At 39.2% G+C, this 564,028-nt stretch overlaps 9 protein-coding genes, 3 long non-coding RNA genes and 1 other non-coding gene across 21 annotated transcripts; 7 read left to right on the top strand and 6 right to left on the bottom strand.

Moving 5' to 3' along the window:
* The first annotated feature begins 3,826 nt into the window (after positions 1-3,826).
* On the top strand, positions 3,827-9,007 carry LOC102691438 (transmembrane protein 229B-like). Its single transcript, XM_015362658.2, has 2 exons — positions 3,827-3,888; positions 7,433-9,007. The coding sequence occupies exons 1-2, from the start codon at positions 3,843-3,845 to the stop codon at positions 7,945-7,947; spliced, it is 561 nt and encodes a 186-aa protein (XP_015218144.2). The 5' UTR covers positions 3,827-3,842; the 3' UTR covers positions 7,948-9,007.
* An 884-nt stretch (positions 9,008-9,891) lies between these two features.
* On the bottom strand, positions 9,892-16,700 carry haao (3-hydroxyanthranilate 3,4-dioxygenase). 2 transcript variants are annotated; one of them, XM_069179958.1, is made up of 11 exons: positions 16,193-16,700; positions 15,456-15,534; positions 14,144-14,227; positions 13,793-13,899; positions 13,372-13,461; positions 12,879-12,922; positions 12,525-12,670; positions 11,767-11,835; positions 11,596-11,678; positions 10,485-10,591; positions 9,892-10,452 (listed from the first exon to the last, which is right to left on the bottom strand). In XM_069179958.1, the coding sequence occupies exons 1-10, from the start codon at positions 16,279-16,281 to the stop codon at positions 10,513-10,515; spliced, it is 870 nt and encodes a 289-aa protein (XP_069036059.1). In that variant the 5' UTR covers positions 16,282-16,700; the 3' UTR covers positions 9,892-10,452; positions 10,485-10,512. The 2 variants fall into 2 exon arrangements, with proteins under 2 accessions (XP_069036059.1, XP_006638856.2); XM_006638793.3 differs by having other exon boundaries at positions 9,892-10,591.
* Positions 16,701-18,904: 2,204 nt separating this feature from the next.
* On the top strand, positions 18,905-18,998 carry trnai-uau (transfer RNA isoleucine (anticodon UAU)). The gene is made up of 2 exons: positions 18,905-18,942; positions 18,963-18,998. It is a non-coding gene; the product is annotated as a tRNA-Ile (tRNA).
* Positions 18,999-25,728: 6,730 nt separating this feature from the next.
* LOC107079343 (uncharacterized) lies at positions 25,729-78,508 on the bottom strand. Of its 6 annotated transcripts, XR_011182319.1 has the most exons (6): positions 37,257-37,888; positions 35,659-35,767; positions 30,446-30,565; positions 29,989-30,153; positions 29,582-29,641; positions 25,729-26,157 (listed from the first exon to the last, which is right to left on the bottom strand). It is a non-coding gene; the product is annotated as an uncharacterized lncRNA (long non-coding RNA). The 6 variants fall into 6 exon arrangements; XR_011182317.1 differs by having other exon boundaries at positions 29,582-30,153; XR_011182315.1 differs by lacking the exon at positions 25,729-26,157 and having other exon boundaries at positions 26,646-29,641.
* Positions 78,509-197,362: 118,854 nt separating this feature from the next.
* Positions 197,363-215,353, top strand: LOC107079387 (uncharacterized). The gene is made up of 2 exons (XR_001480355.2): positions 197,363-197,676; positions 212,777-215,353. It is a non-coding gene; the product is annotated as an uncharacterized lncRNA (long non-coding RNA).
* A 55,191-nt stretch (positions 215,354-270,544) lies between these two features.
* On the bottom strand, positions 270,545-274,049 carry zfp36l2 (zinc finger protein 36, C3H type-like 2). The gene is made up of 2 exons (XM_006638644.3): positions 273,741-274,049; positions 270,545-273,473 (listed from the first exon to the last, which is right to left on the bottom strand). The coding sequence occupies exons 1-2, from the start codon at positions 273,789-273,791 to the stop codon at positions 272,262-272,264; spliced, it is 1,263 nt and encodes a 420-aa protein (XP_006638707.1). The 5' UTR covers positions 273,792-274,049; the 3' UTR covers positions 270,545-272,261.
* A 4,840-nt stretch (positions 274,050-278,889) lies between these two features.
* On the bottom strand, positions 278,890-393,008 carry thada (THADA armadillo repeat containing). 3 transcript variants are annotated; one of them, XM_015363138.2, is made up of 39 exons: positions 392,928-392,994; positions 392,513-392,579; positions 392,098-392,190; positions 391,445-391,542; positions 390,975-391,105; positions 390,481-390,629; positions 389,354-389,386; positions 389,044-389,092; positions 388,294-388,484; positions 388,002-388,096; positions 387,378-387,601; positions 386,138-386,850; positions 385,664-385,818; positions 385,104-385,259; positions 383,990-384,103; positions 383,093-383,216; positions 382,330-382,484; positions 381,065-381,296; positions 379,094-379,229; positions 378,800-378,936; positions 378,529-378,675; positions 376,361-376,518; positions 368,188-368,297; positions 364,955-365,087; positions 360,913-361,035; positions 356,357-356,479; positions 352,963-353,054; positions 339,664-339,753; positions 336,959-337,090; positions 326,759-326,927; positions 311,864-311,979; positions 306,597-306,679; positions 299,800-300,170; positions 297,890-298,014; positions 294,501-294,573; positions 293,179-293,335; positions 292,653-292,784; positions 280,889-281,058; positions 278,890-280,123 (listed from the first exon to the last, which is right to left on the bottom strand). In XM_015363138.2, the coding sequence occupies exons 3-39, from the start codon at positions 392,168-392,170 to the stop codon at positions 279,806-279,808; spliced, it is 5,787 nt and encodes a 1,928-aa protein (XP_015218624.2). In that variant the 5' UTR covers positions 392,171-392,190; positions 392,513-392,579; positions 392,928-392,994; the 3' UTR covers positions 278,890-279,805. The 3 variants fall into 3 exon arrangements, with proteins under 3 accessions (XP_015218624.2, XP_015218626.2, XP_015218625.2); XM_015363140.2 differs by lacking the exon at positions 392,513-392,579 and having other exon boundaries at positions 386,150-386,850; positions 392,928-393,008; XM_015363139.2 differs by lacking the exon at positions 392,513-392,579 and having other exon boundaries at positions 392,930-393,003.
* Positions 393,009-393,252: 244 nt separating this feature from the next.
* plekhh2 (pleckstrin homology domain containing, family H (with MyTH4 domain) member 2) lies at positions 393,253-427,738 on the top strand. The gene is made up of 30 exons (XM_015363311.2): positions 393,253-393,407; positions 398,798-398,936; positions 410,314-410,376; positions 410,857-411,006; positions 411,167-411,250; positions 411,410-411,491; positions 411,740-411,928; positions 412,685-413,610; positions 413,943-414,018; positions 414,309-414,403; positions 414,858-415,002; positions 415,374-415,510; positions 415,742-415,852; positions 417,228-417,314; positions 417,524-417,682; positions 418,076-418,156; positions 418,481-418,660; positions 419,210-419,318; positions 419,492-419,604; positions 419,975-420,154; positions 420,388-420,485; positions 420,603-420,780; positions 421,331-421,486; positions 422,515-422,612; positions 423,447-423,588; positions 423,948-424,093; positions 424,466-424,595; positions 424,843-424,929; positions 425,316-425,465; positions 425,809-427,738. Exons 2-30 carry the CDS (start codon positions 398,814-398,816, stop codon positions 425,992-425,994), a joined length of 4,461 nt encoding a protein of 1,486 aa, XP_015218797.2. The 5' UTR covers positions 393,253-393,407; positions 398,798-398,813; the 3' UTR covers positions 425,995-427,738.
* Positions 427,739-428,841: 1,103 nt separating this feature from the next.
* On the top strand, positions 428,842-437,668 carry dync2li1 (dynein, cytoplasmic 2, light intermediate chain 1). Its single transcript, XM_006638791.3, has 13 exons — positions 428,842-428,996; positions 429,728-429,860; positions 430,674-430,708; positions 430,800-430,869; positions 431,078-431,166; positions 431,601-431,790; positions 431,968-432,036; positions 432,132-432,209; positions 432,662-432,741; positions 432,915-432,985; positions 433,670-433,767; positions 434,947-435,039; positions 436,934-437,668. Exons 1-13 carry the CDS (start codon positions 428,983-428,985, stop codon positions 437,003-437,005), a joined length of 1,092 nt encoding a protein of 363 aa, XP_006638854.2. The 5' UTR covers positions 428,842-428,982; the 3' UTR covers positions 437,006-437,668.
* Positions 437,669-437,695: 27 nt separating this feature from the next.
* Positions 437,696-448,986, bottom strand: abcg5 (ATP-binding cassette, sub-family G (WHITE), member 5). Its single transcript, XM_006638790.3, has 13 exons — positions 448,781-448,986; positions 448,213-448,334; positions 447,558-447,694; positions 446,028-446,126; positions 445,671-445,803; positions 443,040-443,179; positions 442,748-442,877; positions 442,251-442,464; positions 441,506-441,711; positions 440,274-440,412; positions 439,175-439,360; positions 438,270-438,382; positions 437,696-438,016 (listed from the first exon to the last, which is right to left on the bottom strand). The coding sequence occupies exons 1-13, from the start codon at positions 448,837-448,839 to the stop codon at positions 437,820-437,822; spliced, it is 1,875 nt and encodes a 624-aa protein (XP_006638853.2). The 5' UTR covers positions 448,840-448,986; the 3' UTR covers positions 437,696-437,819.
* A 150-nt stretch (positions 448,987-449,136) lies between these two features.
* On the top strand, positions 449,137-460,442 carry abcg8 (ATP-binding cassette, sub-family G (WHITE), member 8). The gene is made up of 13 exons (XM_006638789.3): positions 449,137-449,294; positions 449,996-450,100; positions 450,534-450,681; positions 451,589-451,827; positions 452,776-452,908; positions 453,214-453,483; positions 453,915-454,071; positions 454,598-454,690; positions 455,206-455,405; positions 455,640-455,716; positions 457,162-457,429; positions 458,143-458,270; positions 458,498-460,442. Exons 1-13 carry the CDS (start codon positions 449,235-449,237, stop codon positions 458,633-458,635), a joined length of 2,016 nt encoding a protein of 671 aa, XP_006638852.1. The 5' UTR covers positions 449,137-449,234; the 3' UTR covers positions 458,636-460,442.
* A 2,098-nt stretch (positions 460,443-462,540) lies between these two features.
* On the bottom strand, positions 462,541-530,102 carry lrpprc (leucine-rich pentatricopeptide repeat containing). Its single transcript, XM_069179857.1, has 38 exons — positions 529,896-530,102; positions 528,032-528,240; positions 527,593-527,715; positions 527,056-527,177; positions 526,018-526,076; positions 525,840-525,926; positions 525,489-525,615; positions 524,829-524,973; positions 523,645-523,799; positions 522,768-522,873; positions 521,610-521,717; positions 516,399-516,517; positions 516,190-516,283; positions 514,441-514,510; positions 511,460-511,487; positions 508,957-509,014; positions 507,625-507,731; positions 507,022-507,099; positions 506,533-506,586; positions 505,874-505,987; positions 503,597-503,727; positions 502,571-502,656; positions 497,710-497,917; positions 492,521-492,645; positions 491,085-491,191; positions 482,802-482,870; positions 482,198-482,288; positions 481,640-481,782; positions 480,214-480,367; positions 478,200-478,326; positions 475,841-475,929; positions 474,441-474,645; positions 471,992-472,137; positions 471,450-471,565; positions 468,138-468,212; positions 467,721-467,805; positions 466,275-466,417; positions 462,541-462,779 (listed from the first exon to the last, which is right to left on the bottom strand). Exons 1-38 carry the CDS (start codon positions 530,069-530,071, stop codon positions 462,708-462,710), a joined length of 4,311 nt encoding a protein of 1,436 aa, XP_069035958.1. The 5' UTR covers positions 530,072-530,102; the 3' UTR covers positions 462,541-462,707.
* A 259-nt stretch (positions 530,103-530,361) lies between these two features.
* On the top strand, positions 530,362-535,592 carry LOC107079355 (uncharacterized). The gene is made up of 4 exons (XR_001480312.2): positions 530,362-530,413; positions 531,371-531,449; positions 533,106-533,230; positions 534,015-535,592. It is a non-coding gene; the product is annotated as an uncharacterized lncRNA (long non-coding RNA).
* Positions 535,593-564,028: the final 28,436 nt, after the last annotated feature.

Raw genomic sequence — 564,028 nt, 5'->3', positions numbered from 1 at the left:
ACCATTGTTTTCTTATTTTTACTACTACCTATCATTCATTTTTATTCATCTTCAGAATAATGAAAGGAAATTCTATAGGAAACAGTTGTATTAGTTTTATTTTATTATTGTATAGAGCTCTCAAAAGAAAAAAAACATTTTGCCATTTTCAAAATGGGGATTCTAGATCAGACAAGAATTTCAGTATGTTGTGCTCATTAAGATCTTGGAAGTTTATTAATTGGAGAATCTTTTCTCAAAATGGTTGTGCGGTATGGGTCAGATGCCCAGTTGTGCTAGTTCTTCTGACACTAAAGAAATGCCTAAATAAACTTTTTTTCTGTTTTTAACCTTTTTCCCGTATTTTTGGATATCAAGAAGTTTTAATTCCTCTTTAGATAAAAAAAAACACAACAGCATTGTTATAAAACTATTCCCTTTTGATACCTTCGAAGAAAAAGATAAAAATATAATCTCAAAAATATATAATTGAGCAAATGGAGGCCTTCTCTTATTTGGAACTTTTCTTATGCACTTATGTACTGTAAGGGCTCCAGTATTTCCAGGGTTACCCTATAGGAACTCCAGGGAGCAAAGTCAGAATGGAATCCATTGCTTCATGAACTGATGGGCAGCATGCAGTATGTCACCGTCAATGGCTGCACTAACGCAAGTAAAGTAGGTCATTTAAGTTATATGTATAATATCAATATGTGACAACTCAATTTTTTACATTTTATTTCTAAGAAAGATAATGTTTCTCTATTAGGATGTGGTGAAGATAAACCAAGCCAAGAACTCATTCTTACACTTTAATGCTTGTTTTTCTTTAAACAAATGAGGATGTCCAGAACAGATAACCAATAACTGGGCACCATTCTGAAGTGCAAATAAATAGTTATGTGAACTTTAGACCTCTTCAAACATTAATGACATAAAACTAGTAATATGTGTGAACAGCCCTGAACCTTAAGGGTGTGCTTTGTGGCTATAGAGTTCACTTCTATCAGATTAAACTACTGTATGAATTTCTAAACATAGCATTCTAAACTGCAGTCATTTATTTTCTTCCATTTGTTGTGTTTGCTTTGCTTTAAAAATCTTTGGTGTTGTCCAGGTTGGTATCTTTTTCCCTTCTGAAGTCAAACAGATTATTTTCCGTGACCTAGCATTTCGCTTTATTCAAAACAGAAACAAAATAGACAAAAACACTATAGCATTTGCAACAAGCAATCCAGTCACACTGGCATTAATGTAGATAAAGAACAAAGATGGACACTTACTCTCAGCTCATCACGGTCATCACACCCTCCATTTAGTTTGACACAACCTTATAACTGATTGGATTGTTTATGTATATTTCAGATGCACTGTTATTATTGTACACTAAAATATCTATCTATCTACTGTATGGTGTGGCAATACTACCAAACATAACAGAAATACTCTACAAAGGGTTGTGACAATAGCACAGAGAATTGCAGTAAAGGATCAGATTTTCCATTCATTGATGAGATTCACACCATCTGTCGTCAAGGTAAAGCCCCTTACATTCTTCGGGATCTGAGCCATTCTGGCCACAAGCTATTCTCCCCACTGCACTCTGGCAAGCGATACCACACCAATTAAGCACGGCAGTGGCAGTGCGCATCATAAACCGCCTGCTCCACAATGCCTAAGAATCGAATACACTTCTGCACTCTACACCTGTTAATTGACTACCAAGTACTTATTGGCCTGTGTGCTTATTGTTCTGTAGCGCCACTTGTATGCTGTTGCGCTTTGTTGTATGGTCCCTTTTTTATTATTATTGACTGTTTTGAAATGCGCACATTGTGTGAAAGTTTTGTCTATTGTACTGTACACTTTCCAAGAGAAAAGTGTTTCCAAGAGAACAGTGCAAATAAGAATCCCAATGTGCATGCACATATGGAAAATTAACTCCTCCCTCTCTCTAATTTCCATTCAACTAGACAAAACTGGATTGTGCATCCATCACAAACCAGTGCTTGAAGTTTTAAACTATAAAGGTTGATTTGTAAAAATCGTCAGCTTGTTTTCGCGAATGTATGTGTAAAATCAGAAAATAGTAGGTAACATCAAAAATTTGTTTTATATAAAAATTGGACAGACTGATTGATTCATTATTTTTCATTCTAAAAGGCATATGTTTTGAGCATGAGTTTTAGTTTTCCTTGTTGTAAGGAAAAGTAAACTTTGTGTTGATTAGATTGACAATCTAACGTTTTTTAACCGCAGAATAAAGAAGGACATTTTTTACTCTTGTTTTATGACAGCTATTCTAAGACTACAGCAAAATATACTGCATAGTCTAGATAGCAACAGTGTTTTGACCAGTTCCTGCACAACAAAGTTCTAATGACCTCAAAGACTCAAATGTGTTGTACCATTCAGGAGAAGCAGGCAGACTACACTAATTACACTGCATGAAAAGTTCAAAACTGAAAACAAAAGAGCATTTTTTCAACAGAAATGGAAAACTGAAATTACATTATATTTGATCTTTTAATTTGCTGAAAATACAAATTTATCCATAATAATGAATACAATATTTTTATCCTTTCAAGTGTTCCACAATGCCTTATAATAAACAGAAATAAAATGCCAAAACACAAGAATTAAAAATGTTTCTAAATTAAATGTGCAGTGCTCAGAACTATCTTCTTAGACAGACGACTGGAACCGTTTTATTCATTTATTTGGATTATGATTTTATCCAATGCATTTTACATTTTGTACCCATTTACAGAGCTGAGCATTTTAATGAAGCTATCTGAGTGAAACACCATGCCGAAAGGTACAGATGGGACCCAACCAGGATTTGCATCCACAACCTTAAAGTTACAAGCCCTAACCGCTGCTCTGCACTGCTGCCCATGATAAAAACAGAATGATGCAAATGGCTAATATACTCTGCATCCAGGGCAGACTCCTTAGATTATTTCTGCTTTGTAGAACGGGGAGTTGGTGACCTTGTATATTCACTGTTTTCACAAGTGAAGCCATTCTCAGTAATAACATCAGGGTGTCTCTTTCTCTTCACACTCTATAGCCTGACCCCATTTCCTGACTGAAAACAAAATAAGAATATGTTGTGTCTGATGCTTAAATTACAAGGTTATTGCATCTACTTTGGAACTGCCTCATTTATGTCTACTATAAGATATTTCAGTACTTGTGGACAACTGTAGTACCAATGATTATTCTTTACCTGACCCCAATCCTTCATATATTACCTACATATATTACTTTTAGTAGCAAGTTAATTCTTAGATCCATTCCTCTGTGATGCTGAAATTCTGATAAGGTTTACACTTGATGTTTGTTAAGCTTTAGTTCTTCACTTAAAAAAGCAGAATATTTTCACAAAAAGATAAAATGAGGAAGAAGACATTTTAAGTTTCACACTTAAATGTGTGAGGAACAATTGCTGTCCATGCTTTATCGTGGTAAATAATGATCTACCTAACCCAAAATAAGAAATAGGAATGAGCCAATGGCAAATATTTTCATTGATTACAACATTCCTTTTTATTGTGAAATGAAACCAGGATCTCATGTGCAGTGTTCACATCTCCTCAATAATTGTAAAAGAATTTGCACCTCAGGTTAAACTTTGCTTAAACAAACAGAGATACAGTACACTCTAATTACACCTGGCCTGATAAGGAATACCATCCTATCCTTTTCTACTCAGGTGGTTATGAATGGAGATGTCTCTGTCACTCACTGACTCAATTCTAGATTAATATTTAGCTTAGAGAAACATTAATCCCTGATACCTATACAAAGGACCAAAGTAAGATCCAAAAATACAGAACTCTTCTTCACACGCCGAAGGCATGGGCTTCAAAGAAAAACATGGTGTAATGGGTCCTGGAAAACTCGGTAAATACTTACATTTCTTTAAATGTGCTCTAGATTGTGTATTTTTAATCAGCTTTACCCATTGATTATAAACCTGTAACATTAATGGTTCATTTTGTACAAATGTTTACAGTACCTGATCTCTTCAAAGAATTGCACTGCCAGAATGCACCTAGACTGAAATGTAAATAAGGGAACTGAATCCCTTCAAATGAAAGTACTTTGGCAGATTTTGAATTAGGTTTGAAAAGTCAGTAATGAAATAAAATTTCTTATCTGAAATGTAGATGTGTTAAAACATTTCCATTTTCATGTAAGATGGCTTCCGTAAGTCTGAGCTAGGGCATGGACCAGAAATAAATTCCGTCAGAAAGGTGAAGCAAGCGAACTTCACCTTCAGTAAGTTTAATTAATAACCCGACGAATGAAACATTTAGAAGAGTTACATATCATATCAAAAATAAAACCTGGAAAGTTTTGTCAAGGTAGAATCTTAATACTAAAAAGTAAATGCAACCTGAGAATGCACCATCTTATCGATATCTGATTCTGATAATTGGCTAAAATAAGTAATTCTGATTATCTTTATCGGGACCTTTTCTTTGAACCTTTTCTGATCATTTGTAGCCTTACATGCAGGTCAAACGTTTATCAAGGACAGGTAGTAACAGACATGTAATAATATTTCTAATGAGGAACAGCACTTTAAAGGCATAATGTAAACTTGTTTTTTATAAGAAATAAATTAGGTCTAGCTGTGAAGAATTGAAGATGGATGGTGGAAAATATCATTCATTAAAGTTAAAAAATATTCCATGATTAAGAATCAAATGGCATTCTGAGTGATTAGAGAGCAGTTTCTAACTCCTGAAGACTTCACGTAGTGGAATCAGTAGGATGACTCACTCAAAAGTGGGACAAATGTTTTTTTATAAGAAAAAAAATCATAACATAACTAAACTTAACAGCACTGTTTAATTAGGTGCTCAGAGCCCAATGTAGTGTTTTTTAAAAAAAATTCAAGCCTCCCTTTAGAGTTATTCAAATATTTTTAAATATTTTTAAAGAGAAGTAGGTGATATGTTTAGAATATAACCATACAATTTATTCAGATTAAATTGTTCTACAGGGACATTATTTCAGCAAAAATATAATACAGAATTCTCATCCAAGTGATATTTTTCTTGCAGAATAAATGTGGTTTACCTCAAAACTTAAAAACTTGTGTGGCTTAAACACATGGTCTGATGGTGTGGCCTTGAGCCCAGAAGGCCACCTGTTAATCGCAAAAACCTGCAGAATGAGTCACAGCTGGTCCAAGTCAATCTTAAGCATTTGGAGGGTGTGTGATTCCGCTGGAAGGAAAAGAGCTGTTGGGATTGGTTCAGTGTGGAATTAGTCATGCCTCTGGGCTACTGAAGAGGCTTACAAAAGCAGCTGGGAAGAAAGGGTTTTAGTCTCTTTTTTTTTGGGCTCCAGTTTGGAGGCAGTGTGTTTCTTTAAACTAGAGAACTGGCTAGGAGGCCTGTTGGTTTCAGTGCTGTTTATGCTTTATTGAGGGTTGTTGCAGTCTAGTTCTCTAGCATAACTATGCTTTTAAAATCTAGGGAGATGAGTGGTCTCAGAGTAAAATTGAGAGGGACAGTTAGAGTAAGGAAAGGACAAACCTGGCTATTGCTGTCAGGGGTGCAAGTATGTCACAGAGAGGTGTCCCTGACCAAACAGGGCGAGCTGAGAAAATGATGAGGTTAGGAGTGTGGTGAATACTCAAGCCTAGAAATTGGTTGGTGCAATTTGAACTGGGGGTTAGTCAGAATGTAATTTGATGCTCCATTTCCTGGTGCAAAGAGGGTGTGCGCTGAGGCATAAGGTGTCTATGCTCAGGTGGACAAGGGAAGAGCAGTTAAGGGAAGAAATCTGTTTGGTCTCTCCTGAGAGGTTCAGCATGTCAGAATAGTGGAGGGGGTCTGAAACAATACACATGAATGCAGACACCACCTTAAATATGAAAAAGTGTTATGGTGGAGGAGTAATGGCCAGTATTTTCCCTCCTTGGTATCAAAAACTAACATGAGCCTTACAGAAAAAGCTAGTATTTCCACATCAAGCAGTATTCATGGTTAATGAGGGGACCTATACATCCTTGTATCGGTGTCAACTTAAACTGTTAGGATGCAGCAAATGGCTTTGTAGCTTAAACAAATAGTTGTGCTGTAGTAGGTAGTTGATATAAAAAAAAAATCAAGCATTAGAAATACTTAGGAAGCCTAGACCTTTTGTTGTGAAGAACCCCGGTGTCTTCAAGTTGCTATTCTAATTGAACTCTTAATCAGTTAGGCCAATTGATGTGCAGCTGATTACTTGATATTTTTCCACTTCCAGGAACTTGGGAGTGGTTAGTACTTAATGTCAGTCCTGAAACAATTCTATGTAATTAGGCATAATTCCATCATGAAATAGAGGATAAGTTTTCTTTCCACTATGGCAGTGATGTGCTAAATTATTAAAAACATAAAAGCTATATTAATCTTAGACTCTTGTTCTTAAAGACTATTTGAACTAAAAGTACTTGTGTTCCCAATCTACCAATTACAGGGAATTACCCTCATTTTGATGTTTTCAATGTCTAAATATGCACATGTCTCAACAAACAAGGCGAGCATGATGCATCACCTATTATTATTTTTATTATTACATGCTTTTTTTTTAGCAATGTTACATTGTACTATTTGTATCACAAATATGTAAAGAGACAATGTCTTTAATGTTGATATAAGGTGTTTAATAATTTCTAGGCCATTACTCAACTGCAGAGCTGTTCTAATTAGTTCTACTGCCCCACTGCCACGCTAAGGGTTCAATTGCAGTCTGGAGTGCCTTCTTGGTGGTGTCTGCATGTTCTTCCCATAGCTGTGTGCTGTCTATAAGTGCTCCAGTATCCTCCTACTGTCCAAAACCATACTGTGTGTGTTAATTTGTGCCTCATTCAGGCAAAGTTAGTAGAGATTTACCAAATAGGATTTGTGACTCTATTAGCTATCAACGGTGCTTCCATTTCTATAAACACAGTCACAAATGTATTTTTTTACCTTTAGTTTTTTCAGACATTTACTAAAACATATCTTACCATTCAATGTCTCTGATTTTTTAGCATTCAGCTTTTGAATAAAATATTAACTTTAAACAATGAGTCAGCATCCATTCCATAATTTTACAGAACAGGAACTCATAAGATGGGTCTGTGAACATTCACAATGCATCAGTATGATTTCTTAAAGAAAAAAAAATATCAAAAGCTTCATTAATGCTTCCACATGTCAGTACATTTCTTGCAAAAAAAAAAGTATTTAATTCTTTTGTGTTACTTCATAGTCAAGATGCAGAGCAATTTCGGAAATACAAAAATGTTGAGATGTTGTTTTTAAATACTTCATTGCTTAGTTTTTTATATACAGTAGGGGGGATACTAAAGAACTCAAGGTACAATGTTTCCTTGCATAGTCCCCATCTTTTCCATTTTTATACTCCTGTATATTTAACATCAACTAATGTGTTGCTTTTCCAGTAAGGTCACCCAATGTAGAAGAGGACTGTAGCAAGATGGAAAGGCTTGCTGATTTCCAGCCCCTGGGAATGTTTTTCCGCTGGTACCTGTATGGCCTGCATGGCTATTTCTGTGAGGTGACATTCACAGCAGCCTCAGACTTCAAGCTGAATCGCACCTGGAAGCTCATGGGTCACAGCAGCATCTGGGCATTCTTTATTTATGCCACATCTATCCTGCTGATCGAGAGGATGTACCTGCGATTACGACTGCACTACACCAAGTTTAAGAGGGCCGTCATCTACACCCTGTGGATATACCTGTGGGAGTTCAGCACAGGGTTCATCCTGCGCTATTTCAGTGCCTGTCCCTGGGACTACTCTTCCTTCAATTATAATTTCATGGGGTTGGTGACGATGGAATATGCCATCTACTGGTTCCTGGGGTCCATCATTGCTGAGCAGGTAGTCATAAAGACCACTATGAAGCTGAGGCTTGACAACAAGCTGAATAACATTCTCAGCAGAAATTTATAGGCATCCTTGTTATGGTCGGCTGCTTTTCTGCAGTCAAAAGTGAAATAAATTAAATATTGGATTGCATAAATCTTAGGCTCTCTTGAGTAAAAATCAGAAAGTACCCTGACAAAGGAAATCCATCTTCATGTAGTACTGGGAAAGTAAATTGAGTTCTCAAAACATAACTTGGAACGAACTGTCACCTTCAGCTTTTCAAATGAGTTTCCAAGCCTTTCACTAGCCTGAAAAAAGCCTTAAACTTTTATTTTATTTTATTTTAAATTTAAAATGTTATTACCTTTAGCTTTATTTTAATAAACAACCAGATAATTAATCAACCATTTAAACTTTGCCTTATACCATAGTTAAAACAAGAATATAGTTGTAGCTCTTAAGGGTGCTTGTGTGAGTTCAGAAGAACAAGGAAATAGCTTTGCAAATTAAAGGAAACAGCTCTGCTATTAGGAAAGGAAGTGTCAGTCCACAGCCTTGACATCCTGTATGGTATATACCACACAGGAAGAGCAGAGCCCTTCAGATGCGCAAGACAAGTACTGTATGCACTAAATCCTTCTCCTCTCGTAAGAACATGAAGTATATAAAGAAGACAGAGACCTTTAGGCCCATCTAAAGTGCCCTCTAAAGTTCACAGGATGGCCACAACACTTTTATGAGTACCTAAGTACCTAACAACATCTGACCAACAAGAGAAACCTGTCAATTTTATTGTTCCATTACTTTTGTAACTTCAAAATAATTTACTTGTCTCAAAGGGAAAGAACTGATTTACTTAGGCGTTGTACTTACCAGTCACACTTTTTCACAAGAAGTGATTATTATTAGAGTTTACAGTGAGAAGCCCAGATAAATATCCAGGTAATTCTACAAGAAAGATAGTTCATCATTCCAATACTTTTGGAGGGCACTGTCGATATTTTGGTTCCTAGTATATAATCGATCTGAAAATATGGGTCAGATATTTTTTGAAAGATGCCAGGGTATCAGCTTCAATGTGGCTGGTTAGCTTGTTGCTACAACCACAATTGTATAGTTTTGCTTTTTTTAGTCATAAAAGCACCTTCCCCTTAAGTTTCCATTTGTGTTTTCTAGCTCTTATTTCCATACTGATTTAAAATATTTAATTTAATTGATTTTAAAAAGCCTGTAGCTTTAACTTTGTCAATACCATTGAGGATGTCGAAAAAATGAATTATGTGTGGTCTTTTTTATCCATTGTAAAATTTTAACATCTCTTGATTTAGATGCTTCTCTGTACTGTATATCTTAGCTCTATATCCCGTGATTCTGTGGGCTTTTTTTGTTCCTTTCTCACTTTGTCTATAAGACTTAAATAATATGAACATGAATATCTTAATTTCTTTCAATTTGCTTCTTCAAGGTCTTCAAGTGTTTCTTGTTTCATATATGTAGTTTTTTTTTGCTGCTTCTTGTATTCTCAAAGCATGAGCAGGGTCATGCTAAATATACTTTGTGCCCAAGAATCTCCAGTTGGTAAAATCATGCAAACTGTCACAATACAATGAACAGTTCACTCACAGCTTGGATTTAATCATGCCTGAATGCTAATTCAGTCCTCTGAAACTTTAATTGGGAGTTATTGTCCACACTATTATTACTGAGCCTTTTCATACTTAGGGATATAGGAGCTTTTAAAAGCATAAATGTAACCAATGTAGCTTCAATAGCAGCGGTGTAGCTCACAGAAATGTTTACTGTAACAACTCTACTTCTCTGTAACATTCTGAGTAAAGGCTAAAAAAAATAATAGTGATCAATAAAATTTGGATATCCACCCCTACAATGTACTGCACTGGATGAAGCCATCAGTTCTTCACTGTTTTACAAGACAAATATGTATTTTTTATCACATACTGTACTTGCAGATTCCATGTCATTGAAAACAGGTTCCTTCAGAAAACCAGCCCTTAAGAAAAATTTGACTTTGATCTTTATAACTTACTTTAATGTAGCATTGTGGAATTATTTTCAAATTAAATAAACACATTTCTTTATAATTCATGCTGACACTATCACCTTCATAAAATTCACATTTTACAATTGAGCAGTAATTTTACATTGTTCACATAAAAGGCTATAATCACATAGAGGCGCAACAGCGCTCAGACAACACACAATATAGGGGAACTGGGGGAGAGATACATCCCTCTCTTACATCAGTGCAAGCCTGAAGGTGCCCAGGAGGGCTCAGGAAGAGTCAGCTGTGTACCACTGCCTCAGGAATCCTGGTCAGACTTTGCTGGTAACATGATCCAGACTCCATTGTGTGTTGGACATTTTTTAAATAAGAAACAAACAAAGCCTCTTGGTTAAAGAAGTTTGTGGTACTCCACATAATTTGAAACGGCAATTATGGAAATATAAACCAATTCATTTTTTGGGGATGAAATCCAAAGTGTTTAGCATCTAGAAAAAAAATTAGCAGCAATGATACTAGATTAATGAAGTCAATACTGTCTGGTGAACTGGATTAGTGAACTCAATACTGTCTGGTGAACTGGATTAGTGAACTCAATCCTGGTGTTTTTGTAAGTAGTTAAAGATTTATGAAAAAGATTTCTTTCTTTCTGGATCTTGCACGACGTACAGAGCTATGCATCCTTCATTTCTTTTCCACCGATACCTATGAATACAAAAACAGTGATTATTATAATGAGAGTTGGAAAAAAGATGGTGAATGGTGCTTGAGCCGTAAACCTAAATATTTTCAGGTGTAATTTTAAAATCACATAAATTAGATTGACAGACCTGGAGAAACAGCTTAGATTCCCCCAACATATTGTAACCAGCACCTTGAGACCAGACATCGTGCTGGTGTCAGAGATCACCAAACAAGTTATCTCACTAGAGCTCACTGTCCCTTGGGAACTGTTTGGAGGAAGCCTTTGAAAGGAAACTCATCAAATACGAGCAACAGTCACAGCAGGGGCTGCAAAGCATGGTTCATGCTTGCTGAGGTCAGATGCGAAGGTTTTACAGCTCGATCACCGTTTACAGCACTCAGTGCACTGGGCATTGTTGGGGAGAGGAGGAGACAAGCCAAAGCAACCAAAGCGCTGTAATGAGACCCAAGACGACTCTGGCTTAAAAGAGGAGATTAATGGGGATTAGTTTAGTGCCACCTAGACACAAGCCGAGGTCTGATCAGCCTCAGCTGGGTTACCTGGTGGAAGAAAACACCAACCACCCGACTAACCCAGGAGCATCACTGATGATGTGTCTAGGAGCATCTGTAGATCTACTGATCCTGAATCATTTGGGTTAGTCTTAATTTAATCGAAATCTGGAACAGACATCTGTATAAAATTTTATACCTACTCCAATACTGAATTCAGTATGAGAAACCTGCAGACTGACTGAAGTCCATTCTACACTGGTGGTGCACTGAAACAAATATACTGCTGATCTACTGTAGTTACCCAGGCTTTAACAGGGCCCAAATTTAAAGTCACAGTGGTGATTACTACTCTTAGTAGCCAGAGAAAATATCCTTATATCCTCATTCTTCAATAGTGAGATTCTGGGAGAATACTGTATGGAATTTATTTAGCCATTTTCCCAATCACTCTTTAAGGACATTTGGCCTTGGTCTGTCACCCCCATTCCCTTCCTCTCTCATTCACTCACTCAGACTGTCCTGGAATAAGCAGGCTGTCTTCTGGTGACAGGGAGAAAGCTTGATCATTCAGCGTCACTTGCGATGTTCCTTCCTGCAGAACAAACAACACGAAGACCAGTGTATTTGGCACGCTTCCATTACTGGGTGGAGTTCCTCTTTGCTTCTAAAGACCCACTTACCAGTTGCCAAATCCATATGTCAGCGTAGAGTTTGCATCCCTCACTTTCCCCTGCCCCATATAACACCGTCTGTTAGAAATAATAAAGAGAAATTAACAGGAATACTAAGTGCTTTCATGTAGTGTCTTAGGGGATCCAAGCACATAGCCATTATACAACTAATACACACAACAACAAACACTACCACAGGGTCCACACTGGGACTCAGACCATTATCCTTCTCCCGTCTGCTTTATTACAGTATATCCTACATTCACTGTGTTTATACAGCATTAAAAAATAAATACTACCTTCACATCCCTTTACTCTTTTTACTCAGGCGTGACTCAAAAAGAGTTTTCAGCATCTAAGTATAATTCAAATATTATATATTTATTAGCATAAAGATAAGGTATATTAGGGCCTACTTTATCTATGCATTCAAGTCCGAATTCAAAACCAAATGTCTCTGATGGACACATAAATTACAACACAGCAAAATTAATGAGGAAACACATTTTAGACTGGTTTTCCTGTGAAAGCAAAACTACCTTCCTAGGTTATTCTCACAAAATGGATTACATTTTTAGCTAATGCATCTTTCTGCTGGATCTTCATAATCCTCAGAAGGTTGGTTTTTCTTGGTTTCAAGTTGGCCATCTGTGTACTTTCTTACTGACTGGTCTCAGCAGTGCCAAAAGTCAGCAACTACAATTGGATGGCACCACTGTGTGGTATCATGGTTTGGTCCATTGCTGTACAGAGTGCAGAGAGAGTACCTCTGTTTCGAACTGTGCACCAAACATGTCGAGATTACGGCCCTTGGCCAGATCCTGCCTGTGCTTGTTAATCCAATCCTTGAAGGAAAAGGGAGTCATCACGTGGGTGGTGTTGAAATGAAATGGAGGCTGTTTCAGCATTTCCTCTGTGAAGCACAACACAAATCAAACATCCACAGTCAACAATCCATCACACAAAATGACTTGTGATGGTGTGTGGACTAGAACAAAACAGATGTATTAATTAGCACTATGCTATAAATGATGTATTCCTGTATGTATTGAGCTACATTAGTTTTTCCTGGGGCATGAAACCTGTATAATACAAATAAATGCAGGAATTAGTAAAAGCACCTGGTTTAGGTTTGCCGGTTCTGTGCTGCTCAGAGTTTAAAAACCTTTAAGACAAAACAATAAGATTATTACTCATGACATGTGAGCATGGTTATGCAGATTATGTGCATTCAATAAAGAAAAGAACTGTAGATCTTATCTGTAGAAATGCAGATCTAATCTCATTTTTCAGACACTGAAAAAAGATCTGGTGATCCATCCCAAATTTAAAATACACCCTGTAATGCTTCACATTGTTTAATCCCCAACTGTGACCACATACAAACACATCAAAATCAGATCAGTGGTAAATGCAGTAAAAATAAGGGAATGGTTCCAGATTCGAATAATTACAATAAATAAATTGCAGTCCTACAGTCGGTAAGAGACAGTCATTATTATTGTTGGATGATTCTTAGTCCTGTGTATCAGTGAGAGTAGCTCAGGCTGCAGCACAGTTAACACATGCTGTGCTCAATTAATACAGTTTATATCCAGAAGAAACATCTCTTACTCTTGGATGATTGGCACCAACTGGGTTCCCAGGTTTTCACAGTAGAACCACCTCTCAAAGAGCACATCTGTGGTGTTCTCAATGTAATACCTATTAAATCACAAAGCGATGTAGTCACCCGTACATTCTCTAGTACTCAAAAAGCTTTGTGTCTGTACTCTTCAAGCCTTAGCGCAATCTTTCCCAAAAAGAAAACTCAGGAAAATCTCAGGTGTGATTATAATCCTGTGGTTGTGGTAAGAAGCTTGACACAGTTCGGTCGTACACAACACAGCCACAGTTAGGATTGACTGCTGTTGGAAGTGATAATTTTTTGAGCACACCTTTACTGCCCTCTGGTGGAAAGAATTCCATTGGACCGATTATCACAGCTGCTGGAGCTGAGTCTGCCTGCAGAATGCTGGCTGAGGGGTCAGTGTACCTCAGACCATCGGTCTCTGACGGGAGCCTCCTCCTCTCCACCACCAGTCCCACAGTGTTGGCCTGCCTCTGTGGGGAGTGAGGGATCCGTGCGGGCAGCAGGAACATCTGCACACAACAGGCAACAATGACTGGACCTGCATTATCTTCACGTCTGCAGCAAAAAATGGAACTCCCTTTCGGGTGAAAGGCTTATTCACATCCTGCCACTATAACTGCAATGAACAAACATGAGATTCAATGTAGAACTTCACAATGACAGATGGAGGGACTGTGATTTGGAATCCGGAGGATTAATTACCCTAATAAATACTGCATGCTCAGCTCCTGAGGACATCTGATTGAGACTCACCTCCCCTTCTCGAATGTGCACGTCCTTGTGTTTCCCATTTTCAATCACCTTCAGACACATGTCCCCTTGGAGCTGGTAAAATAGCTGCAGCACAGAAATCTGAGTTGAGATGTTTGCTTAGACCACACAATGAAGTCACTTTCACCTTTTCCATGATAAGCAGAAGGATACTTCATTGTATTCAGTAATTACCTGGAGTGTGGGGTAATGCGAAGAGAAAGGTGTTTTTCAATGACGCTTGGTCTACTACACTTGCATAAACCTCCCTTTGTCAATAACAAAATGTTTGGATGCTATAGACATTTCCAATTTTGTTGCTCAGAGGAAAAGGGACACCACAGCTGGTTTGAATTTGAGCATGAAGTGGCAGTGCTGAGTTGAACTGCACAATTAGACAGCCGCATGGATTAATGGTTAGAGCTCTGTCCTCTCGACTGGAGGGTTGCAGGTCCAAATCCAGAGTGGAAAACTGTTACTGTATTATAGAGTAAGGTACTTGTCTCCAATTGCTCCAGTGAACGTGCTGCTCCAGGTTGTAAATGTGAATTTGTTCTCAATTTACTTGGTAATGTAAAGGAATAATAAAAAAAAAGAAACACTAGGAATTTAGGAAGTAGGACCCTATAAGCAATTGACATTTTATTGGCATACTGTGGGTTATAAACAGGCCAGTTCACTGTCCTGAAGATGAAATAAATTAAGTGCTTACCAATCATTCACCAAAAACGCCTCGGAAAAGAGGAACATGACAATGTACAAAACTTCTGAAAATTTTTGTGTGTCCTCAGAATACTTGAAAATGTGTCAGAACAGTGTATCAGCTACTGCATTTACAATTGCCACCACCGAGACAAATGACCCACATAGATATCGCAGGATTGCTTAAGGTCAATTTATGGCATCCACACGATAGTGACCTTTAGCTGATAATATGGGTATGAAGTCTCCTAGCTCACTTAATACTTTATCACAAAGATATACATCAAAAATTAATACTAGGGCTCCAGTTCACATACAGTCATACTCACAGGTATGGGTAAGTAATCCCTTTTTTACATCAAACAATTTGTATTTCTATTACTTACGTTAAAGAAACTGAGACTGAGAGATCACAATTTCTTGAAAAAAACCATTTTGATTTTGTAAAATGAAATGTGTTTATTAATGTTAAAAGTCACAACAGAAGCTGCACAATTATTACAGTCAAAGTTGTTTATGAGTGGCTCTCTAGGGAAAGAATTGACATTATTGATGAAGTCTGTCCATCCATCAGGCAACACATTTCACACTAACTGAGAATCAGGTTTCTCACCTCTTCTCCTTCTTCAATGTGATAGTCCTTCCTTGTGTTTGGGCCTCCTACAAACATGATGTTCAACTGGGAAATGTGCCTGCATGTAGAAAGAAGTGTATACATATATTACACATACAGTACAGTTACTTTGATTTCATGTCATGAATGATTTTCATGGATAAGGTGTGAATTCGAAAGAAACACAAACTATGATGTACAAAAAACTGAAACCCAGCATCAAATAGTATACTGTACATAGTGTAGATCGGGTTCACAGCACCTATTTTCTAAAAATAATTTAAAACTTAAATAGAAAACATAAATTTAAAGATTTAATCTCCAAAAAGAATATCATGCCAACTGTAACATTACTTGACAGATACCCTAAAGTTAAAGATAAGCGAATCAGAATCAGCGATAGGCGTTTCCTGTAGTTTAATCACTTGTTAATTTGGTGTTGACTGCACATAATACAGGCGCACTGACTGGGTGTCACGTTGGTATGAATATACAAGCCACTAAGATTTGCGTAAAACCATAACAACTGCAGTTGCAGTGTGTCAACGCAAAATTCTCAACTTAAGGGCAAAAAGAAAATCGTTGCCAGCATATGAGAAAAAAAAAATCACTTGTGTATCTCCTGTTGTTACATTATCTGCCCACACGAAATCATGGAGTTTTTGTTCCTTTGGCAGTTTTACCCTCTGGGGATACAAGCTGGGCACCTTCTCAAAGTACAGAAAGTTCTTACTCACATCAGTTTGTTGCACACAGGTGGAACGAAAGCTTCTTTGTTTTGTTCAATCCATTTTTGAACATTGACAAGCAGCGTTTCTGTGTCCATGAGTATATGCTTAATTCTATATTTCTAAGTACAGTGAACTTGAATTACAGCAGTGCACAAAATTCCCCTAAGAACTAAAACTGTATCTTTGGTCTTCTCAAAAGTTTTGATAAATTCAAAAAGACGGAATGAACATCTACACTACAGCTGGGTAGAAAGTACCATCGATTTACCAATACAGAACAGGAATTTCAAGTCAGAACGAGGGAGGAGTTTGTTTTTTCACCGTTTCGGAGGAAAGGTTAAATTCCATTTTTTTTTCCTCAGTAAGTTTTGAAACGGAATTATGGGCAGCAACGTAGAGCAAAGAAGCAAACAGTTCATTTCTGCAATAATTTAGACCCCTTCGTTTTTCGCTTTGGCTTAATTATTTAATTCAATAAATAACCGTTACCCTTGCGATTAAGAAGGACGTAAAAACATCCAACTGTTGCAAAGCCCAGTTCATATTGTTAAATATCCACGTAAATCAACATGCATTTATGACGTATGACGTACAATACACCGCCCACCACCACCCACTCTTTCTGTCTTACTTTCTTTATAACCCTAGGTTTCTAAGAATAATGCAGTGCAATCTGAAATTTTACCGTGCTCAATAATATACTTGTATATGGAAGTTTTAAAACTGTATTTTGAAGCATTTGTACTGTAGTTAAGACAGTTAAAGTCAGTGAATACTGTGTGGTTAAAACGTTTTCTAACCCTCTTAGTCATACGACCTTGTCCATTGTGCAATCTTGATGCACACTTCTATAATCAACAACTAGAGAGTAAAGGCCAGTTTGTGTGACTCACCCCAGTTCCCCTTTCTTTTAGTTACTTCGTTAGGACTAAACGGAATAGGGAAGACAGTGTGTAGCCAGAAAGACGAGAGGAAAATTCCCAGGGGGTTCCTCAATAAAGTATTTTTCATTAAAAAAACACGAATGTCTTACATTTCACCAAGTATGCGGCCTGCGAATGTGCTTAACATAATACTGAATAGTAAAGTCTAGGCTTTGACTTACTCGCAAGCTCGCTTTACTTAAATTGTCAGTGCGCCTGCATACTGAATAAATACAGCATGTAACAATTAGTAATTGGAAGCCAAGGTTGTGAAATTTGAAAACACAGTGACCTTGAAGGTATTATTGACGAGGTCTGGGCCGATAAGATGGTGAAAGTAGGACAGACTGTCACAGCTTGCCTTTGAGAGCTCTGGAACCTTAAAATGAGGCCGGCATACTGTATACTCCTTCCTTTTAAGCTTCACTAGTGTTATTTTTCTTTTAGCAATAATCTTAAATAAGTTACTAAACATATATTTTTTCCAAGTTAAACGGTAGACATCAAATGAAACCAAAATAATTGATTATGGCAGAACCCCCTACTGGTGGTCAGATTGATTCAATTATTTGTTGGCTCTGTAAACTACAGTACGTGTGCTGAAACAGAGGCGAAGGTTTTCTGTCCTGAAGAGGGTTCGTGACATCTCACAAACAAGGAATGGACTAAAAACGTAGCACACATAAACAGACACATAACACACAGTAGACATACTGTATTGGCATCTATGAAACAACATGTAATTGAATGTAAATGAAGATACAAGAATACACCAACGTTACACAAATCCCTTCTATCATACTTAGAACAGATTACATTTATTACATTTAAATAAGACTGCATTCAAGTAGCTTAAAGACTCAAACACATTCTGGAAATGTGACACAGAAAAATTCCTCTACGTAATATCCATGCAATTATAATTTTAATAAGGACGGAAAATAACATGTATTTGCTCTGCACCCGATCAAACCAATGATCTTTACTACTACAGTACTGTAATTTTAAAACACGACGATAGCTGTCGTTTTTAAAGGATACGCGTGTCTGCGGCGTCTGCTGGCGAGGCGCTGTAACTGCAGTTTTGAAGCTTCTAACCTTAAATAAGAGATCAGTAATTTAGGGGTTTTCTTGTGTTTGTAAATGTACGGAACAGGGAAATATATATTTTAATCTATTTTAACGGAAATCATGTAGAGTTAACGTGACAGCATTTCAGCTCTCGAGGGAAAACGGTGCTTGGAGCTCAGTTTGAGGCGGCCCAGAGCTTTGCAGCCTTTTTTCATCTTTAAGAAAATTCGTATTGGACATTTTAAATATGTATAGTGCGCTGGTGCAGTTATCTGTGGTACATGATTGCTATCTGTACTATGTATTCTCGCAATACCGTACTTTAGGTTATAACAGCTCATGGGATGAGGATTATGAAATGATATTTTTCATGTGCAAAGGTTAGATAGCGACGAAAGCAATACGAATTGCAATTTTATGCACTTTTCAAATATTTAATAGACATAATTTTGGTCGCGGAAATGACATTTTAAAAGTTATTTTATGAGTGTTAAAATATACAGTCATAACGAAGTTGAATGTTTTAAGTGGTTGTTTACGGCCGTAAAGGGGCTTGTTTATAAAACAGTTGCCTGGTGGGCTTTTAGAGCTCTACCGTATTTCACAGAGATCCAAAATATGAAACAGTGATGCAAAAACAAAAGGTCCAAAACACATTTAAACACATAGCGATCTGTCGCTGGAGTACAGGCTATGTTGCCTTGTGCTGCACGATACTATTGGAGCTCCAGTGGCGCAATCGGTTAGCGCGCGGTACTTATATAGCAGTACAAAGCAGAGCAATGCCGAGGTTGTGAGTTCGAGCCTCACCTGGAGCAGGTCTTTTTTTTTATACACTCTTAAAAGAGCTTAGTAGTTAGAATCTCTAAGATTTGTCTGCGTGTATTTTTAAAAAGTGGTGAATTGTATGCAATCGTGTTTTTCTGTTTCGCCGATAAACCGAGTATTAATCACTGATACTATTTTAAAATCCCCTAAACAATCCAAACATTCCAGAGGGATAATGCTGAGCAATAAACGACAATTTAAAAAAGGCAAATGAGGGAATGATACTAAACAGGATAAATTCATGCCTTTATTTCATAATGTAAATAGCAACATAACAGTAAGACATTGTAAAAAAATCGTATTTACTACACGACAATGTTTAAGAACTACATTTTGTACAAGTAGTTCAAGTAGGTAGCTATGTCAGCATACCCGAAGAAAGATCCACATCCGAAACGTTGTTTCTTTTCTTCTCTTTACTGCATGAAATAAACATTTATTCGTTCCTTATTTTGTAGGACCCCATCATTTTCCCACTTATTGTGAAGTCCGCTATGCAACAATGAAATTCAACTCAACTCAAAATACTTACTTGAAATACAAAATCTAGCTTCCTCTACCACGAATGAAATTTGTTACATTATACAGACAACACTTTGGGGCTGAACCCTCTAGTTACAACTGCTCTCAATACTCCAGTCCATTAAGGGTATTGTGAGGGCCGTTTGATTGCTTTCTGATTTCTCAACAATACCACAGTTAATACAATTTCGTAATGGAACCATATCTAGTTAATTGTATTCCCATTTAATAATTTCTTAAACTTAAATTCAAAACACCAATATGCGAAAAGTCCGGGTGTAAACTCTCTTGTGTTCAGTGCACGTCTTGAAAATGTCGGTCCGTTCTTGATGTTTCTTTGTATCCAGCAGGGGGAGCTGTCAGCACACTCCAAGAGAAAATATGGCACAATAAAAATATTACACAAAAGCCTAGTAGGGAATTGTAAAGCTCTTTGAAATTGTACTTGGTTTAGAAAGTACACAATCTTCCAGTTGACCACATTGCACGATTATGCAAGAACAACCTCTCTTCTGCGCGATTAGTTGATTTAATTAGTTGTTGGCAGTGCCAAGCGCCTATATTTTACATTCAGGAGTTTGATGTCTGATTCTTTATTTTTGTGGAGCCTATACTGTAGTGTACAAAATAAAAGACAGAAAAATTAAAGACTCTTGCACTGAATACAAGGTTCAATTAAAATTATCATTAAGTGTTTTTTTTTTACATTTAAACCTTATGTACATAACAAAATCTAAATGAGAGGGTTTTATGTTCAGAACTTCCTCAGTTCTTTTGAGGGAACCAGAGACTTGGACAATGTCTCCGAGTTATTCTTCTTGTTAACGTTTTGTATCGCTTGGCCATTAGAGCCAGCTTTGTTTTCATTTGGGTTTCTTGTTGTGGATGCAAATAGATGCATGTGCACATCATATCTGGATAATGTTTAGGAATAAAAGAGGTGTAATCCTTCTTTTAACCTTGAAGGGTGCAGTTATTTGATGGTAGGAGCAGTTAGGAGCGTAAGGGAAGCTATTTATATCCCTCCCTGGGCTGGCAAGGACAGGGACAGGACTATTTCTGAAGCAAGGCCAGCCTGTCTGTGCTCTCAGAGTGCAGCCTCAAGGATTGTGGGTCCTTGACTGACTTGGTTGGACATGGTGGTGTGCCACAGACAAAGAGGGAAAACATTTTTCCCAGCTTATTTAGACTGGGAGGCAAAGATAAAGACTCCATGTTTTATTTTCAAACATGTACTTTATATAGACATTTTAGAAGTCAGTATCTTACTGTAAACTCCAGGTCTCTTGCCATTACTTTGAGGACCACAATAACTACATTACTTTCTTCCCCCTGTAGTGCAGTGTTGATGAATTACTGGTGAATTCAGTAATTCAGTTCCATATTCCTTACTAAATACCTTCTGTAGGGGTCTTTACACAAATGAACAATCTCATTCTTCAGTGCTGCTGCTTTGTACCTTATCCTGCTCATGTCCTAACACATTGTATAAGGGGAAGGTTTGCAATTCTAATAAATGTTGGTCTGATATTCAAATGAAAGAATTTGAAGCCAATGGTAAATAATTATGTGCAATAGAAGGTGTTTTTGCCTGACCTGCTATAACTTGTGGCATTCTAATGAATGATCAACTGACTGGCAATTGTGTGTGCCAGCTGGGAAATATGAATCCCTTAAATCTACACCCTCTGGTTGGTACACAGGTGATACTGCTGTTAGAGCTTGAATGTGCAGTCACTTTTGTTATTGATTATGGAGTCATTAGGCCCAGGCTGAGATTTCTGTGTCTGTCCTTTAGGACTTTTGTTGTGAAGACCTGCAGGGAAAAGTCCCTTAGCCTTGTGTGCTAGCAAGTGGCCATTAAGTTATAGTCAAACAACTTTAGAGCTCATTTCATCAGTTCCACACAGGTGTTTTACTAATATTTTTTTCTTCGTACTCAAAAAAGAAGCAGCCTCCTATAAGTGCCAATAACAGTCCCAGCATTTCAGGACTGTTTATAAAATGCCATCCTTCCAGAAATACAGTATGTTCAAGACATGACTGAAGCATGAGCTGTGATAGAAAGGATCACTGCAGATGACGTCTTTCATGGCACAAAACACAACACTGAAAGGGACTTCATCTACGGATTACTGTAAAATCAAGCTGTTTTCTATATGAACTGTTTGCCATTTGTCCTTAAATAAACTAAGATGAAGCTGTTGAACAGACTTTTTGCAGCCCAACTGCCTCCATACTGGCCATGAGGATGGCCTTGTTTGTGGTTGCCATGGCAATTCTACGAAGGAGAAAGCTAAGGGGCCTTGGCCTTTTTTGTGAGCCAGTGGCACAGACAGCACAGTTCCATCTTGCCTTCAGTTCCTAGATATGGGATCTAAAAATACTTTTTTATTAGTTCAAATCATGCAGTCGGCAGAGGAATCCTACTCCATTGGACCCCAACTGCTCCAGGGGTGCTGTACAATGGCTGACCCTGCGCTCTGACCCCCAGCTTCTCTCCCTGTCTGTGTGTCTCATGGAGAACAAGCTGGGGTATGGGAAAAAGACAAATTCCTAAAGCAAGAAATTTTATAGGGCTAATAAAGTGATGTGATGTTATTCTGTATTTAGACCCTAAATCCACATTAAATATACATAACGTCCATGCTTAATGCATTTGAAGAAGTTAATTCTTTCACTGACCCACCATAAAAAGTTTACAAAAAGTTTTCCTCAGTCAGACAGAATCAGCCATTTGTTTTAAGCTTCGATTTCAAATATAGATTACTGTAAAATCTATAAAAGCTCACTTACAACCCAAATGCAAGAGGTTCTATCATACAGTAGTACCCAACAGTTTTGAGAGATTCCCGGGTACTGGATTCCAAAAACCTTCCAAAATCTTGGCAATCCCCAACCTTGTTTAAAGATGTTCTGAATCTCTGCTTTAGTTTCAGTGTCCATTATATTCTGCTTCAAAAAAGGGGCTGTTTTCCGAAATTCGTCAAGGAAAAACATGGACAGACCATGCTTGCTTGACCGTGTTTGTTGGCAGGCTGGTTTCATGCTACATGTAATTTTCCAGCCGCATTACTGAAGAGAGGCCAGCCCAGGCTTGGGCCAGTCAGTCTCTCAGATGGCAAGCCAGTGAATTGGTGCCTTCTTGCAAGAAATGTCAGCCTAAGGCAGGCCGCAGATAAAGGGCCTCTTATCTGGCTGAACTCTGCACATCCAAGGACTCTGTGTAACTCTGTCCTGTCCCTAGTTTCCTGTGCTGTGCTGTCCTTCCGGTGCCTCTCTCTCTCTGGGGCTATATATTTCCGGGTCACTCATTCACCTTCGCTCAGCACTGACGTTCGGGTGTCCTGAGACCCGCCTGGCACCCAGGTCGCCCCATGTCCCCTGCCTGAGGGCATTGGTTTCTATCAACTCCTGAACCGCTGAGCCCCGGCTAATCCCCTGTTCCACTGCTGCGCACATGGGTCTTTTTCCGCTCTCCTGCCTCTCCACGGTTTTGACCCTTCCGACATCCGTGACATCTGCCCACAGCACAGGCCTCATGCGATTCCAGTGTGGGGAGTGGAAAGTCAGCAAAGGCTGAGGGGAATTCATGGTTTCGCTGTCAAGGTACGATGTTTGAAACAAAATAAACATCCACTGATATATCTCCTTTTGTTTCCTTCATCGATACATATACAGTTCTTAAGTTTACAACAGAAATACTCTTTGGGCCTCAAAGTTAGAAGTGACATATTAATATGAAAGTAAATTGTAATTGTGACATTTTTTAAGGAGCCAGTTTATGAAATTTGACAACTCTATGTAGCTGACTGCAAAATCTTAAAAGATTTGAGAGCAGAATATACTGTACTAGTGTCTGGGCAAAGGAAACGTTTATGAGCTAACAAAGCCTGCCATGATATGCTTTACTGGTCTTTAAATCTTAATTAGATTATGTAAACGGGATCAAAATGGAAGTCTTCCTGGATTTAATGAAGAAGCTCATGTTTTATATCTGACCGATGTGCAGAATTTATAGGACGGGCCTTCTATAATATGACCACTTGGTGGCACTGTTGCCTACCTTTTCTGTAGGCAGGCTAGCCCTTTCCGTTGCAAGCAAAGGAACACAAATCTCACTCAAACGGAACAGAATTTGATCTTCAGTTTAAAATTTCAATATATTTGCATATGTATACACGTATCCAAATGTAAATAGGCTTTATTTTTAATGGTATTAACTGAATGACAAGCAGTTTATAGCTGTTTTTATTTTCACCTGTAAAATTACATTAGACTTCAAAGACATTCATTGGTTATTTGCATATAATGAAATAACTGAAAAATGCAAACTACTTTTGATAATTCTTTTACGCAAAAAGTTTTTTTCTTGTTTCTTTATATTTTTCACCAAGGCATTAACTAGTACGTGTACCAATACACAATATATTTCTATTGATATAATAATTCAGTATTTATTCCACATGTGATGAACACTAAATAATAATTTGAACCTGCTGCTTATCAATCAGTGTGGCTCCCGTGCGTAAACAGAGAACAAAAAAGTCTTGAGGCCTAGAGGACCCCTTAGACCTGTGGTAAATGGTTGCCTGGCAACAATCTTCTCTGACCTCTGAGTTTGCACAGCTGTAACTTTTCAATTCAGAAAAATTTAATTACTGGCAAAGTTTGCAGATAAGAAAGTGGAATGTGTGTTTAATGGAATTGGGAGCTTTTAAAGCAAAATTATTGGCAAAAATGCAGCCTTTAAGCCTGCCATTATTGCAGCTGAGTGTGTTTTTGAAAGGCCTAGACATTGAAAACAGCTCTATTTGCTGATCCTTGCTATTGTTCCATGCCTTTCTTCTTGCCCTAGTTTGACTTTGCCCGCTGGAATCGTGCCTGCCTTTTAATCTTCTCTCCTCCCAGGGGCAGACTAAGCGAACAATTTAGAAACTTGCAACACCACAGTAATTAAATGTTATTAACACTGATTAAAAATGCTGTAACACGCACTTAGATAACTTATAATTACTGCCACCTATGAGCTATTTTTCTTTACTATTTTATTGATGCAAAGTAAGACAGCAATTACTATAATTTATTGAATAGTACAATACCTGGCACTATTTCAAATCCAATAAATTGCTTGCCATTTTTATCAGCCTATCAGGACATGATGCATAGTTTCCTACTTAAAGTGAAATTAGACTCATTCAACCAAATGTCTCTGTAATATTCATGGAATGATCACGAATGTTCTCAAGTAAGAAATAAAAGAAATAAAAGTATGACGATTTACATTTTTAACAAGTAAAGAGAAGCCTTCAGAGCATTGTTTTGAAAAGCAGACATCCAGGGATAAGCATGACTTTTTAAAATGAATGATTTCTCAATGAGGATTGGTATTCTTCACTGGAGTCTGAAAACATTTCATTTTGAATGTGTTGTGAAACAAACCAAACAAACTTTGGACCAGGAACATTTAAGTTCAGTATAACCATACGTTCTTGATAACCATAAAATTATTATTATTATTATTATTATTATTATTATTATTATTATTATTGTAGTGATGATGATTATGATAATAGGTCTTAATACCTTAGGTATAAGAAAGGCAAAGTTAAAAAATATTTATATGTTTTACAGTAATACAAATTCTAAATAAAAAAAGTGTTATTCCCTTTGTATATTTGGTTTGTTTTTTTGTTGGCTTTTGAGACACTAAGTCTTGCATAGACAACGGTCAGTTCTGTTTCAGGGTCATGATTGCTAAATTTCTGAGAAAAGCATTAATTGGTTTGCAGTGTTTGCTTTATAGCAAAGTGAAATGTCCTGACTGCAGAGAGACAGCTGTGAGGGGTGGACAGCCTGATTGTAGTCTCTTCCAGGCATAAAGGCCTTCAGGAGCTGATGGCCTTTCCTGCTGATTACATTGTCATAATTCATGAATTATTGCCTGTCCAAAGCTTCTAATTCATTTTAAAAGTATTATCTATTGGACCTTTATATGGTGTCACGGGCTGTATTGTGAGTTTAAAGCCAAAAGATAGAATGAAGTGTGTATTGACTCAAAAGCAAATGTACTGTATAAGTAACATTGTGCGTTTTTGGATACCTTTTGCTTAAACCACCCATAACTCAAATTATATTATCAGTTTTTTAAATTACGTCATAAAAAGGATCATAAAAAACTCTGAAGGGGTGATTTTTTTATATCACAGAATCCATTAACACATTGTCTTGACAGCTCCCATAATTTCAGGTGTAAAAACTAAAGCACTGATTTTAAAGCTGTAAGGTCTGTCATGCTGACAGAGTCAGCAGTGTTGTCACTGACTCACTGTCCTGAAGTGCTTCTGGTTCATCTGATTACATTGTCAGTCCCCTTGTGACTTGTGCAATCCTTGTGGGTTTAGATCACCTGCATGCTCTTCATCGAATCATGACTGCCTCAGGCTCTGCAGTCCCTGTAGCTCTGTGCAGCTTTAACATGTTCTGACTTTTCAAGGATATTTCCATTTCACAGTGTCCGACCATATTTTAACTGGCAGGGAAAATAAAATCAAACTGATACATATACAGTATTAAATGACACGGCAGAAATATCAGATTGAGCAAGGCACTGCATCAGTGTGTGAGCTGAAAAACAAAATCAAGCAGTGATTTATTCCACATTGAAAAGTAAGAAAAAAAAACAGTTTTTAAGCTGTGGAGTCTCTCCAGGTGTTTGGAGGAGAGAGAGAGGAAATGTAAGGCAAAGTGTGGGGTGAGGAATGGAGGAAAGGTGAAAGTAAATTTCAGATTATTTACATCAACTGCAGTTTTTGTCTCTGATTTATTTGCCATCTTTAGTAAGGATGATTTTTTTATATCCAATACAAAAAATACATCCAATACAGCTCTAATATAAATGAATCCTTTATCTTTTGTATTGAGTAATGAAATATTGCACATAAGCAATGGTGTTGAAACTTAGTGTGTACTCTGACTATGCCAATTCAATGCAATAAAGCCTTGAATTAAATTTAAAATATTTAGAACATTTATCTTATGTTGTTATGTTGTCATGAAGGGAACAGAATTGGGAACAAGTATACAACTGATCAAAAATCAGTTTTAATATTGTACATAATGTGTAAATGATGACAACAAGAAAATATTATTAGTTAACAGAATATCAGATGAGTATTACAATGGAATATTACAATAGCTATATTCTCAAAGCAATCTATCACAGATGCCTCTTGCTTGGTTTCATATGATTAACTACTCTTTAAATGATTAATGCAAGAATATGGATAATAGTTATTTAAATCAGAAAAAAAATAACACACAGAGATATAAAGTAAAACAAACTGAACAGTTTGGTCAGGGGACAGAAAATTAGGGAGAAAAAAGGTCTCACACATATAAACTCTTAGACTAGGTTCCTGTCATTTACCATCAAAGCATTTATGTCATTTTTATGCTTTTCATGACTGCCACAATAGCGATCATGAATCTGCCTTGAGCTTTGCTTCACAGTAATTAAAGTGACTTTCATCACAAAATATATCAGTTTCAGAAAGCCACTAGTTGCAGCACTAAATAGACAAACATGTAAGCAAAACAGTTTTAGTTACTAACCACAAACCAAAGATATCTAAAATTGCAGATGTGTTAAACATGAATAGATTATTTCTGGAAAATAAAAATGCTTAACCATTTATTTGTCAGAGTATAGCGAGGCTGAAAATCTTCTGGATGTTTTACTGGGTGTACAGTATTCCCATAATTCAATTCAGTGTTATTTGAATAATCAAAACAGGGAGAACTACCACATGTGGAACATGTTTTTCATGTTCTCTGATTATTTACGTAGAAGAACTGGATCTTAATGAGAGGCAAGTACAGTATTTGCAGATTGAAACCCCATCGTCAAAGCCCCTGTAGAACAAGAGCTTTCAATGTGGTGTCCATGTCCCCTGTGGGCCCAGCATTCCGTAAAACCAACATTCTACCAGTAGATCTGCTCTGATAGCACTTCCCTTCACATTTGTTATAGCATCTCTCTTCCACCTCATTTTCACCTGCCAGCTGCCCCTTCGTTCTCTCTGTCTGAATGGTGATCGACCCTTCTCATCAGATGGCCAGGAGGCTACCCATTGACCAAGCAGGTTCAGCCAAACTTTTCTCACCAAGTATTCCAACCATTCACAACCATTCAGCCCTTGGATGTTGTCCCTAGTGAACTCTTATTTGGCTGACACCTTTATCCAAAGCAACCTACGTTTGTGCCTATTGATATAGCTAGGTATTTTACAGGAGCTAACAGAGTGATGCACCTTGCTCAAGGGTACAATAGGACTGCCTTACGTAAGATTTTAACCGACAATCATCCGGTTACAAGTCCAAATCCCTAAACTATTGTGACACAACTAAGTTATGTAGCATTATATATAATACTTACAGATCTCATTTTTATTGTATATTTAAAACGAATGGGAATTCAATAATGGTCTTCAGATCAGAAAAAAAAGATCCTCTCACGGTGAAAAGTACCTTCGTGAGGTACTTTTAGGTACTTTTATCCACTAAACTGTACTGTTTCTCTTCTGTACAGACATTTTTAAGGAGGGCCATCTTGTAACACTGACAAAAGGAGGAGAGACTCATGGTGAAATGAAAGAACTCTTGAATGACATCACAGGCATGTCCTTGTGTTCTCTGAAGTGGTAAACCCCAGATCACAACCTGCAAATACTCTATGTCCAAATGCTTTCACATTACTGCTTAATTAGTGAGAACTCTGCTGTTTTCTTCCGAGGGTTGTATTATTAAATGAAAGAGGCAATTAAGAAAGGGGTTTCTTCTCATAGGTGCTAGTCTATGAACTCTAAAACCATACAAGCATCCTATTACAATGGAATGGATTACACGAAAGCTTTCTAATTTAGAACAATTCTCTGGAGCTTTCTTTTAAAATTGAAACCTTTCCATCACTCTAAATTATACCTTCTTTACAACAATGGCAATGAGTGCCACCTTCTTTGCAGTACTATATGTTTTTTTCACTGTCCTCACCATGACGATCTTGAAACTCAGCAATAATATACAATAATAAACTAATAATAAATATAAGTTCCAGTGATCATTGCAAGACAAGTCAAATCCAGAACTCTTCTGAAGATCGTTATTTTTTCCTTTTTTGTAAATCCTGGCTTTTCTGCTATACATTATGATTCATTCCCCCATTTTCCTCCTTTTTATTTGGTTTTTGGGAAAAGTGTTTAACAATCCACACTGAGTGTATGGACAAATGATTTGTGCTATATTCTGTTTATTGATTAATTACAAGAATTACCAAGAAAGATTGTAATCCTGGAGCCCAGTCCCCTGATTAGACAGATAAAGTACTATAAAACAAACATAATGGGTTGTAATTCCTGACTCACTTCCAGTCTCCTTCCAACTCCAGTCCAGCATCAATGTAAATTAAATGAATAAAATTCATTTAATTGAGTGTTACCAGTGAAGAACGCAGCTGATGTTACAACATCACTTGACAAGGATTTGAACTTAATTTGAATTCACTCGCTACTACTCTTGAAGCCAAATTGAATTAGCACTGAATTTCACTGAAAAAAAAAGTTCCCATATTGAACTAAGTAATTCCACCTATAATCTGCAAGATGCATTGTAAACAATTTTCCCCCCTATTTTTAACAGTTTTCAAAACGGTTGTTTGTCTTATATATTACTTTTCATTTGCATAAAAAATCTTGAGGGCATAGCTAAAACCCTGAAAATACATTATGAAAAATTCCAGCATCTAGACATTATGTATAATAATATTAAAAACAATACTAATTGTATGTTATTATAACATCCAGGTGATACACGAGCTCTGAACAGCTTTATTCTTTAATGTTTGATTCCTCTTTCCAAAAATTCACTTCACTTCCCTTTACAGCAAGAGAATCCAAATAATAACGACAAATTCTAGTGCTGTGTAGGTATTCTGGGATTCGAGGCAAATCAGACTGTATGGTTCTTTAATCTTCCAATTCTCACAATGTTGTACCTGTGCTTAGTTTTCTCCCATGAGAACACTTCACGTCAGAGAATTGTCCCACTGTCAGAGCTGCAAAGAAACAAGTAAAGAAGGTCCAAAATGAAAAGTAAAAAGGAAACCTATTCTGACTGTGGAAGTGGCTTTAATTGATTGGAGCATATACAAGAACTAAACAAAGTAAAGTGAATTTTCTTCTGCTTTAGTGTTTTTGTATGTAATCAAACACATAAACAGAGTTAGGGAGATATTATCCTGTGATTAATGTATCCTTCTACTTGCTCTCGAAACATCATAACTCTGAAAGGCTTTCCTTGTTAGATAGAAATCTGTCTCAGATCATGGGTCAATTATTAGAAAACTGAAATATTGTTTTCTTCTATAGTTCTGTCATATACTGTATAAGCCATTTGTGTTACCCTGCGTGACCCTGTTCTAACAGCACAATTGCCAGCAGACAGGGGCGTCTCCGGAGCTCAGGAGAGGAGCACTGTGCCATGATGTCCACAAGACAGCTCTGCACGAAGCCAGGTGAACCTGTGCAACCACTGGCCTGGCTCTGATTGCTGTTCCCACGGCATCTTCTGCAATTAATAAAATAAACACATCTCTTCCTCAAGCGAATGAACAACAATAGCTACACAGCAAACCGTCATGTAACTCCTTGACAGGCACTGGCATGTTGCTGTGTTGCAATTATTTCCAACAAGTTTAAAGCTTGCGTTCTGGGTACAGCAGACAAGATGTCATTGTCTGAATTGGCCTGAGACATTTCTACTAAAATAACAACATATCCTTTCCTGAATCATGTTGGAGATGAGGGGAGCTTGTCTAGCAGTGTATGGAAAGTTTTAATTAGTTCCAAAGACAGAATACCTGTGACATCAATGTAGGGCCGTTTATGATCCATACCAGTAAGAGTTAGCTTGTAGTTCGGGTGGGTAGCTGTGTCAGCATGTGTAGGTTACAAAGGAACAAGTAAAGGTTTATTCCATGCTGAAAAGAGAAGAAAGGAAACACAACGTTTCGGCTGTGGAGCCTTCTTTGGGTGTAAGAGTTAGCTTGTGCTCCTTGTACATCTCAGCAGTCTGCACCTTGCTCCTATGAATTGCTGGTGTACACCTTTTTTCTATCCCACTGGCAGTGTCACAGCAGTCTAAGAAATGACTTCCTGTTGTGCTGACCATTGTTGTAGGGATTTATCTTGGTGCCCTAAAAAGGAAACTGTGAAAAGCAGCATCGTTTGAACCAAACGGAATACTGCTACCAGCTGGTGTTCAACAAGGCAAAGATTCATGGACACTTTTGGATTATTTTACAAAAATTAAGAAAAAAATTACTGCAGATCATTTAGAACCAAACATTTTTCCTGGTTCTCAGTGACGATGCCATCATTGCAATGTGGAATAGAATGTTTTTTTATTGACAGGATTACAGAAAGAATTGCCCTGTAATCCAGGCATGTATATTTTTTAATAGTTCTTACCAAGACAAATTTCAATTTTAAAGCTAAAAATAAAAATGAGAGTAAAAATAATATTGTAATATGGGATCCTATCTTGCATAAGAAAAAATTGATGGGCCTTTACACGAGTACCTTGTTACATATTATAAGCAAAATGCAAAGGTTATCTTTTAATAGGGTGCTTTCAATTAAATTTAATGCATAGATAAAGGGACTTATCTGCAACTTTCCTGTGATTGCTCTCATCCAATGTTTTAAAACAACACCCTTTTAGATCGCATGACTTAAATATGTGTCACAGGTTAATTCATGTTGTCAGAGGATATTTATTTGAACAATGACACCTGTCTAGCCTGCAGGGCATAGACACCCCTTGGCTACAGCTAGAATGAAAACAGAAATAATTATTTTGTTTAAAAAATTAGTGCAAAGGCATATACCCCTCAAGGCAAGCTCTAACTGCAGTAAATGGATTTACTTCCTGAAAAAGGTAGTGATATACAGTAATTGTACTTGTCATGGTGACTAAACAAAATGAAGGTCAGAGGTACTGTCTGGAATTGTGGAAAATCACAGTAAGACTTCAAATGTTAGCATAGTGGTGAATGCTTTCTCTGTGCAGACTGCATTTCTACAAATGAAGAAAGGACTAAAGGGAAAACAAGAAGAAAAAAACAAATGAGAGTATAAAACAATAAATTTACAACAACAATTCCTTACCCTATAACAACCTGGAAAAAAAAGTGTTGATAAAATTGCAGCTGTGTGCATATGTTGTGGTAACCATCTGTACCAAGTAAAACCATCACTAAAAAATATTTTGACACAAAAGGCAATCTGTGGACATGGCTTATGTTGTTGCCAGAAAAATACAGTAGAATTAATACTGTGACAATGCAGGTGTGAGGATTATCACATCTACCTTCTAGCCTTGTAGACCACAAGTCTCGTGATCTTCCTGCCCTTGATCTGCATTCTTTTTTTGAGGAAGAACGATATTCCTGTAAATAAACCAAGATTATACATGGAACCTGGGCCCCTCATGCAGCTCTCCCACCATTTTTTCACTGTAATATTGCTTTTTAGCTGACCCCTTGACTTTGTCTGTACAGTATATCTGTCTCCTGATAAAAAAAAAGTGCTGGTAGGAGCACTTTGGATGAAACCTCAGTGTATATAATGCCGTGATGATTGAGTTTTTGAAATTGTTGAATTGGGGTTTGAAGTGAAGATGAAAAACAACAAGAAGGCAGTGAGGAAATTGGGATTAAAGAAAGAGAAAAAAATTAAACCTTTGTCTCTGGAGTGTTCTCCACCCTGAACCACAGTGACTCAGACACACTCTTTCCACTTTTTTTTCCCTCCTCTTGTTCTTGGCTGAGTGTTCATCTGAATCGTAGTGCACTGTCAGCTGAAAGAGGACGGCCAGCAATTTTGGGGTTGGCGGCATGGAAGGTGCCTCCAAGCATTGGGAAAATCCTTGCAGGTCATCCTGAGGCCATTGCAGCCTCTCCCTAAAGAAGTCACCCATGCTCCAATAGCCAAGAGCTTTGGACACTTACTAATCCCCTAAACCACAGGCCTACAGTCATTCCACAAGCCTGATCTTACTAAACCGCATATAGCATTTGTGATTCTGATCCCATGCAATCTTCACCAAAATTGTGCACTTCAAAATCAGTTTACTGATGGTAATTTTGTAAAGAAGATTAACTGCTTTCTCCTCTTCTAATTTCTTTCACAGTCTAATCACAAATTGGGAATGTCTTTTTTTCAGTATAGTTTTCGGTGTATTAATCACAGACAGTGGGAGTCAGGTAGTGAAATTCCATCTGGACTTACAACAGATAAAGAACTGAATAACTGATTAGTGTCTGATAACCCACTTAGTATATTATAAAGGAGCCAAAAATGTAGTAAAAAGACAAATAGTTCAGAACAGTTAGAAAGAAAAAACACACAGCAGGGCCAACGCCTAGGAGATTCGAACATTTTGTTTTAAAGGAACATGCCAGGGAAATTCTCGGGGGTCCGAGGTTTAACTACACGCTGCACACATCCCTTTGATTCTGTTAACCCCATTAAAGAGTTTTCTGTGCCACGGATTCCCATCTGTGTTTTTTTTTCTCTTTCTTTCCTGTAACTATTCTTTCTTTTTCCCCAAGATGCTCATTCAGCTTTACTTTTACGTGATCTTTTCATGGAGCAGATTTCTTTGTGTAGTGGTTGCCCTTAAAGACTCTCTGTAAAGCAAGCCTAGTCCTGAAATGTCCAGACTAATTAAAACACCCCAGCCTTTATAACACCGACGCTTCCTCTTGCTGAAAGAAAGGGGCTCGAATTTAACACAAATCAGGATTATCACACGCTGAAGAGGAAACAAATATAGTTTTTATGCTTTTAATGTGGAGTTGTATCATTATAATAATGTAAAAAGACAAGCATGGGGTAGGAAATCCAGTTTTGTACTATTATTTTCACAAAATGATTCATACATACATTGGCCTAGGGAGAATGCTGTAATTAAATTAATAAAATATTTTTTTGGAATTGAAATAACTGTGTCTTTAAAGCTTTTGAGGAATTAAAGTCTGCAAAGTTTTATTACCTATGGATAAAGCCATAAACAGCCTTTGAATCCTTCTGCTATGAGTCATGTTCAGAAAAAAAATCCCTTTATTTCTATCAAGTGATCTTAATGAAGTGCAGATATTGGGGATGATTTATCAGCTCCACCACAGTGGCTTGGTGGAGCTTCAGAGGGGACTGGAGGCAGTCTAGCCTCTTTCTCTTCAACAATTCGTCACATCCCTTTTCATCTTTCCATAACGGACTCCCACCACATCCCACTGAATAACTCACACCATTCAAATAGATTGCACTAACGATCACACAACGCTGGAAATGCATTCTTTGATTTAAGTGCAAGTTACTGTATTTGTTTGGCTGAAAAAAAAGGATTTTGTGGAAGTTCCCATTAATTTCCCCAAATCTAAGGCCTTCTTTATCCCTCTGCCAGCATCAAAATGAATTCAGTATTTCCAGTTGTCCACAAATAATTTGCTACAATTTATGATTGAGGCTTTATTAATATCAGGAAGGCACAAAGATCCAGAGCACAGGCCATATTTGCACATGCTTCAAGTTAAAATGTTGATTAAGAGAGATGAATTATGACAACTGCAATGGAAGAACCTGGAAACAGGAGACGCATGCCAACATTTTGACACAAAGACAAAATACCATTTTAATATTTGCTTGATAGCTGGTTTTAACATGATAATATTCCTTAGGATTGCTATTTTAGCATATTCATCTTATTTTATTTGTATTAGATTACAAAAGCGATTGGGTTGAACAGGACCTTTTCACAAGGCAATTTGGATGGGAACAGAGAAGTCTTTTTTCGACTTGTGTCAGCATGCACAAAGGATTATTATGAGGACAGAAACTTGTATGAAGTGACTTCCCCATATCAGGCAAAAAGTCAAGAGCAGAAAACAAAAACCTGAAACAATAAAGGAATAAACAGTCACTTGAAAAATGGAAAGAAAGCTGTGCAGTGTTTTTATTGGCATAAGGTGTGTCAAATTGCCAGACATTATGCTCTTGTGTCTCACTGTGTTAAGGCATTAAGAGACACATTTCAATTAGCTGTTACGCTTGCACCATAATTAAAGAGGAACCTTAAAGCAGTTCAAGATTCGTACTCAGGTACAGGCGCTTTAGAGTAAATGGGAATTCACTAACTTGAACAACAAACGCAAGAGTTCGTCTGTAAATTGATGATAATCCAGGTACTGTAGTGTGTCTTTCAATTCCTGTCTGTAATTGTGCAGCTTGGCCACCATTTACAGCAGCACATGAGACAAAAGAAGAAAGAAGAGGTTTACGATCTGACAAAAAGGGCAAATTTGCACGCCACAAACCAAACAAAATAAGCTATATTCTATTGCATAATGTTCATAACTAATAAATAACCAAATCTAAAAGTAATAGTAGTAGGATTTCTAAATATAACCATATGTGACACAACCAACCAGAGTAAAATATACATTTTCACTATGCATACTATTGTTCTGTCAAATGCTGAAATAATACATTTTCAGGTACTTTAGAACAGATCCTTATTATACCTATGGTATGACAAAAATGTTTTTACCATGATCTTTAGATCACTTAGACTTATACAAGAATGACTGTAGCTGTGTAAATGTTGTATTTTCTCACTTAATATACTGATTCATTAGTGCACCACACTGTAGATGCTTTCTCCCTATAGTAAAAGTTTAACATTTCAAGCTGTTTAATATGAACTCTCATATCTTTCCTCAACATGTGTTTACGGTTGCTTAGTATCCTGGGGAAGACATCATTATTTCCTCAAAGATACCATCAAGAGAAACAAAACTGCCTCACAGTCAGAGGATTTGTCTCACAGAAAGCTGAAAGAGAACCCTGAAGAAAGAGACAGGCAGATCTTTCTTCGCTCTGCTATCGCTCTCCATGAACATCAAGGCTGGTATGCTAATGTCCCCAGACCTGCTGACATGGCCGGTCTTTCAAAGAGATCCAGAGCAGAATTTTGGCAAGAAGCAGAGGACATGTTACTGGGGAAACAAACCTCCTTTCAGTGTGGCGTCTGAGAATAACAGAGAAGCTCGAATTCCTTGGAGAAGGGTTCCGACTCTCAGGGAAACTGTGTTACAGGTGTGGGTACCACCCGCCTACATCTGCAGAAATAGTGGGTCGAAACTCATTAGTTGCCAGCTTATCCTCCACAAGCCTCATCCTAATATGTAACCTTAATAAAATGTGTGTTTGGGGGGGGGTTGTTAATGCAAAATCAGCCTTAAAAATTATTTCAGTATGGTCCTTGATTTTCATCTGGAGACATCCAAATTAAACCCATGTGCTGGTCCTTAAAAAATGTTTTTGTATTTTATTATGACTGTTAACATGCAGGATAGAAAAGCAACAGCCTCTCATTTCATATGATTAACTCACTCCCTCCTTTATGAACCGAGGTCTTTTATCCAGTTTGCCCTAATTATGCAGTTTAACATGAGGAAATGAAGTAATATGCAATGGATTTGCTCAGTTTGTTGATATTGCCTTCTGTCATGTACCCCCTCTTGTAGGTTTTCCCTGTAAAGCAGTTGATGATTGTAGGTTGAAATGGTATCACAAGCAGAACTACTGTTTACGTTATCATCCAGGCTGCAAAAGGAGCTGAATAAACCATTTCCACTGCCTTTGGAACTGCTATTTCATTATACACTGATGACTTTGTGCCTACAATGTTTAATAACAGGCTGTAGGTGTTCTGTGGTTGAAATATAGTATCACCACACAAGCTAAAGTATCAATTATGCCTTAAATAAGGCACTAAATCTTATTTTTAATAATCTCCACTGTTTTTCCTCTTGCGGCATCATGTACATGTCTTTTCTGTGCAGTTTTCTCACAAAAGCACAGGATATAGTTTCATGTAAGTGAAGACAAATGCATTCCATTTACACGTCATAGCCACTTCAGTCTTTATTTGTCTTTCTTTAGTTACAGGAGCAGAAATCTGATGTTTAATGAGACAAAGAAGGAAATCTATAGAGCTGATTGATTTGATGCCATTTAACTCATAATATGAAAAATACAACTGGAGGGAATATAACTGAACTTACACAGAGCAGGTTAGAAGCTACATTTCAAAATGTAGTCCATTTCTATGTTTCTTGGAGAAAAGTGTTCAGTATATCAGGCCTAGGGCTCTTTAATAATTTCACAGTTTGCACAGTTTTGCACACATTTTGTTAAAGCAGCTATAATATCCTGTGCAAAGCAGCAATGTGTCATTGAACAACCTTGACTTATTTGCAAGAATGCATCACAGAAAAGGGCACTGGGTAAATGACTACTCAACAGGTTTTTGCGGGAATATTTCTACTGTATAACCTACTGTATCGCCATGCTCCCAGAAAAAAATAAATGTACAGTATAGGACATAGGATATCAGATTATGCTCCACAGCCCTAAACCTGCAACTATGCTGCTGTGCTTGGAGGAGGGCCGGCATGCTGATAGCAATCAGCAATCAGAAGCACTGGACCCAAAAACATACACGCATTCTGCTTCCCATTCTCCATAGTCTCCAAACAACAAATGAGATATTCCCACTTCTTATATACAGTACATCTACTGATGATCACCTTAGTCAGTACTTACATGGATTATTACTGTTGGCCAGTAATTGATGTCATCAGGTGGAACCAAGCTTTCGTCAGGCTTTTTCACCTTTATCTATATCTTTATCCATAACACCCTCCTGCTGGCAGGTCAGCAGTGATAGCCAGTCACTGCCCATCTCCTCCCAGCCTCCAGCTTTACTTCTTCCTCCTGTTCCAGAGCCAGCATGAGGCTGTCTCCACTGCCTCTCCCAGGCTTTGGACTGCTGTCTTTCTCTCCCTCCCCTCCCAGTGAGCGCCACAGCTTTTAGCTCTCTTCGCACTGATTTTGTGCAGATCCCTCTACACCCAACCTCCACTGGGAACAACTACATCTGCCACCCCTTTTCCTCTGCAGTCTAGTACCAAATCTTCACTTTTCCTCTTAAAGGCCTTTTCGCATCCTTCCTCCCATGGCACTGTCACCCCAGTGAGGATGATCTTTTTTGCCTCTGAGGACCATGTCTGGTCTTTGAACAACCTCAGGAAACTGCAGCTTTCCCCCAAGGTCCACCCTCATGTTGCTGATGGGAGGGTATCCTTGACTGCCCTCAGCAGGAAAGAGATACAGAAGGCCTCCAAACTCCACCTCCACTTTTGTCCAGGTGAATATTCTTTCAGGAAGATTCCACTTTGTCCATGATCCCTGTGATCCCAACTCCACTGATCTGGACCTTTGGCCCTCCTCCCCCAGATTACTCACTTTTTCCTCTACCATTACTCTCCTTTGAAAGTCTCTCTCCCTTCTGTTCATTGGCTTCCACTCCAATGATACCATTCGTTACTTCCGTTCCAAGACGTTCCTTTGCCAAGTTATGTGTTATTGCTCTAAGAGTATCAACTTTCTGTTCTACTGTCCCTTCTAGAGCTGTGTCAAGTACTCTGCTGTGTCTTCATCTAGTTATTGCCATTCTTTGCTATTGCTCTCTTTGGGCCAGTTGACTGTGATTATTGATTGTGACTGGATCTCAATCAGTTAACCTCCATTCATGGTCCAGGGTGTTACCAGTGCTGGGATCTCCAGTACTGTGCGGTGCTTCCTGACCAGAGTCTTCCATACTCTCACTGATTACTGCTGCAACCATGCTCCTCCTTTCCCACAGATGGTTTTTGCATGGGGTATTTTCAATCCTCTGATGAGCAACGGAGCAACAGAAGACTTTCAGGTTACAATAGGACATCAGAGATTCTTTACAAATATATAGCCAGTAATAACACACAATAGCCCTTTTAAGAGTGACCACAGTTCAATAACTTATAAAGAAATGAGCTATTATCTAAAAATAAACCTAAATATGTGATGCTGCAAGAATGTATTTTTGTGTGTTTTCTGTATTTCTGTATTGAAATGTACAATTGATTTTAATAGGCAGATGTGGGTACGCTACAAGAACTACTTCCTTTGTGTACAGTGTGTATTATAACAAGGAACATAGTCTAGTGAGACTGCCTGGTAAAGCAAGTCCAGAAGGCTTCTTTTTTCCATGGCGATAACAACCTCCCCCCTTTCCTTTTCCTCAAAATCCCAGTGAGTTGGTCTGTTTTTCTCCACTGTGGAAACATTCTGTCTTCTTGGTGCTGGGAGGAGGATTGTCAATGTGCTGGAATTTTTCTGATGCTCTCTCCCCATTTGTACTTTATCTTATTCAGGTCTTTAATTATAACAAGCATTCTTATACTTGCTGCTGCCTCTCAAGGAAGGGAATAAATGTAGCTTTTCTTTCCACCAGATTTCCAGAGGACTAAATCATCTCGAACTGTTCCATGTTCCATAAATGGCACTTCAGCATTTGGAATGAACACTTACCTTGTTAGCATATGATCAAAAAGTGCTTAAGCAGAAGATTACACTGTAGAAACAATCTGAACAATCTAAGCAGCAGAAATTTACCAACAATGACCTTTCATATTGGACTGTTTTCCTTTGATGCTTGTTTTAGTATAGAAAAGGAGAATGAAAGAACACGCAGAGTCTTAATCCACTCAATGTGAAAGAAATACATCTATAAACAACACAATTGTGTATTTCTTGATAACGTGCCTCATACTTGTATTTTCATGACAATGTGCCTCATACCAACCAGGCCTGAAACAGGTTATCTATTTTTTCACAGAAATCACACATTTGTAGTGCTAAACAGTATAATCCTAACTTAATTGCATATTGTGTGTAAACCTAATATGATGATAATAACAAAGGTACAAAGACTGAATTGGCAACATCTGCAACAGGTTTTGACTTTCTCTTGACTTTCTCACACTGAAATGTTTATGCAGCACAAAAAATCATGGAATTTGGTCCTGAACTACAGAGCTCATGTTTCTCATTTGAAGAGGACCACATACATACAGTATGGTGATGTAAGGCTCATACTAATATTTCAGATTGTTCCACACAGTAGGCAGCAGTCTTGACTTTGAACAAATACGTCCAGAAATGAAAACAGGAATAATGAGCAGCTACTGTGAGGTAAATTAACCAGCAATGATTGTAAGATTAATGTACAAACTATAAACTTCAAAGACATTCTTTTGCTTGGAAATGGGATAGGGGTTCTTTCACTGAGGAAGTTATTCTGACACTTGAATTAGACATTTCTAACAATCAGAGAGGCAGCCTATTATGATGTTTTTCGCAGCTGTATTAGCTATACAAAAGCCACAAAATCACAGCAAACAAAATATGTCACGTTTTTCAATTCAGTGATTCCTATGCCACTCACACAATCTACAGTTTTAATCTATTCAGGATGTTTTCCCACCTACTCAGTAGACACTGATAAGTGGAAGATTACACAAATCAGACAAGAGAACCTGCTTGTTAAAATTATGTCAAGTTTCAGAATCAGGAGCGAAACACAAACAACTGGATACAAGTGGAAACCAATGGACATGCATTTAAATCTGAAAACAGGAAGCACTCCTACATACAAAGGGTTGTGAGAGTCTGGTGAAAGCTACCCAGCCATGTTGTCCAAGCTGATGCCCTGCCTTCTTTCAAGAAATGGCTGAATGAGATGCTTTGGACAGTTATTGACATCTAGATGGGTCAAATGACATACTCTCATTTGTAACATTTTATGCCTGATATTACAAAGTGGCCAGCACATTGGTCCAGTCATTAGCATTGCTGCCTCACAGCACTCGGGCCCTGGGTTTAATTTCGGACCTGGGGTGGTACCTGGGAGCTTGGATGTTCTCTCCATGTTCATGTGGGTTTCTTCTGGGTGTCCTGGTTCCCTCCCACAGTCCAAAAATATTCTGTGAAAGGTTAATTGGCTTCTGGGAAAATTGGCCCTAGCTCTGAATGTATGCTTGGCTGTGTTGGTGCATCTGCCCTGGTATGGAATTGGCATCCCATGCAGGGTGTATATTGCCTTGTGCCCTTTGCTTGCTGGGATAGGATCTGGCTCCCCAGCAGCCCTGAATGGGAGGTAACGGTTGGAAAAAGAATGGATAGATATTAAAATGAAGCGCCCTCATTGCGTGGTTATTACCCACGTTACAATAAAGTTGGCATAAAAGACATAATTATATTGTTAAAATATTTGTAACAGCAATTGAGCAGAAAAGACCAGGACTCTTTCTGTAAGGTGTTCCCTTCACCGACTGCTGATAGAAATGAACATTGCTCAGTGGTGCACAAGACATGGGTAGGAGTGCACCTCCCCTCTTTCTTTGCTTGTGTTTTTATCACTCGCGGCCGGGATTAAAGGGGCTTTGTCAGGGCGGCTTTTACTACTTTCCCCTCACTGCCTGTAACAGCCATCGCATTCCTGCCTTTGCACAACAGTGACCAAGTCTCTCATCCTCCCTCTCAATAGCTGAAAGGCAGGTCTAGCATCGAGATCCATAAAACTAACACGTGTCTCTATCTATTGTAATTTAGCACAGTAGGGGCAAGTGTTGATCTGGCTTAATCTTGTTGAGACTGGTTCACTCCTGGTTAACCTCAATACTGAGGATGCCTTCAACTCAGTGAGGGGCTGTGGTGTTCGGGCAGCAGATCTCAAAGACTTGAAATCAACCAGAAATTCTCAAGAGATGGTTTTAGTGTGGGAGGAAATTTTCGGGAGCCTTCAAGTTACGAATCAAACCCCAAAAAATTACCAATAGTCTCTATGACACATTCAAGAAAAGGTGAATTACCAATCTTAAAGACTGCAGCAGAAAAAGTGCACTGATTTAATTCAGCCCTTTCTGAGCTGAAACATGTCCTAACCATGGCTCTGTCATTTCTTTTGAGCTGATGGACTCACTGAAGCCGTGAATGATGGGGGACCCTTTCATTACAGTACATTCATTTTAGCCAGGGAGAAACGAGGCGTGGCGAAAAGACTTTCCCAATGTTTCAGGAAGGATTAGGCCTTGAGTATTGAGCCAAGTAATACAGCAGACAGGCTTGTTTACACAAAGCACCTGCATGCCTTCACGCTGTGCCTGTCAGAAAGGCTTGAACTGTGCTGGCCACCTAGCAGAGCCCTCTGCCTTGTTCCACACAGCCCAGCTCCCTCAGTGTGCTAAACTGCACACTGAGAGACACTGGAGGAAGGATTATAGAGAGACAAAGCATTATATAATCCTCAGACATTCTTCTGTAAAACTCACATCATTTGGTCATTTCCTCTTCACTACAGTACCTACCAACGTTTGGAAAGACAAAATGAAAATAAATTACTTTGATTTCTATGTGCTGCACTGATATTAATTTCTGGAAACAGCCAAGAAACCAACTTCAAAAACAATTTGGGACAAGATATTGTATAGAAAAGGTTAATAAGTTCATCGAGTCACTCCTTTCAAGCACTGTGAATAAATGTTGCATTTTATGATTGCTTTGATCTTCTGGAACAAAATAAGAAAGCATCTGAAAATATAGAGTAATGAATCTTTGAGGATTTTTACACATCTCGCACATATAATTACATGGAAATGTTCTCTTGATACTCCACCACAATGAATGAATAGAGTGTTTGGTTGCTTAGCTCCTTACCCAAGAACCTAATGTTTTTTTTTCAGAGGTAAATAACTCTTAAATATGTGCTTAAATATCAACACTCTTTAAATACAAGCTGGTGTATTTGTCAACTGAAGTAGCATGATTTCCAGCTCATTTTCTAAATAACTGTGATTTGTTAAGTAGCTTCATGGTCAGACCATGTGCGTACAGTACATTTGCATGTTCTTAGATTTCCAAAGGGAAAACAAATAGATTTTATCACAGTTAATGGTCAGAGAAATGTTCTTTGAAATTTCTTCAGGTTCTGAAATCTCAGAAACTCACTGCTCATGGGGTTTCATTAAAATGCAATTAGCACAACTATAAGAACAGAAATCGCCCAAATGGATCTGATTACAAGGGAGAATGTAGAGCCTGTTAAGCTGCAATAATCGGTCACACTGTTATTATCAGATATAACAGTATGAGAAGGGCCCCATTCACACTAAGTGAATTTGTATGTCTGCATTCTGGATTTTCTTTTCGTTGGTCTTTCTATTTGATGTCTTGCGCATTAAGTTTTAATTCCTATTGTGTTTTTATACTACAAGCCAGCACTCATCGTGCTTGAATACGTTTATTGTATGCTTCATGAACTCTCACAAGAATTGGACAAACAGAAAAAAAAACCCTGTGAACCAGGAAACAAAGCATGTTGTTTTGTTTCAAAAGAGCAGCACCAGGCTCTCCTGGCTATAGCTGTATCTTCCCTCTGTGTGTTGAATCCCTTGACAGAATGTGCAACACCTGAATATTTTAGGTTTGCTAATGTGTCAGGCATAAAGAAAGTCCATCAGCAGGTTTTATTTCCTAATTAATACTTTTTACATTGTTTTGCAATCTTGAATAATGTACAGTGGTATTCTTGATGTATATAGATCAAGACCTCTAAACATATCTCAAAATGTAGGAATAACTCAATATTGGTTAATGTTTGTCAAATGCATTCTGATGCATTTCATGCAAACTCGAGAACTAGTCAATTCTCTTTTTATACTTGAAATCAAGCATTCCATTGCTACATAAGGCTCTTTTTGTGTGATCTATGTGACATCTTTGCATTTTCTTAACAAAGCACTCACTGCAAGTTGAAAAATTAAAGTATTTTTGTATACATCACATTATACTCTTGGCCACCTGCTGTGTAATTTGATTGATGTTGTTGTTACCTGTGTCTTTTGTACTTCTGTGAGATATTATGATACTAAGGGATATTAGGATACTAAGATGCTATTTCTCTTGTATGTTGATTAACGTTCCATGTGGTTTTAAGAAAGCAAGGTGTATTACTCCACATTAGCAGGTATACTGTATTCAAGTTAATTAACAAAAAAATAGTTTACTATTACTGACTAATATAGTATTATTTCCTTTAGAATGTTTCTGAAAATGTTAGTTGGGTGTAGTTGGGTTTTACTACATTAAATAACCTTCTTTGATGGTCTACTAAAATGTTTGTCTTGTTTAAATTCTAAAATGTTCAAGATGTCTACAATGCACAAGTTTGAAAAGATTATTACATGTTCAAAGTCTAGTGCAATCCATCCATCTGTGCTCTGATTTAAAAGTCTTTACTATAATGAAGCTGATTTTTGCAACAGTATTTGCAACAGGTAGTGCGAGGAGATAAAGACTGGTTAATTGAGGCTCCACCTGTATACAGCAGGTTGGGTCTGCAGTACTGTGTGGTACAGTATGGAGTCTGTTAGTTCCATCAAGTGTGTGAACAAAAAAGGGACCTGCCTGAGGCCCTGTCTGTGTGGCCAGCATGATACACCTCATTCAGTCAGCCTTTTAATCCACACAAGAAACCCTGCACAGTTACAGGAATGTGTTTGCTGTAGAAAGAAAATAAAACCTTTAAATATACACAGATTTTACTTCCTATTGTTTTTGTTTTTCTTAGCATTTGTGCTGACTAAGAGCATTTTCTTTTGTGGATGTAGAAATTTTACATTGGCTAAGTACATAAAGTAGGAGTTAATTTCTAAGAAGAAATGTGCATATTATCGCACTTACTAATAGTTTAGTGTAAACGTGAGACTTGGTGACAAATAAAGGAAATCTGTGCTATTGTTAATCAGTACCTTCTGAAAACTTCTCAAATTCAATTTTTTGATTTCCTGTATGATTTTCTGTAAGATGTTTACATGAAGTGTATTAATAATGCATCAATATATTGGAACTATTTACATAAAAAAGAAACTGCTACGAATAGCTGAGTTCCTCTCAGAAATATCCCCTGTATAGCACCCTTACTGCTGTATTGTCAATCTAGCTATTGAGTAACTGTGTTGTTTTCATGCAAATATATTTATAGTTATAGTTCTTACAAAAAAACATTATAGCAAATGTCTTGTTCACCATAGAATTATTTAATTAAATAACATACCACTACATTAATATACAGTACATTCTTGGTAAGAGAGACAATTATTTACATTATTTGTGTAAGAGGTGAGGCTGGGGAGCTGGAAACCAGGGAATAGGCAGCAGAAGACTTAGAAGTTCAAAGTCAAATACACGTCTGCCAGTGTAATCAGGAAATTGCAAACAATTGTAAAAGTATGCTTTTAAAAGTAAACAGCTGTGCATGCTGTGCCAACAACAGTCAATCGCGTTCCTTGCCTGAACTTGAGCAAAATGGAAAATTCCATTCCTGTTGGCTGATTATGCCTTATCGGCCTTTCCCATCTGCCTTTGGCCTCAGCTCCAGCCAGCCTCCATCCCACAGGCTCTGAGGAGCAAAGACTGCCTTGACTCCCAGTGCCTGTATCCCCGGAGAGTTCACTGTGAAGCACCTGCTCATTATTCAAAAGGTCTTTGCTTTCTGTCATCCAACTTAAAGCTTGTCCCTACTTGCTGTCTGATAAAACCTGACTCGTGGAAAAAAAAATTGCAGCCCTTTCAAAAAATATATTCTTAGCCCTGATTACTTCCTTACAAGAACTGCTAGAACAATCCCTAGCTTCCCATACTGAAGCGAGATAAGATTGGCTGCCCTTGGCTTGGGTGAACTGGGAGGAGTGATACGGTCTGCTTTTGTTCTTTTTACTGTTCGTTACCGGCAAATGTCATTCCAAGTCGCAGAGAAAAGCCAGTTTACAGTTTTGATTTACTATAAAAGGAAACAACATTCATTAGACTTTTATGTTTGCTTGCCATGTGTTGTTTGTCAAATATTATAAAAATACAGAAAGAGGAAAAGGCGTTTACCAAACGTTCTACCTCAGTTAAGGAAAGATAACTTCACAATGCTTCAGGAAGTCAGGTAGAACTGCAGTAAGATAAGGTTCGGTGATTGGAAGGAATTATTAAATTACTTAGTTCAATCACTGATGAAAGGATTCCCAATTGCCTCCCTGGAATTTTGGTAATAATAAAGGTTTGGTTAAAATAAATTATTGGATGAGACAAAGTGCCCCAATACACACAGGTACATTGATAACCGTTTGAATGACTCTTTCATGTCTTAAAATTAACACATTTCTTTGTTACTTTTCATCATTCTGAAAGAATATTAAGAACAGGGCCTTGGTTTGGTGAGGTGTTTGATCAGTGAGATGTAGTAGGACTCCAGGTCTCTGAAGCTCAACATTGACCTCATGGCTAACCTCTGCTGTCCTGCTTTGAGGTGGGAGAACAGAAAAGATGGAAGAGGAGAAGAATTGGCCTTCAGAAGAGTATGGGGAAAGCAAGAGAACCCACTGGGAGAGACAAGCGATCGGAGACAAGAGGTCACAAAGTGATGCAAACAGTAGAAGACAAAAATAAGAATGTGAACAGATACTGTACAGTGGCCATTGAAGTTTCTAAAGGAGTGGATTTCAATGGGGGTATAAGACTCAGAAAATACTAGGAAATCTGAGCTTTTAATGGCAGCCAAATATTTACACATCAACGGTTACCTTTCTCTCCAAGCCTTGCTATTTATGGGATTTGTGTGATCGCTCTGAGATAAATTGGTTTTGTACATGAATTACAATATTATGTGTAGATGCCCAAATATCATCAGTTTTTCAACACAGAATTGGATTTCTTACTCCACCTAGAACAGGCCCGACCATGGTATTGATGATTTCCTTTGAGTCTCATCTATGTTTTTATTATTATCTGTTTCTGTTTTTGAGAAAAACTCACATCAGTGTAATATTCATAGCATAACAAAGCTATGAGACAGCACAAAGAATCTGAAGTATTGGTTTTTGCTTAATGAAATACACGAAACACTGGTTTAGGATGATAAACATTTGTCTCATCAAATATGGCACAGCACCTGAGCCATTTGCAATGAAAATCAATTCTTGTTTTTCTTCATTTTTGCTGTTTACTTACCAGACAAATCTTTGTCCAAATTGTAAAACTAATTGCATTAGTCATTGTTTTGGAGGATTAAGTAATGTGCTTTAGTGCTTTATCGGAACACTGAAAGTGTACTTTGATATTGTACCCTGGAGTGCTGGTTTAATGTCTCTTGTGTACTCATGATTCAATTGGGGAATGAGTCAATGTAAGAGTCAATGAACTAGGAATCACGAAACTACTTTGGGGTCTATTTAATTTGGCTAGGCTGTGGAGATCACGTTCACATCTCATCTGCTGACACTTTAATTTTGGAGTTTCTGTTTTTTATTACATAAACTTAATTTTCTTTTGATGTACAATTATTAACCCATGTCAGTTTTGGGCCAGATTACCTAAATCTGGATACGTTATTTATTTAACAAAATTAAGGTTTTCTGAGAGCTGTAGTTTATGACGGAACTTCAGGAGACCTGTCTTGATTTGTAAGCCCTTTTTAAAGTTAAAGCTTTGTTCTGCTGATACACAGGTAAAGTGTGGTACAGTGTTGTAAAGAGGCAAAAAACAGGATAAAGGCTAGTACACATTTCTCTTGCTCTCTTCCATCTTCAAAGGGAAGACCATTCTAAATCTGTGCCACTCAAGGATCAAAATGTCTAATTTACTAAACCTATTCTAGTGCTTGCATAGTAAAAAACAAATGTTACTTACACCTTCTTAATTTTAGTGAGAAAACTTTCAGATTTACTACATCATCATACTAGATGCTGTAATTTGTGGGATTTGTAATAGACAACATATTTTCCTAATTTCTTAAAAATTATGCTCCATATCAGCTGCAAAGTTGAGAAGAACAATAAAACTCTTTCAATTTAGATAGTTGGGTAGGTGCAGCTTAAAAGGTTAAATAGGTCATTTATTTCTTGTTAGCCATTTGTATGAGTTTATTATTCTGTTCATACATATGTAGTTAATACAGGACGGTGAAGAAAGAAGTAGTATTTTGAAGATCTTATCAAAAAAGGTTGATTCAGACATAATGAGATATACTGTTTCATTTTTCTTTTAAATCTAAAATATTTTGTAACTGAATTTTGAATTGTGTAATCCGAAATAGAGAAAGAATAGTATTTATTTACACCTTGTAGATATTTTCTGTTGCAGCCATCTAAGGACTATACAAGAAAACTACAATGTACAATTTAATGTAAATCTCTAAAATAATGCACAAACTTTCAAACCGTTAAATAAAAGAAAATATTGAATTTTGTCCAATAAATATCTTATCTCCTTCTATAGATCATATTTCACTAATTAGCTTTGTCATTACGTCTTAATTAAGATTTTAAACTTTAAATCATTTTCACCACTCGTTGCCACTGTCCATTACTCCTGGCAGCGGGCTCATCTCACTTTACTGTACCCCTGTACGGACAGACTCCACCAGACACATGACCTGACTCACAGCAGCTTACTAAGAAGCATACCGCAGAAAATCATTCACAATTCCATCCTGAAAAAAAGGTCTGGACTAATTAAAGCTGCTGTAGTCTAATTTTCCTTTGATTACCCATCATTTAGTATAATTTATTTTGGGTGTGCACTCTTCCAAAAGGATATTACTTGGGAGTTTTAAGTGAAAGTTCAAGCAGAGGTCAGACCGTGTGCTTGTCTCATCCCCATCGCTTATTCTCAGGCTCTCCTTTCATCCCCTCCATCTCTCACTATTTCTGCGGCAGCCAGTGCCACTGCCTGCCCCAAGTCAATCATCTTACCGGCTTTCCATTCCAGTCAGTCATCCTAGTCTGACCTTTGCTCCTATTTCCCCGACGCACTCTTCACCACTCCATCCATGAATCCTGCTCTACCCAAGGCCCAAGGGCATACAGTATATGTGTTACATCAAAAAATTAATTCAGTTCTTATGAACCTCACCCTTCCTCTACTGTCTACGTTTGTCTCAGTCCACAGGTGGTAACTCGCCACTGGTTCTTATGACACTTCTATGACGTGCTCAATAAAATTGGCTTCAGTACCAAAAACTTCTAAAGTTGCTCCTTTCGGATTAGCCCAACATCTTCCTCTGTTCTTCTTGGAACTCTAAAAACTACTTTTATAATCCTGGATTGCTGGTCTTCTGAAGCGTACCATGTTTATATCTGAAATCCCAATTCACCTAAAACATGTGAAGCATAAACTTAACAATTAGGGGATTCTGCAGTGGTGTTACGGACATCTTTCTCTTTCTTTTAGGGTTCTGTCAGCCTTGTCCTGATGGCCATTACCTCAACGGTGCATTCTAAACAAGAAATCCATATTTCACCTCCACTTAATTAGGGTTTTACCAAACTACTTAAATATAATCGATATATAAGCGACTATTGAGGTGTTTCAGGATTTAGAGACAATGGTCAAACACCTAGCTGGTGTCAACATTTGCATTTCCTCAGAGCTTCAAAACAAGAAAGGAAGTGAGGTGTTTTGTGAGTGGTGGTGGTGGTGGGGGTCTGAGACACATTGATCAAATGATTATCTGGTTTACCAGATTTAGATTAAGTTCTGAGTTAATGATTTAGAGTGATCAACAGCAAAAAAAGAAGAGGGTGAAAAAGACAGGTAGGCAGAAAATGGGACAGAGAGAGAAGGAATGACATGGGACATACAGAAGAGAGAAGAAAGCATGTGCCAGGCAAGAGGCACTTGTTTGGATCAACCATGAAGACCAGATTCTAGTAAGAGAGTGTTGTTTTCAGGAAACTCTTATTTCCTATTTAAAGAATCCTTAGGTTAAAAACGGTTTCACCTACTAAGTGGATGTATTTTAGAATAGTGAAAGAGGTTTCCCATTCACTTTGTATCATCCAGATTTATATAAAGAGAGATTTAACTGTAGGTTTTATTCTGTTTAGTTTAGAAGACACATTAATCCCTCTTGTTGGCCGTGCAGGTGTTACATAGTATTTGAATACTTAGTAGCAATCCAGGATCTTGGAGTTGGTCAGGACATAGGCTTCCAAGATGCTTTTTATTTATAGATACAGTAATTGTATGTTGTATTTTGTGTTGTATGTTTTTAGTTTGTGTTATTGTTATTTTTAATAAATATTTGTTTAACCCTGATTTATTCTTATTCTTTTCACCAAAGCTGTGTCGGAGAACAAAGAATTTACAGTCTTTGCCTCTAATTATACCAACCACTCGGGTATACATTTACAAATTTGGGGTTAAGATTATTTATTTTACTTATTGAATAGCCCGCCCAGTCTATTTCAAGTGTTCTATCCCCTTCCTGTAACAATATGATTCATAACATTGTGGTTACTGTAGTTTTCATTTAGAATACAAAAAAGAGCAGATGTTTCTGCTCTGCCCCTCTGGACCCTTGTCAGTCCAGTACATGACAATGGAGAAAGTGCAATTTAAAATAGCAAATAAATTCTAACCAGTATTTCTTTGAGGTAAGGGGAAAACTGGAGTCTTGCAAATGCAAATATGGAGGGGCATGCAAACTGCATGACCACAAGACACACAATCCATGGACCTGGAGCTGTGAGGCAGCAGCCAATACAAAGCAATTGCTACTGTGTATAGTTGCAAGGATGTATGTTTTGTATTGTTAATATACAATAAGAGCCCAAGCTTTATATCTGGTTCCTTACAGCAGTGCAAAACAAGCGGAGATATTTTGTTTTTCTGAGGAGCCAAAAATCCACGCAGAATAAAAGAATATATCAGAAGAGAAAAATATCTTAGTGATTTGAAGTCAGGAACTGACAGGGTGGTGACAGCCGTTATCCTGGAGCTATGATGAAATTCACTGTGTGCAGTTGCTCTCTCCACGTACCTCTGTGTCTTATGGCGATTACATCTTCTTTCACACACATCACTCTTCCCCGTAACAGGTTGCTACAAGTACTGGCTCAGTTCAGGACTCATGTTTGAACAACTGCATGCACTTTTGAGAGGCAATGTTTATGGTTCTTGGATGGAAATATAACTTATCAGCTCCTGAGGTGCTGATAGTGCTGGAGGGATCAGATCAATCAGGGGGAGCTGTAATGTGGGGCCCCAAGTTATTACGCAGCACTGTGTGAAAAAAAGAAAAAAAGTCAGAGCGCTAGTAACATGAGGGAAACTGAAAGGCAACACTGTGTTTTCCTCTTCCAGGCCCGGCTCAGTAACATGCAAGATAGTAAAATTTGATTTATTTTTCTTTGATTGTAAGCTCAAGAAGTCTTTTAAAGGTTAATGGAACACTGACTATTTCAAACCCTGTTTTTTGTTTTGTAGCTAGAAGCACTAAATCGGTGAAAAAGGTCTTTTTACATGTCTTGTTTACAAAGATATCTTGATTTTTCTTTTTTAATAAGGGATGAATCTGTGATAGAGAATTGACATTTTGAGCATATAAACCAGGCATGCATGTTTGTAAATTTTACCATCAGAGTTTACTTGCAGATGGTAAAACTGAATAAACCTGTCAAAATGAGAAAACTAAAAAGGTTCTGGCTGGGCTTAGTGGGTCTGTGGTTAGCTGCTGCACTCATTTTATGACCAGTTTATTTCCAATTTAATGAGTTAGTTTTATGTATGGATAACCACTTTATCTTTGTGTGGTTGAAAATGACCTGATCTTCTTAACCTTCTTGGGGTTGAATAAAAATGAGGAAATCATCTTTTTTAAGGTATTGAAAGACCAGTTAATTTGAGTTATACAGAGCAAATAAGATTATTCACAAGCTTTTCCTTATTCTAAAGCAACAATCCTGAGTTTTGTATACTATTTTTTTTCTTAAATAAAGGAAGCTGTAAATATTTCAGCCTAAATAAACAAATTGTGAAGGGTGCTCACAGAATAGGACTTTAGCCAATAACAGTTACTGTGTACTGTGTAACAGTTTAAAAGAATCCAATAGCATGAGTCTCTTCTGCTTGGTAGGAGATTCAGGCCCTACATATGCAAAGATGTTTTTTTTATTATTAATACAGAAAAACTATCAAATATAACTTACATCATTATTTGCTATTATATGAACTGATAAAATAGATTGACAAAAATATTTGCTCTTAGATGAGACTAAACACTAAGGCATATATTTGTTCCATTTATTTATGTTTTTATATACATCACATAAGTCATAAATGCTGTTTTTCACATATTGTAGATTTTAACATCATTTCAATGAATATTAGTAGAGGAACTGAGAAATAAATAAGGGGTAATACAAACATAGTGCATACATATGTCCATAACGAGCATATGGAAAAGTAAAAGGATTGTAAAATCATTAATCTGGAGAAAAAATGTTGCCATTGACTGCACAGTTTTTCTTAATTACATTGTGAAAATCCCTCCTGTTCCACAGTGATGGATGGTGGTTCAGACTCCACTCTCCATTTGCAACATAGCTTAAAGGCTCCCTTGTTGATCCAGTCCTTCCTAATTTACTGCCGAAGTCAAATAGTGAAGGTCAAGGCTTGAATTACATGCTGTCTCTGTAGTGTTTAAATACACACCAAAAGCACTGGAAATCTTTAAAGCAGTCAATCATTTTGCAGAAAGGATCATAATGTGCATTTTATAGAACACATTTATAAAAGCGATCAGGTTATCAGTATTTTTTTTCTTTTAACTCAGATTTGGACTGAGCTCAGATATGCTCTCCACTTGGATTAATTGGATAAACAAAATGAGGATCTGGCTTCTAATGTGCCTAGACTCTATATAGAAAAAATAAAAAAATACACTAATAAGACATACAACCATGTTCCCATAATGTATACAAAATCACAGCTGGATATGTGGCTAATATCGTTTCTAATACAAAGCAATGAGCTAACGCGCTCATGTACTTGCAAATAAAGTATTGTTTTAGTAAGTTCAGCTGGAATGCAGGATGGGGCACAGCAGACAGCTTTACGGCCTGTTTAGAAGTTCTGAAAAAATTGGCTCAGTTAAATCAATCTGGCTTCTCACTGTTGTTTTAATAATAACAAGACATCTATACCAATTCCTAAAGTTCAAATGTACCACAACTGGACATGATTCAAAAGCTTAAAGGGGAACTGAAACATTTTAAAGTAGGTCTGGGATTTAAATTTGGTATATAAACAGGCATTTTAAAATTAGTTTTGAATTTTAACTTGTGTATATAACTGCATACACTTTTAATAGCTAGAAGAAATAGTCTTGTAAGTATTTTTTAAATTCCCTTTTTAAGTGAGTTTGAGTCACAGATGGTAACCCCACCTATTTGGTGATGGCACTGATTAGGTTTGTCAAGTGTGTCCTTCAGCTGTTTGTATGTTAAATCATATGGAGTATAGTATTGATTTCAGCAAGAATAAAATAACTATAGTCCGAGTCCATTTTGAATTGTCCCAGGCAATACTAATGTTTTCTAAGGAAAAACAATGTATATTATTTTTGGCTGATAATGGCTGTTGAAACCATGGCTGGTTGAGGTGAAACATTCAAACCCAACTGAATGTGGATGCTCATTTCTACTAGTGAAGATAATGTCAAAGAGATAAGTTTTGATGACAATATGGGCCACATGATATGACATAAACTGGAATTATAACCGGGAATAAGGAAACAAGGTTGAAATGGCTACAGACAAGGTTTTACGAAAGGTGTAATGAAATGTGTATTGAAAAACAGCAGAAATTATAGTGGATGAACAGAGACATTCTATAATAATATACTAATAGAAACAAAGAAGATGGTCATTGGTCAGTGTCTTTGAACATGAGAGTGGAACAAATATAGACGCACATAAATATACTGTACTCTGCTCTGAAAACCAGACGTTCTTGGCCTTTAGAAGCACAAAATGTGTTATAATAGTATGATAAGTAGTTCAAGAAGGTAGCTGCCTCAACATGCGTAGGCTGCAAAGGAGCAAGTAAAGGTTTATTCCATGCTGAAGAGAAGAAAGGAAACACAACGTTTCGGTTGTGGAGCCAGTTGTGTGCGGAGAGTCACAGGAGGAAGGTGGTCATGACACTGGCTCACCTGCGATGAGGAGGAACACTGGTACAGTTGGGTACTCCTGTTATGGTTTGCTATCCTAATAAACAAATCTGTAAACCTGCATATTTACTATTATATATCAATATATTACTCAACACAGTTCTGAATTGTGTTAGCGAATATGGACTGTTATTTCCCTGACTAGGCAATGGCACAATTCTAAATGTCAAGGCATCCAGCAGAGACTGAGACCTGTACATCCACAACAGAAATAAATCTCACTTTTATTAATGCCATGTTTACATTCAAAATGACTTACATAATAGTCAAACTTATAGACATATTATTGAAAAGCAGCATGTTGACACATACATACTGTATACAGTAGTTGTATAGCAATAATATTGTTACAGTGAGCTCCTCTGTATTTTTCAGTTCCCCTTTAAATAAAGGCACAAATTCCGAAACACCTGTGGGCTAGATTTGTTGGCTGAAGAGCAGATGGGTGATTATGGTGAGTGCAGGCTGAGCCCTGGATAAGATCTTCACTCAACAGCAAGCCAAGCCTTGATTTAATGCAACGCCATGGCAGAGAATGTTTCGCCTCTCACTGTGGCTCAGCCCTTTAAAAATATTTCATTTGCCAGTAGATCTCTGTGATTGCTCCAAACTAATATGAAGGAAAAGCAACTAAATCATTACATTTCGATTTCTTTGCTTGTGTTGTAGAAACCAATTTCCTTATGAATAAAAGAATGCATTTGTAAGGTGTGCTTGAGTTCAATATTTGAAAGAAGGCCCTTGCTGAATTTTTCAGTGGTTGTGCGATATGTTGAAAAAACCTGTTCACTGCATGCTGGCAAACAAATCAAACTGCAAATAGATCAACTAACGTGATTTATGCAGTTGACACTCTTTTTTGTGTTGCATGAAGTCCTTGTTAGATCAACTTGGTTTGAAGACATCAACAGAACTAAAGTTCCTTGAGGTACTCATGAAAAACCTTAAGTTCAAGGGTCTTTTGTATTTTAGTGGCTTCAGATTAGACCTGCCTATGACAAGTTCTGTCATGATAGCTATCCTCTATATTAATTGTACACAGTGTTCTTTGAAAGAAAGTTATTATTTATATACAGACAGCCCAAAAATGTTAATCAGGGTAACTAGTCACTGATAATTGTATTGATGGTAAGGTAAATAATTTGGCTATTTACAGTATAATGATTCCATAAATCGGTAAAACACTAAAAAATGTGTGTTCAACCTTTTGTTCCATGTACTGCATTTATTGCATAAAATTAAGGCTAAACAGAACAATGTAAAATGCAGTATGTAAGATTCCTAGTATGTCAGGAGGTGAGTCCAAGAACTTTACAACCACCCTGTAAATGTGATGTAAAACCAAGTGTAAAAGCAATTATAAAAATAGTTTTGTGTAAAAGGGTTTGTGTCACTAAAAATTATACAATAAATGGCAAGATTTGCAGCCTTGGTACCATGACGTAACAAAGGTTAAAGACTGATTTTGCATTGATGACAAAAAATATTATGAAGCTCAAGAATTATTTCATAACCGTTTTACAACCAACTTCTGACTTAATTTCTAAACCATGCAAAATTCGCCCAAAGGAATTTGATAGATGTCATGAGTTACTCATGTAGAGAAATTAATTCCAGATCCCTTATCTTCTGAAAGTGTTTTCATGATCTGGGAAAGGTTTTCATTGAGCTGTCTTTCCAGCAGGCTGTACAATATCCTATAACGTCTGAATGTTCCGAAAGGAAAAGTTCATTTTTAACATAATTAAAAAAGACCAATCCTAGCTTCCCATCCACATGAATGTCAGTTCAAGCCAGATCAGTGGGTGTGGAGGGCTCCTGTTGTGATAGACTGACAAGAGCAAGGGCCATGGTGTCTCTGATGACATCAGGGAACAAGCAGTTCTAATAACAAAGCGTGTCTCCGTGGAAACGGACAATTCAGGCCTTCAGCTGCAAGGCAGCAGCTAAAGTAATGTCTGCAAAACCTCCTGAAGCTCTGTCATCCACACTGACTGGTAATCTGGGGGCTTGTTTGCACATCTGTTAATGAGGCTTTTAAAACAATGGCAATGTTGAACGCAAGCTCCCGTGAAAACGAAAGGCATAAAGGAACTAATTTCTCTCCAAATACTGATGAGATACATTTTTATGTTTTCTTTTTATGGAGCAGCAGTAGGAACTTCTCTTCCTATTCAAATGTTAGTCCTTACAAAACTGGTTTTCTTTTAAAACAGTCACGTCAAAGTCAAGTGTAGTTTTCAGCAGAGGTACCATGAAGTTTTCTTAACACTGCATAGCAGATAACCATCCCCCATTCTGATCAAAGTAGCACCACAGAATTATTTTAATGTCTTCTGATATGTAACAAGAGGAGACCTCTTGTGCTTAAAATTGGGATTTGGGGATTGGAAGATTTTCTGTTGCTTCTTAATCACCATCATATTTAGCCAATCAGGTTGAAAAGTCCTGCTTGCTCAAGGGATACAAAATAAACCTAAAATCATTCTCTTATTATGACCTTTATATCTAAAATGCATCATGGTACTATTTGAGTGCCTAATCTAGTCTGTATTTTTTTCATGTATACCGGCGGCTCTAAATGTATTCTTAACCTTGATGCAAGATTACCTGAAGAAGGTTTTAGCATAAAATTAATTAAACTTTGCATTTAGCTGCAGGGTGTGCATTCTAATATGTTATTAAAGTCAAAGGGGATTACGAAACTACTGATTACTAGAGTGTGAGCAAAATTGAAAATTCTGTACAGAAATTAGAAAAAATTGCAATCTTTTTGGAAAGATTTGTTTTGCGAAACTTTGCCGATCTCTTAATTTTCTATGTTTTCACTTATTCATGCACAAATACTGAATATGCATACCATCAGCCCTTCTCACTCCATTGCCAGATAAAGGCCTCCCCCAGACTCCTCCACAAATCCCTATCTTTGGCTTATCACAACTATGCAACTCCCATGAACATTTTAATGTCATCCTCCCATCTCCTAAGTTGTTCTTCTTGTCTCTTTGGATTTAGATCAGAATTTCCTTGGTACAGCTTTGATCTCTCTCTCTTCCTATCTTTCCTCCTGTTGCTATTTCTTCATTCGTCTGATATTGTCACAGACTCTTTTGGCTCACTTAACCATTCCTTTCTTTTTTAGGCATTCTTTATATTTCCAGTATACACCTTTTTTTCCTCCAGCCGCATTGCTTGTCATTATAGATATATGGAAAACACTAGATGCTTCTGCATTTCATGAAAACTACAAGTTGAGAACTTGATCATAATGTCTTCAATTAAAGAAAAATATCCCACATCTCATGTATTTTGTGTGTATTTCCTTTAGTTGCTGTCCTTTCCCTTGGTTCTAAGAAACGTTATAAGGAATTTAAAAATGCAGGAAAAAAACAACTCCTGGAACTCACATAACTTCCTGTCCTTGTATATGTGCATCAGTTTTTCCTCTCAGGCTTCCAAAATTTTGTAGCCCTTGAGCTCTCTGACTGCTTGTAGCAACCCCTTTGATTTCACCACATATGTAGCTTAGACTACCTCATCCTTACAGCCAGATAAATATGCTTCTGCCAAGAATGCTGTTGTCCCTCTGAATAACCACACAAACACATTATGTTGTGTGGTGCTAACAGTATCTTCAGCAAAAAAGCCTGTGCATGTCAAAGTTCATGTTCAGATTAGAGTCCCTTGGGAAATGCTTATGGTGTGTCCAATAATTTATGACCTTAAATTAAAGCATTCTGTTTTTTTTTTCATAAAGTGTATAGTTATGTCATTATGTCTTTTGCTGTGGATAAGGATGCTGCAAATTCAATTACTGGCTAATCGGGCTGGTACATATGGGTCCCATCTGTTTAATGACTTACAGATAAGGAGGATGACAAACGAGCAGCAATGCATGATTGGAACTTTGGCAACCATTTCGATTCAATTAGAGTTACAACCCTGAGAGATAAGTATGTTATGACTTGTGGCCTTAACAGTGGTTTTTCAGATTTTTCACCCATTCCACAATCCAAAGCCATCTATTCGGTTTGCCTCTAGTGCTTTTTAGCTGTTCATTTATAAACTGAATTTGCCTGATATAGTATTTGCTTGTTAGTGTTTTTGCTATATTTTATGAAACAATATTTTAGTTATATAATTCAATAACTAACTAATTGACCTTCCTAGGTGACATAGTTCACAAGTAACATTTCACCCTTTTCTTTCAAGGAAAGGCAATTGAGTCAAACTTCCAATGTTAAAAATCCTGTATAAAGGACATTTCCCTCGTCTTAACTTTTGCCTAGATTTCCCAGAACTCCATAAGGGGATGGGGATTTTACTTCAGTTTATCCATTTAACTTTAATTAAGTAAAATTGTAGTGTAAAAAAAATGAACACAGTTACTGTTACAGACTGGAAAATTGAACTTGGATTGGTAACATTAAGGCTTCCCAAAGTAAACAGTCAAACCGCCCCTGTCTAAATATTAATTAGGAAATGAGATAAAGTGAAAAATAGCCTTTTGAAAAGTTACCAAAAAGTTAATGCTTTTATTTCTGTTCCTTTTAATTTCATATTTACCACCTTGCACAAGTTGCTTGCCAGGATAGGCTCAGGCTGTCCTGCAAACCTGTTTTAGATGATGCAGTTAGACAACGGATAGATGGATATTTTTGAAGCAGCTATAGTATCTTAAAGCATTACTCTGTAGTTCTGAAACTACAGTTCTGTAGCAACACAAAGGACATTTAAGAACCCTCTGAGAAGCAGGAACTAGAAATCAGAAATAAAATGCTTTGACAATTACCCAAAGTATTCGAACAGTAGACAGACCAGGGGGTTCTGTGTGCCCCATTGCGGGAGGTCCTGTCAGGAGTGTTAATTGAACAGAGTCCTCGGGCTCTCCGGTTGGGTTGCTCTGACTAATAGAGTCAGTGTAGGGGTGAACGCACTGCAGTCTGTGACTTGTCTCTGTCAACAGCCTTGTTCAGAAGAGGGATGGGGTTTGGGAACAGGAGAGGTAGCTAATGTGAGAAATGCATCAAAAAATATCTTGGGATATTTAATCTCAAGATCTGAAGAGAGATTAAAAAATTAAGTTCACTGCACCACTCATAAAACTAGGGGCAGTATATGTTAAATCCAGGTTTATATGGTAAAGCAATATCAAAGGAGCCTTTCTAACAGGATGCATATGGACTTCTGATTTTCCAATTTAACTCTCTGGCTTCTAGTAAGACTTTACAGTGGATTCTCTGGCAATATGGAAGCAAGAGAAATATGATACACTGTACATTTGCACAGCACATAGAATCATGCAACAATAAATGTGCTTCTCATTCACAGTTTAATGTGCGACACATTACTATAGAACCTTTCATAAGCTTCTGGATTTTTCCAAAGGCATGATCAGGCTTGACAAAGAAAACGGTACCATGTGCGACACTGCAATCTTAAAATTATTCTTAAACAGCATGAAGAGCCACAGACTACAAAATGGTTTTGTAACTAAAATCTCTTTGACAGCCTTTACAAATTCCCATCTCTGGGAGGTGTTAACATTTAATATATTTTTGAACAAGCCATAAGAATCGTAATTTTCTTGTGTGGGTTTAAGGTGTGGAAATTTGCTCGGGAACCACAGTTATAATGTTTTTTTATAGGCCTTTCTGTGTTTTTAAAGTGTCATGGGCCCATTCCAAATAAGGTGGGTCCTTGTGTGAAGAGCCCCAGGCACTGAGTTACACCTAATCCTCAGCCCTGATTTCTATAAGATGGTTTGGAGCCTGGCCAAAGAACAAGATCTGACTATTTCCATTCCTTTACAGTGGGTATTATGCAGCACAGCAAAACAGAAAGAAAGAGAGATGTTTTTCTTTCTTAACATGAGTGCTCTTCCTTGTGATGCAGGTTGGCTAATTGCACCCCTGGAGGCTTCTTGTATTCTTCGCTTTTTCTGTTTTCTGTAATTACAGGTTACAAATAACACCCAGAAAAAAGAGCAATTGGTTTGAATTAAAGTGTAAAAGAATGAATTGGTTCTTTTTGTTGATGTCTTTCTAAGTTCTTTTGTAAAGATGTATTCAATTTTTACTTTATTTTCACAGGTATTAGAAGTTAAATTCATGGAAACTTTAAAGTATTTTTTTTTCACAAACAGAGCATTATCTGACAAAGGCCAGAGGTCTTTTCCTGTTAGCAGGACGATTATAATCTTGGATATTCCAAATGCAGAAAGACTGTATATGTTCTTGTCTTAGTAAATGTTTTCAGAAATGGAAAAATTAGAAATGTATTCAATAGTTAACATTATTTCAAATTATTGTTTCTTTTCCAGGCTTCCTTTTAAAGAAAACAACTAAAAATAGATTTACATTTACAGCGAAGTAACTAAAACAGCATTAATAACAGATATTAAAATGTAAAATCTCTAGAAAAATAACTAACTAGTAATTAAACACTAACTCAAGTACTCACTCTCTTACCTTTTGAATTGAGGGTATTATTCATATCTAACAAATAAACAGTCTGCACAATTTTCCATATTATGGATATAAAAAGCTAATTAAAAACTTTAATTTGACCATGTTTCAAAGAAAAGCATGAGCATATGCATTCTGAAATGGTGTTTAGATCAAGGTATATGTTTTAAAAAACAATTATTACAGAATGAGGCCTAAAGAACTTTGAATAGGAATAGGAAGGAATGGGAAGCAATTTCACGTTAAATCTCTTCATCCAGATTTCTTACAGTAACTAGAATCAGGAATTCTCTAAATCAGGGCTTCTACAGTACATTACACATAGTTAGAAAGGCAGTTGATTTTTTCTTATTCTTAAAATGTTTAACCTATGTTATTACCAGACCTGGCTGAACTTCAGTCAATGACTGAACTGGTTTAGGATTAAGGGGAATGGAATGGAGAATGTTGGATGATGATGTTAAATTAATGTTCCATGCATTCATTATTCTGTTAACACCTTATTCAAACAATTTACAAATTGTGTGTGTCTCTCTTGTATGAACAGGCTCTGTCATTATCATAGTAAAGAATGTTGGCTTTATTGCGTTTATAGATTCCAGCTCATTACTTCAAAACAAATGCATCTGCACATAATGTTAATGTAAATAAGGCAACTGTTGGTATATAAGTACAATCCATGTTAGAATACACTAGAATAAGACATCAATTTGTTTTATGTGCTCAGAAACAAACATGAGTTGTTGTTAGAAAATTCAAGGTTGTCAGATTCTTTAGAAAGTACCTTAATTGTTCAGTTATACAATACTAGAATTTTGTTTCTGCTTCAGTTTACAAAGGAGTCTTACCACTCCAAAAACTACGCATGTACTGTACTGATGGTTTAAGGATCAGCAAAGGAATGTTTGAAGTTTTTAGTTCTAATTAAAACAGGGCTTGTTACGATCTGCAATGCAGAAAAAGGAAAGAATAGAATTTCCCAAGCCAGCAGGCTAACTTGAAGGTTTTGTTTAACTTGAGAGCCATGTACTTTTCTTGAAAACATGTCTTTTTTATTCCCTAAGGCAAGAAGCATGATCACACGGCAATAATAAGCACCTACTCATCAGCACGTAGCAGTTCTCAGATGTCCTGTGTTAAGATTGAAAGACAGATGTGACCTGCAGCTTAGCTGTGGGCAAAATTACAATCAGATGAAGGAACCAAAAAAAAAATTCCTTTCTACTTGACTGCAGCCTACATGCATATCTAACAAAATAAAAAGGCCTTGATTACCAAAAGGTACAAGAAGGTGAGACAACATAGTTTTGGAAATGGGTAAGAATTAGAAGAAGAATGAAAAAATACAATACAGAGATTTTTCATAACAATCAGTGTGCTCAAAAGAATTGAGGAGTTCTCAACCATGACAATGATGACTGATAATTCAAGTCAGCTATTTATAAAGAGCAATGTGGAATCTAACATTTCTCTGTGGTTCAGTTAGTGCTCTGCTTGGGAAGAGAAAACAAGAGGAATGTTTTTGTAGCTGATCAGCTGGTGTATTGTTGACAGATGCTCATGGTTTGTCTGTGAGCAGCATTTCAGGCTGGCCTTTGTGGGCTTAACCTCTGGGCTGCGATCAATTTTCCATATTGTCTGAAAGGTTTTTGTTGGTTTTACGGCACCTCATCAGAATCTAATATTGCAAGAATACACTCTCACTTACAAATGAAAGACATTACATCTACCAGTGATTCTCTGTCATGGCATAAAATAGTCCAGTATGCAAAACAATCCAATTTGAACTAATGCAGATCTGCATTCATGAGAATAACGGCGTGGTTCTCTGGATTGGTTATTCCCCAAAGGGTGCCCAGACCTTGCCTGCATTCAATTCGTTTGAGTGTTTTGAAAAGACAAAGGAGAACTGAAATAGTGTGCCTCACAAAACCAAGAAAATTGCAAAGAAAATAGTTCAGCCCTTTTATTGCCATTATCTCTCCTGACAGAATTCAAAACTTCAAAAGAAAAAGGCTGCACGGCCTCAAAAAATATTTAGGAGTCAAAATGTCAATGATACTATAACTGCATCTTGAAGAGTACCTATTATACTGCAGATCATGTAGTGATGTAAATGTTCAGTGAACTGCCTTACCCAGGGTTAGCACAGCAGTGTCCCTTGTGGAACTTGGACCCACAATCCTCCTGACTAGAGTCCTTACAAGCTCCTTAAAGTGCTCTAGCAGGGCTATGCTGTGAAATGTCTTGGGCACCAGATCTAGAATTGTCTTCTCTGACATACGGTATTATGTATTATATTATACCAAAGAAGGCACGAAAATAAAAAAGAGACAACATTTTATGAGCCCGATTTCCTCAAAAGCATGTATTAAATGCATTAGAAAAGCTCAAAGTGTTCACTTTCTTCAAATGTTATATTTCTAAGATCTTTTTAACTGGCACATTAATGAGGCATTAACAGTGTTAGTAATCTAATAGAAAGTAACTCGTACTATTATTTACTGTTGATAACAACTGACATTTTTACATATTTAGCAAGAAACATCCAATTGTTCATACATTAATGTTTTGTGAATGCATGCAACAGTGTTAACAGTTTGCTTGCTATATATTTATGAAGTGTGATTTGCATCACCTCAGCTAAAATGTGGCCCAAGATGTAATATCAATGTGAAATGGCAGTGACTGTTTTCCAAGTATTTTTATTAAAGTAAACCTGAAATCTAAGGCCCCTAAGAAGGGACCTTTACTCCTGAACAGGTTTATTGGTTGATGACATAAATATTAAAATTATTATATAACTCCATTTCAGCTACCATCCACTTGTAAATCCTACGTGAAATAACGCTGAGCAAGTAAAGTAAGAGTGTTCCAGCTTGAATGATCAAATTAAATATCCTGGTATTACTGTGCTTTCCCATTCTCATTCAACCACAAGGAATAAAGAGAAGTGTAATGTGTCTAGCACGCACACTGCTAGGGTGTCACTTTACTGCTGTTAGAGCTGGTTTCTAGGATTAGAAAAAAACACAGACATGCTTGTTTCAATAGCAAGTTTTACACTGGGATTAACTTTGAATGCTAACACAGACCAGCTGTTGCAATCTTCTTTTCCAAACCACTGGTTTCCTTTTTAGATTTTGCCCCTGACACAATGTTTGACCCCATTAACAGAGAAAACAGAAAACAAAAGTCAAACCTTTTCCTTCTGAGGCATAATCTTTAGTATCAGTGCATAGGTGCTCACTGAGCGTGCCTGAGCTAAGATAACACGCAGGGACTTGGAGCACTGATAATCTTTCAAGGCATTTCTCCAGCTCCCACCCGAAATCTGCTTAGCCCCAGATGATGAACAGTTTGTGGTCCAAAAGCTAAAAGGCACGTAAAATTGCTTTTAAATTAATTTACTAGTCTATTTGAGACTGTTTCTCACCCAACTAAAGAAACACAATTCCACATTTCTCAAATAAAACTTTAAAAGACACACAACATATTTCACATTTTAACTGTCAAGGGAATTAAAAAACAATAATGAATCAAACAATTTATTTATCCACTCATTCATGAGCACAAAGATGCTTTCCTAGTGAGGCTCAGGGTACTGTACAGTATATCCCAAAAAACATAGAGCAGAAATCAGGACACCCTGGGCATGACCCTAGTCCATTTGAGGACACAAACACCAGCACACAACAAAGACAATTTGGACTCCAATTAATCTATTCAGGTTGCCTTTGGATTATTATTTAACTGTTGTTGTTATTCTGTAAAGAAATTTAAATTAAAACCCAGAAAAACTGCATAGTTTGAAAGATAGTGTAAAGTTGAAAGAATATCATCTAGGTTGCTTGATGATGATTACTTTCTTGACTTCTAAAAAATAAAAACTCTTATAGGTCTTTGGCTTGTTTGTCTATTTCTGACATGTAAATTAACCTAACAGGAATACTCTGCACCCTTCAGTTGCCAACAGAGCAGGAGATCATAAGATGCTATTCTTTATCTGCAAGGAATAGCTAACAAAACCACAACTCAAAACTCCTGTCCAGTTAAAGACCAGAACATTTGTCTGACATGGAAACTTGTGTGTTTGTGAAATAGAAGCATTGCAGGACTGCTATGCTGGCTGCTTTTAAAACAACACAGGGATAGTTAAAATGACAACTACAGTACATTGTCTGAAACAAGGTTAGAAAGGCTGGGACCAGAATCCTTTTCTCAACCTACCTACATTTAGTTAACTATAATGTAAAATACTGTAAATGTAATGCTCTCTCAAAACAACAATGCAGAAACACAACTCCTACTACTAAATCATTAATAATTCCATTCAGGTATAAAAGCTCTTTCTAGCAGAAAAGTTTACAGCAAAGTCGAATGTCTTGCTAATTCAGTTTCAGCCATAGGAAAGGCAGAGCTGAATGTGATATGATTTTGTTTTCTTTAGAATTACATGCAATCACATACAGTAAAATGTTTTATTTCATAAACTGTATGGAATTTCATTCATTAGCAGTACTGCTTGCTGTGATAGCTGAGCCTTCACATGGTGAATTAGTCCACATGAGATTGGGTGTTAGGCATTCTGTGCAGCTCATCTTCAGGAGAGGTGAAGTGGGTGGAGGAAATCAATGAAGTAATGGATTACCGAGTGGCTCAGCCTGTGAAGACCCTTAGAGTACAGGTTGAGGCCTATAGCCCAGATATTTCTAGTTTCAAGTCTGGGCAATGTTGTTAGCCAGTTTGGAGATTCACCAAGCAGCGGTCTAATATTGTTGAGTTTCTATCAGCAACCATATCCTGGAATTTCCATTCAGCAGTAATTTCTGTGAACTTGCAGTATTGTCAGTAAGAGCACTTTCACTGATGCTAAGTTCCTTTTAGGTACTGTGCAATTAATGGAGTTAAAATGACAGCTACTGTAACTGTGAAAAAGTTCATGTTTTGGGGGAGAGCATGCACTGTTTTCAGCACTCACTGCCTCAAAACTACTGCTATGAGGATTGCACTGGTAAAACAGAGTTCATGACCAATTGCTATTTCCAAGTGATGGTGAAAAGAAGACTTTTAAGGATTTAATTTTTTTGTAAAAAAAGTGAAAATGATATTTTAGATAAATATATGCTTTAAAGGGTTATAGCCTGATTGCAGTCTTTGGTTTCCTCCATTGGTTACCTTCCTCTGATATAAAATAGGTCCCTTTTTAATAAATGCCAGATTTCTGCTAGACACTTAGAAGATTTACCTCTGTGACGGCAGAACTTTGCAACGAAAGCAGAGACAGCACTCTGCGCTGTAGAGGTGGAGCAAGATCAGCTTCATTTTTTTGGCTGTTGAAATGATATGAAAACACTGGCTGTTAAAGAAGCCTAAAGCCAAGCCATAAAAATGATTTATTGACTGGAGGTGACTGTGTTTTTGAAGCAGGCAAGCAAGTAGACTAAGTTTCTAAGAGAGTTTTTTACTTTCATTTTTTTCTAGTAATATTTTCCTTTCAGGAGAGCAGGGCCTCGTTACGAAAAAAACAGCTGCACTTACTTTGGCCAATTTAGGCTTGTAAAAATATATGTATTTTAATTTCCCCTTCAATTAGCGACAGAGCATGTTTTAAAAATCTTTAAATGTTTATCACGCCATGGGCAAATATTGATCTAGCACCAGTCATATAATGATGTGAAAATAATGGAGAAATTAAGTCTACACTTTTGTCCCATTTTGACCTGTTGATAAATGTTTTTCTTCCCTTTTGCCTTGTAGGAGTTTAACATAAAAATACACTATCAACTAGTATGAAAATAAATTGTAGGGCTTTTTTATTATCATAGCTGTAGTTCTTTGCAAAAAGCTTATGTGCAGGATTGTGTTTTAACATTTAATACATGATTTGTCTAATATTTTTATATATTTTTAACAACAATTTTAGGGACAATGAACATTTCTGTGCTTGAGTCTTTGGTTCAGTTGTTGGTGGTGAGAGAGACTGTGTGTATTCCGAGTTTGCATCCCCCCCCCATATACAGTATGTGTGGGTGTTTCCAGCTGTTCTGGTTTCCTCCCACATCCAAAACACATACAGTAGTGGCTGGATGAACTAATGTCTTGAGACTGTCCCCATGTGTGTGCTCCCCCTAGTGAATGGATAAATGAGTGGGATGTTAAAATGTAGCAATACGAGACCTTTGTATGCAGATATTTTCCTTTGATGCAATGGAAAATCATTGAAAAGTATTATGGCGGCATGGCTGCCTCACAGTTCTTGGCTCCTAGGTTTAATTCTAGACTGGGGGACCTTCTATCAGGAGTCTGCATGTTCTTGTAGTATTCAAGTGGGTTTTCAAAGGTTTCCTCACACTTTTCACTTACAGTATATACTTGCTACAATAGGTGAATAGGTGTTTCTAAATTGTGTGTATGAACCTTGTGATGGACTGTTGTTATTGTTTCCAATGGTAAAAAAATACAACTTTTTAGAAGGCATTAGTAAGAATTACTATGAAATATTATGGCAAGCTACCTTATAGAATATACTGCCTTTTTAAAACATGGCATATAAAGCTTAAATAGTCTCTGCATTTTATAACTTTCTTTTTTAATCATAAAACATGCATAAAACAATTATTAGTATTACCAATTATACTTTATTGGTAAAGCTTCAGATTAGGAATGGCACAGTTTCTTTATAACCAATGAAAGATAAATTGAACTTAAATGCAGTGTCAGTGGTAGGAACTGACCTCTACTTATGTTTGTTATGTTTGTTAATTGACAAAAGTCAGGTGATTCTCATGTATAATTCTCTTAATACATCCAAAAATTATGAAAGCATAATTCAATTTTAATAGCACTACACATTTATGAAGTGTTAATTGAAACCCCTGAAATGAGGTAATCTTTGACAATAGGTTTGTTATAGGTTTTTGTAACACCACTGTTTTATCAGATGTGGTCTGACATTCTAAATCGTCTTGTCGTTCTGAACAGAAAGAAAATCTGGCAGTAAGAAAAAAGTATTTCACAACGTCAGAACAGAACACTGTCATACTGTCATTAGTGTAGCTTTGTGATATAACTGAACACATCTGTTTCGCAGTTCTAAAAGTCTGAACTAGGACAGAACATTCTAGAAATCTGTTTGATTGGTGTGCTGGTCTTATTTCAACATAAATGGAATAACTGTGCTTCTTGGCACCTCCCATCCACTATAAAACCAATGCAGTAACCCTACCTGTGGATGGTACTGTACTTGAGTTTCTAGAAAAATATTTGAACCAGCCTTGATATTTGACGCACATGTGCAATATATTGTCAAAACGTCATTCCTCAGATATATTGCCAGACTAAGTCGTATGTTGCTAACTGTTGCTGAAAAGCTGTAAACAACTTTTGTCTTCTCTAAAATTGCCCTACTTGCTGGGATACCTAAATCCACGTTGAACAAACTATTGCACAGTATGTTCAGATTACAGAATCCTGACCAGGTATAGTGCTAGTGATCTCATTATTCAGCCATATCACCCTGCAACTCACAACTGGCAACCCACTGAAGCTAAGCAGGTGTGAGCCTGGTCAGTACCTGGATGGGAGACCTCCTGGGAAAAACTAAGGTTGCTGCTGGAAGAGGTGTTAGTGGGGCCAGCAGGGGGCGCTCACCCTGCAGTCCCTGTGGGTCCTAATGCCCCACTATAGTGATGGGGAGACTATACTGTAAACAGGCGCCATCCTTCGGATGAGACGTAAATCCGAGGTCCTGACTCTCTGTGGTTATTAAAAATCCCAGGGCGTTTCTCGAAAAGAGTAGGGGTGTAACCCCGGCGTCCTGGCCAAATTTCCCATTGGACCTTACTAATCATGGCCTCCTAATAATCCCCATCTATGAATTGGCTTCATTACTCTGCTCTCTTCCCTACTGATAGCTGATGTGTGGTGAGTGTACTGGTGCACTAGGGCTGCTGTCGCATCATCCAGGTGAAGCTGCACATTGGTGGTGGTGGAGGGGATCCCCATTACCTGTAAAGCGCTTTGAGTGGAGTGTCCAGAATAGTGCTATATAAGTGTAAGCAATAATTAGTATTATTATTATTACTCCTATCCTGGGGTCTTTGTACTGGCTTCCTGTCAGTGTTTGTGTTGATTTTAAAATCCTCATGCTCTCCTATAAGGCTCCTATAATGGTTTGGTACTTCAGTACCAAGATCGTAACTATGTCTGAGTTACTATCATCCTACTACCCAACTTGCAATCTTTACTTATCTAATTCTGGTCTCCTGTCTGTGAACATGCCCTTCTACACTCTGTGGGTGACAGGTCCTTCTCCTGTTATGCCTCAAAGCTCTGGAACTCTATCCCTGATGATATCAGAGAGTCACATTCCCTGAGCTCTATCAAATGTACACTCAAAACCTCCTTTTTTAGAATGGCTTTTATTTAACTGGTTGTGTGTGCTCCTTTGCTTTTCTGCTGTATACCATACCCTCACCTACTATCTCTTCTCAATGTGTATTTTTTTGTTCTATAAAGCACTTTGAGAAGCCACTTTTAAAGGTGCTATATAAAAAATAAAAAATATATAAAAAATAAAGTTTATTATTAAACTGTAACAGTTAACTTATGCCAGGGTTTCATGTACTACTTGGAACAAGGCCTGAGTGGCCAATAAACAACTATGCAACTAAATTACACTTACTCATCGGATGAAAAGCAATGTAATCTTTTTTGCCTATGGGCTGAATTATAGGAAGATAAAAAAAAGCCAATAGAAAATTTGATTGGGTGTGAGGCCACAAAACATGTAGAAAGAAAACAATACAAACGTTCTATGAACACCTGGTGTGTGTATAATTAAGTTGTGGGTGCATTATGTAATCTTTTAATAGCAAAAGAAAATGTCACGACTAAATGTTAATGTACTGACTAGCTGAACAGTTCTGTACATATGCTGTCATCACTCAGTTTCTTGCCTTTACTACATGTAGACTTTGTCTTATTTCCTGTAAGTTGCAGGATGTTTTATGTTATTTTTGTGAAAAGATTATTTTATATTTAATAATTTTTATTACTTATAGGTCTGAAAACCCAGAACATAGTGGTTAAAGTTTGAATTTTATTCTAAAATCAAGATCTTACCTCATCATTTTTTTTCTTCTGAAACGAAAATGCAGCTCCAACAGAAAAAAAAAAGTTTGGTTTCATTTAATTGAGTATATTACTTTAGACAGGAAGAAGTTTTTTCAATATTTTTACAGAAATAAATGAATGCTGTCCACATACTGTATGACTTTTAAGATCACTATCATTACTGTGAAAAGAAAGACACAGAAAATTAAAAAAATAAAATGCTAACTGTTAGTTATGCCCTTTTCATTTCTGAAAGAAAAAAGAACATTCTATTCTTTGTCAATTATTTAAAAGATCAGTTTTTTATCACTAGCTTTTTTTACTTAAATATTAAATATATATTAAAAAACACTTTAATTACTATTTTCCCTTCTTTTGTAAACTAATTGAGTGAAATTCAACAATTGTTTTTTTCAAAAAATATGTTTCTTTTTAAATAGAGAAAAGATGTAACTAATCTTTTGTACACAGGGAAGGCAAACACACTGGGGTTTACAGGATTCAGGACTGTCTACTCCCCACAGCGGTCTTCTCCAGACACATAGATCCCATTAATCTGCCTCTGAATGGATCTTTGTCAAACGACACCAGTTATTAAAGCTGTGTACTGTACAAACTATAGCTGATGTTTTAGACAGTCCATTTAGTTACGTTTTAAGCCAGCATTTAGCTTCTCAATGAGTTCCATTCAAGATTATGAAGGTTATATAGGAAAATTACAGCAGAGACAGACAAACCTGCATTACTGTACTGTAAGTTTGAATATGAAGGAGAGAAGGAAGACACTAGAACAAGGAAAACAGAAACCTTAAATAAAAATTAGATCTGTTTCCTTGTTGAGTTTGGTTTAGATTACTATAAATAGTAATATTATTAAAAGTATTACTATGACAATTTTTAAGATTACAAATTTCATTATACTTTGACACAGGTGAATTACAAATATTTAAAATGTATGCGTAAAAGATTGTTGAAATACAGTAAGTGAGGAATACTTTAAACTATTATAGATAATCTGAACATAATTCCTTAAATGTAAAGTAACTGACATTTGTACTCATTTACTGTACACTAGTGACCACTATCCCACCTCAAATTTGAACCTGCAACCTTCCAGTCACAAGTTCAGAGCACAAACCATTAGTATTTGAATTCTTGAAGGGTTGTGCTGTGTTTTTCTTCCAAATGAGCTTTCAATAACTTAATAGGGCTACAGTACCTTTCTATATTTCTATGAATAATATCTAAGCTGCTAAAGAAAGTCCATCCATTTATTTACCGCACCATAATCCCGGCAAGTAACAGGCAACAAGCAGGATACACCTTTGACAGGACACCAGTGCTTCATGGGACACGCACACACACTCAAGTCTAGGGTCAGTTCTACCAGAAGTCAAATAAGTTGACCAATATATCTTTGAACCATGGGAGGAAACTGGTGCAACTGGAGAAAACCTACATGGTAAAAACATTCAAACTCCACACAGATAGTGCCCCAGGTCCAGAATTGAATCCAGTGCTGTGAGACAGCAATGCTAACCACTGTGCAACTATGACTTACATTAAGAAGGTCTTATTAAGTGAATAATTAATTGAAATTAAGGTTTGGTTGAGTAAATGACAATCCAGTGCGAATGAAATAAACAGCGAGTATCCAGGAACAAAACTGAATAATGCGCTTATGGATGTTTGGTAAATACTTCAAAGGACAAGACAGTCAACTGGCCTGACAACTGGGGCTTGAGAACACAGAAGTCACAAAGAGGAGAAGGAAGTAATCACAGCTGAGCCTAACACGTGCAAAATCAAGAATCCCAGCACGTCAATGAAAAGAAGAAGGCTTATGTTTTTTTACGAATATACAGTCTTCTTAAAGTCTGTGGCGAGAGAAGGAAGGATGCAGTGCACCATCAATCATTATGTAGTCGGAGTTTAGTGGAAAATGGACTTGGTCAGTGTTTTACTGACTCTGAAGTCGATGTGAATCAGGCATTTTGGCATCTCCAGATATGCACAAGCTTCCCAAGCTCCCAGCTTTTAACAGTACTCTTTCCTGTATTTTAGGATTTGGCACCAGAAGTTAGGTACAATTTTGGGTCACTAATATTTTGGTAAAGCTCTGCAAAATGAGAAACAGCTGCCGGTCTATAAGGTTACCGTTGGGATGAGATTTACACAATTAAGGAGTGTTCACATTTTTTGCAAGTATTCAGAGCTTTGCTATGGATTGTTCAGAACATTCTGTGGCTAAAATTCAAACCTTCTTTTTACTTTTTGGACATTTTTAATGGCAGACTGAATAGCAATTGAATTATATTAGTTTTTGGTGCGTTCCAATCCATCTTTTCCAAAAAAGAAAGATTATCCTGTGAACATTTAAAGAGAAAATTTAACTGTTTCAATAATCTTCCTTAAAAAGATACAGGAATTTTGTTAAACGTTTCCAAAAGGCCCAACAAAAATACCCTGCCATAAGGAATGCATTTAAAATGTATTGAGTAGATGTTAGTTTTAATAACACCAGAGTTCAGAGGGTAGGTGAAGCAGTATTTATGTATCAGACACATGTTTAAATAACTTAAAGACATCTGGGGAATAAATACAAAACAAATATTTCTCAAAGGTCTCTTCTTTTTACTGGGATCATCTTAAAAGTAAAAGGGGTATTATTTAGAAATTAGCATTTATGACATCCAATCAGATTCTGCAGGAAAAAAAATCATACATACAGGATAAATCCCAGCGAATTATTGAGGAATGCGGTTCTTCTCCTGGATAAGAAGAGTCTATAGCTTCTGATTCTGATTTACAGTTAACTGGGATTATTACAGTAGATTAGTCTCAAACATGACCAAACAGTGCCAGGTATGGAAAGAACTGGACTTCTTTCTTACAACATGTTGTAGGTACTGTAAGCGCATCTAACCACAGGTGCGTATCCTCGTGACATCTGAAACATGTATCCACAGTGCTAGCCAAACCAGTGGTGAAACAGTCAAGTCCATTACCACATCCCTAGTAGCCTGGGATGCTGCGGTGGAGTTTTCGGGAAGAGATCAAAACCCACCTTCAAGCAGAACTTGCCCACTTCCACCTGATGTATAAATATCACACCTTTACTTATTTGTTTGTCTGCAATTCATGTTCACATTCCTCCCTTCACCACATCTTCACCCTTTCTAGCATCTCCCTGGGTCACCCCTTATTAAAGGGGAGGAGGGGGGGTCCCCAACAACACAGGTTGTTATTCTCCTCAGCCTGGTTACCTCAATGAAGTTTGCTATTCGAATCACGTCTCTTCTCTGTCTTAATTAGGCTTTTACCAAACTATTCATAGACCAGTCATTCATCCGTCCATTTTCTAAGCACTTCATGCAATTCAGGGCCGTGGAGACGGTCGTGCCTATCCAGGCAAGCAAGAGGTACAGTATAAGGCACTATACACCATGGGTGTGACACCAGTCTATTGCAGGGCAGACAGACACAAACAGGCACACACTCACACCAAGGCAAATTTTCCCAGAAGGCAATTAACATATCAGTATACTGAAATCTTAATACTGTAAGTGTTTCAACTGTATGCAATGTCTATAATAGTACACCATGGTTTGCGCATGGTTTTAAAATGTAACAAAAGTATGTTAACCATAGCAAAAGAAAGGTAAAAATCAGAACAAAAGTGAAAATTTGCTATGATAGATTCATGAAGGTAAATTTTCATAGGGTTATTACAATTCTTTTTACCATAAAACAAAGCAGCTGTGGGAGAAACATCATCTACCATCCCCTGATTTCCAAGAAAAACAGTTGCTTGCACTTCACCTCAAGGGCGAGTCATAGGAACTCTCCAGAAAATTAGCATAGTAGTAATTTAGATCACTGTGCTGTACAAACCCACCCTGCTAGATCCCAATGGGTTTGGGCTGTTTTCCAACACTCTCAATAGGATCCCGAGAGGCGCCATTTCCATTACTATAAATAGTCTCAACCTCACATACTGTAAGTACAAAGTTAAAGACGAGAGTCAATAAGGACTGAAAACACATAATAGCTCAGAAATAACTCGAGAATGATTTTTAGCCAACAGTAACCCAATTGCTCCGAAAACTCCCCCAGTCACATAACGTCCCTGGCTGGTTTGTTTTGTTTTCTTTTTTTATTCAATAGCTCTTTTTAGGATTCCTTTCCACAGACCTGCGATTCCTGTAATTTCAGTGTAAAATCACTGCTCATTATGTTTATTGAATTCTTGATGATGGGTAATAACTAGAAAAAGAAAAGAGATTGGAAGTTCAGGGAAGGCGTTTGGCAAGGAAAAGCGATGTTACATGCCAGTGTTGTCAGGGCCAGGACTGTTTTAGAATGGCATGGGAAATGAGCAACAATTATTGTCTCTAGATTAATATGAGGTGACATGGATGATGTCACAAATCAAATCGCCAGTAAATGTTCTGACTGATCATAACATGAATTTGAAGCAATTATTGATGAAGAAATTCTAGTTGGATATATGCACACGCTGGACAAAATCTCTTTGGTTTGTATATCCAATTCTATAAATCCTTCTATAAATTCACTGTGGTATGCAATGGTGAATAAGGCATATTGTGGAGTGAAATCATGGTAAATGCATGGTAAAGCCAAGAAATGTCTGCAGAAGGAAAGAGTAAACTATGGTATTCATCTGGGCTGATGAAACTCCCTCACCATAAGGTGTTACAACTGTTGTAGTCTTATAATCCGTACAGCTCAAAGATCAGCTTGTTTGTACTTTTGAAACACTGCCATGCATCATTAATAGTTACGAATGTTTCTTCTGATTTGCTGATTTAATTTACAATACACACATTCGTATTGTTCAACTGAATGACTGTTCACTGTGAAAATCATTGTATTTCTGTGTAACTTAGCAATGTATTCTTCTTGCATGGTTTTCTGTCTGCGAAAATCCCTAATCCCTCGAAGTAGGGCAGTGCCCGTGAGACAACAGGCTGTAAAGAACTGGCGCAACACCACTGAAATGTACAGTGTGCCAGTGGACGCTCATTTTCAAGGGAAATAAAAACTAACACTCCCAATTAGAAAAGCAGCTTTCATAAAATAGTTTCTCACACATTTGGTGTCGCTATCAAACGTAATGGTGGACTAGAGGATTTATCTTATTTTTCTTCTGCAGCTGCTCACAAAAATAAATGATGGCTGAAAAGTTTAACTTCTTTGTGATCCCTACTGTAATCCCAGCCTAATGATTAAATATGTGTACAGTATGCACTCTGGGAGGGGAAGGGATCACATTCAGGAAAAAGCGATGCCAATATGCCTTCTGAAGACAACAGCCATCGTTTGTTCAGTGCCCAGAGTCACTCTTGTCTTTCCAAATTCCCGCTACAGAAGATACTATGGTGACCTATCTAACTCAAATAAAGCAGCCTACAGTATTTGTGTTGGGTGGGGGCCAGGCAGCCCTCTCTATCGGTATGTGTGGAGATGTTGTTTCCATTAAGAAGTAAACATCTGGAGACCACATTGAACTGCGGACAGCAGGTCTGCCAATAACCACTACTCAACAGCACTATGCCCAAAATCGTCATTTTTGTTTCATTCTGACCATGGAGAATGTAAAAATATGTTGTGTAAATACTGAATCACTTGTTATTTAAAAAATAAAACATGGTTTATTAAAAATGGTTGCCGTAGTAGGAAGATTCCTCAATGTGCAAAGTGCGAGCAAATCTGGATGTGAAAAATAAGCCAGGCATAAGAAATTATATTTAATTTTAGGGATTTGAAAAAAATCATATAAGACTTTCATAAATTCTATTAGTCAGAGGTCTGACATTTGAGATATGAGAGCTGAGGCTCCTGACAACTTCAGACAGAGCCAAGAGCCTAGGAAGGCCCTCACCCGGTCTAATACCAGTCTACTACTTGTCCACTAGTAGCACCAAGACTGTGGGTGGTTGGTAGGTGATCAGAAACCACACACTTTTCAGGATAATACTTAAGCGTTTCACCCCCTCTTCATGTAAGACACCTGTTCTTTTTATTTACCTTTTAATATTGGCCCAGCCTTTGGCTGGTCAAAAACATGAGTAGACTCGGGTTAAGGTGTGGAAGAAAACCTTACCGCATTTGCTGATTTATTACATGCAGTATATAGTAAACACATCCCATAGAATGAGCTCTGCATTCCAATCGAAGATTTGGCAGTTGTGTCTTCCTGCAAACACCACACCTGTTTAATGTAAGCCTCAATTAAAATTGCATGGGCAATTTGACAGATTGACCTTTAATCATTTTACGTACAAGCTTGAGGAGACAATGTAATAAATGAAATTGTAAGCCTACTTTGGACATCAGTACAGGACCAAATACCGAACAACAGTGGTAAACTGTTTTGTCAGATTTTTTTTGCATACTCTGGCAGGCCAGCTATAATGAAGATAGCAGTTTCTGCTGGTGAGCCACAAGGTTGCTCTTAAGGCCTGTATTGTTTGTAAATAGGATCACATGAGGTGTACCAATTGTTTGATTAGAGTTGAGAACCACATTTCTACATGGGGTTAATTTAAACAAGTTTGGTGTATAAAAGGGTCTCACAGAGATAATTGTTGTAGGAATAGTTTAGACTAAATGTATTTTGCATGTGTTGTTGTTTACATTGAAGTGAACTGAAGATTTGTCAGAAAAGAGAAAAACATATCTGTTGTGTCTCTGTCAATTGTGATTTCCATGAGCCACCTCAAGGCCTGTTCACTGTGACGCCTGGCACACACACATATGTCGATGCATGAAAAGCATGAAAATCAACTCTTTATATTAAAACAATGGAAAGAAAAGTGTTTTTTGAAAAAATCTACAGAAACCCTCAACAAAGATATGGAAGATGTGGAAAGGATACAAATATTCATGGTTTCTTGTATTGAATCAATACACTGTTCCGTTTCTTTTTGCAAGCTACACTGTACTGTACATGCAGCTTTAAGAATCTGCTCTTAAATTTCAAATTTTCATGAGTAATTAATCTCCTCTTCAGTAAAAAGGAAACAATGCCATTCGGAATGTTTTAAACCACTTCCTGGTGTGCAGACAACATACATTTTTTAGTTGTTACTGTACAGCTGTTAAAATGTGCAAAGCCTTTACATTTCAGTCTTTCTCTTCCCTTGGCTGAAAGCAGAGCTGTTCTCCATGTTTATTAGCTATGGCTAAAATGCTCGGGCGTTACTCCAGGCCTGTCCCTCAGTGGTCATGAAGCAAGGCAGCAGCTGGAATGTTTTTAGTGGGATAAAGAGAGCAGAATGTCCTTTTTAATTTCATGAAACACATCCAACATTTTTACAAACAGACGCCCTACTCTCTGTTGGTGACTGCCTATTGACCCTTTGTAGTTGACAAACTTACTATAGTTATTATGTGTACAGTATATACAGCAATGCGTATATACAGCACGTGCAGCAGCTGGAATGCTGGAATACAAACAAATCAGAGCAAAACTGATGATTTTAAAAATAGTAAATTTTTCCAAAAACGCAGACACTTTCCCTTTTATGTGTTGTATTCTAAGAGAAATTGAGGACCTTGTTAAGAACGGTCTCCTTTTTAGGAAATAGTTTAATATTTTGACATATGTTTAAAATTTTAAGGAACATTTTTATAGTACTTTAGCTCATTTGCTTATGAATATTGAGCTGGTTAGACCTGCATTTAAAATACAGCAGTATATCATCAGTTAGAAGTGAATCTAGGTGGGGTAGTAATTGATTGTATAATTAATTTGCAATTTCATTTTTATGATGACAAAACGTGAGATAATATTGGGTAACTGGTGTACTCCAGTATTTCAAGGAAGATTATGGGATACTTCAGAAATGTTGGAAAAACAATATTTTGTAGCAGTCTCATTGTTGTGACTATCTGAAGGTGTGTTATGGCTGGAAGGCTTTATGTGAAATCACTTCCAAAGTTGCCTTTGGCAACCAATTAAACCCATACCAGTTTTGCAGCTCCTATTATTGAGCAATTTCACAGGTCTATTTTAAGGTAGCTACTGTACAACCAGGTTGAAAAGACTAAGTGAACCTAGGATTAGAACTACTAATCCAACTACTCTGACTCCCCTAAGAATACATTGAAGGTGAGCTTTTTGGCCAGTTTTCCTAAAGTTTTCACAGATTTTTCTTGTGGGGGAAAGGTTGACAAAATCAAAAACCAACTTTTGATAACTGAGCTGAATGTGTGTAACAGATCTCATAGTGTATGATGAAATGGCTATGGTGATGATACTACCCATACATTGTCCAACTCTCTTGCATAAGGAGGCTGACCTTCTTTGAAATTGTTTGCAATGCATGACTCATGGCATGAGAGCTCCGGGTTGCCTTAGAGACAGATGGTCGCATCCACAGACCTGGTTTTAATTTACCTCACCACTCAGAGACCTTTCTGAGGCCTTTTGAATGAGCTGGTGCCAAAATACAGCTCCATTATCAGGATTGATGAGAGGATCCCACAGGCAGATGTGACACAATCTTCACGATTGACCTGTGCTGAGTTTTAATAGTGATCTGAGAACTTGCACTGTGCTGATGAGTTTGCTCTTTCTTCTGAAAAGAAGATTTTGAGGGAGATATATATATATTTGCAATACATTATCAACTTAATCAGGTTCTTTTCAGAAGTTTAATTCTCATAAAGTAACATGAGTATATTCTCATTTATCATTTTTTTTGCCTTCAAAATGGAAGAAAACTGCTACTCACTCGAGATAAATTGCCCTTTAATTCAGTCATAGTCATTTTGGGGCATTTTTACATTGGTTTCACAAACAACAGATATTTTTTCTCATTGCAAGGAATATAATCTTTCATTCACAGAGCAGGAAACCAGTAAATACCAGTTCAAAAACCAGCTGTCATGCAGTTCTTGAAAGTTACTGGCATCTAAAGTCTGGCTATGTCACATGGGCCCTCTCTGATGTGGTCAAATGGGTAATTAAGTTGGCCAGTCCTTGTGCTATTACATTCAGTCTTCCCACAGGGTGCTTTGTGCAAATAAACCTCGGTTAGATAGACGTTTAAAAAGGGCTTATGCAACCAAACCCGATCCTTTAAAAAATAAAAAAAGTGATGTAAACTTACCTCACAAGTGAGACTTCTTATATAAGTGTAAAGTTGCTTCATAGAAGTTTCTCTTGGATGGATACAGATTCCCAAGGTCTCTGTTTATTTTTACAGTTCTTGAAATAACTCTATGTTACAAAAAAGAGGGAGAGAGAGAGGGAAAAAAAGCAGTGTGGCTGTCCTCCAGCTGCTGAGCCAGCGATCCAAGCACAGAGCCCCTCCATTAGCACAGCACTCTCCCCTCCTGACACAAGAGCTCTCCCAGAGAGCCATGGCCCTGCACACATGACTGAGGTGAGGGGAGGTCACACTGAGTGCAAACCTCATGGAGTTACACATTTCTGTACAGCTATTTTTAAGCTATTAATTTAACTTATTTTCAAAAATCCGTTGGCTGAAACGAACGCTTTATTTGGTATTTTGCATCTTTCCTGTGGGAGCAAGTGAACACTTGATAGGTTGCAAATAAGAAGACAATATTTGACTTATCGTTCTAGTTACTAGTAGTGTGTTACTAGCAGCTAATAATACTAATGTTAATAGCACACTTAATGTTATAGTGTGGTGTTAGAAATCACTTCACAATGCATGAAAAACACATCAGACAAAATACAGTTAAAGCCAAGAAGATAAATTTGGTATGGAAGATTAAACAATCACAGAAACTCTCTCTGAAACAGTAGATTTTCAGAGTAAACTTGAAAGCATCCTTATACAGTATGCCTTAATTTTGATTTCCTTTCGGAGAGTTTCCAATCCCTGTCTCAGAAAGTCCTAATCCAGTTATTGGTCACACTAAATTACCTGTATTTTGAGATCACTTGGAAATTATTGATTGAGTATTCAAGGCTGAACAGTATTCTTATTTTTGTTCCAAGTGATGTCAAAATTACTAAATTTATAATATCATATGTTTACTCAATTATTAGAAACTGATGATTCAGTGGTTTCCTATGTCTGCTGGATTGTAGCTGTCCAAGAGCACACATGGAGAACTTTGTTCTACATTAATATTTTAGTTCTCAATAGAGATTTTAGAGAGAAAGATTAATAAATGAGTCTCTTAGTTTAACTAGGTGAAGAGTTGCCCTAGTCCACCCAGCTTTATGAGTTGAGACCAGATTGCTGGAGGTAGGCTATGTGATGGACTGATGTTCCCTGGAGGCAGTCATGTGCTGTACATTAATGTCCGTTTCCCATGGAAATAAGACTGGGACCAGGATAGGCTCAGTCCCAGTTAGTACCTATGGCTTGAATATGAACTACCTACATAGAGTCCACTGACCCTTCTTAAAATAAAAGAATATGTTGGAGATAAAATTATAGTCTAGTCCCTGTTCATGAAAATTTAACAAATGTAGAATGGAGGGAAATATTATGAATACTTCAGCATAAATAATGTGGACCGCGTCTTGAATACTTGTTGACTTTGTGTACATTAAGTATGAATTTCAGTTCTAAATCATGTCACAGTGCTGGTTCAAAATTGATAAAGAACATCATAGGTAGAGTTGAGGTTATTCATATGAAAGTGAAACTCTTGCTGGCTTGCAGTAACCTGAGAGAGAGCTGCAATTGGTGCTAACAGTAAGGCACTGTAGTGCTCTCCGTGTCTCAGTAGGTGAATGACACTTTGATGGGTGAACTTTCTCATTCCCTCATGTCTAACCTTCCTCATTTTCCCCATTACATTGCCATACAGGAGTTCTAACCATGTCTAGACATAAAGAACCAATTGTTGATTCCAAATTAGCTGGGTGTAAAATGACAAATGTTCAAAAATAGGAAATCATATGTTATTTCATGTCTGATTAAAATGAAATTAAAGACAAGAATATATAGCAATATCCATTATACTTGTTTCATGACATTTTGATTACCGGCAGTTTTGAACAGCTCATAACATAAAAATTCCAAGAGTTTCAATAAATCTGTAATGCAAAGTACAGTAAATATGATCTTTTTCATATATTTTTCTTTTTGTTTAATGAAACTGTACAAGTCCAATTTAAATTAGATGAACAGCAAAATACATTTATATTTTACCTTATATAGATCTGAAAATATTTATTTAAAGTAAGGACCTATACTGTATATCCCTATCCCCGCAGGAAATAAAAAATGAGTCAGATGTAGTCTGTACCAAGCCTCAGCCGAGATTAATCTCATGGTCTTAATGCAAAACCTCATGAATAGGTCTGGTGTCCTGGGGTCAGACCATGATTAGGCTAAATGATTAACAGTAGGCCAATATTCAGAAAAACTTGTCAATTCTTTTGACAGATAGGCAGATAGGTGGGAATATTTTAGCTGTGAAAAACTTCCAGAAATATGTTTTTGTTTGATATTTCATTTTCAAGCTAACACTGGGTTTTTATTGCTTCTCATTAGTATTACCAAACAGTACTGAAGCCTCTTGTTTCCTGTCAATAACATATGCTTTTTAGGTAGTTCTTTTAATCTCTAATGCAAATATTGATATTGGCAAACTAAGAAAAGTTTGAAAAAGCCGATGGACATTTTATAAAACCTCATGTTGAATGTTCCAAAATTTCCCTTGTTCACTCTAGATAAAGGGCAACTGATAAAGGAGACATGTTTTTAGATTTACCTGATTAATAACAGTTCTAATCTTTAAATCTCATGTCAAACATATCAAAAATAATTATTCTGTATTTGTTTTGTGATTTAGAAGACTGGCTGAGAACCACGACTAACTGTTGATTTTGACAAAGCCCTTTCTTCACCAACCGAAGACCCGAAGAGCATGGAATTGAATCTTCGGCAGGCTGCTGACTGAATAGAACCCAGATGCTTATTTATATTTAATGCCTGTGCCTCAGAATAATTCCCAGCAATATATCCGGCGGTGGGGCCGTCTGCTTTCCCTTCAACATTATCTAAAAATAATCTTGCATTTAAGCTGTTTTGCAAATTTCTGAGATTGCACGTGTGTACCATGTCTGTCACTGTTCTGCCTACCGGATAAGGAAACGTTGTACAGCCACGTATATATCTGCCCTATGCCCTGAGTGAAGGCTCTGAACTGCGCAAAGTTGGTTCTATCTGGTCCCACATGTGTTTCCTGTTTTTCCACTACAGCTCTGGGCCGCTCAGGGAGACGGGAATCACAGTCCAGGATTTTCCTGAATGGAAGGACTGCTTTGTTCATTACTGCCCTGGGAATGGTTTAAATTTAGGCATCTGTAACAGAGGCCCCAGTGTATGTTGGATTGGGGCTGATACCATCATGGCTCATTAAATTCAGCCTCAATTTTCTTTTTTTCTTCTAAAATTTATATTCCTGTCTGAAAAGCAGAAGAAAAAAAATCAAAGTCATACTTCTAAGAGCAATATTGCAGATATAGACTGAATTATGAAAAGCAGCAGGATTCATAACCAGTTAAACAAGCTACAATTTGTACCTTGTAAAAAAAAAACTTTAATATACTGCTCATGTATTCTGATTGGCAACAAGCAAGACATGTTAAAAATACAACTTGGTGAACTTTTAAACTCTGAAAGGGCAGACACTGAGGTTCTATAATATTTGATTTTACTTCTTTTGTTTCCAATTTATCACCCACATGGAAAACAAAAAACGCTTTATCAGAGCCAAGGTTTTTGTCTGCTTACTTTATCGTTTTAACTATTGGTTTGTCATCATTGTGTCTCTACCGATTAGATAAGTGTATTAAATGTAGCCTCACATTCAGCAGGAAGTGAGAAATATATTTGAGGAGAGAACAGGGAGAGCTTATAAGTCGGAGTTCTATAAAGAGACGATGAGGTAAACAATTTTGGATTTTTGAAACAATAAAGCATTTTTTTCTGCAAACAAATAGTGACCCCCTATCTTCTAAGCTATTTTTACGTTTCAGTCACTCAGCCATTACAGTTTGATATTTGTGTTCAATTCTGGAATTCTGATGTGCTGTCTGAGTGGTGTTTGTCTGTCCCCCTCCTGTGTTCACTTATTGCTCTGGTTATTTCCACAGACCAAAGAAATACTGGTAGAAAGTTAATTGTCTTCTGGGAAAAGTGGCCCTGGTGTGAGTGTGTGCGTGTCTTTGTCTATGTTTGTGTGTGTGTGCTATGATGGACTGGCATGCCATCCAGGGTGTCGTGTTGTAGGTACTGTATGTTTCTTGCTTGCCAATACAGGCTTCAGCTCCCCTGCAAACCTGAATTGATTAAAGCAGTTAGAAAATGGTAGGATGGCTGGACTGCATTCCACTGAAATTATTAGGCCTTTAGAAATGCAGAATGAAGAATTTAATCTTAAATAGGATTTTAAGGGTGGTGCTTCAATGGGATAAGTATGTATAAACGCACTTTTAATAGGGAGCTACAAGTTACTAGCAGTAAATGAAATAAGTCATCTCTTTTACAGTCTAAGAAAACAGAGCCCTACAGTGAAAATGCAAAATCATGTTTAAGAGTAAATTACATTTCATCTAAAATGTACTAATTTTATGATTTGATTAATTGAACTCAGCTCCTCAAATTGCCCTAGCACAGCATTTATTTACTTTCACCCTGCAGCCGGAGAATGACATCAGAGTGCACCTCTCAATAAATGTCATGCATTTTACCAAAATGAATTTCAGCTGCAGGAGGTAATTTATTCCATAAGTGAAGCTTTCGCTGAAATCCCTCGGGAGGAGGGTATGTTGAAAATTAAAGAGAAAATGGGCCAAGTGCTACATATGTTCTTCTTCTAAAAAAAACAAGCAACCTATGAATTCTGTAGTACCATGACATAGACATGGAGATAATTAGTGATTTTATTGCAATCTTACATTTTTGGCTGCAGAAAAAACATGTATTGCTTATACTTAAGACATAATTTACCTCACTGTTGGATAAAGATATCCATGCATTTTTAAAATAATATACAGTGTATGTAACTATTTCTTTTGTATTTTGATTGCAGATGGTATGTGATATTATATCGGCTAATATGATTTGCTTTTGTAGCACTTTCACTCATGACAGGCATCTCTTGCCCTTTAATTGGCTGTCAGCCACTGTACGACTCCTTTCTTTGTCCCTGGCTTCTTGCATTGTTAAGGAAACAGCAATACAATCTGTTTCAAATGCATCGCTGCTTTCATTTAAAAACTTGGCAGGCTTAGTTTGCCATTGTCCAGCCAGATTCAGCTTGTTGTACTTTAGCTTCAGTACTCTATAAGAACATCCTGTAAGTCTTCAGCTGATGCCCGCACTCTCCAATTATCTTAACCCCATGTCTGAGCATGACAGGAGACATGCCAGCTCCAATGTCCTGGGGCTGCTTGGCATTTGCTTTAGGGAACAAAAAGACAGATTCATTTTACATAGAATCTTAATTTCAATTATTTTATCTGGCCTTGGTAAGAGCATGAGAGCATAAGAAATGTTAAGAGAAAACAAATGTTTTTTCCTTCAGAAAGAAAAACACATGAAGACATATTCACTCAGCCATTTCAGAATCCTTCAGAGTATCTGTGTTGCTTATGTTCAGCAAGGCTTCTAGGTCCCTCATTTGATTACATTAAATTGCAGGTTTATAGTACTCAAAGGGAATTTCTGTCTTTTCTGCCTCTGCTGTTACAAGTCCCTTCTTTCCATGTAAAATTCACACCCTCTTTTATTATCATGACATTAGAGCCGTCGAACTAAAGGTCATTAAAGGAACACAAGCATACCTGGAAGTGGAAATCTGTACCTAATCTGATCCATATATTTTACAGTATATCTTGTATCTGTGCAATTAAACTATAAACTGTTGCAGGATTGTTACAGGTTGGAACAAACAAGTTACCCAGTCATGTTGTTGAAGCCAATAGCCTGGCTTCTTTTAAGAAACGGCTGGACAAGATCGTTGGATCAATTAGCTACTAATCACCAAACAAGATAGAATTGGTCTGACATTACAGTGAATATGAACATCTCATTATAGCTGTACATGTGAGTAATCACACAACTATGGGTTCATTCATTTACAGATGAATGAGAAATCATCTGTTTTTTTCTACATGCCATTCTACATTCATTATCACCATGGCCAAACACACTGGCAGGCAGTAAGTGTTTTCCAAAGGATAAAATTATATAAATGTCAGCAGATATTGAGTCCTTTATAAACACACTCCCACAATCAGAATTCCCCAGCCAACTATGGAATTTCCAGCAGAAGGCTTGGGGGTGCAACACAACCATAACTCAGAGAAGTGTGTTATTATCTGCAGCACAGGCAAAATAAATCTGTCTGTAAGAGATGCTCTCCATTGCGGAGGAACTCCCATGCTTTTGAGGGCAACATCACAAAGTTATTTCTGTAAAACATTTCTATGAATGCTTGGTTAGCCCTCATTGGTGACAACATTTTATTATTGAACTCTAAGTGAATCTCAAGACTGTGAATTTCCAATCTACCTCCACACTCATTATGATGGGTTCAGAGAACCAGGGCTCTACCTTTTAACAAATGCAGGATTTCACTTCTTGGCTCCCAGATGTTGGGGTGAGGATTGTTTTTGTAAAGCATACCCTGACTGCTCTCCCTACCGTGAGGATATGAGACCTGCAGTGCTAGGGCATTTGCGTGAGATCCAATTGCCCATAAAACCTTACTGAAATATATATGGGTTTGCACAGACTGAACAGTTTCTCATACTATTTAGAAAGGCTCAGGTTTTCAAAATAACACAAATATTGCAATACATGCATGCATACCTGATGTCAGCCACATAAAACTTAGTACATAGTTTTCCCACCATAAAAGGACCCAGTCTTCTGTTACAGGTTCTGTGCCACTGAGTCTTGTAATACATAAATACAAAGTACCCGTATTGAATTTCAAGTCACTGAGATTGAAGAAACAAGAAATCTCTGTGATCTGCTATAGCATCAATTTCATATTGTACTCATGGAGATGTATATAATCCAAAGCTTTTATTTATTAAAACATCACATCACTTTTAGTAACCACTTATCCAATTCAGGATCACGTTGGCCTGGGCAACATTGGGTTCCAGGTGGGATATCCTCTGGATGGGACATTTTACAGAAGCCAATTAACCGACCAGCATGTCTGGACCATGGTAGGAAACCAGAGCATCCGAAGGAAACCCACATGAACAATACTGCTATGGAATAACGCTAACTGCTGCACCACCATGCTGCCTTTCATTAAAAAAAAAATTTAAAACACAATGATGAAAATATGCTTTATTTTTGAAAACTCTTGCAAACTACTACCAGAAATCAACCATTTTGAATTTCCACTGCATAACCCCCAATTAACAACATGCCATTACCATTGCCATAAAATGTAATTTGTCCAACTGGTTTTCATCTTGCTCATCTAGGATTGTTCACACAGCTCAGCAGGCCAGGATATGCTGCAGGTCATCACATAACATAGATTTTTCTGTCTGGTTTGTGGAAAAGCTAGATACTGTGGGATAAAAATGGATATCTGATGGTGGGAAAAAAGGAAAACAAAACTTAAAGGTTTACAAAGCATACACTAGTTCACAAAGTTAGTTAAATTATAACCGATCACAGCTGATTTTATATACTGTAGAAATAAACTGTCAAGTTTTATTTAGCAATAATTTACATTGCTTATGGAAGTAAAATGCCTCTGATGTAATCTGGCACAAAATGCTTTTATTAAAGCAGGTAGCACAGTTCTACTAGTCTGTGTGCTATTGGATTATATTTCTAAACCTCTCCTGGCACGTCAGGGAAAAAGCCAGTGCTATATGATCAGATGGCGGCGTGCTGTGTATCCGCCATACTACAATCGCAGATCAGTGCACATCTTAGTGAGTATAGCACTGATATCCTCTCAGTTCATTTTCAAAAACAATTCCACATTGATATTGACGATCATCCACTTCTCTTACACAATTGTGTGTATTAGAAATGTATTGTTAAGCTAAATAAAATATGAATGTGAACATTTGTTTATTAGATGCAGAATATACTGTGCCTGACTGCAAGATCTACTGTATGTCATGTGCAGTGTATGAATTTGGTTTGGTAACGTTTCCTCTGTCAGAGGGTCTAGGCAGCCAGAATTTCCGGATAATTCACAGTCTGAGAATTTCCTGCCTCAGAGTACAGCATGGCAAATCAAAACAGAATCATGCCACCTCACACTTTGCAGTTGATAGGATTGATTGCTGCCTATCACGCAGGTACAATGATTGGATCGAAGCACTGCTCAAGGGTCTTTAAACTCTGCCAAAGACACAATTTTACCCCCAGCCAAATACAGTACTTAGATTAAGTCTTCTGAAAAACAAATTAGAAAAAACATCTGTAAAATGGCTTGGGAACAAAATAAATACACTTTTTATAGTTTAATACCTTTTGATGTAGGCCTTTACTAGGAGGCTGTTTGTTGAAAACCAGAGATTTATTCATAGTACTTTGACCTTTGCCTCTTATTGTTCTGCTAATTGGTTGTTGAGGATTGGTTTAAATTTTAAAGCAGGTTTATTGTGCATGATCAAAGCATTACCTAAATTAATCTGCTAGGGTGCATGTCAGATTAATAAATTCTTGAGTGCTATTAACCAACCTAAGAAAAAGACCTAAGTCTGCTGGAAAGGACCAGCCCAACACCGACTAGGCTAGACTGATAGAGCAGTATGCTACCTCTTTAACCAGGAGAGATTTTTAACTTTTTACTATATATTCTTTTCAGCCATTGCTGTTAATAGAAAGCTTAAAGCTGTCAATGCAACCAACAGTACATAATAACTCATGATTAACAAATGGTCTTATAGGAAAGGAGGTGATATCTCACTTCACAGGCTGCCAGTTGACAAAGGCCCATTAAGATTGAGCTTAAACAGACCACCTGTATCTTTATCCTTTCTGTTACATCCATTAAAAACTTTTTTTGCTTGTTCTTTTGTGAGTTGCAGTGGTCTTTAACTGTGTTTTCTAATGTTCCATGTACTTCGGGTGTAATTGATCTTACACTGTACACAATAAAAATGTATAAATGTTCCCGCATTCTGTTGTGTGCATTGCACCTTGTCTCAGTCACAGTTTATACTATATACAGTCATATGGATAGAAATTAAAGACATTTCTTCAGTATGGGGCTCTCTACAATGTTATCTGTATCACAATACACACTTTTCACTTTAAATTGTAATACAGTAAACTAAAACGTTGTCAATATTATTTTGTTTAAAAGGAGAATTTTATTTAAAATATATACAAATGTACACAAAAGATGCATTTATGGTCACTTGACCAGTAAAATATGTTTTACATACTTAAAATTCTTTTTATTCCAATAATCTTATCGAGTCTTCCTCATGCCCACCATTAAATGCCTTAAGAAGAGAAGTAAAAATTGTATATTTTAAAATTGTATTATTTTGATCATTGTAAAAAACTTGTTTTCTTTATAATTTGAAGGATATACAGTACTGTATGTTACAGTATATTGGATTTAATGGCTTCTATTAACCCTCTGCTGTGTTCCTGACAGTAGACTTGTTGAACTATCAAATGCAGAATACTTTTTCTTCGGGTAGGTAAGCGCAAGTTGTTGTCAAAACAAGGGCGAAACTGCAGAGGTAAATGAGTTTCAAAAGCTAAGTAAATTACTTTTAAAGAACAAAGTGTCTTTAGGCAGGTTGCTTAAACTTTCATTACATTTTTAATTAAGAAAAAGGGTAGTTAGCAGTGGGCTGATTTTTTTTCCCTTATGTATAAAATCTATTATCCATCACACCATATAGCTTCATCGTATTAATAACTCTTTAAAGGGAAATGAAACAAAAGACTGAAAGAAATATCCAGAATTACAAACTAAGCTCTTTTGGCACAGAATTTAACAGTTCTGAAAAGGCAATACCTGTTTATTAATTTAGTGGCAGAAACACTGAAACCCATGTGTTTCAGACATCACCAGTTACAGTCCATGCTGTGTTATAAGCTGTGATTCCCCTAAGAGCAGTATGTAAGTGGCCAGGAGCTGCTGGGGTTGGGTGGGTTTGCCTTGGCTGTAGTTTCTTTGGCTTGTCACGCAGCAGAGACCTCTGTGGCTTTTCGGAGAGTCTATTAGCTTGCAATGTTATCAGATACAGCTGCATAAGTCCTCCGTCCATGCCTGCTCTGCTAGGGGCTTGCAGTGTGAGGAAAGACAGATGGCTCAGTAGTGCGCTGCAGGGGAAGTCATGCACATTGCTCTCACCCCCTCCTGTACCGGTAATAGGGTCATAGCAATGAACTGATTTTAAACAAAACATATTTATATGCAAGAGGTATTATCTCTGTTACTTGAATACAATGCCAATATTTTAGATGTGTATACAGGAATGGATAAATGAGACATCACTCATCAGCTGATATGCATGCAAAGTTCTTCCTGGCTACATTTGGATTTTTTTCTTCAGCATGTGGTAGTATTCATTCAAACTAGACAGGAGCTTCCCATAAGGATATAACTCGGTCCGGTTATGTACTGTATGCCCAATGTCCAAAGTTAACTTTTTTATCAGCTTGCCTTAACTAGAAATGTAGTTCTCATGTTTATAAAGAAATCAATTATGTTTTGTTTGCCTTGTGACATTGCAATTCAAATATTTAGGGTATTTATTAACACATTGGTGGTGGGCGTTATTTCCTGGAACATTGTGAAGCCCTTTTTTGTCCAGATTAAAATACTTAAATGGCTAAACCAAGTTTCTATTTGCAAATTGTATAAGTAAATGGCAATTAGGTACATAAAGCTGAATTTAAAGCGATTGTATTTCTTATTATTTACATAATACACAATGGTGAAATCCCAAAGAGATGTGATGCAGTGAAATGTGAAAACATTTTATGGTCTGCGATTAGCCAGCCACAGCCTAGACTAGACAAATCTGATGCATTTAAGTAAGAATGCTTTTACATTGCTGTGCAAACAAAATGGCTTTATGAGGAGCTTAGTGACAACACAAGTTACCCAAACACATTTGCCTCATCAGCTGATAACTAAATCGTGAGGCTGTAGCCTTGAAGAAAGAAAGTCTGTGAGGTTCCTTAGAATGGAATCCCAAGGACATGCAGGAAAAAGAACATTAGTACAAAAAGGTTTACCCAGCAAATTAAAACATTTCATGATGAAATTTTACTCACAAATTACCAGCAATAAAAAACAATGTTTTCTTTAAATTACCACAAATATTTACAGGGAATTATCTTGCTTGTCGATGCTTTGACAATTGATGAAGAGGTTCAAAGGAAAGCATAAAAAGACTTAAAAAATGCTTGAAATGTAATCATGTTTTTAAATATAAGCATCAAATATTAAAAGCTAAATTATTTTAATCTACAACACTGCAAAACAGCTCAACGCCCTTCAGAAGCTGTCTCCTTACAGAAGCAATACAGAAGTTACAGAAGTTACAGAAAGCAACCATCCATATCCATAGAAAACCTTTATTGGTTTTCTGCTTAGAATTGCTCCATGGTTATGTTTGTAACTTTATGCTAAGACCCCATATATAATACTTTGGCATCAAAATGTAAATATATTTGACCAATGTTCATGTTAAACAAACTTGAAAAACCATTTGGTTTCCATGACAGTGGCAATCATATACTGTAGTAGCAGAACAGAAATTCATGTTGAGGAAGCAGTAGGCCAGAAGTCATGAGGTGTTAGAAAATGTAAGAAGAGAAATCTTTCATTTGTTACTGGTTTCACAGTACCATCTGTGGCCTGAAGAGACACAATTGTCAGTACACAGAAACTAGGAAGATTTATGATAAAATCAGGTTTTGGCAGATCTATAAAGACCTTAATGAGATATTTGACAAAAAATTACATTGATTCAGATTTTGAGTACTAATCATTGCCAAGAAGTCTTGTACTTTGCATTTTCTGCTTTATCAACAATACTTTTTTTCCCTTCATACTTTCAAAGCAATTGCTCCCGGTAAGTGATAGACTGGAAATTCCCTTGTCAAAGTTATTGCTGTGTACTTTATGGTACTTACTCATTTTTAAACTGTATAACACTACTGCCACTGTTCTTTACAAATTCAATTTTCAATAATCAGATAAAAGGACAAAATTTAAAGATTTTACAAATTAGTTTTTCTAGAAAAAAAAACAACTTAATAATAATAGCTAGACAAAAGTACAAATGGTTGAAATCTTTAGTTATAATTAGTCCGCATGTGGATCAACAGCATAACAGATCATTTGAGAAATCAATTATAGTATTCTCCCTGAGAAAGATGTGTGCTTTTGGCAAAATTGAAATAAAAACAAATAGAAAAGTACTCATTAAAGAGAGCTATGCCCTTCACAATTATCACAGGAGACATTATGTCTTGATTTATATCAAGGGGTTAATTTTCCATTTGATGCACTAGAACTAAACAGTTTCCTGTTGGTCTGCAGATTGAATTGAAGAGGCCAGCAGACACCTGAATGTCTATTTTCTTTATAAAGACATCTGGAGACGCTGGAGTGTTCTCTTTGGGGAAATGACAGCAGATGAAAAACATTAAGGCTGAACTCTGATTTTTGTATAAATGTAAGTAAAAGGAAAATACAGGCAATTTGTCACATGCTATTAAAGTTAAGACCCTCAGACTTTTCAATCAGCATATCCAATTCTCAGGCCCCTGCAGGCGAGAGATGTCTTCCCTGTGTTGGAGTGAAGTCACCACTGATATTTGAGGATCCAGGTTTTGTTTTAAGTTTTATCACTCACAGGGCTCTCTTTCTCACTGACTCAGCCTTATTTTGTTGTTAAGTACAAAAGTTAGACTTGAAGTCCATTCACTTTCAAGCATGCAAATGTTGTTTTGTTTCCTATGACTTATGGCAGCAAAAAATATTTGGTGGTTTACCATTTGTATTAAACTGTACAATTGGTTACCATGGTTCTATCCCCATGTAAAGAAAAATCCTAATTAGACTGTTTCAAAGCATCATTAGACAGTACATAAAAGTCCAAGATAAGCTATTTTGAATCCTTACTATGGCACACATCTACATTTTAATTTAAATTCTTCTTGTTTTCAGACATACTCGGACTGAAATGGAAAAAAAAAACAGACTTTAATTGAAATAGTGGCAGCCTATGATTACTGTCATTCTGTATTACCGAAACACTGAAGTGCAGCTGCTTAACCTAGATTGAAGAATTTCCATGGACCTGAGTCCTTTTTCTTGCCAAGTTTATTTTGCAGCAAAGGAAATGAAAGCGTTGGCATGAGAAGGATCTGTGAGAAAATAAAGCAGAAGAGAAGCCTAACAGAGGCTCGATTGTGACTTCTTGCTCTTGTTGGTGCGCTATGGAGTGTTTTCAGATATGAGACAACGTTACACCTAACAGGGGAAAAGGGGCTTGCCAGCTTTTACTTCGCTCCATTTACAGTTAAAAATAATTTCAAATGAGTAACATATGCTGGGTATTTTTTTCTTCACTTTCGGGCTAATCTAAATTTCCTTTATACGTTTTCCCTGCTTTTGATTTTAGCTGTTCAAGCGCAGCGGACAACTAATGGACCTCAAAATTTCCATTTGAAAAAAACACAGGGCAGCAACATGTGCCTCTCACTACTGGACTGCGCTGTTAGCTGTATTTTGCTTGGCAGATCTTGAAGTACCTAACCTAAATGAAAAAAACAACAACAACAATGTGGCAAGGGTTAGCCAACTGTATACATTTGAACACTTCAAGATATTTCAGATGGTTGTAATTTTCATATGAAATTAATGAGGAGCTGTATCTTTGACTGCAAATTAGGAGCCTGTGTGGTTGAACTTATGCATTCAATTGATGTTTTATGCTGTTTGTTGAAAAGCAGCGCACAAGTTCTGTTTCCATTTTCTCTTTATATTTACTGACAAAAACTTACATCTCATGTGACTGAGAAGGCAATGGAGATTTTAAATCTCTACAGGAATATTGGTTCATTAAAGGAAAACTGGACAGTCTCTTTATTTGCCCAGATTATAGGATACACCTAATTATATTTCAACTTTGATACACAATGCATAGGAGCAACAAGGAGAATTAAACTACCTAGTCCACATTTAATAACACTTTTAGACAGTACTTATGTAAAAGGTGACATGTTACAGCAGGGAACAGAGAGGTGTAATGGTTTTCATGTAAGATATGATCTGCATTTTTTACCTGGTTCTATATTCCTCTTTACAAAATGACCAAGATTCAGGTGGAGAATATGGCACCTGTAAGATGCACTTTCCTAATAAGATCAATAAAACTGCTAAAGACATATTGCAGCCTGTCATTAAAAGCCTTAAATATCAGCTTTTCTTTGTAATTGTAGAATACATTCACTGTTTTAATTTGTGATAGAAATAATTTGAGGTTAGGAGAATTATGGTATAATACATTTAAAGTTTGTGACAACACAAGTGGTTATTTCTTCCAGAAGGAGCATTTGAGGATGTATACTGTAGTACACTTTGTAATCTCATGGTATGTTGGTTCTTAGTTACACTAAAAATGTGCTGATTACGGCAGATATCTCTATCTACTTTAATTGAAAATATCTTCAGTGTCTATGCGTATGAAACATATTTATATGCATCTTCTTGTATATATCTTCCTGTTGACATTCTCTAATATATTATTTTGATATATAATTATGTTTATATTCTTAAAGTCTCTATTATTTATATTCTCTTTTCAAATTCAAGTGGTAAAATTAAATATGGACGGGCAATTAAACCAAATGTGAAGGAAGGTTTTCCAGCTATTGAGAGAATATGAGAATGCATCTTGGAATGTATTTGAGAGTGTTTCCATTTGAAAAACAAACCAGAATACGTCATCTTGACTTCTCTAGAATATTGGAGTATTTGGACTCTTATGACAAAGGAAAGATATTCACACAGTAAGAGGTCATGGATGTCTGTTCTCTAGATTTCAGTCAGCTCTCTACAAATTCTTGTCTGGTGCACAAGTTTAAGTGTACTGTGCTGGAATATGGTACATTTCAGCCTAGCCTACCCCTTAAATCACTCAAGGAATAACAGACCTTTTTGCTTTAGTTAGCAAATAATTTCCACTTGAATACCAGCTATATTTGTAGCTAGCAATAATACATCTTTTCTCCCTTTCAGGAACTTAAAAACATTTTAGCAAAGTAAAACTATTCTCTAGCCAGTCCTTAAAGCCACTTGCCTGCAGGTGGTGATAATTCACAATGGTATCACCTTTCAATCATGAATGGTTTTCACAAGAACATGAAAAAGTGTTATAGTAAAATATACTTATATTATATATATATAATACAGGTATATATATGTAAGTAAATGTTTATCTCTTTAGGGTAAATGCCACATGAAACTAAAATAAAAAAGAAACATCTACCAGTAAGTTATTTTCTGTATAAGATTTTACAGAATATTGGCTCACTTTATAATAATGTTTGCAGGGTTTTTACCACATATCTCTTTGGGTTGCCAACTGCAGTACAGTTTCATTCTTATTGTCATAGTGTACACCACGTGTTTACCCAAAATATAGTTACATCTGTATTATTACAATAATTCTGTGCTGGTGCCACACATATTATTTTGTGTAAAAAACAATATTTTTTAAACTATTTATTTAATAAGACTTCTGTGAGGTGCTGCTGTGTAGTTTACCTGTGTACATTTTCTGCTTTCCCTTTCTGTTAGGATAAAGTATCTTAACTACGTACCTGTTTTCCACGATAGGTGGTCTCTTTTTCCCCACTGCTGCTCATGAACTCCAGAGCCTGCAGACACAGTGCTCTGCTTCCATGGGCATCATCATGTACATCATTGAGCCTGGCTGTCTGAAGCTAAAGCAAGAGGGGAGGAAGCTCTTTTGTTTTAAACAGGGATAGACAAAGACTAAACTTCTTCTTGGGTGCTTGGCAACAGGCCTGTTGAGAGACCTACTGTACATGAAGCATGAAGATCTGAGATTTGTTGTATGTAGCATGTCCAGCTTTACCAAGAATTTTGTGTTTTTTACTCTTCTAAAATAGGTCATACTGATACTGATTCTTTCTTGTTGACTTCTTTTTTACTTTAGTCTGAATTTTCACTCTGGTGTATTTTGTTTTTATAATATATGCTCAATGTTTTTTTATTATTTTCTGTCACACGATATCTCTTTAAACTTAACTCCTCCAGTTAAAAGCACTAATAATCTTCTAATATTATAAAATAAGGTGGCAAACTCTTTTTGGCTGAAATTTCTTCTGCCTCATGGGTCCCAGAAGCACAATTTACTGGTGACAAATGACTCATCTCTGAGCCTGTTTTACTTGCATTTCAATCCTGCAGTTTACCCGCTGATCAGTATGTACAGTACATGTTTGCTCATTTATTTTTACTGGCTGTTGAGTGAGACACCTGACAGCAATCTTTTCAACAGACTGTAGATGTATTTACACAAAGACGAGTTTATAATAATCACAACTATAAATATAATATAATAATTGTTAGTAACGATACAAAGCAGCCTGTACCTAATGGGCAACGAAGATGTTTGGCTAAATTAGGATATAGGAAAGATGGAATTACTGCTAATTTCCTTTTAAAGTGAGGTGTCATTTTGAAATAAATGCTGAAAAAGCAGAACACTATATGTGTGTGTAATCAACTCATTTTTTTGTAAGTGCATGAACAATAATCCCCTCGCAAGTAAGGGGATTGTCGAAATTATGCAAGTCAGTAACTTTGATGGAAATAAATGCAGACTGTGCAATTCCATCCTCAGATATTTGAGGTTGTATGTTTTATGGTGGGCTGGAGGGAGGGAGGTTATTGGCAGAGTGGTTAGCTCTTTGTGGTTACTGGAATTCAAAACATGCCCATAGAAAACTCTTACATAGCGGAAGAGTGTACTTGATTATGTGAATCTCTGGGTTGAGTGGTGCTGGGGTTTGGCAGGTTTGCTAGTCTCAGCTTCAGTTTTTAGTGAACTTACTTTACCACAGTGGGAAATCACGACTAGGGTTGGAAACTTATGTTCGCATAAGGTCGATGCCTTTGATTGATGGTTCATTTGTTCATTTTTCCCCCTTTTTACCAATTATTTCTGTATCTGTTTCCTGCAGTCCTTTCTTGTTAACTAGTGTTGTGCTGTGTCATCCCATATTACAAGTGTCATGGTGCATCTTTCCGTATGTAGAGCTCATACTTTCTGCTGGAGGAAGATGGCAGCTTGATGGTTCAAAGATATTGCTTGTTTCACCTTTTCTTCCACAACAGATTGAATGGATCAGATTTAGAAACAGTATGGGTTGAAAGGAAGTTGCAACAATGTTATAATTGTTTTTAATGATAATAAAATTCCTACCAAAAAAGCATATTTTTTTCTTTGTAAATTCCATGGTTAACACTTTATATTAAAGTTCAATTATAAATGTTTTATTAATGTCTGGTGCTTTTTAAGTATAAGGTTAGTGAAGAAGCTATTAAGCATTAATATACATAATATATTAATTATAATTTAATTTTAACATTATTATTATAGTATTATCCGATGAGTTTTCAATACCAGAATGTACAAAAGAAGCATCAAAGTTCAACACATTACAGTTTTTAAATGATTTAAAATTCACAATACTTTATCATTCTACACTACTTTGTTAATAGTGCTTATTCTTACATCTGATATACAAATGGACTCAAGCACTATATGAGAAGCAATCTTGTCTTCGATTTCTTATTTCAAATCAAAACTAGAAGGATATTGTAGTTCAGGTGGGGAGCTGCGTCAGCATGCGTAGGCTGCAAAGGAACAAGTAATAGGTTTATTCCATGCTGAGAAAAAGAAGAAGGAAAACAATGTTTTGGCTGTGGAGCCTTCCTCAGCACACCTGAAGAAGGCTCCACGGAAAGAAACGTTGTGTTTTCTTTCTTCTTTTTTTCAGTATGGAATAAACCTATTATTAGGAGGATATTGATATCTGATGAATATCTCTATTGCAGGGATACTAGAAGGGTAGAGATTTTGGAATGTGATGTCTTTTGGTTCTTAAATTAGAGGGACAAGTGAGGTTTTATGGTAAATGCATATCAGGTAACTGCTTATTAGGCATAAATATATGTGGCCGGCAAAAATAGAAATTAAAATAGTCTATTTCACATAAGGACTAGAACACAACCATTACCGTGGTGTTGTATCCAACTTCGCAACTAATGAATATTCACTGTAGTGAAATATGAACCATATTATTTGTGCAAACAAGATACTTACACTGGAAAAAAAATTAAAAGCTTTTCACAGGCAAGTGGGCCATGAATGCAGGTTTCCCATGTTTTTCTAACAAAATTCCCAAACATTATAAATACACAAAACTAAAAATAACAGTTTGCTACCAGACAGAAAACTCTCTGTGGGACTCCACACCAAACGTCTACCTTAAGACCCCTAAAATACAATCCTGTGCAGCAGGACTTTGACCTGATTAGCTGTAGCCCGCCAACACATCCTTCTTGCAAGTTTTGTATAATAATATAAAGTCAGGCCAGGATCTAGTGATGCCAGGAGAGAGAATGGGGAGGGGAGGCGCTCAACTCAGCAACAACAACATTTAATTCACAGTCAGACCAGACAGTCCAGTCTCTTTTTGCTGCTGTGATTGATGCAGACTAGAACATAGCCACCTCTGGAGTGTATGCTGTGCCCAGCAACTAGGTTAATCTATGTTGGGTATATATTCAATGTATACAGTGTGTGAATATATTCAACTCAGTGGTTAAGAGGTCTTTTTGGAGGTCTTTCACTATGGACTCTCTTTGTTTGCCCCTGAGGTAAAAAGATCATGCATTGGGCTTATAGACATGATTTAATTAAAATGCTGTATATACTCTGGAAGTGCACCAGAATCATAGAACATAGCAGCTAAGTGGTAGACATCGTCTGCACATAATGATATGTCATTGACAGAGAGCTATATAGAAAGTTGAGCGTTATTAACAATGATAGGAAGAGAATAGTACATTAATAAACAGCCTTTGCTAGAAGTTACAAAGTTAATCAAAAACCACTAAAGTGAAAGTGGACATCTGTGATAAGTGCCTCTAGGAACTGTAATGGTTCTTGAGTTAAGCATTGTTCTCTACTATTTTCCTTTTATTTATTGTTCTATGGGGTCTCATTAAGAGGCCATTAATGGATAAACTGTCTCCATCAGAATTGACCAGGCTCATAACATGAGCTTACATACCTCATGTGTCAACATACTCCTAGTGGTAGCCAACAGGAAAACATCAAACCTGTCTGGCCGATTGCCAGAATTTGAACTAAGGTATAAATTAAAAACACAATTAAGGTCAGATCTACTTTCAGGGTCACTGATCATGCTTTTTTTCCTTTGCACGGTCTCCTCTCAAGATACCTGTAAATGACTTGCATCACAACACATGGCATTAATAAAGTCTCCTGCTCATGCTGTGACTAACTCTGTCACAGACTCTGCAACTGCCTCTTAGAAAATGAGGGGAGAGGAATCATGACATCAAGAGGGTATAGATTTAAAGTTATATGGCGTCTGGCAGTGGCAATGCGTCTATAGTTAAATATTTACATACTTACATTTCCTAGGTTTGTACAGTATATACTGTACACAGTGTGAGTTAACAGATTGGGTACTGTAATGACTTTTAAGTACTCATATTAAGGGTTTTTTGAAATTAGCAAAATTGAGGTCTGTGACTACAATATAAGGATTTTAACGCATGACACCATGACCACTATGGCGTTCTCAAAAATCTAATTTTCTGTCCCACTGTACTCACTGAATCAGAACTTGAACAGAACTGAAACTTGACACATTTCCTCAACTTTTTACACCCTCATCAAATCATGACCTTTTTTGGTGAAATGTCAAATGCTAATCTCTCTTTTTCAACGACTGTTTGACCATTTTACTCCAGACTTGGTGGACATTGTTGAAATATGAATACAGCTACAAATGATGAGAGAATAACCTAAACTGGGCCTACACAAAATCTCTTGTTCTATGGCCTAGTCAGTATCATTCTAGTGACAGTAATTACAACCTGGTGAAATGGGGTTTAATTGCAAACCAAGATGGTCACCTAATTGCCCTTTCTTCCTGTCATAGATACATGTCCCTTACCTCGAACTGATTTTGTGCAAAGAAACTCATTTATTTCCATATTTCATAGATATAATGGTGAAAATGCAGTTACCGTTGGAGCCAGCTTTTCAGAATTATTGCGGGTACTGCGTTTAAAATGTATTCACCCTGACAAAACATTTCTTTTCAAATGGTAAATCATTTCTTATCATTAATGAGGCTTCTTGCTGTTGTTAATGAGAGCATGTTCTTTCACTCTACACTCCTGCTAATAACATTATTTACAGCGTCTTTAACGTTCAGTGAAACAGACTCTCCATGAATGTGGAACACCAAAATTAATGTTGTTTCTCTTGGCAGAATTTATTACAATACATACACACATTTAGCGTGCTCACTATTGTGCTAGAAGCTTTGTGGTGATAGTCAGATGGTTCATGTTTTTGTTACCAAAATTTCTTACCAAGATACTGGGGTTGGTTGGGTTTTTTGTAAGTCTGTCGAGGGTGCCAACTGTATGTGACCATTGCACATACAGTTGGCACTGTGACATCTATGGTGTTTTGGTCGTTGGTTGTATGTTTGCTGTTTTTGTCGAGTAACTGTGTCTCCTGTGTAAGTGTTCGCATAACTTTTTCTTGGGATGAACTCCTTAACATACCTGTGCATGTTTTTTGTGTGAAGTGTGTATATAAAGTATTATTGATTGTTTCCACCTATGTTTTTGCACCAAAACACCACATCATATCCCCTGTACTTGGCAAATAAAGTAATTCTGATTCTGATTCTAAATGACAAATGTATCCGTTTCTGAAATATATGTGTCTTCAGTTAAGGTTTCTTTTGGCAGCTGCCATCATTGCATGGACACTTTTTAAAATGAAAAGTCAGTCCCTTATGGTTACGATTTCAATGACAAATCAACTGACTTAACTATCAGTCAGAAAAACTGACTACAGTGATGGAAAACAATAGTTACTAGCACTACGTATAAGTGAAATCCTAAACACTGTGTAAGTGAAATCCTATGGTAATATCCCAGACATGAACAAAGTTCACCCCTGCTTTAACAGTAATGTGATAAAAAAATATAGTAAGAAATAATCTGAGCATTTACAGCACACCACATAACTGGCACCTATTGGTTGCAAACAATTAAAATACATGCACAAACACTATTTTAATTAATCGTACATTTGTGACACTCCAAAAGCATTTTCATTATTATTGTAAAAATCATGTAATGAATCACAGAAAAGTGGCCCTAATAGTAGATCAAATACTAAATGGTTTGTCTCAGTAGTGAAGCTTTTCACCCGTACTTTTTTATAAATATTCTCGCTAATTTATTATCCAGGAAAATTTTCCTGAAATTGAATTTAATGTCAAACTGGTGCACATGTCATTAAATGACAACTGAAGTACAGTGACAGATGCCAGTGGAGCATATAGGTTCGTGATAATGGGCCCAGACTTAACTGGCCCATTACAATGGTTTCTCTGAGACAGCAACTGTGGAACTGGTTTTTGTTTAACGGTGGGATTACTGTTGTCAAGAACGAGATTAAGACGCTTACATGAAATAATTAAGTGTGGATGCAACGTTTCATGCAGAGAGACTTTCAGTGTTCTGGTGGGAATTCCCTTTGCTGGTCTGGGAGACAGGGAGAGCCGCCAAAGACATTTTTTTACATAGCTGAGAAGATAATGCGTCTCAATAAATAGTGACTTTTCATTGCTTCAGAGTCTGGCAAGTACATCAACACACAGCCACACAGAAAAATAAACAGTGACAACGTCCCTCATAATTGAAGACATGCCATAATTTATGCTCATTGGGACCTAAAAAACATTTTGTTTCAATAGAAAGAGTTAATAAAATAAGGCTAAACAATACAACATGTATTATTTAACAGCTATTTTAGCTTCCAAGAGCATTTGTTTGGCTTTAACTACACCACTGTTAGATGTCTCCTCTAACACACCTTTTTAAAACACTAAATACCAATAGATCTGGATTTTGTAGTACAAACAACAGCCTAGCTAAATTGCCAAATGACAAGTTTGGGTTCTTCTCACCCAAACTAAGTTGTATTAATAACAGTCAATATTGTTATAATAACAGAGATCTCTAATGGAGGCTTTGAGTAAATTGTTGATGCTTGTAACATACATATACTGTACTGAAACTCACCCCACTCACTTGTATAATTTATGTCTCCTTGTGCAGAAGTTTAGGATAAGAGCTAGGACTTAGATTGATGTATACGATTTTGTGACTCTTTTCCATCTGGTGCCATTTATTAATACTTACTCTAAGTATTATTTAAACCAGTGGCTGGAGTGAATGCTCAGATATACTGTAGTATACAGTTTTTAATGACAAGAGCAGACGTATTGAACTGAGAAAGGCTTCCTAAATGACATTCAAGCCTTAAGGCTGTGCTGTTTGTAAGAATTTGTCTTCATTCCTGTTACTTTGACTGTGCATATGTGTTCTTTTTGTACCATGAGCTCACACATTTGAGACTTTGAAGCTATTTATTCCATAAAATAAATACACTGTTATGCCAGATGTTCATTCACTTGAAAGCATCTCTTTTCTGTATGCATATGTATGAGAATGTACCTGTTGACCTTCAGTAGCATTGCTGCAGACAACAATGTAATTTCAAATGCATGAACCTTTAGGGATTTTGACAGTTTTTTTTCCACTGTGTAATCAGCAACACATCTAGCTATCCGAACAGTTTTCAATCTCCTTTCTCTGTTTCCAGAGTGTAAGGATTCAGGTGAGTGTTTATGTAGCCTTATTCATGGTCCTTTTCTGCAAGGTACATAGTCTTGCAGATCCAAATAAACCCAGGCTTGTTTTTCAAGACTGCTTTCACCTCCCAAGTCAATATTTACTTTGGCCTTTGCCCCATTTGTTTACCAGCCTTTTACAAAATTCCAAAATGTCATTATGCAGCCTTTCAGGGACTTAATGCTTCTAAATAACCGAAAAAGAAAAAATAATTGACTGTTTATTTACTTTCCAGAGAGGCTGCTGGTATAGAGCTCTAGGTTTTGATATTTCCTGTCAAATACCTCTCCCCCATCAACAGAAAACTAACTAAAAAAATAAACAAACAATTAACCCCCTCTCAAAAAAAAACTTTTGACCAATGTTCCTGTAAGGTACAGCCAGTTTAAAAATAGCACTGTGTTAATACAACTTGCTCTTCTTGTGAAAAGTGCAGGGTTCACGCTGATGGGTCAGAATGGGAGCCAGGTTGCTGTATAAACAGAGAAAGGTAAAATTTGTTTTTGTAAAATTATAAGAGAACCACATCTATCATGATTTAATCTGGAGTTCAACCCAGGGTGGATAGAGAAAAAACTCAAACTGCATTTGTGAATTTGTCATTTTGAGTGCTTTAAAAATGCTGCAGCTCACTGATGCTTTCCAGGCTGAAGTACTTAATGTTCTAATCAAATACTGATTTCACTTGAATCAATCATTTCTGTTTTTATCTCAAGGATGTTTGTTCTTAAGCAAAGGACTGCAGCTCTTGCTCAGAGTATTAAATAGGAATACACTGCTGTATTTCCTTGGAATCCTTGCAAAGACATGTTACATGATAAACATTTTTTTCTCTGATTCCTCCTGTAGTAGTACTGTAGGTTCAATTGAGTTTGAAACAAAAGTTCGGGAGGGATGTCAACAAACCAAGTTCAGACTAGGCTGTCAGTAATTAACAATCACTCCGGATGTCATTTCCTCTCCTAAAATGCTATAAAAACCATACATGATCCCCTTCGTTCCCTTGCATATGTCTTTTGCATCCCACCTCCACCCCATCTTCTCCTCTGCAGCTGCCCCATGGTCACTCCTCACTCTGCAGGGGGGTCCCAGCCTCCTCGTCCTCTGGCCAGGAGGTCAGCCCTCAGCCAGGCAGGTTAAAACAAATTTTACTAAACACTCCATAATCCTTTTAGGACATTTGCTTCTTATGTGTTGTTATTCCCAGTAAATACAATAAATGCCATTTACTGGCCTGATTTTAACTCCTTTGTAGTTCTTAGGGGCAAAGCTCTGTGACCAGAGAGGAAATATAAAAAAATGAGTACAGCAGATCCTGCTGAAAGTTTAAATGCTAAAGAGCAGCCAACTAAGCCAGTAAGAGAACTGCCTCTAACTTACTTTCCCACATTTGAAATGTATTTGGCGCACTGCATGGCTATGAGTTACTGGCCACCATGGTTTAAGTAAAGAAAAGCTAAGCCAGTGTAATAATTTGTAATAATTATCTAGGATCTAATTCACTGGAAAATGTTCTGGTGGAATACAGATTATAAAAGATTAGACTTGCACCACGTATTATAGCTTTGAAATAGAGCAGAATATGATTATTTTCAAGGCAACTTTTTTTTTAAGATGCACATGACTCAGTCCTTTTGAGTCTTATATAATTTGCTCTACAATAACCTCGGACACTCCTTTTTATCATAGGAGTCATTATTCTAGCCTTTGTTTGTTCAAAGTGTACAAGTGACTCAGTACTTTATTTCCTGATGACTCTTGCTTAGCACTCAATGGCATACATAGTCTGTATTGTCTTTTAAAGTAGCAAGGCACTGTATGCAATGGTTATAAAACACTTAGGCTCTTATATTTCCTGTGCGCAAAACTGTAAGCAAAACCGCCCACTGATAATAAACTAATAACATGGGCAAACTGCCCACATCAGAAAATCCAAAGGGAAAACTGGGCCTTTGTACCTAATTAAAAGGTTGTTTATGACAACTCTGATGAAAGTATTTTCCTTTTACAATTTTAATAAACAAGTATAACGTTCATTTATTACTCTCAGCTAAAAAACATCTAGAATTATATTCACATACTTATCTTTGCAAAAGTCTTAGACATATTGAAAGCAATCAAAAGTTAAAATATACCATATTAATATATCAACAATATATCTTAGTTTGGATGAGAAGAAACCAAGTTTCCTCTTTAAAAGTCATAACTCAAGGCAAACTTGAGTTGACAAACGTGAGCAGCCAAAATTAACTTGTAGTTGTACAAATACTTTACTTCTGAAAATCAAGTCTGATTCACTAATTGTCAGATGTTCCTCATCATTACATTATTTGTTCTGATTTACACATCCAAAAAGCTCAGATGTTACTTTTTGTACTGAAAAATAAATGTCTGTCAGGATTGACTCGTAGCTTAAAATAAAAAGACTAAAGTGACAGCTGAAGAAAGTCTAAAAACAGTGTTTCTGGAAGAAAGATAAAGCACTAAGTGAAAAGATCAGAAAACAAAATTTCTAAAGCTTTCGCAGAGCTGTGTAATTATGTATTAGTCAGAGAGCTGGATTTAACTATGATGCTATTGTTGTTTATACAGTATTACGAAAACTCTATATACAATATTAATATATCACATGCCACATAATGCGAGGGCCCTGGGTTCAATTACTGGCTCAGTTACTGGTAGGTTAACTGGGTTCTGGGAAAATTGGCCCTGATGTGAATGTGTCTGTGTCTGCGAGCCCTGCGATGGGCTGGAGTCCCTTGATGGGATAGGCTACGGCTCACTCTTTCCATATTTGATAAAGAGGTTAGAAAATGGATGGATGGATTTCAAGCTTTAGTATAATTTGTTGACTGCAAAATTTTCAATTCCAAACCCAAGCATGAAACGGGACCTAGACTGAGTGTTTGAAATAATCACATCTAACAACGTGGGTCAAATGGAAACACAACCTATCTTGTTTTCACAGAAATTTCCTTAGTGTAAATAAAGCCCTTGTCAGAAAAGTCATTCCTTCTCTGATTATCTCTTGCCTTTACTGGATAAACAGAGGAAGCAGATAGTTTATGGGCTTTCCAGTCATGCTCTTGGGAGGGAAATATAGGAACTTCTCATACTGATAAAGTCGCACTCAGTGTGTGCTGGGGTCCTTTTCCCACCGTCCAGCTTCAGAATCATAATTTTTTGGAGTATTAATAAACTCTCAATATACTGGCAGTTAATCCCCGGTGATGATTTATTCCATTTTAATAACAAAACCCTATATTTATAAATATATATCACATGATAAGTTTAAATATATTTAGTTCATATATGCATAAATATATTAATGTTTCATTAACGCATACAAAAGTGTTAATGGGTTTGATGTTGGAAACACATTTTTTAGATGTGATCTCTAACACCTTAACTAAAGCATTAGGCCTTATATGGAATGTATGTCAGTGCAGATAAGTAATATATAATATATAATATATAATATATAATATATAATATATAATATATAATATATAATATATAATATATAATATATAATATATAATATATAATATATAATAATATATAAGTAACTGAGCACATTACATGAAACATGAAGCCAATGCATTTCCATTGATGGCGTTTACAACAGACGTTCAAGAGAGAGTTAAGGTCCTAATCTTGCAAACTTCCCCTCCCTTACACTTAAATAAATCTCGCACCCAGGACTTCCTTTCATATATTTTTTCACATTCCACATTTTCACATTGTGTGCCACGGACAGAGACAGACAGCTCTCTCACACTTGGTGCTGCCTTCCCATTTCTTAGTTGCTCCTGTTCCTCTCCGTGGCTGCTCATGTGGTTCCAGTTTCGTTCTCTTATAATGCTCACTGCCCATCCTATCATCCTATCACTTGCCGAGTTTAGTGTCCCACCCACCCTTCGCTTCCGCCAGACTAGGACTGGAGTATCTTTATTGAACAGGCAGGTCTTTTACCTCAACTTTCTCATACAAAACACCTAGCTCGCTGCACATGCTTCTCATCTCAAGGCCTCCAACACCTGAGGGTATACAAGCATAATAAATATTTTCACCCATTTCATTTCCGACTACTGGACTGTCACGATTATAGTCCCTCCTCCTTAGGGCGCTCCGGCCCTTTCACTTTGGACTTCGGACACCTGTTCCCTGTTTCAGCCCATTCCCAATCCACCTTAAAAGCCAGGTGCTGATGTCAATCCAGGCTCTGCATCTGATCTCAGTATCGTTCGAGTCCGGGACCTGGAAGCGCCTGGTCCCGTTAAGGTTTTATTCTCTGTTCCCGTTCCCCTCCTGCCGGTTCCGACCCGGTTCCTATTTTAATCTCCTGTTTCGGATGGATTGCCTGGCCGTGGACTCAAGCACGTTTTTGGATTCCCCGTTTGGACTTCTTCTTGGATTGTTTGCTCCGGACTCACTCCCCCTGGACACCTGCGCACTTTGGACACGCCCCCCCGTATTCATTCCCGATTCCTGCATGACTTTATCCTAGTGTTTCCTCACTCCACTCCAGATTGTGTCGTCCAAATAGGGTCTGAAAAGAACTGTTCCGTTACACGGACCAGCCCAAAGCCTGTCATTACTCATAAAATTCCCTTTCCGTATCTTCCTCCACTGTCCAATTCTGCCTGCTTTCATATAGTGGTGTCTTCAGCTCCTGATTTCCTGAACAAAGTCAGAAATTACAAGTCTTCCATATCTGTCATCCAAGGACTCATTTTGGTGGTTCCGTGTTTCGTGAATACCTGCAGCAATCTTTGTTGGCTTGCTCTCCCTGTCTGCAACTTCCCCCTGGGGACGCCCAAACCCGAATTCTCCTCCCTGCTCGTCTGTCACGGGTCCTATTCTCATACATCGCTACAGCGCTCACTCTCTGAATCTCCGCCTCCCCTGCGTCCAGTCTCTCCAGCTGTATAATTCTCCTCATACCTTCATCAGGGTCAAAGACAGTAGGAGCTGCATCCTCATCTTTGTAGGAGTAGGACAAGTCCAGAATTTCCACTCGGCTGGGTGCAGATACTGCAACTGCTGCTTCCTTCACATCTGCTGCTCTTGGCGATGCACTCATGCCCGCATCATTGACCCTTATTTCATGTTATTCCATGTTCCCCCAAAAGACTGCTGCACTTCTCCTCCCTGCTCCACGCAGCCATCCATCATGTTATCTAATTGATCAAAACAACAGGTAAAATAACATTTGCAAAAGATGTCACGATTGTAGTCCCTCCCCCTTAAGGGTGCTCCGGCTCTTCCTTGTTTGCCTCATTCCCCACACCTGTTCCTTGTTCTAGCCTCCTTCCAGCCCCCCTTAAAAGCAGGCGCTGAAGTTAATCCGGGCTCTGGATCTGATCTCCGTATCGTGCGAGTCCGGGACCTGGAAGCGCCTGGTCCCGTTAAGGTTTTATTCTCTGTTCCCGTTCTCCTCCCGCCGGTTCCGACCCGGTTCCAGTTTTTAATCCTTTGTTTTGGATGGATCTCCTGGCCATGGACTTTTGCTCTGTTTTGGATTCTCCTTTGGACTTCTTCTAGGATTGTTTACCTCAGCCACACCTCCCCCGAACACCAGCGCCCTGTTTTGATCCCCGTTTCCTGCATGGCTTTTTCCCCTGTGTTTCTCACTCTACCCTGGATTGTGTCGTCGGCATAGGGTCCGGAAAGAACTGTCCGTTAGAGATGCCATTCCCCTGTACTGTCAAAGTTATGCCTACCACTCGATTTAATCGCTTTTTCACTTGGTACCTCTTTGAGGTGGGTTAGGGAAAATTTGACTTCATAGCGTGTCCCACTTTCAGGTCCCACAGTAGTCCAGAGTTTGTGATACTCTCTCAGAGGCTTGTTTCAATGATTCTTTTAAATCTATAAACCCTCCTCAGTTCTTAGTCTATTGGGTTAACGTTTGGTAGCAAAGTGACTCTAACATTTCGGAAATGAATAAAAAATGTCGTAATGCAAATTATACATTGGCTTACTTACTGCTATAAATGCAAAGATCACATTTTCCAGCAGACTGAAACAGTGAAGCTTGGCTTCTATGGAAAAAAAATTCTCTGGGTGTGAGAGTTCTAACATTTCTTTTCTTTCTCCAGTAACCTGCTGTGGTCTGACATCACTGTGTTGATATAACCAAAGATACTTTCCTCAAATCTTCACTGGTTAACCAATTACAGCTAAAAAATACACAAGTACTTAAATCCATCATCATTAGTAAATGGTTAATTATGTGGGGGATAAATATTTAACAGAATGTTACTTTGTGAGTGAAACAAAAATAATCAATTGGTGAATATGGACACAGGCACCTTTGTCCATGAGTATGAATTGCTTCCCTCAAATATTTATTATAATAAATTGTGTAAGTTTAGATGAATTCATTGCCTATACTCAATATCACACTTGGCTTCCAGAACAGTTCAATCTCTATTTCACAGACATTCTATTTCCAACAGCAAGCAAACGTTTGTTTGTGGAATATTACTTTTCTATGAAACAAATATCTAACAGGGCCAGAGTTAGCTGGAGCTGAAGGCATAGTCTAAACTGAACATTAAAAATGAAGTGTTTTATACCAGTTAAAAACTTTTTAGTGGTTTACATATGCATTTAAAATTCACAGAAAAATGTTTTCAGAGTAGATTTGCAGCACTTTGATTTCCTTGTCTACTTAGCGGCTTGACTGCCTTATTTTTATGCTGGTAACCTAAAAAAGAAGAAATCTAAGAGATTTCAAAGGAGTGACAATTGTAGGTTTACCACCTACTTAAACCTTTTTAATTATAATACCTTTTTAATTTTATTTTTAGTCTACAAAAAATAAAAGTCTGAAAGACCAGTTTTGTATCTATAATGTAGTGTATGGGGGATAGGTAGTGTCTTATGTGTGGTAAAGGGTGAGCATTTAAAAATGAATTTGAAAATGTTTTGTATTTTTTCTTTTTATATATGATTGTAACTGTGTAATTCAATGTCTAACTGAATAACTATTGTTGAATGCATTTTTTTCGGCTATTTAAACAGCCTTTAATAACGAAATTAATTATTAAAGGCTATTTTAAAACCTAAAAACCTAAATATTACATATAATACAGTGGCGTGCAGTGACCATTAACTAGCCACACGCTATGCGGATTACCACATTCAAAATCTGAACATTTTCTTTAACCGACAGATACCGCTGAAAATATGTGACACCTGGCAATAACTTAATTGCTTAAGTAGATTTATCTGTTTTTGCTTTACTTTCAGTCTGTTCTCACTATTCTCAGATGGTGTTCACAGTACTGCTCTAGTGCCTGGCAAATAGCTTTGTTTGTATTAATTTACATAGTCTTTGCCTGACATATGATCACATTTTACGCTCTAAAACCAGGTGAACAACAGTATATTGCGTAAACCAACATACGAGCAAATCAAATGCCAACTAATATAAGAAACAGGTGACAACGTTTATCACGGATGGGGAAAATGCAGCTGATTTAAATGAAAGTTATAAACTAAAGTTCGCAAGGGAGTACAAGTCATCTCTCCCATCTGTTCTAAACCTTAATCATTAATGGCTTTAGCTATATATATCGCAGGCAAACAGCCCATTTTTTCTCTCTCTTATTTTATGCATCTCATTTCTACCTACGTTATTACTCCTTAGTTAAGGATTTTGTCCGATCGGGGGCCCAAGTCCGCACGAATGGATACCGATCAATTTCTATGATTAGCCTGCTACTAAAATGGAAAGGAATGCCGTCAATCTTATTTTGCAATCAATACCTTACTGTCAAATCTTTTTAAGCTTTACCTGCCGGTTTTAAGAAGACCTGAAAAGTTCAAGTTTTGCAATCCCCTGAATGCATAATCTTGTCATTGGTCAACGTATGCCACTGATAACACATCCAGATACAAATGTGTCTGTGCGCGTATTAAAACGGCTTAGTGAAAGACGCTGTCTTGTTTTTTTTTTTACATGGTACGGTTTTTCCGGTCAGCTCTTTATCCTTGCACGGCAAAATTTACTCTGAGCCTTCATTTTCTCTTCACCCAAAAATATTTTCCAAAGCAAGATGACCCATAGGGACTGCTTTATGGTCAGTGGTTAGGAACACGTTCTGGTTGGCTCAGTCTGACACAAACAACAGTTGAAATAGTTTGCAGATGTTGATCCGCTAATAAATTCTTTATAAACGTAGAGGCTATTTGGAAAGCTTAAAGAGAAACTGTAAACCTAGACCTTTGGGCGTTTTGCATTTGCAGAGACTTGGAATGTTGCTGTTTGGAATTTCATTAACCCCTTGACTGCTCCAGACAAGACGCACATAGATAAGAAAGATGCCATACTGGTACCCCCCATTACCTGTAAACAAAACTACAGTAAATATCCCAGGATTATTGCTTTCCTAATGAACACTCAATCATTCTCGGAATGTGCTCTGAGTTCTGCTCTCATGCTCTGAGCACACAGACAATCTCTTCAAGTCCAATTTTCCATCCATTTTCTCACTGCTTTATCCAATACAGGATCATGGGTGAGCCCGAGCTTATTAAAGTAAATACACAAACATATCTTTGTATTTATTTCTGTATTTATCTAGGATACTAGTATAATTATATGAAAACTACTTCTCACATAAAATAATTATTTCAGCCTGTTTGGGTTACAGTTTTGTAAGGTATAATTCAGTTTTTAGATTGTACTTGTTATCCACATGTACAAATACTGTATATCACTGTTCAAGTACATAGCAATGCTGGTCAGGTAGCTGATGATCAATATTTGCAGTAGTTCTGAGGCTGCAAAACACAGGAGTGTTTATTTTAGGTTAATTGTGAACCAGACGAATGATAAGGAACCACAGGATCCGAATGGACTGGGATACAGCCCTCTGCTTTGTCACTTCTGATAGGATATGAAATCCACAGGTTATGCCAGTCAATATTGCACATACTGTAGGCGGCTTATTGTTACTCTGTTCTCACCACACTGCCTTTCAAAGCTCTTCATGAATAACATACTGTAGATCCACACCCTGGGATCTCTGACCAATATTTACAGCAGCTATAGAATCATATTGATAGCACTGACAGGTCAGGTTCTGAGTCCTTAAAACTCTGGTATTATGTAGGGGCCCAACTCATCTAGAGAATTGGCGCAATCAAGCAGATTGTGTTTTTGTATTTGTTGTTATTTGTTGTTTCTGGGTGTATTAACAGAAAACAATATTTAACAAACATTTCCAAAGTAGTCAATATCATCCACTCAGGGCATAGAAATGCTTACTCATCATCAAAATGGAGATGCAATCAGATATTTATTGTAATGAGCCAATAAGTACAAACATGATTTCGTATGCAAAGCACATTATTGAAAGTAGTCTCTGATCACTAGAACATTGAGAGGAATTCAAAGGGATGAACAATACATGTTGTACAATGCAGACCAATGGAACTTAAAGCACTTAACAGCAGCCAAAGATCAGTGGTGGTTTGTAAAATTGAACATTTGAGTGCAGATGCTGCAAATAACAGATTTCAACATTTTCTGCAAGGCTCTGACTAAAGTCGCTTGAACAGTGGAGAAAAAAAGAAAGCTGAGCAAACATTGGTCATGTGGTCATTGTATTTCTCTGCTACCATGTACAATATTCCCTTTGAAATGAATCATAGATAAAGGGAATTTGTTTAAGGTTTGAAGACTTTACTGCCTGTTTGCCCACATTAGTAAATATTTGCAGCATGCAGCATTAAAAGTAAACAGCAGCAATTCACTAGGCTTTGATTTTCGAGTCTTGCAGTTTCTAAGAATGGTAAATAATGAATTCCTCCAGCCATACTTTATTAGTCAATGGCAGAAATGTCCCTGTTTTTTAGTGTCATAAATGAAAATAATTCATTCCTCACATTCCTTACAAGTTTTTTATGGGGAGTGGAAAGTCAGTGGTGCTTTGAATCAAACTAGGGTCTTTAGCTTTGCAAGGGAACAAATTACAGCTTCACAGAATGGTCAGAGTCTCATACTTGAAACAGTATTCAGCTGTTAATTGTTTTGAAAAGATAAAGAAAGTTTTTAAAATTCTGAGACAGTTCCACAGAGCAGAATCAGAATGATATCAGGGGAAGGTCACTCTCATCTACAATTTCTTTAATTATTGCAAAAAACTTTAAACCTTTAACCTTTAAAATAAAAACTGTACTGTATTGCTCACTCATAACTCACCATTAACACAGTGATATACAGTAGGTTACAGATTCAAACATGCATTACACATGAAACATGGCACTACAGCCTTAGGGATAATTAATCATTATGCTCAGCCCAGCTGTGTTCCAGCTCATAAGTTATGAAAATTGCAATTTCAAAAAACAATGTCTGCTATGTGATTCATGCTGCCAGTTTTAACAGCTTCTGATTTCCTTATAACTTCATGCTCAAATGAGGGTACACCTGGTCAACATCTATCAAATGAATCTTACAAATGAATTCTTTCTAATGCTTTTACAAGGAGAAGAAAATGGGAGGGGGGGAAGACTATAAGGTATAACAAGTAAATTTAAGTAAAGCTAAAACATAATTTGAACTATGTAACTATTAATTTTATGCACATGCCTGTTTTCCCCCTCAAAGGGGATCTCAAAATCTAGAGCTACATAAAATTTATAAGAGTGAAAAGATCTTTAGGATGTCATCATTGCCTCTAGAGTTTACAAGGTGAACAATGGTAATCGATTTGCTGTAAATTATGATCTTTGATCTTCAGCAAATTCTTTTCAAATTGTTGGTAGAGCCCAAGGCAAGGATTCACAACAATCTGACTTACTGCATTACCCTTAATAAATTATTACTCATGATTGAACTCTGAAAAACGCAGCAGTAAAGCTTCACTTTTGTATGTATACTTGGTTTCAAATAATATTAAAGCAGTATTAAAACACCATGACTCTCAAATAGGTTAACTAGTAAAGGGAAATGATCAGAGTGCTTGTTCAGCCCTATAGCCCATATATCATCAGTTTGAACTGGTCTCTAATTTGAACAGGATTCCTCAATTGGCCATGTAACACCAGAATTGTTCAGGCATGAGTCTCCCAAGGTATCCAATGTAATACACCAAACAATGACAGTAACTTGACATTGGTCTTGTCCAGTCAATGCTAACTCTACTTGAGAAGACACTGTAGGATTCACAGTGTACAACTGGTGTGTGTCTCTAGCAGTGTATGTTTCAGCAGGAAGAGTGCACAAATATCCTTACCACTAGTACAAGAGTTTACGTTTTAAAGAACATGGTTCAAAATCTCAGTAATTAGAGAGTGAGATGCATTGCTTTTAACATGACTTATGTTATTGGTATATCTTACAAAGTGCCCAGCTTTTTTTTTAAGTTGGTATAAACACCAGTTTCATGTTAAAGTTGTTGTAGTGACATGAAAGGTTCATTGTGATTTTAAATGAATTTGGTTTCATCTTTCCATTTTCTGTGAAGGTACAGCAATTCCTGGTGCTACCAAGGTTAAAAGAAGCACCCACACGTTAAAGAGTCAGCTAGTATTGAAGGTAATTAAAGGTACTAGAGCTTTACAAAATATATTCAACAGCTGCTTATCAATATAGAATACAGGAAGTTATTCAGTCAGTTGCATTTTAAAAATAAAAATACAAACATAACTACAGTTGAGTATTATTTTTTCCCTTGTGGGACCTCAGTAAAATGTATTTTTTATTCATTTTGTTACTTGCAGGGTATGCTAATCTTATTTTCCAGACACTAAATCCATACCTCCCTCCCCCAAGCACCCTCTCAGACAAAACATTCTGGTGTTCTCAGCTATCTAGGTTAATCAGATATAAAGTGTATTGCCCTGTCTGCTTTATCAGGTATGAGAAAGTGTAACTAAACTGGTTTCTTATGTTTCTCTGATCTTACTCTCACACTCTTCACCACACCTGGTCCAAGGTCCTGCATTCTGGGTGTAAAAGCAGTTCAAACAGCCAGAACAGAGTGACTGATGAAACTGAATGACACCTAACTGAATGACAGCCACTGAATTCGAAGGTGCTTACAGAGGGTCACCTATGAACTCTCAGAGTAATAAATTTAGAATCATGATACCCATGGCCTGTGTATTGTAATTTGCGATGAACAAAGCATGACATGTTCACAATTACAGCAATAAAAAAGTAAAATTCAAGAGTGAAGGTTTTAAATAAGTTCTTCAATAACCTTCTGAAAATTAACTGTGCCCGCACTGTTTTTTCTGGAGAGAATGTTCACTTTGTTGAATTGGGTTTTCCAGTGCACTGAGAATGGTTAATATTCTAGCGCGATTTAAAATAGTAGACGACTATTTCAAAAACAAAAAATAATTTCATCAAAGACAAAAACAAAGATTAAAACCAAGTCAACAGTAAAATAAGCTTAAATAAAGAAAGTGAAGTACTGAAAATAATATTGTCACTTCAAATGAAATTTTCTAAGGGCTTACTGTAGAGTTAAAAATAAGGAGCTTATAGTATTTGCAAAGCTTAATAAATGTAAAAGGTTGTGTGTGAACCTGTATCAGTAATCTCTAACCAATTTCTCTTTCTTATAGTTCTACTTCATTCAATGTTATTAGTGCAGAAAAACATGGTTGGACAATGAGGATGCTTGTGGTTTTATATTTAGGACTCTATAAAATGTTTAAGCTTAAAGTCAATACAAATACAAAATAACATGTTATGCATATTATTTTATTGAACCAATCTGCAATACTTCTACAAAAATTCTCTGCATAGAGAAAAAAACTTCACGCCCCCCAAAAATATTTAAAAAATCTAATTTCAGATCTATACTGTAGCAAAAAAGTGTAAATTTCCTTTGTAAAATCCAGTATATTAGCTGTATATTAGATGCAGTCCGTGGTCCCTTAATCGCTAACAACTGTAAAGCAACTGCAGCTAAACTCTTTTTCACAGTTTGCAGTGCTAATGAAAAGAAGATGTGAGTGATCTCGCTAAATCAATTATTGCTGGTGTACAACACTCTGGTGCACCACTATGCCCTTCAGCTCATCTGACTAAGACTTCAGTTTAGAAAAGCCTCAAGAATTTTGGGGCAGTGGTTGGTGGTTAAAAAACACCAATCAGAAGTGCAATTTGGGTCATAAGAAGACCAGCGAATGATCGCGTGTCTGTGGACATCTCTGAACATCTAGTGAAATGATACAATGATGTGTCAGAATTGAAGACCAACTCACTACTGAGCTATTATACTGTATGAGCATGTACAGTACAGGCCTTTAACCAAAAGTCAGCTACAGTATGTATTGATAACCCGTGATTACTGTTATAACGCTGTTATCCATCCATTTATTTTCTACCTGATTTTTCCAGTTCAGGGTCACAGGGGAACTGAAGCCTATCCCGACAAGCAACAGCCTCAAGGAAGGATACACACTGGCCCACTGCAGATAATTCACTGATAATGCTGATATATATATATGTGTGTGTGTGTGCATACAGTGTTTTGCAAAAGTATTCACCCCCTGCCACTTTTAGATGAATTATTAGTTAGGTTTTTTATTAGTATCTCAGATTACCTGTTTTGTATTCACAACTGCCATGATCAAACTGAACACCGTTGTTGTGTCATGTTCCCACCCGCCTCTATTGTACCAAAAACCAGGATGCAATGTTTAGAAAAGTGCTGTTTGATGCTTAGAAGCAGGACTTGATGCTCAGACGGAGGGCTTTGTTGGTCGATGCAATCTACTTTTGGGGACAAAGGGAATCGATGGGAACAACAAGACAGGACAGCATCATGGCATCTGGATGGCAAGAGAATTGCTGGAAAGCTCATTTCACTCTTCCAAAAGTACCAGAGTGGCAGAACCTGTGTAAATCACAGAGAGTGTGGTGGTTCTCGATAGCACAGTTGCTTTGGACAGATCAGACAATAGATTAGACAAGCAACAGAGTTTGGCTTCTCCCTGACAACAGTTTCCTTCTTTCCGTTCGCCTGCTGGTATCCTATCCCCCTCTCCACCGGTCATGTCTTACGTGATCCAAGACTTGATGTGGGTCAAGGTTCCTGAAGTGGCTGGAATACAGGACAGAGAGACTAATTTTTACTTGATTGATTTATTCTGGATAACAGTCCCACTGTTTGGTTCCTCTCTTCCACTTTGGAATTTTCCCAATTTTATCTTTGCATCACTGTTGTACAGTATGTCTCACCCTTCTTGGGTTTTCAGTGAGTATAGAGATAGACTTTGTAAAATAGTTGGATACATGTGTGATTATTTTATAAAACGTGATAAAAAATCATTTTTACTCACTTGACCTTGTATATCTCCTTTCAAAGTGTTAATCCAGACGTCCCTGGGTTGTTGCTGAATCATATTTTATTTTTAGACACTTGTCGCTTCACAATGCACCTGGCTGCCCGTATATAATGTTTGCTACAATATTTGCCTGTTTGAGAATTTGTGAGATTACAAACATTCTTTAATAAAATATGTCTTTCACCATATTATATTTGAAAGCAGTGTAAATTGCATCATTTATTTTGTGCTCCAAACAAATGCTCTGCAGATGTTTTTATTCTATTTGCAATGTCTGGTTAACTGTAAGAATTCCGGTAGTTGTGTCGTTGATACAAAATGAGTTACTGTACATCTAATCTGACATCATGCATACACAAGCTGTTCACAGGCTGTCTTCAAAAACCTGAAATAGTCAATCACATAAATACATGAGAAAAAAAATATTCTTAAGACAAACAAATGTTTCAAAAGAATGGTTGCTCAATGACCTGGCAGGATTCCAGCACTATGTATGTATAAACTTGTGGAGTTCTCATCTGTCACAGTTAGCAACACTGTGCGTCACATGGCATGTCAGAGCAGAGGATTCACGGCCTGTGTTTAGGGCACCTTTTGTTCAAAGGCCAGGACCCTCATCACTCTCAGCTGCACAGACCTGCCAGGTATTTCTCTAAAATGCACTCATCATAAACTTGGAACGTAGTCCTATAAGATTTTTTTCCCACCCAAATTCTGTAATGATAAATGAAGGGTATAGCTGTCGGCAATGGAATATTCTTATTTTTCTGTACACTTACATTCAATGATGAATAAAGTCATTTTCTGGATTGTATGTAAAACTCTTTGGGATTCTTTGAGATGAGATGTGCTATGCCATAATAATAAGAATTTACTGTATATATTCATTAGATGGGAATCAGAGAAGTTCACAGTTGTCCTTTATGATACAGTACGTCTTCTAGAAAACTGTTTTCCACACTGCAAATTAACATGATTACAGCAAAGGCTATGTGCAGATGGAGGACCTACTTTCTGTGTGACAAACACATTTTGAAATAGTGGGTTTCACTGCATCACTGAATAAGGGTTTAACCTGAAAATCTGTGTAGAATATAATTGAAGTAGAGAATTAATAGACCCATAACCATGCAAGCAAAATCTTACTGACAAATCTATTCTGTAAAATCAATTGTTACCTAATTCAATGCACACTGCCCAACACACTGCAAAATAAAGAAACCCAGGTTCTCTCTTGTAAGTCATATTCCTGCTGTTTTTTGAGCAGGTCCCATTTCTGCATTTGAAAATTGTAATTTCTTTGAACACTCTTAAACCGAACCTGAGTTTGTATGTCTCTGTCATATACCTTACTTACAAAATCTGTTTAGGAAAAGAAAGGCTTATTGGTAATTTCCTGAAATTAAAACAATAACATTTGCCCTGGCTCATTTCCCCTGTCTGTACTTGTCCAGAGGCTTAGTCATAGTGTACTGGGAAATGGAGCCATTGTTAAGTAAAACCACAAGTTTGTTTACACCAATTGTCTGTACAGGTACACCAAACCACATGTCCTGTGAAGGATATACAAAGTGAACTGAACAGGTAAATCAAGAAAAGATAATGAGCCCCTCAATGAATTTTTAGTACTTGATCTCTTTGTGTTGCTTAAAAACTATGTTTTATAAAAATTGTTACAGAATTTTTTTTTTCTTTAATAAGGTTGATGTGAACTTCCTCATAAAACTACAATCTGTCTCTCTTATTGTGTGTGCATGCAACATTTTTTCTAATGGATAGCATAGCAATGGCATTGCTAAATACAGTTTTCGTATATAAAAAGTTCAGCCTTAAAATGATATTAATTTATACACTGTAAGACTTAATTTCTATTGTATAGTTATTCTCATATTTTTGTCAGTGTCAATAAAGAAGCCATTTGCTCGGAATGTACCATAATAGGTATTTTTTTGCACTGTGCAAGATTTAGATGCTATGAGGAAATTAGTCCCATACAGTATTTGTTTGGAACCAACATTCCAGAGATAAAACTCTGACTTTGTTTATAACATTTTCGGACTAAGACTCTGGCTGCTTATCAGATCTGTGGATCAAAATTCTCTGTTAAGTATTTTGATAGGTTAAGTCTGGGTATTTTCGTGGCATTTAAAAAAAATGTTAATATTACACAGTGGGGCCATCCCAGTAAGCACATGAAATGAAGCTTAAACTGCTGGCTGAAAGAAATGCATCATTCTGATCATGAGCACATGGTTGTGGACCTTAAATGCATAAAAGCTCCTTGGTTCTTTGATTCATGATTATTAAAATGGATTTAACAATGAGAAAATGGTAAGGAAATGGTTGCACTAAAGTTTCGCAAGAAAGTGGATTAAAGATTCCACTGTCGGAAAAGTCTTGCTTTGTACAATACACAATGCTCTCTGGATATAAAAAATAAATCTTAATTAAAAACTAAGGAATTAAGAAATTCAAAAAAACAATCAGTGTCTTTTTAGATAACTTTTTCCCAAACCCAATAAAATATATACAAAAAAAGATAAGTCCATATTCGAGCCACATAACCCTAACAGGCCAGAGCTCACCACTGGATGGGGAAATTGAATTAATGCTGACCCCCTATTTTTACAGCTGGGTGGATTAGAGCAACATACTGTACCAGTTGTAAGTCCAAAGGCTTCCTCACTGCACTGTGCTGCCCCAATAAAATATAAAATCTCCACACATCCCCATCCAAAGTTGTAATGACCCCTAACAGTCAAACAGTTACAATGATTCATTATGATTAAGATGAGATTCCATATAGCAATGATATACAGGCCAGGATCCAGTGATGTCAGGAGAGGGAATGGGAGGCTCCCAAGGCACAGACATTCTAGCCAGCCAGATCCTTTTCTGCTGCAGTGAGGAGCTCAGATTTGTCATCGGCCAGCAAGTGTACCCAGTGAAAACAGGGAATATCTCTTAAAGAATAATGGACAAACAGGAAGAGACCTGTTTGAAACCTTTGAACATTCTCAAAAAGCGTAAAAATGTTCCCCAGCACCAACCCAGACAGAGAATGCAGAAAACAAGAAGCTAGCTATAATATACCATCTTCTCGGGATCTAATACAATACAAAATTTAAGTGGCACAGGCAACATTTAGGATTTTTACTTAAATTATGGAGTTTTGTTGTCACAAGATTTGTCCCACAAAGTATATAAACTGGGAGAATGGCCATGTTATGTCTTCTGTGATTTCATAAGTCTTTTTACTAATTGCCAAGAATTAGAAACCAGAAATGTACAATATAAGAAAAATATAAATTTAAGCAAGTAACATATACTTGCTGGTGGTTACTTTCATGCCTGGGACCTAAAGCTCTGGAATGAATTGTATGCTTGAATTGAGATTATCCCAAGACAAGAATGAATCATCCTGAAGTGTCCTGAGATTCACTTTATAAACAGAGTTGTCTATGATCCGTCTGGAAATGTTTGTCTATGTCTCAGAGTTCCATCACAACTGGACTGTTCACAACTGCCATATTAATAAGGCCATGGCGTCTGAAATGGAAAAAATCACACAGAGAAATCCAAAACTATATTTCTTTGTTGTTTTCATAAAGACAATAAAATACTAAAACAGCAGCCAATGCATTTAGGGTTTCATCAGTATTTTAACATTTATTTGTGTTTCTGGTTCATTAGCACAGCCACAAGGTTGGTGAAGTTCAAGTTTCAAGGTCTTATACTAAATATGCAATAAAATACAAAGCTGATGTTCACACAAATTTTCTGCTTGTTTCAGCAGACAGTTAGAACATATCATACAGTTACATTTCTTATTTTTAAGCTGTAAAAAGGCAGATGTCTAGGTTAATAAAATCACTTTTAAAGAGAACTGGCTAGAATCAGAAAATGCAATGCCTTATATTTCAGATTAATGACAGGTTTTAAGAGAAAAAAAAAGATGTTCTGCAGCCTTTCAACCAAACAGTCAAAGACCTCATCAAAATTTCATAAAAAGAGCCATAACCCAGCTCTCTGGGAGGCGGGCCAGACCAAAGCAAACAGAATTGTGTGAAATACTGATCTTCCACAAGAAAAATGATTAATAACAACATACATTTCATTTAGACACCAGCAAATATCAAGCAGCATCATTTGCAAAATGTCAATTGATTTATTAGTTTTGTTGATATAATGGGATTTTGCACATTTTTTGTTTTACATACAGTACACAGTAGATGTGACATACTGTAACTGGGATAAGGCATCAGATTTAAGTCTTCCTATTGCAGATATACCAAAGTTAACTCTAAACATAGCAGTTTTGTTCACATAGTTGGTGTATAAATAAGTTATATTAAATAAAACAAATAACAATTTGAAACCATTCCTTAAAAATCTATAACTTGGGTTCAACACATGCACTGTGATTATCGTCAATATTATAGGACCTCTAACAAGTTAGCTGTCACAGAAACAGACAGATATGAAAGTATTGTTTTTCCCCATCACTTGAAATATGTCCTAATGAGAGCTGACTATAGTTAACTTTAATAAAAACAAGTTTTCTTTTTAAGGACAGCCTTTCAATACCACATCTGGAAGAGCGATTAACATTGTTCCAAAAATCTGTCAGGCTGTCTTTACAATTAAAAAGAGGGTATAGATGCTACAGTAAGTGCATGCAATGCAGCACAAGAGGAATATCTATTGATAGCACGAAGAAATCACTCTTTTTCGTGCAGACAAAATATTTTCATCCACATGAAAGTGCCCTTGTAAATGTCAGCATTTCAGTCAATAAAGTCATACAGTATGTGGAGAAAGTTAAAAAAACAGCCACCTAAAAATGCAGAATAATATTATGAAATACAAACTGAAGAGAAAGAGTGATCCAAGTTCTGCCATGTTTATTGTTCTATCTAGGTAGATGCCATTAATCATGAAATGTTCATTAGCTTGGAGGTGTGGGTTGGGTCTTCTCCTGCACGAACACGCACTGTGTCTGCAGGGCAGATGCTGTAGTTCCTTTGCTCCATGTGGTGCAAAGACCTGCTGCAGTGCTCTGGAAAGCACATTCTGTCTTGCAGTTTCAAGCCAGTTCATTCAAGAATAGTAACCACAAAATTCCAGTCCTCTTCCTACTTTCTGAATTGAAGCTATAGCTAAGATGCCATATTAAAAGAAAGCAAAGGGTTGTAATTATAAAGGACGAACGGCAAATATTTATATATTCTTGCTGTCAAAGGAATATTTTGTCTTCTTAATAAAACCATGGCATGTCTCTTATCACAGGCTTATCACGTTCATTTCAGAACAAGGAATAGGGCTTGATGTGTATAACTATGGTTATATATGCATTCCTGAGCTAAGCATATATTTGGCATGGGTGCAGGTGGTATATTTCCTCTCCTCTCTTCACTAAGTGGAGGCATGAGTGCAGTGCCAGGCAGGATGAGGGCTTTCCCTGCCTTTCTCAGCACATTGGAGAGGTCAGTGTCCCAGATGTTGTTGCTGGATTGAGGAATCCTGCAATTGTTTCTTGATCCACTGACAGTCCACTGCTACTTCCATTTCACATTTACAAGGAAGCAGACAACGTTTTTCATAGTACCCACTCTCATCCACTAATAGGTTTATTATATTCTTTAATACACCAAGGGATCCTTCACAGAGATATTGCATTATGACTCATTACATGCCATTACTTTTATGGCACATTTGGTATAAAAATACATAGAATGGTATTTCCGGTTTTATACCACAAGCATAAATTAGTGTAAGGGCACACTCAATATTAGAAGGATCTGATTTGCCACGTGTTCTGAAAGAAGACGAAAATAGGCAGGAGGACTGTATATCTACTACATATGGATTCTTGTTTTATATTTTATATTGATCATGCTCACAGGAAATGTTTATAGGAAACGCTATTAATTCTGTTTGTTGTGCTCTTCTATTACATATTTTCAGCAAACTCAGGTAAAATGAGGAGATATATTGACCATTCTGGTCTGTGATTAAGTGGTAGTGTAGAGTGACAGTGCTGACATAGAACAGAATTTGTGCTGTCAGTCCCCTATGTTTGCTCTGCTGTAGAGAGCAGCTGAGATTCAGGGAGAGCCATAACCACATGAGTAATTTGTGGGCAGCTGGTTGCGTTTAGCCATTGTTTGTCTTGTATGTGATATTTGAAGGCTACTTTCAAGCAAAATGAAATATATACTTCCAAACGGACAGATTGTATGGTACAGAATGTTCTTGGCTGTGATCCAGAAATTGAGTGAAAGTATATCAGGCCTTTTCCAAGATTAACGGCTGGTTTTGACAGAGGAATGAAGGAAACATTTAACGCTCAGCTTCCCAACTTTCACAATGTTGGTCACTCTTCCCACACACGTGCCTAAATACATGAATCTATAGCATTGTATCATTAATTTTGACTTACACAAATATTAGACAAAAATCTGTACACATCTGCATTTGTATATGTGATAATTTAAAGATGACCCACGTGTGATGGAAAAGTGGTTATGTGTAGTTATGTTAATGGTTTTGATGTGTGGATTTGGGTGTGTACCCAGACCAAATATGTATAATAACTATAAAAAATAGAAAATGCTTGTGAGACCATTATACTTTTCAGTCTTTTTTGTCTTGTTAAAGTGGGATTAATTTTTACAACTGAGATACCAAACAAATCCATAGATGCATTTTTGCCAGCAGCCACATCACCCTGTAATTCACATCTGGCAGCCCACTGAAGCTCAGCAGGTGTGAGCCTGGTCAGTACCTGGATGGGAGACCTCCTGGGAAAAACTAAGGTTGCTGCTTGAAGAGGTGCTAGTGGGGACCAGCAAGGGGTGCTCACCTTGTGGTCTGTGTGGGTCCTAAATCCCTAGTATTGTGAGGGGGACACTATACCGTAAAACGGCCCTGTCCTTTGGATGAGATGTAAAACTGAGGTCCTGACTCTCTGTGGTCATTAAAAATCCCAGGTTGTTTCTCGAAAAGAGTAGGGGTGTAACCCCGGTGTCCTGGCCGAATTTCTCGTTGGCCTTTACCAATCATGACCTCCTAATAATCCCCATCTATAAATTGCCTGTTCTCCTTCCCATTAATAACTGATGTGTGGTGAGGGTAATGTGCAGCACCATTCAGGTGGGGCTCCACATTGGTGGTGGTGGAGGGGAGTCCCCATTACCTGTAAAGCACTTTGAGTGGAGTGTCCATAAAAGTGCTATATAAGTGTAAGCAATTATTATTATTATTGATCTTAGTAGATTACACCACTGAATACTCAACAGAAGAATTAAAATAATGACCTTAAATGCATAATGTTGAGGATGTATGGAAAACAATGTCTGAAAAAAGTATCAAGCATACAGTATATGAATATGTCAGAGAAGAAAAGGAGCAATGAGTCCCCTTGTCTGCCATTCTTTGTCTTTTTATCTTGTGAATGTAATCATAGGAGGGTGAACAGACCACACTGGCCCATCAATCACTAGTTGTGGCTGTGTGGCAGAGGGACGCACTGTGATGAAGCTGTTTTGGCCACACTGCTCTTCTCTGCACCAGGTCTTCTTCAGTGACGCACCTCTGCGTCCACCCTCTGTTCAGTATAACTGCAGTGGTGCAGAAGTCGAGTTGGCACATAGTGATAGCAGGCAGGAGCAGTGCAGTACAAGAACAGATGAGACATGTCAGGAAAGGTGATTCACAGCACAGCTTTCAGGCACTTTCTCATGAAAGTGCTTCTTTTTCCCCCTCCCTTTTCCTTAGTGTGCTTTCAGTGTGAGGTTTCATAAAATCCCAACCTCATCTCTCATTTACATGCCAAACATATCCTTAAGCGCAACGTCCTGGAGTGAGACTTCTGCTGTGGGTGGGAGTGGAGAGATGGAGGAATGTTTCTGGGCTGATACCAAGTTTATAGAAGTGGCCTATAGTTCTTTACTACTGTATAATCTGCTCACTGTGCATTGCACAACCACTGGTGACCAAAGGCATCTCTTTTAAAGGAAGTAAATGTTTGAAAACATGTAAGATAACAGGAAACTAACCGGTTTATGTTCCAGAATAGTATAAAGAATAATGTGTGCAGAAAGTTTGTATGACAAATCTTCAACACATAGAAAAACTATATTTTTGTTTTTCCTTTGAAACACTCAGAGGTTTGTTGCACATTACCAAGCTCTGAAGTACAATTAATATGTTTATTTGATTTAATTTTGTGTGCTCGTGTTTTTAGGGTGCCTGTTGTGTTTCTTTACTTGATTGAACTTTGACAATGAGATTATGGAATACTGGTTGTTTCCTTGCTGTGTGAGACAACCCGGACCTGGCCCTGTTCTGCACACCCCAGCACTACATAGAGAGTGATGAATGGCTGTGCTAATGTTGCAGTGGGGAATAAAGCTAATCAGCATGAGACAAAGAGAACTTCCTTCACACCAACATCCTGTCCATCTGACATCCATCGCAGGTCTCCCTCAAAACAGGCTGGGAATCATTAAGGCAATTTGTTGCCCATTGGGTACAGGGTGAAATATGTGCAAAACTATCAGCTGTCGCAGAGATAGATGAACTCTTAAGCCTATCGCATGGTGATGTCTGTTTGCATTAAACATATGCCACAGGTCACATGGGCTTTTCGATGGGCTGGGGAGACATATTGTACCAAGATGTTTCCTCTGTTGCCCATTTATCCCTTGGGGCTCTAAATGAGTCTTTCCCTCACACTAAGTGCTTATGAAAATATGATTCTTTTGTAAAATTGTATTTTTTCCTTCGTTTTATGCTTTTAAGTGAAATGTGTAACTAACTAAACTCTTTTTCATTAAAGGTTCCTTTTGTGCCAAAATTCTAAACAGAATGTTAACTGTTTTTGATGTTTTTGATTCAAAGTTTACCTCACATACCAAGTTCTGTTTTTTTGTGAAAAAATTTTATCATAAGAATCATTAAACACTGCAACTTCATGTTCTCTCTGTAGCATAGCTCATGTTCTCTTTTCTGTTGGAACTTTGCAATGCAGTATGGTTAACATCCAGAGTTATTTGTGTTGTGTTCATCTGCTATAAAATGTGGATTTCATCTCCGTATATCATTTCTTCTTCTGTGAAAATCTTTACTTCTCTTTGGTGTGGGAATTGCAATGTCTTCCTATGAATCAAACTTTAAGACAGTCAGGTATTTGGATACATAGAAAAAACTTCTGTAAGGACTGTATGTAAGAACACTACTGTGACACTAGTGTTGTCCTGGGGGAGGGGGGTTGATGTGGCTCTGGTGGAGTTTTGTGGTAAACCCTTGGAAAATCTGAATTATATTGACAGCACTATTGTCAAAATGGATTGAAGACTCAGTTAAAATGACTTAAAACCTTTGATCTCTGCCATATCCATAACTATCTGAGGTAAAAGACAATAACAAGCTGTAAATGCTTCTGTTGTACTCTTATTTTCTCCTGCCAAATGCAATTGTTTTGGAAAAAAAGTTCAGATAGGCAAAGGTTCAGATAGGCTGCTGGCCAAATTTGACCTGGCATATTTCCATGGCAAACTAAATAAAGAGATTGATAATCATCACTCTGTGTATTTCTATGGTAAAAACAATCATGAATTAAAAAATACACCTTCAGAGTAACGTAAACTTTAGATTTTGCATTAAGTGAAGGATAGCCTAGTGTGTTTAACTGCTTTTCTACCAGTTTATCACCATTTGTAGGTCAGTTACAGTATCTATCCTACAGACCTGTCATTACCTGTTGAAAACGACACGCCTGTTGTACCAGAGCCACTAGAGGGAGCCCCCACACTGCAAATAGTAGGAGATCACACATCACACTTTGTACAGGTCAGTTGTACAAAGAAATATTAGAAAAACTTCTTGCACAAAGAATACATCGAATTGTAAAACATCGGATCCTGAAGAAACAGCAAAGCATAGTATGTTTTTCAATGCTGAATACTGAAATTTGACTGGTAGTGGAAAAGACAGAAATTATCTAACTGTAAAATTATTTTGATGTATTAAACTTCATCTCTAGCTGAAAAATCATGCAATGCATGATTTGAACCACAATAAATATTATTTATTTTTTAATTTTATTATTTTTTATTATTATTTTAATACAGGCTCTGGGTTTTTCTTTCGATGCTTCAAGATATTTGAATTGGCATTAAAATGAATCTTCCATTTATTTGTGATAGGAAACATATGTAATAGCTGCAGATAAACATTCTGCTGTCTCTGATGGAATTAAATATTGTACACAAAGCCCTCTAACACCATAGAGGGCTGACTTGTATCATTCTGGATACCAATGGTCTTATATCATTTTGAATACTAATTATGTATCCACACCATAATAGTTATTTGCCTCTAGCCCTGGTGTAGTATATAACATGGGAACTGCACAGCATATTATAAGTTACTTTACAAAATGCCCTATAAGGTGGATATAACCAAATGCATAATTTTAATCCCTCAAAATCATTATTTCACTTATCTATAAAAGACATACACATACAGAAGATAGAACCCCACCACATTCAGTTCAGGTAAACAATAAAAACATACCACCTGGTTTGAGACTGCTCAGCATTTTGTCTTTGGTACTGCCATACTTTTGAATGTGCCTTTCTAGTTAAGTGACACTAAGTTCATTTTTGCAGCAAGGTCAGCCTTCAGTGATTCACATTCCAGAAAGTGGAACAATTCCAACAAAACCAGCAGTCTGAATTACTCTGTATTATGTGTAACACTCTTATTAATAGGCCTATTCATGGACTGGTATGTATTTTTATTCCTTACTATATTGCTGGCATTCCATTTTGTAGTCCTGTGGGTGGCACAGCTGGAGACTGCGTTTCAGAGGCTAAACAAATTAATAAACGTTGTTCCTTTTCCCACTAAACTGAAAGTAAATGCACAGTAACTGGTGTCACCTCCATGTATGAGTTCAGAAGGAAAAATGATTGCACTGCCCTTTTTCTATTCACAACAGACTTATTGTGTCTTTGCAATATTGACAAAATGGCCAGGATATAGATCTGTTCATGTAATGTGAGTACATACAGACTTTGCAAAGAGCCATCATTGCCATTTTTCATCATCCATCATCAGCCATTCCCTATAACAAAATTGAGGAGGTCCTACAGTGAAAATATGGGCCCTCTTGCTTAATGAATCCCAGACATTCTTAGAGAGTTCTTAAGGCATCTAATAAATCATCAACAAAAACTTGACTTGGCAGCATATTCACATGCCCACCACAGTCTTCCTTTTTGAAAAAAAATGTTCCCATTTGTCAGTTTTCCAATACATTGTGTGCTATGGTTTGGGTTTCTGTGCGTTTGAACGAGAATGTATTGTTTTCTACACATAATCTATGTCTTCCACTCTTCCACTAGCAGTAAGACACATGTTTTGGAGCCCATCCTAGAAGCACAGGGTACAAGTGGAACTACATCCTGGATGGGACACCAGTCCAGCTAGGCGCGCGCGCGCGCACACACACACACACACACGGACTTTTCAGAGGCAGCAATTAACTTAGCATGTTTTCGGAAGATGGGAGGAAACCAAGGTCCCCACAAGGAACCAATGCAAACAAGGGGAGAGCATTTAAACTTTCCATCCAAGGTGTCCCAGTCCAGAATCGAACCCAGGACCTTACAAAGCTGAGAGAAAACACTGCCACCCACTATGTCACCCTTTGTCAGTTTGTTTTTAGAATTAAACAAATATTTTCGACTTCTTTATGATTATAAAGCCTGCTTCTGGTTGGTCTCTGCACAATGTAACAGTAATAAAAATATTATTATTTGACATTTTATATAAGCATCTCAGTATTCAGCATATAGTGTGCAGCACATAGACTTTCATTGTCCAACTACTTTAGAACACTATGAAAACTGTGAAGGATCTCCTGAAACTGCTTCCTATTCCAAAGGAAAAACAAACAAACAAGTCCTGCTTAAGAACCACCTAGCTAGTCTGAAGGAAATGATGTGACCATCCCATTTGACTCTGTTTCTAAGGCATCTTTCAGCTGATTTTGGCATTTGTTCTCCCATGAGCACATGTCCAACTGAAATTTAAAAGCAAACAAACTTATTTGAGCATTTCCTTTCGCGTTTAAAAGTTTGAAAGGGATTTGCTTCAGACGGTCTTGAAGTGGCTAGGTTCAGAAATGTGAAGTAGAAGGACTTGGAAAGAATTAATGTTTCCAATTGAAAACTTAAGGTGAAGTTTTATAAATGGCACATTGAAACTAGACTGTACATCTGGAGATTCAATTTTGGAATGTAGCATAGAAAGGTGATTTTTATGCTGTTAAAAAAGTGGGAATGTCAGGTAATTTTATGTTCTTCATTTCCCATGATCAGGTCTCATATTCAGTGAAAGATCTCTGCTTTGTGTGTTTATGTGTGCGTATTACTTAAATTGGCATTCTGCAATTGAATGACAATGGTGAAACAAAAAAAGGGTTTTGCCGAAATTTATGTTTTCACTAGAAGAAAAGAAAAAAGGAAGGTTGAGTGCTCTCGAATATTGAAGCAACTCATTTAGGTGAGTTAGGAATTAGGATTGTGATTTGGAACGTCCGGCTTACACTGCTAAATTGCTTAAACAACATGAAAAATGTCTTCTTTGCACCTTAATTATTGGACCTGAAAGTAGTCTATCTGGTTTAAATTAAAAATTGTTAAACCATAGACACACCACTGTGAAGTATTTGTGAGCCAATATTATCTAATTCCACATTATATCTTGCTATCCAGCCAAACAAAATATAAGAACCTGCCAGCCCTCACAGACCTTCAGCTATCCTGATTGTATACTGAAAGAATTACAAACTACATGGGAAGCATGCTGTTGTGCTCCCTGCAGAGAAGAGGGGCTGTGGGAGATAATTGTAAAGAACTCATCTGTTTGGTGCTAGATGGCACAAGAGGTTAACTCACCAGAATTTCAGACAGTTCACCTCTGCCAATTGTGTTCAAACATACCATCCATCTCAAGTGAATTGAGTTTCAGAGCCTCTATTACAGTTATGGATGTAAGTATGCACCAATGGATGCCCAAAAGCACTATTTCTTACACTGTGGAAGTCTGGATCCAGAGTGGAAGTATTAAAGCATGTTTAATGTGAAACTAGCAGACTGCATCTTCTAATAAAATATAGAAATGTTTTTGGAGTTGCCTGAATGTGTTTTCATGGGTCTTGAATCTACTATGCTATGTTTCAAGTGGACATTATTGTACAAAATTAGTACCTGACAACAAGCCACTGGGTTGAGAAAATGAAAGGAATAAGCAGGAGAGGAGTGTTTTGACACCAAAGCCCCAAGCACTCTGATCAGCAGGGCTAATGCATTTACTTTCAGCCAAAATTGTATTTGTGCAGCCTATTACCAAGAAACCTGATCTGCGTGTCCAGAGTGTAGCTTGGGGAACAGGAATTCCAGAGCAGACAAAGAAGACCCGGGTTAGTAGGGTTTGCTGGGATAAAAACAGGCACTGAGACACTCAGTTTAGGCTCCGGGCAACAGCTGGTCATGGTCAACACTTTTGTCTCAACACATCGTCATTTGTCCAGTGGAAATGTGGCAAATGGTATAATGAACCTAGGGCAATTAATAAACACAACTGTTTTGTAATTATCAGTTGGATATTAACATTTGCAAATTGCAATAAGGACACTTGTGATTTGCACAATACAATTGCCTTGCAATTCCTTTGTAGGTTGTCTTGTTTCCCCTAGAGTACATGGGGTGGGGGTACAGCCTTGTACAGGTCTGGGGTGCTGGGATTGTCCCAGCACAGGAGGCAAGGAGAAGCCACCAACTGCACTTTGCTGTGTTTGTTGTTCAGATAGCAAGCCATCAACAAAGACCTTGGGTGTAGGAAATGCATGCCAGAGAATCAAAGCATGATAAGAGGTGTCATCAGAGCACTAAAAGTGACCTCAGAAAGGAAAAAAGTTGTTGATTTTAAGAACTGCCATGAAATGAGTTAAAAAGTAGCCCAGGAAAAGAGAGTGCCAGTGATAGCATGAGATAAAAGGTCTTGTGCTTGGTCTTGGTCTATAGAACTAACACAATAAATACCATAACTGAGCGGTTTCCTTGTTGTCATATCTCTTGTGGCTCAAGCGCCTCTATATATTTTGAAATCTCTTTGAGACTGATGTGTATATATATGCCTGTCTTTCTCCAGATGTACACGTGTTAAATACCCATACTGATTTGCCGACAGTCCTATTAACAGCCCACTTTGAGGTACCTCTTCAAAAGGTTTTCTTTGGTATGCTATAGTCACAATTTAAATATAAAATCACACAGAACAGAACAGGCAGAGTTTGAGTAGGTAGCTGTGTCAGCATGCGTAGGCTGCACCAGTGCAAGTGAAGGTTCATTCCATGCTGATAGGTAAAGAAAAGAAACACTGCATTTCAGCTATGAAGAGTGCAGCCTGGAAGGAACAAAAGCACCTGACAATAATAGCAGTCATGCAAAACTTAATATGCCCATAACACAACATTAGAAGCAAAATCTAATCTATAAATATTTAGTCAAGTCTACTAGAACATTTACATTAGTAAAGCAAAATGATGATTCTGTCTTGATGTGAACAGCAAATTAATTTCCATATTTCTCATACATAATATGAACTATACAGTACTGTACCTTCAAGTTTGCTTTAGGACTATTTTAGAAAATGCATATTTAACCTTACTTTAGGAGTTCAGATTTTTACAGCTGGGCTCATTAGCAATGTCCTTACACTGTGATCTTTTTTTTTTCATTTGTTTTTTTCTTCCTCTTTTTTTGTGCAGGGCTTTTGATCTTCCCTTTAAGTGTGAGGAAAAATAAAAACAAATAGCCCTACCACTTACTGTTTTGTGTTTGAAAAGAAGTTAAGTAAAGGAGCTTCCAAAAAACAGAAGCATGCATTGAAAAGGAAATATTTCTGGAGCAAACCTCAGGAGACCTCTGAGGGCAGTTTGGAGTGAGCACATAAAACATGTTTGGTTAGCGTTAATAATTTATTGAATCAGTTTATCTGCTCTGCCAACCTTTTTGGGCAACTTCACAGTCATTAAAATATTAACCAGGCCTCCACAAACAATGGCTTCTGTGTTCTGAACCTTATCAGTACTCTCCACTGCATATAGGTCTGAGGTCTGCCCTGTCTGTACCCTAAATTCAGTTGAACTGCTATAAATATTATGAAATACCCTGTTTTTCTCTAAGTTATTGCAAGACAACAATGGATTTTGTTTCCGCCTATAGCAATTTTGCCTTTTTATCAAGAAGTTACAAAGGGCTTATTTTCCAGTAACTTGAACAATGTGTATATCCTCCACTCTCTATGGCTGGTTTAAAAATGAGAAATTAAATTAATCTTCTAAAATTTGTAGTTGTACAAGGTGAGGAACTTTTGGGTTTAAAATCAATTCTTTCACACAATCAATAACCACACCTGAGGTCGGCATGTTATGTGAGGAATGTAATTTATCTTCGCTATGATTCCATAATGAAGCAAAAAACATTCTCTAAGCCAAATTTTTAAAAAAAAAACTCCTACCAGGTTATACATTTCTAACTTACTATCAATGAAGTTTCCAGTATATTTATATGTTCTATAATGTGCTGAAGATGTGCAGTATCCAATAAGCTTCATATGATTTACAGGTGTACATAACTGCATCTGTTTAATATGGAAAAGAAAATACTGGGTTACTAAATGGGAAAGGAAAGGATAACTGAGACCACAGTTGTTGTGTCCTGAACTGAACACCAATGCCACCACTGAAAGCAACAACCTTCACCTGTCGCTGGAAATCGCCCGTTTCACTGGTGTGTTTATCTGAGCTCCAAGTCTGCACTCACAAGGGAGCAGGAGATCAAAGTTCCCGCAGGACCATAAGAAATCTGCAGTACTTGTATCATCCAAACACCCAATACCAACCATGAAAGCAGTCGGCGATCGGCTGAAAACAGATGCGATTTTAGCATTAACCCCAGGTCTTCCTGAATATTAGTATTAAGTGAACTCTGTCACAGCTAGATCTCCTTTTCAAAGTACAGAGGCAAACAGTGTAATCTCAGAAGAACCGAGGCTCAGGTGAAGCAGGCATGCTCCCTCAAAGCACATTGAATAAGGATCACATCTGAGACGGTCACTGCTGGCTCTGTGGCAAAAGCTGCAGGCTGCAGACTATGGTCAGCTGCATGTATGCGAATACGAACCAAACATGCATATCTGAATAACAGGAAGAGTATTTCATACATTTTTTGCTGAAATTTTCATTATAAGGATGCAAATTCTATAAATACCCAGTATTTACTTGTAGCAACTTCAAAACAATTCCAAAATCTTTTTTTTCCTGAATTTTTCCTCCCTTTGTATACTGTTATCTGTAGCAAAGGCCAGGAGCTTTCTAAGCACGCATTAGATACTGTTTATTCTTTCATAATGAAAAATGTACAACAATAAATTGGAAAAATAACAGCCTGATCTGAGTAACAGTGAAATTCCTTTACAGGAAGATCCAGTCTCCTGTCAATCCAAACCACTTACAGTAATTACGACGTTAAACATTTTGAAATGACATAAATGTATGTATTTGTTTAAAATCGATTAAATCAATTTTACCAGTCCTTAGATATTAGAACTACATGTGCAAACACATGGCTACCTTTCCTGGATGGCAAAGCTATATAATCAAGCTATTTCTAACAGTTTGAAATGCATTACCAAAAACTCGTGACCAGAAATGGATTACTGTATCCTGTGATTACATCATATTTTGGTTTGCAGAACTGTTTCTGTGTCTTATTTTTCTCACATCCTTTCTGATTACAAATCCAGACTATATATTTGCCTTTCATTTACATATTGCTACTTGGGTTTCATTGCATGGCATTGGTAAGTCTTTGACCATGTGACTGGCAAAGGTTTCAAGTCCCTGCTGTATAAATGGGGAGCAGTATTGCTGGGATGGACAAGTGTTCCGTCCAGGGGGAGTAACGTGATCTCTAGTCAACACAGTGAAAACCAGGATGAGCTGTGGCTCTGAATGGACTTCATCTTTTACTTTTTACTGACATTCCTGAGAGCTGCTACTCTGGTGTAAGCTCCGGCATGATCACGATTCTTAATATTTCCTTGGATTGTCATTCATTTAGAACTAATTTATCATCTCTGTTGTAGGCTCTTTTGTCTTAGAGTTTGAAATCTAATAATATGATGATAATAAGCTTTATTTTATGTCGCGCCTTTAAAGGTGGCTTCTCAAAGTGCTTTAATCTTTCAAATCTGCCTTTTCCAGAAATTATGCTACTTCAAAAAAGGTAGAAGACTTCCAATAGTCCTAATTTGTGTTTGATTTAGATGTTTTTTACATATTCACATGCATATGCTTTAAAATCAATATGAATGTTTTGATGAACATGAGCAGTTGAGTGAGTTCTAGTAGTGCAAACATTAGATGGGTGTTACTTAATTACACAAGAGAAAATATGAACAAAACCACCAGGAGGAAACTTGAAACTTGCCTTGTCGATACTACTTACAGGGAAAATGCTGGGCTGAACCTGAAACAACTGCATTCCTACATTCCAAATTTTCAAGATAAATGGAAGAAACTACATGCCACTCTCCTTGTTTGAATTTAATGAAGTGTGTGCTGATCGAAATTGAATGTCACCTGTACAAAGCGATCACCTTGTGTCAGACTCAGACTGTGCTGTCATACACTGGGAATACTGTCTCATCATGTCAGTATCTCTCATACTGTCAACATGCATCCCCAACACATCCCTGACACATCCCCAATGTGACCACAGCACAATTGGTCCATTGTTGAAGCATCCTGTCATTTCCTTATGCACACAAAGATCAGGTGTCTCTGCTGATACCTTTTTCTGTGCTGCCATTCTGCTCTATTACCAATGTGGCTGAAGAGGTCATTTAATACCCCCTAATTAGCAGTTCCATAACAAAACAGCTTTTCTTATGTTTTAAGGTAATGTCACTTTATAAGCCATATACAATTTCTTGCATTAGGAATTTGTCTTTTCGTTAGGTTAATTGGCTTGTTTTCTTGAGTGTGTGCATGTTTCAGTCTCTGTGTACCCTGCAATGGACTGGTGTCCCGTCTATAGTGTATCCTGCTTTGTACCCATTGCTTTCTGGGATAAAGTGGTTAGGAACAACTAGATGGATAAATTGCTAGCTTTTAATGCCACTCTCTTCACAATATACAGTAGGGCAACAATGTTTCTTCAGAAAAGAGTTTGTCTTTATAATATAGCACTAATGTACTGAAAGAAACAGTGGTTACAAAACAGCAATATATTTGATCAACCATAGAGGTGTTGATCAGATCTGTACTCTCTCATAGAGATCCTTTTATTTTCTCTATTCGTTTGGACTAGTTTACAAGTCAAGAAGTGATGGTTCTCCAGTTTCTGGAGAAACTAGCTATAATTTGAATTATAAAACCTTGGGCCAATAATCACTTGTTAGAACAGGATAATGGGCAGACTGCATGAGAGGGCATGTAAATAGTTAACTAGAGTTCCTTCAATACAAACTTGGTGGAATAGAATTCTGATTCAGATAAACCCAATACTAATAACATTCTTTCCATGTTGTGCCATTGGTGCAGTACATCGTAAAATGCGTTTATAATTCTAAGAAATTTAAAAATGTTGTTACACAATAACTACCCAACTAAATCTGCAGTAAAACTAAAATCACTATTCGTTTTGGTTAACGTATTCTATTTTGTTAAACTATAATCACTTTTCTTTTTATGTTTACCACAAAACACTAGTTACAACACTATGAAGATTAATATATTCAATATGTAATTTATTTCTTAATCTCAGTTTTTGGAAAGCATGCAGGATAGGATGAACATGTAAATTGCAAAATCACAAAGTATTTTCGTGACACACAAAAAGTACACTAAAGAAAGTTTCGGTAAAAGTTATATAACTTGTTTTTCTAAAATTTTTAAGATTTTTTCAAAGTTATTCAACCCTTTCTTCCTCAGCAGGGACCTCCTCAAAATAATTTGCATATGTAAGTGCATATATGTCTTAACATTGTATTACAAAGGCACTTCTGAATTTCTGAAAACCTACTGGGGTGAGTTATTGTTCTATTATTATTAATAGTTTATGGAAAGAAACTGCAGTGTCTATGGCTAGTTCTATTGCTTGGGTTCAGAGATCTGTGTGAGGATCTGCATGCCACTTGTAACATGTCCAATGTTGTGTTTCTTCTGTCTACAACAAATGATCCGGTTAGCTTGCTCAATGGTTGCAACACTATTGTAAACAGACCTTGGAGCATTTTGTGATGAATTAATTGAACGAATACTACAGTATAGATTAGTTATTAACCATTGCTGACATTTCTTCAACCAGGCAAGTTAACGTTAAACTATTACATACGCTATCCCTTTATATTAGTCAGGTTGTTTCATCAGTGTTATGAATTGACCAACTGAGCTGCTTAATGTCTTTCATGACCAGAAACGTCTATATTTTTTCTAAGATATTTGAACTGAAAGTTATAATTTCAAGAGTCATGCAGATACTGTACTTAGGAGCATAGAAATGTGAAATTATTGAACACAGCAGCAAATGTATTTTTCTGCTTTGATTTTAGTTCATCTTCAAAGACCTTTCACTCAGGAAGTATGTCTGGAAAAGGCAAAGTAAGTCTGGTCAATGTTACCTTGAAATTATTTTGTTGTTATTTTAGCTTTTAAGTAGAGTTCACATGAACCCCACAGCTATATCAGATTCTGTGTCGTAGTGTTCCTGGTAGGGTCTCTCTTGGTGAACAAGTGTCTGGAAAAATCCTTTTTGAAAATGTATCCAGCCAAGACCCTCATAGTAGCTCAGCAAGGTTGAGTGCACAGTTGCTGGGATGCTCACTCAGACACAGCCTTAAACATTTACACCTTGTGGGCCCATCACCTGTGAGGCAATGAGTGAGTTTCAAGGGAGAGGATAGCCTGACCAGTGAGTGGGAGTTTAAAAGAGTCACAGACTAGACCTAGTCAGGCCCGGTAGATGTACAGGGCGCATGGGCTGCTGCTGTGTACCCTGCAGTCCCAGTATTTGTGAAGGCCGCACTCCACCAAGAGAGCGTCTTGTCTCCTCTGCTGTTCGAGATCTAAGTCAAAGTGTAGCAGAGCTTTCGATTGTATCTCTGCTGTTCTGCGGATGCTGTTGGCCTCTTTGCCCCATCTGAAAGTGACCTCCAGAGCACAAGGGAAAGGTTTGAAGCCGAGTGTGTTTGGGATGAGGGTCAACACCTCCAAATCTGAGATCATGAATCTCTCTTTCCAAAAGAGTGGTATGCTCTCTCAAAGTAAGGAGAAAAGGCTTGTACCCCAGGTACCAGGCCTTGGTAGGACTTACTTTCCATGACAGCATAGTAAGAATGCCACCTAGGAGTCTTCTGTTGGAGCTCTACTGACTATGCCACACTGGTCAGAGACCTCAAAATATACTATATCTCATTGCGATGCTTGAGGATCCTACAGTATGAGGTGGAATATACCGTGGAGAAAAAAGTATTGTCCAGTAATTATGTAAAAAATTAACAGGTTATTACCAATGACACTTATTTAAAATTAGTTAAGCAATGCGGTCACTATTTTAAAATGCTACCATTATTCTGGTTTACAGGCTACACAATCGACTACACACATTTATTGAATACATTTTGCGTTTCAGAATGGCTTGTTTCCTGACCGTTGATGTTTTTTTTAACAGAAACCTGAAGTTGGAGATATAATTTCCTTTAATCGGGGTCTCTACAGTCACTGGGGGATTTATTTTGGAAATGAATATGGAAAAGATTACATTGTTCATCTTTGTGGAGGTACAGTATACATATGTGTGTCTATTTGAGACCACTGGAAAGGTTTTCAACTAAACCTAAACAGCAACATGTTTTTTTTTATAACACATGTCATGATTATACACTATGCCACTAATACATAAATAATAAACTAATACATAATAAACTAATACATAAATTAAAATTGAAATAAAATTAAAGACACATGCACTCATTTCTGCTGGTTTCCTATAATATATTTTTTTTTTCCTAATGTTAAAAAGGACAGAGCAACAGTAAGCCAGCGTCCTTTCAATCTACAGTGAAAAAAGATGAGCTTAATGCTGTGGCTGGAAAAAGTTCATATGAAGTGTTCAATTACTTGGATAAAAGTCACACTCCAAAAAAAACTGGAAAGATAAAGGAAGACCTGGAAGCCAATCTTGGGAAGAAAATAGATTATGATCCCTTCAAATACAACTGCCAAAGCTTTGCTTCACAAATGCGCTATGATGTGGTGAAGACTCCTGAGGTACTTTTTTTATATTAGACTTACTACTTACAATAAGATGTATTTATCTTTTTTGTGTTAAAGACTGTTATGTAAGGTTTTGTAATATTTTTTTCTCTTTGTTCCTGCTTAAGGTGTAAGCACTGTAATATACTGGGTTAGATATTGTAAACAAAGTTCGTAGATGTCTTGGTAGAACTAGAAAGCATTTAAGAATGCTATCCAAATAACTCAAATTCATTTAAAAACATTTTCTCATGTTCTTTTTTGTAACAGAAAGCTAGGTTTCCTAAGACAAGAAGTGCCAAGCTGGTGAAACTTTGAGCATGTACTGTACATGATTTTAGACAAGACCATGAAAGGGTATTCTTGCAAAACAACCATAGAAGTTCTTTGTCAACACCAGTTGCTTGGTTAAGAGGGAATCATTTTGTTAATAAGCTAAACATTTGCAAGTATCGGGCCAATAAATAATTTAATACAGTATATACAGTATGTGTGTGATTGTGACCATCTCTCAAAACCTTTAGCTCCATTAAATTATTTTCATTTTTACCACTACTTTAAAAATTGTTGTTCTTTACGAAAACTATCTAAAATAAACAGATACAAACACAATATAAAAGGCAGCAACTAAAAAATTATACTGACTTAATCGTGCCCATTACAGTATAAGTGAATAAATCAATTAAGTGTATGTATAGCATATACAGTATACTTTAATTTATATAATTTTATGTTTTTTCTGCAGGGAGAAAAAGTAGAAAAAATATGTACAGAAAACCTACAATATATGATGAAAGAGATGGACCATTTTTCTCCTAAGTGAAATAACAACTGATTCCAATCCTGAATGTTTTACAAAAAAATTTAAAGTGAATTTGCTTCTCTTCTCCTTAAGGAGTGGGTTGCTCTTGTAGGGGGTAACAATGGCTGTTTTGTTCTCATTTCTTGATGCTTCTTTTTAATTGTTTATAAAAATAAGTAATACAAATATTAAGCAGTAGGTAAGAATGCCCGTAAAAGGATAAAAGCAGACCTGGGTAACAAGGACAGGCTTTCTCATGGCAAGGAAATGCTTTCTTCAATTATTTTGCAGATGTAAAATGAATAAAATGTCTTTCTTTCTCAAAGCACATGAAAGCTCATTTATTGTTGGCAATTCAAAGGGAATTAGTGAAACAATGTGGACATTTACATGAAAGAACCAGAATATTTTAATACCAGTGTGTTATAAAAATAAACATCGTTTTTACTTAATGTAGTTTAAAACTGAAGTTTGGGAGGAGGTAAAACGCTGATCTTGTCAATCAAAAGGTCAAAGTTTATTTCTATATTTTGTACCTTGCTAGTAAACATCTAGGACACCTGTAGCAAAATGCATATTTGTTTAAAAATAGGAGACACTTTATTGAGTACATAAAAATAGCCCTTACCATCTAATTTAAATATAACATATGGTAGCATGTTAAGTTTTCTTTAATTCAATTTTTAAAAATAATAATTATTAAAATTGTCAACCTTTTCTATAGGATTACCAATCAACCCTAGTTTTATTATAATGCCTTAAATAGGTTTCTAAAAAGTTTCATTCACACTTTGTCTGATATCAGTGTCTAGAAGTTAACCCAGGAGCAGTTGTTAAGCAAAATGCTCAGTTACCTGAATCGATACCAGAAGAACAAGTTTTAATTAATTGCTCAGGACAATGGCTGGCTGAAAGGCTGCTTTGTTTTCTGTGATTTCTCATTTATTTGTAGAATATCTTCACTAGCATTCCATCCATCCATTTTTGAGCATTTTCTCCCAGTTCAGGGGCAGAGGGGGAGCAAACAAGAGGCACGAGGCAGGGTTCACCCTGGACAGGGCACCAGTCCATCACAGGGCAGACACACAGACACAAACACACACAAGTAACATTGTGGGAGAAAACCAGAGCACCCAGAGGAAACTCACTTGAACACAGGGAGAACATACTAACTCCACACAGATAGCACTCCAGTTCAGGAATTGACCCAAGGGCTCCAGCACTGCTGGATTAATTTATTATTATTATTATTATTATTATTATTATTATTCTGCTAACCACTGCACCACCATGTTGCCTCTGAGGTATATTCTTTAGAAATGCATTGACTGACTGATACCAATTACAGGGCAGTGCTCTGTTGACAATGAAGATTTTCTCCAAGCAGCCTAACACTGTATAGAGAACTGAACACTCTGTAAAGGTTTTTATTTTCTCTTTTTGAGCTTTCATTCATAAATTCATTCATAACCCCCATACACAACCGCCCACATACTCACACATTGTATACGGCAGCTTGTAATTGTATTCCATGAGGTGTCTGTTGCAAAAAGAAAAGGAAAAATACATGATAAAAGTAAAGGATTTGCCAAAACTGCAAAATCCTGTACAATTAAACTTATCTAAAAAAAACTATTTAATCCTCAGTGCAAGAAAAATAACACCCACTACGAACACACATTTAGGAATTATTAATGAGATGTTGGGCAGAGGAATCTTTGATCTGATCTGCTTAACTGAGAGTCAAGCACTACACAGTAGAATGAATATGTTCAGACCCATGGGGAGTGAAGACTTAACCACAGGGTATCTGCAAAGGTGGAGAACGATGGACTCAAGGAAGAAAGTGGAACTCACTTCACTATTGATAGTTTTTCAGAAAGTGAAAGTGAAGTGAGGATTGGAGTTATTGTAGCAGAGGTGAAGAGAACTTAGTTGCTGTTTTACCTCCCAAACATTTATTTAAAACTCCATAAAATACTATTGGTTAAAAAATGATTGCTCATTTAGTGCAATTTTAATGCCTCTCTGTAGATACTGTAATACGTTTTTAAATATGTTCAGATAGCCTCTACACTAAGAAAAGCAGATTTTTTAAATTAAAATCTCCTTTTAGTTATGGTTAGTAATGTTAAACATTTGTGAATTCCTCCTCCCCACACATTCATACTGCACTCATCACAAGCCTGAGCGCTTTGTTATTAATTTTGAAAAGATGTTAATATTGAAAACTTATTTCAGTCTCTCAGACGTTCTCCATTTTTGTTTTTATGTTCCACAAACATTTAACCCTGAAAACCCACCACACGTGATACCCATGCGAGCAGGGAACAGCCTCTATATCATGTGTACTCTGACCGTGCAATACAACACATTAGTTATTGCACAAAACTAATATACAGTATACAGACAATGGTTAATTTGTTCATTTTTTATTTCCCTCATACTGTGATTTTTCCAAAATTCCGCTACACACCATTGTGCAGCGGCACATTGCTTTTGAAGTGCTGCTTTGCACAGAGTTTTCATTATTATAGTGATTTCTTAACCTTCCACAGCAAAATTAGTGAGTGTATATAGTTCAGGTTGGTAGCTGCATCAGCATGCATAGTCTGCAAAGGAACAAGTAATACAGTAGGTGTATTCCAGGCTGAAAAGGGAAGAGAGAAAGCACAACATGTCAGCAGTGTCACCTGAAGAAGGCTTCACTGCCGAAACGTTGTGAGTGTACAGTATATAGTCAATAACAAATAAATTGCATCTGCACAGTTCCACTCATTTTATTCATACAGCATTTTAAGGACATATTGTAATAAATGCAATAGCTGCCCCCAGTATTTTCCTCACTGGTTTCAGTTATTGCTTTGGGCTAGGTTTGGGAGCACATTGATGGCCCCGGTCATATGACCTGCGAGATTCACTATCTGTCCCTTTTCATTAAAAGTATCCATTTTGATCTGAAAGAGAAGACAGACTCCAGCAATTCATAAGGGAATGGTGACAAGCATTTTACCTCTTCAAGAATTGCTTCTAAAACGATCTTGTAAGCAACTGATTGAAAGGTTAAGAAAATGTGAATGTGGTTTTCTATTTGTCATGCACTGCTTACGTTGTTATGGGACAAAGAAGCAGAATCAATTGTAAATATTCATGCTGTATCTTCAATCAAGTGCCTTCCTCCCATCTTATGGATAAGAATATTCATGTTTACAACATAAACAAATTGTTACAAATTTGAGGAATCAGCACTCTAGTCAGTTAATTTTTTAAAATTTGTTTATTTTTCCATCCAACTTCTGTAACTATTTTATCCTTTGATTGTTGTGGTGAGCAGGAGATTGCTGTTTTACATCAATTGAAATCTAACGTTTAGTTGAAAATTGATCCACATGCAAATGCAGTTACACCCAAACTTTTTTCAAGTGGTCTTTTCCCATCAAACATGTTCATTTTCCATCATCACAGATGCCATCTTGCATAGTAAGCTCAGCTCATCAGCTCACCAATGTTTTTTTCTGCTTTTTCCCTGAAATCAGGACTCATGGCTCTGCCACTGACATTGTAGGCAGCTCTAAAACCTACAGTTTCTTAGTCCCTACTCTGCTTTGCATTCCCTCAATTTTGTTATCTTAAACCAGAGACATTAGCTGTGGCGATTGCTATCTCATAGTCATTGTCTTGTCTAGTGTGGGGTCATATATACTGCTCATTTAGTTCCTTGATGAATCTATTCATCAAATCATTATACATTTCCCCAGCAGCAGATACCATTTATATATACTGTATATATACGACTAAAGTTCTAACATTTGTAAATAACTCCAACCTTTGGTAGCCTCATACTAAACTTAGTTTAGCAGAAACATAATTTCTTTTTCACTCCAAAATGTTATGTTTTCCTCAATAAGTTACCATCCCCAGCTGGCAGGAGTCTTCAGTACATGGGCCCTTGCTTCAAAGGCCAGGCCAGTTGTTTTCGCCCAAAGCTTCACATGAGTAATGGAATGTGGGGTTTCCTCAATCACACCTGTCAAACTCTAGTGTGGGAATGTGAAAAAAAAATGTACCAGCCTAGTAATCACTAACTGAATGATAGCAAGATCTGTGCTGAATGTGTCAGATAAATAAATGATGAATTCAGGTCATTTCCACAGTTGTCTTTATTTCAATGTAGAATTTCATAGCCCTTATAATGGGCTTTACTCTTGTTTCAACTGGCCTCAGGCTAATCTGGAGAGAACTACTTTAGCTGTGTCGCTAAAGAGTCTGTAAAGTCACTTTACAATGTGCCAGACCTGTTTACTTATTGTGTTTTCTAATGAAGTTCGTGGATTCCTTCCTATTTTTCCAATGTGTAGAGTTATACGTGCTGAAAGTAGAAAAAATCTGTTGAGCATAATAACATTGCAACATTGAATATGGAAATGTGTTCTTTTTCAAAAACCTCTTTAATGTGTTCTTGTAGCTTTGTTCTCATTAAGAGAGGAATATAAGAGAACAGAGAAAAGAAAGGCACTGGGAATGCTTATGGAGTACTTTAACAAGTAGTCCTGCAGTGCTGATTTTGGAGGGATTGAGCATTCAATGTGAACAAGCACAATAACACCACAAAGCTTTCTGTGGGCAGTTCCAGCTAAGCCTAAAGACAACAAAAGGTTTTGAAAATTGCAGCAACATTGAATAGGACTGCTCTGAGTCTCTTAGGTATCAATAATTTATGTCCAACAAACATTAAAAGAACCTCTAAATATGCATGCTGTAGAATCAAGAATTATAATTACTGAAAAATGCTGCTATATAAAATCCTTTAAGCTAACATCTGACATACTTTCTGTGTTTTTTGCATATCATAAAAATAGAAAATTTTGATTTAGCTGAAGCACTAGTATGAAATTTGTGATTGTGTAAATGTAATAAAAAATAACGTATGTATGCCATTCCAAACTAGAAATTAGAGATATGATAGAGATTGTTTCTGTATTTTTGAGTCCTTGTTCAAGGCTCAAGTCTCTGTAGAAACACGGCAATCTTTAATCACTGTGTTTATCTATGCTTAATCATGGGTCTCCCGCTCAGTACGCCTGGTGACAGGGTTTGTGCAGAGAGCTAAGCAATCAAGAGCCTGTGTTCCTGTGGTCTGTAACCATGGCCCTTTGGCAGCAGCTGTCACCGTGGATAAACAATCTGTCGTACCTTGAACATGCTCACACAAGAGAGACAAACAAGGTAGTATTTCAACATCAGGAAGAACATGAAAATGAACATTAACAAGTTCTCTTTACCAAATTCCAGCCTTTCAATTACTATAATTACAGATTTTTTGCATAACTGCTGCAAAATACCAATGTTGTACACACAATGGAAGTCATCCTTCATATACTTTCTGAAGGCCTAAAAAAGGCAGCCTCTGTGATTGCTTCTGTCAACCTGGTGTGAGTATAGGGTTGGCCTTGCATAGGCTGGTTTGATGTGGCCACTCTTAACAGAGTCAAGAGGCTGGTGAAAGAGCCACAGTAGTGCCCAGGTCCGGAGGATTTGTGAAGGATTGCACTTACGTTGGAAGGAACAGTTCAGAAAAGGTCTTTTCTTCTCTGAAACATCAAAGGACCCCTACAGCTGCTAGAGATCTGTGATGAACCATGTCTGCATGTCATAGTTTAGATTTGTTGTTTGGTTACTGCAGTTAAAAGCCCCTCCCTTTGCAACCTTCCACCTTTAACTGGGCATCAAGCAAACAATTAACTGGTGCTGACTGACTAGTGTTCTGCCTTCCCTCACTCTGATCTCGTTGACAGTACAAAATATAAACTCTGGAGTTTCACTGGCCTTAAAAATATACTCAAAAGCAGTGTAAAATACTTACGTAATCCAAGGTGATTGACATTATACATTATGCGAAATTTATTTTGAGTGTAGATAGAAGGAACAATACGGTACAATGAATTAGTAAATGGACAGTTAGGCTAGCATAAGCTTGGAGAGCAATGTACTGTAAGTGCTGAACATGCACATAGAATTAGAAAATATCTCCTCAGTCAGCACTAAAACTGTCGTTATATTACACATGGTGTGGATGCAGACACCTAATGCTTCTGCGGCTAGTTTTTTTTAAATAAAAATATATTTTTTTGCTTTTGTTTTTAAATTACTGCTGTGGTTTATTGTAAATGGAAAGGTATTTTTTAAGAACATCAGAATTAAGAGCACCATAATGTTTTGAAGAGCTGAGACAGGTGATGTGGAAAAGACTGTGCCAGATTAGATGTCAGGTTCAAAGACTAGTTTCCTGGAATCCACAGTGAAAGGACTCTTTGATTGCAGTTGACTGCAGTGGGGTAGTTTGCTGGGGCAGCTCAGGGCACGAGGCTGTCATGAGGGTAGCGGGAGTGTTGGGAAAGCACTGATGGCCCACACCAGCTGGGGTTTCACAGTGTCACTTGTAGCTCATGGAGAAGATTCTCTGTTTACTTCCTGGGTTTGTCACACATCCAGCAAAGCGGCTGACTGCATTCCCTGTCTGAAGGAAAGGAAGTGAGCAAAGCTGGAAGATAGTGAGCTCAAGGCATAAGGATTACTCATAGTCAGCTGGCTGTGAAGCTGTGCTCGGAGGTGCTTGGGATGAATTGAAGTTATTGTGTTTAAAAGGCTTGTTAGAGATGTAATCAAGCTAGAAAGTCTGGTCCCAAAGATTATAGTATGTATTAATATAATGAACCATGAACCAACTCATATACAGTTGCATACATAAAGAAAAATCCAAATAGGTTTTAATGTTTAAATATTTATACTTTATATTTATACAAAAATATTTATATTTTTGGAAACCATCTATTGCTTAATTGTTATTAGGTTGCAAGGCCTGAGGATGCAAACACACCTACTCCATACTCCAAGAAGAGTTTTTTTTACCCCTTACCTTCACTGTTCTGTGCCATTACAACCTGGCAAATTCATGTCTCTTCTCTTTATGTTGTTAAGGATCTATGTCTCAGACACCAGATTCATATGGCCAATTCAAATGGTAGTCACGGACATTGTTACTTGATGATGGAAAAAACAACTGTGATAATTACAAGTTATTGGGAGTGAAATACCTCCCAAACCACTTTTCAAAGTGTACTTGTAAACATTTTTAATAGTTACAATTATGGAATAGTGAGCTTATGTGTTTAGAACACATATTGTTTAAAGTTAGTTCAGCAAACTGTGCTTCATTGGCCATTCGGTAATAATAATTTGGTAGTTCAGTAAAACTCTAATTAAGGCAGAGGGGAGTGATTCAGATAGTGAGCTCTATTGTGGTAACTCGCCTGGCCGAGGAAAACCGCTTTAATGAAGGGTAAACCAGGGAACTGTTGCAAGGGTGAAGATGGGGTGGAGAGAGCAAATCAAGCAGGCAAGTAAGCATGAAAAATAGTAGAGCAGCTAGGCTGAAGTGTGGGAGCTGAGAGTTTGACATTGTTTCAAGCTTTCACAGCCTCATATTGTTTCTGTGTTAATTTAAAATTCAACACATACAACACCACAGTGCTACAACCCTCCAAAAACGAATATGCCTTTTTAGAAAACGACCAGTTGAACACTTAAATGCCATTTCACACACTGTGGGGAACGCCGTTAATGATAATTTCCTGTGTTTATTTTGCTATCCTAAGTTGTTTAAAAATGAGAGGTGGGAGCAGTAGAAAGGACAATACTATTTGACCTAATTTTGGCTTTAAAATGATTCCAACAAATTCATGTCATTTTAGAGCTTTGATTTTTTGTCCCGAATCAGACCAAACGTATGGAATGGTTAGAATATCTTTAAAACATGGCCCTGGTGCAGAGCTTAATTGGAAACAGAACTTCGAAATCTCATCCGTCACAGTTTGCAGTGTTGCCAATATTTATGGTCTCCTGGGTCATTTAGGTCTAATCAAGAGAGGTTTAGAATAGACGTGCATTTTGGGGAGAGGACCATAGCAATTAAAAACAGATTCTTTGTGAAGGTTCTTGAGAATTGGTTTCAATCTTTGTAAGGATACTTGTGCAAAGAACATTTTCAGTGGAGATTCTTTTCACAAGTCTGCACTGGGAGATACTTAAATCAAGTAATAATAATAATAATAATAATGATAATGTTTCTTTATTAGCCCTATACAATTTCTTGCATTAGGAATGCGTCTTTTCGCATACCCCAGCTTTTCTCCATGGTGTGCAGAGTATATCCATAAAACAAGGATAATATATTGCCTCCAACAAGGAAATGTGTATTTTAGATTGTCATGGAATGGCACAGTGGAATATTGTGTGGGTAAAAGATCTAAAACAAAATTAATGATGGATGCCATCGTCCTTAAATAGCACAGACACCTCCAGAATCCAGTCCTACAGGTTCTTTTTCTTACTCAGAAGGCGGGGAATAAATGCAGGTCATGAAACCAGGCCCTTGTTTTAGCATGGATGACAGCAAGACATTGCCTTATTGAGGGTTTCAGACTGGTGTGTTCTAGCTATTGCCATCATAGCCAGTAGGTGACTGTGGAGAGACATGTGACTCTCCTTCATCTATCTCAAATGTGCCAAACATTGACGTTACGAGTGGCATTGAAGCATCACTGAACTGGTGCTTTTATCACTGCCAAGGCGGTACACGGAATTTGAATCGGACATTTGCCACATTTTGTTTGCCACATAAACTGGCTGGTTTCTGCATGCGCTCCTCTGAATAAAATGGGTCTACATGTTGCAGTCACGGTTTAAGGAGTTTGTAATATCTTGCTTGAATGCTGTGTCGTGTTTCCAGTTTTCATGCAAAAATGTGGTCGCTGCTCAAACGGTATTTGCGAATCACAATTACTATGAAACAATTCTAATTTCACCATGCTTGTCATTTTGTGGGAGAATTACATTAGTTTACTGTGTTTTCAAAATTAATTAATAATACCACAGCCACCACCACCCATATTATTTTTCTACACAGTACGTTTCTGCTATTGGTCCTTTTTTTGAAGATGAAATAATACTGTCTTTACTGTAACCTTGTTAAAAACTTTAGAGCTGTAGCTGGATGAAATGTCTGGATAAATGTGCCTCTGACTGCAGGTACGCTGTCTCTGAGGACACACAGCATGCTATATCTACACAAGGATTGAAAAGAAACTAATTTGTGGAACATAAATCACAAAGCACAGCGTGGTTAAAAATAGTTCTTTGGATACTGCTGGGTTCTACGTAGTTTAGTGAAATACAGTCTACACATAGATATTGAACATGCTTATCTGCCTTACAATTTACCATCTGATGACCAGGTGGGTTGCTGGGGCATCAAAGATAACTTATTTGTGATTTTACCTGACTCCTCTCAAGACTGTCTAGTCCTTGTACAGTATGTCCAAATCTTTCTTTGTCTATCTTAATGTCATTTTTCTTTGACTGTGTAGTGACATACACATGCTGCACATTGAATGCCATTTCAAAAGAAAAATGAATACATATATCTAACTAGGAGGCATCAAAAACATACCAAATGAAAGTTATTCCAGTGTCCCTTGTTGTGTTTTTATTTTTTTCAGTTCAGTTCAGTTTTACGCTACCAATTATTTTCATTTTCATTTTAGTACCAAGATATTCAAAATATTCTTTATACTGTATGCACTCATAGAATTGTAACAACATCCTTGTGTATCCTGTTGCTCTATTATTTATTACAAAAGCTAAATTACTTTTCTTTTTCATTGTGCCTGTTGACACAGCTGAAATCAATGGGCAGAGCTCTTCATGGCTGTTTTTTTCCCCGAGTGATGTATGATGCCCCCAGAAGGGCAGTTAGATGCCTTATAGCACTTCATGAGGGGAGATTTTGGAATGGCCTGATCCTGTGCTCCCTGGAGATAGCCCTTGTAACAGTGGTCTGGGTCTTGTAAAATGGAGCAGGCTTGAGCTTTAGAGCTGGCTTTATGCTGCTCTTATGGACTTCAAACTGAGAAAACAAACAGAAAAGTAAACTGAGAGGCCTTGGTGTCAGGACTGATGGATTACCTGGTTACTGAACGCCAGGAAAGCTTTAGAGAAAGTTACCCACAATCTGACAAAGCTGCTAATTTTGGCAGTTTCATTCTGTGATTTATGTTTTTGAAAAGGCCATTTTAAAAACAATTAAAATATTCAGCTCCGTTAATCATACTAAGGTCACCAGATGTAATATATTCTGTGTAGATGGTGCATCTCAATTGGAGAGCCTTGTGCATTAATCATATTATTAATATTATGAATATTGTTGTTCTTGTTGTTATTATTATTATTATTGTTGTTGTTGTTGTTGTTATTATTAAGTGAAACATCTCCTGAAAAATGTCTGGAGTGTGGCTGATTTCTGTGGTCTGTGACGCCTTACATGCTTTTCCTTTGTTTGGGGGCTTTTTTCTGAAAATAACTTGTAACTGAACGAGGTAGAGGGAAAAAAAAGATGCTAATTAGAAATGGGTCAGAAAATAAGGAAAGAGCCACCTTGGAGCCAGTAACCTTTCTCATTTATCACAATCACTGTCCCGTCCGGGGCAACTAAAACAAGAAACGTGAAATGACATGTGTTAATTGCCAGCGCTTTTAAAATAAGCAAGAGGCCTGCTGAAGGGCGAGACTCGAAATGCCTAAGTGGTCTGGTGATTCCTGCTTCCGTGCAAGAGATTCTGGAACTGGAGCTGAGCAATTAGAGCGTGGGTGAGAGGGGAGAGGGAGAAAGCACACGGAATGGGAACAAGAAGTCGGCCTGTGATTCTTGACAGTGCTTTCCGAAGCTTACATTACATTCTTGTCTTTAAACTGAGCAAATACACATCTTTTCCAAGCTTTTTAAATACCATTAATGCTCTATTCAGCTGTAAGTTTAATGCAATTCAGAAGACAGAAGTCTATGTTCCTGTGCTTCTGGGAGCACTGAGATCCTTTATCCCAGAGCTTTACCCACGTCAAAAGGTTTCTATACTTTTTTCATCCGTTTTCTCATCTCTTGCTTTAGAAAATGAACAGACTGAATAACTTTAGTGTATTGTTTAATATTAAGTTATACACTGATTCATATGTATTTTCTAGTTTTAGTGGAGTAGCTGTTATTGAAAGATTTTCTTGTCTCATGTTTATCTGAGCAATACCTAGTGCGCAGTTTGGGCTAATGGTTTTTCTGTTCTTCATTCTGTGTATTTTTTTGTCTTTTTTGATTCAAGACTTTCACTTACAGTATTATCCTTTTACTGCTCCTTAAAGTATTTGATGGAAATTGTTCAAAATAAGTTTCAATGCTCAACAAGGAGCTATACAGATTCCACTATTCTGTGAACAACAAGCCCCACCTAGCAATGTGCCACTTCAGAATATGTTTTCTTACTTACAAATCAACATTAGAATTACATTAAATTGAAATAAAAAAAAACTATTCAGATATTTTTAATCTTTTAAAACTGTGTTTGCTCTTTCTCATTCTGAGGCTGTGACTGAGATGTTTGTGCCTCGGCCCCTGCCTTCTGTTTTCAAGACATAGTCTGCTAAAGAAGCAAAGCAGCAGATGGATCACCTTCTATCAATCTGTCCAAAAGCCCGCCATGCACTAATTATCCCCCCAAAAATCCTGTTTCTGAGCCATGTATGTAAGATATTACATATCTCACTGTTAACCATAGATCAACCCCCAGATTCTACATTCTGTGAAATCAAGGGACCAGGAGTGCCACACGACTGCCTGGGAGCAAGACAATGCCCTACTTTTGGGGATGCCAGCACACTGAGGCATATCAGGCTTTGTGAGGAAGCTGTCACAGAAGCCAATGAGTCTCTTGCACTTCTCTCAGAGATCTGCAGTGCCTTCTCCACAATTCCGCGGGCTCAGTCCGTGCAGAACTGAATGGTCTACTAAAATTTAGATTTCAATCGTGCCCACCGCCGTCCCTACAAGCGCATCTGGGTCTGGGACTGTCAGTTCTCTCTTTCTCCTGCTTCATTGTCTTTCCCCAGCAGCTCATTTAAAAAGATACTCTCCAGCCTTGCCGTCTTTCTCTGAGGCAAACAGCTTGAAGTAAGTCTGTTCAGGACTACAAAATAAGCGTGACTCATATACATCCTTGATGACTTTTTGTGTTAATAGGCTACAACCTTGAGCATCTTCATTCACCCTAGTGGAATTAATAATGCCAAATTAGTAAAGAAATTTCCAAAAATATTTTTGTAATTGATTCTATTTTTAGGAATACTAATTCATCACATGCTGCACATTTGGTTCTATGGGTGATATTTAAATGTTTGTTTGTTGAGGGTAACACATTTCCAACATAAATTGCACCTCCTTCGGGGGGATTTAGGTATTTTTCTTGATATAAATGAGAAAGCCCACACTATGTGGTTAGATCTGAAGTTGGTATATCTGTATGAGTGAAATACAGGGTGTGTTAAATCAGGGGATAAAGAGATGATCAGGCGTATGACTGTAGGATCAAGACATATACCACGTTCGTGGGTTAGTGAGGTCAGGGAGATAGAGGTATCTCGTTCCTTAAGGTTCTCCTGTTTTGTTTGCCTTGGTTACCTCCTGCCAGTATTGCATTTAATCATTGACCTGAAGTTTATTCATAGTAAGGAGATCCTGGGAATATGACTGGGCTATGTCTGTTTGATACTGCTACTTTATATCGAAGTGTGTTAAAAGGTTGATCACAGAAACTTTGAAAATGTTCAGAATGACACAGAAGGCATATGATCATCATGTCATCCTATATCATAATTTTCTCAAGAAACCATTCTCACAAAGCTGTTAGAGATTCTAAATTTTCTGTGTCAGTAACTGTTTTTTTTTATCCCAGGATGATTTATATTATTATATAAATGTATATATTTGTATTATGTTTATATACAATATATTTATTCATTTTATCACACTGCTCCCAGATCAGATCAGCCTTTTATCCATCCATTCAAACATGTCATTCAACTTCACCTATATTTAATGGAGATTTTTTTTCAAAGTTCAGGTAAAGTTTGTTCTGATGTTTGATGCCATTGTTTTATGAGTAATCTTAGTTTATATAATTGAATGAATATACAAGTCCCACATGATTTTGTTTTAATAAGAAGAAAGAGTCTATTCAAAATAAATCCCAAGCTGATTAAATCCTTTCCAGAAAAAACATGGAAGTACATCACAAATGTAATCAAGTGTCGAATAACTCATTAAGGGATGATGTTTTCTTCATACAAATTTAAGACAAATTACATAATTCAATAGGAAATCATGTGTTAGGCTAATTGCATTTGAATTAATAAAGAGCACTGATATCATCAGCCAACTGATGACCTCTGTTTTGAAATGCACAGAGGAAAAATTGAAACCAAAGTCACCCTTCATTGTCTCCCCGTGAAGGGCTTTCAAGAAGCTGCTTTTTTCCTGACTGCCAAACGGAATAATGTGATTTTTGACTGCAGTCCAGGCCTACAGAAGGGGCAGGGATGCTGATTCACAGGGAACAATGCAGCATTCTCTCTGCTCAACAAGGAGAGGGCAGACAGGGCCAGCAGAGAGAATGTGCTGCAGCTGAAGCTGTGGCCAGAGCCAGTCAGGTTACCATGGTACTGATCTGCCCACACTGCCCCCTATCAAATTACACTGTGAGCAAATGGCACTCAAGTAACTTTAAATTTCTCACACAGTTTTGTTCTGTTCTCCAGTCATGGAAAGGGCAAACGGGAATTGTCCCAAACGTGACTATACGCACAAAAAGATTCTGTTATTTTCTGATGTCTTGTAGCACACAGATGATAGGACGCAATGTTTAGACATTTTAAATTTACCAATACATTTTGTTTCTGTGGAATCTCTACTTTCTTTCATGTCTTCTTAGCATGAGAGGTGCACGGTTCATTTCACAAGTATCCAGGGGAATGGCTAGAAAATTCCCCTCTGTTCAAAGGCACTGTCAAGTTGTCTTTCAGTCACACATTTCTAAAATGAGGCTACAGTTCAGTAGAGTTATGGCACGAGAGGATATTGTAATAGAACACAGGACTAAACCTCAGGTCCTCAATTCCAGCCCTCATCTGATACAGTCTTGCTTAGCCTTTGAGATAAGAGAGGTATTCTTTTCCGGTGCTGCGGGTCTCTCAGTCTCCAATCGTAGCCTCTGACAGAGCTGCTAATGCATCATCAGGTCCTGCAAGCAAGCTCACCTGACCTGGCGCCACAGCAGGCTGAATGAAAACCAGAGTGTCCCAAACATCCTGCAGCCTGGCCATATATCACGGCTGATAACCATCGGAATCCCAAACACACAGCTCTTCTGTGAGCCTCATCTCTGCCTCAGGTGACAATGGGGCTCTTTCAGTTCCCATCCATAACCACAATCGCTCAATCACACATCAGGATAAAGGCAGGAGAAACCCAAGTTCAATAAGAAAGCAATCTGTCTTGCTGTCTTCACGAATTCAGTGACCACTACTAATCTCTCCAGAAGGGAGAGGCTAAGAAATAAACAGCCGGTGAGGCATTCTCTGTCTTTCATGAAAGGAATCTAGCTTTAGGATGGGGATTCAGTTGTATAGAAAAGGATTGCTTTACTTGCAAGAATGGAATGCAAATACCTAACCCTGCCAAATTCAGAAGTAAGACGGACTGGGTGCTATGTGAAACCACATTCTGCCCACATTCATAGTGAAAGTCTGGTCTATTATCTTGGCCACCATGTACTGTTTTAGACAGAGACTCCAAAAAACACCATCTGGAAATCATTTTGATCAGCCAATCGCCATACCACTTTTGGTGGGCCATTAGACCCCAAGTTTAAAGGGTAAAATGAAACAATTAACTACTGAGGTCCTCGCGGATGTGAAATTAGCTTGATTAAAGTTTAATTAAGAATGAAGTTAAAATAATATATGTTCTATATTTGTGACCTTTGCCCTCTCTCCATCAGAATGGATATTATTTGAAATAAATGGAATTGGTTTCCATGCTCAAGGGGGGGTCTCTCATTCATTTAATAAAGATGTCTTGTTTGGGTATCGCAGGGACCCCCTTGTAAAGAGATCTACCATAGTGAGAGCTCTTGTAAAGAAATTTGATACTACAGTTTTAATGAAACTGCTTTGTTGGCACAACTCAGCTCTATGGCCCCTTGCTGATTTCAAAATGAAGGCTGTTTTTATCACAGAGTGACTGCTTTCAGAGTCAGTGGCAAATCCACCCTTTTCAACGACTTTTTTTTTCCAGAAATCAAAAGTTAATTACAAAGCCAGCCATCATTACCTTCTCAGTAATTGACTCTTGTAATAGATTTGCCAGGAAGTTAGACAAAAGGAGAGATTAAGAATTTCCTTTCTTGCCGGTTTAGAAGGGGCTGGAGACTTTTTGACCATTGGTTCAAATTAAGTCTGAAGAATTGATTCACAGATGAAAATACCCACTTTATTCAAAATCTGAAGAACAACTGAGGAAATGCGAGGTTTGTGTCTTTGGGGAGCTGACATTTGCAAGGCCAAGGTTTTATTGAGCACTCCTAGTGTTTGGTCACAGTACTGTTTTACTATTTAAAATGAAATAGTATCAGGTCTATGTGAACCTTCCATTTAAGTAACTGCTGCTGTTGGAAATGAACTTTCTCTGTGCAGAAAATTGCTGAAATAATGGTCATTAACTGAAAGTCTGACTGACAAGAGCAATCTCAGGGGTTTATATTGCATATTTTTGTTAAAGTGAGGGAATGACCCTGTAGGTCTTTGAGGAACTGTCTTTTTACAGAAAGGAGCAGCTGTTTTCACAAAAGGTCACATAGTGCCCCAAAGATTTGGAAAAGATCTGTGAAACGTTAAGCATAACATGCAGCTTGGGGTCTAAAGAGAGGGTTTTATTACCCGTGAAACTTTGGCGAATACAACACACAGAATGTAAAATGGCTTCAAACTGAAGAAGAAAGCAGGGGTGGGGCAGAGGTCAGGAGATACCTGAGGAGATGGCAGAGGTGCTTTTGAATGTGACGTTTATTGTGTGATTTCTGAGAATTAGCAGTGCGGGTGTTGACTCGTCAGAACCAGGGCTCTTACCTCCAAGGTTAAAAATAAAACAGCATTCTTCTGTTTGGGCAGAAAAAGCAAGAGATAACCTTGTCAAAGCCCAAAAGGTCAGAGGACATTTTCATAAGGAACACATGGAAAGCATAAAAGAGGTCTGGTTTCCATAAAGCATGAGTAAGAACACATTATTTATGGGCTTGTGGAAAACACTGACCCTCTTTTCTCCTTGCTTAATGTGAGTTGTATGTTGACAAAAAAAGGTTTAAAGCTTAAAAAGGACGGCCTTACACGCTAACACGCACGTCATGAATGTCAAAACTCAAGAACTTTTATTCACCAGACTAGACCTGTGAGCTTAGAACTTAATCCTCATGCCCAAAAATGTAATACTTGTTTAAACGTTTAATTAAAGAGATCCAGAAATCCTCGTTCTGTTCAATGGAGTGTTTAGGCTGAACATGCACAGAGACACTCCCTAACGTGTATATTAAAGTTCTGCACTGTCAAGAGTTTCTCTTACAGACAGCAGGACTGAGTAAACCCTAAAGTCATGGTATAGAGCAAAAATCTCTCAAGGTAGCAGAGGTGTCTTTATGTAGCTAGGAGGATGTTGACTATTAAAGATATAAGGTAAAACAAGATTCCTTCACTTGGTCGATTTTTGTAATTGATGTGAGATGATGTTATTAAAGAAGAATATAAATGCTCATAGAGGACACTGCTGGGACTGTCTCAATATTATTTTGTCAGCAGATTAGTATTTCATCAGTACAGATGTAAGTCTCTTTGGCATAATCATATGTTTTTGCAAAATTGTCACACAAAGATTCAAACATGCAGAGGAATGCTGAGATTTTGCCATTACTCATATGCACTCTAATATTTGGAGGTTAACAAATAAATATGAAATGAATTCAGTTTAATCAATGGACAAATGGCTTGCAGATGGGTAAGAGGAGAGAAGTAGTTTCTTGTATGTTTCTGAATGAAAGTAAACTTGCTAATGCCCAGTTGCAGTGGGCTAGAGCAGATAGCTCCCCGTCCAGTGACATGTCTCAATGAACACCCTGGGAACAATAATACAGTTCTTAATCAAGAATTTTAATAACATTCTTCCACTGCTCCTGCAGCTGGTTTCCTCTCCACTCTAATCTTGTTAATCTCAACGACTGGTGTTCCAGTGTCTATAAGAGGGTTCCCCTCACCACAGCTGCTGTAGAGACCCCCCAAACTGCTCAGACAACCATGAAACACGCCCACAGACCGTCCTTCCAGCCACAGTGCAAAACACGGACAGGCAAGACATCAAGTCACCATCAGGACATTTGACTAATAATGCACCCCAGTCTCTGTACATATACACATAACAAGAAACTAAACTAGTGTTACAATCTGTACAACAGACTTTATTTCATAAAGTAGCCATGGAGGAAGAGGTGTTTATAAGACAGGACCATAGTGGGATGTCTCGGTAAAAGCAGAATGAAGAGCAGCTAAGCAAAGTTAAGTCATGATAAAGACATGGATGAGCAACTTGAGGTACAATTCAAAATGTGGAAAACCATGGCCAAGCGTATAAAATTTAGTTTGAGCAAACTAAATGCACCAGAAAACAGAAAAGACCATACAAATTCACAGTGGCGAGATAAGGGGTAACCAAATTATGTACTCCTGTGCAAAAATCTCAGACACACAATCAGGAGTTACCTGTACAATACATGTATGTTACAAGCATTAACCATTTACGCAGAGCCTGCATTAGTGTTTTCTACTATTATAACAACACTGGCTGCTACTGATATAGCTTTGTTTGGCAAGATGAAACCAGGTTTGTCATCTAGTCATATTTAATTCACATTGATTTTGAAAAACCATACGAACCATACAATATAAAGAGGGATGGTATCTAACACCACATTTACCAGTCAAATCTAATGAACTCATTGACAGGTGCTCCAAGTCATTTGCATCATGTGTCCTCTCTACACGTTCATAAATCTGAAATGCTACTTTTTAAAGTGCAGAAAAAAGATCTTTCCGGGATTAAGTGTAAGTTTAAGATTTCTAAGATGTCAGTGAAAATTGCCATGGAATTGCATTTCATATACAGTATAGAGCAGGAAAGCCGATGAGTGAAATGAGAGAATAATACAAAGTATCTAGAACTTTTGCAACAGCTGTGTTGCTATAAATTTAATGTATGTTTTTCCCAGGTTCTGAAGCGTTGAAAGCTTTTATATCACCCATTTAAGAGATGTAGGCAGACTGGAAGATGGTTTGGCATGAGATTCTGAGATGCACGTCTCTTTATTTAGTAAGAGACTCTGAAATGAATGCTTGTCAGCTCCCTTTTTTGGTCCATTGAAAGCCAGAGGGCTTTCGGGGTTAATGAAGCCTGGCTCATTCCTTAGTACTTGCACACACAAGCACACACACTGTTCCCTTCACTACCATAGAAAATGCTGTGCGTCTCGATTTCTCAACATTTTGTTTGCTTCTTTTGCTTTTCACTTTGCCCCAACTCATCATTTTGATTCTTCATGTTGCTCTTGTTTTTTTTTTCTTTTACTTGTGTTGTCTGTTTACATCTACTGTATTACGTTCGCTAAGTGCTCACAGTGGGTCACTAAGGTCTTAAACCTGAACTCCACCTGTCACAGAGATAATGGGTGTTGAGGTATGGCAGACAGTTGTTCTGAAGAGCTGAGAAACCTGTTAGGTTACACTGTGAGTAGTTTTGAACCGCAAAAAACACCCTTTGCTGTTTTTTTTAAAGAAAATAAATACTTGTACATGCAACTGAAATGTTCTCAAAACATGAGGTACACAGAATAAATCATAAAAGTACTAGTTTGACCACCATTTTTAAATTAATAATCATCACCATTCTCTTTGTGAAATACATAAAAATCCTTTCTAACATATCTATCCACATCTGGAAATGTACACATCTTATCAGAGTCTTGAAAGAATATTTTTAATTCACCTCAACTCAATCTTTTTGTTTCTTTTAAAGAGTCTTGTTTAATAAAAAAAAATCATTTGTTTTATGTTTAATCTCTTTATGTTTAACAGGTTATCCAAGACAGCAGGACACATTTTCATTTCTCATCAGCAGCTGCAGATGTTAAGATCGTCTTTTAAAATACTGAAGTGAAATGAAGACAATAAGAGATTGTCAGATTATTCCTGTTTGTTAGTTCCTTGCACATTTTGTCACTTACAGTATGTAACTCGCTGGGGTTTCTATGTGAACATACAAACAGATCTTGAAAGTTCTGGATTTCAGTCCCTGATCTTCAACAGGAAGCATCAGTGAACAATTCACTGCAATCTGGGATCAGCATTAGGCGAATGCTGGAAGTTCCTGTATTCCATTCATAATGGCAGGAAAGAGGTTCCTTTAAAAGTCCTTTGATATACTGTGGTCATCCACGGGATATCAGTTTCCATTGATTTTCATTGTGCAAAAGATTGGTGAAGTAAGGGACTAGGACACAATAGGCTTCTCAATTGGTCATACTCTCTAGTTATCAGTTGTCAGGGCCTTTTTTTATATCTGTATAGGCATCCTTTTGCAATAGAGAGACTGATGTGGCTGTTTAGCACATTGCTGAGACAAAACAATGGTCTATGAGATAGTAAAGGAAGGTGACACAGAAACAAATGAATGGTAATTAGCCTCTCTGTGCACTTTATGGCAGCTCTGCTTCCCTTTCCTGTGCTCTTATCAGCTGGTGTCTGCTCTGTAAACAGGAAGGGTGTCCGTGCTGAAACATCACCACCTTCTTCACCTCTGTCCTCACCTCCACTTCCACAGCTCATCTCTGTCTCCGCAGCTGATGGCGACACATAAGAAAAAGAAAAGGATCATAGAACCATATCTGCTCTTCTTTGACCAGCTCATTTCTGCTGAGTCAGGTGCTTGGAGGAAACTGCACTGCCTAAGGCAAATATGTTAGGTTTTTCTCATTTTTTGTTCACTTCAAAACAACCATTTTGAAGCCTACCTTCAAAGTTTTGGGAGGCGGGTTGCAGTGCTACAATGGAGAACTATTGTGGACCAAAATGGCAGGTCGTAAGTACAAAAACTAGGCACAGGCACTTGAAGTATTTGTTTGTTCCATCTGGCCCCAAACTTTCCCCCATATTCATTGGAGTGAACCATTATTGTCATCCTTTGAGCTTTCTGTAGGGAACACAACATAGTATTAATGTATTAGACTGGCAGGGTGTGGAGGAATGATGGATTTTAAATCATAGGCAGGAACCTAGAACCTTATTATATACTCTTGATTTATTAAAAAATGAATACATTCCTCTTTAATTGGGAAAGCACCAATAAAACTTTTATCTCTATTTTTTGCTGTTCTTTTTACAGCCCTACAATATATGTAGTACTTCTAACAGCTTAACCTTACAAGACCAACTGCTATCTTAGGGTGCAAATTCCTTTTAATTAGGGGGTCAGTCAATGGAACTAGTAATGACTGAAGCAACTTGCAGAGTGAACCAAAACTATCCAATATTGTAACTGACAGTGTTTTATTTTAATTGTTGTTGTTTTTTACTAAGTGTACTTTCTTTCACTGTTTTGTCTTCTGTGTAACACTGGTATAAGTCTCGGGGCCAGTTTGACAGTTTACACAATATGGAATAAGTAAGAGGTTTATTCCATGCTGAAAAAAAAGAAGAATGAAAATGCAACGTTTCGGCTGTGGAGCCTTCTTCAGGTGTTTTGCAGAATTCATATATCAAGCTACACAAAAGTAATAAATGTCTCTCAGTCTCAAGAAAGGAGGACAACTGCATCTGCCTGTCACTGTTTGATCATCTTGAGGCCAAAAACTAGTGATATAAATAACCCTGAAATTATTCCCCTTATGATAATTATATACTTTAGCATTCTCCAACCACAAGCTAAGAGCACAGCAGTCAGTCACACCTGCCCTCCTCAGATTCTGCTCCCTGCCCAACAGGGTTGTGTAATGGTGTAACACGACATAGTGTTACATCTCTGGGGAGCACAAGTTATCCTTAGATCGACAGATATTTAAAAGGTACAAAGCATTAGTAAGGCTCCACTGGGAAAATTATATAAAATTTCAATTGCCACACTACAGCGAACATGGTGTTGATCTTGAATAATTAAAAAAAAACAGAAACCAGGCAGGTTTCAATGGTTTAATGGAGTATCCTTAATAGCCAGGTTTGGAGAAACTTAGTGACTTTAGTCTTGAACATTATCTAGAAGATAAGGGAATGCAGCACCTGAGTGAATACAAATATTTTGAATTGCAAGTATTCAAAATTCAGAAGGGTATTGACAAACTGAGGCCAATGAATGTCCATATGATCAGCAGAGAAACATACATCAGGGAACACAAGGAAATGAAGAGGAAGGGTATCTGCAGTAAGTCTGAGAACAGAATGTACTTTTTTGCACAAAGGTTTGAACTTAAACTGAAGGTTTTTCCTGGAACGAAAGCTGTACACTCTCGACAAAAAGCCAACTGCTAAGGATCAGAATATCACTGGTTTCCTGAAAGTAACCGGATAGTCAGAAGATTTGAAATAGCAACATCAATCCAGAAACCAAATGTTGATACAGGACACGCAATAGGTCATAAGACATTTTAATCAAAGACTTAGTATTGTTTGTTTAAGATACATACACTGTTCTCAGCCATTTATAACAGACAATGATGTTTTGATATTGGTTAAGAAGATTACCGATCAGGAGAAAGATATTGAAATTAACTGCCAATCTGCTTTGGAACTTGCCAGTCGTCTCTTATTTATCTCCTTTTAATGTAATACAAACAGGCACTTTTCCAGCATAAGATAAGCTCTGCTGTTATTGTTCTGATCTGCTTTTGCCTGGCTTCTTCTACCACAACATGCATTGGCATATTCAGGCTGCTCTGTTCCTCACGTCACACAGATCATGACAGGGAGGGAGCGCTGCGCCTAGCCTGGGCGTCCGCCTTCTCCCTGTCACTGTTCCCAAGGCTACCCTTCTCCCATCTCCAAACCATGCCCATCACTTAATCACCAGCCCCTGCTTGTCACTGGCTGCCATTGTGAGAGCGGGGGGCCCGAGCTGGCCCTTTAACCCCTGCCACAGCTGAGCGATCGGATTGCAGGAGGGAGCTGATGGCAGGCCCCTCGTGAGTGATGGCCTGCGAGATTCGGCCGCTCCTCTGTGTTGCTGGAGCCACAGACCCGCTCTTCAGCTGGAAACAAGGGGTGAGGGCCCTGCGTATTTGTACTGAAAAGCTGCTGCAGTGAATTCTGACAGTGATTTTTTCCCTTCTGCATTTACTTCTGTACCACAATTCATTGTGGTTTTCCCCGTTTTTTGGGGGGGGCTGAAGTTTGAATTCTTAACTGTGGTGGTGAATAGCTAAGAGGTTATAAATAATAGAATGCTTACTGTCACTCTGTATACCTCTGTCTGCAGGACCTCTTTGGACCTCTAACACTGCACATGTTATTGCAAATAGAGAGACAGAATGATATGAAGTTTGTTTATAAACTGAGATATACTCCTTCTTTAAAAAAATAAAATTGTGGAGGATTTATGACATGCTTCACAGAGTTTAGTTTAGTTTTTAATAACTTTAGCTGATTACAATGATTTGCTAACCACTTTATTCAGTACTGGGTTTCTTGGAGAGCCGGAATTTATCCAGGCAAGCATAGGGCACAAGGCTGAATACACCTGGGAAAAACCTTTCATAATAATAATCATAAACTTTATCAAGCTCAAACTCAACCTACCAGTGTGTCTTTGGGCTGTGGGAGGAAACCAGAGCACCCAGAAAACACTCACTTGAGCACAAGGAGAACATAGAGACTCCATGCAGAAAACACCCGTGAAACTGCAATGCTTACCACTGCACCACTGTCTCTCCTTTATTGCAACCATATTAGTTAAGTGTTAGTTGTACCCACTTAAACATAGTCTTTATGTATTGAGACTTTAGTTAAGCTAAGTGTATCTTGAGCAAACTGATTTCAAGTTTTCCTGTTATGATTTGTATTGTGGAACATTTACAGTACTGTCAAATACCGAACATGTAATTTACATGTTTAATTATCAACAGAGAGGTTCTATCTGTTTTATTTACTGACACCAAAAGCTCTCATAAAGGGACAGAAATTAAGAAATAAAGGTCAGTTTCCTTAAAATGATTTAAGACTAAATACTGTATCAATCATCTTTATTTAGATTTTGGAAAAAAAAAATGAAATTTTATTTTTTCTAAAATCTGAAAATGTCAAAGGTTTGAATACTAGGTGAACAGCCCCAAACCCATTATGAAGACGGAAAGAAATTAATTATTTGGTCTGCCCTGTACAAGAACAAGAATTCTATCAGAAGGCCTTATCTGTACTTTAGCTCCATCATTCCCTTTCCAGCCAGAGTCACTGTGAGAGCCCCCCACCTGGAGGGGGTGCAGGATCATTCCCCTCCAGTGATCGGGAAGCCCAGAGGCTGATTCTTGAGACTGGAGTGTCAATCTCTGCTGTACAGCTGAGGAGAGCAGGAATCAGAGGATATTTCGCTCTGCTGCTTAATCCTGAGTAATCACAGCTAGGCGATGTCCTGTTTTCAGTAATAATTCCTTACACTTATATAGCACTTTTCTGGACACTCCACTTCACAAAGCACTAAACATGGAGTCCCCTCCACCACTACCAATGTGCAGCCCCACCTGGATGATGTGACAGCAGCCAAAGTGCACCAGTACAATCATTACACATCAGCTCTCAGTGGGGAGGAGAGCAGAGTGATGAAGCCACATCAGAGATGGGGAATATTAAGAGGCCATTATTGGTAAAGGCCAGGGGAAAATTTAGCCAGGACACCAGCATAACACCTCTACTCTTTTCAAGAGTGTAGGTGTAACACTGGGATTTTTAATGACCACAGAGACTCGGGTTCTAATTTTCTCATCTGAAAGATGGCTGATCTTTTTGTATAAGTGACTATGCCATTTTAAGACTGTAGCCACAAAGTCTCCTATTAGTAGCCATGTTTGCCCAATTTTAATAATTAATTTAATACCATCTGAAATGGTATTGAATATACTAACATTGCTATGGAATTTTAGTGAAGAAACAGCTGTATGAGCAGGCTGGGATGTTATCAGCTGTATCTTTTTTTTGCTCCATGCAGGACACTTAGTATCATTAAAATCTCTTCAACTGTTTCAATCAGAATAAACTACAATGGCACTGGTCTATAGCACATCTATGAGTTCAAATTTACCAAAAGTTAAAATGCTGTTTGTGTTTATAATAAGTCAGCAGTATTACATTAATGAGTCAAACAGAAAACATAAGTCAAACTTGAAACCTTTTTGAGTGAGCAGAAAAGTGCTCTTTTAAGGCCTGAAATGTATGTCAATTTGCACTAGAAAAACTAAAGGAAAATATTCATTGTTGATCATTAGCTAAAACTAGACATCTTTGTCTGAAATACAATAGCATATTTTATAAGTTTCTTCTACTATTTGCTCTACAAATGAAATGCATAACATGTGGTTTCCTGATGGCAACAAGCAAATGTTTAGAAACCTTTTAAAAACAGAGCTTTACAAAACACGTGGCAGGCATGAAATCTCCATAAATGCACACTATCGCCACTGCAGTACTGCAGTTTTCCAACATATTCTAATCCTTGGTGTGCGATCTATCTAGAGAATGGCAAAAACGATTTTGAAGCAAACGCAATGGTTAGTTCTCCATGCCATCTGAAAGAATGCATGTCTAAATGGGAGAGTTCCCATCAGGGAGTCACGCCTCTGTTTCCCAGGACAAAGGCCAGGGGATTGCCTCTCGTCTAAGCGGGAGTTAAAATGCGCATATGTTACCATGGTCATTGCATATGAGAGGAGCAGTGGGGGTGCGTTGTTTGTTAAGGGGTGTGATGTCACTCGCTTCAGTGATCTGAGCTCCAGCCCATTAGCACACATGTGGCTTCTTTAACTCAAATTAGCTACACTTTCCACAGATTAGGGCACCCCTACTGGCACCTGGCTAAATCCTTATCCTTCAGGCTCATTAAAACCCAAACAGTACAGGGCGGAATGAAAACAATGACATGAGTGCAGCACATGTGATCAGATACAAGTAGGCTTCTGCTGCACCATGTTAATGCATATTTAAATGGCAAAGACAAGAAAAGGCTGCACTGAACAGGACAGTGGTACCAAAATCATTTAAACAGAGGGACTGGAAAAAGCTGATGGCACCTAAAAGTGGAAATATCATCTCTAACCATAAAATGGATTACTCATATAATGGATTGCATCCATGTATTACCAAAGTAATATGGCTTTAAGAACACTTGTGTTTTAAACTGTGCTCTTATGGGAAATGAGATATACGTAGTGTGTGTGTTGTTGTTGCTCTTATGAAGAGAGATGAGGAGAGCTGACTCATGATGAGATGTTAGTAAATATCCCCTTCAGATTTTGAATATGGCTGCCTCTGAGCATCATTTGATATGTTCCTGTGGCTGACCTCCCTATCGGTGGCTAAGGCATGTTCTGGATCTCTGAAGGTCAAAGATCAGTTACTATAGAAGCCTATCATGCTGGACTCTCAAAACACCCTGGCACTGCTGTGTTCCAGCTGGTCTGCGTTCTACTCCACAGATAGCCACCCTGGAGCTGCACACCAGCCAAAATATCACACAATTTTTTTTCAAGGCTGGCACAACAGCAGAGGAAACAACCTCCCACTTTTGCTAAAACATACAGTATGCATGCAAACAAAAGAAGTGCCAGCTTTTTTTGAATGTGGGGAAATTCATTGCATATTTTTCAAAGAGAGAAAATAAAAGATTGAGCTGTCTTGTTAGTACTTCTCAGTCAAGATCAGCTGCACCTCTGTTTGCAAAAATATTCATTTGGTTTTATTTGTCTTGAAGTTGACCAGCTCACCTTAGCGAAGATTTAAACTGAGCGTCCCAGGTGTGTAGAGGGAATGGGTTACAGAGTGCGTTCTGTCACTGCCTCCTAGATGAATGACAAGGGAACTATCAGTTTTCAGCTTTTCTAATCCGTCGCTCATGACCGGTGCTGATGAACTGCTCAAAGATGAGGTTGCTGGATAGCTCCATACATGCCAAACCACAATCACAAGTCAGCATGTCTCAGAACCCAGCGCAGAACATCTCCCCTCCTCCAAAATATTGGTTTCACCTTTGGATTGAGAAACAGACAGGCAATGTTACACCACAGGAAAATTATTGAGTAAAACCACAATGCAATTGAAAGGCCAGGGAAGAATATACAATCACAGACTACAAAAAATGGCTTGAAATGAAAGGAAACAACTGAAAGCATGGTAAAAACGTTTTACTGAGAATTAGAAATGTCTGCTCGAGCCACATCTATGCCACTGTATCATTGGGAATTGTGTTGTTTTCTAGCAATTTGAAGCTAAATTACTGCTGAAAACATAGAACACATTGTAGGAAAGGACTCTCTCAGCTATGCAATACTCTCAGCTATTAAGTAAATACCCTATATATTAACAGGTAAAAATGCAAGAAAAAGAAATGTCAAAGTGTTTAATTCCTGAGCCTCTTTATCATACAAATGTTCTTCCAGTTCGTCTTGGAAGATAACCTAATCTCTACAAGACCTGTGGCTTTGTCTTGAAAAAAACAGCACCAGGAGTAAGCCTGGGCCACAGGGTGTTTTTTAAAACGGTAAAAAATCACTCTTCCGTTCTGTAGCATTAAGAGCAGAAAAGTATATTCAGTTCCTGTGTAAAATTAGAACAAAAGGGTGAAGGATTTTGTTTTTCATAAGATTTCTGTTTTTCAGTGTTTTCTTCCTTTTGAATGAACATACAAAAATGATGGTTTTTAGATGATGTATGGTATGGTTTTGTGTATGTGTATGGTTTTGTGATGGGTTTTGAGTGAATGCATTTTTACTGCTCTAAAGAATGTGTTGTGCTGTGTCTGGTCAAAGGCTAAAGCTGTTTATGAACAGAATGTAAGCTCCCAAAAAAATACCTAAAACAAGGTGTATTAAGCAGACATGGTTATAAGTTCAAATCTTAAAGTTTGGTGGTTTAATTTTTTGTCTTTACCAGACCACAAAACAGAGTGGTGTTGGTACTCAAAAAAGCTTTTTGAATGTCTCCTCTCATCTCACAACAAGAACATAGAAAAGTTTGCTATTCCACACAGCTGATTTGCAAATATTCATAAGGAAAAAGCAAATATCCTGCAAGCCATTTTGTAACTCAATTACAAATTCAGTAGTTCCCAAACAAATGTCCGCAGTCTACACTGAAAATGAAAATGTTCTAATAAAGAAAAAGAAATCTGAATGACAGGAGTAGGAGAATTCTTGGGAAGCACACCCAGCTTTATTTTAGAACAAGTAGGAGTGGGTGAAAATTGAATAATTCCCTCCTACTGTGTTCATTCGGCTGAACACTTTTTGAAAGAGACAAACTAAACTCCCAATGATCCCAAATCAAGAAGAAAAGTTTAAGCTCCCCATAGGGACTCTTAAAACAGCATCTTGAAAGATTTATGTGACAGCTTCATTGTGTAGTTTTCTTATTAGGAAAAAGAAAAAAACAGGTGTAAACTTGAAAGTGGTGGTAAAACTTTTATGAATATTCCCAGTTATCCATACAGCCTGAAATAGTCTGTGTAGACTCCATTAGCCGAATGACAGACAGGCTGATGTATTATTTCACTCCGAGAGATTGCTACAACAGTACCGGGAAAAGAAACAGATGAAGGAATTCCCTTTGACTTTCTAAAGAGTGGTTGCAGTTTTAGATTGCATATAAATATTCAGACTAAAATATTTCTCAGCTGTTGAGGGAAAAATGTTTTGAAAATGTGGAAAGAGTCACATGAACTGTTAACATGAGCCATTGAAGTCTGAATCGGAAACAGCGGTGGCGTTCGTGCGGCTTAGCAAACAGGAAGACTTTTCAGACAGACATTCAGAAAGTACCAGTCTTGACTGTAACATGTGGAAACGTCTTGCGTCTACTGCAAGCGGACTGACAGAAGCATAAGGTCTTTCTTTCAGAAAACTTTACACATGACTTCAACTAAATATCTGTTTTAGTTGTATGTGTTCAAAATATTTTGAAAAGGACAATAATTATATTCTGCATTTCTATTTTTTTCTCTTTTTAGGTGTGTTATATATTTTGAATTTTACCTAAATTTGCTAGCAGATCAATTTTGTTTTGTAAATTCTTCTTCAGTTCTTACTTGGCCAAAAATAAACTGAAAAGATATCCCCAAAACAAACTTGTATGATCAAAAGAACATACAAGTAGAAGTTACAAAGCAAGTATGTTTGAAGCATCCAAAATTTACTCAAAACTCCTACTAGTGTTCATTACTATTACAACATTGACTGTTATTAATACAGTTTTGGGTTAAGCAAACTCATCATATATCTTTAACTCACATTAACATAATTTTCAAAATAGTGATCACAACCCAACATAAACTATATGTTATCTGTTAATGTAGATTCCTACTATTAGCTGTATACATAGTTGTAGTATCCAGCTGTTTTTACAGTATCTACACATTAATAAAGTTAAAAGGCTATTTTTTGTATAACAAAATAATAAAAAAGTACTAATTTAATAGGAATAATTTCTAGAATAAAGTGGCTAAAAAGTCAATAGAAGATTGCACAAAGTTTTCAATTTCCATATAATACAAAGAATTGTATTCAGGTACTGTATAAAGGTAAAACACTTAATGAAAACAGAACTACACAAAATATCTAAGAATGCACAGTACTGTATAAATAAAAACGCTCATCAGATGCTTTTAAAAAAAACTACAAATTTAGATCCTGTTTTGTACTCTTAAACAATAAACTACAATTTCAAAGTCACCTCGTCTTCAAAAGGTGGCACATGGAATGTGTTGGGAATCACCTGAAAAGTATGCAGCATATTTTGAACCAACATGAGCCAGAAACAGAGACAGCCTGAGAGAGAAACACAAACGTAGGCATGTGTTGCTGTCAATTCTTTTTTTTTAATCCTTTGCATTCTAATCCACTCCCTTTCCCACGTTCAGAGTGTTAATTGAAAAAACAAGGGAGGGAATGTGACCGTGGCTAACTGCACCAGCTCAGTTTGGAATCCCTAATTAAGGCTGAGAGCTGGGGTCCCTTGGGCTACATCGTGCCCAGCTATCTGCAGCCTCAGCTTATTCGAGCCCAAACACAGCCCTGGGCCTGGCTCCTGGCTGCTAGGATAGGAAACAGGCGGCACAAGTCAGCACATCTTGGTTTTTAAAAAGCTATTGCATACTCTTTTTTTGAATGTTTGGACTCTTCTGTTAAATGCAATTTAAATGGCTAACTAAAATTTCATTTCAAGGATACCTGTATGAAGTATTTTACCTGCAGGGTTCAATATTTACAAGTCTATAGATTTTCAAAACTTTTATGTGTGTTTAACATACACATGGTTAACAGAACATAAAGCAGAATAGTGTTCTAGGCGAAGCTTTTCACTTTCAAAACCTCTGTATTCATTTTAAAACTAAACCATGTACACAGTTTCGCTTGTTTCAGCATGATAATCAACAGCAATTTCTGTCAAAAGTCAACAGGCATTTCAGACCACAGGCGCAATTAGGAGTAATGGAACAGAAATGCTTTTACTGTGTCAGAAAATTGGAACTAATCAGCCAGCGTTACAGTGTGGAAAGCCATTTGCAGATTGCAAAACGTCATGCTTCATCCTTCCTACTTAGAGAGATAGTCACAGAAATCTGAGACAAAACTGACTGTCCTTTTCTTTTCCCTGCACTGTTCACCTAAAGTTTGTTTTCCAATGGCTGAGCAGAGATAATACTCTTATGTCACTGAAGCGGGCTATTATCATCTGTTTTTCATCATCTTGTAAGGTTCTCCCGCACTAGCATATAATTTTACAATAGGGAATGTGGCACAGTTGTGCAAGCCTGCATCTTTTAGCGGTGATGTACAACAGCTCAATCAGTTCTGAACAGCTGGTTAAACAGCTCAGAGCACTGCTCTCCTGATTACAGCATTCCACAAGTCAGGTTTCTAATTATGTTCGCTAATTATCTTAATTACCACCCATCCCATTGAGCACGCAAGTTTGTTTCCCCGAGAGGTCCAGCCCCTGGTGTTTGCCACACCAGAAGGGAATGCAATCTCAACAGCCTTAGGGTAGGGGAATCAAGAGTCTCCTCTGGTCTTTCGCTGCCGTTCGTCTCCTTAACATCTGTAAAACAGCTGGGACATTGACATCACATGTCTCTGTGCCTACGAGAACCCCTGGCCTGGGAGCCCTTGTGACTGCAAGGAACATCACTCCCCACCCCCCAAGATAATCTGCCTGCCTCTGTTATGAAACATCAGAAGGAGCTTAGAGGAAACAGGAAGATGCTATCATGGCCCAGGTGAGCACTATTCCTTTATCAGTGAGACATCGAAGGGTCTCTGCTTTCCATAGTTCATTAAAGCACAGCCCCCCACTCTTTCATTTTAGGAAGATAAAATCTTGACTATATTTTACATTGAGATCTTTTCATTTCCATTTGATTATCCCACCTTGCGTAATGCACTGCAGCTATTACACAAGGCCTGTTCTGGATGTGGTTGATTGGTGTTCACTCACTTTCGGCATATGAGTGGTGCTCCTCAGAGTTTAAGAGTGTTCTTAGTAAACTAGTATAGAGGTTAAGAAAGAAAAAAGATTAATATACAGATGAACCGAGCATTGTTTTTGAAATGGAAGTCAGAAAAACAATGTCAGAAAAAACAGTGTCTGTCCACTTTACTTTCATCCCAGAGAGCAAAAACCTAAGTCATTAAACACTGTATAGTGCAAAGAAAACAATGGACCATCATAGCAATTGGACACATATCCTATTGAAATCCCTGCACCCACAGCAACCTTGGGGGAAGGATTTAATATAGAATGTGTAGGCCCAGGTCATGGACAACAGCATATGCACAGAGCCAAGAGGAAATCACACATTTTTTTTTGTAATCAGGAAATAAAACAAAAAACGTTCTATTAAAGAAGAATGTTCTGAATGTTATTCAAAACACTGTTTGATGACATTTTTATTCAAATGTACTGCCAAACCCTGTATATACTGTTTATCTATTTATCAGCAACATCCCTATTAATAGGGAAGTTGAGACAGAATCATCAAGCAAGCTGGGGAGGAGGCCAACTGACAGTGATTCCACCTACCTTAAATAATCTGAGCTAGCTGGCAACGAAACCACTACTGGATTACACCTATGCTTTGTCATTCATTTGAGGATGGAATGCTTTAACAGAAAAAAAGTTCAAAAGAAAAACATTCGTTTTTTGTATTTGTACACAGAGATAAACATCACTTAAAGGTCTTGATGAATCTCTGTGCCTTTTATTTATTAAAGAGACACTGCAAGACAACACGAACTGTAATCACTGTGGACAAATCAGATCCAGCTGCCACAGCAATCAAGCAACTGAATCAGAGGACACCCGCGTGGTTTCCTGCTTTCTGTCAGGCCCATCCTACAATCAGAGGCCTCTGAAATCTTTCAGGAGTGTAGAACACATTAAAAATGTGAAGTTGTGTCACAGAAGAAAATGCAATCAAATAATACAACCTGGGGATAGAGAGACTGTTGTATTTTCAGTTATTACTTATTTTCTTGCAAAGCTGCGTGATTAGAAGAAATCTTGGTGAGTTGGCTCCCTCATAACCTTTATTTAATCTTAGCTAAACTACTCCCATGCTCATTTTATTCACCCAAATAACGAACTAAATGCCCCCATTGTTCAGGATTCCAGCAGACCGACGGTGGTTCTGATTTTTTCCAAGACCTTATCATTTGCAGTTTGCTGAATAACTGCTGACAGCCCACTCACTCATTCATATGGAAACGTGCGTAATGGCCTAAACATTAATTAACTAATTTTAGTCCTCTGCTCTCCTTGGGAGGCGAATACTTTCGGTTTCTTTTGAGGCAGGCTGGGCTTTCTCTCCCCCACCCCAGACCCAGAAACCACAACTGCACTGCTGGAACTGAAGCAATGCCCCTTTGGGTCCAACAATGGCCGGGGCCCCTGCCTGTACATTATTCCCTCCAGGATCCAGCTCACAAACATCATCAGCAAGTCTAATTGAGCTGGGCAAGCGGATGGGAATGAGTTCCCAGGGCCACATGCTAATCTGAGTCAGATGTGAGACCCAGGCAGAAAAAAATGGAAGTCTTTTACACTGGCCCACACCGGCACACAAACATTCCCTCATACACACACTCTGTCACCGAATAAAGGCTTACAACAGAGGCCCTGTCAGCATGGCAGCTCCCAGATTAGATGGCTCGTAAATTCAGATCATCTTCTATGCTTCTTCTTATTTGCATTTTTATTCAGCTTTGGGGAGTTTAAATTTATGTGATGGAGCCGAGTTCACTTGCGTACTTCATGCTTTGTTAAGCATTACCACCATGAAATGTAGATGTAGTATGTTTTGTGTTATGTTATGTTAAGTACACATCTATTTTTTTTAACTTTTCGACCACAACAGAAGTAGGCCAAAATAAAGTTCCTGTTCTGTTCATTGTTGTGTTCATGTGGTTTAGAAAATTGATAAATCAGAGCATCAGAATCACAAGTATTTCTAACCAATTGTAAAGTAAGGTCTTGTAAAATTTTCAAACAAAAAAAAACAAACATGTTTTGGTATAGTGCATTAGTAAAGGCATGATAAGTGTACCAGTATTACTTAATTTAACATTCTTACAACACATTTACATTTAAAAACATTTCAAATTTCATTAGTTTAATACCTTTTAATCTTCTTAGTTATCTTACATCCTCCATATATAAATACATTTACAATGAAGAAGTATTATGAACATCCTTGTTTCTGTGCCAGTTTCTGTAATAAAGAAGTTGTAATCATTTCTGTATGAAAACATTGTCATCTTGTCATTATACCCTTCATAAGAAAGCTCAGCTCAAAAGAAATAGGACTGAAGGAATGAATTGGTCATTGGTCAATTGACAAAGGTTCTTTATTAACTAAGAATACATTCACAGCCTTGGAATGTGTGGATTACAGGTCTTTAAATGAGATGGAACTTGGAGAAGCTTGTAGAATTGTACAGGATAATGATCTTGTATATCATATGAAAATAGTATTAAGTGGACAAACCATTAAAAGGACTAGCTTATTATACTTCATTAAAAACAGAGTCAAAAGAGAGTGAGCAAACCCAAATGTAATTAGCAACAATTTAAACAAACACTTTAAAGCTACAATACCCAGGTTAAAATTGCTCATAACATACATATAATGAGTTTCCACTATATTTGTAACCACTATATAAGTGTAACCAAGTTACTTTTTTTTCTAAAAAATGTTTGGCTAGTTCTGTTTTGCTCCTTTTTCTAAAACAGAATTGTTTGGATAAGCAACTAAAGTATCTATCTCAAGGCTGTCTGTGTATAGATACAACATGTATTACAAAGCATTTTTAAGTTGCTAGTGAGTTTGTAAACAGAGGTCACCTCACACTCAGCCAAGTTTAGAACAGCAAGCCCAGCTGTAAGATGTTGATGTATGATATTTCTGTACTCTGCTAAAAAAAACTTGCAGATAGAATGATTTGAGTTTAGCCCATGCAGCCACAGAGTGTTGAAAGGGGTTAAGAACAAAGGTGACATACACTAAATTGGCAAAACATTGTTTTAATAATTGCACAACAGTAGCCTTTTTACAGGAACATTAATCACACATATAAATATGGATCCATTAATTTCATAGCATGTACATATTCACAGGTAGTTCCACACCCACTGGAGGTAGTGGTAGTGTAGCAAAACTGCATTGCTTTTGGGCAGTAAACGAAATGGCATAACCTGTTTTTAAGGGATCAAACCCTCTGGCAATATATTCCATTGTACAATGCCATGTTTCCTGGATTGCTTCTTCCAAAATACGTACAGTTTTATTTTCAAAACTGTTAACACTGCTTGTTATGCAATGTTCAAGCAAAAAGACTCAATCTTAAATAAAGACACCAGCATTGCATCTGATAAGATTCTAAGTCTAAATTTTCTTTCTTTTCTTTAAATAATTGGTCATCTGAATTTCACATTTTGGTAATTGTTCACATCTTGTGTTTGTTACTTGGTTTTGCCTAGTCTACACTGTTGTATTGGCCCAAGACTTTACAATGCCTGCATAGTGTTTTACCAGGGTAGCTAAAAAGGCATTGACTGATAAATAGTCAGGAGCAGTCCTTTCATCATGAGACAATTTTCCAAGTGCAAACATCCAACAAACATATCCCACAAGTACCCTTTTGTGTTGGTGTTTGTTTCGGTCTGCCCTTGGTTGCAGGTGAACACCTTATCAAGCCACATTTCCACTCCACAGCACCCAGGAGCTGGGGTTGCCTTGGTAAAGCGCTGACTAACATACTGTACATTACACAGCTTGTGTGAGTCCTTGGTACAGACAGACTCAGTGCACGGCCAAATCAGGAAGCTGGTTTTCATTAGACAGAGTTGTCACCCGAACCAATAATATGCTGACTCTGGAGTTTCTCTGAGGAATGCAGGGGAAACGTGAGATCACCTCAATGAGGAGATTGTAGTCTGACATTTGAGCTGAGAAAAGAAAGGACAGTTACTCCATTAACCTCTATTAATTATCCATATGGTTTGCATTAACCCACTGATCTAAATATCAATGATACGCTTGTGGCTTGGCACATCCAAATAACAAATTACAAAAAAAGAGATGGATGGGGGTGAGGGGGCATAATTAGCATTAAAGGAAGAGGCATTGCATCAGATAAATCCCCTCTTTTTCCGCTCCTTGGATTGTTTCAGTTTCTGAATGAGTACAGTATGTATGGTACAGTGCACTCATCCACTCATCCTCATAGCTGTCAGGAGTTTGTGGTCTTGTGCTTCATTGGTTTGCTGAGTTGGATACTGTATTGACAGAGAGAGAATTTTAAGCACTTTGTGGTATTTGTATAGTCTCACATGCTGTGTAGCAGACAGAAACCAATCTTGTGAAGTGGTTCCCAGTGAGTTTGGACCCCACTATTTCCCTTCGAAATGAGCTCCAAAGCCTATCTGACCCTATTCTGCTCCTGGAACATTATGCTGAACTGTTAGTCAGAAACCACTTTCCCATGCTGAAAGATAATACAGGTCTCATTACATAGAATATGGTACAATAAATGTGGTAAACGTTTCCTTCAAAAAATGAAGACAGATTTTTTGGGGTTACGGGTGGGCTGCCCCACCCATAAAATGGGAATAGTTACAGGATACCACCTCTTGTCTGAACTACATTCCCCAGAAAGCTGTTGGGAATAATCTAACATCTTCAGTCACCTGGCCAATTGATACAGAACAGCACAGGCTTCTGGGGCTGGCCATTTTCTGCTGTATGGAAACTGAGGGCAGATCCTCCAATATTCAAAATGCACCATGGGGAGGGAGCAAAGGAAGTTTTTCTGACTGACAAAGCCACAGGTCGAACTTAAAACTTTTAAAAGTTTCAGAGAGATTGTTTTGTGATGTTGCTTTTTTCTCCCCACACTGTAAATGAAAGAGCATTAACCCTTTAGCTTACACCAGCTTTGTGTGTGGGTTTTACATATTTTAGACCTGCTTATCAACAATCTTGTTTAAGACAGTCCACTTCATTGTTGTGCTACAGTTATCTGGTATTATGTTTTTTGCCAAAAGAGGCTATAAAATGATCTCCACATCACTTTTGCTGCTGCAGCTGTCCAATATAAATCAAATAAGTCAAAATACACAGGTCCAGAATCTGGATCCCACTTCTTGGTTTTCTATAAACACATGATGCTGCATCATATAATTCCACACCCGCATTGAATGAAAACTACAGCTGCTACTTCACTTTCTGTCCAGTCCAGGATCTTCATCATCTTCATATGGACAATTGCCTCAGAGGGAAATAAGACCTTCCCTTCAGCTGTACAAGGGAAAACGAATGTGCTGCTTTTCTGTCTTTAATCATGGCCACTCACTCCAATGAACAAATTGGGGTAGAACATTCAGCTAAGCAAGATCAGGTGCTATGCAATTCTGCAAGTTTCAGAACTAAATAAAAATTGCACAGGAAGCCCGATGCAGTGGTACCACTGAATATTATTAAAACGTAACAGCTGAAAGGAACAAGTTCAGGTACACATGGAATACGTATACCTCCAACAGACTGACACTCTGTTTGTGCTCTGCTTCCCATTCTGCAGCCAGCTATCTGGACCTGCTTGTAATAAAGCTCAGCGTATCCGATAACACGGCTGTGATCCCTCTCTGAAGCAGTCCATTCAAAGGGCCAGGCCTGATAAGAAGGAAGGATGAATTGCAGTCACTGTTCTGTGAGCCCAGCCTGAAAGGCGTTATTGCCTCCCTATCACTGAGCTCCCTTTATTCGCTGTGTGTGAGAAAGTGGTGGGCGAGGGGCTGGGGCTCTGTCCTCCAGCATGCTTGCAGATTTTAATTAGCTGGATTAGAACAAAGAGAGGGACTGGATGGTGGCATGTCCTCGGGACAATGGCAATGAGGGGACAAAAGAGATTATTTACTCATCCTGGGACCGGGGACTATTCAAGCAATCAACCTCAGTACAGACAGTCTGGGTCAAAAACAGACATACGATTGTGCATCAAAAAAAAGATGAGCCTCCGAAGGACCTGACCTTGTCCTCTTTCTTTTGTTGCTATGTGTAGAGTACAGTAGAAGCCATCAACTAATTTATAAACAAGGGGGTATTGTTTACTAGTTTACCAGTAGGATAGATCATGCTATTTCTAGTATTTCTCCTTTAAGAAACGTTCCATTTCACTTTTTTGATAACAAAGTTTTTCTTTTAATTGTTAGTGAAACTTTTGCACTTAGGTGCGATGACCACAAGTTGGTCATTGCAGTATTTAAAACTGTAATTAGATATCGATCAGTGGAGGCCAGTCTTCTCAAACCAAAATTATAGAGAATGGTTCAAAAATAAAGACAGCCTGATAATTGGGCCTGGAGGCGAGGTTCGCGAAATGGTTATTGGAGTTACTTCTGCACAAATCCTTAAGGCAAGGCTTTGTTTACAGCACTGCCCTGCCTACTGAAGGAAGAACTGGGGTGCAGTTGGAAACTCCAGTCCACTTACAAGGATTGAATGGGCTGCAATCTCTGATCTTATTCCATGCCAGTACTCAATTGGAAAGAATATATTTTTGCACTACAATTAGGCTAAAAATATTATACTCTGCAAATAAATCTGTAATTCTAATACTGTATATCCTTCTGATTATTGTTCTATAGACTTCCACCACTTTGCTCATTCACACACACGAGCTAAAAGTCTCACCTGTCAGGGATAGTGCCAAACATTACAGGGAGCCCAAATGGCTTTCATTTATAGTTCATATATTTATAAGATGCTGTTTTTTTCTTCAATGCATGTATTCAATTGAAACATTTTACAGTAAAGTTCAGAAATGGTCATAATAAATACACAGTTTTACAGATACAATGCTGCTTGTGTTGATGCTGTGCCTTACTGTGTTGTTACTGACCCAGGGGTCTCAGCAGAGATTCCCCCCTTAAGAAAGGATGTCAAAGATCACTGGCCCCCCGAGAAGGGGGTCTCAGAAGAACTAGAGGAGGCATAAAGAAATGGAGGGAAAGGGGAAAGTTAATTTCCGAGTTTACATTGGTAAACTTAATTGAGGTGAACAAGCAGGAGCCCAGTTCCACCTATAGAACATTGCACCACGGCTTTAGTTTCATCCTGATTAAGCTGTATGTCTTCCAGAGCTTGTGGTCAGACGAGACAAAATAAACTTAGGTTTTAGGTTAACGATTAAAACCTATGTATGGAGGTTTACATAACAAAATTTAGTGTCACTGGGTTCGTTCATTATAGAGAAACTAATTCTGTTTGTCCTTTAGCTAATTTAATCCTGAATTCTTTTAAAAAAACAGGGCCATTTCATTGCAGAGTACAGCATACAACGTGTTAAGTTGTTTTTGTGCTACTACAGCACCAAGACTCTAATTTCCTTAAATAGTGTCTTAATACTTATTCTAAGTAAGGCTAATGTTACCTTAACCCACCTAAATTGTTGGATTTCCACTACTAACCCTATCTATTTGTTTTATTTTTATTATTGTGTAGACTAGCAATATAGTAAATGTATATATTTAAAAAACTCTATTTCCTAGACTTGCAAAGGGTTAAGGAACTAATATCAAGTCCAGTTTCACAGCATGAAATGGCTAAGATGTCAACACAAGTGCCATTCTCAGAAGCAGAATTCATAAAGCGTTGAGGATACCAGAGAGAGCATTATGCTGTATGGTTCCGTTATGGACAAAGTACTGCATTATGAATCGGATCTGAAGTGGCCTTCTGCCCTTGGCTCCGAATCTGCCCTTCCTCGGTTTTTGATGGCTTTGATTACTTTTTCTGGTGGGTGGAAGGGGAGGGAAGGGTGTAGAATAAGTGCTCTAAAGCTTTTTTCCACAGGCGTCATATACAGTATGACCCAGTAAAAAGAGAAAACAGCTACTTCTAGTTGTGCTGTAAGGAAGTTTGATTATAATGAAGTCCACTCAATGGAATTAATTACGTAATGGAATTGACTTTCCATAACTCATTATTCAGTGCTATAAAAAAACAGAAATGTACAGCAATCCCTATGAAGTCCTGATTTGTTTAGCACATATTCTGAATGCTTTAACTATTCAGTAATTAACTGAAACGGAACTGGTTCTACTGTTCTAATTGTTTTTTACTAAATTCATTCTGAAGAATTCAACAAGTCAGAAGCAGACCTTAATATAAATAAAAACAGGATTATTTGTCAACAGAGATAAAAGTCAAGGATCAAGTACCACTGCAGGGCAACGTCTAAGAGCAGATGTGGTTAAAAGTTGAAAAGGGGAAATGGCACGCTTTCTAAAGGCATCCGAAAGACTGATGAAAAAATAGCGTATTGTATTCCAACTGGACAAAATAGTCAATGTGCAATTTGATGAAGTTCACAAAGCTCTTCATTCAGCAGAGAGCCAAACAAGGTCTCTAGTTGCATGGCCTGTGCAAGATCTGTGATAAGTCACAGAGGGGAGGGTGGGAGTCCTAGCTTGGCCTAGGGGGTCACTGACATGGGGTGAGTAAGAAAAAACTCTGCTGTCTTGCCTTTGTGTATTACCCCAATGACTCTGGTGTTGCAGGGGGATTAAGTACACCAGGCAGGGTGAAATCTATCTGACCCATGAGTGAGAGGTTTAAGCTGTTACCCTTTGACATTTTATAAGCAACCCAAAAATAAATAAATAAACCAACAACAAAGAAATAGAAATCTTAAGAAGCCTGGTGTTAAGGTTTAATTTCTGAAGAAAAACTTAAAAACAGGCTTACCAAATATCCAAAAATGATTTTTAATTAATTATCCCATAAGAAAGTTGACTTTAGAATCCTTAGTCAGACTTTCTTTATAAAAGATTACACAATTTGTATCAGATTCACTACAAAGATCAAAAGGCAAGGAAAAAGAACTTGAAGTGTGTGGTTCTAAGTGAATTGGACATTTGTAATCTTCACTTTTATTGTAGCTGTTTAGTTTTGTTGTTATTAATTAAAATAAAATCATTGTGTATCTTTTCCATTTTAAAAGTTGAACTTCTTGAGTCCAATAGCCCAGCCATCACCAGGACCGTAGAGTTCCCCTTTTCTACACTGCATAGGTTACACCAGCTTCATCCAAACTGCTTCGATATCGCTTTCAAGTTTATAGTTGTGCTAAGTGGAATAACACTATAAAAATGGAGCTAGTTCATGGTCTGTCTTGCACATGCTGCCCAAACAAACTCTTCATGAAAGGAGACCAGGAGTTGTAAACATCAGATTTTACGAGACTTAATAAAAGCTTTCAGTGAGATTTTACACGTGACACAGGCCCTTATAGTTTTATAAGGGGCGGAGGGGTGGGGGAAGGGTCAGGGGTTACACAGAAGCACTTCAAGGCAGTGACTTTTCTCAGGCCCTATGGATCTGCAGGATGATGTGAGAATGAAGGTGGTGTGTGCTCTCTGTGTCCGTGCAGACTGGCACAACAGATACACAACAGAGGCCAAGGCACTCGATGGTGAAAGAGCTGTAAAGTGAATTGCAAAAGTTTCAGAAATGTGGGCACCAATCTGGTTAGAACACAAATATAAAATGTCTACATTAAATATCTAAACTAATCCTAAAATGCTCAAATGTGTTTCCATGGACAATTCAAGGGTGCATACAGAAATATGAATGGATTGAAGACAAGACTGTCAGCAGTTTGAGGGAGGTGTGTTCTGTCATTACCAATTGCGAACATGCTACCAGTGGCCTCATTGGTATTAAAACCCATTTTCATTGCACTGTGGTTAAGTATTCATGATAAAGTTGTTTTGAATAGGCCAACTAACTTCACATTTACACTGTGTAGCTCATTACTAATCCCTGTGTAATATTACTCGTGCCTACAAAAAAATGTCTTGCATTACAGAAAGAAAAAGTATTATTCAAAATGAGACGACATACAGTGAAATCAGTTTGTGAATAAACCCACTGGTAATTGTCTGAAAGGAGATATCCTGCAAGCATTCTGAAATTGTATGGGAGCGTTAAATGCTTCCATAAGTACAGCAGGATCTGTAGCCAATTTACAGCCATTGATGCTTTTCTATTTCCAGATATATTTACTTTATTGCACATTTGGCCTGTATTTGCAATGGCCTGTTTGTAAAGATTTGCTGACTTCACCGACTTTGCTGTTAATGTGACAGAATAAGCTCCAGGTGAAGGTTGTTCTTCTCCACCCCATATGTAATTGAGCTAAAAAGATAATCAACCAAGGTAAACTACCCGACTGGCATTTGTAGAGCACTTTAAATGGTGTCAGCTTGATACATTATCAAATTTCTCAGCCAGCTCTCACCAGCATGTGCCTCATTACCATACCTAAATGGGATTACAAGGCTCGCCAGCTCTGGAAATTCCTCCATTCACCTTCACCGGTTAGTTAAAATGTTTCCTAAAGCAAATGATAATAATGAGAGACTGCTTGCAGCTCTTTCAGGCTGTGCTCTGATGAACCTCAACTCAACATGAACTTCAAACATTTTTCCATGAAACACATGCCGGGGGTGAGTGGTGCCAAGACCTTGGATTGCAAAGCGCTTTCAGTCTTCACATGCCGCTCACCATGTTTGGATTGGGTTTCATTTCGATTTCGTAATATGGGGGGGGGGGGTTAGGAGGCAGGGTGGAGAGAGGAATGGTTCACTTTACTCCCGGACACACTGACACACACATCTCCAGACCCACATACGTGCACCTATGCTTCCGAAAGCCGTGGATCTTGTGTGAGAATAGCTGGCCAAGGACAGGAATGTGTTCGGGGACCTGTGTGCTAACAGTGGGAAGGAAATGTATTTTTATAAGCTGATATATCCTTGCTGCGCTGAAAGGAGGACTTATATCTTTTGTTTTCCTGGGAAAATATGAGTCAGTTCAGTGAAAAGAGACGACGTTATCATATCAACCAATGTCTTCCTCTTTTCTATTGCCAGATTTCCCTTTTTTTTCCCACGATGAACAGTCTTGTTAACCACAAGATATGTCTGAGGATCTAAACCCACAGGGTACACAAGGCCAAGTACTCAATTTCCTTAAACAAGATCCTAAGGATTTGTGTTATAATTATATTGCTGTTATAGACTACAGCGGCTTTGCTGCTGGATGTCCTGCACAGCTCGGTGACAAGAACGCATTCCATTTACAAAGACTTTCTGCTCACTTGTGCTAACGTGTTAAGTAACATGCTAATCCACATTCACAAAAATATGATCGACTTTATGTTAAAATCCAAATGTGTTTTGTTTGTCAGTTATTTGGGGATTCTCCAATTTGTTCTTACTCACCTTGCATTTGGTAGGGGCACAGTAAGAACTTTTGTTTTTTGGGTGATACAGTATATGTTCCTTCCCGAGTTCATTATTATTACACTGTTTCTGTAACAGCCTTTTTATTGTGTATTATTGTGTTTTTCTATTGCTATGCCCCATGAAAACATTTATATACATAATGCAGTACAGTACTGTTTTCATGACTCAGTATACCTCTCCAAGGTAATAACCTTAAAGACTTCTAAACACACACACAAACACCCTATACAATCAATTTTCTCAATTTCATCAATTATTATAAACACATTTAAATGAGTAGTATTATTGTTCTTGTATTTTTGTGCTCCTGTTCCTTTGGTGAACAAAACAACATGCTTAAATCAGGGTTTACTTTCAGAATTTTGTATTAGAAACCCAAAGTGCTTTGGGTATCCACAGTCCCTAAATCAGACCAGGTGCACAAGCTCACTTCTCTGGACCATCACTATAAATTACATGAGAACATGAGAAGAAGATTAGTTTCAGTACTATCACCGGGCATCCAGGAAGGAGATGGGCACAAGTAGGCACAAGGTTGTGTAAATATAGCTGTCCAGGCATTGGGAAACTGCTGGCCATAGATGTCATTCAGGGGACAACACATACTGCTAAGAACCAAACTGACTAAGCTTGTCTTTCTATATTTACAGGCGCATATATATATATTTACTGAGGTGGGGAGAGATAACAGACAAGTTGTTCTGACTGTCTAGACGGCAGCAATGGCAACAATATCATTTTTTTTCATTCCATCTAAGTTTAAAAATAAGTGTGCACAGTGCTTGATAAATGTATTCAGATATTTTATAAAAAATGTGGAATGCAAATGAAGGAAATAAAACACTCCAGATAGAGAACTGCAAAGTTATTCCCTTTTCTTTTCAGACTCTTTGATATATATGTTTTTTCATATTGTGTATCTGCAGTGTAAAAATGCTTTTGGATGCTTTATTCAATTTCTGTTTCATTTATTTCCCATCATGAAATGTGTTTTGTGATGTGAAAGGTAGCCTGATATCCTCGTGGTTAATAAATAACTATGAATTAACCTAATTAATAGATCAGCATACACAATTTAAACTGATGAAGACTGGAAATTCCCTTTGTGAAAACAAATACTATGGTTTGATTTTTGTTTTGCTATTTAAACCATTCAAATAACCAAATGTGCAATCTAATGAAACCATTAAGCATAAAAGGCAGAGTTTTGTAATAGGAGAAATTGATTTTGGTGCAAAGAATTCTTTTGAAGTAAATCTAGATAACAGAGGGCCAGCAGATGGGCATGTGCCTAGGTGATCTCTAATTACCCATTAAATTCCATTGTTTAGCATTGTTGCTTAGTGATGAGTGCATAATTAAAAGGACAAATTAAAGTATCAACAACTCAGATATCTCTTCAGTGCTTTATTAAGTTCTTTGAAGCAGTAGAAACACAGGTTCATCAAAGTGTATATGGAAAGCCTGCTTATGCTGATCAAATATTTTGAATAACTTGTCCTTTTTTAACTGTTCCACATTTTGTGCTCCGCTCAAAAGACATATAAAATATATATATAATATTTTTAATCATGTAATTTGATGCTCCATTTCAACTTTGTATAATCAATTTCTCAATTGTATTACTTCTTCAGCATTTTTGGGCCATAACCACTGCTATCCAGAACACTGGCTTTATGGGGAGCACAGTAGTTGTTACACCAGTCATTGTATTCAGGCAAACAGTTTGGTATGACCCTGAAACCTATCATTTGCATTAAGGGATTAAATTGCACTACTGAAAATGTTGTTTATTTAAGTTTTACAGTATTACAGGTACAGTATTTATGTTAAATCTGTGCACTTAACATTTGAGAAAAAACAGAAATGTAATCTGAATGTATATTTGCACTGAATGTAATATTTACTCAAAACATTAACCTCAATCTGACTTACAGTTTTGCTGAATTTTGCCTCAAGGGATTGGACACTCCCAGTTTTAGAAGAGAGCTACTGACTAGCGATATTATGCAGCACTATCGAAAGAAAGAAGAAAAACTACATCAGAGCCATATAAAAGCATCTCTTCATTACATTCACAAAACGAAGTTCATAAACTTTAAGGGAAGAAAAAGCCCCAGTTCCCGCCAATTACCAACTCCTTGGTATAAAATCATAACAAAGTGGTATCTGTGCTGCTATCTGCCAGTGCAACTTGGGCTAACAGCACTCCATCATACACTACTGCAGTACCAATGTAGCAACATCTGATTTAATTGGAGGGGGTTCTGGGATTTCTCGGCTCTACCACCAAGGTTTTATTCTTCGAACCAAGCCGGTTAAAGCCAAAATGCCAGTAAAGACTTTTGACACAGCTGGATTATTGGAGTTTGTATCTTTTGAATTATGTACAATACACACAAAAACAGTAAACGCCAGGAAAAAACTAATTCCTATGTCAAAGGTCAAAATCTAGCGGGCACCAGGGAGATTGCTGAAAAGGGAAATATGATGGGTAGAGGGATTGATGGGGGGGTGGATGGGTGAGGGGCATGGATGAAGTCATTGTTGGTGCTGTTCATGTTTTATTTTTGTCTGTTTAATACTCAGAGTTTGTGCTTCATGAAAAAGAAAACAAAAAAGCACGTAAAGTATTAGGAATGGTTGTTTCCAAATTATAAGGACGCTTAAGTTTATACTTTCTAATATAATTGAGGCAATCAGGGCTATATCCAGTTAGCACAAATACAATAGACCCTCTTAACACAGAACTGACCCTGAAACGTGAGGTTCAGTACTTTAGTCATTAGTGCACAGAGCAACAAGTGCCAAAGGTGAAAGGTTAGGTCAGCCGCTGGACAATGAACAAACAGCCACCTGGACAAATCAAGGTTCCTTTAGCTATGGCCTGTGGCAGCAGTCATTAAAAAATATGTGTAAACAAAAAGGCAAAACTTGATGAACAAGCTGTGGACACAATTTCCCCCTAATTCTGTGAATCTGAAGAAAAAAAAGGTTTACACTTATTTTACAGATGTTAATCCACATGAAATTTTGGTTCTTTAGTTATGACCTAGGAAAAAATAGTCTTTTTTGATACACAAATGGACTGCTTGAAATTGTGAGTGAATGGGTTAGTACAGTATACCGTCATGTGTTTGTGATTGTGAACATCAATCTGTTAATTCTTGTTAATGAGTTAACTGAATCCCAACCATCAGTTTTTATTTGTGATTGTGTACATTGATTTGTTAATTCTTGTTAATGAGTTAGTTGAATCCCAACCTTCAGTTTTTCAGAGAGGTTTTAGAGGTGTGTTGGTGTTGTCATATGTGATGTATCTCCCCAAATACCATATATTGTAGTATTAGAGTTTTAGCATTTGTAAATAGATTCAGCCTTGGCAAGCTTATTTTAACTCACACATGCTGATCATAAGAATTCACAACTGTCCAAAATCTAGATGGTCCTGCGTGTGTAATGACAAGACTCTTTAAGAGGCAGGTAACGTGTGATTGGTTTCACAAACACAGGCGAGACTTAAGAGTAGCACTGTTACCTCACAATTTCATTCACATTTACTGTATGTACTGTAGTGTATATGCATAGTAATCACTGTTATATTGCATAAGTGAATGTCCTAACTCCAAAATTCGTGGACCACAGAATAACCTTAAAAATCTGTATAATCTGTATGTGTGATTTAGGAATTTGTGTTTCAAGCGATCCTGTGAAGTCTCATTTCTGTATACACAGACATCCAGGAAACCACAAGCACGCTGCAATCAATGGAAGGAAATCAAAATGATTTTAGCCAATGTTATTTTCCTTTGTCAAATTAAAATGATAGCAAATCTGCACAATTATGAAAAAGAAAAGGCACATTTAAAGACAATATTGTTGTGGATTTTCAGACTTATCCAGAATGCATCATTAACCTAGATCCCAACCCCAACATATTGGCCATTGTAACTGTGCATATCTACACACAGCTGACATCTAAGAAGACTATGCTGCTTAATTGACTGGAGCTGTTATGCCTTTTCTTAAACGGCACAGCATCAAGTGAGAGATCCAATAACAATTCATCTATTGTTTTCCCACAGCTTATCTTGAAATTTAGACTGACTTCTATTTACATAATCATCCTTTTTCTCTTATCCTTATTGTCTCTTGTTGTCTTTTTAAAATATATTTTCAGTTATGTTACAAATACAGTACAGAAGTACACTGTTAAAAATAGAGATTTTCTAATATTGTGAATGGGAAGAGGTAGTAGTAAATTGTTGAGATTTGAAAAGATTTTACTTAAAAACCGCACAGAAACGTCAGAAACGTCAGAGACAGACCTGTGATGCAACTGAAGCACAGAATGAAAGAACAGTTTCATATTTTGCCAAGTGATTGTTTCCACATAAGTCATGCAAAGATAAAAATAAAAATGACAAAGTCTATAAAAACACTTCCAAAATATTTAAACAGCAAAGAGACAATTGAGTTTCCCAGAACTGCCTATAAAAGTTAGACAGCTGTTGCCCTTAACAATATGGTGACTCACTCAGAGAAGCAGAAATGAAGTGTATCGCTTTAATAAACAACCAAGAAAGGCTTAAACATAAACCATGCACAGTAAAACTAGATCAGAACAGGACTCACAAGACTGTTCAAAATACTAAAAAGCCTGCTTCATATTTTGTAAATTTAATTTAAAAATTCAAAAAGCATCTATGAATTATCAACTACCTCAAGGTTGGGTTGCATCCTTTGTATTGCTTATTCTTCCAAACACAAGCCACTTGCAGCTATTGAGCAATTCTAATTTTTACTGGAAACACTTTTTGTCCTCAGTATATGATTGTTGTGCCACAACCAATAAATAACAACTTAGAACCAAGATTTCTTGGAGCTTTGAGTCAGACAGTACAAACCCATGTCTTATCTTCAATGCAAACATAAGCAAAGCTGACAGTCTTGAAAATTATTAAAGTACTGAGCAGCTGACAGAGAAGGTCGATCACTCACTACTGACTTCTCTTAGGGCTAAGCCCTCAACTGGAGATGACATCTGACCTGACTGACATTCCTCAGAACTCCCAATTCAAATTTTAAAGGGTTTTTAAACATATTGGCATTACATTTTTAAAACATAAAAAGAGGAAGAACAAAACACAAGAGATACAGAAAAGCAGATACAATAATGTGACACTAACAAGTAAGAGAAAAAAGATTAGTTTGGAGAAAAGAGAAAGAAAATGACTGTAATGTCTGAGTTTATCCACTCGAAAAATCCAATTAACCTGCACTTCTTTCAATAAAATAATTTCTTGGTACATACAAATGGGATTTAGGGGTATCTCATTCTCCACACATTCTCATAAAAAAAACACCTGAAAGGTGTATTCAGACAAGTCACAGCTGAAACCGCATTAGTCACAAACACCCAAAAGAGTTCTTTTACAGGACACTTATCAAATGTTTTTTTAAAGAAAAGTGGTAGGGGAGCAATCTTCATCTGGAACTAGCAGAAACATGATACACGCATTATGTGCAAGTTTAAAGTGGTGTGAACATCTTTTATAGGAAGATAAATGTATTGTGTGCGACTGTATCCCAACTAGGACAACAGTATTTGTCAATTTGTTGATAGCAGTGGACGTGCCTCCTTATCTCTTGGGGAGAACTATATCAAGGAGATATGTGGACATGAGGTTCATTTATATAACCTGTCTTGATGGGAAGAGTGCCTGCTAGCCTTTCAGCCTGACTTCATTTACATAATCCCCCAGGAGTTCAATAACCAGGCCCATTCTAACCTCATAAAGACTTTGATCAACCCTAATTGCCATGGGGGAGTCTTAGACTTTCCTTTAGTGTCGTTAAACCACTTCTCCTGCCTTCCTGGGTTAATGGTGAATCCTAGCACGTGAGGGCCCTGCTTAGTTTTCCTGGTACTTTGGAGCTTCACAGATTAGATTAGATTAGATTAGATTAGATTCAGTTTTGGAAGTAGGCCCCCCTTTTGGATTGCCCCCTGAACCTGATCACTTCTTAATCTTGGGGTAGAGCCAAAGCAGTTTTAAATTCATCTGAAGAACAGAACATAAAAAGTCAAATAAAATGGTGCAGTGGAAGACTGTCTTACATTGCACAGAGATCTATTTAAAACATCCTTTTTTGAACAAAAGTCCTCCCCCCGTTCCTGTGAGAAGAGCTCTCCTGACATAATACTATGAAGATACTATTCTTCTCAGCAGATTCTTGTGACTGATTTAGTATTTTGTGACTGATTTACATATTGCTCATTTGTAGTCTCATACAGGTATAGAAGCATTGTCCTTACTATGAGGTACAGAACAACAGTACCATAGCATAAAAAAAGCTAAATAAAACTAAGAGAAAATATTAGAAACTCCAACAAATAGGTTATTAACCATAAGACCAGTTTGAGCTAGACATTTCAAAAGATTTTGCAATAATTTTATGCTTGCAGTTGTAAATGCAATAAAATTAATGGTGCTTGAGATTAAACTGCATGTTAAATCATTTCCATTCGCTTTCAATAAGGTATACATATTTGGGGGCAGGTTAGGTCACTGAAGTAAGTTTAACATTGCTTATGCCAATCACACATTACCTGTTATGGAGGGAGTCTGTTAATTTGAGGCTTTCCTTATATTTTGACTGGCGAGTGCACTCACGTATTCTCACGAGAAACAGATGACAAGCTGAAAACTTACAGGATGAAATGGGTGAAAGTCATGGTTTTACTGAAATCTCTGGCAATGAGGGCAATGTTCCAACCTCACGAATTTCCTTGCATCTCTTCTCCCTGTAAGGCTGCGGCTCATACAAGGCTGTCACATGGTTGCTGCAAACCCGCACTGTATTTCAGTTATTTAGGAATAACTGCTGAATGTGGTATTCACTCCCCCTAGCTTCCTGAGCAATTCATTTTCAATTCATTCCTATGTGCTCATATGTATTAAATTAGCCTTTGTTCTTTGTGTTGCTGCTACAATGTGGAAAGCATTTAATCATTCATTTCTGCACCTCCCTCACTTCTCTCTGGTGTTTGAGAAGCATGGTGTGAATTCAGCTTTTTTTCTCTCTTGCGTGATCATATGATTGCTAAAGCTGAATAGCTGAATACAGAAAAAAGTAAATTGCATCCATATGAAACCACCTGAATGCATTCAAGCTGAGTTGCAAAAGAATTATAAAAGAAGTAAAAATAGCATTCTGTGCCATTTTCATAATATTGCTTTAGTATTTTACTTAGGGCTTAATTTGTCATTGCACAGTTAAGTTATACCAACACATTTTAAGTCCTCCAAATCTTATATGATTTTCTTACAGACAATAAAGAGAAAAAAAGTCACGTTATTCCTCTTCTTCAATTTCATAACACAAAGTGTTAAGACATACTACTGTATATCTTCAAATAAATGGGATCTATTGAAAATTAAGACAAATGTAATATCAATATCAAATACTTTCAATCAAGGAGATGAAAGCTAAGAGCAATGCTGGCAAGAAATGTCTAAAACTTTATTCATAGTAAGTTCTGGTGTTCCCTAAGTAAAAAAAAACAAAAAATCTAAATGGTATATCATTTTTTCTTTCCTCATTCCCTGTGCAGTGCACCTAGTTAGTGAGCATGAGGAAGAGAAGTATGAGGAAGCTGAAGTGAATCATATGTATGCTGTCAGTTTGAGCTACAGTACTGGGAAAAATTGTTTCACAGAGACAGGACAAACACTGCCTGTCATTCCCTATTCTCTTGCATCCCTCAGTTTGAACCAAACAGATTGGATGAAACTGTCTGTTGTCATGGCACTTGCCTCTTTATTTGGGTGCCTGATTGGCATGCCTAATGAATACAGACAGCATAAATCTGTCCCTTGTTTTGGTGGCAGAACAGAGGTTGATCCTGGGCAGCACTGGGCCTCCTCCAGCAACCTCGCTGGGCAACTCTTTCTTCACGTCCCCCTCATCTCTCACCAGCCTGGGCTGCTTCTCCTTCAGCACCATTGTCTTGCCAGGGAATTAGCATTTTTTTCACTGCTTACTTTTTGTTTTTTTACTCCTGCAGTAGTGTGGAGTTCTCTTTTCTTTTGGTATGTGGTTTCCATGTGTCTTTTATTTGGCCCAAACTAAATGTGTATTAAAATGGTCGTTAATTAATATTTATATTCTATCCTGTCAACAAGTAGTGTACTAATAAATATATTAAGTGTATTAATGGGCATTTTCCCTGACATTGTACAAGCAAGCATGTGAAAAAAACAACAGATGAATCCCACTGTGAACTCTGTCATAACTGGAGAAAAGGGATTTTTCCAGGATGTTTGAAATATTTCAGAATGCTCCTTACATTGCTCAAAGAAACCACATGCCGTAACGGTTCCCCATGTTCCAGTTTTTACCTGCAATTAATCTGTGGTATAAAAATACTGGTCTTTGTTTCTCAGGATTTTTGTGACTTTTTTGTCTTCGCATTTGTTGTACCTGTAAAAATTCACATTACTCAAAAATGTTGCATTCTTTACACAAAGGATGGTGGGTGTCTACAAAAGATGTTCATCCAGAACTCTTGAACCCCCCTGGGAACCATCTAGGCTATGCAGCATCAGAACCTTAACAGCATCTGGAAAAGCAGATATCTCTGCTTAAGTAATGTCTGGCTGAGTTAAAAAATAGAAACCTCACAATCAAATCTATGTATTAAAGCCTTGCAAATATTTCTTACAAAATTGGCCACTTCCAGGACCATTGAAATTAAGAGACATACAGTATAGGATTTATGTAGTTCAGGTCACACCTGAAGAAGGCTCCACGGCCGAAACGTTGTGTTCTCTTTCTTCTTTTTTTCAGCATGGAATAAACCTATTACTTGTTCCTGTATAGGATTTATGATCATTCCAGTGCAAGGAAGGACAGTTTGTAAACCTTCATCTTAGAACTTCTGCACTATACTGACTGGGGGCTCATTCTTCAGGCCACCAGAAGATTAGATCCAAAATCTCCCCATGAATGAGGTTTACTTCTGTTCTTTCTAAATTACTCCACTCTCACAGCACATAAAATGGTTTGTCCAAGAACAGAAATTCCCCCCTGCTTCCTGTTTTGCCTAATCAAACTGAAGATCTGTGGCAGACAGTCAAATACAATATGGTATCTGAAACAGAAAGATTCATCTCAGAGCTGCTTGGAGTTCCTTGCAAATCAGATGATCTCATTCAATGAAAGAGAAAAAAGCACAAGTTATTCTGGTATTTTATTGTACATTATAATACTGATGGTTAATGACTGCCCTACTAAAGTGCATTATTTTGGGATCGTGGGTGTGTGTTTTGCATCTTGGTTCATACCCAGGGAAGCTACTGCTTCAATGTTTTCAGTCCAGTAAGAGTCAAAACCAACTTGCTACATTGTTGTTTCTTTCATACAGTATATGAGCAAACATATGTGAGAGCACTTAGGAGTTAACAGTTATATTATTAAATATGAAAACTTACAATAAAAATTAAATAGACATCATGCCTGTACATTGTTTTAGAAGTTGAGCCTTCTTTGAGTGTAAGGCAACAACTTGTTGAAATAATGAACCTCTATTTGTTCCTTTGCAGTACACATGCTAACACAGGACCCCACTCGAGTATTTTACTTCTGTCTTTTTCTATGTGATCATCTGTTGTCTGTTTGACCTTAACTGCAGAATATGCTGACTTCTTTCTCTCCCACTGTTACTAATGCGTTCTGTGTTAAATATGCCCTGTTTCAGAGAAGGAGTCGTCTTTCACCACTGTTTTTTTTAAACTCCTTAAATGACAGCTTATAATGTTATGTTCTGGAACGTGCAAGCTTGAATTAATCCATCAAACATCAGCTAAGTACTTAGAGGCTTCACTTCAGAAGACCCATCTTAATTCTACTTATATTCAAAGATTTCAAAATAAGCACCTTGACAATCAATATTTGGTCATTCTTGGGTGCTGAATAAAACAAAAGGTGTTCCTGTAAATATTGATAGGAAGATGAAGATTACTGTCAGTGGTTTTGGCAGCAATATTGAAGATTGTTTCTGGTTAATGATGGTAACAGTTCATAGCATTTAATTGTGCCTGTCATCAATTTATTCCATACTGTTTTTGTTTTATGACTTCTGTACTGCACATTTTATTTTGGGGGCTCTAATTTGGTTGGTTTGGTTACATTTCCACCAAGTACATATTGTCCTTGCCATCTGCCTCTAAATATTCCAAAACTTTCGGAAACACAAAATGTAAATGTATGTTGTACTTGGCTATTGATAAACAATGTAAAGTAAGATTTTACTTTTTTTCCTTGTAGATATAAATCGGGTTTCTAACAGACATTCAGGAGAAAAGTTAGATCCCAATCTTGCACTTCTGCACTCCTACGTACATACATTTCACATCCAGGTCTTTACTTATGTCTGATTTTTAGACAGCCACTCCATCAGTTGGCTGACTCACACCAAATACTCTTTTCATATTTCATCCCTCTATTGCATTCACTACAATCTAGCCGAATGACTGAAAACATGCATGTGATGACTCGACTGTTGTTTCTCTTGGTTTGCCAGAGCACATTACCCCAACATATGTTTTTGGAGAAAAAAAAATGGTTTTGTATTTATTTGACCTGGGGCCAGGAATCATTCCTGCTAAATGTTGGTGTTTTAATACTTTCATGCATTTAAAAACATACCACTTATAACTGCAAGAAACCCACAGAGTTATTGAACTGAAATGACATGTAAAGCTGTTATTCTGTTTAACATCTGTCATCAACAAGGTTTCTACAGTGAAAGCCACAGACTACTAGCATATGTATTTTGTTATTTGGTAGGCAGTCCATTATCACATTGTTTTCTTTCATTAGAGCCTGGCACAAGGTATTATAAAGAATATCACCATTACTCCTACATACAGTTCATGAGTCCCAACACCATAGTTCACTCTATATGATGGCATTCTCCTGTGTGTTTCTAATATTTATTGTTCAGTTCCCCACATTTTAAACTAATTTAGTTTAAATTTTAGTAGACTCTCTGATTATATATAAAAAAATATCTAAACAAATCCTTCAAACCCCTCCAAGGGGACAACTTCTCTTTGAACTCATAATCTTTTTTAGTAATTATAATTAGGCTTTAGTTATTTGGCTGTTAGACATTGACATACTATCACTGTAACCATGCAAGGCATGTCCCAGATTTCAAAGTTACAAAATAAGGTAGTGTAGTAATACCTACAAATATACTGAGAAGTTAAATACAGTGTATATAGATATACGGTAGATCAAACAGTGAATAGGAAAAAGAAAGCATGCAGTCACTACGTTATTATCTGCAAAGTCATGCAGTTTTAGAAATTGCATCTTGCTGTATGGTAAAAACACTATCCAAGGCCCCATAGAGTGCAATCACCTGTGGCAGAGCAATGCAAGCAGCCAGCCACTTACTGACATCTGCTGGACCTCAGTTAATAGATCAGTAAGGCCAAAGTCTTCTGGAAATTGTCATTCTTGTCACAAGTTATATTCTTTCCAAGGATTAAGAAGTGGCTGAACTTCTTAGATATCATGTACTGTAAAGCAGCTTGGAAAAGAAAGCATGAAATTCCTGGCATGTTTTACTCCTAAACATGTTTATACATGCATCTTTCCTTACATGTCTCATATCTGTTGACTGTAATACCAGTAATTGAGTGTCTTATTACTTAAGTTTAATGGTGTAAACTACTGAAGTTTTCTCAGTACTGATACATTTGTACGTAATACATGAGTTATAGGCAATAGCTGCTGGTACTGCTATTGCGAAAAATGGATGCAAAGAGTTTGTGTTTTGTTTTATCAAATCATGTTTTTTATATAATTATTTTATTTACAATTTGCCTGAAGACAGGGTAATTCATCCAACTGTTAACTAACAATAAGAAATTGTGATGGTTTTATGGTATTGGCATAGACTGGGAGAGTTGTTTAAATTGATTTATTCTAAACATTTTACTGCTTCAAACATCATGAAATAGTCAGCAGTATTTAACTTCAATACATTTGGTCTGTATATGTATCCAGAAGATAAAATTGTAATGGACAACAGGGAATCATTATATAATAAATGTTTTATATATGCCATTCCAAATTCTTAATTCATCACTTAATTCCTCTTTGATCCAGATTTTTATAAGGTTACTGGTAATGACACATAGGTCACGGCCCACAACTGGTAGTAAGGTCCTCCCTAGTTTATGCTCAAGGTCTTGAATGAAAAACCACATTTGATTTGATAGCTTTCTTGAATGGCTACATGAAATACTAGCATCTCCATTATAAAACTGAACATACATCTTCACATCATTGTCTTATTTTCCATTATCCCCAGTTAGGGTTCTCCACAATATCTAATACAAATAAACTCCCTGAAAACTACAGTAGATGCATTATTAGGGCTACAGAGCCAAAGGTTCACTTTAAAACCAAACAGTAACTTTCTTTACACATTTCTAAATATAAGCAATTGTTGTGCTTTTTATTTAAGGGTCTTGAAGGCATGCTTAGATCTAGCCATGATCACCTGCCATTAAATTATACCAATCACTGGACATTATGGAGGACATTTAACATCTTTCTAATTCTTTGGAATACTTATTCATTTTTACAGTTTCTCAGCCCTTTAACTCATCACCCTGGTCTACAAGAAATGTTTCTTTCTCTAGGTAAGAGCTTTGATTACGAAGGCCAGCTTACATTTCAGGATTTACCCTAAAGCAAAAAATGCTCCACCAAATTAATTAAGGAGGAACTTTAAGACACCAGGGTTAACACACTTAATCTTATGAACAGTCTCATGGGACTGTAAATGGCTGAATAACATCTCCAGATAAATAAGATAAGAACAGCCATATAAACTAGACTGAGTAAATAGCTTATCTCTTGCAATGCCAAACCCACTACCTTAGACAGGACTAAATAGGCCATAGAAAATAGAATTACATAATACTTATCACCTTGAAGTCAGACGTAAAATATTCGTTTTCAAATGTGCCTAAGAGTTAACAGCAGTGCATCAACTAAAGCAGGATTTATAACTTACATGCAAATTGTACTTGTCATAAGGTGCTTACTCTGTTGACACTTAGGCAAGAATTGCATTTTTATCTCAGCTTGTCTAGTTCCTTGGGCACAAAGTGTACTATACTATATGTCTGTCTCAGAAATGGGTCTATAGGGACCAAACAATTCTTCTTGCTAATTTCGAGCTCTGCTCTGTTGCTCAGGTCTGAGGATTAAGGTTTCTCTTTTTTAGAGCATGACTTAGCACATTTTCATAATCCTAATCAAATCCCAAAGATATTACCAGAAACATTGAATGAGAATTAACTGTTCTATAATTTGACTTCCTCTATAACTAGTGCTTTAAAAACACTATATATACAGTATATTATAATTACTCAACAGATAAAAAACTTTATTATTTGTTATTTATAATTAGTTATGGTAGGGGCTTGAGTGAATTAATTGATCATTGAAACAGAGTTAATATTTTATCTAAAAGAATGAGAAAAACTGTTTCTTGCCACACATTAGAATTTCAACTTCAGAATACAGCTGGTCTTTTCAGAGCAGGAATTTCATACTCTTTAAATGGTACACTTTCAAAATGTCTTTCCTTTTAGAGCTATCCATTTCCACTGAGTCCAGCTAATTTTCATTCCAAAGCACTGAGCTGTTGTTGTTTGAAGGCCGACGACCAGATGATAATTATCACAGGCACATAGTATAACAGCAAATCAAGAATCATTTTTACCTCTCATTTTCCTCGTTGAACCATTGAAAATAATAAAACACCCAACATTATATAAATACTTTTTTAAACAAAATTTAATAACTTATCCATGACGTCTGTTCAGGCAATAAATCCTTCTCTGGTAATAACTCTGCTGTGTGGGAATTTAACTACCTTTTAGAATTCATATGGTGTAATGCTGTACTACTCATATTCCACAGACTGCAGTCTGACAGCACTAAACTGTTTGGTGTGATAGCAGTGAAAATCTGTATTACAAAAGAACTGTTAATATTACTCAGCTTCACATCTGAGTAAAATAAAACTTAAAAATCAACTTCTTGCTGTTTATTTCCAGCAAGATGAATTTCAACATTTTTTATGTCATAGGTTTGTTTGCATTTTAGAAACCCCATCAAGTTGCCGGTTGAAAAAGAGAAATCTCTCGAAAAAGATTAGTGCAGTGAATGATATATTTTCTATCCATTCTTATTTACTCAGATATAAAGTAACCTTCTATCACAAAGCAGCAATTCACCAATTTGAAAGGAAGTGTGACAGATATTTGGGAAAGAGGGGGGTGTTTGTCACTGGCTGAAAGCTACATCTTCACCCTGCTTGTGTCAACATATGGTTTCTCACTACATTTCAACTAAATATTTCTTGTCCAGATTCTTACTGCACTCTTACTTTGTAAAACACCACATGGTTCAACTTCATTCCTGCTGTGCATATGCCTTTTTAACTACGCAGGAAGCAATGGAGAATTAAATCTCTTCAGTGTTTGGAAAAGTCAGTATGGCAGTACAAAGCATCTGAAAAACAAATCCCCCAAAATACAAACATTGAAGCCCCCTCACATTGCATGTCATCTTTAAAAGAAAAAGCTTTTTTTAATGAGGAAGGTATATGAAGCCCTGTTCTCTGATTTCCCCTCTGGACTGAGAGCTGTAAGAAAGAGGCCTCTGCTCCTGGCAACATGACCTGAAATCAACCCCCCCAATGCACACCCACCATTAATCAGTGATGAAGACCAGACTGCTGTCACTGCTGCTCTTTAAAAGATAGGCCTGGCTGATTAACACTGCTGGGTTTTGGCAGGCAGGCTAGGGAAAGAGAGAAAGAAAGTAGGGGGGAAAGAAGTTTCTAGCTGTGCATGTGTGTCTGCTCAATCTCCATTGCCGAACCAAGGGAAATATAGAGGCCTGCAGGAGCAGGGCAGTGCAGGAGTGCAGGGCGGGAGGGGGGGATTATGCAACAGGATTTTTGTGGGCTTTGCTGGAGAGAACAGCTTTCCTGTGATATTATGTTTTTTTTATTGTAACTTCTACAAAATGATGTTAGCAGTAACAGAAACCCGTAGCGTATTCTCTCCCAGCTCTCTCAGTCAACTCTAACATCGTTTCACTGAGAGGACTACTTGTCATCTTTAACCTTGTTCCATGACTACAATTATTTGTTTAGTCTCATCATGACAGTCATGAGCCTCTGGGAAACTCTGATACCAGATCAACCAGAGTATTGAACTATACAGAGGAGTTCTCAGGGTAAATGCACAAAATTATAGCTGTTTAGATTGGTTCCCTTTGGATAATTCACTTTATACAATACAGGAAAACCTTCAAAGCAATGAAAAAACACTCCTAAGTTATATTCACACACTGAAAAAACAAGAGTCTCCTCTTCTCCTAGTATCCTTCTCTCCCCTTTCTTTTTGCTCTCTCTGCTGTCTGTACACAGGGTTCTCTGTTCTCCCTGTCTTCCAGAGGTGCGCTGTACTTTTTGATCATCCTCCTCTGAATGCAGGAGATTTCAGAACAGCTTGGAAGAGTGCCACTCTGGATGCACAAAGCAGGGGGTAAATTGGCGCCTCAGTTTTATATCCCTTTAAAAAGAGCAAGACATGGAAACATGTAAGACAGTAGTCCTCAGCCCTGGTCCTGGAGGACCCCTGTGTCTTCTGGTTTTCATTCCAATGGAGCTTTGAATCAGTTAGACTAATTGATCTCTCTCTAGCTGATTGTTAAGACCTTTTTTTACTTCATAAGAACTTGGTTGGGTTTCTTAATTATTTTGTTAATTAAACGATTTCAGTGTTTCACACCTGGTCTTTTCCAGGTGTGTGGTAAGTATACAGAATGCCCTTTCTTGGTGGGAGGGTTTATTAGTGTCATTCCAACCTGTGTCTAGAGACCTTTAATTAGTCACATATGGAAAGTTGTTTAGACATAAACACAAGAACAACTTAATAAGCAAGCTGAAGAGTGAATGAATGGGACTCTTTTTTTGAAAAAACACTCACACATCAGAGTATATTTTAATCCATCCCTCCATTTTCTAAGCACTTTTTCCAATACATGGTGGCAGGGAAGCCAGAGCCTATCGCAGCAAAGCGAAGGGCACAAGGCAGGATACATTGTGCATGGGAAGCCAGTCCATCGCAGGGCCCACACAGCAACAGTCCCACAGTCACTTGAAACCCACGCAGACACAGGGAGAATATACCAACTCCACACACAGAGCGCTCCAGGTCCACCCCTTCGCCCAGGGCCTCAGCCTTGTGAGGCAGTCGTGCTCACACCTGCACTGCCATGCCACCTTTATTTTAATGCCAGAGGTTCAAGTAAAGGGGTCAGTTAACCTCAGATTCACCACTGTGTTGAAACAGAAGCAATATGACAAAGGTCCAGGGTTGAGAATCGGTGATATGAGATTTTTAAAAAGAAGAAGGAAGGCTCATAATGGAATTAGTAACAGTTCTACTGATGACATATTTCACAGTTTGTGTAAACCTAATTTAGTGAAGACCTTATGCAACATTCTGTACGTAAGAGGTAATTATAGAGCAATGACAATAAAGCAGGCGTACCCAACTCTAAGCCTGGAGGGTCAAAAGGTTTCTTATTGGTTTTTATTCTGCCTGACCTCTTAAGCACACAATTGAACTCATGGTGTGCTTAATTGGACAAGTTGAAGCCCTTTCCTTGCTCTCAAGTAGATGGAGATATAAAGAAACCTATTCAAGCTGCTGTACAGCAGGCCTTCAGACCTGAAGCTGAGTAAACATGTTATTCAGAAATATATATATAATTATACTAAAAATGTCAGACTTAAATGTCAGATGTATTCTTATTTACTGGTAATCATACCTCAGATCACTAACTGAACTTAAACTATAAGTAATAATGTTTCAATTTTATGAGTTAATCAAACTCAGATCAATCCCTTTCACTTACAGCAGTGTGATTCAACTTTAGTCTTTAAGGGCAGGTGTGTCTGCAAATTCTCATTACAACTCAGATCTTCATTAACTAAATGACCTTGCTGTTGGCTTAATTGGGCCAATTCACTAACATCTCCCAGCTCTTCAGGCATTTCCAATTTAAGGAGATCCTGAAAACCTGTAAATAGGTAGATTGGCTCTATAGTCCTGAATTGTAACAAACTATAGCCTGCTGGAGCCTATTATGCCCGCTGATACAATTGAGTGAAGTGATTTCTCTTTCTCTGACTTTTTATTGTTGAAGAGCTATTGAAAAATGCCAATTTAACTCTGTGGTTACAAAAAATAGGTGAGATGGCTGGGTTTATTTTGACAGTCTAAAAGGCAAAACTATTACTTCTTGTTTATTGCAAGGAGATTTGTATTTTTCACAAGATATCCTTTGCTATTTCCAAGATTTTTGCTTTTGTGCACTGGCTGTATTATATCTCCTTGTGTAATGTGCTGCTAATGAATTGTTTTGCTCTTTCAGACAGTGTACGCTTCATGGTTCGCCGCATTGATCCGAAGAAGAAAACTACATTTCCCATAATCCCGTTCACCTGAAAACCTTTGTAAACAAGACCACGATTTGTTTTTGCGGATGTGTAAAGTTTAAGGTGAAAATGTAAAATGTTAAAAATAAACAGTAACTTTTGTTTTATTAAAAGACAAAGTGTTGTCTGAAAAGACTTTAGATTTGTGGAAATAAATACAATAAGCATTGGGAGAGAAGAGTGATTTTTTTCCTGTAAGGTATAGTGACTCCTGTCTGAAATGGGGGATTTGGAAGAAGATGGATACCCTGACTGAAATAGAAAGGTAGATGTCGGAATCGCCACGTTTTACTTATAATAATAATCCATTTAATAAAGGTATTCGAAATACGTACATCTCTAAAGTTTTATATGAAACAGTTTGGTTGTCCGGCTTTCATTTTCTCATGCTTGAATAAGTTGTTGTTGTTGTTGTTGTTGGTTTTTTTTTTGGTTTACGTTATTAAACTTTTGGATTTTGTGTTATGTTTATCTAATCTCCGAATGCAATAATTTAAAAACGAGTTCACCGATGCAAAAAAAATAAAAAATAAAGGAATGACGAGTGCACCAAGACGCTTTAGTCCTACCACGGAGATAATGCGCCCTGACCGATGAGAATTGTGCAAAGACATAACATAACTGACGATTGGGTGAAGTCAAGGGTCTCAAACTCAAACCGAGAGGATTTTTTTTTGTTAATCCCACGCTCTCAGTGTCATAGTTGGTTTTTCTAATTAGCTGCGAAGCTTTACAGCTAAACCAGCTCTGATTTATAGGCTGTTGTACCTTTAAAGAAGCCAGTCTTGCGTAAGAAAACTTTGAGGAAAAATTCAAATATGTGCACTTTACAAATAAATGATAATGAGAATAGTTGTTTAATTGACTACTCAGGTTGGAACAAAAATTAAAAAGGTCAAGCCCAGAAGCAGAGCCTGACACACCCATGGTGATAAAATAGAAATGCTGTAACCCTTAATAAAATGATTTGTTTACGAAAGAGAAATAAAAAGACAGGAAAAAAACAAGAAAAGAGAAGAGACAGTCTAAACTGTCTCCTCAAATGTTTCCGTCAATCACGTCATGCTAGCTCATGTGAAAACAGTCTACATAGTACTTCTAAACTGTGGTTGTCATATAAGACAAAGGCCTCATCATAAACCTCTCTTCCAAATATCACACTATTATAGCAGATGGATGCCTGTTACCTGTAGTGGATGTTCTTGTTTCACAGCTGTAGCTCTGTGTATACAAGTATCTGAAAATATTTTTTTCCAAGCAACTTTACAGCATACCGTAATAAAAATGGCAAATTTGAATTTTATTCTGTTTGACATGCCAATTGTATACTGAGGTTTTTATTTTTGTCCATTTAAGATTTAAAATGTGTCTTGCAGTGACTCAGATCCTGATTTTCTGCAACACCAAACACCATGTAAGGAAAGAATCATTGCTAAAATTAGCTGCCTTAGCACACCTAGAAATAAAGCCAGGGGGGAAAAGCAGATGAAGTCTGGAGCAATCCAGTAGATAAAGCTGTAGTTCATGAAACCAGTGTCTGTTGTAAAAGACCATTGGTTTCCAGGTTGGTGCTGTTTTGCTATTCTAGGATTCTGTTTTGTACTAAGGCTGCTGCTGAACCAAACTAGAAAAATGGCAACACATGAAGAAGAAAGTGTGGCGTCATTAAAATTTTGATGTGATTAACAATGTTAATACATATAGGCTGCCTATAGTAATAACTATAAGACTTTATTTATGTATGCTGTAACTAAAAGAGAAAGCTTTGGTGGGGTTGCTGTTGTTCCATTAGTAAATGTATAGAACATTGACTGTACGTTTTTTAAACGTTTTCTGCCACCAGCCTACTGGACAGCATTCTTATTGCAGTAACCATCATAAGAATTGCACACAAATGTAGCCTTAGACGGGCTCCATAAGATAACCACGAAAAAGATTCTTGCTTTTGCCAGAATGGTCATCAGTTTCTATTGTACGTAATTATACACAAAGATGTTTCAATAAAAAAAGGTGTTGCTACTTATTGCACAGTATAATGTGGTTCCAACTATGGCAAAGGCCTTGGAGTCAAAAGAATATCAGGCTTCTGTTTCATCAAGTTTAAAGGCCATAAAGAACAATGTGCTAACAGCTTAGTTTTTAATGTGTATTGACCTGTATTTACCGTTACATAGTTCATCATCTGTTTTTGTATGGAGATTTAGTTGTGTTTTTGTTTCATATCACTTGCAAGTCCAAATTGTTTCCTAATGACTAAACCCACAGGTATCATTATTCAAGAATTCAGTTTAAGAGGGCTTTAGGTAGTGTATTAAAAGAACCCAAAAAACTTACACCCTTCATTCACACAGTTTTGTCAATGGATCTACAGATGCAATGGGGTGATAATGACTGGATGCAGAATGAGAGCTGAACTCCACTTCACAGTTGTATCAAGTCTTAATTATTTTTCACACACCTTTCATGAATTATACTGGTAAGACTTTGATATTTGATATTACACTGTAACACTAATGGGTTACAAAAAGGAACTCACTGTACATCTCCATTGAGATCTGTATGCCCTTAAAAGGAGTCAGGATTGTAAAGATTTGCAATAGTATCTAGTGCTTTTTTTAATACCCAATTTTTATATGTATTTATTTTGTAAAATACCCAAGCTCTTCAAGTGCTACAAATTGATACAAATGAGACAGTGACTTTTCATTTCATTCATGTTGACAGTTCCATATTTATGTTTTCTGTAGTTTCTGTTTTGCAAAACATGAAACAAAAAGGAAAATATTGGTTTTCTTTAGATGACTAATCATGACATCATTCAAAACCCTTAATAATGATGATAAAGGTTTAAAGGGATAAAGGGCTAAGGAATTTAAAGTGTACAGTATTTTATCTCATTATGCTTCAAAAGCAGCTGGAACACCGTTCAACATGTTCGAGGTCAACAGTCAATAGTATGATTTGTAAATAAAAATGTGAAGGTTTATTTCAGTTTCTCATTCCATAAGATTATGTTTTTATGAAAGTATTGAAAGTACTTACACAGTAAGAGAATATTTTGTGCACAGAAGTTTAAATATACATAGATGTAGCAAAATGCATATTGTTTCCTAGAAGGCAAGAGCTTTTATGAAGATCAGCAGTCTAAAGAGTTAATTGAATTCTTATTTTGTCCCATTACACTGAACTTCAAAAGGATTTGAGGGAACCTTCTTTTCAAGAAAGGAATGAAAGAACACATTCCTTTTCTTCATTAGTCCCAGCCAGCACCTTTTATTCAGCAGTGGTCTTAAAAAAAAAAAGACAAAGGAAGAAAAATCTGTAATCAGGTAGGATACTGTGTGACTGTATTCACTGTACTCCCTCGAGTGCCTTTGGATGAGGGCAGGTTAACACAGTACAGCCCAATTATGCTACAGTGTCTTAAAGCACAGCCACCTACTGCGAGTTCGTGTGAAAAAATGTTGAAGAATCCTTTTTTTTCCCTAAATGCCAGGCTGAACTGCTACTTGTAAATACATAAAGCTCTTTAATTACAATTTTTTTCAGCCCCCCTCCTTTGCTTTTTACTCATTAAAGAAGTCTGTCTGCTGAAGGGAAACGGGAGTTCTTTCAACCTTCAGGTCCTGTGTTTGTCCTTTAATCACAAGGAAGGGCCTAATTCAGGGCTTAAAAAACTGTGCTCCGCAATGCATAATTAATCTGCCTTGATAGAGGTCTGGACAAAAGGGCCTATTCAGGCTGTAGCCCCTTCCTCCTGAGATATTGTTATATCTAATAACTTCTGCCAGCTGGGCTGAAGGGAAATTTCAGCTCTGTGGGAGCAAATACAGCCACAGTCAGGGCCTCTGAGGGGGTTCAGAATCTGCTCTCACCAAATTGGATTAGAAAGTTAAAAAAATGTCATCCACATTCTGCAAAATTCATCTGATAATTGTTTATGACTGTTGAATAGGCTCATTATGATGTTTTTTGTGGAATTTATTTCACCCAAAATAACCACGGGAGTATACGAGAGCTGGTAGGTTCTGTACCAGCTAGTGCCAGGGAGACATCTGAAAAGAGGGATTTAAAGCAGTTCAGTTATGACAGAGCTGCTCGGCAAATTCTCGGCAAAGTTCAGTGGGTCTGCACTGTTGGCTGAAGCATCAGTGCGATTTAAGGATTTTCATGAGGGTTACATTAATATCGGTAGGGTAGGTCTTTAATAGCATTACCTTCTCTTTATCCCGGTATTTCCTGTATATATGTTCTGGGAAGGTCCTGGAGCATGTCTCTGTAATTGTGTTCTGGAATTAAATATATATATATGAGTGGCAGTTCAGTGGCTTTATATTTGTTGACATAATGGGGGGGGGAAGCAGACATTGTTATAATTTGAGTTTGTAGATTTCTGACTCCCTGTATACACATCCTATGGATTGTTAAGAAATGCATTGGTTTATCAAATATGTGCATTTGATGAAAGTCTACACAAACATTTTATCACAATAAAGTACTAAAATATAGATTTTGGATTTATTATTGTAGTCTGGAACATACTGCAGTGTGTTCAATATAAATAACATATCAGCGTGGCACTGATGACTTGACAAAAGTATTGGCCCTCAGTCTTTTCTTGTCATTTCCTACTGCAACATGCTTGAAAATGATTAATTACAATGTAAATGTGTGATAAAAATTGATTTAAAAAAGGATTGCATTACTGCAACATATGACCATGTCATAGACAGAGATAATGTGATTTTCATTTGCATTAAGGTCCTAAGAGAAAAGATTTGGAAGGCATCAATATGGGTTACTGGAGACCTAGCTGACTTCCTGAGAAGGGTAAAAAGCTCTGGGCTGGTTTCCAGTAGCTGAACTGGGAGGTATTTCCCCACCAGGACCAGCATCTGCCAGCTTTGGTTCCTTTCCACAACAGCCTTTTTAAGAAGAACTCTGCTTTATGTTACTATGGAGACGCCTCCAGAGTCTCTCACCAGAGGGAGCTGTAGCAACTTCCTTCTGCTCCAGAGCTCCAAAGATCAATGAAAAGGATCAATCAAAACATCTGTATGTGGCAGTAAGGTTGAAGTGAACAAAAAACACTAATCCCTGAAATGCTGTATTCACGTTAATGGCAGGAACTAAGGTAGTTAGGAGAATCTCAGTGAAAGGACCTGGAAAGACCAATTTTGTCTTTTGGTACTGTGTAGAGAAAATAGTATTTCAAAAGTGTTTTAAAACTGGGTTTTCAGCATGCACCTGGTTTTGCAGAAGCTAGTATCTCTAGAGACACCTACTCTTATTTTCCATGCCACTGTGGGGCTTTTGGTAATTGAAGTCTCTTTTGCCTTTCACCCGTTGAAGATACAACAGCTGTGCATAGTTGCATTGTTTACCAAAGTAAATTCCCTGAAATTTAACATAGATGTAAGATATTTCTCAGAACATGCATTCATATATAAATAATATAAAAAGGTAAAAGATGCAGAATATAGTTTGTACATTTTACTCTGTAACACTCCACAAATATGAAAGGTGACCCATACTTTTCTCTTTTATTTGAAAATTAATATGGAACTCAGGTTTGTGCGCTATTCAATCTCAGAGACAGGGGTTATAAGTGTCTCGCTCCCCAGCTTGCCTGTTTCACACTCTACATGCTTTGCAGTAAATTGCTTTCCAATGGACTGCTGGGGTCTGTGTGCTGGCTCCACGTTTGGCTTCTAGAGCTGGATTCCAGAGTGTTTAAAGACAGAACCATTCAAGCTAGAGAAAAGGAGCCTACAGATTCCAGTGGGTTCTACCATAGTGACTCAACTGACCAACTTCTATCTCCAGTTTGGTTAGATGGAACAAGTTCAATCCATGATTTTCTTTACACTATATACTGTATACACACACTACAGTATATATAGACTTGAAAAGTTTTATATTAAGAATTGCAAAAACAAAATAGGGATAAATTATAAGATTAGAATGAGATAAACATAGGAAGACTATTATTGAATAGCATCAGATATCTAGTAAAGAACTTTTACTTCTGTAGATACACAGTGTACATTATCTGCATATCCCTTACCAAATTGAATGCAGATGTGTGGCAACAAGTGAGACCAATTCTTGTTTTGAAAGATCTATAGACATCAAAACGTCTATCTCGCACAGCAAGGTCTCATGTGCAAGGCATTGTATAAATTCTCTTAAGAAAAAAAAAACTGTTCACTCTATAATGAAATTAATAGTATTTATATTTACATACAGTGTTCAAATAATATGAATGCTATGTGCTGTGTTTTAGAGCAGATTTGTGAAAAAAAAAGGTCTCGGAGGATTAATAAAGTAGATTTCCGAAATATTCCAAAAAGCACATAGTTCCAAGTACTTCTAAAGTTGGACACTGCTTAGCTGTTGAGTGAGCAGTTAGCTAGACTAGACGGTCTGTTTGCTTTTATTTATTTTGTTGCTTAGATTGCAAGACATCCACTGGTTGTGAATATAGGACTGTTTGCTTCAAGCCTCCTATGGAAAAAATATATAATTCTTCCCAGTTCAGGGTAAACTCTCCTTAACCATACAGCAGAGTTGTCTGTGGCCTTAAGTCCCTCTGCCTCATATGCCTATGTGGATTGCAGGCATAGAGGAGTCAATTTCCCCACTTCAAGAGCCCTGCAACATTTTGGAAATGTTTTCAGAACCAACTAGGTTTCAAAAGGCATGGTTATCACCTGTGCTCTGGCCAAAATGCAGAACTACAGTTTTCACACCAGAACGTTGCCGGCTCTCCTGGCTTCAAGCCAAGATCAACAAAAGATGTTGTTCTGTTTATTTTGATATAACATCTACTCTTATTCTTTATTTTGTATTAAAAATTCTTATTCCTGAAACAGATTAGTCTGAATGTTTCATCAAGTACGGGAATGTTTCAATGACTTGTAACAGAGAGAATTGTCCAAATAGAATTACAATTGAGCTGCTTGCTTTTGGTTCAGTACTAATGCTAATATGTACTAATACTTTTTTAAAGGATTACTAATTTGCATAAATATTTATCACTAACAGTGTTTTTTTAGAGCTGTCTATGTGGTTTGGTCAAAGTAGTTATGAGCTGGTGTCCTGTTACTGTGCCCTTGGCCTTGTGTTGTCTGCCCTCACAATGTATTCCAGGAATGACTAATGTGCTGTAGCTGAAGAGCTGCAGTCCCTAGTACTGCAGAAAGGACCAGGCTGTCAGCTTCTCATCTGCCAGGCTGTTTATAGCATCAGGAGCAGATGGACAGGTGATGAAACCTCAGATATACTGGCACACAGCTTAGCCTCTCAGACAAACTCGGGTCAAATACAAACATCAGAGGCTTGGAGGGTTTATTGAAATGGTGCATTAACCTGTTCCTCCCTCCACACTGCTCTCTCACTGGCATGAGTGGCAGTGGTTCATTCCTGTGACTGTTGGAAGACAGCATAGTCCAGCCAGGGACTGTTTACTGAGGGGAGAGGGTAAATGTTGGCTTGAACCCAAGAGTTTCTGAAGTTCAGTGGGAGGTCTGGGTTTATCCTTTCAGTCTTCTTTCTGGTAAGCCAGTAATAGCTCTCTGTCAGTATTATCTAGAGCCATAAACCTCAGTTTTCCTGTATACTGAACGTCTTCTGACTTCCTACCTCAAAAAACACGGATAAACTACAACATCTACTGCATCAGATTATTCATTATTTACAAATCACATTTTTCTCACCTCCTATGGGTGGTGAAACAGAACTTTAAACTAACATTCAAACAAGTCCCCATCTGAAATGTCCTTGGGAACACACTGCTTAACCTAAAAGAACCAGGATTATTAGCATCTGTTCTGCCCTCCAGCAGTATAGTCCAGATGCAGGTTGGGGTTCAAATTCAACATTACTGTTAGATTTATAGACTGCTGCCGAATTCTCTTACTAGGCTCTTTACCTTTCTCAGGCAGTTGAGTAAGAAGCTTAACAAAACAAGAACAATTGTGACTTAAAAGCAAGGGCAGTTCTTTTCCCTTTGGCTCTTGACTGCTTTCAGAAATTGAATGCAACAGAAAGAAATTACCTGGATTAACATGGAAATCTGCTGCATGGCACCCCTTAATCTAATTTATGCCGCCCTGACAGATTTCATTAGCTCTGACGAGCCAACTTGATTGAATCCAACCCCACAGTGAAGGTAAGACTCTTTGATGTCAACCGCAGCATTCAGACCTCAACAATCAAAAACAAATGAGCACTAGCAGGAGAGAAACTGGAGCACCAGATTTAAATTGTTTAAAAGAACTTTGGCAACAGATTTACAGGAAAATAGGGTCAAAACAATTTCCTTTTTAAAACTACCCACCCCCTCTCAAAACTAGTTATTTCCCTGTGCCCATGCTTTCTTACTCAGATGTTTTAGATGTACTTCTGTTGTGTCATCATGTGTATCTGTAACTCTTTCTACAAACACTTTTTGATGGTTCCATATTCATAATTTTCATCTCAACACTGAAACATTTCTCCAGTAGCACTCTTCCAATAGTTTGAAAAAGGTTGCACACAGGAGCTATCTGGCTAAAGATCTCATGTAGCCACGATTCCAGATTTCCAGATAATCAAGCTTCAACAGTTTGACTTGCAACCTTGTTTCAGACACCTACGGTACCTTACAGCTATTTTCGAACTGTTTAATCCAATTCAGGGTCACGGGGGAGCCTGGCACGCAAAGAGCACAAGGCAGATACACCCTGAGCAGGACGCCAGTCCAATCCAGGGCACACACAGACACAACCGTGCACACACTCACACCAGAGCCAGCTTTCCCAGAAACCAGATTACCTGTCCCTACATCTTTAGACTGTGGAAGGAAACCAGAGCATCTGGGAGAAACCCACATTATTTTCATTTGAAGCTCTGTATTCTTGCATTATTTCCATTACTTTATGCTCAGCATTTTGGATTGATTTATCCATTATGTCAATACCTTTCAGGATTTTGGACACTTGTGTCAGAAATCCCCTCATAATTCCCACTGTTCAAACTTGAAGAAATTCGTTTTTTGTAACCTTTGTTTCTGTGACATAGCTTATTGGTTCTGATTATTCTTTTTTAACTCTTTAAGGCATTGTGCACTTAGTGAAAAGTAAAAACAGTTTAACAAAAGTGTGATAAAGTGTCATGACAGCATGGTAAAATATAAAGTTTTATTAAAGATACAAACGATACAAAGCATGGTAAACTAAATGTATGGGATAGTAATAGTAAAAGCATAGGAAAACTGAGCACAAGAGACCATTTACATATGCTCTTGGATGAGAGTGTTGTAAGTCTACTTAAACTACTCTAGGTAAAGTATATAATCTGTGTAATCGTGTACCCTAAGCCAGGAAACTCTTAGCTACTGATATGCCTCATCTGAAGTAACTGACTGTAAATTTTAAAGTCAAGGTCTAAGCAAGGCTTGTGAATGCCTTGTATAGCACCAAAGAAGAAGGTTGTTATTGCTCCAAGTACAGCATGCCATGGCCTGTGTGTTGGCGTGTGTGTGTGTGTGGGAGGTGGGGGCAGGTCCAGGCCTGTCAGTAAATGGCGACAAGAATAGATTAGATGGCGCTCAGCTTCCAGACAAGTCTTGAGTTTCTGTAATGACTACAGCTGCAAAAGCTAACCCATGGGTCAGCCCATCTTAACCCTTTCTCATTTGGGATGCTGAATTCCTCTCGGTCTCGGAATGGATGACATTGCAGACTCCATCTCTTAAGCAACAAGCAGCCTCAAGCTCAGCTGGAGTGAGATCCTAAGAATACATTCATAAATGCACACCCTCACCCACTTCCATGTTTAAATTGCACAGCATATGGGTCTTCTTGTGCTTTGTTGAACCTTAGTACAAAATCTAAACTGAGCCAGTTCTGCAGCATGTACTTGAGGATAAGTAAAAGCTGCTGGAAACCAAATGATGACATCAATACTTTGTTGTGAACGTCTGCTGCTTGTATATGAGAATGTGAATCAGTCTGATGACACACCTGTAATTTAAAAGACATACACAGGAGTGTGGAAAATGTGAGGGTGCATTCTTTCCATACATTTCCTTGCACTGCCAAGGTTGTAGTAACATTACAAATGATAATCTGGAGACACACGGGAGTGAATGAGTGTCCATCACACCAGTAACTAATATACCGTGCCTACAGACTTGTTGATGTGTTGAGTTTAGTTTGATAGTTTCAGTCAGCAATTAACAAATTTCCGACATTAATCCTTTTTAAACATCATAGATAAGGGCAACAGCTTGTATAAATTAATAATTCTGATTTGTAGTAGTTGGAAGAGTAGGAAAGATTATAGACATTACTCCATGTCTTCTTACTGTATATAACCACAGCATTACCAACTTCCAGTCTGACTAGATCTCAGAAACTGAGCAAGACTACCCTTGGTCAGTACTAGATGGGAGCTCCCCAAAGAAAACCAAGTTGCTTCTGTAACTGGTGTTCGTAGACCAACAGATGGCATTCTTTCTCTGGGCCAGAATGTTCAAAATCAATGCTCCAGTGTTACCTTGGTGGTTGGGGGCACAGTTCTGTAGGAGGTGCCATATTTCAGATGAAACACCATCATTATAGATTCCATGACACTATTTATAAGAGCAGGCTGGTTAGCCTCAGTTTCCTCACTGAATTTTACTCTGGGCTTGCTCTATCAAGACCATTAAGGTCCCCCTTAATTCAAGTGGGTAAGCATGGGAGTGAAAATCACTATATACATGCAACTACTGCTATTGTAATAATATTGTGGTATTGGAAAGTTGGTCCTTTTGTCAGAGGTGATGCGGGGGATGTAAACTCACTTTGTTTGGGTCAGAATCTCCCCCACCAACCACAAACAGCTCCTCCTCCAGCCTGCCCCCTCCATACATATCTTGTGCTGCTGCACTTGGTTCAGGCAGTTTCACCAACTACTGGCTCCTGTCATGGAGGATTAAAAGAATGTTTGTTCACTGTGCTGATGCATGTCAAAGCATTCTTTTGGAAAAGCGCTGTGAGACAACAGGGGGCAGCTAACTGGTGGCCCCAAGAGGTCCAGCAAGACCTGTCTCTAATGGGATAATAAGACCATGGTCACCCCTTCAAGACAAGGTCAAGCTGAGGTTTTGTCATCCCGGTTTCAGCACAGTTATCACTCCCCCCCTATACAGGTGCACAGTCGCGCCACCTCAGATCAACCAATCAGATCTGTTCGAAGAATGGCTAGAGGTAAAGGATATGTTACTTTATTGAGAGAAGACATAATCCAATTCTGTGTGCTTTCCAGATCAGCTGGCCTAGTTATCTCTGTTAAAAACACAGCACAGAAGAAAGTACTGCTGTGTACAATGTGACAATATGTTCATCCCTTTGGTCATTCAAACATAAAATGTTTTACTGATCGATACAATACACTATGTGCCTCATGGACTGATTTGTATTTCTTTAAAAAATCTTCTCTAAGTTAAATAAACTTTTAAAAAATATTTTTAAATGTTTTTTGTTTGAAAGGAAAGACATCCTAAAAAAAACACTTGAACATGTGAGAAGTTCAAGGTTTTGAGAAGCATGCCTGTGTATTCCTGTGTTCTTAGTCCCTGCAGGTGAGAGAGTTGTAGTCTAGAGCAGAATAAACAAACTAATGGCAGAGAGTAAGTGGTTAAAAGTAATAGTATTCTGCACCTCAGCAGCCGAAAGTTGATGCTGCATTTTGGAAGGAAACCACTGTTCTGAGATAAACCAAAGGACTTTATCTGTTCATCCGTAAACAGCTTTCAGAAACCTCAATCTACGTAAATATTTGCTGGAGAGCAGGTGTAATCGGTGAATCTGCTGATCTGTTCTAGATTGTGGCTCTGATTAATGTACCTGCACTAGAAGAAAGAGCACGCTCTTACAGTAGCTCCTGTCTGGTAGTCATGAAAAGAAAAAAGCCAACAAAAACCAAAAACCTTCATACTATGAACAGAAGCCCATCTTGGTTTACTGATCTCTAAATATATGCACAGTTACTTATGTATGTAGGTGCTCTGGCCTCTGATCTGAAATGAACAACAGTGGTAGAATTTTATAAGCACAATCTATCCTGTATTTGACAGCTTCAGGCAATACTTCTGTGAAAAGAATATTATTTTTATGCCATTCTTAATATTAAGCACATTTTAAAAGTAAAATTACACTTAAATACTACATGTCACTACATAGAAAGCTGAAATGCTTAGTAGTAACACTAAGAGTGGTCAAGATTGTTGTTTTAAGTTTTCAATAAGTTTGAAGAATGTGCTTCTAAAATTGTGGCTGAAGTCTTACACCTCCATCTCTGAAACAGCTGCTTCTCTCTCCCTCTGTCTTCTTGCTTCGGTGACTTCCATGTTATTGTGCATGACCCCATACGTCTATTCCAGTTAAACCTAAGCAGTTGACAGAGTTGAATGATCTTTTTAATGACTCGTTTTTACTATCTCTTTAGAGATGAATCCGATTAGTAGTTCCTCAGATGAGTTAGTATTATCAGCTGCCTAGTTATGTTAGCAAAGTTTCTGTGTGTGATGGTTCATTACCAATGTAATCTTATTCAGAACATGTAATTGCAGTTCTTTCATCCTGGTGCTTTTTTCTTTTATAACTTGAGCATCATCCATCATTTATTCCTTACATGGTCTCAGTGAGTCAAAGCTTAGTCTACAAGCAATAGGGCATTGCTGGCCTAAATGCTGAATGGCACACAGATTCAATCAGGAGGCAATTTAGAGATACGTTACTCCGTACAGCATGTCTATGGATTTAAATACTCCCAAGAGACAGAGATAGATTCAAACCCAGGACACTGACACTATGGACAGCACTACCCTCTACACCACTTCACCACTCTATTTCACAGTTTGCATAAACAAGATTTTAGTACAGTAGATACTAACCAGGAAAGTTTAGTTGTTGTTTTTTCCCCTGTCCTAAGCAATGTATGTTATCTATTTTTTTGTTTTGTTTTTGATGCAAGAGATAAACAGTGCTCTTGAAGCCATACTGTACATCTAGTCTAGAAAATTATTTCCCACATGACCAACATAATATAGCTACAGCATTAGGCTGTAGATCTTTGATTGCTATTGTATTTGCTACCAGTAACCAACACTGCATTCACTAACATTTGTCAGAAAAATAAAGATGTCAAAATGAGATATATTTTCATCGGCCCAATAAAATCCAGACATCTTCTTTACCACAACATTTCCTTCTAAGAGGTCTTGTTTCAGCTGTGGCTCAATGGCAAAACGTTGCATGTCAACTTCTTTATCTTCTGGAGGATCTTATCAGCTGAGTGTCAGCTCTTTAAAACAATTAATTGGGTACATTCGCAGAAGTCATGTAAAAGATATGTTTAATGTGGGCAAAGGCAGAGGATCCTGGAAGATAAAATGTGGATCAGAAGGCAAATCAGACCTTGTAGACTGATAATAACATTGCTAAGATGAATTGCAAAGAATTAAGAACCCATTTGTCTCTACATTTGATTTTTGGAGTGCTATAGATATAATTAAGAGCATATACTGTATAAGTTTGTCTTGCTTTGATGTGCAGATTTCAGCAAAGGACTGCATTTTAGAGGATGACCTTGTAGTTAAAGGGACATTTAATTGTGTGATGACATTCTTATTTATTTCATTTATTTGTTGGTTTTTGCTGCTCAAGAAAAATAAGGGAAAATGCTAAAATATGATTTGTGTTTAAATTCCAAAGATTAAAGTGTACAAATTGAGTTAGCAAGCCCTTAGGCTCAAACGTGGTTTGCTGTGCTATCTGTTAATCTGTTTAAGAAGAGGGGTATGCACTATGCCCATCTAAGGTTGTCATCTGACATGTTAAATTTAAATGTGTTCTTGTCCTTGTTTTAATGTTTTATTTTTATTTTAATTCTATTTTATGTGCCATCTGGTTTAATGTACTTATTTTTAGAGAGCAATGTTAAAGAATTGTGGTTTGGAGTAAGTATGCCACAATTGAAACTCCACTTTTTGTGCCTACTTACTGTACAATGTCCTAACCATTGTAGTCACACATACAGCATCCATGGGCACTCTAAAAATAACACTTGACATAGCAAAAATATACGTTTTTAGGAATCTAGCAGTTTCCAGTAACAGCTTGAACACTCAAAGAATTGGTTTAATACCGAAAGTTAAGCGACTTGTGGGAACTGAGTATACAGATTGTATCAATTTTCTGAGAGATTGTGGTTATCTGATCATGTAATTTGCAGGTGCTTGGTACCCTAAGAGTTCTGAATTTTAATTTAAAGAGAAACAAGGCATGCCATTTATGTGGTATAAATGACCTTCCAACCAGCAGAGCTTTCTTAGCCAACACAACCTAAAGTGCAAAAAGCAGACCGTGATTCTTCTTCCCACTGCTCACTGTAAAAAAGTGTTCTAACCACCAAATGGCTGCCAGCCCACACACGTTTACCTGCAATGGGAAAGCACTGCCACCTCAATAATTGAGCTATCGGGGCATTTTACATTTTCCAAAAACATAACAAAACCAGAGCAAAACATTACAGTCCTTTCCTAAACTTTTGTGGATGGCAAGGGGATCAGACCTCTTGGAAATATTTCCAAGCACTTACTGCTTTTAAAGTGAATTCCCATGAATTATTTGAGTAATTAGGGTTATTGACTTTTATTTCATGAAGTAGTAATTAAAGCACTCAGGAGTTTTTTTTAAATGACAAAGTATACTATCTTCTACTTCCATGAAATCACTTCAAATGTTTTCTTAAGATAAGTGAGTCAATATTTCACTTTCATTAGGAAAGACTTAAAAATGGAATGATTTTATTTCATTTTGATGAAATGTCATTATAATTGCATACCAGTGTATGTTTTTTACAATGAACCCACTGGATTCATAAATATTAAGTGTTTTTCTCTCATAGTGATTGCAAATTTGCTTCTTCAGCATAACCCTGACAATTTTTAGGTATGTGGTTTGCTCTGCAGGAAACGGCTCCGTGCACACTGCCTGACAATGGAGTCCTGTCACTCCCAGTCCAGTGAATGCACCAGTAAAGTGTATTGTTCTAATTTACACAGATATTGAGTTTTATTGCTTGACCATTACAATTGCCAAAGGAAACTAAAGTGGCTCTTTATAAAATCTCAAATCTTTTTTTACGACCTCTGTGTGAAAGAGCAAGGTATGGGCACAGTTCACAAAAAAGAAAAAAACCTTCAATGGACAAATGTTTGAGGAACAGAAAGGCGGAAAGGAGGCCTTTGATTAAATAGGACTTATAGCTCAAGAGTTTCTTTGATGCGCCACACTGGGTACAAATCTGGTTGTCTTTTTTTTTCTTTCCAGTGAGGTGGACTCAGCAATTACCATTTCATAATAGCAACACTGGGCTCTACTGACAGGATCGGAAGTTTAGAATCCTTGGAGATCAAGCAAAACACAGCTGGAGATTTGGAAAGGATGAAGCGCCTTTGACTAGACAGTATCCTCACAGCTATTCATCTGAGCACCAATCATTTCTTTTCTTTTATCCATCACCGAGAAAGAACACTCTGAGTTTGGGAGTGATGAAGAGAAAAGTGCTAGCCATTTCGTTTTCACAGCTACAGTAATTAATAAATGTTTTTTAGGAAAGCTTCTGTGCTTTCAAGAGAACATACAAAGTAACAGACAAATCACACACACAAAGTAACACAGACAAATCACAGTTTTTTTTTTACAGCTGGCAGATTACACTTTGTTTCTGATTTATGTTTCAACCATTTCATTCTGCAAATAGCTAGCTTGAATCTTTGGCCACCGGTAGTGTGCATTACCATTGAAAATCTTGTAGACATGCACTGTAATGTCACCTTTTTTGATATCTTTCACCTATACAAACGCGATTAGTAAAGTACTGGGCTGTATAAGAGCACAGGATGTGATGATATAGTTGAGCAATAGCGTCATGACATGCACTAAACCCTTGTAACTTGCAAAAGGCTACCAGTTTATTAGGTTTCTTGGCTATTTTCAACTCCATAAAAAGAAGTGATGAGCAAATGCCCAGCTGCACTTAGCATTTCTTATCTAAGAAGATATTAGAGTACGTGTGATACCAGACTTAGCTCAACCCTCATGTGCGTAACTCCTAGAAAATCAAGTCAACATTCTTCTAAGATTAATATATTAATTAAGTGAAAGGAGTGACACAGAATAAATATTGTATATAAGATATGTTGCCTCTGACATCTTCTGATGTCTACTAAAATTGCATTAATTGAAAATGATGTTTGCAAATGTCCCTCTTTGGTTCAACTATTTTGATCTAAAATTGTATCTGTTTAAATCACCACAGTGAAATTCACTTGTTTGGGGGTGTAAAATGTGTTGCACTTTCACTCACAATGCACATATGGATGCCCTTTCAATACAGTGATGTACCCTCTACAATGAGAAGCACTTCTCCCCCGCCTCTGTCTCAATTCCTATTGTTTTATTTTCACTTTTTGTTTTATTTATGGCAGCCCAAATGCAGTCTTCTGCCCACTCAACTGCGGCAGACACAAACAGGAAATTAACACCCCTGCGGGGCCTTTTTCAATGAGTGGCCTTAGCAGGCAGGAGGTGCAGGCAGACAGTGCCTGTAAAAAAGTAACAGTCCGAGCTCTATAAAACTCTGAATAGGAATCGCCACTCAGACAGCAGAACAAGGGCAGTGAAAAACTCCCGCCTTGACTTGTCATTTACATTAAAAGAGGAAGGAACAGTAGTATTCTTAAAAAAACAGCATAGGAGAGACAGTAAACTAGCCGGATTATTGGACCGTAAAAAAACGTAATACAATCTCCATGGCGGCAAGTCTGGTATTCTGAAGCATCTGCCCGTGTGCCAAAGCCAAGTCCTTCGGCTCTTGCTATCAGCAGAATCCCTTCTACCCGGGTAGTCTGACTGAGCAGATGTGGCAGGCAGGGCAAACCCATAAAAAAAGAAACCTGGGGCATTTACTGACTGGAAGCTGAAGGAAGAGTGTGCACCATCAATTCTGTGGCCATATAAATAAACATTTTCCAGCGCTTTTCTTAAAATGGAAGCTGGTACACTTTAATCAAACAACCCTGTAGCTGTAGGTGAATTGCTTTAAGATATAAAAAATTCAGATCCCCTCAAGTCAATTAGTTTTAAGTACCTCGTGCTTTTAAAAGTGTTGGTATGTTAACTAAGGTCTTTAATGACTCATTTCTCATGATTAGAATATTTATGATTGTTTGATGTGTAATGTACCGTACAAGAAAAAATCCCTAAACTGTAACTGTAGGGTTTTAAAAAAGTTCAAACTCAGGATCTGAATCGGATCGGTACTTTTTTGCACTGTTTTTTTTGTTGTTGTGACTTTGAGTTGAAGCTTAAAAAAGCTGGCAAGAAATCAAAAACCAACATAAATCTGTATTTGACTTAATTATTTAAGTCGGGGGGGATTCTTGTTATAAAAATGGAAGGTTATTTATAACTTGTGGGGTTTAATTTGAGGTAATAATCTGGCCACAGGCTGTGGGTGAGCCCCTAGGTGGAATGCAGGGGACTTTCACAGTGGGATGTGGGTGATAAGAGCTGTAGGTTTGTAACATTTGTGAACACATATCATCAGAAACTCCCAGCTAGTCCTCACAGACTTTTCTCTGTGAAATGCTTTATGTGTTTTTTGTATTCAACTAACATACGGTTTGCTTGCCTTTATTGTTCTTTAAAGTGCCTTTTGTGTACCTGTACTAATTGCACAGAAGTGAAAATGTATTAAGTAGCAGTTAATTGAATATGTATAAAAGAAATGCTGTCAGAACACAAGTTGTACTTGAACTCTGCATTTACAAATTCTGATTATTATAATTACGTACTGATTCTGATAATAAACATGAATAAAGATGCCCCCTTTTATTAACACTATACTAATGTTCCGAATCCCAGCCTCAGTCTTTATTGTTATGTGTGTTTTACCTAAAATGATGTTACTATTTTAACTGTTGTCCAGGCAGCTGTGTGAACATTTGTGTGTTATTGGCAGAGGATGGTACAGAGACCGAGTGTGTAGAATGTGGAGTGTTTCCAGACGTTCATCTCTGACGGTAATATGAATCTCTTTCCCTTTCTCACACGCATATGCACAGAAACTAGACAAGTTTAATAGAATTTCTACTGACGCAAAAGTGCTTCAACATGTGGGTGTAATATTCAGGCTACTGCAGTGCCACCACCTTTCTTGACAGTAGCATGTCCCTGTCAGTACTACAAGCGCCTGAGTGGGATAACTTATCACCCCGCCCCAGTCCAGCCAGGCAGGCCTGATGGAATGTCACAGTGCAACCAGACACTCTACAGCTGCTTTCCTGGAGGTGCAGCTTCTTGTCTGCAAGTAGGCCAAATAGAGGAGAATCACATTAAACAGTTATTCATGCTGCACATGCTAGAGCTTTTACTGATGGAAATTGTCTTCACTGCAAAGTAGATGCCACAGAAAATCCTGTTAATGCTGAGCAGATTCATAGTGAGTGTTTTTTTTTCTTCAAATAAACCAATACTTCATGGTGTACTCCTCCATGTACAGTATATGTAGTTAACTCTTAACTAACTGAACACCCCCTCCCACTACACCTTCAATTAACCAGGAATAGTCTTCAGTCAAATACAGCACCTGAAAAACATGTGAATGAATTTCTGACTTTTTAATGGAATTTCATGACATTTAATGGAGCCATGCCTGTGATCAACTGCAATACATACCTGCTGTAACGGAGCCTAATAGAGTCCTTAGTCACAAATAAATTGCTTATGTATAGCTAGTGTTTTGTATGAGCCCATTTTTTATGGGTTCATGTCACTATGCATTGTTGCAGTTTAGGATTTACCAAAGCACCCTACAGTTAAGCTAATCCGCATGTAAGTATAGTAAGTGCATGCCAACTTTATTGCTGGTGCTTTTGTTATGTTCGTTTTATATGAAAATGTAAGTCATACTAATTATACAGGTAGTGTCTACGTGGGAATGCAATCCATTGATGATTATTCACCTAGTCTCTCTCAGGCCCACTCACCAGCAACCAAACACCCTCCCCAGCACAGAGGAACATTATACAAGAAATTTCCATCTCGGCTATTGTGCACACCAGATCCCCTGCCCACACACCCACAGAAAAATGTGTGGGATTCCAGCAGACTTTTGTTAATATTATCTGTTTTGGGACTGCAGATGAAATTTTGAAAACAAAACCTTATTAAATAAAAGTTTAAAAAAGGGTTTTGGGATGCTGTTAGTCACTGCACTGGCATGTTGTCATTTAGTTCCTCAATTATAGAAAATGCAATTAAAGGGAGAAGAAAGCAGTTTTCATGAGGAAAGCCCTGCAGCAAAAAGGGAAAAAGACCCGCAGGAATGTCAAATGGAATTTCTGCCAAGGGCTGAAGAATTTGCTGCCAATTTGTCCTCATTTTTCGGAGGGTTTTCGTGTAAGGGATAATCAGCACTTACTCACTGTTAAGAGCACAAATGTCTTTGCTACTCTGAAAGCTCTCACCCTTGGCCTAAGGTTTAAATCTGTCCAGCAGGAAAAGAGAAAGTGCTGGTCCACCCCTTGGTGCATTCAGAATATTTTCAGCCTGAAACATTTCCAGAAATTGCTGAAATTCTTTTCTAAGGAAGTGAAGTAATTTTGTGCACAATTATTTGCTATTGAACAGAAATACAGGAGCATGTTCTGCAGGTGCAGTAAGATGTTGTTTTTATACATAGGATAGTGGTTAGCAGAGTTTGCATAGATCCTGTCTTCTTCAGACATAGTGGCCCATGGTAATTTTACAAGCAAGCTGCCTTGTGCTACATTTGATAAGATGCTGGCGTATATTTTATCAACAGGAACTGGTAATGGAAACCCAAGTAGAAGGAGCCCATAGGTGTCAACATGTTCAGCAGGGGTCTGAAAATAGCAGCCTTGTCACATCTCTGCATGCACTGTGCAGCAGTGGAACTGGGTGCACCCTGGTTCAGCCAATCAGAGCTGGTGTGCCATGGAAACAGCGCACTGCAGCTCGGCTGCACCCATACCTTACCTTTCTCACTCCTTACCTCAGAAAGATCTGCCTCTCTTCCTGCTTCAGCTCAGCAGCTCAGCTGCTCGGAGATCAGCACCAAACACTGAGCGTCTGGACTCTTTCATGTGGCAGAGTGTCATCGAGCACATCCTGGGTCTCTCTCTTCAAATTAGTTTAATGTTTTTTTTTCTAATCTACTTTTACCAGATCTCTGCTACTCTTTTGTGTCAGCTCTTTTACTGTAGAAGACTGAAAAACATCTGTTTGCATTGAATGCTGCTTTTTCTTTGATCTGCAATCCTCCTCGCTGTGCTGATGTACGTACGTGTCAAGCTCTGAAAAATTACAGTTTTACTAAGAAGTGATTTTTTGTAAATTAAAACAAGGGCTAAATAAAAAAACTCTTCTAGTTGTCTGGTTTCACGATACAAATCTACCAGATTTATTCCTTGTAATTTATTTTCATCTCTGTTAATTTATTAAAGGAAGTATTTATTTAAAATCTTGCTGGATATCTGATAAGCTTTTAAAAAATACAGTTTAAAAACTCGAGAAATTGTAAGCTCTGTGAAAGTAACATGAGTTCAGAAATTCTTTTTCTAATTTAACCTCACAAAAGGTCTTATTCAGAAAGACCATTGATAAAAGCAAAAATATACTGATCTCTGAGCTCCATCCATGTGCATTACCTGTGTGGCCCCAGGTATGTACATGAGACAGTCATGAGGATGATGAGGGGATGTGTAGGCCACAGACCTGTCCTATGTAAAAGGAAACTCAAAACTGGGTAAAGCATTGCAGTGAAACTCCACTCATCCATGATTGTAAACTCTCACGGATGGCTTCACATACCCTATTAGTACTAATCTGAGATGACCCACAGCTATGTCAAGTAAGGTGGCCAGAGATTAGAATTAATCGGGACCTGTAAAACCAACCATCATTCATTGCATTTTCAGAACTGCATAGAGGAATTAAACTGGGCTCCAGCAGTGTCCTCAACATGCAGCTGAGGACAAGAAATGATGGTAGCTCTGTAAATTGTGTTAAAACAGATTATGTAGCCTTTGTAATTGTTGTTGAGCTGCTGTTGTTTAGTTTAATGCTGAATTTCATTTCATTTTCATTTTCTGTAAATTTGTTTTTTCTTCATTCACTAGTAAAATGTCAAAAGAAATTATTTTTGTGAAGATGGAGTAAAAGGGTGTTGTTTTCTACTGGCAGTCTGGTTTGTTAGCCTCAAGAACTACACAAGTCTGGGCCTTGCCAGTGCTGGAATGGGCAACATCCAGGGAAGACCAAGCTTTGGTGGACATTTGCCATGTAAGTGGGGTTGGTGGACCAGTAGCTGGTGCTCTTTCCTATGTGCCAGAATTCCCAATATGGTAACCAGGGACACTGTGCTGGGGTGTGTTTCAGCCACACAGAAACAACCTTTGTCCTGCAGGTACTACATAGCCTGCCCCATTGTGGAGCACACACTCTTTTTATCCCCTTTATTTCTTCCCTTAAACAGGGTGTTAAATTTTAGCCTTGTCAACAGCTGGTAGTGGGAAATGGTGCAAATGGTAAGAAGTGACATGCGATACCTAGTTGATTACTGTAGGTTACAATTGGAATTCATTAATCTGGGAGGAGATAATGACTTTTTAACTTCAAAGAGAGCTCAGGGAGATAAGGAGGGTCAATAGATGTAAACAACTTGAGATATGCCTTTGTGTGCAGCTCACTCCAACAGGATTTTATAGTGTGAACCAGGACAGCGATCTTAAAGGGGTCTGCTACAGCTTCATGTCATAGGCCTGAAGTCCTTCCAAGTGAGAAACAGCAGGATTGAATGCAGGTGCAGTTATCTTTCTTTTGCATTCTTTGCATCTTCCTCTTCAGGATAGTGAGAATGGTTTGAATGCTGATCTTTGAGCTGCTAAGATAGGTGCAATGGCCTTGTTTTATAGCATGGAGAGTACAGCTGCAGGTTTTGATATCATTCAGGCCTTAATTCCACTGATACATCAGTACAATTTCTGGACAATTAACAGTAAATGGCAATTTATTAGACAGTGCAACAGTGAAATTCAACTGTGAACTCCTGCCATTCAAATAACCCACTGATACTTCTCTTACCTTCACAGTGGCAAATTCTATGGCCATCCCAATTTATAGCTCCCTCTCACCCTGAAATGGAGCCAAAAAGTCCGTGGAGACTGTAGTGAACCCAAATGTACAGCCTGAGTGAGTAAGGGATGCTTCCGAGATTATATGGTTATGTGTCTTCTAAGCAGATGTGAATGTGTGTTGGATGCAGTTGTGTGTGTTGGGTTACAGTGAGCTCACTGCCTGGCCCATTGCTTTGCTCTTAAACTTAAAGGACTGCTGTCTCGTGGTTTTATTTTTTTGCCCTTGTGTTTTGGGAAATGTGCTCAAACTGAAATACATTTTAGCATTGGAACCATGACTGTCACTTGGCCACCTGCACATGGAAAAATAACATCCTGCCTCTGTATTTTTTATGTTAGTGCTTTATTCCTTTTCCATAACCCGTCTAAGCCTGTGCCTGAATTCTCTTGCACACCATGTACTCCGCTTCGCAGGTGACCCCTGACTTCTGCCATTGTCCTCTCTCTCTACCCAGCCTGGCACCCCAGCGGCATGCCCATGGTTACCCATAACATTCAGCGGCAAACTTTGCTCTGTCACCATGACCACTGTTTAACTCTTGGGAGAAAATGTGCAGGAAAAACAATCCATCCTGTAATAAAGGACCTTCTGCTGTCATAATGATCCAATGGCAGAAGGCCACTAAATCCTAACAGGAACCATGATTTCCTTCTATCTCTTTGCTTCAGAGCCTATTTTTCCCCGGTTCTAGGAGAAGTGGAGTTCAGAACATTTTTTATGTGTTGCCCTTTGACTACAGTGTTCCTCTGATTGTTGTGTTGTGCTGAATGGGAAATTTAGAAGGGTTCCAGGAAGGAATAACCAGACATTTATCCAAAAGTGACATTTGCTTGTTTTCCCCTCAGACACAGGCTTGTGTTTGTTTACCTTTAGAACAGTTACAGAAAGAAAAGAAGATCAGTATATAAACACCTGCACCTGGCCTGGTAGGCAATGGACAGAAGTCAGCTATAGAATTGGCATGGTTCCTGGATCATGTGTTTATCAATTTGTTTTATGAACTTAGGCTCAATAACTTTGTGATCTGTAAATGAACTTCATTCATCCATCCCTGAGAAAATCCTTGGTGTCATGCAGTGAATGTACATGGATACTGAGGTTCATCATTAGAAATGAAATAAAAGCATTTTAGAAGCTTATAACTAATAAACATTGATTTTTGTTCGGCCTTTATCATGTTGCAATGTTGATAGAAACATGCTGTATTGTACACACACACTCAAAGCCAATCAAAAGGTCACTAGCAGAGTGTGTTTCCTACTGCAATGTGGACATGGCTCATAAATATCATTTATTCCACCCAAAGGACAATAGCTTATATAGCTTAACCATGTGAACTGTAATAATGAAAGTCACCCAGTGTTTGACTTTGCATTTTTTTTCCACAGTAGTAATAAAAAGTGCACACTGAGTCAGGATTAATGACTTTTTCCAGGAACACATGATACTAAGAGAAGTCGTGGGCCATGTGATGAGATACTGTATATCAATTTATAATGGGAATCTGGAATATGAATGCTATGATTTTTATGCTGAAACTCTATATGAATTGTTGTTTGCATAGCCCTATCATTTATATTTTGTTTGCGTAGCCCATAGTTTTTAAGTTTTGTTTTGCTGCACCAGTTTTATGTGATCTGCTCCTGTTTGCTAAGCTAGTAACTATGTTCGTAACCCACATTTCTTTACTTCTTTTAAACCATGGCATGCAATACATCTGAGAAAAAATAGGAAAGCGCCACTATTTTACTTTGAACTTAGTTCTTATAATTGAAATATTTTTGAGAAGTATCAAAATTAGAGGAAAAGAAAAGATATGCAAATCACCCCAGAGTTGTAGAAAAGGGAACTTTTCCTTTGCAGTCTATCAGATTAACATGCGGCCACAGTGCCTTCCTAATCTTCAACAGTCTCCTCATCACTCAGGCCCTGTATCTAGGTCATGTCACTCAGGCTGGTGCTGTGTTCTTTCACTGAGGTGAGAATCTTATTGATGTCATAGTGGTAACATCTCTTCTACCAGAGTGTATTTGTGGTTACACTGAGCACTGAAGCCAAGTAAAAAAGCATGTTCTGCGAGACTGATGCTTGATAGCTGTAAATAGACACACGTGATCTCTGTTCTTAATGCAAAATAAAGGAAAAATGCATTCTAGTTGACCAATCTAAAAACTGTTCACTAAAATGGTTTGCAGATCATGTGCTGTGTGCCCTTGTCCATTTCAAAACCTGACATCTGCAACGAGACTGCTATCTGCATATTTGCAAAGTATTTTCCATTTACTATGTTTATGGTATTTATGCCATGCATTAAAATTTGTTGGACAGCTTGGTGGCGCAGTGGTTAGCATAGACTCGCAGTGCTGGTGCCTTGGGTTCAATTACTGGCTAGCTATCTGTGTGGAGTTTGTATGTTCTCTCTTTCTGTGAGTTCTCTCTAGGTGCTCTGGTTTCTTTCCACAGTCCAAAAACATACTGGTAGGTTAACTCGCTTCTGGGAAAACCGGCCCCAGGTGTGAGTGTGTGCGTGTCTGTTTGTCTGCATTTTCTCTGTGACAGACTGGCGTCCCTTCCAGGGTGTATCCTGCCTTGTCAGGACAGCCTCCAGCTCATCCTCGATATTATAATGAATAAAGCAATTATAAAATTGATTATTTGTTCACTCAGAATATTAATAAGCTACTGTCTCTTCTCTACTGAAGTGATGAGTAGACATTAAACAATTCTAGATACATCAAGATGGAGACAGTTTGGTCATTAAATCAACACCCCTCTAATGTATGCAAAAATATGGTCTTATTACATTGATCATTGCTTATTGCAATGTCATTGTATTTATGATTTAAGTTATGATTTTAGGTCATTAAAATAGCTCTTTTTGCATAATGCACATATTCCAATCTTTCCCCTATGCCTTATTGCCATTTTATATGGTACAACTTCATAGCACTGCTCCCAGATTTTAGGTAAGGAATGAACTTTATGTCAAATGCTACAAGCAACAAAAACCAGGCTGACATCGGTATGTACAGGCAAAAATAAATCTGAACTGAGCAACTTTCGTCCATTTTGTGTCTACAGTTTCTAACATTTGGATGCCATTCAAATCTTTCTGCTGGAACAATACTGTCCCTTTCTCTGTGGGAAGTGTGGTTCCCTTTGAAAAGAGGAAACGTGACTCATTTTGCATAACCACTAACACCAAATAGCTACAAAAACTCCTGTTAGCATCGGAAAAAAAATACATCACTGACATCCTTGGCTGTTTAACTGAAAGAGCTGCACGCTCGCAGGTGATTTTTGTGTTTCACAACAATGTCAGTGGTCATTGAATATCACAGGTTGCACAAATCAGCACTTTTCAGATTTCTAAAGGCACAGTATGGTGGCCACCAAATTTTTACAACCACTTTGCTATAGGTCCATAGCCCACTTGATCAAATTTCATTACCCACATTCCATTGCAAACTGTTCGTTTTTAGTATAGCTTTTATGATTCCAGATTTTCTTCATTAATTCTACTAATAAAGTTATTCATTTTTACTATAGTCATTGTTGCTGTTTGAATTGGTATTAAAGCCATTAATACCAAAGCAAGCAAGGAAGCAATAGTCCCTAAGGAAAGTAATTTTCTGTTTTGAAACTCGATGGTGTAAATTTGACAGTCTGTGGTTTTGATGCACTTTAAATGCATTGTAATAGGTTTCATGTAACACCTGCTTCATTTTAAGAAAAGGGAAGTGTATTATTTGTGGCCTGCCTTCTCACGCCTTTTACATTTGTTTTGAAAACACCTTTCGATATCATGGTAATTCTATAAATTTCCTGCACTTTTTCCACCCATAGCTCATTTGCAAAAGCACTCTGCAGTGTACCACATGTGAAGGACCCGTACTTAGTAGGTCTAAACTCTTCTGCTTAATGGAATAGAGCAAAACATATTTTTAATGACCATTTATTGCACTGAAAAGAGCACTAAAGGGCCTGTTTTGTGAAATAAACCAAAACCTGTTGTTTGGTCTACTATAGCCCAGAAATGTCAAATTTCACTTTGTACTTAAATTCTTCTTATTTTATTTTTATTGCCTTTATTTTTTGCTCCTGGAATGTCACTACTTACGAAGTAACATATGGGCAGGTTGTTTTCTTAATTATTTTGTCATTTCTTCACCTTCCAAGTAAAGCAAATGAGAATTTCTCTTAAATGCAGGCTCCTGCTGCACTGTACTGCATTGGATACTTTGTGAGAAGAATGAGGACAGACCTTGCAGCAGTTGTTTTATTTGATTTTTTTTAATCAGTGACTTGCTATTTAATATTGTTTATTCTGCAGCCAGAACACACAGCCTTTACAATTGTATTGAGCAGTGGAAACTTTGTCAAAACCTGTCAGGATTTGAATAATTGTATCGATTACAATTCCTTGTCATCTGCTGTGTTTAGCACTAAAGATATTTAGACACTGTGTAAGATACAGATTGGTCTAGACATACAGTGCCTTGTACCTTTGGAGTGTTCAAGAGGTTATGAAAGTTATATATTTTAAAATCACTGCTGTTAGGGGCCTAGAGAAGCCTTTCAGTTGGACGTGAACAGTCGGTCTGAAATCCTGGTGGAAACCTTTCTTGTGATGAACTGAGACTGAGAAATAGACTGGCATCATTTGTTCTGCCTCCTATGAGCTCTGTCCAGACAGGTGTGTGTGGGCTACAATAGGTGATTTAGAAGTATGTTTTTTCCATATTAGTAGTATATTTACTTTTCCATACATTCATACAATCCAGTATATAGACAAAAAATGCCCAGGATGTATGTGATTTTTTACTAAGGAATTTGTGAGAATGTTTTCAGGTCTTGTACTTCATGTACTTACTCTGTTTTTAAGAAATCAGAGTCAGCACAAGCTGGTTGAACTGCTGCTAGCTCAAAGTTTCAGACAAGATTATTATCAGGTTCAAAGAAGAAGATGAAAAAAAGCATATCATTTAGTGATCATTCTCGGGGCTGTAGTACGTGTGGTTGAAAGGGACAGCAGAGGGTGTTCTGTTGTGCTTTCAGGCCTCTCAGAAGAGACGGAGGAGACAGGGGACTGCAGTGCTGGAATGCTGATGCTAGCAGGACTGTCACCGAGTTTACTTAACACTCGTCTGTCTGGAGTAGGTCAGGGCATCATGTACATGAACACACTGCCTTCTGCATGGTCTTCAGGGTGCACTGAACTCACTGTACAGGCAGCACAGAAAGAAAACCCTTAACTCTTTCACTCCCATGCTGTCAGATGATTAATAGTACTGTCAGCAATGCTGAAGAAAAACATATAACTCTTTTGCTGTTAAGTTGCACCTAAGTGTTTCACTGAATGCAAAAATATTCGATCATTCTGTATGCACTTTTCAAATAACAGTCTGAACTGCGAAAAAGTTTAATGTTATTGACAATTATCTTGTACAAATTGTGACTTTAATTGCATCGGCACATATACCAGCACGCCTCTCAAAAAGTCATTAATTTAATTGTAGTATTACTGTTTTCATTTTAATTTTCAGTGTGTACTTCAAGCCATGTTTACATAAGGCAATATATTGTACAGTACTCTATAAGTTGTTTGACCTCAGTTCACTAATCTTACCACTAGGCTACACTGCCTCTACTGTTTTCTGTGTCTGCTCGGTTTCTGCTTGGTTTCTCCCGCTCTCTCCCCCATCTGTCTCCCTGTTTACTCTTTTTATTGGTCAGGTTTTGGGAGATTGAGTAATCCTGTAGAAAGCCTGCAATCCAGGCTGCAATGCTGTGTCTCTCTTGTGTTTGCTGGTTAAATGTAATCATGTTCCCTGTGCCTTGGCCTGCTGCCTTCAGTCCCTTAGTCCTCCTGGCAGTGTTAACAAAGCCTGCCGGACAAGCTCCAAGCTTCAAAACTATTAGGTGGGAAAATCCCATACCTTTCCCGTGACTGGTAAGAAAAAGCAGAGCAAGAAGATTAAAAAGGAATGATACATGTGGGCACGCATGAGGAGAAATGGGAAGTATGCTGGATTGTCCCTTTTAAAGTACAGAAAACTGCTTTCATAGCTTGACCATAGGCAACATTCTTAATAGCAGGATGTTTTCTCCACATCTACTCCATGATAGCACAACCAAGTCTGTGAGACCTCATTCACGCTTTTCAGTTTTCCCACAGGCCTTGAAGAGCCTCCAGGTCACCTCAATGATGGTTTGAGAGAATATATAAATAATCCTACAAATCTCATTACTTACAGCAGTAAAGGACAAAATTAATGTGTTTTTTCCTTTTTTTGCTCTATTAAAAATCAAGTAAATATCACCTCCACTGTGACATGTCGGATTCATGTTACATGTTCTATTGTTCTATGTTCATATACATACAAGCCATTCTAGGGAATGGTGCTGTGTGTGCTCAGGGTCCACGGGAGGCTGGGATTGAATCCCGGTACGGTCAGAGAGAGCTTCCCCCCTCACATCGTGGCCATGACTCAGACTTCTCAGGCTGATCTTGGACGTATAGCTTCCAGTATATGAAGTGCAGCAGCAAATCTATCCAGGGGTGTGCCAGCTGTAGCTCTGTGGCTTCTTTGCCCTGGCAGTTGTGGAGCAGATCTGGTGTCACTGTGGTGGTGCGTATATGAACCTCATTGCCCTGAGTCTCTCAGGCCGGCAGCTGGCCCTGAGGTGATGCTGCACTATATGCCTTATCTCCAATGGGGCTCTTTGTACTGGAGGAGCAGAGCCTGAATCATTAATATTTTTCCACGTGGCATGGGATGGTAATGGAGAATCTTAGATGAGGGTACAATTTTTTATTATTTTTTCAACATCATTGCATGATATGCACCTTCTGCCATTTACAGTATACACACATGAATACCATGGCCATGACCCACTGCTCCATGCCCATTCTCGTCTACTCTGACCTTTTTCCTTCTATGCTTTATTTCTTTATTTCTTTCCCACTCTCTCACACCTGAAACAGGCTTCTTTACAGCTCAGTGTTGAATGAACTTTGCCTGTTCCTTTTTATACCACCACCTTCACCGAGTCTCAGTGCTGTATGTGAATGTTTTATCTGTCCTGTTTCCCCATCAGATTCCATTTATCTATATACTAATATTACTATTATTCTGTCTATAGAAAACTCTTAACAGTAGTATCTTTGGTTCTTTTTTATTAGTTTTTTCCTACCACACTTTAAATCTGTAAACGTCAGATTTTGAGATTCAATTCTTTTCCTTGGTCTCCACTTTTTTTTTCTTGAATGTTGTTCCTCTTTTCTGATAACTCTTAAGAATGCTCCAAATACCTGTTTAACCTACTGTATAACAATACCTATAACATTACAGGTAACCTAAAATACCTATAACAAATACCTATATTACCTAAATATTTTTGTCACTTCTTATGCAGTAGTTTTCTTCTTAAAGAGTTAAGAGCATTTATTCTAATACATTCATGCCCCAATTCATGAAATACCTCCTAGCAAAGGAGTTTAATAGAATTTTAATAGAAGTTATATGTTGTCTGAATAAAAGATTTTAATTGGTGTTGGTAGCTGATTAATGTTTTTTACTGTTTATATTAATTCTGAACATGTTAAATTTGTACTCCAAATTACAGTGGATCTTTTTCTAGAATATATTTGTAGAAGGATATCTATTTATGTGAAAATACAAATCTTTACAATATACAGAGTTTAATTAGTATATATACTGTATATATTGGTTCCAATAATCATTTGTGCATTTTAATGTCTGTCAGTGCAATGTAGTCTTTAAAATTAGACATGCATGTTCAGATATTTAACTTCCCAAAAGGTTGTAAACAGTATTTGTCTAACCACAGCTTATTGACACCTTTGGCTGATTTCAAAATTTCGCATTTATAAATGTGATAAGCTTTCATAAAGCATTACTTTCCTTCACAGGAGGAAAAGCTGTTTGTTCTACCTGAGGCGCACTGCCTGTGGGTCTGTACGTTCAGAGGTCATCTTCTCAGGGATAAGATGATGTCTCCAATGGAGTTAGACCTAAGGGCACACTAGGACTCGTGGTGATGTCTTGAACACAAAATGCTTCTTTTTCATTCATATAAACCTCCAGGGCATTTCAATGCACATATTGTTCAAGATTTAGTCACAGAGTTTCAGACTGACTCATCCCTCAATGGCATGCTGTCATTGTCTGCAGCAGCACAAGATAGCAGAAGATACAGTAAATGTCTAGATTTTAACCAAGTGGGTTTCTTGTGCCCTATAGTGTGTGTTATGCTTTGTCCATTGGTGTTACAAATAAAGAATAATAAAATAATTAAGTTAAACACTTTAGTTAGGCTTTATCACCTCTACACATTCCAGGACAGGAATGTCCATAGATACATGGTGCTTTCACATACATTACAGCTGAATCTGTATGCATCTCTAAACCAAATTACGTCAGCTAATAGACATGTAGGTTTGGAAATCCACTTTCTTACTGCTTCTTCCAGTTCAGGGACACTGGGGTGCTGAAGTGTATCCCAGCAAGCAACGGGCATGAGGCAGGATACACACTTTATGGGACGCCAGAAATCGTCATCCTTGGAAAATACAAAAAAGAATTGGGACCACATTCTATTGAATGCATAATTCCATTGAAATGCATAAACTAGGGCTTAATTAGTGGTACAGTTATTGTTAGGGTGACTCATGAATCGTGTCTTACTGTTGATTAATTATGACATTTAGTGTAGTGAAAATACATCCTCAGAAATACACTCTGAGTAATCAAAAGCACATGTGCATCATTTAATCCTTAGTGGGACATAATTCTTTTTTAAATAATCAGCGAGCAGATGTAGATGAGAACAGAAATTTCCTTCTGCCTGTAGCTGGGAGCACTGGGACTGCTAAAGGGGTGAAGTCCAGGGGGCTGTGACATCAGCAGCCAGCTGAAGAAAGGAAGGAAGCTAGTGTAAGCCTCCTGTGTGGGCAGAGAAATTAATTTTAAAATTGAAATGTCAGTCATTGCCATGCATGACACTATAATGTAATATCTGTAGGAACTGTTTTTTTGTCTCTCTGTTAGTATTAAGAAATTTGTGAGCACCGAAGATTTTACACAATTGCGTTGCTCAATTGTTATCGACAATTAGATTTCTATCTTAGAAAGAAACCAAGAGACAGTGTCAGAAGTCTTGACAGCTGATTAGAGGTTTTGACGTTCTCATTGGTTTTTCTCATTCCTCACATATTTTGGAATACCAGTACCTTCATTATGAAGTTGTACAGTCAGCTAAAGTAATATGGGAATAAAGAGGAGGGAGAAAAAAGTGGTTGTAAAATACTTTAAGGAATCCTAATAAATAATTACAGATGGAATTTTAAATTTGAATACAGCACAGATCATAACCCAGATATTCAATTGGAGCCTCATCTTATAAAATGTCCAATAACACTTTACTTATGGGTTGCATATTATCTTTATTTATCGTGTAGTTCACTAGGGATAACAGCGTCCAGGAACTGGATGCTTTGTGAATGTTTGGAATATTGGGTGAAATACTTTGGCTTAAAGTGCATTGTTAATGGGCAGCCTCCTGGCCACAGGACAATGAGGATCGAACCCCATTCAAGCTGTGAGAACCCAGGGGCACCTGCAAGGTGGAGATGGGGTGGAGGAAGGACGTTGGAGACGAATGTGAAGGGAGGTGTTTGTGTTCGATATATAGAGCTAATTTCAGTAATGGTGATGATTAGGAACAAGTGTGTGAGATTGACTTGTCATTGTTATCCCTCTGAAACATAATCTAGAAAATTATACTGATGACCTACAGAGGTCAGTGAGTTAAAACCCATACAATAACAATAACAATAATAAGAATAGTACTATGGTGTTAGAGAAGTTGTGCTATTTAGACTAAAGTGAGAGAAAATATATATACATGCAGCATTTCTTTCCTATTTTAGCTACCTTGTGTCTTTTCCTTAACATTATAACCACAACTCATGTTACTTTAAGGTTTGAGTCGCTGGATGAGGTGTCACCAGTAAGTTCATGAGATGTCTTTCCGATCACAGCTCTGTTTAATAGAAGGTACTGTATGCATAAAACACAGCCAAATTAACTATTTTATGTTACCTGATGTTTTGAGTGATCTTTCCTGTTGGTTTATGGAAAGCATCAAAGTTAATACTTAAAAAAGGAAAATACTGCCATACAAGCATGTTTTTGTTTCCATTTCAGTGTGAAATGTAAAATTTTTGAAATTCCAAAGCAGATCTATTAAAAACAATCCCTGTGTGGGACCTTGCCTGATCTTTCATTATGAAAAATGTGCATTTATTCTGTCATGACTGAACCTGAAACGCGTCAAGCCGTATGCTGGCAGGCCTTCTGACGAGGTACATTTTGTCTCCATTATCTCCATGAGAGGAGGTGGGGAGGGGGTCAAATGTCCGGGGGTAGTTGGGTTTTGGAGAGTTTTGAAAATGCTTTAACCAAAGCTTGAGAATCTTGTCTGACTGCAAAAATACTGCACACAAGAGTCAAAACAAAAGCTAACAAAGTCGGGAGAAACAAATTTGCTCTCAGAGAATGCAAGAACAAAACAGAGCAGGGTGTTCAGGCTGACATACCTATAGGAATGAAAAACAAACCATAAACCACACTTTCCCCTGGCTGCCAGTTTGTCAGTATAATTCTTTCCACTTACTACCACAATCTAAGCCCTTATGTTTCGTTACCATTGCCCTTGGTTGTTCTGTGAAATTTATTGTTATTGTTTGGTTTTTTTATCTCCGATTTGGCTGTCAAAGATTCTGTAAAATTAGGTGACTGGGTGCACTGAGGTTGGAACTTACAGCAACCACAGTCTTTATTCACACCTTTCCACCCAGATATAGCAACATTTAAGAATGACTGTGGCTTCTCAAGTTCCCAAACCTTTAGAAAAAGTAATAGAAAGCAATGTCATGGAGAATGTATTTGTCCCCATTTTAACATAAGTAATACAAACAAGAGCACAATGTAGGAAAATCATTATAAACAGATAAAAATGTGAGGAAAAACATATAATCAAAACACATTTTTAAAGCACTAAGACTGTGATCAGTTCCTGTATTTTTTTTTCCTTGAAAAAATAAAAAGAAAGCAGGATTTAAACTAAAAACATTTATTGCAGAAATATTAAATACACAACAGCCCCAAAGTGAAGCTTGTCTGCTGTTAATGACTCAATTAAAATAGCATAAAAAGGCAATAAACAGTAAAAAGAACAAAATGTATTGTTTTGTACTGTGTCACAGGTCCCTTTCCCCAGAAATGAGGGACTTGAGCTTAAAATTGGAATAGAATCTACTTTTTTTGAATTTCAGATTCAAAAATGCCATTCAATGCAACAGACAATGGTCTCTGACTTCCTCACTCTCCCTTCCATGCCTGTAAACTGCGAGTCAGTCCTCTGGAGCAGATGTTGTAGTGATCAGTTCCATAAGCCGCCCATTCCTCTTAGGTTATTGCCTCATGCATGTCCCCCGTACTGACAGCTGGCGTGTCTTTGAAGCAGGCAGGCTGTCTCTCTGAGGGGGGGTGTGGTACAGCACCACCCCTTACTGCAGCCTCCTGGACCACAGGACATTCAGAGACAGCCGTCGAAACGACTTATTTGAATTGGCACTTTTTTGGCAACTTTGCTTCAAGTTGCTTAGCATAAGAGATAGATTTTTTCACGTGTTTTCCTGAGTTGTGTTTTGCAGGAGCACTGGTTTCACTTTTGAAGATGCCTCATCTCTAAGACTCAGGGGGTAGACAGCAAACACACACTCAAACAGCTTCAGTTGACATTCAAATGCATTGCAGAACAGTGAAGAACTCTTAGTCTATTATATATAGCACTGCTCAAACCCCCTCACAAATGACTAAATACATTAAGGTGTGGGGTGCAGAGTAAGCATATTTTTCTAGACTAGATGGCTAGAAAAATGTAATTTTTATCTCAGTTTTTTTCCCTGTTGTACACAGCGTTATTACATGAAGCACACACACATATATACTGTATATATAGAAAACATCAAAAACGCCTCAAGGTAATGAAAACAATTTCCTTAATCTCAGTATTGCGAGGTGAATAATAATGGAAAAACTGGCAGACTATTTCCTGCCTGAATGTGAATGCACATTTATCTACGAATAACTGCAACTGGGGTTTCACAGGATTGATCCTTGCAGAACATTGTATTTTCTGGTTTTCCTTTCAACCCCGGCTTTAATTACTGGGGCTTATCAAACCCTTCATTGCACTATTTTTTTTATTTCTTTTTAAACAGCTTCTTAAGCTGTTTTCTTAATGGGTACAGAAAGACCCTCCTTTAGCTTAATCATTGCAGAGACATTTAACAAACAGGACTCTGGTCATGTCTGTCCTCAAGTTGTTTACAAAATTGTTTCTTTATTATATGTGTATGAGCAGTTCTTAACAAGTTATCTTTGATGATGTGCAGACACAGGCAGAAATAATATAATGTTTAGACACTCATTGTTAGGTCCACATGAGTTTAATAGCATGAAACCTAGAATTAGACTTTGCCTACTGACTGAAGCATACAGGATTTCCCGTAGGTCAAACAGCCTGCTCTCTCATCTTCTTTTGGTTCCTAGACTGGGAGGAGATCATTATTTCAGCCTATCCTCATCACTCATGCCTTTCAGACCTGCGATTAACCCAAATCTCCCCTCTGTGTTGGGAATTATGCAGAGAAAGTTCAGAAAGTTAATGCACATGTTCACATTCCTGGAATATTTCCACATTTCCCTTGTATCTGAAGAAATATGCTATGCTACTACACATTCTGAAGTGCTTAACAGATTCATTAGGGATTTAGGGGCTTTGCACTTGGGACTGTGTCTTTAAAGAGTGTTTTTAGTTCTCTAAAGGGTGAAATGAGATGTTGAGGCCTTACAGATCAAGCAAAGGTGCTCACCTGCTCTGACATGAATTAATAAGGCACCACACTTAGCAGGAAACACAAGGGCAGATAAACAAGACAATTCTCTCTCTGGCGCAAGAATGTCACTGAGACCAGATGGAGTTTTAGATGTTTTATCAAATAGTGTTTGTTTTGAAATTCCAATCAGAATATTTTGGTTTTTTTAGTTTTGGACGTTCTTGGGTTTATTCTATCCTCATTTTTTATCTAAAATCTTTAAAATGAGCTGAATAGCAGTGTAGATCATTAAGTGTGCTTGTGTCATTATTGTACATGGGTGTTCCTGGTGGTTCTCAGGTGTGGTGTTGAACATTGTAATCTTGACCTGATTGTAAAAGGTTTACAATGTGTGTGATAAAGGAGCAAGATTGTAAGATGAAGTACATTTTTAACAATTTCCTGTCTCAATTCTGACACAATTAAAAAGAAAGCAATCAGGGAATCTCTACTTAGGAATAAAACAATGATGAACGTTTATCGTTTTGAACCTTTAGACTCATCGGCAAGAGTCAATAGTGTTTGTTTCATTTTAATCTGTCTTTATCAGCAATTGCTCAGCTCTTTTATGTTTATTATCAAATTCTAATATTTTTTCACTGGATGGGTTTGTTACTATCCCAGACCTTGGTGGGAAAAAAATTACTTTACTCATTAACTATAATTTGACTGTTACTCTTATCAAAACATTCAAGATGTGCTTAGGAAACTGTGATACCAGGTCATCTTAAACTGTATGCTACTTGGACTAAGTCTAGCTCAGATTATACAATTCTCAGAGTAAAAACAATTACAGCTAGTTGAATTGGTTTTCCAGTTCTATCAAGAAAGGTTAAATGAACTGAAGTTCAAGAAGAACAGGTTAACCCATGAGCATATATGTATAAACACCAGCAATGAACTACCCTTTTCCCAGAATTCATTGGTTTCCGTTGGTTTGTATCCCTCCCTCCAGCACTTCATTATCCTGGCAGGAGCTTTTTGGCTCATTCCACCTAATTAGATGGTGTGTGTGTGTGTGTGTGTGTGTGTGTGTGGAGGGGGTCATATCCTTATGACCAGGGTGTTGTTGAAAGGCTATTGAAATCTTTGTAATATAAAACTTAAAGAAACGAGGAAAGTATGTTTTCTGCACAGGAAAACAACTAGGATTACTTTCCCTGTCTCTCTCTGTCCTTCTTGCTCTCTCCCTGTCTGTCTCTCTTTACATTTTGGCAGCAGAATATTTACATGGATGAATAGCTTTCTCCACATGCCAAAGGTTGGTCTACACAGGTTTACAGATTTGACATTTCCAGGGGGCTATTTCCTTCAGTCGCAGTTTCTGCCCCTAGGGCTATTCATTTTCCAGCCCACACAGTCACAGAAGTGGATTTTTAGGCATACTTTCAAAATTATTTTGGAGCTTCACTGAAATTTGAAAACAGGATATTACAGCTAGTGGAAAAAGACTTACAAAGCACAATATATCATCTTATCAAACATTTGTCTTTGAAAATAATCATTAGTTGACTGTGCTCTCTCAAGATTTATTTTTCCTTTAGATGGATTTAACTAAAGAGAGACTCTCTACTTTTACTTTTTTGTGAGTTTTCCGCTTAGGTTAAAGTTTTACTGAAGCAATACATTTGAAACTTACTTAGATAAAGCACTTGTCTTTATGAGTAATGAGTAGGGCCTACAGTTTCAATACGTTTTATTGTATTTTATAACTGTTTGTGCCACTCAGTAGGCTGTGTTGGTTTGTTTAGCTGTTACAGAAGTGCAGAACAGAAGGAACCACTTTGTTGGTTGCTATGCTGAAATTGTTCATTTGTGGTTCATTTTAACAACTCTAAGGTACTTTTTCAGACAGATTACTCAAAACTGACAGTCATATCTGTTGGTCATTTAAGTAACAGTTAAAGAACACAGTCAAACAGAGATCAAATTGTGATATTATTCATGAATATACCTGGAATTCTCTAAGCAGATCTAAGATCCTTAAGCATCGTATTTACAGGGCTTATTTTTAATAATAGCTAAAATTCCGTTGAGTCTAACTTTCATTATCAAACAATCCCGTTCTTAAACAGATCTTGTTGACTAATTATAATGGCTTTTTCGCTTCAGTGTGGGATTGTGTGATCTTAGACATCAGTTGGCCTGAAAATCTGGCAGAGGTTTGAAACTCATATGATTTCATGGTTTCCCTGAAATGACAAATACAATCCCAGGACAGATGGCTTTACTGTCATATTTCAAATCTCCGAAACATGGGGGGGGTCTCCACTGCATTTTTTAACACCACTCACAAGTGAGGCTTCATGCACTGTCTGTATTAAGCATTGTAGAACAAAGAAAAGAGAGAAGACTGTCATCACCTCACCATGTTGTAAACAAGGATGAGGTCTGCATCCTCTCATGTGTTTTGGGTTGAAACATTTCAACCTGTTTCTCAACTTGTCAAATTCCGCGTTACCGACTGACGCCATATGGGAAAGTTCTGTTCCTTGTTAGACAGATAGCCAGCTACGGGATGGTCTCCAGTTCTGTCAGTGCCTTCCCCCTCTCTCCATGGTGTCCCCTCTCCAAGATCATTTTCTTTATCATCTCTCTCCAGACTCTCCTTCTCAACCTCTTCACCACCTCCACAGCCAGCTTTTGCTCCCTGTTTTGACAGAGCCTGTTGTTTTGGGGTGGGGAGGAGGGGTGGTTTTGATCAAATCTGTTAGTACTCAGCTCAGCTCGCCTCACACGGCCAGCGGCGAGCTCAGACTCATATGTCATGAAACTGGCCTTATTCCTCCTGTGCTATGAGTTAGAATCCAGGTGAAGTTAGGAAATTTTAGAAGGTTTAGAATCAATCCGTCAGGTCACATGAAACATTCTTGGTATAAGGTAGTTTGTTGTTTTTTTCAGAAGAACTTCTCAGAAGAATATTCTATTGTAATTCAGTATGTTTCATTAGAATGTATAAGAAAAAGGAATTATATTATTTTTTTGCCAATTGCCTTGAATATACAGTACATCCACGATTCCTGTATTTTGTTGGAATTCATGATGAGGGGAATATGATGTGCTGTTCATAGCTTGATGGACATCCAGGAGATTCAGCAGTTCCACTGTAATCATATTCAGCTTTGTGTTTCCAGGAATGACTAGGGGGACCGAACATTTCTTTTTGAGTTATCCAGTATACAAGGTCTATTTATTTTTAACTTTGTGTGTTGCCACACTTGATGTTTTTTATGGCCTTAATTTAAAGCAGTTTTGAAACTCAGGCAAATAAAGTCACCTAACCTTGCACAAAAGTCTTAGTGCACTTGTCTGTCTCTTTGATGTGTGTACATGTAGTTAAAATGCATCGGAATTCAGAAATCGTGTCCCCACCTCTGGCCTCCACTGAAAACACACCCCTTGCATGATCCCTGAGCGATGAAAGACAACAGAAGGAAAAGTGAATTTAGGGAAGGAGGGTAAAGTAAGGATGCAAAGGATTTTGCTGTAAACATTCTGCTGGAACAGCAGACAGCTGAGGTCAGGCCTGGTGTCCTGGATCTTAGATATTACCAAAAGTCCTGCCCACCCCAATACTGTTGCCGTCTGACACTTGGTGTCAGATGTTTCTTATCAGTTGCCCTGAAAAAAAAAGAACGAGTCATATGACAGGCTGGGTGTGCCCAGAGAAAGTGTGGCCTTGCTATCAGCTAGGGCATGTGTTCAAATGATATGAGACAGCAAAATAATGTAAGGCAGTAAACCAAGGAGAAAACAAGCTGATAGGCATGCGTGTCTGCATGTCTGTCTCGGTTTGCCTGTAGACATACTGTACATATATACCCTTTGGCGGAAAACTGTTAAGAAAACCGTCAAAGATATGATCACCTGAAAAAGCTGCACATTAAGAAAAACGTAGTTACTGATTACTGAGAGGGAGGTCCCAAAGTATTTGTTCCAATGCAAAAAATCATTACACCATGACATTTAAACTTTTTTGTAGTTTTAAAAACTGTAGTGAGAAGCTAAAAATCTTACCATGAATAATGAAGCCAGCAAAACTACTGTAAAATCGGCATTTTGTTATTTGGCTTCTGCCTATGTGAGGTGGCACATTCATTTGTTGGTATACCTTTTATGATTCTGTTTTGTTTCATAAAGGAAGTCTGATAAGCATCTTTATCTCCTGTGTGCTAAATATACCTGTGTCACTGGGGCTGTCAAAGGCTGTCACAGCAAAACATAATGTTCTTGGCAAGTCGGTTTTGTCTCTAGGCAGCTCTGCCTTCACAGTTCCCATAACAGAACCACATGAGAACCACTGATGCAGTTTCTTTCAGTGTGTTCAGTGGATGCAACAGCTGCAGCAGTCTGAGAACATGTTGACAATTTGATTTTGACCAATTTCCCTATCGATTGAGCAAATGGCAGCCGAAAAATATTCACTGTACCCTGAGAGAGTTTTCCTCCCCTGTCACGGGCCCATGGGCCCCTAGTCTTTTTACTGTTTGGCTTCTGAGTCACTCATAACAGATGTCTGAAGATCTCCTGTAGTTGGGGAAATATGTTTAGAACATCTTGTTTTTTATTCTTCTTTTGTTCTTTCTCCACAAAGCAAGTAATACATTACAGATCGAGGTTGTCCAACATGGCCCCTGCAGCATGCCTCCCCCACACCCCTCCTACTTAATGAATCTAACAGAGATTTCAAGAAAAACAGTCAAAGTCATTGCAGGATTTCTCTAACATCTGACTGAAGCATTCCGCCAGTCAAAGCAGCAGGTGTCCCATTCTTGGTGCCTGCTCCCATATGGCACAGGCTTATACAGTCACACTGACTGACTGCTCTCAAATATTGATACAGTGTTAAACACACATCACTCTCTGCACAGCTACACATTGGAGCGCTCAACCAAGTCATAAAACACTGGAGCTTTTAATGCCAAAATGCCATGTTCTTTCTTGTTTTGCATTTTTTGTTTTCTTTTCCTTCTAGCCGGGGTATCAAGTTTTGGAGCTGGATTCCATGACAACCTGCTCTTCTTAGGTTTTGTCATGGTGGTATTAATGTAGCCATGGCTGTAGACGTTAGCCTGAAATATTGATCCACTGTGTTGTTGATGGTTGGCACAAACCTTACCAACCAACACATTCAACTGACTTGACTTTAGTTGTTTACATCTGAAAGAGACGTATTTATTCTCCTGTCTGCTAGTATGCCACTCTTTTGAATCCTCTTTGTGGAAAATATGACGCATGTTTGTAACTTGCTTGCTCCTTTCAAAACATTATCTGCAGGCTTTTTTTTAAAGAAACAGAAGGTAAATGAGTAAACACACTCAAACCCACCTTATTGTTTTAAAGATATATTTGACAAAATCTATTATAAATGGCTATCCAGGTGATAGAAAAAGAATAATTTCATCTATTAGTTCAGGTGTGTAGCTGCGTCAGCATGCGTAGGCTGCAAAGGAACAAGTAATAGGTTTATTCCATCCTGAAAAAAAGAAGAAAGAGAACACAATGTTTCGGCCGCGCAGCCTTCTTCAGGTGCTGAATTTAATCTATTATACATACTTAAGTTCTACCTGACCTGTGCTTTAACTAAAATCCAAATTTACCTCTAAGTTCTTGATTAAACACTTTGATGATTTTGCTTCTACATTACTCTGGTTAGTTACAAGCACAGATACTGTGGTTATAGTATTCCACATGTCCATATAACTTGCAGAGTCCACAGGGTGATCCATAATGTTAGAGAGCTTTATGTGTAAAAATAGGCAGTTGTCATACACAGCACAAAGTCAATAAACATGCCTAGCTGAGTCCTGAGAAAGTAGGCTAAAAGATCCATAGATAGCAAAGGATGAAGAAGAAGGCAATTGTGATTGTAGTGTCTATTTCTAGTTTCACAGGAAAAATCATGCTTTTAACCCTTTGACTTTCACTTACGGAAGAAGAGATCAGAGACACAAAGTAGCAGCAGATTTCCAGCTGCAAACTCTTTAATGCAAACAATGTGGGAGAAGAATTAATTCATATGTTTCTATCTAAAATACTCACAACTCTCCAAAAGGCCACTCCAGCTCACATTTGCCTTAAATTGTTTGTTTATCTGTTGCTCAGAAAGGAAGATAAACTCGCACAGAGCTTAACACAAAATGTTTGCTTGTTCAAGAGTCTGAGATTGTGGTGAAAAAATCTTGATTAACACTGTGATCAAAGCACATTACATTAATTTGATGTTCCAAAAAAGTATATTCTTGGCCGGTTGCGTGCTAGTTTTTTTTTTGCTTTTCGTTTTTTGGAGGTGTGTAGATCTGATGAAGAGTGATTACACACAACACAAAGAGAAAAAGTCCCTTTGGAAATACATTTTGGGTTTAAGTGACTCAATCTGACTGAGCACTTAAATTGGAGGACAGACGTTTCTCGGAAAATAAGACATTTTTATATCTTGATTTCCGAAAGGGTTTATTGATTTACACCCATGTACAGTAAGTGTAGCAGCTGATTTAGAGAAGTCAGAGAGTCTGTTGGAAAAAGTGTCCCAGGTAATGTCCAGTGTGTCCTGCCTTGCACCCAATGCTTGCTGAGATAGACTTTGGCTCCCCTGCAGCCCTGAAATGGATGAATGGTTGGAAAACAGACTAATGAAGCATACTATCACTTGCTGCATTTTACAATGGGGTCCAGAATATTTCTCCACCGTTTCCACATTCTTACCTGTAGGTCATGTCTGTTTCATAGAACTGTCGTCATAGTACTACCAATTTTAAAACTGAGAGTAAGTAAAAGTCAAAAACAAAATGTGACTCTGCTTTTATACACCTTAACTGGTGCACAATAAAAAGACAAAATCTGTATGAAATACTGAAAATGGTCACCCATGTCATTGATGGAGCACAGACAAAAATGTGGCTTTATTTTACTATGTCTTACTGAATCCTCCTCTAGTCTAGTTTATGGACAATCTCAACATTATATTACATCTGAAAGCTTTAAAATTCAATCTCCAATATTCATTTTGAATTTTACCACTAAGATTCGGGGTCATCAGAAATAATCTCATGGCTTTCCACTACAGCTCAAACCTAGGTAGTGTGTATGAGTTTGTTAAAATTACATTTAAAGGTGAGGATTTTGTAAGCTGCAGTTGAATCTAAGAAAAGAACTTCAGAATACCAAATATAAGAAATACTAGTTTCATAAATATGTAATTTGCTTATCTTTAGTGCAACTAATGAAACAAGTAATGGAAAAGATAAACTTACACAGCTGTTTCATTCCTATGTTTTTGCTTTGCTTACAATAAAATCTTGACAAGTAAACAATCACAACTGGTTTCATTAGATGGGTCCCAGTATTGTGTAATGATTGTATTGTTTTTAAAGGAAAAAATCACCCTGAAATGGAAAAAGGTCTGACTTTTCCTTCAAGGTTTTTCCCCCGTGTCGAAGATGCCGGTTCGCTATTGAAATGTTTCCACATACCAGGGTTTCTTGGAGATTTGCCATGCACGATTTGCAGAGCTGAGTTTCAATAGCCACAATGTGAGCAAGCTCTTTCGATCACAGTTACAAACAGCACTTCTCGGAAGCTGATCAAACAGCCTTTGAATTTCACTTCTGTTCTCCTGCTGGTTTTTCTCAGAGCTGTTTTTGAAGTATGTAGTGATGCTACAGATGAGTCAGCATTCTTAGGGTTAAAAAGTACCCTCTTATTTCATATGCATAACAGCTTATGCACACAGCATACAGTAGCTACTCACAGCACACATAGCAGCACACTGCATCAGCCAAGCATTCAGAACCGTCTCATATGGAAAGTTCATTTAGGCCCTTTTGCTGCTTAATCTTTCGGGTTTGGGGTGGCTTGCATCTCATTTAGTAAAACAGAGCTCTTTGACCTTGTGTTAACCAAATTTTCCAAAACTCTACTATAAAAAAATTCTTTATACTGAAGTTTGAGCATATTAGTTACCTTCCATTCTGTATCAATGAACCTCTTCATTATCACTTCTTGTCCTTCTTCCCAAACATGGGCAGGGCTGCCACAGAATAGGAATGGAGAGTTCATGCCTTTTACAGGTGTGTTCATGACTGCTGTAATAGCAGTGTGAGTACATCTGAAATTATTAATTTGAATATGTTTATTAAGTGTGCAAATTGTAAAGTATGTCTTATTTTACTTCTCAGCAGTAATGAGTTCAAGAGCTCTACTTAATCACTGAAGTGCTATATGTAATCTATAAATACAGATATATAAAGGTAATATTAAATGCATTGTAATTTGATGTACTAATATTTTAGTACACTGTGATCAAGTATAGTTAATCTACATGAAAGCAAATTAAAATAGCATACATTATATCTTTGAAACAAATGCCTTTCATACACTTTCTGGGCCTCAGGAATTTGACACATATTTCAATTCTTTACACCAAGAAAGCTGGGCGCTTGTTTACTTTCCAAGAGCAAAATGACAACAGCGATTCAGTGAGGCTGTGCTGATCTTGCAGGCTAGTCCAGGGGGCCGGGTGGTAGGTGGCGGAGGGGGGTCTTGCGGGCTGGAGTTGGCCTTACAGGCTGTGTGTTTCATTTCCTGTCAGGAGATCCTGGAGCACAGAGAGAGCCCACCTTCCAGGATGCTGCAGCGCAAACAAAAACACACTTCCTTCAGTGCTTCTTGGCTTCAAATTCAGGTCAGTTCAAAGACTCGACTCGATCAGCCAGAGATTAGAGACACTGCCTCACCAATTCTTGCTTCTGACTCTTGAAAACAGAGAAGACGGATTTGTGGACAAGGAGGAGGAAGGATACACTCAGCTTGGACAACCACAACAAGAACAGCAGGATAAATTCAATGCTCTTATCTCTGTTTGGTTTCCTGAAAGCCCGTAAACAGCAGATCAGCAAGCGCTCTCCACATTTGTTACTTTTGACATTTTCAATGGCTCATTTGTTGTGCTCCATATGTTTAGAATTCCCTGCTTCAAATTTCTTTTTCTCAGGCGTGGATAAATGATACAATTTATATTGGGTAAACTTATTTTCTAAATATCAGTTTATGAACAATGCAGTGCTTTATGTTTTTCTAAACACTAGGAGTCTGTTTGGCTTTTGAAGTGGTAGGATTCAGAAACAATGAAAGCCCCCTTGAGAGGAATAGGTCCCTTCATCTTCTTCTTATAAAGTGCACATCTTCCTGTAAAAAAATAAGATGGAAGAACAGCATATCCAGAAAGTACACTATAGGCTTTGTTTCTTCTGGTGGATTAGAACAAGACATGGAAATTCATCTCGTAATTTTTTTCTAGATCATGCCCCAGTTGCTCACTGCCTGGTTCCGAGCATTGGTATTAACAAAGATGTGCAGTTAACGCTAAGGTTAATGGTGCCTGAAGGGCTGAAGAACTGTACTTGGACTGGTCAGGAGACTCATTGTGAGAATAGGAGGTCTTTCAAGAAAACAGCAGGTCCAGAAAAGGATCAATGAGATTGTGAAGTGTTTATGTACCCCTTCCTCAGTGCTGATATGATGAATGAGATTAATAGCAGTAAAGCTAGCTGAATTTATAATGTAGGTCTTGGTGCTATGTGGTAAACAACCGGCACTTGATTAATGGTCAGGAAAGTAAAAATGGAAATAGCTCACAAATGTTACAGATTACCTGTGTTGGTAAAGAGCTTAGACCTGTTATGTGTTTGCATACAGTACAAAAAAATCTCAAGAGGAAACAGAAAAAGGTCTTAACATTCTACTACGGGAGACATTCTGTGACAATTTTAATAATACCTTCTTTTTATGTTTTCAGACACACTGTCATTTGCTTTGGGATAATAGAACAAAAGCTCAATTTTCTTGAACTAGTTGGTTGTTCTTTAAAATTATTATATATTTTTCCCCTATCCAGTTTTCTGTAAACTATTGCATTACAATGTCACTGATTCTCTCAAAATTATTCTCACAGGGACAACTGAGATACTAATTGTTAAATGTCTGGCAAAGTAACTGACATTGTCATTAAATGCACAGGAAGACTTTGCTTACCATTTTGAAGTGCAAAGAGGTACATTAGAGATCTTTAAGAGCAAAACACCAACAATATACATTATACAGATATATAATCTTAAACAATGGGCGTTATAATCAGTATTTCTGCGGAGTCTTGTTACCTAGCAATATTCATCCACAGTAGAGAGGTGCTTAGACATGTGGGCGTTGCAGAACTGAAAAGATGTGTATAAACTGGGGCTAAACAGTCCAACACACACTGATCTTGAGGGGTTTTCATTATTGCTGTAGTTTTGAAACATCTTCCAGGACAGGCACTGCGTGTTATTGTGTTTCAGACGTGGGACGTTGAAAAGAAAAGAAGCATTCCAGTTTGACTAGGGGATTTTCATTTATAGCAAAAATCTGTTTTCTAAAGAGACTTTGTGGTCATAAGTATTGTTCTTATCATTTAAATTCTTACAATCAAAAGGCGATCTTTTTTTACCAAGAGCAGCAGTACATGACAGCAGAAGGAGAAATGTATATATTTTTAACCAGCATGACCAATGGGTGTAATTTAATTTGAGTGTTCAGATTTAAACACTAAACATCTGTGTAGAAGAAGAGAGGGTCACTTGGAAAATAACTCTCAGCAAGGCCTGAACCGTGGATGTCTGATTAGACAATCAGATGTCTTTTATTTACGCTGTTGAGAGCTCCGATATGAAAACCAGACTCCTCTTTTCCAAACACTTGATGAAAGCAGAAGCCCTGGTTGTCTAAAATGTAGGCTGTTCATAAAGCATAAGCTGTTCAGCTCTATTGATACTGTACTGCAATTATGATGGTTCATATGGAGATGTTTATGGGGGAGGAACATGGTCATATAAAATATAACCTCCCTACCAAACACTCACAAAGAGCTACAAAGAGCCCTGCAATCTCTGATCTGTTTCAGAGGGCATAACATTTCCTGGCCACCTTACATGCCCTGTGACTAATTTTTTGTTGGCGTTTTTTGTGTTGTTCACTAAATGTTAAATTATGAAATACAGATCTCACATTAGGTATAGGGGAGGCTGTAGACTGTGTTTTGGGTTAGGAGGTTTATATAAGGCTCATAGCAAACTTTCACAGGTCTTTCCATGCTTCAGTTTTGTCATTGCAGCGGGATTCTCTCCATTAAACACTTGGCACTGCTGTTTATTGAAAGCAGAGGCAGTGTGTCTGTTTTTCAAAGCATGAACAGGATTTTGGTCTGTTGCTACATACTGAGACAAGAGGGGTCATTGACGTAAGCACTACAATGCATCCAAGTACAGTAAATCTGGATAGGCCATATTAATGTCTACCAATTCTATCCCAAACTCTAAACGTCTAGCATTAGGCATACACATACCAGGCCTTACAGCTCTGAGTCCTGTGCTGATTCTGTACTACTGTGAAACAAAACATAAGGCATTTCAATGTATAACAAAAAAAACAACTGAGCCATATAGTGAATGAATATCCATATATTAATTACTCATTTTATGGCTTTATAACAAACGTTTTTCTGTGAAAGGATGATCAAAGTGTAGACAGTTGATGTATATTTATGCTGTATCCCTACTCCCTTTCTCCCAATGTGTTTTTTTGCACACTGAAAGTGTTTTTTCTTTCTACTTTTCAGCAGGGGAATTAACCTCTCCTTGTTCCTATTTACACTGTGGCTGACCAGTGCTCCATAAGGGTAGCTCTGTGCATGAATGCTCACAAATCATTTACTCTGATAGCTCTTGTGTGCATATTTCATCATATTCTCAGCTCTGCTTACCCAATGATTAGCCATGCACTCAGTGACCTTCAATGTACTAATGACTTTAACATCAAACTCTTTGGAAGGCAAAGAAAGAATCATTTCCATACGGGTTGTGCTTTACTCCTCTTTTCATGTTCATCCTTAAATGCGAACCAGCAAAGAAGTCTTGAACCTTCATCACTTTGAACACCCAAGATCCTAAAAACAATAAAATATGTGCTTTTATAAATACAACCTATTTACTGTGGTTAAAATCAAAAGGCGTTTTTTACAAAGAGCAGGATAACATGATAGCAGAAGGAAAAACACATATTTGTAAGATACTGTACATGCATTTTCATGAACAAGGACCATGTTGGACCCTTTACATGCATTACTTTCTACTTTTATGTATTTCTTAGTCTTAAGTAGTACATACAGTATTTGGGTTTCCAGTCATAAACTGGTTAAATGCATACAAAGTGTTCTTCTGTTGGTTATGTCATTATTAACACTTTTATGCATGACCTGCATATGACTGCTGTATTAGGGAGGTCTTTGTGTTTTCTTCAGTGCTGTCGCATGACCAAATCTTTTTTTTATGTTTTACTTGACCAAGATACTGGTAACCCCCCCCTCCTGAACTCCCCTGGGCTGTACAGGAGAGTAGTTCTAGAAAGAAGAGTCTGTAGAGAAGAGGGATGGAGTGCCACGAAGTGCCCACCTTGAGAAACGAGTCACAGGCCCCCTGGGCAGATTAGCAGCAATCACACCCATCCAGGGAGTTAAACCCTCAGCTCCAGCAGGGCAGCCCGGGGCTGGGAGGGGCGGAGCTGGGACTAGCACCAGCCTGCTTGGATCTCTGGCCACAGGGAGCAGGAGTGGAGACGAGGCTGGATTTACAAACCGCTCCAGGCAGGACGTAAGCACCTGAATTTCCTCTGGCATTTCCCATTGCCGAGACCTGTGATGTTTAACCTTTTCATATCAGTGAAAACAGGATCCATATATTAGTGAAAATGTGCTGAGCCCTGTGAAAATAAAACTCTGTTTTTATTCACTTGCGAAATCAGCTTAGTAACAGTTTCAAATGGAAATAAAAAGCAGGAAATGTATATTTTGTGTGGGAAGGATGGGAACCTGAAAACAATAGTTTATGCTGAAAAAATACCTCAATAGTTGAACTTTGCTTAGACATTGCTTAGCTATATTTTACGTTTTTTATTTTTTTGCATACTACAGTATGTAGTGTACACTACCAATAGTGACTCTGAGAAGAAGAAAGAGAAGAAGCTGAATGCTTTCACAATTTCACAATGCAATCATCAATTTTGTGATTTTTTTTCAAACGATAGGAATTTATTTTTGTTATCAAAACAATATCTGCTTTTAAGGGCTTAAGAGAGATGCCTGCTCCAGAAAGAAAAGCAGGCCTAAAACAGTAGGGTATAGTAGCAAAGAGAAGAATATTAACACCATTTGAAACTCGTGGCCATACACAGAGGAAAGGGATGATTAAGCATTTTTTTGTAATGACGACTCAATGCCACTCTTGAACAAGAGGCCCAAGATACGCATATGCTCCACACCTTCAATAGCACAGGAGATTACAAGGGGAAATGAGTCCTGGGTTTGCCCCTAAACTGTGGGGAAAAGCCCCCAAGGTCTGCAGTGGCTGTCTAATCCCCTGTCTTTCCCTGGGCCACACTGGTTTGGAGGTTTGCTTATGCTAAAATCATCTTAAAATTCATTTGATGAAATGAGCCACGAAAATGTGATGTACTGCTGGTGTTGCTATTGTGGTTACTCTTAACTCTAGAAGAAAGCTCACAACCGTTCAAGAAATACATATGCTGTGACAGTACTGTATATGATCATTTTGGGTTTTTTCAGTGGCAAAAGGAAGTGATATTGAATTTAACTTTTTTCCTATTAGACAGGAATCACATGTTTTTATTTTTTACTTGTATTTTTTTCCTTACTTATGTCAGATGAGATCTAAGAGCTTTTTATCTGTCCCAGTGTAGTTTTTATGCTGTTTCTTTTGAAGGTCATGTCTTTCTAATCATTTATATTTCTGTAATGTCTTTCTACAGATGGGGTTCCCCATCTGCAGGTCATTGTTCACATGTTGTACAGAGTCATTTTGCTAGTTTGTGGAAATGTGACTAAGAGGCGCCCCTACTGGATTGATTTGCAAAAATTACAAAGCAATATATGGTTTGTTAAGGTTTTGCAGAAAGAAGAAAAATAGGCATAAAGCTACAGTAAGAAAAGACACACAAAAAAACAGGAAAACAGAATGGATATAAAATACTTTATAAAAAGATCTGGAGATGGTTCTTTCAAAGTTTAGATTTGTTATCATTTACCTTTTTAAAAATAAATCATGTTAAAATCCTCTGGAACAATACTGCTTTTTTATTTATACTTGTTTGTTTTTGTGAAGGGGAGAACAATTAAACAAAGCCAAAGACAACTCCTTAGACAATTACAGCAGTGATTTAAAAAAAGACCACTTGCTCTCGGCTATGAAGATTAAGTATCATATTGTGAATAAACAGGATAGGCCGTTTTGGCAGAGACACACTAAAATGCAAACAAAAGGTCTATCTCTCCTGGCTTTCTACAGCTGACTTCCTTTTCTGAACCCACAGAAACCAAAATAAAATTCAGAACAATTGCCAGCTCTAACCCAAAGTATAGCTAGGGTTTTAGCCAACCCAAACAGAGATACATTGACTCCCTTGTCTTTTTTATGTAGCATTCTCCGTTTCTGAGATTATGAAAATTAAGACATAGGTATCATAATTATTCTGTGTTGGACTGTACTGTATATGAGTATCTTAGCTGTTGGAGGCTCTTTATGATGAAGATTTTGTCAGGAAAAATGTTTCAGGCAGGTACAGTACCTTACATTAAAGTATCAGACAGGATAATGAAACTGTCCATCTTGCATATTTGTTCAATGCGATCTACTTATGTAAGAATTTCATCTTGCCATTTCTTCCCAAGGAACTCCAACAACATATCTGGATAGCTCATGAGATCACCTAGATCACCTCTGAATCTATGATTCTATTCTAACAAACAGCAAGATAGTGATTTACATGTCACTTAAGACACATGAGTTTATGCTGTGCATTCAGATTTGCTTCCTCCTCGCCGTCCTCAACCAACTTTGGGGTTTGTCTGATGGGAAAGTGGCATCTATGCTGCTTCCTGAAATGTAGAATGTAGAACAGGTAACGAGTGCCCTAAAAAACAAAGTACGTACAAAAGAATGTCTTGTGAAATAATGATGTGCAGAACACTTTAAGAACTTGTTACAGAAGAAGATGTTACATTTCAATAAACAGTCTTTCTGGTTTTTAATTGAGGCTGTGGGGTGACTCATTCTGAAAAGCCAATTTTCAGGGAACAGAATACTCTACAACCTGGAGATTATAGGGTTGAATCCATACTAGGTTCCCTGTTGGCTCTATTCTGGAATGCATAAAAGCAGTTTAAACTTGTTCAAGCTTCTTCTGGCTATGGTATGGGGTGGTCCAGTTCATCATTCATCTTGACCCTATACTTGGTCTGGGACCCTTGCAAGTGTGAGCTGTAGACATGGGAATTGTGTCTGTATTCCAGTCTAAAGGTAAGCTCTGTAGCTGCAGTGCATGACCCTCAGTGCGGAGAGGTTTGTGAGTCTTCAGTTCTTTTTAGGACAATGTGAAAGGAAAAGAATCACATTGGCTTGAATGGGCATTTTTTGCATTTCAAATTCATTTTAACTAAAACGCAGGTTTCTACTAAATAATGCATTAGATAATGCAGGGAATTATTAGTTGTTGCCATTATTGTTTTTGTCATTGTAATAAATGGATGTCAAGGATCCCAAAGACTAGTCTTTCAGCTTTAATGGCTTTTTACAGAAGGCGATTACAGAAGACGATCAGGGCTGCTGTTACCAATTGAGACCCTGGACAACCGTGTGGATGTTTTGCAAAAGGTCTTGGTTGTTAAAGACTGGTGAATCTGTATAGCAAGCGGGGGATGACCAGGGAGAGGAGATTTGTGTGTGTGCGATGGGAGGATTATTGTTAGAGCCCTAAGGTGTGCTGCTGCTACAGATGTTTTGGGACGTAACAGCTGTTCTGCCTTGGCCTGCAGGTGGAGAGCACATCTTTGTACAGAGGGGTAATAAGGAGACTGTCTCCTCTAACACTCATTAATGGAATTTATTATCACCCTGACGTACAATTTACAGTCGCCTCTCCTTATTTAATAAGAGACCAGTTGGAAGGGAGCCAGCAGGCCTGAGAATGAGCCTCAGATAGCTGCGATACTCTTCCCCAGTCACACACAGCGCCGATCACAATTCAGAGAGAATCACTTCTGTTCTAGTCACAAGGGCACAGCAATGTCAAATATGGTCATACTGTATCTTCAGGGTTTATAGGTAATATAAGGGACCACATGCAATAGTAGCCTAATATACCTCTAATATACCTTACCTCTTACCTCTATAATCTATATAATCTTACCTCTAATACAATGACAAATTGCTCATGTATTCTACTACAGCAAAATAATCCGATTTTGCCTTAAAATACAAAATTACAAGCTGTAGTTGTCAGTTCTGCTTTTTAAATCTATATATATTGTGTGCGTACACATTATGATGATTCGGTATTTCAGGCTTGTGCAGTATTTTATTTTATTTTGCCTGTACTTGCTTACGCTCAGTGCCTGTTTTTGCAAAACATGATTTTCAAACATTCATTTCTTCATACCATCCTGGCTGGAATTCGGTAAGACAAGATGAAGGTGTGAGCAGCCAGACAACACAAGACCATATAAACACACAGATTGCTAGTTAAAGCTCCGCCACATCCTCCCCACAGTCCATATCTTTCCCAATCAGCTTTTCACTTCTGTGGACCCCTGAAAGTTGACATATGCAAGGCTGAAGATTCGATCTGTGATCATGATGTCTAGCGGGCAGTGCAACTGTGGCTCAGCATGGAAACCATAAGGGTATCTCAGCACAGTACCAAGAAACCTGCTACTCATTGGAACCCATGAGTTGAAAAAGTGGCGTCATACAGAAAAGTATGACTTAATATATAAGTCTTAAACACATCTATTCAAACACAGATCTAAGTGAATTAGTGGGCAGATGTAATTATTCATTATATACCACAAATCTGATGAAGTTATGCAATTATTGCTATTTTACCTGTATTGGTTTGAAGGTATTTTTGTTTTGTATTTGATAATTACAGTACTTAAAATGTTTAAGGTTGTGTTCTTTACATTTCACTAAATAAGCTATGTTATTGAATTCCAGGGGAGATGTGAAAATTATTAAGCAGCTTTGAATGTGCTGAAAGAATAATAGAGATAGAAAGACTTAAAGGAGTCTGTCTTTTGAGAGGTTTAAGTGAAACCAAAGGCTTGGCTATGATGTAGTATACCTCAATTCAGCATTTGTAATAAGTGTATGTAGCTGGTTTGTGTTCAGTACAGAAAGAGGTGCCAAACAACACCTGACTGCAACACTGACTGAAGCTCCTATTTTCCACTGCAAAAACTAGGTCAGTACAGCAAGACAGAAGTATGGTGTACTGAGGTGAGAGTAATTAACATGGAGACAGGGCTTCTGCCGCATCTGTCACCTAGGTAACAGTTTTGCCTATTTTCTGGGGTGACTTCTATATATGAGGGTGTTAATTCCTTCTTTATTAAAATAACCATTAAACATTTTGGGAAAAACACAACATATGGAATTGCTGTAACAAGATATTTCTGCATCACAAACTGCTATTTCCCTGAACAGAAGAGCTTTGCATCTTAAATATTGTAGTCTCAGCAATAACCACTAGGGGGTCAATTTTAAGTGAGGAAAAAGAGATGTGAAATAAAATGTTTCTTTTCCTCAACTCTGAGAAAATAGTGCCAAGGGGAATTATTTGTACAGTAAATTAACACATCACCTACTGGTGGGGCCCATGGTTTGTCATTCTACACCAGGTCTGCTGCGATTGTTTCATGAGAATTTACCTTTATAATGAATCAAGCATTGACCTTTTCACACAATGATCGGGGCAATCTACAGTATTTCCCAGTACAGTACCATTATTATCCTGCAGAAGTGGGTCAGGTTGCTGTGTGCTTTGTACACACATCTCAAGGTGACGCTCAATTCTGAAAGGCATGAGTTTGCTTAGTAAATCACTCCATACCTAACGTCATGGGTAAATACTGCACAGCAACACAGGGCAACTGGAGACCAAAGTTAGACTGCAATGCTGACTAAACATCTTAGCATGCATCCAAGCAAAGCTATCAGTTTTATCTTCAACTTATTTCCATGCTGTGCCTGGTGGGGCCTTTTCCTGCCTGTGGATGAGTTTAAATAAAGCCGTGTTTGATTCATTAGCAGTAGAGGAGAGTTGGTAACCTGCCTGAAATCCAGCTGATTGTAGGCTCAGTCTCATTGGCTGGGTGAGGAAGCAATACTGTAACTGCAATTAGTGCACTTAACCCACTAGAAATAATGAGTGGCAGGCTATCAGAAGATTTCACCCTGTTCACCACAGTGTAGTGACAGCTTCACATGGTGTACAGTATATATATAGTAGCACCAGATACCAGAGATATGACACAGGACTTGGAAACAGTGACCGCAGCCGCTGAGGTCACTCAGAAGTTTAGATTAAGTGGGGTATGTGGATACCTTGACCCTGGGGCAGACTCACAGATTCACTTTGCTTTGCACTGACCTTTTCATGGTGTTTTGTCCTTGTTTCTCAGTGTTGTTTGTCCTGATCTGGGTCAAATGCAGATCCAGAGTCAGGTGGTATCAGGGTTTTAGTCCTGTACAGAGAGGGCATGTGACTGTGTGATGTCCTTGTTTCTGAGTGGCGCTGATCCGATCTTTTCGATAAGGTCTTTTCTCAGGCTCTCCCGATAAAGAATATCCATAGGCTGATTTGCGCTCTGATAGCACCCTCGTGGTGCTTGTCACAGCCACTAAATATACAGTTATAAATCCACTAATATACTTCGAATATCCACCCTACATTATTTTCACTGTCTGCCTGGGCCAAGTATTTTTCAGGTTTGTCCTCTCTGGAGGGGCTCTGATTACATTCAGACCACACAGACCCCTCTGTATCTGTCTGTACTGGTCACAATGGCACACTGAAGGGAAGCAGTACAAGACTGTGTGTTTTGTCCCTCACAACCTTGTGTGCCAAGAAGAACATGAGACGGTTTAAACCCTGCAGCACTAACAGCAGTAAGGTGCCTTTTCAATTCCAATCTCCAGTTTTGTCACACTGTTCACCATTACATTAAGACTTCGTTGCATGCTACCCTTCAAACGCAAAGACTGCTGTTGCTGAAACTCTGGGCTCTGCCTACAATGTTATTGAGAATCCAGTTGTTTTAGGTGCAGAGACTCAATGGGATCGCACATGTGCTACAGCATGACAAAAATCTATCTTATCACCATGAAACTAGACAAACAAAATTAATAAATATGGAACTGATTTATTTTATGTTTACCCATTCTGTTTTATGGAAACCTGTCATGGCTCATTAGATCGAAGCCAAGTCTGCACCCCATGTGCTCTGGGGAATTTGGTTCCAATTTCCTGTTTTTATATTTGTAATGCTTTCGTTATGCAGCCATTCTTAATTTGTTGCCATAGAGGATTTCATTTTAGATAAATTCATGCAGAGAAAGGAACTAAATGATTTCAGGTAAATTAGATTCTGATTTTGCTCAGCAGCAGAAAAAATTACTGGCATATTACTAGAAAGCAATAAACATGCCTACAGTTTGATTGGATAAGACAATAGTAGTAATAACTTTTAAATATACGTAATGCACAATGAAAAAAGGATTTTGTAGAATGGAATAATGTTCCTACTTGCACTTGAATTTAAAAAAAAATTATCGCAAATTTATGCACACTTCCACAGCAACCTTTAATGACTGGCTTGGTGAAACCAGACAAAGATCCCATCAACCTGAGCAACACGTGCTGACTCAAAGAGACTCATATCAAATGCAGGACAGTGAAGTCAGATCTGAGCCGTGCGTTCCAGACAGCCCAACGTTAAAACCCAAGGTGCAATATCAAACAAGAATATAGCTGTGTGCTCTGAATTACAACAGAATAAATGCACATGACAGGAAATGTCTTTCAGATGAACTGCATCAGCAGTTGCTGTCTACTTAATATCGCTTGCAAAGACGAGATTAGAAGAAGAGGATTCTTGGAGGAGCATGATAAAGTTGGCAGTTAAACGAGTGGAAATACATTATTAAGTGGGAAGCCATACAGTAGGGATGCATGAAAATGAGCCTCTCTGGGGAAATGAGAATGAGGGAGCTTGCAACTCATTGGGAAAACATTCTCACTGACCAGGGGGGAGGGGGAGGGGGACTACAGACCTCCTGGAAAGCAAGAGCCCAGGAGAAAAGAAAGAAGAACAGAGGGGGGAAAAAAACTGTTTAAAAGTCTGACCTTTTGTGCAGATGCTAGAATGCTGAATGACTGTCAAGAAGCTGTTATTTGTGTAAGAATAGACTTCTGTATCTATTCGCTTCTCTGTTCTCCATTTAGACCAGGGGGGAGAGGGGAAGAAAGAAGGGAGAAAATTAAAATTAAAAAATAAAAAGGGGGGAAGAAAGCGATCACTAAAGCTGGCATGACGGAGAGCCTCCCATCTACAAACGCTCCACTGTGATATCGAATACGAGGCTGAGAAGCGTGGCAGTCATGTGACCTATCAAACAGTGGGCACTTTTGATGTATGGCCTAATTGTCACTTAAACTTTGTCACGCCATTCAGAATCAATGGCTTTCTGAAGTCTAACAGCGGTGTCATGCTAATACGTCTGATTTCTGCTCTGGCAGAATCAATGCGAGCTTGAACAGAGCTGACAAGAGCCCATTCTGCGCCCATCCGATTGTTGCAGAACCAAACGATCGCAACACAGGCCTGCACCCCAAATCCACAGCACAGGAGGGGGTCTGTTTTCCCTTTGCATACACATTCTGTGCCTTTCTTCCCCCAGTGTAACATACACAGGGAGAGAAGTGTTGATGCTAATGGGATCAGACACTAGTACCTTTTGACATGGCCCTACATCAAAACAAAATTACTCTTTCTTTTACATTTGTTTAAATATATATTTCTGCCCCCCGACTACATGAAATAAGAGTGTAATGGCATAACATTAAAAAAAAAAAACAGCTAATTTATTTAAATCACAATACCTGTGTATTTCTCCCGCGGATGTTTTGTTTCAATGAGTATAACTGAAGAGTATTGAAAAGTCAACTGTGATTCATTTCAAATATTTACAAATTAAAATAAGGAGGATACTAGGCTTTAACGAATGTGGGACAATAGAAAATCCTGTTAATGAATTATGAACTATATTCCTAAAACATTTACCACCTGTATGATGTTCACACTAGTTCTTTCTTGAGAGAAAAAAATAATGATGTAGAAAATCTTCCACAATTATTACTTTTATTTATCATTTGTTTGGGGCTTTGATAAATTGTGGTTTTACTTATTTTAGTCCATAGCTTAGTTAAGAAGCCTCTTTTTCAAAAACAGACGTCTGAACAGCTAATGTGTGTAATCAGATCCAAATATCTAAAGACATTTTGCAATATTCTTTTCCTATTCCTTTCTGCTTACCAAATTCTTCTCAGAGCTGATAGCAACAGTTTTATTACCTCCTCTTTCATTGCTTTTTTACTGTCATTTGCATGTTTTAGAAGAATGTACTTTATGTCCTATTTTTAGGTAAAGCATGTTTGAAGGTCTGCATTAAATTTGTCATTTTTTTCTTTATTAAGTTTTATTTTCTGCACATTTCTGGGATTTTTGTATTGTAACATCTCACACTTAAAAAAATACAGGTAAGTTGTTTAAAAAGAAAATGCTCAATAACACTTTACACGGTATTAATCTCTGGTTTCTTTGAGACCATTCAACAGTTGGGCTCTTTATTGTAGCACAGCTGAACAGTGTATAGTAGCTATAGTATATGTAGGTCACTAAGCCAAAGCTAACTGTTTCTTGTTGCCTGTTGCTCTATGAGACACGTACTCAGTTATTTAGTGTGCTGACACAGCACAGCTGCAGTTCAGTACAGATTAGTGATATGACCACTATCACACAGCACTTTGCGTAGTGGCATCTGTACAGTATAACATTCATTGATGAATACATTTTTCATGAGTTAAAATTTTGGTCACCAAGTTTTTATGTCTAAATTTCCCTTGAGGCTCAGATGAGAGAGTTATCAAATACCTTCTGAACCCAAGCCAAAGTTAATCTTACAAAAGGCTAAAACAAAAATTATCTAACTTGGGAACCAGACCTAGATTTCATGTTTGATTTTGTCTGAGGACATACAGGACATGGGTGGAGAGAGAACTTTTCCAAGCATTTCATATAGCCAGAAAAAAAAATGCAAATATAACTTCTTTGTTTTATTTCCACAGGACAGAAAAGCAGAAATAAAATAAGGTATTGAAATGTTATGGAACAAGTTAGTTTGAAATGACTTCTTCTTGAAAGGTCACAAACCAGACAAGGTAAAAGTCACACTTAAAATAAGATAAAGCCGTAAAAATACTAAACCCTGGAATGATATCCAAAATCCACACTGGTCTCATTGTCACATTTAGGGGTCTTGTCTCACCTGTGCTGCTCTTGTTCTCTGCCACCCCAGCCTCTCCTTTTCAAACACACGCAGCCTGTTTACCAATTCAGAAAAGAGCGATCTAAAATGTTTTCTTTGAGCTTCTGATTGGAAAAAAAAAACATGATTACCAAGACAGAGAGGTCCCGGTGCCAAAAACAACAGCAGCTGCTCTTCTAAATCGAGAAACCGATATAGCAAACATACAATTTTGAACAAGGTCAGCCTCAGCACGGCAACACAGCCAGGCAGGTTTCCGAAACTAGGCCTCCTTTCCCACACAGCAACTGCTGTGGTCCCGCATCCAGATCCCAATGTACAGCTTGTTTTTCTGTTACTTGAGTGACTTGTATCATTGCAGCTCTTATGATTTTATGGAGATTCATCTAGATTCATCTAGTACTTCCTTGTGTACTCCATGCCCTTTCAAAGTGTAAAGCACTGTAAAATAACATGAAACTCCAAAAATCACAATGGGTTTCAAGGAGACGAGCAGTTAGAGCAAACCAATTTGGATATTTTTTTTCTGTGTATGTCTTGAATTAGCAAAGAGTTTTAAGAAGAAAGATGGGCTCAGTGAGGACATGAAAGAGACATCTCCAAGACTAAAGGTACAAAAGACAAGCTTGGCAGACACAACACACAAGCAGCCAGTGGTATGGCCATATATTTTTATTTTTATTGTGCTGAATAAAATGAACCCTCTGCTGAAGCCAATGAACTTTGTTAACTGCTTACATTCAGCCTGTACACAACTTGCATAGATGTAATGGATACAAACCACTTTAATATATATATAGTACACTATGAATTTTGTTATGCTTTTCTTTGTATTTGAGTAAGAAGCAAGACATATGTACGGAAAGTGCAACTATACACTGTACCTACAAGTTTAACTTCTCACACAACTTTTGGATTTTTTGACATACAGAAGTAGATGGGTAAAATACACTGAAGGTAAAGATGATGATGATTCAGTGTAGCCCATGGTTGCTTGAAGGTGGGCTGTGTATTTAATGAAGGTTAGAAAATGTTTTTGTATCTCATGATAACCCAGCAGGAAACAGAGGCTACACAGTGTCACAGAGAGCTCCCATTAGGGCCACTGTGGAGTAATCCCCTGACCAATAACATGAATATGGAGCCTCAATAAATGCATAAAGATAGTCTGTGAGTTTTTCTGCTTCAGGCAGGATGGAGAGATCATTTATATGCAATCGGCTTAAAAGAGGTCATTGATAGCAGCTCAGTAAGAGCGAAGTCTCTTCTTACCTGTAAAACAGCAAAGAGGGAAACCACATAACGGCAGGCTTCATATCTCTCAAATTCTCAGCATGCTTGGTTTTATCCAGAGAGTATTTCACCAAATATGTCAATATTCCAGAGCATGGAAAAGACTACCTTCAGAACCTGGTTCCAGCTGACTTCCTCTCAAATATTTTCAGGGATGAGAGCTGTAAGAAAGATGATTTGCTCTGTGCTTGAAAAGTGGGATACACTGCTGCCTTTTTTTGTCTGTAAATCATTCTGGTGATTTCCTATACCTTTAGCTTTTTCGGTATTACTCAGAAGTGTGGTTTTAAAAAGTATTAAATATTTGAGTTGCATAAATACCACTAGCAGAATCCATTCCAATGGTCTCATACAAAGAAGGCTCACTGCCAGCATTCACACTTTCTTCTGCATAACATTAGCAAATGGCTGCTTAACAATTCCTACAAAGTAGATTTATTCCTATACAACTACTAGAAGTCTTGTTTAGTTGGAAAAAAAAAGAAAAAACTGCCTTATGTATTTAACAAGGGGTACTACTTTGTAGTTTTGGTTAAACAGCATTTTGGTTCATCAAGCACTGAGTAACTCAAGCTCATCATGTAGTGAATATAGATAAAATTGTTACCACTCAGCACAAGAGAGAACTTCAGCCACTGTTCATCTGAATGGTTTCTGTTTACTTTAAGAAAATTAACGGGAGGCCACAGTAGCTGTAATTAAGTGCCACTGACTGGTTTTGTACCATGATCGCCATTAAACTTCTAGCCTGAAACAGCTGAGTTTAATTTAAGATCTGATGTGGACAGCACTGAAGGCACCTCTCAGTCTTGCTGGGTCTGCGGTGAGCAAACACCATATCTCCCTCCACATAGCCAAGGTGAGGAAGTGGCATGGGGTGGCTCTGACAGGGGAGTGAATGTGGTCGCTCCATGCGGGCACAGTAAGGTCACTCTTTAAAACAGATGCTGAACTTCCTGTCCTCAAACAAGCTTGACAGGGGTGGACAAAGGGGGCTTGTTTAGAATGTGCAGCTGTGACACAGCCCTACTATACTGAGCCCAGCCCTACAGCCTGAGTCTGAGCACATTTATCTGCCTCATTCTGTAAATCAAACTTCCAGGTGCATTGTTTTGGAAGATCAATAAATAAAGAAAACTATGATTTTTCTGTAACTGCTGCCAGAAGTGAAGAATTCTGGGAAAACAACCACATGCCCTTGTATATGTTTCTTCTCAGTTTCTGTTTTGGATGCTTCCCTTTTGTGTGCTTATACGTGAGTTTGTATAGTTTACAATCCATATCAGCCTCTTCCAGCACACTTTAGCTGAAGCTTTGCATTATATTTCAGACTAAAATTACAGCTAATATTTCCAGTTATTGGCTTTTTACTGTTAAGATCATCATCATTATCAATACATTCTCAAGAACCCCTTAGTCAAATGCAGGGTCTTGATAAACCAGAGCCTAGCTAAGCAATCAGTGGGCTCGAGGCGGGATACACCCAGGAGGAGACACCAATCCATCACTGGGCACACATATAGTATAAACATATGGTAAATAATTTAGAAATATCAGTCAACCTTTTAAGCATTATTATTATACTACTAACTCATAGATGATCACCTTATCTGGGGCAACTTATAATGTTTTTATTATTTTACTACAAATTAACCCCTTTAACTGGCCAATGTTTTATGTGGCTATTTCTAGGAGAACTCCCAATTGTTTTTTAAAGGAAGATTGCTATTCAACAATAAACATACTGCATTTAACTCATGATCAATTCTCAATGGAGTGCTTTGTACGAAACAAGATTTAGACTAGCATAGAGATAGTCTAACCACACACATAGAATCACACATGTGAGACATATACACAATCTCAAGAGCTAGATTTTCAGTCTTCTGTTAAAAAAGGAAGAAGACGTTTATGTAAAGGCATTTTATTATGGAAGAACTCCACTGTGGAACATTCCAGCAAGCAAGCCAAATGTTATGCAGCCATGAGCCATAAAGGAAAGGGTGCAAAAAGAAAATATCTCTGCAAGACGCGGCGTTGTTGTTTTTTTATTTCTTTTTCTTCTATTTCTATGAAAACCACAGAAAGGAAGCAGCTCCTGCCCTGAGATGTGAGGCAAACCAGGGGTGGCTTCAATAAAACCTAATACCAATTTCCTGTCAGCAGCCGTGTTTAGCTTGTGCAGAGAGAAGAGCATTAAGGTGCACAAACATTCATTTCCTCTGGGCCCAGGCAGATTTTATCAACACTGCCATTGTTTGAGTAGAGATATATGAAATATGACGTGACCCCTGACAGCTGAGGTCAGGTCAGAGAGCATAACCCCCCCCCCCCACCCTCACCTCATATACACACAACCCCCTCCTGCACTCCCTGGCCACTTCTAAAGCCTTCTACAGCCCGGGCAAGGGTTGACCTTTGACCCTGTGCACAACAGCAGGGTGAGCCACTTTGCTTATGCCCTGGGTGCCATGACAACTTTCATAGAGCACAGGAGTGAAACACTTTTTCTCTTTTTAAAAGAGGTTTAAAAGAACATGGAAATAAAGCAACTTACCTGTTTTGTCCTGTTTCAGAAACTTCAGAAAATGGAAAACGCAGCAGTTACATTTCTGCAATATAAACAATTGTATGATTATATGAAATTGCTTCCTATTACATATCATAACACTGTATTTAGCTTTTTTTTTCAGGCCAAACTGTTTACTTTGAAAGACTACGTTTAAGAAACTGGAAACATGTAAAGCCACAAACACCAAAGACAATGGGAGGATTGAATAAGAATAGGTAAGACTGTTGCATCAACTTGCAAGCTGCAAAAGAACAAGTAGAGGTTAATTTTTAGCCTAGAGCTCTTCTTTACTTCTTTACATATGAATGTGTGTGCATTCCTTGGAATATCATCTTGAGTGTATTTAGAGTTAAAAGAAGTAGATATAATTTTGCATTTGAGATAAAAGATATGAAAATCATCCGATTTTATTGTAGTTGGAAAGTTACCTCAGTTTTTTGTGTATGGTAGTTATGTATGGATACCTTATGTGGGTAGTTACTTAAGCAGTGAGGGGCATGCTGTTTAAATACAGAATGTGACCAAAATAACAATAACAGCAAGTTATGCATCTCCAGTATTTCAGTATATAATGTGTAGTACAGCAGTATTTAGGGTTCTCGACTTGGAACTAGAAGTTTGTGGGTTCAAATCCCAAGTGAGACATTGCTATTGTACCCTTGAGCAAAATATTTCACACAAATAATCCAGTAAATTACTCATCTTTTGTAACAGGTACCAATATAAGTCACTCTGTATAAAAGTGTCAACCAAATAATGTAGTAGCACAAAGCCTAGATTTCCTGGGTTCTGACTGTAAAAAAACCCAACAATTTTTCAACCCAGTGATGACTACAGTCCACACAACAGATTGTGTCTTGTGCAATGCCAGGAGAACAAGGGACCAGCCCAGCAGGAGGACTCTGGGTGACCTCCCCCATGAAGGAGGAGCACCTGCCCCAGGGTGTCATGGCTCTGTTCTGCAAGGCTGAACAACCTGCAGGTGACCACTTGAAATTAAGATACTTCCTGCGGTTAGATAAAGGTACAAAATTAGGTGTCTTTCGTTCTTTGTTTTTATTTAAAAAATAAAAACTTTGCATTCCGGATCATGCTTGTTGGACATTATTGTGAATGATCTTCATCCAAATGTAACCACGTTCATAATATTTACCTGTGCAGACCGCAAGTTTTGCTACGTCTGTGGGGAGTTTTATAAGTACAATCCAGTACAGGGTATGGTAAGAAGTGCTGTAGTTCAGATGAGAGTTTGAACCAACATGCTAACTATCTGGTCATTAAAAGATCCAGTGGCATTGTTCATGAGCCTAGAGGTTTTATCCTGATGATCTGGCTAGATTACACTCCCCCCAATTCAAGTGGTGAACCAGTTTCTGACTTCACTATGTGATCCATTGTGTATCGGGACTGTGGGAGCAGAATGGTTTTCAGATGTCACCCAGGTGGGTGCTGCAATTCAGAGGTGGATGAACAAGATCTTCTCGTATATATAAAGCCCTCTGGGTCCAATGTTGTTATAGGCAGTCAGGTATTAATTGTCCTTACTATATATATATAACCTCATTTTTCATTAAATAATTATTTATTATAGAGCATTTGTTGTTATGGTTTAATATATGCATTGAAATGTAGCATAAATGCAGTTAAAAATATCATAATGCTTTATGGAGTATTAATGTAACTTTTTAACATCATATATAAAGCACAAAGGCAAAAACATATTTGTACACAAAGTGTACACAAGTAGTTACTTTTTATTGTTTATTTATAAAATAGTGTTATTAGGCTTTAGTTGCAATATTAAGGAATAGTAATTCCACACTTTCCTTTGTTAATGCAGACCCTTCATTAGAGAATCAAACAGGTAAGATTTGTCAAATGAGTTTTGCAGTCTCAACCACAAACTGCACCTCTAGTCCAATTTTACCTTCACCACAACACATGAAAGAGAGCATAAACAAAAAATAAATATCAGTATGATTCAACTATGCTCTCCATAACCTGCCTAAGACCGTGTAATGAATTATGAAGGAATAGAAAGCTCCTCCAAATTTTTCTATCTCAAACATTTCCATTTGTTCTGCATTAGCTATGAACCTTTATTGTAGTTTACGTTTTTGCTGTTTAAATGTTCTCATACTCTATCAGTAAAGCTGTTCACAGTGAACTGACGCAGAAGCTCATTAAGTCTGCCATTTTGGCAAGGTGTTTTTCTGGTGTGCCTTCCTGTTTACATGTTCGTGTAATATCAGCGGATACCATCTCAGTGATGTCAACAGCTGTTACAACTACATGAAACAAACTGGACTAGCGAGTCTATAACCTGCACGTGTGAGGAGGCCAGTGGGGAGCATGCGAGACTGGGCATCTGATTAGTTTGCTCTAGCGCATCTGTGTGTGTGCTTGCGTTTGATTGAGCCTGTGGATCTTGTGTTTGTGTGAGAGTTTGAGAGTGTGGTTGCATATGAGTTTGTGGGTGACTAGGAGACAGCATGATTATGACTGTGGAACGTTAGTGTTCTCCGGTTCCAGGTCTCGACTTACAGTAAGCATGTAGAGAGTGTCCCTCTTATTTTGCCTGTAAAGCTTCACAAAACATCTTGGTTTTTTTTAACTCCACCCAGCTCCACAAGATAAAAAGCTTTTCTTGCTGCTGAATGTCAGAATAATACATCAGCATTATTATTAATAAAGCGTTGCACATGCTTGAATTAAGAAACGTGTTGGTTCCACCTTTCTTACACAAACCTGCTTGGAAACAGATTTAGCACTACTGTACCTCATTATTCCACAAAACAATTTCTATATGATATGTAACTATGAAACAAAAACCCGTATTTAATCACTCCTGTCTGAAACAAAGTGGCTCATTTAGAAGGTCTATAATATGTAATAAATATGTTAATATGACTTTACAACATAATAAAGTGGCAAACTTTGACCTGTCACATACACCCTGTTGTATTTCTCTTAAATCTCCTGTTGTAAAAATCATAATGACGCACTGATAGTAATCTGAAAACCTACATATCTCGTTCTAATATGGCACAGTTGTTTGTATTTTCAGGGACCAGTACAATGGCTTGGATTCCATCATCAGAAATGATTCAGAACTATTATTCAATCTCTGTTTCACACACAACCAGGCAATGTTTTGGCCTTCACCCTGGCAGGAAGGAAGTTTGTACTCCAGCAGCTGAAAGCCTTTGTGGTTTTGATTTACAGACGGGAGCTGGGTGTTTCCTCCTTGACTCCAGGAGGGAAGTGCCATTTCTTAAGCCATTTCTTAAGCACATTTATGTCTTATGGAAAAGCTAAAAAAAAAATTAAAAGGCAACTTCTGTGGTTTTCCTCTTGCACAGCAACAAGAGTTCTTGCAGAGCCTGCAGAAACGTCCACACTTCAAATTCAAGTACTGGAAAATTGTGTAGAGACTCAACAACTTTCTAAGGCAGAGATGCCCAGTATGGATACTAGTGGCCTCCATTCAAACGTGTTTTCTTTTCAGACCTGATTGTTCACTGAAAACATTTTCAGTCTATTATTGTTTTAAATTGACTCATTTTGCCACGTTTATTATTCATCAATAGGACTACAAAGTATACTCATGTAAAATTAAAATGAAGCAGTCTATATTTATTCCAGTAGCGCACTGGGCAAATGCATAATATTAGTTCTGTATTAAATAGTGAGCAAATTAATGTATTGATTGTTTTAGTAATATTGAATTGAACTCAAGTCACATGATTTCATAAAAATACCAGCTGGCCATTGTTAGGAATTTGAGGTGACTGGAAAAAACATGTTTTTTATTAACACTAGAATGGTAAATGATATAACCATGTCCTGCATGAGTAATGAAGATCACATTGTTAGAATCTGCATGATTGGAGGGTGCTTTTCTGTGAGACAAGCTAGCTGTAGAATGCCCTGCTTCAACAATCCAGCAAATGTGTGCAGAGAAACCAACTCTTTGGGGGCCAGGCCATATCCTGAATGGCAGAAGGTCACCACACTGTCCATTTGAGTAACTATTGTCAAACTGCAGGCTTACTGTATGTGCAGATGGAATGCAACTTAATGCTTAGTGTGATCAAGTTCATGTGATCAAGTGGGACAAAGCAAGTTTAGACAGTGTTGGGAACTTTGGGAAAATAATATTGAGGTGTTGTTGTCGTCAGCTTTTTCTGCTGACCCCAGTCTAGCAGATCATCTGTGAGACTAGCTCGACATTACCATCAAAAGAATCAATTGCAGCCTTTGCCAGCCAGCTGCAGCTGCACAGGAAGAGTGGTAGAATATCACACAGCAGTCTGTGTGTCAACACTACTAGGATGCATGGAGGTCATAACTATAATGTTTCCATTTTGACATTCTGTCATGTTTCTAACTATAAACTCACCAAGATTCCTTGATCTGTATATTTGTTCACATTTTCCATGCTTTACCAGCTAAAGCCTAGGACTGTCCTTATTCTGATACCTTATATTGAGAAGTATTGCAACATATGCTATTGGTCCCAGAAGTAATTTGTGGCATTTTCAATGCCAAACAGTATAGATGTAGACCTGAAAAAATCAGACTTATGCTCTGCTTGCTTCCTGGTCACTGAAGATAACCCCCATCTCCAAGTCAGGGAGTACCAAGTGCATCAAGGGGTTAACAAAGAACAACAAGGGGTTAATACAAAGGCCAGCTCCAGACTGGTTCGATGTGATTTCTCTGTGTTTAGCGCAGGATGGGTGGAGAAGGGGAAGCAAAGCATAATGGTGTTTACAGTTGGCCCATCTTGTCCTCAATGTGGCCAGGAGAGCTGTAAACAGGTTAGCCTCACTGGACGTGGCTTCCACATTATAAACTCAAGAGGGAGTTCAAGAGTGTCATGACTGTCTTTGCAGCTCAGCGATGTGTGGCAGTAAAGGGGTACCCAAGTCCCGGTGAAGGAAGTCTCTGTAGACAAAAACATGCTGTGTTCTTTATTCTTCTGAGCTCTCCCCAGACTAAAATGAGCTGATAAAGAATGACGACCATCTGGAATATTTGCATGCTCTGGTTAGGAGATGTAAAATACAACTGGCTCGTTTTTGCAGCTCATTCTAATTTAGTTCAGGTGGGTAGCTACGTCAGCATGCGTAGGCTGCAAAGGAACAAGTAATAGGTTTATTCCATGCTGAAAAAAATGTTCATCATTCTAATTTAGATTGGTAAGGTGCTTCTGAACAAAACAAGCATCATCTGTACAGTTAAAAACAATGCATTGTTCATTGAGACTTTTTAAATAGGTATAAACAAAGTAAATAATCAGGAATGTAATGTAATCTCTTTTATAATATATTTTTCTTTAAAAAGAAAAATAACCAGAAAACAATTTGATTTGACTGAAACATTAGCCATTAATTAAGTCTTCCTTCCACCAGTGCAGTTCACCTCAAACATAATGAAAAAAGCCTCCTATCCTATGCTTTTTTTCCAGATAGCACCATCAGATATGGGGTTGGCTGTTTCCCTTTATATGGCACACAGGACTCTTTTGACATTCATGATGCATTCCATTGCAATTCACATATGTAAATCTGCTATAGCAATGAAAGTTCAGAGAATACATTTGTAATGTAAAAAGAGACATTGTAATCACAAATGTTATAACAGAAGAGAACTCCCTTCCTCCAATAACCCCCATCCACAAACCACCCCCATAAACACACTTTTATGCATTTTTTACCAAAGTATTTCTTGATCAGTTGATTTTTAAGTACTTTTTCAATGGATGCAAAAGTATATGGCCTTAAATAATCAGTTCAGCATGGGAGGGTCTATGTTTAGGTGACCCAACAAAAGTATTCAAAGAATAGAAAAACCTCCAGGGACTGCACACACCTCCCTATTCATCTCACCTGCCAGAGGGGACATCCACACAGCAGTGTGTGATGGCTCTAACACTGATGTCAGCCTCCTGGGCTACTGCTGAGATTGAAACACCATTTAACACATGCCAATCTGCACACCCAGCCCCTGGGCACAAAACACACTCACATTCCCTTTATGTCTTGAGTATCAGCCACTACAATTCCATAATGTGATAAGAAGCTAAATCAGCCCATACTTCCTAGATAAAGTATGTCAGGCTCCACTTTATTATATTTTCCTAGACAGTTTGTTACGTAGAGATTGAAGCACATAAATATTTGCACACCAGTTCAAAAGTTTCAAAGTAGAAATATAAATAGAAGTATTAATTACAGATAGAAGTTTAAATAATATTAATAGAAGCAAATGGATAACAGATTCTAAACCTTTAAAGAGAACTATTTAATGACTGAGTTTGGGTTTAATATTTTTATATCTAACATTTAAGAAGTAGAGAGAATTATGCTTTTAAAAACTAATATTATTTTCTGTTTGTAGCAGAGAAAATTGCAGATTGTTGCAGTGTTATATATGTATGAAAGTTTAATAAAGTGTGACACCCAAACACAGCATGGCTAGCAAATATTTATGGTAAAGTACATTATATCTAGCCGTGGTGATGTAGATGCTGAAGACAAAAGGGCCCAGAACTGAGTGTGGAAACCACCAGAACTGAAGATGTTAGATGCTGTTCTGCTCTCCCTTGTCATCCTAATTTTCTAAGAACAACACCAGAGATGTCAACATGGGTCTGTAAGTGATTTAGGAAAATTGCATGATGAACAGGGTTAAAAGAGGCACTAAGGTCAAGCAGAACAAGGGTAGACAGTATCCCTTAGTCCGAAGCCATGAGGAGGTCATTAGTCACTATCACCAGGACTGGTATTGCATGAAGCCAGAGGAAAAGGTTTGAAGTGCTTGTTTATTGTTAATCAGTCTTGCATTTGGGATGTTACCTCATGCTCTAGACCTTTGGATAGGAAGGGACAATTTGAAATCGGCCCAAAGTTTGATAGGATTTCAGGGCTTCTTTTAAGCAGATGTGGTACTGCAGTAAGTTCGATTTCTCAACAAAACACTTTTTTAAACACAATTTATTAATCACTATTTCAACAAAGGGACTACTTGGTGTGGTAGGAATGGGACCAAGACAGAAGTTCTTGGAGCGTATTTTACACACCATGTCAGTCACAGTGAGATACGCTGTCAAAACAAGCCAAAAGCACCACAAAATCACACTGTGTCAGTGATTTCACATATTGTTTACTTTGTTCTTGAAGGATAGAAAAAACACACTCTAACCAAACGGAACTGTTGAATTACTGAAGTGTTCTTCGTTGGCCAAGCCCTGGCATGGTTTTCCATCACGTTGACAGGTTACATAAGAGTACAGCACTTGTGTACTGGGGGACAGGGGAGAGTGGTATTCTGGTATCACTTCCCTGCACCCCTCTTGGCTTCCTCAGTCAATGCACAAACGGCACAATGAAATAATACAATGGCCTACTTTTAAAATATGCACAGAATATTCTTATGAAAGGGCGGGTGATAGGATTTTCTTTGAAAAGTAAAGGTTGTATTCAAAATTACATTAAATAATGATAGAAAAGATATGCTCTACCACGGCAAGGCTCAGGAATTAAGACTCACCCTTTCTCTCAGGAGCTTCTGCGGTTTCCTTTCCTCTTGGGGCGGTCTCACCTCGATGATGGTCACTCCCCATCAGAAAGAGTCCACTTCACAGAATTGACAGTGGCACTGAGTCTTGAGGACTCCAGCACCGGCCGGACGGACATGAAGTGGAGACATGGTGATGGGACGCTAATGGAGCCAATCCTCACCCGAATCTGCACTGACAGGGCCCTCATTTACAGGAAGAGGTTCCACTGAATTGATAAGAAGCCGGGAAACTCAACTGAAACACCTCATTCAAGCGCAAAAAAATAAATCAAAACAAAACATTTCTTCCATTTCTGATGAGTGGTGAAACGCCAGAAAAAAGAGAAAAGAGGCCTACAAATGCTTTGAAAAGAGCATTTATCCAATTCTCTTTAATTTAGGAGTTCTACCTCGAGAAGGATGTACTTAAGCCACACACAACCCATCAAACTAACACAATTAGCATCTATGTTTGAACAAAATTATTCTTAGTGTTATAATAGTGATAATGATAATTCAATCTTTGAGGGCACAATCTGAGTGTGTGAAGAATAAGGGCCTGTTACAGGAAAACTTTTTTTTATCTGAAGTGAAGAGGTCAGCAGTTCACCTTTCCTTTAATATAGAACTGCACGTATATGACCCCAATATTAAACACCACAACAAAATACTTAATGTTAAGTCTGGCCTCAAGATAGCTAAGCAAGGGGGGATGCTTTGTGGAGTTTTTTGGTGTTAGGGACAGTTAAAGAGAGTCAAGAAACTGTTTTCAACTGGTTATAAAATTGTAAGCTTGATTTTGTGTAAGCTTAATAAGCTTATGAGAAAAATACTCTTTAAACAAGTATGAGAATGAATGAAACAAAAATTCATACAGTGCAGTATATACAGTGCTGCCATAATAGTGATAAAAAGCTTTCTAAGTGGAGTACAACAGGAGTTGTTCTCTCCACTTACATCCAAAGGATACTCAATTACAATTACAAAGGGCTGCTGCAATTCACAAGTCACTATTTTTTTTGTGTGTGTCATTTGCTGAATTTAACATGCACCCAACCCAGGAGGAAACTAAAGACGAAAATGTGTGAGACCAGACCAGACAAAGGTGTGCATGAAACATATGATTACCCCACGTATGAGAACAAAATGGCATGAAAAAAGCCCAAGGCTGTGGCTGACATGTTAACCTATCTAACACACACCACTTACACATCTGCACTTTGCACCAACACCGACCGGTGTTGCATTTCAAAAAATAAAATAGAAAAAAGGCAGCTCAGTTGCAGTGCAAACAAGGGCCAGCTATAATGAATAGTCACACTGTTCCTCATCACTCAGGGTGGGAAGAGATCTGTTAGTGTTTGAATGGGAGAGATTACGGCCCACAAAGCAGAGTGACATGGGTGAGGGCTCACGATAAAGACAGGGAGCAGGAACATGCAAGATGAGGACAGTACAATGTAGTTGCACACTGTATTAAACACCCCATTTAGGAGTAACTTCCCTATCATGTAATATGATAGATACTGTAAATATGATGCTTATTCGTTTTCCAGCTAATCACACACTTGCAGAAATAGAAGATTCCTGGATGTCCTCTGAAACCACTGTGATGATAAAAATCAGTGACGTAGCATTATGCCCTTTCAACTTCTACATATGTTTACATAAACCAGAAAAAACAGCATTGGAGCTGTGGTGGGAGCCCTCAGCTGTCCGTCACAAATTCTTTTTAATTCATTAAAAAATAAAGACAAAAGGCATGGCCATAGCATTTTTTGGTGAGCTGTTCTATGGTTTCTATGTATTCTTTTGAGATCTGCGCAAGGGAAACTGAGGCCAGAGCTGGTCCACTGAGCTCTCAGGGGCCTGATCTCACATGACTCACATCCTACTTCACCAGATGTGCCATTTCAAATAGGCATTCATGTGCTCTTGTCCCAGAGAAAAAGCCAAGAAATTAGATATTTTTTTTAATTGCAGATTTTTTGTATGACCTATTCCTTATGTCTATCCAGTTATTACATTTTTTTTCATATGAGAAATCAAGTTAAAAGAGAGCAGACTTAAAGAAATAAGTACAAGGCACATTGATTTCATTGACATCAACGTTTCAATGTGGTGCAGCCATTGGTCTTCTTTCTGTATAACATTTTGGCCTCACCGAAACAGAAACAAAACAGGTAATTTGAGCATGCAGATAGCATACTGTATATGATTTAACAATCAAAGAAAGGGCTGCTTCCTTTGCCTATAGAGTGAAAGTTCCGTCTGCAGATACAAAGCAAAGTGCCGCTTCACAAACACTGATAAGAAGGTCACATGCTGTTGGAAGGGTCTGACTATTATGAGGTTATTACCTTGGAAACGGTGCTCCTGACTCAGAATTTCAGCCATGCAAACTAGTCACACTATTGCACCAAAAAAAAAGGCAGGCTTGAATTAAGAAGGGAGACTGATACGGTTTTATCAATTCCTTGGCTTGGCTATAGCGCAGTTTTTTCAATACAAAACAAAACTCCCATCAAACATGAGAAAACACACAAGTTATAAAAACCAGAGAGGATTTCACACATCTATAAAAATTGTGGTTTTCAATATTTCTATATGCTTCATAAAAGTCCTGACTTATAAAAAAAAAAGTAAAATAACCTGAATGGTGGTGGAAATGGGTGGCAATCAGAGGCAACAGTACTTTCCTTCTGGACATAGCTCTTGCTGCAGTACTTCCTTTCATTGTAACTTCTATATCCAGTACCCAATAGATACGCAATACAGGTACACTTGACCATTAATTTTCAATTCTGAAGAAGTAAATATCTCAGGAATGTTACTGCTCTGTCTTAGACATCTCTTTGTCTTTGTTCAACTTATTGTACCTCAAAGAATACATAGGTTATTCTGTTCATGAACTCAAAAAATAAGCAAAATAGCATTGACACATATATATATACCATTTTGAAATGCAAGTGGATATTTAAAACAGGGAAAAAAAAGATCTTGAAACTTTTTCAATATAAAGACAAGATATTGAATCACGATATTGCCAAGTTTTCACCAGCCAACTGAAAATGCCCAAGTACTATCAAGCTGGTGTCCATGTGGACAAATTGTAGTCTTAGCTTTAAAAGAGATGAACATTCACTCTCCATTGAGGTGATGAACATGATGAGCAAATTATTTTGCACAATGCTAAAAACCATTAAACAATGAACATTTAGAAAGATCAGGAGATGCCAAAGAAACTCCCATCAATATTCTTTGCTGTAAACAGATTTTCTTTAAAAGTTGCTACTATATTGCATTGCATTTAAAGGACAGAAATACTCACAATATACTCATTTTTATACCTACTGTAAAGCACTTTGAGACACTACTTTTAAAAATAGTATATAAAATAAAGTTTATTACCATTATGTCTCAATTCTAGGAATTGTAGCAGAAACCCTAAAGGGTAAGGGGCAAAGCTCTACAGGGACAGGAAGCACCACCTTAAAAGAACAAGGAATGGATAAGGTGCAATAACTACAAGTGTGCAGCACAAGAGGAAAGCTAGTGAGGTGTACACAAGTCATGCAATAACCCCTTCACTCCTGCTGCCAAGTTGATAAAACTCCCCTTTCAAGTGTCTGTGTCCTATGGAGAGATGGACTTTGGAACATTTTGGAAAGTGTTGAAAACCTGCCAAAGAAATTGCATTACTGTTTCTAGATCAACAATCTGGATAGCTTGCTTAGCTCCATTTTACATTACAAATAGGCACTCATTTCTAATTAAAGACTTTAAACATACTTCTGCAAGCCAATTCCAACATTGAAGATATGCAATGTTCTAGGGGATGATCATGCGCATATGGGGAGGAGAGTTAATCCCAAGTTAAAAACCCAAGACTTACTGTAAAGAGACATTTAAAATGTTAATTCAATAATGAATGAGTCTTACTACAGCACTCGACTTGTATATTCCACACACAAAAAAATCCAGACTTTTCAAAAATGATTTTATTGGGAGAACTACAAAAATGTACAGTACAAAGTTTACAGTCTCACACTCAATTTGTAGTGAACTGACTCCCCAAAATATATATTACAACTCAAGTTGTCTTTTTGTCCGTTTTTAGTTACATTCAAAAAGCTTTACTTCTGATAAAGTAGTCCAAAAAAAGTACATAGTGCTCATCCTCTGTACCTACTATGTACAAACAAAAGTTGTTCTTTCACTCCCTCCCGTCCAGCAAGTTTGGAAGATTCAGACCTTTTAAATCTTAAAGGAAAAAAATGCTTTAAGGATTAGAGGAAAAAAAAACTATTGCAAAATCTGTTGCTCTTGGTTAGAAAAAAAAAATCAAGAAGTGGTAACAACCTGATAAAGAGGACTTTAAACCCAACACTACATTCAATAGGCTTAAAAATATATATGTAGGAAAATACTTTATTTGGTTAATTTAATCTTAAGGCATGTATGTTTCAGGATCCCTAGAGGCACTAACAGAATAATACTGGGTCAAATTATTGCTACATTCTCTGGCACTTGGCTTGAATCACAGTGTGATCAAAAAAATATAAAAAATACTTTTTTGGTTAATTATTTTACTTGGGTTTTCTTTGCCACTTTTGAAGTCTGATCTTTAAAAAGCTTAAGGCTATTCTGTGTGTTTGGACGGCCCATACAACATCTTTCAACTTTTACATTCTACAGAAATACCTAGAAATTTCCTCAACTACAACTTCCACAGCAACAAGACATGACTTCTTAAAACACAGAAATCACGCCATCTTTTTATAAACGTAAACAAAAACAAAATTAATGAAATAAATATTACATACAATCTCTTAAATTAAGATTTTTTTTACTCATTTACAATAAAATAACCAAGTGAAGTTACAAAAAATATATATTACTGTGAAAAGAACACTCCACATTCTGCAGATTAATAATGGCAATCATAATTTAAACATAATAAAAGAATATAGATCTATTGCTTCATCATACTTGATAAATACAGTATGGACAATTACCAATGTAGCCTATACTTTTCACAAGATAATAAATAAGTTAAATAGTTTTCATAGCAAGTTGTGCACCGCTATGTAATCCATCAAAACAGCTAAAAAAAAAATATTCAACCATCAGCAGTCATTACCCAAACGAGCTGAACTCAACAGTGCTTTTGGAAAAAGCAACAAACTGCACTAGCCAAATATGCCACTGTGTGGCGCTGTGAAACAGATCAAAGTTTTGGAATGGAAGTTTAAGGTTTATAAACAAAATAGTTTGAAAATATACTTATATATCAAGGCATATTCTTGGCAGGATGGTGGAATATTTCAGAACAGCTTACAGTCTTTCTTCGTTTAAAAAGTCTTGTTTTATATATGTGAACAAAAGCAGTTCACAACTTTTTCCTGAATGTGTAATTTGCACGGTAGACCTAACTTTACAGTTGAAGTTCTTGCAAAGTTCTTTTTATCAGAGATGGAATGCCTTCTGTTGATGTACTTTTTTATACTTGAAAGAAAATCTAATGCCGTCTCAAATGTTTGGGAATATTTCCTAGCGTTTCACCAACATTCGTTTTAACGGTTCGCATCTTTCGTCTTAAGGGTGTTAAAAGTTACACATTGTTGGGAAACTCAGGAGATGGGAAGGTGGGGTCTTTTATAGTCGTTTCCGTCCCCATTATTGCAAGCACAAGTAGGGCAATTAATCATCTGAAATCGACAGCCTGCTGAAGATTGGCAAACGCCTTCCTGCATCCAAACTGGGCGACTCGGAGCCGCTCAGACTTCCTGAAGAGCTCAGGGACCCGCTCACGTAGCTCTCCAGGTCTGAGAGAGAGTCTGGGGGGCTGGGAGGCGAATCAAACACCGGCGACTCGGAGAGACGGCGCAGGGACTGCAAGTGGCTCATGTTGTACGGAGGCGAGGGGGGGCAGACGTTGGCCTGAAGGTTGCCGTAGTAAGCACTGTTAGACGGGTTGGCATACTGCTGGGTATGGATTGCCAGGGGAGCAAGGAGGGTTTTCAGCTCCTGACCCGGGAAAGAGAAGGCGCTGTTCACACAAGACATGGAGGTGGGCGAGAGCACGTCCTCGTAGAGGTTAGAGGAGCAGGAGGACGAGGTGGAAGAAGGCGGGGGAGTGCGGGACGTGGGGCTCTCGAGCAAAGGCGACTCAAGTCCGTGGTGACTGGAGAAGCCCGAGAAGCTCAGGCTGTGGTGCAGCTTTGGTCTGTCCCTCTGGCTGTAAGCGGCGTGCTGCTGCAGGATGTCCCTTTGATGGAACCCGCACAACTCCCTGGGGGGCTTGGGGTCGCTCTGCAGCGCGCTGCTGTTCGCGTTACTGGGCGCCGGCCTCCTCTCGTCGGCGTTGTGTATGAAATGACAGCGAGGGCCGTAGGGGCAGAAGCCAATGGTGTGAAATGTGCGGCAGGGCTCGGTTTTGTACTTTGGATGACGGGACAAACTCCTCAGTTCGTGATATCCATGGGCGAACTGGCACTTCTCCCCGTACTTGCACGCCCCGTTCTCCTCAAAGGGCCTACACAGCTCCGTTTTGTAGCGGGTGGAGTTGATCTGCGAGCCGGGTTTCTGCTGCGCGACCTGGATGTGCTGGCTGCGCTCCCCATTCTCGCTGTAAGCTCGGTCTCTGAACTTGTTTTCTTTGTTCATAATGGCAGTAGTAGTGGTGCTGCTGCTGCTTGATGTGCTGTCCTTGAGGTTGCTGTATGGAGTGACCGGATACTTGTTACTGTTGGCCAGCGAGTCCAAGTTGCTGGTCGAGTTCCGCCGGTAGAAGCCCGGCGTGTAGCTGGAGCAGTTTGCGGTGCTGGAATTAATTACTGGAGCTCCCACCGCCTTCTTATCCAACATGCTGTTCAGGTGAATAGCATTCATGTTTAGGGTTTTCTCGGTTTGCTGTAACAGAAGGCAGCGAGAAACAAGTTTAATAAGTCGTTAAGTCAGTCAATCACTTTGCAAAGCGCTAAACGGTGCAACTCGCATTTTAAAACATTAAAACGAAGTGCCAGTATAACAACTCCTAGACAGAATCAAAGAATGTGGTGACGATTTCCTATAAAGACACGATTAACAAAACATTCAGTAAAGGCTACATTGTTCTTTAGGTAATGACAAATGCAGTTACAAAAGATCTTCCAGTAGGTAAAAAGAAACCTCAATTACCTTGCACAGCATCTCGATGTCATAGAAAGCGGAGAGAATTGTTGCAGACATTTTTCTATTTCTCTGTTTTCCTGTGGCAGTCGCAATTTCATGGAGGATCAACCAGGATCCTAACTGGGTAGCTGCAACGTTTTAAAAGCCACGACTGGTGCCGATCAAACCGAGCAGTCGAGAAGAAAAGGTGAAATCCCAGATTCTGCTCCGGTGGTACTTGCAGAGCAGACGGGGGGAAAAAAAAAGTTTGTTGCGTCTTTGAGAACAACGCCGAGCAGACAGCTAAAAGCTGTGGCTCGCAGCGCACACATATAAATGCTTCGCAGCTGCGTGCTGGGAGGAGTTCTGCAGTTGCGAGCAGGTCCAGGCAACGCCCCCAGTTTAGAATGTCGCAACAGGACTTATTGGCTGGTTACCACCTAGTTTTTTCCCTGTGCGGCTGGAGCTCTGACTCGTCTCCAGTCAGTTTCCTTCAGAAACAGAACAGGGTGAACTCTGGAGAGTCGGATGACTAATTCATAATCCTAGTCTCAGTTTTACGATAAGAGTTTTAGATCATTGCAAGGTTGGATCCCTTGCTGTTATTTTTTTAAAATAGCCCCCCCCAAAAAAAAACTTATTCGGGTTTTCACTTGAGTGCAGTATCCGATTGAAACTTTCCATTACTTTAAACGTGTGCAAGATCTACTCGGTGTTTTGCTCTTCCTAAAGTAAACCAACATTCCCTACTGTAGTAGAAAATCAACAGGTTTTTTGGTGCAAACTAGGACTGAACTACAGTCAATTAAAACAAAAATGCATTTTTCGTGGACTGATTCACTTTCAAAGTACAATAAATATTTTGTAACTGCAACTAGATCACAGGGTCCGGCTGTATATTCCTTTCCACAAATGTTTAATAAACGTCTTTTTAAATTTCTAGGTGTTTCGCTTGAGTTCTACGACTAGGTTAGCTAAAAGCGTGCAATAAACCACAATGACGGCTTTCGGTATTACTGGAGAAACGAAAGCGTTACAGCCAAACCAAATGAATGTTTACTCTAGACTAGTAAACAAGGTGATTCATAAAAAGATTTTATGTCCCCAAAATCAGACACCGCCGTTGTGTTAAAAAAGATTAATCATTTCACACTTCGGGAAGCAATTCTTTTATTGCAAGCAGGAGAATTAAAAGAAATAGTTCGTTTTCAAGTTTCGTGCAGAATGGGGTTGTGTCTTAGTCGCCTTTTAGGCACATGAAAAGTGGATTTTTTTGGGAAGCGGTAAAATGGATCTTTTTCACCTCTTAAGCTTCATTGAAAGCTTCATTAAAAACTACGACGTTGACTAGACCATTAGACAGGCATTTTTTTTAAAAAAGTATCACCAGGATATCAAACTATAATTAAGGAACATGTCGCTCTCGAAGAATACCTAAATCTCAACTACTACTATGTTAATACGAACTAACGTCCTTTCCACATTTCAAATGATCGTTTCAGTAGCCTGTCATCAATGTCAGGAATCGCTTTAAGACACTGGGGTCGGGCGGGCTTTCCGATTCCGTAAAAGCATTAGATGTTTAGTCAAAAGAACTGCAAAAAATGTGACTATAAAAAATATAACTGTTTTTGTAGTGTCATGACAATTAAACAGCTGTTCATTTCCGCAGACCACAGTGTAAGAACGCCACATGAACAACACACAAGCCTGAGCTGCTCTCATGACGCGGGTGACCATGAAGAATTAAGGTGTTCAGATTTCCTTTTGGTGAAGCTAGTTTCGGTTTTTGATCTGAGGTTTAAACTGTTAATAATCGCACTTTGATGACAAACTAGAAACCAGAACTCCGCCTTTAACTTGTCACGTCTACTCTCACTTGCTTGCTTGACAGACACACCGGACAGTCAGTGTATGTGTATCTAAGGGGGGTAGGGGGTGGGTACTCACATTACAAGCATGATTCGCAGCAGGATTCATCAGAGGACTCCGCTGATAATAGTCTGAGCTGTTTGGACACCTAAAGTGGAAAGAGGTGGTTTGACATAAGCCTACTTACACGTTATGTTCACGAAATCAGTAACTTGCATAATCCAGGTATCATCAGAAGAAAATCCACATTGCATCCACCTGTAATATAAGTGAAGACACGTATAGCAACAGAATTGCCACTGCAGGGAGCTGGGCTTCAGAAGCGCTGCCCTAATGAGGTGTTCGCTGACACCTGACCGCTGTATTTATGTTTGACCGACTGACCTGCGCGTAGCTGCTCATCATATTTCACGTATGAATTTACTAAGTGCCTCGTTTGGTTCACTGCAGGAACTTCAAATGGGCTTCGATTCGCACTCGGGTTACCGTGGTTGTTGAGTGTGGGGAGTCAACAAAGTGTCAACGCAATAACAAGTTAAAATGAACACACGTAGGAAACACGTAAAATCATCACCAATCAACTAACAATTACTCGTATTGATGAAAACTGTTTTTATTCTGTTTTTTTTTTTAATTTTTGATTGAGAAGGAAACCAGTCATCTTACTGTTATTATTCTAAGGCGGGGGGTATAAAACGTTTGCATGACAATACAAAAACCACGCACAGAGCCAAGTGTACGTATTTGGGATGACACGCTTTGTTTTTGAATTTTAAACCAACTTTTTACTGCCAAACCTGTCGTGTTTGAGTACAAGAAATTTACCTGTAAAGACAACCCAGCTTCAGAAGCATTTTGTCCCGAAAGGAATTTAGTATAATGGAATGCCAGGCGTATCTTACTTAGTGATACAACAGCGCCCCCTTGTGCTGAAATTGTAATTTTATTTAAAGTCTCAAACGCATTCTATTGTAAATTCATACATACGAATACATTAAATGCGGTGATTAGTGTTTAAAATCATTGCTACTATTCAATTACCAATTTCTTCCTGTTTACCATATTTGATTTACTATTTAATATTCTGAAGATATAAAAATGACATTTAAAATAATGAAAACGGACGTTTTTTTCGATATCAAATAGGATAATTATAATCCATCTCTTCAAATCTGTCTTTAAAAGAACACGTTTACCTATGTGATGTGACCGGTATTGCTCTGAGAAGGTTTTTTCTCCAGATCTGCTGCCCCAAAACAGGAAGCTTGTTCCATTGTGGGCTGCACTGCCCCCTTCCGGATAGTTTCCGAAACCTTTTTGACGACTGTACAGCTTTTTTTTAGGTCAAACTGCGCGTAAGGAAAGGGAAACTGATTATCACGTGGGAAGTGTTATATCACCTGTAAGTGTCAGTTTATCAATGAAGACAATTATTTATCCAGGGTGTTGTGAGAACTGCTCTTGGTGAATGATTCAAGGACTCCCAATATGCTCACAATTATGTAAACAGTCCTTAAAAACATCAACCACACCTCCATACAAATCATAATAAAATATTTTGTGGCAATAGAGGACACTCCCTCTTTGACCTCAGTATGCTAAAATATAAAAAGATTCAGAAACCTTCTAAACTGTGAATCATATTTTTTCCTATGGCATTATAAGTGATGTCTGAATGCATGCTGTTTGTATAGGTCCACTTCAATATCTCAAAAATAAAAAAGACTGTTATTACTACTGGTGGTACATTTCATTAGAGAACAGCACAGCTTTCAAAAGCTCTATCAGAGTTGGCTGGCGTTGCTCAAGGGAGTGTATCTGTCAGAGTCTCACAGTATACCCATGCTATTTCTGGGTACCACAATATGACTATTTTTGTTTGTCACATATAACAATTTTGAAGCATTTCTGTCACCATAAATTACCAGTTCCTGTGACTTCAGCTACCACAAAGCATCCTTTTCTTGGATGATTAGGACGTTGAAACTATGAAATAAATCTTTTTCAGTATGTTTCTGGAGACACATGGGCTATCCTTTTTGGTGTTTAGTTCCTCTTGCTGCCCAGGTCAGGGCACTGAGGTCTAGCAAAGAAAAAAAAAATAAAGCAAAACAAATGACAAAACAAGCTGGTATTTACTTAGCCCTCAATTTTGTGTTTGAATTACGCTGTGAAAGCACTTTGAAAAAAATCTTGTTTAGGACAGGCCTTGTCCCGAGACTGAAACATCTACAGAACACCCCAAACCATTGTACAAACCCTGATCTGCAAAACCACTCAACCATTAAACTGGCCATGTTTTTACTGGGGTAATGCAACCATTCCAATATATCACGTCACTCTACAGTTAAGGAAGATTACTACTACAGCTCTGTTCTTGCCAAGTCGCCTAAGCAGATTCACATGCATTGAACACTGAGGCTTTGTGATGTCTTCTGTGCTCAACCAAAGCTTTTGGGGTAAACACACTCTGTTTACATTTTCTCCAAGCCATTTTAATGTGAACCGTTATTTCCTGTTCACCTAAAGGCAGGGACTTTTTTCTTCTCTGCAGAGAATGAGAACCAGTAATGAGCTATCCCTATAAATAATTAACTTATGGACACCTTTATAATGCACAGAAATTAAATTCAAATCTTTCTTTTAGGATTTGTCTTCTTTTGAAAATCCAATTTTAATTACTGACCATAAGCATTTTTGGGGGACTACATTGAAACCTCTCATATTCATTTATCTGTAAATTAACAAGCTCAATTGTATAAATGCCTTAATACACTACTTCCTAATGCCTTCTGTCTGGACAAATAAATTGCTACAGAAACTGACTCTGTCTTCCTCTTTCATGGGAGGCTCTTGATCTGTGAAAAAAGTGAGTAGTGCTTCACCAAAAACATGAAAATGCTGTACATTCAAAATCCTCTGAAAACAAGGCACCCAGAGGGCTCTGCTGTTAAGGAATTTCTAGAGCATTTCCTGATCTGACACTGTTAGGCAAACAGAATATGAGCAAAACCCAAACCAAGTGCAACAGCTAAAGCACCTTTCAGCTGTTGGGTTCACATACATCCTTTTAATAAAAGCTTTTATGCTGCCCCCATAGTCAGTTAGACTTTAAATGTTCTCTTGTTTGCACTACAGGCTAAAGATAAATATTGCTAAATAACTCTATTAACAAAAAATAAGTTACAATATAATGTGTAATCATTCAGAATCTTTCCTGTACACTGGGGTTTCAGACTAAGCTGTGTAAACATCATAAGCAAAGCCTTTCCAGAGGTTAATAAATAACTGTAGGTCCACTGGAGACTCAGTAATGTGGTTTATTAAATTCTGCAGAAATGCACTTAAGTGAGCTGTGCAGGCCATTAATGCTAACAGGTTTATACTGGTATTTTATTGTTCTTACAGCATGAATCTCATAAACATGGACTGATGAACACTTCTGCTTCTCAGCCTTGCAATCTCACTCTCCTAGATTAGACAGCTCAGAAGTTTGACGTCTCGTCCAAAAGATGGTACCTCTTTGAGCTAGGGACAGTCACTATATTGGGGGCAGGGGCTGCAGTGTCTGTATATTGCTTGAGATATAAAAGGAAATTATCACTGACAGTTAAGGGGCTCTAGCTTTCATAAAAATATCAAATGAACACTGCAGTCTGATAAAATCACACATTAAAAAATGACAAATTATAGCTGGTTAAAATCACTTAAAAATGCAAAAGTTTAATATGGAACCAAATTCTAAATTTTAATGACAAATTGTATTATAAAAATGTTTTTTTTTAAAAACACTTTGCTTACTGTATTCCCAGATACAATATTTTAAAACTCCATTTTGAAAATAAAGGGATTCAAACTTCACTTATAGAACTGAAATAAGAATGTTAGATGGTAAATATTGTTTCAAACCTGAGGTGTAAAATATTCTACATATATGTCATCTGACTTTCTTATTTCTGTAGACATACAACACAGGTAAACCTTCTATTACTTTGAGCAAGATGTTCTGGAACTACGCTGGAAGAGAATACCCCATTCGTGGTTAAAAAATGAAGAAAAAAAAAGCTTGAAAATAAAAGCGTTGCTGTGACAACTGTGGGTTTCCTTTGGGTTTTCCAAAGAGGTGAGGCTTTTGCTTTGAAGCCCCGAGCAGCCAGAAAGGAGAAACTCCTAGAGCGTCCGGGGAAATAGCCAGTTGTGCTGGACTTTACTGTCCTTCATCAGGACAGTGTGGCAGGTCTGGTAGCCTTGAGTGTCTCCAGCGCACGAGCTGTCCTCTCTCTCTGGATGGTGAGGCGAGTGAAATCCGCACTGCTAGAGAATTGTGGCTCCGGCGGCAGGGCCTGAAGCAGACAATCCGAGGTCTGGGCGAGGTTTCTGGCAAGTCCGAACAGCTGGACCAGCTCCTCCTGGATGCCTGAGAGAGTCCCCGGCACACTGACCAGGCCGGACAGGTGCTTGTCCAGCAGCCTCACCCAGAGCAGCCTCTCAGCCCACAGATTCCCCTCGCCCTTCTCGAACAGGAACTCATCTTCATCCTGGGGGTGTGAAAGGGGTGGCACACTGCCGTCACACTGCAGTTTCAGCCATTTTTAATTCTATAAGCTCCAGGCACTAGATGAACAATCAACATCATATGCTAAATGTTTCATGTTTTTCACTCTAAACTTAAATTCGGTAGAGAAACACTTTAGGATAAGAAACTTATATTTGATTTTACATTTTAGCCTGCACATTAGTGCTGTATAAAAGCCCTGGTAATAGGAAAAATATGGACTTGGTTAAAAATGAAGGCATTTAGAGTTTTATTCCATTTCTCAGATCAGACAGCAGTAAATTACACTGTTGACAGCCTTTTCACTTTCTGACCATCCCACACTCGTCTCTCCTGGATAAATGGAATAACCACCATTACGAAAGCTTAATATTGACAGAAATAAAAAAAACTATAATAGCCAAAACTATAACACTCCATATAACATATACAAACTGAAAGACGTTGGACAGAATGCTGGAGGCTCCACTATCAACCATGAGTAAAACTGGTGAAAACCTACTCACTTCCAGTATCAACATGAGTAAAACTGGTAAAGACATACTCACTACAACTCCGCTATAAACCCCAAGTAAATTACTTCAACTTACTTCAGTCAATGTCTATACCGCTGCTCTGTTTTTGCAACAGTCCTTTCATTTTTGATGCAGTGGATGTTTATATCAAGAAGACAGATGAGGAATTTACCCCTGATGCCCCTCCCATCCCCGCGCAGTGAACCCCAACCTCCAGCACAAAACCCCCTTACCAGGACCCGGCCATCCTCTGCCTCTCTCTCGGGGTCGCCCTCTCCCAGCAGCCACTCCGCCAGGATGAGGACACCTGCAGGGGCTTCCTTCCACATCTGGAACAGCTGGCACAGCAGCCCCAGTCCCAGGTCCAAGGCCAGAGCTGGACATAAAGCTGAGGGGGCAAAACCTGGAAGAAAGGACCAAACCCAGCTGGGAGGAAGGAGCTGAACTCCAGTCAACCACTGCGGAACGGCCAGGCTTCGGGCAGACTTCCTGCACACACACTCACACAACGCCCCAAGCTAGCGAACACGGATTCCACACGCAGCAAGAATAGAAACAACATTCAGAGTAAACTTACAGGACAGCGGTGCAGCACGCGTTATTTAGTATTCCATTACAACTTGCGTTCTCACTGCGTGTGCAGCAGTCAACTGGTGACAAAACGAAATGAGGAAAAACAGATTTTCTCATTTTGCCTGCTGACAGCCGTGGTTTCCAATCCTGGTTCTGGAGGAACATTAAGACTACTTGTTTTTATTCCTGCTTAGCGCTACTTATTCAATGCTAAGTGATGACTTAGCTGATCGCCTTGCTTGCTTAGGCTTTTATTTAACTTGTTTCTTCGGTAAGTCTTGAATGTTAAAAATACACAATTTGATGATTTACACAGCATTGCCTCAGCTCTTTTTAATTGATGATGAACAGATACAGTAGGGATGACACTATCAGACACTCCCACAAAAAGCTTTTCTTTCTATAGAGATCAAATTGCCTACATTTCAGGCACCACACTTGAAAAAGGGTTATTCTGAAACATGGCAACAGGGTATAGGGTTGATACCAATTACAAATCATATTTATCCTTTTGAGTGCTGAAAATCAAATTATATACATGCCTGAAATCGATAACCGAAATCAAATAGCCTTTGCTTAAGAAGTCAATATAAATCAGAAGACAAGTGTTCCTGCAGGACCTAGACTGGGAACCACTGGCTTACAGTACCTAAACCCACAAAGGCAGGCTTGTAATGAGGAAACACAGGAAGTGTGACTGCAGCTGTGATAACTGGGAAAGGATCCTCTGCAAAGCTCCACACAGACATGCATCTGCTCTTCTTGTTGTCTTCTGGCTCAAGGTTTTATAGCTCCAGTTGTTCATGCACACTTCAAAGTGTCCCCCTGCCTGATGACACGTAGAAACCATTTCTGTGGATTTGATGTTAGTGTGAGATACAACTAGATAAAGAAATAACCACCCAATTAGTGTCTTTTGTAAAGTCTGAGAGTAAAAAAACTTGCTCTTGTTTGTTATTACACAAAAGCACAAATAATGTGCACAAAGGTATGGGCTTATAAGGAGGACACAAGAAATGCAGCATGATTTTTCAGAAATACCTGGTTAGCTTCTGTATTACATGCATAAGGAAGACCTTTGACCTTTGCTTAGTGGTCTTAAAACCTAAGAGCTTTAAAATCCATTTTTATTCTTTCATTAGCCCAAAACACTTGGTATTAGTTTAACACAAAGCTCTAATGATCATCTAGTCACCGCAATATACAAGACTTGGAAGAAATCCAAAGTCTTTAAAATATAATAGTACAGGGAAGGTGCTTTAAATATTCTTAAATTTCACTATTCACAGAAGTGCTTTCCCTGTAATTCAGCATCTTATGCAGTTTTGTATATTAGACGTTTTGCACTGTTGTTAAATCGTTCATCTGCTCTTCAGTGACTCAATGCCATTATCTTAATGCCAGGGGATCAGCTTTCAGTTTATTAGAAGCTTTGATTCAATTGAGCATGCCAAACAGGACTAGTCACAGGCCAAACCACTGATGGGAACAATGGGGATCAACAGCCAGGACTTAGTGAATTCCTGTGCTTTTCCCATTTCCAGTGACAGCGCAGAAGCAGGAATACGAACAGGTCAAACTGTAGCACAGAAATGCACAGTTTTCAGGGACACATTCATGATTCACACAAGAGACCCTGAACTAGGCAATAACTCTGAAGCTCCTTGTTTTTCCACTGTCTTTGAGCTAAATGTGAAAGAAATGTTTGAAACTGAAATGGAAATTGGATTAAAAAGGCACTTCATGACCCTTCAGGCAGTCGTGTTTCCAGACTGAAGTAAACTGTTTTGCAACTGAAGTAATTGCTCATCTGGGTTGATTATAAATTACAATCCCAGCTTTTTTCTGACATGGTAGTTCTGGTATCAGTTTAGAGACAAGGTCCAGTTTTTCCCAGTTTATATGTAACATGTGATCCAATTCACTGGGAAGTAGACAGCTAATTCCTGTAATTGAGCTGTGGGAGCCTTGGTCTGGAACTAACCAAAAACTATTAAATAACGAAAGTGTACTTTCTTGGCCAACAGATCTGGGATTTAAGAATTGCAGCTGAAGGCTATCAGGTGTCTGAGGCTGTAAGTGAAATTTTAAGGCAGACAGTCCCATGAAATTGGAGAAATTTGGAAACTGCTGTGCTTAGGGCAGCCATTCTTTTCCCATCAGTACACAATAAAAGGTGTGATATTATGTGTTTTTTTCTATTAGATGTAGCAGTGCAATAACTTACACCAGTGCTCAAGAACAGCTAACTTTATGAGAATATATAAAGCACTAAATTCTGCCAGTGGACATCAGAAGGACCACAGGAATCCCAGTCCAGACGTGTGCCTTATTTCCCCAATCACAAACAGATCATCCCAGCAAGTCTCTCTTGTTCAGTGGGATAGCATGTCTCCTAAACAGGGACCCTGTTGCCATCTGTCAGGGCTTTCAGCACCCATGCAGCCCTAGCCCTAGCTGTTTACACCGTACTTACAATTACACAGCACTCATATTCCCATGATCACAATCTCAACAATGCCCATGGGTTTGTGATATTAAAGTGAAAGAAACTGGATTGTCAACTATAAGCAATGGCATTTGAATCCTGGGTAATTTGGAGGAAACATTTGTGGTAAAACTGACTCTTTTAGTCCTAAAAACAGAACAGTTCACTTAAATCTGGTAAATTGTGTCGCTCTCTAAGCACAAATTGTTCACGCTTTTAAAAAGCAAGCCAATGACGCAATTGTCAAAGAATGTCTACTGCATCGATACTACAGCTCGGGCCTGTTCATCCTCACAACTCTTGTAAAGCCAAGCAGAGTTCACTAGAAGGCGCATCAAGAAGCATTTCAGCTGCCGAGCAATTCAATTGCCGTTAGAACCTTACAAAAGTTTCTTTTAATTTCCTTTCAATAGGACATCCACATAACCCCAGAATTTATATTTGTGTTACGTTTTCACATTGCTCTGCATTGCTATTATTTTGTTGTTTCCCCCCATCTTCTTCTCTCCAATTACATGCTGTGGGCAGAAGCCATCGAGCAGCCCCCCTCAGCGCTCTCTGCGACGTGTCCCTGGTGGCTCTGCTGTGATGTGTGTAATGAGGGGTCCCGGGCATCTCTGCAGTAATGACACCTTACCCACCCATCCCTCTTGTTTGGGCCTGAGCCGAGACAGCCTCCAATTAGGAGGTCACAGTGGCTGCCAGGGACACAAAAACCCAGGGAAGACTTCTGGGAACCCAGACAAGGCCAGCCTTTGGTCAGGATGTTGCATAGGTACTGAAAGAAATGTGCCAAGGTGTGAATGGAAAACACTGGTTTATGGTCTTCACTTTCTCACACCGTCCTGCTGAAGGACAGGGGCAGCTTGGGTCCTAATCGCCTTTCGTGGCATCAAAGGAAACAAAGGAAACGTTCATTTACTTTAGAAACGGCTTCGCTCACAAAAATGACAAATCCACACCGAATACCCAAGTGATCAGACACAAGCACTGTAAAACAACAGATTGTGAATTTTGTTTATGGTCAGATATTTTTTCTTTTTACAAAAAATCTACAAGATTTACTGGATAATGCAGCTTAATGTCTGTTGCTCATTTAATAACCACAGTATGTCTCATAACAAAATGTCATTGTAAGGGACAGGTGAGGCACTAGAACATTCCCTATTTCCTCTGGAGAGGCTGATGTTGCCCTTTACTCAGGTAGAAGGCATCTGGGTTTATGGACAGATTTGATCAATGGTAAGAATTTTTCTGAGGATATGAAAACAGGAAGGCAAGGCCTCATCTGCCCCTTACCAAGAAAAATTAACGTTGTTATGAGAGAATACTGTAGGGTCAGAACAAATCAAATAAACCATGTGAGCAACAGGTTTACTGGCAAGACCTCATTTACTGTGTAAAATTTTGATTACCGCGATTAAAAAAAGACACTGCAGCTCTGAAAAATGTCACGAGAGACTAGTCACTAGAAAAATGACCTGGTGCATTCTTATACGCAGAAGACAGCTGTACTGAGACAGGCTAAGAATGAAGAGGCTTCACTGTGGTAGATCTTTTTCATCTTGAACAGAAAAGACTTGAAAGGAACTTGATTCAACTATTCAAAATCCTGAAAGGCTTAGATAAAGGTAACCCTATGGATGTCTTCAGAGTCAACACTGAAACATGAACTACAGGATTCAAATGGAAACTAAGAGGGAGTGTGCTTATAACTGAGAACAGGAGGCATTTCTTAACACAGTTCCAGTGGGAGTCTGGAACAAGCTCCCAGCCATGTTGTTGATGCTGACACCCTGCTTCTTTCATGAAAGGGCTGGGTGGGATGTTTAGATCACTAGGCTACTAAAGATCAAGCAAGCAAGTTGAGGCAAATGGCCTCCCCTCTTTCATAACCTTTCATAAACTGGTCTTATGCTAGACTATGGCAAAAAAATAGTTGACCCACACCTAACTTAGATGCAATTAAACATTTATAACATTGATACTTTAATATGCCGCCCGACGTTTGGGAGATTACAGTGTTAACCCTCCTAAAAAGCAAATGTAAAATCATTGTGTTTCACCTGCTTTTTTAAGTGGGAAACTAAAAAGATGGGTCTGATGTTGGTTGCACACTAGTCAGAATGCAACATTTTAATATAGCAGTATAAAAACATCTGTAAAGCGCTATATTCCTATATGTACTGTATATAATCATGGTGTTATAGTTTTAAAGCAATGCCACTAATGAAAATGACCTCCGATAACATGCTATCATGTACAACCAAACACAACTGTGGTAAATGTGTTTGGTAAATATAAATTATTTATAACATTGTATTTGTATACTGCAATAATGCATACAGTATATAATGGTTTTACTATTGTAGATCTCTTTAAAGGCTGACCAACAGGCTTTGCTGACCGACAAACAGATTTTGCTCTACCAACAGGCTGATCGAGTAAAAAGACCCTGTGCAGGGCTTAAAGGGAATTAGCAAAGTCCAAACACACCTGGCAAAATTTACAAATCCAATAAACCTGCAATACCCGTTTTTGGACTTAGAAGGCAGTAGAACGAGGCAAACAAAGCAGACGTAAGGGCAATTTAGAGTTCCTGATTTTACTGCTGAATCAGAACCTTCAGTTTAATAACTGAAGGGTCCTCATGCTTGGATTGAGCTGTAATGCACCGTGTCTTGAAGAAACTAGCTGATAAAATGCACTACCAGCACGTTTCACAGTGATGAGAGCATATTGATCATCTGCGATGGTCAAGATAAATGGAAGGAAAAAAACTCCACTCTCTCAATGGGGAACAGAAGAAGGCAAATGATTTGAATTAAAACTTCATTAAAAAACAAAGTAAACTGTGGGAGCAATATACTCTCCTTTTCAGAGTACATTGACTTTTCACAAAAATCAGAAACAGATGTATCAGGAGTACTGAATGACAAAAAATGCTTCTCTAATGAGACAAAAGAGAAAAACAATGTGGTTGATTAAACTACAGCAGTGTCAAAGTGCACATCCACTGAGAGACCAAAGATTTGGAACAGTCTATGATCCACAATCAAAACAAAATGAAGAAATACTGTGTTCACATGAATCCAGCTCTAATAGAACACCACTTCTAAATAAACATTAATGCCATGAAATTAAACACCCCCCTGAAAACAAACACAAAATCCCGCAAGTTGTCATATGGAAAAAACGATCGTGTTGCAAGATTTGTTTGCATAGTGTTCTAATATCTCAACAATCTCTTTTCTGAACCACACTGTATAAACTGCAAATAAATCATAAATCAGTACTAGCAAAAGGTCTTGATGACTTTAATTTTGCCAAAAGACTTTGCTGAAGGTTAAAAAATTAAAATAATCTTAATGTCACACAAACAGTCCACACGTTAAATATATAATTAGCAGGCTAGTTTCTTTTTGTTACTATGATCTTTAGCCTCTTGCTTATTATATCTAGTGAATCAAGTTTATTTAGCTTTTCCCCAGCATGCAGCGCATTCATGCAAAGTGTGAAGAAGTTTAATGGCACTTTAACGGTGCATTTTTCCCTTTACGCATTTCATACAGTTTACAAGAGTATGCAAGTTGTGAAAGTTTAAAACTCCCTTGCTGTCAGTTTTATTTTTCTTTCATTACAGGGAATTTGACTCTCCTGGAGTCTTTTGTAAATAGATCAGAATTCAATTAAACTTTTATTGAATTATTTTAAAAAGTTTAATTCTATTCCAGGTGTTTCCAACAAAGCACATACTGTATCACAACAGTGAGACTGCATCTAAAGGGTCTTAATTTGATGAAACAAACAAAAAACTGAGGTCCACTGGAAAATCACTAAAACGCCAAACTTACACAGCTGTCTTGTTAAACTGTCAGGCTGTTAATTACAAATTAATTCAGTCCCAGGTCCTGACAGGTCCCTGCCAGGTACGAATTGGCAGAGATGATGGGCGGCAGGGAGCCAAAATGTTCAATAATACCACTGAAGCACAGTTGAATACCTGTTTCAATTAGGTTGACTGCACCTATTTAGTTTTCCAGGTAAATAAAATCATATAAAAGTTCATTACTCTTGCTTTTGTGTTCAATGTCAGGCTATTATTTGCAAAAAGAAATTCAGCCAACAATTTTCTGCTTGAAAGCTTCACTTCATAGCTCTGCAAATGCACAAACCCGGCCACAGCCAACAGGGCGCTGCTCAGTGTTCCATCCTGACAGGTACAGGAGATTTGCATCAGCTGTGCCTAACTGTTTGAGAGGAAACCACAGAGCGCCTGTGCCTTACTAGATCGGTTTCATAAAAACCAAGTATAGATCACCAGTGGCTACTAACATAAGATTAAGTTTGTGGTGCAACATTGACTCAATGTCCCACAAGATCTTCAAGTGTACCGTTTGCCTCTTTCAAAAATGCGCAGCAAAGCGTTTTACAATCAGAGGCACCAAAATCTCTCTGTTCAGAGGCATGTTATGACATAGGAGTCCAGCCACCTTCTTCATAAATTTAATCAATTTCCAAAGGGGAAAAAGACGTGTCATTGGTGGGTAGAAGGAAACTTCAGCAATGTGGGGAGAACACCTAACACTATACATGCTGGCGGCAGAGGTCTTAAATTAAATCAAAATCCTGAGGTACAAGGCAGCAGTGTTCACCATCATGCAACTATGCTGCTACGGAAATCAATATGAAAAGAAAATTAAACTACCTAGATCTTGTGGACCAAGGTAAATTCAAGAAGAGCAGCTCTGAACACAAAATATCTGTATCTTCCAGATGTTAAACACTATCCAGTGTGCGAAGAGTGTGATGTCAACGTTCAAACCTCCTACCATTCAATTAGCATAACAACATATAGACTGACTGCCCTCAAATCACTGTGGTAAAACTACCATCCAGGCCAGCATAAAGAAACTTCTCCAGGTCAGGTGTTTATTAGCTGAAGGAAGCATCACTGTCAGCTTGGGTACTGTACCACAACCATATGCCAAGGTATAACAGTATAACATGAATCGTACCACCCAAGACGCACTACTGCTATGGGTGCATAGTAGAACGATTACCTATACCAAGAATAGCACCCCTTCGATGACTCTGCTGCCGCACAGTGAAACCCCTTGGAGAACCTGTGCAACATGGTCCTTTCCAGCAGAGCCAAGAGAAAGCAACTGCACAAAGAAGTCAGTGGCAGTGAAAAGGTCTAGACTTTGCACAGCTATGGGTCACTAATTCAATTAGATTTCAAAGACAGAGGTTTCCCACTTTACACTTCTTAACTTCAATACTTCCTATTCCTACCCTCCCCCATGCATGCCAAGAAGTAATAAAACAACCCCTCCTGCAACTTCACACTTCAGTGGACACAGAAACAATGGCCATGGGTGGCTTCACATAATGACTCACTGCATGGGGCTATCTAACAGCAGTCATTAGGAAAGCCCCACCAGTGGCTTGACAAACGGCTTTGTTTTCATACTGCTCAATTACTCGAAAAATAACACCCCTCCCCAACCTCATCACCACCAACACCTGATTTATTTGAGCCACCATGTGGGACTGTTTCCTCAAAGAATCTTCTGCCTTTGATCTGACACCAGGACCATGTCTGCAAGAGCCCTGTCCTACCGTCTGGTGACAGTCAGTACAGATACACTTGGCTTCCCTCACTCTTTCTGCTTTTACTAAGGAGGATGTCAGCATGGACTTCAAACAGGAATGAATAATTTCACTGATTACATGATTTCTAACAGCACAGTAGTAGATTCCTCCTTAAACATGTAAACAATTCTCCTAAAGTTAAATCAGAGATTTTATTTTCATGAACATAAGCTTTGGAACACGTTTTATCCCTTCTACCGAATGAGATAAACATCTTTCTACTATTGGAAATGCATTCTTATAATAAAAAGCTAGTGGAAGGAGCTATAGGGCAGAAATATGTCTCATTTTTCTGCAAGGCCTGACTCAGACCTCTGGCCAGCCGACCATAGTGATTCCAGACTTTGGCAGCACTTTCCTGGACTGCACTCTGCTCTGACGCCATATTCCCAAGTTTTACTACCTACTTTTGGCATTGAGCTTAAGAATCGTCAATAAGCAGCTAACTATCTGGCTGTACTTTAACTTTGTCTTCCAAAAATAAATCTTGAAATTGATGAGGTTTTATAACCACAGGCACGGACACATGACCAGAGGGTGATTTAAAAAAAAAACAACTCTCATCTGCCCACATGTACCAGAGTGCCATCTTTCAATATCGGAACAAGTAATAGGTTTATTCCATGCTGAAAAAAAGAAGAAAGAAAACAACGTTTTGGCCGTGGAGCCTTCTTCAGGTGTGAGGGCTCACACCTGAAGAAGGCTCCATGGCCAAAACGTTGTGTTTTCTTTCTTCTTTTCTTCAGCATGGAATAAACCTATTACTTGTTCCTTTGCAGCCTACGCATGCTGACGTAGCCACCCACCTGAATCTTTCAATATCTCTACACATATTCTTTCAGTGTATAGACTAAAAAGTCTAGATTCATGTTATTTTAAGAACAATGCAAAATAAGATGTACTGTAATATTGTTATACATGCACTCCTCTCTAATATTTTCATAAGGTGATTCTCAGTGGCAGCAATGGTTTACAGAGATCTGGAGTCACTTGTGTTCTTCAATTCGGGATGTCTGAGAGATCAAGAAATAGAGAAGGAAGGAGGTGGTCTTTAAATTTAGCATGATGCAAATCTCTGTTACTACTAAGTGATAATTGTCTCTGCACAAGGCTTTCAGAGTCATGCTTCCATTTTTGCTATTTCTAGTTAAAGCTTTTACTCATTTTTTTTTTTACCTTTACCAGTCTCTTATCTTTTCATGTGATATCCTTGGCAGCCATTCCTGGGCATGTATGAAACCTTCCAGGGACTATCAGGAAAATGTGTTCCTCCAACGCATCCTATCCCAGAGCCTCGTGAAATTGTCAACATCCCTCAGCCCTATACTGGCCTATTTAACTGTGCTCCAGCTTCCCATGAAATGTTTATAGCTCAGTAGGGCAAGAGGAACATCATTAGCTGAGCTCCCCAAGCCTCCAGGATCTGGCATCCATATAAAGGCAGTATTCTCCTGCTCCGATTATCAGTTTGGATCACGATGAAGCTGGGATTTTTCTGCCCGCTCTCCACACCATGAGACGAAACATAATCCAATGTTCTGGAGTTTCACAGAGGGGGCCAGGAACTCTCAACCCCACCACATCAAAACCAGCAATGGATTCTGCTTTCACCCGCTTTGAATCCAACTTAGGATGTCTTATGACTGTAATTTGGCAATTGCATAAACAATACACCACAATATTATATACAGATACCACAACGCTATAATGTATTATTATTATTCAACTAGTATAAATACCATAAATACAGAATCAGGTTTATAACAGAAAGTTAAGCATGTATTGTTGGTAAGCCTGCACATGGCGGACATACAGGTGTGTGGGAGCTGATCTCAGGTTCTGCTCTAGAAACCCCATGTGTTCTCTGGCCAAAGCATTAGAGACCCTGACTCAGTAATATGTGACCCCATTAGCAGCAGGAGCCACTTGCAAGGCACGTGGTAAGTATTCCACAAGGCTCTGAAATATCTGAAGCACTATCGCCTCCTGTCCTTCTAGCACAGGTGATTTCAGTCAATGAGGGTAACTGATTAGGACTGAACTTCCCCTTCCTCCACTACCATAGTTTAACATGGATGTCTTGGAAGTGTAGATGGTGGACGTCTATGTCATGCTTCAAAAGCGAATGATACACTGCGAGTTAAATTGAGATGCCAGTGAGAGTTAAAGAGAAAGAGCATCTGATTCACTGAGACTCTAGCATCCACTGTTTTCCCTCTACTCCAAAACATGTACAAGCACCATGCACATTTCCAAAAAGGCAGCACATAGCTATGAGAGCCTCAACTTTAGCACGCTGTATTGACTAGAATTGATCCAGAACACAGACCTATAGTGTACAAGTGGCCATGTTTTATTAGCAGTTCATATGACACTGATGTAACTGTCAAGAAGGCTTTATTGCCCAGTTTAAGTTTCTTCTTTAATATACTGAGTGGTATTAAATACGAAACAAAAGCTCTTAGTTCCAATACTCATTTGTTGTGTTTTTAACTGCCTCTCAGTATATGTTGTTTTTACTTATTCACATCTGTTGTATAGTAGCTATTTGCGGCAGCAGGCAAGATTTTTTTAAACTGCGAATGAAACATAAAAAGCAAACCACAAGGCCACACAGCCTCCTGAATCCGTGACAAACTCCTGCAAAGAATTAGAGCCCCTTGATTCCCGGAACACTCTAGAAATGCTGATCATCTCCATAAGGCCAGACCCTCTCCTCAGAGAGGGTACTGGCATAATACAGGACTGTGTCATCACACAGTATAACCCCACCAGTCCAGTACTGTTACCATAGTCTTTATGTCGAAAGCCATTTGTTACTTATTATCCCCACTAGTTGTGCAGCAGTGCTATATCCTATCCAAGGCTCATAAAATGAAACAGTCTAAAAACGTTTCTGTTTCTATGCGATTGGTCTTCGATCACATTTTTCACACTTGGATCACCATGCAAATTAACACTGAGAAAAGCTGTCAATGATTCGCAACATGCTTTTGACATTTCTGTACCAAAAAAAAAGCTTTGACTGCTATGCCCAACTGGAAGCAGGGGCGTGATAGGTGGAAAGACCTCCTCTTGTTTACAGCGTCTTTAATGATATGAAAGATTGCTACATTGTTACATTGTAAATGACTACATTCCTTACATTGAGCAAGCAATTATCTTTCCTTTGGGTATAATGCCATTTTACCCCACAACTTCAACTAAAGACTCCTAATCTCCTAGCATTTAGAGTATGTAGCTCCCGGCATAAGACAGGCTGGTTAGCAGCGTGGTACCTGTGTGTTGGTCAGTGAGGAGCTGGGGGGGCACATTGCCAGTGAAATCTGCTGCTCTGTCCCGCACATCCTGGTCCTCATCCTGCAGCAGAGTGAAAAGGCTCTTCCAGAGACATACTGTGTCACTCAGACCTGCAAAGCACAAAAAGTTAAGACTCCCATCCTCAGGATAATATTGCATATTCTCACTGTAATGCTTAACATCAGATAAAAACATCTGTTCATTGCAAAAACAGAGGGCAGCCACAAGGCCTGCTTTCTTTAGCTTCATGCAATGTATTTTGGATTAAAAATGGATTAGAAATTAGTGATGCAATCTGAGTACATTACACAAAAGCACTGCTGAATTGAACACAATTGACCAAGAAAGAAAACCTGCATTTTGTCATAGACAGATCTAGCCATGGCAGCTGATGCCATGAGAAAGAGGATCAGCTCTGGGTGGGAGCCGTGCCCAAGTGTTTGTCTGTATCAGACCTGGCATGAGGGGGGTGACAGGGTCTGGCATGAGGGTGCCACAGCTCACCGAGGGGCAGGACGGCGCTGGCTAGCAGGCAAGGCGTGGCGTTGACTAGGACCTCCGCAGCTGTTAGCTTGACCTCTCCTGGCCTCTCGTCTCCACAGCACTGGCTCACTAACGCCACCCACGTCCTCATCTCCAGCTGCATGGACTTGCTCAGACCCTGCCACAGAATCTTGATTCAAATCCTTTCCATAACAAATCTCAATCAGAAATTAACTAAAGCACAAAGATATGTCTTTCAGTCATCATTAACTATTGTGCATCTGGTGCATTATTTAGCTTAAAACATGCATTACTTGAAAACCCAAGTGGTAATATGTAAGCATGAGGAAGAGGAAATATTTGACCCTGTATGAAGTATTCTCACAGAAGTAAAGATGATCACTAAGAGAAAGAGTATGAGACATGTCTGTTTTCAGGAAATCGCATTTTTCTGCTGCTGCTGTCTAGGTTCCCCAAGCCCCATGCATGGTAAAACTCTTTCAGTAGTCTCACAGGTTTACACATAACTTCAATACTGTCTGTGCACATAAATGTGCATTTTAGAGTCTTCCTGATGCTTTCTTCCATTATTTATCTAAGCACATGTTTTCAATCTTCTCAGTACTTTTGAGAACTGAGAACAGGAAAAGGTTTCTATTTTTGTGTCCTCTCAGATGCTGAGTGATTTTGCTGAGGTTTATATCATCTTCCACATCTTCTCATCCATATGATTCATATTAAAATTTGTTTTAAATTTCTGTTATTCCAGTCTTTAAAAGCCCTGTGGTGCAATTTATCAGTGTTGTTCTCACTCTTACCATCAGATGAAGTCTCTGAAAGCAGGCTCAGTATCTCAACCAGAGTTATTAATTAAGCTGTTACACTAACAAGAGAATTACTGTTTGAATCCGATACATCTAATGCAGTTTGTAGACATAAGCTTTGCACACCCCCCCCCTCTTTGTCTCTCTGGCTGTCCTGGCTTTCTGTCAGGGTTAACACATGCTAATAATCAACACCAAAATAAAACTCTTCAGTGTCACAAGTTTCAAAGCCCTGATACCAAAGAGCACATTCATTTAACATGAAGCAGCTTTCGGAGGAGATCTCGCATGTCTTTTTAATAAGGCTGAATCAGAGATGCTGATAGAAACCCAAATCCCCGTGGACAGGAACTCCTTTCCCCTGCACAGACAACCAGCAGTAAAAACATCTCTGTCCGTCTGTTAGTCTGCGGAGACCCTCTGATCTCAACTTATACCTCCATTAGGGCAGAAGACAGAGGGTCTTGTCCGCCAACTTGCAAACCCACTATTATTGATCACATAAGGGATCCGTCTTACCTGGGAGCTCTTCTCAACAAAATGGACAACAAAATTGGAGACCAGGGTGAGAGCGGCGCAATGATTCTCCACCCTGAAACACATAACATACGGCCTTCAACTAGGGGGACTGAGTGTAAGCCCAATTGATAAGCAGTAAGCACCTTGGTCTCTGTCACCTTCTGTCAGCACTTTCACTCACTTCATTTTCCTGGGGAAGTGAAAGCGTTTTGGAGACATCAGCTCTAGTAGCCCGTGCCTGCATGTTTCAACATACCAAGGATGACAGAACATGTGTCAAGTGCCTGGGGAACAGGTGGGAAAGATTATTTTCCAGGTTTACCAAGTTCCACGAAACAGGAGATAGTTCCATATCTGATTCGGCAAATAAAAATGAAACTCTGAAGCTTTCGCATAGCTGTGCACTTTAATCTTAACAATTTCCGTTTAAAGTAAGAACCTATTTTTTTCTCTTTTATTCCCACAATAAATTCTAAGTCCAGGCGAGTCTCCAGCCTCATCCATCAGTCTGCAAGCACCACTTTGTTTTTATACTGAATAGTTTCAATTTCAAAACTGCAATATTATGTACTGTAGGTTTAACTGTCCCTTCCACTCCACACACACTTCAGAGCACAATGTCTCCAAGCCTAAATGGCCAATACCTTTTCAAAAGCCTTACTACTTGGTTACACCAACTCTGACTGGAAATAAGTAAATATTTTATGCTATTCTAAGACTGTCAGTTAGACTGAGATCAGATTTTTTTCATATGAAAAAAATAGTGCTCTTAAAACATTGCCTATTTCTAGTATCATCCAAGCAACACAGCAGTACAGCAATTACACCTTGTTCTGAAGAACTGCATTAATTAACATCTCTCAAGTAATTGTGTTCTTGGTTTAGGATGAAGTAGATCAAATGAATGTGAGGTAGATGAATAGTAGCTAGAATTTGAATGCATTTGTTTTTAAATCAAGCATCAAGATTCTGGAGTTAAAACACCTTGAACTGGAACATTAGACATATAATATATATTATATAATATATATTACAGTACAGGTCTATTAGTCTCTGCTGTGATCTTCTATGTCAGGTTCTCTGTCCACCCTCCCAGCCACTGAGTCTGAGTCACTGAGTATTCAAAACCCAGGCTGCCTAAAATTAATATCTCTGCTTCCACTGTCATGCAGAGAGTCAGGGTCTCTCAAAGAAAATGTGCCCTGCACTGAGTAAACATCAGCAGATGATAATCCACCATTGCTGGTATTAAAGAACAATGAGAGGAAAAGGGAGGAGTATGAAATTCAATATTGAGAAAACAGAGGATCATGCGCTAAGTGTGTCCTATAGCCAAACTCCATTCCACCTCCTGATTTCATTCCCACCTCTTAAGACCCTCAGTATGTATCGCTCAGCAACTTTCAGGCTCCAGATCTAAACAAACAAAGCAACTCATCATCTAGTCAGATGCTTTCACGCCATCTCATTCTGCTGTCAGCTCTTTGTTTAATTTCTTCAGATTTACTTGTTGCCAGGTGCATCTGATGGATTGTTTTTAAACTTCACTGATCGGACAATAACCGCATGCCCTCAGATCTTAGCTTAAGAGAAACACAATCTTTGTCCACAGCCTCCCTTTTCTAATTGTAGACAAAGTCTAAGCCGGATATAAATCGGGGCATGTTTTCTTTCTGTGATATACGCAGGTTAGGGTTTCCTCATCACAGCATGACTGATGCGGTTTTCTACCCAACTAACAGGTCTAATCTAACCAGGCTTGTGATCACAGCCCCTCTCTGGATCGGTTTCTCCACATTAAGGTGCTTGTTAAGTTGGGTCTTTTAAACAGGACTCAGTGCTCACTCTGCTTCCCTTCTTTCAAAACCACACAAACATGACCCTAAGAAACGTTTTTTCCTGGGTTGCTTTGTTTTTTTAGACTAGTTACTAATACAGTCTCCTTTGATATAACGAGAAGCTAAACAAATATGCCCCAACAAAAAAGAAGCTCTTGCTGGCTGTCTTTAGTGAGAGCTACAAACAAATGTGCCTCAGGCTGGAGCACCGGCATCTTACACGATGTTTCGAAAGGAGCTCACTTTACAATTTTAAAAGTGGGTTACACATTTAAGAAACTCACATGAACATAACCCCCCAACCCTGCCTTACACCAGCTGTATAGAACAGTGATTTTCATTTTTCATTTTGTGGCATGTGGTTAAAAATGGGTGAAGTGGCCACACATAGTACTTTACACTTTTTCAGGCAAATCAGTGATGACTAAGAGGGCAGGGATGATGGAGGGAACTCTCTGGAGATGGAAACAGATTATGCACAGATCAGTGTGGACTCGGATACCCTATAGCCACTGGCACACCCAAGGCAAGAGGGTTTTGTATGATCACAAACAAGATGATTTCCACAGGTAGTTTTGTTGAGCTGAATGAGAACTAACATTCAGATCTTGACAACCTATCTGGTACTGGCCCAGTAATACAGTAAGTGGGCCAATGGGCAGGGTTAACAATTCTCAGCAACACAGTGCTTCAGTCAGCTCACAGGAAAGAAAGGTGAAGGAATCCAGCAGTGAAAAGTAAAGCTTAGCCCTGATGTGCCAATAATGGCCGGTATTCAAAAAGAGCTGGAATCCTTGTTCTGGCCACATGCAGAAGAAACAAAAAAGTGAGTTTTCAAACAACAAATTGTCATGACCGAGCATTTTTTGGTGATGGGGGGTATGAAAATTGCTGCTCTCTTTCAGAAGCTCGACTCCTCAGGCTCTGCATGTTAGTTGCTCTGGCAAGTCACTGGCTACACCCGGGTTCAATGTGGAGTTGAGTACATCAAATTAAAAATTACATTAATTTCTTTACACTTATATAGCGCTTTATTGGACACTTCACTCAAAGCACTTCCGGCCCCACCTGGTAAATGTGATGGTAATCAAAGTGCACCAGCAGGCTCAGTGGGGAGAAGAACAGAGGAATGAAGCCAAATCATAGATGAGGATTATTAGGAGGCCAGGATTGGACACCAGGATTAACATCCCTACTCCTTTCACCCTGGGATTTTCAATGACCACAGAGAGTCAAGACCTCGGTTTTACATCTCAACTGAAGGATGACGCTTTTTTACAGTGTAGTGTCGCCATCACTATACTGGGACATTAGGACCCACACAGACCTCAGGGTGAGACTCTCCTACTGACCCCTCTAATATCTTCCAGCAGCAACCTTAGCTTTCCCAGGAGGTCTCCCATCCAGGTACTGGTCAGGCTCACACCTGTGTAGCAACATTGGGATGCCAGTGCTTTCCAGCTTACGTCAGAGGAACAGCAACTAGAATGACTGGTGGTACAGGGATTATAAACACACCATGGCCAAGTATAGAGAGGCAGTAGGGAGTACCTGTGAGTAGATTCCTGGCACACCGTCAGGGCCCAGTGCAGCAGCTCCTCCTCACCCAGCATCTCTGAGCCCTTCTGCCAGGGCAGGATACTGGCCACACTGCGCAGGGACAGGGCGCGCAGAACCTGAGAGAGACAGATCACATATCCCTCAATGACCTGGCCTGGAAGCGTCTCATCAGTCCTGGATTAGCCCGAAGTTTATTCGTTCTGAAGAGAGACTAAAAACTCTTCACAGATACAGAAAAAAGAAGAATTACCAAAAAATGGTAAAGAAAAATTAAACCCACTTATTGTTTTTGGAAGGTACCCTTTGCAATGTGTGAGACACATTTTGAAGAGGCTATCTTCTGTGCCTTGTTTTTGTGTTAGCAATTATTAAAACCATAGGAGCATTTTTAAAAGAATAAAAAAACAAAGTGATATGTGGCACAGATGCTGTTAGCCAATAATCTTTACCTTTCTCAGTCTGTCTGAAACTTAAAATATCTAGATTAAATGTCAAAAATAAGTGCAATTGCCTTTACTATGAACCAAGGCTGTACCTGCAGACTGAAGTTTTCAAAGCCCTTACCAATCACGAAGAAAGGAACACAAATAAAAAAGGGTTGTTTTCACAGAAATATTCATTTTACGCACAATAAAAAAGGCTCAAATAGGTGTTTACATTGGTGCTGCATATTTTGATGACTATTATTTTTTTCAATGTGTGAACCTGTTATTAAATATTTGAAAACATCTCTTCATATGAAGTCTAAAGAACTGAAGTTTATTTAATAGGTCTTGCGGCTCTGTCTCCAACTGAATTTCAAACAAATATTACGATTCTACCACAGGAGCTGGCTTGCTGGATCTCACTTTCTGGAACAGCATTCAGGTTTTACAATCCCTTTAATATGCTTCTGACTCAGAGCAGAATGAGTCACGGAACTACAATGAAATATCCTTAAACATACAAACAAAAGTGTTTTGACTGACATAGCTGCACAGCTTCCTCATGAAGGAAAAGTCCCTTTCATGGCTACTTATGAACTCCAAGCTTAATGAAGAACCTGATGGTGTCATGATTCTAAGGAACAATCCTTTAGTTAGAAACTCGATTTCTTTGGCCCAGGTCACAAGCATTATTCACTTTTCTGAGAAATCATATAATTGTCTGTACAGAACTGCATCATTATATTGAAAACAACAATGAAAGAACACCTTCTTCCAACTTCCTGTAATCCTTCTGTTGCTTCCTCCCAAGTATAAAGTGCTATGCCATTAAACAAACGAAACCTATTACTTCTTAAAAGAGACAGACCATTAAATGATAGCACTGAGACACCTTTGTGAGTACTTTAGTACTAAACTTTTAACCTTTGTGGTTAAGTTTCTTGTGAAGAAGAAAGATTTTAATAAAACGAATAACTCCATGTCTTCCTGTTCCCCTGTTTACAACAATTTTTAATTCAAATGTCAACCGGATTAATCAGACCACAAAAGACTGGAAACACCAGATGATGAGATGAAATCAAACCAATGTGAAAATACTCAAATTGCTGTGTGATTATTTCAAAAACATTTGTGCCCTCTGTGAATAATTGGGACCCTTTCTTGTTAAGACCAAGAATTGAAGTCACTAGGTTAACACAACAGGTTGCAGTAGTCTGGAACAAACTATCTAGTCTTGTTTCTAAAAATAGATCATTGAAGAAATGGTTTGATGAGGACTTCAGATACACAATCTTATAGCAACCAAATGAACTGCTTGCACTTAAAGGCTTCCTGTTGCCTGTACCCCATTTCATGTTCTTATTTATTTTGTAACATGTTAGACATTGTAGTCTTGTTTTGCCAGGCCTTTCTTCAGAAAACTCCCAGGCTTGTTTCCACGTTAAAGATGTGACTGATTCAAGGATCAGAGCTTACCTTTCCCATGCACTGCGGGTGAGTCTCCTGCATGGCCAGATTGGTGAGAATGGTGGTAACTGTGGAGAGAGGGCAGGGGGCGGGGTGGCGATCTGACGGGCCTCTCTCAAGCTGCTGTAGGATAGCCTCCAGTGCCAGCAGTCGCACCTCGTACACCTGGCACTGCAACAGCTGTGCCAGGAGCTGAGGACCCTGAAACTCTGCTCCCCACAGCACAGGGTTCTCCAAGCTGGCACAAACCGCAATCCGTGCCAGGCTCAGAAGGTACTGTGTGCCACCCGCTACTGCTGTGGAGAACGAGTCAGGGTCGAAGAGCTCCGAGTCGGACACAATGACCAGTGTAGCCTCCCTAAGACCCGTCAGTTCCTCATCTGGAAGAGATAACAGCCCAGTCACATCATCGAAGCCTGCACCTGCTTTATTTATTCAGAAATTTCCATTACGCCTTCAGGGAGACATCTAGGAGACAGCGGAATTCTTGCTCAGAACTTTAGCAGATGGATTTCAGAATCAGGGACTAATTAAAAAAATAGCTAGAGACCAACTAAACCCATTTTTAAGACATGTCAGCAAAGATAAACACATGATATTTCAGTGAGTCAGGAAGGTGCAGTATCAGGTAACAGGTGTTGGGATGTATGACTTGGCAGCACATGATACTAATGAAGATATTCGTATCACATTAGTCAGTAAATGAACACGTTTCTGTACCGACATTCTGGTATAACCTCAGTGGAACCAGTCTGTTATATCCATCACAGAAGACATTTATCTTTCATCCTCTGAATCACTGTACTCTGGCAGATGCTTAACTAAAGAATCTGTAATGCGGAAAACTATAAACCTGGACCCCCTCACAGACATCTGGCATTGAACTATAGGTCTTCACACAGTCTGGCCAGACAGGAAGACTTAACAGTCTTTATAGCAGTCTGAAAACCCATGTTTAAAATTCTCTGAAAAATTAAAGGTAAAAACAACTATTGCTTCAGAATGAATATTGTTCCCTATAATAGCACAACAACCAGAAAATAAAAAGCCCCATACTGTGGTTTAGAACTACAGAACAATAACATATTAAAGAAAGTCTCCTTTGCGTTCAGGTATACAGAAAGCATTGTCCAACTTACTAGGTCAGCAGGTTCAATTTTACCCAATGACAATACAAGGCTGGTTTTCAAGGATGTCTCTCTGAAATGTAATTACCCTGTCCCCAAGCTGGTTATCAGTAATAAAATATCCCCTGATTCCAGGACCCTCTTTCACGGCCAACTCAATTTGTTTGACAAGTACTTTAGAAACCCTGCAATTTAATCACATCCCACACATAATTAACAAAAGAAAATACAGCTCTTGCCTGGTTAAGGAGTAGGTTACACAGGAATCTGATCTTCAAAGATTCTAGTACACACAATCAGTATTTTGGCTCTTTTATTTTTGGTTAATAATAACACAAAAAAGATTCCACTGGAATGTGTCATTCTGGGGTCAAAGAGACCTGGGGTTTTCAGTGTGGGAGCTCAAAGTGAAGCCAGATGGCTCTCACCTTTGTAATAACCCTGTTCCTCAACACTGTGGTTCAGTGTACTTTCGGCTGATAATTTTCTATAGCTTAGAAAGAGAGAGGCACAGTCCTACAAATATACTATTTCTTGTTTTTTTAATTTTTATTAAACTGTATCTGAATATCAACTTCAAATTCAAGAAAATCACTTAAAAAAAACTAAAGTACTTGTCATTTCTACATCTCATCTGAAGAAGGGTGCCTTTTTTTTTCACAGTTCAGTGTCCCTTTCCCTATACTGGGGAATTAGGACCCACACAGACCACAGGGAGAGCTCTCCCTACTGGTCCCACTAACACCTCTTCCAGCAGCAACATTAGCTTTCCCAGGAGGTCTCCCATCCAGGTACTGGCCAGGCTCACACCTGCTTAGCTCCAGTGTGCTGCCAGTTGTGAGTTACAGGGTAATAAAGATGCTGGCTATATTTGCAAGATATTATATGGATAATATTTTGATACTTAATGCTATTGCTTCATACATGAAGCTGAACTTCCAAAAATGAACACTTGGTCCACTTCATCACTCTAAGAAAAGGATGATTGTGAAACATTTGGGAAGAGCTGAGGAAAAACCCGACTAACCTACAGCTGGAAAAGAAGATGGTTCAGCACAAAAACACACTGCTCCAGGGTGACACCATTCCAGCAAAAGCCATGCCTCCTCCTATTGGCCCTGCCCAATAGAATTTCTCCTGTTCTTCACAGCGAATCCCAGCCAGCCTGTGGATTTTGCCCAGGCTTAGATTATATAATGCCAGTGGCAGCTAAAACCGACCAGCAAACCAGGATTTAATGGCCTTTTGGAGTGATCCTATTCCAGTGTTCCAGGCCATGTTTGTAAAGACTAGGTGCCTATTATGTCTCTCTTTTGGAACAGAAGAATAACGCAGATTTTCTTTCACAACCCCACACCACAGTGCCAGCTGAACCCCTGTGAATATTATCTGGAGGCAGACTCTTGCGGTTCGCTCTCAGGAAAGCGAGAACCCTCACCCTTTCATATGTCCACAAGAGGAGGAAGAGGAAGAAAAGCAAAGCTAAGCTGACCGAAACTACCGGGACTGAAATCAAGTCAAACAGCAAGAAACCAAACCCTCCTCGTTTCAAGCCTGTCCAAAGTTTCATTACCTCAGTTTTGAGGGAAAAAATAATAATCATTAGGAAAGTGTTATGTTGTTTATATAATAGCTTTTATTAAAATAACTATTATAAAGAAACCAAGAGGACCTAGAGGAACCATGCCACACTAATGATTCATTTAGGAAATGAAAACATTTCTCGAGAGAAAAATGCAGAGGCAATGGGGCATGACAGCAGTAACAAGCCCTAAAAATGCATGTCATTTTAATTATGAGAACCGTTTTTAATAAAAACACAGAGGCAGTGTGCTAAAAGAACATGGAGTAATTAAACTTTAACTGGCAGACGTACAGGCTCTCTAGTACAACTCTGCAGTCTGAACAAACTTGTTCCTCGCCTCAAGCCACACCGCTGTTGAAATCTACATTACAAAAATACAATGCTTTGAAAACCTGCACCAACTTGTTCTAAAGACTCGGTTCCAAGAAATATCTCCAGGTAAGCTAAGAGTACTGAGGTCAATGTGTAATCCTAGGTGGGGGATTACTATGGAAGTGCATTTAAGCAGTTCAATATAAAGCCGTGCAAGACCACACCCAAAAATAGTAAGGCGCTAAAGCCTAGACAAAGAACAAAAATAAAAAAATAGCTAAATTACTCTAAAATAAATCACTAAAAAAGGTAATCTACCATTGACAAGCAGTCCTTACATTGTCCCAAGGGGTACTCCTTTTGTTGACATAAAAATGACTGGTGTAAATATTACCCACAATTCATGTTCATTTTGTCTGAATATGCCTGATGCATATCATCAAATAAATACTTTGAATTCTTATTGTAAACCCTCTAAAATGTCACTTTGCATGTTTTCATGAATATCACTTAATCACGTTTTTGCACTCTTTTACTTCCTCCTTAATAGAAATGGAAGGAGAGGGTAAAAGAAAAATCTTTAAGCCTGGCAAAAGCTTTTGGTGCAATAAAGATGTTTCCTGCTGAAGCTGCAGAGGGGTGTCTGGATGGGCAGTGACTGTAAGAACAAAGCATTTTTAAGAGCAGTACAGTTTAACTGGCTCTGTCCACAAGACAGCCCTGTTACTGCTATTACAGCACTCTTCCAGCACAGGCTGTCTGCTCGCAGAAACCTCTTCAACAGGTATTAGCTGAAAAGTCCGTTATCAATAAAAGCCAGTGCTTCCAATTGAGTGGAACACACAAGCAATAAGAATATATTTTTATAAAAAGCTTGTTAGGCATGGAAATAGCCTCCATACAAAGTAAACAACCCTGCAAAAAAACCTACATTTTCTATGTAGTTTTAACCTTTTCAAGCTGAGGGACTCCCATATCAAGAAATCTCCCATCATGGACACCCCCTATAAAATACAACCAAAGTGAATAAATATATATTTACTTTTATTACTATTAAAGTAATAATTTCCTGCAATTTCCCTCATGGGATCAATAAAGTATCTATCTATCTATTACAAATAATCAAAGGCTTGTCAGCAGTCAGAGCAGATCAACTGAATCAAGCTGACACAGAAAGAGACTTTGCATGAAAAGGTTTCTTTTTGTTCCCAGGGACCTACCCCAGATAGTATATGAGGGTCCTTTTTTCAGACTGAAAAGTCCTGAAAGAGCCCATGTTTTCTCACACATGACCCAGGTATAGTACAGTATATGCAGGTCAGCCCTAAAGAACAACTTGCAGTGGAGGCTCCCTCCATCAATAATTTTGTATGAGGCCTCTCCCACTGCCCTACCTGCAGGACAGACTAGTCCCAGACATGCTCAGTTTCTGATGGTACTCCACTGTGTAAAGGTTCAGTGAATGAATTAACACTGGTATCTCTGAGCGCAGCAGGGAATGGAAAAGAGCTACAGGCTTCACTAGTAAAAAACACACTCCACTGAGCTCCAGTCCCTGCCTCCGCCACTGCTGTTTATTATTCACCTCCCAGTAAATTACAGTGGCTTGCAGATCACAGACGCGCACACACAAGCCAGGATGCTGGGTTTTAAATCATGCTGTACTATCATTAGCGAAACTGTGAAAAACAAAACACAGACTACAGTATGTCTTCCAGATGTGCGCTGCACTGGGCTGAAATAAAAAAACCTTCTTCCCATGGTGGACTCTTACTACCTGCCAAGCTGTCTGAATCATCTTTGGAGCCTAGACTCTGGGATATGGGCAAGCTAACTTTCTTATGGTGAAAGCATAGCAAACTGTATTGAATCCCAGTAAAATCTGTGTGAGAAATGAAGTATTTTAGAGGTGAACAGTACAGCATGGTAAAAGGACAACTCCAAGGTAAAGCTCTGTACACATAAGGTTGCAAAATTATTATAGATCTTTCTAACTCAATGAGTTTCTTTGGATATATTGCACCCTAGTGGGGGCATCTGCATCTCCCCATTGTGTGGAGAATGTAAAAGTCATCTTTGGTCCTGCTTATACCCTGAAACCCTCTGGGCTGACTCCAGCAACAGTTTAACTTGCATTAATTCAACTACTTATGAGGGTAAGGTAAAGGGCCAGGATTAAAAGCATATTCAAGTTTCTAACAACTTACTGGAATCATGCCACGTTGTGCTATGCTAACAGCATGCTCTCTGACTCCATTATGAAAGCAGAGACTAGATAGCTCAAAGATCTGAAATATAACTGTACCCCCAGATTCAAAACTCAAGGCAGGCTTTTATCTCATAGGTCTAAGCAAACTGGATTCTTTTTTCAAATTATTTAGTGAAAGCAAATTTTGCCATAAAAAAGCAGTTGAGTTTATGTTCTCTTCAGGGTTCAAAGAGCACACAAGTCTGAATAGACAGGCTCCAGGGAAAAGACTTATGCTGAACAAAAGTTAGATATTAAAACTATTACGTGCATATTAAAAAAAATAATGTGAAAGAAAAAACTGCGGCATAACTGAACGGCCATCTAGATTAAATCCAAAATGACTTAAAAATGAGCTGCTGTTTTTACTGGCACAGGATAGGCTGCTGGGGAACAGGAATTTATGAGTTCTGATCAAACAGTATAGCTCTGCAGAAAACATATGGAGTCTACTCCTGGGATCCATGCAACTTGGTATGAGAATGTCAGCAGGAACTGAGCAATAAATTTTAAGTTCCTACTTAGCGTATCATGCCAGTAAAATTTTAAATAGTGGATTGTTCATTTGATCGGCCTGCATCTCTGGCATTTATGGTTACAGTTCTTACCGGTAAAACAGCTCCCCTTTAAAGCCCAGCAACAAAACCTTGCAGTTTAATTTTCAGTTTTCCTCTAAGTGCACATGAAAAAGAAGAGCAGTTTAACTAACAACTTTAATAGCACAATTGCATATGCTCCAGACAAATATCAGCTCATTCAAAACTTGTGAATGCAGGCTTGTTTAAAGTGTTTCCATCACATGGCCATATGTTCTGCACATGTAATAAAAGCATTTTAAACTAGGGTCAAAAGGATAATCATATAATGTGATACAAAAGGTCTTGGTTTTGTGTTCTTATTTTTATGTTTCTAAGAATTTCAGTTACAAGACAAAAAAACAAGAATATTTCTACACAACAGTTTCTTTTACACATAAAAACTCAATATCAGAAATACTGGAGTCAAGTCTACCTATCAGGAAACAGAATTGCATACACCTCCCACCTCATACCCATCCTATTTCAACATTAAAACAAATAAAAATAAGACTTCACATTACAAGAATAAACCAACCACTTTTACCACGAGACTCACATTTCCGGTATCTTTTCAGTTGTGTAAGTCATTAAGGATTACAAAAGCAAGCAGTTCCTCAAGACAGCTTGTGACTCTTTGAAATATAGTAACAGTGAAAAAGGAATAAATCCAGCTGGTCTGAGGGAAAGGACTTAAATGGAAGCAGTGTGCCCGGATAATTCTTTCCCCTTTTCTTTTCCTAACTACCAATTGACTAATTATCAATTGGTAGTTAACAGGTCAGATCACTTTCTCTCATTTGTAACCTTATGACCTAATGTTCTATAGTCATCCCTGTCATCCACATGTAATTTACAGTAGGTGCCCAGTTCTTTATTCTTCATCGTATACTCCTCCCAGGCCCACCTTCCAGCCTCACCCCTCCCTCTCTCCCTAATACCAGGCATGGAACACCTACCATCGACTGGGCCCCACTCCGGTCCACACAAGCAGGCCAAGACATCCAGGAAAGCTGCTCGGGTCACTACACAGGGGTTCTGCCTGTAGAAAACGAGCAGGGGGGGGAGGAAAGGATGGGAATTTATACGACGAGGAAATTAAGCAGCAAGAATTGCCCCTCACCCCCAAAACGGCCCTACTTACTGTTTCTCTGGGTTTTGTGAAACCCACCTAAACTGGTCTGAATTTTTACATTTTAGACCTAAAATGTAATAAGATCTTCATGAATAGTCTTAAAAAAGAAAATAACCTGACTAAATATATAATATAAAAATATAAAATTTATTTAAATGATCCAATAGTGGGCAGCATGGTGGCACAGTGGCTAGTGTTACTGCCGCGCAGTGCTGGGGTCCCGGGTTCAATTCATGGGGTGCTATCTTTTGTATGTTCTGCCCATGTTCAGATGTGTTTCTTCCCACAGTCCCTGTATTTGATATGGAAGTAGAAGGATGGATGATCAAACAGTTAGTATCGTTGTGGGAAAAAATCTGTGGACCTTTAGATTCATTAAAAGGTGGCACCTCCTTAAGAAGCAATGCCTTCATCTTGGTTTCTTGTATATATTTGTCAAGACTCTCACATCAGCTTTTATGTATTTTGTCCCCTTCTTCTTTACAAAATTGCTTCAAGTTGGTTTCCATAAACAGTTCCCTTCAGGTTCCATCATAACATTTCAAAAGGGTTTAGGTCTAGATTTTGACTTTGACAATCCAAAATGTGAAATTGCTTCTTCAGCCTTTTGTAGATCAGACCATGTTTAGGATCACTGTCTTGCTGTGTGACTGACGTTTGGCTCAACCTCAGCTGATGAAAGGTTAGCCTGGCATTCTCCTGCAGAATTTGCTGATCACACATTCCTGGTTCCATCAATGATGGCAAACTTTCCAGATAAGGAGGCAGCAAACAGCCCCAAACCATGAAACTCCTACCATCATGCTTGAGATTCTGGTTTGAAAGACTCTTCTGTTGGAAGACAGAGGACAAATGTTTTGTGTGGCAAAAATCAACATTGTGGCCAAAAAGTTCCAATTGTTTAGGAAAGTCTAGAAACCTTTTTCTAGTCTTGTATTTCGGATTATCCAGAATGACAATGTTCTTTGAGCGATGCTTCATCCTGGCTGTCCTCCATGAAAACTATGGCTTTTCAGACTGCTTCTATTGGTTGATGCACGAACACTTACATTGGCTGCAGCAGAAGTCTAAAAATCTTTAGATGTTCTCTGGATTTGTCTCTGACTTCATGAATGATTTTCCATGTTGCTTTTGGGAGATCTTGTCAAGATGACCAATCCTGGGTAGAGTCATTGTGGTCGGATTAACAATGGATGGATTGAGCCCCAAATGTTTAGAAATGGTTTTGTAACTCTATCAAGACTGTTGAGCATCAGCTACTCTTTTTCTGAAATTGTGGGATTCAATTCAATTCAAAATTCTTTATTTATCCCCAGGGGGGCATGATATATTTCCACTGACCTGTATGGTGAAGACCAAACTCGCAAAGTTTCTGACCATTATATAGAACAGTGCTGCACAAACTCAGTCTTTGCTTACTTGTTACCAAATTATTTAACCACATGATTCTAATTTCCCCCTTAATTGCATTAAGTAAACTAGGGGTTTATTTATTATTATTATTATTATTATTACTGGTAAACAATACAATCCTTTAAGTTATTTAAAGAAAGACCGGTTTTAATTAAAAAAGGTTTCATGGTGAGAAATTAAAATTCCCACAATTTTTTTAGAGATTCACACTACTTAACATCTGCAGGCATTGATAAAAAACATTTACTCTACTATACAAGGGAGCATGTCCATGGCAGAAAAGGGAATTGTATTTTTAAGAAATAAGACGATGAGTGGCCACATAAGATGAAAAAGATTTTCATGGGAATTCTGAGTACCTCGTTACAAACCATGACGACGCTGAAGATATCCCAAGATAAATAATAGAAGTTATAAGATATACATCTTAAGGATCCATAAAAATACTGCAAGGAAAAAGGTTTTAAACTACATGTATAACTAAAAGAGATGCGTAAAATAAGTGGGTTAATATAAATTTTTCACAAAAAAGGCAGAAAATAGGACAGCTACAGCTATTTCAGCTGTTCCAAATTTTTTTTAGAAACAGCAAGCCACATAAGAAATATTGCACTCTGTAGAAAGACGTCTTTCTCAGCTTCTACGAGTCTTCAGCACATTTACAGGGAGAAAGCAGTTCTGTGTGGTAGTTTGTTTCAGATGTGAGAGGCTGCACACAAAACACAGATAGCAGCATCTTGGCAAAGTATTCTCCTCATCAGCCTCTTCACAGACACTTATTGGAGGAATGAGCTTCAGGACACTGTCTGTTAAGATGCTTATTTCTACCATCAGTACAATGGGCATCACCCTGTGAGAAGAGGTGAATGACGTAAAATGCATGTTTCACAGGACGCATGTGCTATCTTCATGTCTACCCAAGCAAGAGCTGGGGAATGTGGCAACACAGATCAGCAAGCGAAGGCTCCATACTGAAATGCTTAAAAAGAAAAAAAAAGAATTGGCTGGTCTGAAATAGAAAAGCAAAATACACATAACAACGAAAAAAAAAATTCCAAGAAGCTCTTCTCCGTGGAAAAACAAAGTTTTCCTCCTTGATTTGCCTAAAACCTTCGCTAAGAAAAGCAGAATTTAAACATTCTGAAAATAAGTGTGAAACCTGATGGCTTTGCCGATGTCCTCTGATGAAGAATGAACAAATTGTATTTTCAGACATGCTGCTCAGAGAACAGCTGGAGTGGTCATGCAGAACCCACTGACAATTCAATGTATAGTAAGGACTAGCTTCATTTTTTCCCCGTCTCCAACATACTAAAATTTATTCCCCAGTAAAGCTGACGAATGAATCCTCCAGGCACTCCTAGGGGTTGCACACCAAGTGCCTTTGGACTCAGTGATAACACAGAGTGTGGGATCCAAGAACAATATGCTTCAGAGCCAAAGGCTACAGGGAACACATGACAGATATTTCCACAGGCTCTTATTAAAAGCCTACAAAAGCAAGATTTAGAAGCACTCCATTTCTAGAAAATGCCTTTATAACAATAATAAAATAAAATAAAGAAAATCAGATAGCAAAAGGAAAGGCCAATTCTACCCAAAGTCCTCCTGGCATTGGTGCTAGGGATGAACCGGACGCTAGCGGTCTTTGATCTACAATTCCCGTGTCAAAATCTCGGCATGACAACTCAGCAAGTTTATTTCCAAGATGTTCACACCAGACCTGGGCTTTCCACCTTTTTTCAGCTGAGGACAACTCCCCCCTGCACTGTGTCCCTGCCTCAGTTATGGCTATAATCCATTTGTCTGCAATGAGCATGGAACAATTCCAAACGGATTACAGACCCCTCGCAGCCCCTTCATGTGCACTCCTGCTTTCTGACAGACTCCTACAGCATTGCAGAAAATACCTGTGAGAACTAATTACAAAAGCAGGAATCAAATCTGGCACATCAGCAAGAGCAGATTCTTTTATCATTTCATTTAGCCAATTTCCTGATTCTAAACCTATTTATCACGCTGTATTAAGCCAATACAGACCAGAGGTAGTAGAATTCTGAAAGAGGATATTCTTTGCTTTGGAGGTATGTGGTGCCCTGGCCCTAAAAGTGTCAAGATGGGCTACTCTAAATAATTACGTTCCAATAAGATGAAAAGGGTTCTAACCCATTGACAACCACAGAAAATGAAATTGCTTCCTTGTTTCTTTTCAAAGGTTAAATTAAGTGCATTCTAAGCTATCGATAGCTATATGAAATTATATTAGTTTCTCATTACTTTTGAATGTTTTAATCCGGATTCCATTAACAACATAATTTGCTCCTATACAAGAACTCGGATTATGGTAACGTTATTGCAAAGACATTTTGAGTTACTACTATCATATAGAGGTCCAGGTCAGTTCCACTCATCGCTGAAGGAATGTTCAAAGCATCTGACACGGTAGGATTACAAACAAGAATAGTCCATTTGGCCCATCTGACCTGTTTGGTAGATAGTAGCAAGATTTGTTTCAGCTGTTTCTTGAAGGAAGCCAGGCTATCGTCTTCAAGAACCTGGCTGGGTTGCTTGGTTTTACATACATATAGATGTAGTGTCCACTAATTTAAACTCTGCTTCATGTTTCACAGTTCGTTCAGTGTGCTGACGTTATAACACCCACACAAAACATAGGCATAAGGGTCAAGAGAGGTTTGGACTGTATCTGCTAAACCTTGCATAGCACACCACTGTTGCTGATGTTTGAGAGTTTATGAAAACACGAAATGGCATCTGTGACTTCAATGAAGGTAATTAGGCTGATTACATTTCATGACTTTAAATGAACAGGACAGACTGTGTGTAAATGAGAGCTACAAAGAGATCAGCTTTTCTTTGGAGTTGCTGCACAAAGTATCTAAAACTCTTCAGAGCTTCTTGTTGATCTAATAAGTAAGCAATGCACAAAGATTCAGATCCAGCCAGACCGAATGTCTTCAGAGCTGCGCCCATGAAATCATTTTGAACACTACATTGTTATTAATCTTTTAATTATCCCCTTGTTTGGATACTAGAACATGTTGCACTGCAACTCAAAATAAGGAAATGACAGGCTGAGTAAGGGTCAGAGAATTTTAATGGCATTAGCAAAATGAATGATGTCAAAATAATATTTCAAGACCTTTCAGCCTGTACTTTAAATGACACTGCCTTTGAAATAAAAGCCTTCCTGGAGGTCAGAAGCCAAGCGGCTGTTACAAACGGGCCTTTTCTCCTCAACAGCTAATGGATTTTGGGAGTGAGAAGTATTGTAAATAAAACCCTGCTCTTTAAACTGCACACAAGCCAAACCCAATCAAGATTTGCACAACTATGAGCTGGGAGCCCCAGAACACACGATAGTGCCCACACCAAAAGAAAATATTTTAGTAAATGGGTCATACATCTTAAAAAATATGGTTTCACAACACATAAGGTGGTCCTTCATTTTTGCATGCATATGTAAAGTCAGAAGTACTGTGTCTTTCTTCCCAGCACGATGACTTCAATTTCAAATAAAACTTCCATATAATAAAGAGAAGTCCCGGGGAGGGTAATATAGTTTAGTTTGTTTACAGTCCAATAAGGAAAGCTTATAACTCTGGAGGGGTGTTTTCTGAGCTGAGCAGGGGTAGTGTACACACAGAGCTGCGGACATACCTCCTCGCCAGCCACAGCCTGGCACGCACCGCAGCGATGATGTCATGGGTCTGAGGGAGCCGCAGTGAATGGGGCCTGTGTCTGTCCTCCTGGTAGGAGCGCAGCAAGTGAAGGACCTGAGGAAGGGACAGACAAACGACAGGCGCTGTTGAAAAAATATTAGTTCAATACCCCCCCCCCCTCCCTTGGTCAGGTTTACCTTCCTGTTAAGATTCTGCCCTGGGGGGTGAAGGTCGACACCTGTGGCAAAAGTCCTGAAAAAAGGGTCTTTTCTCTCTCGGTTTCCATTTCTCCTTACCAGGGCCCAGCGAGACTGCCCTTCTCAATGCCAGGCACACAGATAGAAATATGTGAGACTAGCTAAACTGAGAAAAAAAATCACCATTCTGATACAGCAAACACTCACCCATATTACCATATTATCATATTCCTATGGACTACTCATATACATAACACAGCTGCCAGTATGTATAAAAAACAAAAAGATCAAATGCTTTTTTCTTTATTAAACCTACTCTATATCATGATTAAAAATGCCAGTGATTTACTGGGCCCTCCCTGTTTTTTTTACTGCCGCATGAAGGCTACGCATATCGGCGGAGTGGTGGCTCTGTGGATAAGGGTCTGCGCGAGGGGCTGAAAGGTTGTCGATTCGTATCCCACGGCCGGCAGAGGAATCGTACTCCGTTGGGCTCCTTAGCAAGGCCCTTAACTCCAACTGCTCCAGGGGTGCCGTATAAATGGCTGGCCCTGCGTTCTGACCCCAAGCTTCTCTCGCTGTCTGTGTCTCATGGAGAGCAAGCTGGGGTATGTGAAAAGACAAATTGCTAATACAGGAAATTGTATATGGCCAATAAAGTGATCTTATCTTATGTATACTCTTTCTTGCCTTAATTACACTACATTAGACAATGACGGGGGTGGCTCTGTAAACCTTGCCCATACAGCCTCCCTGCCAGTGCTGCCCATAGTGCCAGGTGTTTTTGTCATGTATACTCCAGCGCTGCAGGAATCTGCCTCTGGGAGCCCGGTAAAGACAGGATGTGTGAACAGAGTGATGATGTTCCAAAGAGCAAAGCCTCTTCTACTGCAAACAGAAACACCCAAACAAGGACTCGGAGTGAGACTTTGCTCCCAGGAGCCAGCAGTGAGTTAGAGTTATTTTTAAAGGTGTAGCAGCCCACACAGCTTCAACAAGAAAAATAGCTCTAACACTGGGTCGCTCCACAGCAAGCTTCTCTCTGTGTAACAATTTATTTTCAAGCACAGGAATCGGATAAGTAAAATTACGATCTTACAAGGAGTCAAGATTTAGTAATATACCAGTCGAGCAAAACTGTGAGCAGAAAAAGTTACATTGAGATATATTCATTTAAGTAGCTCAGTGTGCATTTCTATAAGTAGTTTGTTAATTCTTGTAATGCAAAGATTTCAGTGGTTTAACATTATGTACAATAGATGCTTTCCTGTTTAAACACAGCATCCTCAGAAAGAGGTAAAAAATAGTTCTTTGACACTCCTGGGGTGATGTAATCCCATCAGCTCTTGCTTTCTGCTCAGTTAATCATTTCATGACTCTGAGAAACATCCTTATGCAGAAAACTGAAGAGCTTTCTCTCCAGAAAAGGTTACAAAGCAATCCCAGTGAGGATTAGAGGCTGAAATCTGGAGAACAGTGAGTGAAATCCAAAAAACTAGGCAGAAGTAACAGGCCATGAATGGAGAATTAGGGATGATCTACACATGACAAAAAAACAGTAACAGAGAGGACCATTTGAGGAATTTAACTGTTTTGCTAAGGAATACCCATTAGTTCTGACTAATATTCACCAGATTGTAGAGAAACTGATGTGCTTTAATAAATACAGCAGCCATGTCCAAGTATGGCAGTGGCCTGTTATTGGAAGAGCACCAAGCATCACTCAAAACGTGTGTTTTGGAAGTGTCATCAGTGTCTTTGGACAGGCCTGAAACTGATTTAACAGTCTGTGTCAGAAGTTCACCTACACTTAGGCTGCATGACACCTTCAGCTTAAAAGATGAATTGGTTACTGGTATTTTAAAAAAATCATCATATTACTTTTTTTCTGTCCTATGAAAACAAACATTAGTCTGTCCATAGGAAGTCGGTGAAACCTTGTAGTTCCATTTCAACAGCCTTGAGCCAACCTGTACAGCACACTCGACTGCTCCTGCTTCACAAACAAGAACACCTCCTTTTTCTCCCCCTCTTTCGTCTTGCTGGTGGTGTTGGTTCTGCCTCCTCTGCGCTCGTTTTTTCCGCCGTGTGCCTGTTTACAGAGGGCTGCACTTGGGCAGCGCGGCCGTGTGTATTTTCTCTGCAGTGGGAATATACAGTACAGGACGGTGATGTCAGGGAGATGTTTTCTCAGGGCCAGTGATCTGAACAGACCCGTGTTGTTTCAGCCTCTCTGTGAGGAATGTGAATATTTATAGTGGACCAATAATTTATACAAACAGAACTGGGGGCAAGATAGCCCAAACTATTTACGACTCACAGTGCCAGCCCAATATAAATTCTGGATTGTCGGCGTTAGAAGGGCGGAGGATAATGAAATATACATTATACTTGGGTCAAACATAATTTTTCAATGAGTTCATGGGTCCCAGGGAGTCCAACTCTCATGGATAAGCTGGTCCTGCAGAGGACAGCAGATTCTACCTGAGTCCAATTTATGGCTCTGCCACCTAAGTCTGAAACTGAAGAAGGTCCATAAACAAAGAATTTCATTTCTGTAATAAATGATTTTAGTTTCAGAAATGTCAAAAATGAAAACAAACAGGACCCCGCAAAGAAAAAAAAATCAAGACTGATCTACAAAGACACCACAAGAAAAAAAGCTTGCTTCAAACTTTCCTCGGTTCTGCCTGCATCACTGCAAAATGGTACACTCCCTGCATCAGTGTCTCTGGTTTAGAGAAGGCTGCGGATAATTTTTTTTAATGCAAATAAAAACAGGAAAGATGCAGCTCTCAGAAAAAAGGAGACCTTATCTATTCTCACAGGTCCTTAAGGTGGAAAACTAAAAAGAGGACATGCTGCAGCTGTAACTACAAGCCCTTGCCTGTTCATTACTGCAATTTTCTGTGTTGTGGCTCAAGAAGGATCTCCACCTATCCTGCAGTGCCTCCTCCTGGCCAAGTGAAGCAATCGCTGCTATCCTTCACATTCCATAGTGCCCTTATTTTGGTGCAGGTCTAGGAAATGGCCAGATGTGTGATAATCCTCCAGCCAATTTAGGAACTGCAGCGTATCCATCTCCTAGGACCACAGCAACATAAAGCAGTACAGGAACTCTGTCTGATCTGATTTAACAGCCATTTTCTTCTCTGCGCAACCACGAAGCAGCAAAACGCATTTAATTGTGGAAACATTTTTCAATCTCCCGGTTTTGCGCAAACAAGCATGAAGTTCTGGATGATTAAGCAAAAACGGTGACACAGAGAAAGACCATTCAACAGTCAGACACAGGGGGAGGGAGAAAGCCGGTATGTGCTACACTAGCCATGTCCACTGCCAGTAAGCCCCAACTGATGATTATTTGAATGACGCAGCAGAATGAGTAGCCTTTCTGCTGAGCGCACGAGCACAGTCCCCAGTAGAATCTGCCGACGCAAATCAAACAGGCTTTTAATTGCTGCTCTTCCCAACTGCTCAGCAGTGAGCACGCTCCCAGAGACCAACGCATTTTTTAGCAATTAAGTTGTATAAACTTGTGGCCAGGTCACCTCACACTTGTGGCTGGAAAGCAATTAAAAAGTTAAAAATAGCTCCCACCAAAACATGCTAACTCCTTGTTATCACGCAAAGCTTATTCCCCCCTCCAGCTCTTTCAAGTAGGGAGGGGAAAAGAGACAGACAGACAGAGGCCTGCGAACACAGATGGGACTAGGTAAGGACTGAGATAACTGAGCTCCAAAGTTATACATTCATGAAAGAAAGAAGAAGAAACAGGAGAGCTATAGTGTTTCTACCTTGAGCCTCGAACCCACCTTGTGCTGTGGAACAAGCCCACGCCAAATCCAGGCAGCTTGCTGTAGTAATTAGGTCTGTGCATCTGCAATCACTGTGGGACTCCAAGTAAACCAGAAGAAATGCTAATGAGGCAGTGACATACTGTGAGCAGAGAAAAGCAATGTGTGCTGAGGGCTCAAACAGACAAGCTTTATTTTTGCTGCACCTCTCGTGTCAAGGCAAGGGAACTGTACTTGTAGAAAGCACAATACGTAGAAAAGCACTGTCAGTGTTCATGAGAGCAGTCCCTGTCCTTTATATTGCTGAGCTTTCAGGTTTCTTTTCTCTTCAGCCAGAACTAGTGAAACTGGAAAATGACTTATGAGCGTTTTGTGACGAGGTTGCTGTTTGAGCAGTACTGACAAGGTCTTGGTGTCAGAAATACACCAAGGTTGGCTGTACCGTACTTGCGCCTAGGCCCTCAGCAGCTTAGGGTGATAGAGAGGTCACCTTGACAGTGAGCTGCCCCCTCACACGCCCCTGTGCATGGAGGACGGCACTCCCAGCCTGTCTCTCACCGCAGGCGCACTGTGCTGAAGTGTCACTAGAGCTCTGAATGCAAGGCTTCAGATCAAAGCGGCCCCCTATCTCAGTACACATAGCAGAGCTATCAGCATGTATCCCAGGCAGACACCTTCTCTCTGCAGGGCACAGTGTGCTTGGCCCACAGCCTGGTGGGAAATGTACATGGAGCCAGCACAGCACTATTCCACACACTTCATTAAGTCAAAGCTTCTTATCCCCATCTACATACCTGCCATACTCTGGGTTAAACAGATTTCTTAGAAACACTGGTAAATCTAAACACTAACTGCCTGCTTTTATCTGCTTTTCAAGTCCACCGGTTGCAGTACTTTCATAGTATAAATAAAACTCAGTATAAAAGATAAAAGGGAAACAGGTTTTAATGACAGCAGGTTTATAAAACGACAAACAAGCCCTTTGTGTGAAAAATGGCACCCTCTCAAACTCCAGGGGGTGCTTGTTACTTCCAGGCCTGGGTATGAAAACCAACACCATCGATAGCAACTATAGTTCCTCAATCACTAAAAAAAAAACTTACCCTGCCAATAACATCTACTGTAAGTCTTTATTTTACAATTTGCAGAAATGCTCTCTTACAGACCAAGAAGAATCGAGGTAAGAGACTCCCCAAAATGCTGCAAGTAACATGAAACTCACGAGACCAATTTTCAGAAAAAATGAAGGAGGACAGAAAAACGTCTCACGATAAAGCAGGAAACAATAACATTTGATTAAACAAAAATAAAATAACTGTAATGACCAGGATAACACATATTAAAGCCAAATGGCAAAGTAAACTTTATATTGATCCTGTATTTTAAATTCCTACAGATACCAATCCCTCTAATTTTCTTCTGTTAAAGAACTTTCAGATAATTAGCATACCTCTTTTGCAGTCCATTCAGAAGACTGTCCAAACAGACCATTATACATGCCACACGGCACTCTAAGCCTGGATCAAGACAATCATTAAAGTAGCCTAAATCATCTACCGCTCTTTCATGGGGGCAACAGTCCAGACCCGCCAACACCTCAGTGTTTCATATGATACTATTATGAATGATAATTCCACATTTTATCCACTCCAGGTGGAATCTTGGAGTACAGGAACTCCCTTCGGTTCTGTTATTCAGGTTTAATAATCTGAATCGAGTCCAAGCCAGTCACGCCGACACTGTGACTGTGGTAAGACAGGAAATCATTAACTGAATCATGGGGGAAAAAAAGATACGTATCCACAATGAATGGATTTCAAACTGAGGCTGTATTTATTTTTTCTGGCCTTCTAGAAGCCTACTCTAAGTATTTTCCACTTATGTCAGGCTTTATCCACAAGCCAATCAAAACTGCACTTACGTTTTCCACTACTTTTGAAACAATAAAATAGCACTTCCTGCTGGACAGGAGGCCAGTACCTTTAATTCTATTAACACTTCTGATTGAAAAGACGACCAGTACTTAGTGCAAACAGATCTGCTTTTAATTATACATAGGGAAGTGCATTTTTTCAACTGTGGCATCCACATTTAGAAATCAAATTAATTAACTTAAATCAAATCATTTAAAAATGCTTTTAAATAACCAAACGACAGTTTAAAATGCTTTTCCTACACTATAAAAACTCCTAGGAAGCAACCTGCTGACGGAACAAAGCAGAACATAACAGAGCTCTTACAAAAAAACATAAATATGATTAAATATGCAGTTAAATCAAATGAAAAAGGCTTCAAGAAATCTTGTATCTCCTCTTTGATCTTCTATAACATTTGCTGTTACTGGCTCTTATACCCAGGTTATGCAAGTAGTATTTAGAGTGTTGACATAAGAAGTTAAGATTAGTCTGCTTTGCATTCCTATATTTGATAAGTGCTTAATTACAAGTGGGATGTGCTAATCAATTAAGCTACTTTCAAAAATCCACCCAAAAAGGTGCTTTATGTTAATTGTAAGGTGGCTTTTTCAGGTTTCTAGGGAACTGAAAACTTTCTATTAAACTTTTAAAACAAAACTAGATAATTAAAGTTTAACAATGCCTTGTAATGCACTTTCATAAGACTCTGATTCTCAATCCAAGAAAACCCTGGTTTCCTGATTAATTTAGACACATAATCCTGCCAAGTATTTTCAAATTCACACTTCCAGCTGCTCTATTTACCACAGAGGTGCTAATGAGGATTTGGACCCAGTACAGCTCCTGGCAGTGACACCAATCTCCTTGTCCCACAGCACAAAGTGACCCCATCTTCCCCAGCCTAGCCTAGTGGGCACGGTGTGTGAAAGGCCATTTGCTGATGACCTGGGACACAGTGGCTCTTGATAGAGGAAACCCCTGCAGCTTCAACAGCTTGGACGCAGTGTTTCTGCTGTAGGAATCAAAGAGCAGCTTGGCATGAGCTGGTTCTACCACTTAAACGGCACAGCGCTAGCAGATTGAAGACATAAAATGGTCCGAAAAACAAAAAAATCCCCTTGACTGAAGAAAACAACATGTGAGTCTGTGGGCCCCCGACAATTCATTAGACATTCCGAAATGGGAAGCTAAGGTGATTACTTCAACAGCACTTATTAAAGAAGGAAAGGCTCACGAATACCATGCAAGGCTAAAAAGGCTTCAAAAAACGACGCCAAACTACTGACTAAAAACAAAAAGACCCGGATGAAGAGCCCTTAAAAATGGCTACCAACAGTTTCTGAAAAGAAAAAAAAAAGATATACGATTGGTCAGTGTGAGACGTTATTTCATTATTCAACACCATCACCGCCTTTTTGGTTGGAGCTGGAACAAAACACAGATTGCAAACAGATACATAAATACATTTTTAAGACTAGAAAAGCTGACAGAAAACAACACAAAAGAAAACAGAAGCGCTCCATTTACTTTATGGAATTCCATAATGCAGAACCTGTTTATCTCCCACCATCGTACATAGACTTTCAACAGTTACAATATAAGAGATATTAGCATGAAAAAAGAATTACCATATATTATCATGTCCTTAGAATAAAATTCTTAAACCACACGCCATCTTAATTTTATATGTACACACACAGCACCATTAATATATTGTAAAAGTCAACACCACACAACACACCCACAGTGTCACAATTATCTATTCCAGTTTCAGTTCTATACAGTTTATCTTGATATCACCATCTCATGCAAACTCAGCTCTATCTGAATGGACACTCATGCTGGCCTTCACAGATGTGCTGATGCTAATTGTGTCTGTAGACAACAGAATCAAACAAGCTTTCTTCCACAGGAAGTTAAACATACACCACCCTCCTTGTTCTCTGTGTGCTGTATCTTAATCCCATCTTCAAACACAACACTTTTTCATTTCCATATAAAAAACATACAGCAACTGTTTAAAGCATACAAGCCCAAGCACGCCTTCTACATCTTTCATTGATCTTCAAACATAATAAACAGCTATACAAATGTTAGCCCACACACAGAAATTCATCAGCTCCTTCACATTCATTTTACATTCATCGACTTGTGTTTAAGATATGGAATTTAAGGCACAGTGCTGATTAAGGAAGTCTCTTTCTACACAAATACCATCTATCCCCTCACAGGTTGCCAAGTGTGCCAACAGCTGGTGCCTGAACAGGCTACAGTCGTGACCTGATGACCCTCCTGCACACAAAAACACCGCAAAGTGTTTGATTAGGCCAAATATTCCAACTATCAACTAGAAAACTGCAGTTTTAAGGATTTCAACTGAAGCATCAGTGTTATAATTGGTGGTATTGCGAACAGAACTATATTAAAACCTACTACATGTTAAGTAGCAAAAAACATTTTATTTAGGACCTATTTTGCAGAATAATATAAGACTTACAGTACATTTCATGGAAAACACAATGCCCCAGTCTGGGAAACAAAAGTATCTCTGCAACCTGAAATGCAAATCTGTAGACAACTGTTACAAAGACTGAGAATGAGTTCTACCAAGTTTGTTCATAATTAATCAAACTGATGAAGAAGAGGCATTACTAGTTGCAGGGCATATGTTGACAAGTAAGTGGTAATCTGTTGCGGACATTAAACCTGCCAAGTTTCAAGTCAATTGGTGCAGCAGTTCCCAGAGAAATGTTTGGCTGAAGAAATGAGAACACAATGGTGATCAGGAGGCTACTGGGGTTTATGTAGGATCCCCATTTCTCCACACATAAACTACATTGTGATAAGAATGATATCAAGCTTGGAGTTCATGGCCAGACAACCCCTGAGCAGGAGGAAGTTTGCATAAGTGGCTCCATTTTACTGAGCAGTTGATGACCTGGTGTACGAGGGAAAATTATTACAGCAATTAGTGAGATGTAAATCAGTACCCACTTTGGTTGTTCATAAAATCTGTCAAGTTTCTACTCAATAGGTGCAGCTGTTCCCAAGAGAGAGTCCGACTGTCCACTGTGACTCCCAGTCCCATGCGACAAAATAACACAAGCTCAGGTTCTATGCATATGGAACAGAGTGCTGAAGTTGCACTATTACAGGCTAAAGTGTTCAGAAGCCCCAGACATGTACAGCTTTTTATTAAACAAGTTCAGGAGTTCAGCCTGAAACACTGCAGATTCATGGGTGTACATACAGCTTTCAGGGAGGTCTGCCTCCGTCTTTCTCTTCCCGTGTCACTCTGCAAGTGCCTTTCTGTGGATTCACACAGACCCTTCCCTTGATTAAATCATAAAGTACATCCAGATGAGGGAGGCTAAAATAGCTGAGGACTGATGGTTATCTCCAAATACCCTGTGCTACGAACCAAGAGACTAAAACATCCTTAATCTCTGTAATAAAGCATCAACAACATAATGATAGCAAATTATGCTGGTGATTGTGAATCACAGGAATACAAAAAACCCTTAAAATTTCCCCCAAAAAATAACAACTTTTCTCCCTCTTGATAATAGATGGCTACTTTTTACTTTAAATACAGTATAATTAAGACCTTTGTGGTTTCTGTAAAGTGTGTTGTTTACAGGGAGCACTACAGTTAAACAGACATAACAGAGCTGCAACAGAAGTATTTGTTTACAAAAAGATTGTCTTCTTAGGTGGTAAAGTGGCCTAGCAGCCAGGACTGGCAAGGCCAAAGCCACCACTCTGTGAGAGATCACCTTAATGATTTTTATGCTCATTATAGGATAGAAAATAGCAATATTAATTATCTCTAGATTGTTAGGACTTACTTTTATTGTTTATTATGAGGCTTGGGTGCATTCATTTTATTTAGAAAGTGGGCTCTAAGCTCTTAGATGAATCCCACTTCCTTAGAACAGTGACACAGTAGCACACTGACTGAAACTCCTCTTGGGCACAGCAATGAGGTAAAATGTGCTAATAAGGTACATAACTGTACTGGATGTAAAGTGAGATTAGCCTTTAATTCAAACAAATCTAGCTAGAAGCTCAGCACTTGTCACTTGCATTTTGGGTACGTCAAGTAAAAACTAATAATAATAAAGTTATACATCAAGAAACAGAAACTGGAAAGAGTCTGTGAGTGAGTGCAAAGGATCTTTTAAAGATATTTCTATTACTGGTAGGAAGAAAATAACAGCACAATTCCTAGAGGGAACAGAAAATGCTGAATCAATACTACACTTACTGAAAAGGGCAAGTAAAATAAAAGTACATCCACTAAATTACAGTGGTTTCCTAACCAGATGATGATCCTCTACTTCCATCATTCAAGCCCCTTTCCTGGGCAATAATGCAGCAGTCCGATTTCTCATAGAAAAAAGTCACCAGCACTGGATACCTCTGTGCTGGTGTCCAACATTAAACTCAGCTGACATCTCGCCATATAGACAGCACAGCATAATTACAGAAACAAATACAAAAAAAGGATTCTCTGGCTATCGCCCACCTCCCTCTGTTTTTCCCCCAACAGCTGCAACTGAGTATTTTTCCTTTTCCTTTTTTTAGGTTTTCTTCTTCCCAGACCAGACCACAGAGAAGGCCTCCATTCTCAGGCGCTTCAACAAGAAACATCTGAAAAGATTCAAAACACATGACGGCCTGTGACAGGAAAGAAAGCAAATCCGTGCCTTCAAAGTCTGCCAATTCTCCATATGCCTGAGCCCCTCCAGCCCCCCTCTTCCCCTGTGCACATGGCTGTCAGATATTCTGTCAGTTTGTGCAGCGAGAAGCACAGCAACCTTCAGAGTGAGTGACACCATGTGTCTAAGAAAAAAATACTACATGGACAACAAAACCGTGATGACTGGTTAGACACTGAGGCTTTATTAGTTCAAATCATGAAAAGCACCAAATATGTGCTTTGTACTCCAGACTCTTATGCATACTGAGGCAAGAGATTCATGAGACAAGATAAGAAATGGGTTGGCCAATATAAAAAGAAATAAAATGACTATTTTCCATTAATTTATTTCCAAAGAAAAGCTTGAACTTAACGTGTCCACTCTTTCAGCAACGACAGTATGTACTAGAAGATGATCGTCAAGTGGCCTACAGCGCCTCTTGTGGTCACAGATCTAAAATACATACAGCACATGCAATAAAGAGACATGCCAATCACTTTAGATAAACTTCAGTTCCTGTTTCACACACAGTGTGTAGTGCTGGTCCAAATCTGAACTTCCAATGCTATCACTGAATGAACACCACCTCCCTAGGACTCTTCACCCTTTGCACTGAACTGCTGCCAGAAATTGGCTCCTGCTCCTCTCTCAGCACTAGACAGGATAAGATCACTCTATTGGCCATATACAATTTCTTGTATTAGGAATTTGTCTTTTTGCGTACCCCAACTTGCTCTCCATGAGACACACAGACAGGAAGAGAAGCTTGGGGTCAGAGTACAGGGTCAGCCATTTTTAGGGCACCCCTGGAGCAGTTGGGATTAAGGGCCTTGCTCAGGGGCCCAACGGATTAGGATTCCTCTGCTGGCTGCGGGATATGAACATCAAGCTTCCAGCCACAGGCCCAGATCCTGAGCCACAGAGCCAGAATTCAATTAATGATTCTGTTGGTAGGATGGCAAAACCACAGCAAGTTTTGGGAATCCAGGAGAAACTATCAAGTCTATTTAACTTAACTTTAAATTCTAATGGAATTATTGAGGATTTTTAATAAACTGCCATATCTTAGATTACAAAAAAAATATTGCTCATTTTCAATATTAAAATTATAAATGATCATGTGCTTAGAAAATATTAACTTAATAAGGCGCTCCAGGTGTGTCTATGTGCACACAGTGGTTAGAAAGTGCACCATTTGAAATCTGTGAAAGAGATAACAACTGCAGACAAGTAAAGTCAACACACCAATCACACAATTTAAAGTCAAAATGTGAAGTTATTACTCAAGCCTTAGAGGCTCATCAGGCTGGAGCTTATTCCAGTTTCTATAGTGTTAAGCAGACACATAGCATGATGTTCCCCTGGATGTGTCACAGGTCCCCTAGAGGATCACACCTAACCATGTGGGTATCCTTTTAGACAGCTGGGACAACTGGAGCTTTTAGGGTAAAGTAGCTTGTTTTAGAAATAAGAACAATGTCCGCAAGGGGACCCTAAAACCTTCCATACAGCCCTAACAACTATGTATTGCCATCAGTTCCATGTTGATCTATTAAAACAGCAGGCCACACAAGGCTGTGGCTCAAGCTCTGAGTATCCACCATATCATCAGAGAAGAGGAAATGACAGAATATTTTTTTTAAACTTTACAGCCTCATGGTGACATTCAAGCACAATCAGGAGAGATGAGGCATTTTAAATCAGCACCACCCTCCAAAACATACAGTCCATGCCCAAGCCCCTGTGAGGCTCACACAAGGACGAGCAGCTGGAGCAGGGCCATTATTTCTGTCAGGTAACAGGGAGCCTGAGTACTCTGGGAATCTCTCCCAGTGCTCGGCATACTCGATAGGACAGTATAGGGGCAACTGACAGACCAGTCAGAGTGTGTGGAACCACCAGGGACAGGGAGAACCAGAGGAGTCCTTTCCCAGTCACAGATCAGGCCGCCCGTGTTGAAATGGGCAGTAACACACACAGGAAAAGAGCCCAGAGTTTGGGTAATTGCATGGTCTTTGACATTCCACTGATGGCTCTTAATTACTCTTGTGTTTGTTTTTGTTTATCTGCAAAATTCTATACTACACTAAAAAATAATGCAGTGCAGCTTCTGTCTATGAAACCAACAGCTTCTTATAAGAAGAGATCAACCTAGCTCAGCCCTGCCTGTGTATGCACAAGAATGAGAATCAGATGGCTTCACAAGAAATAACAGTGCTATGCCATTTAATGTGAACATGCATCTCTGCTTCACACAACAGCCATGAGCCCCACAGACACTGGATCTACAGCAGCAAAGAGGCTGAAGACATCTGGCTGAAGGACCTTTAACAGAGTCCCAGAGCGAAGAATACAAAAACCTTAAACCAAGGGTCCTACTGACAGTGATGGTGGGACAGGGCCAATTACAGCTGGGTAACAACTAACAATTACGACTCAGGAAAATATTCCTTCGTTGAGTGCATGAAACTATAAATCAGAATGGTGGTTTACTGTAGTGATGGAGCTCCTTAGACCTCCAACTGTTCAAATCATTTGAAAATACACTGTAATCCTTACAAGCTTTTTCATAACATCATGATCCAGAAAACCCAGGGTAATGTATTCCAGAGATGGAGAGCGTTGGGACTGATGTCTGGCCCCAGGACATAAGTCCTTGAGTCATCCAGCCTACTGCCTTATTCCCACTCCCAAGCCTACAGAAGCACAGGGGTGCTTTTTTCTTACACAGACTGCTACACCTCATGTCAACAGGGTTCTTACCCTCATTAAATAACTTTCATTCTAAATCAAAACTGGTCTCTGTGCACAAAGGCCCTTCAGCTGTAATCAAAGGTGAATAAGACCTAGCATTCAGGCAGCAACAAAAACCATATGTAATTCCCAAGAATGACTTGGTAAACTATTCACACTTACCGTATAATGCTAGACAGAGTGAATTTATATCTGAACACAGTGCTGCATACACATACTGAAAGAGTATGGATTCATGAGATGTTGGTGTCATTAGCTGTGAATTATCCGTAGTAAGAAAGGACTTGATCATGGCCACGTGTACCCAAGGCACTGCAGTTAAAAGATGCCCAGTCTCTCTTAGCACTGCAGAGTACTGAAACCATCCCCACCTCTGACAGAGGTTGTCAGCTTGGAACCATGCAATGTTACTGCACAAAATAGTATAGATCTAAAAAAATGCATAACGACTCTTTTAAAAATGCCAAAAAACTGTATATTTTATTATACATTGTAGTATTTGAGGTGGAAGGTAACAGCGGGAGAGGCAGGCCTAGAAAGAGATGGATAGATTGTGTGAGAAAAGATATGGAGGTATGTGAAGTGAGTGAGGAAGATGTGCTCGACAGAGACAAGTGGAGAAGAGCAACCAAAGCAGCTGACCCCAGGACAGTCTGGGACTAAGGCTGTGAAAAAGAAGAAGAAGAATTGTAGTATAGACTGTAGATATTCTATTTGCACACTATTCTTTCTATTTGTTTTACAATTGCTCTAACAACACTTTACCACATATATAAATACATTTTCAACTTACTCTAACTGAGAAGCTGAGATGCTGTCAGTGTGTGCGCAATACTGTACAATGAAAGCATTGTCAGTGTGCAGTACCATGCAAGTGAGAGTGCTGTAGTCAGTGTGTATATGCAGCACTATGCAGTGAGAGCTCTGTAGTCAGTGTGGGTGTGTAGTATCATGTAATGAGAGTGCTGTAGTCAGTGTGGGTGTGCAGTATCAAGTAATGAGAGTGCTGTAGTCAGTGTGGGTGTGCAGTACCACGCAGTGAGAGCTCTGTAGTCAGTGTGGGTGTGCAGTATCATGTAATGAGAGTGCTGTAGTCAGTGTGGGTGTGCAGTATCATGTAATGAGAGTGCTGTAGTCAGTGTGGGTGTGCAGTACCACGCAGTGAGAGCTCTGTAGTCAGTGTGGGTGTGTAGTATCATGTAATGAGAGTGCTGTAGTCAGTGTGGGTGTGCAGTACCACATAATGAGAGTGCAGTAGTCAGTATGCGTGTGCAATACCACGCAGTGAGAGCTCTGTAGTCTGTGTGTGTGTGTAGTATCATGTAGTGAGAGTGCTGTAGTCAGTGTGGGTGTGCAGTACCACGCAGTGAGAGCTCTGTAGTCAGTGTGTGTTGTATCATGTAATGAGAGCGCAGTAGTCAGTATGCGTGTGCAGTACTATGCAGTGAGAGCACTGTAGTCAGTGTGTGTGTGTGCAGTACCCCTGTTTTAATACAGTTCCTGTGTAGAGCAGAGATGCATCTGACCTGCAGTAGTGTGCCGTGAATGTGGTTTTGCCGGGTTGCGCTCCTGGGACACTCTGGCAGGTCCTGCAGTAATGTCTGGATCATGGAGGGCACCTGTGTCACCAGCACGAAGGGTACCAAGGCACGAGCCGCCATCTCTCTGGAGCGATACACTGGGGAACGGCCACACCTCAAACACACAACACAGCAGCACAGTCATAAGCACAAGCCAGCGCACAGCTCCACTGAAATGTTCATCCAGTGAAGCTGAAGGTTTAGCACTGACTCTATGTACTAATTCACAATGCACAGGGACTAATGCTGCTGATCCCATCTTGCTTAACACCAAGAGCAAAAAAAACTAGCAGACATAATAATATGTCATTTTAACAGGCATTTTAAAAACCACCCATTTCACTAATGGATTAAATGGTTTTATATTTTAATATGCACTCTTTTCATTTTCACAGGAAATATATTCCTTCATTTAGAAATCATCTCTTGAGTTCCCAGTCCCTCCCAATTTTGCACATGCTGAATAATGTAAGATTTTCATATGCCAATAAATAAAAAAAGCTTTGATGGAAAATTATAGTTTTCAAGAAAAAATAAGAAGTTTTCTGACGCAAGGGCAGATGTTGAGCATCAGCTGGTGAGGAAATGCGAGTTCAGAAGAATGCGCCGAATTCTCTCACTATGACCTCAGTGGGGAGCAGGGCTCCCGGAGGAGTCTGGCACCAGCCGAGAACAGAGAGTGGAAAATGGGCAGAGATCCAGCACTGGCACAGTTCAAACATGCAAACCCTGAGGAGCAACCCACCTCACAGAGAGAGGAAGAGGCAGAGAGAATACTGAAGAAATACTGGAGGCAGAGGGTTAAGGCATCTTGAGCTTTCTGTGTGAGGCAGCTATACTACATTATACATTGTAAGGGAGGGGAACTGAAACTTAATTATAAATATGGCATGGCATCACATCAAAAGAATCATACTATCTGTTCAATTTCTCCAATTTATTTAAGGCAATAGCAAGCTTACAACAGTGCTTAAACTTTATAAAAGAGAACTGTCCCAGTTTGGATGTGTGATTATCTACATGGTGATTTGTCACATTACAGGTTAATGGGGCTCAGACCATCTTCAACATGATACAGTGGTAAAGATGCTAAAGAAATTAACCATGCCACCTACGGAAATACTAACTTGAAATCCAGTTCTCTAGAAATTGTAAAGTCAACAACAAAATATATTAACCTAAAACTATTTTATACTTTGTTTTATTTATATTATATTATATTAGTCGAGATGGTCTAATATAATGTAGAACCTGCAGACCTGCAAAGCCGTAAATCAGAGGCTGTATCCTACACATCACAGCATCTGTAAGAATAAGAATAGGAATGTTTTCTGAAGCTCTGCTGTGGTCTGGGCTCCTGATAATTTTTCTGACTGTGCCAAGTCACCAAACTCTCACTGTACAGCAGCAATGTCCTCACAGCTAGCCCAGACAAACCACCAGCTAAACCACCAGCAAGAGCAACAGACAAGGCCCACTGACAGAGCACTGGGAATTAATGTGATATTTTTCTGATCAATAAGCAAAAACAGTTGTAAAAGCCTAACATGGATCCAATATCTTGTTTTAAGTAGTTCAGCAAAAGAAAGAGTAAATTAGATTTTCCATATTTTTACAACTAAAAAAGAGCAACATGGAGGTGGTCCTGTCTGGGCTGTGACAGGAAGGCTATGTGTTCACATCTCTACAGGCACTGCTGCTGTGCTTTTAAGCAACCTAGTTCACCCCAGTTGTTAGAGATAACTCAGCTGTATTAATACATAGAAGGGGACTTAAACAAATCATAGATTTGCCTCCATTCTGGTGGGACTTTTATACCCTCAATTCAATCATTTCCACAAAACTCTAGGTAGGCTTTTCTCAATGAGCCACCTAGGCTTCTAAAGATCTTTAACTTAAAGTGACTAGTCAAAAGCTTCAGTATAAGGGGTAATCAGAAGGTAATGTTCAGTAATCTGTCATTTCAGTATAGTTAATGGAGTCCTTTTTTAGGTTCAGCTTTGTCATAAAACATGAAGTTCAGTATGCAAACCCAAACGTGTGTCTATGACCCCTTTCCAGCAGCGCTGTCATTAAGGTATAAAATCTGTGGTTTTTCCATATCAGAAAAATAAACCACAAATAGCTATTTTTTAGGCATTACACATTTAATTAATCTAGATAAACTCAAATTGCTGATTAAATAAGGCTGGATATAATGAGAGACTCGGGTTGTTTCTGGACTCAGTCCCATCAGATTTCCATCACATCTCTTTCTATTTAAAAGAAAAGTAACTGGAGCCCAGAAGAAGGAAAGGAGGGGGTGTCAGGCACTATCCCCTGCTGTAGCACACAAGGCTTAAAATTAATAAATTGCTGAAAAAAATCCTTACCACGTAGCACAATCTCCAGAATACAAAATAAAATGTCTACTATTTACCTGTTATTATGCCAAACGAAACTCATTTGAACTGTAGGTAACGGTGATTAAAACAGTATTATGAGATCACCAGGATGTTCATTTGCTACATTAGTCTTTTTTTGTGGGTATAAGTTGCGCAAGACTTGTGTCTGACCAATAAGTTGTTTACAATAACCTGCGTCCACTAACGCCTCGCATTAAACTTTAACTCTTAAACCATACCTCCATGCAAGTTAAAAAATTGAAACTGTGGAAGAGCCATTTCATCTATAAATGGATTTTATGTCTGGGCTGGTCTGTCGTTATCTATCTGTGAGCTCCAGTCCTATGTGCACAGCTGGCAGAGCACTGCCAGGTTTAGGTAGGCTCGAGTTAGTAAGAGTAACTTCAGCAACACCTCCTCCAATACACACCAGCCCTACTAGAAACCACAGCAGGATTGCGCTTGGTGTAAAACAGAAAATAGCTCTACTGTACACTCTTCTGGAATAAATCATTCACAACCCTACTTCTGACCAGACCCAGAGGTCCAAGAGTTACACATCCTCTGTTTTCAAACTGCTTCTCCCAATTCAGGGTCGTGAGGGAGCCTGAGCCTGTACAGGACACCAGTCCATCACATGGGTTATATATTCCAGGTCTAAAAGGAACACCAAACAGTGCAAACTGGAGGAACTTAATTTTTTTTAGCCTTTGAAGCCTACAAGGGAATCTTATCCAAGTATACAAAAACTTTAAAGGCACTGACAAAGTCAAAACAGTGAACGTCAGAATAAATGCTGAAGCAGAAACATCACGTTTTCAGTAACCTATAAACATAAACTCGCGTGTGTTGTGCTGAGTTTAACAGGCACCGTACGAAACCTCTTGGGACACAGAAGACTGACTATGTTTTGTGTTAAGTGTCACAAAGTCAACGCACTGGACTTCTTCGGAACAAATCATGAAACATGAACCAGAGGAAATAAGTGGAAAGTATACAGAAGCTTATTTAACAGCAAAAACAGGGGGCACTTTCTTGTGTTAGGGGGATGGAAGTATGGCACAAGCTACACAGCCATGCTGTCAAGTCGATTCCCTGGCTTCCTTCAAGAAACGGTTGATTAAGATCCTTGGATCAATAAGTTACTAGCAAACAGCCTGGACAGGCTAAATGGCCTTCCTCTCTTCACACATAAAAAAATCATAAACATGCTGGAAGTAACGTAGTTGCAAATGTCAAAGTACTTTTGTATAAATAAAGCATTAATGTCAAAACTAAGCTAAGATGGCACTTTTACATTTGGAGAGAAAATTGAATCAGAAGTGCATTAACAGACGTTAAGAGAAATGCATTCAAAGTGGTAGCAGGAGTCTTTCAAACAATTAAAAATATCTGGAAAATATCCAATGGCATTTCTTGAAAAACATTTCATGTGCTCAGGATAGGCTCACAAGTGTTTAGGAGTATTTTCTTGTCTGCCAACAAAACCACTGCAATACATCTTGAGAACAAGCTGGATACAGCTCTCCCAGATCATGTAATAATCCTCCTTTCCCAATTCCTTATTGCTCAAGCTATACTGGAGGCCCCGAGCACTGTGGCCAACATTTGGAAACATTTAAATGAAACCAAACAAAATGAGTAAAAGATAAAATCTCTCATTTCTATTCACAAGTAGGCCCAGATGGCAAGGTGGTGTTTTGATGTCCTTGCTGTTCAGAAAGTAATTTAGCAAAGATGAGAGTTATGTAACTGCTAATCAAAACACAAGGTTTGCAAGGAAACCCAACTAAGAGTTCAAGTAGACAAATTATTCAATGCACGGAAAAGGAAGAAGGGCCATCACGCCCCTCCCACAGATTGTCATCTATTTCTATAAGGACAGCTACCTCAAAAACGCCCAGAGAAATTGTCAGGGAATCAGCTAATCCTTACCCACTATGAAAGAGCTGTATACAGTGGTGTGTTTGTATGGAAGAGAGGATAAAGGATAAAGAAAAAGAAAGCAGCTAAAATAAAGAAGCAATAGCTGATTTGTTATAAATATGGGCAATACACATTATATACATAAATGGCCCCTAGATACATAAGGAGTTAGTGAAAGCTTCTTTGTTTTAACTATCCATTTCAGATTCTTGGTTGTATAGCCTTCTCTAAGGTTTGTACTGTCAAAATGCAGCATTGTGGAATTATACATCAAATCTAGTTTCTGTTACAGACAGTTTCTGTGGGAGGAATTACAGTTTGTGGCAGCAGTTAAAGCCACACCAAAGTCAATAAGTCCAGTTGTTACATATTAAAATGAAGACTGAACAAGACATAATCTGCAGTTAAAGCTAAAACACGTTTCTAGTTTCTACTCACATTTGGTAAATGTGCCCCTAATAGCTTCAGCCCGTTTCTTTCTCAAAATCTCTGCCCATATGTTAACTATCAAAACTAATTTGTCCCATTAAAAAATTCTGGAAAGGAAATGACATTTTCAAACTGTGTAATTTTAGAAACAAAGCTAAATGACACAAATCAAGTTCCAGTCTGGAGAGACTAATGGCATTTAGACAAAGTTGGGATGGGTACCATTTCAACTTCATTGCTCGTTGTGGACTGCCACCGAACTCTCCCAGAGTTTTACTTTACCATCGAAGAGCTTAGGGATTACAAGCACATCTAATAAAACCCTGGTAGTATTTTATATTGATTTATATTTTTGGGTTAAAGTAAAATGCACTTGAAAAAAACAAACCCAGGAATCTTCTGAGACTAAATGACTAAAGACCAAAATAGCTAATTACCTTTTTTTTTCAGATGTTTTAATATAAAAATGTTATGTAATAGCTGCATTTGGAACAAAGTGTGAATTACCTTGTTTTGATACCCTGACTGTAACTCAAGCCTTATCTGCTAAATCCCAACAAATGGTTTCAACCATCTGAAAACGTACTCGGCCGATGTACTCCTTGTACCACAACACTAAGTTAAGGTTTTGCGTCAAACTTAAAATTAAACTTTTTTTCTTCCCCCCTCCCTTTTTTCTAACCGCTAGGGTTCCAAAAACCTAACCTTAGGTACAATTAAGAACATTTATCACCTGGCAGTTTAACAGGTTATGACTAGACTAGGCATTAAGAGACTGCAGCTGTGTATACAAAGCCTCATTAGCATCCCACTGTTGCCAAAGCGCAGTTTACATTCATTTAATGGAACGCTGGGTTACTTACTGGAACCGTATAAACACTGTCTGAATAGTTCACAAAAAAACCTGGTTTTAAAATACCAGGACGCAGGAGGTAGACTGCGCTAAGATCCTTGAGTGGGCTGACTGAGATGATCAGAAATGCCCGCCCAAAGTGTCTTTAATTAAACTGCTATCTTATCAAAGAGACATTTAAAAAAATAAAACCTCATGATTTTAGAATCTATTTTGACAGGACGCATCTAAGTTTAAATCTCAGGAAAGATTTATGTTTTTCATTTTATTTTTGGATTTTTTTTCCCTACTTGCTTCAAAGGCTGCGTCAGAGTCCAACAGTTAGGAAGACAGATGTTTCATTTTTTATGTATCTATGAAATTTACCTCCCTTGAAAATTTTTATTTTTTGACTCCCTCCAGCATTCTTCCAACTAGAAGCACAAAGTCTTTACATTAGAAGTGCTGTTGAAAAGAGCGCTATGCACAGTAATTATTTTCCAAGACCATGAAGGCAGAGTTGCATAAAACACCTTAAACCTAAATGACTATATGCATAGATATATGAATTATTTCTCCTTTAACACCACTGTTCATGCCAACATGTTAAGCTGCTTTGTGCAACACACTAAAGTGACAAACTAAGGGAAAATTAAGGTCCCTAGGTTTGATATCACTGTAATTGGCTGGCATTTTAACTGACCTTAAGGGAAAGGGGTTAATTCGAAATTGTTTGATTTCAGCAATATTCAATCAACAAAACCTATGTATAAATACTAAGGCGATCCATGCTGTACCAAAGGTTAGTCTAAAAGGTTCCTCATTGGGTCAGCAAAAAAAGTGACCCACTGTCACCAATGGCATGAGCTCATTTGGATAAAGAATGACAGACTCTATTGAGCTGTCACATTGAATATATGAGGGTAACAGTTCTGACAGTTAATGGTAAATCTTGAAAAAAAAATAACACACACAACATGATGATTCTCACACAGTTTAAAACAAGTTTAAAAATAACTTCTGAGACTCCCATCTGCGAAGACTGATGCACACCAGATTCAAATCACACATATTCTCAATAGGGAAACTGGGAAATAAGACAAAAAATAACCTGGAAACCCAAACCCAAAGCAGTTGAGGGTATATTTAAGCTCACCAACATGTGGGCTTCATTTGACTTGATTTCAGCATATATCTCTGAATAAAGAAACCAGCCTCCCATTGTTTTTCTCATCAGGATTTAACCCTAGTAACACATGGCCAGGAAAACGTAACGATTATGCCTAAAATAAATAAATTTACATCTTTGAAAAGTGGGGGTCTGAATTCTATAACATTTAACCAAAGCAGATACTGTGTTTGCAGCCAAAATCTAAGGCTCATCCCGCCCAGTGGCAACCTGGAATACAAGTGTGGAACATTTAGTAGATGACTGCAGGAAATGTAATTTTCTTTTCTTCACTTGCATATCGAGTATCAGCACTGAAAGTAAAGTATTCCCATGTAGGAAGTCTAGCGGTCTTACTGAAACTGCTCTATATATCACAGGGTAGCACATCATTAAAAAGTTATAAACCTGGATGCTAAGAACAGCTATTAATAGCCTTGCCAGGGTGACCCTGAACTATCTCCTCGCTGCCAGTGGATCAATGCTGTCTGCAGCCAGAGGGGCAGTCTATGGTCCCAATGCATTCCTGCATTGACTGGATTGACTGGACCAAGGCATGCTCTCCTACACTCTCTTGTGATTCACAACATCGCAGGCATACAACGCCAAAGCCACACAGACTTGTATATTCTCACCCTTCCCAGTTTATTAAAAGAGCTGATGAAATACCCATTTCATGAACCTCTTGGGGCTTTAATTGCAGTACCAGAAAGAAAAGTAAACCACCTCACTAATATGCAGGAGACGGAATTGTCATGTAATGGTGAACTGGAACATATCTGAAGAACAGAAAGTAAGAAAACGAGCAGGAATCAGGCCCGAGTGGAGATGCACATTACAGTCCAGGGGCTGGATTGGGCACACACTAACCACACAGTGGGTACAAAGCAGGCAGCAGAAATCTGGCCCAGTGTCTGCAGTGCCAAGTCTTGGTTATGAAAAGCACCTGGCAGGGGGTCTTGGAGCTCAACGCTCTCATCATGTGGAAAATTCCAGGTCAGCTCAGCAGGAACAGTGCAGAGCTTCAACACTCCTGCCAGTTACCAAATAAAGCAAAGAGCAGAGCACAGAAACCCAGTCCCATCATCCTTATACAGTACTGTGCAATGCTCTCATTAGAAGAACTGACAGCTGAGTACAGAACAGCACTGACCAGCCATCTTGGCAAACACCTAGGCAAGAGTAAGACCAGGTATAACCATGGATATGTCAAATGGAAATTTAAAAGAGCAACTTGTTATGATGAGGACTGCCACAAGTGGTACAGCACACATGAAAGAGCTTTCACCTCTGCAGCTGCTGTAGGGACATATGAGTTTAAACCCTAATGACTACAACACCTTATACGAACCACACTGCCCTTAAATCGCTGCTTTTATAAAGTCAGAATATTCAAACACTTCATTTGAGGGCAAAGTAAAGCTGCTTGAATGTCCTCAAGTTTCCTTTAAAGTTGTTTTTCACCACTGATACTTAATTTATCCCTCCTTCCACTTCCAATTATCTCCATGCACTGTTATTTCTCCTAAAGTTTTACACTGTTCTGAAAGAACACAATGTCCAAATAGTGGTACAAACAAAAAAACGCTTCCCCGCCCAACACACACACATACAGCTGCCTATTCCTAGAGTCACCACAGAAACCGACAAGATTTTCTACCGGTCACCATTTACTCTGGAAAGATAAGCATGACCGAAAATTGTTGAAGGCAACAGCAGATGGTCGCCAATTCATTCCGATAATATTTTTCAGATTTCTCTCCAGAAATGTTAAAAATGTGAGAACGACAGAGACGCTCAGCAGTTCCCATCCATCTGCTTTACTCAACGTGCATAAATAAAAGAGGGGTTTCTGCAGATAAGACTAATCTACACAGGTCTCAGGGTTTAAAACAACAAGGAACACTGTGAAATGTACTGGACTGAATCAATCACAAATACAACTCTAATCTGACCTTCCTGATTATCTGAGATTTAACCCACACAAACACAGCACATCATAAGATTTAAATATGGTCTGGAGGTTTGCTACATTTTATGGCATTTTTCTAGCTTCTTTTAACAAAATAGAAAGGAAAAAATAATCAGTAAAGGTTAAACAAAATTGAAAGGATTCAAAGGAGAAATTTTACAGATGACATTTTAAAAATGTTAAATGTTATTTTTGGTTTCATGAGGTTAATGTTTTAACTGTTTGTTTAATTTAGTGTTATCGTGAAAATAATGGGATTTGTTTAATTTAGGTTGTAAATATCAAGTAACTCACAGAATATATAGTGCAAATAGAAGTTGCCATATTTTAATTCAGTTATTTAATACACCTGCATAGCTCATATAAAGATGCTTATAAAATTGAATTGGCTTAATCAAATGATTATCACAAACACTGATCTGTGTGGCAATTAATACACATATAAATTACTATGGCCCCAGCTATACGCACTCAAAGACACTGACATCACTGTATTGAATAGAGGGGATACCATGGGGCTTTCTTAGGGTTCAACATCTGGTGGACACCAGTGCACACCATTGTCCTGGAAAATGTGTTCTTCATGGTCTCATCTCTATGTTCATCAAAGTTCAAATCACAATGGTACAGCACACGTATCTAGCTGTCCAAAATAGAAATGGGTCTGTTTGCGTCATTGGCTACTGTGCCTTCCACCACGAATACCAAACTTTTTAAAAAATAACAGGAGAAAAAAAGGTTTTCCAAATGTTTTAATGGATAAAAAGAAAAAAAATGCGATTTTATAACGCCTGGGTTATAATGTACGGTACCTTTAAACTGAATGATGGAAGATCCTTTAAGTTGTTTTTTATTGCATGGCAGTAAAAAATAGCACAACAAGCTTTTTACTCAATTTGTAAAAGAATGGCCAGAGACTGCAATAGACTGGCAACTGCAGCCATAATCCTTCAGTTCATGTGCTGCCAACATTGTATAATATATTATTTACTGATTAACTTATTTCATCACATTATAATCCAAACATTTTCCTGTAACACCATATATGCATGGGAAATTTGCACGATGCAACTTTGCACAGTGCTGTAATTGTGTTTATAATATATATTGTGTTATACAGAGGCTAAAACTCTTTTACGATATGCAATACGATGTCTGCTGTCCTCCGTCTGTCTGCAAATGTGTGGACTTTGAATTACACCCACTGTACACTGCTATCTCTTTCGCCTGCTGTTACTATGGCCTTTCAGCAGGCACGTTAGCCATCGCAGACAGGCTGGTTATTGTGCACTGTACTCTCCCTTGCGACCTTCAAAAGCCAAACGGAGCACAAACATTCAGCGGGTGAACTTTACAGGTCTTATAAAACCAGAAAAAAGGGGGCACTTCAACAAAAGCGATCTCTTCTCATGGCCGAGGAATGAACGGAGCTCACCTGACGATGAAGGGGACAAAGGGTGCCAGGCCTAGGGGAGAGGAGAATCCATCCATGGGGGAGGGGTACAGCTTTCCCAGGAGGAGCAGCAGGAGGAAAAGGTTGGGGTGCAGCTTCAGAACCCCTGAATCACTGTAGAATACCAAAAGTGAGAGAAAGGAGGACAGAGGAGAAGAACAATCAGACTGGCATCGGGTTCGAGTTACCCCGAAGTGCAATTACAAATGATCTTTCCCTGTACAAAATCTGCCTGGCAGCAAATTGAATGTAATGAGTTTTAAGGGTTGTATTGTTATAGGACATACAGGGGATCCTTCTTCTTTATTAGGGTTCAAGATTGTTCAAGCCTCCAGATTTGCTATTAAAGCAGGTGTTCTAAGGAGGATATTAGATTAAATAAAATGTATTCATGGTATTGCAGAGGACAATGCAGGGGAAAAAATCGAATGAGAAATAAAAAAAAACTTTCAATTGAAGAGGATCAAATGAAAATGAAAATAACAAACCAGCATTAACAAAAAAAAAACACAGGCAGAGAGCAGGCAGTCATCTGAGGAGCCCTGTGAGAGCACAAAAGGTCCAGCTGCGCAGGAAAGAAACGATTTTATAGAAATTTAAGGCCTTGCTGTTTTTCTTGACTGAGGAATGGAAATTAAAGGTTTCTGCCAGCAGTTTTTTATAGGTTTAAGGGAAGCAACTCAGTGGCAATATTAAAAATGAAACAACCACATAACTAACAGACCCAAAAACTTGACAAAACCTTAGAAAATAACCCAGCCAGGCTCTGAAGATTCAGTCAGCGATGCAGGACCAAGGCTTCGCAGCTTCAGAGGCAATGGGACTGCAACAATAACCCATCCTAACTCTGCATTGATAGCACCGTGACGGCACAATTCATTACACAATTATTAAATTAAACAAAAACCAATCTTCAATTATGATGGGTCCCAAAGGGGTGGGGGGGTTTAAGATCACAGGAATATGAAAACTAAAGCTTGGCTTATTATGGGCACGGTAATTTATTTAGTGTCTAATTTCACATTTGTTTGATCAGTACAATGTTTGCCTAGATAGACCTGTGATGTCATTCCAGGATGGAAAAGGGAATTACAAACACATGAATGGGGCTGGTGTCCCATTACCAGCTGCAGCAGCACAGCGAGACTCCGTGCTTTCAGCAATCGGAGGGTTGCTGAACAGCACAGATAAAAGCATCAGATCCAGCCTTCAGTGTCACAAAAACAGATGGGCAGTTGTTACAACACAATTTCACAGTCTGAGACTGAAAATGACAACAGCTTTAGTTAGTCAAAAGACAACAGTTGGAAGAACGTTTTAAAGCTTTTGACATTCACTCAAAGAAGCATTTAAAATTACACTTAATTTACAGACACAGAATGATGTGATCTATTTTAACAGCTCTTTAAATGTGGTGTCACTGACAACAATATACATATAGAGTATATAACCCTGAACTATATATGTATCAGTGTCTATCCAAAATTCAAAAAGCATAAAGCTACAAGGTTTTAATCACTCCATGGAGTTAAAGGTCAAAATATTCTTGCAGTGAGCTGAAGATCGCCAATACAAAAGTCAGAGCTAGATGGGTCATAAATAAAGGGGTGTATGTAATAGTAAGATACAGTACATATATGTGGCTCTACTAAGCACTCAGTCAGAAGGGATAAAAACAGAGTGCTTTTAACATAATAAGCACATTTGTTTTCGGTTTAACTGGAAACATAAAACCCTAATGTGTTTTTAAGTAATACCCATCCAAGTTGTTTTCCATTTTATATTTTATTTCTATTCATGATATTATAAAGATTTATAGGAGACCCATATACAGTGTATTTTTCTTTCATGAATGTATTTTTTTCATAGAACACTTGGCTAAGATGGGCTTGCATCACTGTTGGGTAGCAGTCATAAAAACAAAACAAAACAGCAATGCTGGAATTACTCAGTACAACTCGCTGGTGTGTCGGCACCAAGCTTGGTGATTCATAAAATAACTGCTGGATGAGCAGAGGAAAGAAGAGCCCTCTAAAGTACGAGATTGAGCCTGAGTGGGATGAAAAAATGCTTTTCAAACCAGGGAGTCCAAACGAACAAGCAAGAGAACGAATGAGGGAAACTACACAAGGGAAGCTGAAATTGGGTCTCGAGGGCTGCTGTCTTGTGCACTGGTTATCTTCCAAACTATCAGCTGCTTCAGACCTGGAAACAATGTTCAATTTGTCCAGTTAAACAGAACAGTAATTAGTTCAATTCAGTAATAGAGACAAACTTTGAAACAAATACAGCAACCCTCTGCTGCCCTCCAGGACAAGCTCCAGGGATGATTTCTTAAATACAGAAACGCAAAATCCAACAACTTTTTCTGTCCTGTGTGCCGATTTATGTCAGCACCCTACCTGAATATCTTCTCAGTTTTATAGGATTTTAGGTTCACAAGACAGCGTGAAAATCATAATATCCAAAAAAGACCTATCTGTTCTTATCTAATCTGTGAACGGTATACTTTTTGAGGATCGACAAAAAGGGGTACCAGCCCGATGGTGGGAGAGGGAGGAGAGGTATTTTGTATTAATTATGCTCTTTTTTCATTATTCTATTTTAAGGCAGGTGTTGAATGTTCATGATTCTATGTGTTGCAACAAACAAGAAGGGAAGAAGGAATCAAACCCGAGCTGCCTTACCTGTCCACAGTGCTGGCCACAGCCTCAAGCTGTCTGAGCAGGAAGGGGTAGAGGGCAGGAAAGCGCGTGAAGAACTCGCGGCCAGTCATTCTACAAGGACAGAGGAGAGGGTCAGCGACCTGGCACAGACTCAGTGTTCCTCCCGCCCATGTTTCCACAACCCATCTGGACTCATCCAGCCCCAGATGGGAGAGGAAAGGAAACGTGGGGGCTGACAATGACAGACAGAGAAGAAACTACCAAAATATCAAATGCAACGTATTTTGTTTAAACAGCCGGCCCCAAAGAAATGCCATTAAATATTGAACTTTTGGTCTGTGATATGAAAATCTGCACTTTGCATCGACATTACCGGCAGCATTTCCAACATTCACCCAGCAGTGTTACAGTCTTCACCACTTGTGTTTTGACCACGTTATTTGGATGGCCACTTCCAACATACAGTATGTTATGGGCTCCAATTGTGCATATCACATTTAGGCACTTTTTTGCATAGATGTAGATATTATATATTTGGGAAAATATGGATTTAAGAGAGGGGAGGACATTTAAGCTTGCGGGTAAAGGTAGGTAGGGGTACATGTCGCCATGTCGTTGGGCAACAAATAATTATTCTTCTGATAATGGCTGCCAATCTCTCAGTGATCTTCCTGTCAGTAGATCTGTCCCTTCGTGACACTGTCCTCTATTTTTGCCAACATACGTCTACACAAAACAAACAAGAGCAGCTGACAAGAATATTGACAGCTTGGCACAGAGCATGCTTAAGACAAGCTGCCTTCAGCAGAAGCACTGAAATTGTGTTCCTACATCTTTATGACTTTAATCACCACTCACAAGAACTTCTACAAAGAGAGGTTTCCATTTTTTTATGTTGTTGACATCAGTTTTGGTATTTTTGGAACGAATGGACATTAAGAAAGGATCAGTGCTAATTTATACACTATGCAAGACTCTTTGAATTTAACTTGGTAAAGGCCAGGCTGTTACATAAGCAACCTGAATCCCGTTCTGGTAATCGTTAACTAATTATATCTGATAGCTGACCAAAAAGAAATGTTTCTGCTGTCATGTGGAAGCTGAGTCTTTCATGCAACAGCATTTTATCAGTTAACCCCTTCAGGCTTTCTTAACTTGGAGGTGCCCAAAGAAATCTAGCTTACTAAGCAGTCCTGTGAAGGTTAATTTATTTTATACAGCACTATTCTGTTTGTATTCTTTGAAACACTTTAGACTTCAAGATGGGTGATGATGTTTTTGTTCAGCTGATACATTATGACACTTTAAGGTTTAAAAAAATAAAATCACTTTTAACAACCTGGCAACTTTAGCTCAATGCAATGCCCAGGGGTTGGTCCCTATAACACACAAAAATAAGCTCATTATATGCCAGACCTGAACCGCCGAATCCTGACTTCCCTGAATAAAAAACCATATGTGAATCAGGTTACAAATTCATTGCTGGTGACACAGTCAAAATACACGGCAATTATAATGTTATTCATCCTGTTGAGAGACTTCTATAAAACAAACCACTTAGAAAACTGCTTTGAAATGCATCACACTATGTGCCTGGCTAATGCAAACCACACTATAAGGTGAAGGCTAGGAGTGATAGGTTGTAACTACGTGGTGTTTACAGAAAAGCACTCTTAGCCCTCCACTGAGACAACCTGTAGGTCTCTCTCAGAATGGAAAGGTTATTGTGTCATATAATATGAGATACTTTAGGCGATGGATTAGACATTTTGCTGGGGCTGACAGTTACGGGTTTGCAAAATTTGACTACACCATTTTCGCTATTTTCACTGGCCCTTAATACATCTGTCTAAAATATTTGTGAATGCTCAGTAATTCAAACATAAAATAAACAGGGAACTTCTACAGACACAGAAGTATCTTTTGACTATTTTCTGAGAAAGGTTTGTTTAGATATTTAGATGCAAGTGTGAAAAGCACTATGGGTCAGGCCCTTCTCTACATATTGTGAAACCTGGAAAATATGAAAGAGCACCCCAATCCAGGACTGACTTTGAATAAGGTCTTGAGCCTTCTTACACAAAACAAAGGCAAAAGGATCACATTATACAATTACAAAGAAACCTTAAATCCTACCAGAAATGCATTCTGCTACACAAGTGAAACATTGAATTAACACAGCTCTCGGGTACATAATGGAGAATGCAGAATAAGCCAGAAACAGAAACAGAAACAGGACAGAACCTGACAAACAGAAGAAGCTGTGTGAGGAATCACAGAAAACGACGCTGCATGGCATGTCTCTGCCAATACAGACACAAAGTATCTCAAGATTGAAGGATTGAATCCACAAAGAGGAGGAATGTCAAAAAGCAGTTTGAGAGGGTTCTGGTTATCCTTCATGATTACAGAATATGAAGAAGATAGCGCCGTTTTTTACAGGCTTGGCTCAGGCTCACGATACTATTCTGGTATTTTTGTAAAATACAAGTTATCTAAATTCATGAGCTAAATAAAGTTTATTTTAGAATGCATTGTATACTATATTCGTATTTCAGAATCATGAATATCCCGTAAGAAGAAATGAATAGAGCAGTGTTGGAAAATGAGACAAAACTAGGTTACTAGGCAAGAGTGCTGTAAAACAGAACAAGAGCAGAAGTCACTTTTTCACAAAGCACTGCTCTCTCAGTTTCAGTACAAAGAATTTGTTAAGTGCAAGCGTGCTACTGTATATGCACAGAATTGTGTAGAGTAACTTTTCCGGCGATCATCTTCATCTCCTGATGCAACAAAAAAAAAGCCCCATGGCTATCCTCCCATCTCCCTCCCCTGTATTTATTCCCTTTTACATTTTATGTAATTTTGGCACCTAATGAATCCAATAGGCAGTAATGAGTCATAATTGGCTATCATCTGCTGTTTCACACCTGGCTGCCTGAGGAGACTCCAGATCAGACTCGATCATTTCATCACGCTGCACACAGACATCAGCTCAAAAACACCCAGACCTTTTTCTTCCACTTCTAAAGTGTTATTTGATTTTATTTCTGTAACTAAAAAAAGGGAAGGGAAGCAAATGTATTTTACAAACTAGGAAGGGAATTTCAGTCAGGATGCTCTTCTCCCATCTTCAGAATGAACTTTTTAGTGCAGGTTATGCTTTATGATCATGTTGTTGAGCCTGGATCACTTCACAAGCTGACTGTGACCAAGATTCCCCTATCAACAACGCAGTCAGCATTTAACGTCTGACACAGGACTGTGTTACACACACTGAAGGTGGGCAGGTCAAAGGAATCAGCCTACTCTTCCTCCTTCAGCCACTTGTCTGTTTGCAGTGAGAAAAAAACAACAAAATGGTTATTCCAAATCTGGGTCAAATCAAAACAATTGTCAAGTCTTTTACTGGCAAAAGGGTTAGTTCTTCTTCCCTGAGGTATATATATTCTGCCCAGTTCAGTCAAGCTTATTTCTTTTGGTCAATTTCAGATTGTATTTGCAAGGTTTTTTCAGCACATTACCCCATAATATCATGCTCTGACTACATGCATAGATTTCCAAATGCAAGGAAGATATTTAACGTTATTTGAATGCACAAATAAATTGTAAAAACCTGGCTCCGGGTGTCATGCATGCATGACAGAAAAAGAAAAAAAGTGCAACAGAAAGTAAAGCAGAAATGAAACACGACACAACATAGCCTCCCAGGTCTGGCTGCTCAACCACTTCCCAAATATCAAAGCTTTATGAGCCAATAAAATGTTCATTAAGACCAAGGCTTGTTTTATGGGTTTTATGTAAACGTGGAGAAAAGGTTTTGACTTTATGTTTGTTTATTCCTTAGAAAGCTCTGGTGTCTGGAAAAATCAACTCACTGGAGCAGAGATGGGGTGCTTAACTGCTGAGACTTCTACCGGAACCAAGCTATTCACAGTGCCTGTGTCTCGTGGTAATATCCCATTCTTTCTTTGCACAAGGGCAAATGACTTCTCAGCTGCTCACGTCAGCAAATCGACATCCAACCTAGACAAGCATCGTGATTTACAATGCAAATCACTCACTTCACTGAAAGCAAAATCGGAAAAGAGCTGCAAAAACCTTCCAATTAGCAATTCAACACACATGGTCTCTCCGTGACCAAAACTCATCTTTAATGAATCTGAAACGGGGGTCGTTAAAAGACAAGGTTCAAATGTTAAGATTTCATTTTCGTGTTTATAAAACACCTATGGGCATGCGAACCAAGCTGGGTCCCCAGTAGAGTAAGAGCAAATACAAGCCTCAGCAGTTCACAAAACTGAAAGCAGCATGCTCTTGATATTCAAGAGCTATTACAAGTCAAGATGCAGAAAATTATGTTGCTCAACTAAAACTCCCGTAAGGCAGATTTGAAGTGTCTAAAGTCCAAAGTGACTAGCAAAGTAAAATTGTGATAGCATTTATGAGCAAAAAAGCTGTTTGACTTAAGATTCGACAGTTATTGAGAGCAAACAGTTTTCTTTTCTGGAGTTCTGGTCTATATTGCTGTTTCCATATAGTGTCCATCACTCAGTGTATGAGGCCCATGTGGGGCTGCTGACAGGTCCCTGAGACCTGATTATTCCACTGCTAATCTCAACAGCAACTAAAGCCATGGGGCCACTGCGCTCAGTTTCTATTCTGAAATGCTGTCACAGAATATTTAGAACACCATGACTGCACTTCTTTCAGCAATGCCATTAGCATCTGTGCTGAGTTTTACCATGTCAACTAAAAACTCCTCTCACACCAGTGTTGGAAACACACAGCACTGTTGGTTGGAGTGTTTCTTTCCCCACTTTGAAAAGCAGTGACTGCAGTTACAGTCTGGACACTATATAACACGCTGGGAGTAAGTCAGTACAGAGCTTTCCAGCTCATCAAGCAGACCTGTCAGAGGCCAATACCTCTCCTACCCCAAAGGCAACAATTCAAGCCTATATTCAGTCACAGGGTGGCTGGACAGGGCTGAGGCCCTCTGACAGAGTGAAGATGGGTGAACTGCAGCTGCCTGCAGTCATGAAAACAGCTACAGTGCAAGGGTAAGGTGCAGTATGATGCATTGCATTCTAAAAGGGCCAACTACTGACAAGAGTTAGTTGGACATAATTTATCTGGAGCAAATGCAACAGTAAAAATAACAGCCAAACAGCAGACCTTTAATCAAGACAGATTATTGTATTTTTTTATCGCAGATTATGGTATCGTATTGTTCTGACTTTCATGTGTTAATTGAGTACGCATGTCTGGAATAAAAGAATGGGGGCGTTCTGATTGATACTTTAAAAAATATACAGGAGGAGTCTTTAAAACTTGAGCACAGGAATCTACACAAACAAATTAGTGGATCACAGATTAAGTCCCTAACAGTATGATGCAAATAATTGGGCCAAATAACCTGATCCTTTTGCATACAGTGTTGCATCAAACTGCATGCTGTTCTATGTTATTATATTATGTTCTACTGAAACCTGCAGTCCTCACTGGTGTTGTGTTTTGGCCTGCAGTGCTCTGTCCCAGCAGCTCTGAGGTGAAACATCCTGGTAAAAGATACAACTCTGACATCATTTACAGTGAGGGAGGAACATTCCATCTGCATTTCCACAACTTAAAAAACCAAGACCATGCAATTTCCTTCATTTGACAATTTCATAAAAGGAAATACAGGCATGCAGAAGGACCACCAGATTACCACAGAGATATGGTACATGGTAAAAACTCATAGACGGTTGAATGGAAAACTTGGTTGCATTTATTTATAGAAACCATTCCTTGAGAATTGTTTTTCTTAATTAAGAAGGAACACTTTCTTCATTTATTTTCTTCCTTTTTCTAGTCTATGACTACTCTTTTGATTTGTTGTTTTAGTTCTGCTTGAAAACAAGCATTTTTTTAAAGAAACATTTTTTTAAAGAAATGTATTGTTAATTAGTGTACCTCAAGAACTCAATGGATTCACCATAATTAAGACCCAGGTTAGTTTCCAGAGGTTCTAAAATAACGTATGTACAAGGCACATGGACCAGAAACATTTTATTGTTGTTTTTGAAAAAAAAAATGTTTTTCTGCCCTCAGATCACTTGCGTTTACATCATATTTTTTAACAGCACTCTTTTGTAAAAACTTGGAAAATTGTGGGAAGTACCTTTTTCTTTTCCATTATCCTCGCATAAAAACTTCCTCCAAACCACCATGTCTTTGGCCTCTTGGAGAAAACACTGGGGTACTTTTGAAAGGTTTTGCCAGATTACGTCTCTGATTTGGTGTCCAACCTAATTTATAGAATTTTTCCCCTGGATTCTTTTCAGCTGAACATTTAATTTCCTCAGTAACACAGAAGTAACACTTGTTTTGGAATACAATGATTCCAAAACAAGTTAAGAAAAGGAAACGTAAGATACACAGGAACACCGCAATCTAGCTATACCAATGAAATGAATTCAATTTTGCTAGTGATCAGAATGAAATTTAGAAAGGGAACCAAGGCAAGTTAGAAAAAATCTCTTGTGTATTTCACCTGTGTAATTCAGTTACATAAAGAAAACAAAGAAAACTTATATGTTTCCTTATCTGTTTTCAACCTGAATGTATGAGGACATTGATTAAGCCTACTCAGCAGCCTAAATAATGATAATACTAATGGATGATAGTTCTCTAATGGTTTTATTTCCTGAGTTATATTGTAAGCAGCCCTGGACTCTGAGATGAGACTCTGAGCAGAGTACCTATGGAGCATACAGAAATTATGGCAAGTTTCTATAGGAGACTGGGAGCTAGTGTTTCACTTGGGAGACAGCTAGACTTTGAACTGCACTTGTTTACTCCATCACCAAGTAAACAAACGAAGAAGAAATATTCCAACAGGGGAAACAAATCGCAGCCAGACGGACACAAACCTGATAGGGAAGAAAAATGCTTTCTCAAAGGAAAACTCTGGCACCATTACCAGATGTTTCCGTATCTGTCTTCAATATGAATCTGACAGATTTTATGATGAAATGCTTTAACAGCACCCCGCTTAACCTCACTTTTATATAAACGACACTGTTAAGTTCACCTGCATATAACTACACACGGACAGCATTTTTTCCATGCAAGCAGTATATGTTCAATGGATGGAATCAAAACAAAATCAATTCAACATCATCATCTAATATGGACAGTATAACCACAAGACATTACTCACTAGATTTTTGTAATCATGTTTACATTAGCTTGATGTGAGTTACATTTTAGTTTCAGTATTATGAAGAAAATCCATTTCCACATGAACGCCATTCTTCTATATATTTAGTATGAAAATGGTATCTGTTCAGAAAGCAAAGAGTGTACATCACTGCTTTATCAATGATGTATCATACTGTATGCATACACTGAAAGTCTGAAGTCAGACACAAAAGGCCTTAACCTATTGACTCATGAATTCCCACCGTTTCATAAATCAGTTAATTCACTGGAAATCATGAACTACCGTTATAAGCAGAATGAATGAAAGCTCAATAAACCTGGTAAAAGTATCAGTACAAATAAGTAGTTAGTTCAAGTTTATTGTCATTATACTCATATACAGATATATGGTATAACGAAATGCTATTTAGCTAGCTCTCAGAAGATAAGTAATACAAAAAAACAACAATACAATTGTATAATAAAAGAAAGACAACAGGCAGTGTTCAAAACAACAAAAGGTAACAGGTAATGTGCAAAACAACATCAGATGTGCAAAAACATGCATCAACAGAATGAAATAAAAGGATAGAAATTATGGGGAGTGAGCTTTTAGTAATTGTACAAATAATATTTATTGCTGAATAATTTATTGAATAAGATTGCTGGAGATGAACAGTAAAAAGTTCCTATGTTGTACAAATCAATGCTATTTCGTCAGAGATCCTCACTGCTGATCCTGGTGAACCACAGCCCTGCAGGCTGGGAATACAATCTCAGGAACAGATGTAATTTGAAGTCGACAATGAAGTAATATAAAGTGGACACAACAGGCACTGGTCACTTACAAATATTTTTAATATCCTTAATATTTAATGTGACTTTTCAGTGATGTTAACTATACACCATTTTTGGTAAATACCTGTTGACTAAAATATATGATGTTCAGATATTAATATTTATACAATTTAAAGGGAATAAGCTATTTTACACTATGCTATTTGTGACTTAATTAAATGTCAAGTTCTATGCATTCTACATTTTTATGAGCGCTAATCACTATTAATGCAATGTCACCTTAAGATTTGTTTTTGCAATCTATGTACTTTTATCTTCGTAAAGTTTTCACCTGTGTCTAATTTATTATATCAATTTACGGACCTGATTTGTACTCATGAACTTATCTTTGAAATAAGAACACTGACTTTACAATCCAATGTGTGTGAAAAAAGAGCTTTTAATTAGTTTGTACTACTTCACTCTCACAATGTGGACTGATTTCTATTTAGAACTTGAAAATGATGTCACAGCCAGAATTGACTAATAAATTAACTTTATCCCCTCCAATACTTTTCCAGAATCTGAGGTTGACCTTCTGACGTGTTTCATTATACTGCTTTATTATTGTATTGGTGTTGGCAAAGATTTAAACATGTAAAAATTCTGACCCTTTTCATTTTGCATATCTCTTATTTCTCCCCACACTATGTATACTTCACTCAGGAGAGAGAATAGTCTTGTATTGGAGTCTAATCTTTACTTTACTGAAAAGGTACAACACAAATCTTTCCCACAACCAGAGGCCAAGATTCCTCAAGCATGAAAACAAGTTGAGAACAATCTATTCTTTTCCCCTCGGACAGAATAATCACTGAGTCTCTGAGCTATTCATTTGTACAGCTAGAAGCCCGAAGCTACCTCCAGTTACAACGTCTGCCACAAAACCACTTTTAAAGAAATCCTGGAATTATTAACGATGAAGTCTAATTGTAGTCCAAAGCCATTGTTTTTTTATTAGCGTTGGCAGGATGTTAAGAAAATTGTGCTTTTATATATATTTTTTGGCAAAGTCCTTGAAAACAGAAAACCATAGAAGAGTCCCTCTAAACAAAGCCTGGTGAAGGGGCTGGTAGTTATTAACTCGACCCTTAGTTCTGAATTACAGCTATTTTTATCCCTCTGTTTATAAAGCAAAGCTGGGCTGTGCAATGGACTTGCCAGCGAGGGGAGGAGTGCTTTTAAGGACATACATTAATTATACAACCTTAAACTAAATGGTTTATTACTTGTTTGAATGCACGGGAGGTAGCAGCCATGATGGAAAATTTCATTCTCTCTGCAAGCTCTCATGCCTTTCTCATGTACCAGTTTGGACAAGGAGGGAATGAACTGAACAGTTTCAATCTCATAGGTTGGACTACAGCGAGTTTCATTCCCGGATCCCACAAAACGTTTGACAACTGGTACAAACTTAGTTCACCTCTGTTGATTAGTCTGAAGAACAACGTACAAAGCCATGGAAAAAGAAAAGTGTTAGTGTAGCTGGATAGAAACTGGCAACTTAACCCATCTAGCAGATAAGTTAAAAATTAACTTTTGCTCAAGTGCTCAAGTGTAGCACTTTATCAAGTTCAATATCTAAGAAAGCGGGACTTCCAAAGTAGTAAAACGACTCAAATGTCTTTAAAACTTTGAGAAAACAGGAAATTATAAACCCAAAATATACCAAACAGCTTTGGAAGTAAAGTCTTTACTTTTTCACCGAACACACAGACCTACCTAAGATCTGTGCTGTTTTAAAACTCGAAGACCAGTTCCTTCAATAGCATTGTTTGTCTCAGGACTGCGCCGTGTTACATTGTGACAGATTCACTAAAGTTCAAGTGATACAGATCAAGGGATATCTAGTGAGCCAGTAAAACCTGTAGATGATGAAACTGCAGGAGGTACTGTAACTGCTGCGCCTATGTGCTGCTGCCCAACCAAACACAAAATGTCCAAAACGGACATTAAAGTGAACAGACTGTCAAAAGAAATTTACTGCACAACAAACAAAAATGGTAAAAAAAAAATAAGCCTGACGCTAATACGAGTATAAAGAAACCAAACAAACATCAAAGATCATGACTAGTTTCGGCTAGAAAAACTATCTTGATGTTTTGCAGTAGACCTATAGCAGACACTACACAAGCAAATACAAACAAAATACAGATTTTGAACCAGAATAAGCCGAGGCATTTTCTTTCTCCTGAAAGCCAGTGTGTATTTCTCTTATAGCTTTATGAATCTTTTGTTGCCTTTATTTGCAGAATTTGAGCAAAATCTTCACACCACATTGGCTGCGAAGAAAGAGAAAATACAAGTATATATAAACATAAAATTTAACTCCAAAGTGTTACTAAAAGTGAAACTGTGTTAGATATTGCAAGATAGTAACAAGACTGTGACACAGGAGTCTTATTTAGTATGTGACTGTATGGGCTGTTACAATAATTAAAGTTACATTCTTTAGGAGAAAAAAAAACAAAGGTTTGCTCTTTGGCTCAGGGCAGGGGTCAGCCTGTGATGGCTGGACAGACAAGTTCTCTGCTCCCAGAGTCTGTGTGTTCTGACAACACAAGGTCATTAATTGCTGCCTGTTTACATGAGGTCTCCAGTCTTCTTTCCATCAAGCTATGGCTGTTGTTCTAAATCTGCATTCAAGTACAATAAGCCCTCATTCCCCTATAATTTTCCCCAGCAGGGCCTATGCCTGTGTACAGAATCGCTCCCCATGGCTGTAAAGACTGCCATTGGCTTTTATTGGTCAGGATACTATTGGGTTCAGGGTTGTCTCAGTGGATTGCCATTGATCCAGACCCATAAAAAAGGATAAGAAGGGCTTTAGTTTCTTTTATTTTTAGTCTGTGTTTGTTTCGATACCAGGGACACTGGTGGTTTATGACGCCATTATCACATGCATCTATAAACAGGATAATGGTAGACATGTCCAACTGGAGATAGTGTTTTTCTTATAGGGAAAAAACAAGATCATGGAATTAACACCTCACAGTATATTTATTCTTTACGCTTCCTCTCAATGAAAGAAAAACCTTGTTTAACATCTGTTGAACAGCCCCCATTCAAAACTAAATTCTGCTCCAAAACCCACCACCCATCTTTCCAAATTACACTGCAGCATGCTTTACACTGGTTCTAGAAATTAAGTTTCTGAAGTAGATTACATTATTGCCAACCAATCCATTTCATTACGTTTTTCCAGAAGCCTAGACTGTTAATGGATTGGAAAACGCGGAATTAAACCCTATATACCACAACGCAGAATCAGACCACCCCACTGTCACCAGCCAGTACTATGGACACCCAATGTCCCCAAGAGTATGAATTGGTCTACTTGACTATGTTCACCATTTCCATTAATACCCAGTCACTCGAGAACTGTCCCATTGTTTGACATTAATTTCTCTGCCGCCCTGCTGAAAATGCAGAGCTTTCAGTCCTTATACTGTACAGAGGAAGATTAATGGCAGGGGGTGAAATGTCATTGCTGGCAGCACATGGTTAGCATTCCATGTCCCGTTCTGTGGAACTCTGTCAGCATGCTCCACTACTGTAAACACTCCTTCGGCCTTTAGTGACACCCGCATCCAGCGGCAAACTGGAAATGAGGGACTGGGAACAAAGGGATCAGATCACTCCTGGCTAGAACAGACCCTCAGATGACAAACCCATTGAAGGCACATTTGGTTTTCAACAAGCAAGAGCATACAGCTACCATGCATGAGGTACAGCCCAAAACAGCACATCTCTACCAGAGGCGAAACAGGCATGTCATTATAAATCCCAAGGTTCACAGGCAGCAGACAGATTATTTTTTTAAATAAAAATATCTTAAACCAAATACATCTCAATCAGAATTGAAAGAAAAAAAAAGGGATGTTGAGATCATTCCCCAGGATATATTTTATAAGGTGCAACTGTAGCTTCAAGAGCTAAAAAGTAAGAAAACAAGTATAATGAATATAAATAGTACACAGAGTTTATATCAAGGCCAAATGCTTCAAACATTTAGGCACCCTTGTCCAAAACACAGAACCAGAGACACACACCAGGAGAGTGTGGCACTGTTTGGGTTAACACTCAGCTGGTAAACATTCACAGCAAACAACTTTTAAACAAGCCTAGATTTTGTAAGGTGTTATTTAAAGAAGATCATGTAACACGTAGACTAACTGCTGCCTAATAACTCAGAGACCCACCGCCTGCATCAGGAAGCTATTTGCATTTTTTTCAGACTGTGAATTAATACACATGCAGCTTTGATAAAACATGAATACAGTGTAACACAGCTAAGATAATGAATAGATATGCCACACAATATGGCAACAAAAGACAGACAGAGGGGGATCAAGCCAGAGAGAGAGGGACTGAAAATAAATGCATGAAGGGAAAAAAAACTGATTGCCAATCTTGTAAAAAGACAACATTCTTTAAATAAACAACATTTAAAGTTGGAAACTGTATGTATCATTTACATCTGCAGTAAATAAACAGAAGAGCTATGATTGATTACCATTAAAAACGTTGGCCACTGGCTGAGCCAAAGCTCTGAAGCTGAGACAATACTGCCATCTAATGCCAACATGCAGTACACTTCCATCCTAAATACACCAGCAGGAACGGTAAAACTTTCCATTGACCATTGCTGTTCTTGGAAAGTCATCACCTCTGCAAACTCATTCAACACTATTTGAAATTACTATTACAACTTTAGTATATGCAGCAATCATAATCTCAATGCAGGTTATGGAAAAAAATTAGTTCAAGGGGAAGACAAATGAAGTGTGCAGATTCCTAGTCAAAATACCTTTGAAGTTTCACTAGAACAGGCAAAACACAAATCTTTAATCTAAATAAAAAGGGTAGATGGTGAATTCAGATTTTTGTTACTATAACTTTGAAGTGTGGGCAATTACAACTCATTTGCTTTCTCTTTTACTCTTTGTTGAGCATTTGCCTTGTGATATTCAAAATCACATTTTGGCAGATCACCTCCTCCGGGGCTTCTGTCCATAGCTGACTTCCTGAAACAACTGATCAGGGTTATGGGAGAGATGGGGAGGTTAATGTGCTCTGAGAACACCAATGTTCCTTTCCCTTTCAAACCCTGTTATTAGATGTTTACAGACATCATTCAAAACACACAACCTGTTCACAACATAGCTAACAACACATGCTGACACACACATCAAAGAGATGCTCTAGAACACTGGACTCTTTCCTGAAGAAAAAGAGCATTGGGACAGAGGTTGAGGGTTCAAGGTTTGAAAGATAATCTAGAAAGAGTCTGACCTGTTCTTCCTCGAGTTCTCATCTTTTCCTTTCTTCACTCCAAATATTCTGGTTATCAGAGTGCTGAAGAGAAGCGTAGAGGAATTCCTTACCTAGAGTGACAAAGTGAAAAAAAAAGTTTAGCCTCTTTGCACTTCTGAAGATCCCTTGCTAGAACTGTGCTAGAATTGCTCTAAGCAGTAAGTGCACATTCTTTTCATTGCCCTTCAACAGCAGACATCCTTGAATTTACAAATCACCTGCTAAAAGTCAACACACAAGCCTCACTGGCACAATCACTGTTACAGAATGAAAGTCAATAGATCCACGCGGTGAGATTAAAGGTACTGTGATGTCTAGGCCATCTCTTTAGGTACAGGAAGTTCTGTCCTAGTGCTGTCTGCTCCTTATGGCATAAAGAAAGGAAAGTTGAAAAAGAACAGAGAAAAGATACCAGGCAGAGAGTTCATAGATGCAGGTGAATAACCTATAGGAAACTGCAAAGCTTTATCTCCAACTACTGCCCAAAAAAACACCAAAGTGTCTATCAGTGTCTACTTTTTCCAAGTTTCTATTACATTCCCTGATTTTCTTATGAGATATGATATGAATCTTTGGGTTGAAGTGACAGCATCCAACAATTAGATCAAAATGTGGATTGAACAGTACTACAAAAATGCTCAGACTAAAATAAAATCTTTTTTTTATCAGTTATCTTCCCCAGCTGGATGCAGGGCTGTGTTCTCCACAACCAGACAGTCTCTGATCTTTTGCTAGTGGGGCGCAGTGTTCTTCTGCATGTAGAGAACAGAGGGTGATTCTGTTGTCATCTAGAGGTTGAGGGGATCTCTTCCTTGGTTGTGCCATCAAGGCATCAGGCAAGAAAGAGTCTTTGTTTAATCTGGCAACAGAAACACGACTGTCAGCTGAACTGGGCAGAGGATAAACACTAAAGCACAGTAACCGAGAAAATACACTGTGGTCAAGAGGATGACTTTGCCTTCACAGATTTCCTTTTAATTTAAGTAATATACACATAGATTTCTCAAGTCACCTACAATGCTTCATTCACATGTTTAGAACAACTCAGTTTATCTACAGTATATACACGTTTTATTAGAAATGGGGATGTTATTTTGGTGGCCACGGATTTAATGAGCACTTATGAGCATGCAATTTTGCATTAAGAAGTATTCAGTCATTATACAGCTGGCACTCCCCTGGTCTCTGTTCCTGTCACTCCTACGTTAGTTAGTCTGAGCTCATAGTGAACTCTGGTCTACAGCATAAAAGAGCCCAGTGATCCTGATTATCTAGCCAGTTTACCAGTTTTCCCAGGAGGCGTTTTTGAGTCTAGATGCAGGGCAGCGTGCATGTCTGTTTATTCCACCACATAGCATGACTACAAATCAGCAAATGTGGTTTAATCGGAGCTGATTTCCAAAGCAAAGTTTAAATGAAACATTCCAAAATAATATACTGTATAAAAACAAATGTTATTCCACGGTAACTGGAGCTTTCTCCGAGTTGTTTAAGGGTTACACCTAGGCCTAAGGACATGGGGATGTGCCTAATTAAGATGGGGTGTGGCTGATTAAGCTCCCAGTGAGGGCCAGTTCACATTACATAAGAGCTGGATAATTAATTGCCTGCAAATGTTCCATTCAGTACTTTGGAAGCTGCCAGTTCTGAATGGAAAAAATGCTGGTATTAACTGCTCATACTGTCCTTCTGCTGTGCAGCTTCTGTGATTACTACTTACAGTTCTTTACATGGGCATTCGTTGTTTTGGATATCTACAACTGAAAGGCATGTCTAGTGAAATGTATGAGGCCAGGCTTGCCCTTATCTCCCAAAGTACCTTTAGAAGTTCCTTTATCACAGAGCTGAAGGTTCAAAAAGTCACTGAGGATCAACAGTGGAAGTGAAGGCAACGCACAAAATATGGGAGATTCCCAGACAACAGAACATTTAGTTCAAGCTCTGAAAAAAAAAATTCAGCCATTTATTGAAAGAAACCAGGGTATCGGCATCAACAATATGGCTGTGTAGTTTCTTCCAGACTCCCACAACACTTTGTGTTTTGCCTCCTGTGTTCCATTTTAAATGCACCCACGCAGCTGCCAGATGTGCCCTCTGGTTCGTGTTTCACTTCCCATTCTGAAGAAATCCACTGCGTTGATTCTGTCAATCCTTCGAGGATTTTGATTGCTTGTATCGGGTCCCTTCCTAGCCTTCTCTTTTCCAAGACTAACAAGGCTCAAGACAGTGCTGTAAAAGGAGATGTGCTGTGCGCAGACCCAGCGAAAATACCCCTGCAAGATGATCCCAAATGGCTCAAAACGCAGAAAAGCTTGATCTCTATTGCTCCAGATGTTACAGGTTCGAGCGTGGGGCACATAACTATATGACTTTGAACAGGATTTCCCAAAGCGTGGGGCACAGTTAGCTCAGATCCAGGGTAAAGTTGGTATTTGACACCCAGGGACTCTCTCGGTTTTTTGGCGGTGAATTTTGCGATATTCTGGGCCCCAGAAGAATTGCAGTGATGTCAGTGAAGGATACTTGTCCAGCTGGCACATTTCAGCTGGGTTAGCGATACGTGTCCATATTTAAAAATAATGAGCAAAGAAGATCCCTGTGACCCTTCACAGCAATTCACTGCCACTCGCAGTCCATTAGTGCTGAGTTTAGAGCATTAACAATTAACGAAGGGAATGCTTGGTTAAAAATTGCAGAACAGGACTGATTCACACTGTGAGGCCCTTGATCTGAAAACCTTTCTCTACTAACTACCTGAGCTCTGCCTCATTATAATTTGCAGCACACGCAAGCAGATCCAGAAGGAGGCATGATACAGTATGAGCCCCTTGGGATGGGAGCAGTATTATAACTTGTTAGGGCTGAGCAGTGGCCTGACTGCTATGAAACCCAGCACCCGTATTGAATAACAGATCAAAGCTGCCAGGCTTGGAATTCCCCTGCCCGGACCTGCTGCCCCTGAGCACCTACCACACATCAGCCCCCTCATTCTCACACCAGAGGCCAGAGAGCGGACAGCCAGATTAATGTTGCTTAATAATCAACATTTTTTCCAAAGATTGGGCCCACAAATGCAGGACTGAAACCTAGACCTCACACACAAAGACGTGTTAACAGTGTGTGAAATCAGACACTTTTTTTTTTTAAGGACTTCTTTTTAATCCAACAAATGCGCTAACGCTGACCTGATATTTTATAGCCCTGTGTTGAGTGTATGAGTTTTGTGCTTCCTGTACGAAGTGGAAAGAAAGGGAGGTGACGCTCAGTTCCAGGCTGCTGGATGATGCAGTGGGGCTTGGAGGGGCTCCAGTCCCCATGTGTGTTTGATAAAGATGACAGTAATGCACAGAGAATGTATAAGGGGAACACTCACAGCCCAGACCGGAGATGTGAAGCCGAGGATGGCAGCCTGCACCCCTTCCGCCACGTACGGGACAATGTTTTCGCTCAATCGCGTGTCCCTGAATAAAGCCCTTAAAATGTTGAGAGAGTGAACCTGAAAGAAAACAGGCAGAAAAAAAATGTTTTCATAAAATTTTAAAATGGAGGGAGGCATTCAGAATTTCTTATCTTAATACTTCACGATCTTCTGGATTGAACACAGAATTTAATTTTTAAAGCTATAAACAGAAGTGCCTACCAAGCCTTTTTTAAAATCCATGGTTCATTTTTGATATAGAGATTATTCCACTGTTGAATGTGTATATAAAGATATATATGTATTTACTTGATTTCTTCATACACTAATTTTAATATCAGTCTGGCCATGAATTTTTATGTTCCTAACTAGACAGTTATTGTATTTATCGCTTCTTTTTTTTTAAAGGGCCTCCTTGCACATGGAATGCCAACAGTTAAGGAATACTTATTTACTAAGAACCTTGTCTAGCCAAAAGTGTTTTCTGCTGAAGACTCATGTAAACGTTGATAAGTGCACGCCCAGTTGACTTTGTTTTCTTTACCGATTTTCATTGAACAGCATATCAACAGTTTTTGTGTGTGCATCATTTTTCTTTTCGTAATTCCCTCTATCGTCTGTGCTGCTGGATACAATATAGCACAAGGTGGATAAAAAAAAATGCTAAGCTGTCCTGGCACCACTTCCTGAACAAGGACCAGCCTTTTACTTACAATCATTACTGAAGAGAGCCCTCCATTATAGCCAGAAGAAAAGTATAGATAATATACTGACCATGGCTTCTCACAGTGCAAGGATCTGCAATCCCATACAGCATCCCTATTCATTGAAACAGTTTTTTTTCTCAGCAGGGAGATGACTGGTGAATTTGGAAAACTGGCATCCATCCAATCGTGAGAATTTAGCATTTATTTTTATAAATAGAACTGGCTCTGAAAAAATTGAAATGTTTCGAATGTGAAATGTTCTGAATCTTTCACAGGAAAAAAATCCTTTGTCTTTCTTAAAGTTTTTCGGATGGGGTTTTAAGTCTTCATGTTCTGCTATGACAAAGTATCGCTCTGACACTTCAGTCTAGCACGTGTTTCCTTTAAAGGGTCCCACAGCACCCTTTAAACACAGCACTACACACCCTCACAGGGGGTCCAGAAGATCAGCCATGCTGGTTACTTCAATTCCCAGTCTTTCACATCAAAACCCACTCCAAGGGGACCCAATGCAAAATGAACATGATGGCCAGTAGGGGCTAGTGTGAAGCTGCCAAGCTCATTGGGGTTTAGAACCCAGACTTCCATTAGTGAATGGGAAGGCTATAATTCAGCCAAGCCATCGAGCCAACTGGTTTGATGGTCTTAAAATTACAACGCTATATATTAAACCCAATCAGGACACTAAAGTACTTTCCAAAATCATGTCCCTGTAGACTGGACCCAACACAAATGACCTCACTGTCCACCTGCTCCACTTCACAGCACAACACTCCAGTCAAAAGAAGTGATTCAGATACACCAGGATAATCACAATAGGCTGAGAACCCTAGGGTTTCTATGCACAGAATTTCCAGGAAAAACAAAAATTATATTTTCAAAGAAGCAAGTCATAAGGGAGTAATTCTCACAGCTGACGTGGTGTATTAAGATCGAAAGAAGAATATTGGAGGTTAAGTCTGCAATGCCACAGGCTCGCAGTTTGGGTGGGTGCCTAGCTGTTATGCAACTCCCTAATTAGAAACATAGGCCAATATTTGATTTAATTTTAGTTACAGTTATAGCATTACAGCATTATTCTGTAGACTTGCTTGGACTGAAAAAATGTTTCAGAGACTGTTTGAGAAAACAAACCACTTATTCTTTGTCCACAGAAGTGAACGAGCCTTCCAGCACTCCTGTGAGGTATGGGGAAAATACCAGTGCTGTTGCAGCACAGGCCTTTTGTATCTAAATGTAGTCCACTATGTAATAATACTAAGACATTTTAAGGAACAAGTAAAAGGTTTATTCCATGCTGAAAAGAGAAGAAAGAAAACACGTTTCGGGCGTGGAGCCTTCTTCAGGTGCCTTCTTCTGGTGTCACACCTGAAGAAGACTCCACAGCTGAAACGTTGTGTTTTCTTTCTTCTCTTTTCAGCATGGAATAAACCTATTACTTGTTCCTTTGCAGCCCACGCAGCTACCCACCTGAACTACTAAGAAATTGTAATTGACTATGTAAACTTAGAAGGGAAATTAGTTGGGACACCAGGTTTTACATCTGGCAGCTTATGAACAGTTTCATCCAAGGATTAGCTTTTCATACAACACAGTGACCCGTCACCATTCTGCATCACTCGTCTGGAATTTCCAGTTTTGAGATAAGTGTGCCACCTACTGGTCTAGTAACAATTTTTACAGCAACAATTTTCCTTAAGAATTTTCCCATCCACGAACGGATCAGCTCCAACCACAATGACAAGAGCAGACAACAGGATGGCGATGCTGCTGTCAGTTACAAAAGTAGGAATGTTGTTTATGGATGGAAAGATAATAATGGAGCTGGAGAGTACTAAAATGAACTTGATATTTAGGATATTAGGCTACTATTACTGTACACTAAAGATTTAGCATGTCTGTTCCAGATAATATTAGACAGAATTTACAGTAATATCAGTTCTCCAAAGATTTACTGAGTTTTTCAGAGAGTTTTATTTGAAACAAGCTCTTCATTGATGCTCTTAAGAGATATTAATGATGTTAACGTAAAGACAGCAGAGCGAACTGTTCCACTGACGGTACTGCTGAACAGACAAACCCACAAAAGCCAATGAAATCCAAGGACAGATATCTTCTTTGTTTCACTTAAATTCTGTATCACAGTACCTCATTAGATTAAAGCAAAATAAGATCAGCAAAAATGAGAGGAGGGCATTCTTTATTATTAAGTTGGCTGAAGCTTGATTATCCAAAGAATCTAATCTATCCGTTACTCAAAAGGAATGATCTCTTTGTGAAAGTAATGACACTTGTTTTCAGTCCTAAATACACATTCTCTTATCTCCACAGATCCTTGTTTCATCTTTTCATCACCTTGTTTACTTGTCATGAAGTCAGTCTTAGATTTTGTCTGCACTTTCCAGGATTTTAAATAATCTTACCAAGTGTGGTCTATTTTATTCAAAAATAAGGGATACTATGCAAAGAGTACAGGGGTATGCGATAGAAGGAAAAATTTAGATAAACTCTTCACAGCTTTTTTTCGATACTGAGGCACCAACTGATTATTTTACTTTGCTTTTACTAGGATGACGTTCTAACCATTTCTTTTTTCGCACCAAGCTATAGTCTTTTTTATCTGACCATAATTCCTTCTGAAGGAGAAGGAGAAGGAGAAGAAGGAGAAGAAGAGAAGGAGAAGAAGGAGAAGAAGGAGAGAAAGGAGAAGAAGGAGAAGGAGAAGAAGGAGAAGGAGAAGGAGAAGGAGAAGGAGAAGGAGAAGGAGGAGAAGGAGGAGAAGAAGAAGAAGAAGAAGAAGAAGGAGAAGAAGGAGAAGAAGGAGAAGAAGGAGAAGAAGAGAAGGAGAAGGAGAAGAGGAGGAGAAGGAGAAGGAGGAGGAGAAGGAGGAGGAGAAGGAGGAGGAGGAAGAAGGAGGAGAAGAAGAAGAAGAAGAAGGAGAAGGAGGAGAAGAAGAAGGAGAAGAAGGAGAAGAAGGAAGAAGAAGAAGAAGGAGAAGGAGAAGAAGAAGAAGAAGAAGAGGAGAAGAAGAAGAAGAAGAAGAAGAAGAAAAGAAGAAGAAGAAAAGAAGAAGAAGAAGAAGAAGAAGAAGAAGAAGAAGAAGAAGAAGAAGAAGAAGAAGAAGAAGAAGAAGAAGAAGAAGAAGAAGAAAAGAAGAAGAAGAAGAAGAAGAAGAAGAAGAAGAAGAAGAAGAAGAAGAAGAAGAAGAAGAAGAAGAAGAAGAAGAAGAAGAAGAAGAAGAAGAAGGAAGAAGAAGAAGAAGAAGAAGAAAAGAAGAAGAAGAAGAAGAAAGAAGAAGAAGAAGAAGAAGAAGAAGAAGAAGAAGAAGAAGAAGAAGAAGAAGAAGAAGAAGAAGAAGAAGAAGAAAAGAAAGAAGAAGAAGAAGAAGAAAGAAGAAGAAGAAGAAGAAGAAGAAGAAGAAGAAGAAGAAGAAGAAGAAGAAGAAGAAGAAGAAGAAGAAGAAGAAGAAGAAGAAGAAGAAGAAGAAGAAGAAGAAGAAGAAGAACTGCTTACACTTATATAGCGCTTTTCTGGACACTCCACTCAAAGCGCTTTACAGGTAATGGGGTCACCCCTCCACCACCACCAAGCTTCACCTGGATGATGAGACGGCAGCCACAGTGCGCCAGTACACTCACCACACATCAGCTCTCAGTGGGGAGGAGAACAGAGTGATATATCATAGCAGGTTTGGGTCTTAAGACCTCTGAGGAGAAACAGGTTAAGATCTGCAGATGTTTAAATAGACCTGAAGGCTTGGGGGCACTGGAACCAGTGGGGAGCAGAAACACAAGGAAGTACTACCTGAGGGACAGAGCTGCCATCAGTGGGATTGTCCTGCATGGACAGGGCCAGTGCAGTCAGCTCCTTCATGGTCATCCTCAAGAGGCTACAGCTGGAGGACTTGGGCTCGGAGGACAGTAGGGCCTGAGCACAGCGAGAGAGACGACATCAGGACATCATTATAGAACAGTTATAAATGACTTAAATGTAAAATGTTTTATGTAAAGTCACCTTACTGTGTGTAAGTTTTTTAACATTAAACTGAATGTATCAAATTAAATCAATCAATGTACCAAAGATATTTCTGCACAATAAGAAAAATCTAATTTAAATCCAATCTTGTTTAAAACACACACACACTGTGGGGAGGTCTAAGACATGACATAGAAATCTTTGGGCTCAAGTCACAAATATGCATTTTAGAATCATATTAAATCATTCCGAGTCCAACTGCTGCCAAAAGGAAAGCGTTCTTCCCCACCACTTCCAGATTTCTTAGAAAGAAGAATCTCAAGATGAGACAACAACCTTAAATGTACTTGTTGCATAACAGACTGAAAAACACTGTTTCCAAAGTTATTTCCATTATAGTCAGTTTATTACTAAGTATTTTTTCCCATATTAACTCTTTCAAGTTCATTTTAGGAGGTTCTTTTAACTATTTTAAACCCAAATTTGTTTTTCTTTAAAACCTATCCTATCTTCAGTGACCACTCAGGCGACTCACTCTTTCCACAATGAGTATGAGGTTTCTGATTATTACAATTTTATGCAATTCATGCATACTCAGATATGCCTCTTTTATTATATGAACTATACTCCTGGAACTTTGTCTTCATACAATCTTAAACAACTCCCACTTGAACAAGTACCATGCAGGGAGTCTCACTGAGAAGACAGATCAGAAATCTGAATCTCCTACACCAAACAAGAACAAAGAAATACAGGTTTACAGGAGAAATCTGGTTGATAAAGTAATCATATCGAAAAGATGTTGTTAAAGTTATACTTCCTTTGACCATGGTGAAAAGACCAGTACAATTCTCAGATAAAGCAATCAGCTCTTCCCCTCTAATTAACCAAATCTGTATTCCATCCAGTGCTATGCCCACTGACAACCAGGATATAGACTTACTCAAATTATTTTCTTTTTCTCTCCAGAAATTTGAATCTGCTAATGACCTTCTTTAATTGACACCCTCGAGGATGTTAATATCCCTTTATCTGGCTCAGATCTAAAGCTCACCTGGATGAGGCTTATACGCTTTAGCAAATTATTTAAGCTACTTAATGTACGTAGTGTGGCAAGTTAGCTATTGCTGACATGGTTATCAATAGATCCTAAGAACATTCTCTCAGAATCTTTTTCCCTCTCAATCTCTACCACTATGTTTTTCAAAAGGTTCTATATTTAAGGGAGTATTGTAACATAATATAACAATTAACATACAAGTCAGTGGATTGGAGTGTCCAGAAATTTGTTATGTAACTGTAAGGCATTATTTTTATAACAACAGTTATAAATTATATACTTTAACAGGCACTTCCTTTCACAACCAACAATATCTAGGCCTAGAATGATCTGATGGCAGCCAAAGTGCACCAGTATGCTCACCACACGTCAGCTATCAGTGGGGTGGAGAAGTGAGTAATAAAGCTAATTCATAGATGGAGATAAGGAGGCCAGGGGGAAATTTGGTCTGGACACCGCGGTTAAAACCCCTTATTAAAAATAACAGGATCCCCCTTGATTACAGCTCATACTGTCCTATTTCACTTCTCAAGGTGGATGTTAAAATTCTGACAAAGGAGCTGGACATTCATCTTGAGCTAGACTTACAATCTATAATTTCTTTAGGGCAGAGTGGTTTTATAAAATACAGACATTGCTTCTTTGAACATTTACTATTTAATTTTATCAACACTCCCTCTTCGTCATCCAGTCCTTACATTTTGGACTCATTTGATTTTGAGAAGTCTTTTGAGTGCAATGAGTGGGATTAGTGGTTTTACACTCTTCAATGAAAAAAAAACAAGATTTGATTTATTTCATTAGATTAAGATACTCTCTTATTCCGCCTAGGGCTACATTCATACAACACATTCTTTACATATTTTCCTCTCCATCAAGGCCCAATAGTGTTGGCTTCCCTCATGTATGTTTTACCTTTGGTATTGTCCATAGGAGGTGGACAGTGTGGTCAGGGAGTGTCAGGAAAAGAAAATCTCTCTGTATACAAATGTTTGTTGCTGACCCTCTTCACACCCTATATTTTTTCTAATATGAAAGAAATTTGGAGAATTCTCGAGATAGAATATGAATTTAAACATGAACAAATTGTTCTTAATAATTCTATAGCTATAAATTATACAATGTTTTCATTTATAACAATATATTCATAACATTTTCCATTCAATGGAAATCTGGGAACACATTCTTATAAAGATCCCCCCTTTAAATCAAATGTATGCCATAACTCAAATATACCTATTTCACACGCTGGTCCACACTACCTTTATTATCAGATTAACTCTGCTAAGATGATCATGCTGTTCCTCCCAAAATACTACTTTAACTAATTTGATCAAATAATGTAACTTATCTGGTGCAAGAGCTCTCCCTACATTCATAAAGATTTTCTCCTTGAACAGACAAATTTTTCAGAAGGATTGGCACCACCAGACCCCCCATTTTAGTACAGGTTAGCCAATATTTGCAGTATTGAGCAAATATTGGATCTGGATTTCAGAATTGTCAGACACCATTTTCACCTTTTAGGCCTCATCCCTTTCTACAATTAAAGTTTTACAGGAATCTAATCTGGAATACAGCTGTTCGGTAGAGGAGTGGAAGAAGGTGTGGTTCTGTATTCATGTATCCTCCATTTGTGCTAGACATGCATTGACACAATTTAAAACACTGCATCCCATTCATTTATCCATAACTGAATTAGCTAAAATCTTTCTGGATATTGATCTAACACATAACAGGTGTAAGCAAGCCCCTTCTTTATTTGTGCACGTTTTTGGGCCTGTCTCAGGCTGGCCCCCCTTTGGACTTTGATATTTAAAACTCTGCAGTAACACTGAGAACCAAAAGTAATGTAGTGAACTAACATCGAACCCACTCCACTTACGGAACGTTTTGGTGACATGCCTAGTAAGATTTTCCTAACCGAACTGTAGTTTTTGTGAACCTTACTTGCCAGATGCCTTATTTGGTTCCACTTTTACAAATACACAGTCAGGAATATAATGCATTCCTGAATCTTATAAATGTCCCTATGTCCCTTTCTCAAGGCATATTTATCTGTTACTCTGCTTTAATTAGACAGCTTTTCATTTTGTTTCTCAGGCAGAATAACTGTCCTGGACTGTTGACTGCTGTCTAAATATTAAAAAAATCTGTAAAAATGTTTTTGAAATACTGAACGCATGTATACACCTTAAGGGTTTTTGAAACACTAAGGAATTCAAGAGGTAAAATCTGATTCAGTTTAAATGCCAGTGCTACTGAGGTTACCGCTGGCTTTCTATCAGTAGAGAGTATACTCTAGTATACTGGGGCTGGGGAACAGTGTTTTACAAAATTCAAGGAAGAACACTACAAAACTCAATTTCTCAAAAGCATTCATGCTGTGAGAATAAAGGTTTGCTTTATTCCTTTATGAAACGCAAAGGAGATTATGTTAATAATACAATCAGCACAGAATGGGTGGCACACCACAAGGACAGCCTGCAGACTGTTTCGTCTCTCTCTGTTTTCCAGCACTACCTGCCTGGCACCCCCTGGCAAGAAATCATGTCTCTGAGACTTACATCCCAGAGCCGCAAATTCTCTTTAATTAAGTACAGGCAAATTATGAACAATTGTCTCGTTGTTTTTGGTTGTTAATCACTGAAACAGCGATTCCATACTTCTCGAATAGCTGTATTACCTCATGGGGGTTAAGCAGTTCAGAGGGGATGTAGCAGAGGCCTCACAACTGCAGAGCTTCCCACAAACAGACAGCCGCTGACAGCAGCCTGCAGAACTAGGGGCAGGCAGGCTGGGGTCCCTTACCTGTATGTAGAAAGGGATGCCTGCGCTGCGACGTGTGGCACACAGCTTGGACGTGGGGCCGCTGGACCTCACCTCCTCCAGAACCTCCGACAGCCAGCGGCCAGGCAGCTGCTGCAGGGCCCTGCCTGGACTCCTGGGCAAGTACAGACAGGGCAGCTCTCACCACACATCATCAGGAAAGCAATAGAGCACAGCTGTCAAACTCGGCAGCTCAGCATTTTGATATCCAAAGCAACCTTTCCTTAGTCTAACACAAAGAATAGGAGAGGCTGAAATTCTTGTTTATGGTGCTTTCCTAAAAAGACCTTTACCTGTAATGGGAAATGTAAGTCTGTTTCTAAGACTCTGTTTGACAGCATAATTGTACAAATCAATGACAGATCCATGGAAGTTACAGTAGCCTTAGATCTCGATTCGTTACTGCAAAAGCAGGACTGGTTAACTGCAGCTAACAATCAAATCAAGCCATGCTCTGGGAAAAGCAAATAATTCATTATTCAAGGAACTTGGCTTTATATTTTAAAAGAAGCATTGTTTTATGAGAGAAGGGATAGCCAGGTAAGAGTCTATATCAAAGGCTCTCCTTCTGTTAGCTTGTACGCAGTATGGCTGCTTGACACTCTTGCTCTCCTGCAGGACCAGGCAGTCAGAGCCCAGCCTGCAATGGGGAACAGAGTGGTAAACATAAGAACAAAGGTTACAAACGAGAGGAGACCATTCAGCCCATTGGGTAGTTAAGTGGTCCACTGGTCCAAGGATCTCAATCAGTCCGTTTTTGAAAGAAGCCAGGGTATAGGCTTCAACTGCATAGCTGGGTAGCACTCCCACAACTCAAACAAAATCCTGCAGAGCTCAACATAAAAGACTCATAATTAGCACCCCGTAACTAAGCTGTTATGCAACTCTTAAGCATTTCAGGATGACTCTTCTGAAAAACAAAGGCTTTAAATACCTCAATTTTCTACCATTGGGCTGTATTAATTTATTTTTATTCTCCACTGACTTAAAAGATGTACGAAGCAAGACAATGCAAAGGTTTTGTAAAATAAATTCTAATCACTTCTGAAATGACCAAATCAAGAAATACAGGAAAACCTGAAAAAAGCTGTTAGTTTGGTGGGAAAAAAATGGTGGGAGGGGACAAAGAAGTCAATTCCATCTAAATCACTGCACACCATTCTAACAAAGATAGCTCCAGAAACGTGCACACAGAGACACCTTTCAAGTCTCTGAGAACAAGAGCGAGATGTAGCAACTGAAGGTAACAAAATGGCATCCAGCCATAACGTCCTCTGAACTCTGTGGCCAAGGCTGTGCTGCACCCACCACCATAAAAGAAATCTCTTATCTGTTCCTGTGAAAGAGAAATAGTTTTCAGCAGAACAGCACATCCTGAAGTTCCCAGGTAGAACATGATTCATCATGAAGCTCTGTCGACCAGCACTGCAGACTAATCTCTAGTAAAACACTTTTTTAACTGCTCGGGCACTTCAAATGCTTACTGTTTCTTATAATAATAAATTCCCTGATAGCACAGTGACCAGAGATTTCAGTGTGTGGTCTGTAAATATTTAAATAACAGGACTGAAGTCACACATCCTCTTTATTAATATGTAATCGAAAACGTCACAGTGCAAACGAAGTGTGGCCTTTTTAATATACACCTGAGTAATTTTCCTCTTTGCAGCTGATCTACATAAATTACAGCTTGTACTGGGGTTTACTAATAGGTCAGCTTTTACAGCAGTATCCAGTAATTGTAATCACTCTGTATGTAACTCTTTTGATTATATTTTGCTCATGTTAATGATCAGCTATGATGGATGCCCTATAAAGCTAAACAATTCAGGCCTTCAGCTGGAATCCTTTCAAAACTGCCTTTGAAGGAAAAGTGTGGTTTTCTAGAAAGAACTGACAATGTTCAAAAACACTAGTAATATTTTAATTAGAAAGAAGGAAGTCTCAGCATTCCTATTAAATTCAGACATTAACAAAATGCACAATCCTAGTCCAGAACTAGTCCACTAAAGAATGTTGTAGAAGTCAAAAAGAACTTGTAAAAAAGGCAATTAATTTTGGGTTCTTCTCTCAGACATGTAAACATCAGCACCAACTGTCAATACTGCAGACTGGTTCCTTTCACTTTCCACATTTTGTTACAGGAGCTTTTTGATGCTTACACAGTTACACTGGCATTTGGGACTGCAAACAATGTGACCTCTCTGCCACCAAGACACTCACCTCAAATCATCCTTGACCATGCTTACAGAGGTGAAATGTGGGATTAATACATCATGCACAATACTTACAGCTCTAACCATTATATTTCTACAGCACGTTTCACCCAAAGAATTGCCAAGGGGAGGAGACCACTTGATCCACCACTGAGATGCAGCACTCGCATGGGTGACACCAAGCACTCGTAATTCTCTACTTACACTGCAAACCAGGCACAAAAATGTGAAAAAAATAGCTTTACCAACTCAATTAAAGGAAGAATGAGACGAATGAAAAAAGAAATGCAGGGAGGCCAGACTGTGTGAGCCCCATGTGGAAGTTAGCCAGGAGTCCAGGCTAACACTCCACCTGTTATGAACAGTTTTATCGAATCTGTAATAACCAAATAGTCAGGGTCTTGGTTTAATGTCTCAGTGGAATGCTTCAGTCTTAGGCAGTCATCTGAAACGTGCATTGAAGCAGCTCATGAATCCTGTAAAAAGTGTATTGAATTATTTTGCCACTGTATTTCAACTATATGCAAACAATACAACAAACTTTAGGTTTGATTCTCACTAATATCACATTGCCACAAGGTTTTTTGTTTGAAAAGTGAATTCAGCTTATCTACAATGAATATTGAAAATAAACCATAATGTTGTTGTTTTTTAAATATGAAGGTAACAAGTTGCCAAGGGCTAGATGATGCATTACAATAGCATTGCTTCCCAGAACTCTCAGCAGCCCAAACTCCGTGCAAAGAGCAGCTCACCTTTTGAGCACAGTGGGCTCCCTGCTCGTCTAGTCTGGCCTTGGAGGTGAGCTTGAGGCAGCAGTTTGAATTAGGGGACAGACCAAACGGATTTGATATACTGTAGTGTATTTTATCCTGGGTTTGACTGGTATGCCTTCCTGGCCTCATCACGTTGTTCTAACCTTGGAACACGACTCCTGCCCATGACTGAGCCCTCCTTCCAGAATTTAAGCGGCATATGGCACACCCTGCTTGTGCTCACCTGGCCAGCATGTCGGTGAGCTTGACGAAGCCCACGTAGGCCAGCTCAAACGCCCCCCGGTGACGAGACTGCAGGAGCTGCTGCCGGAAGTACCGGCCCACTCCCTCCACCTGTGGGAAGGAAGGAAAGGAGCAAAAGGAGGAAAGTTATTCTGGCCATTTTGCTTGAGAAGCAAGTATTTAAGGACTTAGGATGAGACTTTAGATCATTTAAGCCATGGGAGCTATGCAATGGAATTAATGCATTTCAAAGAAGCCAAGAAAAGATGGAATCAGTAACTAAACTCATTTTAAGTTCTAAGTTTATAACATACAGTGCAAAAGAAACAACTGATAAAATATTAAAAATCCTTACTCTTATATACCGCTTTTCTGGACAACACTCAAAGCGCTTTACAGGTGATATGTAGCCTCCACCACACCAGCTAGGGTGTGCCAGTATGCTCATCAGCTCTCAGTGGGGAGGAGAACAGAGTGGTGAAGCCGGTTCATAGATGGGGATTATTAGGAGGCCATGACTGGTAAAGGCCAGGGGAGGAAATGTGGCCAGGACACCAGGGTATCACCCCTACTCTTAAAAAAAAAATTCCAAAAAATGCCATGGGATTTTTAATGACCATGTGGAGGACGGACCTCAGTTTTACGTCTCATCCAAAGGATGGCTTTTTTTACAGTTTAGTGTCGCTGTATCTATACTGAGGTATTAGGACCCACACAGACCACAGGGTGAGCGCCCCCTACCAATCCCTCTTACACCTCTTCCAGCAGCAACCTCTGGGTTGCCAGTTGTTAATTGCGGGTTGATACAGCTGGTGATGAATAAAAAAGAAACTCTGGTGCAGCGAGAGCTGCAAAAAAAAAAAGTGATAAAAAAACACCTTTCAGAAAAAAATGGATTATCTAAGCGTTTGAGAAGGCTTATAAAAGTCTGTGCTAAGCAGACAAAGGTAGATTCAAACTAAGACAAGACCAGAAACAGGAATCCATGTGAAATAACTAAAGGGCAAGGTAGGGCAGGGAACCAAACCAAGGAACCAAACCAAGGCCACAGTGTCTGAACAGACAGGCTCTGGAGGCTCAGCTGACAGCTGAAATCATCATTTCACTTTCAAAGCTCCTTTTTTTTCCAGAAACCAGATCCCTAGCATAAGGAAGCTCTATATAATACGTGGAATTTCCATGGCTGCACTGATATATATCTAGTCTTCTTTTAATAATTCTGAAATAATTTTCATAGGCTGCTGATATAAGAGGGTTCTTACAGAAGCAACAGCTTACCAGACATCCAATCATATAGTGCAAGATGCACACAATCCACAAACTAGAAAGCAAAATTAAAGGATTCTGAATAAGTGGTATGTGTCACAAAGGTGGGATAATTAGCATTCATTCCACAGTTTTCAAGATGGATTATGCTGAGAGATTTAACACATGCAGCTGTGGGTGTAACCTATATGGGTGGATCTGTTTTATGCTCGCTTTGTCTAAATAGCCTCATAGATAATGTTACTTTGTACAGTGTCTTGCAACTAACATTCCAACAACTGTTTTTTCCGGATATCTACATTACGGTTTTAGTGATGTACCCTCTTATGACTGCTAGCACATATTTCTTTGCATTTTGTAAAAAAATCTGTAACAGAGACCACAATTTGTCACATTAAAGTATGAGTTATAAAGACATAAAAATGTCCCTTCATTCACTTATATATCATATCAGTAAAATATTATGAGAGCAGAAGTAAACTGAATTACAGAATGAAAGCAAATACCACAATGTTAAGAATTATGAATAAGTTACTTAACTGTCAAGAGGTAGAGAAACTCACATTTATTCCCCAAACACATTGCTTACAGGACATCAGTGGCATTATTCTCTTTTAATTAGATCTTCAAAACCTAATTTTTATGGATCTGATTAAAGTCTTTGTTTCACAGTCTATATACAGTCCTGTATATGAAATGTGGTCACAGTAACCATAGCAAAAGAAATAAGCCTTAATAGCTTGATTCCCCTAGGCTACCCCCCAAGACTACTAATACCAAGAGAAAATGCTGACAAACACACAGCTGGACTTGTCATACTTTATTATAAAAGATTCCCATGATAATTGCCTGTTGGAAAAAATGGGATATTCAGAACTTGGTCTTTGTGGTGCAGGACAAATTTAGACCAATCAAAGGAGCATATTTCAAGCACACTGCACATGAAGTCGAGGCAGATCCACAGGCCACTGCTTGGTTGGTATGACAATAACAGGTTTATTCAGCTAGTTATTAATTCTCCTTATGCTTTAGTAGCTAATGGCATTATTTCTGAAATCCATGCCTGCCATTACATCAGAGTTTAGTACATGTTTCCAAATGAATCCTCCTTCAGTTGAATCACACTGCTCTAGACTCTCTGTAGTGGGTTCTTTATCACAGCTTCCGGTCACCCAGTGTTGCAAAGGGCTTTCTGACCCTCTCCAGACACTGAACTCCTGCCAATTTACCTTTTTGGTTCTATGTCTTGCTAACATGAACAACAGGAAACGTTCCATCTGATTCAGGCAGCTTTCAAGACCATTTGCACTTCATGCCCAGATGATCAATCTTTCTTGCCTGTACGTTTACAAAGGAGGTTCAGCTTTGGGATGATGTGATGCCACGAAGGATATTCATAGAGCAATCATAAGCAATCCACATGACTAGTTCACCATAAGGATGTGCTTAACTCACATCACCGTAGCAACCATATGCTGCATAATGCAAAATATCAAATTGCAACCATGCAACCAATAAGCCCAGAGCATGAAGGGCGTTACGGAGTGATGTTTCCCCACCTGCAATTCTAACCTTCAGCATCACTGTGTGCTCAGCGCCTCAGAACTCACAGCCCAAGGGAATATCAAAGCAGCGTAGCTGGACTCATAAAAGTGTGACAGTAACCAGGAGAGACACAAGGGGAAATTATCTTGCTTCTGATTTTTTTAACTTGCGGTTTTACAGAGAATTAACAGATTTTAGCTATAGCAAAAGATCAGCAATAGCCAGACATGAAAAATGAGCTTAAAGACCCCCCAATCCCACAATACCAGCCTGCAGAGCAAAGCTCGGGTGTGTTTACTGTTGGCTGCTGGGTCTCGTTTTCAGGGATCTAGCGGATGGATACCCGAGCTAAATCTAAGCTAAGACATTATTAAGACTAAAAAGCTCTTTCTGGAAAGGCATAACCAGCGACTCTGTGGGGTCCTTGCAGGGTCAGTGGGTAAACCAAGATGCTAATCTCAGAGATCATTACATGCCACAGGCGTTAAAGATTCTGGGAACCAGAGATCCTTCAATGGCACCTTTCATTCTCATTTGTTTGCAATGAAAGTGAAGTAAAGGCCTTTAAAAAAATAACAGAGGAGTCTAATCACCTTAGGCAGCTGCCACATGACTGGGCTTTCCTCACATGTACGTTGTCCCTATCTGATTGCCACTGCCCTCATATGAAAGCCCAAAACAAGCAATCACCCTCCAAATGCAACCATATCCCCTTTCAGAAAATTAAGGTCTTCCATATAAAAAAACATGAAAAGGAGGGCAGCAAATACTTACAGGTATTTGACCAAAATTAATGTAAATTCCAAATTCAACAAACACCTCACATTACTGTGCTAACCCCAGAGCTGAAGAGCCTGTGAAAGTCAGCAAATTGATTAGGGTAGTGTCAGGGTTTAATGTCATATTAGTGCACAACAGTAAAAATATATACAGTAATTCTGTGCATAAAATACCTTCTGGATGTTAAAGAGACCGAAACAGAACTGATTGAAGACAAAGAGACTGGATAAGTCTAGATGTTTTGTTTTTTGGATGGAGATTTTCCTAATTTTTTAAACATGCTTATATAGTATAGAAGTCTGGGAAAACCAGTTAATCTGTAAGAACTTGACTTATGCTGCTACAGGATAAAAACCCCTGTGACCAGGCAGCACCACAAACAATTGAATGCTTTCCTATTAATTAGACACAGAGCTGTGACTGGGCAATTATGTTTTGTATAAGAAGTTACTCCTTATTTAGTTGGAAAGTAACACAGCTTTATGTGGTTATTACTCTTTATCCTTCCTATAGTTGATAATTTTTTTTTAGAAAAGGTAATTTATTGTAGTGCATTACCATAAACTTTAGAATAGCTGTTGCTTTCATCTAAATAATCTAAGTATTAATAATCTACAGTAAGTAATAATCTAAGTAATTTTTTTAGCGTTAAATAATTAGATAACATTTTAAGCAGAAATGCCTCACTCTTTTCTGTAAATTCTACGGAAGAAAAACAAGAAGCACGTTTGCATCTGGCTATTGCTGCCCTGTAACTCCAGTCTCAATCTGGGAGAAGGCCTGAGATGAGTCAGTCCCTTAGTCTTTTTCAGCACCTATTTGACATCGGCCGGCATTGCAGTCACTGAGCGAGAGCTGTTTGCAATCAGAAACCTGTTGGGTTTTTTTCCCTCAAGAAACTATTACAGAAAAATGAAGTATTAAAAACAATTAGAGGAGTGACTAAATGTTTCTGTTGCTATAGCGCTGACGAGAATGTAAACACTTTGCTGTTGCCCAGCAAAGCGCTAGTAAACAAGGCAAGGCTCCGTACTCAAGCCAGTGACGGTACTAGCTGGAAGATGTTTGGGCTGTCATAAACACGCACAAACACTCCGCGGAGGCTGCCGGAAAATAAAACTAATATTTAAAAAAACATTTAAAAGATCTGAATTGCTCACATACATTTGTTCAACCAAATTAACCCTGGACAACGGGGGAGGGGGGGTGGGGGGTGGGAGGATACCTCCCACATCTCATGAATCTCGAGAGAACGGCTCTCTTCACTGGGGTCGGAAACAAAGTTTCAGAACCGTAACGAAAGCCTGCCAAGCTCTGCACTAACTTCAGTAAAGCTAAAGGACAGTACGCAAATGAGTTTTCCATTTATTTTGGCGCTAGGCCTCCTATTAAATGCTCAAAGCTTTCCATCGCCCTGCTAGGAAGGCAGAACAGTGACTGTAAAAAAGGGTATTTAAATGAAGGAATTATTCTCAATGATGTTCAGGCTAGTTGTTTAAAAGGTGGGTTTTCAACTCGTACAGGTTGCCACCATTCACTTCTTTTTAGGAAATCAGTCACTGCTTTGCCTGAATTTTGTTTTTAGCCTTGAATCTTTTTTTTTTCCATTCAACCCTGTTGTTCACATAAGTACACACAATGTTTCTTACAGCTTAATGGGCCCATGCAAACAACTGCACTGTGAACCGTGGAGCAATTCATCATGGTACTTAGATTATATAAAAGGATGTTTGGTGAATGCATTCTCAAAGACAATATCCGTACACATCAGAGGGTGGTACATCAGCTCAATGTGACCAGCATATGAGTCCATGATGGCTCACACGCATCCTCCAGTGGGTAGGAGTGATGTCAGTGCTCCAGCTCCCCGCAACCCTAACCAACACTTATTGAAAATGTATGGATTATTATTGGCACCATACAACTAATACTAAGTTTTGCTTTACAGTTGTTCATTTACAGCAAGATTAAGAACTGCTACAGTACTAACCAGTTTGAACTGGAATAATAAGCTCCTCTGCATTTTCATTGCGATCCCGGAAATCTGAAAACTGTTCTCTGTTGAGGGCACCATCTGATTGATTTCAACATCTCCTCAAAAACTATGCAACATAATTTAAAACATATCTGGCATTAAGCAGGAAAGTGCTTAATTCTGTTTTTCTGGTATCAATTCAGTGACTTATTTTGCATGCATATTTCACATTTTCACTTCTGAAAATCACTCCACAGTTTTGACTCTAGTGCATCAAAACGTCTTTTCAATGGACTTATAATTACTAGCTGGTACAGTGACGTTTTACCCTGGATCCTGGATGTCAGTCCCTTGGAGGTTTATGTAAGGTTCAAGAAGATATCTCTACTTGATCACAAGGTGGTCATGAGTTCTGATTTCAGACATGACAGAAAGGAAATAACAGGCCAAGACAAAAAGTGAGAAATGCAATTATGTAAATCTTTATGTCAAACAGCATAAAATAGACCATTTTCCTCCAGATCTAAGCCTTTATACTGTATAATGAAACAGATCATCTTAGAAAGCAAAAGTGCCCCTCTTTGTCTTCCAGCCTACACCTGGACAGCAAAGTACATGTTAGACACGTTTTTAAACAGGTGTGAATCTTCTCTTACATATTCGGCAAAAAATCCATGTTTGTGCAGTTCAAATTTAAGACCATATATTTTTTCCCACACAATAAGCAGACTTCAATGTGAGGCGCATTCCATACGGGTCAAAGAAGTTGGCGTGTAATTCTGTAAGCCACTATGTACTCAGATCATCAGCAGCCGCGAAAAGGAGGGAAATGTGATGCAGCTCAATGGCACACATTCACCCCTGGCAAAGGCAAGCCTGCCACTTTGAAACCAAACCCTCTGTGACATTCATAAAACACAGTGACTGAGGCACTTCCACTGAAAACCCTTCTCTCCCTTTTTCATAACCCCACGATCATCTGATCCCAGTGTGAGCTGGGGAAGAAGAACCCTCGACAGCTGGAGCCACACATGTGGAAATCAATAAAGCTGATGGAAACTGTCAAAGTCAAGATCCACTTCGATTTGCTTCATTCTTAAGAAAAAAAAGAAACAAACGAAGCATTTAAAGCTGTGTGTTATTATGTAGGATGAAGGCTTCAGCCAAGTCACGATCAAATCAATCCTGTTTTACAATCCAAGGAAGCAATCTAAATAAACAAACCGCCTTCTCGGAACTTCAGAAATGGCAGCTGTAAAATCAGGAGATGTTGAAACACTTCCTACAGTACAGAAAATAAAACTAGGCGGGTCTCTGTCTCTGTTTTGAATGCATGCTCTTCAAAACAATTAAATTAAAATCTGTGTGTTAACCAGACATGCAGAGAGTAGGCCTTGCTGTGGCAGCGAAGAATATACTCAGGCTCGGTATGGCAGTCAGTCAAAGAGTCAAACGAACTCTTTTAGGTCCCTTTAGTAACTCACTAAACTGTACTTCTTTCTCACTGTAGACTGCAGATTCCAAGTTCCACCTTTATCCCCACAGCACTGTGGGAACTGGTGACAAACTAATACTACTAAACGTCTCAATCTATCATCTCAGAAAATCCGCTGTTCTCCAAAGATTAATGGGAGGAAAACAATAACTAACTCATACACTCAGAACATTGGTAGAAGGGAAAAATCTAGTATCATATCTAGTCGGCCTTAAATGATTCAATACCCAATGACAGCAAAAGCTCCAAAAGGACAGTTGCATTTGTCTTCGTGTTCTCAGGTTTCAGAGGTAGTAATTGCCAAATTAGATGAAAATCATGAAATTCAGATGATGTAGAGACCATAGCTTCATAGGTAACCTTGTTTTACTTTGCAACAGAAACAAGAAAAAAAATACGATGTATTTTCAAAGCACAAGAGTGAAACTTTCTTAATGTTGTTATGACCTTTTACCTCTGATCCAGTATGTTTGTGAAACGTCCATAAAACACCGTTCTGGTAAAGTCAACTATGCGAAAGAACACTGCAGCCAGATACCATAGTGCAGCCAGGGACAGAAACTGCTTAATATTAACATTTGGGAAAGAGCTTATCTTTTCCAGAAACCAAACAGAACTGGCAAGAGCCAGTCCTGTGTTTACAACAGAGGTGGAAGCAATTTGGAAAGAATGTGTGCAAATTAAACTGGTTACGGCTATTAAACACTAGGTCCTGAGTGAAATGAAGGCTCTCCCTAATGAATGTGGTTGCTAATTGAAGACATCCGCAGCATGGAAGCAGGTGTAGCTGCTGCTCAGGCACTGCACAAGCTTCACGGGATGTGCACACTGCTCTTTAATGGCATTCCAGCATCTTCCATTACGCCACTGCCAGTTGAGAATGGTCTCCAATATTCCCATTAACAAAATATTCCCTGGTCTGCGGTAATGACCTCCTACTGTCAAAGGGGCACTTTCTTGCAATAAAACACTTTGAAAAGACAGCCACAACAAAAAGCACTATAAGACAAAGACTTTGCCTTGGTGGCCTATGGGCCAATGCTGTGCAGGTTTTTTGGCTCATGTGGTGGAAACTCTGTATAGTGCAGGGTGCAGGGGAGACTCAGGGCTCACCTGCTGTTCCGTAATCAGCCCCTCTCGAGGAGGGGCTTCAGTCTGGAGGGGCAGGTTCTGGCACAGCATCCCAAGCAGCATGGACACCTCCTTCATCGTCCGCCAGCAGCACACCAGCACCATCTGAGCCGTAACTCTGTACTGTTCTTCCCCTCCACCTGCCAGAGGACAACAAATAAGGCCCTCGTTTCAAGGCTCATTAATCTGTCTCCAGTTTTACAAACTGTACGTTTCAAGTTCGTACTGATTAAATATCAAAATAGCATACACAGATCTGTATAAAGGTATACTCAAAATAAAGTACAAACCATGAAATACTCAGCACTTTAATCAAAGTTTGTGGTCTGTAAAACACAAGTCAAATTACCACTCGGGCACTAAGCCCAAAGTTTTGATTCCTGTACTTGTGCAGCTCCATAACTATACATCGCGCAAATATGCTGGAGCTGAGAACACAGAACTTCACACGGGTAATGCTGTACCTGAGCACGTTAATCAAATTGTGGATTGTCCTGCAACGTGCATGTTAAAAATCCAGCACGGTGTCCCTTACAATATGTTCACCATGTGTGTCTCTTACAGCTGCTGAGAAACGCAAGAAGAGTAGCTAACCTAACAAACGAAGCACATTCCTCTTATCTCTGCATATCGCAGCCCTATGTATTGGAATCAGAGCACTTGCAAAAGTAAAAAGGTCTAAGGCATATGTGGATTTCTTTAAAATGAGTCCATTTCCAAATATATTTTCTCTTGTTTATCACAGCTTCATCTGGTACAATGTCACAGGCTGTATTACAACTTTTTACTTCCTCTCTGGTATTAAGTAAAATACTTTCTTTAGTATTCAACCCAGATTAAAGAAACAGTGCTGTCTGAAATCATAGGTCCTGAGGAGGTCTTAGAAAATTTACTGGGACAAAATTAAAACGGACATTCCAAACTGGACTAAACTTCCTCAGTTAATATTCGAAACCGCTTTGTGGAGATTTTTAGTCCCATGTAAACTGGACTTTAACACACAAATGCGCATACCAGGGAATAAAGTTAAAGCTCAAGACTCCCAGCAACAGACTTCCCAACAGAATGCACAATTAAAAAGAAATTGTCAAAAGTACAGTACCATGTAGAGATAGGGATATATCTGATTGCTGTTGAATCCAGAGCTGCTTTTAAGCTCATTGCTGTTGATTAACTGTAACACTGTACAGATCAGGAACTTTTTTTCCTTTAGCTCCTCCTGACTCCCTAAGGTACACCCTAAGGTGCATGCCCCATAGTATCAGAACCACTGGGTTATGTGACCAGATGTCAATTTACCAACCCTATAGCAAAACTATTGTGTCATATTACTACTATCAGCTATTTTTCCATTTTATCTATTTTTAACCCAAATGAAACCCTAATGAAACTAAAGTGCTAAAATTGACAAAAAATACACAAATTACAAGCAAGTTCAAATAGTATCTAAAATGAGGTGATGGGAACTCAAACACTGTGGTGGTAAATGATCGACATTTAATGCCAAGAATCTTGTTTCTTGCCTGCCTTAGAAAATCCCTCTCAAACTGTGAAACAGTCTGCTAGCAGGAAGCAGGACAAAAGATCAGATGTCTCGCTACTCTGTGAGGCATTGGCTCACTGGCTCCACAGTCTTAGACTGTTCAATGGAGAAACAGTGCCTCCCAGAGCTTACAGTGAATAGGACTATGAGGAATGAAAATGGACACCTAAAAAAGTGATAGAAGTACAGGTATCATCCAGATTAGAACACTATTTTTGCATAAACTAAAGTTAACTAACCAATAGTTTTGATTTGGTTTGAAATCTGACAACCATATTGGCGATTTATGTTATTATTACAAATAATAAAAGTATAATATATGAATATTGGATCCTATTAAAGTAATCTCTGTGCAAGACAATAAACATATCTAAAATGTCAATGTGAAACAGCTACACTGGAACCCTTCTTTTATACAAAAATCATCATGCTCACTTAATAAAGACATGAATACATACCTAAACAAAGCACGTCTTCAGGATCAAGACAGAAAAAGACCTTTACCTGCTGCATTGTTCACTGCAGGGTTAACAACTCATGCCCTACCCTGACCCGGGGTTATTCCCCTTTGGAAACAGAAGGAAGTCACCGAGGCACTGTTGCTGACCTGTGGCCCCAGCAGCATGCGCCTGCTCTAGGCTGCCTCCCCCTTGCTCCGGCTCACTATTGCCCAGCTGACGAGGTGATGTGAAGAAGTCATTCGTGTCACGAGGCTGAATCTCCTGCAGGATCTGCTGCAGGCAGGCAGATGATTCTGAGAGAAAGACATAACGCATCGAGACCTCAACTCGTGCCTCGTGTAAAAACCCATGTCCGATCAACGCTGAATGTAATGGATTGATCCTCTTTTATTCGGAGTAATGTCAAGCAGGCCTCACCCGAGTCAGTGTCCATGGGAATGAGTCCCTCGGGGGAGGAGCTCTGTACAACAGGTGACACAACATCAGACATCCTGTAGGACATCTCAATGAGCTCTGCCACCACTGGCCTCCACTCTGCCACCAGCAAGAGGGACCTGTCGAAAAGTCAAGACTTAACAGTTGTACTGCCCCAGCTCTGTCTGAAGAAAATATAAGTTCATTCAAAATTAAAGCTTCCAGAGTAACATGATAAAAACGCTGGCAAGCCCACGCAGGGGTGTGGGTGCAGTGAGGGAGCAGTTTGATACTCACTGTGAGTCGAGCTGCTGCAGTGCCACAGTGATGCAATGGGCTCGTCCATAAAGGGGGTAGGAGGCCGCAGCTTGCAGGAGAGAGGTCTCAGCTTGAGCAACCTCAGCTTTTAGACACGCCAGGAGGAACAGCACCACTGCAAAATGGCAGAGAAGAGACATCAGTCATTCAGACAAGAGTGAGAAAACACCGCACAAGACCGTACCATTAATGCATGGGCTTCAGGGAGTCTACGTTTTAATTTTCTGTCATCACATTTTCATAGGGGCAGAAAACAATCCAAAATGGCCACCTAACATTCGAAAACCATTCCAAATTCTCTCCATGCCCTCTCCTTCTCCCATCCCCCAAATCCTCCTTGGGCGGTATCCCCTCCCACCCGCCCCCTAAACCACCAGTTCTACCCAGCTGGCAGCCCCCTCCTTCCTCAGCCACAGATGATCACAAAAACCGCATCGGAGAGCAGTATTTAAGGGCTGGCTCAACAAGGAGAAGGCCTCATAAAGGGGAGAGCCCACTGATGCCAGGAAAGGGAATGTGGAGGCCAGCAGCTCTGAGAAAACAGCTTCTAGGGGTAGTTCTACCAGCCACTTAGATTTAACAATTAAGTCATCATACAACTTAAGAAACAGGAGAGGGCAAGGGGAGATGATTTTTTTACCAAAATAGCAAAGCTGAGGAAACTCAGCCCCCAAAACACAGCTGCTTCCTAATTCTATGGATAAACCCAAAATAGATTAAAGGATGGCCAAGGACTTTACAAATCGCAATGTCGATTCCAGTACCACTGGTAAAACTCACAGACAGCATTATTATAAATTAGATTATAAACATGAATAATGCCATTGTCATATGTCTGATTATTTAGTTGACTGTAGCTCTATACCCAGTATGATTAGATAAAAGCAAATCTGAAACACATTTGTGCATGCACAGCAATTTTAGGCATCCGTTTGTAGTCCAGTGTTTATGGTGGCGAGTATGTCTGAAATGGCCTTTCAGTATCAACTTGGAAAGAAACTGGTTTAGCCTTTGCACATTAACTATCCAGAAGGAGAGCATTACACAAAAAAACAAATATTTCAAGGATTAAACAGCAAAAGGAAATGTCATTTGTTCCAAGATGAATTCCAGCTGTTTCTGGACAGTGCAGAGGCTCCAGTTTATAAGAGAGAAACAGAGTCATAATGGAAATGTTTAGAGTACCACTGAGCTGTTGTCAGCAATTCATCTTTACTTTGCTTTTTAACTACCCACAGATGATTAATTTTTTTGGTGCACATATGCTGTAAATTACATGAGCTTCTAAATATATGACTAGTGTTCCTAACTGACCTAACAGATGAAAGCTGAAAGAATGTTGTAACTTTAAAACTCGGTAAACAAAACACAGCTAAGCCGTGCCATGTGCTGTACGCACCACACAAATATCAAAAAGTACACTCACAGAGTTATAAACAACGTGAGGCTTAAAGACAGGCTCATGTATTCAGAGCATCCTACATGAAGCTTTAAACAAGTACAGCTTTGGTGTCAGGAAAAAAATAATTAAGGCCTAAGTTGCTCTGAATGTTGACAATGTTTAAACTCTTACTTCCAGATATATACAGACAACCTACATTAAGTGTTTAAGGATCCACTATGTGCTGTAACCTGAAAATATGAAGAAAGAATGAGCCTTTCAGTACAAGAAAGGGACTGGCACATACCAGAAACACCAAAGCAACTGTAAGTTACATAATATTTTTTTCTGTAAAACGGTAAATTCCAGTAAATTAATTACCATGATGGCTAATAACGCAACATTATTTTTTTACATTCACACAATATTAAAGCAATTTATCTTTTCTGATTTTGTACATCTTTTACATATTTCTGTACGTATTTGCCAGTAAAAATCATTTATTGAACTGAGTGATATGAATACTCAATACCATTATGTTCAATAGGAAAAAGACACAAAGTTCATACCTGCTAATGTGTTCCTCTCAAGCTTAAAGGCCTTAGAAGCCGGGGACTCTCCTGGTGTGGGTGGCTGAAATGAGATGCACTGTTCTTGGGCACGGTGGCTCAACGCCTCCACCAGCCCTTCCTCATAGACCAGCAAGTTGAGGAGGTGGGAGGCAGTGACACTATCAAAGGGCTTGGTGCTGGTGCTGAGGTCCAGAGCGACTCGAAGCAGCGAGCTCAGCCTGCCGGGCTCCTGTGTCCCAGGACAGAGAACAGAAACACATATGGATAATGAAACAGCACTAACACTGCACTGTGGCAAGATCAATCATGCAATTGCTGCAAACAGTTTGTGCTTTGGGGATTATGAAAATTTAACACATAATTATTCAATGCATTAAGAGATAACATTCATTTTTACTGAAACACTTCTGAACCAAGTACAACAGAGACAAGCAACCAGAACTAAATCTGCTTTTAACAACTTCTTCTCTAGAACACCAATGATTTGAAGTAAAAAAAGAAGAACAAGTTCACAACAGGCAAGTTAGAAACTCAAAAAATGAAAAATAAATGTTTTAGTGGCCTGGAGTGCCTTTTTAAAAAAAAAAAAAACCTTGCAATACTCAATTTTTTTTACATACTCAGTTGATTTTAAAATCACCAATTATTCATAACTCAGCTTACCAGCAATGAGCCCTGTCCACTCTGGAAGAAATGGGGACTGTAGACAGGCCCCTCTAGCACACCTAACTGTGTGAACTATTCAGCCTTCTTGACACGTTGCAAACTACAGAATGCCTCTCAGGAGAGTGCAACAGAGCCACCATTTCAACAACAGTGGAGAGACTTTTTGACCAACTGATGTCCACCCTACAAAGTCCAACCATGTGCCAGTGCTTGGGCAATCCTGGCCACAGCAGGCTAGTAACACAGCCCATGTTCAATCCCGTGAGGTCTCAGAACAAGTGCAGGAGTCACTGGTGTTACTGGCACAAACTTTTCCTTTTACTTAATCTCTATTTTGCTCTGATGTACTGAATAAATAAGACGCTTTTCTCCAGAGTGCAGGACACACCAACAGGCTGTCTGAGGGATAGGGAGCTGTCATTGTTGGCACAAAGAACTACTAGATACCATGGAGATCGAATGCCATTTAAAATTTTGAGCAGAGCTGTGCTTGGGTTACTTGTATTTTAATATACAGAGAAGAGCCTGAATACATATTAGTGGCTGCTATGCATACAATTACAAGCCAGGCCTGTGTGAGAGGCAGCGAGTCTGACCTGCAGGCCGAGGGCTGGAGGAGGTAGTCTCCTCAGCAGCTGGAAGGCCAGCTGCTTGACCTCCAGGAAGGAGCTGGCCAGGCAGTACAGCACGGCCTGTGCCTGAGAAGGGGTCACCATCTGTCCCAGTGAAAACAAACAAGGACCAGAATCCGCTGATGGGGGGAAAGACAGAGGAAGAGAGGCTGTCAGGACACTGCACACAGCAAAGTGAGAATTATAGAAGCATTTTTACAGAGGTGAGATTTAGCATATTAAACACATATGAATCACAAAACTCAACTATGTATACTGAGCACCTGTTGGCTACATTTTTAAATTCATGAATGAGTAGAGGGAAGAAAAAATGAAATATTAGCACAGAGCTACACAGATGACATTGAAACCACCAACAGAATATTCACATTTCAAAACTTTCACACAGGTGCATTGAGAACAAATTCTCATTCACCATGAGGACCTGGAAACCCATTTATTCGACAGTGTTAACTAGAGCACTTTCAGAAAGTACTTTGCTCAAGAGTCTAACAGCAGCAGCACATTCACTAAGATCTGAACCTATGCTACTCCAATCTGAGTCAGAAGACATGAACATAAAAGCATACAAACAAGGTCTCCAGTAAGTATTGTCCTACCGAGAAAAAACCACATTAAGATTTTTAAAATTACCATGAGGCTGTTAATGTCCTGTCTTTTAATATTGTTTAAAATGATACTAAAAAACAGGAGGAAAATCTCTCTGTTCAGGAGTTGTAGGACAGACCTGTGCTGAAGGAGAAGAGGTCAGCGATGAGTCCCAGCAGGTGTAACGCAGTGAAACAGGTGGGGAAGGAGGCACCAGGGAACAGGGCTTGGAAGAGGGCTTCACATAGCCAGTGCAGAAACTCCTACAGCACAGCACACAAACCACGGCACTGGACATGGGCTAAGACACCTCCAGGCGGTACAACAGAACACTGTACTGCTAAATTCTTAAAGCCTTATGCATAAAGTAAAAATAGCATTTCTTTGAAGGCCAAACAAAATACCCTAAAGTTGAAATTGTGCAACATAGCCAATTTACATTCAGGAAGGACTGCAATGAAACAATGTAAGAGGAAAATCTAGGAGTTTGTTAAATTACATTCCTTAACTAGACAATGTCAGAAAATGCTTGCATACACAGTTAAAAACATTTCATTTGAATGAACAGATGTAATGTTAAAATTACAGAATGGGAGAGCTGGACTACATTCAGAATGCAGATAGTGTTGCAACAGAGTAAACACTAAGAAGAGTAAACAGACTAATTTCTGGTCTGAAAGGAATGCTGTATTCAGACAGATTAAGGGAATTGAGTTTTTCTTGCCTGGAATTAAGACGATTCAGTTCCAGGGGATATTTTCAAGCTCAGCAATGAGACCACAGACATAAGTGGTGCTAGGTTTAGGAGCATTTAGTACCAAAAACAAGAGATTTCTCTTTCCAGAGTTTTAAACCAACTGCCTAGACTCAATTTTGACGCTAAGAAAGGCAGGCCAGACTACCTCCTTTCGCTTGTAAAGTGTATGTTCTTCACGTTGTGGTGGTGAAAAAGCCATATTGAATATGGCACAGTTTCTCCCTGATCCAAGTGTACAGCCGTGCGTGTGGCCCTCCTCTCATCCATTAGACACTGTACCTCATATGTCTGCAGTGTGGTCCTGTTCCCATGCTCCTGGCCCTGCTCCTCTGGCCTGTCCTGCTCCAGCCTCCTCTGCAGCAGCTGGGCACTGTCCCTCATCCTGCACAGCAGCTGGAGGGAAGCACAGGATACACAGCAAGTGTCCATGGGTCTAATGCTTACCTACAGCATAGGTAAAAGCACCACATGCTCAGCACAGGCAAGAACACACTGTCCTATACATGCTAAAAAACGCTGTGCCTTTTTCTAACGCCAAAAGGCAATGTGAGCTTAACTTATCAAAGCATATAAAGCTACCAGCTGGTGAGCTGTTAGGTAGAACAAGAACTATTATCACATTGCTTTGATATGCTGCAGAACAGGGGCGTGACCAACATGACAGTAAGAGCTCAAGAATGAAATTTTAAGAAAGCCGGCTCAGGGCCGGATAAGGACAGAAAAAGGGACTACACAAAATCAAAAACTGAATCTGAAAACTGAAATTGAATCAAAATTCCAGCAGAGGGCACTGCTACACAAAAGTAAGAACCGGCTCTCGCAGCTATAGAATCACAGAGTTTAAATTAAAGCATAGTCTTCTGACTTTTTTAAAGATTCTTTTGTGTTCAAATAGTTCCAGTACATATATATAATATAAACTGTTGATTAGGGTTTACACTGAAGACCCTTCACAAACCAGGGAGGTGAGAACTGTACATTCCTTCCTTGGCCATGCTTCCTGTTGAGAGTCCCACAATGCCTACAGGACTGTTAGTATGAGCTGCAGGAGAAATTGTCACAGTTGCTCACAGCTGCCTGACTGTAGACAGAGATCAATGCTGCTCTGAAAGCTTAGGAATTACCTACCTGACTCCTACCTGTCCACCCCTCGTCAAAGACAACCAAGCCTCAGTACATGGACTCCTAAGGGAATTCTGGTCAGAGCCTGACTCTCACCAGAATTACTGACTCAAACTATCAATGCCTGGTCTATAGGACTCAATATGCACTTGAACGACTGCCTTTCCTGGTTGGATTACTCATCAATTACTCATCACCCTGTTGCTCTTTTGAAACTCTTTTAAAACCAGCATGCCAAGCCCAAGTGAAGACCCTAAGGTCAGGGTCTGACCTTCTTCAGCAGGCTGAGAGTCTGCTGTCTCACTCCTGGAGACTGGCTATTCAGGCTGCTGGGCAGGAAGAAGCGAATCAGATCCATTTCCTCTGGAGATAGGTTCTCTGTGCTGCGGTGGCTCTCACAGATCAGCCCCAGGGCATCCAAACGAACCTGTTGCATACACAGACAGGTGCGCACATTACAAATGCAAAACCTGTACTGCAAAGTTAAATATGATTCACCTCATATTGCTATTATATTAAACTCACACCAGCTTTTGAAAACTGAGATCTATTTGCTGTACAGATTTCCCATGTATTCAATATTACCAGCAGATTATGTTTATTGTGTGCTCCCTTTAACCTTGCTGACCTGTTAGATATTATCAACATTTTAACTGATCTTTTTTTTTCTAGTCCTTTTTTTCTACAGTCCTTTGCACATCTCAACGAATACAATTTCAATTTCTGGTGCCTCCGCACATCAGCATCAAACAAACTAGCTTAAGTTCAAGCCTGTCATCTTCTGCCAAGATTTATTTGCCAATCAACCACCTGTTGATGAATGTACAGTACCTGGTCATGTTTGTGCACCAGGGCCTGAGAGAGCAGTTTCAGGGGAACCAGCCCCCCCCACAGCCCCTCTTGAGAGGAACTGACTACGCCCTGGGCCCGGGCCGCTCGCAGACAGGTCACCAGAGCTCCCAGGGCCCCCCTGCAGTCTGGAGAGCCTGCCAGACCGGACAGAAACACGGGTTACATAAAACACAAGAGGGGCGCCTGTCAGCCCATCTTGGACAGCCAGCAGCCCACAGCTCGCTGATCCAAGAACCTCATCACAGAAAATGACAACCTTTTTTGGAGATGCTGCACTGGCATTTTATGGAATAGACTTGATGTAGGCAAATCCATCATGCTGATTTCTCACCCACATGGCTGACAGAGGGTCTGTTACCTCAGTAGTAAGCAGCATGCGTAGCCACTGCTGGAAGAGGTTCACTTTCTAATTCACACCAGGCTGGCAGAAGCTATCGTATGGGATTTTGTTACCTGTGTTATTACCTGCTGGGCTGTGCTGGCTACTCTGCAGGGCACGAACCATGTGCTCCACGCTGCCAGGGCTGCATCTCAGTATCTTGGGCAGGCAGTAGTCCAGGATGTAGGTGGTCTGGTCCAGCTGACCTTCACACAGAGCTGCCAGCAGAGGTGTCACCCAGGTCTGGTGCCACATCTCCATCCACGAATCCCCCCGTTCATGACAGGATGCCAGCTGAGCCTTGTGGTTCACAAACAGCGTCTCCAGGAGGCTGCTGGCATAGGGGGCGAGAGACTGATCCCCCATGAGAGAGAGAAGCTGTGCAGGAAGCTGAGGATCTAGAGCGAGGAGGCTCTCTGCACCCAGGTAGTCCACCAGACAGCTCAGAGAGCCGTACTTCCCTTTGCTGTGCCACTCAAGCCCTAGCAGGCTGTGGGTCAGGCTGGTGATAAAGGGGTCTGCAAGGGGGTCAGGTATTCGCGTGGCGATCTGGTGCAGCTTGAGCACGTTCTTAAACAGGGCTTTGGTCTGATGCCGGACGCCATCCAGAGGATGCTCCCAATGTGCATAGATGTGTTCCAGCAGGCGTCCCACCAGCTCGGTGCCCCCCGTCAGGGAATGCCTGAGGCTTGCAGAGCAGTGCTCCCCCTGCAGGACTTCCAGGGCTGCACAGCTCCATAGAGTCAAGACACGAGCCACCGAGATTGCAGTGCTGGACTCTCGCACACTGCAGATACAGAAATACAGACTGGAACACCTCCACTACACAGCCATTAGCATGTCTTTAATCTTAGTGTACGCACTGTTAAATTACACTAATTATATTATTGTTAAAAAGTTAGTGTACTAAACCTTTTAAGAGATCATAACTAGGCTTCTCGGGACCCAGGAAAAAGCATGAAAGAAAACAAAAACATAAAAATGCACATGCAAGCAGCAGTGTCAAATACTCAACTGAACTTTTAAGAATGCCCCGTGGAGAGAAGGGGGATTAAGTGTCCAATGAAATCTGCTCTTGTACCTTGAATTTTACTCAATTTTCTCCAGTCCACTCAGATCTGTATAACTGGGGACAAGCATTGCTGAGAATGTACAGGTCTCTGCTTAATGCTACAGAAACGGGATGAGCTCTGGCCCAATGAGCTGTTGTGGCATCGTATAGATTGTCTTTACCTGTGCTAAGGTAGAATGGAATGACTCTTTGCATTGGAAGTGGGAGGAAGGAGGAAAAGGGAGAACTAATCATGGTCTGACCTGGAGTCCAGAGAGAGCAAAGCTTTGGGAATGAGCAACAAGAGCCTCTCCTCGCCTGACCCAGCGGCCTTGCCCCGCCAGGACAGCATAGCCAGAGCTCCATGGCACAGGAACAGGGTCACACTGGTGGGGCGGACGCAGTGGTACAGCTCTCCACAGCTCTCTAACAGCCACTGAGGTGCACTGCCCACACGCTCCTCTGAGCCCAGCAACAGACTGGCCACCTGTCACACAAAGAGCACACACACATCAGCCCAACATTGGCTGCTGGAAGAGACAGCCCATAAATCAGCAACAATCAACACTGGTGTTTCTTAATAGGTCCACTTTATGGAGTGCTGAACTTCAAATCTTAATAATGTCACAACTTAAAATTGGGACTGTTTCTGTCCTAATTAAAACAGCATTCTCCCTCAGATGTTACAGGAGCAGTGAACAGGTTTCTGTGCCAAACATGTTCCGCACTTTTGTAGTTTATTCTTTATATTTATTTTCCTGGAAAGGAAGACATAATCGTAACTATGGGCAGAATAACTGAATTTCAAGGCATAGTTCAGTTGATCCAATAATGATAATGTTCAATACCCTGTATCCAGTAGAAACACTGGTCAATAATGGACTCACCACACTGGCCACACAGTCACTGGGCCCCGTCATGCTCCTAGTCAGCAGTACTACTGCCATGCCTGCAGTGCTCTGGACTGTCTGCACAAAGTCACCTGCCCAGGAGGCAAAGACATGAAGCAAATACCATCAAGGGGACAAAAAAGGAAAGCAATGCAAAAATAGAGGAAAAAACTAAAAATAAAGCCAGTCCATACTGTATAAACCAAGAGACTTCTCACTCCATTTCATGTTTGTGATTGGCCTTCGTGTCAAGACAGTCACTGAGGAGAGTGCAAAGTGGCTGCCTTACCCTCAGTGAGTATGCTGGTGTAGCAGCGCAACAGGTCACACAGTGTGTCCATCAGGGGGCTGTCAGGTGCTGCCTGCAGGACCGCAGTGATCTGCTTTTGGGATCTCTGTACCACCAGCATGGAAGCTTTCACTGTGGCCAAGCATGCCTGCATCAGCTGGGCCTGAGCAACCGGAGTGCCTACCAGACGACTACAAACAGAATAGAATGCTCAGACACTACCACCTCAGCTTCCAAAATCTAGATATGGCATTAAAATATTAACCCTAAACAGTGTTAGGCACAACATTCAAATACCATACCAAAGCACTGTAAATATCAATGGCAAACAAGTTCAGATCTCTTGAACTGCTTCACGCAATACTTAGAAAATTATTTCAAACAACTAGATCGTTAAAAAGTACACACTGTGGAGCCAAAAAAATTCATACTTTTTACAGATGAAACTATGTGAAACATGTTACCATGGGCAACTCCAGTAAAAGACACGTAAGTTGAGACACTTAAGGTAGCTTAATATCATCTCCATTTGTGCCTATGAGTCCATGTTTGCTTGATAATACAGCATATATATCAGTCATGTGAGTGAAATTGTTCAGTTGCCATCTAAATGTGATATCCACGTGGTCCAACATATACACTGTATGTGTAGCCCATTTCACTGTCTCAGAGTACACAGCCTTCAGAACACAGCACCATTCATGAACAATTAAAACAACAGGAGTGTACCAATAATTACCCCAATTTTACCTGTTCTGTTGTTGATATTCAGACAGGGCCTTCTGAAGAAACTGCAACACTGTAAAGATAAAAAAGCAAATCTAATGCTCACACAAGTTTGGCACTGTAAATTACTCTGCCCAAAGCAAGAGTCTGACAGGAAATCTCATTAAAAGTTTAGCTGAACTTATTTGCATAAATGACGTTACACTGCAAGTAATAATTATGGAAACAGTAATTACATTTTTACATTTTATTGTGCCTTTATAGGACCCTTTACAGAAATTTGCTGGAATCTGAGTTTATGCTAGTCTTAAAAACCATCAAAAACCCAACTTGCCTTCTGTTAGTAAACTGTGAATGCAACTTTCACCTGTGGGTAGAAAAAAAAAGTGTAATTGGTTCTGTAGCTCCCAAACCAAAATATTTTCCCATGTACACAACCAAATCAGGAACTGGGATGGGTCAAATATAAAAAGATGATACAAGTCAAAAAGGCCAAGGCAATAAGAATAAGAATAAGGTAATTCTGTTAAATATCTGATGTAAAACTGCACTGTATAATAGGAAAGTTCAGACAACCTTGCTCCCTAGATAATTCACAAATGAGAACATAGCAGTTTGAAGTCATTAATAAAGTGGGAACCACGTTACTACAAACATATCTGCCCTGTTTAACTCCTAGTCTTGAAACAGCTTTATTCTTAAATTGGTTTTAAAATAATTAATAGTTGGATCTTTGCTCGAAAGTGAGAGATCTTACAGAGACAGGTGTGTTTATTCTGAAATCATGTGAACCACTCTTTCTGCAAAAAGGCTATACAACTAATTGTGTGACCTGTATAATAAACTTTCACTTTATAAACTTTCATGAATTTACAAACTGTTATGGTTTAAAGGGAGTGAAAACATATGCAACCAACATTTTAATTCTGGATTTTTCTTTGCTGCTTATACTGACATTTAACTTGTTTCCTCCATCAAAGTGATCAGTTTGAGCATTTGTGACTAAAATATTTACTTCAGAAAATGTGACACTGCACATTAGTGGAATTCAAATAAATTGGACAGCTCCTCAAGAACACAAATAATCTTACAGGGCTCTGTATAGGGGAATGGCCTCCACCATAGGAGATCTCAGAAAAAAATGGCTGTCAAAGGAAATGGACCAAGGAAATCCTAATACAACTTTATGGAAAAATATTTTATAGTAAACAACTGTATGAAACAACAAATTGAAATATTTGAGATGTAGAACCTGTAGAACCTTGTTAATGTTGTTACAAGCTTTTAATACAAAAGTTTAAACTAAAAGGTTTCATATGGTTGGTTTAATACACAAATTAAAGAACAAATTAAAAAACAAAGCTATATTGGATCCCAAACAATAGAGAAAAATTGCAAACTTTTGCATCGCATCATATTTCACATGACACTTGCTCTATCACATTCAAACCTGAAACATACCCAGGTGGAAGCCGTCAAGGCAGGCAGTGATGGTATCGGTAAGGTGTGCGTAGTGCGTTGAGCTGCATGTGGTCAGGCTCTGTGACAAACGCTGGGACAGGCAGCGCACAGATTGGTTCTGCAGACAGCCTGGTACTGTGCTCAGAGCACTGCAGAGAGGACACACTGGGGTAAGAGCACTACCACGTGCACACAACCTTTCCTGAAGGTCTTGGCACATCTGCTTTGCTGACCTCACTGAGACACATACTGTTTTGTACCATGAACAGTGTGGGGACCGAGCACCTCCGGTGGTTTAAACACCATGCATTTAATGCTTGTGCAAAGTGCAAAGAGGCAGTAAGAAGCTGCGCACCCCATAATCAGGTGTCTCTCTGCCCCAGCCCAGACCAGAGAATGTGTTTCATGTGATGTGCCTTTACCCTAAAACTTCTGCAAAGATCTAAGCATAATGACAGGTAAATCTGGCATTAGGACAAGAAATCTGCCCGCACCTTGCAAGAGCTCTCTTCAGTGGGTTTCTGGAGTGCAGGGAGAAGAAAACGCAGGCCAATGTCTCCAGGCAGGCATTCATCAGCGGGCTTTCAGCCTCGTCTTCACTCAGCTGCTCCAGAAGGGAACCAACCTAAGAATACAGCACGAAATAAACTGGCCATTCTTGCTTTCTCGTAGCCAGCAGACAACTCTTGGTTTGAGCAGTGTGCTTGTTTTCCCACAGACATATATCAAACCTTTTCTTAAATTACTAGTGCTTGTCCCCTGTAAAAAGAGAAGAATTGACATAAGAAGTCCACTCATGTCTAACATGTCGATTTAATCTAATTCCACTATTGCTGAAGGATACACCCATACTGTAGCTTCAAGCACAAATCGCAAAACAGCAAGAAAGTAGGACTCCTTTAAAAAATCATGGATATCAATGATAGGCGTTCCAGTAGAAGAACTGATTATAAAAAGTACTTACTTTTTTAATCAGCTGTATCTGCTGGACTCCATCTGTTAGCTTGGCACACTCCTGCAAGAACTCAGCAATTTGCTCTGCCAAGGGGTCACCTTTGAGAGCTACAGGAAAACATCCAACCTGATGTTAGACAAGGTCAACACAAACAGGCCAGGCCTCCACAATTCGTAAATGACAGGTTTAGATCTAGTGCAAACTGGCTTAATGTCACTTATACCATGACAACGTGTTCACTTACACGCAAACAGATTCAACACTCACAGACAAATGTCATTTAATTCAATAGGAAGCAGAAAGACTACATGTCCATAAGTTTGAATGTTAAAGAGTAATGACATCCAGTGTAGTTTCTGGAATTACTGGAAGCAAAGATGACCACCAGTTGAGAGGATCGGTTTTCTTCATTTAGATCAAAAGAATATCACACACTAGACAAGACCATTCAGGTCTTGTCGTATTGCTTGATGTTAATTATGGCAACCTCTTGAAATTCTTTATTTATCTACCCGTGTAGAACATTCCTTTAAGTCCAGGAAAAACCTGGTTGTTCTTTTTTGGGCAGACTCCAAAGCACCAATATCATTTTTGTAATGTGGTGACTAATACTGTACACTCATACTTCCTCCCTTGTCCTTCAACCATCATCCTGTACTCACCACCCAGATTCTCCAGCTGTCCACTGTCCAGAATAAGGGCCTCCACTTTAACCTCTTTCTTCTTTAAAACCATCTTTCTAACAGCTTACAATCCTTCAAGAAAAGAGTGATTGGGAAGAGAGTTCACAGACCTGACTTCACAAAGAATGTGTGTAATGCTTACAAGCACAAGAATCACGTTTGAAGTTAAATACAGTACTTAAATGCCTGCATAACTGTAAAATTATCCATTGTAATTATCTTATTTTTAATGTACTCTGACTCCCTCAAGTAGGTTAATAAACGATTTTCTGGTTACTAAACAACATTTCAAAGTGATGTCTCGCAGGACATCCTCTGAGCAATAGGAAACACTGAAGGGAAGAGAAAGTAGGGACGTCATTAAAATTAACTACAGATGTAGAAATAAACTAACGTGACTTCATGCCTCATGTTGATCGTCTAAAATCACGGCAATGCCAGTCAACTGCAAATGCAAAATCCTGCAAAATCACAAATAATAGCATTAAGCAAAAGAGCATCATATACAATATAAATGTAATATACAGAGGATTCTTAGTTAACTGTGTAAATTAAAAACGTGCTGTACGTGTTCTGTAATTTATAGTGATTGTATTATACTACAAAGCGATATTACTGTTATAATAACGTACAAGTGCAGATTAATTTTGATGTTTTTCCCCAATAAATGAAAGCGTTTACAAAGGAAAGCATGCACTTTATATTAAAAGGTCGCACCTTTGCCCATACACTGACAGTAAATGCGTGCCCAAAGTAATCGTGAACTGAAAGCATAATTTCCAGTAAAACAAAGCGCACATAAAACTCACACGTTTTGTATAAATTACTTCATTTACTGCACAGACATCAAAGCGATAAACCAGAGGCTCCCGTACTGTAGCCGTGCTACACGTGTAGCACGTCAATTCCGGGAGCAGGAAACCCGCCTCCGGGCTACATTGAGTGGACAGATGCTCGAAAAAATACACGCCTCCTCCTCTTTAACCCTCTCCTGAACCGTTCATCTGACTGTCAATCAATTTACATTTCCCCTCCTGAATAATATGCATAGACACGCCTTGCTATCTGTTGATTGGCCAGCATGCGAGCGCTGTAACGCCCCATGACTGCCAGGCGATTTCCAAAGTGGGACACACTATTGAAACTGGAAACTTTGGTGAAAGTGTGGAATTCCTCATTTTTATTCCACAACTAGGTTCATATGATGGGAATAAGGCAACGGAAGATATGAGCGATATGGAATAGAAGCCAGATTAACTCCCAAACCGTATTTTCCTTCATATTGCTGGGTAAGGATTTAATTTTACAGTTCTTCATTAATAACTGAGAAAATAATAATAATAATGTTTCTTTATTAGCCCTACACAATTTCTTGCATTAGGAATGCGTCTTTTCGCATACCCCAGCTTTTCTCTATGGAGACACAGACACACAGACAGGGAGAGAAGCTTGGGAGCTTGAGAAGCGTTATACACTACTGTATGTTCTGGAGAAAAATCGTGCACAATTCACATTGTGTTAAAACATTCAGCACTGTGGAGAGGGAGAAAACTGACCTTCGACATGTTTTTGAATAAGACTGCATTTCTCAAACCTGGGGGAAAAGAGCAAAGCATTCCTACAGTATTTCTTAGGGGACGTATATTTAACCCTTTATTATATAATATGATATTGCAATACCAAGTGACGTTATACAACTGTGGCGGAACTGTCCTGCACTATTACAAATGATACATATTATTTTCATTAACATTAAAATGTTAATTTCTGTAAAATAATATATTCATATATTTTAATTTTCGCCCACATAGTCAATAGCAGTGCTATATTTGTAGTCATAATGTCTGTACATTGTAAGAGAAGGGTTTGCACCCACATGGTTTGTAAATTTTGACGTTAGGTACTTTTGTCTGTAGTACTGGGTCAAGTATATATAATATATAAACTCTTTGGATCAGATTTTAATTATGTTTCAGTTAGTGTCCCCCATGCGATGCTCAATCAAACTTCAATTTGTTTTACTCAAGCACATTAAATAATAAACCCACATTTGTTCCCAATTGACTTATCTGGTTAGACACATATTTAATGTATTATTATGGTCAGCTTCAGCTCAAAGCACTGATCTTGCTACAACAGATTGAGTCTAGAGAGTATTGAAATGTCTTCAGCCAGTGGCTGTAGATCTTAATCTTGATTAATTAAATTGAATAGGTTGTTCAGTATTTGAGGTTTAATGAAAACCAGAAGCTAGGACTGGAGCATGAAAACTTATGAAAGGTTATAAATGAGAGGAGGTCATTCAGCCGATCTGGTCGTTAGTAGCTAATTCGTTAGTAGCTAATTCATCCCAGGATCTCAGGCAGACGTTTCTTGAAAGAAGCCAGGGGATTGGTTTATAATCACTACTGTACCTTTCAACAAAAATAATTACATTATGACATACTGCTCCTGGAACCCACAAACCATTTTGCATTTTAAGCACTAACAAATCAAGCAATTCACTGACAAAAGTAAATGATGGTGCAATTTCCTAGAAAGGCTGTTAGAAAAATAACAGATTAACCTCCAAGTCAGACCTGATAAAGGGGCAGTTATAGAGAACAATAACCATGTCCTTCCTCCAGGCTGTCTGTTCTTGTTCGGTAAGTTTCTTCAAGCCACTTGAAATTGTAATATACTGTATATCCATTTAGCCTGTATTGATGTTTCCATGAATCTTCCAAGTTATAAACGTAAGGTTTAACTTTAAAAGTTACCCAAGTCATGAAAACAGTTAATAATTAGTAAGTGCAAGTTTAGAACTTTTTCATCCTAAACGGTCCAAAATCACTTTACAAATAAAGGAGGGGACCACTTCTTTCATATCTGAAGCTCATCTGGGTGATGTGTGGCCACCAGCATCCCCACTACACAGACGCACAGGTGGAGAAATGAGAAATTACATCACCAGCTGAATTAGAGAGGCCAGATTGTACTAACCAAAACGCTTACAAAACTAGTTTAGTAGACTAAGCCAACAAATGCAAGACAGAGTTATTGTTGTAAATAATGTGAAGGATTATTACAATACAATACATCTAAATAACAAGTATGCAACAGAATTCAAAAATTAATAAAAGGATGATATCTGATTTTCAGTAATGGGTAGTATGATGTAACACGATGGGAGATTATAGATTGTAAAGGATTGTAGGAGACAAAACTGCACTATAGTCATGCTTTGGTATGGCTCAATTTTATTACTGGCCATATAGTATATCTGCAATCATTAAAGGCCAGAGTTGTTACAAATCAGTCAGCACAGACTCTGAGGCTGTACCATTAAACATCTAATGTGATAATATTTTATTCTTTCATATCAAGCTTTTCTCTTTAGGACTTTCTTTTTTAGACATCAGCATAAACATCCATTTGTCCATCTCTTTCCTAACCACTTTCAGTTTAGGATTGAGCCAGAACAAGCAACGGAAAGCAACAGGTGCAAGGCAGAATACACCCTGGGAGGGACACCAGTCCACTGCAGGGAAGACACAGACACAAACACACACACTCACACTTTTCCTAGAAGCCAGTTAACCTAACAGCTTGTCTCTGGACTGTAGGAGGAAACCAGAGCATCTGGAGGAAACCCATTCAAACACAGGGAGAACACAGAAACTCCATGGAGATATCATCCGAGGTCCAGCTGAACCAAGAGCACTTACACTGCAAACGAGTGATGCCAACCACTGCACCATCGTGCCGCCCACCCTGGAACCCATTAGTTAGAAGTTTCATATAAATAATATCAAGACAAGCCCAGATCCAGTGATGGCAGGACAGGCAATGCAGAGATTTTAACCGCAGCCAGACCAGCCAGTCAGATCCTTTCCTGCTTCTGTGAGAGGCCTCTCTTCTAAGGGCTGTCTGGCATGATAAGATATCTTTGTGAGGCCACTTCTCATTGCTCAAGCGATTGAAGCCACTGAGGGATTAGCCTTTAAATCAGAGTTCTATGTCATGACCAGGAAAGGATCGGGTGCAAGGTAGCATACTCCCTGAACGGGACACCAGTCCATCACAGCACAGAAACACGGACACACTCCGTGTCAACACCAGAGATCACTTTCAAAGAAGCCAAGTAAACTACCAGTATGTCTTTGGACTGTGGGAGGAAACCAGAGCGCCTGGTGAAAACCCACACAAACAGTGGGAGAGCACACAAACATCACACAGAGAGCACCCCCGGTCCAGAATTGAACCCAGCACTGCGAGGCAGGAATGCTAACCACTGCGCCACTGTGCAGTACGAACATGCTGAGGAGAAATATTTCATTTTTACCATATTTTATCTTCTCCATATTAGAAAAAAATATTTCTGAATACAAAATGCAGCAACAAAAAACCTTTACAGTGGGGTGCAATGTTAAAAGAAGGAGTTGAGCTTTACAGAGTGCTAAGTGCCAAAATCTACAGTACATCAACACAGCTAAAATGATTGTCAAATGACACTTTTTAAGTACTTGTTTTTATCTGAGGGACTGAGGGAGTGATGGGCTTTCTGGTTTGTCAGGAAACAGTAGAAAATATGTTTTTTTTTTCTCTCAGGCTGTCATTTACAGTTGTCAACTTCACTAGCTGTGGAAATAGAGAGTGTAGAAGTTTAGGAGAGACGGGGAGGATGACAGAGTAGTCCGCATTTGTAGGAGAGCACAGCCGATCAGTCAGCGAGGTGTGTGGGTGCTGTGTGGGTCGTGTGTCAGCAGGGATGTCATGTGAGTGGGTGAGGGTATGCGTGTCACTCCAGATAGCAAGCTGTGCACTAATTATTAAATCTCTTTCCTTCACATTCATTTATTGATCTCTGGGCCTGAATGTGTTTTTTTTTTTTCGTTCTCATCATGTTGGCCTAACAAATTAAAATACACATCATGACAAGGTATATTTTGCAGCAGGGAGAGCTTCTGGATTCTACCTGGTTTAGGTTGTTTAGAAGATGAAGGTGAATACATATTTGCATTCAAGTGCATTATGAATCAATCACAATCAAATTTACTTTAAATTCAGTAAGGCTAAAAGACTAGGAGTCCATTTATTATAAAGAGATGTACACTGTTGACAGTAGGTTGTGCTGAACATTATTATACAATTTAATGTTTAATGAGAGAAAGTACATTTGACCATCAAAAAATCTCTGATTTAGATGTCTTTGGGTGGAAAAGACTTAATGGTTTTTGCTGGTTATTAGAGGATTCCTGTTTTTGGAATCTGCTGAAAATAACCTCATGAAAAATATGTAATTATATGTTTGAACTAGCTTTGTATGTAATCCAGTCTAATAAGGAGTGGCTATTACCACATAAATGTTTATTTTTGCCTTAGTTCTCATCTGTTTACCATCTTAAGAGAAATTAAGGAATCCCAGGAAGTTTTATGCAATGAAAACCACATGAAAACAATTTGGTTTGTAATTAAACAGACCAATATTCTGAGCTTCAGAAAGCATACTGCAGTAAATACTCCACCTCCTTTGGTAGGTATTCCATAATAGTATTTTCAATAGTGGAGTGATTTAGTAACATGTTTTACTTCAGCTCAGGTATCTTTATGGTATCATGAATTCCAAGGAAAAGAAGCTATCAACCACAATCAGGTGCATTTTGGCATCTGTGACTCAGTTCAAATGCTAAATACAAATCACCTGACATTTTGTGAAATCACATAACTTGAGCTCAATATTTTGTTCTAAGGAAGAATACTACTCAAACACTAAATCTATCTGATCACTTTTTAAACTTTTTACAAATTACAGTATGTGCTCAAGGCTATTGATGCATTTTCATTATACATCAGGATCTATATACTATACAGTGATAACTTTGGATGCCTGCAGACAGATTTTCACTGGTGCCTTAATAATAAAAGGTAAATAAAGTGAAGTTCAAAGGAAATTCTGTGTATGTTTCCAGTTTGTGATATATCTTCTTAGTCCCTGTTGTGTAAATATTTATCAAGCCTTATTGTTTTTTTTTATTTAGTTATGTTGCTTTCCTTTGTTTAATTAATTATTGTCTTTCCTTTAAATGTTTTGCTTTTCCTATTTAGTTTTTCAGAGGGGTGTTAGTGGGTGAAAGCACATGTTTAATGAGGTGCAGTGGGTACGTGATGGCAAACAGCATTGTGTGTCAGCTCAGATCTCTCACTGCTTCACTTGGCCTCAGAACCTTTCTCTGTTCGAGCCTCATGAATGCAGGGGGCCACTCTTTCAGCCAAGGGCAGGGGTCTGCAACCTCCCTTCTGGGAAGCCTCAACCCTGTGGGTTTTAGAAGTGACCTTTGCTTGTCAGTGATCTGACACCTGGAGAACAGTTTAGTTAAATAACTGGCTGATCCAAAGAAGTCTTTCAGATCTGGAGTAAAAACCTGAAGGCACTGTGGCTCTTCAGGACCGGAACTAAATCCTGGCCAATGGGAATATTTTATTTTCCTATTTGCATTTACAGTGCAGCCCAGCGACAGGTGTTGAAAATTCAGTAAAGGTACACAAGGGCCAGAAAAGGCTGATGACGGGTTTAGATGCGGTTGGTGATACAGGTATCCAGTCCCTAACGTCTCATCCCCTCACACTCTCTTTCTCCCTTAACCCCCTTCCCCCATCCCATCCTCCCCTCTGCCTCCTTCCTGTCTCTCTCTCCCAGGCTGTGGGTGCTGGCCATGGCGGAAGGGGTGGAGTGTGCCGGGCAGGTGGACTGGAAGGAGAGGTGCGTGACCCTGGAGAGCCAGCTGCTGAAGTTCAGAGTGCAGGCCAGCAAGATCCGGGAGCTCCTGGCGGAGAAGGTACACCAGGGCTGCTACCAGGCTGATACCCTGCCAACTACAATCATCTGGTATCCAGGACTTTAGTCAGATCAACATATTGTGTTCCAGTTTGATCCAAAGCTGATAGCATAGCTGTAGCCACGTGCCTTAAGCAAAAATAATCACAGACTAATTTATATCCTCAAAGAGTTGGATTTTAGAATAGCTGCATGGCATCTAAGTAAAATTAAATCTGGCTGTGCAATGACACAGACAGCTCCTATTTGAGATGCCTATGTGCCCTAATCATGCATTTGTTGGATGCTTGAATGATACCAGGTAAACAGGCGTGACGTTCAGGAGGGATAACAAAAGACGAGCTGGTCTCACTGAGCTGGTCTCACTGAGCTAAATCCCACTCATTACTGACTTTAACTATACACGTATCTCTTTCAGACATCTCACATTTTTCCCATTCACCCCACCTCCACCCTATCTCCACCTTTGCAGCTGCCCCTTGGTTCACTCCCCTCTCTGAATGGTCCAATGGCCAGGAGGTTCCCTCTTTACCACCTGGTTTAAGACATAACTTAATATACATAAATACTCGATAAACAGCATTCGCAAGGCACCTGATTCTTGGATGTCATTATTCCGTGTGAAACACTGTTGTACCTCACAGGGTTAAGACTAGCACAAGGCATAACACCCTCCCAGACTTCTGAACTCTTACAAAGTGTGGAAACATGACGTGCCCTTTACCGTGTTCCATGTGTTTGGGCGGTGCCGGAGCAGGAATGCTTCCCAGATTGCGCTGTTGCAGTTCCTGGTTCTCTTTCTCTTTGACCTGCCCCTGCAGTGTATCCACCCTGGTTGGAGGCACTTCTCTGGAGAGAAACAATTCAGTCTGGTACAAACACTGCTGTGACCACAGCCGTGCAGGAAGGGTAGAGACCACTGCACTGTGTGTAATTAACCCATTGGAACCCATTTATTCCAAACCCATTCAAGCCCCCAGGTCCAGACGACAGTTCCGCTGGGCAGAATAGGATTTGGTAGCACGTTGTTTGCAAAAATCAGTTCAGTATTAATTTTACCATTAATGGGTTTTATCCAATGAATTGTGTATAATGCCCAAGTTACAATTAAAAGAAAGAAACTGGTCTGAAGGTGACTGAACAGCAAAGAAAACCATTCTGCAGCCTAAAGGCCTGGAGTGAAGGACATCAGATTGGAGCTTCTCCAGCTCGGGTGCAGCCAGTGCCTACTTCTGTCCCTTCAGCTGCAGGCCTGCTAGGCCAGTCCCAGAAGCAGCGAGTTAAGGCAATGTTGGCAGGCTGTTCAGGTTGCTAAAAGTTAATTAGCCATTTTCTTCTGACTCGGCATCTCTGTAAAAAGTTAATCCTTGCTGTGGGGGTTACCCTGAAAAGAAAACTTTTGTGTTTCTTCAGACTTGCATTTCTTTCACCTGTCTGGAGGGCAGACCTCCCTCTGATAACATCTAATGAAACAGAAATGTAATTATGGTGATTTTAATTTAGCATGCCAAACATAATGAAGAAACGCATGGGCATGGATTTAACAATATAAGAAAGGTTACAAATGAGCCGAGGCCTTTCTGTCCATCTCGCTAGTTTGATTGGTTTTAGCTAATTGATCTGAGGATCTCATCCTTAGCTTCAACAAGATGGCATAAAAAATCTTGTTCCAGACACCCACAACTCACATACAGTAAATGACTCATGTTTTCAATTGTATATATATACTTCACTATATATTATCTATCTACAAATTTGGTTTGTATTTTCCTGTTGATTCTGTAAAAAGTCCATTGATGTGACTTTGTCAGTGTCCTTGAGGTTTCTGAAACCACAGAAAGTCAGCATTTTACTTCTCTACATTCCTTGGGCTGAGTCATGTCCTCAATCTCTCATGTGCTGCAGTCTTCCCAGTGAAGAAAGGGTCCATTGGCTGTGGGCCCTCTTTTAGGTTTAATTTTCACAGTTGACACTTTTTCACAATCTATTCAACCAGTAGAGACCGGTCTTTTTGTGGCTGCACAAAGAATGGAATGAATACTGTGGTTGTCAAGGAATGACAGGAAAACCACATTTCATTTTTTAAAGTCATTTTCTGAATCGTGGTTTGTAATGTGGGATTTTTTTGGGCACACTTTACAGCTCCAGCTTTCTGTTATAACAGACTGAAAGAATACAGGCAGACCTAAGGTAAACAAGCTCAGCTTTCCTGTGATAAGCCCATGGTTCAGCATGTCAGAAGATTCTTTTCCCGTTATCAGTGCTCAGTAGTGAACACAATGCATGGATAGAAAATCAAGAAAAGGGCAGAGATTCTTGTCTGTTTAACGTGCTGTCTGACAGGTTAAGACATGCTTGAAGTGGGATTGGTCAGAATTCCCTGTACTATAGCCTGTACCACATCTAACAAGCCACCACTGCTTGAGAGCTTGCCAGTGCCCAGACTGGTCAGGACAGAACACATGCAGGAGCTGACACCATGGGAACATCTGCAAATCCGGCAGTCCTGCAAGATACTCCACATGTAGGGCTGGATCACCAGGCTTTAACTAGCTATGACCAACGTTACTGCTTGAGCCACTCTGGAGTGCCTGGCCTCTCATCTTTGGCATTTAAAACTCTGTTAACTCATTTCCTCGGACCATACACCCCTTAGATAGGAAATGGAGTGAGAGCAGGATTGATTCTGAAATGACAGTGAATTTTTTCTTGGGCAAAGTCTGGAGCTTGGATGGTAGATATGTGTAGCAGTATTCACAAAGCTCAGCAGTGTGGATTGTGGAAGAAAGGCTCCTCTCTGCACATGTTTGCTTTAGTAATTCTGAACACTGCTGTCCTGTTGAGAGCTGGACAAAGCCTAGAATGTCTGACTCTCAGCCCCCTTTGCACACATTGGGTGCTGTGGTGGGTGAAACTATCATACAGTATGGAAGAAAAAAGGTTCATTTATGCGTGCTACAAGGAGGAGTTTAAAGCCTTTATAAAATATATTTTAGAGCAGAAATACTGTAAATGATGGAACAAGGAAGAAGACAGAGGGGGAGAGAAAGGGCTGAGCAGAGAAAATAATCTCATAATCAAAAACCTACCCTAGGGAGCAACATTCCTTCATTTGTAAACAGTAAGCACACTGCACAGGAAGTGAGAAGCAGTAAGTGTGTAGCCTACATTTCTCCATTTTTGGCATACAGCTGTTTACTCTGGGCTGGTCCTCTCCAGAATGCCTCTTTTCTGGCCAAGCCTCCTGACATCTGTGTGAACTGGGATAAACCAGCAGGATCTGAGTCTCCCATCCCTCTTGGGGAATCCCACTGCGAGCCGTTCTGACAGCCCCAGATAACAATGTGCCTTTATACTTTCCCTCTGCCTACCTCGACACGCTCACACCCAGGCGAAGAAGACCAACAGTCTTAGTAGCAAAATTATCTGCTCCGTTTTTATGGATCCGAATAAGTATTTTTATTTATCGGGGATCTCAATTTCTGATTTAAATGCATTGGAGTCGTGCAATGGGACTGTTATTTTTCACAAGGCGAAGATATGTAGCTGATTGTACAGTATGTATACTAAGTTATAGCCAGTGATTCTTAAAAATAGTAAAACCTTTAGGCAATACAGTTGTAATGCACATTCACACACAAGACTGCTTTACACACTAAAGTTCTTTAAAGTGCTTTTTGTTTTCTTGTCTTAATGCAATGATTATATTACTGCTGCCGAGGAGTCAGTCCAGAGAAGTCTGGTGGCAAGCTGTGGTTAATGGTTAATTGTTTTGAGATCAAAAAAAATGTTGGGGTGTCCTTCTGCAGACATTAGCAAAATAATATCCTACAGCACATACTTTTTAAAGATGTTGTCCTTCAATTATGTGCAAACTTTGCAAGCCCCGGCATCGCTACAAAAAGAGGCTTCTATCCTACTTTTATATGTACATTCACTTGGCACATTGAGTTGAGTTTTTTTGGCATTAGAAAAAGTGAAGCACTGAGAGAAAAACTTTGGAAATCATCTTGAGAATGAGTATGTTAGGAAGTAAAAAACTAAAATTGCAGGAAGTCCAAATGAGACTTTTTAAATGCCCAATATGGGTTCAAAAGCTGAAACCACATTAAGTTTGAAAAATATGTGTTCTAATTTACAGAAACTTTCTCTTTTTTTCCCTGGAAATCCTGATTTATTCCACATTTCTGTGGGATGTAATTTCTAGCTGCGGGAGGCAGAGTAGAGCCCCATTAAGAGACAAACCCTTTCAAGCAGCAACAACAACAGGACTAAAAATGCTTACTTGCCTGTTTCCTAGACTGGGACTCAGAGTGCTGGGCTCTGCCTTGATCATACCTGATTAAAAAGATTAACTCAAGAGGTTTCGTACCATAGGTCTTTAAACACCATGGCTAAGCCTTTTACCTCTCTCAATAAAACACAAACCAGTCCAGCTACTGAGTCATTTCAATTTCAGAAGGTTTATCTTAGGAATGGATATTTCTGCCTTCATGATGACAAAAAGGTATTTGTTCTGTACGTTGAAACTGAGCCATAGATACACATTTTGTACAATGTGTGAGTACACAATGATAGTATATTCAATATATACATACTTAAACATAGTATAAAATATATTGTATACTGTACATTGTTTACAGGGGAACCTTTCAGAGTTATGTTTTTTTAAGAGTATGCAATTATGAATTATGGGAATAAATATTAATTAGCTATTCAAATTTTACTATGCTAAGAGGGCAGATCTGTCTAAAAAGACTTTTAATTCTGCCTTTTCTACTTACATATAATCATATATGGAAGCCATGTATATATACAGTATTATGCAAAGTTCGAAATAAGTTTGTACATAAAGGTGGGAAGAGAGAACAGTCTTTCTAGTCATTCTTCTTCCTTGTAATCCCAAGATTCGCTAATAAATCTGAATCCCTTAATGATAACTTTTATCATATACCAACATTTATATCTGTGTATGATGGCAGTTCAGTGTACTTGCTTCTTCGATATCTTGGTTTCTGTGGACACACAATCATGTTTTTCTACTGATTGTAAAGTTTCGAAAGCTTGATATTTCCGCAGATTTAAGCAATACTTTAAAGATTAATCTAATGCACTTAATATCAGACAACACACACTCCATACCCTGTTGTCAAGCATCCCTTAGTGTAAGGAGAATACATTTGGTTACCATCACACTAATGAGGCAACTTCCTCACTAAAGTCTGCATTTTTAAAGGATCAGTGATTGGAACGAAAAGAACGGGGTTTCAAAGATATTAGAAATCCACAGATCATTATTATCCCTAGTCTATCTACTATTGAAACCTTTACAGCAAACAAAAAAGTACATTTATTCTTGTATACATATCTAGATGCATATTTCTCATCACGATGTCATATATACAGTATAAAAAGCTGGAAAAAGAATATAGCTTCAGAATGGGCGTCTTGCATCTAAATGTGGGTGGAAAGTTTTCATTTTTCCACCAGCGAGGGCGATGAGAGAGTTTTGTGTTCTGGCCCAGCTGCAGTGTCATGTGACAGGAGGGAGAGGAGCCGCTGCTTCTCCAGGGTGTGGAGGTGGAAGCGTTAGGCTTCAAGACCCACTGGTGTGCAGATGAGCACGTGTGTTCAGTCCTGCACTCCATGACACTCTTTGTGTCCAGTGTTCAGGGTGCCCAGCTTTTCCTTTTCTAGGAATAAATCTTTCTTGAGTGAAACGTAAGGGAAATATACCAGAATTCTACTTGTGTCAAAAATGCCACAGGCTTCAGTTGGCAAAGATATTTTAAAGGCATTTCTATTTTGCTGGGCATGACAACAAATTATGATTTAAAGGCATTTTTAAATTCCTCAGGGCCTTCCATCACTTGAACATTGAGAAGTAACCTTACATAGATCATGCCAGAAAACTCCTAGAAGAGAGGCCTCTCACAGAAGCAGGAATGGATCTGACTGGCTGGCCTGACTGCAGTTAAAATCTCTGCATTGCCTGTCCTGCCTTCACTGCATCCTGGCCTGATATTATTAAATGAAACTTCTGACTCATGGGCTCCAGGGTGGACAGCATGATGTCACACTGGTTAGCATTGCTGCCTACAGTGCTGGTGCTCTGGGTTCAGTACCGGACCTGGGGTGTGATCTGTGCGGCGTTTGTATGTTCATGTGTATTTCGTAAAGGTGCACTGGTTTCCTGCCCCAGTCAAAAGACATGCTGGTAGGTTTATTGGCTTCTAGTAGAGTGTGTGCGTGTGTGTCTGTGCCCTGCCATGGACTGGTGTGCCATCCAGGGTGTACCCTGCCTTTGGCAGTATCTTGCCGCCTGCAAACCTGCATTGGATGATTGGTTAGAAGATGGATGGATGGACTTTGTGTGCTGCTGCTGACACACTTAAAGCCTTGTTTCTTGGGGGTTCCATTGTAGCTTTTTTTATGTTAAGGGTCCTCAGGGAAGGATTTCTGAGATGGGGAATGGTTATTGTTGATTGAGTATTGCATTTTATTGTATTTGAGAAAATGAAAATGAAATGGTGACTAAAAAACACTTAGAAGACAAGGATAAAAGACTATTTGTCTTTCTCTGCATGCAGTATTTTGGAAATAAATGTGCCATTTTAGACTTCAAATGCTAACAAATATTTGCTTCTAATTTAGGTGTTGGTTTGTAGAATAGCAGAAAGTAACCCTTTCACTTTCAGTTGGTGTTTCACTTAATTCCTCTCGGGGCACAACATCCGTGTGTCAGGGCTCAGAGACATTGCCAGAGATCAAGCCAGGGGGTATGGTTTAATGAGTGAGCCGCTAGCTCATCTAAGACCCAGTACCACAGCTGAGGAGGAGCAGCAGACTGTGCTGCGTTGTCGTTTTAAGTCATCGGAGGAGAGGCTGTGAAACTGGGATGTGATGCAGGATGAGTGTGTGGCTTGTGTGTGTGTGAGGCTGTGGCTGGCTCTTTGATGGGTGCCTGAGCCTGGGCAGTCACAGAGAGGCATTGTGCGTTGGCCACAGCGCGCGTGGGGGGGGAGCACAGGAATTCCAGGAATGGGCTGGGAACCGCCTTAACCGGGACCAGTGTGGGATGATGGGGGGCTTAAGGCAGCAGGCTACAGCACTGACCACAGAACAACAGAAAAGCACACAGGCCGAGACTTTAATTTTAACTGTTTTTCACCCATTGAAAAAAAAATCTATGAAAAGCTACAAACTTTTTCTTAGGAAACCATCACACCCAGATGTCACAGCAGCCACAGACGGCCAAGTTACACACTCACCTTCTGACTATGTCATCATTAACATTTAGTCTGTTTTATTCATTGTGCGAACGAGCCTCGGGATTCTAAGGTGTACTGCACCTTTTAAGTGGAATACATCTTTGTCAGAATACATTTACTGTTCTTGACTATCTCGCCATCATCAATTTTAATGTGACATTCTCTCCATGAAGAAATGGCTAATCATCACAAACCCACTCAACATAGAGCAATTCCATTTTGCATTTACAGTGGGCAACTATAAACCCCATTTTCTTTTTTCATGTTTATTAGGCTGACACATTTAACCCAAGTGATTTATATTTAAACCCATTTATATACCGTGGCTGAGTTTTTTAGTGGGGCTCTTTGGGTGAAATATTGTCATCAAGGGTACAGCAGCAATGTCTCCCATGGAATTTGAACCCACAACAATCTAATTCTAAGTTCAGAAGACTAACCACTGTACCACACTGCAGCCTACTTTTATTTATGGCCACGTCCAAATGACAGCACAAAAAAGCATCTGAACCGCCTTCGGGTTTTGGAAGAGTTAAGAAATCCTAGGATTTCAACTAAGTCTGTTTTCTTTCTAGGGTTATAGAATGTAAACAATGTAAAAGTGCCATTGCAGCAGAGACTCTTAAAAAGATTATTTAGAATAAACTCGAACATCCTTAATGGGATCTGAACGATCTCAAGAGAAGTTAATCTGTGTATGACTGCTGTAAGATAAATCTGACACTGAGTAACTCTGTAATTGACTTCATTTTTTCTTCTTGTTACTAAGAGTGTCATATAGTAGGAGGAACATGTCTTGTCACTTGCAGGAGGCTTTTTGCAGGCAATTGTGTAGTGACTAACTGTGTGTAGGAATGCTGTAGAAAATGCAATCACATGAGAGCAGGAGTTGGCTGCTGAAACAGTCTGGCAGAGAGACATCATTTTTATTCATACGGGAGATATTTTTGAACTTCATCACACCAAAGGAGTCATTTGACTTCCAAAGCACAGAAATATTTATATGTGCATGTAAGTTCAAGTCTATTCTTTGTATACACATTTAGCTACAGTATAATATTAAGTTGCATACCATAGTATATATACTCTGAGTATACAATATCTGTAAAATATGCCTATTTACTATGAGCACAGTACACTAGGGTCTGTAAGGAAAGATTAGACTCATCATTCCAACTAAGGAACCTACTGTAGCTTCACTAGTGCATGCAAGGCAGAGAAAGGATTTTCTATTATAGGAACAATAACTTGCCAAAATACACACTTATCATTTTAAAAACTTTAATATAGCTAAATTATTTTCATATCATATACTGCAGATACAGTATATTGTAATTCATTTTTAGTATTTTCTATTTGACTTTACTACAGCTGTATCCAGGCCTGTCATATGTTTTCCACAGCTTTCGTCTTACAATATGTAGGGAATTGTGAATTAGAGTAATCAGCAAATGTGTAGTATAAAGACAGCATAGTGACAGTTAAGCATAACCTACCCACAGCTGGCCTGGCTGCCCTATTTTCTCACTGTGTATGTTGGCACAGCAGGGTCTGGCAGGGAGCCTGGAATGAGTGACTAGGGAGACACAGATACCCCTCTCACACTAGAATGGACGTTGGGACGCACTGCAGTCTGAACCAGTGGCTACATTCTGAAGTAAATGTGGAGGTACAGCACAGTCTCTTTAGACAGATAAGCAGTGAACAATGAAAATAAAACTTGTACAGGCCAATATGTGCGGATAGCTACTCAAAAGCAGAAAGTGTTCCTGAGAGGACAAAGAGGTTTTTACCATTTCAATCTGGAGTCAAGTTTCATCCAAACCAGTGAGCCTGAAAATCTTCAGTTAAATCCATTGATGTTTTTGGGTACATACGACCATTTGTTTCACTTCACAGAAAGGGCACGTCCTGGCTTTGCTTCAGAATTAAAGAAAGTATATTAAGAAGAAACATCGTGAGTGGGGAACACCTGCCAAGGCTTCTCTCACAACCCTCTTCCAAGACAAAGATATACTCTACGATAGGTCTGAGACGCACACCCAGGCCTACAAGCGGGAGCTCAGTAGAGATTAAGTTGAACCCCACTCCAGGGCCCAGCTAAAGGCCTGGGAGATGACTCCGCTGGGCTGCTCTGTGTGACCTTGACCAAGACTGAGAAGTTTCACTCAGGCCCCTGCTAGCCAGAAGACTTTGCCTTATTTTGTAAAATAAATGATTTGCTAAAAAATAGTGGGCCACTATTTCCATTGTGGGGTTATTGTCCTGTCCCTAGCAAATGCATTAGATACAGTAGTGTTTCTACAGGAAAAAAAATCAGGCCCATTGCGATTCAGCCTTTATTCCACAGTACTTTGTCCGTTTTTAAAAATGATTTAGTATTTTGTGGACTTTTCGGTCGGAAGATTCAAAATTGATTTGAATAATTTGTCGTGTTTCATGTTTCACTGTTATAAATTAAAAGCCTAGTCAGGTACCTCTTTCAGATAAAATCAAAACTTGGATAAATTATCTTGAATCACATGCCTGTCAACCCATTATCAAAGTTCTAAGTTGTTCTCCTGATTATTTTTACCACAGGAATGTGTTTTTTATCAGTCTGAAAGTGAGATGGATGAGTCAGCTGGCCTTCATTGAGATGTGGTGTGGTGGCAGATGGCTTTCACTAAACTGCAGGCATTTTGCTGAGAAAGACTCTGCGTTTTGAGTCCTAGGGGTCAGTATGAAGTGCTCTGCTAGAAACTGCTGCCCGTCTTTCAGTGAGAGCAGCTCTTCCCGCTGTTACCTCATGTTTTCAGAAGCCACCCAGTGATTCATAGCTCCTTGTGAATCACCCGCAGGGTGAAAAACAGCATTTCACTTTCAAGAGCCCTGAAGGTATTAGCCAGCTGCCATCAGTCAGTTCAAATGAATGTGGCTTGGTACCTCTTACAATAAACCTTGCGCTGCTCTTATTTCAACAAATCAAATTCTTCACCTCCTGGCCAAGCTACAGCAATAGGGTTTTCATTAGCTGTTCAGTAGAAGCCAGGATCTGAGCTCTGCTGTGCCTGGTATGTACTGATACGACACGTGCCAGGTATACTGTATGTGACGATGGATCCTTTTACACAACCTGTAGCTAAAATATCAGTGATTCCTTGTGGTTAGTGCTTTGTTAGAGCTACTGAACTACGTACTATGAATTATGAACTATGCTCCCAAAAATACAGTACATTTGTAAGAGTGGTCAGTGCTTTCTCACAAGTTACTGATTGCATCATAATCGCAGTTCGTACTGGAGAGTTTGCTTTTACCTAAATAAAAATAAAAATAAAATACTTAAAATAACCTTCAAAAAGTTTCTGATGGGGCAAAGGATATGACAACATGTGTTAGGCATACATCTGAGTCTCAGTTGTGCTATGGAAAGGTGGAAAGTTGCCCAGGCAAATCAGTTTTGAATTTTGCACCCTAGAACAAGCTGCATGCTCTTCACTTGGTTATTCACATGCACTGTGACGGGACACTAATTAAGATGCTGTCTTGTCTACAGCTAATGTTTTCACATACTGTATATTGGGTTTGGAAACTGTCTACATCCTCTTGAACTTTCTCCTTTCTTAACTGTGGAATTTATAAGGAATCTTTGCTCGTAAAGTGCTATTTTCACTCCCACACAAGGGCTCTGTTTTCATAACAAGGCTCCTGCCCACTAAGTTGCAGTGGATCTGTCATCTTTGTTGAGCCCACTGATCACAGACACTGACAGAATTTATGGAAGATTGTTAAAGTTTAATATCTCATCGGCTTTTGAGGACAGCTACTGCTGTATTATACAAAGCTCTAAAAACAGGATGATTAATTCTCCACCTAATCCCAGTTTTATGTGGTGTTTGAATGCACCCTAGGGTGTAATGTGAAAATGTTGCAAAAATGCACGGGGTGATAATAAAACAGGAATTTAGGTAACCAGGCCAAGGCAGCAGATATTTAGCTCTGCAATGAAGTGCTGTAGTAGATATAGTATTTATATCCTTATTTTAGTATTAAGATGGCCTAGATGGCAGTGAAATCTCTAGCTTCCAATCATAAAAACAAACAAATAACTGATCTCTCTCCCCTCAGATGCAGCAGCTGGAGAGGCAGGTGCTGGAAGCAGAACGTCGAGCAGAGAAGGCTCACCAGCAGGTAGGTTGTACTGAGGACAGGAGGGTTGGTCGCCCAGAGGATACTTGTCTGGACATACAGTAGAAGAGGCACGTCCTGCCATTACTGCAAAACTGGTTTGTTTTATTATGAAGGCATTGTTAATAATTCTGTGGTGGTGGTGGTTGAGTGCCGTCAACTTGGTGTCGGCTCATGATGAACCTATGGACAGTTCCACCGTAGCTATCCATAGCGTTTTCATGGCAAGATACGGAAGTAGACTGCCAGGTATTTCTTCCGCACAGATACAGCCAACACAGCCCCCCCATACTGCTGCTGCCCAGTGTGGGTTATTAGAGAACCTTGCGCCCAACTTGGGACTCAAACCCACTACCCTGAGATTATGAGTCTCATGCTCTACCAACAGAGCTAGTCAGGGGACTCATAATTTTGTACGTTCTGTATGCCGTGAAGAAACACAGTCAGAGCACCCTTGCCTACAGTGTGTGTGACTATGCTCAGGTCCAGGTGATGGAGGAGAAGCTGAAGGCAGCAGACGTGCAGACCAGCGAGTCAGAGAACCGTCTCTACCGGAGCTGCCAGGACCTGCAGACACTGGTTCAGGAGAAGGATGACATCATCCAGCAGCTGGAGCAACAGCTGGAGGAGCAGGTACAGTACATGGGCCACATCATCAGGAGGCCTGCTGGTCTCAGAAGGGAAACAGACCTTCTAGCAATAAAAATGGAAAAGACAGAGCTGATGATTCTTAGGGAATTCAAAGTGGCTTCTGTTGTCTGTCTAAGACTGAGTTTGTTCTGGTCTGTTATAGAAGAAAATGAGACTCCAAGAGGCCAAGATTGTGGAAGAGAAAGCTGCCAAGATCAAAGAATGGGTGACAGTAAAGCTTCATGAGGTATAGTAGGAATATAGTCTAGTGGTACACTTACTGAGTTGGTATGCGAAAGCAATTGGCTTCAACACATATGAAATGTGACAACCCATCCATCTGTGCTAAAGGAGCTTAAAAAAGTGCTTCTGTTCTTGTTTGTGTATTTTTGGTCTCCCCCCTCAGCTGGAGATTGAGAACAAGAGTCTGCGAACCACCACACAGCAACAGAGCACACAGATCCAGGAATTGCAGAAGCAAATGCAGGGTAAGGAGACAGCTCTCACGATTGTCTGAATTCAACCCAGTGACAAGTGACAAGTGTTATTTTCAAAATTTTACAATCTGCTATAATTTGTACTATGCATGGTATTGACCACATGTTTACCTAGATTTAACAGTACTCCAGCATGCTTTTCTATATTATACTATGTTTATACTTTGACTGAGTAATCCTCGTTGTGAGTTTTTTGTGCTTTGATGTTGTCCACCTTTTTCTGTCCTGTCCTGTTGCAGCCACTGAGCAGAAGCAGTGCAGCTCGGCTCCGAAACCTGGGGAGGCCCAGCGCCTCAGCAGCCTGACCTTTGGCTGCTTCCAGGTTCGAGCCAAGAGCCCACAGGTCCAGACCAGGCCAGAACCAGGCCACCGGGCCGTCACCAGCAGGCAGGAGGGCAGTGCTGGCAAAGAAGAGCGAGTAGGAGCAGGTGAGAACCTGGGTGTAAAAGGGAAGTGTACTTGCATGTGTTTGTATAAAGAAGTTACAAATGTGAAAATAATTGAAAACAAAAATATGTTGATTGGATAAGTATCCATCCCCTTTGCTATGGTAAACCTAAATTAAAGTGCACAAAACGACTTTGAAGTCACATGTGGCCTTCAAAGGTGAATGGTCTCTGTCTGTGCAGACTTAGTGGTTCACATGATGTCAGAATAAACACGCCTGTCTGTGTCCCCTCAGTCAGGTAGAGAATTTCGAGCAAAGATTCATCCATGAAGACCAAGGAGGTTTCCAAACAACTAACTCAACTAATTATGTGACCTGTGACCCAAAGCAGTTAACAAGCAAATGTCATTGAATCTTGAATTAAATCTAATAGAAATTTTTGGCAAGACTTGAAAATTGCTCTCTGCAAAGAAAAACAGGGAACATTCACTGTAGCCTGCACAATTGTAGAATTAACTAAAAGAACAGCTGCCAATTGCTGCCAAAGGTGCTTCCACCAAGTAGTGATTCAAGAGAGTGGGTACTTGTGCAATCATCAATTATGCTGACATTTTATTTCTTTCACTAGTTTTACCATGTCGTGCTTTGTCAAATGAAAAATATTTACTTTCAAAAATTTGTTTTCATCATTTATAATTCAACAAATTAGGACAGCGCTGGAATGATCACTCAGATACCTTTCAAAGTATGTAGGTGTCAGTGCAACTATTATTTTTTTCTTTTTGCTGTTTTTAAGAGAACAATGCAAAACAAAACTCCGTCTTAACATCGGATGAAGAGGACTGCAGGGCTCAGAGGTCACTCCAGGCCGCCCAGGGCAGCAGAGGGTCAGAGAAAGCCAGTGGTGCCGGCCAGAGGGGAGAGGGAAACTCCTCTCAACAGGGAACTCTGGGTAATGGCAGCTCTGAGGAGGAAGAAGGGGAAGGGGGCGGCCGGGGGGGCGCTGAGTCTCGCTGCGTCTCCTCTGCGTTTTCCAGCGTGGCGTCTGACGGTGGCAGCAGAGACGGGCTGCGCTTCAGCCGCGCGGGAAGTGAGGCCTACCTCACTGCCTCTGATGACAGCAGCTCCCTGTTTGACGATGACATGCAGCGCACAGACCCTCTGCGGCCCTGCCTGCATGAGGCGGAGAGGGCCACAGACAGGGGGGTAGGAGAGAAGGCGGGGGGAGAGGGGGACAGCTCCTCAGACGAGCTCAACAAGAGGTTCCAGTCTCAGCGCCTCGATTCTTCTTCCTCTTCCAGTGAGACCAACACCCCTAGCCCCATCCTCACACCTGCCCTCACCCCCAAACACCCCACCCCCACCCTGGACAGCAGCTCCCTCTCTCTCCCAAAATCCCCTGGCAGCACCCAGGCCAAGCTGCCCCCACCCAAGCTCCGGACCCCCAATGTGTTCAACATCAGCGTGGCCCTGGCCAAGAAACACCTGAGTCAACCACAGTTCAGCTCGGAGCACCTCTACGGTCGCAGCCGCAACGCAATCAGCATGGTGCGTCCTCTCCGGACACAGGAGACGGACCTGGATCAGGAGCAAGACATGGAGACAGGCTGCGGTGAGGGCGTCTTTTCAGACAGGTCCACCAGTGTCGAGGAGCTTGAGTCCCCTGGAAGGGCACCAGGCAGCAAGCCGCCAACGCCCCCCCTGCACAGATTTCCTTCCTGGGTGAGCGTTTCCCTCTGGGGTCACAGAGAGAGAGGGAAAAATCAATTTCATAACACTGTAAGACATTCGAAGGATAAAATAATGTAAACTATAAATAACATGGAAAGGACAAAAAAGTACACAGACTTCTCAAAAAGCCAATAAGGAGCATAAAATAAAGAGTGAGAAAACAAGCCTTTCAACACAGATGTTAATGGCTCTTCCATGGGTTGGGAGTGCATACACAGGCGGGGAGTTGTTTCCTTTTCGTATCCATGTTGAACTGGTTTTATGAGTTTTCTGTGAGTGGTCCTTGTGTATTTACTCCCAGTTACTTCACTGTTTTTATTCAGGAAAGCAGGATTTATGCTGTTGCCAAGTCAGGGATCAGACTGTCTGAAACCTCATGCACTGACCTTGCCAGCAAAAGTAAGTCATTCCCAGTGTTGCAGGATATGTGACCTTGAGGGAGTATCCTTTCATTCTCTCACATAGAGAACAAAGATTTTTTTTAAACGTTTTAGCCACCACTGAAATGAATTTAAAAAATAAAATCTTTTTAAATTGCCCTTTCAACGTAATTGATTTACCCTAGCACTGCATCACACCTGTAAGTGTGCAGTATGATCCACATTGTACAGTATTGACATTTTATATTCTAATATCAAAGCAGTGGTCCCTGTGTAGTTTTGGAGGTTTTAAAAATTCTGATGTTCCAGACTCCAGTCCTGTGTCATCGTACTCTGCATCAGCATTGTACACCTCCCTCATCTACAAGAACATGACTACCCCTGTCTACACAACGCTAAAGGGGGTAAGTCCAGCTATGCCTCTCAGTACTGTCTCTCTACAGACTGCACACACATGCTCGCCCTAAGATGTAACTTTAGGAACTCAAACAGTCCTTTCCTCTGTTACCTATCACATGTATCCCTTTCACTTGGGGGCAAGTGCTGTATAGGCCTAATAAACATTGCACTAAATCAGCTGAACATTGGCTGTGTGGGACTGGAAATATAGCCTGTAAATTCCAACCATATGCGTAGTTTACATACAAATGTATGGCATAGTATTATTAGCATTTTTAGAGGTACTTAATATGATATATATTTTATTATACAGTAGGCACTTATACAGTATTTAAAATCAAAATGAATGGTTAATTATTTGCCCAATTCTTTCTACTCATAGACACCTGGAGTAAGCCTGGTGATGCACGTGACCATATCAGCTTGTTCATGTGTGGCTTCTTGGGTTTTGTTCTTCAGAAAGCAACCCAGCTGAGCAGCAGCCCATTCTGTGACGAGTCATCATGTTCCGAAGAGGAAGAGAGCTCCCTGTACAGCTCCCGGACCTCTGGCTCGGGCTCCCGAAAGGGCAGCAGTCCTGGAAGCCCCCGTGCTCTCAAGAGAGGTCAGCAGCTATGCCATTGCTAGTGGTGGTAGACAGAGACCAGGGGTCTCTGTCCCTGGCCCTGGAGAGCCATAGTCCAGCTCCTTTCTCAGGTCACCTGTGTTGAAAGACTTTCATGAATCAAGCATGCTGATCCTTGAAGGATGAAGGGTATTTAGATTTTAGTCCTACATAATCTCTACATTTCTTAATTTAACAAATCACCTGTTTAACTGATCACAATGTAAATGTTCAACTGAGGCTCTTGCAAACCAGGGTGGGAGATCCCTGACACTGATTTGATCAATTTGGTTATATAAGTGTTGAATGTTGTGTGTGGCCTGTGGCCTTTGCTCATGAGCTCTTCCTGTTTCTCTGTTCTGTGCTTACAGGCGTGTCCATGTCATCGATGACCTCGGAGAGTGACTATGCCATCCCACCTGATGCCTACTCCACCGACACGGATTGTTCTGAGCCTGAGCAGAAACTGCCCAAAACCTGCTCCTCCACCAGCGACAACGGCAAGAACGTGAGTCCCACGTTACAGATGCCTGAGATCCAAGAATACAGGTTTCCATAAAAGTAATGAAGTTGTATCTTTTTTCTTGTTTTTGGAAAGCTACAGGAAGGAGCAGTTTGTTTGACCAGTCTTGTTCATCTAGAACGCAGTAGCCTTATGGTCCAAGATCCATTTACTGTTATCCAACCACTTATTAACTTGTTTTACAGCTTACATAAACAGACTTTTGTTTTGTTTCAGGAACCTTTAGAAAAATCTGGCTACTTGCTTAAGATGGGTGGCAAAGTAAAGACCTGGAAGAGACGCTGGTTTGTGCTGAAGGGTGGGGAGCTGTTCTACTACAAGTCCCCAGTAAGGATTGCTCCTCTTTATTCCAAACAGTTCCTTTTGTTACAGATTTGAAATCACCTCTTAATTTAAATAATTTTCTATTTGTTGTATGATGTGCTACAAACTCTGCTATGCCATACAGTAGGGTTTTCACCAATTGGAGGAGCGATGCAGCTCTCACTGAAACAGTGTATGCTCTTTCTGGTACTTGACACATTGCAGTGGTTGATCTTACACAATAAAGTACACTAAAAAAGCCCTAATTGCATGACTGCATGAGCCTGGTGATACTAAGTGAAATGCATGCTCCTGTTGGAACAATCCAGGTCAGCATATGGCATTGCCCAGGATTTTAACTGGTGCTTTCTTGATCAATCTACCTTCTGGGCCAACACCTTTACAGGTTGAACCACTTCAGAGCCCAGCTCCTTTATATCTTAGCCTCTTGGTCTTAGCCAGGTCTTGAGCACTGTTACCCATCTGCCCTCACCTGATCTCTGGCTAGATTCCAGATCACCTTCCTGTTTTTTATATAACCTTACACTGCCAGTATAATCTCAATGTTGAATGACAACTCACCAAGCTTTTTCTCCATAATGTGAACAATACTAAGCACCAAGATACGTGACCTGTTTTTCCTCCAGAATATGTTTTTGAAGGGTTTGATAGCTGTCTTTGACAAGAACTGTTAAGAATGTGTAAGGGAATGTAAGTCCAGGGAAGATGGCATTGGAAAAACATTTATAAATAATTGAAAAAATAATGTTCATGCCAAGGATTTCTGTAATGGAATGAAGCAATGCAAGAAGTGCACAATTGTAGTTTTGTTATCAAAGAATTCAGGTTGCTAGTGAGAGTGAGTCAGCGTTTTACTTCGGCTTCCATTACACTAAAACTAGTGACAAAGACAGCTATTTTAAAAATTGCAGCCCTGCCTGCTTCGTTCTGGAGAATGGTCTTTAGTTTTATCTTGACTTCCTTAGCCATAAAAAATAAACTGATTGCAAGATGCAAACTAATAGGGTTTTCTGGTTTTAACATTCATTTGTACAAATAATCTTAATTGAATCAACTCAGAAATTTATTTCACTGCAGAATCCTTAATCTGGTACAGTAAGTGTGACTTTTCAGACAAACCCAAGAAACTGTAGCAACTTGATTTTCTGACACCACAAAGATAGACCGGGTGTGAATGCATGTGATAGATGTGTGTTGCAGTGTTCACAAAGACCAGCTTGTTGTCTTTCTTTGTTGTCTTTCCATTCTCTGCTATTAACAGTGTATTGTTGTGAGACTCTGGCAATGCTAACATTACGGTCACATACTAATACGTATCTCAGCACTTAGAGCCATGCGGTCAGGGGTGTATCAAGCTAATATGTTCCTCTGCCCCCAGAGTGATGTGATCAGGAAGCCCCAGGGGCAGGTCGAGCTCAGTGCCTCTAGCAGCATCGTCCGTGGAGACAGCAAACAGACCATTCAGGTACAAGGGATTGTTTAAGGTGCACTTATGTCATTAGTAAGATGAAGCTATGAATCACCTAGGAAAAGGATTTTAATTTGTAATAGCTGAACATGCAGAGATACATGCATAGATACAATCAATACTGATTTTGTAGAGACTGGGAGGTGTGCTGCTCTCTCCATGTGTGCCACTGGGAATGTAAAACTGGTCTCCTTTGTCCTGTGTAGATCATCACAGAGAAGCGTGTGTATTACCTGACTGCTGATTCCCCAAATATCCTGGAGGAGTGGATCAGGGTGCTGCAGAATGTCCTCCGTGTCCAGGCTGCCAGCCCTCTCTTCACCCACCCTGAGCACCGGCCAGGCATGAAGGGCCTGCTGACCAAGGTAGCAGGTCTAATCCAATATCAGGCACTTATTAGCTGATAGCTCAAGGAGAAAGTAATTGGATTCATAACCAAAATTCAAACTTTTTGGACGATCTGGGACTTAATGCCCTTGATCTCAACCAAAGCCCTTAACACATCCATGAAATGACTTAATATCTGACCTGAGTGCTCCATTTGTGACTGTCTAAACATCAGTAGTGCAGATCTGTTCAGAGGAGCCATTTAAATGTTGAGAAATCTGGGGCTGCAGTTTTAGTTGATTTAATTGATTAACTCCTATTGAGAGCAGCACAGTGGTGTTCACACAGGTGGCTTCACTGCCACATTTCACCTTCCAAAGGCATTCAAACAGTTTCTTCATGTTTCTAAAATTTCTCCTCTGTCTTCCCAGGTGAAACATGGATACTCTAAGCGTGTTTGGTGTGCGCTTATTGGAAAAACTCTTTACTACTTCCGCAGCCAAGAGGACAAGGTACATTATAGATCAATACAAATAAAGTTCTGTATCAATTTAAACACATTGTAAATATGTAATCCCACCACGGAGACATATGAATGTGACTCACATTACCTCTAGAGGTTAGTTTTATTACATTTAGTGGAAACTATTTGGTGTCATGTAACATCCGTGGAAAAAAAAACAAACTAACATTTGATCTTCAAGGTCAAATAAATCTTAGATGGGCGGCACTAGTCAAACCTCATTGTGAATGAATGGCACCAGTATGGGCAGGAGGTTACAAAACCCCAAGCTGAGATGAGGCATGGCTAATCAAGGTTAGTGCTCTCCTCTCAGTTCCCCCTGGGGCAGATCAGGCTGTGGGAGGCTCGTGTGGAGGAAGTGGACCGCTCACGTGACTCAGATGAGGATTACGAGGCCAGTGGCCGAAGCCTGTTGTCCACTCACTACACCATCGCTGTGCAGCCCAAGGACCAGGGGCCCACGTACCTGCTCATCGGCTCCCAGCATGAAAAGGTGAGAAGGTCTGCCTGGGCTGGACTTGTGGATCTGTTGCTGCACAGAGCTGCTGCTGGTGTTCCTCACATCTGAGGTCATTCCCAGGATCTGTCTGTAGATTAATGCAGAGTTGTGCAAATCAGGACCTTTGAATCCCTGCTGTTGTAAGACCTCTATGTTTGCTTGAAAATGTCAGGAATTAAATTCAAATGGCAATTCTACTACAATTATCAGATTTTCACCTGATCATGCATTTTACAAAGTAGAAAAAAATGTCTGTTTGCTGGTTGCTCTCACAGTGCACCTCAGTATATCCCAGCAGATAACCAGTGATATTAAGCAACCATCAATTACGCATACTGTAGCTGCCTCATCCTATGAAGGTTCATGGCACATAGATGAGGTGATCATAGCGAAGAAGGTGTCATTTACCAGGTTCATTCCACACATTTGTTACCTGTGCACAACGCAGTGGAGCTGGTCTGTAATGGATTTGTGTCTCGGAAGCCCAGCAAGAGTTCTTGATGCTGGAATTAGCTCTTGTCTTCTGATCTGTGTTAACTGCAGGATACCTGGCTGTATCACTTGACTGTGGCTGCTGGCAGCACTGTGAATGATGTAGGCACTGAGTTTGAGCAGCTGGTGGGAAAACTGCTTAACATGGAGGGAGATCCAAGTGAGTTCAAATACTGAAATTTAAGATAGTTACTATGTATCTTTGCTACCCAGCCCCAGCCTTTTCTGTACAATTATTTTTCTTCCTGGCAAAGGCTTCTAATGCAGTGCAGTGTTCTATAGAAGATGTTATATTGAATGTGTAGTTTTCTGTATATCCTCTCCCTGGTGCAGGCTCTCAGATGTGGAGACACCCTACCTTGTGTTTTAGCAAGGATGGTATCCCCTCACCCCTCACAACCCTGCCCTCTGAGGCACTGCAGACGGAGGCCATCAAGCTTTTCAAGGTAATTTTTATAATATGGGTCCACTTATCAAAACAGCGTACTACAGTCTATAGTAGTGCAAATCCATTAATGAAGCAAAACTGGCCACTGAATAAAACAGTTATTTTAAATGCTGATAATTATTGAGTGTAAAAATATGTTATTGTGTACTGTATATACAGGCCTACAGCTTTTCCTATTGCCCCTCATTAAACTCCTCTGCTTGATAAAGTGAGATGGAAAAATGTACCCATGGTCAAGATTTGTAATGATATTATTATGACAACGGTTAGGACTGAGGGTGTGGAGCACTCACTCTTGACGTTTATGGCTGTGTTTTAGTTGTCTTATAGTTCTAACCTCACTGGTTTCTCCTGTGTTTCTACTGCAGACTTGCCAGCTGTTCATCAATGTTGCAATCGATGCCCCGGCCATTGATTATCATGTGTCTTTGGCCCAGAGTGCCCTTCAGATGTGCCTGATGCACCCTGAGCTGCAGAATGAGATCTACTGCCAATTGGTGAAACAGACTAGGAGGAGGCAGCCCCAGGGCCAGGCAGGGCCACTGCAGGTCACAATGGACAACCCTATACTGCTCCCTGGCAGACAAAGATCTTTTTAGACCTCAGAATTGTAGACGTAGGAAGCATGTCAGTTTGCTGATCCATATGTATCCATAAGCAAATTTTCACCAAGTGCTATCAAAGGCTGTGTTGAGGAATATTTGCCGCACCAGTATAAGTTTCTAGCGAGTTGATGAGATTGAGGATTAACTCTTGACACTGAAGGTCTGTTTGTGTGCAGGGCTGGCAGCTCCTGGCTCTATGTGTTGGCCTCTTCCTCCCTCAACATCCCTTCTTCTGGCTCCTGCAGCTCCACCTGAAGAAGTACAGTGACTCTAGGTGAGGAATGCTTTGACCAAACCGGGTATGTGCATTTCCTGTGCAACCACGGTGTGTGTAGTCCAGTTCAAGATTAATAATAAACCCGGTGACTGGTGCTACACTGTGTGGTTTCAGGACTGAGATCGGGAAGTACGCCATCTACTGTCAGCGCAGTGTGGAGCGCACACAGCAGAAAGGGCAGCGGGAAGTCCGGCCATCCCGAATGGAGATCCTGTCTATCCTGCTGAGAAACCCTTACCACCATTCCCTTCCCTTTAGCATCCCCGTGCACTTTCTGAATGGCACCTACCAGGTACCCTGCACGCAGCTACATGTGCACAACCGTATACATGAAAATCAAACACAAATGGGGAGAATGCATTTTGCAGTGTTTCAGAGTCCAGTGTTGAGTGTGTTCTGTGGGCTTCAGTTTGGAGAGGGCTGGTTTTCCTGTGTCCTACTGTTTGCACGGTGAGGTAGCAAGTTGGTTTGGTATTTAATATTGTGATGACTGCTGGACCCTGGTTCGATTAAGGCCTTGGGCACCTTGGATTTTGCTGGTTTTCTCCCACCTCCCAGAGGTTTGTTTGGCTATTCTTAAATCACATACTTTTCTATGGCCCTGAAATGGAATCCCAGCAATGGGAGAAAACAGCCAGCTCTGCCATGCACCCTGAGCTTGAAGGATAGGTTCTAGTTTGCAATGTCCCTCACCGGAAACAATTCACTGAAAACAGGCATAGGGATGGATGAGTTCTTATCAAGACATGGGATAAAGTACTGATGCCGATGTTGGTTCTTAAAGCACCAGACCTGTGTGTCAAAGGTTTCTGTAGTAACTGTGGGGTTCTGGGATGTTCCAGGTAGTAGGCTTTGATGCCTCAACCTTGGTAGATGAGTTCCTGGCTCAGCTGAACCAGGACACGGGAATGAGGAAGCCGACGCAGTCAGGATTCGCCCTGTATACTGACGATCCCTCGGGGAAAGATCTGGAGCACAGCCTGCAAGGCAACATCAAGGTCAGTGCCAGGCACAACTCCTTTGCTTCTGAAACTCCCAGTACAGGTCTCCCAGTCCTGTCATCTAAAATCATCAACCCTGAGAGAAAGGGGATATACTGTAGGTATGCAACATGATGCCCAAAATGGAGCAGACACTAACTCACCTGTCCTAGACGTCTTCCCAGGTCCGAAATAACAAAACCTGATCTGATCTAGAATCTCCAAAAACAGAAGTAAAACATGTTAGAATGAAACACAACAAAAACATTCCACTTACATAACTTTAGCTCCATGCCTTAAGTAAATATATATATTTATGTTGCTTTTTCTGTTATTACAACTGAAAAAACTAACCAACTTTGCAGAGCTGAATAATATTAATATAACCACTTATGCAACTGTGACTACACAGCATTTTATGAACATCTAACTGCTGTTTCCCCTGGATACAGATTGTTGACAGGGCGTGCTGCTAGGAGTAAAGCATTGTGAGAGCAACAAGCAACAGGAGAGAAAAGCTCTGTGTGTCTGCATAATGCTGATATATGGCCCTCTGTTAAATAATGTCCAAATCCCTTTGAAGAAATTGCCACATCTGACACTAGTAGCTTAAATTCCTTTTAAAAAGGTATCAGGTGTTCAGAACCCAAAGGCCCCATGAAGACCACTGGTGTGTACATTTTAGTTTAGGCTTGTGTATCAAATTAGGTACCTGATATTTATTCCATGGGCACAAACATGCCATTGAAAAATGGAGCATTGTTTTTGTCTGCATGGTATATGCATCATACCCACAAGACTTTATAAGTCTAATGGATAAAGGGTTGTTAGAAAATTGCCAGAAATTGAATGAATGTATTTTTCTTGAATATGCTTTACAGTATGTAGAAAAATGACAAAATTCCTTGTAAAATTGCTCTATCTACTATATGTAATACATCTCAGTGGAAAAATGACACGCATATTGTCAATGTTTAAGATTACAGAAGACATGCTTCTGCTTTGCTGTTATTATTGAGGTGTGTGTATGATGTTGCTCCCCGCAGATCTGTGATATCATTTCCAAATGGGAGCAGGCATCCAAAGAGCAGCACCCAGGGAAGTCAGAGAATGCAAGGACTGTGAAGCTCACCTATAAAAAGAGGTCAGGTTTCACCAAGACACCATCCTGTGGCTGTTCTGTTAAAACAACTCACACAAATGTCCAGTCGTCACTCTCTAGCACATAGACAGTACATTGGCAACTAGACTTAGAAATAATAGAAGAGGTCTAGACACAGTCTAAACTACACAGTTTCAGCCTTGTCAGTGATCCAAATCGGCCATTCTGGACTTTAAAGGACTTTAAATGGTTTAAAGGAGATGTACAAAACAAACAACAAAATAAGCACATTTAACAACAAAGGTGGCAACATAAGGCCAATGAGAAAGTCTTTTAAAGCATTTTTGAAAGTGCACCAGTAGCTGTACCATAAATTCTAAATCTAATTCGAAGTCAAAACCGACTTTGGGGAAAAAAAGTGACAGGAACACAACAGTTTTTCCTTTCTGTTCCAATTCTGAGGCCTATCGCACCAGAGATAGAGTCCTAGAGATGGGGAATTCCCCGACTAAGGATCTAGGGTTTTGAATGAAAGCTCCTGTACAGCAGGTGTGCCGAAGCTGCTCCCAGCATCCCCGTGGTGACCGGGGCGGAGCGGTGGCTCTGTGGCTAAGGATCTGCGCCTGTGACTGGAAGGTTGCCGGTTCAAATCCCGCGGCTGGAATCCTACTCTGTTGGGCCCCTGGGCAAGGCTCCAACTGCTCCAGGGGCACCATACAATGGCAGACCCTGAGCTCTGACCCCAAGCTTCTCTCCCTGTCTCTGTGTCTGTGTCTCCATGGAGAAAAGCTGGGGTATGCAAAAAGACGCATTCCTAATGCAAGAAATTGTATAGGGCTAATAAAGAAATATTATTATTATTGTCCTGTCCCCCAGGCTGTACTTCTCCCTGCAGGCCCGAGGGGAGACAGAGCGCGAGAGGCTGCTCTTGGCCTACCAGACTAACGAGGAGATTGTGGGCGGGCAGTTCCCCGTCAACAAGGAACTGGCTCTGGAAATGGCAGCCCTGCTGGCGCAGGTACCGGCTAACTTGGCCAGTCTTAGCTATCACACCCTTCGGGGCTCCTGGGAGGAAACCGTCTTTTTTAAGTCTTTCTTTTTTTAAAGAAAATAGCACGCCCCAGCAGCCACGGTGTTTATGTGGTTGTTTTCTACTTTATGTTAACCTTATCATTAGGCTGTTCATCAGCGGCTTTCCTCGTTGTTTTGCCTCAATGTGCTGATGCTGTTTTTGAAATATTTTTGGTACTGTATTCTGTTTCTTTCGTTTACTGTTCATATTTGCGGGCATGTTTTTGAAGCTGTGGGTGAGTTCTTTCACTTTCGAAGCTTTATTAAATGGTGGAAAGTGCTGCCTTCCTTCTTCTCTTCCCTTAGGTGGAGTTTGGAGACTTTGAGCAGCCATCCTCAACCCCACCGGGACAGGTCTTGACTCAATCCAAGTCCAACCAGACTCTGAAACAGGTCCTGGAGAGATTCTACCCCAAACATTATCGGCAGGGCGGCTCTGAGGAACAGCTGAGGTAAAAAGCAGGAGCACCTCATGTGGCTAAGGATCTGCGCCTGTGGCTGGAAGGTTGCCGGTTCAAATCCTGCAGCTTGCAGAGGAATCCTACTCCGTTGGGCCCTTGAGCAAACAAGCCTTTATCATGACTTCACTGTACTTTCTTTGCTTGAAACGTTTTAAAAGAAAGATATCCAAATTTTAGCTTTTCTGAAATTGCAAAAATAGGCTGGGGTAGATCTGGAACCTGACCTGCAGAGCCTGTTTATGAGAATGTGGATCAAATCTCTTTATGCTGTGAATGAGGGCCTTCTTTTCCTTCTGTCTCTTTCTAGTGACAACTGTTACACTCGGGTAGCTCGTGTTTAATAACCTCTGTTTTTCTCTCTAGACAGTTGCGGCAGTGTCTTTCAGCTAGATGGGGGTCTCTGAGGGGCCGTAGCTCTGCTGACTGCATCCGTATCTACCTGACTGTGGCGAGGAAGTGGCCCTTCTTTGGAGCCAAGCTGTTTGCAGCCAAGGTGGGCTTGGAAGAGTTCACTTCCCAGTCACATCAAAAAACCCTGCTTCTCTTCTGTCCTGTTGGGGTGCAGGTTACCACTGAGATAAACACCTGAGATGGTTAGATTTCCTCCTAACATCTCAGGAACCACCTCAGACTGTGCCGATCAAGCTGTTAGAAATTAGACACACCATAGCTCAACCAGAAGAGGTCATTATAATCTGCAATTCTGATTCATCACTGATGCACAGCCTGTCTTTCTGTAGCCCATCACTCCCTCCCCAGTCCAGGATGCTCCTGCGTGGCTGGCAGTGCATGAAGATGGGATCAGCATGCTGGAATACAGCTCCATGGTAGGAGGCTCTGCACAAATACTGAGAAACAGTGTTGCACTTGAGTTGCTGTACATCAAATCTGACAAAATACCACAAATAGTTTTTGATTGCTCACAAATGGTAAAAAATGTGCCAAAATGTGTACATTATTTGTGATGTATGTTTAGGCTTGGGCCCTGTGTAAATCATCCTTTCAGATACCTGTATCTATGCTTGTTTGGGACTTACTACTGCTTCATTGCACTCTTAAGGACATACTGTACATAGTCATACCAGGGCACACCAAAGAAACACTTCTGGAAAGCCTGAACCCACTGTAATTAAATAAATTCTAAGGATGTTGTTCAGAATATCCCAGAAGTCTCTCTGCACAGCTGACGTGCTCTTGTCTCTGCTTTATCCAGAGGCTGCTGGTCTCCTATATGTACAGAAATCTGATGACCTTTGGGGGCTGCAAAGATGACTTCATGTTGGTGGTGGGCCAGAGCATTGGGAACAGCCCTGCCAAGGACAAACCCACCGAAAAGCATCTCTTCGCCATGGATAAACCCAAGGTCAGTCAAGTCAAACTGGGGGAATGTACAGTAGCTTGTCGTGTCAATCAAAGCACAATTCTGTGTACACAACCGCATAGCTCCGATTAAAACCAAACTAACTCTTAAATATCAGATGCATCAGCCATCTTTAAATTTGTCATATTCAATACGAATGTGGAAAAAGATGATCTGCGGCTCTAGCATAAATTCCAGATGGAGAATTGCATGTAAGCCTATGATCTAATAACATGATTTTGATTTCACAGAGTTGAACTGATGCTTAATTGCCTCCAGGGGAAGCACCCTGAGCCCTGCAAGTTGCTGTATTGTGATCCCTGAACGTGTTGTTTTGCGTTCTCAGATCCTTGAGATGACTCTGCTCATTGCCAACTACATCAACAGTGTCCATCAACAGAAAACCGCTGCCCACCACCTCTCTGCTCCCGCCCTTCTCTCCGCTCAGCCAATTGGACTCAGGAACAAAGAGCTGGGCAGCCAACCCCAGCTCACCTCCAGCAGACCCAGCAAGGGCCCCACTCTTCTGTGACACACCCACTGCTGTTCGCTGATGGGATTGGGAGCAGCTCTGCAGAAGCCTTCACACACACTGGTGGAGCAGCACAGAAGCCACAGAATCTTTCCCTCAGCCATAGCCACCCAACACTACTATTTTTATTTAATTTGGTTACACTGACCAGATTTAAACAAAAAAGTAAAATCTGAGAAAATGTCTCAGCCAGCGTTCTACCATGCACAGGATAATACTTTTGTAATTGCTTATTTTTAAACAATTATTTTATTAACAATGGTACAATCCAGTGCTAAATGTTATTTTTTTATAGGTCCTGCACAGGAGATGAAGCTAAAAGAGGTGAAAGGTGCTGCTTCTCCCAAACAGTTTCAGTGTTTCAGTGTGTTTCAGTGAAAACAGTTTTCAGTGTAAATGGAGTTGAGCCAAAGGATTCACAATGAGAAAAACTGAGAACACAGTTAACTGTTGTGAGCAGTGTTAACACTTGCCTGTTCCAAATTTACCTGTATAGATGTAATAATAGATGTAAAAATAATAATGCACATTTGATTAAAATACTGGATGTAGTAGAATATACAGGTATGTGAAGAAGAAATTTTGAGCTTGCTGTTACTCTGCTGTAAAACAGCTGTAATGACCCATAATGACAGTAATGACCCGGAAACTGGAAAATAACTCTGTATAGTTATTTCCCCCACCCTTCTCTCCATTGTCTAACTGCTGGTATTCTCAGTTGGTCTGCGTTCTTTTGGTTAAAAACTATAATAGGGGCTTTTTTATTATTGACAAATTAGGGCACTTTTTTGTAGTTTTATTGTATTTTTAGGTTTTCCAAGCTTACTTTGTGCCTTTGTCCCTTTATCCTATAGAAAATGTTATGGCTCTGTATTTTGATTACTTGCTGTCTGCATGTTTCAGACCAGCTGTAGAAAGGGTTGTAATTGCAGCAGACTTGCCACTACAGGCTGCTACACAGCCTCTGATGTGTAAATTGCCACAGTAGAGGGGATTTAGGCATTTTTTGAGTTTCTCTGCATGCAGACTTTGGGACAATTCTAGTAGGGTAAGGGACTGTTACAAGCTAGTGCTGAAATCCAGGAGCACTCTGGTATTGAAATTCTACCCTAATATTTCTCTTTTTCACTGAAAAGCATAATAGCAACATGAAGTAATGCCTGCCAACATACACCAACAAACACAAAGTAAGCGCTAGCAAACATCGAATAGCCCTAGCCTTGAGCATGCCCTTTATATACCGAATGAAAAGCTTAATTGCCCCCATCGAAAATACTGTATGGAATTCTAACCTCTTTTTATCAATTAACCAAAAATTGCCTTATTCACTTCTAGTGTGGCCATTTACAAGTATTAAATGCTATGTTGTGGTCCAAGTGGTACGTCAGCTGCTACTGCATCCCTTTCTACAGCTGACCTACGGCACTGTGATATAACTATGAGTCTGAAAACACTCTGGTGTATGCAACAGTATATTTAAGTGGTAATTGTGAGTTTGATAACTTGATAGACTCGTACCTAGCTTTATCACTTTCTTTTATGTATTTATCTTAAAAAAGAAAACGTGTGAATGCTTATATAAAATGAATATTTTATTGATGATCTTATATATTTATTTTGATATTATAACAGAATATTTGTTTTGGAAATTCATATTCTGATTTTCACAGAGGTACTGTATTTAACATGTTCAATAAAAACACCTTTAATCTGTAAGCATTAGGTGTTGGTTTTCACATAAACTCACTATAGGCTTCTCTTTATTTTGCTAGTTTCATTGTACAAAGAAATTGAACGATCTTTGAATTTGACAAAATTGTCCTCATCTATGTATGTACTGTATATTCTCCCCGTGTTCATGTGGGTTTCCTCTGCGTGCTCCCATTTCTTCCTACAGTCCAAACACATACTGGGAGCTTTATTGGCCTCTGGGAAAACTGGTGCTGGTGAGTGTGCTGTGTCACGTCCTGGCCTTTCGCCTGTTGAATTGCCAGGATTGACTCCGAAGAAAAAGATATAGAAAACGGATGGATGGTACACTACTGATGCTTTCAGACAATGCCAAAATAAGAGAAATAGCAATTACTGTAGAACTAGCAAAGGACATGTAAAAAATACGTGGGCTCAATTCAAGACTGAATAAACAACCGGCATCAGTCTGTAAAAGTGCAACCAAATACAGACCTCAGACTATGAGTTTAGAAACCTCTAATGACAATATGGCTGCTGCTGTAAGTGGTGTTGGTGGACCAGTAGGTAGCACTCTTCCCGTTGACCTGACTTTCCAACCCTATGCTCAAGTATGATGACTGTAGACACTTTGCTGTATGAGGTGCTGTCCTTCGGATGAGATGTTAAATTAATGATACTCGATCATTAAAGGTCCCAAATCCCATAGCACCTGTCTAAAGACAAGGGGTATTAACTGCAGTAAATTCCATTCTGGATTTGAACAATATGTTCTTCCTAAAATTTTGTATTAATTTGTTGCATGCTTGTGGGAATTGAGATTTACATGTTAACTTCAAGTTACCCTTTTATTTGTTTATATTCTTTTTAACAGCACGCATTTTCACACTGATTACCTTCATTTGGCAGGAATATGGCCTTGACCTTTAGAACAATTTATTTATGTTAATACTAGTGATCCTACAATATAATTAATTAATAATTATATAATATTAATTATATGGGCTTCAGTACCTCGGGAAAATAGAGCACACGGTAAACATCTTCAATTGTATCGATTGCACCGACTTCCAATTTTAAAATTAAACTTGACATGAATACTACAATTCCCACAAGCACTGTAGAAGACGTACTGTACGTCTCATGTGTTACGTCAGAGAATCTGCGCCGTTTCCCATCGCAACGTTTATACTTCTTTCTCAAAATACTGGATTTAAAACGCTGATAACATTTCTGATTTCTTAGCTGATTTGAAAAAAAAATCACCGTTTGCGTCGAGTGTGAAATAATATTGTAAACATGCCAAAGACGAGGTAAATCACTTTTCTTTTTCTCTTCTCGAGTTATACTCTAGCGCTACTGTACTGTTAACAGTACTTAATAATGCCAGTGTCGTCCGTCTAAACTCTACTGTATACCAGCGTTTAAATCCGTGTAATGATGTGCTATTAAAGCAAAACAAAATTAGTTTAGCAATAAACTGCATTAGTTAGTTACCAGTGAACTAAAAGGATTTTAAGTTTGTTTGCACATGAAGTCGAGGTTCATATATTTGGTTAACTGCATTGCATCTGGTGTGAAGTGCTTTAAACACAAGATATACGAAAGTTCGCCATACCTTGGGTTTATATAAAAACGAAGACCAAGAAAAAATTCCCAGAAAATATTAAAATCTGAGGATTTCAATATCTGACACCAGAATTCAGACTTACTGTATTTTGTGTCAACTGTTCCAGCGTAGCCATGAGTTTATATATGTATATATTAAGTATAAATAATTATCCTTTACATTACTCTGTACAAATGAGTGAATCTCTTTGTAAAGGCTTTTAAATTAAGTTACAATACAATGCCTGTTCGTGGGGAGATGTTTTATGCTCTATTGAAGATAAAAGAGGTGGTGAACCCTCCTCACACCCGGATTATAACGACCCTTAGGAAAGAGCACATTCCAGCGCGACTCACCATTATGTTTTCATGTGCTGGGTCCGCTGGCGCTTTGTGAACTGTGGAACCGCACTCTTGTGTCCCTCCTTGGTTGCAGTGACACCCTGTGGGATTTGGCTTTGGCAGAGGAGCGCTGCAGAGAGAGCAGAGAGGGTGAGGAGGAAGGAGAGGGGGGAGACCTGACAGAACTGGGGGAGAGAGCGTTGTTCTTCATGGGAAACAAGGCTGGGGTGAGTACTCCGCCATTAACCTGTGGTAGTGCCCCCTCTTCACTTACCATACATCCTATGGCCAGCATCGCCAAATTTCCCCTTGGCCTTTACCAATCATGGCCTCCCAATAATCCCCATCTCTGAACTGGCTTCATCACTCTGCTCTCCTCCCCGCTGAGAGCTGGTGTGTGGTGAGCGTTCTGGTGCACGATGGCTGCCGTCGCATCGTCCAGGTGAAGCTGCACATTGGTGGTGTTGGAGGGGAGTCCCCATTACCTGTAAAGTGCTTTGAGTGGAGTGTCCAGAAAAGCGCTATATAAGTGTAAAGAATTATTAATACTGGTGCTGACTGTCCAGTTCACAGGGAATAAAGAGCAAACCTGCTGCAGCTCAATGTTCAATGTACTCCCAGGCTATATCTATAATAACATTTTTTTTGTTACTCTGTATAATACAATATATATGAATATTGTACAGGGAGTTTACTTGTGTATGCTTGATAAGGCCTGAAACACCATCATGATAAAGTCTGTTATGGAATCTGTACGTTTTAAAGGCAGAAACACTTTATTTAGGCAACAGAAAGGTTGAATTTGAGAAATGTCAAATACCTGTCAATGACAGAAAAAAAGAAAATTATTTGTATTACATTTGACTTTATTCCCACGGAGAAGTGTGTTTAGCTGACCGTTTGACAGATTTGCTGTACCGTGCTGTTTGTATTGAGCAGGTCTGCCCTCTGCTGGCCACTTGAGGATTTACTGTTCCTCAGCCCTCTGACAATATGACTGAGATGCTTGTTTTGTCTTTTTTTTGTCTGGTGCATTTTAGGGGAAAACAACGATTATTCTTAGGTGTCTTGACAGGTGAGTACTGATTTAAAAAATAATTCATTTACAATTAAAAATATATCTTAACTCTTCAAGAAGAGATTAACATTGGATTTCTCTGTAATAGGGATGAACCGCCCAAACCAACTCTGGCTTTGGAGTACACATTTGGAAGGAGAGCCCGTGGGCATAACACAGTATGTAAAACAGATTACCTCTAGATTGCTGCAGAAACTTATCTAAATGACACACACATTTTAATATGATTTGTACATAGAGTAGTTCTGTTTCATAACCATTTCAGTGACCGTATTCAGTGTATGTGGATAATATGTAATATATGGTAATAGAAAAATGTGTGGAGTTATTGTTTTTGATGTCCACCAATATGCTTTTTTCTCATAGCCAAAAGACATTGCTCACTTTTGGGAGTTAGGTGGTGGTACCTCGCTATCAGATCTCATTCAAATTCCAATAACAGCAGACACTGTCAGGTAAGTGATATGCTGGATTATTTATCAAGGTCTTAACAGAAATATGGTTCAGATCACACTGGAAACAATCTGTGGTCTTGCATAGTAAATGCTTCACCTATCTAATGCTTTTGAGAAACACTTTTTGCATAATCTCATTTCAGTGCATTACCATACTTTTAAGTTATCTTAAAATGCTAAATTGCTACAGACATCAAAGTACATACTTTGAGGAGAAAAAATAAAGTTACTCTGAGCTGTCTGTATTTTCCAAAATTTTAACAAAGTTTAAAAGGTAAAAAATTTAACATTTTGCTAACCAGTGTAAAAAATTCATCAGAATGACCCGTCCATCACACAGCTGTGTCCTGGCCTAGGTAATCTTAGGGCATTCACTTGGTCATTGTCTGGCTGAGTGCTATGAAAGCAATTAAAGTGCTGTTTCTTTTATACAGGTCTCTGTCAGTGGTTCTGGTGCTAGACCTGTCGAAAGCCAGTGTACTCTGGCTGACAATGGAACAGCTACTACAGTCAGCCAGGAATCACGTGGACAAGGTCAGTGCAGAGCTGCTGAAGACTGGAGACGCCAAGGACAACAGGCATCCTAGCAAGAGAGGCCTACGAACATTGGCCAAGGACCACCCAGTGAGTCAGGCTCTGAGGTTATTGCTGGTGTAAAACTGTAACAAATACATTATACTTTAAAAGAGGAAATTGACATTTCAGTTTTCTTGATGGAATAACAATAGGTAGTAAAAATATTGTACTGCATTAAAAAAAAAACTCTGCAATCTCTAAAGAATTTCTTGCATTTTTCAACAGGATCGAGAGTTAATTAACCCATTTCCAGTTCCCCTGCTTATAATAGGCAGCAAGTTTGATATTTTTCAGGTAATGCACTTCCTTTCTGTTTGATTCTTCGATTCTATACAACTATTCCAATGCATGACGACATAATGTATAATGTTTTTTTTTCTCTGGCGAAGGACTTTGACTCAGAGAAAAGGAAGACGATTTGCAAGAGTCTACGATTTGTTGCTCATTATTATGGAGCTTCTTTAATCGTAAGAAAACGTTCTTGTGATATCTTTCTTACTGAGATATAACTGTAGATAACAATATAGAAGCCATTTGAGTATCGTCACTAATATGCATGTGCACTAGGTGAAAAAGTAATTTTATCTCCAAAGGTAGAAGGACATCCCTTATGCCGTTATATGTTAAATATATCATATGTTAGTTGGCTAGGTCTTAATGTGATTTAGGAACAGTCCTACAGTATGTATGTCTTAAAACCAAAGTGATGTTAGTAATATATTTAATTATTATAATATACCCTGTTTTCAGAATGTTTAGGCACATAGGTTTAGCCTATGTCAGAAGGTTTTGGGGGAATATTTTATTATTCCACCAGTGAATTCTCCTATTTGCTTATTTCTTTAGAAGAACAGGTGTGTATTCTGTATGTATCTGTGGATGAGGAGAGAAACGTGGCTTCTGTTTTCTTCATTTACAGTTTACTAGCAGTAAATCTGAAAGTCTGATGTCAAGGACAAGAAGTTTTGTTAATCACCTGGCATTTGGAACAGAAAGAGGGTGAGCACATTTTTAAAATAATATTTCTTTTTATACGTGTGTATCACAAATTGTTTTTGTCAATCCTGTCCTGAAAACAACCTGCTGGATCTTTCACAGTGTGTGTTGTAATAAGGATGCATCTTGACTGTTTTGTATGCCTCGGTAATATTGCAAACTATCCTCATTTACAGGAAAGTTGTCTCAACAGACCACAATAAACCTCTAATAATCCCAGCTGGCATGGATTCTCTTAGTCAGATTGGTGAGCTTTTTGCTTCTGTGTGTAGTAACCATGCATCTATAGAAACTGTTTTAGATAAAAAAAATAATCCTGTTCAACTGTATATACAGAGTTAAGAGACATTTCATCAAATAAGATGTGATCAATAAAAAACAGTTGTTTAATTTATGTAGAAATACATACCTGAGTTAAATAGTACATTGCTTAACCTTATGCTTCTACATTAAATAAATGTATCCCTCAGATGTAAAGAAATTATGATATATTTTATTCTCTTCATATTCTCTTCTATTTTTTTTTATTTAGTTTCAAGCATCCATGTTTATTTCAGTTTATTTCAGTGAACATTTTAATTACTTAATCACTGTTTGACTGGATTAAAATGTGATAGATATGAAATTTAAAAATACTTAAAATGTAAAAATTAGATTCTTCTTCTGAAGAATGACTCAGTTCTTAGATATTAGTACGTCTCCGTGGGGTTTTGTGAAAACTGAAGATAAAGAGATTAAAACGGAATTTTAAGTATTGTCCCCTGGGATCACAATCCTTCTTTGTTTATAGATCTCAATTATCATGTGATGTTGGCAAAACAGTTTATTAATTAATATAACATTTTCTTGGGACATTTAAAAAAATAATATATGAAGACACATACTAATTATGCTGTGCTTATAAATATACTGTTATTTTACTGTTCTCAAGGTTCTCCACCAACAACAGATTTTGACATTGGAACACTGCATGCTAAAAATCCCTTAGACCTCTGGAAGAAGGTGTACGAGAGACTCTTTCCCCCAGAGGTATGGGCAGCTGTTTGAGTTTGTACTCTGTAACCAAATTTACACAGCTGGAACAGTGTGACACTGTTTTACAGTCCGCTTATATCAGCAGGAAGTAGAGGGTCAGGAAGATGAAATGGAAAGTTATTGTTATGTTATGTAATTGTTATGAAAACATTCATCATTATACAAAATCTTGAATTTTGATTAAATATCCAGAATGTGACCTGGCCCTCTCTTGAAGCTGGTTTCTCTGCACTGGTTTTCTGATTGTTGAAACGGAACATTTCATTTTCCAGGCAACTTGTCTCACACACAGACTGCCTGCCTTCAGTCATGCCAGTGATTGTATGGGGCGATCTGAAATACTCAGATTGGGCATGGATGTATCTTCTGCCCTTCTTGCATTTCCTCACATCTCAAATAACACTGTGTATATGCCCAGTGAGATGGTTGTGTAAAATCTAGATGCATGAGAAAAGTTGAGTATTTAGGATCGCCAACATTACAGTCTAGATCCAAGATAAAGGAAAATATCTCAGTCTAACCCTAATCAGTGTTCAATACATATTGCCATTTATGTTAATACTTCCAGAAATGACTGATATCTAGAAGCTTAATTAGTATGAAAACACAACCTTTGATCAGTTACCTTTCATCCATTTACTGTACCTAAGACAGGAGTTTAAAAAATGTACCATCTTAGAACTTGAAGACTAAATAAAAATCTGAAAAGTTTAATGATAAGATTTAGATGGTAAATGCAAACTATTACAAAAACAATACAGTTAGAAAAAAGGACAGTAGATGAATTCACTATATCTGTAAGCAAAATGTAAAACACTGTACAGTATGTATCTTTCGTGCATACTGTAGTTACAAAATTTAGTTTCAGTGAATATGATAAATGTTTAAAATGTTAGACTATTTCCCAAGAAAAGTAGAAAATAACTGAGGTCATATGCCATTAGTTAAAATGAAACTGAAAAAAATTAGAATACCCTCAATGCTTCTTTCTTGCCTGACTTATTTCTGCATGCTGTTTCCTAGTATGTTCTGTGGATTCTAAGAAATAACAGTAGCTAAATCATTCATTGGTACTTTTAATATCAGTTTACTGCTTTCTTCAGAGTGAATGCTAATAAAGATCCAAGCCATACTTTTAAGTCAATGATGAGAACCCTCAAATTAATTTTGCAGAGTACCAAAAATCCAAAAGACATCAAAGACCCAGCAAAGGATCCTCAATATGCAGAACCTGAGGTTGATTCTATGAGAGCACAAAAAGACCAGGTATACTTGATTTTTTTTTAAATTGTGTGTAATTTGATTATAATTTTGTTGTAGTAATACATTATCCCCACCACAATAATAAGTATTTATCTCACTGCAATAGATTGCTTCTGTTTCTGTTGAGCAGATAAAAGATTGACTGTACTTTTGCCATTTTTAAGATACTCTGAAACTCCACAATTTGGTGCTGTACGGATGAAAGAGTTATGTGCTGATGTAAACATAAGTACAGTATGAATTGTTCATGATTATCAGTCAGTGTCAGTCTCTTTATAAAGCAGAATATGGCGTGTAGACACTGCAGTTTTAAAGTCTGGATTCAGTCACTTCCTCATTCCTTACAATACTCTGTAATTGGAAACTCATTGCGTTTGAATCTCGCAGTATGTCAGCTCTCCAGTTCCTATTTACTTGATGTAAATTCACATTATTCCTCATCATAAAAAACTTAATAGGGAGCAAGTATACATTGGAAAAAAGTCTAAAATGACTTTCAGTAAATTTTAATAGATTACTCATCTGTTACATATAGAAACAGATGAAAACAATGGGAGGGTATTAAACCCTCCCATAAGTATTCTGCACATTTCAAGTTTGAGATATTTAGTGACTTGGAGCTTATCTAAATGAGTATTATAAAACCTTCAGTATCTCTGACACTATAAGGAAATTTTATGGTTTTAATTTACCAGCTGACAATGTAATTTTCTAAATGTACTTTTTCACCGGAAATAGAATTCATATAGGGCATTTGCATTTTTGGTTTATAGTAATAAATCATTTAAATTATATACAGTATATTGTATGTTGTGCTGGATAAGAACTAAATACTAAAAATACTATAAATACTAAAAAACAGCATTTGGTACTCAAGTTAATAACACTGATTTGTCAGTTTTTTCCCAACTTCGTCCAAGCTAAAAACTGAAAGGTCTTACTACCCTTAATTAAAGGGATTAAAATATTATTAATATTAATATTGGAAATCAGAAATCACAAGAGTTCCTGAGGCCATCAATACATTTCTTAAACAGGAATAATAATATTGATGTATTAATATCCATGTATTTACAATAAGAATTATTGAAGGAGCAAAGACACAGAACACAAATCAAATGGGTTTTGTGCAGGAGACTAACACAGATTTGAGGCTGGAATATGTAAAGCACTCGTAGTATCTGTGATGCTCAGTGTGCCTAATAGTGCTATATCAAAGTGCACCTGACTGTGAGAGGCAACTTCAATTCTTTGGATTTTTCTTTACACAGGAGACAATTGTGTTACTTGTAGATAAAAGCTACACCCTTGTAACTTCTGTCTTACCCTCTAGTAACCTTTTTCTAGAATAGCATTCATGACCTTATAAAAAGATAAGCTCCTATGTGGAGTAATTTGTGAGTCTTTCCTGTTTAGCACAAAAGAAGATGACCTCCAGTAACCTTCCTCATAATTCTTTTGTTTTAATTGAAGGAGTAAAACTTTGACACCTCTAGCCTACTGGACTTGGATCTTCCACATCATGAGTAGTTGGCATTATCATATTTTACTAAATAATACCAAAACCCTTGAGATGTCATTGTGTTTATAGTATGCACAGTTAGTCCAGTTTGTTCTGTAAATGATAACTTCACTACAGATGTACCCATGAGTTGTATATTATAAATGGTATCATTCTTTTTTTAATTTACTTATGATGTTTGTTAAATATGTACCTGTTTACCTATGATAGCCGTCTAACTGCTCCTTAATAATAACTGTCAGAAACCAACTGTTGATAATTGTATGTATCTCTTCCACTCATCTCCATGTCCAGTCTTGCATTCAAATGAAAGTGTCAGTAATGCTCTATAACACCTTCTTGTTTTTTACTGGGTTTTTGTTTCTTTCTTCAAAGGAGTTGGAACAGTACAAGAAAAATGCTTCACAGTCCTGGAGAGGACTGGAGCTGGATTCTCGAAGGAGTTAAAATTCCCCCTTCTCAACAAAATAATGGAGCACAGCAAAACAAATGAATGTCTGTTACTTTGTCAGTGAAGAGCTAAAATATTTGACTAAATACAAACAAGAATCAATGTCGGAGGACAAAGAAATAGACTCGATTTTTGTATTTTAACTGCAGTAAATATATCTTAGTTGTATCACAGTGCAAATGTTGTAGATAGTTTATTTAATGCTGAAAGTCCTGAAATCACTGTCAGTATTTAGTGTTATTATTATACCTCTGTTCTATTTCTATTTTCCAGTTAAGGACAGGTTATTCTAAACCTAGGACATTTTGAAATTTGAGGTGGGGTTTGTGTGGAGTATGGGAATGGTTGTTTTATGTATTTTATTGTTTGGGAAAACTTTTTTTTTTCTACAAAAATACACGAAAAGTTCGTTTAAAATAAAATATTTCCTTTGATTTTGTAGACCTTTTGCCAGATTATAAATCTGTTGGATATATTGGACAGTTTTGGCCTTCTCACATCAGTATAATCAGTATAATCAGTATAACTTTCAATTAAAAATATAAAAAAATAATTGCCAGAAAATTTAGCATATTCTTATAATTTTACAAAACAAAGTCAGGCATATCCACTACTTGCATTTAACTTGAGTATTGAATTTACTTTTTAATCCCTAACTATTTTGAAAAGTTTAAGAATATAAATCCTTCACTTGCAGTTCAGTTTAATTAAGTTGCATAAATGAATAAAATCCCCACATACTTTTCTCCCATTGTACAATAAATGTAGCACATTGTGTGCAAGTGTGTAACCCTTCAGTGAATTCAGCTGTTAGCGCTGGACAATACGATCACGGATCTTGAAACTAATGATTCCCAGGAGGATGAGGGCTGGGATGAAAGCATAGAGCATCAGGAAGTCCAGTGTGTAACGAGAAAGTGCTCCTGCGTAGCCTCTTTCAATGATCTGAGATCCATCACTTATTACACAGGATTTTGGATTGCTGAGTGTGGTGTTTATAGATCCCCCTACAAACACAGGATGAAAATTATGGAGTTTCATGGATGTTTAAAACAATAGCTAGAACAAACTACTCAGCTTTGACAGGATAGAATAGTCAGTTACATTGCAACAACCTTTGTTCTCGTTTTTTGTTATAACCTAAGAGTCTTCTTGTTCATGATATACAGTATATAACCATTATGCAATAATATATCAATATGGACTTCATTTAATTTCTCTTTGTTCAATGGTTGAGCTTATTATGAAAGCATCACATACCACAAGTAAAGTTTGAGCCATAAAATTCGGTAACAATCAGCAGTTCACAGCCATACTTCTGAAAGGTGAGGTAACTGAGCCACTGGAAGATTTCAGGCATCTCCTGGGAACTCCTTTAGAAGACAAGAAAAGGTTGTCTATGGAAAAGCCGTAAAACTAGTTCAAGCAGAACCCTGAATCCATGATAACCATAAGGATGTGGGACAAAAATAATGACATTTCATTTGTCGTCACCAATATATTAAGGTCTTGTCCATATAGTACAAAGGCTTTACTGTGAAAGAATCTGTTCTTGTGATTAACACTCATAGTCATTAACACACCAGAATATGACTCATTCCACCTGCTGTGAGTTTATAATGATTTAATTCTGTTGAAAATTCATAATTGGTTCCAGACCTCACCTGTGCGAAAGTACAGTATGAATTGATTACCCAAATGGTGAATGGCTAGGTCTTATAAAACCATGTAGAAACAAAAGAGATTGAATTGCTTACACTAAGTGGTTTCTACTGTTAAGAGTCAACTACACACAATAGATGGTCACTGTGAAGCAGGAATATGGTGCAAAAAGACAGTGTAAGCGATAAACATTATTCAGAAGAACTCTGCTGAATCCAGGGGCTGTGCCACCTGTAGTGCTGCTAGTGTCTTGAAGCCACCTACTTGGCAACTATAGTATCTGTTACAATAGTAAAGTTTTCCAAGTAAAAAGATTGGAGCTGCTGTTTTTTTTCTTACAAGTGACATTAGAATACATTAGGAATCAACTGGCTTACTGAGTGTAAAGAAAAAGACATAGCCTGAATAATTCAGGAGACACAGGGATGGGATGCTAATGTAAACTGATTATCCACCAGGACCGAGAAGTTGCCCAACCCAGGCAGTTGCTGCCAAAAGCCCACCTGAGGAAGCCTGAGCCCACTAGGATGCCAGCCACATTGAGAAGGGCCACACCACTGTTGACAATGTTGGGATTCTGAACCACACCCAGGAGGACCAGTGTCAGCAGCTCACCCACGACATGTGGCACCAGGATGACTGCCGAGAAACACAGGAAGCGCGTCACCTCTGGGAACATCCCAACTGCCCTGCCAGGGAGAGCACACACACTGCTGAACTGTACTGCACTGCACTGCACTGCATCGCATCAAGGCTAGCCAAAGAGATCGAAGCCACTTCTGAATTTGATTTCAGCTGAAGGCTAAATTGAACTAATTACTTATCTTTTCCCCTAGATCTTCTAGTGTATAGATTTGTGGTTGAGACAGATCCCACTCTTAGACAAGGTGTCTCCAAGGATCTCAACATGTTAAAAGGACTATAAGTATGTGAAGATTTACTGCAGAGTTTTACAAACTTGCTCCCAAACAGACTTTGACAGCCCACAACTACTACCAAACACAACCACCACGAAAGCCCTTTACTGTAAATACCCATTCCTTACTAATTTCAACAATGTGAGAATGTGGGTTCTAACCCTTCACCAATAATGTAATTCCCTAATTGATGCCCAGTGAGCCTATTTACATATACAGTAATAGATACCTTTTAATGAGCTCTAGTGGTGGGTCCATTGTTACTGCTGTTGCGCTAAAGACAGGCCTGCCACACTGACATGCTCTAAAACCAAGCTACAGGCTCTGTGAGATTAATAATTAGATATAAATCAGAGATTTAGTTAATTCCGGGCATCAAGGACTAGCAGGTCCCAGCCCTGGTATACAGTAAGTCAACTTTGGGGTTACTGAAAGTGCAAATCCTCTGAAGACTATTAGACACAGTTTCATATCTATAAAGAAAGGTTAAAAATAGAGTGAAAATGCCATTTACATTGTTTTGTTATGTTGAAGAATAATGGCTCTGCCCTTTAACTGCAAGTGGAGAGTGCCACCAGCGATGTAAATGATGTTCTACTTTAGAGTGACTGTCACCTGCTTTGGTATTCTGCCTACAAAAGTTGTTTCTGATACCCCAGCTCAAAAGCAAAAAGGCAGTGCTTACCAGTACAAAAAGGAGGAGAAGATGAACACACTGACTATGCTAAAAGGTAGGATGTGGACTATATAGGCCAGGAACATTTGCCACTTCTTATAGAGACCATCTTTGCTTTCCTGGTCACTGATTGCCCTTAGAGCAGGAACTGCAGAGAGAACAAACAGCAGCTGAGATATTAACACGTGCAAACTGACACAACAGCACATCTTCACTGAAGAAACTGGGCCATTCCAGGTAATTATTGGATTATTGTGGTTCTGATCCTGTGAGGGTGACTAGAATTTCAGCATGTCCAGTTCTCTGCAGCTAACATGTAAGGGAAGCATGAGAGGCTCTTCACATAAAACCCCTATTGATCATGAACAGGAATTAAATTAAAAAATAAAGCTGTTTTGAATGCATGTCCAAGGCAACAGGATAATGTTTTGAACTGAGTTTTACTTCAGTATATCTTGCAAACTTTATGACAGAGACATTGAGACTGTAGATGCTCAAGGACAGGTTTTACTAGCCTAATGCAGAAGCTTTCCTTCTGTGTCATGTCATTCTAGGCACTTATCTAAAGATCAGTGTGTAAACCTTGTAAAAGTTTACAATGCCTTCATTACTGATAAATGAAAAGGGTGCTGGTTTGTGGTTTACGAAGTTCCCTGCATTTTCTAGACACTGAACTGTATGGTGTCATTATAATACATGAAAAAACTTCACAGACACTTTTCCTTCATTTGATTTTTGATATTATTCAAACATCTATCTATTTAGGGTAATTGGAAGCAATGGGTATAAATTAGGATACACCCTGGACAGAACACCTGTCTATTGCAGAGCAGACACTGATACAATCATGCAAACACTCACATGCACACCAAGGTCAGTTTTCCCTAAAACCAATTATCTTACCAATTTATCTTTGGACTATGTGAGGAAACTCATAGTCCCATTTAGACTGTGTGAGGAAACTCAAAGCAAACATGGGGAGAACACACAAAATCCACACAGATAACAACTCAGGTCCAGAATCAACCCAGGGCCCCACCCAACACTGAAAGATAGCAATTCTAACGACGGCGCTGCCATTCCTGGCATTCGTCAAACGTATAAAAAATACATAAATACAAAATACGTAAAATAAGACATGTTAAGATGATAAATTTAAAGTGACAATGACGGTTGCTAACTAAATGTCATGAGTAAATGAAAGCTAATGGGGATACAGTATGTGTGGCTTGTATACTTACACAAAGCTACCGCATTCAGCATGCCTGTGTAGGGCGAGGCCCCCATGGACTGGTATATGACCCCAATCCGATCCTGGATGGCCCCTTTGGTGATGTCATCGTCCAGCCTCATGACGAAGAAAGCCACAAAGAGGCCATAGATGAGATTCTGGGACAGGCGCATCAGGATGCCAATTCTGTCGCGGGACAGGTTCTTTACCGTCCTCCTACACAGACCCAGGTTAGAGCAGAGATTTGTTACCAGAGGACAATAGATGGGATTAAAATTACTATTCACAACTTGACCACCCCTCCTGGGCTTTTATTCTACAAGAGGCCTGAGTATGGTTTTGAGAATTATGAAGGTTTAAGTTTACGGGAAGAAGCGTATCTGTTCAAATTTTACCAAAATAGTTATTGAACTGACGTATAAAAATACGTATAGCAATCTTGGGTTGCTAAAGGTCCGAAATTTGTAGACTTCATTAATATTGCTCTTTTGAGATCTAGAAATAGAAAAACACAAGAATTATACATGAGAAGGAGCCATTCGGTCTACTGAGTTTGTTTGGTTCATTTTAGTTTTACATCCCAGGCTGTGTTACATTACTGTAATAAGGAACTCTAAAGGTTTATTGTCTTCCAAATAAGTTAAAGATCTCTGTTTGAACACCTTGGAATCAAAATGTAAAGAAGCATGAGACACGATAATGTGATTTGCTTCTAATAGGTAATGATAAAATGAGACAGATTACTCTGGACATACCTGAGGAGCACCCAGAGTTTGAAGAAACTGCTGGGAGACTCTTTACTCTTAAAAGGAATGGGCGTCTTGTCGTGAACCTGGCAGCTTTCTTCTATTCTTCCCAGCATCCTCTGGTAGACCTCAGAGCTCTGATAGGCTGAGGTGATGACATGCATGCGGTTATAGGTCGCGACCTCTCTCTCTTTGCTCTGTGTGTCCACTGACGTGAGATCCACTGCCAATCAAATCAGCATTATGAAGTGAGATGAATTTCAGAAATAGTTCTGCTTTGACATGCTTTTAAAAGAAGAAAGGAAAGATCCAACAGTTTCTTGTGGAAATATATTGACGGCCAACACACAAAACTGCATACAGTACTCTGCCATTGGCTGTAGAGCAGAACTCATTTTTGTTTTTAAAATGTTTTCCACCCTAATAGTAGAAAAATGTTATTTGCATTCTTGAACCAAAAAGCATGTCAGTAGTTTCTAAAGAGCAACTAACTGCTCATACCCTACCATAGAGATCAAATGGGTTGCAGTACTCCGGACAATCATAGCCACAGCTGCTGAAAAACTGTACCATCTCCTCTGGCTCCCCACAGAACACCAGTTCTCCACAGCTCATGATGGCTATCCTGCTGAAGACCTGGGGGACAGGATGGTAACGCAACAGTTTTCAACAGTTTTTAAAACCGAGAGCCTCTTTTTCAGCTTCTGGAAGGTAGGTAAGAGTCATTTTTGTATTTATTTTTCATTGGCTCTGTGGACGGTAATATAAAGTTGCTCCTAACAGGGCCTTTTTTCGTACCCTGAAGAGCTCCGACCTTGGCTGGTGAATGGTCACTATGACGATACGGTCCCTCCTCGCAAGCTCGCTCAGCAGCACTACTATCTGATTGGCTGTCATGCTGTCCAGGCCTGTGGTTGGTTCATCCAGCAGAATGATCTCTGCAAAATAGGTAATTTAAAGCACACAATTCAGCAGTGGCTAAATACCATGCATAAGGCTATGTCTCATGATACTAGATATTAGCGAATTTATGAACTATCCCTCCAGTAGTAAGTAAAAAATGGCAAACTTTAACTGAAACATTGCCACAATACTAATGTGCCTTTGTCCATATCTGTCCAGAAGTCTAAGACATTCAACAAGAGAGAAGTTTGAGTAAGACAACTGCAATCTACTTTTGGCTCATTTTGCTCTGAGGTGTCTCCTCTTGCAAGGACAATCAAAGCACCCATTAGAGATACTGGCAAGTCAATATTTCCAAAATTAAAAACAATTAATAGATGTTTTTGTAAGGAAAGGAAAATTAAGAAAGAAATTAATTGTGTCTATCAAATTAATTTCTTGCTTGATTGGAAAGCCAGTAGACAGGAACACATCATTATTTGTGGGCATTTGCATGGTGAGAATTCACCATCTAATCCTGAATGAGTTGCAGCGCTGAGCTCTGATAACTGGCACTAGGGAGGTCCCTCTCTCCAGGCTGGGCAGGCTGTCACTGAGTGCCTGATTTCACTCCCCTCTGAATGCTGAGTAGCAAAGTCCAAAATGACACTACACTTAATGTGTGTGCTGGATGTTATCCTGATGGCACAAATCCCATCACCTTTCACTGCACATTTACCATTGCTAAACAATCAGCAGCTCTAAATAGGTAGATTACTGATCTGTCCATTTAAAATCTACTCAGTATTTCATGTACATCATGCAATGTTAGTTGACCTACGCAAAAGAATTTTATAATGAATATAAATGCATGCTAATAACATGAAAAAGAAGAGGCTATTTGGTCCAGTTAACAGGTAGGTAATCAATCCAAGGATCTCCTTCAGAAAGGAGCAGATTTCAACCCTTTTGTATAAAAAGATGCTTCCTGCACTCAGTTTTAAAGAATTATCCTGTAGTTTTCATTTATATCCATCAGTGTGCTTTTCCACTGTTGGTTCTGAATATACTGTGTCTATTGGGTTGACTTTGTCAAAGTCTTTGAGGATAGTGAATACCTGAATCTGTTTGAGACTATAAAGATGCAGACTTTCTGGCTTGTCAGAATACAACATTCCTTTAAACTCGGAAATGTATCTGGTCACTCTCCTCTGGACTATTTTCACAGTAGTTGTATCTTTGTTGTGACACAGTGATCAAAACGGTACACAACAAAATGTAAAATCTAAATTAAATATTTCTGGTGCATTACACAATTTTAATATAAAATTCCTTGATTTCAATTTGGTATTTGTACAGCATAAATTAACATTACATATGCATTTCATAGTGGTTCCCAGCATTGTTGTTTCGTCAACAAAAACATTTAAGTCCTTTAGGCAAGTAGTTTCTTCAAGTTTAGTGATTCCTACCTTATATTTATAGTTGGTGTTTTTTCTAACTACATTTTAAACTGTTACTTAGTTGTAGCTGAGTGGCCTTATCCAAGATGATTTACAATATAGATTATTTATATGGTGAAATTGCAAGAAAGTAGTGCGAGTACAATAAGGTAAAAGAAATAAAATGAATAATTTAATTAAATGATAATGAATGAACAAACTCCTTCCAAAGTTGGGATCAAATGATGTCTGCTGATTTTAAGAACCTATTCAAAGTTTGTTTTTTAGTGCTTCTAACTGCTGCAAATTTTCAATCGGTTTGGCACACAATGCATGACAAATAAAGCATTTTGTTTTTCCTGATAGGTGTTTATGTTCAGTTGTTGAATTTCTCGGGTGTCTGAAATTCCTCGTTACTCTTAATTTTTTCACTTAATTTTATCACTGTCAGAGAAAATAACCAAGGCCACATCTGTTTAACAACGAACAATCAACTGCATACTTTTATACAAGTAATTTAACTGGAATTGGTAGGTCATCCAGAAACAAGCTCATGCCAGACACCTGTGAGCCAGAAATAACCAGCCCCTCTGCTGGATACCCTACATCTCCCCTGTATCCAAGTCTATTCCAGTGACTACACCAGCAAAGAGAGGTTCCGCAACATTTCAAAAAAGTTTCATTTTGCCTAAAATATCTAGCATGATATGTCTCATCAATTGTTATATTCCATCTCTGAAAAATAAAATCAGCATTAATTAGAAGCTGTACGTGGGAGTCTACAAACAGCAAGAAACTGAAATACAGTAGCAAGGCATAGAGGGGGTTCAGATTCTTATTTATGGGCACAACCCTGCCCTCTTCAACCTCCGTTACCCAGATTAATGGGATTATCCTGTGTTCTCGCAGTTTATCTGTGCGTGCGATGTCATCACTCAACTTTTAACTTGGCCATCTGTTTCTGACCCTGCATGAAATATGGGGGCACACGACTAGATAGAGCCCCACAGTTTGTCATAGGTCCAGCTTGGTCACTGCTGTCTCTAAGGGTTGGATGTAGGTGTGTGTTTGGCCACCGTGCTCAGGGTGCCATGGTAACACTCACTGGGGTCTTGCAACAGCTGGCTCGCGATGGACACTCTTCTCCTCTCGCCCCCTGAAATGCCAGGAAACACTCGCCCACCAATGACACTCTGGGCCACATGGCTCAGGCTCAGCTCTGCCATCACTGCTCCAACCTGCAGCAGACCACACTGTGAACAGGACTCTTTCTTACATGTTCCTTGCTATCAATTGACTATTGTTTTATTTATACATTTAATGCCGAAGTTGTTTCATGACCTGGCGTTAACCAAGGGTAGATCAATAAATTAAATGACTGAATGCTTGCACATTTCTGCTCTCGTTCTCTTCTCAGGCAACTCAGCTGTGTAAACCCATCCAGCGGAGAGATTCTCCTTGCCTTTTTGTGGATGGAGAGAGTGGTGTGTTTCCGCAGGGACAGCTGGGCAGTGTATGTCAGAGTCTCCTCTACTGTCAGGTAGCTCAGCAGGTTATCACTCTAGAGCAAAAATGACAGGCAGCGATTCATTAGAGCAAACTCATATTAGCAGCGGTTGAATATCTGATAAAAAAATATTACAGAGACTCAAATTAAAAGGATCTAAAAGAAAGGTTTTATAACATTATGTAACAACAACAACAGACCTTTACAACATTTGTAGGTCTGAATTTTCTTAAACTTTATACAAAGAATATAAATAATTTTTAAAGCACTGTTATCATGCCCTCTGTGTCATCAAATGTTAGTTAATAATTTACTTATTGGTTCTCTTGGAGTTTGAGACTATGGTTTTGATATCTGACTTTTATATTCAAGATAAACTGTGATGAACTTCAAGCACTTTTTGCTTTAATTGGCTTTTATTTTACAATCTTTTTCTTGGCTAGTGCCATATCAAAGTGTGATCATCCTGTTACATTGTGCTATGCACTTTAGATACTGTACAATTGTACTGTACTACCACCCCTACTGCAACAACAGCTTATAGCAGGTGATAATATAAACCAAACTTTCCTGTTGGGAGATGACGTATCTCCCTTTTTTCTCAGCAGCTTATTTTAAAATGAAATTACAGGATTATGTTTTGCTCTTGCACATAATGTGGATTTTATCTGCTAGGGAGAAAAAGATTATTCAAAACTGCTGAATTTCACCCTAGCCTATTTAATTTACCACTGGATACACTTGAACAACTCATAATATAGATTATGAGCAATATCTGTAATTCTTGCTAATCTTTCCTTGCTTCTGAAAGGCAGGGTCAACTTTACTAAATTCAGCATTGACCAGTGATAACAGAGTTATTCTCAACTTTCAGCAGTGACATACAGTATACGGATTCTCAGCTTTCTTAGAGACCGTGGAATAGTTCATCTGCTAAATGTGTATTGAGAATAATGAAATTGTTAGCATTTATGAAGATCTTTTCTATACAGATGCATCAGTTGCACTTTGTGGACTCTTGTCTTCTATCAGTTTCCAAAACTTCCAAATCCTAGAAGACTGTGCTTTCTTGTGTCTAGCTCCAAGGGCTGTGTTTTGATATCCCAGCCCATGCTAAATCTTTCAAGATCAAATCAGTCGGATTGAGATGATGTCACTAAAACTGCTTATTAAAATCAGGATGATTGTTAATACCTATGTATAACACTTGATTACTCTCAGTGTTGGTCTAACATTACTTTGTTGGTTAGTATTCTTGACCTATGAGGAGGTAAATTGGAGGAATGTTATGCTTTCATGAACCAGAAAGCAATATCTGATTTAAACAAAGAGGTCCCCAATACAGTTCTCCAAGAAAATGATTACAATGGAAAAAGTCTTGCAAACTAATTTAAAAAATATTTAGTACCATGATCGCACAGTGCAAAATGTTTTTTCAAATAGCCCCAGGCCACTTGTTGTACTAGTAGTCTAACATAGACAGACCTGCAGCACATAAGAGAAGCAGTCCTGAAACTGGTCCCTTTTCAGTGTCTGTCCATTGAGGTACACGTCTCCCTGCAAGGTCCCTGTGCTACCAATGCGTCCCGAAATTGCATCCAGCAGGGTGGTCTTTCCCGAGCCTGTAGCACCAGCACACAGGAGACACAGTTGAGGGAACATTCTGCATGGTATAGTAATCAGAGTGGAAAACGCCCTTCAGTACCTCTGACAGCCTTGACTGGTGAGTTGCCTGTCTTGGCTGCAGAAACAAGTCAGAGATGCCAGGGAACATCATTTATTAATTCAGGTGGGGAGCTGCGTCAGCATGCGTAGGCTGCAAAGGAACAAGTTATAGGTTTATTCCATGCTGAAAAAAAGAAGAAAGAGAACACAACGTTTCGGCCGTGGAGCCTTCTTCAGGTCACCTTCTTTTTGCAGCATGGAATAAACCTATAACTTGATCATTTATTAATTATATATATCATTTTTCTGGCTTGGCTGCAACACTGAAATCTAAATTTAAAGTAAAAGTAGATTTAGTACAAAATGGTCCGATGAAAGAAAGCTCTGCAAATTTAAATTTCTAGCAAGAAATGCAGCAGAAAGAAAGAAAGCAGAGAACCCAGGTGTGTTTCAATCCAGCGTTGACAATACCCACCAGAATTGCCAAGAATGCCCATGATCTGCCCACTGTCCACATGGAAGGACACATCCTTGAGGATCTGGCGAGTCCACTTCTTTCTGTGGGACAGAATCTCCCACCATGGGCCCATTCGCTCACTACAGAAGAGAGATATAATCAAAGATACAGTAAAAACTAATTTCGATGTGCATACAGTAATTCTACAGAAGTCAAGTTTTATTTTCTCCTTACATGGAAAGGTCAGAACACACGATTAAGATATATTAAATGTCTAAGATATTATTAAATGTCTAAGCACTTTGATATCAATATCAAAACCTAGACACATGTTATGAAGGCTTATTAATGACTATTAAAATTTGAACAAGTCTATCATGTTAAAATAATTTATATGTAAACACTAAGTAATTCTACCAGTTAAAGATAATTCCAGGGTAGAAATACTCTTTTAGTTCTAATAGTCAAAGAAGTTTGTTTGTTTTCTGTGGCTCATTTAAATGAACAGCTTTGCATTTTTAAGTCCTAAGCTCTGTAAATGTAGCACAGAGGTATAGTGGACAGGGAGAGATTCCTGACTCCTTACCTGACAGTGTAGGAGATCTGGCTGACGCTAAGACAGCAGGAGGGACAGGCAGTAGACATCAGGCTGGCTTTCTTCTGCTCTGTCCTGTCTGAAAATTGTTTGAAAGATTCTTTAAAAGGAGTCCCCCCACCAAGACTCAATATTCATTATTCATATTTAGATGAATTACACTAAAGTAGAACTGTTCACAGCAGCTCCGGAGCTCAAATGGCTCGTCACATAATATTACAAAATCCTGCCTGCGTCTGGCATGATAAATAAACGCTAAAAGTTGTTATCAGATGGAACCTTTGGTCCTCACTCTATAAAGAGAAAGCGCACCTGGTATAAAGTCTTTATTTCATGTCACACTGAAAGTGAGGCAAGTGCTGTTGCTACAGTTCAGTGTCTATGTGAATACTGTGAGTATGAGGACACCAGACTCATAGGCCGCTATTGGAGTTCTTCTGCAGTAATGTCTATAGAGTGCATCCCCACATCTAATGGATCTTTCACCGCTGGTACACCTCACGAAGTAAGTAAGAGCAAGCGTCTGTTCCTTTACCTTTCTCATTATCATTTGAAATCTGTCAGCATTTCTGTTTCTTCTTTTGCTGGTACTGTGGTGGATTGTTATCATTTCCATTCTCTTTCTTGCAATCATCGGTCCTCAAGTGATGGACTTCATTACCCACTTATCACAGGTATTGTTAGTTCACCTGCTGCCTGCTTTGTTGTTCTTACAAATCAGTGCTATTCCTCTTTTAATCACGTTTTCTCTGTCACGTTTTGGGCCCAAAAAAACATTGTTATTAGTTAATTTGGTACATTTGTTTAACTTAAAATTTATTTACATGAAGTTTTTTCAAAAAGTATAAATAATAAATTAAAACACAAGTGACTAAGACATTCAAAAAAGCAGGCAGAGTGGGCACGCAGGTGGTGCGAAGTCAAGAGAGGTGAGGAGAGGTGTGAAGTGGAAACCTGCAAATGACTAGAGAGGATCAGAAGGAAATGAGTCTGTTGCTGAGAGAAAGGGAAAGGATTGCACCTCCCACTTCTCTCAACGACAGACTCGTTTCCTTTTAATCCTCTCTATTCCTTTGCAGGTTTCGACTTCACACCTTTAAAACTCTCTAGTGGTTACTATGGAGATAGTATGTGTTTTGGAAACCCCAAGTGAGAAGACATACTCTAGTCCTGCCCTAACATCCCTTCTTTCGGATTTTTCTTTAGAAACACAGGGAGCGTCTATTCTCATCCCCAGATGAAGACAGCAGCCTGTATTTTACATACAGTGGAGACCAAAATGTACTGGAGGTCAGAGACCTGCACTTTGAGGTAAAAGGAATGCCCGTCTCTCCCGACACTTGCCAGAACTCTAAATCATTAACTGGGCCGCTGTTGCAATATTATTCTCTCTCATAAACCGAAGCAGAACTCTTTTTCTCTTTTTACTCTTTCAAAAAATTTCAGGAAGTAAAAACATTATACTGGACATGCTTGAGTCTTATTTTGTATAGTCTGTTTTAGTTATTATGGAAAATGTATTGTTATATTTTCCTTCACGTGTATTTTGTTAACTGTCAGTCTTCACCTGTGTTGAGTTGAATACATATTCATAAATCCATCTTACCTTTGTAGCTGGGTTATCCTAACACAGCTGTGGTTGTTATTATTTGTATTGTATTATGTGAGTACCACGCTGACAGTACCACGCTGAAGTGCAGAGCAGAGGGTCAGGTGTAAGCTGTCCTTGGTGTCACTTGACCAGGTGGACACTGCAGCTCAGATCCCATGGTACGAGAAGCTGGCGGAGTTTAAGATGCCATGGGAGCTCAAGGAGGGTAAACAGATGGCCATCCAGAACCTCAACCTTAAAGTGAGGAGTGGCCAGATGTTGGCCATCATTGGAAGCTCAGGTAAATCACAACCAGCACTTGTGTCACTTCCGAAATAGGGTGGGGATCTCATGAGGTAATATGGTAGTTACGTATGTTTTGGAAGGCTTTATTTTATATTTTTACTTAGGAAGTTTCAGACTATTTACATATACTCTATATATATGAGAAACACTTTTCCCCCACAATTTCTATTTTGTAGCACCCCAGGTTTGGCATGCCATAATGCTATATTTAATACAGGTGGGCCAAGGAAAACAGACAAACACATCCATAAAGTAAAAATTAGAGCAACTCACAATGCAAAGAAACTAACAAAACAAAATATACCAAAACCTAGCTTCTTTTTGAGCTGCTATCTACAGTAGATGTCCCTTACTACCCATAGGCTGCTAGGCTGCTAAACAGCTTGAAAAACATTCAAACTCTTATCACAATTCTCAAACATACAAGCCTGTCTCTGAGACTATCTTGAAAATTCATCCAAAGTTACTCACAGTTCCAGGTACTCAGTCGGTTGGTATTTCTCGGTTGGTCGGTCGATAGATCTCAGTCAGTCGATCCTTTTCCCTCTAGTGATGTTGCACACAGGATAAATTAAACTGTCCAAAAAAAAGTGCACTTTTTGTTTTTTAAAAATCACCTTTATCAACTGGTCATCCATTCCACACAGCCTTCTGGGAATGGTGGTTCAGACATGAATGTGCATTTTGCCTGAACATAAGGTTCTCTTAATCATATCAATATCTAGAAGTTTACATTAATAAAACCAAACTTCCTTATTCCCCTTGTCTCAAACACAGCATGTACTACAAAGCTGATTGAGTTGTCTTGGTCAATATCTTTGGGATTTCCCTTCATTTTTCTATTTCCTAACCTTCCGAAATAATTGCTTTGAGTTTTAAGTTGTTCTTTCCCACCTCCCCAGGCTGCGGGAAGACTTCACTGCTGGACATTATCACCTGCCGGGACGAGGGCGGGACGGTGAAGTCGGGGGAGATCCTGGTGAATGAGCGGCCTTGCACCCCTCAGCTGGTGAAGAAGAGCATTGCGCACGTGCGGCAGGACGACCGGCTGCTGCCCCACCTCACCGTCCGCGAGACCCTGGCCTTCGTGGCCAAGCTGCGGCTCCCAGCACACTTCTCCCAGAGACAGCGAGACCACAGGGTAGGCCGTGTACCGTGCACCGCCACGCTCCATTCAGGGAGCAAGCTGAAAGGCAGTTCAGCAAACACAAAATGCTGAGAGCACTCTGAGACCAAAACACAACAGCCTTTGCCTCTACAGCTCTGTGCACCATTGTCACCTCTATCAGCAGGAAGATTGGTGACGTGAGGAACTCACCAGCATTCAAATTGGAAAGTTGGAAACTAGAAGCTGAAAAGTTGTTGGTGGCCCCAGAAATGGGGGAAGGTCATACTCTCCATCTGAAACCAGCCCCATTGAAGACAAGGCTAATTAATACATTCTAATTAATTCATTTATGGTTTTTGAATTACACAGCATTTGTTTTAGACAACAGGTATATAGCACCAAACATAAAAAACATAAACACCCCATCTCCACTGCCCTTCAGTCATTCCTCATTCCACATGGGCATCCACTGGCCAGGAGACTGGTCCTCAGTCAAGCTGGTTAAGATAAATTCACTATGACTGAAACACTCAATAAACATTTTCAATACACATAATTATTGGGTGTTTTGTTCCTAATGATTTAATTCAATGTAGATTTGAAAGATTTTAAAAGTTTTAAACATATTAAAAGTTTACTTAGCATAACTCTCCTGGCTGAGGGAAAGGCATTTTTTTGGGAAAAATATTTTATTTACTTTACACTTCTTTGAATTTCGCAGCATTTATTTTAGAAAAACATCCCTAGTGCAAATCAAGAACTTCCTGTGGTTTTCAAAGCTTTTTTAAGAACAAATGATTAATCAGTCATAATCATGCCTTAGTCACAATGAAAATGCCATGGCATATACAGTATGTGTTATTCTCCGTTGCCCTTTAATCCAGGAATCCTTATACAGACAGAACTAAATGGTGAAATACTCACTGTGGGGCTCTTCCTGACAGTGATAATAGGCCACGACGTTACAATGTGTCCCCGCAGGTGGATGACGTGATTGCGGAGTTACGACTGCGGCAGTGTGCCCACACACGAGTGGGGAACGAGTACGTGCGGGGAGTGTCCGGGGGAGAGAGGCGGCGGGTCAGTATCGGCGTGCAGCTGCTCTGGAACCCAGGTGAGCATTGCTCCAGGTGCCAGTCCCGAGAGGAGACTCCCCACAAGGTTTTCCAGGCTACATTTTCTACTCTCACAATGGCTTATAGTGGGAGTTTCAGTATACCTCCTTGTAGATTTGTTTGAAATTCTGGAATAAAGAAAAAGAAAATGGAAACCAGCAAGGCAGTAGAAATCTAATTTCAGAATGTGAGCTAATTGTGAGACTATTTTGAGGGTAGACGATCACATAATGATTTAGGATTCTCTGGTAATTTCCTTCAGAGAAAGCAGTATCTAATAAACATGGATGTGCTCTTCCTACAGGAATACTGATTCTGGATGAGCCTACCTCTGGCCTAGACAGTTTCACTGCCCACAACCTGGTGATGACACTTTCACGGTTGGCCAGGGGCAACCGATTGGTGCTACTGTCTGTTCACCAGCCACGGTCTGACATCTTCCAGCTCTTTGACCTGGTGGTGCTGCTGTCTTCGGGCTCGACAGTGTACTGCGGAGCAGCACAAGACATGGTGCAGTACTTCACCGCACTGGGGTACCCCTGTCCCCGATACTGCAACCCCTCTGACTTCTACGGCAAGTCTGGTTGCCTGGGTCATGCTGCGGTAGCTGAGACATTTAGCACCATTCCATAGGACATCCATAAAGGTTGCCATAATCCGCCAGCATCTGTACTTTAAATCATATACTTTTCATAAACAATAATAAAATCTGTAAGACATATTTGGCAAACTGCCAAAAGCCATTAAGGATTTTGTGCCATTAGAGTGAAGACCAAACTTTGTCAAATCACAGGAACCCATGAATCATTACACTGGTTGTACCTCGTGTCCTGTTGGAGTATATATTTATTCCTTGAAATCTGCAGAATTTGAAGACAGCTCTTACTGTTAAAATATACCATTGTCACAGAGGGAAGGATTAACTTTAATGTCCCGACTGTGCCAGGAGTTACACTCGTGTGTACAATACTTACAGTCACCATCTCTCTAACCCTGCCTATACAGTGGACCTGATCAGTATAGACCGCCGCAGTGTGGAACAGGAGTCGGAGTGTCGCGACAGAGCCAGCATGCTGGCTACCCTGTTCTGGGAGAAGGTGAAGGGAACTGACGACTTCATCTGGAAACCAGCAGAGGCCAGCCAAGCCGAGGACGGCCCTAGGTACCAATGCACTGCCTGGGAACAGTCTCACTCACATCTGCTGTCTGTCCAACACAACATCTGTACAATTAAAAGTTCGGTTGTCCTAGCTGTGTCCCATTGTGCTGCTTTTGTGATGCAACAGAAGAGGATTTGCAATTTGCAAGACAGGTAGAAGGTCCAATAAAAAGTTTAGAAAACATAAAAGAAAATGTATTTTCTTCATCAAGTATTATTATTGCTTGACAAATAATAGGGACAACCAACACAAATAGGAAAATAAAGAAAACAACCACAATTTCTAGGCACATATACAATATATGTTTCTATTCACTGAACTATTGTTAACCTTGCTCCTGGAGAACCTACAGGCCCTTTCATTCCACCCAAGCTGTTGACTTAAAATGTAGAAACTTTGCTTGCAAGTCTCTAGTGCCAGCAAAGATCTAGGCACACAGGATTGACCCACCAAGGAAGATGGATGGTGAATCTAAACTAGATAACCTCAGCAACAAGACCCCATTAGTGTTTGTGTTGTGATTGACAGCTCTCCCTCACAGTCCCATGAGGAGGTCATCACCGTGTCCAAGCAGAAAGACAAGTTGCCAGGAGGCCTGCAGCAGTTCTCCATCCTGTTGAGGTATGGTCCCCTCTGCCTGTCCTCTCACTGCACTGGCACAAGAGGAGCCCCCATCTTGTTGCATACAAGCCGCAGCATGACATTGGTGTGTGTACCTCCATTTCAATCAATGTGGCAAATTGTGTTTCCATATGAAAACCTTTTGTTCATAACAAAGGAAAGTGAACATAGCAATTATAAATATTTAGGAAGCAGACCCTAGCAGGTGGTCATTAAATACAGTATGTCTCTATGGAACAAGTAAAGGTTTATTCCATGCTGAAAAGAGAAGAAAGAAAACACAATGTTTCGGCTGTGGAGCCTTCTTCAGGTGTAAGCGAAGTATGTCACTATTACAGCCTTATAAGTGAGTGAAAGAGTTTCCCCCTTCTCATTATTGCAATTCCAGGTAATTCCACTTTTTTACCAACTCCACCTACCTTATCTCTCTACCCTCTGTGTCTTTCACCCTCTTCTAACCTCTCCTCATCTTCTCCTCTCTCTGTCCCTCTCTTTCCCCGTTCGTCTCTGTCCAGACGCCAGGTGTCCAATGATTTCCGGGACTTGGCCACACTGCTGATCCATGGCCTGGAAGCTCTGCTGATGTCCCTGCTGATAGGGTTCCTGTACTTCGGGGCTGGAACGTCCCGGCTGTCCGTCCAGGACACAGTGTCTCTTCTCTACATGATTGGAGCGCTCACCCCCTTTGCTGTGGTGCTGGATGTCATTGCCAAGTGTGAGTGATAGCTCCCAGAACTCCACACACAGTATAAGGAAAGGCATTAAGGAAGTAAAGCTTCACTTTTTTAAGTGTAAACAAGTAGTCCTATGGTATTGTACCTGGACTGCATGATTATAATCTACGAGGATCACAACATCAGTTGTATCCGGTGGGTCCTTTCATTTTAGGCTTATATGCTTTCCAATCCCAATTCTATATTCTGATATTTGATGAAATCCACTTTAACAGGTCATTCAGAAAGAGCAATGATTTTCCATGAACTGGAAGATGGAATGTACTCGGTCACTGCATATTTCTTTGCAAAGGTATTTACGTTTTATACTGAATATTTCTGTTAGACAACAGTAAATGTATCTTGGCTCTTGTTAGATTGTATTTCTCAGTACTGTATAACATTACATTTGCAAGGAGGGCCAAGAGAATAGAGTCATTCTTTCAATAAACACAGTATGATGGTGGAAACTGAAAAGAGACATTTTTGCAGAATGTGCATGAATGTTTTCCAGAGAACAGGTACTTCAGGGCTCAAACTGTCAGGGTCAGGTCTGTGGGCAAGATGACTGTGTCTTTTGTGACTAGTAGGCTCTGTTGTTAAAGTTTGCCCCCTGCAGAGTAAATGCCTGAAAGATGAAACAAATATGGTCATTGAGAGGCAGATCACCAGAGTTATTGAGAATATGATCAGAAAGTGAGAGAGTCTATGGCTGCAGAGATAAAGGGGAACTCCACTCCTGGTGGTCCAGAAGTATAAGACACAGCTGACACTGGATGTAGGAAAGTGTGGATATTTAGCCACAAACACAAAAGTAAAGCTTTGCATCTTAAAGAAAATAATTGATTTATATTTAAAAAAGCTATTTTCTGAAAATATTTTTTTTTCATTCTTGCTCACTTTTTTAAATGTAAAAAAGGTTCTGTGCACACACATACAGTAGCTTCTCTGCTTGTACTTTCTAATAGCTGCATCAACAGCATGGATGTGTGTTGTCTCTTTAAGCTTTATTCAGAGCTTGGGATGCCCATGTGCAGGAGACTCAGGTGCATGAACCATGGAGAACTGGACTCCAAACCAAACTTGTCTCACTCAAAAAGCACAAGAGAGGCTTAAATATTATATTGTATTGTTAACATCATAATACAAATAAGTCACTATATTATACTTCACACATAAGCTTAGGGAAGGACAAACCAGAAACTATTTTTCAAAAATATACCCCTTGCAGAATGAATGACCTCTGCATTCAGAAATACTACTGTTCTTTCTTCCCACCACTTAAAAATGCCTCGATTTATGCTTTCCTCCACTGGAGGCCAGTATAGCACCACATCAGGTTTGCTGGGAAAACATATTTTCCAACACGAAACTTGGCTGGAACACCACATCAATTATCGCACGTCAGTAATGAGTAGTGACATCTGGACTTTGGATTTTGTTTTTGGCATTAGCTTTTTTTAGATGATACAAGCATTTTGTTTTTAATTTGAAGTGTTCTTCTCTAACAATTGGCTAGCCATTCATGCAAACTGTTAACAGCTAAATTATGGAGAAGAAAAACCTGGTTTGTGTTACATTATCATTCAGTTCCAGTATCGTGACAGCAGGCAGAAACTTTCCAAAGAGCAGAGATCCATGTGTCATTGGCCATTTTTTTATAACTCAGGAAGCAGTCGGAGATGCTGCTTGAGAAGCAGATAACACAGTGTGGTGAAGAATGTTTCAAGAACGCAGTTCTGTTTCCACTGTGCGCAGGTAATAGGGGAGCTGCCTGAGCACTGTGCCTTCACTGTGGTGTACGCCGTGCCTATCTACTGGCTAGCTGGCCTGAACCCCCAGCCAGGGCCCTTCCTGATGAACTTCATGCTGGTGTGGCTGGTGGTGTACTGCAGCCGGGCCATGGCCCTGTGGGTGGCCGCACTCCTACCTACTCTTCAGACCTCCTCCTTCATGGGCAATGCCTTCTTCACTGTCTTCTACCTCACCGGTGGATTTGTCATCAGCCTGGAGAACATGTGGGCAGGTCAGAGGCTCCTTACAGTCCCCGTGTCTCTCGGCAAACCACGCCACCCTGACAGGGCCTTTCACTGAAACGCTGACAACTTCTTGTCTCAAGCGCTGTTTTAGAATAGGCTGGCTTGCCAAAGAGAGCCTGCAGTCTCACAGACTGTCTTCAGGCAAAGTGGGGGTGGGCGTGAGGAGCAGGGGCCAGACCTTCTCCCCTTCTGTGGTTTGAGCAACCCCCAGATCTCAGCCATTCACACAGAGGCCTTAAAAACACAACCAGTGTTCTTGGGTCCAATATTCATTCTCTGAGTTTTTAATGGCTCGGAGTAAAGAAGAGGAATGAATTCCCTGGACTGAATCTCTGCTGGATTAATGGGATGGGACAGGATTGAATATATCTTGTGGAGTATGTAATTCCTCCTACTTAAGATGTGCCTGATGCTGGGGGGGGGGGTATTTTTTTAAAATCATTTTTATATATAATTAATATTTCTATAAAAACCAATTTTATATATACGTATATTTTTATAATTAATGAGAGTACTTTACTAATAAAACATAAAACGCACTTTAAAATGAGAGAAGGACATTCTGGCTCATTTGGTAGTTGGTATCTTATTGATCCCAGGAGCTCACCCAGCTGCTCCTTGCTGGGTGCTATATTATAGTGGACATGGACAGGATGTGAATGTCCTGAATATTCAATCACGTTCTCATTCTCTCCCACAGTGGCATCCTGGTTCTCCTACATCTCCTTCATGCGTTGGGGTTTCGAGGGGATGCTACAGGTCCAGTTCACTGGGCAGCAGTATCAAGTGGCCATAGGAAACTTCTCTCTCAACATTGACGGGCTTGAAGTGAGTTAACTACCTACTTGCAGCTACACACTGTGGCCAATAAGAGCCTGTCACACCAGTGATATTTCTATGTGAATCAGAGGATGTTTCAAGGACTTTTTAGGAGCTGTATGTTAACCATGATTAAATGTGAAGTAAGATTTCCATCGTACTTTTTGAGGTGCATTTATTAAATAGATATTCAAAAAAATAACACAATCCTAAACACTGACTGTGTGTTTGCACAGGTGGTGAAAGCCATGAGCATGAGCTCGAACCCGCTGTACTCCTGCTACCTTGTCCTCCTTGCTATCTGCGTGGCCTTCATGGTTTTCTACTACCTGTCATTGAGGTTCATCAAGCAGAAGTCAAGCCAGGACTGGTGAAATCGAGCCCTGTGTGCTACAAACGTCTCCGCTGTCAAGGCTCATCTGTTGTTCTAGTGTCGAGTTCCCGATGATGTACTACAGCTGCCCGCCACTGGATGGCAGCAGAGTACTAAGTTTGGCCTCAGAACGCTTTCTATTTTTATAGATCGTGTCGAGCATATTGATACGTTAGACTTTAATCTTCAGTTTGTCTTTACAGTGCTATTTTTTCACGCGCAAGAGTGCATTACGAATAGTGCGTTTATTCAATCGGAAGACCGCTATATCACCCTGAAAGAGAATAGTCTGTTGTGACATGTAAATTCATTTAAAAAAAAGTTGTGCACTATTGCAAATGATTAGTAAACACCGTCATTAAAACAGGTAATGTTCGACGTATGATGTGAACACCTAAAAAAGTATTTTGTGTTTCCTGTTTCTCATGTTTTTCTGTATAAACTGTTAAGCTTTTAGAACTGTTAAATTAACTTTTTAAACACATTACTAAGCCCGAGTATAAAAAGAATATCTTCCAGCATTATATACTGTTTAAGAGTTGTGAATTATGGGAACACACATATCCGTTGCACAACACTGGAGAGTAGAAGCATCAAAACGATTTATAATCCTGCTTTACGTACTGTATGTGTGGTCATAGTTGGAAGATGCTGTCGGAAATGGACAGCCATAATTAAGATGAATATTCCCATGATATAAAATTATTAATACATGAGATAAATACATGCCGAGGATGTTACTGATTGTGATGCTAAAAAAACTGCACAAGAATTTCATGTTGATTGTATTACTTGCCAGTTGCAGAAAGGAATTCACCACTTCCTGTAAAGCATTGGCAGGAGAAAAAACAACTGACTGTCTCTATTGCCTGTTTCCAAGTGCTGGGTGGCAATGGAACAGACCCCTGGAGAGGCCAGTGGGTTTTCTCTCCCCTCTCCAGTCTCTGAAGCCTGGAGACTGTTAATCATCAGAGTCCCAGAGCTCCTGCGCCGTGTTCACCGGGACACGAATGAACGGCGCACGCGTGGCACAGTGTTTTGGCAGTCGATACTGCCGTCTCCCTGCAATGTGTGAGTTTCCTCAGGGTGTGCCTCCTAGATGCTTACAGGTGAAGTGGTACCTCTAAATCACAGATGGGCAGTCCCGGTCCTGGAGCGCCAGTGTGCTTACAGATTCCCATTCCAACGCGGCTCTTTATTCGCCAAACCAGCTGGTTACTGGCTCCGCTGGACCAACCGAACAGGTTCTCCCAGAGCCCTTGGATACCTGACACACTGACCCTCCAGGTCCCCCCCTGCTCCACACCGTGCAAAGTGCACATGGCCTGCAGTGTCCATCCTGATTAGCACATTATTCCATCTAAGTCCCTCTGCTTCCAGGGTAGGCAGCAAATAAGTGTTTTTTTGGTAACGGATGAAAGAACAGGGTCTTTGAGTTTTTCTTCCAGCTGCCTCGCTGTGACAGGGAGATAAACCAAACTTTAGGAGGGGTTTTTCATAAAAGCGTCACGCGACCACCTGAAAGTGACAGAGATACCTTTTTTACCAAGTGATACACAACAGTTGTGGCTTTAACTTCCGTTCTAGACTTCTTATTAAAATAACGGCAGATCGAAAAACACTGGGACAGTTTCAGGACAGCCTCATTTGTGTCTCGGCTGAGAAAAGTCAAGCAAGCCCTGAGCTACACAGACGCATCTCTTTCAGGGATCTAAGTCTCACATAGCCTAGCAGAGAAAAATCACAATTGCTGTATGAGTGACTAAGGTGAGTCAAGTTAATGGCAAATAAAAACCCCATTTACAACACTGGAAACTAAATGTGTGTTTTCTTCACCTTGGTATTTCATTTGCAAGAAAAAGGACTAGAACAATTTTGCACTTCGTAAAATCCCTGTTTACTTGTAAAACCCTAATCTAAGTAAATGTCTACATCATGAGCAGCTATTGTATTGCCCATGTTCAATTCATGAATTTGAACATTTTTACCCCTTTAACAAATAGCACTTCGAGGGTAAGGGAAAGGAAGGTAGGTGGCTGATGAAGAAATACTAACTTCACATTCAAAGACTAATAACTGTAATCTTGTTTTTCAGGGAGTGTCTGCAATCCAGAAGCTAAAAGTAAACCGCACTAGGCAAAACCTCAATTTGTTCCCTGTCGGCTGTAAAATCTTTTCTTCTCCACTTAAATTAGTGAAATAAAAACCCAAATACAGCTGGTATTTTAATCATTTTTTTTTAGAAAACCTACTGCAAATTAGTCTCCAAAATAATATGGAATCAGTTGTTATTGCTGGTGTACCAAGTCTGCTCTGAATGGTGCCTTCTTGAAATCCTTGGCTCAGAGCCCACACAATGTAGACACTGTATAGATTTGAAGGCAGCCCCAGCATTTAGACTAATTCCCCTTCGGTGCTCAAAGGAGGTCTGATTGAAATGAGTCCGCTCAAGGTGCTGTACCTTTTGGAAATAATCCCCAGGCGCACCCAAACAATGATTGTGCAGGATGAATATGAAACTTTTTTTTTTGTTAATAGGAACTTGCATTTTCCAGTGCTCACTCAGTCTTCTCAAGTGCTCAAGCAGAACCACAGTTTTAATTAAAAAAGGCAACTGAATCAAATTGAATGCACAATCAGATCGCAATTAAAAAAAAAAAGAAGTCAACTCATTATAAGACTCATTTGATCAAGTCCTCAGATGTGCTTAAGGCTATGTGGCAGCATTCAGCTGAAACTGAACAATGTATTCAAAAGTTATTTCCAAAGGGTACTGTTCGAGCTAAACAATATACCATATAAGCTCTGGCTTTGTTGAATGATGGGAGTTTATTCTCCATATTTACAGGTGAAGCCAAAGTTTGTGAAAGGTTTGAAATTCAAAACATTTTTTTTCTTGTCCACAGTAATATAAAGTTCATATGTAGAAAAAAGCCGCGTTTCCAGGGCAAGGGAACTAAGAAGATGCAGTGTTAAAAGCTCCAGTGCACAGCAGTATGACCCTATTTGTCCCCCAGACACAAATGAAGGGGAAAGAAACAATATTGCCCGTTAAGATCATAAGACGCTTCCTGTGTTTCATTACTGCGTCATAAAACTGCATGCTTGTCACTTCTCGCAGACACAAGTTATGCCCGCCTCAGAAAAAAAACACACCTTAAAAACTTCCCATTGTGTTTTTTTATTCCCTGGGAGCTCATCAGCTTCAATGGCCTACAGTAATTTAGTGACTGGATGCTGTGTTAGCAAACAGCAGTAATGAAAGGATAATATGCATGCAGGCCTTTACAATGCACAGTGGGAGATGTAATTAAGATGCTTAAAATGCAGAAAACACATCAAAACCTACCCATCTGAAAGCAGCATTATTACAGCACTGCCAGGGACGTCTGTTGACTGCACTGCGAATACGCCACCTGCCAGCCCAAGAATGGGCTCCTCTCTGCCCTACATCAGGCCTGCTGCACCCTGCTCTTAACCCAACACACACACTCACTATACCCCGCTCTCCCCTACGCTTGCACACTCTCTTCTCCACAGACAAAGCTGCTCAGACTATTAGCCCTCAAAAGAAGAGACTGGTTGGCATAGACACTTGCACGATTCCTCATTGCCAAGAATGTTTCTCCTCAGGGCTACAAGTTCTCCTGTTGTCACACCTGTCCTTTGCATTCATGGATATAATGATACATTCTCTGAACTGCACACTATATCTGCATTTTCAATCCTAGTCATCAGGCTTCAGGGAGACAATGGTTCTTCAGAAGAATTTTTTTTAACTCGAAGAGAAATGAAGACTTCACCGTGTCTTCATTTGTAAAAGTCTTATTAAAACAAACCTGGTGTTGATTCACCCTGCTGGCCCAAGATAAGAAAGGACAGGAAGCTGAAGAAAAGCCGGATGGGTGAGTCTACATGTCAGGTTTTATTGACAAGGATAAATATTTCTGTACAGCGGTGTGCAAGAGTCATAGCATCAAACAATAACATCACAGTATTCCAGAGAATTTATCTGCACAATATATAAAAAAACAGTCATAAGACAAAAAAATAAATGAAGCAGAAGTAGTTAACTAGTCGTCATCAGATGAGGCCGGTTCTTTGTTCTTCTGCCTTAGCTTGCTAGCGTAAAACTTGAAGGACTCCTGGGAGAAACAAGAAATCAGAGATAAACGTTCGAAATATGATTACAAAAATCTACTTCCACTCCCATTCTTTTTATAGCTGACCCAGTTTGGAATTGTTGAGTTGCTTTTAGACTCACTTTCTCTGGCAAAGACTGCACTGCCTGGAAAGTGAATAAGACATGGACAAGCTCCTCTTACAAGCCCACCTGCAAGAGCCATGTTATTCGGCACTATGAAGCTACACAGCACATGACAGGAGAGGTAGCACTGATTGGAGGAGTGCAACAACTCTCGCTGATGTCATCTCATGATGTCACCAATCTGCAAGTGTTTGGCAAGTCACAGGAGTAACAGTTTTTAAGTACCTTTAGTAGGTATAGCAAAGGAACAAGTAATAGGTTTATTCCATGCTGAAAAAAAGAAGAAAGAAAACAACGTTTCGGCCGTGGAGCCTTCTTCAGCACTGAAGACAGATCATTAGAAAGTCAGTGCAACCATCATGCATACCAAACAGCAAGCCAACAAGAAACTGATAAATTCAAAACCTGCAAACATCATAGTTTATTCAAAGTAGTTTGCATCTCTTAAGAAATAAACAGAGAAACATGGTGACTGCTGTATCATGGTCAAATCCCAAAGAGAGGCAGCAATACCCTCTAACCATGGAAATAACTTTTCTCATCTGTGCTCGTGTTAAACAGTAATGATAATAGATTGCCTTAAGGCTTTTTTCACACCTATTTAAATGTTTTAAATGTGTTATTGCAACCTATGGACAAGGGCTTCTGCAAATAAAATTAAAACTAATCATAATTCTAATCTCTCTCCCATTTCTCACCCTCAACATGTACAACTACCAGCAGCCAAAAAACTAGCCTTATACCTTCACTCTGATATCCTGCATCAGCACTGGCTTAGTGTTTAATCTCTTGAACAACAACAGAAAGACTGTTTTTTACCCAAGTCAAGCTAATTATATAGGCTTTGTTTAAAAAGCTTTTTGAAGGCTACTGCAATCAGAAGATTAATGTTCAGTGAACATGGTATATTCCCTTATTACCAATGTAATTAAACATGATAAATAAGGGGGAAATGGCACCACACAATAGTGTTTGTGAAACCTCTCGTTATCTTGTTAGTGGAAACATTTTATACACTGGTATTACGAAGTCCCAAGTCTATGGTTTCTGGAGAAAATCTTATCTGAAAGACTATTCTGATAAACATTTTAACATTCTGTAATGTGTTGAATAATTTCCAAAAGTTTTGAGAGCACCGTTGGCATCTTTATACTCAGTGATCAACATTAGCTGGTTTTTGGACTTTCAAACAGTTTATACGAAATTCAAATAGTACAATCCCATTTCAAGTAGGAAACATTAGACAGTTAGTGCCCTTTGGGCAGACAAATGCTTCTCATAAAACAACGGTCAAGCAATTCAGAGACCACTGCTGAAACTGGTGATCAGGTAAGTCCTGTCTCTTACCAACAGAAATCTAGGCTGAATGTTACCTTCCAAGAAGGACTCATTGTGCAGCTAATAGGAAAGGAAACTATCACAAGCACAAAAACCAGAGTGGTCAGACAGGTTTCCCATCTTAAGATTGCAGGAAACACCAGCGTAGACTATAAAGTTAAAAAATGTCACTGGGGAACACAGAACTTACATTTTTCAAAGAATTTTGCTGATGTTCTTTAGCGTCAAATATTCACTGACAGTGCAGTTGTTTTTTTTTTATTTTGGCATTTGTTGTAATCGTAACAGAAAATAAACATCTGTAGAAGTAACAGTGTCTGAAACGTAACTTCTCTCTAGCTTAGGCTCAAAACGTTCTGAACCATCAGCTACACAGTACATGCTGTGCCCCATTGATTTACAATTAACAGCCACAATACTGAGCTCAGCAAGTTTCTATGAAAGCAAAGAGTAGGCATGCAAACAACACCAATCACATTTGCTTATTACAAATGTTACCAAAGGGGCAACACAAACTATACTATTTTACACTACCTGAGTATTTCTAAGATATAAAAATTCCCACAATCATGCCAGCATAATGCCCTTGCAATGCAATTGTTTCCATGCAAAACATACAAGTTCATTACTTCACACGGTGAATTAATGTACTTTGTAACAAAGATATTGTAAATGCAATACACTGTACCAGCACTGGAAGTGAGTAATGTTTAGTCAAAAGGATAACCCAGCTACAAAATGCATGCTGCGTGTAATGTGCAAGACCCTCCAAGTGACCCAGGTCACTCTGCGCTTCGTGCCTCATTGTTATATCCAGTATTTGTTTGCAATCTTTTGAAATAAACACTCACTCGGTGTGGCAGAGCTGCCTGAGCAGCTGCGTGCTGGTAAGAGACAGTGGCAGCTGTGGTTTTACTAGCACGGGTGAGGCATCCCTGTCGAGCACTGCCCAAAGAGCCGCATGGTAATTGGCACACCCACTGATCCAAGCAAGCTGGCACTGTAAGGAGTGCCATTCATGGCACGGATCAAGCAAGCACACAGATCGCCTTTACATCCATGCACGATGGAATTCCTTTTCCTTCTTCTCAGAAATAAACAAATCATACTCTTTTTTGGAGAAGCTGTTCCAATGAGAAAAGGCACTAATGTTTCCTTGCATTTATTTCAAATAAATTAGATGGCTTACTTAATTCAAACTACGTTAGCACTGGAGTTGTGAAGGGCTTTGTGCTTTTCTATTATTATTATCCATTCCTGGGCACACTTTAGACAGCTCCTTCTATTTCAGGAACAGAGTCGATCAACACCTTTTGACCCCTCTTCTGCCCCGACTCATTTCAACAGGCCGGGCGATAATTACCACAATGCGTCATCAGCGCAGTATTTCAAGTTCTTAGCACATGTGCTTCCTACACACACAAGGGACTGAGAAACGATCTTATTGAAAAATGAAATTAGCTCAGCGGAGCCTGCAAGCTTTTAGAACATCAAAAGCTACCGTATTTTCATGTAAATGAGGAGGTGTTTGCCACATCTTTAAAAGTAAAGGCAAAAGAAAAGTTTTTCGAGGAAGTGGCATGAAGGAATTGCGGGAGAAGATGGCTGAGAGAAACGGGTAAAATGAAATAAAACCAGAAATCCATAAAACAGTGCAGTGCGCAAAGATGTAAGCTACTCTCATGTGAGCCAGAGAATGGTCATTTTGAATAAGTGATTTTCTGTTGCCTTCCATGAGTGGGGAGATCAGTTTGGGTTGGTTTTCATCTCGGTGGAACCTGTCTATCTTTGTTCAAAATGCAGGCGGGCAGATAGACAGTACAATTTGTTTATTACAATTCCCCTGGGTTATTTTAGTTCAGTGTAGAGTTGGCCTCCAGTGGGAAATAAAATCCACCTACAAAGGACACATAAGCCATGGCTCACCTGGCCGAGCAGCCCAGAATGTCAAAAGCTTGCAGTACCTTTAAAGCAAAGCTAAACCACGGAATCAAAGGGACATTGTGCACTACGACGCTGGGAGGGCTGCACTCACCGGGGGCTCCATAAAGGGAACGGGCTCCCCTGCATTCTTCAGCAACGTGGCCAGCCTCTTCAAGCACAGCTCGTCCGGCTGCACGCTCTCCTCCTGCATCTGCTGGTACAGGGCCTTGGAAGACGGCAGGTCCTTGTCCATGGCTTGGTGGAGAGAAAGCAGAGTGGTCAGGCAACAGGGCACATCCATTTGTCTCACCAAAAGACACCAAGAGACACTCCGCCTCTGAGACTCAAAGGACTTTAATTTATCTGACTGCACTACAATTCCACTCTCACCTGGATCCCCTCTGAGTAAGGAGAGATGAGCCAGGCCAGCTGTTTCAATTCAGGGTTTTTGTACAAACAGTGTCTTCGACTGGACCGACTAGGTGACTGTTAATTCTCTTTCGTAACTATTTACGAATGGGTGGTGGTGAAATGCACTGGAAAGTCAGGTATTCTAACTAACATGAATTCAGATAAATACCCTTGACAAAAGAAAAGGCAACAACAATGAACACTCAAAATTTCTAGTTCTACATCCAATTCCAGAGACAAGGACACACACAGTTATGTTGTATTAAAAGGAGAGAAAGGCATGTTTCCCTGAATTAGAGTACATCATTTCAACTTAATCAAGATTTGATTGTTGGATTCTGGAGTTTCTAATCCTTAGAGATGGCAAAGCTTTGCATGAAATAATCATAGTCCTAGTATGCGAAATGGAATAAGACTCAGTTCAAATGGCACATCTAAGTACTTTAACATGCAATATTTCTGCTTGACAAAGCCCTATCAGGAATTCGTTAGCAGGTATGTATAAAATGCACCAGTGGCTAAATTGTACAACTGCTGTATTTGGAGATGGTTTAGACATAGCTACATTTTTAATCTACTATCTAATAACATCTTAAAGACAAGTTAGAAGCACTAAAATATTCACATTCCCTACTCAAAACTGTCAAAAAACTGTCTCAAAACTTATCAACAGGTATGCAAAAGGCCCATTTAAAGGTTACATGTTCACTCAAACAAAGGAAATGCAAGTTGTCCTCTTCATCCAAACTTAATAATGGGTGAAACTAATGTTTGTTACAAAATGTGCAAGCTTATAGTTTGTATCTAGCATTCAAAAGGCAATAGCAATGGGTGTCATAAGCACAGAACAAACTCAAAACATCCAAGCCTTTATTACTGTTTTTTAGAAAGCTGTCTGTAAAGAGGATTTAAGAGAAGTGAACCCAGGTAGTGAACATATTTCATGAATCAGAGTGGTATACCATCTAGAGACAAGGTATTTGCATGGTATCATTCAGTCTTTAAAATTGTCAGGGGAACATTATGAAAGACATGGTCTGTGTGCTAATCTCTTGTTATATGGATGTACTTCTACCCTGCATTCAGAGAGCAGAAGATCTAACATGCCAGGAACCTCCCTCTTCTTAAACACAAATGAGCTACTTACCATAGGACTTCATTAGGTACGCGTATGCAGTCTTCCTCTCTGGGAACTCAGGAATGATTTCCAAGAGGGTTTTGATCTTATGAGCCTAAACATTAAATAAAACAAAAAACAGAAATGTCCTCACCATATAAATACACGTCCTAAAGCAAAGTCCGGCTAAGAAATGGGACTTGTCATTTACAAACTGCAATGTTTTTTTAACCCTATATTTTGCACAGAAAACTGGGATGACTTGTGCAAAGCATAACTCTGAGGCAGCTGTTACCACATCTACTTATGTTTCTGTAAGGATTTCTGAAAGCATAAAGGTAAAATACTCACCTCTAGACTACAAGAGTCTACCAACAGAGACAAACCAGAGCCCCCACAGAGGTCAGAGCGGTATTGCTGTACGCTTTAAAAAGGGATGGCTCTTACCTGTCCAGGCTTCTGTGCAGCTCTAGTAATGTAAGACACCAGAATGTCCTTCTGCTCCCCGATCCCAGGACATCTCTAGAGGACAGGAGAGGAAGAAAGTCAGACTCCCAATACTGGCCATAACAGGCTGGGCATCTCCAGACCTCAAGGGTAGCAGAGTTCACAGACTGTCATTCCACCACCAATCAGAACTGGTCAATTGAATGATCAAATCACCTCGTGTGTGAGGTCTCAATGAGAAGCTAACTGAAAAACACCTGTAACCCTTAAGGACTGTTGAGAACAGGAGATGCTAATCCCTAATCTAGACAGAAAATAACTAGTTAGACAAAAGTTTGAAGAGTAACCTTGTTCTAGAAACCTGCAGCTCCTCAAGAAGATGACTGATGGGGTTCTATTAGCCACACAATAAGCATCATGCAGGACAGTGATACTCCCTTTTCTTTCACTCACTTCTTTTTTCACAGTATGAAAATGACGGATGAAGATTTTGTACAGAAGTCCAGAGTTATTTTGTGTAAGAGCTTTCTTTTAAGGGAGACACAGCAGGCCTGTGCAAACAGGAATGTGCTCTTGTGTGTTTGTGTGTGTGAGCCAGTGTGTGCGGAGGTTCCTGTGTGTGTGTATGTGAGGGTGAGCAGTGAGCAAGACGCGCATCTGTGTGTAGGGAAGCAGCAGTCTTCTTCAATTATATTGCCAAGCACTCACAAGTGAGCTGAAGACCAGAAGGTTAATTATACATTTAATAAGGTGTCAGGCAGATAACTACTCATTTCTTTATAAAAATTAAAATGTACAGAGTGAGTTCTCTTTAAAGTATAATTATCTACACTTATGAATACAAAAGGACCGATTTCAATCTCTCAGCTTTTACTAAAAAGCTCTTTCAGTGAGAGACAGCCGGCTTTTTTTTTTACTTCTTTTAGTTTAATATCACTGACAAAGTTAATACGGAGAAGTTTGTGTGACAGCTCAGAGACACCCGAATTTTCCATCTTTTAAAATCCGTCAGGGTGGAGCACAGGAAAGCCAAGATTATTTCGCCAGTAAGTACACAGACACTCTATTTATAATCTTTCGTGCACATTTTAAAAATGGGGCAATGGAAACAATGCGCTACAAATACAAAAGGCTGAATGGTCTTAAATTTTATCAGAACTGCAAAAGCTTGACACTGTCCCATAAGGTGGTTAAAATGTCTATACACAGGGCAGTCAATTCACAATCAGATATTTGCATCTACATTTTTTCATCAACTGAATGGAACGATTTCCATTACTTCAAACCAAAGTTAAAATGACAATTTGTGTAAAGACAACAGCTGGGGAAAATGCAAACAAAATGTGAAAAAAAGTGTAGGTGCCCAATGTTTTTAATGCGAATTTACTGGTACACTGCTACTAGTACTGACTTTATAGGTGTAAAATGTTCTTATGTTAAAGTGCCAATCGCCATTTGAAAAAAACAGTTATGTCAGCACTCACATGCTAAATGTCACTTTCTAATTAGATATTTACCCCTGAAGAACATCTAGTGACAGCAATCAGATTATTTTTTTCTGCTTTTTTAATACAGATTAATACAGAAAGGTTATGACTTTAATGCTAGCTTTGTGGTAGTGGTCCCTTTTTCTTCCTTTGTCTTTAAGGGGTCAAAATGAAAGGGACACCTTCAGATAAAGTCTACTCTGAAGTCTAAGGCAGTGACTTCAATCTGCAGCAATTATGTTCAATGTCACTGGCATTTGTGTACAGAGCTACGTGGAGTTAAGCCTTTCTGTGCATCCCCTTTATCAGTCTTCTCCTCAGCCCAGTGTGCTGAAGCTGCGAAGGAGTCCCTGCTGTGCACATCACATCTCTGTCTCTCTCAGACAAACAGGCGTGTTCCTGTTGCTATCTGGAACAGTAGGAGGTCACAGGCAATATCTTCAGGCTCTTACAGATCAGAAGAAAAGAAGCAGTCAGTAATAAAAGGATTGCCATTTTATTTCTGTAAATGGATCTTTTCGTGATACAGATAGCTTTTTTAAAAGTAAAACTAACAAAGCTGAATTTGTCAAAAGCACAATGTAATATAAATGCTCACTGCAAACCCTGCCCAACAATGTTCATGGCAGTAAAAAAAAAAGTTGTTTTCAGTCACTATAAGCTATGAGGACCTTTAGAGCCATAAAAATCTCAGCTGTCCTGAAGACAACTGAAATCACAGTGATGAGTGTAGCGGGGAAAAAAAATCAGGGCAGCTAATCTGAATTATGCTAGCAGATTCTCTCTTGTCCTGAAGTCCGCAGTGGTGTCCAGCCTTTAGCAGGTGTGTTTCAAGTCTCATCAGCTGTGACAGATTACCACATGCCGAGGCCTGTATGAGACTATAGCCCTGATGGACAAACTAAGTGCTGTGCACTCGTCTCAGTCACGCAGCCTGGAGAGCTGGGGCCTGGCTATCATATCACTACCACAACCTTGCCGCTGCCTGCTGGAGCTGCATGCGGCCTGGGGACCGCAGTGATGTGTCTGCCTGTTTGTTTGTCTGCTTGTCTCCTAATATGTATGTGAGCTCCACAACATAGCTCGCCCTTACAAACTTCAGAACCATTACACTGCTCTGAAGGTGTCACTTCACTGACACTGCAGGGGGGCCTGGGGAAACCTGCAGTCATATCTTTTCTTACCAAAATGGGGTGTTATGTGTGTATGGGGGGGGGGGGGTTGTTCAGTACTTCATACTGCGTGTCCTTCAACACTGTTTTGCTTCTTCTGCTCCAGTTCCAACAGCAATGAAATAACATTAACAGCCATTTGTAAATGATGTTTTTTCCCCACTCCCTGAAAACACCATGTCCCTAAAGCTTTTAACACAGTTGTATTTTAAATGGATCAGAAGCGCTCAGCAGAAGAATGGATCTGTAGAATTACTCAATTATAATGAAACAACTCAAGTGAAATCAATTTCAGTGCTTTTCTTAAGAACATGGTACAAAGCAATGTGATCTCCATTTTCTTGCTCTGATTGCCCCCTGTGCATTCAACCATCTTCGGACTGTCTTCTTCTAACTGCTTAAAAATAATTAATGAAGTACAACAGTCCTGACAGGAACAAAATGGGTGACAAAACAGAGCAGCCGAAAACAGCACTATCTGGGACAGAATGGCTGTGGACATCATGTAGGGTCTGGTGCAGAAGATCATGCAGAAGTTAGAAATGTATTCTAGAAGGAAAGGAAAACCCCATTGCTTGTGGGTGCATACGTATATATAAACTTAATAAATATCTATTTTCAGCAGGCTTTTGTGCTGAAGACAAAGCACTTACTTGCAGTAAGAATTTGGCATCATCAACCTTGCCTGCATCTAGCAACTGCAGGAAGAGATCTGTGGCCGGTCTGTATGAAGAAAAGTGATTGGCTAGCCTCTCTGCCATGGCGCTTACTGAGAAAACACAGAAAGGGGTCATCAGGTCACAGTCCCCCACCTCCTAAACGGCGCACACTCACTCAGGGAGATGACCTCTTAATTCAGTCTCAAATTCCACCTGTTTATCTGAACCAGTCACTGAATATGAAGACTCGACATTCTAACCATCAAACATTTCCGAGGATTTTATAATAAAGTATGTGGGACTCATGATCAGGACTTACAACTGGCTGTATAATCAATGCAGCATTTATAATCTAAAACTTGCTACTACCAGGAAACTGGTTGAGCCTAACCCAGTCTCATGGCAATCTCTCGTTTGTAACCTTTATCTTTTTTATCCTCATTTGCAATTTCTGTGGAATTAAAAGACTTCGACTGCAAAAGGCTCAGAGTGTAAAAATGTTCCCTGAGAAACAGGGGAAAGGGAGCCCTTCTTACATTTGTCCAGAGCCGGCTCCAGATTCTCTTCTATGACTTTCCGGAAGACAAAGGACACGCTGGAGGCCCGGGCACCCGGATCCTGACCTTCTTTTCCAGAGATGAAGATGGGCTCAATGCTCTCCACTCCTGCCTCGATATTGCCACTGTGAAGGGCAGAACAAATGAAAATTGGGCAAAAGAAGCAGAAAGAAATATCACATACCAGCTGGTTTCTCACTGCAAGGCCTAACATGGATCAAAAGAGTAAAAAATAAATGCACGAAGATCTTATTTATAAAATAAATATTACAGAAAGGATTAGTGTAAAAAGGCCCCTGTACTCCATTTAAGCAGCCGGAGCAGGAACGCAAACTGAAAAGACTTCACGGATGAACGGGCAGAACTCATGGGTAATCGGATGTCCTGCCAGAATGAACTTTGACCCAGGCCATGCCTAAGTAGCTGTGACACAGATGCTATTCTGTTGCTGAACAAAGCTGACTGGTGGCCCTGTACTTAAAAGGGTGGCCGGCGGACCTCCAAATGCAAACGCCACATTAAAGTAATGCCGAGTAAATAATTCAGACCCAAAAGTCATAACAATCTCTCAGATTATTCAATTAAATATTTACACGGGTTGGAGAAAAAATATTCCAAACACAGCACAGAGATTTGTCCTTTTCTGTTATTGTGGCTGCTGCCGTGAGATGGCCACGTCAGTTTACCTTTCTGCATAATTAGGCAGAAAGCCTGCATCCCAGGTCACTGCTGCCCTCTCTCTCACGGCCAGGCCTGTCGCTGGATGGGAAACACCTGGCTGTGGAGGTGCTTTTGCTATTGCACCAGGTTACATGGGTGTGGAGAGAAGTACAAATTCAAACCCGTCCTTAAAAGTCGTAATTAGTCCAAGAATCCTAACCAGAGCTTAATCCTTATACATTTTCTTCACAGAATGGAAGTGACCCCTCGTCAATGCTGTAATCTGAAGCCTGTCCCTAATCTCTTCCATATGGTTTGTCCAGGGGATGTCTCATTCAACACATCCCCCTGTGTCCTTCTGTTAAATGAGAACTTGGACCTCGAAGTGGCAGAAAGAGATCAGATTGGCTGGTGTCCCTCCAGTTTACAAGACACTGGGGCTGCACTGGGAGGCCCTACCCTGCCTCATACAGAGCTCTGTTATGTTGGGGGGGACAGTGTGGGCTTGGGATGCCACAATGCCTCTAGCATAGCTGTCTAACCATTGCTGAGAGTCGAATCTAGTAGGAAATGAACAAAGGGATTTTCTGAAAGAAGAGACAGCTGAGAACCACATCAAACAGAAAATCTAGGTGTGAATGGTTTGAGGTTAGACACATCTAACACCAAACTTCAGATACTGTGCAATAAATAAATGAACCACATATAATTGCAACCAAATTTACCAAGATATTATCAGGAAAATTAGAAACAGTTTTTGACAAATGCACTAACACTGTATTTTAAAACATTGACATATAATAGATATGATAAAGTTATTACATGGATTAACATTTGCAATTTAATAGGATCGATCAGCAGGGGATTTTACTGTAGAAGTAACAGACTACAATGCCAATACAAATTACCCATCTGCAATATACACTTTGTAGCAAGTTGCACATGGGATCTTGATGGACTCTATCCCATTCCTCTCAGTGCCTGTTCAGGAGTCTCTAACTTCTATACGTCGATCAATGGAGCTCAAGACCGACGGGTAGGGCATAACTGTCACCTTCTCAACATGCAAGAGAGCAGCTGTTAGATAGGCAGCACAAGGGGACACACAGTCCTATCGCAATCCTGTCACTTCAAGATGAGCCTGTAGGAAGGGCAGTAAATGAGGACCCTGGACTTGATCAACCTAGCATAATGCTGTCACACTGACAATCACTACGAGCACATTTTAACAGCGACTAGACCCTATTGCCCCAGCAAACATGCGTGGACCTCCTTATTGAATGGTCTGCTGTACACAACAATCAACATATTAATCTGTATATCTATGCCATAGTCACGGTCATCCATCAGATTGGTCAATACTAAATCTCAGCTCATCACTAATTACGACTAACCGACAATTAAAAAAAAGTCTCTCAGTCTCTTAAAAACTGTGCGTATTGATTTCTTTCAGATTTTTTCCTTTCTCAATTACATCATGCTTGACGTTGAAGAGATTAAACCACCTCATCATCTTTACCCAAACAGCTCTCACCAGTGGCATGATTTAGTGGCCATGAAAGACCAATCAATCAAACTGAGCCCACAATCATACGCTCAATATCCAAAGCCAGTCAAACTCTATCAAAAACATACATGCGCAGATTGATGCTCTGTAGTAACATTAACAATGCAAGGAGGAAGTCGTTGGGTTAAATCTGGTGCGTTAAGCTGGCAAAATAACAAGAACAAAAAACATATTCCGGCATTGCTATCCCTTCTCACTTACTTCTTGATGTGCGCCAGGGCTGTGTTATTGATGAAGAGCATGCGTGACAAATTAATGGAGGGACCTAAGGATATCACCAGGTTCTCCACTTCCTGGATGCCCTTGATGTCTCCCTTGGCACCGAGGGCTTGAACCAGGCGGGTCACGGCCAGCGGGGAGGGCACCTGCTCGGCCTGCATCATGGTCTTCAGCGAGTCCAGTGCATCTGCGGTCAGACAGGGGACAGCGGGCTGAGCAAATCTCAGCAGTAATCAGACCAGACCCAGATCTGACACCTCTTAACGCACTGCAGCAGGCTGTGTGCATCACATGTAACCACCAGGGTACGGCACCCCCAGGCACATTTAAAACACCCCGATTTTATTCAGTCTGAATTGCAGATTGCCATTTTTGGTTGAGAGCGAAGCATTTGGAGTAGGACTTTTTAAGGGTACCCCCTAAGAACTTACGTTTTATTGCTTCATCTGGTTTTCTTCTTTTCGGAAGCAGTGCAAAGGATTGTGGTTTCGTTAGTCATCCATGAGAAAAGCATAGGTTACCACCGTGGCAGATGTCTCATCCGCGATACAGTGTCAATGGTCTGAGCAGTGTGTTATAACACTATTCATTTTTGGCCAATGCCAAAGATGCAGAATGATTCAATGATAGGAAGCAATAGCTTTTAACAATGCCACAATTTTATGTAAGATCATGTACAATGTTAACTGGAGCAAAGAGATAATAAAACAATCCACACATTTTTCTCGATATTGGTGGCATACATGCTAAGAGGTGCACTGCACAGAGGATTTCAGTTCTATCTTGAATTTACAATCACAAAATGTACAGTTTTAGAGAAGCACAAACAGGCTAGTTATTGCTTCCAACAACACACCAGCATTTACTGTCAATATTGCAATCAACGTCTGTTCCTAGCATTTGTTTTAAGGCAATTTAACCTATTTCAGTGCCCTAACTTGCCTCAGCCCTTAACTGTTCCCTTTCATTCGCAATAACCTCTCAATCTCTCCACAAATCTTCAAACTTTTCTGAAGACAGGGAAGATTTTGAAAGCACTCAAACACCACCCCTTCTCTGAACATACTTTGCATGTCTAAGGAGATATGCAATTTTATCTTAAAATAATAATAACAATAATAATAACAATAATAAAAAAAGGCAGCCGCTTATGTTAAATGGAATGGAAACTGGACTAAGTGGCCAAATGACAAGTGCATTCATATTCAGGCTTGTATTATAAATGCATGTACAGTAATTTATGTCTCTCAGCTCCACAAAAGCCTCTTGATAAGCAGGTAATTTGCTAAATGGACTCCTTTATGGGAAGATGCGCAGGGCGGTGCAGGATTGCGTCTTAGAGAGGCATTAATGTGGCGCGGAGGTCAAACATTGCGACCTACCTTTCACTTGATCCCGTTTCACAAGAGTGACGATAAGGAGACTGCTGGCTATGTCACTCAGATTGAAGCCTTTGATTCGGGTTCCAGCGCTGGAAGAAACAGACATTTCCAAAGGAATTACTGACATACATCTGATATGATAATAAATGGTTGAGCAGCAGGGTGAAATTAGACAAGAAAAAACAGAATACCAAATAGCACGTTAAAAAATATCAAGCGCCGAGTGAATGGAAGGAAGGAGACAGCCTTTGTGTTCTCCTGTCAAACTGTTACACTTTCTTTCTCTTTTTAAAAAAGTCTCCCCCCCCGTCTCTATTTTGTATGTTGAGATCTGGCTCTCTGTCTAGAGAACAAAGAAAGAATTAAAGCAGAGCTTGGGGTTCAGTGAAGGGGGGGTGAAGAAAAGTGCCACTGCGTTGTCATTTTCGAAGGGAAAAGGGTTTTTCACCGTTTCAAGTGATGAATTAAAAACAAAGATGGGTTTCACAACAGAACCACAGAAAAAAAAATGGAAGACGCAAAACTACATCTTTAACAAAAACAGCTCCCTTCACTTCAACAAACTCATATTTTAGGACAAACTGCCACTCCGGGGGTACATTGGGCATGGATAATAATTTCAGAGACAATGGCATGATATTGCTGACTATCCCCGGACCTCCCGGCAAGATTTAACAGACACCAACCAGGCAGACCAATGAAAAGCCAGAAGAATGTCTGAGCCTTAGATCTCAGGGCCAAAAGAAGACAATGTCAGTGCTTGGTGGCAGTGAGGGGGTGAGGTGGGGTGTGTGGACAGTTAAAAGAAGCAGACCATCCTGAAAGCACAGCTCAGTAAACAGAGGGAGGGAAAGAGCTAACCCTCAAGAGGTAAGACATAAGCGTGAGTGAAAGATCTTCAACCAGTTGAGAGTGCAGCACTGACCTACACAGGCCAGAATGATACTGACACAAACAGTGAATGCTGAGCTGCTTAAAAAAAAAGGGCCAGAAAGCAGCAAAAGCATAACTCATTTTCTTCTCTTCAGGCCTGTCAGTTTAACACTCTGAGAAGGAAAGAGATTTCAGTATAGGCAGCAAAAACCTCAATCAAACTTTTTTTTGTTAACCAAAATCTCTTTGCAGATTAAGTCGGGGCGTTCAACTGAGCAGCAGCCTGCCTCCTTATCCGATAACGCTGTGTCCGGACCTAGAGGCAGCTGAACAGCTTGCCACATAAGCTGGGGCCAGTGTCGAATTATTCTTATCAATCCCAAGAAAATCCTGTCCATCGGCCCCAGTAAGGGTATCCTCTTGAGTCACTTAGGCTCTGCGGGCTTACTACCGTTGTCAGAGCTGGCTGATGGATTTCTGCTGCCCTCTCCTAGCAATCCTCTTAATCTGCCCATAAGCACCCCCATTGCTCAGTTCTGATGTCTCCTCAGCCCATCTGCCCAAAGCTCTTTAAGTCGCCAATTCAGATATGAGACTGTATTACACACACATGGGAATTATTACTTGGACCTCTGTCTTTGAAACTTTGCTTTGATTAAAGTCATGTTCAGGATGTCATAGCACTAATCTGCAACTCCAAAATAAATCAAAATAAAAGGAGGGGAGGGGAGAACTCATGTTGCTAAAGCTGGTACGCAATTAAAAAAAAAATGAAAACAATGAGAACACTTTCGCTTACACCGGGGTTTAAGAAGAAGTTACTCTGCATTCAGAGATAATCAGGTTTGTATTATAATATAGTGAGGCTTAAAGCCACTGTTGGTTTTTAGAGGTTTATGGATCAGCGATCAGTGGAACAGTTTTGTTTCAGAACTAATGCGATGTGACACAAAGGATACGTTACTAATCTGCAGAAGATGTTATTTTTGTGCAGCAAAGCACTTCTCGGAAAATATATTTTATCTGCTATATTTAGATCAGATAGGCTTTAAAACTACTCTTGAGAGTTTTGCATCAATTTTACAGTCTATTCTTTATCATAGTCTTTACTGAAGGGCATCAGTATTCCAAGAATTAACGTTTTGTAACACTGGGACATGACAGAGACGTACAAAACACGTTCTAAATCTCACTGCCTTCTAAAATCATAGTATTTATAGAAATGTAAGCTTCTTTTGCAAAATATTTTGTCTTGTGGATCCTAACCACATTATCTATCCACTCTCTATCGACATTAGGAGGCGTGTTTGACGCAAACTGTGCCTGCATGCTAGTGACGGTGAAAGCCATTGTGTTATCCATACGAATTAGTCTTAAAGACTTTGTAAGAAAAAGCTTGCACTCAACAAAGTTTAATAATAACAACCTTAGACAACGTCAGCTAAAAGGTACCACGAAAAAGAAATGATCTCACATGAGGACTCACATTTCTTTGACTGTCATGGCATACTCCAGGTTTCCCTCAGCCAGCAGGCTTTTGAGAAGGTTGTTGTAGGCAGCGGGGCTGAAGACCAGGCCTCTCCTGTCAGCGTCCTGAAGAATCCTATAGGCCTCTGGAAATGAAACAAAGAGATTGAAAGATGACCCACAGCTGTTAAAGTTGGGAACAGTGCAAAATGATTCCTTGCATGACAAAGGAAAATACAACTAACGTAAAAAAATGGAAATGTAGATAAAAAATAACTGTTTGCAGAAACTAAATCATAACTAAAACTGAGTTAGCCAGCACCTAAGGGAGTGTCAGCATGCTTTTGAACTGACAGCAAAGATGTAAAAAAAGCCATTGGAGCAGAAGCTGGGCATATCTTAAAAAACTGCCCTAGCTTTCTAGATGCATTTTCTCCAGAGGAACTGTGTAAAATGCACCTTCTTTTTTTCTGGAGTTTCAAAAAAGTTAAATTCTTCAGTGCAAGCTGAGTGGCAGCTCTCAAAGGGAGAATCCATTGTAAAGTAACACAGAAACCACTCTACTGCTTTTCTGCCAGGTGGTGTCAGTCCCACTGAATTGGAATTAAGCATTCAGCTGTTCAATGTAAATGATTAAACTTGTACGGTTATTATGATGACTGTAATTAAACTGTCTATAATTCTTTGTTTTTCCTACCTTATGTAACATGAAAGAATAATAAAACAGCTTGACAAGGTGTATAAACATGAACTACTACTTTTCCAGTGCACAACACCGGGAGGAAAATTACACTACAATTACTAAACTGATCCATAGTAAAATGCAAAACATCTTTAGCCCTAATTATTAAGCATGCAATGGAACCGATTAAACTAAATATGAGATACTGAGATGATAAGCCTGTAGAAAATTCCAGTTTACATGCTCCTTTTCCTTATTTCCTCTCAAATGTGAAATAACAACAACAACTGTAATGCATGCATGACAAAAAATGTTTGATTTCTTGATTGAAAGCATTTTGGTTTGAATGATGGACCGTTTCACCTACTGCAAAGGTCTAAAAATCACCTGGCTGTGCCCACAGTTTGTAACGTGTAAGGACTGTAGAATGTATTTCTCAGTTGAGATCCATACAAAACAATGCAAACTAACAAAAGTTTATTTGACCAAACAAACCAAACCATATATACTCAGTTTAAAACGGTAGCCTATTTGGGTTTTGTTTTACAACTGAGAGTACAATGCATGAGAAAGCAGAAAAGCATTACACGTGCTTATTTGAACTCATAAACAGATATTTATTAATGTATGACAAGCATCGAAATAAATTTCCTCTTCATTTTCAGAAAAATTACCCTGTTGTTGGATACTGCTTAAAAGGTTTGAAGTGATTTTGATTTATCATTATTGACTGACCATGATGTGTTTTGAGAGTTCAATCACAAGCATCTTTTCACTTCACTAGTAAAATATTTGATTGGGTGAATAAGTGAAGAGGTGATTTAACCTATTAAAATGTAAAACCTGGTTAATATCAAGAAATATACAAAAAGGAACCACTATACCTAGCTTTTCAAGATAGAATTAGCTTGATGGAGGCTAGACTAAGTTAGAGCACCTCACCAAGACAGATGGGGTGCTCCAAGAGTGATGGTCTGGACAGGAGAGTCTAGCTGTGATGGAACTAGTACTGGCTGATGGCATTATTTTGTGCACTGTGAACTTTGCATTTACACAACAGTTTCAAGAAGTTATTTTCAACATAAACCGCATTCAACATAAATAAAATGCCACTTTTCTTTCTCTCCTCTACTGTTCCACTTTGTTTTTCGGCATGCAATGTACATTAACCATCTGCACAAAGAAAGGAAAGTACAGGTACAGAGATCACCATTCTCTAACCCCCCACACAGCAAATGGAACAGACCATTATTCTCTTAAATGTGCTGTTGATTTTTGCAGAGGGCACTGCCAGTGTACTGTCGGGGAGTGCCTGGGAGGGAGCAGAAGAGGAGTGGGATTAAGATCATACCTTTGGCCTTGCCCCTCTTGCAGAGAGCCAGCAGGCGGTACTGGTAGTCACTGGGGGAGTCCACAGGGAAGGGGCTGGCTGTGCTGGAGCTGTTGCTCTTTGCGTCAAAGTCTTGGGATTTGCTGCCATACTCTGCAGCCTCTTTATACCATGCCTGAGAGATCACATGACAAAAACCACCAAGAGATCAGTCTCCCTGGCTCTTTTGGAGCAATGCCGCGCTGCAGTATGAGATGAACCCCATGTACCGACAGTCACTGCAGGCCCTTTGTCTTCCAAGGCCGCTCCTGGTCCTTCAAGTTCTGTAGGTCATGAATGAGTGCACTGCGCAAAGCGACAAGTTCCAGGCCGACCTTGATTGTCTTAAACCTAGTGCCACACCAAAAGGTGAGCACTGCCATGGTTACCACAAGTGTATCACTCTTTCCATCACTGCTGGAAACCGTTCACAATTCTGTTTTTAAAGGATTTAAGAAAACCAAAAATGCGGCACGCTCTTGTAAGTGCAAAGCAAAAGGTTGTATGTTACTTTGTCTAAACAGAAGTGGAGATCTTGAGGTCAATCAGTTACAGCAAGTCCATGAGACCAAGCAACCCACTGCAGACCTTGAGATATTACAGACCGGGGAATTGACACATGCTTGACCTAAGAGAATGAAACTGCATGAAATGCTTGCAAGTTGTTAATTCCCTGGTTTGTACTTAAAACTCTGTCCATTCCAGTCATTTGCTGGCTACGGATGCGACAGAGTGATAAACATATGGTGCAATTTAGCAGTTTTGAACTAGTGAGGATAAAAGACCTGCTTATTTCCACTAAATATCTGGATTTCCCCTGATCAGCTCCAAATCCAATATTCCACCCTTAATAAAAACACAAGGATTTTTAAACCAGACCAGCGCCAGCTGTAAACTGAACGTCACGCGCACTGGGAAAGAAAGCCAGCCGACAAAAAACCCTTGAGAAAGCAAATCTAAAAATGAACTTACTTGGCGTTCTTATTTAAATCAAACAAAAAACCATTAGTGTCTACAAAACAGCGTAAAAGGTCTCTTTGACAAAAGATGTCAGAGAATTAAATCTAATATTAAAATGAAAAAGTAAGTTTATTATGCAAAGGAACAAGTAAAGGTTTATTCCACTGAAAAGAGAAGAAAAGAAACACAACGTTTAGGCTGTGGGGCTGAAATATTGTGTTTCTTTGGTTCTCTTTTCAGCAGGGAATAAACCTTTACTTGTTCATTTGCAGCCTAGGCCTGCTGATGCAGCTGCCTACTTCAACTTATTATTAACCCAAATATCAGTCTGCGTATCTTACAGCTACCTACTGCGGGAGCACACCACTTTGAGGCATCTTACAGTCAAAAAGTCCTGTTTGGAAACCACCTGTCCGGCTGGTTTTGGGAGCAGTCGTGGCGACTTTACCTCGGGCATATCGAAGGGAACCTCCTGGCCGTTGCTCTTCAGGATGTCGGCCAGCAGGCAGAGAGTTCTCTCCCGCGGGATCAAATTCTCCTCCTGCATCTGGGTCCAGGTGGCCTCAGCCCTCCGCCAGTCGTTGCTTTCCTCTGAGAACGAGACACACAAAGCATGTGGATCCACCCTCCAGACCCAGAGATCTGCCCCACTGCTCATGCAGCTCCAGCCTCTGGCCTGCTGAGCCAATCAGCCTTTTCACAAATGGTTTAATTTGATTTAAAAAGCAAAAGCAAGTGCATATGCTTGTTTAACGAATAACGATAGAAATTGCTTTCATGTGCCTAACCCTTCCAAGCTCCATTTTATTTTACTGACATCCGCTCTGCGAACCAAGACTGAAAATCAGCTGATGCTATTCCATTGGAGACCCACAGGCTTTGACTTCTCTCCAATAATGTAGCATCTCTTTAAATTCCACTAGTTCAGTACACAAAGCAGGTCATGAACAAGGTCAAGAGCAAGGCCTTCCACAGCAGTGACACCAGGACCAGTCGGGCAACTTACTGCACAGGCGGAGCATGTAGTGGTACATCTCGTCTCGATCGCACTCAAACAGCTTCTGAGTCATCTCCACCATGTTCTCTAGGGCCTCAACCTGCCGGAGAAACGAGACGGCACTCACAGCTCTTTGCAGGGGTGACAGACCTTGACAAGGCACCAAATAAAACAAGCTCTCTGGCTGAGCCTCTACACTGCACAGCCTGGCGCGGCGCTGGTGTCTGGGGACAGATTTTATCACTGGAACTAGCACAATGTTAACATAAAAAACCAGCAGTACGTCACACATACTCGAAGGGCAGTTTCTCTCAAGTGTCAGCTGCTGAAGGCACAGGTGTTTTGTCCCTATCCCAAGGATTTGCGTAAGTGGTAAGTAAACCTTTAATGATGCTAAGTGTAGGGCACCGGAAATCTTTTAGATTTCCTCAAACTAGGAGTTGGCTTTTCCTTCCAGGAGAAGCAGTGAATGTGGCAGTAGATGCTTTCTGACCACGGCCCCGCCTGTTGCTGGGCTGCTGCGATGTGCAATGTCCGCGGTGCGTGTATGTTCCTGTGTGCAGGTCCCAGTGTGTCTGGACCCGCTCATGCCGGAATGAGAATGAGACTTCACCTGATTGGTGGCGATGCACTTCTCTGCGTACCACTGCAGCCGCCCCGGTCGTGACCTCAGGCCAGGGGTCTGCAGAGAGACGGACAGCTCTCAAATCAGAGTCACCTGCACTCACATTGTGCTGCTTTGACTCCTGTTTACATCTCCTCCGTTGCAATTAACCCAATATACCATTGGATCACTTGCTTGGGAACACGTCAACATGGAAATCACTACTTCAGCATAGCTTAAAAAGATTTTAGAGCATTTAGAGCAAACACTACAAGTATTCCTTTATTAGACTTCATGTGAAATCAGACACCAGAAGAATGGTAATGTATGTAGTGAACAGTCTAACACTTTGTAACTCCAAATGTACTATAGTGAAGAAAAAACAGTTAGCTACTAACGAGTTCCTTTAGTGAGTCTGTAGGCAGGAAACCTAAGTGTGCCATTGATTCACTGCAATTACAAAGGCATTTGAAAGATAAATATTCATTGTGACTTGGTATGTGGAAAGAAGGCCCTTTAAAAAGTATTTATTGCCTGTAAAGCATCTCATTGTGAGGACTTGTTTAAGTCTGAGCCAGAGTGAATTGAATACATTAAACAGCCTCTCAGCAGCACTAGAGTGTTGTTCAGCAGTTGCGTCCAGGTTGTTTAAATCACCCATCACATTTGACTCGAACTGGGGGTCAAAAGCTCTCCTCTGTTAGCTGGGCAACATTTGATTCCATGCTGCGGCACTTCAGCACAAAGGAATAATTACACCCCTGGATACAAGTAAGGGTCATTAAAATCTGCTATTGTTTGTAGCTTTTGGTGTTATAAGCCCCTCTCTCCTTCTCTACGTGTGCTGTGCAGTAAGTGTTCACAGAGCCACTGCACAACACGAGGAACTATGAAAGATGGGCCACTAACACACGGGAGTCATGGGCTCGTTCGTTGACTGTTCGGCTGAAGGAGAAAGCAAATGTTAAAAAGATGGAGGCCGATAACATAGCAACATAGGTCAAAGTCAGTACCAGAGTTGCCAGTATCAATGTTGCAACACTGAAGGTCAATAATAGATAAATGTCTTTTTGTTATTACTTCTGAATAGAAACAGAAGTTAAAAACAACTAAGACAGCCTTCATCAAAATACACAGGAATATTTGGCATACGTGGAAATGCACAGGTTAAAGGTAAGTAAGATTATATCTCAAACAACCTTTTGATACAATCTGGGAATGGGAGAGGGATTAGTACAGCTTTCAAGATTTTATCCAGGCAACACTCAATTATAACCAGAATTTAAGGACTCTTCCTTCATCAATTCTCCATACTGTAATTTGTCAATAGTAAAATAGTCTTATGTGAATCTCTCCCGCTGATTGCATGTGTGATGCACAACTGCATTAAGAATAGCAAATAATGCCTGTAATGCTATAAAAAGATGCCACTGACATTAAAATCTTATACAACAAGATCCTGGACAAATTAAACATTGTTCTGGTCTCCATCACATTTAATCTACTCTGAACTAGACAAAGTGCAAAGTGGTACATTTTCCTTACAACTTTCAAAATCTCCTGCCCGCCCCACACCACTGATCTAAGCCATGAAACAATCTTCACCTTGCAAATCTGCTGGGCGATTATTGTGTCACAGTGGGGATCACAGCTCCCAAAGCCGATAGTCCTCGTTCTCATTTGCGGATCCAAGATCTGTTTTCACTTACAACAGCTCCAAATCCTCAAGGGGACATCTAGGTCAGATAAAGACAATCTCCCTGCCTCCACTTTCAGGACTTCCACATCGCTCTGCCTAAAAGAATACTAACTCTGGACAACCTCTAAAACAGCATAGATAGGCCTCAACCTTTCATTGCATAAGGCAATGTCATTATTAAAAATATTGATCACTCTAGAAATATTGCTAACTAAAAACCCCACATAAAGTCTGTTTCCATTTAATTATCTGAAGCACAACCAACCAATTACATTGTTCACTTTTAAGTGGGAAGTCAGAACCTGATGGCAAACTATTTTTAAAAATAATATTTAGCACTGTTAAAACACAGGCACCGAGCATTTAAGGTGTGATGTAATCTGGAATGAAAGTTTCCTGCACTAGATTTTTTTTTAAACCTCAGATATCAATTGTTTTAATTGAGCCCATTTTGTATCCACAAGTGTTGCAATACAGAATGAAATGTAGCCCAGCTAAATAAGAACAGCTTTTGACCTTCTGCGCAAGTCAAACATGATGCGTGCTTTTAAAAACCCACCTCTCTGTGGCTCAATGAGTGCTCTATTAAAACAAAAGTTTTTTCAATCAAAATAATTATGTATGCTTAGTAAGTTTAAAACCAACACAAAACCACTTTAATCACAGAGCAGCACATAAGAAGAGATCACAAAAAAACATCTGAAAAGGCAACAAATCTAAAAATTATATTTTGTACTACCAATTATATTAAGGTTTAATGTTTTTGAATGCTTATAATATTTCTGACTATCTATAAAAAATTGAGCTATCCTGGAACTAGCTCCAAAATCCAAAATGTTAAACACTACACTCTGCACACACTCAGCTAGTTCCAAAAAGGATAAGTAAAGTGGTCTTTCACACTGGACAGTTGTGGCACATATACCTCCATATTATAAACGGCTGTATATTTCAAAATATACAGCCAGAGAAAGCCCTTTAAGTAACAAAGCAGATAGAAATGAAACTCTTCAAAGACTAATGACACCACACATATTAAATTAACTGAGGAAAAACAGCTGAAAAGAGATTTGAGTTTTAAAATAAAAAAAGAAGGGAAACAAATGAAAATCTGGTACCAAAGACTGCACATGCTTTGCTTTTAAAATCACTCCTTACTTTTGAAAACATGGCTATTCTTTTACAGGCCTAGTATTTTTTCAAGATTCCAAAAAAAACCTGATACACGCAGATTAAATGTGTGACCATACAGCTGAATGAGTGAAAAAATGCATTCAAGAGAAATATATTTCTTTCTACCTTCATTACCCATAAATACAGCAGGGAATTGTACTGGTCAATCAAGTGAAATACTGTGCCTTGCTCACGGGGCACAACAGCAGTATCCTGAAAATTTGCAAATAGGAGAGAAATTTTAAAATAAATAAGAATCTGGGTGAACATATAAACTCTCCGTTTTAGAGGCTATGAAAAATTGCACTTCCTCAAACAATCAAACCATATCATGGAATGTGAACATCCCTTCAGAAGAAATATTACTTTGCATTACAGGAAAGTTATATTTTACTTCTTTGAGCTATGTGTACAGATTGGTTAAAACTGTCCTCCAGAATGCAAAAAATTAGTGTAATTAATAATGTGTAACCATATTAAATCATTTAGAGATCCTGACAAATAAGGAAACCTATGTACAATTACATTGATAAATACATATGAACTCCTTAAAGTACCCAGACAATGTGAATTCGTCATCCCTACCATACAGGAAGTATGTTACGGCATGCACCCATAAACCCTTGTGGAATAAAAAGAAAGATTTAATGTATGTAGCTATGTCTGTAGGAGCCCATGATAGCTTATCTTGTAATCTAGAAACACTAAGCCAGATATGCAAAATTATTTCCTTCCTGCATGTATTAATGGGAGTAAATCACACTGTTACATATCAAGTGACAACCCCTTGCTCCGCCTCCTCACGCACTAACATTGTCTTATCCTAAGATGCACATTTGTGTCATTTGCTGTTTTATAATAAGGCTTGGTGTCACCGTAACCACTACCATCATCATAATAATGAAGCAATCTGGAGGAGATTAAACTCTTCCACTGCCAGTCAAGAACCAAGGTGTATAAGGACAGGACCATCGCTAATACCCAACCAACAACTATGGGTTAATGTTTAGTTGGTTGTAAAATGTTCATAAAAATGAAAGTCAATTTTTTTGTGTATGAATGCAATAATAAAAGAATGTAAGATGGTGAGACTGATCATCAGAAGATGAGCATCCTTGGTTGTTGTCATAAAAACAGAGTAAGCATTTATCCTTTGCATCCCAGCCTTACTAATCAATATACTGCACAAAGTGATACTGCAATAAAAACAATAACACATTCTTGCCATCAGCTGGTACCTCACAGTCCCAAGTGCACTAAAACAGTACACAGACTTCAAGCACTGCCTCCATTCCAGCACACTTTACAAGCACAATAGAATTTAAAACTTCAGCAATAGAAAAGAAAGCCGCCTGGCAATTCCTAAGGTATCTAAAAAAAAATTAGAGCCCACATTACGCAAAAGGTTAATCAGTTAACCAGAGTTAATTAACTAGCAACAAAGGCGGCTTTAAGCACCAGCCACTGTGGGAGAATGTGTGCTACAACACAACAGAGAGAGAAGCGAGGTAAGGGAATTCAGATTAGCAATTACGTAGAATCTTGAAGTAATTAAACATTTGAATGTAATTGTGGCAGGAATGTCAATTTAATTGGAATTAGGACAAAAAATAGCTTTTGGATTCAGGGGATTTTGTATGGTGTAGATACTAGTTGATAGGCGCATTCACTGATGTGTGGATAAAGAAATGCAGAAATACAACTCTGTCAGGGAAATGGAATATACAATTTTAACATGGCAGGACCAGCTTCCTGATAAGCTGGGAAGAAATTCCGATGAAATCTGACAGCAAAGCATCACCCTGTGAATATCACTGTATAGTCTCTCTCCTGACACATCTGCCCCTTCTCGTATCGACCCTTTCAGGTGAAACTGGGACTCAAGGAAACATCCTTCGGCTTCTCCCCCCAGTGGTGTCTGATGACTTGTCACCAGAACTGTGAAGTGATCATGTACAGTAAGGGCAGGAGCTATATCAAGCAAAAGCATCTTCGTGTACCATATGTTTTGGGATTACCAATCGCACTTGCCATATATATAATGCAGCAGTGCTCAGCCTCAGCCCTGGAATTCTGTTTTATTCCAAAAATGCTCCGATTAGAAATTGCTTAAGAAGCCTAACCTCTACTTGCTTGTTCTTGTGAAGACCCTTTTAGGGACATTGTTCTCTAAAGTTAAAAAGTTGGAATAGTAATTACCATTAACCCTATACCAGTTTATGGATTTCAAAACTCCCTTCATTCAGGTATCTAGAATATAAGCAACTGGACATCTGCAGAACAAAGAGCCCTTGTTGTGGGAGTTTCATATAGAATCACTCCCACCTCTGTCTGGACATTATTACTGCTCACCAATTAAGTGTTGTTCAGACAGCAATAAGGGTCCAGTCTCTTCACTTGCAAGTTGAGTTTCTTGGCAACAACAACAGAGAATGTTTTTCAAGCCAACTACAGAAACAGGTTAAAAAAAAGGTCTAATCAAGCAAGCTATTCAATGAAAGAGAACAATTAGCCTAATTGTAAAGCTTGTTGACACAAAAGCCGAAGAGGGTAAAAGACCAGGGTCAGCAAGAGATATAGATCCTGACATTACAAGAAGTCTATGAGCACTGCAATATAGAAACAGCCAACAGGAAAGAAGAAAAGCCATGAAAGTTTTAAAGAAAATAATTCTGAAGGCAATAAAAAAACAAGGTTATGGGAGATAGTTCAGAAAACCACATTTAATGAAAATTTCAGACATACAAAGAAAAGCGCTTCTCCTTTTTCCAAGAGGTAATTATTTTAAAGCAGGAATAAGCGAGTTAAAATGGACATTTTCTGAGGGATCTGTGACCCTGAGTCAAAACTCTATTGTGCCGACCTCTATGTTAATACTTCAGGGTCTGAGACTACTCCGCAATATCTGCTGGGAGAGAAGGGGCAGCCAGCGGGGCTGGGCATTTTGAGAAGCAGCGTGTGATGGCGAGATTGATAGCTCACTGACAAGTGCAAAGAAAAAAAACTGTCTACTTGAACTAAGCACTGAAAAGACAGAGCAGCAGTTAAAGCTGGGGGCTGCACTGATGTTGGGGGTGATAAAACAGGCTAGAATATTCTAATCCAGCCAGCAGGAAAAGACACACAGCCACTGGAAAACAAACCGCAGACCGTCTGTGCATCTCTTTTACTGCCTCCCCAAGCACCCTACCCCACACAAGCTTCTATTAACCTTACAGCAGACAGCAGCCAGGACTCATTCCCCTGCTTGAGCTGTTCAAGCCTGTTTTCATTATATTCTACAGCTCTTAATACGACCCTGCACTTTGGGTTTTAACTGAACCAGCTGTTGGCATCTTAAAATCCTTGTGGCAATATGAAGTGTCAGAGCAGGATTGCATTCTGTAATTGGGGCAGGGAGTCTGCAGCACAGGGGCGAGATTCAGCACAGCCATGAGAACGGGTCCTTCTAGCGCCAGTCCTATATACCAGATCTTAGCAATGATTTTAAGACCAACTGGCAAAACCAGTTAAACTTAAATCACTGTTGAATCCTAAGTGAAGATTTTATCTGGAATATGCATGCACTAGTGCTTTCAGTTTGGGTTGTTAACCTTGACACACCTTAACCCATTTGCTTGCTATCGAACAGTATCGTCCACTGAGAACTCAGACCTTCCCTGCTGAACCAAAGTTTCCAAAGTAGTCTCTCACTGTTCATACTCCGGGTGCCCAAGTGCTAAACAACTACTTGTTGAATTATCATTGCCGAATGATAATTAGATAATCCTAAGCACTTTCTAATAGTGTACTACAACCAGTAGCCGTAGCAGAAAAGCATCCATTTAATCTCAAGAAATCAAGAAAGGGGAAAGTTTGGTTGAAATTCCCTCCCAGTCTTTTGTTCTCATATTAAAATGAATCTACCTTACAATAAATAAGAACAGCAATGCCGATATTACCAAATGAACATCAACACTACAAGCAGTAGAGTACCCCGACTCGTCCTCTGACGTCACAGGACAGGACTCCCAGTCTTAAAGATGGATGTGTGGTCAAGACCCAATCCTTCACGAGCACTCCCATCTCCAGCTCAGACACAGGAAGACGGAGCCTACCCGGCAAGCAACAAACACAAGGCAGGGAACACCCTGGACAGGGCGCTAGTCCATCGCAGGGCAAGTGCAAGAATTTGGCCCCAGACACCGGGATACTGCCTACTCTTATCGAGAAACGCCCGGGGATCTTTAAAGACCACCGGGAGTCAGGAGCTCGGTTTAACATCTCATCCGAAAGACAGCGCACACTACAGTATAGTGTCCTTGTCACTATACCGAGGTATTAGGACCCACACAGACCACAGGGTGGGCACCCCCCACTGGTCCCACTAACACCACTTCCAGCAGCAACCATAGCCTGCATGCATACAGTTCTCTCAGACCACCGGCACTGGCAGGTGAGAAGTGAGCTGATTCCACTTTCATCTCCGACTTTCTCTCTCGTCTCAAAGCTGCCTTCCCCCTGGAAGTGTAGGACGTGATTATTTTTTCCATGTCCAGTAATATCCACTTGGGGGCTTGTTGGTCATTTTAGTAGTCTGTTTTAAGCTCCTCACTTGAAAAGGGGCAAACAGGCCAAGCCTGAGGACAACGCACACTAAGAATAATATGTGCAAAGGGTCAGGACACTCGAGCCCTTCTTGACTTCTTATCAATATCAACAAATCAAAAAATCTTAATCAAGGGTAGATAAACTATACTAATCCTCAAGGGGTAACGTTGTCACCTAAAGCAATCTGCTAAGCTGCTTAGGATATTAAAGGCAAGAACAGCCTGGTTTAATATAGTTTTATGCAGTACAGGGGCAGACAGTGCTTGTTTAGCTGATTTGCCTGACAAGCAGCCTTGTAAACAACCTGAGCTTTGACTGCTTGACAGAATTCAATTCTGCTACCCCCCCTGCCCCCCCCCCATCCCATCATCCCAAGAAGAGGCCACAATAAAAGACTCCCAGGAAAAGAGGATTAACACCGCTGCAGGAAGGAACACCGAGGAATGCTAGCTTAATTCACCCCCACCACACACACAAAAATGCAATCTGAAGATTTAATATGCAAATAAAAAAATGTGTTCTGTAACAGCTGCTTAACCTGGGAGCAGAGCAAAGAATGGGAATTCAATAAGGAGAAAAACTGGGCTCCAACTATTAATTATATAAGAGGAGAATAAAGGCCCCACTCTTCACTACCGGTGGCCAGGCAGTACCTAACTGCTGATCCCCCTCCTTCCAGCCCCCCGTTCTTTCTCCCTGGGCCCATTGTGTTGCATGAATTGCATTAGTTAGGATTTAGTCTAAATCTAATTTAAAGTCAAAATTATTACAGCAATCTAATTAAGGATTTAAATAGCTATGTGCATCGGGCACAATAGCAGAAATCCCACCTCGATGATTTTGCGCGCCTCCTTGTATTTCCCAGTCTGCAGGAAGGCGAAGAAGAGGTCGTACAGCATTGTCATCTCGCCCCGCTCCTGGCTCACAAAATCCATCGCTGCACGCAGGAGCCACAGGGACACAACGAGAAGAAAACCACAGATCGAGCACGCTTTTTAAAGGGATTTTCATTTGAATTCTGGACGGCTAAGCTGACATTTTAACTGAACCCCCACAACTGGGGGCAGACTCCCCACATGTCGACGTTAAGCTCTCGGCCACTTAGATTTTGCTCACTTGTGCCAATGCCATGTTGAAATCAAGGGACATTTTCGATTTCCATTCCTCAGAGCCGACGACAAGTGCGATGTCCAACAAACATCATGTCGGATAAAGCAAATGTGTTGGGGTATAAGAAAGAACGAAAAGGAAAGATGGAAACTATAGTGACCCTTCAGGCTAATCTGTATGTTTAAGGGGATATTAAGACAGAACTCGAAGATCCACAATATTAGCAATATCAGCACATGCATTTTTCCTTTCATAAAAAGAAAAACGGGAGTCTGGATTGGTCTGAAAGAACACTACAATCCCACAAACACAACCGCACTGCGTGCTTTTACTATTTTTTTTAAACCTGCTAAAGTCTACGTTCCGTATCTGAATATTCCATGCCATGGAGCCGCTGGCGTTGATCCTGCCCCGGCGGCGGTGTTAATGGCTCTCGGCCGCTCAGTGAGAATGAGACGGTGAAGGGAAGGAGGTGTAGGGGGGGCTCAACTCCACTGATGAAGTGGGTAGAGGCACAGGGCAGGACTCAGTGGAGTATCAAACTGGACCTTGGGCACAGGACTGCACTCTCTCCTCAGTACCACAGCCACTTAGATAAGCTACACAAAGCACTCGACCCTTTTAAGGTCAGAGCTTGAAAGCAAACAGCCACAGTGCTTATGATAATCTAGCAGACAGTTCTGAAATGCAGGGACAACAGAACAAGCTGCTCCTTTATGCTATTACAGTCGAATTTGTTTTATTTTTTCTTTTGATCCAGTCTTTCCACTGCAAATATCGTGTCATGCATTTCAAACTTATGTACATACAACAATCTGCATCAACCCTAGGATTGATATCGGTTTAATGCAACCTATATTTCTACCTGTGTTTACATTTCCATCTGCTTTTTGCATAGAATTTCTCCATTTGTCCTGACCAGTGGTGAGCTCATGAGTCAAAGTGACAGACATGGCAGTATGCAGGACTAGCTGTTCCTTTCCTCTTAGTAGGTATTAAGTCGCCAGTTGTGAATCTAAGGTTAACCTGGTTGAGATTTCTGAAGAGAACAAAGGTGACATGGCTGGAGGACATTAGGTTATATGAATGGGTGATCTTGAAAGAAGCCTATAAAAGCTCACAGAGCAAGGGGCTACTGTGGTTAGTTCATACTCACCTTTCTGCAGGAGATCTGTGTCACCTTTCTCTACTAGCCCACACAACACATCATGAAAGCGAGGCATGTGGCCATAGTGCCTGTGGCAGTCCATTGCAGCGTCCAATGCAGACGATAGGTCATCCCTGCAGACATTGCGAAGACAAACGCATTATAAAAATGACCGTAGAGATAAAGACTTAAATTCCTTACCGATGTTAGAAAGTGCTAGGAGCAAAAGGTGGAATTCCCAAACAAAACGTAGGGAGATGTCAGAGGCATTCATTGAATTACCTAACAACATTAGAAAAGATGACTGGTTACAGCATCTTAAAATGTAGGACGCTTAGATTAACATTAGAGCAGCAATATAAAATGAGCAGGCATGAACTATATTGTATAATACATACACATGACGCTGCAGGAAATGTCTTAATCTGAAAAGGCTTAAGAAAAAAAACATGTTCAGTTTCTTTTACTTGAAAGTTAAAATAATATGAATGTCAGTTCTTGCCTATTAACACACGGTCTGTAAAAGTGCATGTCTGGATCTCAGTGCGCTGACTCCCAGATTGCCCTCATTTACTCCAGATCCCCAGCTGCGCAATTTGGCTGAATATGGCAACAGAATTAGGAACTTAAATACGCACTTCTCTCCACGCAGCTCTCATAATACGATGACAAGGTGATGGGGGAGACAAAAGGAATAAAACACTACTCCGATCTCTCTATTGTGACTGGGGAAGCAGGGAGAGGTTGAAAGAAGTGTCAGTCCTGTGATTGGGTAATTACAGTGCCAATCACACAAAAGGTCAAAGCAGACAGGTCATAGCTGGGATTCAAGATGAATTTCACTTCGGTAGAAAAAAAACACCACATCTCCTAAAGCATTGCACTTAGTTCTGCTAGTGAACTGCAGTCCCGGCAGCGACAAACGGCAATGAAATTCTAACAAAAACAACACCATCCTGACCCTTTGTACATACCACGTTCCATTTCATATAGGAACTATGTATGGGGGAAAAAATTAACAAAAACTATTAAGTTTACTACATAAACACAGCTCTCTTGCGATTGGTTTTAATTGAAATGAAGTGCACCAACATTATGCATCAAGCTGAAGTCGAGTGGCTATTCACCTAACGGCTTACTGATTGAAAAGCCCTTTTAAGACTGGAAATGCTGGGGGAGGGAGGGAGAGAAAGAGGCGTAGGTGGCACAGTGGCGAGTTTTTGTGAGTTAGGGATGTGGGAAGGGAGGGGGATTATGTAGAGAAACAAGCAAGCAAATGAAAAGAAGGCCGAGTTCACAACTGAACAGGGAAGGAAAAAGAAAATCAAACTTATTCCACAGAGGGAGAAGCGTTTTTCGGTCACCTCAACAATGACCCCCCATCCCACTGCTGCACTTAAGAATTCCCATCAGCCCTCACAAGCATCGGACAAGAAGCTGGTATTGCAATTACAACTACCCCCCCCCGCCGCCCCACAAGAACCACCACCAAGAATTAACCATGTTGAAGGCTTCATAATTTCTCTAGGTACAATTTAGCTGTCACTTGCATTAACATTTACTCAAACACGGTCTGCGAACGTCACCGACTTCACTTGTCAAGTACTTTCCAGCCAATTAAGTCGAAAAGCTGCAAGTATTCTCTGTTAAGAAAACTGAATGATTAGACAAGATAGCTCATTTCCCCAGTTTCCTTTTGTTCAAGAGAAAATGCCACATTTACATTACCAGCCTTATCTGCATCCCCTGACAGAGAGAGAGAAAATGGACGCTGAAGACCGCAGAACAGTGTCAGCTGCCTGGGACAGGCATACGGAAACTGTCATTATATCAATCATACTTGAAAAAGAAACAGCCGTGAAAGCAGCTTAATTATAACCCAGTGATCCCTGACAAAAAAAAAAAGATCTGATCATCGTGCTGCATTCATCGGGAAGGTGAAATAGTTATGCACCGCAGTACTGATGACATTAAAATGAAAACTACTGAAAGAGTCAGGCAGTTCAACACCTCTTCAACAGTTTTAGTGCCGAAAATGCTGACAAGGACAATGACAACAACAGGTTAAGGGCCTTTGCACATTGTTCTGTAACCTGCATCTAATGTTAAAGTGTATAATTGTTAGAAGAAAAGTAAAAGCGTATATATTTCCTATTACACCTTGCATCTATAAATGTACAATCAACCAATTCCAATGAGATCGGACCAGTTTTAAAATGACATTAGCAACTGATCATCTGCTTGGAAGACAATTTCCTACAGTTCCATGTATGTGTTCTGCGCCGCTCCAGGGAAGCACATGTAATGAGTAGCTGAACACAAAAACTCACATGAGAAGGTAAATATGAGAACACAGAAAAACAGATAAAATGTATTGGATATTATTTAATACTACTGTAGTGTATTGCTGTGCAGCTAGGCATGAACGATATGTTTCTAGGTATAGACACTGCCTTCAAATAATGCATTTTCATTTTTACTTGGAAACAAAGTCAAAGGAAATCAAACCTACCCCACCCCACAAAAGACCCTTTCAAAGAGCTGGCACTCAATAGCCCAAAAAACTTCCAATCACAAACTGGTCAATTTTGTCAGTAATTTACACCAATATGTAGATCAGGAACACATATTGGTAACTCTTAGGGGTGTTTAACATTAAACAACCAAAGCAGAACAAGCACATAAAATGAACATTTTGTACAAAAGCCAAACGGGCTACACTGGGGTACCCAGAGCTCCAGAAAAGCTATAGACTGGAAGCACTTGGAGGAGCCAGATTTTCGTACTCCACAGACAGGATGCATCTAGAGGAGCGACTGTTGGAAACATGGAAGAGGGCATGTTTCTTATAAATTAAATATAATTGTATCTTTTTGAACAAAACAAAATAAAAAAAAAACTATTACGAGTGTACAATTTTGTTCCTTTGAAAAGAACTGTTAATACAATTATTCAATTTTAATATTGTTTTCATTGTGTTTTCTTGACAATTATTAGAATATTTTGAATATTTCTGATGTAGCTTTAATACATTCAGCATGAATTTTCACAGAAAGAATGATAAACCAGATCCAACGTGCAAAGATCCTAAAATGGATTTAGAAATCTACATAAGGAAAAAAAAAATGTTCAAATCCATCACCTTTGGAAAATCTTGGTGCCTGATATGCTCCTGTTATCAAACTAATTTTGTCTTGACTAAAACCGTTCCATCATTAACAACTCAAAGTAGTGTGAGAGTCTATTCAAATTAGAATGCCACTTAAAAAGACATTCAGCTATACTCATTTTCATACAGAAACCAGTTTTTCTTCAATGTTTTAAGTAACACTACTCATTGATGTTAAAAATACAAAAATACAAACAATGGCAATTTTTGACAGATACCTCCAGTGAGATTGGTGTCAGCGTCAACTTTATTTTACATGCAGTTCTCGATAAAGAAATAAGTTACTGCCACTTTCTTTTGTTTGCCTTGTTAGACTGGAGAATATAATTGCCAATACTGTTTCAGTCAAAGCTGATCTGCTGCTTAATTTCAAAACACTAAAGCTCATTCACTGTCACAGTGAATCTTCGTAAGCAGTACTCATTAAGTCATTATGCATGACATTCTGATGAGATGGTATCACCAAAGTGACATTTTCTTTGTCCCCAGAAAAATCCAAGCATGATGAATAAGTAAGGGAAAGTAAAGTTAATGAAAGGGCAGTTTTAGGTGTCTACAACATCTTTAAAGAGGAAATCGGAGCCCAATATCGTCAAGCGCAATTGGTGTCTCTCTGAGTAAATCACTTTACTAAAAAGGTAAGGAGTTTTGGCAATAAGTTGATTATGGGTTGATAAAATGTTGATCTTAAGCTTGAGGCAATTTTCTTCTTTTTCACTGCTGCTTTAAATAAACTTACCTTGATACTTTGATTTCAATTGCCGTGTGGAGTTTGCAGAACAGTACCTAATGATGTATAACAGTAAATTGTCTTGCTGTGTTTTATAACACTTGTTCTTGATGAAGTAAAGGACATAAGTTCTTCGGCAGCATAGGGCCCTGCATTACATTGTAAATGTGTCTAATTTCTATTGGACTTAACATTAACAGAATGATGAGAAATTTTGGTCACCAGATGCAGCTGTTCAGCTTGCATGCACAAGGGAGCTGAAGTTCATTATTACTTATTATGACTGTGGGTAACTCTGGCTGTTGGAGCACCAAAACAAGAAAAGATACAGCCTTTCAAACAGTTAAAAAACTCAGTAAAGCTCCCACAAGGAGTGAGCGAATTAATAAATGCAACCATCTCTCAAAGTGCACCTCCCTAGTGCAGAACTCACTGAGGGGATCAGCCAGTCAGAGGCCAGGAGTTAAACCCCTTTCTCTAATAACTTATTGCGTGTTGTTTCAAATCCAGCAATTAGTGCTCAATACATAATTAACATGCAAATGAGATGATCTACTTAAAAGCTGTTCTCACAAATAGACCTGAACGGAGGTGAAGGTCCAGCTTAAAGAGGCTGGGTTTTTGTTGTATTTGCATATTGCGTTTTAGTGAGCATTGATACCCATCGCTAAATCAGGAACAAAAGATAATGAGCAGTAATTAAAGGACAGGAAGGGGGGACAAGACTGCTGCAGCCATTACAAGAGAGAGAAGTTGCTCCAGTGAGAGGGTGTTGTCCCAGAAGTCTGAAGGCAGGTGGGCCTCTCCGTCAAAACTATCTACCTCACATCCAACATATACTGGATGCTCAGTATTATTTTTGCATTATGTGCTTTAGTATCAACTTCCCAGACCGACAGCAATACTGTGGCAGATGGTCATTGCACAATCAGAACAGTCTAATGCAAAGATTCCTAACCATTTCCTAAAACAGGCCCTCGTTTCTCCAGAATTAGTCCTGGAAAAATGACAACAGTAGTTGTGCCCAATAAGCAAACTGCCAGAATAAATGCCCTGGATCACAAGTGTTTTAAATGCAGTGTAAAGCCGCAAATGTTTTTACATAAATGGAGTAGATCTAGAACTTGGACCTGAAGGGACCTTCACAGGCTTTAACCTTTCTGCAGGAGATCTGCGTCACCTTTCTCTACCAGCCCAAAGGCCCAGGACCGAGCTGGAGCTGCCTCCAGCTCCAGTTTCCAGCTCCCTTCTGCTCCATCACACACATCCAGGCAGAAAGGCCACGTTGCACGCGCTCACCTCTCGAGGTACAGGGTGATGAGGGGGGAGCAGAGATTGGCAGAAGGCTTGGCGAGGCCTAGTGAGAAGATGGCTTCCTGCAGCCGCTTGATGGCTGCCTCCTCCCCCCGCATGGCTGCCCCGTTGAGGATGTGGAAGAAGGAGCTGAGGGTGGTATCCTGCACAGGCACCTCCTTCTCCTTCATCTCCCGCAGGATGTCCACGGCCTCTGGAGAGGGAAAGGACAGACGTCAAGATCAGACCTCTCGCTGAGCCAGACACTGCGGCAGAGAGCGCAGGGAGTCGCTAACCTTAACCAAATCTGCCTGGCTTATCACTGGGCCTCAGTCTCCTGCACATCCGCCGTTCCCCGCAACACGTAAAGGGCCAGCAAGTGTGACATGAAGCCCTATGGCTCCTACCCACCCAAGAAAACAAACACGATGGCAGCGAGAGGAGCAAGAGGATTTTAAGGTTAAAGTTGTTTTTTTTCCTGAACACAAATCAGAAATCGCCCTCCACCATGTCTTTTGTAGCAGAGGGAGGGGAGAAAGACAAGTGCAACAGAGGAAGAGGGACCAAGTGACAGAGAGGAACAAGAGACAGGGGTGGGGACGTGAGGCATAAAAGGCCCTTAGATAATTTCATGTAGGGAAAACAAACTGCTATTAAAACAGCATTTTACACCCAGCAGGAATGCAAATTCTACCGTATAATGCCAATTTCAAGTTAATTACTACTTGCATTTCTAAACGAGACTACAATTACCGAGCCCCACAATAGCATGGTTTTATCATTTCTTTGCAACTGCGACTACAAATTATAGGTAGGCAGAGTATGCCCAGCGTGCCCCACGGTGGCCCCGGCCGCCGGCCCTGGGATTCGGAGCCAGCTAAATGGAGGCTTTTATCATCCGGAGCTCACATCTGCCACATAGCGCCATTGTCTCCCCTGGCAGATGGTTTGTCATGGGGCCAGATAATTAAGATGTGTTTACAGTGTATTTAGAGGCACACTAATGGTCTGATACCGATAGGGTCTGTTTGCACCGTCGATACTAATTATCAAAGCTGTGCCAGCGCAAAATGCCCCGGTCTTAAGCAGTGTCTGTGTGCATGTGCTCAAGTATTCAATTGGAATCCCATTTATAAGGCTGCCAATTATACTGAAGCAATGAATAAGACTGGAAATACGAGGAGAAAACCTAATGCATTCTAAAGAGAAAGACAATACGTCACAAGGTTCAGCATTTCAGATCGGCAAATATGCCAACAACAGTTTCTTAACTTCTAATAGGCCTGCAAAAAAACTCAAATTAATTTCAAGTTGTATCAGAAGTGAAATGCGTGGCCTGTGTTTTGTAAGACTATGCAACATTCTGGGGACTAGATTATAAGTTTCCAGGTTTTAATTTTCCAGAAACACTGAGGCATCCTAATTTTCTTTCACATCATCACCATTGTGCACTTTTATTACTCTTGACAAATAATCTGAAAGCAAAGAATGCACACATAACATGTTACTACAAGGCTCCCTAAAAAAAGAGCTGAAGCTGCCTCATACGGGGAATGTCAATATACAATGTACACAGAACATGTGCAACATGTGCCTTCTGCAAAAGCAAACCACTGAAAACTTTAAGTTCTCAAAATCCACCTGTTGCAAGGGCGCTAAACTCTTGATGCACATCATATAAAGCATAAAGTAACTTCAGTACAGCTTCAGCAAGAAAAATGTTCTCCACTACAGACTAGGATAACACAGACATCACAGGCATTTTTAAATGACGGAAATACCCCAAAATGCTGGAAAAAATGTAAAAATAATAAATCAGACATGATCTACTCCAACCTACTGTCAAGTCCTAATATCTACTGCACAGTTGTATACTATATTAGATTCAGCTGTCAAAAAGAAAAATGAATTGCTTTGGAGACTAGAAAGAAATGGAGCTGTGGAAAAAGCACTAGATGTTGGCACTGGACCTGATGTATTCATTGATTTGATGTACATGGTATTTAAAGTGCAACACTTTAGGTCAGTTTCCAAATGGAAATACATGAAGAATAATAACAGTATCTGCTCAGCAGGGATTAAAATCATAGATGTCATTTAAAGGTTCATGCAAGGATTGAGTAAGTGTTTTTTAGAAGTTTACAATCTTTACAGTATGATAACAGAGCCTTTTTCCTCCTGACATTCAGTGCAACATTTACACAACACTTTACTTTGGCTCTGCAGATAGCTAACAGTGTTATTCTCTAAACATAATGGATGCAGATTGATACAGCACACAGTAAGTAAATAAGAACTGAACTGACAGTAAATTACCATGGCTAACCGCGACATGAGTGAGAACCTTTTTTGGATTCAGTACAGAAAGCCATGGTGGACTGGCCAAGAGCACCATCTAAGATGCATACTTCCTAACAAGTAAGATGAACCATGCAGAGCCTCTTCATTAATGTTGTATAGGATGAGGCACAGTGTTACATCTACAAAAAGATAGTTACAGCTTATGGGCTCTCATCATTTTTTACAGTCATATGAAACACATATGAAAATGGCTAAGTTCCATATATATATAGAAAGAGACATAAACGTCACAAAAACAGTATATATAAAATAATATATATTCAATTCACCTTGGACCAGGCAACCACAAGTGCCAGAGTATCACCAGTATACCTGTATCCAGCCCTCTGAGAGAGCCCATGCTCTCATTCTACACTTGTACCCAAGTTCACTGCTTCATGGTATAGTTATGATGCTGGAGTGGGAGCAGGCCAGATATGATTTAAAAGCACCCTGCACATGCACTTCTGAAAATAACCACACTTCCAAAAGCCAGTTAGAGTCTGAGCTATAATGAAATAACCTGAAGCTCAGTCTGGGTGGCCCTGTGTTGTGTCTACCTGCTGCCTGCCGGAGCCGGGGTCAGCTGGCGTGGGCTGTGAAGGTCACAGCTGCTGGAGGAGGGCAGGGCACTGTGGGGAGGCCCAGGTGAGGGGCAACACCGGGCCATCCCTCCCATCTCCCTGCTCCGGCCCCCACACTCTGCTAACTTGACTCAGCCGCCTGCTCGACACCCTCTCTTAAAAAGGACCATCTCCCAAGTAATTAAATTTGTCCCCCTGCATATTTACTGAACGTGTTCAATTAGCTGCGTTTCAGTGAGTGCTAAACGCTGGCCTCCAGAGGTGTTTAAACGCCACTCAGGATTAAAAAACAACATAAAACACTAATGTACGCCAAGCCCACTGTTTTTCCCAAGGCTCCAGTTTCTCGCAGTACTTACAGCTGCCTCTCGATGCTAATATGCACTGACTACACCTTCAAAGCTCCTTGGCTCTTTTGAGTTTTCTCCTAAAAAAAGGACACTCTGTCCACTTAACACTTGATTATTATTTTAAGGAATTCGAGATTCACATTTAAATGACAAAAATTAAACCATCTCCAGAGTACATGAACACAAATACAATTCATGCAACCAAAACAATGTGCCTATTTACATATAATGTTTTAAATAATTTGTATTTATATGCAAACAATACAATAACATCTACAAAGATACAGCTGCAGCTCCTGGGTCCTCCTACAAATTTGACAGTCATATGAAATGGAAAATGGCTAAGTTTCATATATAGAGAGACAATAAATGTCACAAAAACATTATATATAAAATATATATTAAATTTATCCTGGACCAGGGTCATGTTTATTGACTTCAGTTTTTTTTAAACTGTAAAAAAATGAAACAAAGCCATTAACTTAGGCACAGTGCACAATCTGTGCCACAAGTCATGATCTTCAAACTCAATTTGGAACAGCTACTTTCCTAAAAACGAGCCGAGGAAACGCAAAGGCACTGAGCTGTGCAAATGTAAATGACAAGCTTGCCAAGCCATTAAAACTAATGGCTGGACTGCTGAAGCATCTCTGGTTGAATTCACATGCAAATTTGTATGTGAAATGTTCAAGCACTTTTGGAGACATGATATACCATTAGTATCAAGACCGATTTTATAAATTCTGTTAAAGTGCCAAGAGTCCTGTAATTTGTGAGCACCATATGCATATGTCACTGTACACATACAGATTAAAGCACTGAACAGTGAACATTTCAAAAATCAAATGTGTGCATTATTAGGCTTCCCAATTTAAAAAATAATAATAATTCTTTTTTTTTTTAATTCCTAACTGCTATTTAACTCCAGGAGAACACCCTTTGATAACATAAAAATATACATTTCAAGACGTGTAGATTCTTCAATTCTCAATCTTATAGTGCAAAGGAATGATATGATAGCATTCATCTAAACAGAATTTTGAAACAAAACCAGCAGAAGCTTGATTTGGTTCCAGGACAAGAGAATTATCATTACTGTAGCAAGAAAGACATGTCCGTGGGCAAGATGGGATCAAAATACCTCTGAATTCACAAAACAATATGAGGAAAGACAGGTGACAGCTTAAGCAGAGATGAGTTTCCATAACAATTATAATACCAGGTAGTTCAGGAAATACATTGCCATTCAGGTGACCCATGTCCTTGCTGAATGTGGACTGCAATCTTGCCATCTAAGGCTTTATCACACTAAACAAGCACCTCAAATGCAGGTGGACAATTGCATTTGAAGTGCCAAACTCAACCATGTAGCAGTTCTACCTTTAACATTTAATTTAAAAATAATTTTGGCATGCACAATATTGCAAATCCAAATAGAAATGTAAAAAGCATTCTTCATATGATATTGTATCAACTGTATCTGAATTTTATGGAGCTTATACTTGTCACCCGTGAAAGATGCTGGGCTCAGCGAAGCAATACTGCAAACACACACTGCTGAACCATGTTAAACAGTAAGCAAAGACAACTCACCCTCCAGTTTCCCATGCTTAGTTAGAACCTTTACCAGTGCCATGTACTTATTGGGATCAAGGGCAACAGAGGAGTCCTTTCGATTTCTGAAACATACAAAGCATTTTATTAATTCAAGCAGATACTCATCTATATTTTTAACCAAACCAATGCTGTGCTGGAATTTTTAAACTGAAGAACATTTTACATCCAAATCTTTTATTTTGCGAAAACTAGTATTTTTAAACTACTTAAATTAGCATAAAACAAGTACTATTCCTCAGAGATCAAAGAGAATGGGTTGTTTTGATAAAAGGATTTTTTTTACCGCTTTAACAACTGATTTTAGTATCTAAATATTCTGTAAAAAAACATTGTTTTCATCTTTTTAAATAGCTAAGCTTCCCATCCACCCCTGAAACATCTGGAAATCTTGAAAACTACAACAGCAAAAATGACATCACAAGAGATTCTGATCAACAATGGCAACCCAGAAGATCCTTATAATAATGCTGTAGGAAATATGCATTTTAAATAAATCTCTAGCTACAGGACAGCCAATTTACTGATGCGGGTAGGTAAAAGAATGATGAGTGTTGATTAACTACTACATACATACAGCCTATATATTTAGGCAATGCTTAGATCCTTAAAATAAAACTACTGAAGTCCAGTTTTCCATTTTAAATGCAGGTGGTACTGAGCCAAACACAGAGTGGTACTTGAGAACCCGAGCTCTACGAGTATGTCAGGCATTTCAGAAGCCCCTGCTAGAATAACAGAATAAGCAAAAGGATCAAAATTCAACCTGATGGTGAATGCAATTAAACTGCAAGTTTGACAGTAGGTCTACAGAACAAGCTGTCAGTTTACAGCCTGGGCTGGCTTTCTAAAAGCAGAGGGTTGAGGAATCTCTACATTAATATTCCTATGCATTCCATTGATCTGCCTGGCTTGCAGATTAAACATTAATACAGTGCTCATGTTCCCAGCAGTTTAATTTGGTGGGGGGTGTGCGGCAGACCACAGACCGTGCTCCGCACTCACATTTCATGCTTCAGGTTGAGTGCCTCCTCAGCATTGTCGTGACGACAGCACAGGTTGATGAGGGCTGCATATCCGCCAACAACCATGTCTGCTTCATGCTGTGCCCGCAGCTCCAAGGCCCGGGTCAGGTTCTGAGACGAAAAAGTACACTTGAAAATAACACTATCAAAATAATAATAAAAAAAACTTTCGTTCTATTCAAAATGTATGAATAGACTTTTCCAGGAGTTTCCTTCTTACCTAATGCGAATGGAACTGAAGTAGGCCCCACAAAACAAGCTCTATAGTGGAGGTAACCAAATTCCAGTATGGAGTCTTTACTTGGGGAGCCTACTTTCTGAAAGTGTTTCAACTGTCACCAGCCTTCAAGAGCAAAACAGAACAACGTTGCAAAATTCCTCCCTGGCTGGGTTTGAGTTTTTTTCTTTGTCCAAGCAAAGCTCACGCTGAATGGATGATGATATACGTTGGCCTATTTGCCGACCTGTGGGCAAGTAATTCCAAGTCTCTATTTGGGGTCCAGACATTTTAAATAAACGCCATAAGCGTGTCTAAAATAAGAATTAGGCTAAAAATCCTTTAAACCAATATGCTTCGTATTCACCCAGCCACATTAATCCATGTTAGCACAATCATGGCGTAAACACTGACAGTAGCAGAAGCCAGTAGCATTACTGCTTTAACAGACACAGCCCATCACATACGGACATCAGGAGTTAAATCACTGCAGCCATGTCAGATGGTATTAACACACCCAGCCACTGCCTATCAATGTCAAAATTTTTGTCAGCCCCTTAATGAAGTCAGAAAGTGAGTTTTACATGTAATGCAAATGCTAATTGAAGACGAATGTGTGGTCAAAATATTAACCAATTTACAGACGAAGTCAAGACCCAAACTATAATACTGGATTACTTCTGTAACCTACAACACTGGACCCAGATGGCAAATTTTCAGGTGAACAATCTGTACCTGTGAAGCTTTTGATGTTTACAGAACTGACTCTAACCACACCCACTCCACTGCTAAATATAGACACCAGGTAACCAGGCACGCACTACGACATACTTTTTCAATCAAGGATAGGCTTTAAAAAAAGTGAATAGCACAGGTATGATTCACAGAAGGTATACATCTTGGTGCATAATAAACTACAGGTAAATACATAATCGATGCATAAAAGGGTAACATTGTCAGGTAACTATGTACTATTTGACACATCTGTATATTTATTTCTAGAAGGAATTCTCCCCCCATTATGTAACTTAAAAGATTTTAAGAATACTAATATTACTGTTTTTGACATTCTCATATCTGGCGAAGAGTTACTTTATTCTAACAGAAAATGGTGGCAGATTTAATGAAGTACACTTGGTGTGCAAAGACTGGCTCTGATTGTCCGTCGCTACAGTATTACACAGTGCTGAATGCCTATAGCGCCTTCCTGAGCTAGCATCAAGTTGGGAGCTGCATAAGAGAGATAGATAGGTGGCATATCAGTGCCACGCTGTGCGCTAAGTGCAGAAGATTAAGAGATACTTTCACGGTTTCACTTGTGGGACAAGAGGCACTACCCATCAAGAAGCACTATGGGAAACATTAATAACAAAGCCTCCACACACAGCCTTACATCTTTCCAATGCTTTACAACGGGACTCTAATGCACTTCTTTGCATTCATTAAAAAAATACAAGCGCCCCATTAGGCGGACAGGGAATATCTCACCAGAGCTTTAGTGAATGCAAATGACTTCAAAAGAAAAGCGTAGGTATGGACTGCTATTATACTTTCATCATTATGTACAGTAGCCCAAAATCATACTGTTTTTTAAAAAGATAATATGAAGACGGGTAGCTTTTCGCCCACACCATTAAAGACCTAGAAGTGAATTTCTCTGTAATTTTTACAAGAAGATAGCTCCATCTCTAGCTGTGGAGACCCACTGAAAAAGACATAAATCTTTATTTCATTTAATCCCTTCAGAGGAACATTTAGCCATCAAAGTAGTGACATGTGATGTGATCCAGTAAGCCTCCATTATTTATTTTGCAATCACTGCTTTATGTTATGTTTAAAGTACTCTTGTTCTGGGGCCTGAAATGACTGAGGACATTATTAACCATGCAGACTATCAAAGAGCACTTTTCTTTTGAAACTATAGATCTGAGGGTAATTTGGAGTTGAGATAATATAGTTAAGTTCTAAAAAAATGTTTGGCATGGAAGGAAACTAATTGGAAAAACTTGATTAACGAAAGAAACAGGCAGGTGAGGTTACCTCCTCAGCACAGAGAGCCAAGATGAGCTGTTTGAGGATGTCTCCAACAGGCTTGTTTTCAGCCTTCAGTTCATTCAGCTTTGTCTCCAGAGCAGACACCCTGACTTCCATCCCCTGGAAAAATCAACAGCAAACGCAAAAGCAGCTGTCAGGTCAGTACCCTGTCTGCACTCTACAGCTGAAATGTTGTAATAAGGACCAAAACACCACAAAAGATCCCAAAGTTTCCAAAACCCTTTTATACCTTCATACACACAATATGGACCTCTTGTAATCTTCTCAGAGCACTCTTTACTGGGCAAGAATTCTGTGTACTTATCTTTACTTCTTTTAAAAAAACACTATTTCCTCTACACCATGAGCAATACACAGATGCAGAATAAAAGACATTTTGAAAGTAGCTAATTCCCTTTAATAACCCAACTGTTTTCAGCAGGGATTTTAAAATGTGAAACATTTATATATCTTTCGTGATAAATTATCTAGGTACTTTATTAATCAATTACACAGTGATAAATCTACCACCCACGAGGCTAATCAGCAGCAGTAGAAAAGAACAGCGCTATTTCAAGTTTTAGGAGAAACAGTAATTATCTTCATTCCTGTCAGCTGCACCCAGGGCAGGACACAGAAATCTCAGAGAACTGAAAAATTCTCACCTTGGGGATGTTATTGGTGGTAATGTCCTTTTCATCAACTAGAACCAGAACATCCTAAAAACAGATAAGGAGCAAATTTGACTTCTTTGAAAGGCACAACAGGAACTAAGCTGCTTTATCAATTGGTGTAACATTTATTACTACCGGCCTGAAAGCAATAATGTGAACTAGATCTAACAACTCACTGGTCACTATATAGCAATCTGTGATCGCACTGATACTGTGAACACAATCAAAATTTGTAAACTATACTTTTAGATTTCCTCAGAAAACATGAAAATTGAACCGGGCCAATTAACTTAAAAACAATTGAAGCTAACCACTCTATTTGCAGCAGGCTTCTCTGAGAGAATGGTGCGAGCCAGGTGTGGTTTTATGAAGCAGCCATAATGCAATTGTCCATTTTGGACTTATTCAAAGAGTTAACCAGTTCTATTTGCACAGGCTTCCAAAAACTCAACGTGAGCTTCCCCCTCCTCCATCTTTTACCTTAATGAGTTCAGGCACATGGCAGGAATCAAGCAGGTTGCGAATTCCTCTGTAGATGCTGGCTGGGATTGTGATGTTCTATAAAATGGACAAAATCAAGACTTTCTTACCTTACTCGTTATTAAACATTGAAATCACACAAATGTCAGAGAAACGAAGCAAACCAATTTTGCAGCATCTTTACAAAAACACACATGCAGTGTCATTGCTGGATTAATGTAAATGTTTTCAGCTGCAAGCTAATAAAACCAAAATGTATTTTTTCCACTGTTCTTGTGATACTGGATTGTCTGAAGTAAGGAAAGTCGCATTTTGCCCAAAGGTCGATAATTTAAATTACTTTACATGGGCTCTTCATCCCCAAATTCGTACATATGTGTTCCGTGCTGAAATTTTGCCATTTCTAAACGCTAAGAAGCTTTTTGTTTTTAAGAACTGCAGTGCTTGGTATATTACTAAAGCTAGACACAACAGTTGTGGCAGCACAAGACAATTCCTCAGAATACGCTGTAATCTCATGGTGTTGTTAGTGTTCAGCAGCAGTACAAACGTGAGACAGTGCTGAGCAAGGATGTCTAGTGCTCAGGTTAAATGAGACAATACCATGTTCTTGAGCTGGGTGAAGTATTGCCGCAGAATCTCCTCCCTGGCCTGTACCTCCGAGTCCTTCATGCTTTCGATTAGCTTGTACAGAAAATAGGAAATGGCTTCTGCAGGGAGAGGAGAGAGAACAATTTTCAGGACACAAGCGCACAGAAAAGAAAACGCGTGCAATCAGGCAGGAGCTGAACGCAACCTCTTGCGAAAGGTGATCAGGACTGATTTATCTAAAGACGACGGGAGCTGCAGCAAGGTGTCGAGCAAATGACAAAGAGGGGGTGGCACGAGGGATCATGTGGGAAAGGAGACATTGTGATTGCGGGGGTTCATCTTCACAGGCAGCGTGGGTTTATAAGCAATGATAGCTTCACAAACCCAGACATGAAAGTAATAGGTTTCCCCTTTATGTAGGCCACACAAAGGCCTGGAGTCTCCATGCTACTCCAGGCTTAACTGTATTAACAGCAAAACATTTTTAAAAAGGTGCTTTAAGTCTATATGTCCCTAGTTCAACAAAAAAAAAGTTGCAAGAGAGCTCAACATACCATTTATACCTCTATTATTCTGCACTGAAATATTCCTCATCAGAAAATCTATAGGTTAAGTCATAGCAACCTATTTCAGTACTGAGTATCCCTCAGTATTTTTCCTGTATTGTTCAGGAAAAAAAACTCTCTCTTTCACTTTAGCATCACCACCAGAGTGCGTCTTGTCTTGGTGATCACTTCCCTTCCGCCTTCTCAGACCACACTTTACAATCAATACAGCCACCCAGACACTGCAGGTCTACTCTGGACAGCAGGATGGACGGCACTAAATGAAATGTGTAACTTTCAAAAAGATACGTTGCGCGCTCTCACTCTGTTCATTTCAGCAGCCTATACTTTTCTTAAACACCTCCCGCCTCTGGATGGGGCTCCTCGGCAACATGTCCGTTTCCTCAATCAACGGCACAGTGAGAAACACTGCTGCCCGGCCCACAAGCAATAGCTGCTATTTCACCCACCAGACTCCTCGCCAGTCAGTTGTAAAACACCGGGGTCCGACCGAATTTTAAAAGCAGGTATAATCTGAGTAATAACACAGAGTGACCACCATCCAGGCAAAGATTCAAATGCCACGGTGACTGGGTATCGCCCTCCCCCATCCATCAACCTCCCTCTGCATACATGCGGCTAGACAGAACGCCACCCCTTTGCTTTAACGATGTTTTCGTTTTTTTAGCCTCAACAAAAAAAGCAATCAGTGCGTCCACTGTTGTAATCCCTCAAGCCCATCATTACGCAGAAGGCTGGATTTGTGGATGGGTTACAATCAGAGAAATTGAAACGCTACCAGTGGGTCCTGCAGGCGCCTGGCAGTAGCGTCCGTCTCTGTACAGCAGCTCTGTTATCTGGAACGACAGAATAATCACATGCTCAACGCAGAGACAAACACTGTCTACAATTGAATTTGCAAAATAATAACCTCCTTTCCAACCCAGTCGCTAATCAGCAGAACATTACGGCATTTGATGTAGCAAGAGGAGAAGGGAATAAAAGGCCCAGCTAGTGCTGTGGATACAGGACTTGTAAGAGAAATGCTGAGAAACACATTCTGCTTAACTTAATTTAAGAAAACGCAATAATTAAAATAGCTGTTTTTCCTCACAATAGACTGCTGCACCACTTTTCCATATGGTTGCCCCTGTACCGCATGCACAGATATGCTTGCACAAAGGAAACACCTCTGTACGTTGCTGAAATGTAACATTACAGCTATGGTTCTTCCCCAAAATAGTAATTTCTCACCCCATGCCCCCCTGAGTTTCACCATCTAGTGTACTGTGACAATGGCAGAGAATAAATCACAATAACAGACTCCTATATGTACATTTTGTGCAGTACGAGAACATGACAGTAAAAAGTGAATTAAGCTGAACGATGTCACAGACAAGTGCTGCATCATTATCATATATTCATCCAATCCGACTGTGGTTTCTCAGCTTGGGGACAAGGCACTTCTTCCAGGAAAATGGTTTTGGGCAACTTTTATTTCCAGTCAGTTTCTGAATATATGTTCCAGATACAAAATAAAAAATACAGCATGTACACTGTATTAATCTTTCCCACGGCCACAACAGAGCCCCTGCTTTGACAAAGGATGAAACATGTACAAGTGCATAAGAAGGAAAGTGTTGCAATATGCAGTGAATGAGTTTAAAATCAAGGCTGTTCGCCCTGCGGCGTATGGAGATTGATGGTGGCCAGTGCCTCGCGGTTCACAGAGTTCAGTACAGTGCAAACGATAGCCTGCCATGCAACTGAAAGCCAAGCGCTTGCACATCAGGGGAGCGAGGACCTGCCTGCAGTCACCCCTACAGCCTCACCACATTTGTACACTGCTGAATATGTGCATGGGATATTAGCACTGTAACTGGCTTGATCTTTATTTCAAATTCTAAAGCTATCTTTTCAGTATTAACAACCGAAGAAAAGTGAAAAGCTTACAAAAAAAATCAAATCACCAGAGATTTTAACCCACAGAAAAAAAAACAAGAATATGAATTAACATGTATGATTCAAAGAAAGTTGCTATATTTGTTAAACTGCCAAAAAACTCCAAGATTTTCTTTTGCAAATGTTTTAGCGTTTACCAAGAAATTCACACAACGGTGGTGAGCTAGACAAAGTGCTTTGTAAAGAGAAGGTTATTTCTAATCCATCACCACACTGCTTCATAGCTGCATTGTTGCCTTGCTGTAGAAACCTCTTAATAACGGTTGCTATCATTCTCGTCTCTGAGCGTTTGCAATTGTTCTTCCTCCGGATACTGAAGAAGCAGTAATGTATGACCCTGGACGTACAATTGAATACATCAAACGCCCCCTCAGTGTACCTGGCTCTAGCGTGCAAAGAGCAGCCATCCCAAGAGACGCTGTGCAATGAACAGGCAGTGGCAGGAGGGAGACCCGTGTTGTTCCGGGCAGTTTGTGCACCGGAAAATCACAGCTAAGTGCTGCCAAGCTCATTTCCCAGGAAGAGGCTCGGACTTTGCTCTCCGTGCCATCGACCTGCTGCTCTGCCTGTCAGAACTGCTCCAGTCAGCCGGCCGCCAGGCCTGTTCGCCAAGTCTCTGCAAATCCCTCTGCATCCACAGCTCCCAACTCCCTCCGCTTCTGCGTAAGTGAGCTCTGGTGCCGCTGCCATGTAAAACCCTGGCAGCTCCAGTTAACAATGTTGGTTTTTTCATTTTACCGAAGCAACGTTTTTGTAACAGGATACAAATTAGTCTTCCATTTTCTTATTTATATAGAGATCTTATTTCTTATTTATGAGATCAGTTTTGGTTCTCTCAAAGTTAAAGTTGGAGGCTAACCTAAAGAGGTGCCTACATTTCAACAGATGAGACATGGTTCTTTTTCTTGTCTTTTAAAGGCAAATATAGTTCTATGATCCATCAAAGCATCTAAGTTAGATAATAAATGTATATTCTGCATTCCAATTCACACCATTTACTAATCCCCAACTCAATACCTTTTCATGCATCTTTACTCTATTGGATTCAATATTAATTTTGTTGGCCCCTGTGCAGATATGACAAGAATAAAGCTCTTGAACTGCTGTATCAAAAAAAACTTGCATATTGTCACTGTTAAGTCATAGATCAAAATACTGAAAAATAAAAATCCAACTATGCATATAAACACTGTTAACTGACCAGAGCTTTAATCCTGTTTGAACCCTGCAATCGAGATGTCACTGTGTTAGTCCACTGTACAGGCCAGTAAACACCTGCTGTTGTAAAAACAACTGTGTTGTGAGCAGGGACGGTTTGCTATTAGCAGCTCAAGTCTTACCTTAGCCATGGTTTCCACATCATTACACCTGCAGGGGGCAGCAAAGAATAAGAAATCAGCAAAACAATTTCATGGAAAGAGGAAGAGAATCCTATAGATCGCAACAATCCAGGTCCCCATTGTGTAACAGATTAAACATGACGGGCAATCTTGTCAGATTTCTTTCTGATTATTTATCCACTTACCTGAAAACACCCTGCTTTGTAAAAATGTTAAGAACGTGATAAAGTTAAAAACAGCTGTTTGCACATGAGACTAAATGCCTAGAACAGCTTTGTGATGGATTGACTTATTTATGATGAATTGATAATGTTTAAAATTGTTAAACTTTGAAAATCACTAAAATACTCATAACACTGACAAGACATTGTTTTAATTGATGTTTGTAGTAATGCTGTAAAATGAATGCATGCTGCATGATGACATCTAAGACAGTTACTCTTGAACTTCGTAAGCAATAAACAAATGAGGCTCATAGAAGGCATCAATCTGGATGACCATGACACTAGAGATTATGTCATTGAGAGGCGAGGTCTCTTCAACAAATCACTATGCAGAGAGCCACTGGTTTAAATGGTCAAGTGAATGACAGCCATATGTATTACGTTACTTATATTTGTTCCCCCCCCCCCCATCAGCTTGTTTAAGAGGCGAAAAAATTGGACATTTAATTATTAAATTAACCTTCCCCTCCTCTTGACCTTGCTGTTGACACGTCCAGGTCACTATGTGAAGTGACAGGGCTCTGACAACCACAGACTGACATGCAATTACAGCCCCTGACAGCCGCAGCCAGCTCTAAAAGCTCTCTGCTCATATTTAAAGCAAACAGCAAGCCATTTGAACAGGGAGCACCTTTCCCAGGATATTTTTAAGTGATACTTAAACCTATCCAGACCTTAATTTAAAATCTGCACTTACAGACATCATCAACTTCCTCCTACTCCTCAGGAGGAAGAAGAAACCCTTTCAACTACATATACAGTATCCACAACACAAAAACTGCCTAAATGTGTGATATCATCTATATAATGTACTGTTTTTAGCTCACATATAAAGTTGTCAGAAAAGGCTGCAAATGAGAGAAGGCCACGCAGCCTGTCACACTCTTTTATCTCTATTCCAGTCACGTATCCTGAACTGGTCATATTGGGAACGGAAACTCTCTGGTCACATCAGGAACAAACCCTAAACCCCTGGAGAATTAGAGTAGCCAGACAAACTTAGCGTTGTCTTAGGAATGAAACCATAGAATCTGGCAAAAACCCCAAGAGAACTCGGAGAACGTTCAAGCTCCAAGGGGAGAAGAACCCAAAGTTGGACCACAACGCAGAACTCTAAAGCCGAGAGTCAGCTGTGCTAACTGCCACACCACTGTGCTGCCAATGAAAGACGTCTGGTATCATAATTACAGAAAGCTCCATTTCAACACACAGTATCACAATATCACCAGTATTGTGTGGAATTTTTGTTTTATAGGATAAAATGAATGGAACATCTTCTTCTACAGGCAAACCCACACCAAACAAACTCAGTAAAAATCACACGCTAAGAAAATATTGTGCGGTAAGTTTTCTCATGGTTTCATTAAGGCCGCGGGGTGAAAATGAAAAACTAAAAAAATTAAAAACACTGACAGTCTCCCTGGGTATCTACATTGAGGAAAAGAATCTGCATATTCACATCAACATCCAGAGGCAAAGTTTTAAGTGAGGTGTATTTGCATTTTTGCTCCTTATTCTCCAAAGGCCAGCCTTCGAGCAATCAGGCATCCTGAGGCACAGGCACACAGAGCAGCCAGCACCACTGGGAGGTGGGTTTGTAACAGGGTTCCTGGCAGTAGTGCTCACACTCCTCAGACTCACAGGGATCTCATGGACTCCAATACATTGTTAAATCTGAAGGCAGCCCACAGATTAAAAATATTTGGGCCCTTTTGATATTTCCTAAAATAATTAATAAAATGATTCAATGGTCCCCTAACTTCATGCTATCTTCAGTGCAGCCAAGATATCTGGTATCTGATATCAATGATTTGGGTACATTTAGTGGGAGGTTTACCAAAAGACAGGACCACTTTGTATAATGCCGGCATAAATGAACAAAACGGAAGGAGACTAGTACCACTAACAGGCAGACACTGAGCTGAGGGTGGTGTGCAGTGTCCCGGCTCCATCATGACTCCAGACTGGCACCACGGTGATGGTGCTAGGAGGTGCCCCTTGGCTGCTGCAGACTCCAGTCTCCCACAGGAGCACTAACACACCTTTGCCCACACGAGGGAGAAACGTGGAGCACAGCATCCTCAAATCTCAAACTGCTCCTTCCTCATCTACTGTCACATTTCATTCGGTGACCCAGGGATTCACCCCACCCGCCCTCCCCCTCCCCACAGCACCGTACCGCTGGAGTTGCAGTGGCGCTTGCAGAGAATGCACCATTGGTGCAAGACTGAAAAAGCTGAAGGCGCACACACCTTGTCAAATGGTTGTTGACACAAATCTCAACATTGAAACTCGCTGATCTTGCAGGGTTTGTATCAATAACAAATCCCATCCAGCATATTGAGGGCTGAAAATGGTATTAAAAAGAGGGACCAAACAGAAAACTGAAATGCGCTAGCCTGTGAATCAAAAGACACCTGGAGCAGAAAGCAGCAGATGCAGTGGTATTCCAGGCCTGAGATTGAAAGTGATTGTCCAAAGGAGCTAAAGATGGAACACAAACAAGCTGAACTTGAACCGTGGATACTTCTCTCTGTCCACACCGACTCCAGTCATCCCCAAGGTTACCACCAGGTAGCAAAGTCCTTCGAAATAACCTAACTCATTCTGCAGTGGCGCCTGTAATTGTATCGCAAGCACTGGCAGAACATCACAGTATCTCTGTACGTGGACAACCTCAGTGCTCCCGTTTCACACGCACTTGGAGGTGCGCGGTGTGCTGCAGGCTGCCACCTGCTAATAGAAGTGCACGCTCACCTTCGGAAACCCAGGACGAGGCTTCCGCGGAAGGCAATCAGATCCACAGCTGGGAAGGAGGGAGAGGACACTGCAAGATATATTGAGAGAGAGAGAAGTTTGAGCGTAAACCTCTAATCCTGGTATTTAAAGAGATTACTTAGTGCGTTTGACCGGGATACAAAATACAACATGGCCTTTAGCACCCTTAAACCCCCATCACCTATATGTGAGACACTGTGCTTGCAACTCAAAAACACACAAGGATGGACAATCGTTGGAACATGAAATAGTAGAGTCATGCTGCAAGAACCCTAAGTTACTAACATGCCTTATTTTAAAAGTAGAGGGTTTATAAAATTAAGACCTACTTGTAGAATCGCAACATCATCTTGCACTGCTCACTGAACATAAAAGATTAATAACTTCTGATCCTTGGAAAATCTCCTCACATTTTAAACAGATGAAGGGCAAATATGCAAAGAGGGAAAAAATTCATTATTTATAAATGCTGTCCCATAGCCTCCTTTAGCAAATCGCCTCTGAACGATGCAAAGCGTTCTTTCGTTAGATATTTAGATTTGTTCACCACTTAAAATGTCTCCTCTAGCAGCTTTGCTTCTCATTGTGCGAGTGTCTCAACACCGGCAATTAGCCCACGGGCAAACCATTAGCCGTATGTCGATGCTGAATGTGCCTGTGCGCTGAGATCAGCCCAGCTGAGGGGGAGGATTTTTGGGGGTGATTCTGTCCATGACTGCAAGAGTGAGTCCTTTCTTCAAGACCGTTCTACGTGACAACATGGGCCTGTGTGCAAGGAAAGGCAGGACCCAGATCTGACCTGCATCAGACAGTTTATTAGGTGAAACAAACATCAAGTATGTTTGGAATTAAGCGTTAGGCACATTAAGAACTTTCACGACAGCACGTTCAATAATGATGTTCAAATGTGGGAGGGCACCTAACTTGGGCTACTTTGCGACTTTGCATTTCGTGGGTTAATGGCTCTGCTCTCCCTCCCAGGGCTTGCAGAAGCCCATTTCACTGTACTCGAGGGCGAGAGCTGATGCAGACACTCTGTGGCAGGCTGAGCCCTACCTGCCTGTTGGAAACACAGCTGACCGGACCTGACACTGTGCTCTCATGTTAGTGGGAGCATCAATTTCCCTCCCAGCCCTTGGCTGGTTCCTCACTGACAACGTGAAGCAGGAAATAATTCTGGAAGAACAACCTGGTAGAAAGACTGCTGTCGCTCTCCAGTGAAAAAGCTGGCAGACTGCAGAGTTAATTTTCTTGTAGAAGAGCCTGCTACAGCAACTTGGGGGGAGCGTATAAAGAGAGCCAACAAAGCATTAAGGTAACTGGTATAGGGATTTCACAGCTTATATTTACATATTTAAAGATCAGTGTGTTTGTCATAAAAGTTGATGATCATACAGCATCTTTTACTGCAATAATAAATGCAGACAATGAAGAACCAAAGAAGAAATTAAAACAGCTGTTCCTCTCAGAGGTGAGCTGGGTTATCCACATGCCACTGCAAGATTACCTGAGATGGGAACTTGACAATCTACCACATCTCTTCAAGATGAAGTGCCTTCTGCTGTGCTTGCGCCTCTATGCACAGTCAAGAGTGTTTGCTATTAGTTGTGTAACACATAGTCTCACAGAGCGATTTCCTTACAGGTGCCCTTTGTTTATTCCCCGCATGGTAAGAAATGGGCAGAATTTCTGAATTCTGAATTCGCCTGAAACAACACTTCTACTCACACAAAGCGAGCACATCAGAGAGCTTCCCACTGCTTGCCTCAGCCCTCAGCTCCGATGCAGCAAATCCCTCTGTGTCAACAGGGCAGCCCACCTCCTGCAATCACAGGACAGGCCTCACTTAGACACACCAGCCTGGAACTGGAGCCTGGTGCAGCACCGGTAGACAACTGTTACTTTACAAAACATCCACAGAAGAGAGGCAGTGGAACCTTGATCATGGCACGAGCATCCTCCAGGCTGGAGAAGCTGGGAAGGATGAAGCTGGAGTAGGTTTCCACATCGGGCTCCACGTCCAGCTGCTGCATAGCCTTCAATACCTCCAGGGTCCCTGGTACAAGGGGAGGGGATCACAAAACATGGAGGCATTAGTTTTATGTTGAACTTTTTTTTTTTTTTAAGGTGAACAAGAAACCAATAATAAACTCGAATAAAAATATGTTAAAAAAAGCTAAATCTATTTTGCACGGCACAGGGCTGAGCATACTTTTTTTCTTTCTTTCATTGAGGCATCTTTACGAAGTAATTCACCAAACCTTTTCCCCAGAAAAATAAAACGCTTTCAACACTTGTCTAGAAGGTCAACTCCAACCCATGCTCTTTTTTCTTCCACTACTTTACTACTGCATTACTACTTTACAGCCACAGCCCCTCAGCAAGGAGACTTGCGACCTGACAGCACGGTCTCCAGATCAGTGTCACAGTGGGACAGCAAGTGTCCCAGTCCTTCCTGGGCTGACACGAGACATGGCACCAGGTCACAGTGAGAGAACAATCACAGTGCCAGAAGAAACAATCCAAGTGACACTCTACTTGACATGAGGACGAATCTCTTAAGGCTAAGATGTCGGATCAGCCATGGCTTTCAGCCCACAATGCCCAGAGACAAACGTGTCCCATTTGGGCAGCTAAGGAGCAAATGCTGAGACACAGCACATGACTGCCTGTCCCAGAAGACATTTAAATGATACATTGCCCTCCAGCTATAAGACACACACCTTCTTACCTCACTTAGCTGTGAGGGAGCTTAGAACTCAAGAACTATACCCAACTCGTAAGTTTCGCTTTGTACATTACTGCACAAAGGAATCTGACTTAACTAACACCGCACAGACTGTTACATTTCTAAGCATACTGAAGAGTGCAAACCACACTGCTTCACATATAACACAATGGGATTATCCTTTTTTTATTTGAAATTTTCTTCTGAGCCATAAAGCATCTTTCAGAATAAAGGGAAATTGTCCTGCTCTTTTGAAGCAGGTTTAGCTATTTAATGTTAAGGGACAAATGACAAAGGACAAAAAAAAAGTTGTATCTTAGATGCAAAGCACGGTCAATGTCAAACTGCTACCCATGTCTTAGAGTGATACAGTCACTGACAGGATTAAGCACCCCTCTGAGCATGATGGCAAGGCTGCTTTTAAGGAAACCAGCAATTGCACCTTATAGAAAGCCACACATTATGTCTTGCATCACAGGCTTCATGCCAGTTTACTCCAAAGGTTCAAAGGTCAGTGTCTCTGTTCCTTAGTGGAATTTACTAGCCCTCCTGATCCTCAATCCCTCTCTCCTCTCTCACCCAGAATGAAAACCCACTCCTCAATGCTTGTGTTCAGTTAAATGATTAGCTTGCTTTCATACTTTGTCAAAACAAGTATTTGCACATAAAAGCCTTTGCTCAGACTGATCAGGCTATCAGAGGTACAACACAATGAAACATATTAAACAGGTGAAACACATCGGGCACACTATTTTTCTAAAAAGAAAAGACAGGCTTTATATAGCTTTTGTCTCCTCAATTCACAACATACTGTAGCTACCATGAACAGACACGGACACTTTTTCAAACGATGGAGGTGTGTTAACAGATTCAATCAAAGGATGCCAAATGGATTAAAAAAAGGACCCAGATCCTTAAACACAGCTTGGTCAACCACAGAGGAGACTAAGTGAAGCTGAAATCCAATGTTAAGTTTCACTGCTCAACTTAAATGACTACAGACCAACACCATTAAGATCATTTAGTCTGCATTCTGACAGAAGCCATGACCTTCTCAATTTTTTTTTACCTCGCCGGTTAATGAAGCACAGACACCCCAAGGCTTTCCAGCGAGTTCGGGGGGAGAAAAAGGAAAAATGCTTTATAAAATCTCACGAGTCGAGTTATGCCAAGTGAAAAATGCCCTTCAAGTTATTCCCCATTAAATACTTTCTTCCCTGAACACAGGTTGCTGCAATTTAAAATGAAAATCACAGCGGACCGGTGCTGTATTATTTATTTAATTGTTTTTGACGACTGGGGTGTTCGGATTCAGAGCTCTGCATTAGGCTCGGAGATGACATCGATTTGGCAATTGGGCTTTCTTTCCTGCCTGGTGGGAGACTCAGTTTAATCCTTTTGCGCCAAACATAAAAGCCTCTTCACAGCAAGGGGAGGCACTGCTAACAATGCTTGTACCATGTCAGAAGCAATAAGGAGACTGCACTGCTCGAAGATGACATGTCACAACGCTCCAGGCTGCTGAAACAAAACAGCATATGCTTTCTCAACTTGTCTCCTGTATCCACGCCTCATCAAAATGCAAAGTTTCCTTAAAACCTCATCTTTGCCCTGGAGTGCCACCTGTAGATAAATGGCACAGCCCTCAATATTTTATGCAGTGCACAACGGTGCGAGTAATCTAAAGTGAATTCCCTTTGAGCGATCGCATTTACATGAAATCAAGTCACTCCTCATCAGTCACACCACCTACACGGCTTGGCCTGAAACGCCATTCCACCCCCACCCCCACCCCACAAGCCCAAACGCACCGACAGTAAAGTGTGTCCATTTTTCATGAGATGTTAGAACGGCGGAAGGGAAAAAAAATGGTAAGAGTAAAAGTTTTTGCTTCTGTTAAGCGGTGAGTAAGAAGCAGGAGAAGCAAATGGATGTTAAGGGCAATCCACACAGCCCGAGTTAACTCTTCTTTCTGCTGCAGACTTCGATTTAGCAGCTGGGTAAGAACTAGAAAAACTCTCAAAGGCCAGCTGGGTTACCAACATCTCATTGCTTGGAATGGGAAGAAGCTGCATCTCTTCAAGATGAAGTGTATTCTGCTGTGCTTGCACCTCTATGCCCAGTAAAAAGAATGTGTGCCATTGGTTGTGTAACATTCTCGCAGAACAATTTCTTTCCAAGGGTGCTCATTTCTGGTCCCCACATGGTGAGAAAGGTTTTAACGTTTTAGGCCACATGAAGCAATGCTTCTCACACAAAGCAAGCACACCTGATGTAAGGGTCTCTATCACTCCAACCAACCACACAGTCCCTCTCACTGAGTTTATTCAACTAGCTGTAGGTTCCTAATGTTTCAGATAGTGAATGTTAAGTTATATCATGCATCTTTATTATTTTGGTACATACACACATTATACACATGTATTGTATGCCTACCAAAGGTCTTACAAACAGAATTGTATGAACCAAACCCAATGAGCACAAAACAGTGTTTAAATAAATGCCAATCCTGAAAATCTACAGCGACTTGTCTTGTTAAAAATCTAAAAACTTAAATCTCCATCTTTCTATCAGGTCAGTCTTCTTTTTCCACAGCAACATTTCCAGGGTGTGCAGGCTCGATCACAGGATCACACACCCACACAAATGTTCTGCCGCCACACTGACCTCTGGCCTTTAGCCCAAGGGCTCAGGCCCCTGGGGAGCCTCACAGTTTAGCCCGAGTTCATGTCTCGGGGGGACCGTCCCCTGGCTGCTACACAGATGACACCAGTGCCCCCGCCCTGGGGCCAGCCGGAGGGCATGCTGAACCGAGAGACGGAAATACAGACTGCAAGCAGAAAGACCAAAGCAGGCTCAGCACGGAAAAAAAAAAAGTCCATATGAAAGTTAAAAGATTTTTGGCCAAAATATTTTGATCTTACACACACATTCTAATAGTTAACTGCCTATCACAAAAAGGTATTTTAGCAATTTAAATAAAAGTAACCAATCGTAACATACCACATAACCTATACCAAGAAAGACTGCTTCCTACACTAATCACCAATGGGGATGCCAATTCAGTTTTAAAAGTTTTTAAGTGGTGCTGTTGCAATTACCACTTTCCAATTCTGCAATCAATTAGTTCCTAGTCTAATCTCTGCCCATTTTTAACAACATGTTTAACAACATCTCATAACCCACAAGTTCTATAGAGCTGCAACGTTCTATACGTACTGGTCAGACACCTCAGTATATTATAACACTTGAGTAACTAAAAGGAAACTTTATACACAACAGCTAATGTCTGTACAAACTTCAATATTCTCAAAGCACAGTTTTCAACTCCAGCCAAGCTGAGCTGCTTTAGTCAAGTGAATCACAGCAAGAAAATAACAGACAAACCAGGAGGCTCAAAGCAACTGGATGTCTTATACAACCATGTCCTCACATAAAAAAAAATGCCAGGAAAATGAAAACCTCTCCACTCGTTCAAATTGACCCAAATCTAGTTAACAACCACGGGCTAAACAAAACTGAAAATGGATGGAAAAACAAACAAGCTATTTTTACCCAGTAAAACATATGAATACTTCTAGCAAAAAATCAGGTTATGTTCATAAAATGGCTACAACCTCAGGCGTATCTACTTTATATTATTTTTTTCATCTGAAATCCTTTTTTGGCCCCCATTTAGAGCATGGCCTGCTTGTTCTCATGCCCACTATTGCTTTTTCTCTTATTGCCATCATTTGACAAAGTGCCCCTGTGAACGAAACCCTGCCTCTCCAGAGGTTCTACTTCATAAATATTTCAGATGTGTAAAGTCTCTAAAAGCCGCTCCACACGACGGGCAATGGCTTTTGTGGGACCAAATATTTCCCATAACTTGTATTGGTTCACCCTTTCCTGTATTTCCTGATAGTGTTGGTGGAAAGGGAGCCCAAGTTCTCCAAACTAGCAGTTGGATGTCTTCCCTTGAAGAAGCCAAGAAACAGGAAATGCCCTGCTCAATGAAAGACTTGTCCAGAACTGTTTTCACTTCCAGCCTCTGACTGCCTCATCAGTTCCTGCCAATATCTCTTTCAGGTCACGTCCACTCTCAGCTGTGCCGTGCAGTCTCAGCTACCTCATCTCTGTCAGCCAGCTGATGAGACTACAGTTTGCGTCAGCTCAAATGTGCACATTTACACCACATGCCAACGAATGCTCTAACCAACAAAACGTTTATATACAAATCATGATGCTTATTACAACATTGTGGTGTCACAATGCTTTTGCATGCTGCTTTTAATCACTTTAAAAATCCCACCCAAGTAAATAAAGCACATAGTTCTAAGCCGGACATGATCTGCTAACTTCTTTGTTTCATCTAGATGCTAGGTTGAGGTTCCGCAGTTGTTCAGCTGTTTTCAGACAAGCTCTTTTTGGGACTGACCTTGAACATTGTTGTCTTTCTGGTGCTGTGTGAGAAGGGGCCAGAAGTAATGTGGCCGAACTGGCAGGCCTTCCTCTTTCATCGTCTTCATCAGCTCCACCGCCAGCTCTGAAGGTCAAAACAACCATAAGAGCTTCTTTACACAAGGCACAAGGAAAGACACTTTCTCTACTGGCCCGGCCAGCCTCTCCTTATATTAAGTAGCAGGGTCAGAACTTGACAGAGTAATGTCCATTTTATAAAATATGACAGTTTTTTTTATATTTTGTCCACAGTGTTGGTAACAGTTGTCTCAATAAACAGCAATTTTCACTACCCTTGAAAAGCAAAGCTAGAAATGCAACTCTCTAACTACTACACTGCTGAGCAGGCTAACATTAGACTTTTCCAAAAGAAAACTGTTTATGATAACATTCTAAAAAAGGAAGAAAAAAAGTACAGTTTATTTTTCTTTAACATTGCTACTTTCTGTGGGCTGTGGTGTTAAATACCTGAATGCAGTGTTTCTCAACCTTTATCGTAACAGGACACATCTCACTAAAGGTGCTCCTGCTTTGAGGAAGCTGTCCAGAGCAAGAATACAAGTTCATCGGAAACAATACTTCAGATTACAGCAGGGACTGGTCAGCATTGCTCTAGAGAACTGCACCAGCCTGCCGACTGATTTTGAGAAATATGTCCTTAGTTCCTTCTCTTTTTAGGCCATCTTTTTGACCTAAAACAGGTTCTGAGGATAAATAATTTAATTCCATGAAAATCCACCTGATTCCTTATCTGTATCTTTAGAAACACACTATAAGTGGGAAGCCGGGTCCTCCTCCGATAAACTTTGAAGTGTCCACTACATGAGGTCAGAAGTAACGTACTGCATAAATCCAAAATTCACACAAATTTCCCCAAAAAAGTACAAAAAAAAGACAACAAGCTACATGGACCGCCCAAATTTTACACTTTCAACAAATACTAAGTTATCTATTTTGGGCTTGTCAATCATGTCTAATCTAGCAGATTTAAGCATTTTAAACCATGTTTTTGTTTATTAGTTATTGTGAAACAGTAACAGAGATCATCTGATAATCTTAACATGGTTGAGGCAGGACAAAGGGTGTGTTTTAGGATTGTTCAAATGTTTATCACCCTCTGAAAATTGGCTCTTACCTGTCTTTTTCGCATCAAGAGCACAGTGCAGAGTGAACTGCAGTGCAGAGGTGTGGAGATTAGACTCCCGCAGCTCCTTACAGTAGTGCCTCAATTTCTCAACTGGCTGTAGAGAAAAAACATACTATAACCATGCAGTAATAAGGTGCAGTATGGACAAAATCTCACACTCATGGGCTGTTAAGAGTCTCAAAATACTCGACTTAAAGAACATAAATTTGAATTCCGCCTTTTATTATATTAACAAACAATTTACTCTCATAGTGAGGTCTTTATATAGGGAACACAAACATTCCCTTCATTTCCCAAGTATGACATTTTGTGGAGGTAACTGCTAAATTATCTTGGGAGGGAAGAAACAATTATAATTTAGAGTGTTAAAACCAGGCCAGGAATCTCAAACAAAAATATACAGATTAGAGAAACAACACAATGCATACAACCGTAACCACTTTAAATTAACCTGTTCGCACAGCACATAGACGTTTGCTTACATAGCGACGGCACGCCATGGCTTCTACAAAATCCATGGTTGGGGTGTGGCATGCTTTCACAACAGCGGTCACACAGAGATTTAAAAAAATAGGATCAGTACCCCACATGCATCAAGACGAGACAGCTGTGATAAGATGAACAGCACTACCCAAGTGGAGATCCTCAAGCTTAAAAGAGTTGGGGAGAATGTTCCTATTGTTCTGCTTGCATTGTTTTAGGTGTTCTAATCTACTGAAAACCAATTTTTAAAGCTGTCTGCTCTTTTTTTGTGAAAGAAAAACTAAATTATTTTATTGCCTTAAAATTGCTTGAATTCTGGGAAGAAAGGGTAGAACACGTTCTATATCAGGAACAAGATGTTTAGTCTCCCTGTAGGCCCCACCTTGTCCAGGTTAACGCAGTGGCGAAGGAAGAAGTTCCCCAGGTCAGAATCGCCATTCTGGTTCTCAGCCTGTAGTGTAGGAAAGCTCTTCAGTACGGTAAAGGCTGTGTCCTCCAGGTCCTGAGTGACAAGACTCAGGCACAGGTTCATGGCATCTAGAGTCACAGAGATCCAGAGGGAGAGAGGTGTTAGAGCAGAAGACAGTTTTAAGATCTACCAACCTCTAAGCAGAAGAAGTATGTAAAGGTTCCAAACAAGCAACCTGTTGATTCATTTGAAGTTTTATTTAAAAATGAACTCAGCTGCAATTAGAAAGCAGGAATGTGGGTGCCAAGGACAAGGACTAAGATCCCCGGGTCTATAGACCTACAAACATGTAAAGTTCACGTGTTATATTTAGAAAAGCTGATATAGTACAGGATAAACCTGACAGCAATTTCTTCAAATCTCTCCAATTGCGATCCTCAGTTTCAATACACTGGCTTTTTCCACCTTTTTGAGTTTTTTTAACTTAAATGTTTTTTTCGTCTAGGAGAATGAAGTTTATCTGGTCCTCTGTTATCAATTTTAAACGTGCACTGGCTTTACATCTCATGATGTGTTTGCACTTCTGTTCCTGCAAGTTTGTCATATTTTTTAAAGGCTTTAGGTAATGTGATAATTCTGCACAGACAGCATTTTATTACTTAATGTACTAAGGAGACCAGTTAGAGGGTCTGAGCTACTGTATGTCATAAACCTGTCAGGCAGTTAGCTGAAACAGTACTAATTCAGCAAGAACACATTCAGTTGTAATTTATAAAAATGTCTTAAGCAATAATGAAAACGTTTTATAACATATATGGAAGTTTTCGTATTGAAAGTGATTAGAATGTATGTCAGGATAGCACAGAATTCTTGTTCTGAATTTTACAGCAATAGTTAATATCCAAGAAACAGAATGTAGCAGTCAGCGTGTATTGACAGTAAATCACTAGTCAGAGACTGTTTTACAGTTTTACGGTTTAGGTATTTCAGAAACTTGCACTTACCTGTAAATCATGTTCCACACAAATCTAAAACTATGACTGAAAAAGTAATCCACAATTGGGGATAGCCAGTCAAAACTCATGGGAGTCACTAACAGATGGCATATCTCTGTACTATCCAGAGGTCAAGCAAAAGCTCTAGCCAGCCAGACCTACCAGGCACGTATCCCCGGTCGTGTCTCATACGTTCCACAATGTCTAGCACATACTGGGAATGTCCAGCCTTGGTCAGGCTGAAGATGATCTGCATGAGCTCCCTGTCCATCAGGCTGGCATCATTCTTATCCACAACTTCCAAGGTCTGAGGGAAGCAAGGACACAAAATACCTCCCGTCAATACCAAACGCTTCAGCGTGGCTTCTCCATGCTACACCCCAAACCAGAGCAACAACACTGCAGGTGCCCCGTCGGGACTACACAGGAACGCAAAAGCGAAGTCTATCCACCATCAACTTTTGTGAAGACACACAATAAAAGCGTGTCATAAAGTAATAAAAGCATGGTCATTCAACTTAGAAAGCATTTCTCAAATCTCCCCGGTCAATACAGTCAGATCGTATCCCAGGTACAAAATAAAATATAAGGAAGTGTTCTTGATAGTGCAGCTGTAAGAGCATCTTAAACATCAGAGACAAGATGTTTAAGCATCTTCTCTGTTTTATTTTAAAGGTGATATGATACAATCACTATATTGACCACTGAAACAAGTCTTAAACCCTAAACAAAATTCTCAGGTGTGAAAATTAGGGTCAAACAAACAAAACAGACATGGGTTCCACACAAAGAGGGAGAAAGATGCCCTTCACTCTTCCATACCTGCTTGATCTTGTCCATGTCGCCCTTCTCTGCGTATGCGTTGAGCAAAGCCAGGTAGGTGTCGGGGCCGGGCTCGATCCCTGCGTCCCTCATCACTGACAAGATATTCTCCGCACTTTCCATGTCCCTGTGGAGAAGCAGAGCAAGCCACCACAGCGGTGTCAGCCAACAATAAAATATTTAATAACATCCTCCTCCTAGGTCCGCGTCACTTCCACAAATACATTTTAAAATATTTTGATCACTGCAAACTTAGCAGCACCCACTGTGTTCACTCCAACAGCTCCTCTATGCTGGCCAGCAGGTAGTCTCTACAGAAAGCCTCCCTACCACACACACAACTGGACTCACCCCGCCCGGGCGTGGCCTGTTACAAGGGAGTTGAAGACAGCCTCTGTAATTGGCAGGTCCTTGCTCTTCATGAAACCCAGGATCTTACTGCAACGAAAAAGGCACACCTGCTCACTCAACACTGCACAGTACACCAATCCTAAAACATGACTTTTTCACTAATCTCAGATCTGCGTACCTCGCACCTTCAATGTCCCCCTCTTGGCAGTAGGCTGAAATTAGTCTTTGGTACGTCACCTAATGAAGAGAGAAAAAGGAATGGAAATGACACCAAAAATACATCTCTTTCTGAACCCACCAGGCCTCGTGGATGACAAAAACAAGACAATTATTTGATCAAATCCACTGATGTCAAAATAGAAGAATAGTGACACACATGGAGATGTCTCACCCTTTCTGTGCTCAATGGGCTCTACTTCTGAGAAGAATCAGAAGGAAAAGGGCCTTAAACAATTAAAATGTGTATGATGTGGCTCTGCATGTACAAGCACCTGCTCACACGACAGAGTTCACTGCTTTGAGACTCAGTTATGCCACCAGCTGACAAAGACAGGGATGGGCTTGGGCACGTCGGGCTTTCATTAGCTAGCGGAGTGACAGTGACTCTAGTGATCCACCATGATTGCGCAAGCCACATCTAGGTATTACTGTGCAGGAACTGAGCTGGTCGTGCTGAGGAGAAACTGCATTTCCACTGCAATTTCTCCAGGTGTCACTCACCTAGAAAGTTGCGATGCTAGATGCTTAAGAGGAAGCTAAATTACTTTCTTGTGCAGTTGCCATATGCGGATATAAAACAAAACAGTGAAAGAAGCTGGTTTTCCTTCATGTTAAAAAAGCTCAGTGTTGCCCTGAATGGAGTCCACTTCTGATTATACCCATGCTAGTAACTGGGCTCAGCACAAAACTACCATGTCAAGTTTAATGGCATGAAGTTATCAAAACATGGCAATATTTACCAGTTTCCTCTGAGGATTGCTATAGTCAACATCCGTTTACTGGCGTGTTGACATTTCAGTTTGGAATACCTCATTTATTATAGATTCATAGATTTTCTACAGACAAAACAAGAACCAGCTATGGTATAAGACACTGAAATCTTTCTATTCAGTTACCGCCTCTGGTTCAACACTGAACTCAATTTTGAATAAGGTCTATAGGATAGGTAGAAAATACAAAGTAACTGGTAATGACCACGTTACTGTGCTGCACTTACTCTGTTGGGCTGCACCTTTGCTGCCTCCATTTTGGTGAGGAACTCTGTGGGGGAGAACTTGAACTCGTTCTGCAAGTAGACCTTGAGCAGGGCATTGTAGTGACTGGCATCATACACTGCACCTAAACAGTCCAAGAGCAGACACACCTCAGCCAACTTTACATAGAAACCCCCCCTTATTTTGCTAGCATCTTAACTTTATGGAAGACAAATGATGGAGCTTTTTTTCTAATGACTTAAATTCAATACAAATAGACAAGAATAGTGGGTCTACTTTCCACGAAGAAACATACTTGAAATAGACGAATAGACCATCAGACACCAATAATGTTTGTTTTTTTTTACTTCAGCCTATCTTGGGCTTGGTTTTGTAGGAAATTTTAAAAAATATGCTGAAATCCACAAAAATCAAATACATGAACCACTAAGATGTTCTAGCTCCTGCTCAGTCTAAATCGATTCACTCATTCCTTGTGCCCCTCGACGGCCCGGAGCCTGCGTTTCAGTACAGCCCATCGATACTGCCCAGACCCATACCCAGCTCCTGAAGCTTTTCCCAGATGCGGTGCACCAGCTCTGTGCGCTCAGACAGCTGCATCTCCGGCAGGAGGGAGCCACAGCTGCGCAGGAGGAGCAGGGCCTGGTTCCCACTGGGGTATCCTGCAGAGAAACACACTCCCACAGTTACCAGCCTCACCATCACAGCTGGCCTTCACACCTATAAGCAAAAGGACTATGGAGGTAAAAGTGCATGACACAGTCAAGTGATTATTCCAGTCGTTTACTCTGCACTGCACAAAAAACTGTGAGCAAGAACACGCACTTTAGGGACGCGACTGTTTTTTTGGATCCATGTCATAATATAGGAGCAAAGACCAGAGAAGACTAAAGTCCTTGTTTTCCCACTAATCCATAGTTCATCAGTTAACTGGGTAAACCATTTCAGCCGAGGCAGGGCCACGCCATCTTGGCATACCTATCCGGCAGATGTCGTGGAAGATCTTGAGCAGCAGGGTCTTGGTGATGCGCCCGGTCCTGCGCACGGAGCTGTCCAGCTTGTTGAGTGCCCAGTCAAACTGCTGGGCCTGGCGAGAGCGTACCGCAGAGCTGGGCTCCTCCCGAGACACGCCCAGCTGCTCCGACGCCATGGAAACCGGTCGCACAGCACCCACCCGCAACATGGACCTAGTGGGGGGGGGGGGGGGGAGACATGAGTGGAGCCAATAGTACTCAATGGTCAGTCTGTAGAGGGCGTGCAGAGTCTTAACTATGTAGGAAGACATGCTGACCAGCACCTGGGCTACACTGAGAAGATAGACGACATTTTAATGAAAGTAAATCACAGGCTGTTCTTAATTCAAAGACTAAAGAACTTTAATCTTAGTAAAAAAAAAAAATCCTAGAGATGGCATATAAAAGCTTTGTTGAGAGCACTGAATATGAAATAATTGGGAAACTACAGCCCCAGCTCAGCGATTTACAGCATAATAGAGTAAACTGAATGGCAAGGACCATCACAGCTGATCCACCCTCTTCATTACCAGTTCATATTACTCCCATCAGAGAGTACAGGGGACCAGATTCAAATAAAAACATTTACAAGCAGGATGTGAATGTAGTCCCCCCACTGCCTATTTACTTATCCATTTATTTATTACATACTGTTGTTGTGATTTCATGTACTTCATGTGATTTTATATGACTTATATGTTTTGCTTGGGTGTTTTGTACTTTTATGGGAGAAACCAATTTCCAGAGTATTGCACGATAAAGTATCTGTCGACTGTTGTAGAGGGAGCCTTCTCACAACACTGATCACGAATGAGTGATGCTGAGCTGCTGAATGCCATTCCTTACATTGGACAAAGTAAACTTTATTTACTTAGCTAAGCTTGAATTATGTCACCAGCTCTTCTACATGTCTTTCACATAGTTAATCATTATCTAGACTGCCCCTCAGTCCTGTAACACAGCTGATATTTAACAGGCAGCAAGGGGCTGACACTGTACTTGAGGAATAGAAACACCAAGAGCGTGGGACTTTAGCATGGTGTGACTGGTCAGTCAGAGTAAGCAAGCAGTGGCGAGGACAGTACAGCATCTAGGGCTTTCTGTAGTTGCTCAAGTCCTTTATTTAACAGAAGTTTTGCTGGGGTCACAGTTGGTAGTGGTGGTGAAGAGGGAGCTGGGGGTTCCTTTTTTGCTGATTGAACAATTACTACTTATTAGACAGTAAGATGAAAAACAAACCAGGAGCCATCTTGGTAAGAGTTCACAAGTAAATATTAATTATGATCTGCAGTGCTTTCACCTACATCACAGGCAGCATGCTAAACCCTCTCTCTCCAGCTCCGGCCTTCCATGACCCCGGATTCCCACAACCCTCTGCATGGTTTACAATTTACAGACAGCAAACAATACTTTTAACAAAGACTATCATTTATATTTTATACTATTAACAATACTTCCCTGTTTTCACAGAATATCATCGTATACTTGCTCCTACCGAAAGCCTCATCTTCATTTTAGCTCACCCATTTGCGCCACATACCACCTTTTATATTTAAGAAATCCTCACAATTTAATTCCCTTCTTGACATTCAGTCAGGATGCACAACCTTGAACTGCCCCTTATGCAATCTCTGGTTTCTCCCACCCCACAGTAAAACTGCGAAAACACTATTCAAAAACGAATAACCTATATAATGTGAAAACAAAACCGATTACTATAAACGGGACAGTCCATGCGCTAGCGAGGTGAAATAGCTATCCGGGTCCACAAATCCAGCTGCCTGCGCAATCCAGCGTGGTTTCAACAACACGCCGGCGAGACACTGTACCTATTCATGCCGCTTGCAATGGCCACTCGGGTTGCACATACACCAGTTCGGCTGCAAATGGCAGTCCCGCTGTAGAGTCGCCTGAATGCTGTTCCATTTCTTGCTGATCCGGAAATCTGCAACAGAGAAGTAGTTGAATACTTGAGTAGCCGAGCCGTCCTCAAGAGCGCTGCCATGTTTAACCTGTTCAGTGTAGAGAGAAGGGCATCCACACCATGTGACCAGGTCACAGAGCACGGAAGAGCACACTGCATACCAACTGGGGGGGACTAAATATCAGTCATCATGAAAATTCATAATTAACAGAAACACTTGAGTGTTTCAGCGTAATATTTTATCTTCGTATAGTTTAAGAATATTACGTTACTATTCTTGCTATTGGACAAAAAATATTTATTTTTTTGTTTTCGGTATTTGTTTACCCCCCTGTAAAGTGTAGCAATCAAAATGTCCTCACATAAAATCACTTTAATAAAATCCCGTTTCCTATCCCGGAGTTTCCAGCATTTGCCGCTCAGGTGAATGATATAAATTTCAGTTATTTAAGCTTTAAACGTTTGTGCTGTTAGAAATATTGAATATTTAACGATAATAAATACGGGTAACCAACGTATAAACAAAGTTAACAGAGACATTAAGAATTGTATAACTTATCTTACTAATATTTTGTTGTATTATAATGATGTTGTTACAGATGTGTTTGTATTCTTGTAACGTTAACACTGTTCTGCATCTTTATAGAATTTCTAAATGTGTCTTAAATGCAGGCCGACTCAGATAAATGCATCCAGTAAATAATCATTGAAACTCGTGGGACGCTTTGGTCGTCCAACCAAAAGCTGAATGCTGCCTTTTCAAAGTGTGGATCCTTCATGGTGTTGATAACATGAATAAATATCCATACTTGCAGATATTTTTAAAATGGAAGAAAACTACAGGAAATTAGAAGAAATTCTGAACTTATATAACTAGGAAGATATTCAATAGAAAAAACAATCGGCATAGTAGTGCTTTTTAACTCGCGGAGTTCTTCCACATGTAGCCGGAGGGTGGCGCTGTGGATCCAGAGAACCGAGGGCTCTCAAAGGGTGATCTCTAGAGAAGTCGCTGTGCATCATTGCAGACCATGGAGCAGTGATGTTCTGCATGTCGATTTATTTTTTAGAAATCTAAATGTTGCTCCTGCGTGGAGGAAACTAGTCAAGCCTGAATAAAATGGTATTAAAATATATATCGCTGAATTCATACTGATCATCTCTTTCATGATTATATATTTTAAAAATGTTAATGAAATGTAATTCAGTTTTTACTTGTTAAAATGTTTTTTTAAAACTGAAATGTCATGCCAACTCCTTTGAGGACACTGGAACATGTCTAAATCCTGCTGTACTACTTTCTTAAAAGAAATGCACTCAAAACAACACCTGAAGAAGGCTTCACTGTTAAAACGTTGGTTTTTTTTCTTCTCTTTTCAGCATGAAAAAAACCTTTGCTTGTTTCTTTGCAGCCTACGCATGCTGACACAGTTACCTACTTGAACCTGGTTTTCAATATGTAAGCTTTGTTTATTTGTTAATGTTTCTGGGTATCTTTTTTAAAAAGAAAAAGAAAAAGAAAACAATGTTGCCCTCAGAAGAAGGGAAAATTCCAGCATACTTAACAGGGGATGAAAGTATTTTTCCCCTGGCTTCTGACTCTGTGGGGTGGAGTTCAATTTTATCATGGAGACCGTGAAAAGATGCCCTGTTCTCTCCAGCAAGTAGTCGAGAACAACAGCTTGGTTCCCACAGTGAGATAAGATTGAGGGAAAGGTTAGGCATGGAGGGGGCTGCCAGCCTAAGTCCTGTGGAGCAGTGGAGCTGAGTGGTACCCACAGTGCCTAGCGTGGGGTGGCCTGCAGCACACGATGCACACCATGCTGCTCCTGTTCTCTCGGGAGAGGAACGCCCACCTCCTCACACACTCACCCTGTGCTCCTGCATGGCCCCGGGCGTAGAACCCACCTGATGGGCGACACTGAACTGCCAAGCACATCTGGCCCAGGACATCGCCTGGCAGTGGGCCACCCCACAGAGGGCGCTAGGGGAGGAGAGGCATCCTGGGCGGATGGGGGAGGGGTGGGGGGGGGCAACAGGCGGCACAAACATTGCCACCTCTCTGGCAGGGAGCTGCCAACTGCCGTTATCAAACTGCGCTGGAGACGAATAGGGCCTGATTATGGCTGAAACCCGAGTGCAATACACTGTAGGTCATGAAGAACAAGTTGCTTTAATCACAAGTTTGTGACTTAAAATAACGCCCTCTGTGTATCTGTGAGACTCCTCTGAGTTATTGACTTTGTATATTAGTATTGCCTTTTGAAAGAGCATTGAATGGTTGTGAAACAACAAGAAAAATGAAAAATCCTGTATGTTCTTCACTCCAGTTCTGGTGTTTCCCATTTTATTTTTAATTTGACCAGTTTCTTCCCGACAGCCTCTCAAATCTTTTTGTTACGTTCTACATACAGAATGTATTCTCCCTAGAACAGTGAAGCGATTTACAGTGTGTAAGATCAGAGCAGTGTACAGACACCATCATAAAAGATAAAATTATTCACCACTTGGATAATCAAACAAATCCTCTGTTTTATGAATTCCCATTTTAGTCTTTATTCCTTTTACAGAATTCAAATTGGCTTCGTAGATAGAAAAGAGCTACTGCAAAGATTAAAATAATATACCATTTTGACGTCAGAGATGTCTGTGAAAGATTGTGTGAGAAAAGATATGGAGGTATGTGAAGTGAGTGAGGAAGATGTGCTCGACAGAGACAAGTGGAGAAGAGCAACCAAAGCAGCTGACCCCAGGACAGTCTGGGACTGAGGCTGTGAAAAAGAAGAAGAGGACGAAGAAGAAGAAGATGTCTGTGAAAGACTCTGGCTCCCCTGTTACCCTGTAGTGGAGGAAGCAGGTAGAAAATGGATGGATGGATGCAGTCTTTCATTCCTAAACTATGCACCTTAAAACATTTCAGCGATTCCTCAAATACCAAACATGTCCTAAATCATGATTACACCTTTTGTAATTCATGTAAAATTCCAGCTTTGAGAAAGCATTAGGAGTTATTTTGAGTGACATGCTACAGTATGTGAATCCTTGTAAGCCCTTATGCGGATCCCTTTTTTCCCTTCTGCATTTCCTTGCTCTGTCTCTCTTCTATATTTGCCAGTGTTTTGGCCTCGCGCTATGGAATTAATTGAGTCCTGCCCCTGGAGGCTCACCTTCCCCACCGACCGACCGCACACAGGAGTGATACCCTGGGATGTTTCTGTGAACGAAAGCGGGCAAGTCTTGGTAAGGTGCCTTATTTTTTTTTTTACAAAGCCATGTGAGCTAAAAGAAAAATGCAGTAAAAATGATCTGGAGGTTATTAAATATTAAATACTTAAAGTGAAAGTGTATGGTATGCAGCTGAGAGAACACTTTACGTTTTTTGGTGAATGAACTCAGAAAAGCCTGTTACGTTTTTCTATTTTACTTTATGAATGCATTTTGTTTCTTATTTATTATTCATTTCCGTTATCTATTATTTAATATTTTCACTCCCCTACACTACACTTTTTTTCCTAAATGACAATTATACACATTTTGCATTGTGTGAGTGTATAAAGGCTTTGGAAAGATTTTTTTCTAGAAGAACACATTTTCTAACTGTTCATGGCTATTCGTAGCAAACAGAAGTATATACAAAGTTTAACTACCTACCTATACAAGGACTACATTAATTGGTTACATTAATAACTCAAATAGCTCATTACAGTTATAAAGGTTTGTGTACTTGTATGCACAGTAGAGATTATGGAAGCTGGCAGTAATGTGAACTACCAATTGGAATGAAAAGTATAATTGGAACAATAATTCTTCTGACAATCAAAGGCTATTAAATGGGTAGGATGAAGTATGCTACCCTCACACGCCAAGCAGTAAAATTGATCCTTCATTATTGATTTAACTATTAACACCAGCATAATCGAAGGAAAGCAGTTATTGTGATACTGTACACCTCTGTGCAGAGTCTCACTTACCAGTGTCTTCATCTACCTTAACAATGCATATTTTTGTTAAATGCCGTCTCCAGCTTCCAGGAGTCCCAGCTTCTTTGCACCTTTTTCTGCAAAGCATGCTTTTTGGGCTTCGTGGTGGGTCATCTCTGCACCCTTCTGCGCCAGCAAGTGAGCAGACATCAGCCATGAGTGTGACACTGCCAACAGCAGGACAGCTTGTCTTCACCCTTTTCATCCCCAGACAGCAATGTGTGAAGGCTGTAGTAGAGTGATAAAGTGTTTCCCAAAGGGTCAGTAGTGGCTGTCTGCATCACAAAGTATCATTACAACACCTCTTTATGTAATGTACGGTATGTATTTCAGAAGACCTCTATTAGCTAAAGTGCTATGTATGTGAAGATAAATGATAATTTAATAGGAAAGGAGCATATTGCTTGAATCATGCTGCTCACAGTTCAATATTAAACGGCATCATAGATCTACTGTATGTTAGGTTCACCTCAGGTCTGAATTAAAACTCTGCAGCTTTATGCTTGTAGTTAAATTTATACCAATTTCAGACTATCAATAACTACAGAACCAGAAAGAAACGTGAATAGGAAGTACACTAAAAGAAAGATTTCTATCATCTTAATTCTATGAATTTGTGGTTATTATCTGAACATCTTAAATTTCGCTTTACAGTTCCACTTAGGTATTTACTTTAACTTGTTGTGCAAAGCATGTGGATATCAGTAGTCTGATTAAAGGAGAAAGAGGCATTAACCCAAACTTTAATGACCAAGACTACTTGGTCATTAAAGAACTCATGGCATCATTGGAATGTTAATCCTGTTGTCCTTGTCCTGGCTAATTCTACTTAGGGACTGCACAATTCCCTAAAACACAGTTGGTGAACAGTTTCTCTCTTCTCTATCTGATCTGCTGCACACTGGAGCTGCTGACACACAATGGCTGCCACTTGTCACCCAGTTGGGTGCAGAGCTTCTCTCTTTGGTTCAGTACTATATGTGAAGCATTTTGGGTTTAAAGAATGTTCATTTAATGGGGCATATTTTATGCCTTTATTTACCCAAAATAACAAACGTTATTCCCCAAAATTCGCGGCAGGATTAGGTGTTTCCAAGCCTGTGTCTGGCTCCAGGGTGAGAGAGCCTGTTCATTTGACTGATAAAGCATGGATGCAGAGGAAAAGAAATATTTCTATATATAATACACACATCTGTGTATCTAGGTGCTTCTGCACTGTAGTAATTAGATCATGCAGGATAGTGAACTTGTTTTTAGGCAAAGGATGTACAGTTTAGATGATTTTTTCAGACTCTGTTTCACTGGCTGGATTATAAAGTTCACTGGCGGCCAAAAGGAAAATTGACTTTTCCCAGGCTTCAAGTGAGATAGATGGCCATTATTTGAAAGCCGCCTCATCAGTATAATCACCTGAATATTACATCTGCTTCCATGACCACTGATTCTTATATCTTATATCTGTATTTTTTTGTAGCTATGAAGTCACCCTGACAGCATGGGATTCATTGTACTGTAAATATTTGTTTCAAATGCAGTGTATTTTATTTGACTGAAACGGTACAGATGAAGTGTTTAAAGATGATTCCTACTGATGAGTAGTAAAAATAAAAAGATACTTTTTATTCCTGTTGACGTTCTTGCTACTCATATGTGTAGTTACAATACAAATATTATATATTAAAACCTAATATTTTAGAAATTTCACAGAAAGTGAAGTGAGACAAGATAAAGAAGTGGCTGTCAAAGACTGGAGGTTCAAAATTTCCTGTGCTGCATATATAGACTACAAATCACAAATCGAGGCTGTCCTAAAGCAAATATGTCTGCAGTTTTTAAAAAGTAAAAGAAAAAAAATGATTTGGAAAATTGTTCAGACAAAACTATTGTGTTCCCATGGCAAAGTTCAAGTTCAGACCTCATCTCTCCTTTTCACAAGTTGTGACATCTTAATTCAGACCACTTTACCTAATCAGGCTGTACTCACTTACAGTGAAGCAGTGACTAGCAGGATAATTTATTCCATTCATTGAGAGTTCCTGCCTCTTCCAGGAAAAAATCATCTTTTCACGTTCAACCTCTACGTAGTCCTGCATGTGCTGTTTTATTTAACTGTAATGGCCACTCAATTTGTTACCCCTGTGGCCTGTATGATCAGGCCTTCTATTTCAATGCAACACTTTCTCCATCAACCCCCCAGACTGTGGGCCTGGAAACACAAGTGTGTGCCCTTTCTGATTTCTGTTTGAACTGGCAGGCATCAGCCATGGTGGACTGGGGTAAGTACAGGTCTGTACTCTTAAGTGCTGTTGTGTTACTGAGGGTGATTGGGCCCCATTCTCCTCCCTTTGCTTGTATCAATCCTTCTGGACTAGTTAGAACTTCAAGACTGAGAAGACACCCGAAACGACCTTTATTAGCCCTATACAATTTCTTGCATTAGGAATTCGTCTTTTCGCATACCCCAACTTGCTCTCCATGAGACACATAGACAGGAAGAGAAGCCTGGGGTCAGAGCCCAGGATCAGCTATTGTACAGTGCCCCTGGAGCAGTTGGGGTTAAGGGCTTTGCTCAGGGGCCGAACAGAGTAGGATTCCTCTGCCAGCTGCAGGATTTGAACCGGCAACTTTCCAGCCACAGGCGCAGAACCACCGCTCCACATGCCCTCAGTTCAATCTGAATAACATCACTTAAATGTAAAATCATTGCTTATTATAGATGGTTCTTTCTTTAAAAGTCTGGTCAGTTATTAGAATTAATACATGGCTTGCAAAAGGGTATTTTCTTGATAACAGATTATTGAGATCATTTTATTGCTATTGTACGTGCCTGATGATCAAGGTGAATGTACAAATGAACAGCATTGTTACCCACTTGCAGCACTGCAGCATGTTTCTGTTTTGGCTGCATACATGTATCTTAAGTACTGCAAACCACTCTCTACATTTCAGAAATGTTTGTGTCTTTGCACAGTTCCCATTCCAAAACATATTTCATCAGCTGCATTTTAAACTGTATTGCTCTCTATTCCTCATACTGTACATTCTATCCTGGACATGGAGAACTCTAGGGAACAGAAGGTAAATTCTGCAAAAAATAAAAACCTTCTGGAAACAGCTTAACGATCAGCGATGCTGCACTTCTCCATGTATTTCTGTCCTCAGCAGGGATTTTGGTATCTGAAGTGTGATCACTCAGCCACTGACCCTGATCGTCTGCACTTTGATAGCACTCTCTGGAGAACAGTAGCCTGTTTCTTTCTGCCAGGGCACTGAAGTGAAGTTTAGTCCATGGGGAGGAATTCCACTTACTGGTTCAAAGACACTGCTTCCTGCAATCCTGCAGCCCCTGATTTCCTGTCCCCGTTATGACCAGGCCAGTCCAGCTGAGTTTCTAACATGTGACCAGACATGGCTCTGGAGTGGTGTGGCTCCAAGCCAGAGAAAGACCAGAACTCTTCCCTGGTATGACAAAACACAGTGAAGGTATTGTTAGGTTGTTGCCTCACAAATTCTTGACAGCAGGAAAAAAATATTTGGGGGACTGATGTTAAAAAAGCCCCTATGAAGGGCTGTCCTCCTAAATAATTAAAATGATAAGGCTAAAGCCGGAGAAAAAGGTTGCAAGAAAGCACTGGAAAGATTGTACTGGCAAGCACCCTTGCACCTTGTAGGATCCTGACAGAACTCCTGAAATTTCTTAAGTGTTCCCGGTGGGTCAGTGTGTAGGTGTTAAACATTCAGAGCGCCTGGTGCTCTGCAGGTGTGTGGCTAGTGCGTCCAGTTTAGCATGAAGACGGGAGGACAGACAGCGCCTGCGATGAAGCAGGATGGTGTGGGCCTTGTCTTCATTATCGGCAGTGACAGGAAGTTGAGCGGCTCTCTTCCCACTCTAATTCTGCCCCCAGGGCCTTTCTCCTGCATGGAGGGAGGGTGGCCAAATGTCACACTCTTCCCCACCGTTCCCACAACTGCACCTCCTCCTCTGGTCTGAACAAACACTCAGACATGCTGTGTTGGCAGTAAGGAGGAAGTTGTGTTCAACACCTTAAAGGTCAAGTGGCCAGTTTTATAAAATAATTGTTTAACATCATTTCCCTGCTTGTTTGCATAATCCTATACAAATGTGTATATTTGTGTTGTGAGGGGACAAACGTAGTAGTTTAAAGTGATATGAAATAAGCTTGTAGCCAGAGTGCTCAAGGTAAAAGCACACAGCTGACAGTTACCTTCTGCTGAAGTGTGCTTTACATTTCCAGCATCAATTGTTTCGATCCCTTATTATATAAAGAGCACTAGTATACTTAAAACCTGTGCAGATGAATGTTTGAACACACCAATAATAAAATGTGAGGTGCACTAGATGGCTCTAGTCCCAGAGAGCCTCAGTCCAGTTAGTCTTATAGGTTACTTGTTTTTAAAGACTTTACACCTGTAAGCTGCAAGTAATCTGTTCAATTAAGTGAAGTGTGTGGAAGTGTAGATTTTCGTTCCAAAATGATCAATAAACGTACCTGTTTAATTTACCACAATGGAATTGATCCAGATATTTAGAAGTTGGTGACTTAATGGTGATCTTCAATACCTGGTTGATTGGAGCTCTCCAAATCCAGGTAGGAGATTCCTGGTCTACAGTATTTCTTTATCACACTTCAAGATGCTGTACCTTGAAAGTTTAAAAACAGGCTTTTAAAATTGTCACTTTAATTTGAAAAGTCAACTGAAAACTGTTGTAGAGACAACATAATGAAGATAATTTAATGATACAAAAGCTGTATTTAAAAAAATAAAACAGACATAAATAAAATACACTTTCTTTCATTAGATTTCTTTTAACTGCTTTCAAATTATGTAAAGTTAATTTTGCATAATGAAAAAGAAATGTATTTAAAATTGTGTGATTACAATATAATTAAAGTTTCAGGAATGTTTTCTCATGAGCCCAGTATGAGTCACTCAATCAATTAAAACTAATAAATATAAATTCAATGAGTGTTTAGAACTGGCTGATACAGCGCGCGTCTTTTTCAGAATGAATCAAGATGTGTTGAGTGTGTTTTCTGCATTATAAATGGTTGTTTATGTGTTTCTCTGTGCACTGTGCTGACCTTGGCACTCAGGAATGAAACCTTGCTTTTGAAACTTTCACAATATTTCAATATTTATAAGCCTTTTCCATTATATCATTACATAGTGGTTTCAGAAAGCCAGCAGACTGGGTTCTAAGAGAGGGTGGGTGGGGGTTGTTTAAAAGCTGTTTTTATATTAAATCTATTTAAAGTCCATCTTTAGATTCTCAAACTTGTTTGGAAATCTTAAAGAACTAAGCTTGAAAACATGTTATACCCACAACTGAAAGAAAAACTGAATGCCCCTTTGAATTTTGTTTTAAATTCTCTTATGAGTGTACCTACAGAAGCACTATAAGTTTTTATACAATCACACTAAAAGAATGCATACTGCCACTCCAACTTACTACAGGCAAACCTGGCTGAATCCAGTTTTTCATGTGGTTTTAATGTCTTTCTTTTAAAATATCCCCTAATACCAAAGTCGATGAGTTCAGAACAATCTGTTTTAGCCTCTTCTAGTCATCCTTTGTGTTATGATCATGCCTTGCCATGAACATAACACAATATTGATTTAGCATAAATCGGGAATTGTCTGGAAAATGTGATTCAAAATTTGGCCTCAGTGTGCATATTGCAATTTCCAGTAAATTTGAAATTCTATGTCAATTTAGTGGCAGCATGGTGGTGCAGTAGTTAGCATTCTAGCCTGGCAGCACTGGGGCTCAGGGTTCAGTTCCAGACCTGGTGTGGAGTTTGTGTGTTCTCCCTGTGTTCACATGGGTTCTCTCACAGTCCAAAGACACGTTGGTAGGTGAACTGGCTTGTGTAAGAACTGGCTCTGATGGGAGCACAAGCGTGTCTGTGTCTGTGCGTCTGCCTTGTGATGGAAGACCTCCCTTCCAGGTTATATCCTGCCTTGCACCCGGTACTCGCCGGGCGAGGCTCCGATTTATACTGGATAAAGTGGTTTAGAAAACTGATGGATGGGTAGAAGGCCATTAAATAATCGGCGGAAACTAGAAGTACAGCCACTCTTGGCTGGCTCACATTAAAAGACGTTTATGTGAAAAAGAACTGAACTGCTGAGAGTCACGAACAAAAACCGCAAGTCAAATGTCCTCTCCATCCCTCGCTCACCCCTGGCACTATCCTTCCGCATTAGTTAAGTGGAAATGATCAGGTATATTAGCATAGCAGGAGGTGGCAATGTGACCCAGATGTTGAGTCAGAGGCTCGGGGCTCCCTGACACACGGTGTTGCCAGCCTCCCTCAGGATTTCCTGTGAAGGGCCCCAGGAGGTCTGGCAGCGGCCTGCGGCCCCCGCGCCGCGCGGAGGGACCTCAGCCCTGCGGTGTGGGTAACCAGGACTGACGCGGTGGCAGAGCACCTTGCCCAGAACGCCGTGCCTCTCGACCACGGGAGAAAAAGTTATTCTTAACAGCACGCCACACTGTTCAGGTCACATTCCATTAGTCAGCACCGTCCATCAGCCGGGGCCGAGCCACTGCCTTGTCTCCTCTCGTTGGCTTTTAGCAGAGAGATGCTGCAGCCGGCCCGTCCCCTCTTCTCACACATTAGAGCGCACAACACGTTAACTAAGCCGTGAGGTATAATCAGCCTTTCAGTCCCTGCTGTGCTGCAGGATTCAAAGGGGGGGGTGGAAATGGGCTTCAACTCCTGTCCTTGAGTTGCCACTCAGGAAGGTAGGGTATTAAAAGGTAGGATATGGCTAATGCCTCTTTCGCCCCTGTGCTCTTTGTACAAAGCAGTTTAAAATAATAGCAGCAGAGAGACTTACAGTAGGTGTATGTAGTACATTATTTTGAGGATTGAAAAAAACATCCATATTTAAGCCATCAGACATTGCCACACTGCTCTTGACGGGAGTGGAGTGGTAGATTTGCTATGAAAAGCCCATCTCCTAAACAAAAGCACAGATCTAGTGTCCATGACTCTCATGGACTCTCATCTGAGGCTGACATTATGGATGGGCTCCTCATGTATAAGGTAGAGAAGGGTACAGTAACAGAGACTGCTTCATTGATTCCTGCCAAACAAGAAACAGGATTTTAATCTGCTCCATACAGCATATAGGAAAAAGTTTGTTTGACATATTTCAGATTTGCTTCTATTTAGAATGTCAGAAGGTATTTAGCACAAAAATTATCCATAGTGTCCTAATTCAGTATAATTGAATTGTTTATTATAATAGCTCCTCTTATGGGGAAGCACATTTTATTAATGTCCATGATTTCCCTTAAAACTAATCCTCCAGGATAATAATAACTCACTGCTGAAATTGATATTCAGAGTAACAAATTACGATCCTCTTTTCTTATGTGCCAACTATAATGTACCTATTGTCAGGCAAATCTTTTTTTTTAAATCAGTTTTGTTGAGACTGTAAATATGTAGAGTACTTAATTAGTTCAATTATTAAGTTAAATACAGTTTGCTTTGCATACTAGTACAGCACTTTACTGTAATTATCCATAAATATCGACACATGATGTTAAACATCTTTGAATGGAATACAAGCACTGCTGCCTCACAGCTCTTGAGTGCTGGGTTGGATTCTAGACTGGGCTTCTTCTGTGAAAAGTAAATAAAGTGTGCATGCTCACCCAATATTTGGTTTTACTCTGAGGGCTCCAAACTCATCCCACCTTTCAAACCCATGCAGGTTAGGTTAATTGTCATTAAAGTGACCTTGTGTGTACAAGACATATCTCCCATAAGACACAAAGTGGGGTCCATCCAGGATGAAGTTCTTCTTTGCCCCCTGTGCATTAGGGATAGACTCCAGGTAGCTGTGACCCTTACCAGGAATAAGCAAATTTTGCTAGTGGATTTTGCTAATCAAAACCCCTTTAATTGAGCTATGGACCAGAAACACACTGACCGCAGCTCGCAGCCCCTTTTATTTCAAATGTGACAGAGTTAATTCTTACATGTTGTTATTTCTTTTATGAAAGAATTCCAATCAGCCTAGTGATGCTCAAGTTAAAAGGGATATGGCAGGCAAATTTAGACCACTTTAATCACAGTTAAGAACACATGTTCGTTTTCCTCTAAATGTATTGGACAAGACCAATCTGTCCTTCTCTTGAAGCCTGAATGCCTTAACAATGTCATCACAGTGATTTGCACTACTTTTAGCCTGGTGAATCATAAAGAACTTTTTGGGAAGTGAAATAGGGCTTTCCCACAATCCTCCAGTTGTGTCGCAATCCCCCACATCAGCTGCCACACAGAGGGGGAAATGCCTATAGCACAAACATGGATCTCCATCCCCAGAAAGCTGGGGTACACTGATCTCTTCTGCATCACAGACCAACTGGCATACAGTACAAAAATTGGCTACCTCTGGGACCTGAGGATGTACTGCACACAGAAGTAAAAATAACACGGATCAGTCATCCTTTGCTGTTTGCTCACGTGTCAGTGACAGTCCAGTAGGTCTGTTTAAAGAAGGTATCACGCTCCAGATAGCAGGCTCTCTGAGGCCTTTGCCATTGTAGCACCAGCTCCCAGCCTCCAGGAGGTTTTACACAGCATTAGCATAATGTGCCAATGGTGTTGATTACTACAAAGCAATTAAAAGAATTAAAAGGCCGGTCCAGGGCATTTAAATATTCATGATGTGAATGGGACAGCCATGCAAATTGCACATGTCTATCTGTGGGAAAATCCCTAAAAGCAAACGACCTCTTTGCTAGAGGGAGACCTTTGCCGTGCAAATCTGAACAGTGCTTGCTTTGCAATCACTCTGATAGTTAATGCCCCAACAACATGTACAAGTCTCCTGAACTTTTCCCAAAGAATAACATTTGGCTTATCCCATTTCTAAACTGTTTCAGCACACAGTGTATCCAGTATTAAGCTTTTATACACTAGTTCCTACAAAACATGTTAAGAGTTGTACAACAAGGAAGTACTTCTCCATTTGCTGTTGTTAATGTCTGAATATAGTACTGAAAGGGTATAGTTCTTCACCAGCAGTGAAGTGAACTGGGGTCCAAGGGAATGAGGTGGGAAGAGGAGAGCCTTTTCTCTCTCTGCACTGACAGACACATGCTGTATTTCTGATTCATTTAGGAAGAGTTGTATCTAGTGGTGCACCCAGGGTACAAAATAACCATGGTAACAGACCAAATAACAGAACAGGACATTGCTGAAAGGAGATCTCTGCTTGGATTTAGGACCAAGAAGAGTGAGCAGGTTTCTTCCTGGTACTACAGGCATGACATACACAAACAGATTTAACAAAGTGAACCTGTTTAATCTTGAACAGATACAATAATGAGGAGATGAGGAGATACTCCAAATTATACAAAGTACGAGTAAGGCTTCATTTTAAATACCATGTGTAGTTTTGTTCAACACAGTAAAAAAGGTATTGCTACCTTGAAATCGGTTCAAATAATGACTAGGTACATTCCAGAGCTTAAAGAAATTACCTACTCTGATCTTTTTAGTCTTTTAGAATCTTTTTAGTCTTTGAAAAGAATATGAGAGAACTGACCTGATTTGAGTTTTCAGAATCAACAGCGAAGCACAAACCAGAGAACACAAGTGGAAACCATGGGGACAAACGTGTAGACCTGAGATCAGGACACAGTTTTACACACAATTGTGAGACTATGGAACAAGCTACTTAGCCATATGGTCAATGCTGATACCCGGACTTATAAGAAACCATCGGACAAGATCCTCCATGTCGATTAGCTATTAGCAGCCAAACCAGTGGGGCTGAATGGCGTCCTCTTATATGTCTTATGTTCTATAAATCGTGAAAGATATGAACAAATTCAACCCAATGCTCTTCTTTAAGATCAGTAACACCGTTACAAATTAATAAGTGTTTTAAAGGATGAGGAAAGGAAACACCACTTTCCAGTGGGTTCTATGACTCTGAAACAAGCTGCCCGTGTTCTTAAAGCAGATTTCCTGGGAATCTTCAATACATGGCTAGTGGAGATTCCCAGATCGTCAGACCACTAACAGCTAAATAAGATGCATTGGTCAAGTGGTCTCCTTTTATCTGTTCTTCAGCACAAAGTGCAGCAGAATCTCGGAGTGAGGCAGCTGGGAGTTCAGCCTCCAAAGTGTGGCCTGCAGCTCCAGATGTGAGCAGAGCAGGAGAGGGGAGACGATTCTCCCTCAGTGATTTCTGTAAGCTGTAACATTTACACATTCACACTGCCGCGCCCCCCCCACAACCCTCCTCCCCCGCCACCAACACCATCTTCCCCGAGACCTCCCGGTAGCCAGACTGTGAACTTTTCCACAGCGCTCCATAAGCGGAGCACTGTCTAATGTCAAAAACGTCGGCTCGCATTACCTCAGCCCGCCCAGAGAAGATGCCGCATGCCATCGCGCTCGGCTGGAGCAGGCCTGACGGAATCCGTCCCCACTCTGGCTCATGGCACTTATCAGTTAGTGCGCGTTGTTCCTGAGGGGACGTAGATTACCGTCGCACGCAGCATTCCACGGTGCAGTCAAACACTGTCCCTGCGGGGCATTTGATGGGGTGGGGGGGGGGAGTTACTGCGTGGTAAAGAGTGTAGTGGAAAGAAATGTTTTCTAAAAAATATATTTATCTGTCCTGAACACAGGGCATAAGGGACATAATCTTATTTCACAGTTCAAGACTGAATAGCTGTCAACAAAGGAGAGCATATAAACCCTTCACTGGGAAATTCATTCTTAATATCCCCTCCCTCGCTTTCCGTCTTGTTCCATCTTTCTGTTCTTCCTCTTCGTTCTACCTTGTCTCATTTTATTTCTTCTCTTCCATAATAATCCAAGCTCTTTCTTACTTGCTCTTTAGTTTCTGCTGTTTGTTTTATTGTTCATTTTGCTTTCTGTTGTTGTTCCAGTCCTTTGTGTTTTCATTGTGCCCCAGATATTCTTAAGGGACACGGAGCCTCATTAAACTGTATGTTTCGGGCTTTCAGATTCAATGTCAAAAGAGGCAACTGACAAGTCTGCTAACTATTAATGAGCTGGGCCTGTCATCCTCAGGTTTATTGTCATCCTGGACTTCCTTATGCAGAATTATCCAGGTGCATTTTCCTCCCATTTAATTTTAGAGTCTTTACAAATATCTTTTATAAATCTTGGAAGTCAAAAGCAGACTTCTGGGGCTGGGCCCAGCCAAGTTAGGACCAGGAAAACTACCGCACAGTTGATATACAGTATATACTTTAGGGTTCTGCCATGTCTAACTTATGTCGCCTATTCTTGTCTTCTCTTACTCAGTTCTGAGTGTCACAATGGCAGCAGGTCCCAGCTGGGCCACAGGTCTGTCTGTCTCTGTCTGTCTGCCTTGTAGCTACACTACACTACTAGGTATTAAAGTAAACCACTGCGCTCTCTCTCTCTCTGTAATATGTCAAAAGTCAAAAAGATCCTAAACTGAAAAATTCCTCAACAATACTAACAGCAAATGATACACATGTCAACTGGAAGCTTTAAATACATGCATGGAAGGTTATTTGATGAAACAAAAAAGTTTTATTTTATTTTTGAAGGCATTTCATTTTTGAAGGCAGTCAGTAAGTACAAATTTAAAAAGATCAACTGGTTCTTGAATGCACTGAGAAAACTAAATCGATTGTGCTGATAATTCCAACTTTTGCATTGTTCTGATTTGTAATGAATTCTAATGACAGTAGTGAAGAAGAGCAGAAGAATAAGACTCTGCTCATGTCCTTAAGTTAAGTTGACTTTGCTCAGGAGGCTGTAGGTCACCTGTAAAGAATAAATTTTCCATTAACCCTTCAAAGAATAATTAAAATAGAACATTTTCTGCTTTTGAGTTACTAGAATGATCGCTCTCATTTGTTTGTAGATTAATGTATTACATAAATAGATAAGGTACTGTAGAAAGACAGGGGAGCAATACTTGCCAAACAGCTACTGTGTTAAAGGATAGTGAGAAAAAGCTAACAGAAGGGGGTATTTTAAAGATTAATGTAATATATTAAAGGACAAACTGATTGAGCTGTACCCTCAATTTCTGAATATGGATCACAATGAATATTAAAGAGGTTTGGTGTCTTAGGGTAGCCATGTCTTGCTTACTGGTGTGTGTGCTAATCGAGTTCTCTGTGGGAGAGGGAGTGGGGCCTCTGTAATGGAGTGGAGAGTGCTGCAGTGTCTCTGAGGGCCAGGACCCCAGAGAGTGCCCTGAAACCTGCCTGTCAGCTAGTGTTAGATCACACTGCTGTGCTCTCTCCTCCTCCTCATCATGCCTGTGCCAGCTGCAGACACACACACCACAAACACATGCACAAATGCACACATACAGACAGGGAAAAGTGAAGTGCTCCCAGAAAAAAACAACAGAAGAAAAAAAAAAACACTGAGCAACAGCTGCATGGTGTCAGCAGCAATAATAATCTCTCACTCCGCCTGTGAGCAATGTTCAGCACAGCTCAGCTCCTGTAGGCCTGAATGCACCATTTAGTTCAGGCTTTACACTTGCTTCCACAGTATGTATTTTTGAGCAGGCTGAGAAAGTTTCTTTTTTTAAACTCAGATATGTCAAATTCCTCACTCTACAGTGTTCTGAACCAAGGACAGCTTGTGGAGTTGCTCTTTAATTTTATTTCTTATCCATCACCTTTTTAATGCCGAGTACTGAGAGGCTGAATTTCAAATCATACTTTTCTTTCTCAGGAAGAGCTCAGCCTGTGACCTCAGCCCTCTCTTGTTGAGACAAGCATGGAAAAGCAAGACTTAATGCACTGAACAACCCACACAATTTTGTCCTTGTGCATATTTAAATGAACGCATCAATAATAAATATTGCTATCAGTGACAGCATGGAGTCTTGATCAGAGTGCGTTAAGAGGATTGCATGTCTTGAGCTCTGCTACCAAATTACGAATGCTTGACGACAAACATGATACAGCTCCTGGCCTACCATGTAGGTCAGGTGCCTGTGCATCAGATTTAAGAAGCTGGCTGGTATATCTTTAATTAAAAACCTGCTTCGCTGTCACAGCTCCCTGCTGTCCCAGATCATACTGGAATGCAAAGATGCTGCATTTTATTTGCCAGCAGAAGCTCCACCTGTGGAATCTTGTAGATGTTAGCCACATTGCATCTGCATAGAAATTCTAGAATGACATACATAATGATTTTACATTACTTTTCCATAATTCCCCCATTTTGAATGATGCATTATAAAAGCTTTTTTTTTTGCTGTTCATTACATTTTGGTTATTTCAATTGATAATAATGAATTCCTTATATATTGTGCTTTTCACCCAAAAGGAACCCAAAGCACTTAACACATAAGAATGGATCCACTTTATCCACCACTAAAACACACATACTGACCTGGGTGACACCTGGCAGCCATTATACTTCAGAAGCACCTCTACACAGCAGATCAGGTAGTAGAACTCTAGGAAGCCCGGAGTGGAATTTAGCCAGGACAATGGGGTGAATACACTTTTGAGAATTTAAATGGTCTTGAATGAAGTCTGTGGGAGAGGGAGTGGGGCCTTTGTAATGGAGTGGAGAGTGCTGCAGAGTCTCTGAGGGGCAGGACCCCAGAGAGTGGATATATGTCTCGTTCAAAGGTTGGCACTTTCTACAGCACAGTGCCTACTGTCACCATTGAAGGACATTGGTTTGTAAGTTCTAGTCCAGTTTGAAGAGTGCCACCTACAGGTCCACCAAGACCCATCCCAGGACTGACCAAGTCCTGCGTTTTGTGACTTTCGACATGGGGTGAGCTCAGGCTAGAAGACAATAACTCTATATATAGCATATTGCATTTTCAGTATTGATTTTTTATTCTGCTGAACCACGTTTACCAGTGCGTATTGCATTGTTTTCCATATACCTTTTTGCATTCTGTCATCTCAAAATGTTTCAGAAAAGCCAAACAGTAAGACCAAAACGCAAAATATCAATACAATTCCAGTGTTGTGTATCTTAATAAAGAGCCGTTCTTATATTCTTTTGACTGTTTTATTAACTGCACAAATCACACCCTTACACCATACATTCCCGCCTTCTACTCTCTGGTTCTGTTGTCTCGTGATGTCTACTCACTGTACTACAGTTTAAAACCACACCATAAGAATTCTGTCTTTTCAATGCTTATGTAAAGCGAGAATGTGGAAATGTCTGAATGATCACAAAGGATTCATTTATCCTATCACTGGTGTGCTGTTGTGTTTTTCAGTGTTGCCTCATCCTTTCAAGGGAAAATAAGCCTGTTGAAAAGAAAGCTTCTTCTCCGTCAAGTACTCGTTGTTGGAATTGAAATACTGCTCAAGATGCATCTTCATTGACAAGTTTCAGCAGCTACTAAATTATATCCAGCTGCATTTTCTATTCCTTTATCTACTTTTCTGAACAATGGTATCGAGCCCTGTCACCCCTCAGTTTCTCTGGATATTTAAATCAATCCAGGGTATATTCTTATGGAAATCAATAGGCACCAAATGTCATGTTCAGTAAAGGTCACCTCTTGCAGGGCTTGGGAAAAGAACCTCTGTTCATTAAATGATTTTTCCAGATGAATTGCTTAATTTGATAGAATCGGAGGACCTGAAGGTTGATACGGCAAATTACAGACAGTCCTGGGTCACCTTGACAAAAAAATACCAATGCCTCCTTGGATTTAAGGTGGTTTAAAATACAGTCATTTCTCTCTGTTATAAAGCCTATAAACCTCTACTTTTTTATTCACTGTTTTTGTTTGTATTTTCCCTCTGAGCATATCTTTTGTTTTTTCTAATTATCTGCTTCTCTCCCTAATAACAGCAACACAGAGAAAGCACACAAGTGCACTATGTGGTCCAGAAATTCAGCATCAGAGAGTCAGAAAATCAAGGGTGCATGATGTAGAGTTAAATGCAAAATATTAAATAATCCTGTCAATATTATTACTTTGTCTTGATTAATCCAGTGCAACAATACCCATATTCTCCTTTGTACTGGTCAAGGCAAACTCCTTTTCTGTTTTTTTATTTGTTAAGGAATGCACATACTTTTCTGGATAGGAGCAAAAAAGCATCCCACATAGATTCTTCATGTAGATCTTTCTGATGTATCTGTGGAGAACCTCTCCTGTGCAGCAAAATGGAAATTGCAGTTTTTTTCTTTTGGTGGCATCAACCTACGGGAAGGCAGCTGTGAAAATCCCATCATGTCCCCAGAGCTGCCGGCCAGTCTGTCTGAGTTTGACTGGCCGCAGTGGACAGCCAGAAAGCCTGCTTGCAGGCTGACCCTTCATCACCTTCTGTCTGGGCATGCTGGGAGCACTTCACCACACACTGAGCCTCCGTCTCCTCAGAGGTAAGACAGTCCGAGGACACACACTCCCCAGGAACACTCATTACACACCACTGCACTCTCACACACCTGACTGGCACATACAGGTTCACACCACAAGCATAAATGGAATGTGGAAACATATAGCATACCAGCCAAACTGACCTACAAGAGCTCACACTTGTACACCACAGGGGCACAGCTGCCACACAAATCTGTACAACGGACTCCAAATATGTACATTCTGTGGTCATTAAAATGCTTCCTCATTAAGCATTTTCAGCAAACTAAGCAAAAGAAAGCTGTGAGCGATAGGCAAAGGCCTATAGATGAATAAGACTTAAGTCATCATCAGTCAAAAAGCTTTTCAAAGTCCCAGTTTTCAGATTATAAGATCTTTTTAAGTACAGTATATTGAGTGTACACTTTGTGAACACTTTAATGAGGACTAAAAGTGAATACCCTAATGCAGTCCACTCCGGTGAACACTGTGAGACCCCTTTATCTTTATGTCTATATAAAGACACACCACACATGAAATGATTTGGCACATGAAGGAGGGGGGCTTCTGCTCCTTATTCTGCCTCATTATTCTCACATCTTTGCTGGGAGCTGCAGATAGCCTACGCCAAGCGCCCTCCGAAAGAGACGTTCCTGTCCGCACTCCCTCCTGCGGTTCATCCCGCCAGTCACCTCCGAACCGAGAGGAAAGGGCAGGAGAGGGGAAGGCTCAGTCTGGAGGGCACCTTCATTATTGTCCTCTTCACCATTCTTTCCCAGGCGTCACTGGAGGCACCGAAAACAAAATAGAAACGTCAATACATGCAGTAGGTCTGTATGAAATGTGACAGCTACATGATCAGTCCACCATGCATCAAACATTTTAAAGAGCACAGAGAACAAACACTTGGAATTCATTCTAAATGAACACCTGGATCTTTCTGAAAAGACTACATAAAACTCTTCTACTGTAGGTTTACCGGCGGGGAACAGCTGTTATTGACTCCCACATTCTTTGACTGTAATTAACCACATTTTTATATAGTTTACTAAAGTAGTTTAAATTATTTTGAAGTGCACACTAAAATCTGCCTTTGACGTTCCTTTTTTTTGTTTTACCTTAAGCGTCTTAAGGTCTTATGTGTCTTATACCTCTGTTTCTGCATTTTGATAGTGTCTGTTCCCTCACAGGGTTCTCCTTCGATCCCTCTCTACGTAAAACACAGGCATTTTTAACCAGGACTCCTTTAACAAACTCTAGATGTGTTTAACGTCCCCTGTTCAGGGTTCGGAGGGACAGCTTCTGCCGCACGTCTCCACAGCCCGCTTGTGGTTCCAATAATAGTCATATGAAACTGCAGAGGTGGACTTTTATCTGCTTGCTTCCGTTCAATTTTTGCATGCACCCTCGCAGCCTAACAGCTGTCATATCCTATCCTTTAAATAAATTATTTTTATAATTCACGGGCTTGCTGAGGCTGACCTACAAAGCGCTTAAAGCTCATTCATGAATAAGCAAATAAGAAGTGGCAGAGGTGCGACGGGGATTCGGGAAGGGGTGCAGAATGTCATGCGGCCACTAGATGGTGGTCTGGAGCTACCGATACAGGTACCGTACATTCCAAAGGGCTTTTATGACATTAGCTGACATAATCTATTCGCTGGCTTTAAAGAGAAACTGATCTGAGCTGCAGAGTTAGCTTTGCAAAAATGCAAATTGGTCAATGAAATTAAATGTTTTGGTCTTACTTATTTACTTTTCATTTCCCTGTCACTGGACACGTATAAATGAACACACAACCTACCAGTTTTATATCAGTGGGTGATATGATCTGAAAATGGTGTGAAAGATGCTTGTATGGCACACCAGCCAGGTAACACTGTGAAGTGTGGCAGTGGTAACATCATGTTATGGGGATGCTTTTCAGTGGCAGGGACTGGCAATCTTGTCATGATCAATGGGAAGATGGATGATGCACATTACAGACAGATCCTGGACAAAAACCTGCTACCCTCTGCCAAAAAGCTCAAACTGGGGAGGATGTTTGCCCTTCAACGGGACAATGATCCAAAGCACACTGCAAGAGCAACACCCGTGTGGATTAATTAAAATGAAGAAAATAGATGTCCTTGAGTGGCACAGTCAGAGTCCTGACCTCAAGATCATCATAATTCTGTGGTAAGACCTAACCAATCTGGCCCAGCTTGAGCAAATTGGCAAGGAGGGAGGGAGACTTATACAAAAAGACTACTGGCTGTAACAGCTGCCAGAGGTAAATATGTATTGACCAAGGGGGAGGGGGGGATGCTTATTAAATTATGATATTTCACTTTTTAAATTCATTTATGCTTTACTATTATCTTTCTTTTTTTTGGGGGGGGGGGGACTCAGTGAAGATGAGTGTGTGACTCACAAATAAAAGTTCCCATGATAAAAAAAAAATAAAAATTTCCAGGTTATGAGATTGTTAAATTTGAAAAGGGGAATGGGGGCTTAATACTTTTCCAAGCCACTGTACGTTTAAGGACATGCTGTCTTGTTTTAAGTGTGTATTTGTGGAGGCAAAACATGACCTCTTTGCTGGTAATGGCTGTTGTGTTGTATTGTTTTATTGGACTGTACTGCGAGAGATGGGTCTTATTATTTATGGAAACTGGGGCCACTGTGTCACCTGTCCATTGTAGTTTTAATACATAGTAATTTTGCGACATTGGTTGGTTGTGCCACTTTTAATTTAACTATTTTGGTGAAACAAATTGTGAGCGTGTAATTGCCTAACAATTGCTCTTATTCTTGTATAGACAGGCTGAGCCCTGGCTTGAGATGGACATAAAAGCAGTAGTCCAGGTTCCTCTGGAGAGTGTGAAGGGGGTGACTATCATTTTTCGGTAATGCAATAGCAACAGTCATTGCCCATGCTGCTCAAGATACCTCTGCCTGCTCTGGGCCCCTCGGCGATGAGGACTTCATTATTTGAAAGTGGTAATCCAACGTTGCCATTCCATTCATTCTCTCTGCACAGTCAGGGATGACATCACAAGTCCTCCAATTATGGAGACAAAAAGCCAGAAATAGCACAAACATCTGAGGAGTTAAAATATGGCTGATAATGAGCTTAATCCCATTTGGGGAGGCAACAGTAATGGTTGTGTTAATGCTGTGTGTCAGGGAATTACCGACAGACGTGAGTGCAGCTCGGACAGAGTGACACGGGACACAGTGGGCAGGGAGCAGAGGGGCAGAGGTCACGAGACCGTCATGCTGATACGTCAAGCTCTGGACTCTGGACCACTGTTTCAGGGAGAGGATTGCACTAAACAGGGTTAATCTAGTCTGTACTTCCTTAGCTTTAGAGAAAAGCTACCAAAAAGACTGGGACATTTTAGTTATGTCTCTGCCTGAGCTCCACAAAAACAAGGACATTCGAACATAAGGAAGGTTTTGAATGAGAGGAGGTCATTTGGTAGATAGAAGCTAATTGATCCAATTGAGTCAAGGATCCAAGCGCAGACTCACTCCATAAATATAGTGTAAATTGCTATTTGAATATTATGTTACATTTCTTTAAAACAAATTTGGTCCGGCACATTTATATCTGCTTTGGTGATGTTGATTTTCTGTAAAATAATGAATGAATTTTTTAGTTCAACACCAAAACACCCTAGGGACCATGTTTCCACTGACTTGAACAAGACCACAAAAAAAGACTTTTGGATTTGTTTTATATTTTTAGAATATATAACGTATTAACTGAACCAAATTTAATTTTCCTTCTGTTTTATACCGTGGGTACTGCTTTAATCATTGTTGTGCCCTTATGAAAGTTTACCACAGTATTTTGCCATTTTCCCTAAGTTTTCCAATGCTTATAACATCTATTTCTTTTCGTGAGTTGTCACACAGCTTGTGCTGAGTCTTACCTCATGATATTTCATGTGTTTATTCTGATTTCAGTATGCTTTAATAATTTGTACTCAACTTTCATAATCATCCACAGAAAACTTGTATAAGCGTTCGTTACAGCAAAGGAAGTTCTTCACATCTGTCCAGCAACACCAGGCCAGACTCTACATGCTTGGCTGCACCCAGTGTTGGTATTTTGTTAGAGAATGAGATGTGCTCCACTCTGCTAGAGGCCTCAGCTGCCAAATCACAGCCTGCCAGCACTCACAGGGAAGCAGTTCATTCTGAACTAAAGGTTTCGTATTTGTGGTCAGGTCCTTACAGCCAATCGCAGTTTACTGTGAGACTAAGGTGTGTGACCTGTGGCTGACCTGCTTCATTATACATCACTGATATAGCTGTCAACAGCTCAGGTACATTCTGTGGGAGATTACCCTCATCCTGTGGATTGAGGTAATGCATGGAAGCAATCAAAAAGGCAAACTCACTCCTTGGGTCTATGACAAAAAAGCTTCACAGTGCATTAGCAAGACCCTACTTAGAAGATTGTTTTCAACATGCCACAATTTTTTTTGTGTGTGTGGTTTAACATACCACAAAAAAGACAAAAAATAAAATCACTACTTTCAAACATTTTTTTCATTATTCAACATCTGAATGCTTTTAGGTATAAAGGAAGTAAATGCTGTCTTAGTCTTTATACAGGGGAGTAGCTCTGGTAGCTCCTACCAGGGGGTAGGAGGGTATATCTGAAAAGAGTGGATGAGAGGGTTTATCTGCAAGGTTGTATGTGCAAGATTAATATTGAGTCGTTCCATTGGACATGTTATTGAGTCCAAGGATACGCCAGTAATCTTGCCAGCAGTCCTGATCACTCTGTTCAACCTATTTTTGCTCTGCAAGGACAAGGCACTTTGCCAGCTCGGTATGCAAAAAGTTAGAATGCTGTGAACAGAAATCTTACAAAAAGTGTCTTCATTGTGCATTCTACATTAAAACTCCTTAATTTCCTTAACATTTATAATCAATAATAGTACCAAGGTATTGATACTGTTTCAATCAGTTCCATTAACAGTTACAAGGCCCATAATAATGGAACATTTCATTCTAAAAATCAGTTAGCATTTTCTTTGTTTTGTTTATGTTTAAAAACAGTGAATTATCTTTACAACAGTTAAAAAAAAAAGATGTGTCTCCTATCTGTATTTGTTTTCTTAATCGTTCAAAAGTCCAAACAAGGCAACATCATCTGCAAACTTAATAATGGAACAGTTGACTTAGTGGCTTACACAATAATTCGTGTACAATGTGAATAGCTATGGGGACAGCACGCTGGTCATGATGGTAAGAGCCTTCCCCAGGCTCACTTACACATATTGCAACCGATCAAAGTTGTGGATCTATTTTACTAAGTGGGTATACATTGTATACTCTCATAACTAAAGCTTCCCTACCAACCTGCTTGACTGGATAGAATTAAGTACCGGTGACAAGTCAGCAAAAAGTAAGCCCACAACGGATGATGGATTTTGTAAATGCTCGTACACTTGTTTTAACAAGGTCACAGTTGCATCTCCAATTCCTTGTTTTGCTCGAAACACAAGTATGTAAAATGCACTGGTTGCAGAATGAAGATGGAACAAAACAATTTGTTCAAAACATTTAATTGAGGCTGAAGTTAGTGCTACCATAAGGAAATCCTTTAATTCAACAGGTTCTGTTTTTTAGGTATAGGTAGAATTGTGGATATTTTCCACTTTGAAAACTCAGAACTGAATGCAGTACCAAGTTGTTTATGATACTTCTGCAAGGTATCTGCAAAGTATTACCTTCCAGTTTGTCAGTATTGATTTTTGAGTATTTGCAGCCTTTTTCACAATAAGAGAAATTCTGTCTGCAAGTATAGTAAAAACATTCCAACATTGATAAAATAATCAAGACAAGCAGCATTAATTAAGTGTTTGTATAAAATGGCAGTTATTAAGAGAGGGCTGTGATCTTTGTAACTTGCTTACCTTCTATCTGTCTTCTCTAAGAACAGCCAGGCTTGTTAGAGTCACAGTATGAAAACAATTGAACACATTAAGCAGTTAATAGACTCCTGTGGAGACTCAGAAGCACTGTAGATCTGACACACAGTGCATTCAGGAAGGTAGATGGGTCAATTATAAAACACTAAAGTATGAGTGCCTGGTGTAGCACATATAATAATAAAACTCAGAAGTGGGAATTGCTGAAACTGAGACTGATGATTGGCAATTGTCATGTCCATTATCTTACTGTAAAGCCAATGTCCAGCAAAGGCAAGGAAAATGTAGGAACTTCATACTCCAAAAAGGGTGGTACATCAATTTTCAGAACTGCAGTTTAACACATACTGGACAGCTTCAAAGCAAACTAGCTGGATCAGAATGTCATTACAAAACTGAACTGACATTCATGAAATGTACAGTATATGACAAAGCCAAAGTCTTGCTGAGCAAATGGCTTGGTGCACAGGATAAGAAACTTAAGTTAATGGCTGCAAAAGAAGTTAATATTTGTTAACTTAAAATGATTCATATAAAACATGATAAATATGATTTAATATTGATTTTTATTAAATATTGACTACATATGTACATGATATACACTGTTATCACTTTTGGAAATTATGGTCAATGACAGTAAACCCGTTGTTTCAAACTTTTCTGAGTTGAATCTGAAAAAGCCAGACAGAGATGATGGCATACAAAGTAATTGAAAAATACAGAGACAATATAAATATCAGTTGTATAATCCAGCCAGCCCCAGCACATAAAATTTGGGTTAAAAAAGAGCACTTTTTAAAAATTAAAGCACAACATATTTCCTCAATCTATTATGAATGCTTGCAGACAACACAGATTAAGTATTCAGATTTGGGTTTTTAAAAGTAGCCTACACCCTTTTCAAATCAGTGTACAAGAAAAGAAAACAAGCCAATTCATTATTTAGTCCTCACTCTTAATTCTTACTGAAAGGGCTCACATTTTCTAATACAAAAACAAGTGTGTCTTTCAAATACCTAATAAATACACTATTAACAAATGCTCAGTTTGGAAGCTGTGTCTGTATAAAAGCTGCAAAGGAAGAAGTAGAAGTTCATTTCACATTGCAAAGTAGAAAGATGAAAAAGCACAATGTTTCAGCTGTGGGATCTCTTCAGGTATGTGAAGCATGTGATGCTAATATTTCTGTTGCTCAAAGTAAAACAGCTGAAACAGTGGGACAGAAAAGTTTAGAGATCATGAAATAGGAGGGTGATGTCCAGATCGTACTCTCTAGTTGCCATGGCAATGAAAAGCACTTGCTCTGTCGTTGTCATAGAGATGGCTGTTTAGTAGCAGTCACTAAATACAGGCATGCTAAATTAGCCTATTCAACTTCCCTTACAGCCAGCGAAATCCTCCCAAAACCCATGAAGTTAAAGCTGAACAATAGAAAGGGTTATAATGCAAATCTGTACAATCCATGGGTTAAAAATGTAAATACACTGGGAAATAGTTTGTTATGCATTATTTTTTAAGTTGAATGCTGTTTATTTACCTTATTGTCTAATGCCAATTACTATTAGAACTTCTGGAACTTCAAACAAGATTTTTCGCTATTGTATATTGAAGCCTTTCACCACAACTCTAGATCCAGGTCAAGAAATTCATATGTATTCTGATAAATCTAATTTTGCTGAGATGCAATGATGTTCTGTCCAGGGTGAAGTCCAACCTGGACTAAGGATAAGGTGGTTACTGAAAATGGATAAATCTCATTTTGCCACAGTTTTTCAGAATAGAAAATAAACCAACAGCACTAAACTCCAAGGCTTCTTATCTCCCTCAGGAGTGAAGAGATCCCTGAACATTTATCTGTTTGACAAAACAGCAGGTATTGAAACCACTTAAAGGGATTAAACTATTTCCCTGTAGTATATTTAAAAATGAAAGCTAAGCTCTTTCCTGTTTTGTAATCTTTTTTTTTTTGGCACTATATGTATTTATGCACAAATGATATGTTGCACTCAGATTTAATTCATTTGAAATATTAAGTCTCAAGTATATTAAACATAGATGTCACTTGAAAACCACCAAAAATACAGTAAAAACAAATCAAGGAATCATAATACGTTTTCAGTATAAACCATGACAAATTACAAAATAAGTATTAGCTATGACCTCCCTGAGCATTGACACATCTGTGATAGTGTTGGCACACAGACCTGATCAGCCTCTGGACAGTTTGCTGATGGCTGTTTCACCACTATTACTGTGCACCAGCAGCCACCTGGCAGTAAGTCAGTCATAAATGGTGTCTTTTGATGATGCCATCAGCAGGCTGGGCCTACAATGTCATGATGGATTCAATTTGGAATAAAAAGCTAGCAATGGCAAGATCTTGGTATTGTTTTCTTTAGACATTACCATCCCATATCTTGCTTGTGCCACATTCTTGATCTGCTCTGCTAGAAAATCAACACCTTCAAATTGTCTAAAATGAATGGAGAAACTGTTGGCTTTTTCAATGTATCTCTGAACAGTTCCTTTCAATCTGATATTCTTGTGTTAAAGGAGAGTCCTCCACTTATCACTGTGCTTACAACTCTCCGTCTGACTCAAACAGCAATGTTTGACGTATCTACACACACTTTGTCTCACATGTCCTCTGTCCCACTGAAGATGACTATTTCATTCATCTCTTAGCTGTTAAATAATTGGAGTGGCCTTTGAGCATACAGAGGAGTCTCAAGCAGGCCATTAGCTGTAGTCAATTTATTGATACATAGGTTATTTCCTCAATTCCTTGCGCTGTAGCCACTGCTGTCTGTACCAATTACTACAGTAATGAATCTGATGGATGGGATGGATTTTGTCTGGTGTGGTGACCCTTTGCCTTCCAGGATGTGATTTCCCTCGTCTTGGCCTGCTGATTGTTAAAATTGAACATCTAATTCTTTGGGTGACACCTCTCACAGACCAGATTCAATCATGCCATTACCAACCAGGTGATCTTTATTATTCAAGCAGGACAGTCATATCTTGGCTGTTATTACTGTATGTTCATTACAATTTTGTGCTTTCAAATGTCTGTTTTTACAAATTCAACCTATTTTGATTCAAACACCAAAGAGCTGGAATCACCAATTTTTAAGTATTTAAGAAAAATACAACTCAAAAAACAAACCTAGGTGGTTGCTACTTGAATTAACATTGTGAATGTGTCCAATGAGCTATTTATGCTAAATGCAGACTGTTTCATGTGCAACCTACACAGTATATATAAGAAGAAGTAGAGGTACTGTAACTTCCATGCTGTGGAAAAGCAAAAAGCAAAAATAATATTTCAGCTGTATAAGCCGTTTAAACCTTTTCAGTTTCTTATATATAAGCACACATACAGTATAAATATAAAATCTGGGCATCATCGAATATTACCTCCTGTTTAATTGCTTGATATCCAGGTACTGGCAGAGAACAAAAAATAAACCTTGTGTCTGGGTTTATTTTTTTCTACTTCCTCACTTCAAAAGAGGGCTATTTTAGTTAGCTTTCTCCCATCCGACCTCCCCTGTGCACCCTGTGCACCTCTAGCATGGTGACATTTAATGAAAGCGTAGTGCCATCTCAGGGAAGGCATCCCACCTGGGCCCAGCAATGTGGGCCTCGAGAATCCCTTTGAGGCGGCTTACAGGCAGCGTCACTCCACCACCCCGCCGCTCTGGATCAGGACTGGCACTAGGTTCAGGCCTGCTCCTTTCAAAGCCCTGCTGGCCCCTTTTTTGGCCTTAGCCAGCTGAGCTTGATCGAAAACAAAACACACTTCCCTGCTTGATTGCTTAATGGTTTGAGTTTTTATACAGACTGTAAACCCCACGCCTCAGATATGTGAAACAGATCTGCACTTGGTACATTTATTAGCGTGCAAAAATCATATCTGTGATACTATACTTTACAGGTCTTGGTTGTGGGGAGCTACAATTATACCTCTTCAAAAATAGAACAATTTTGCGCACTGCATCTAACTTCTCTGCAGTGATATGAGTTTGAAACTGAATCCACCTTCCTATAAAGGGTAAAAAAGTCTAAGCATGGTGTTAACAAGGAGATAAATACTTGTGTTACTTGTAACGTTTTATGGTCCCTTGTTAATGGTCTTAAGAAGCAAGAACTTGAGAGAAGACCAAACGGATGCTTATCTAATCAACTAGTCAATTTGATCATACTGCTACATCTGTAATATTTAAAAAATATTTGTAATTTAACTTTTAATATGTGTAATAAATGATTATGTGGTTTATATTATTGCAATATAGCACAAATCACATTTTAACATGTAACTTTCTATTGTTGTAAAATTTGCAGACCCAGCAATCAGGAATGGTGTTTTCATTGTTTTCATAAACGGAATATGCTTCCATCTTCCAGAAAGAATATACAGTATATTACATGATTGACTGCATTTGCTGGAATTCAGTATTGATTTGTGTATTTATTATATTCTATGTAATGCTATGTAATGGCTTACGTATAAAGGGTTTTCTATCTCCTAGATGATGTAGAAATATAATGCAAGTGAACAATTTCATTACTGACTTCTCTGTGAACTGTAGGTAAATGCATTGCTCAAACCTTTATTCTTACAGAGTGATATTGAGCAATCTCATCACAGAAGCAAGCCACAAGAGCAGTGAGAGAAACCAGCTCCCATTAGTACGGATATTAAATTTTCTCAATAACAGCAAGGCATTTTAAAATATAGATAAAAGAAACTGTGATTTTCTGCATTTTAATTGTTTTGATATGGGAAGACCCACAAGTGTCTTCTAGTACATATACAGTACCTGTTCTCCAATGAAAACATCAGAACATGGAATAAATAGAAACACAGGGAAGAGACACAGAAATATTTAAATATCTTAATAATAATTAGTTATCACTAATTATATCATTATGCTTGAACCACATCTATAAATGCTCCAGTAAAATGAAATACAAATCAGTGAGTTTTCTATAGGAAATTTCAAAGACATTAGCTGCACTTTTCAAAAAAAGTAGCCAGTAACTCCAGCTGAGCCAGAGGAGGAGTGAGACCCTAAGACACTACAAGGTGGGATGCTGAGATTAACAAGACCAAACTTCCTCTGCAGGACTGACGTCATTTCCTGTACTGAGCAGATACAGTAGATGCTGACCGCATCCCACAGCTGATTAAACGCTCCTCTTTGAAACAACTTCACTTTTTAGGTCAACAGTAATTAAATAATATTTTCTTAAAATTAGACATGATGTTTTTCTACACAAAGTTTCATAAACATTAAAAATAATGTAATATGTTGTGCATTCTCAGATGATTTTTATAAGCACATACACCATTATGTAGCCATCATTGAACAATGTACGTACCAATGGGAAACATGATTATAAATAATAATACAATAATAATGACCAAATAATGAATGAATAATGTATTTACCAAAAACAATAATGAAAGAACACAACATTAAAATTAAAGAACTCGGTGCAATTAATACACTGTAATAAGATGCTGTAAAAATACTGAATAAAACATAAAAAAACAGTTTTATGAATTATATAATTTATTACAACTGTTATAAAATAATATATAATATCAGAACCATTTTCTCACTTTTTCACCAGGTCTGTCATGTACTGTAGCAGGGCTGCTGGTGCTGAATGGCTGCATTGTGTCACCCAGGTGGGTGAAGTGATGAAGTGTGTCCCTTCCTACTGTATGTGCAAAGAACCTTTGGGATCATTGGGAACGAAAAGCACTACATAAAAAGACAGAGTACTGTACTTAATATTACTATTATCATCGCTGCTACGACTTGTACCTTTACAGTCTAAAAATTACCAGGCAATTGTACAGTGCAGCTGGGACACTGTCCTGCCTGTGACTCAGAGTGACTCATCAGCTGTGAATAGTACCTATCTTTGCACTAATTGCTATCAGAAGAATGCCGTTTCAGAAACCGCCGGCCTCTGCAAAATCTTCCATACATTCACAAGCAGAATAGGCCATTGTGCAATTCAGCTTCTGTGCGAAGGTCTTTTGCTCACGTATTCGCAATGCTTCATTCAAATTCAGTGCAAATTCATGGTGTCAGGGAATCCTCAGATTTAGTTCACCAGATACAGATAAAGATGCTTTGCTTGTTCACACTGTGGAATCAAAACGGGGAGACACAGAGGCATTAAGCCAGTATGGAAGGAGATGTAAAACTGTTTTTTGTATACTTTACTCCTTTAACACAGTGCTCTACCTTATGAAATAAAACAGCCCCACGCTCAGTCAGATGGCTTCCTAACTTTAAACTGTTGTCATGATATTTCCTTTAGCACTTTAGCAAATATTATTTAGCAATAATAATAATAATAATAATAATAATAATAGGTTTTAAGATTAGAAATCATGCTGTTATGACTGTAGAATTGGCTGACAGGCAGTGTAAACAATGACGTGCAGGGTGTTTATTAATTTAGTTGGCTTATTCAGACAGTGTACTGTAGATGCAGCTTAGTGTACCAGGTAGGTCTCTGTGTTGACTGGTGGTAACATCACAGCTTACTGCTGCCTTCTACACTGAGCTGAAGCAGGACCCTAGTGTGTACCAATGTTGTGCTTGGTCCCATGTTCCCAGAGTCATTTATGCACAACATCTCAGTACTTTGTAGCACACAGTCTTTGACATAGGGGTGTTTGAACAGAATGAGGGCATAGAAAGTCTTTAGAAATGAATTATGCTTTAAATTTGTTACCCCGTCCCTCAGCTCTAGAGAAATAATGACAGAGGGCCAAATCCATTACCATTTCAAACAACATAATAGTTATATTTCCCCTCTTTAGAAACCACCTGTTCGTAAATAAGTTCTAAATCATCACAGAAATCTTTCAGGATGTTCCTTTAGCACTAACTTTTCGATATTTAAATGTTTGTTTTGAGTTTTACAACACTAGAAGGTTGTTCTGTAATCTTTGATAATGTGTGATAAATTTAGCGTTGTGTAGAATCGTCTTCAGATATTGTGTATAATTTGAAATGCTTTATATTTCAAACTAGATATGTTCGAAGATTTCTCAGATGTTACAAAGCTATGTCTTTCACACCATATGGTCTGTTGGATACAGACCTCATTACAAAATGTTATTCTCAAGAAATAAGATGGTATTTATTTTATTGCACTGTACAGTTAAGTTTCTCTGTCTTTCACAGTTATTATATGGTATAGAAATAGTATAATCATTTCAATTCTTTATTTGTAATTCAGCTCCATGCCTTATCTGTGCAGTAATACCATGTTCCCATTCTAAGTCAGGGAGGAAAAGGATTTTTATTGACAACTAAGAGCTTGGTGGAGGCATGGATACACATCAGAGTCAGTGATGTCATGTGGACAGTGCTGCAGAACAAGGCTGAGGTTTTCTTTACAGTACAGTACTTACTTAGAAAAACAAATGAAATGTGTAATTTTTGTATTCATTTGTTAAGTATTTGTAATCATTTATATAGAATAACCTTTATGAAGTATTTGCATTGCATTCACTTGAACTCTAACTGCACAGTAGTGAAGTTATATTTTGTATATTTTGTAATCATCTTTATAAAAAAATAAACTGCACATTTTTAGTCAGAGACCTTATCTGAAGCATATTTAAATTAGCATCCTGTGCTTGATATGCAGTCTACGAACCCCTGCATATGTATCCTGCCTTACCACACATTTTTGATGTGGTTGATGAGATGAAAAATATATTCTTAGATCAAAACACACTTGTGATTATTTAGCATTACACAGGCATACTTGGATTTGAAGAGCAGTAGAATATATAGAAAGAGAAACTTAACTGTATACGTTGTGAAAACAAAAATCTGCTGTCTAAACAAAAGGTTACATTGATCGCAACTGTAGCTTAGAAAGTTGTCTTATAGAGATCATTTATGGCAATTTACCATATATTACACAATATTTGTTTATATATATAAAAAAAGTATAAATACTGGCCCCAGGAAAGATGGGTGGCAAGATGTATTTAAGTATCCACCTGTAATCTTTTCAAGCAAAGTACAAACAAAATTGGACCCATTTTTAAATGAACAAATATTAGGAAGGCTGTGTAAACAATTCACATTAGATATAACTCCGAACATTAAATATTGGGCATTCTTTCCTTCTCATAACTCTTGCTGAAAGAAAAAGCAAGGAATAAATCTGGATCTGGAAAAACTTCATGCAAATATTTGTTCTATTCAGCGTGGACTGAGAACCTTGATTGACAGACCTGAAGAACCTTGTTTTGGTTTAGAAGATGACGTAATGGGTCGCGCTGATTGGCTGGTGGTGATTTCACAGAAAAAGACACAGGGGATTCTGGGGGAAGGCTAGTGCTTATCGCTCCCCCTATTCGATCTCCGCTGACTGAAACAAGATGTTTTCAGTACAACCCCCGAGTCGTATTTTGGAGGGCAACGATTTGTAATTCACTCGTTAATAATTCCCACACCCCCAAAAAACAAATTACTCAAAAAACAAAAATTGCTAAATAAATCACATCTTCACATTAAAACCCTTAATTTGGGGGTTAAGTTTATGAAACTAACGCGCTACCGTTCACCATGTTGGCTCTTGCATTTCTTCAATTAAAGATGCGAAGCATTCTCAAAGTTTGAGCCACAATGGCGATCGTTTCATAATCACCACTTTTCTGCCGTCGTTTACTTTGCGTTAAAAGACCATATAAAGTTTGGTTG

This window comes from Lepisosteus oculatus, chromosome 17 (assembly GCF_040954835.1).
Source record: "Lepisosteus oculatus isolate fLepOcu1 chromosome 17, fLepOcu1.hap2, whole genome shotgun sequence".
Taxonomy (NCBI): domain Eukaryota; kingdom Metazoa; phylum Chordata; class Actinopteri; order Semionotiformes; family Lepisosteidae; genus Lepisosteus; species Lepisosteus oculatus.
Note: the sequence above shows the minus strand (reverse complement) of the source record. Positions and strands in the feature narration are given on the sequence as shown.

What these genes read in the sequence shown, in the direction of transcription:
- LOC102691438 (XM_015362658.2), top strand. Translation starts at nt 3,843, where the DNA reads ATGGGCTTCAAAGAAAAACATGGTGTAATGGGTCCTGGAAAACTCG. An exon ending in AATGGGTCCTGGAAAACTCG is followed by an intron (nt 3,889 to 7,432) that starts GTAAATACTTAC and finishes TTGCTTTTCCAG; the next exon opens with TAAGGTCACCCAATGTAGAA.
- haao (XM_006638793.3), bottom strand. Translation starts at nt 16,281, where the DNA reads ATGGACACAGAAACGCTGCTTGTCAATGTTCAAAAATGGATTGAACAA. An exon ending in AACCGGCAAACCTAAACCAG is followed by an intron (nt 12,671 to 12,878) that starts GTGCTTTTACTA and finishes TGTGCTTCACAG; the next exon opens with AGGAAATGCTGAAACAGCCT. An exon ending in ACATATGGATTTGGCAACTG is followed by an intron (nt 11,679 to 11,766) that starts GTAAGTGGGTCT and finishes TTTGTTCTGCAG; the next exon opens with GAAGGAACATCGCAAGTGAC.
- zfp36l2 (XM_006638644.3), bottom strand. Translation starts at nt 273,791, where the DNA reads ATGTCTGCAACAATTCTCTCCGCTTTCTATGACATCGAGATGCTGTGC. An exon ending in ACATCGAGATGCTGTGCAAG is followed by an intron (nt 273,474 to 273,740) that starts GTAATTGAGGTT and finishes CTTCTGTTACAG; the next exon opens with CAAACCGAGAAAACCCTAAA.
- thada (XM_015363139.2), bottom strand. Translation starts at nt 392,170, where the DNA reads ATGGTTTTAAAGAAGAAAGAGGTTAAAGTGGAGGCCCTTATTCTGGAC. An exon ending in TTGCTCTCTCTGGACTCCAG is followed by an intron (nt 386,851 to 387,377) that starts GTCAGACCATGA and finishes CTGTATCTGCAG; the next exon opens with TGTGCGAGAGTCCAGCACTG. An exon ending in TTCACGGCACACTACTGCAG is followed by an intron (nt 311,980 to 326,758) that starts GTCAGATGCATC and finishes TCCCTTCCTCAG; the next exon opens with GTCCTTCACTTGCTGCGCTC.
- plekhh2 (XM_015363311.2), top strand. Translation starts at nt 398,814, where the DNA reads ATGGCGGAAGGGGTGGAGTGTGCCGGGCAGGTGGACTGGAAGGAGAGG. An exon ending in CCAGCGACAACGGCAAGAAC is followed by an intron (nt 415,511 to 415,741) that starts GTGAGTCCCACG and finishes GTTTTGTTTCAG; the next exon opens with GAACCTTTAGAAAAATCTGG. An exon ending in AAGAAGTACAGTGACTCTAG is followed by an intron (nt 420,486 to 420,602) that starts GTGAGGAATGCT and finishes GTGTGGTTTCAG; the next exon opens with GACTGAGATCGGGAAGTACG.
- dync2li1 (XM_006638791.3), top strand. An exon ending in ATTCTTAGGTGTCTTGACAG is followed by an intron (nt 430,709 to 430,799) that starts GTGAGTACTGAT and finishes TCTCTGTAATAG; the next exon opens with GGATGAACCGCCCAAACCAA. An exon ending in ATTATGGAGCTTCTTTAATC is followed by an intron (nt 432,210 to 432,661) that starts GTAAGAAAACGT and finishes CTTCATTTACAG; the next exon opens with TTTACTAGCAGTAAATCTGA.
- abcg5 (XM_006638790.3), bottom strand. Translation starts at nt 448,839, where the DNA reads ATGTCTACTGCCTGTCCCTCCTGCTGTCTTAGCGTCAGCCAGATCTCC. An exon ending in CAGATCTCCTACACTGTCAG is followed by an intron (nt 448,335 to 448,780) that starts GTAAGGAGTCAG and finishes TCTCTTCTGTAG; the next exon opens with TGAGCGAATGGGCCCATGGT. An exon ending in GCTGAATGCGGTAGCTTTGT is followed by an intron (nt 440,413 to 441,505) that starts GTAAGTATACAA and finishes TTCTCTCTGCAG; the next exon opens with TTCCTGCTCTAAGGGCAATC.
- abcg8 (XM_006638789.3), top strand. Translation starts at nt 449,235, where the DNA reads ATGTCTATAGAGTGCATCCCCACATCTAATGGATCTTTCACCGCTGGT. An exon ending in GGCCATCATTGGAAGCTCAG is followed by an intron (nt 450,682 to 451,588) that starts GTAAATCACAAC and finishes CCACCTCCCCAG; the next exon opens with GCTGCGGGAAGACTTCACTG. An exon ending in CCTGGAGAACATGTGGGCAG is followed by an intron (nt 457,430 to 458,142) that starts GTCAGAGGCTCC and finishes TCTCTCCCACAG; the next exon opens with TGGCATCCTGGTTCTCCTAC.
- lrpprc (XM_069179857.1), bottom strand. Translation starts at nt 530,071, where the DNA reads ATGGCAGCGCTCTTGAGGACGGCTCGGCTACTCAAGTATTCAACTACT. An exon ending in TCTTGATGCGAAAAAGACAG is followed by an intron (nt 521,718 to 522,767) that starts GTAAGAGCCAAT and finishes TTTGACCTTCAG; the next exon opens with AGCTGGCGGTGGAGCTGATG. An exon ending in GAAACGGGATCAAGTGAAAG is followed by an intron (nt 474,646 to 475,840) that starts GTAGGTCGCAAT and finishes GTCTGACCGCAG; the next exon opens with ATGCACTGGACTCGCTGAAG.